This window comes from Rana temporaria, chromosome 2 (assembly GCF_905171775.1).
Source record: "Rana temporaria chromosome 2, aRanTem1.1, whole genome shotgun sequence".
Classification (NCBI taxonomy): Eukaryota; Metazoa; Chordata; class Amphibia; order Anura; family Ranidae; genus Rana; species Rana temporaria.
In genome coordinates, this window is record NC_053490.1 from 134,782,893 (window position 1) to 135,257,844 (window position 474,952).

At 43.4% G+C, this 474,952-nt stretch overlaps 6 protein-coding genes across 11 annotated transcripts; 3 read left to right on the forward strand and 3 right to left on the reverse strand.

Moving 5' to 3' along the window:
- Window positions 1-16,857: 16,857 nt before the first annotated feature.
- On the forward strand, window positions 16,858-51,901 carry CD63 (CD63 molecule). The gene is made up of 8 exons (XM_040341137.1): window positions 16,858-16,968; window positions 17,051-17,129; window positions 38,475-38,663; window positions 38,741-38,815; window positions 38,902-38,997; window positions 45,968-46,105; window positions 47,514-47,597; window positions 51,213-51,901. Exons 2-8 carry the CDS (start codon window positions 17,064-17,066, stop codon window positions 51,276-51,278), a joined length of 714 nt encoding a protein of 237 aa, XP_040197071.1. The 5' UTR covers window positions 16,858-16,968; window positions 17,051-17,063; the 3' UTR covers window positions 51,279-51,901.
- A 13,293-nt stretch (window positions 51,902-65,194) lies between these two features.
- On the reverse strand, window positions 65,195-124,299 carry RDH5 (retinol dehydrogenase 5). 2 transcript variants are annotated; one of them, XM_040341139.1, is made up of 5 exons: window positions 124,211-124,299; window positions 74,000-74,329; window positions 72,238-72,496; window positions 66,734-66,897; window positions 65,195-65,893 (listed from the first exon to the last, which is right to left on the reverse strand). In XM_040341139.1, the coding sequence occupies exons 2-5, from the start codon at window positions 74,310-74,312 to the stop codon at window positions 65,670-65,672; spliced, it is 960 nt and encodes a 319-aa protein (XP_040197073.1). In that variant the 5' UTR covers window positions 74,313-74,329; window positions 124,211-124,299; the 3' UTR covers window positions 65,195-65,669. The 2 variants fall into 2 exon arrangements, with proteins under 2 accessions (XP_040197073.1, XP_040197072.1); XM_040341138.1 differs by lacking the exon at window positions 124,211-124,299 and adding an exon at window positions 106,242-106,466.
- Window positions 124,300-157,304: 33,005 nt separating this feature from the next.
- Window positions 157,305-181,185, reverse strand: BLOC1S1 (biogenesis of lysosomal organelles complex 1 subunit 1). Of its 2 annotated transcripts, XM_040341140.1 has the most exons (5): window positions 181,034-181,185; window positions 176,615-176,687; window positions 174,895-174,984; window positions 161,337-161,469; window positions 157,305-157,917 (listed from the first exon to the last, which is right to left on the reverse strand). In XM_040341140.1, the coding sequence occupies exons 1-5, from the start codon at window positions 181,092-181,094 to the stop codon at window positions 157,807-157,809; spliced, it is 468 nt and encodes a 155-aa protein (XP_040197074.1). In that variant the 5' UTR covers window positions 181,095-181,185; the 3' UTR covers window positions 157,305-157,806. The 2 variants fall into 2 exon arrangements, with proteins under 2 accessions (XP_040197074.1, XP_040197075.1); XM_040341141.1 differs by lacking the exon at window positions 174,895-174,984 and having other exon boundaries at window positions 157,323-157,917; window positions 181,034-181,180.
- Window positions 181,186-211,180: 29,995 nt separating this feature from the next.
- Window positions 211,181-400,643, forward strand: ITGA7 (integrin subunit alpha 7). 3 transcript variants are annotated; one of them, XM_040341145.1, is made up of 26 exons: window positions 211,268-211,544; window positions 294,588-294,715; window positions 308,710-308,789; window positions 328,095-328,350; window positions 331,556-331,687; window positions 343,719-343,926; window positions 344,995-345,188; window positions 346,977-347,065; window positions 349,333-349,460; window positions 350,037-350,132; window positions 351,240-351,301; window positions 352,699-352,868; window positions 358,906-359,055; window positions 363,813-363,928; window positions 368,133-368,322; window positions 373,304-373,387; window positions 376,000-376,079; window positions 379,131-379,205; window positions 384,875-384,977; window positions 387,421-387,603; window positions 387,696-387,794; window positions 389,658-389,771; window positions 389,870-389,968; window positions 391,298-391,423; window positions 397,479-397,595; window positions 399,470-399,558. In XM_040341145.1, the coding sequence occupies exons 1-25, from the start codon at window positions 211,378-211,380 to the stop codon at window positions 397,590-397,592; spliced, it is 3,243 nt and encodes a 1,080-aa protein (XP_040197079.1). In that variant the 5' UTR covers window positions 211,268-211,377; the 3' UTR covers window positions 397,593-397,595; window positions 399,470-399,558. The 3 variants fall into 3 exon arrangements, with proteins under 3 accessions (XP_040197080.1, XP_040197079.1, XP_040197077.1); XM_040341146.1 differs by lacking the exon at window positions 397,479-397,595 and having other exon boundaries at window positions 211,181-211,544; window positions 399,470-400,643; XM_040341143.1 differs by lacking the exons at window positions 331,556-331,687; window positions 397,479-397,595 and adding an exon at window positions 333,015-333,134 and having other exon boundaries at window positions 399,470-400,643.
- Window positions 400,644-409,470: 8,827 nt separating this feature from the next.
- LOC120929560 (protein S100-B-like) lies at window positions 409,471-428,791 on the reverse strand. The gene is made up of 3 exons (XM_040341147.1): window positions 428,599-428,791; window positions 420,886-421,021; window positions 409,471-411,898 (listed from the first exon to the last, which is right to left on the reverse strand). The coding sequence occupies exons 1-3, from the start codon at window positions 428,646-428,648 to the stop codon at window positions 411,755-411,757; spliced, it is 330 nt and encodes a 109-aa protein (XP_040197081.1). The 5' UTR covers window positions 428,649-428,791; the 3' UTR covers window positions 409,471-411,754.
- A 20,031-nt stretch (window positions 428,792-448,822) lies between these two features.
- MCRS1 (microspherule protein 1) lies at window positions 448,823-465,715 on the forward strand. Of its 2 annotated transcripts, none has more exons than XM_040341149.1 (13): window positions 448,823-449,062; window positions 453,523-453,661; window positions 455,885-456,046; window positions 457,296-457,405; window positions 457,537-457,645; window positions 457,739-457,877; window positions 457,961-458,036; window positions 458,239-458,267; window positions 458,356-458,448; window positions 459,583-459,665; window positions 459,777-459,864; window positions 461,596-461,723; window positions 465,253-465,715. In XM_040341149.1, exons 1-13 carry the CDS (start codon window positions 448,947-448,949, stop codon window positions 465,337-465,339), a joined length of 1,359 nt encoding a protein of 452 aa, XP_040197083.1. In that variant the 5' UTR covers window positions 448,823-448,946; the 3' UTR covers window positions 465,340-465,715. The 2 variants fall into 2 exon arrangements, with proteins under 2 accessions (XP_040197083.1, XP_040197082.1); XM_040341148.1 differs by having other exon boundaries at window positions 449,055-449,138.
- The last annotated feature ends 9,237 nt before the right edge of the window (window positions 465,716-474,952 follow it).

A 474,952-nucleotide genomic window follows, 5' to 3' on the forward strand; every position in this document is an offset into this window, starting at 1 on the left:
AATCCTGTCCGCTCGGCTGTACAGACGACCGAACATGTCTGCTGAAACTGGTCCGCGGACCAGTTTCAGCAAACATGTTCGGTCGTGTGTACGGGGCCTTAAGCCTCGTACACACAATCCAATTTTATGGCCATAATTGTTTGACCAATGTGTTGTGTCGGATAATCCACCTGTGTGTACGCTCCATCAGACAATTGTTGGCTGAATTAACGACAACAAACGTTGGCTGTTCATGCTTACCAACTGTCTGGCAATAAATGTCAGTTTATCTGATCGTGTGTACACAAGTCAGTCCAACTAAAATCTAAAGTACAAACACGCATGCTCGGAACCAATGCTAAACATCAGACAACAATAGCAGAAGTTGCCCAAAGGGTGGCGGTAAAGAGCTGAAAGACCACGTGATTTGGTGAATGTTGGCTGAAAATATAGGGTCGTGTGTATGCAGAACAAGTTCACGGCCAATGCCCTTTGGACCAAAATTCACGGAAAAGTCCACTGGAAGTCCGATCGTGTGTACAAGGCTTTCACTCCTAATAAATTATTTGACTACCCCCACCTCAGTATAAATGTAAACCATCTTTAGGGGAAAGCACAGGCAGGGGAGGCATTGTGAGCTATCTTGGACAAAGTATTAATCATGCATTAAGTATTGCACTTTTGCTCTGCACTTCGAGTGATACTAGACACACACTGTTTAATTTACATGTTGTTTCTCTTTCTGTATGTGGATGATGGTCCTGTAATTTTTTTAATTAAAAAAATGTCTAAGTACCTTTTTTACCTAATTGATATACAGCTGACACATAACCCAGCTCTTTCCCAGCCTGTCTGCAAAGAAACAGTGGCAGGAGGAGTTTCTAGTCCTCTGCTGCTGGTCACATGTTCAGAATAACAGCTTTTGGAATACAGAGTAAAAATAAATACAGCAGAACCTCGGGTTACGAGCATAATCTGTTCCAGGAGAATGCTCGTAATCCAAAGTCCTCGCATATCAAAGCGAGTTTCCCCATTGAAGTCAATGGAAACTAAAATAATTTCTTCCGCATTGACCTCATTGGCATGCAATACCGTATGCGGCCAGAGAGGTGGGGGGACGCCAGAGAGCCTCGGAAACACACAAAAAGGCAGAGGACAGCTCGGCTGACCTCAGCAAACCTCGGAAGGGCTTGGGAATGCCGTATTTCTGAGTCTTTTCGAACTGCTCCGAATGGCTCCCGTGCCCCACCTTAGGCCCCGTACACACGAGGAGACATGTCCGATGAAAACGGTCCGCGGACCGTTTTCATCGGACATGTCTCCTGGGAGCTTTTGGTCTGATGTGTGTACACACCATTAGACCAAAATCCCCGCGGACAGAGAACGCGGTGACGTAGAAGACACCGACGTTCTCAAACAGTGCAATGCTTTCACGCATGCGTCGAATCAATTCGACGCATGCGCGGGATTTCGAGACGCTGGTTACACGTCATAACCAGCGGACATGTCCGATTAGGTGTACTAACCATCGGACATGTCCGACGGAAATGTTTCCAGCGGACAAGTTTCTTAGCTTGCTAAGAAACTTTTGTCTGCTGGAAACCTGTCTGCTAGGCCGTACACACGGTCGGACATGTCCACGGAAACTGGTCCGCGGACCAGTTTCAGCGGACATGTTCGACCGTGTGTACGCGGCCTTAGGCCAAACTCGGTACTGCACACCGCTTTGACTTAAATCCTGCTCATTTTGCGAGACAACACTCGTAAATCGAGTTAGGATTTAAAAAAATACAGTGCTTGTATTGCCAAAATGCTCGTTAACAGCGTTACTTGCAATCTGAGGTTCCACTGTAATTAATATCAATAAACTGTTGTAAATTGTCATACAAAAATATATTTGAAAATAATTTATTTTTTTATTCTTTGGCAATAAAATGCTGTAGGCGGATTTCTGTCAGCAACAGGCCACCTCCAGCACAGAATAACAGGGAAGTGAAGCCTACATCAATCAAGATCTAATATCCCAACCCCATTGTGTTTAGCTGGTTAGTGGGTATGGAGAAGGAGGGAGGGAGTGGGCTGTCATTTACCACTGTGTATACACTCACATGTGTGACTCTATAGTCACATGGGCTGCTCAGATGTGATAGGGAGGAAATGCACAGCGTAGAAATACACTAAAACTGAGCATGTGAACTAACTGCCAACACTGCTCTGCAAAATCCCAAAAACAAATCTCATAGTGACTGAGTGAGTATGAACAGCATGTAATACACCATTTATTAATAGTTTTTAATATTGTGTGTTTAATGACACTTTCAGCAAAAATGACTCAGCAAACTACATTGAAACACACTAAACAGACTGCAGTTAACCTGTTTCCCCCAACCAGTTCTTTCATCTCTTACCCAGTCTGTTTCTTAAAGTGAAAGTCCATGCTAAAACTAAAATCCCTTCTCTTGTTAACAAAAATACAAATAAAATCCCTGCATCTATATACACCCACGATCTAACACTAACCTCTCTAGCCCTGTAAAGAAAATTTTTTAATACATACCTTTTCTGAAGCCGTTCCGACCCAATCTCCAGTGGCGGAAGCTCTGCAGAGGACATGGCCAACAACAGCTTACTATGGGGCCTCCGCTGTTGGACGTGTCCTCCGCACCCACCAACAGAACAAAGCCTCGGCTGACAGCTCAGCGTGGGATCTGGTCGGATCAGTGTCAGAAAAGGTACGTATACTAATTTTTCTTTTTTTTTTTTTATATATATATTCTATTATTTTTTTTTTTTTTTTCAAAAGAAGTTTATTGAAGAGCAGTACAGTACATTTTAAATGCCACCAGAACATCCTGGGGCAGAATGATATACATACATTTCAAAATAAAGGGCCAGATCCACAAACGAATTACGCTGGCGTATCTATGGATACGCCGCGTAATTTTTAAAATCCCCCGTCGTATCTTTATTTTGTATCCACAAAACAAGATACGCCTGAATGGGGGCTAGATCCGACTGACATACGTCTTAGTACGCCGTCGGATCTTAGGTGCATATTTACCCTGGCCCGCTAGGTGGCGCTTTCGTTGATTTCCGCGTAGAGTATGCAAATTAGCTAGATACGCCTATTCTCAGAATGTACGTCCGGCCGGCGCATTTTTTTACGTCGTTTACGTAAGCCTTTTTTCGGCGTAACGTTACCCCTTGGTCTATGAGGCATACGCAATGTTAAGTATGGACGTCGGGCCAGCGTCGAATTTTCCATCATTTACGTAAATTAAATTAGGGCTTTGTGTAAAATACATTCACGTCGAAAGGATTGACTATTTGCGACGTGATTTCGAGCATGCGCACTGGGATACCCCCACGGGCGGCACATGCGCCGTTCAAAAAAAAAGTCATTTACGTGGGGTCAAGTTGAATTAACATAAAACATGCCCACATCTTTGTCATTTGAATTCCGTGCCCTTACACCGACACATTTACACAACGCCGCCGTAACTTACGGCGCAAATTTCTTCCGCTTATATTTACGCCGAGGTACGTGGATCTGGGCCCTAATTTTTATGCGACTTGTAAAACAACAGGGGTGGTCTACTATATGAAATGTGATGGTCAAGCATTTTATATAGGAAAAACAAAAGGACCTTTTTTCTATCAAATAAGAGACCATGTTTCTCATATAAAGAAGAAAAAAATGGAAACACCAATCAGCAGACACATGGGATTGTACCATGCCTTTGATGTTTAAAAAATGAAATTCTTCGCTCTGGAATATGTGCCAGATTTTGATAGAGAAGGAGATATTGATAGGATTCTTCTCCAAAGTGAATCTAAATGGATTCACGCCCTGGCTGCCACTGTCCATCCTGGCCTTAATGAATCCCTTAGCTTCAAGCCCTTTCTCTAAAGGAGTTCACAAAGTTAAAAATAAACTTAGGTCTATTGCCATTATATTAGAGATTAGTTCCCAAAATGAGTTTGGGTTTATTTTTTGATTATTTGATTTCTAATGGGTTGTAGAACGGTTCCATAGTACAGAACGGAGCGCGAGTTGTCAGGTGGCTAAGTCGCCTGACAAGTCGCCCCTGTGTGAACCGGCTCTTAGGGTATAGACAATATAATTCCCACATAAAGGAGATTACTATCTTGCCATTGTTGCTTTATTAATATTCAATAATATGAATGGATTTGGTTCAATAAGGACACCCAAGGTGCTTTTCTGATTGACATTCAACATGAGCCTCAACAGATGGCGCCGCCTTAGTCGGTTCATGTTATACTTTGTTTTCCATCTATCATTCTCTATACAGGGAATTGGTAATAAAAGTGGACCATTGAGTTCACCCTTTTTTTTTTTTTTTTCATCTAACACTAGCGTGACTATTTGGTGCCCCTGTTGGCCACAGAGGGCATAGATTCCTACTTGCGATTATGTGGAGTCGAACTTCTGGTATTTTTTACTGCTTAGTTCATCTTCCACTGTGATTTCCGTCTCCCTTTGGTTGCCGTTACGTCACTACCGGTGCGCTACGTGATGTCAAACGGTGTTCATGTCCTGACGCTTCTTGTATCCTCACCTCGTTTTTGCACCAATGATTTGGCGCCAAACGAGGTGGAGGGGGATAAAAGGAGTGCAAATCCCTGTTATGAGGTCTGGTATCAGATGGATCTATGGTGCACTCTCCTATGATGTATTATCCCTCTCTGTGGTACTACCAGTTGATCACTTTTTTTATTCATTCTTATCTTGGTGTTTATCCATCTACTGAATACACAGGTCAGGGTCTGAACCAAATTATTGTCTCCTTGTCTTCTGCCTAGTCTGTAAGCCTAGTAATTATATTGTATTGTGTATTTTTTGTTGTCTGTTTCTCAATGCGTATTTTTTCATTATAGTGTCCATATGCATTGTGCCTGATATCATAGTTCTCCTGAGGAAGCCATATATACGATGAAACGTGTAGCGACCAATCAGCCTTGCACTTATATTTGTATACCAGTGATTCATTTTGGAATGTTTATTCTGTGTATTCATTCTATATTAATTTTAATTCATTAAATTTATATTTTTTTACATTGTTGTTTTCCTTGCGCCTTAAAAGTCCCACAAACCCCTTCTTCTGTTCCCATATTACCTCTCTTCCCCCTCTGCTTTCCCCCAACCTCCGGAGTTATTTCCCCAAATCCTGAGCCACCATCACTTAACTTTGACCAACACACAAGGCACTCCCAATCCTCCAACGGCAGCCGCAATCCACACAATCTGGTTTCTATTCCTTTTCTTCCCAGAAACAGTCTCCTGAAGGACTATTATATAGGACTACCATATTCATTTGAATGCTAAATGAATCAAAGTACTGCAACACACACTGTCACTGGTATACTAATAATCGCCTTTCAAGCCACCCAAAAACACATATACAGTAGCACTAAACACATTGCACTATATGGCCCCACAGTGCACAGATGTGAATGCTTTGTGAATTTTGCAGGGATGTGTTGTCAGAAATAGTTCAGGTGCATTTTTTTAAATGATTTATTATTAAATGCAACAAGTAGGAGTGTCTGATTTTTTTCTTTTTGTGTGTCCTGTAATCTTCTGCACAATAGCACTTAGGCCCCGTGCACACGACCGGATCTATCCGCTGGGATTGATCCGCGGATCAGTTCCAGCAGACAAATCTGGTCGTGTGTACGGCCTAGCGGACATTTTTCGGCGGAGATTTCTCCAGCCGACGGATTTCCAGCGGATAAAAATTTCTTGGCATGCTAAGAAATTTATCCGCTGGTATCCAGTCCAGCGGACTGATCTGGTTGTCTGTACAGACTCACCGGATCAGTCCGTCCGCTCCCCTCCATCGCATGCGTCGTAATGATTCGACGCATGCGTGGAAGTAATTACCTTCCAGCGTCGCGCACGTCGCTGAGTCATCGTCGCGGCGACGGCTCAACACATCACCGCGGATGTATTCGGCGCGGATTTCGATCTGATGGTGAGTACAGCCATCAGATCCAAATCTGCCAGAGGATTTATCCGCTGGGAACGGTCCGGCGGACCGTTTCCAGCGGATATCCTCTGGTGTGTATGGGGCCTTAGAATGAGAGAGTGAGGTCCAGCAATAGGAGTCGGTTAGGCAGTGAAGACCTTATCATTGTGTTGCTTGCCCTTCATTGTCCAATCAACAGGCTGGGGTGGATGACTTGGCTGTCTGGCACAAGACTGGCTACCTAGAGTAACAAATCCTTTGGCATGTAAATTAGTTCAATGATCTGTATTTTAGCTTCCTTTACCTTAGTGCAGTCCTCCTTCACTTACCTCATAATTCGATTTTGCTTTTAAATGTCCTTATTTCTTCTGAGAAATCCTCACTTTCTGTTCTTCTGTCTGTAACTACACACAGTAATGCAAGGCTTTCTCCCTGGTGTGGAGAAAGCCTCTTGAGGGGAGAGGGGGCGAGTAGGAGTGTCAGGATTCCCACTAACACAAAGCTCCTTTCTCTCCTTTCTCAAAGTAGAGAGTGTCCTGACACTCCTGCTTGCCCCCTCCCCCCTCAAGACACTTTACATTGAGCAGTCAGCTTGTAAGAGCCACTCAATGCGTGAAACTATCATGTAATGTAACTGCTGGCACTTGCAGAGACCAGCTGTCAAAACTCAGCGGTGATGTTGGGCTGTGGGCGGGATCGAACAGCTATCAAACACCAGCCAACTGGATAGGGGCTGGGCGGGCCACTCTGTGTATGTGGCTCAGCCCCCTTTCTTAAGCAGCCCAATTATTGGCTGGTGTTTAATAGCTGTTCGTCCCGCCCACCCCCGACATCACCACCGAGTTTTGACAGCTGCAAGCTGTTACATTACAAGACAGTTTCAAGCGCTGAGCGGCTCTTACAAGCCTCACTGACTGCTCAATGTGAAACTCCCCTCCAATATCGGTCTCTGTGATATGTAACTTCACATATAATACACATCAAACTGAAAAAATTAAACTTAGCAGGGATGGTGGAAACCCCTCCTATAGATGTTTGCCATACAGAATAAATTCAAGTGCAATAATTCCAGTGATGTGTGATTTCACATGTAAGACACATCAAAATGAAAATAAGACATACATTTTTTTCTAACTTAGCAAGGATGGTTGAAACCCCTCTACAGATAATTATAATACAAATAACTTCAAGTGCAACAACTTTTTAGTTGGGCGGTTCAGACCATTATAGCACTTTGGAATTTTTATTTTTTAGATTGTTACACCTAATTATATATGTTTTATAATTAAAATTTTTGCACTTGAAGGTAATTTTCCACCTCCCTTGCTAAGTGCGTGTCTTTATGGACCTTGCTTTGTGCTCTGGTGTGCAGCCACATTGTAACAGGAAGGGGTCATCCCCAAACTGTTTTCACAAAGTTGGGAGCATGAAATTGTTGGAAATATCTTGGTATGCTGACGCCTTAAGAGTTCCCTTCACTGGAGCTAAGGGGCCAAGCCCAACCCCTGAAAAACAACCCCACACCATAATCCCCCCCTCCACCAAATGATTTGGACCAGTGCACAAATCAAGGTCCATAAAGACATGGATGAGCGAATTTTGGTTGAAGAAACTTGACTGGCCTTCGCATTAGTGTGGAGACTCTGAGCCAGGCCTTCTCCTATAACATCAGTGTCTAACCTCACAAATACGCTTGTGGAAAAATGGTCAAACTTTCCCATAGACACACTCCTAAACCTTGTGGACAGCCTTTCCAGAGTTGAAGCTGTTATAGCTGCAAAGGGTGGGCCAGCTCAATATTGAACCCTGTGGGATGCCATAAAAGTTAATTTGCATGTAAAGGCAAAAATCCCAAGAACCCGGAAGGAAGGCCGGGGGAACATGAACTCCGGAGTTAGATGGTAGCACTTTCATTGGTGACAGCGCGCTGCTGGATGGCTTCAATCCAAGGTAAATCTTTCATAATGTCTTAGAATGCGATGCATACTAGCATACTATGCAATTGTCTTACAGGGGAATTTTTTTTTTTTTTTTTTACTGCAGACGCTTTAACTGAGGCTAAACACGCAGTGTGCATGAGACCTGAATTGTCTTGATCACCAAAGTTACCAGGAAAGGAAAGTGAATGTAAATCCACAATTTTGAGTTGCCACCAAAGCAGGAATAAAAGGGGAATCTTCCAATGGGGACACTTGTTCCTGTGGCAGCTGTCTAAAAGCCCCCAGGGACGGCTCAATTTTCGACTGAGCCCTTCTGAATTGGATGAAATTTGAGCCATGGGTGGCTAAAATTGATTTAAAAATTGATTAAGTCTGGTGAAAAATTATCTTCTGAACAGTGACTGCGTCCTATCAGATGCAGTCACTATTTGGCAGCGCTAGTAGCTGTGGACACCTAAATACAATAGAGATTCCTCCATTCATGCCATTAGTGTGGATGGGGGAAACATACAGATAATTTTTTTCCCTCTCTTGCCGGTTGAACGACCAAAATGCAAGCAATCCAGTCCTGCCTTAGAGGGCATTTCTATCACATGGGAAAGATTATCTTCCAACTTTCTGTTAAGCCTAACAAAACACAGATGGCAAAAAAAAGAAAACTGACAGCGGTTTTAACCCTTCCCTACTCTGTCTAGAATGAAAAAAAAGTTGTGGGTTTTATATGCACTTTAACAACTTGCGGACCGCCTGCTGTCATTTTACGTCGGGACTTTGACGTAGAATACCAGGGTTATGGCAGCAAAGAAAAAAAGTTGAGCAAAAAACAAACAGTGGAAAGCACTGAACCCGGAGCTGACACTGCACTAGCCTGCACAGTAAAATGTTGACCTCACAACCTACCTAATCACGATTAAGCTCTGGGGTGGAGCGAAATGCGTCCATGTGCCCTTAACGGACGGGCCGCCACTGTGTTGATGCCACAATCTGTGTTCTGTAGCTCCTATGCCAAATGAGCAACCTCCTGTTGTTACTTTGCAGCAGGGACATAAGACGTGGAGGGTTTGGACCAGCAGTGACTACTACACTAAGTTCCAACTTCCACAATGGTTCCTCAGGTATGGCACATGCACCAATCAGCCATAACATTATGACTACACACCATAAGCTGCTGAGGTATGGACTCCACTGGTCTTCTGGAGGTATGCTGTGGTATCTGGCACCGAGTCGTCGGTAGCAGATCCTTTAAGTTGCGAGGTGGTGCCTCCATGGATCAGACTTGTTTTTCTATCTCATCCCATAGATGCTTAATTGGATTGAGATCTTTAGAATTTGGAGCTCAAGTCCACACCCCAAACTCGTTATTGTGTTCTTGAACCACTCTTAAATTTAACAAACCAGGCCACCCTATGGTCCAGTTCTGATGCTCATGTGCCCATTGTAGCCACTTTTGGCTGTGGACACTGGTCAGCATGGGCACCCTGACCAGTCTGTGGCTACACAGCCCCATACACAACAAACTGCGATGCCTTGTGTGTTCTGACATCCTCCTATTGGAACCAGCATTCAAGTAGAACTATAGGCACATTTTTTTTTTTTTTCATTTTGGATAGAGTAAGGGAGGGTTATAACCCCAGTCAGATTATTTCCACCTCTATATCATATAAATATAGCCAAACAGGAAGTGAAAAGAAATCCCTGCAAATTAAGGTAATACCTTTGTGACCCCCAGGTCACCAGAACTAGTGTCCCTATTGGAACATTTCCCCTCTATTACTTTTCTGAGGACAACCCAAAATTTGAGAATTTTCTTTTACTTTAAAGGGGTTGTAAAGTTACGTGTTTTTCACCTTAATGCATTCTATGCATTAAGGTGAAAAACATCTCAGCATTAGCGCCAAACCCCCCGGGCCCCCGTTTACTTACCTGACCCTTCGAAAGTCCCGCGCCGTGAACGTGCAGGCTTCTCGGCTCATTCATTGGTTGATTGAAAGCAGCGCAGCCATTGGCTCGAGCTGCTGTCAATCATATCCAATGACGCGGCGCGCTGAGGGGGCGGGGCCGAGTGATACAGTGAACGGCTATAGCCGCCAGCTGTATCACGGGAGTGTGCCCGCAAGGACTTTCCACCATGCGAGAGAGCTCCATGCGAGGTAAAAGGGCCCTGTTAGTGGCCAAATAGCCCCGGGAAATTGACGGTAAAGTGCCTCTAAAAATAGCACCCACGCCCCAGTGTGAAAGGGGCCTAACAGTCAATGATAATGATAAACAGCACAAATAGAGGGGAGATCTGAGCACAGACAGCAATAAAAACCTGACAGGGGTTCTAATTATCTCTATCTCTACTCCATCCAAACGGAAAAAAAAAAGAAAGTTGTGCCTTTAGTTATACTTTAACATTTTCAGCAATTAGCTCTACTGTTGTATTGGACTATAAGGACCAGCCTTGGACGTCTTTTGCATGACCCTGCCACCAGTTCTCCTTCCTTGGATCACTGCAGACCAGGAACATCCCACAAGAGCTGAACTTTTGGAGTCCAGCCATTACAAATTGCCCCTTGTCAAAGTCACTCAAATACTTTTGCTTGCCCATTTTTTCTGATTTTTAACACATCAACTTTAGGGACAACATGTTCACTTGCTGCCTAATATACCCCACCCGCTTTCAGGTGCCATTATAATAGGGTAATCAGTGTTATCCCCTTCACCTGTAGGTAATAAATCTATGGCTGCTTTGTGTACATACATCAGTTGGTACAAGCCGTACCAGTGTGCCTATCAGGGTTGCCAACCTTCAGTAAATTTGCTGACAGTTTGTGATTTTTTTACTACTGTATTTAAATATCAGGGGATTATAATTTGTCATGCTGCCTTGACCTTTTAAGTGCAAACCAAGCAAATGACTTCTTATGGGTATTGTTAGTGTTTCCATATTGTGTTTATACCACTTGCCTACTGGGCAATTTCACCCCCTTCCTGCCCAGGCCAATTTGCAGCTTTCAGCGCTGTCGCACTTTGAATGACAATTGCTCGGCCATACAACGCTGTACCCATATGACATTTTTATAATTTTTTTTTTCACACAAATAGAACTTTCTTTTGGTTGTTTTCAAAGTGGTTGTAAAGTCAGAAGTTTTTTTTTTTATCTTAATGCATTCTATGCTTTAACCACTTAACCACTTCCATACCAGGCACTTACGCACCTTCCTGCCCAAGCCAATTTTCAGCTTTCAGCACTGTCGCATTTTGAATGGCAATTGCGCGGTGGTGCGACGTGGCTCCCAAACAAAATTGGCGTCCTTTTTTCCCCACAAATAGAGCTTTCTTTTGGTGGTATTTGATCACCTCTGCGATTTTTTTTTTGTTGCGCAAGAACTAAAAATTTTGAAAAAAAAATAAGTTTTTAGTTTTTTCTGTAATTTTTTTTGTAAATAAGTAAGTTTTCTCTTTCAATTACGGGCACTGATATGGCGGCACTGATGGGCACTGATGAGATGGCACTGATGGACATCGATGAGGTAGTACTGACGGGCACAGATGAGGTGGTACTGATTGGTGGCGCTGGTATGCGGCACTGATGGGCACACATAGGCGGCACTGATGAGCACACATAGGCGGCACTGATGAGCACACATAGGCGGCACTGATGGGCACACATAGGCAGCACTCATGGGCACACATAGGTGGCACTGATGGGCACACATAGGTGGCACTGATGGGCACTCATGGGCGGCACTGGGCACTCGTAGGCGGCACAGATGGGCACTCATGGGCGGCACTTATGGATGGCACTGATGGATACTTATGGGTGGCACAGATAGGCACTGATAGGTGGGCACTGGGCATGGATGGGCACTGTGGGGTGGCACTGATGGACACTGTGGGGTGGCACTGATGGACATTGTGGGGCAGCACTGATCTACCCATGTTGCCAGTCAGTGCCCATTTGTGGGCACTGATTGGCATCTTTTTTTTTTTTTAAAAAAGCTTCTTTTTTTTAAGACTTTTTTATTTTTTTCAATGCTTTTTTTTTTTTTGGCCCACCCTGGTCGTGCGCGGCATGAAATCCTGCAGGACGTCCATGGACGTCCTGTCAGGATTTCAGAACCACTTCCCGAACGTAAATCGGCCATAGGCCGGGCGGGAAGTGGTTAAGGACCACCGCATGACTATATCAAAAACGTCACTTTCGCCCATATGTCTTAAAGGGCCAATTTTTTTTTGTCATTTGTATGTTTATTTTTTAATTGCATTTTAGTCTAAATATGAGATCTGAGGTCTTTTTGACCCCAGATTTCATATTTAAGAGGACCTGTCATTATTTTTTTTTTAACAAGGGATGTTTACATTCCTTGTAATAGGAATAAAAGTGACCAAAAAAAAAAAAAAAAACAGTGTAAAAATAAATAAAGTCTAGTAAAATAAATAATAATAATAAAAAAAAAATTTTTTAAAGCGCCCCGTCCCAACGAGCTTGCGCGCAGAAGCGAACGCATACGTGAGTAGGGCCCGCGTATGAAAACGGTATTCAAATCACACAAGTGAGGTATCGCCGCGATCGTTAGAGCGAGAGCAATAGTTCTAGCCCTAGACCTCCTCTGTAACTCAAAATATGCAACCTGCAGAATTTTTTAAAACGTCGCCTATGGGGATTTTTAAGGGTAAAAGTTTGACGCCTTTTCACGAGCGGGCGCAATTTTGAAGCGTGACATGTTGGGTATCAATTTACTCGGCGTAACATTATCTTTCACAATATAAAAAAAAATTGGGATAACTTTATTTTTTATTCAAAAAAGTGATTTTTTTCTAAAAAAAGTGCGTTTGTAAGACCGCTGCGCAAATACAGTGTGACAAAAAGTATTGCAATGACCGCTCTTTTATTCTCTGGGGTGTTATAAAAAAAATGTATAATGTTTTGGGATTCTAAGTAATTTTCTAGCAAAAAAACTTGTTTTTAACGTGTAAACACTGAGTCTGAAAAACAAGCTCGGGGCTTAAGTGGTTAAGATAAAAAAGCCTTCTGTGTGCAGAAGCCCCCTCTAATACTTACCTGAGCCCAATTTGATCCAACGATGATGCACAAGTGACCCGGCTGTCTGGGACTTTCCCTCCTCATTGGCTCTCACTGCTGTCAATCAAAGTCAGTAAGCCAATGAGGAGAGAGGGGGGCGGGGCTGGGCCACAGCTCCGTGTCGCAATGGACAATGGTGCACCCATAGCAAGCTGTTTACTGTGGGGGCACTCAACAGGAGGGAGGGGCCGGGAGCGCCGAAGAGGGACCCGAGAAGGGGAGGATCTGGGCTGCTCTGTGCAAAACCATTACACAGAGAAGGTAAGTATAACATGTTTGTTATTTTTACCAAAAAAAATAATAAACAAGACTTTAGTATTACTTTAGTCACCACTGTTTTTTTTTTGCTAAACGAACAAAAAAAAAAACGTTTTGAAATAAATAAATAAGTTTTTCTTAGTTTCTCTTATAAAATTTAGCAAACAGGTAATTTTTCTCTTTTACTGATGTGCACTGATGAGGCTGCACTGATGTGCACTGATGGGCTACACTGATGGGCACTGATAGGCAGCACTGATGGGCTCTGATGAGGCGCCACTAATGAAGAGGTACTGATTGGCAGCACTGAATGATAGCACTGATTGGCAGAAATGATGGGCACTGTTTGGCACTGATAGGCAGCACCGATGGGCTCTGATGAGGCGGCACTAATGAAGAGGTACTGGTTGGCAGCACTGAATGACAGCACTGATGAGCACTGTTTGGCATTGATAGGCGGCACTGATGGGCTCTGATGAGGCAGCACTAATGAAGAGGTACTGGTTGGCAGCACTGATTGGCAGCAATGATGGGCACTGTTTGGCACTGATAGACAGCACCGATGGGCTCTGATGAGGCGGCACTAATGAAGAGGTACTGGTTGGCAGCACTGAATGACAGCCCTGATGAGCACTGTTTGGCATTGATAGGCAGCACTGATGGGCTCTGATGAGGCGGCACTAATGAAGAGGTACTGGTTGGCAGCACTGATTGGCAGCAATGATGGGCACTGTTTGGCACTGATAGACAGCACTGATGGACATTGTTGGGGCTGCACTGATAATCAGGACATTGGCACGCTATCTGGTTACCAGCTCTCTCCTTTCCTCATGCTGTGACGGCGTGAGGAAAGGAATGCCGATAACCGGCAAGTGTGTTTACATTGTGATCAGCTGTGATTGATGGTAAAGAGCCGCTGTCATTGGCTCTTTACCTTGATTGGCAAGGATCCACTCACACCTGAGCGTATCAATTTACTAGCATTTTTCGGGTCCTTTTTACAGCTTTTTACATACTTTTTGAAAGCGTTTCAGAAGCATATTACAAGTGTTTTACAGCTTCAGGCGTTTTTGTTTAGCCAATAGAAGTCACTAGGGGGAGGAGAGGGAATTAGGGGTGGAGAGTTACTATTTGAGCGCAAAACACTTAGGCCCCTTTCACACTGAGGAGTTTTTCAGGCGATACAGCGCTAGAAATAGCGCTGCTATCCCGCCTGAAAAACTCCTTCACTGCAGACTCAATGTGAAAGCCGGAGGGCTTCCTCACTGAGGCGATGCGCTGGCGGGAGACAAAAAAATCTCCTGTCAGCAGCATCTTTGGAACGGTGAGAGGAGCGGCATGTATACGGCTCCTTCCCATTGAAAACAATGGGGGGAAACCGCGGCAATACCGCCCGCAATGCGCCTCTTCAGAGGTGCATTGCGGGCGGTATTAACCCTTTATCGGCCGCTAGCGGGGGTTAATACCGCACCGCTTGCGGCTGATTCCCGCGGCAATCCCGGCGGTATAGCGACGCTATTTTTAGCGGCATTATATCGCCACCGCGGCTCCCGCCCCAGTCTGAAAGGGGCCTTAAAGGGGTTGTAAACCCTTGCGATTTTTCACCTCAATGCATTCTATTTTTGCTTCCATTTTTATTCCATTCATTCATTTCTTTTTGAAACAGCTCAATAATCATTCTAGAGATCTTCTTCCAATCAACAACTATGACGATGTTTTCTGGGCTTGTAATTGTGCATTTTATGGTGATATTCTATAATCATTGGTGGAGCCGAGACTTCCATGATAACATCTTCTCAATACATGTCTGTGTATTGTGCATTCTGAGCAATTCTTTCCCCATAGACTGTGCAATCTGATTGGATAACGTTTAAATCTAATCATTTGTCGGAGCAATTCTTTCCCCATAGACTGTGCAATCTGATTGGATAACATTTGAATCCACTCATTTGTCGGAGCAATTCTTTCCCCATAGACTGTGCAATCTGATTGGATAACATTTGAATCCACTCATTTGTCGGAGCAATTCTTTCCCCATAGACTGTGCAATCTGATTGGATAACATTTGAATCCACTCATTTGTCTGAGCAATTCTTTCCCCATAGACTGTGCAATCTGATTGGATAACGTTTAAATCCACTCATTTGTCTGAGAAATTCTTTCCCAATACACTGTGCAATCTCTGATTGGATAACGTCTGCAGCTATCACACTACACATAAGTGAAATCAATGGCTGTGTGCTTCTATTGAGCATGCACACACATGTTTTCTACAGAAACACACAGCCATTGATTTCACTTATGTGTAGTGCGACAGCTGCAGACGTTATCCAATCAGATTGCACAGTGTTTGGGGAAAAAATTGCTCAGACAAATGAGTGGATTTAAACGTTATCCATTTAGATTGCACAGTGTATGGGGAAATTAATTTTCCAGAATGCACAATACTCAGACGTGTCCAATCGCATGCCACATTTCTCTAGAAAATGGCTCAGGTGCGAACGCGGCCTAATGTGCTGTGCCCTAGGGGTACAGCCCACCGCCGATCGCTGCGTGCCCTCATGACATCCACCCACAAGTAGAGCGGCCTCGCCCGGTGATCTGACGATATGGTTCCGGCTATCGAGATGGTTCCTGTAAGGACTGCGCAGGCGCAATCTTTGCCGACGGAAATCTGCGAACTTAGACCGGCATCCAGGGCGACGTGGAATTTGAGGAAAGTGGGCAGTCGGCCTCACGTCCTCACTCCGCTCGCTCGGCCTCCTGGCTCTTTTTTCAACGTCCTCCAATCCACGGGGATGTTAAAGAATGAGCCTGGATTGCCGGTGACTTGTCCTCAATGTTCCCCTATGGGGGAAGTTCCTTCACTGACTGCGCAGGCGCAAACTTCCCGACGGAAATCTCCGAACCTCGCCCGGCATCCAGGCTCATTCTTTAACATCCCCGTGGATTGGAGGATGTTAAAAAAAGAGCCAGGAGGTCGAGAGAGCGAAGCCTCAAAATCCACGTCGCCCTGGATGCCGGCCGCCGTTCGGGATTTCCGTCAGCAAGTTTGCACCTGCGCAGTGCTTGAAGGAACTTTCCCGATAGCTGGAACCATCTCAGCGCATCAGTTCGCGCATGCGCTGGAACTTCCATGATACCTGGAACCAGCACGGCAGATCACCGGCCGAGGTTCGGAGATTTCCGTCAGCAAGGATTGCGCTTGCGCAGTCCGTACAGGAACCATCTCGATAGGGGAACCTTAACGACAAGTCACCGGCTCTCATTTGACTACACATATAAACATTGGTTGTTTTCGTTTTTAATAGCAGTTCTGTCTTTTTCTTTTAAGTTGTCAGTAAAAAAAAAAAGGTGGTCTGTCAGTAAATTTCCCATGTTTATTGAGTCCTAAATGCTGCTGGAGGTTGGCAACACTCTATAGGTGGAATTCCCTCCTGTGTGTGTGTGAGAGCTCCAGATTCCAGGAAGTTCTGCTGGGAATGAGAAATCTTCACACTGTGATTAATGTCCTGATCATAGGAGGAGCGGGGCTTCCCAGCACGGGGGCCACCCTAGGTACACACGTCAGGAGGACGGGTCACATGACCGACGAGCAGTGCGGGGGAGGAGGTAGAGGGGGAGGAGGGGTGGAGTACGCTCAGCTTCGCCATAAGTAGCAGATCGCTGTGGAGTGCAGACTGTGTTGAGGAGCAACAGTTTATTAAAGCTTGTTGTAGGAGCGGCTGGGGTGGTAAGTGTTCCTATACTAAGGGTAATGGTCTGGGGTTACTAGCACTTTATTACTGAGCAGCTCCTTCTTTATTTGTGTGCAGACAGAGCGGCAGGATGGCGGTGGAGGGAGGAATGAAGTGTGTCAAGTATCTTCTCTTCGTTTTCAACTTGATATTCTGGGTAAGTCTCCTTACTTTCCGCACAGCTTCCCTCCCAGGTTGGAATAAACAGTGCCCCCCCCCCCCCCCTCAGCCCCATCACATGACCAGCAGCCTGCCATGTCCTCTGTGCTCCTCCTTGGGCGATGCTGGCAAACCCACAACATATGTGTGCAGCCTCCCACCCCCAGACAGGTATGGAGGAGCGCCACCAGCTGCTGAGCCTGCCAACGTCACAGTGTGTCATGTCCTGCTCGGAAAGCCAATCATTTACAGTGTGAATCACTAATTCGTTGTGCATTGGAGGGGGATTCGCTAATGCAATGGCCATATGTGCTTCATTCCCTCTCATTCTATTTATTTTCCCCTTCAGTAACTGCAACTTGATCAAAGTAGTGACCAAATAGCCATTGCTTCCCTTCAATTTTGATCAGTTGTGATAAAACTGAGTGGATCAGCCAGGGTGGAATATAAATCGCTTTGAATTGATCAGTAGTGATGAGATACTTTGTTATCCAATCCTGTTTTGAATGATCACCTTATAAGATTACATGGTGGCAGTAGATGTGATTGATAACATGCAATTGTAACTAAAGGGGGGGGGGGGGGGGAATGTGTCTTCTCTCTTTTTTTTTTTTTTTTTTTTTTTTGTAGCTCCAATCAAAAGGGAAAGTTTTAAAAGTGCAAGTTCACCTTACAGATTTTTTTTTTTTGTTAAAAAAATGAACTTGCACATGTGTCCATTCCTGTCCCACTGACCTGGAGTGCAGTGATCTCCCGTTCTGAACCCTGCTATAGCCGTGGTCCAGGGCTTAGCAACCCCCTTGGCTTTCATTCTTCAAGTAAAAGGATTGTGCTGACAACTCTGTGGTTCATATAGCGATTTTAGTAGTCGGTTACAAAAAGTGACAAGCAAACCCCCACAGATGAAAGGATGGACTACATGGGTTCTGATTGGTCAGTGACAACCAATTAGAATGCTCCTAAACTTGCCTCCTGATGGGGTAAATTTTGGATATTAAGCTGCAGGGATTTCTAAGCCTTGGGCCCATGATGTGGTTATAGCTGGGCTCAGAATGGGTGATCACTGTGCTCCAGAGTGGGGGAGAGGGTACTGTGTGTGTGTGTGTGTGTGTGGTTTTTTTTTTTTTTTTCCTAAAGGTGAACTTGCCCTTTAAGCACTCCTCCCCCCCCCCCCCCCCAGCCCCATTTGGCATGTAACTTTCTTAAGGGCGGGTACTTGGCTTTGACCGGAATCCACTATTCACCCCCCCAAGCGGAAGCTTGTGTTTTTTTTTTTTTTTTTTTTTTTTTTTTTCCCCCTCTCCTCCATCCGTGCAGCCTTCCAGGGAAATGTCCCAGAAGACTGCTGCCCATTCAGGAGGTGCAGTGCAAATTGCACAGCCAGCTGTCCAGTTGACATAATGAGGAGAGGGAGAATCAAGGGTTCAGACAGCCACATCTCGGAATCGTGAGTTTTGAGGGGGTTCCGCGGGAATTTTTATTTTTTTATGCATCTGCTGCTCTTAATATCCTTAAAGTGGTTGTAAACCCACTTTTTTCACTTTTATATAATAAGGCTTACCTGTAGGTATAAAGAATATCTCCTAAACCTGTACGGTTTAGGAGATATTCCCCTCGCGATGCGCCGCTGATTGCAGCGACGCGTGCGCGGGGGGGAATCCATGGCGAAAGGACCGGCAGCTGCCAATCACAGCGCTGGAGCGGCGATACCCGGAAGACACGCTGGAGCAAGATGACATCTCGCTCGGCGTGGACCAGGTAAGTGGTCTTCACCTCGTTCCGAGGTAAGTATTTCATAATCAGCCAGTATGCGGTGCATACTAGCTGATTATGCCTTTTGCCTTGCAGGTTTGAAAAAAAAGTTTATGCGGTTTACAACCGCTTTAATAGTGTACTCACGTGTCCTATTTTAATAGCTGCCCGCATTGTCATTTTGCGGAAAAAGATAATTTATAAAAATATTTGCTGATCGCTTCCATCTTGCTTGTGGGCACTCTAAAGCCCACAAGCAAATCCTTCCAGGATACGGTGAATGCTGATGTTCCAGCATTCACCGCTCTATCCTGCGCACGTGCAGTGTTGACGGCACCGTCAACACTACACGGTTGCCATCACAACGGCCGGCGTACTGAAAAGGTCACGCCCCGTTGTGACGACATCCACGTGTCAAATGACGCAAGAGCTTCTGGTGGGCTAGAGAATCGTCTCCTGGGCAGCATCACGCTGTGCTCCCAGGAGACACTGGGGCGATAGCAGCTAAAGTGACATGCCCACTCCCGCGGGAGCAAAACCAGGAAGTGCCTGGTTCATTTAACACTAACAAGGTATGGAATTGATTTTGAATTTTTTGGACAGAGAACTTGTATATAGACACTAAGCCCGTGTGATTAACCTTGACTTTAAAATCTGGGTGAACCTCCGTTTTTAAGTCGGCAGTTTTTTTTTTTTTTTTTTGTTTTTTCTGATGACTTTTAATAAACGCAAACTGGAGCTCCGCTTTATCAAATTTACTTATCCCCCCCTCCCCGTGTGTGCCATATCGATCAAATTTGGTTGCTGCTGATTTATTTTTTATCTGAATAATTCTGTCATAGTTTGAAGTGTGTATGGCTGTCATTGGACTGGAGCAGTCTGCGTGTCGATCAGCTGTGCATGGAACCAATTGGTGGGGTTTTTTTTTTTTTTTTTTTTCAAAGCTTGACTAAAGGTGACATTAGAAGCTGCCTGATTGCTATTTGCAGCTGCTCCATTTTTGTATACTACTTTCTCTTTAATAGATTCCCCCTTATTTAATAATAAAACAAATCTATTTAATACCTAACAGGCATATTCTGCACCCCTCCAATTGTTATGCATGACTTAGAATGCAGAATATTGTGCCGCCCCCCCCCCCCCTTTCTCCAACTGCCCATGGTTGGCATGGAGTGTGCACTGCACATGCATGGACAGACCTTTGCTTTCTAGAAGGTAGTTGTGCATGCATGGGGTGTTTTTCATGTCAGCTGTGGGTAGCTGCTGTGGAAAGTGGGTGACAGCAGTAGCTGTCAGAGCACATGTGCATTCTCAGTTCAGTAAGGGACTGTGTGTGTGTGTGTGTGTGTGTGTGTGTGTGTGTGTGTCTCATATACTTTATCATTGGGTGTTGCCTTTTGCACAGCCCTAACCTTGCCCTGGGCTTTCCCCAAATAAAACAATGCAGACTTTAAAGGTACAGTTTTCTGTTTAAAATGTTAACAAGCTTAAAAATGCATGAATCCTAAAATATCTCAGTTTTCTACATGGACTGTACATCGAATGGTGGAAAAAAACTTCCAAAACATGAAGGCGGGAGCCCAACTGCAACCAGGAGTACCTTAGAGGCTGCTTTTGTGGGGCTGATTGCACTGCCAGAGAAGCCCTGCTGGAGTGAGGAGTCGTGTACTATGCTATTTGTGATTCCCCCCCCCCCCCCAGCCTTGACAACGGTTTAACACTTGCAATGTGCCTCCGTTGTCCCTGGAGTTGGCCACCTATACCTTCATTCTAGTATACAGGCATACCCCACTTTAAGTACACTCACTTTACATACACTCGCGAGTAAGGACATACCCACGAGTGTATGTAAAGTGCCTTACAAGCACTGTACGGACATTTTGCAGCCGCAGTAGAAGGAGCTAAAGCTCAGAGAGCATAGCCCGCCCTGTTCCAGTGTGCCCCTGACACCCCCACTACAGCCCCTGAGACCTCAACTACAGCTCCTGACCCCCCACTACACCCTAGAAGTGAAAAAATATATTGTTTCACTTTAAGTACATTTTCGTTTTACATACATGCTCTGGTCCCATTGTGTACTTAAAAGTGGGGTATGCCTGTAGGTGAGAATTACCTCACCCTCATGACCAACAACCTCATGGAAAATGCACATCAGATATCCCTGGAGGCATCAGAGGCCTTGACAGTGTTGGAGGTGAACGTTGCAGTCATCTGGGCCGGCTGCAAGAACTTAGAAGTGATGGCTGTCTCCCTTAAGATGGTGGCACAGGATGTGAACAATGCTGGATATATTGGGTGAGTCTACTTCTTGAGCATTGAACAAGATAGTTTAGTTTTCTCCTTTACACCCCGGACCATTTCGCTGGCCAAAGACCAGAGCACTTTTTGCGATTCGGCACTTTTTTTTTTTTTTTTTTTTTAAACCAAATCCTTTTTTATTGAAGTTTACATTAGCATACAAAGCTAGTCCATGCAGGGGGCGAACCGTTGCCCACACAAGGGCGGCACTGTGTCTCTTTAGCTGACAATTGTGCAGTCGTGCAAAGTGGCTCCCAAACAAATTTACTTTTTATTTTTTTATTGTGAATGCAACTTTTTGGTGGACACTTTTGGGACCATTGTAATTTTTACAGCGCTATAAATATGCACTGATTACTGTGAAAATGGCAGTAAAGGGGTTAACCACTAGGTGGCGCTGAAGGGGGTTAAGTGTGTCCTAGGGAGTGATTCTAACTGTTAGGGGGTGTGGCTATGAGTGACACGTCGCTGATCGCTGCTCCCGATGAGAGGAGCATACGATCAGTGACAGTGTTATTGGGCAGAACTGGGAGATGCTTGTTTACACTTGCCTCTCCCCATTCTACAGCTCTGTGACCTGATCGCGGGACACCGGTGGACATTCAGTCTGTGGGCATGGTGGCACCTGCACAGTGGGAATTTCAAAGTGACGGAAATGTACATTACTTTGGCCGTGCCCTTCTGCTGATGTAAATGTATAGGAGCCAGTCCTTAACAGGTTAAGAACCCATTCATTATAGATGCATGTCCTGGTGCTGATCTTTAGGAGCTATGAGTGAATCTAACATGCTTCTGGGTGTGGCTGATGTTTAGCCCCTCTTTTAGTGCTTTGGTTTGTTTAGCCGATCTTTACATCAATACGGAAGACAGTAGTGAGACTGGTGGACTGAAGCACAGAGTTTCCAGGCATACTTCCTCACTACAGGGCACAATAGTACCATAGAACTCCAACTATAGAGCCTTTTAGGCATCTGACATTAATGGGTGGATTGGATACTGAGGAAGTTGCTAACTTTGGTTGTTCCGATCAGTAGTGAGTTTAATGTGTACCCATAGATTTCAATGGCAGTCGCCTCAGAAGTCGGATCACTGTCTTAACAGTAGGGCTGCAACTAACGATTATTTTCATAATCGATTAGTTGGTCGATTATTTCGATCGGATAATCTTAAAGTGTGGTGTACAATTTTTTTAATATGTAAATAAAAAAAGGCAATGTATTCTTAAATATCCATATGCAGTGGTAAATATAAATAACCAACTACAGTAATTGTAATGCCTTCTATTACCTCCACTTTCTCTGGGTTCGGATGCTGATCTTCCCTGCACAGTCTTTAAAGTTTTTTTTCTTTTAAACAAACTTGTTATACTTGCCTGCTCTGTGTAATGGTTGTGTACAGAGCAGCCCAGATCCTCCACTTCTGGGGTCCCTCACCGATGCTTCTGGCTCCTCCTGCCTTCAGAGTGCCTCAATAGCAAGCTGTATAGTATAGAGTGCCCACTATAGCAAGGTTTAAAAAAAAAAAAAAAAAAAAAACTTCTGCCTTTATAACCACTCACTTCCTGCCCAGGACTACATGTCCCATGAGGCATTGCTTCTTGCACATTCACAAATTCTCAGGCACTTAGTGACATGGATGGTGTACTGAGCTGTATGTGTGCTGCACTGTATTTCCTGATATGAAAGCGAGTAATGTATTCTATATGCAGGCCAACTAATCGGCTGATTAATTGATTATGAAAATAGTTGACAACTATTTTCATCGATTTAATCGATTAGTTGTTTCAGCCCTACTTGACAGAAGCGGCAATACAGGAAGAGAACATGCATTTCTCAGGCAAACCCCTCCATCACAGAGCTGATTCTTGTTTGATTGGCCACTTGCAGTCGCGCTGTGGTGCGTGCTCAGGTCATTTTCGGGTCGCCTTGCAAAGTTGCGGCCAGAGTCGTGTCTCCCCCCTGTGTGAACCGGCTCTTAACCTTGAATACTTCTCGTTATTGCTGTGGTGTTATAAACATTTTTAACAATCCCAATAAAAAGTAAAGTCAAATAGATAACAATTACTGTGAACAGTATATTGCAGTTGAGTTTTATTTTTATTTGAGCACACAATTGCAGCTCCAGAACTACAACAGAGAGAAGTCTTGGATGATTTACCTGAGAATGATTTAGCCTCTGATAGTCAGCAGCTGTATCACAGGAGTGTGCCCACAAGCTAACCCCCTTGGGAGACGGCTCCCCCCCCCCATGAAGGGGGTTAGCGCTTGCAAGGAGGAGCCAAGACAGCCACTGAGGACCAGGATCGCGGGTCACTGTGTGCAAAACTAACTGCAGTGGAGGAAAGTATAACATGTTTGTTAGTGGGGTTTTTTTTTTTTTTTTGCCATACAGCCCATTTAAATCAAATGACTGGTGGCAGATGTTCTATTTTTCTCTAGAATGGTTGCTCACTGATCACATGTCTGATGTTATCAGGTGTCTGGGGTATACCACAGACATGTGATCAGACATGTGATAAAAATGACTTGGGTTAGTTTCCATTATAGTATATAGGTAAAGCAGTACATCGGTACTTCTACCTCCATCCACTAAGTTGTATTGGTGAAGAATGCTGCCCTTCCAGAAAGGGGTGACCTTTGACTAGTGTTTCTGGTTGTATACTTCACTAGGTCTTGCCGACTACTTCCTGTATACTAGGCTCTAATATTTCACTGGGTGACATGGAGCTTGCGTAGCGCTGCTTTTACTTTAGTTTTATTGCTGTTCTTGGGCGCATCAGTTTGACATTTGATTGGACTATAAAAATACCAGCTTCAGACTGCTGTGAAAAGTTCAGTATCTAGGAAACTAAACAATTTTCAATTGTCAGTAGTAATCCTGTCTTTGTTGCGCCCCCCCCCTGGTAGCTAGGAGATGAGTCCTGTGCTGCTCACGTGATGGGATGCAGGTTGTACATGATGTCCTGCTGACAGTGATAGTTGGTGGCGGGTTTACTCAATTTTGCTAGACTGATGCCTGCTGCAATCTTCTTCTATAAATGGTTAATGAGTAATGACTGGCATTTGGTCTATGAAAATTTATGTAACCTGCACAGAATCTTCCAGTGGGCTGTAAACTTTCTGTTCAAAACACAAAATGAATGATTTCTTAAATTTCTGAAGTAGAGTAGCGGACACATAGCAATTATCGGATCATCTTGTAAGAGAAAATCTGCTTGCCATGTCGTACTCACTGGGAAATAACTGGCGCTGTATACAGCAGTTTGCTCTTGGCTTTTCTTTGTGTTGTGTCACGGGGATATTTCATAACAAAGTTTGTCAACAGACTTTCACAGCACCCTGGTTAAACAACCATCGATTAAATCTTGCTACCTAACTTCCTTCTCTTTAACCTAAAGGGGGGGGGGGGGGGGTTATGTTTACTGTCACCTTCAGAAAAAACTCCTTAAATGGTTTGACAAAGTTGGGACACTGTAAAATCAGAATACATTGATTTCCCATAAACCAATATTTTATTCACAATAAAATAGAGAAATATCAAATGTTTAAACTAAGAAAATGTACAAGTTTTAACCACTTCAGCCCTAGAAGAATTTACCCCCTTCCAGAGCACTCTTTTGTTGTGCGATGTGGCTCCCAAACAAAATGGATTTTTTTTTTTTTTTTTTTTTCTCCCACAAATAGCTTTCTTTTGGTGGTATTTGATCACCTCTGCGCTATAAACAAATGGTGGCAATTTTGAAAAAATGCATCATTTACTTTTTTGCTATAATATCCCCAAAAATCTATTTTTTCCACAGTTTAGGCCGATATGTATTTTTGGTAAAAATCGCAATAAGCGTATATTGATTGGTTTGCGCAAAAGTTGGCCTACAAAATAAGGGGGATAGATTTATTGCAATTTTTTTTTTTTCTTTTTGTGTGACAGATCGGACACCTTTGACACATTTTTGGGACCATTCGCATTTATACAGCGATTAGTGCTATAAAACTGCACTAATTACTGTGTAAATGTGACTGGCAGGGAAGGGGTTAATGTTCCCTAATGTGTGATTCTAACTGTAGGGGGAGGGGACTCACAAGGGGAGGAGACCGATGTGTGTACCTCTACTGGGGGGGGGGGGGGGGGGAGAGAAACATTGGTCTCCTCACAGGACATGGATATGTGTGTTTTACACACACCCACGGTCCTGCCGTGATTGTGGGCAATCGCAGGCACACACCAGGTCCCGCGCAGCCGGGAAGCCCAGGATGTCATGATGTCCACCCAGGATTGGAGATCCCATCTGTGGATGTCATATGACTATGGGTGGGACCTGAAGTGTTAACTAAATTTATGTCAGCAACATGTCAAAGTTGGGATGGGGCCACAAAGCTGGCAGTGGCAAGGAAGAGCCAGAACATTTTTGTAACTAATTGAGTTTGACAACAGGCCAGTGATATATGATTGGTGGACCTGTGGCCATCTTTACCTCTGAAACGCAGGGTATAAAAAAAAAAGCCAATCTGAAAAGCTGCATCTAGAAATTGAACCATTTTAGAATGTTCCTCAACCTAAAATTGCAAGGACTTTCAATATATCCTCGTCTACAGTACACAATATCAAGTTTCTGGGAAAAAAAATTGAAGCACAGGGGACAAGACCAAAATGCAATATTGGATGCCCGATATCTGGATCCTGAGATGGCACTACATTGAAAACGGGCATGCTTCTGGGATGGTCCTCACTGCATGGGCTCAGGAATACTTTCTCGCCTAAGAACCAGAGGATCCCTCCCTGAGGAAGAAGAGATATGGAGGGGACTAGTGTTCTTTCTTTATTGATGTCTCATTGTGGGAATGGTGAGTAATGGTATCTGAGACTTCAGATACAAGGGACCAACTGGACATGAGCTAAGTTATGGTCTGCCTGTAGACTTTTTTTTTTTTTTTTTTTTTTTTTTTTTCTTTTCACATAGCTATCCTCTTTGTTTCACATGGTATAGCCTGCTGGTGATGCCCATTAGGGCAACTACTCTGTAGTATGTAGATGGGTAAATGGCTTATGAAGAGCTGCTCATTTCAGTGTGGAACAATGTTCTCTGCCAAAGCTGGGCTAGTGTGCGTGTGCGTGTGCGTGTGCGTGTGCGTGTGTGTGTAATTTTTTTTCCCATTCCCTGCTTGGTGTTGGTAGACCTGTTATCTTTTCTACTTAGTATCCATTGAGTGTTCATTACCTAGGAACTGCCTATTTCAATATTTACTAATGTGATAAAAAGCAGCTGGAGGGATTGCAGCTCTGCATTAACTAGTCTGACTTCCTGGTTGGCCGCATCTTCTTTTTTTTTTTTTTTTTTTTTTACAGTATACTGAAACCTGGGAACAAGTCATGTTGCAGATTTCTGTACTTGAATGTGGTGGTTTTTTAACGATCAACATGTATTTTTTTTTTCTTGGTTGAGGGACACCGAATTTAGTGCCACTTGGGTTTGTCTTCTACAGGAAGACTTAATGGCAACTGCCTGGATTTATAACCCCTCCCACTCCAGTATAGTTTTTAAATCAAGCTTCTAAAGCTACTGGAGCTGGTCTGTATGCTCAGCTATCTAGATTGGTGTATCCGCAGCAATGGCTTTTGAGGCTGTACCTAAAATATGCCATAAATCCCCTAATGCAAAAACAACCCTCCCATTTAAAGTTGACTTGCACTTTAAAGACTCAACTTTTTTTTTTTTTTCTTCTTGTTTACAAGAGACAATCAATTTTATTTTTGCTAGAAAATTACTTGGAACCCCACAAACATATTTTAGCAGAGACCCTAGAGAACAAAATAAAGATTGTTCCAATTTAAGTCGCACTTCTTTTGCAAGAATATTTGAAAGCATGCTATCCAACAATTGTCCGATGGAGCATACAAACAGTTGGACTTGCCAACAAAACCCTGCCATAACACATTTGTTGTTGGAAAATCCAATCGTATGTGTACAAAGCTTTTTAGAGGAAATGAGTCAGACGTCTGAGGGCTGCACATGACGTACCAAAAGGCTGTAGGCGAGGTCAGGCAGCTGACATCGTAGGGTTCTTATAGCCTGACAGTGAGCTGACAATTTCTGCTCTGACTCAAATGCTACTAAACGGCGCACATGCCTGTCAGTGAGTGGTTATAACGGCTTGATTCTCATTCTTACAAATTGCTATTGGGCTGACTTCCTTCATGTGCAGATGAGAATATGGCCACATTTGTCACATGAGCAGGACGTGATTAGCCGGAAGGCCTACAGATAAGAATTGTAACATTCTTCTTTCGAAAACTGGTCATATCACTTCAATAGGATTATCTGCTACACTGTTTTTGTATCAAGGAAAAAAGATGCGTGTGTAGTTTTGGGGAAGGGGGGGGGGGACTTTTTATTTTGCCACACAAATGTGAACTCCTTGTCATGCCCTATTGCACCATTTGACTTCTGTCTAAGGATGGTCACCCACTAAAATTCAGCTGGTTCCTCCTGAACTGGCTGAATTTTTTTTTTTTGGGCAGCTTTAGTTGTACCCATTTATCTACATCACTCCTATAGAGCCCACTCCAAGTACACAGATCAGATGGTATTTTTCAGCTTGCAAAAGACTGATTAGATGTCCCTCTATGGCAGAGATGGGTAATCTGACACCTAAGTGGAGAGAATGGACACCCTCTCTATACAAATAAAAAATATTCGCCAGCACACCTTGGATCGTAAATAACGTCAACCTTTTTAATACAAAAAAGCATTACAAACAGTGCAACGTTTTGAGGCCACGAGCCATTTTCAAAGTCCAGGAGCGTGTGCGATTGGAATATTGACTAGACCCTCTCTATACAGCCTCAGTGGGGAAACATCCAAATTTAGGCTGTCAATCACTTGTATGCTAGAGGGGTTGGCAGGCCATTACCATGAAGTACCTGGGGTCTGAAAATGGTCAGAAGTGACATGTGGATTGCAAAGGAAGAATGAGTAGCTGGGATTCTCACTAGGCTCTGTGGATCAAGGCAATTGCACCTTTTCTGAGTCTTTGCTTCGCTCAAATTTTTCATTTCGGAGGTTAGCAACCACTTTAGGCTAGGAAACCAAGGGTAACCCCACTAAAGGGCTGTGTGCGTTTGGCAATGAGCTGGCAAGCAGTTGTGGTGGGTATAAGTCTCACTAGCAAGGAATAGCAAGTGATCACATTGGGAACTTGCCTGTGAATATGGGCTCTTTCACATGGGACAGATCCATGATGAACCTCCTGTGAACCTCTGCTTGCTCAGCGAGGATTGCTCCGCTGAGCCGACGTATGACAGGGCGTTCCCCGCACACTGTGCAGGGACCCGCCCTGTCGGATCTCTGCTCTCCCCTATGGGGAATCGGATGAACAGACCGCCTGTCCGTGTTCACCTGATCCAGACGGATGGGGGGGGTGGGGGACGGGGAGGGGGAATAGGGTTTCCCTCCATCTGCAGAATTGGAGGATTGCAGACCCGGATGAGATTGGGTGTCAGTGGATGTTCACCCGCTGACACCCACAATCTTTGTGTGTGTGCGCGTTTTTTTTTCTTCCATAAACGGATGGATGAAAAAGCAGACATAAGGTACGCATGTGTGAAAGAGCCCTATCTGTTTATAGTGAATGTTCAAATGGGTACAATTCCGCATAAGAGGAAAAATTGCATCCCTTGTTTTTATGAAAACATTGTGCCCAGTTTCATGGTGTTCACACCCAAAATAGTGACATGTATGCAGCATGGGGGCTTGCAAATACTTAAAGGGGGTTGTAAAGGTAAATTGGCTGGGGCCGAGTGATACAGTTGGCGGCTATGGCCGCCGCTGTATCGCGGGAGCGCGCTCGCAAAAGCTTTCCACCATGCGAGGGAGCTCGCTTGAACGTGGAAAGCTTTTGCGAGGAGGAGCACGGACAGCTGCCGAGGGACCCCAGAAGACACGGATTGGGGCCACTCTGTGCAAAACGAACTGCACAGCGGAGGCAAGTATAACATGTTTGTTATTTTTAAACAAACTATTTTGCCTGTGTCCCTTTAGGGCTTTCACACGGAGCGGACCGTTTCTGGGTCCGCTCCGTGTGTCTCCGTCGGCTCAGCAGGGATCCCCGCTCAGCTGTCGGCGGATAGGGCGGTCCCCACACACAGTGCAGGGACCGCCCTGTCTCAGCTGCGCTCTGCCCTATGGAAAACCGGATGCAGACGGACCGTGTGTCCGTCTGCATCAGTTCCGTTCCACCGGACGGAAGAAAAATAGGGTTTTCTTCCGTCCGAAAACCGGATCCCGACGGACGCTAGCGGATGCTCCATCCGCTAACGGACGCGTTCCCATAGGCATTCATTACAAGTCCGTGAACGGACAGGCGGAACGGACATGTGAAAGGGGCCTTAAAGCGGAGGTCCAGCATATATATATTATTTTTTATCAGCAGCTACACTGTAGCTGCTGACTTTAAAGAAGGACACTTACCTGTCCAGGGTGCCTGCGATGTCGGCAGCCAAGCAATCGCTCGGGTCTCAGCTGCCCTGCCGCCATCCTCTGTGAGAATCGGGAAATGAAGCGTTGCGGCTTCACTTCCCGATTCCCTACTGCACATGAGCGAGTTGCGTGGCGCTATGTGAATGGGCGGATGTTTCCTGGGACACACAAGGTCGCAGGAGAAGACCACTGTGGACGAGGAAGTGGCATATTGGGACATTGGGACTATCTGCCTAGTAACAGCCACTTCTGGCAAGTATATACTTTTTTTTTTTTTTTTTTTGGACCTCTGCTTTAATTGAAGCTTCTAAGGCTACATTTATACCTTTGTGTTCAGTGAATGTGATTTGGAGAAACATTTTATTTTGGTCCGCAAGCCTTAGGATCTAGGTCAGGGTCTCAAACTAGTGGCCCTCCAGCTGTTTCAAAACAAGTCCCATGAGGCATTGCAAGGCTGACAGTTACAAGCATGACTCCCACAGGCAGGTTTCACAACAGCTGGAGGGCTGTCAGTTTGAGACACCTGATCTAGGTAGTCATGCTGGACTGCTTTTCAGGTCCTGAAGATTCTGACCTCTGTGCAGTTGAGCAATACAGCATGGTTTAGGACCCTTCCTAGTCTTGGACAGTGTAGTAAATTAGGACGTTGCAAATCTTCTTGGATAGACAGGGTCACAGTGTAGACAAACGGCACAATAAGTTTGAAAGAATAGTTTTCCTATTGGTGGATACAATATTATATGGTCTATCTCTAACTTGGAAGCTGTGCCCAAGCAGATCTAGCTACAGCTGATATATACCACAGGACAGTCTTGTGGGCCGCCTTGGTAGAGAGGGAAGACTTTGCTTTCTCATGTCGGACCTACAGCCCTGCTAAAACAATGACTAGTAGGAAGGAAATGGTTCATCGGCGGGAACGTTCCAGCGGGCTCTATGAAGAACTTTGATTAGTGCAGACTTCAGCGGTTGTGACTGCAGTGGCAGAATATCGGGCATCAAAGGCAAGAGCTGGTGGGAATCTGCCTTGGAGGCCCTTACACTGCAGACTTTAAAGGTAGTAAGCCGTCGCATCACAGTATCAAAAGGGTAGTCCATATTCAACCAAGTTCAGTTTAAAGGCTTCTCATGTAAAGTAATTATTTTTTTTATTTGTGTTCAACTTTTAAAATTGCAAGCCGGTAACCTATTAAAACATGACTCTAGACGCATTAAGGGGGATTTAAGACTGGAGCAGTTGTGCATGGTGACCAGTCGGCTTCTATCTTCCATTTTACTACCTGAAGATGGAAACTGGTTGCTGTACATTTCACACACACACACACACACACACACACACACACACACACACTAATTTAGTGTTTACACCCAGAAAGGAAGATTCCTTGGTGTGGCAATAAATTAGACTGACATTGAATCCTCTTTGCATCTCTATTGCTGTGTGGGTTTTTTTTAAGACTGCCATGGAGCTGTGACCCCCCCCCCCCCCACTCCCAACATGGCTGTGAAAGGATGAGTATGGCATGTGTTCCTCTGGAGCAGTGGTCTCAAAGTACCAGCCCGCGGGCCATTTGCGGCCCGCGGACCAGTTATAAATGGCCCGCAGGCAGGGTGGAAGTGGGGGGAGATGTGAGCTGGCGCCATCTGGTGGTGGCCGTTGGTATTACAAGTTAAGCATTACAAGTTAAACAGCAATTCTAATGTCATTTTACACTATTTTCACTGCCATATTCTTCCCTCTAATTAGAACCCCCAAACATTATATATATTTTTTATCCTAACACCCTAGAGAATAAAATAGCGATCGTTGCAAATACTTTCTGTTATGCCGTATTTGCGCAGCGGTCTTACAAGCGCACTTTTTTGGGAAAAAATTACACTTTTTTTTTAATAAAAAAATAAGACAACAGTAAAGTTATCCCCATTTTTTTTTAATATTATGAAAGATAATGTTACGCCGAGTAAATTCATACCCAATATGTCACGCTTCAAAATTGTGTCCGCTTGTGGAATGCCGACAAACTTTTTTTTACCCTTTAAAATCTTCATAGGCGACGTTTAAAAAAAAAATCTACAGGTTGCATGTTTTAAGTTACAGAGGAGCTAGAATTATTGCTCTCACTCTACCAATCGCGGCGATACCTCACATGTGTGGTTTGAACACCGTTTACATATGCGGGCGCTGCTCACGTATGTGTTTGCTACTGCGCGCAAGCTCGTCGGGACAGGGTGCGTTTTCTGGCTCCTAACTTTTTTAGCTGGCTCCTAGATTCCAAGCAAATTTGTCAAACCCTGACTTAGACCAGTGCTGGTGGTAATAATGCGCTCGCTGACACCAGTGCTGGGGGTTAATAATGTGTTCGCTGACACCAGTACTGTTGTTTTTGAAGTTTGCATGCGGCCCCCCATGGCATATGAAAACTTGTCTTGTGGCCCTCAGGTAATTTGAGTTCGAGACCCCTGCTCTGGAGCATTGACCTCTGTCTTAACTAGCCTGATTATAACAAATGAATGTGTGCAATGTCCAGTAGACATAAAAATCGGTCAGTTAATTTTGACTCTTAAAATGAATCTTCACAGCATCTCGGCACCACAAAACACATTTTTTTTTTTTTTTTTTTTTTTGATATTCAAAGCAAACTCCCCCCTACCCGTGTCTCTATGTTGTGAAATATCTTTGAAAGACGGCCTGTAGCTTTTCTGCCCATGGCTGTCTTGAGTAAGGCTACTTTCAAGCTGGGGGCATTGGTGGTAAAGTGCTGCTATTTTTTTTTTTATTTTTTTTTTTTTTAGAGGTGCTTTACCATTGTTTTTGCGCTGCTTTTCGGGCGCGAGCAGGGTGCTTTCAACCCCCACTAGGATTTTACATCCCAGCGGCTTGATGTCCTATCAATATTTATCAGTGTTTACGGATAGAAGGCATTCTAATTGGTCAGCACTGTCACATGGCTGCTGCTGTCAAATCAGAATTCACCTAGCCCATCCTGTCAATGCTGGAGGAGAGACCCAGGAGTATTTTCAATCGCCGGACTGGTAAAGCGATGTCCCAGTGCCTGACGGAAAGGGGATTGTGGGAATCTAGTACAGCGGAACCGGGGGGGGGGGGGGGGGTCCAGTGTAAAGGTGAACTTGCCCTTTAAGCATGTTGTCTTGGCTGTGTTTGGCATTTGTATGTGAAATGTGTTTAAAAACCCTGAACACTTGTGAAAGGTCAATACTCCTCTAAAGCTGTTCAACAAAGTGACCTCATTCCAAATTCTTGTGGTGATCCTCAACATTTTATTCCACAGGCTGTGGCTGCGTTATTCAGTTACTGAATGCTTTCTCTACAGTGGCTGTGTACATGTAACACTGATGCATATCTCACATGGAGTTGGTGAGTTATTTCAGTGACAATGGGGTATCGCACATCTTCCCTACCTCAAAATAACTTTGTGAAAAGTGCTAATAAGTTGCAGCTTAACCACTTGGTGCCCACGCTATAGCCAAATGACTGGTACAGGGCGGACCCCAAATGCCAGGAGGACATTTTCCCTGCAGGGCATGCGCTGTGATCACCTAAGTCACTGAAACTCGGGTGATAACCGATCCGAGTAAGGGGCCGGCTCCTTGCTATGTGATCAGCTGTCAGCCAATGACGGCTGATCACGTGATTTAAACAAGAGTCATTTTCTTTCTCACGCCGACAGCATGAGAGGGGGAAAAAAGCCAAACACCGGCTTGTGTGAAAGGGACATCGGTCCCGAAGAGGAAGCGCATCTGCATCCTCTGTGCCATCAGTGCCTCTATCAATGCCACCTTTTAGTGCCACCCAACAGTGGAGCCTCACCAGCGTACATAAGTGAAGGAGAAAAATTGCCCGTTTGGCTGCATTAATTAATATTGCAATCTTGCCCATCAGAAAACTTCCTCCACACAAATGACCAAATGCAGAGAGAAACAACCGTGTGCGTGCTCTCTCAGCCCAGCAGACTATCGGAGAACTGACCAATCTTAGAATAGTGATCTCCCCTGCTGAGCTGTTCTGTTCTGACAGGTGCCATTTCAGGATGTGGCGTCACGGCTAGGGGGGGGGGGGGGGGGGGGGGGGGGGAGTATTCTATTTTGGTATCGGGGGTATTTGCGGGAGTACGAGTACTCCCGCAAATACTCGGAATCGGTCCCGATACTAGTATCGGGACAACCCTAGTATATAAAATTGCTTGCAAGAAGTGCAGTAGTTATGCGCACAGCAGAAACTCCTACATTTACAAGGAAAAATCTGGTGCAGTTCTGCATAGAAACACATCGGCTTAAAAACCCTTCCTATGAAGTGGGACCTGGCTGGTTTTTGGCAATTTTAATAACTTTCACATCCATCAGTGTAGTGTGCCTAAAAATGCTAGAAAGGTGTTTTTCAATGTGATTGCTCAACAAAATAAAGCATGGAAAGCTTGTGTGTTTTTTTTTTTTTTTTTTTTTTTTTTTTGTTGCACAATCTGTAAAAGGCTGATTATGACTGTCCAAAAAAAATCACTCCTGCTCTGTGCAGTGGTTTTGCAGTGTAGCACTGATCCTCTTGGGTTCCTTACTGACGCTTCTGGCCCCTGCTAAGTGCTCCAAGAGGAAGCGGCTTGCAATGACTGCACCCAAGCAGGCTCATTCCCAAGCTGTGGCTGTGTAAATACTTGGCCCTGCCCCCTCTCCCCACATTTGCTGTGATTGACAGTCTGAGCCTATGTCTCAGCCAACGAGAAGAGGGTGTCCAGAGGGCCAAGGCTCTTGTGCACATTGCTGGATCAAGATTGGGCTCAGGTGAATAGTAGGGGAGGGGGCTGCTGCGCACAGGTTTTTATCTTCATGCACAAAGGTAAAACTTTGAGCCTTTAGAACCACTCTAAGGATACTCTGTAGCCTCTACCACCTTGAAGTTAGGCTGTATTACTAATATACTGAGATTTTTAATTCAACTTTTTTTTCTGTGCGATTCATGTGACGCAAATGCCTGTTTTATCAGCACTTGAAAGGGTAGTCATTGTGACCATGGCTACAATTTGACTAGGTTCTCTAATTTTTAGTAAATCCTCCCTAAAGTTGGACTGGAAGTGCCATGAAATGGAGTTACTAAGGAAGTATGACTTGGGCTTTGGCCTATGTCTTTCTGTGTTTCACTACTGTAAAGAGATGTTGCCTCCACCTTGGAACAAGTCATTACTGTGTGTCCTTGGTGGGTTGTTGGTAGAGCAAAGGCGTGTGCCATCCCATCTAACATTAACCTTTTTCATAGATAAGGCTGTAAGTAAATACTGTGTTTGCAAAGTACTGGGTGTTGCCAGGCAGTGGTATTTGGTACATACAGCAGTACCACATTTGTGTCATAGACTGTGTAATGTTTTCTTGGTGTCTATGGAACTATTGTCATTTCTCTTTGATTTCAGACAATCGTGTAATCTAAAACTCGCCCAAAAGGGGAAAGCTGCTTTTGCCTTTGTACTTGCTCAATGCAGGAATGTCCCCTGAATCGCTTTTCCATCTGCACCAATCAACATGCTTTCTGTGAGCCTGCGCTTGCATGGGACTTGTGACTTGACAATAAAGAAGCGGCACATCAATGAGCTCAGTCACTTTTTCCACTCCACATACTCTTCATTGGCACATGAACTGATTGGCTTATTGCTTTTTCTCTCCAACTCTTAGTTGTGCTGTACAGGGACTGCAGAAGGGTAATGTCTAATTTAGGCACTGCTTGTCTATTATGATTATCCTGTCCACAATTTGATCCTGCGATGCATCACAATTGGTGCTCATGGGTAAACGTAAGCGGTTAAACACAATTTTTCGAAGCCATTCACCTCTGCAGCTAGGGGTTTGGATCCCGGTCTCAGCTACATGTGAATTGAGTTTGGTGGTCTCAGCACACCCACCGGGAGCCGGGCTATGCGAGGTAAGCTTGCACTTAGTACACCCACCCCCTCCCACAAAAGCCACCACACTTGAGAGGCGAAGGACTAACAGGGCTGGTTGAGCAGGCTAGATCCTCTCACTCCCTTATAGGGAGTCCCTCTGCCCTGTTGGGCTTCAAAGCGGAGCAGGTAGGGTGGGCTGTGTGGGAGGACCCCCTCACGCACCCGCCATTGCCACCCAGGCATGGAGAAAGATGGCAGATTGCCTCTGGGGGAGGCCTGCCTACTCCCAACTCCTGCAGTCCGGCTCTCTCGAGTACACGCACAAAAATACACTTAAAAAAAAAAGCACAAATTTTTCTCCAAAGGGATGGCTGGCCTCAGAGGTATAACAGTAGTGGAGGGGATGGGATCAATGACGCTGGCTCTTGCCTGATCGGTCAGTCGCTTTCCCCCTCCTCCACTATGCGCAGTGTCCGCCCCCCCCCCCCCACTCCTGGTGCCCCCTGTGAAGCCTCTCCATGTCAGATCTGTCTACCCCCCCCCCCTTTGCGCTGTACTGGACGTTGGCTCGTCAGCTGACTTTCTTCTTCAGTGAAGGGAGGTTGGGGGCTTTAGCCACCATGCAGGTGTTTCTTTAGATTAGGCGACCCATCAGAATTGGTAACGGAAGTGACGCTTTGTCACCATCTTGCTACACCCTGCACTTGTCCACAGTAAGGATACAGTGAGAAGGCGGTAAGCGGACATATTATTGCACCCACGGCGTCTTGCATTTTACACTTTATTTTTAGCAGTAAACGGAGCTTATATAGTGAATTTCAGTATTTTCAAATCACGAAGACTGTTTTGACAACTTCAAAGCAGCATTGTTCTGTCAGATTTCCAAACCTGTGAGATCCACAGGCTTGCCGCTGCTTTTAAAATGTAACCTCTAAACAGTCGACTGCTTTTTAAATGCTGCATTTCACTATATTGCTGTTTCTCAACTATAGTCAAGGCACCCAAACGGGTAATGTGTTCAGGATTTCCCTCATATGAAATGACTGTATTAAGTGAAACTGATCAAATTGCCTGTGCAAAATCACAAGCTGGAAAAAATGACCTGTTGGGGTGCCTTGAGGACTGGAGTTAAACGCTGCGCTATATCATTTTTGCTTACTATTAAAGTGTAAAATTCTAAACTCTGGTGGGTGCAACGGCTTCCCATCTACACACTGTATCCTTACTGTGGACGAGTGCGGGGTGTAGCAAGATGGTGGCGATGGAACGTCATTTGATTACAAAATCTGAGTTTCCAAATGTGACACCACCGGCTCTGCCACCGGGATCGGGAACATCCAAATTAAGGAAAATCGTGGGTGTCTAAAATTTGGTCTGGTTGTGTGAAGTATCAATTGCCCATGGATTTGAATGAAGTGTGTGTGTGTGTGTGTGTGTGTGTGTGTTCAGACTTCTCTGCCTCCCCACTGTGACACACCCCAACATTACCTGTTGGCTGCAGTGCTTGAGTGACTAGACGGCATTAAAGGGGAGGTTCACCCTAAAAACCACTTTCTCTAATTACACTGGCCCCCCACATTACAATACAATGCCTGTTATGTTTTTTTGATGCTGTACATACCTTCGTACAGCTATTCACCCATGGCTTCCGGGTTGCGAGTCCCACGGGAGTGGGCGTTCCTCACATGCTGGTGATTGACGTTTTGACAAAACAGCTCCATGCCCCCCCCCCGTCGCGTAAGCCGCGTCACGATTGGCGAAAGGAGCCGAACGGCGATGCGCAGTATAGCGCCGACTCGCCGTTCGGCTCCTTTCGCCAGTCGTGACACAGCTTACGCGACAGGGGGAGCTGTTTTTTTGTCAAAACGTCAATCGCCAGCATGTGAGGAACGCCCACTCCCGCGGGACTCGCAACCCTGAAGCCACGGGTGAATAGCTGTACGAAGGTATGTACAGCATCAAAAAAAACATAACAGGCATTGTATTGTAATGTGGGGGGCCAGTGTAATTAGAGAAAGTGTTTTTTAGGGTGAACCTCCTATATATATATATATATATATATATATATATATATATATATATATATATATATATATATATATATATATATATATATATATATATATATATATATATATATATATATATATATATATATATATATATATATATATATATATATATATATATATATAATTTTGGGCTGCAGTTTGTTATGGCATCACTTTATATATATATATATATATATATATATATATATATATATATATATATATATATATATATATATATATATATATATATATATATATATATATATATATATATATATATATATATAATTTTTTTTTTTTTTTTTTTTTTTTTTTTTTTTTCTTGCACCTCACTTATTTTGAACGGCTGGGGAAACTATTGTATTTTCTATGGTCACTGGCCACCTTCCTGCATGGGGGGATGTGAGGCAGAGACACTTACTGTTCTAGTGTGAACAGGCCCTTGGGTGCTTGATTTTTGCAGGAACAACTTGATACTCCAATCTATCCAGAGGAAGTATAACAGTCATTGGCCTGAAATGGCTCTAAAGATACTAGCGGCTAACATAATTTTGACTTTTACCCCTCAAGGGTGTGTAAGGGTTGATCATTTTCCTATTGGGCGTACTTTCCTGAAGCTGGATAGAACTGGTTATTAAATGACTGGCATGTAATTTTATGTTTGCTGCTCAAGCATTCTTGGAACGCCTGCTTGAGCAGCACTGACTGGCCAGTACACCATACTATTCATTCATACAGACTTTCTGAAAGCTACAATGTTTCGCAAGCATCTCATTTGTTTCCAAAATGCAGGCTTTGAAGGAGTGTACACTAAAAAAGCAGTATGTAAGCTGAACTCTGGTATAAATGTGTATGGTCTCACTATATTGTATCTTGTTCCTTAGATCTGTGGGATTGCGCTCATAGGACTGGGCATCTATGTGCAGATTTATCTTAACAAAACACTGACCATAAACAGTGCTTCAGCATCGGGACCGCCTATCGTTCTTATTGTGGTCGGGGTCATAATCTTCTTCATTTCATTCTTTGGATGCTGTGGAGCTGCAAAGGAGAACTACTGCATGGTGACCACGGTAAGATCATATGCCGTAAAGATTTATTGTGGTTGTCTTAAATACACTTGTTTAATCTTTCACTCTCCTGTTACCAGTTTGCTGTTCTTCTGGGTCTAATCTTTCTGGTTGAAATAGCTGCTGCAATTGCCGGATATGTTTTCCGCAATAAGGTAAGCCATACACAGAATATTGTAATCAGTGAGGTTACCTACTTGGAGCTGAGAAATCCCTGTTCACTAACATCTCTCTATTGTAGGTCGAAGATGTCTTCAAAGATTCCTTAAATGACAGTGTTAGCAAATACAACATTACACCAGAAGCCAGGGATGGCATAGATGACATTCAGAAAACGGTGAGTATTGCAACTATTCTATGGGGGGGGGCACACCCCTTGCATTACAAACAAAAAATTCTACGTATCTAATGGTCTCTACTTCACGTAACTTTAATGCGCTAGCATTGTAAAATCTGCTTGCAGCATGCCTCAACCTGGATGCATGGCTATTGATCACCTTGCATCTTGTGGCAAGTATGTTTAAGTAAGATATACAAGCTTAAAACTTTACAACCTATACTTTTATTGTGTATTTGGCCTTTTATGAAATGCCTGAGGATCTTTTTATAATTGTTCCCCTGGCTGTTTCACTATAGGGCCCCCCCCCACAAAGTACTTTAACCACATAAGACCCGGACCTTTATGCAGCTAAAGGACCCAAGGTGTTATTACAATTTGGCACTGCGCTGTTTTTAATTGGTAATTGTGTGGTCATGCAATGTTGTACCGAAACAGAATTTGCGTGCTTTTCTTCCCACAAATAGCTTTCTTTTGATGGGATTTGATTGCCTCTGCTTTTTTATTTTTTGCAATATAAATGTAAAAACCGAAAATTTTGAAAAATGATTTCTAATTTTTGTTATAAGAAAAATCAAATTAAACTAAATTTTGGTCAAACATTTAGGCCAAAATGTATTCAGCCACATGTCTTTAGTAAAAAAAATCGCAATAAGCCTATATTGGTTTTCGCAAAAGTTATAGCGTCTAAAAACTACGGTACATTTTCTGGAATTTACACAGCTTTTAATTTGACTGCCTATCATTTCTTGAGGTGCTTAAATAGCAGGGCAGTACAAACCCCCCCCAAATGACCCCATTTTGGAAAGTAGACACCCCAAGGAAATTGCTGAGGCATGTTGAGTCCATTGAATATTTTATTTTTTTGGTCCCAAGTGATTGAATGACAAAAAAAAATTGGTTTACAAAAAGTTGTCACTAAATGATATATTGCTCACACATGCCATAGTTGTATGTGGAATTGCACCCCAAAATACATTCTGCTGCTTCTGAGTACGGGGATACCACATGTGTGGGACTTTTTGGGAGCCTAGCCGCGGAGGGGACCCTGAAAACCCAAGCACCGCCTTCAAGATTTCTAAGGGCATACATTTTTGATTTCACTCCTCACTACCTATCAGTTTTGATGGCCATAAGATGGCACACAACCCCCCCCAAATGACCCCATTTTGGAAAGACACCCCAAGCTATTTGCTGAGAGGCTGTCGTGCTCAAACGTGTAGGCCTCTTCACTAGTGTACATTCGCTTTGCCATTTTGGGCTCTAAATTTAGTGGTACGCTAGTGATTCACAGGTAAAAAAAGCACCTGACTGTCAGCAAACGTAGAAAACTCTTCCAAAAAAACTGTTAGCGATCCCAGGGATCAGGCCTGTCTCTGCGAACGCTGCAGTTATGTGGTTTTTTTTTGTAAGTGACAGTGATCGATCAATACTGCACTTGGGTGGGCTGGGCGGAGGGGCAAAACGCAGGTGCTAGCGGGTATCTGGGCTGATTCTGCTAACAATGCGTTTTTGGGTACTCTAAAATGCTGGGTACGCTAGTATAGATCTGATCAGGTATCGATCCGTTCAGATACTATACCACTAAGGGGGGTGTATGCTTTGCGCGTGGTTGTAAGAGTTACTGGCACTAACCGAACACTGCCTGGGGCGACGCAGACCCTGACTGACGCAAAAATTTAATTGATATCACCCGCCGGGCGATCAGGGGGTTAAACCTTTATTGGGTTATATACGGCGGGTGCCCTGATGCTATAAACAGCAAACTACCTAACAAGCGTCAACTGTAACACTTATACAGTGATCACTGGTGAAAGGGTTAACTAGTGGGCAATCAGGGGGTTAAAACCTTTGTTGGGTAATATATGGGGGTACCTGACACTTTATAAAAACCTTGCGGCGAACCTAAATGACTAACTGGCTAACCAGCGACACTTATACGTTGATCACTGGTGAAAGGGTTAACTCTAGGGGCAATCGGGGGTTAAAACCTTTATTTAGAAAATGTATGGGGGTACCTAACGCTATTAAACCTGGCGGCGGACCTCAAAAAATAACTGGCTACCTAGCGGCACCAGCGACACTAATGCAGCGATCAGATAAACGATTGCTTAGTTACACTGGCAATAGGGGATGAAAGGGTTAACTAGGGGGGCGATCAAGGGGTTAAACCTTTATTAGGGGGGGGTAGGGGGCTACCCTGGGCCTAAGACTAACTGCCCTGCAACTTTTTACTGTCACAAATGACACTAAATGCAGTGATCAGTAAATAAATGATCACTGCAATCAGTGACAATGTGGCTGGCGGGTGATTTGGGGGTGCACGGATTTGTGCCTATGTGTAACTGTTAGTGTGCTGTTTGGTGCAACTCACTTGTGATTTCTCTCCTCTCGCCGGACGAGAACCCCGCCAGGAGGAGATGACATCACTTCCTCTGTTTACATTACAGAGGCGGAAGGTGATTCGCTGGGAGTGATCGCGAGGGGGTGGCCAGAAACGAACAGCCGCCCCCTCATATCGCTTCCACAGCAAACGGGACCGACCGCAAAAACTGGGGGGGTCCCGATCCACGTCAAGGCAGGCACGTTGATGTGCCGCCTGTCCGTGCCATTCTGCTGATGTATATGTACATACGGCGGTCCTTAAGTGGTTAAATGTAGACATTTTAACCACTTCAGCCCCCGGACCATTTGGCTGGCCAAAGACCAGGCCACTTTTTGCAATTCGGCACTGCATTGCTTTAACTGACCAATTGCGTGGTCATGCGATGTGGCTCCCAAACAAAATTTACCCCCCCACAAATGGAGCTTTCCTTTGGTATTTGACCTCTGCGGTTATTAAACTATAAACAGAGCGTCAATTTTTATAATATCCCCCCCAAAAAAAAAATATATGTAAAATGTATATTGGCCTAAACTGAGGGGGAAAAATATTTTTCCCCTCAGTTTAGGCCAATATGTATTTTACATATTTTTGGTAAAAAAATTGCAAGCGTTAATTGGTTTGCGCATACAAATTAAAGGTATGTAGTCATTTTTACAGAGATCAGTGCTGTAAAAATGATACTGGCAGGGAAGGGGTTAAGTGACTTGGGGGCATGGCTTGCTGTGTCACGTCGCTGTTCCTGATGACGGAACAGACTCTCTTTAACTCTCTTTAACCTTTAGGCGGCTAAATGCCCAGGCTAGGTTTTGCGATTCGGCACTGCGTCACTTTAACAGACAATTGCGCGGTCGTGCGACGTGGCTCCCAAACAAAATTGGCGTCCTTTTTTCCCCACAAATAGAGCTGTCTTTTGGTGGTATTTGATCACCTCTGCGGTTTTTATTTTTTGCGCTATAAACAAAAATAGAGCGACAATTTTGAAAAACTATTTTTTACCTTTTGCTATAATAAATATCCCCCAAAAACATATATAAAAAAATGTTTTTTCTCAGTTTAGGCCGATACGTATTCTTCCTATTTTTGGTAAAAATCGCAATAGGCGTTTATCGATTGGTTTGCGCAAAATTTATAGCGTTTACAAAATAGGGAATAGTTTTATTGCTTTTTTTTTTTTTTTTTTTTTTTTTTTTTTGTGACTGGCGGACACTTCGGACAATTTTGACACATTTTTGGGACCATTGTTTTTTTCACAGCAAAAAATGCATATAAATTGCATTGTTGTGAAAATTACAGTTGCAGTTTGGGAGTTAACCACAGGGGGCGCTGTAGGAGTTGGTGTTCACTTAGTGTGTGTTTACAACTGTAGGGGGGTGTGGCTGTAGGACTGACGTCATCGATCGAGTCTCCCTATATAAGGGATCACTCGATCGATGCAGCGCAATAGTGAAGCACGGGGAAGCCGTGTTTACATACGGCTCTCCCCGTTCTTCAGCTCCGGGGAGCGATCGCGACGGAGCGGCTATAAACGAAAAGCCGCGCCGTCGTCCCGGATCGCTCCCCGTGGGAATCCGACCGCCGCATGTAGGCGGGGGGGTCCCGATCGGACCCCCCACCCAATAGAAGGCAAGGACGTACCTGTACGCCCATTTGCCTGTACGTGCCATTCTGTGGACGTACATATACATGCGGCGGTCGGGAAGTGGTTAAAGGGGAGGCACCACCACACCTGTTTGGGGGGGGGGTGGGGGGCACCAGCCCTCCTTACCAGGACCTCTGCAGTAGTAGATGCAGACTCCTCCCCCCCCCCCCCCCCCTCTGGTGCCAGAGAAGATGGCTGACCTGCTCCAGTCTCCTTTAAGCGGTGGCTGTGCGTACACTGCCGTAATTGTGCGGGGGCCAAGAATAGTCTCTGTCGCACAGGAGGAGGCAGGTCAGGATCTGGTGCAGTAGCACTATGGGAGACCGACATTGGCGTGTGGAGGACGCGGCAAGATCTGCAGGGACTGACACAGGCACCAGCAAGGCCCAGGTAGGAGGCGGTCTGTTAAAGCTGCTCGATCCATTACTGGGGGGGGGATGTGTGGACCTGTCTGGGCACTTGAGGCTTTGTTTCTACCTCTTGGTGCACCTTTTAGGTGATCCATAAGCGGAGACTGGCTCTCGGCCAAAATGATGGTTGCTGCCATTTCTGATCTTAAAATAGAGTGGTGCTGTGAATTTGCGGCACCTCGACTCCTGGCCCACTTGTCTCTTCCTCCAAGCCAGAGGACGCTTGTGTGATGGAATAGTCGCAAGGTTAATCGCATTCAGATTTTGAACACCTTATGCCAGCCATAGGTGGGTCATTTGGCTGGTTCAGCAGGGACTGGCCAAATTTTTTATCCCTCTCTGGCCAGGTCTGTAAAATGTCAGAATGGGGTTAAAGGGTCAGTAAAGGAAAAACATTTTTTTGCTGAAATGACTGTTTACAGGGTATAGAGACATAAAAGTTAACGGATTCCTTTTAAATATGATTACAAATGGATTAAATTCAATCATATAATGTGCCTACAGTTTCACTTTAGTTTTTAAATTGGTTTCATGTTCCTGTGAACTAGAGACACACAAAACAAACAAATCCAGAGCAGTGTTTTGTTTTTAAAATGAATCTGGTTCTGTTAAGTTTTAGACACACAGTAATGACAGCTTAGACCTACAGTGAAAAGCTCCCAGTATGATGGTTATAAGGAAACGGACAACCAGGAAGTGTGGAGATCAGAGCAGTTTTACAGCAAAAACTAGCAATGAGGACATGAAACCAGTACTGCAGTAAAATAAAGGAAGCTATTTAGCTAAAAAAAAAAAATTCCATTAGTGATCCTTTAATTCTTTCATACAAACTTGATATAAGCGATGACCATCTCCACTAGCATCAGCTAATGTGACCGGTTTATTCTGTTTGTTGTACATGATCCCCTGCAACATGTATCCAACAATGTTTCAGCAAAGGACCACCAATTTCTAATGAATTAAATAGCATGAAACCACTTGTATGTAAACAGAAGCAAGGCACTCTTGCATATCCTTCCGCCTGTTGCTCGGTTGTGATTGCCTCATCACTATAGCCAATGATCCTTTAGGTATAAGCTACACAAGTCTGATTTACACTGCAGTGTGGGAAACGGTGAACATGCTGGTTGCAGTGTGACCACTATGTCTTCAGACAAGAGTTGCAAAGCTGGTGGGGATTTTATTTTTTTAATCAATACTTGTCTTCCATAACAGTTCAACTTTTGTAACTAATTGGCTATACTAAAGAACAATTTGGTCATCTGCCAAGAATGTGCTCTTTTTAGTGTAAAACAAGCCTGAAACATAAAATGCAGCTCCTTAGCATAACTACTGATGGATATATCTCTGGCTTAAATTGAGAGGGTGGGACCAAGAGCTCCACCCATGAAGTGAAGTTGACATGCCTACAAGTTCATGAAACTGTATAAATATGTCAATTTTGGGGGTTCTTGTTACTGCCCTCTAGAAAAAAATGAGTTCCACCCTAAAGTGGAACTTCCGCTCATCTGATTCCCCTCTGGTGCCACAATTGGCACCTTTCAGAGTGGACAGGATACCGGTCTTCGCCGTGTATCCTTTCCCACTTCCGGGAGCCTCAGCCGCGGATATTGACGTCACGACTGGGGCTCCCTCCTCCCATGGCAGCTGCCAGGCCATGCGCAGTATTCCCGGCCAAAAGCCTACACTGCTTGCAATGGTGACATCAGCTCCAGGTGCCGACATCGCTGGACTCCAGGACAGGTAAGTGTCTGATTAAAAGCCAGCAGCTGCAGTATGGTTTTTGGGTCGAACACCGCTTTAAGATGCTGGTGTGCTTCCAGGATGGCTTTTCACGTAATCTCGGCGTTTGGACCTGCAGGTCATATGTGCCTGTCGGTAAATTCTCAGACCTCTTAACCACTCTTGGCCAAAGCCACTTCTGGCACTCCTTTCCTACATGTAAAAATATTTGTTTGCTAGAAATCTACTTTTACTTTTTTTTTTTTTTTTTTTTTTTTTTATTGCGCATGCTTGTGGATTGGCTCCAAATTTCAGTAATTAAAAAATCTCCATAGGCTACGTTTAAAGGTCTTGTGCAAGAATTATTGCTCTCCTGTTCGGCGATACCTCACTTGTGTGGTTTGAACACTGTGTACATATGCATTTGCTTCTGCATGGATGGGGGTGCTGTAAAAATGTTACCACCCCCCCCCCCCCATGACAGGCCCTCTTTACTGAGATGGTGCTGGAAGTGACATGTTGCTTTCTGCCTCCAAAGGTCGTAGAGATGGCTGAGGACCAGTCCACTGATTGTTTTTGAGGGGGAATCTGACCTCAGGCTTTATTTGCTACCCCTTAAAGCCCATGACTTCCATCTAGGGATAAGTGGTTAGTGTCAAACTGATACCCTAGATAGTAACCCAAAGCTAGTCTGCACAAGCTTTTTATTAAACAATTTAAAAAAAATGTTTACCTACCTCCTGATCTGAGTATTCTCACTTGCAATTTAAAGGATTGGAGTCTTAACTATTTTTTTTTATTTTTATTTCCCAGTTCCATTGCTGTGGTGCCAATAGCTCCAGTGACTGGACTAACTATCCTCCTTTTAAAGGCAGCACCACAGTTCCTGACACATGCTGCAAGGTCATTGTAACTGGATGTGGCAAGAATTCAACCAACATTTATACTAATGTAAGTATTGCATAACACATTTTGGTAATGCTTTAGACAAGCCTGAAGAAAATGCGAGTTTTTAAAACCTTGCACCACAAAATGGGTTCTGTTGGCAACTGTATTTACACTTTTTTACTTTTGTGATTTGACCAACATGTGCACTGCTTTGGCATAAATACATATTCCAGGGCCGTGTTTTGTTGTTGGGATGTGTATACATTTTAAAACCCTGTGTACTTTTACTGCTTGTATGGCTGTCGGGGCATATTGCTGCTGTGCCGGTCCAGGAATTTGAAATCCCAGCAGCTTTCTCTCCTTTTTGCCCACTGTGACAGGAACTATATAAATGTGAAATATTTATTAGTCCATGGCCTTTAAGAAACCGTGCTGTAGATCTCTAAAATGCCTCCAATAACCAGTTTGTGCTCTCACCTTCTTTTTTTTCTTTTTTTAAAATGCAGTGGCCCCTTAACTTCATAAGCGTGTCCAACCATTTTGTTACATACTTCTGTCACTTCACCCAGTTACTGTTACAAACTGCTACTTCAATCTGACCAGTTTTATTTACTAAAAGCAAATTGAACCCACTCTATAGTGTGTACAATGGAACCTCGGATTACGAGCAAAATCCGTTCCAGGAGAATGCTCGTAATCCAAAGTACTCACATAGCAAAGCGAGTTTCCCCATTGAAGTCAATGGAAACAAAAATCATTGGTTCCGCATTGACTTCAATGGGATGCAATACTGCATGCAGCCAGAGGCGGGGCGCGCTGGAGAGCCCCGGAAACGGCCTGAGGACACATCTGCTGACCTTTGGCAAACCTCAGACTTCCTAACCGAGATTTGCCATGGTCAGCTGTGCTGTCCTCGGGCCTTTCTGTGCATTTCCAAACGATGTTTGGCTCGGCTCCGGCGCCCCCACCTCAGGCTAAAAGCAGTACTGCACACCGCTTTATCCTGAATCGTGCTAGTTTTGTGAGCCAACACTCTCAAACCGAGTCACATGAGAGATTTTTTTATATATATATATATATATATATATATATATATATATATATATATATATATAATATCTCTCATGTTGCGAAACGCTTGTTAACCGCAATCCGAGGGTCCACTGTAATTTAACATTTTCCTCATATGCCAGCATCCAATATGGGTCTCATATGATCACATTTCAAGATGGCTCCTGCTTGCCCTACTTTATCCTGTACGCTTCACTCACTAAGTGACATGGGTGGAAATTATGTCACTTATGGCCCCTCCCATGCGTTTCGTTTGGTCTAACCCTCCCCCATAAGCACATTACCAGGCACATGTGCTAGTGGCAGCAAACATGTCTTGCAAAAATATAACCACTGATATATTTAATTTTTGGCTTTTAAAGAAGTTACCTGTCTAAGTGCATTGCTTACTCTTATACAGGGATGTATTCAGGGTATCGATGCTTGGGTGAAAACGAATGTCGGCATCATTGCTGGAGTTGCCCTGGGAATTGCTTTCTTTGAGGTCAGTATTCCTTTTAACATTTTGCATAAAAGAAATTGCGTTAATGGTTTTGTAAATCCTTTTCATAGTCAGGTCTAGAACTACTGATGCTATTTTGAAGGTAACGGGTGGTTACACCAAATTTAGATCTTTTGGATGTCTCTTCTGTTCATTTTACTTTCGTGTGTTAAAACAAAAAAAACGAATCGCACCCACCTAAACTTTTGCACAGTGCTCTATATTTAGTCCTTGTATAGTATTGGAGGATCGTGAAAGGGATCCATCGCTCACAGCCACATCAGCCCTGCTAAGGGCAAAAAGCACTGATGTAATTTTTATGATTGGAGGGCAGAGGAGGTGAGCAGATTTGCCGCATGGTGGAATGCACATTTCTCAGATTTAGTTGAAGAGAACATCAGCATTCTCACAGATTTCATCACTAGAGTCTGGAAGTCAGTATGTTGACTTCCTATTCATTTTAGGACTTTGTTATATTTATGTATGATTTAGATGTACTTGCATGTTAATGGGTACAATTTAAAATTTTGTATTGCTACACCTTACTATATTTTTGATTTATTAACACTGAGTGGCATCTCCTTGTGTTTTCTGCAACCCAGTCTTTTTGAAGGACTGGTTTGAATACCTCCCAAGTTCCTGCTTTTATCTGAATGCAGACCCACTGAGTACTGTTGCTACTCTTGGCTCTGCATTCTGAGGTGGCCTTTCTTGGGTTGGATGCTATGGCTTTTGGGGTTTTTAGCAGAGCTCTTGTAGAGCCAAACAGGGAGTTTAGATTCAGGCTTAAGTTTGCTTGTATATAATTGAGGTAGAAACCTTTTAGCCCTGGTTCACATTGATGCAATTTGAAATGTCAAATCGGCTGCAATGGAACAGTCCGAATCGGTGCGGCACGGATTCCCAAAAGTAGTTTCTGTATTCCCCCCCCCCCCCCATAGACTTCTGTGCAGGAACCGGTCAGATGTGTCTGAAATCGTCAGCCTGACATGCGGGATTTGTGCGAGTTCAGCTGAATTTGCACAATTTTCAATCCCGCAGCAGTGTGAATCTGGACTAAAGTCAAAAGTATTTCCCTCACAGGTAAGGCTTACCGGGTAGGCACAGTAAATTTCCTAAACATTGCACTTTTTGGGATTTACTTTAGCAGCAGCCGGTGAAGTCACTGGCACATGCACACTGAGTTCTGAATAGACTGCCATACATTCAGAACGGTGACATCATGGCTCAGCCTGGAAGGAAGACTAGGTAAAGATGGGAGCTCCTGCAGCGATGACAGAGTTGCTGGGAGCTTCATTTTTAGGCATCCCAATATGCAGCACATACTAGCACATTATGGCTTAAACTGCCTGGGGGGGGGGGGGGGTTGTAAATATTTTGTGGTTTACTACTGCTTTAAGACGCTTCAAATGTATAGATCAAAATTTAGAGGGCCAGGAAGTGTCCTTTATGGAGACCTTGACTGCCATGTATGGGCAAGGTGCATTAAAATAAAGCCGTGTGTTGCTTTGCCATGCATTCTATGCCAACATATGCTTCATTAATTCCTTCTTTTATCACATGTTCTGATGTGATCAAGGCCTCAAGTTGAATATCTAGGTTTGTGTCCTGCAGAAGCATACAGTTTTTTTTTTTGTTTCCCCCCCCCCACTCATTACACTAAAACTTATTGGCATGGGTCACCACTGATGGCAGTGCTCCAAATGTGTACCATTAACCAGTGCTGCATGTCACTTGTACAACTGGCTTCCTTTGGGGAAGCTACACATCTGTGTATTAGCACTTCCAGCTTGGATCTACGCAAGGTACAGTAAAACCTTGGATTGCAAGCATTTGTTCCGGAAACATGCTTGTAATCCATAGCACTTGTTTATAGAAGCAAATTCCCCCCATTAGAAATAATGGAAACTCAAATGATTTGTTTCACAACCATTGATTCATGGGTCTTTCGGTTTATAGTCCATATAAAGAGATTATAGCAGTGTGATGGGTTGTGCAACTATAAAATGTCCCTTTTACAAATGGAAGCCTCCGCAAGGGGATTAGAAGAAAAATCCAGACTCTGCAAAAGTATTATAGAGAGGAGCCTCTAAGTGTAGCAATATGGTTACATTTAAAGAAGGTACAACATTTAGCAAAATATTGCTACACTTGGAGGCGCATCTTTTCTTTTATACTCAATTGTGACACAATGCTACTTGTATATCAAGACATCGCTTGTATATAAAGTCAAAATGTATTTAAGAATGTTGCGCTCATCTTGCAAAATGCTTTTTTTTTTCAAAAGAGGTTTATTGGCACAAATGATGATAAAACTGAAGATATGCATACATACAGTTGCATAAAGATACATTCCGTCCAACATTGAAATGGCAGCCAATACATATCATCAAAAGAGCACAAGTACATAACCTGAATTACAAATAACATGGATCTCTCACATTTCACTATTCAACAGGGATCAATGAAACTAACAACAACATCCCTACCCCCTCACTGTCCAAGACCAACCCTAGTTCACCCACAGCTAAAGTAGCCTGTACATTACCATTTCGAGCGGGGCCAACCCCCGGGGTATTCAACTAGGGGGCCCACAGCAGCTCAAATTTCCCCTGCCGACCCCTGTGCTGGTAAATGTATTTTTCCAGTGGCAAAGTGGATCCCATTTGCGCTATCCATTCCCTTCGCCCAGGAGGATCACTTGCCTTCCAATGCTGGGAGGATAAGTTTACACGCCTAAAAGAGGGCTCTACCAATGGCTTGTTTCTGGTTATCATCCAGTGTCTGATCGTCCAGTATACCCAACACAGACTTTAGGAGTTTGTGGAATCCTAACCAAGAATACCTCATTTAGAGTTTTAAGAACCCCACTCCAGTAGAGGTGCAGCTTGGGGCACCTCCACAGTAAATGAATAAGGTCCCTGCGGTCACGCACACATCTGGGGCAATTGTCATCCCCCAACCAGACCCATCTTAAGCAATCTCGCTGGTGTGAACTGCACTCTCGACAATGAACAACTGTGACAGGCGTTGTGCAGTGTTGAGCGAACACCCCTGCCTTGCAAAATGCAAGTAAATACAAGTAATACTGAAAATATATTCCCATACCTACAAACTACACAAGTACTGAATTCTGCCAATTCTAGAAATGCTTTGGGTATGTCTCAATCCTAATTGGGATAAGAAAGTGAGTAGCTTTTAGTCTTTCTAACATGCTTACTTGTTTGAGTCGCTTACATGGCTATATTGAAGCCAGAGGATGCTGCAATTGTGGCGGCCTCCATAGTCTACAGGTTTTCATTAAAGTATAACTTGGGGGGGGGGAAGAGGAATAGAGGGTCAATCAGCCTATCATCCTCATTGAAAGAATCGCAACTATTCGGTTGTACCCAGAACCGGAAAAGTTGGGTGGGGAATCTTCCAATGGTGACGCTTTTGTAGGGATTTCAACTCGCTTCCTGTTTTTGGATGGGAGACGGAAGTGAAATCTCCCCAATGGGTATAATCTTCTCAACCCCCACTCCAAAATGAGAAGTTGTGCCTTTCAATATCTGAGATCTTGTGTGCCACCTACCTGTTCTCAACTAATTTTATTTTTTTCTTGCCCCTGACTTTTAGATCTTGGGTATAGTCTTTTCTTGCTGCTTGATGAAGGGAATTCGCAGTGGATATGAAGTGATGTGATCTGGCGCCGTGCACAAGATAATGCCGTGATGTCTCTTCCCCATATTGCCATGTTAAGACACAAACTAGCGTTTGCTCTCCTTCCTATTGTGAACACATTTTTTTACAAGCTATTCTATGATCTGTAATGGCACAGCATGTCACTTCTCTGTGAATTTGGTTACAAAAGTTTTTATATTATGTATTGTCATAGAGTTCTTTCAGCTGTTGCTTTACTCTGCTTTTTTTTTTTTTTTTTTTTTTTTTTTTTTTTGCTGGTATGCCCAACAGCGCTTAAAGGTCAGGCAGTCTTCATATGAACTTGTTTTAAAACTTTGGTATTTGAAAATAATTTATAAAATAAAATTTGCGCTTGGCTTTAGGAAACTTTTTGGAAGCAGATTGCTACATTCCTTCAGTGCCTTTATATTCTGTACCAGCCTCATTACAAAGGAAATTTTTGAGTTTCTGGTCCAGAAAATCTGTATAAAATGTATATGTAGCCTATGTGCCATAAGCAATGCCAAGGGAAATTCTATATTTTATTCAAAGTTAGCAAGTACCCTATACTCTTTCCCCATTACAATTTCCATTTTCTACAAAGCACAAAATGTAAATGCCAAGAATAAAGTGATATAACGGCCTTTCTGTCTGTTTTATTGACTGGTTGCATTACAATTGGGTACAAGAGGACCCTGCTTGCTAGAGCTTACAATCTAGGCAGGAGGATCAATTGATTCAAAAGATAATGGCTGTGGGGATGAGCTGATGGAGAAAGTAAAACTATTAGTTAGGAGCAGCATAAGCTTATTTAAAGAGATGGGTTTTCAGGGATCATCCAAATATGGCTTGATTAGGGGACAGTCTGACAGATTGGGGTAGGGAGTTCCAAAGGATGATAGAAGCTGTAGCTAAATCCTGTAGGAGAGCATGGGAGGAGTCGACAAGGGAGCTATAGAGCAGGAGGTCTTGGGAGGACCGACAGGAGCGGCTTTGGTATTTTGAGACTAGGTTAGTGATGTAGCTGGGGCAAGAGTTGTGGACGGCTTTGTAAATTGCTAGTACTTTCTATTCATTGGGTGAGTAGAAGCCAGTGCAGGACACTGAACAGTTGGTAAGGTGGATGAGTCTTGCAGTAGCATTCATTATGGACTGAAGGGTGGATAGTGTATGTAAAGGTAATCCAATGAGGAGTGAGATGCGGTAGTCTGCAAGAGATAACGGAGTGAATTGGAAGCTTGGTGGTGTCATTGGTTAAAGCGTATTCTAGAGATGTTGCTTAGGCGGCATGATTTGGCCAGGGATTGGATGTGGGCCTGAAAGGACAGTTCAGAGTCTAGGGTTACCACTGGCATGTAGGTACAGGCTGATGGTGGTTTCAATCTTGACAGAACTCTGATATGAGCTGTTTTAGATATTCAGTTTTGAGGAAGTGTGACATCCAGGCTAATATGTCGGTAAATCAGTGATGTGTGAGCTGAGGTGCTATCAGAGGATGTGTAGATGGAAAATTGTAGAGGTCCAAGGATAGAACCTTGGGACACCAATGGTGAGAGGAGTTGGAGAGAAACTGTTGGTTCCTTCAGCCAATGATTGGCTGAAGAAGGAACCAATTGGCAGTTCTGAAACGCATTCCTTTCTGATGACACACTTCCTGTTTGTTCTATGCTGGTTTTTGTTCCGCTGATGTCATTTCAAGGCTCCAGACTCCACACTGACCCAGACAGTGTTATTGTGTTTCCAGAGCCTGCAGCGTCCCCTGGCTGTTTTCTGGATCCTACTGGAAGTATTGCATACTGGGACCTTCCTGCTATCGAACATCTGGATACACTTACTACATGCTCATTTTCATCGATATTGTAAGTGTTTTAATCATTTTGGGATATAAAAAAAAAATGTATTTCTGTACTTGGCGGCGCCTCTTGTTTTCTGTTAATCATTAGATCGCTTGTCTGAGTGTGGCCTGAAGTGTAAGAAGTCTATCCCTTCCAAAACAGACTTTATTTGCTAGGTCCTGATATCTGGAGTGCCCTTGATTATATACTTTTCACTGGAAAAGAGAAGCCTGTAGTAGGGGAACAGAGGTGGCTCTCCAACATGCAAAAAGAATGGAACAGATGCCTGTTCTGTTTTCCTTTTTTTTGGGACTGGCCTAGTAATCGCATGCATGTAGTTGCCCCCTGTGTAGAAGGACATGGATATAAAAGGGTGGTCTGTAAAAAATAAAGTACCCACAACAAATGCACCTTAACATACTTACCGGCCGAAAGACAGCGACAGTGCGGTCGGCTTATTCTGGGAGGGCGTCCATGGACATCCTCCCAGAATCTTGCCCCCGTAAATATCCGTGACTGCCTGGTCCGGAAAGCGAATCGCGTAAATGGCAGCCGTTTACCACGTGATCTCTCCGTTAAATGACGGAGCTGGTTGACATGACGCCGGTTCCTCTCTCCCCTCTGTACCGGACGATACAGTGTGAGATGAGAGGGAGGGACTGTTGCAGCAGCGCTGTGGGCTCGATCTGTGGTGCCCATTCCAGCCATGCCCATAATCTGCCACTCTATCATCCATGCCACTACAGTGCCTTCAAGTGTAATTAGATGGTCAAATTAGACTTAAAATGTATGCCCCTAGAACACCTGCTGGTGTGCCCTGCTTGTTGGGCCTCTATGTGGCCACGTTGTGTAAAAGTGTCACGTGGTATGGCCATACTCAGGAGTAGCAGAATGTGTTTTGGGGTATGCATATGCTCTGTGTGAGAAATAACCTGATTTGGTGATTTAAAAAAAGAGTTGCTTTGCAAAGAATTGTGGGGGGAAAAATTACAACTTTAAAAACCACACCTTGCCTCTTTCTAAATACCTTGGAATGTCTTCTTTCTGAAAAGGGGTCATTTGGCAGGTATTTGTACTTTTCTGGCATGTTAGGGTCTCAAAAAATGAGGCCGTCAATACTTCAGGTGTGATCAATTTTCAGATATTGGCACCATAGCTTGTGGACCCAATAATATTCACCAATTTAGATTTTTTTACCAAAGATATGTAGCAGTATAAATGTTGCCCAAAACTTATGAAGGCAAAATTACTAATTTTGCTAAATTTGAACAGAAACAAATACTTTTATTTTTTTTATTTATAGCGCAAAAAAGGCCCAGCAGTGATTAAATACCACCAAAAGAAAGCTTTGGGGAGGACAAACCTTTCCTATGGGTACAGTGTTGCATGACTGAGTAATTGTCATTCAAAGTGTGAGCACCAAAAGCTGAAAATTGGTCTGTTAGGAAGGGGGGTTTAAGTGCCCAGTGGTTAAACCTAGAAGCGTCACTTTCACATAAATGTTGTAAGCCTAAAATTGCCCTCTTTTCCTGTGTCAAGACAAGCATTTTGCAATGTGTCTCAGAATGTTATGTAAGCAGAATTTTTTTTTTTTTTTTTTTTTTTACCCTTGCCTAAGGGTTAAAATTGAGTGCTGGCTGCAACACAAGCTAAAGGTTGAAGCAATAGTTGCCACTTTTTTTTTTTTTCTGGGTTGCATCTGTGCAACCTTTTACTTGAAATATTTAAGTAGGGTTGCCTCCTCACTTTAGAGGGGGCTGTAAGTTTCACAAGGCATCCAAAGGGCAGACACTTGCTTTGTGCTTTCCCCTTTCCCTGTGGCTCCTTGGTGGTCTGACTATAAAATATTTGAGGGCCCCATCAGTTCATCCAGGAGAACCTAGGAGGCTGTGAAATGGGAGGGACTATTGAAATATTGATCAAGGCTCTGACCCTGGCTATTGGAGTGATATCTGTCAGCAGCTTCACTATCTTCAGCAAGTGGGTGCTGAGGAGAGGGCAGGCTCAGACTTTGGGGGGGGGATGAATCACAGGGGCCATTAAAACGGTGTGGCAACCAGCAAGTCTGCCGTTTAGTGTGGGTTTTTTTTTTCCTTCTCCAGAAAGTTTTACTCAGTAAAACACCCCATCCACAGCTCACCTATGCCATCCTACCTGTTGCCCATGAATGATTTATACAGCACCTAAATTTGATTATCCTTGGGATAATCGCACAGTGCAAGTGCATTAAACCATACCGCCTGTATATGGTGTGATTATAATTAAGATGATCCATACATGGACAGTGAAATGCATCCTTGGGCCTTCTTTTACCAGTGTACCATTCATTTCTATTGGGACACCGCTGAATGGACACAATGTCGTTTGGATGTGGCTAGGTCCCTGAATGCATACAGGGTGCATTTGGGGACCTGCACCCGCATTGGGACACAATGGCACAAGGATGTATGCATTCCTGTGCTAGTAAAAGATGGCCTTGCACAGGAGTCATATCTGTGGCACCATGTATGAATGGGCCCTTACACTTGTGTTTAGGGGAGGTGGCTAAAAAGTGGCCTCCCCAACATCTCACCCTTACACAGCAAAGCAGCAGAGGGGATATAATGTATGCTGTGGCCATGGTGGTTTTTGTGCAGCAAAAATTATCCCTGCGGTGGCGTTTAGCCACTGCTTACGTCTTTCCCGGGCTCTTCATCAGGTTGGCTTACACTAAAATATGTGAATTTGACATTTACTGAATATTAGAAAATAAAAATATATAAATATAGGGGGTTATTTACGAAAGGTAAATCCACTTTGCACTTGGAAGTGCAGTCACTGTAAATCTGAGGGGGTAATAGTTGCCTTGGAGGGCAGGGGTAGACCCCAATTTTGTCATCCCTTGTTAAAGCAATAAAGTTGAATGGGGGGGAAAAAAAGCAATATTTCTAGCGCCAGGGCTCACATTTAACTGTAAAGGCTTTTAAAGTGTTGCATATGGAGAATATTAGGTACTGTAGTTTGTCGCCATTTCACAGGCATGTGCAATTTATTTTCGAGGACCTGGCTCTCCCGGATGTTTGCAGGCTTCCTCCTGCCTCATATAATTTTGTGTTAAGGCGCTAGCTATTAACCACTTAAAGGGTCACTAAAGGAAACCATTTTTTTTTTTAGCTAAATAGCTTCCTTTACCTTACTGCAGTACTGGTTTCATGTCCTCATTGTTCATTTTTGCTTTGAAGTAGCTGTAATTCTGCTGTGATCTCCACACTTCCTGGTTGCCTGTTTCCTTATAACCATGGTACTGGGAGATTTTCACGGTGGTCTAAGCTGTCATTACTGTGTGTCTAAAACTCCTCAGAACCAATCGGATATATTTTAAAAACAAAACACTGCCCTGGATTTGTTTGTTTTTGTTCTGTGAGTCTTCCCGACTCGCCTCTCACCCGGAACTTCATGTATGTACCTTTAAAACTGTAAGTGAAACTAGAGGCACATTATATGATGGATTCAATTCAATTTTTAGGGCTCTTTCACACGGAGCGGACCGTTTCTGGGTCCGCTCCGTGTGTCTCCGTCGGCTCAGCGGGGATCCCCGCTCAGCTGTCGGCGGATAGGGCGACAGCTCTGCCCTATGGGTAACCGGATGCAGACGGACCGTCTGCATCAGTTCCGTTCGACGGAAGAAAAATAGGGTTTTCTTCTGTCCGAAAACCGGATCCCGGCGGACGCTAGCGGATGCTCCATCCGCTAACGGACGTGATCCCATAGGGATGTATTACAAGTCCGTTAACGGACTTGTAATAACGGACAGGCGGAGCGGACGTCTGAAAGGGGCCTTTTTCATTTTTAAAAGGAATCGGTTAACTTTTATGTCTCTATACCCAATAAACAGTCATTTCAGCCAAAAAAAATTGTCCTTTTAGTGACCCTTCAAGGACTGTCTCCTGCACATATACGTCGGCAGAATGGCACGGCTGGGCACAAGCACGTACCTGTACGTCCTCTTTAAGTGCCCAGCTGTGGGGCCCCCGCGACCCGAAGCTCGTGACTGTGGGACCTGCGGACACGATTGCCGCTGGAGTCCCGCGATCGGTCCCCGGAGCTGAAGAACGAGGAGAGCTGGAGTTCTTCACTGTGGCGCTGTCATTGATCGTGTGTTCCCTGATATAGGGAAACACAATCAATGATGTCACATGTCCAGCCCCGCCCCCTACAGTTAGAAAACACATATGAGGTCACACTTAACCCCTTCAGCGCCCCCTAGTGGTTAACTCCCAAACTGCAATTGTCATTTTCACAATTGCATTTATATAGCATTTTTTTGCTGTAAAAATGACAATTGTCCCAAAAATGGGTCAAATTGTCTGATGTGTCCGCCATAATGTCGCGGTCATGAAAAAAATCGCTGATCGCCGCCATTAGTAGGGGAAAAATTTTTTTTATTACAAAATAGGGGATAGTTTTATTGCAAACACTATACATTTTACGTAAACCAATCGATAAATGCTTATTGCGTTTTTTTTTTTTTTTTTTTTTTTTTTTACCAAAAATAGGTAGAATACGTATCGGCCTAAACTGAGAATTTTTTTTTTTATATATTTTTGGGGGATATTTATTATAGCAAAATGGAAATAATATTGCATTTTTTTTCAAAATTGTCGCTCTATTTTTGTTTATAGCGCAAAAAATAAAAACCGCAGAGGTGATCAAATACCACCAAAAGAAAGCTCTATTTGTGGGAAAAAAGGGACGCCAATTTTTTTTGGGAGCCACGTCGCACGACCGCGCAATTGTCAGTTAAAGCGACGCAGTGCCGAATCGCAAAAACTGGCCAGGTCCTTTACCTGCATTTTGGTTCGGGTCTTAAGTGGTTAAAGTGTGCACCATATATTTGATACATAAATCCACATCAGTAAAAAAAAAAACACATACTTTTCTTACTTTTAAAGTGCTTCTTTTTACAAATGTCCACCACCACCTATAGTAAGGGGGCCACCAGGACCCTCACAGCGTATATGGAATTCCTTTATTTTGGTATGAATGTCACCAGCAAAGATCCCAAAATGAAAAAGCGATACCAAATAATGCAGTGGATCATAAAAAAAACATTTCCTATAAAAACATAAGCCAGTAAACTCAAATTTCCTTGTAGTGGCACCCACTGTAAAGCATCATCAGGAAGTCATTTCCAGTGAATTTTAAGGTCTAAAAACTGAAATTTTCCAGTGTCGTCACGTCCGACTTAGGTTTTGCACCGAGCAGCCCACATCCTCCTTGGTCCCTTGTCAGTGCTCCTGGCCCATCCTTCCTGTTGAGTGCCCCCACAGCAGCTCCATGGTTCAGCCACGCCCCCTCTCTCTCATTTGCTAACTGACTTTGACAGCAGCGGAAGCCAATCAAGTCACTGCTGTGTCTCAGCCAATGAAGAGGGAGAGTCCAATTGAAGATAAAAAAACTTCTGCCTTTAAAACTACTTCAACCTTATTTATTTTATTCCCTAAGACCGCATTCACACTACAACGCGGCGTATTTTTGCCGCGATTTGTTTAACTTTTTTTTACAAATTATTTCCATTGCTGTCTATGCCGAACGCCGCCTGAAAAAAAGGGTCCGGGACTTGTTTTCAGGCGTACGGCGTTTCGGCGTGAGATGTGAACCATTTCATAGACGGCAATGGAAATTTGCCCCTCCAGCGGCACGAGCGTCGCGCTTCAGGCGTATATACGCCGAGGTGTGAATGCAGCCTAAGCCGTTACCAGTACTGCCAGGGGGAAAAAAATGTGTATTGTTCATAAGCTTTGCCCCATTAAAAGCTGACCATAGATTTGCTTTTTTTTTTTTTTTTTTTGTCAACCAGGTGAACAAACTCCTTCATTCACACAAGCGAGGCGGATGGAGAACCCCCCCCCCCCCCCATTGTATTCTGACAGCAGGACTCTATTGTCAGAATACCGCCACCCTTTGGGCAAGAAACTGTTTCCAGCATTCTCATTTGACAGAAGTCGATCTAATGATCAACCTCTTTTGAACAGGGACAGCTGCACATGGATCAATATTCAGCTGGTCCCTGCTGAACCGACCAAATTTCAATCCATTTGTGATCTACTGCTGGCAGCTGTCTTGATGGTGTGAGCTATCTTTTAACTCCTTCTCTCCTTCTTTTTGCCCATCAGATCTTTGTGATTCCACTGTCTGTCTGTCTCTTATACCAAGCTCCTGCACCATTTGTTCTGGGTGGAGGTGTTCCTCTTAAGCCTCATACACACGATCGGACTTCCATTGGACTTTTCCGTGGATTTTGGTCCAAAGGGCGTTGGCCGTGAACTTGTTCTGCATACACACGGCAGAACATTTTCAGCCAACATTCACCAAATGACCAAATTTTTCAGCTCTTTACTGCTACCCTTTGGGCAAGTTCTGCTATTGTTGTCTGATGTTTAGCATTGGTTCTGAGCCTGCGTGTTTGTACTTTGGATTTTAGTCCGATGGGCTTGTGTACACACGATCGGATGATCCTCCATCGGACATTTGTTGTCGGAAAGTTTGAGAGCATGCACAGCGAACATTTGTCTGAAAATTCTGACAACCATTGTCCGATGGTGCATACAGACGGTCGGATTGTCTGATAAAACACGTCCGTCGGACCGTTGTTGTTGGAAAGGCCGATCATGTGTATGGGCCTTTAGAGACCTTTATTTCCATCTACAAGTTTGAAAATATTAGGGTTATACAAATACTTTGACTGTTCCCTGTAACATTTTAAGAAGTGCAGAGTTCAGGGGGGTTACACACAGAGTGCAGAGCTGTCACTTGTAAACACAGAAACCAGACTTCTGTGTTTACAAGTGATTGTGGTGAGCAGGCACCAAAGGGTCTGAGCCAAAGGTGGTGGAACTGAGTTCCCCCAAGTTCCCACTGAAAAAAAGCCCTGCCACAGATTATGCAATTTTCTTTCCTTCCACCACAGGAGGAAAGAAATCAAAAGAAATTATTCCGCCATCAACACAGTCAGCATTGAAAGGGGAATTCCTTGCGCAGCGCTACTGTGTTCTGCCGGCAGGGAGCCTTCTCTGCCATCAGAAAATTATTATCTTTGCTGGCAGCTATAGCCACAGGCATTGATCGCATACAACAAAAAAAATCGGACAGGCTGGTTGTACTGAAGTTGATGGATGGATCGACTTTAGTTCAGCAGTGACCAGCCCATCTATTGGCAGGCTGGTTGTCCTAATCAAGATTTTGAGATTCAATCCTTCTATGGCCGGGATAAGTCAGGACAGTTGTATACTTTCCGATATACAGTGAAAGATGCTTTAGAACAATGCAAAATATACTGCAATGCTCTCATCCTCAACACTGCATCTGCTAAGTGCATCATTAAAGTACACTATATTGTCAAAAGTATGGGGACGCCTGCCTTTAGACACATGTAGGTAGATTCACGTACGGCGGCTTAACTTTGTGCGGGCGTAACGTATGTTATTTACGTTACGCTGCCGCAAGTTAGAGAGGCAAGTGCAGTATTCACAAAGCACTTGCTCCTTAAGTTGCGGCGGCGTAGCGTAATTGGCCGTCGTAAGCCCGCCTAATTCAAATGTGGAAGAGGTGGGCATGTTTTATGGAAATTATTCATGACCTTGCGTAAATGACGCTTCGAACGGCGCATGCGCCGTCCGTCGACGTATCCCAGTGCGCATGCTCCAAATCACGTCACAAAAAGTCAATGCTTTCGAAGTGAATGTAACTTACACCCAGCCCCATTCACGAGTTATGCAAACGACATAAAACGTGAAAAATTTGACGGCTGTCTGACGTCCATACTTAACATTGGCTGCGCCATCTTTTTGGTGGTTTATCTTTACGCCTGAAAACGCCTTACGGAAACGGCGTATCTTTACTGTGACGGCCGGGCGTACATTCGTGAATAGGCGTATCCTACCTGATTTACATATTCTAGGCGTAAATCGGCGTACACGCCCCTAGCGGCCAGCGTAAATATGCAGTTAAGATACGACGGCGTAGGAGACTTACGCCGGTCGTATCTTAGCAATATTTAAGCGTATTTCAGTTTGAGCATACGCTTAAATATACGATGGTGTGAATTCGGAGTTACGACGGCGTATCTACTGATACGCTGTCGTAACTGTACCTGTATCTGGCTAATGAACTTTAATGGAATCCCAGTCTCACTCCGTGGGGTTCAATATTAAATTGGCCCACCCTTCGCAGCTATAACAGCTTCAACTCTTCTAGGAAGCGCATTTTGGCGGTCAGGCACTGATGTTGGACGAAAAGGCCTGGCTCGCAGTCTCCGCTCTAGTTTATCCCAAAGATATTCTATCGGTTTGAGGTCATGACTATGCGGGTCAGTCAAGTTCCTCCACCCCCAAGCTTGCTCATCCATGTCTTTATGGACCTTGCTTTCAGACCCACTCCTGTATGTCAGATTTTGACATGTGGCTGTGTCTGTGCAGCCGCTACATCTAAATTCGCTTCCATAGGTTGACTGCATGCAGTTTGGGATGGATACAGATGCAAAAAAAAAAATTCATGCAGTATGGGTGCCACAAGCTTGCTCTTCATAAACCAGTCGGCATTGCACCTTTGAAATTGTTCTTCCAGCTCACCTTTTTTTTTATTTGTTTTTTTTTGTCAAATTTCTTGCTGTAGTCAACTATCGCTCCATTTCAATACTGGAGGCAGTTGCAACCTTTAGAAGGTTTCCACCACTTTTTTCCCCAGTCTTCTAGTTGCCTCCTTTCTGCTTCCCACTGCTCTGCCTTTTGCTCAGATATATCTTTAATTTTGAGCAGTGCTGCAATTTCGTAAGCCAATCTTTTGTAAGGTGTCAGAAGTCTGTCATTGTGTTGCTGACACACATGGGTGCTCAACCTGTGGCTCTCCAGCTGTTTCAGAACTACAATTCCCATGAGGCATTGCAAGCTACTGACTGTTACAAGCATGACTCCCAAAGGCAGAGGCATGATGGGACTTGAAGTTCTGCAACAGCTGGAGAGCCACAGGTTGAGCACCCATGGACATCACACTGAGTTTTGGGCAGTTCATCTCACATAAACGATAATTGGCAGAGGCATATTCCTATTTCCATGAATGAATATAAGTGCTACCGCGCCACCACTCACGTGTAGGATACCGTGAATAATTAACTAAAAATTAAATAAATGCAGCTGGATCTAAATGGGGGGAAAAAAAATACCTGCAGTGAATGTGTTAAAGTGATCAGCGCATATAATCAAATGTAAATGTTGAAGATAGTGTAAAAACTAATGGTGTGGGACAAGATGAGTGATGGGTGACAGTATAATGCAATAAATGCTAGTAATCCCAAGGTGCAAACACAAGTAAAGCAAAAATGACAAAATGAGTAATGATTGTCCTTGTGTAATCCAAATGTTAAACTTCACAGTCTTCTTGCGTAATTCTTCTAGGTGCTGTGCTCACAGAGCGCTTGCCTTAAGGCAGGTAAATGAAGACTTACTCTATCTTCAACATTTACATTTGATTATATGCGCTGATCACTTAACACTATTATTTACATGCCTACGTAAGTTCCATTTCACAACTGTACAATCTTCACAAGACAGAGCTCATCTGGTACAAATGTTACTATACTGCACTGAGCAGCATACACAACATTATTTTCTTGAGTTCTCACAATCACTCACACAGTTCAGACTCCAAACAAAAAGAAAATTGTTCCTCTATAGAACAAAGAGCAATCCTATCTACCTTAACAATCAACTTCATTGACCTGTAGCATTCATTACTTTATGATAATACACTTTCACATACACTCTCGCAAAACACTTAGGCCCCTTGCACACTGGGGCGTTTTTCATGCGGTGCAGCGCTAAAAATAGCGCTGCTATACCGCATGAAAAATCATGCCCTGTAGTGTTCACTGTGAAAGCCCGAAGGCTTTCACATTGAAGCGGTGCGCTAGCAGAGCGCACCAAAAGTCCTGCTAGCCGCATCTTTACTGCGGTATAGGAGCGGTGTGTTCACCGCTCCTATACCGCGCCTTCCCATTGAAATCAATGGGAAAGCGTGGTAATACGTGGTTAAAACCTCACCGCTGGCGCCCAAATATCGCGGTAAATACGACGGTATAGCCGCGCTACAAATAGCACGGCTATACCGTCACCGCGGCTGCACGCCTCAGTGTGAAAGCAGCCTTAACATCTGAATAGACTCACCACTAGAGATGAGCCCAGGTGTTTTCAGATCCTTGTCCGAACAAGTGTTCCCACAAGTAAACTGTCACTGAACAGAGTCAATAATAAGCAGCCAAGGCATTCCTTGCCACACATATACTTGTCCCTTGTTGACATGCAGATGTGGGTTGGGGAATGCCTCAGCATAGCTCCCAACTGTCCCTGATTTGGAACAATGTCCCTCTTTTCTTCTCATTTTGGTCTGATCCATATAGTTGTATATAAAATGCACTTTTTATCTTTCAAAAAGTGTTTCTCGGTGCTAAACCTTTCATCCAATTTCTGAATTGCTGCTTTTGTAAATTCCAAAAGCCAATATAAAGGAATAGTAGTGGTAAAAAGTAGCACTTGTGGGTTTAACAAATCATTTTATTGCATATTTCTCCTTTAAGGGGGCGAGGCAGGGGGTGTGTTCCTTGCCTACATACTTTTTTCTAAAAGGTGTCTCTCGTTCCTATCTTAAAAAGTTGGGAGGTATGCCTCAGCCACTTATTATTGGTCCATTACAGTGACAACTTCCTAGTGGGATTGTTCAGGTGGTTTCAGACTGAGAACACGCCTGAGCTCATCCCTACTCACCACACGTCCAGTCCTTCGAGTTTCTGTAACGTCTGAGATCCAGCTGACTTTACACAGATCTTTGCAGCAAATTTTGATCATCCTTCTGGAAACATTAATTAGAGCAATTTTGTACTACAGGTTGTATCTGGATTCTTGAATTTCCATATGCCTTCGGGGGTGGCAAATGTAGAATGTACAGTACTGCGTTTAGGGTGCCTTCACTTTTTTGAAGGACAAAAGGGTTGATTTGATTTAAAATTATACTGTACACATAATTTAATTACAAACAGGGGAGATGGAGAGGGGAGAGAAGGTCTTTACTGGGTTAAACACACAGGGCCAAATCCACAAAGATCCGGCGTAACTTATTTTTTTCCATTTAAGTTACACTGCCTTAAAATTTCTACAAGTGCCCGATCCACAAAGCACTTACCTAGAAATTTTGGGCTGTGTAACTTAAATTCCGCCGGCGCAAGGCGTTCCTATTGTAATGGGGGCGATTCCCATTTAAATTCGGCGCGTTCCCGCGCCGGCCGTACTGCGCATGCTCGTGATGTCATTTTCCCGATGTGCATAGCGCGAAAATACGTTACGTCGAGCTTTGTGGATTGCGACGGGTCAATAAAGTTGCGTCGGGGAAAAAAAAAAGATACGGCGGGAAAAAAAAAATTAAAAATTAAAAAAAAATTGCGTCGCTGGACAGAAAGGTCTGCTTTTACATGGTGTACTAACTTTACACCTTGTAAAAGCAGCCCTAATTTTGCGTATGCAAACTAAAACTTACAGAGAAAAAACGAAGCTGAAAAGCTTTGTGGATCTCCGTAAGTGCTAATTTGCATACCCGAGGCGGCATTTCGACACAAAATGCCCTCAGCGGCGGATGCGGTACTGCATCCTAAGATCCGGCAGTGTAATTCAATTACACATGCCGGATCTTCTGCCTAACTATGGAAAACTGATTGTGTGGATCAGTTCCATAGTTAGGAACAGGGATACGACGGCGTAACAGCAGTTACGACGTCGTATCCCTTTTGTGGATTTGGCCCACAGTCTTTCACACAAGGGCTTATTGTCCAATCTTGGAACCCACCCTTAGTTCAGCGCCAGCACATTGCATCCTTGATTTATCCTTAAAAAGTTAATTCTAGCTCAGGATGACCATAATGACTCAACTCAACTTGTGAATGATTCTTGACATGCTACAGAACCATAACTGTGTATTAGATGTAAGAACTTGCCCCTGCTAAAGAACATTATTTTTTATCAAGTTGTTATGGGTAAAGTTCCGCTTTTAAGTTTAATTTAAAATAACCACAATAAAATGGTCTTGTGAGTTCAGTTTTATTACAAAAAATGTTACTTGGCTGCCAGTTAATTATAGAAGATATGCAGTATACAGAACATTTATCTGAATGTTTTAAGCAGGGGAAATACTGTAGACATGGTCTATGAAGTCTCATGTTATTTGATAGGGTTAATTTTGTTTGTTTTTCTATTCATCTAGAACTATTGCATTAAACACAGAAAAGTCATAAGTTTACAGCAGTTTATCCAGAAACTCGGAAAGTTGGTACAGATAATGTGATCGAGAATGATGGAGGATAAGCCATCCAACCACAAATAGCTGAGAATAAAGACACACTTTATCTTATCTTGATTTGGTGTAAATACTTCTAGTACCACAGTAGATGTCATAGGACTTCAGTACAAAGTTGGTTTTGTCCATTATGAAGAAGATGATATTTAGTACATTTAAACTTCCTAGATAAGACCAAGGTTTGGAAGCTTCTTATTGTGATTTAGCACACTCGCTGTTCGGGTTTGGGAAGAACTAAGGCAAGAACCGCATCCACTATGAAACTTGGCATGTAAGAAGCTGGTAGCCACACCAACTTTGCATCCCAGCCCGGGCTGTATCTTGTACGAGGGTATCTTGCTTGTAAGGCGTGTTCGATGCATTTAGGCACTTTGGAGATGTCAGGATCACATATGAAATTCATAATCAGCCTTTGGACTTTCATATCTAAGAAAAAAATAAATCAAAAGCAGTTAAGAGAAGCCTGTTTATTCATGCACCCCTCGCCTACTTTTAGCAAGTGAATGATGTAAACCCGATGGGGTTCTCCTAACCATAAGCATGCACTCCCACACTTTACTTCTGAGTACCCACTAAAAAAAAACATAAAACAAATTTATAGAAAAAAAGAAAAAAAAACACATAGGCATTTGCCCCTCTTATACAGTATAGTACATGTATCACCAGGTGAAAAAAAACATTGAATGACATTCAGTGAATCTGTTCACTAGGGACGGGGGGGGGGGGGGGGGGGGGAGCGGCATCTACCAGCACCTTCTTCTGGGCACTGGGGGTACAGAGGGCTCCAGGAGATTCAGCTTTAGGTTTGTACCTTAGGAGAGGTACCCCTTCTTTTTAAAGACCTCCAATTTCGAATAACATGTAGGTTGATTGTAAGCATGACGAGGGGACACACTTGCTGAAGCACCATAATGGCTTCCACATTTCTCACAGTGTAAATAAATTGGACGCATGCCTGTACTGCTCCCTATCTCTTGTGTCCTAGTAGCTTGCTCACACTTTATATGCTTCCAATATAAACAAATCACAGTTATATCAAATCAATAAGTACAGCTCTACAAATCAAATTAGTAAAGATAAATCAAGAAATATCATCCTTTTGTGCTGAAGACACATCCTCTTGTGGCAACATAATCAATACTACAATTGGGCATCAGGGCACACTTTTAATAAGCAAACTTTACATTTTGGTCCCTCATCATTCATACATAACTCAGGAATACTCTGTATTTTTGGGGAAAAGATTCTGTATGGTCAGAAACATACACTTTCTGTAATACATATCCCCATAGCTCTTCTTTGTCTCAGGGGGCATTTGGTCCCAAAGCTGCTGCAGAGACTTTTCAATGGAATCTAAGTCGGTAACCGCTGTTTTAAAGAAGCCGGGCTCTATGATGCAGACTTTAACACCGAAGTGTTGAACGTCCCTTCTGTAGAATAGAAAAAAAAATATATGATCATCTTAAATTTAGCCAGGTAAACTAGTTTCTTCCCCTCTAACAGCTCTACATGGCTAAAAATTAACATATCAGTCACATGCCTTTCTTTTTAGGCTTGATTCACATCTATGCATGTTGCGTTTGAGTGTTTTTTACAGCAATTTGTGTTTTGCTTTTTTTATGCTTTTTTTTTCTTTTTGAAAAATGTATTGTAGGGCAGATTAAAAGATTCAAATCGCAGCAAAATTGCGGTAAAAATCTGCACTACATGCTTTTCTGCAGCTTCTCCATTGAAGTCTATTAACCAGAAATGCAAACAAAGCACAGTTTTGCAGAACGTGTTCCATAGGAACATCCTGAGTTTCTGCAAAAAAGCAAAAAGCATTGGTGTGAATGGAGCCTAAGGGAAAAGTTTACTTTCACAGACCATGCAATGTTTGTATATGATAACAGTAAAAGTCATACAGTCTTTGCACTCTAGTTGATATGTTTATAAGTATTTCTTCACATGGATACAGACAGGCACGATCGGGTCGCTTTTGCCCAGGCAAGACCCTTGCACAGAGGAGGTACTGCAAGTATGACATGTTTGTTATTTAAAAAAAACCTTTACAATCACTTTAAAGTGCTTCTACATATGAAGACCGGCAGACTGTCAGCCTGTCATTGCTGAGTACAGGCAGAGCGGCCCCAACTATCCGCAGCCACCTGTCAGTCCAGCCATAAGAATCTGCAGATTATTGTAGCAACTTAGTAGAATTAAATGTAAAAATGCTGGATCAGGTATCTTAATACATTTTTTGCAGACAACCCTTAGGCCCCTTCCACATGGGGACGGTTCCGTTGCAGCGGTCCGCCAGCTCAGCGGGAGATCTCTACATTGATCTCTTATGAGCCGGCAGAAGACAGGTCCCTCTCTACTCACTGGGTGGGGAGGGGCTTGTCTATGGAGAGATCAGACGAAAACAGACAGCATGTCCGTTTTCATCAGATCTCACCGCATCTGATAGGAAGGATGGCGACGTATCGCCATCCCTCTGATTTTAGCGGATCGGATGTCAGTGGACATGGTCACCGCTGACATCCGATGCTCCATAGACAAGCATGGAGTGCCCGTTCAGGTTCGCCGAATAAACTGGCAAGTGGACCTGAACGGTCCGCCCTTGTGAAAGGGGCCTTATGTTGATATGTTAGCTTTTCTTTATGGATAACAATTTCTAATAATTGTGCAAAAAAGTTGAACTTACGAACGAGCTTCCGAAACAGAACTCATTTGTAAGTATGGAACTTACTGGACACTTATAGGTTGGTGTCCTCTTACTTTCATTGTAAATTCTACTAATTGCTTCCACAATATATATGTGTGTGGAGTAGGCCAGAGGATCGCAGCCTTGTCCTCAAGTACCCCCAACAGGCCATGTTTGCAAGTTTTCCTTTGTCTTGCACATGTGCTTTAAATCAGAGTCAATGGCTTGGTATTTTGGACAGCTATTTTATCTAAGAGAAATTACCAAAACATTGCCTGTTGGGGGTTCTTGAGGACAGGGTTAAGAACCACTGGAGTAGGCTATATCTATTTCTGAGCTATGATTTTTCATGCACGAAATACGGGAACAACCAAAGAATAGTAATTTATACATGCACTGCGTAATTTTCTACATCTATAAGACCCAGCACACAAATCTTTGGGTCATTATGTAGGTCTGTCTGAAATACACTGTTAAAGGTATTTAGTATACCTCTCTACTACCTAAACATTTTGTGAATTTCAATATCATATGTTACAAAGTACTCAATTCTGTTTCACATTTACTACATGTTGGTGTTTCTGTATGTCACCATTCATCCTTCTGGCCCTTCCTACAGAGAAGCATTCAGTAGACTATGAATCATGACAATTTTGTATATCGTAGATATTAAAGTGTTACTAAACCCACAACAGTAACATCAGTCTGTATATGCAGTAAAGCATGCTTGTTATACTCAGTGTGAAACCTAAGGGGTTAATCCTCTGCATTGTGTAAAAATGCTGTTTGTGCTTGGATTCTCTGATCCTCCCCTACTTCCACTGCCCCCTGATAATTTCCTGATAACACAGAGTCTATAGAGTGAGGCTGCACATGTCAGTTTGGTCTGTATTGCTAGCATAGGTGTGCGCACAGGGTGTGCCAGGTGTACCTGGGCACACCCTAATCACCCTGTGCTGGGCAGATTCCCTCTGCTGCTTGGTTGCGAGAAAGAGACTGGGGAATCTCTGTCCCCAGTCCCTTTCTTTGTCTCAAAGGTGAGACATCATGGGCTTGTTTAGACCCCTGATATTTCACCAAAGCCCCCAATGGGGCACCTAAAAAAAATAGTAAAAAACAATATTAAAAATGATTGTATAAATATATTATAAAAAATAATGCAATTGTAAAACTGTAATAATAAAAAAAAAATCGAAAAAAAATAAACTACTGCCATCAACCTCTGCCCTACTGACATCGTCCACCATCTACCGACGCTGTCCATTGCCCTATATATATATATATATATATATATATATATATATATATACACACACACATGTGTGTTTGAGCTTTGGGGTGCACACCCTAATGCAATGAGCTGCGCACACTTATGATTGCTAGAGAGGTTTTTTTCTTGGGGGGAGTGCATGTGATCAGCACAGGGCCAATCAGCACTGTCCAAACAGTCAGGGGTCTTGCAGTTTTATAGGACAGTCAGAAATCCCCTCCTACAAGCTTTAACCAGTGCTTAGCTGGACACTGATAGAAGTCACAAGACTGCTATATACTGCTGATGGAAAAAATATTTACTAAAATGATTGCATTTCCATGTTCTGTGTACTGTGGGAGACAAGATATAGTGAACGCAGGGTCCTGGGTTTAGTAACACTTTAAGCTCTTGATATTCTCAGCACAAGTTGCATAATTAACGTGGTATAACATACAGTAAGTGAGTTTGCAAAGCTTTGATTGAGCAAATAATGCATGGTGCAATTGTAAATACTGAAAAAAAAAATCTGTTTTGGGATTACATATTCTTCTTGCAGCATTTGGAAGGTCTTACGAATATTTTCCTTATAGAACTACCGTAAATATCATCTTCTAAGTAATTTGTCTTGAAGGGTTTAGAATTATGGCCAGTAAATTGTATCAGAGGCAGACCCTTAGGCCTCGTACACATGATAGGTTAACCAGAGGACAACGGTCTGATGGACCGTTTTCATCGGTCAAAACCGATCGTGTGTGGGCCCCATAGGTTATTTAACCATCGGTTAAAAAAAAGCCAACTTGCTTTAAACTTAACCGATGGATTCCTCACCGATGGGAAAAAAAACGATCGTTAGTAGGCACAACCATCGGTTAAAAATCCACGCATGCTCAGAATCTAGTCGACGCATGCTTGGAAGCATTGAACTTCGTTTTTTTCAGCACGTCGTTGTGTTTTACGTCACCGCGTTCTGACACGATCGTTTTTTTAACTGATGGTGTGTAGGTGCGACGAACCATCAGTCAGTCCATCAGACCGTTCTCATCTGATGGACTGATCGTGTGTACGAGGCTTTAGAGAGCTCACAAGGCCACCATCATAATTTGTACATCTCTGCAATACCTGCACATATACCTATTAACACTGAAAGCCCTTCAGGTTTTTTTTTGTACGATCACTGCCGCTGGCTATAGTAGGCAGCAGTGATCATTGTATTCTGATGAAAGAGAAACAATCAGTAATACAATAGTGCAGCAGAAGAGATTCATCATCAACACTGACTATGTTGATAGGGGAATCTAATGATCATCATAATTGCATAGTCTATGGCCAGCCTAACTTCCTGTCATGGCTGACAAAGTTATCTCTGCTGCATTGAAATTCCAAGCAGTGTTGTCAGTTGTTAGATGACAGAACATCTCCCGCTCTCCTCATTTCAATAACATAGGGGAGGGGGTTCAGTGTTTTTTAGAAGACACTAGAATCAATTGGACAATTAACCACTTCCCGACCGCCTCATGTAGATATACGTCGGCAGAATGACACGGACAGGCACATCAACGTACCTGTACGTGCCTGCCTAGACGTGGGTCGGGGGTCCGATCGGGACCCCCCCGCTACACGTGGCGGTCGGGTTCTCTCGGGGAGCGATCCGGGACGACGGCGCGGCTATTTGTTTATAGCCGCTCTGTCGCGATCGCTCCCCGGAGCTGAAGAACGGGGAGAGCCATATGTAAACACGGCTTCCCCGTGCTTCACTATGGCGCTGCATCCAATCGAGTCTCCGACGTCATTCCTACAGCCACACCCCCCTACAGTTGTAAACACACACTAAGTGTACACTAAATCCTACAGCGCCACCTGTGGTTAACTCCCAAACTGCAACTGTCATTTTCACAATAAAGAATGCAATTTAAATGCATTTTTTGCTGTGAAAATGACAATGGTCCCAAAAATGTGTCAAAATTGTCCGAAGTGTCCGCCAAAATGTCGCAGTCACGAAAAAAATCGCTGATCGCCGCCATTAGTAGTAAAAAAATAATTAAAAATAAAAATGCAATATAACTATCCCCTATTTTGTAAACGCTATAAATTGTGCGCAAACCAATCGATAAATACTTATTGCGATTTTTTTTTACCAAAATAGGTAGAAGAATACGTATCGGCCTAAACTGAGGAAAAAAAAAATTGTATATATGTTTTTGGGGGATATTTATTATAGCAAAAAGTAAAAAATATTGCATTTTTTTCAAAATTGTCGCTTTATTTTTGTTTATAGCGCAAAAAATAAAAACCGCAGAGGTGATCAAATACCACCAAAAGAAAGCTCTATTTGTGGGGAAAAAAGGACGCCAATTTTGTTTGGGAGCCACGTCGCACGACCGCGCAATTGTCTGTTAAAGCGATGCAGTCCCGAACTGTAAAAACACCATGGGTCTTTAGGCAGCATATTGGTCCGGGGCTTAAGTGGTTAAAAAAAGTAAAACAATTAAACCACCTCATAGTTTTATGTCCCTCGTCTTTTCTTAATTTGCTGGTGGAATATCTTTGTTTCAGTTCTTGGGCCTGCACAACGTCTCTGACAATTGTAAAGTGTCCCAGTCTCCCTGACAGATTTTTTTTTTGTCATGAAGACTGCAACAGAGGCAAGAAAACCTAGAGCTGCCCAAAGGACAGGAACACAGTCAGGAATTATGTCAGGCAGGTGTGGCTACTGTAGTATTTAGGACCAACCCACTAGGCTCCACCTATAACGTCAGTATCATTTTGAGGGAACTGAGCCTTTAATTAGGGCTTTTATGTTAAATTGTATTAAGAAACTCAGTGTAGGCTTACCTAAGGCTATCTGAAAAAGCCTCTACAGCATATTTAGAGACGCAGTAACCTCCTCCATTGGCTGATATCCTCCCGAGTACGCTGGCCATGTTAACAACTCTGCCCTGTGCCTGCTTTACTAGGGGTAGGAAACCTAATGTTACTCCAATGGTGCCAAACGCGTTCACTTCCATAACCCTTCGATAATCCTCTACTGTCATCCATTCAGTAGGGCCTATTGGGTTTGCAATGCCTGCATTGTTGACTAGCCCATACAGACCTATAGAAAGAAAAAATGTTGTTAGCTTTTTAAAAATTTAAATTAACGCGGTTCTGCAAACATCCCCTTTCCAATGATGGCCCTCATGTATAAAAAAAAGCTGCTTCCATCCCAGACATTCAGCACACTAAGTTCACCCCAACATGGACAGATGATAAAGTGCTGCAAGACAGGTCTTCTACTCAGCTTCTCTCTGGTAGCTTCAGGTAATATTTAATGTATTTTTTCACTATTGAGTTTGGATAGAGGTAAAAAATACAATCACATTTCTACATGATTAAAGTGGCAGCAGGTTAGTCAGGTGTTTTTCCTTAACCACGTGTCTATTTATTATGACTTTTAAAAGAAGCCCTGCAAAAGAAGTCCATGTATACTAACCATTCTGGAGGCATATGTCTTAAAGTGGAGTTCCACCCATAAATATAACATTACATCAGTAGTTTAAAAAAAATTTCATTAGTCCTTTAAGAAAAACAATTTTTTTTTAGATGCCTTCAAAGTGTTCTTGCTAGGCAGAATAGTTAATCTTCCCACTTCCTGCACCTAGGTGCTTAAGCTTCCTAACCTACAACGCACAGACTCCTGGGAATGTAGTGGGTGTAACTTTCCAGGAGTCTGTGCACTCCCCAGTCTCGAAGAATCATGTGACTTGGACAGTACAGGTGCTGAAACCTGATCTGAAACCTATTACACTGCTTGTGCAGCACTGAGCATGTGCGAGATCTGCAAGGCTGAAATCCAGGAAGTCATACAGTCTCGCTTCATGATGCCCACACTTAAGATGGCCCCAGTCAATTTCTATTTTATAAAGTGTCTAAATGCTGTAACAACCTAACAAAACGGACCTTAGTTTACAGACTAACTTCACTAGAATACATTAAGCTTGTGTATTACAGGGGTATTTATATTTAAAAAGTGAAATTGTGGCCGGAACTCCGCTTTAAAAGCCACCTCTTTACTCACTGTTTGCCAGCCACTGCAGGTATTCAGCCCTTCCGGGTGGATCGAGTACCTTCTTCCCCACTGCACGCAGTGGTTTCTCCCGCCAGCTTTTGCATCTGGCAGTGATGTATGAGCTGACAGAAGGAACCACTATGATTGGCAGGGGGAACAGATACACAACCAGATTGGTGAAATACCGATAGCAGCGGAAAAACAGTAAAGAGGCGGCATTTCAAGAAAAGGGCTGCTTGGAAAATAAGTTTACAGGGCTGACTTTTTTTTATACGTCACCCTGACAGGGTAATTTTTACAGATTTAGCAAAAACATATTTAAAAGTCAATACGTTCCTTTTAAATGTGCATTTCTTCTAAAACAAATTCTATAAAACATCAGTTTATAAACTTTAATTGTATACATTTTACAACATAATTCCTTTGTAAATGTATACAATTTAATTTCAGAAATACCGTATATTTGTTTTCTTTTTGCTTACATCTGTGAAGAATCATTTTCAGGGCATAATAATTATTACACCATCAGCTGACATCTTATTTTTTTACCTTTACTTCCCACTTCTGCTTTCACCCATTGCACAGCCTTTTTGATGCTTTCACAGTTGGTGACATCCAGCAAAGTGGTTTTCAGTCCCATAGGACAAGCTTTTTGCAGGTCATCTGCTCCTGACTGTGTCAGGCATCCTGCAAGGACATGAAAACCGTTTCTGTTCAGTCGCTTGGCCAGCAGATTTCCGAAGCCTGTGTCACACCCGGTGATAAAGACATGTTTATCAGAAAATCGCGAAATGGTCTGTCGATCTCGCAGGAACCATCCGACCACCCATATGATGGCGATAAGAAGCACGAAGAACCACATGGAACCCTTATAAATGCCTGAATGTAAAAAACAAGTAGAGAAATTTAAAGAATCAAAAAATAAAAAGTATATTTCTTTTGCAAATAATATTATTGTTTTCAGTAATTAAAACAATATAACAGTACTATCAAAGTGATAATGAACCCTGATTCCATCACCGACGATGGAGCATCTTTACCTTTTAATCCTTGCCTATATTCCAGTTAAAGTGGTTGTAAACTCTGTTACACCATTTGTACCTACAGGTAAGCCTATAATAAGTCTTACCTGTAGGTACTGTGAATATCTCTTAAACTTGCACCATTTAGGAGATATTCAGGGGCAGATCCACGAAGAAGTTAAGACGGCGTATCTATTGATACGCCGCATAACTTCTATTTTGCTCCGGCGTATCTTTGTTTTGTATCCACAAAACAAGATACGCCTGAAGCTGGGCTAGATCCGACTGGCGTACGTCTTAGTACGCCGTCGGATCTAAGGTGCATATTTACGCTGGCCGCTAGGTGGCGCTTCCGTCGAATTCTGCGTAGAGTATGCAAATTAGCTAGATACGCGAATCCACAAACGTACGTTCGGCCGGCGCATTTTTTTACGTAGTTTCCGTAAGGCTTTTTTCGGCGTAAAATTACCCCTGCTCTATGAGGCGTACTCAATGTTAAGTATGGACGTCGTTCCTGCGTCGAATTTTGAAAATTTTACGTCGTTTGCGTAAGTCGTTCGCGAATAGGGCTTTGCATAGAATGACGTTCACGTCATAAGCATTGGCTTGTTGCGGGTTAATTTTGAGCATGCGCACTGGGATACCCCCACGGACGGCGAATGCGCCGTTCAGAAAAAACGTCATTTACGTCGGGTCAAGTAAAATTAACATAAAACACGCCCACATCTTTAACATTTGAATTCCGCGCCCAATACGCCGGCAGATTTACGCTACGCCGCCGTAACTTTAGAGGCAAGTGCTTTGTGAATACTCAATGTTAAGTATGGACGTCGTTCCTGCGTCGAATATTGAAAATTTTACGTCGTTTGCGTAAGTCGTTCGCGAATAAGGCTTTGCATAGAATGACGTTCACGTTGTAAGCATTGGCTTGTTGCGGGTTAATTATGATCATGCGCACTGGGATACCCCCACGGACGGCGCATAAAACACGCCCACATCTTTAACATCTTTAACATTTGAATTCCGCTCCCATACGCCGGCAGATTTACGCTACGCCGCCGTAACTTTAGAGGCAAGTGCTTTGTGAATACAGCACTTGCCTCACAAAGTTGCGGCGGCGTAGCGTTAATACGATACGCTACGCCGGAATAAAATTACGATCCGCTACGTGGATCTGCCCCTCAGAGTGCATGCAGCTGATGATGTCTTCGGCGCATGCAGTCTGAAGGTCCAGCTTACAGTGCCGGACCTTCAGAGCCTGTGCCATAAACGGCGGCTCCCACTTGCATGCACAGGAATGACGTCAACGCACCCTCGTCCACTCATGTAGCCAGAGGCCGCAAACCCGGTAGGAAGACCTGGTGAATATGTACTGTGCTGACATAGTGACACTGGAATGCTTTGTTCTAAGGCAAGTCTCTCATTATGTGCTAGTATGCAATACATACTAGCATATTATGTTGCCTTGCAGTTTTTTTGTTTTTTTTTACCACCAGCAGGATGCTTCTTTCTCTTGTAGCATCCTATGGAGCCTCCATTTCATCCAGGGACTATAGTTGTGTCTCTGTACACATGCGCATCAATAGAAACATACAACTGTGCTGCCTAAGGATGACACGGCCCTCCCCTGCTCCTCCTGCTTCCTTTTCCCCCCTCTGTTCTCCAAGGCATCATACTGATTGTAGACTCTACTGTCCACTGTTAACTGTGAAGACCAGAAGTTCAGGGAAGCGGCACTAAGAGAGCAGGATCCAACAGCATTGAATGTCGTAAAACTGCACTAGCTTGGGTAAGAATTTTACCAAATTACTTAGGAATGTTTATTTTATTGCATTTTATTACTTCAAAGCTGAACTCAAGGCAAACAGCTAAATAGTTGTAATGCACATTGGAATGGTTTTACCAGCCAAAGGATTTGTATTTCTGTCCATCTGATCCTGTGATTTACACAACTCTAAGGCCCCATACACACGAGAGGATTTATCCGCGTATACGGTCCAGCGGACCGTATCCGCGGATAAATCCTCTCGAGGATTTGCGCGGATTTCCATCCAATGGAGTGTACTCACCATTGAATCGAAATCCGCGCCGAAATCCTCTGGCGATGACGTGTCGCGCCGTCGCCGCGATGATGACGCGGCGACGTGCGCGACGCAGTCATATAAGAAATTCCACGCATGCGTCGAATCATTACGACGCATGCGGGGGATCCCCTCGGACGGATCGATCCGGTGAGTCTGTACAGTCCAGCGGATCGATCCGTGGGATCCGATTCCAGCGGATAGATTTGTTGGCATGTCAACAAATTTTTATCTGCTGGAATTCGGAAATATCCGCGGATAAAGATCCGCTGGAGCATACACACCATAGAATCTATCCGCTGAAACCCATTCGCTTGGATTTTTCAGCGGATGGATTCTATAGTGTGTATGGGGCCTAAGGCCTCGTACACATGACCGGTTTTCCCGTCGGGAAAACTGCCATGACAGCTTTTGGCTGGGAAAACCGGCCATGTGTATGCTCCATCGCAGTTTTCCTGACAGGAAAACCACCGGGAATCCTGGCAGGAAAAATTAGAACATGTTCCCTTTTTTCCACCTGGATTCCCGGTGGTTTTTAAGCCGGCAGTTTGCCTATGGGGAAAACCTGCGGTGGAGCATATACACAGCTGGGTTTCCCGACCAAAGCTCTCATGGCAGTTTTCCTGCCGGGAAACCTAGCCGTGTGTAGGGGGAAAAAGCTACCAAGCAGGTTCTCGGTTTTCCCGGCGGACTTTTTACCGCCGGGAAAACCGATCGTGTGAACAAGGCTGTAACGGAATGGCCCGTGATACCCAGAGACTTTTGAAGGATGTGGGGTACTCCTGTGCAAGCTTCACTAATGACTCTTGGGTCTAGGGTCATCCTATGTCCGATAGGGGCATAGGATGACTGAGAAATGATATCATGAATTACATGAGATGGGACATTAATGATAATTCATGTATTGCAGGATATATTGACATATTACAGGTGGTTTATTCTGACCTCAACAGGTCAATAGAGTGTGATTCATTCAATGTGTAACATAGACTTGAGATGCTAATTAAGTCCACCTGGCTGTAGTGATGAAAGCTGTGATTGCATTCTATTGTCCATTGTGATTACTGTAGCATGCTTGTAACTGTATATAACAAGGCTGAGTTACCATTAAAGCATTCATTCGTTTGAACCAGAGACAAGAGCGTGTGTCTCGTCCTTCTGGGGAATGGCATGGGTCCTGTCTGCTGGATTGTGGATTGTCCGATAAGCTGTCTTGGGTTGGTGGAATGGAAGATCGTAAACGGTGTTAACCCCTGACCGTTACAAAGGCATAATACACAGCATAGCCCTGTCTGTCAGAGCAGGAGAACTGATTTTTCTCTGCTGCAATTTATTAACACTAATGGTTCTTATTTGTCACACAGTCTATGAATGGACAGTAAAAGAAGAAGCCACGCCCAACTAAGCTCATCTCACTGTCACTCTGATCTCTCCTCCTTCTGCATGTTCCCTACTAGCACATGAGCACTGCAGCTCAACTGATTGGATCCTTGTGCTGCATCGTCCTTTCCCAGTTTAACCTCTGCTGTACAGGGATCCCAAGAAGCTTATACCAAGCCAAATTCAGGTGCTTACACTGCATTATACTTAGGGATAGAGGCTTGCCATTATTGCTGTGTCGGGTCATATTTTCTTATGTACTGCATTATTAAAATTCCTTCAATAATGTATTCATGAATACAGTGCTGCTTTCATTTGTGTCTTTTATGTCTGATTGGAGTTCAGCTTTACAGACAACAATTTCTGGAAGAAGGGGGAGACGGTACATGAGTGGTGAAAGAAAAGGATCATCAGCTACAGGCTTTTATCAAAGAGTTTGTGTCAATAAGGTATCATGAATATCAACGAATCAGAAATCATCTTTTATTAATGTGGTTTCAACAAAGTGAAATCTAAGGCCCCGTACAGACGAGGGGTTATCCGCTGGAAACGGTCCGCCGGACCGTTTCCAGCGGACATTCCTCCTCCGGATTTTGATCCGATGGCTTGTACACACCATCGGATCAAAATCCGCGCGGTCACGTGTCGCGCCGTCGCCGCGACGATGATGCGGCCACGTGCGCGACGCTGGAAGGTAAACACTTCCACGCATTCGTCGAATCATTACGACGCATGCGAGGGATGGGAGCGGACGGACTGATCCGGTGAGTCTGTACAGACGACCGGATCAGTCCGCTGGACTGGATTCCAGCGGATAGATTTTGCAGCATGCTACAAAATTTTAATCTGCTGGGAATCCGTCGGCTGGATTTTTATCCGCCGGGAAATGTCCGCTCGGACGTACAGACGACCGGATCTATCTGCTGGAACTGATCCTCGGATAAATCCCAGCGGATAGATCCGGTCGTCTGTACGAGGCCTAATTGGTTGCTATGTGTTATTACACTACGTACATAACAATTCAATTGTCATCTATGAAACTTCATCCCAATAAACCAAATGCAATTTTCAGCTTGAAAGGCGTCATATAAGCTAAATACAATGGTTCTTTGTGGTGTGCACGGTACATGCGGCTGCGGCATTTACATATCGTTTACAAAAATGAGCACATGATTACCATGAAATGAAATAGCCATAAAAATCGATGGCATTTGCTGCTTGTTATATCATACAGTATGTGACTTGTTATCACCTTTAGCAAAAACCTTCCCGGGACCTGAAAAAATATAGATAACGCAGGAGCAGGGAAGTGAAATAAAAAGGACACACCACAAAGAATGATTAATTATGCAACATTCGCAAAAAAAATAAGAAAGCTAATGTATGTGGTTATCATAGTAGTTACTCTTTATTTTTTATGTAATGTCATTTGAATTTTATTGGTTGATCGAATGAGTTTCATTTTCCAGTTTATGAACTGATGTTTTGGGGGAAGAAGGATAAAAGATATAAAATTATTATTTCGGAAAATGAATACATTTGAAGATATACCGTGTGTTCGTTTTTCCTTGTGAGTATATGTAGATGTATAGGAAATAGATATGTATTAAGGAAGAGATAAAAGGAACATAGTTATCATTGCAAATGATTAATAAAAAAAATAAAAAATAAAATTACATAAACTGATGTTTTATATTAACCCCATGCAAAAAAAATAAGTATTTTACAAATAAACATTAAATACAGGGTCAATCCATGATTCTAATGCCCCGTACACACAATCTGATTTTTCGTCTGAAAAACCTTGGATGGTTTTTCCGACGGAATTCCGCTCAAGCTTGGCTTGCATACACACACAGGGGGCCGCAGGTTTACAGGTTTACATCCTGATTCTCAGAACACTTACCTGTAAACTTGCGGCGGTGTATCGTTAATTCGCTCGGCGCAAGCCCGCCCAATTCAAATGGGGCGGGCACCATTTAAATTAGGCGCGCTCCCGCGCCGAGCGTACTGCGCATGCTCCGTCGGGTAAATTACCCGACGTGCATTGCGCTAAATGACGTCGCCCCGACGTCATTTGCTTAGACGTTTACGTAAATGGCGTCCAGCGCCATTCACGGACGTCTTACGCAAACGACGTATTTTTTTTAAACTTCGACGCGGGAACGACGGCCATAGTTAACATTGGTTGCCCCTGCTAATAGCAGGGGCAACCTTACGCGTCGCGTACGCTACGGAAACAACGTAAATTCTCAGCGTCGGACGCGCGTAGGTTCGGGAATCTCGCGTACTTACCTCATTTGCATAGACGACGGGGAAAACGACGATGCGACACCTAGCGGCGGGAAAAAAAATTACTTTTAAGATCTGACAGCGTAACAGCCTTACGCATGTCAGATCTAATGGGTATCTATGCGCAACTGATTCTAAGAATCAGTCGCATAGATACCCGGGGCCAGATGAGGAGTTACGACGGCGCTAATGGTGTTGCGCCGTCGTAACGCCTTTGAGAATCTGGCCCAGGGTCACACAAAAGTTCTCTGAACTTTCGACCGTCAAGAACACGGTGACATACAACACTACGACGAGCCGAGAAAATGAAGTTCAATGCTTCCGAGCATGCGTTGAATTGTTTCCAAACATACGTTGAATTGTTTCCGAGCATGCGTCGGAATTGCTACAGATGATCGGAATTTCCGATTTTTTTGCGTCTGAAAATTTGAGAAGCACATCTCTATCTTTTAATGGTGGAAATTCCGACAGCAAAAATCCGATGGAGCATACACACGATCAAGATTTTCGTTCAAAAGCTCACATCGGACTTTTACTGTCGGAATTTCTGATCGTGGGTACGGGGCATAAGAATTCTGAACTTTATTGAAGGAAAGTCTCCCACTACCTTAACCCTTGATGGCACCCTTGCTTGCAAGATGTCGATCAGTGAAGAACGTAATTATAGCCCCAAACCATTCTTAAAGCGGATCTTCAGTCATTTTTTCAACTTTCTATCTATTAAATCTTGTTGTTTTAACTTTGGATAGTAAAACATTTTTTTTCTGCCAGTAAATACCTTATACAGCCCACTTCCTGTTTCTTGTCTGGTAAAAAGCCTAGGCTTATGACATCATGCACAGCTCTCTCTCTCACTCTCGTGAGAGTTTTCCAGGAAGGGAAGGGGGTGAGCCATAAGAAGGCTAATGAGAGCTGCAGAGCTAGAGGTGTTCCTCTGTGTGTCAGTTTAAATCCAGGAAGTGAACAGGCAGCAGCTTCAGCTGCCCACAGTTAAAATGGATGCAGCCAGACTTAGTGGAGGGAGATTTCTGCAGCATATTTGTCAAGTACAGAATCAAAATATATATAAAATAATATGCAAAGTGGTTGGAGGGAAGCTTCAGAATGGCAAATAGGTTTTTATTACAAAATATGTGAGCAGACTGCAGTTCTTCTTTAACCACTTCCTGCCCGCCATATAACAGAATGACGTGCGCAAAGTGGTTAAGTTATCCTGACTGGACATCATATGAAGTCCAGCAGGATAAGCCGTGGTGTGGTGTGTCATATATTATTAAAATAATATTATTATATATTAATATTATTATATTAACCACTTGCTGACCAGCCACCTCGGTTTTACGGCCGCAGGACGGCTCTCCTGCGCAAGATCAGGTAGATCTACATCACGCGCGTGAACAGCGAGGGGGCGCGCGGGCGCTCCCCCGCCATTCCCGACGATCAGATTCGTTTTAGAACTGATCAATCACCAGGCCCAGGCCAATGGAATCTGGCCTGGACCTGGTGATCACTCCTGGCCAATGGTTGTCTTCCCCTGTCTCTAAGTGTAAACCATGACGGGTAAGTGATGTTCTCTCCCTCGTGTCGGTCTTTTCGTTCCAGACCGAGAGGAGAGAACATCTAAAACGTGAGTTGCACAACACTACATTGACACCAGGTCACGTAGGCACACGATTCACCCCCCGATCACCCCCCAATTAACCCCTTCACTGCCTGTCACTGTGTCACCCAGTACAGCAATCAGATTTTTTTTTGATCTCTGTACTAGTGTCATTAGTGACTAAAATAATTGTTAGGGTAATTAGTCTTAGGCCCTAATAGGTCTAGGGACCCCCCAATAAAGGTTTAACCCCTTGGTTACCCCCTGTCACCAGTGATCACAGTATAAGTGTCACGGGTGACGCAGTTTAGCTAGTTTATTTTTTATAGCGTCAAGGCACCCGCCATATTTTTCCCAATAAAGTTTTAACCCCCTGATCGCCCGGCGGGCGATACAATTTTGGTTTTAGCCCCAGATAGGGTCTGCGTCGCCCCAGGCAGCATCAGATTAGTGCCAGTAGTGCTGACACCCATGCATGCACCATAAGCCTCCCTTAGTGGTATAGTATCTGAACGGATCGATACCTGATCTGATCAGATCTATACTAGCGTCCAATAACTCAATCTAGGGAAAGTCTTTTTTAAATGTATTGCTTGAAGAACTTCAAACATGAGAGGGATTAGGGTGTTGGATACTACAAAACACTGCACAGTAACGAGAGGACACTCTTCTCTGGGCTCCCACTCCAGAATTCTGCTGAGGACAGGGGAACGGCCAATATTCCGAGATCCTTTGAGAGCTGTCTCAGTCTATAGCAACCTCTGGCACTTACATACCAAAAGCACACAGTCACCAATGACCACAATTCAAGGTCAGAAATCACAAGTCCCCATAAAAGCTGAACACCCTCTAGGTTCCTCCGGACACAGTCCAGTGAGGGAGACAAATCCTTCTCCAGACCAGATCCCTTGAGGTGAAGTCCTACAGCTAGGTCCTCAGAAAGATCTCTTCAGGTCCTCAGCTCTGCCACAGCTGAGACCTCAAAGAACAGCTATAAAGCCCACAGCCTTTCCTCAGATGGCTGCAGGCCCAGAGGCTTTAGTACCCTCCTTAACGAGGAAAGAACCATCTATCCAGAGCTTCATACTATTTTTCACCTCCCTAGCCACCTTCTGGACACACCTCTCCAGAGATTGGCTAGTTCATGTTAAATATTCAGGTGGGTCAGTTGAAGCTCCCTCCCTATGCTCTGGAAGATTCTTCCAGGGGCAGGGGAAAGCGATCAAACTCCCAGCCTGTGAAACCCTGAACAGACCAGAACAAACCATCACTGCTCACTTAACTACAGATAAAACTAAATTTGCTTAACATCCTACACTAGAAGGGTGCTGCAAGAATATAACATATTTTCAGAACAACCTTGTGTACATTCAATTTATCATGAACTAATTGCCAGTTGGTATTGCTGCATAAAACATGTTAATGCAAACAAGTTGCACTAATTACCCTGAGCTGCTGGACCCTGCAGGATGTGCACTGGACTACAATACACTCATACAAGCCTGACTACAAACCCATTTCTTAAAGACCAATGGCCCTGCACAGATAAGCACAAAAAGAGCAGCATAGACCAATCTTCACAGGAAATGCCTACACTTTTTATTGGCCATTACAGGTACATTTATAGCCTATGTTTCACAATATAAAATTATGCTTCCAGCGAGGAATATCATGTGACATTATGTCAATTTTGTTCCATCAGTTACTATGCTATTTTGGTGTCAGGCAAGTGAAACATAAATCCTTGTAAGCAATTCACAGCTGTGGTAAATGCAATTATGTAAGCAAAAAGCTTTTCCATCTCCAAGTGCACTCATTTCAAGAATAAGTGCACTTTTAGACAAAGCCCCCCCTCCTCTGACCCAACAGATCCCACCCTCCCCCTCTGCAGATACATACTCCCTGAGATCTGACGGCCACAGACTCTCGTGTTTGTTGAAATTCAATGCCACAACTCCTCTCTTCCTAGCCACAAGTGCACGGTAGAGCCCCACAGATGTCTGTGGGGCTCATCTACCTGTGTCTTCTGATTGAGAGAAGTATATAGAAGTCTATAAGTCATAGTCATAGTCTTATAAGTCCAGTCTCATAGAAATCTTTACAAAGGCCATTGTAAGGCTTCAAAAACAAACAAAAACACATCAGATAGATAGCAACAACATTAGGAGTGGCCAAATCAACAGTTTGGTACATTCGGATGAAAAAAGAACGCACTGGTGAGCTCAGCATAATAAAAAGGCCTTGAAGGCAGTGGTGGATGATCACAGGATCCTCTCTATGGTAAATAAAAACCCATTTACAACATCCAGACAAGTGAAGGACACTCTCTAGGAGGTGGGCGTATCATTGTCAAAGTCTACAATCAAGAGAAGTCTTCACAAAAGCAAATGCAGAGGGTTCACCACAAGGTGCAAATCATTGATAAGCCTGATTAATAGAAAAGCCAGATTAGACTTTGCCAAAAAACATCTAAAAAAGCCGGACCAGTTCTGGAAAAGCATTCTTTGGAAGGGTGAAACCAATGGCCCGTACACACGATCCGGATATCGTACGAAAAATATCATCCAAATGTAGTTTAGTCAGTACAGTTGTCGTCCGAAAATACAACACAAATACATTACAACACATGACATCACTTCCGATTTTTTTTTCTCTCGTACGAGAATTTTCATGACTTTAGTAACCTATTCAATTTCTACTTGCGACTAGTAAATGAAAAAAGTCGAATGATCTGCCGTCCAATTTTCGGATCGTGTGTAAGGGGCATAAGATTAATCTGTACCAAAATGACAGGAAGAAAAAAGTGTGGAGAAGGCTTGGAAAAGCTCATGATCCAAAGCACACAACATCTTCTATAAAACATGGTAGAGGCAGTGTGATGGCATGGGCATGCATGGCTTCCAGTGGCACTGGGTCTTTGGTGTTTATTGACGACGTGACATAAGACAAAAGCAGCCGAATGAGTTCTGCAGTGTTTAGAGATATGCTGTCAGCCCAGATTCAGCCAAATGCAGCAAGGTTGATTGGACGGTGCTTCACAGTAGAGATGAACAATGATCCAAAACACACTGCAAAACCGACCCAGGAGCTTTTGAAAGAAAATAAATGGAATATTCTGCAATAGCCCAGTCAGTCTCCTGATCTCAATCCAATTGAATCTAAAAGAACAACTGAAGACAGCTGCAGTTAGAGCCTGGCAAAGCATTAGAAAGGAGGAAACACAGGCCCAGATTCTGAAAGGACTTACGACGACGCAGCGCCATGTACGCCGTCGTAAGTCTTAATCCGAGCCGTCGTATCTATGCGCCTGATTCTTAGAATCAGTTACGCATAGATATCCATTAGATCCGACAGGCGTAAGTCTCTTACGCCGTCGGATCGTAACTGCATTTACGCGTCAAAATATGTAAATTAGCTAGATACGCGATTTCCCGAACGTACGCGCGGCCGACGCAGTAAAGTTACAACGTTTACGTTAGGCTTTTCCCGGCGTATAGTTGCCCCTGCTATATGAGGCATAAGTGCGACGTACCAATGTTAAGTATGGCCGTCGTTCCCGCGTCGAAATTTGAAAAAGTTACGTAGTTTGCGTAAGTCATCCTCGAATGGGGCTGGACGTTACGTTCACGTCGAAACCAATGACGTCCTTGCGGTGTACTTTGGAGCAATGCACACTGGGAAATTCCACGGACGGCGCATGCGCCATTCGGTAAAAACGTCAATCACGTCGGGTCACAGTAGATTTACATAAAACACGCCCCCTGATCCAAATTTGAATTAGAGGGGCTTACGCCGGCCGATTTACGCTGTGCCGCCGCAACTTACGGAGCAAGTGCTTTGAGAATACAGCACTTGCTCGTCTAAGTTGCGGCGGTGTAACGTAAATCGGATACGTTACGCCGCCGCAGAGATACGCTGCTGGACGAGAATCTGGCCCACAGTCTTTGGTAATGTCCATGGGTTCCAGATTTCAGGCAGTCATTGTCAGTAAAGGGTTCTCAACAAAATATTAAAAATTAACATTTTATTTATGATTATATTAATTTGTCCAATTACATTTGAGCCCCTGAGGGGGGGGGGGCTGTGTATAAAAATGGTTGCATATCCTAAAATTTGTACTTGATATTTATGTTCAGATCTAAATTAAAGCTGAAAGTCTGCACTTCAAATTCATTTGGATTATTTCATTTTAATTTTATTCTGGTGGCATACAGAGCCCAAAGTATGAAAATTGTGTCTGTGTCCAAATATATATGGACCTAACTGTATATACATACCTATTACCAGCCCAATCGGGCTCCATTGGCCCATTTTCTTGTCTGCGCTTCCTCTTCTCCCCTGCAGCTCGCTGACACAGGGGAGGTGCATCATATGACCAGACCAGAGAAGGCTGAAAATAAGAAAGTATATACATCTTTCTTACAGGGGTTAGTCAACATAGGTGTTAGGAGGGCAGAGGGACATTCTTAAGACTAGTTATGGTTATCCCAAAATTCACTTTGTAAAGTAAACACAGTGGCGTACCAAGCGGGGGGGGGGTGGGGATTATGGTCTGTCCCGGGTGCCGCACATTAGAGGGGTGTCAGTCCGGGGGTGTGCAGTGTGAGATGAGATCACAGCAGGACCGTCATAATGATCGGGCGCCCCTGCACTTTCCCAGCTTTGTAAGCATCAGAAGACGTTCATCGGGTCGGCAGAGGGCCCAGGGGGGAGGGGGCTGTCTGTTTCCCCAGCCATCCAATCAGGCAGGCTGTTCCTATAGAACCCTATACAGCCCTAACCTGCCCCTATAGTACCCTTTACTGTCCTAACCTGCTCCTATAGTACCCTATACAGCCCTAACCTGCCCCTATAGTACCCTTTACTGTCTAAACCTGCCCCTATCGTACCTTACACTGTCCTAACCTGCCCCTATAGTACCCTATACTGCCCTAACCTGCCCCAATAGTACCCTATACTGCACCAACCTGCCCCTATAATACCCTATACTGCCCTAGCCCACCACCATAATACCCTATTATGCTCTGACCTGCCACCATAATACCATAATACCGTATACAGCCCTAGCCTGCCACCATAATACCCTATAGAGCCCTAACCTGCCACCATAATACCCTATACAGCCCAGCCACTATAATGCTTTAACCTTCTTAAATTTAACTGCAGTCGCAGCAAATCACACACTGTCGCTCAAAAGAAGCTCCTGCTCCTTTTTAAGCAACACATTTCGCGATTTTGTCGGGGGGTGCCAGAAATAGGACCCGCCCCGGGTGCCAAATGCCCTAGGTACGCCCCGGAGTAAACATGCTCTACTGTTTGAGCAAATCAACATTTTGTGACTGGTAACTTGGCAAATCAGGTGGTCCTAGTTGAGCAGAGTTTTACTGGCAGAATGAGCTTTTGGTGTAAAAATCTGTATTATTCTCTCATCTCTATTAAATTATTCCGCAGTTAAAGACACTGGTGGAGCACATTGAGTCTAGTGAGACTTCATGGACAGGGACCTGGACCTTTAATACGAGCTCAGGTTTGCACAATGCGTTTACATAGCATACATAGAATGCCTCCATTAAAAACAAATAACTGTAAATGGCACACCTAGTTTTAAAATAAGAAGCCTGTAAGACTGGTATGACAATATATAACTGTGAGCAATATACAGTGGATATAGTCTACACACCCCTGTTAAAATGTCAGGTTTCTGTCATGTAAGAAAATGAGACAAAGATAAATAATTTTAGAACTTTTTCCACCTTTAGGGTACTTTCAAATTGGAGCGGTATCGTTGTTAGCGGTAAAGCACTGCTAGTTTTAGCTTTACCGCTGTTATAGCGGTGCTTTTCACCCCCGCTAGTGGCCGAAAAAAGGGTTAAACGCAGGCGCTTTGGCAGCGCTGCCCATTCATTACAATGGGCAGAGCATTTTGGGAGCGGTGTATACACTGCAACTGTACTGCCCCAAAGATACTGCTTGCAGGACTTTTTTCCCCATCCTGCAAGTGCGTTGCCCCAGACTTTCACACTGGGGAGGCTTTAGAGGCGCTATTTTTTTTTTAATACCTGAAAAGCACCCCAGTGTAAAAGAGGTCTTAATGTGACCTATAAACTGTACAACTCAGTAGAACAACAAACTGAAACCTTTTAGGTGGAGGGAAGTAAAAATAAAAAAATAAAATAATATGGTTGCATAAGTGTGTACACTATTAACCACATCAATACAGGGCACTTCTACATCTTCCGGGCCAGACCAATTTTCTCACATTTTAAATGACAAATACTCGGTCATGCTACATTGTATCCAAGCAATATTTTTTTATTTTTTGTTCTTACAAACAGAGCTTTCTTTTGGTGGTATTTAATCACCACCAGGTTTTTTATTTTTTGCCATAGCGAGAAAAGCGTGACATTTTTGAAAAAAATACACTTTTCTTCATAAATTTGAGCCAACATTTATACTGCTACATATCTTTGGTAAAAAATAACCCAAATGAGTGGATATTATTAAATCTGTGTGAAAGTTATAGGCTCTACAAGCTATGGTGCCAATCACTGAAAATTGATCACACCTGATCACAGTTGATGTACTGACAGCCTAATTTCTTGAGACACCAACAAGCCAGGAAAGTACAAATACCCCCCAAATTACCCATTTTTTGGAAAGTAGACAGTCCAAGGTATTTATTAAGAGGCATGGTGAGTTTTTTGAAGTTGTATTTTTTTCCTACAATTCTTGGGAAAATTAAGATTTTTTTTTTTTTTTTAAACAAACGTGTCATATTAACAGGTTATTTCTCACACACAGCATAGGCATACTGCATAATACATACACCCCAAAATACATTCTGCTACTCTCCCTGAGTATGGCGATACCACATGTGTGAGACTTTTACACAGCCTGGCCACATACAGATACCCAACATTAAAGTAGCACCATCAGGTGTTCTATGAACATAAATTACACATCTCATTTCTCAACCAGCTATTACACTTTTGAAGGTCCTGGAGCACCAGGACAATGACATTGAAGACAAAATGACCCCATTGTGGAAAGCAAAACACATTGGGCCAGATTCAGAAACAACTTACGGCGGCGTATCTCCAGATACAGCGTCGTAATATCAAATCTGCGCCGTCGTATCTTTACGCCGATCCTCAAAGGCAGATACGTTGAAAAAATAGGCTTTTTCAGCCGACGTAACTTGCAAACGCCGGCGTATAATTGTGTGCAATTTTACGCTGGCTGCTAGGGGCGCTTCCGTAGATTTTCCGCGTCGAATATGCAAATGACCTAGATACGCCGATTTAGAAACGTACGTGTGCCCGGCGCATTTATTTACGTCGTTTACGTAAGGCTTTTTTCGGCGTAAAGTTACACCTGCTCTATGAGGTGTAGCCGATGTTAAGTATGGATGTCAGAACAGCGTAGAATTTTTCACGTTTTACGTTGTTTGCGTAAGTCGTCCGTGAATGGGGCTGGGCGTAAGTTACGTTCACGTCAAAAGCATAGGGTATTTGCGGCGTAATTTTGAGCATACACACTGGGACACGTCCACGGACGGCGCATGTGCCGTTCGTAAGAAGCGTCATTTACGTGGGGTCACTAATAATTACCATAAAACACGCCCACCTCTTCCACATTTGAATTAGGCGGGCTTACACTGGCCAATTTACGATACGCCGCCATAACTTAGGATGCAAGTGCTTTGTGAATACTGCACTTGCCTCTCGAAGTTGCGGCGGCATAGCGTAAATAAGATACGCTGCGCCCGCACAAAGATCCGCTCATGTCTCTGAATCTGGCCCATTCTTTTTACACAAAGTTGTCCATTTATAGGATATTTCTAACACATAGCATGTACATAGCAATCGCCCAGGCAGCAGGCAGGAATACTGTCCATAGTTAGTACAGGCAGAGACATCCAGGCAGAAATACTGTCCATAGTGGGTAGAGGCAGCAGGCAGAGATAGGGTCAACACACAGCCAAAGTATTAGTCCAGGCAGCAGGAAGAGACATGGACCATAAAGTCCTGGGTCATTACAGGCAGCGATATGGTCAGCACAGCCAAAGTATTGGTCCAGGCAGCAGAAAGGACCATCAAGCTTAGGGCCTGGGGGACAGGGGTAGAGGCTTCTCCCACCAAAATCTCTTTGAAGCCTCTGAACAACAGACCCTGTTATGGGAACACAGAAAACCAGGCCAAGGTGACAGAAAAGGGGCAAACTTGTATAATAATTGTCCACATATAAATGGTATCTTTTTTTGAACATGGGGGGTATGCTAGCTCCCAGACAATTTTCCCACTGGTTCCAATATATGTAGGTTACTCACCAGGGGCACTCGGGCACTGCCTGAGGGCCCCATGCCACCAGGGGGCCCCATCAGGGTTGCCAGTTTCAGTAAAACCAGGGACAGTATGTCAAAACCTGTGTTTTTTTTTTAATCCCAAGATTATAGCTGTACCTTTTCAGTGTGTGTATGTGTATTCTGTGTGTATGTATACTGTGTGTGTATATTGTGTGTCTGTGTATACTGTGTATGTATATTGTATGTGTGTGTGTGTATACTGTGTGGTCCATAATCAATTGCCTGGGGGCCCCATAATCTCCTATTGCCTGGGGGCCCCATGAGTTGTCAGTCCACCCCTGTTACTCACGGAGCTGGAGCTGGGAGTCTTTGCCTTCATAAATCCGGAAGGTATACACGTACCTAGTGGCTCGATCACAGTTTAATCAATTTTAACCCGTACTTGGCTCTCTTACTTGGGATATACTGCTTGAAGTGCAGCCACCCATAAAAAGTTTAAGGGATTCCTCCACACAAATGTTTTGGTCCTGGATAAACACTTCAGCAAATCGTTGGGAAAAATTATTTATTGGGGGGCATATTTGGATAATTTGTTGTGATTGGGATGATCTCGGGGAGGGCACTGCGAATTGTCGCTAAAATGTAGGAAATGCATATTCATGTTGTAGCGTGTCCTGGACATGACAGCAGAATATATGGGCATGTGGTGGATGGGGTAGATGGACCAGTAGGCATGCAGTTAATTTTTCTTAATTAAGCCCTATATTAAAAGTAAGGCTCAAAAACAATTTAAATTTGTCTATTGTGAGACGTCGCCATTGGAACATGCAGGCATAGGACGAATTGGGGTTGGCGGCAATAAATTGCTCTGCATAGAGATCTTCGGGTAAAAACAAATGAAAATGATCTAATTGGGAAAATTTTGTAGTGTTGGGCTGCACACCTGGCTGTGCGGTCAAAGGGAGGATTATATCGGATCCTGAGCTGGCAGTCAACCATAAGTAGTTTGCCAGGGCATGGGGAAGGTAGGGATGGGCCCGGATTCTTTGGGTTGGATGTGTAATTCCAGTACTGGTACTGGGCTCTTCTTCCTGGGGTCTGGCACTGCTGGTGGTAGGCAGGTCTTCTGATCTTGGTCCTGATCTCCTTAATCTTTTAGGAGGGACGGTTTCCTCCTCTGACTCAAACTCTGATCCACTACCCTCTACTGGCTTGTATTCCGAACCAGAATTGGATGATGGGAGCTCCCTGCTGCTCTCATCATCCGACATGTTAAGCATGGCATATGCCTTCTCAGGTGTGTACACTCTTTTGGCCATGATGACAGTAGTGATGGGGGGCTTGTTTGACGGTACTGCTGGTGATACTGACAGGTCACTGATGGCGGGCCTGGGTGACTATACTGATGGCAGTACTAATGGCGGACCTGTGCGGCAGTACTAATGGCGGGCCTGTGTGGCGGTACTGATGGCAGTACTTACGGCGGGCCTGTGCGACAGTACTGATGGCAGTACTATTGGTGGGCCTGTGTGGCGGCACTGATGGCAGTACATATGGCAGGCCTGTGTGGCGGTACCGATGGCAGTACTTATGGCGGGCCTGTGTGGCAGTACTGATGGCAGTACTATTGATGGGCCTGTGTGGCGGAACTGATGTCAGTACTAATGGCAGGCCTGTGCGGCGGTACTGATGGCAGTACAAATGGCAGTACTTATGACGGACCTGTGTGGCGGAACTGATGGCAGTACTTATGGCGGTACTGATGGCAGTACTAATGGCAGGCCTGTGTGGTGGTACCGATGGTGGGCCTGTGTGATGGATCTAGATGGGCTGTGTGACATATGGGCTGTGTGAAAGATCCAGAGATCCAGATGGGCTGTGACAGTTCTATGGTGACAGGTTCTCTTTATTTGGGGGGCCGTGTTGTGCACATCAGGTGCGCCTCCTCAACCATTCAGAAGTGACCGGCTGTTATTGGACACAGCTGATCATGTGGTAAACAGACAATTTCATTGGCTGTTTACCGTGATCAGGGACGCGCTGTCAGAGCGACATGCGCCATCCCCAATTGCAGCGCTGCACACCTCAGTGGGCGCACGCGAGAGGCTTTTCCTGCTGGACGTCATATGCTATAGGCCAGGCAGGAAGTGGTTAAACTAATACTTTGTTGAAGCACCTTATGATTTTTTACAGCACTCAGTCTTTTTGGGTAAAAGTCTATCAGCATGGCACATTTTGGCTTGGCAATATTTGCCCACTCTTTGTCCACTCTTCTTTGCAAAAACACTCCAAATCTGTCAGATTGCGAGGGCATCTCTTGTATACATCCCTCTTCAGATCCCCCCACAGATTTTCAATTGGATTCAGATCTGGGTTCTGGCTGGGCCATTCCAAAACGTTAATCTTCTTCTGGTGAAGCCATTCCTTTTTTATTTGAATGTATGCTTTCGGTCTTTGTCATGCTAAAATATGAAGTTCCTCTTTATGTTCAGCTTTCTAGCAGAAGCCTGAAGGTTTTGTGCCAATGTTGACTGGTATTTGGAACTTTTCATATTTTCCTCTACCTTGACTAAGGCCCCTGTTCCATCTGAAGAAAAATAGCCCTAATGCATGATGCTGCCACCACCATGCTTCACTGTGGGTATGGTGTTCTTTTGGTGATGTGCAGTGTTGTTTTTGCACCGAACATATCTTTGTATTTATGTATATAAAATATCTGTTAAAATATAAATTGTTACTAAACACAGGACCCTGCATTTACTATATCTAGTCTCACACAGTGCACAGATCATGGAAATGTAATTTTTTTCGATAATATAAACTGCTAAATACCCTTTTTGATCAGCAGTATATAGCAGTCTTGTGACCTCTACTAGTGTCTGTTTAGTTCTTGTAGGAGGAGTTTTCATTCTACTCTGACAGTCCTAGGAGTCTGTAGGACCCCTGACCCTCTGTCTGGACAGTGCTGATTGGTCCTATGCTGGTCACACGCACCCGCCCAAAAAGAAAAAAAATATTTTCTAGCAATATAAACCAAACTGAGCATGTGCAGAGTGACTCCAAAGGCTGTCTTATAAGGATATGGTTAAAGGGGAAGGGGAGGAGGACATGATCAAACTGTGGAGGATTAACCCCTTAGGTTCCACAGTGAGTATAACAAACATGCTTTACTGCATATACAGACTGATTTTACTGTTGAGGGTTTAGTAAGAGTTTAACTGATATTCATATCAACTGAGATATTAGCTACAATCCTTTGAATAACAACAGTATTGTCATCTTACTTAAAGCGGGGGTTCTGCGGGAAATCGTTTTTTTTTTTACATGTGCTTCTACTGCTTTTAACATTGTTAATCGTGTACTCACTTGTCTCCGCAGTGACATTCGGACGTAAATAATGACTTTTAAAATTTTGTGCAGGAAAGTTCCATGTTGCTTGTGGGCATTGTGAAGCCCACAAGCAAATACTTCCGGGAATCAGCCGGCGTCATGAATAGTGCACGCCCCATTGTGATAATAGGCACAGGTTCTTGAATCGTCTCCTGGGAAGCGTGACACTGTGCTCCCAGCCAGGAGACATTGCAAAATAGTCCCAGCAAACACTGGGGCGCTGAGAAATGAAGCGGCACGCCCACTCCCGCGGGAGGGAAACCAGGAAGTGCCTGCTATTGACTCCGGATTAAAGGTATTACAATGGTATATAAAATTATGGATAGCAATCTGTATATATACATACTGAGCTGCTCTGAATAAACAGTAGTTTCGATTTAGGGTGAACCTCTGCTTTAAGCAAGTGGCTTAAACTTAAACTATCAATGAAGTAGTCAATGAAAAAAGTGTGTAAACTTTCATAGTTGAACTGCTTTAAGCCAACCTAAATATTCTGTGACTCTGCTGTCAGACCTGTGCAGCAGTAAAGAGGTATTTTTGGTCCTGTCCTGTATAAAAATAAAGGTTTCCACTCATGTTTATTTTTGGAAAGTCTTAGTTGAATGGCCCGTCCAGAAAAAGCCACATCATTTAAATTGGACTAAGGTCAAGGCTCTGACTCAGCGACTCTAAAATATCATAGTTTCTATCTGAGTTGGTCTGTTAATGAGTTACTCTTGTCTGTTAGATCCATGTCACATGACTTAACCTAATCTCTTTCAAATTTTAAATTACAGAAAATTGCTGTGACATTCTACTGTCAAATCTCCTTAAAGTAGCTTGAAATTCTCTAGTTTTTAACCCTTTTCTAGCCCAGAGAAAAAAAATACGAGATTTCCAGGCCACATTTAGCAGTGTTAGTATGAGTCAGTTAATAAGACTATAACTCTGATTTATTTGCCAACCTAAATCATGTTTACATGTAATTTTGTTACCCTTTTTATATTGATCTATTTTTTTAATACTTGTTTTAATAGACAATTACAATATTAAGCAGAAGCACACTGCCATCTACAGGCCACAGCGGTCTCTGCAAACTAAACATATTTATTTCTCAATGAAGCCTTGGAAACCTTGTTTCCAACAAGTACATAAATCAGGGGCAAGAACCAACATTTGTCACGTGGAGGCACGACAGAATTATAAAGAGTGCCGTTGACACTCTTTGAATTCCCCAGTCAATGCGTAAGACAAGCAGGGCCGGACTTACCATTGGGCTTGACTGGGCTCAAGCCCATGGGCCCCGCCCAATAGGGGGCCCCCTTTAACCACTTACCCCCCGGACCATATTGCTGCCCAAAGACCAGAGTACTTTTTGCGATTCGGGACTGCGTCGCTTTAACAGACAATTGCGCGGTCGTGCGACGTGGCTCCCAAACAAAATTGGCGTCCTTTTTTTCCCACAAATAGAGCTTTCTTTTGGTGGTATTTGATCACCTCTGCGTTTTTTTTTTTTTTGCGCTATAAACAAAAATAGAACGACAATTTTGAAAAAAATGAATATTTTTTACTTTTTGCTGTAATAAATATCCCCCAAAAATATATAAAAAAACATTTTTTTTCCTCAGTTTAGGCCGATACGTATTCTTCTACATATTTTTCGTAAAAAAAATCGCAATAAGCGTTTATTGATTGGTTTGCGCAAAAGTTATAGCGTTTACAAAATAGGGGGTATTTTTATGGCATTTTTATTAATATTTTTTTTACTAGTAATGGCGGCGATCGGCGATTTTTTTTTCGGTATTGCGACATTATGGCGGACACTTCGGACATTTTTGACACATTTTTGGGACCATTGGCATTTTTATAGCGATCAGTGCTATAAAAATGCATTAGATTACTATAAAAATGCCACTGGCAGTGAAGGGGTTAACACTAGGGGGCGGGGAAGGGGTTAAGTATGCCTGGGTGTGTTCTTACTGTGGGGGGGGGGGGGTGGCCTCACTTGGGGAAACACTGATTTTCTGTTCATACATTGTATGAACAGAAAATCAGCATTTCCCCTGCTGACAGGAACGAGAGCTGTGTGTTTACACACACAGCTCCCGTTCCCCGCTCTGTACCGAGCGATCGCGTGTGCCCGGCGGCGATCGCGCCCGCCGGGCACACGCACGGGAGTCGGGGGGCGAGCGGGGGGCGCGCGCGCGCGCCTCCGGCGGCGCGCGTGCGCCCCTAGTGGCGGCTAAATGGTAGGACGTCCATTTACGTGGTCTCGCCTAGGAGAGCCACCTTGTGGACGTAAAATGACGGTGCGGCGACGGCAAGTAGTTAAAAAAAAAAATAATTTTTTTTTTTTTAGGGGTCCGGAGGTCCCCAGGGGCCCAAAGGCCCCCAGGGCCACGGACAGCAACCACCCTTTTTTATTTTTTGTTTATAAAAAATTTTTTTTTATATTATATATATATATATATATATATATATATATATATATATATATATATATATATATATATAATATTATTATTATTATTATTATTATTATTTTTATTATTATTAAAGGGCCCAGGGGTCTCCAGGGCCCCCGGACGGCAACCACCCTTTTTTATTTTTTGTTTATAAAAAAAAAATCATTTTTTTATATATATATATTTTTTTATTAAATGGCTCAGAGGTCCCCAGGGCCCCATGTGGCAACCCCCCCTTTTTTTTATTTTATTTATAAATGTTAATTTTTTTATTTTTGTTTATATTTTTTATTAAAAGGCCCAGAGGTCCCCAGGGGCCCAGAGGCAACCTCCCTTATTTTATGTATTTTTTTTATAAATGTTTATTTTTTTTATTTTTTTATTAAAGGGCCCAGAGGTTTATTTTTTATTTTTATTAAAGGAAGGGCCCAGAGGTCCCCAGGGCCCCAGATGGCTACCCCCCTTTATTTTTTTTCTTTATTTCTTCTTTTTTTTGTAAAGGCCCCCCCCCCCCCCCCCCCGCTTCTCAATTTCAGGCGGTTCTCCGCTCCAGGTGGCCCATGCCTTAAGCTGTGTAAGGGGCCCCAAAATTCCTGATGGCGGCCCTGCGCATACCTCCCAACACGCACGGATTCTGCGGGACTTTCCCACACAGACAGCAGTCCCGCAACAGGGTTAATTTTCCTGCATTTCAAGAGGAGGCAGCACGGAAGCAGGAGGAACCAGAGCGGTGTGTGGAGGACTGTGGCTGCTGAAGGGAAGAAAGCCGAGAGCAGGGCTAATGACAGTCTGTGGCCCCGGCTGTTGGCACAGGTGAGAGGCACTCCCCCCCGCTCAACAACTGCAAAACCCCCCCCCCCCGCTCAACAACTTTAAAACTTTAATGCGCCCCCCCCCCCCCGGCTCAACAACTTCAATTCGCCCCCCCCGCTCAACAACTTCGACCCCCCCCCAATTCTCGGATCCAGGGGGCCCCTTCAACACTCAAGCCCAGGGGCCCCCACCACCCTAAGTCCTGCCCTGAAGACAAGTCAGTCATATATATTCCATTCACAGTGCACTGTGTATGTCTTTCCTGGGTCAGAAGGGCCCCTGAATGGAAGTAGCTGCGTCCGGTGCATTTGCTTGCTTACATGGCAACTTTTCTAAAAAGAGAAGCAGTAATGTAGAAATAAGTGGACAGAGGTTCTAGCCTTTCTCTATGCTACTAAAGAAGAATATATTTATTTTTATCTGCGTTGACTTCAGTTTCCCTCATTTCAAGATGTCATTATACTAAAAGATCACATATGTTTTTGACCTTGATCAATTTAGATCATTTGTTCAGTAAAAATATGGCAATGTAAATAATGTTAAATACGAATATTTTTAATAAATATAAACTTAGATGACACTTTAGGAGGCATTCTGACAGAAAATCAGAGGATACCTAATGGGTAAGAATACATTCCTTCATGATCAGATTGGGCCTTAGTAGCCAGCCAGATCTGCCAAGCTTTAGTCATATCAAAATCAGACAAATATGTATAATTATTAATAAACAAGTAGCTGCGTTAACTACAATATGAATCAAATCCTGTGAAATATAAATGATAATAAATACATAAAATTTATTCTGAGCATGCGTGGATTTTTGTCCGATGAAGTTCCACACAGACGATCGGATTTTCCTATAAGTTTTTTTATTCATAGGAAAAATGTAAAACATGTTCTATTTGGGGCCCACACACGATCGGTTTGTCCGATGAAAACAGTCCATCCGTCTGTTTTCATCGGATAAACCGATTGTGTGTAGGCTTTAGTTTTCCCTGGCCATCTTCTTGGTAAGCAGAAAGATTAAAAACTATACTCTCTTCTAGCACCTAGCTAGGAGGGTACTACATATGTTTGTAGGGTGTATGTGGGATAGGGACCTTAGATTGTAAATCCCCTGAGGGCAGGGACTGATGTATATGTACAATATATTAATGGCTGCAAAAATTGTCATTGCTATTTAAATACTTGTAATAAATACTAAATTTAAAGATTAGCTTATACAAGGTCTAACAGAGCATTTTTTACTATATCTGCCTCTCCACGCCCAAATGTAACCGTTGTTTGAACACCTTCATTCTCCCGCAGCACAAAATTTGAGATAAACTGTATATTCAAGTCATGTACAAAATAGAGACAGCAATGATCACTGCACAATATACAGCTAAGAAGCATCAAAACATCAATAATCCCAAAAAAAGATGTGGAATATTAAAGAAGAGCTAGTGCCATAATTAAAAATAATAGAAGACAGATCAGCAGGGAACAAAACTCTGCAAATGAAGCTCATAAAACCAATATATATACTACACAATGAAATATGATATCTCCAGCTGGCAGATGCATCAAGTATTAAATTAACAACTGTGTATGCAATGCGACGACATGGGGCTGTAGCCACAAAAAAAAAAAAAAAAAAAAGAATGCAGTTCAATGCATAACGGTTCTATAAATATACTATAAACAGCAAACAAGAACTAATGAGCTTGTTGAATAGGGCAGTACAAATACCAAAAATACTAAAACAAAGAATTGTGTGATAAAACAACCAATCATAAATCGATCTGACATCAGCACACATAACTCTGAATAGCTCATATGAATGCAGTATTTTGCCATACTGTATATGTTTTGCTTTGTATATCAGAACTGTGGTCAGGGTTAAATCAGAATTGGGGTCAGGATATGGATATTCAAATATATATATATATATATATATATATATATATATATATATATATATATATATATATATATATATATACTAGCTGAATACCTGGCGTTGCCCAGTCTTCCTATCTTAACCTTTTGGGGAGGAAAATCATAGTAATATAAATATACCCATCTTTTATATAAGGGTGTAGGTAAGGGTTAATTTAACTGTCATATATTTTTATTTGGCATATAAGTAATATGTGTACCAGGTATTATTGAAATATCTCCAGGCGTACAGAAGTTATGTGGGAACATACATTTCCCATTGATTTGCATGGGACTTTAAACAAAAACCCCGACCCTCACAAATGGGGGTAGTTAAGGGATAAATTAACTATCCTATAGTTTAAGTGGACATATAAGTAACATGTGACCAAGTGTTATCGAAATATCTACAGCCGTTTGGAAGTTATGAAGTAACATGTATTTCCCATAGAGTTGAATGGGACTTTAAAGGAAAACCCCGACCATGGCAAATGGGGGTGGGTAAGGGTTAAACCACCTATCCTATGTTTGTTGCTGACATATAAGTAACATGTGTGCCAAGTTTCATGTTAATATCTTTAGCCGTTTGGACGTGATGCTGGAACATGAAGTAACATGTATTTCCCATAGAGTTGAATGGAACTTTAAAGAAAAACCCCGACCATGGCAAATGGGGGTGGGTAAGGGTTAAACCACCTATCCTTTGTTTGTTGCCGACATATAAGTAACATGTGTGCCAAGTTTCATGTTAATATCTTTAGCCGTTTGGACGTGATGCTGGAACATACATACATACACACACAGACACGTTGAGTTTTATATATATATATATATATATATATATATATATATATATATATATATATATATATACAGTATATATATAATAGCAATTAAACAATTAATAATAGCACTTATTGTTTGATTCGCTTGGAAGAATGGTTTTCTTCCTAACCTTAGCTATTCTCAGTTGTGTCTTTTCATTTATTTCGTCAACACTTCCTTTAACCACTTAAAGGAGTTGTAAATAAAATAAAATGTTATGCTGAAATGACTGTTTACAGGGTATAGAGACATAATAGTTAACTGATTCCTTTTTAAAACGATTAAAATAGATAAAAATCAATCATATAATGTACCTGTAGATTCTAGTTTAGTTTTTGCATGTTGTTTCCTGCCTCTCTGCTGTACAGAGCATACAGAGCCATAAAGCAGTGATGGTTTGGAAAACGAAACTGATCCAAAGGGGGAGGTGCTGTTGGGGTTTTAGACACACAGTAATCACACCTCCTTGAAGTTAGTGACCACAGAGAGAAAGCTCCCAGCACTGTGGTTATCATGAAACAGACAACCAGGAAGTGTGGACATCAGAGAAGAAGTACAGCAACTTGAGAGCAAAAACGAACAATGAGGACATGAAAACAGCACTGCATTAAGGTAAAGGAAGCTATTAAGATAAAAAAAATGTTTCCTTTAAAAAACCCTTTAAGACCCGGACCATTATGCAGGTTAAGGACCTTGCCCCTTTTTGCGAATTCGGCACTGCGTCGCTTTAACTGACAATTGCACGTCATGAGACGTGGCTCCCAAACAAAATTGGCGTCCTTTTTGATCACAAATAGAGCTTTCTTTTGGTGGTATTTGATCACCTCAGCGGTTTTTATTTTTTTGCGCTATAAACAAAAATAGAGCGACAATTTTGAAAAAAAATCAATATTTTTTACCTTTTGCTATAATAAATATCCCCAAAAAATATATTAAAAAAAAACATAGTTTTTCCTCAGTTTAGGCCGATACGTATTCTTCTACTTATTTTTTGAAAAAAAATCGCAATAAGCGTTTATTGATTGGTTTGCGCAAAAGTTATAGCGTTTACAAAATAGGGGATAGTTTTATGGCATTTTTATTAATATTTTTTTTTTTTACTAGTGATGGCGGCGATCAGCGATTTTTTTTGTGACTGCGACATTGTTAGACCAACGCGTAATTTTTTATTTTAGATATTTTTTGTATTTTTTTTGAAGCCTTGACAAAGCAAAATTAGATTTTTCTGCAGAAGTAAATTGGGTACATAAATTAGGAAGAATATGAACTAGAAAAATAAATATTTAAACTACGATTAGACAGTTAGAGGGAGGAGTTGGAATTTAGAAGCTATTGATAGGAATTGTAATTGTATCTTCTTTTCTTTAAAATGCCATTTATGTTAGATTTTATATGTTATGAGACTGATGCCGCGTACACACGGTCGTTTTTCGGCATGAAAAAAAACTACGTTCTTCAGCATGTCCAAAAAACGACGTTTTTCCAACTTCATCATTAAAAACGATGTTGCCCACACACCATCGTTTTTGAAAAATGATGAACAAAGCGCGGTGACGTACAACACGTACGACGGCACTCTGAAGGGGAAGTTCTATTCGCCTTTGGGCTGCTTTTAGCTGATTCCTTGTTAGTAAAAGACGATTCGCGCTTTTTTGTCTGTTACAGTGTGATGAATGTGCTTACTCCATTATGAATGGTAGTTTTACCAGAACGAGTGCTCCCGTCTCATAACTCGCTTCTGGGCATGCGCGGGTTTAAAACGTTGTTTTAGCCCACACACGATCATTTTTTTACAACTCGAAAAACAACATTTTTCAGAAGACGAAAAACGATGTGAAGCCCACACATGATCATTTTAAATGACGTTTTTAAAAACGTCGATTTTTTTCATGCCGAAAAACGACCATGTGTCTGCGGCATTATTTTTTTCCATCTTCCCAATTATCATGACAATTAATATTCACATCTAGTTAGGCCCTACACAGATTTAACTGTCACCAAAAGAATCTCTACACTGAATAGTCAAGAACCCAACTGTCCACAACCAGTGTATGAATTGTTTGTTATAGTGCTGTTATATTTTGTTAGTTATGTGGTCAATTTTTTATTTGACCAAGAGATGGGATTGATCGGGTAAATGGAATAGACATTTATTTATCAAACATTTAGTTATGATTATCAAAACATGTATTTTGATTAAGCAGAGATACTTGTTACAAATGATATGCCTTGTACACACGACCAGCTCAACCGCCTGCTTTTACTTTTACTATACCTTTTACTTCCCCTAACTAATTATACAGTAATTTTATTTATTTATTTATTTCAGGTACTTATATAGGGCCGTCAATTTACGCAGTGCTTTACATATATACTGTACATTCACATCAGTCCCTACCCTCAAGAAGCTTACACTCTAAGGACCCTAACTCACATTCATACATACACATACTAGGGACAATTTATACAGGATCCTCAGCATTTGTCATAGCAACTCTTTTACTTTTATTTCTGAAGCTCAGCACATAGTGATCCCCCTCCCAGCAGTGAGTTATCAGACTCCAGGCCTTCAAATCTCTAATATAAACACAGAGCGACTACGCAGGATGAGGGCAAGTAGGGTGCTAAGGCAAGTGATCTGCAGCCAGTTGAGAGGCCCTCCACTGTCAGAACTGGCATGTGGGAACCCAGACCGCAGTTTAATAGCCTTGCAACTTCTCCGGAAGACCCAGCTACCCAGTTCTGGTGGGTGTCTCCTGTGTGTCCTTGGGCCCTGGATCACTCCAGCTGTGTACCTTTCTTACCAGGGCTACTCTGCACTCCACTCAGAGGGATGTTTTATTTCTGGCACCTCAGAAGTTATTTTTCTGTACTAACAGTATGCTCAAAGGTATATACATCAAACTAAAATGAGGGGACAAATGGGGATGAAAGAGGAACAGAGGGACTTTTTTCCAAAAGATGGACAGTCTTTTTTGTTCTTGTATGGTACATACTGTATAGCTGTTTATGTATAGAAATGATAAATTGATGCGTTACACACAGAGTAATATATTTCAATCATTTCTTTCTTACACTTTTGATGATTATGGCTTACAGCTAGTGAAAACCCAAAATTTTGTATCTCGGAAAATTTGAATATTACATAAGACCAATAAAAAATAATAATAAAATAATAAAAATACAGAAATATTGGCTTATTGAAACGTATGTACAGTATAGTATGCACTCAATACTTGGTCTGGGCTCTTTTTGCATGAATTTCTAAATCAATGTGGCATGGTATGGAGGCGATCAGCCTGTGGCACTGTTGAGATGTCATTGAAGACCGGGTTGGTTTGATAGTGACTTTCAGCTAATCTACATTTTTGAGTCTGGTGTCTCGCATTTTCCTCTTGACAATACTCCACAGATTCTCTATGGGGTTTAAGTCAGACAAGTTTCCTGGCCAATCAAGCACAGTGATACCATGATCATTTAACTAGGCATTGGTACTTTTGGCAGTGGGGATGGGTGCCATGTCCTGCTGGAAAATGAAATCAGCATCCCCATAAAGCTGGTCAGCAGAGGGAAGCATGAGGTGCTCTAGAATTTCCTGGTAGAGGGCTGCGCTGACTTTTGACTTGATAAAACACAGTGGACCAACACCACAGATGACATAGCTCCCGAAATCATAAAAATGTTGCATTTCATTTGGAAATCAAGGTCCCAGAGTCTGGAAGAAGAGTGGAGAGGCACATAATCCAAGTTGCATGAGGCCCAGTGTGAAGTTTCCAAAGTCAGTGATGATTTGGGGAGCCATGTCATCTGCTGGTGTTGGTCCATGGAGATGCTGATTTAATTTTCCAGCAGGATGTGGCACCTGCCCACACTGCTAAAAGTATCAATACCTGGTTTAATAATCATGGTATCACTTTGCTTAATTGACCAGCAAACTCACCTGACCTAAACCCCATAGAGAATTTGTGGGGTATTGTCAAGAGGAAGATGAGAGACACCAGACCCAACAATGCAGACGAGCTGAAGGCTTCTATCAAAGCAACCTGGGCTTCCAAAACACATCAGCAGGGCCACAGGCTGATCACCTCCACGCTATGCCACATTGATGCAGTAATTCATCCAAAAGGAGCCCCAGCCAAGTTTTGAGTGCGTACTACACTGTACACAGACATACTTTTCAGTAAGCCAATATTTCTGTGTTAAAAATCCTTTTTTCATTGGTCTTATGTAATATTCACATTTTCTAAAATACAGAATTTTGGCTTTCCACTAGCTGTAAGCCAGAATCATCAACAGTATGAGAAAGAAATGCTTGAAATATATTGCTCTGTGTCTAACACATCTATATAAAATATATGAGTTTCACTTTTTGAATTGAATTAAATAAATGAAATCTCATTTACGATCTCTTCCCCTTCCCCTGTACAGTAGTACTGGTTACTGGTACACTAAAAATATTTAACATACACATATCTTTGGATACAGACATCATTTTTTTTTCATCACCATGGATTTGCATAGCATGTTCAATGAGGTCTAGGTTTATTCAGCTTTGATGTTATTTTCTTCTTCAGACTCTTGACCATTGAAGTTAATTTGTACTGAGATAAATTTGTAGGCTGACATTTTTGACTCCTTTCTGAAAATATGAGTTGCCTGCCTGTCTCTAAGCTAGCCTTACAATTTATGATTTCTCTCTTGCTGCCTTGCCAGCTGAACGAGCGAAATCTATCAATCCCCCAATCCATGCTAAAACAGCATGGATGGATGAATCTGCAGTAATGGCTACTGTACTATGACAGCTGGCAGAATACCTGAACAGTGACTGTGTCTGATTGAATGCAGGTGCTAACGGAGAACTTCCGTGGTTCCGAAAACCAGGTGTTGCCCAGAAAATAAATTTCAGCCGATTCAGTAGAAATAGGCTAAAATTCAATCCATGTATGGCCAGCTACCAAACATGCATGCAGGATGCAAAGTAAGGGTGAAACTATAACAACAGATCAGCACACTTGTTCTAGATACTTCAGAAAGTATTGAGCCCATTGGATCAGCTAGGGAAATCACAGTTTCAAAAGGAAAGTTCAGCAATGACACACTTTGCACTTCCACATTACAGGTTTCCAACAACGTAGTAGTTCCCTACACAGATGAAGGTAGGTCATCTAATAATCTTGGAACCTCAAAAACATATTTGTGAACCATGAAACATATTACATGAACCTACTGGTGCTCTGTGCAATGGGTGTAAAAGAAATGAGTCAACTGGTGCTCTGTGCAATGGGTGTAAAGGACAGGAGCAAAATTGTGCTCTGTGCAATTGGCGTAAAGGACAGGAGCCAAATTGTGCTCTGTGCAATTGGCATAAAGGACATGGGTCAATTGGTTCTCTGTGCAATGGGTGAAGAGGACATGAGCCAACTTGTGCTCTTTGCAATGGGTGTAAAAGACATGAGCCTACTGGTGCTCTGTGCAATAGTTGTAAAGTGCATGAGCCAACTGGTGCTCTGTGCAATGGGTGTAAAGGACATGAGCCAACTGGTGCTCTGTGCAATGGGTGTAAAGGACATGAGCCAACTGGTGCGCTTTACAATAGGTGTAAAGGACATGAGCCAAATGGTGCTCTGTGTGATGGGTGTAAAGGACATGGGTCAAATGGTGCTCCATGCAATGGGTGAAGAGGACATAGGTCAACTGGTTCTCTGTGCAACGGTGTAAAGGACATGGGCCAACTGGTGCACTTTACAAAATTTGTAAAGGACATGAGCCAAATGGTGCTCTTTGCAGTGGGTGTAAAGGACATGGGTCAACTGGTGCTCTGTGCAATGGGTGTAAAGGACATGGGTCAACTGGTTCTCTGTGCAATGGGTGTAAAGGACAAGGGTCAACTGGTTCTCTGTGGAATAACACGCATACTTCCATTGCACAGAAGCACTACTTTTCACCCTCTCTATGTAACCTATACAAGGTAATTCTCACCCAATCATCCGAAGCGTTGCACTGATCCATTGCTATTCTATGGGTACCCTGCCACAGTGCCACCTCTTCTTTCTCGGGGAATAGATAATTGTCTGAATTGGAATTTCCTGGTAGTTGGCATTGCTTCTCTGAGATAACCCAAGATCACAATCAATATGGTGCTTTATACAGTATACCTTCTATAACTTAGAAAAGTGACTTCAGTGGGTACACTCACAATGCCTACATTTGATATGATCTATAAGGCTACAATTACAGTTATGCATTTTCCCCTGATGCCCTTACCACTGAGATCAATGAAAGCACATGAAATCGCATCTCTGTGTGCATCAGTAACATGTACTGTTGCTCTTTCTTTATATGCCTTGCAATGCAGTTTTCGATGTCAAAGCCCATAATAATACACATCAAACACACACTGATGTGCATCATTATGCGTTTTTGTTTGCGCTTTGACATGCATCAATGCTTTTTAAGGCATGGATTGAGATTAATTTTTTGATATGTTTCTATTCACTCCAATAAAAAAACGAATCAAGCAAAAATGAAAGGATATGAGTCCAGCCTAAAGCTTTTCCTGTTGTGTTATGCTGAATTATAAGTGACAGTTCAGTTTCTCTTCCAGTGTTGATCACACATTGAGAAAGCGAGTTAAATATTAACAGTATGTATCAGCTGTGCCTGCACTGCCTATCAGTCACATGAATCCTGCACAGTATAGGCTACATTTCAGCTCTTACCTTTGCCGTCCCCTGGGATTCTCCTGTGGGCTACCCCGTGTTTGGGTGGAGCAGGCTCTTGGGTTCCTCTAAGCAGCTGTCAGATGGTAGAATACCAGGAAACTATTTCCCTTTATCCGTGTTGTGCTTCTAAAGCTGTGCTGGTGGCGCAAACACAGGCTGCTTGTAGGCAAAGTCCACCAGCTTTAAAGGAGAGATTTTCCTAGACTTACTAGAGGGGGGTTGAGGAGGAGATTGTGCTGTTAACACTTAGCATAGCAATTGCTGTCACCAGGATAGAAGGGAATGGTGTATAACAGATAACAGCAGCATCTGCATTGACTTGATATGAAACCTGTTGCTGAGAAAAGAAGAGTATCATTAAGCTGTGGAGAATTACTAAAAGAGGCATATTTTCCTTTGGCTTTGATAACATATAGATGCATATAGCATATAGCTAGAATAACAAGTAAAAGCAATGTCTATTACATGATATAGGGATAGTGACTCTATGCAATGTTATTGGTATTTACCCCAACAGTTTGCATACGGGGGTCATCATCCACAAGTAATTTCTGTATGTCCGATTACATGCTATGTTTTTTGGGCACTGTCAGCCTCGCATTGCTTTGTATGGGGCTTCCTGCCTGCAGTCTTCTGCAGGAATTTGTAGTCTAAATGCACATGTGAATGAGGCCTTAATATATCTCAGGCAAATATAAAAGACACACATTCAGTAATTTTTTTTTTAATACAAGCAGTGTTAGTACCTGAGTTTCACGTAGTATCAGCTTTTTGCAGTGTGCTGTACAACAGAGCTCAAAGTGGAGGAGGGAGAAGCAGCCAGAGTCCTGACCTCAACCTGATAGAACATCTTTGGGATGAATTAGAGTGGACACTGCGAGCCAGGCCTTTTTCGTCCTACATCAGTGCTTGACCTTACAAATGCGCTTCTGGAAGAATGGTCAAACCTTCGCATAGACACCCTCCTAAACCTTGTGGACAGCCTTCCCAGAAGAGTTGAAGCTGTTATAGCTGCAAAAGGTGTGCCAACTCAATATTGAACCCTACGGACTACGACTGGGATGCCATTAAATTTCACATGTATTTATTTTTCACTCTTTTTATTGACAAGATGCACAAAAAGAAAGACATGTTGGTACAATGACCAAATATGCTCAACATGAGCCCAAAGATTAAACAATTCAGTACACAATTGCATATCATGTTTACAGTTGAATGTACAAAAACCAGCGGTCCAGTTTTCGACATATGTAGGTGACATCCAATTTCGCTCAGTAACCAGTAAGGATAGGTCAGGTATAAAGCAACTCTTTACAAAGTACACAAGTATAATCACATCCTAACTTATAGATCGACTATAGATCCCAAGCTCCTCAGATAGCTGTAATAGTAAGAGTGGATGAACACCAAGGATCCCATACCTTGTTATATTTATTAGGGCAACCCCAATGCTCAAAGATAATCTTTTCAAATGGGAGTATCGGGTAGATGGAGGAGCAGATCCAGTGGAGATCTGTCCTTTAGAGAAGACTCCCAATTGGCCGCCGAGGAGGAGGGAGGAAATGGAAGCCGCCATCGTGAAGACCCGTGGAGAGCAGGAGAACAGGAGGCAGCCGCCGAGCAGGGGAAGCTGCCAGAGATGGGGTAAGTGCTAACGACCGACCGTGGGGGGGGGTGGCATACTGTTTGATGCCCTGCCCCAAATCATTTTTTCCACCGGCCACCACTGAGCAGATCGATTCCATTTAAGCACTATGGCCTTGCGGGCTAAGAAAAGTGTTACCCTTAACAAGATTCTAGTGTGTTTTGGCCATTGTTCCTCATCTAGTATACCCAGCAAGCATATCTGTGGAGTACATGGCACCGAAACAGAAAAAATTTGAGATAATACTGCAAGTACCCTTTTCCAATACCCAACTATAACCAGGCACAACCACATAATGTGAATAAAATCAGCTTTTTGATGACCCCGGGTGTGTGAATACGGTGCATGGCGTGATAAATACGACTGATGCAGCACATACAGTTGAATACATTTATTATTTTTAGCCGGAGAGAGAGTTAAAAAAGAGGAACCCGCCTCCTCCAAGTCTTCATTCAATAAATCAGGTATGAGTGTCTACCATTTATGCCCTGTACACCCGATCGGTCAATCCGATGAGAACGGTCTGATGGATTTTTCCATCAGTTAACCGATGAAGCTGACTGATGGTCAGTCGTGCCTACACACCATCAGTTAAAAAACCAATCATGTCAGAACGCGGTGATGTAAAACACAACAAAGTGCTGAAAAAACCGAAGTTCAATGCTTCCAAGCATGCGTCGACTTGATTCTGAGCATGCGTAGATTTTTAACCAATGAACGTGCCTACAAACGATCGTTTTTTTTCTAACGGTTAGGTATCCATCGGTTAATTTTAAACCAAGTTTCAAATTTTTTAACCGATGGATAAATAACCGATGGGGCCCACACACGATCGCTTTGGTCTGATGAAAACGGTCCATCAGACTGGTCTCTTCGGATTGACCGATTGTGTGTACGCGGCATTAGCCTTAGCTGCTAAAGGATTATTATTGAATGTTGTATTAAAAAAATGGGAGTAGACATTACTACACATTAGCGATTAAGCCCCTAGGGCCCTAGGACCTCAGTACAATTATCAAGGGCTAGTCTGGGTACCGGACTGCATTAACCCCAAATTGGGCTTGTAAAGCATGGCAAAGCTGGAGATACCTATAAAGAGATACCTATGTCCATAATGGGGTTGGTATTGACAAGCCCCAAATTATCCACAAGGGCTCAAAAGTGATATGGTCCAGAAATATTTAGACAGAATAAAGGTGGACAAAGCACCTGGACCAGATGGCATCCACCTACCGATCCTAAAAGAATTGAGATCTGTAATTTCAAGGCCATTGTTTCAAATTTTTAGGGACTTGTTAATAACTGGAATGGTACCACTGGATTGGCCCATATTTAAAAAACGAACAAAGTGTGTACCTAGTAACTATAGACCTGTTAGTTTAACTTCTATAGTCGGGAAGATACTGGAGAGTTTAATAAAAGACCACATAGATGAGTTCTTGCTGGAAAAATATATTTTAAGTAACAGACAGCATGGATTCATGAAAGACAGAAGTTGTCAGACAAACCTGGTTTCTTTTTATGAAGAGGTAAGTAAAACCTTGGACAGAGGGGGTGGCGGTGGACATGGTATACCTGGACTTTGCATAAGCATTTGACACAGTTCCGCACACGGCTCATGTGTAAGGTAAAGTCTACAGGCTTGATAATATCAATTTGTAAATGGATAGAAAACTGGATAAAAGACAGAATTCAGAGAGTCGTGGTTAATGATTCTTACTCGGTTTGGTCTAAGGTTATCAGTGGTGTACCCCAAGGTTCAGTGTTGGGACCCTTAATTTTTAATATCTTTATAAATGATATTGGGTCTGGGGTTAAAAGTAACATTTCTGTCTTTGCAGATGACACCAAGCTATGCAGTGGAATAACGTCCTTGCAGGATGTCTCCAATTTACAAGCCGACCTCAATGCTCTGTCTAATTGGGCAACTATGTGGCAGATGAGGTTTAATGTTGATAAATGTAAAGTTATGCACTTGGGGGCTAAGAATATGCATGCATCATACATACTAGGAGGAGTACAACTGAAGGGATCCGTAGTGGAGAAGGACCTGGGGGTTTTGGTAGATCATAAGCTCAATAATGGCATGCAATGCCAAGCTGTGGTTTCCAAAGCGAGCAAAAGCATTTTTTGTATTAAGAGAGATATGGACTCCAGAGAGAGAGATATAATTTCACCCCTGTACAAATCATTAGTAAGACCTCATCTGGAATATGCAGTTCAGTTTTGAGCCCCAGTTCTCAAAAAGGATATCAGGGAACTGGAGAAAGTGCAGAGAAGGCCAACCAAACTGATAAGAGGCATGGAGGAGCTCAGCTATGAGGAAAGATTAGAGGAACTGAATTTATTCACTCTTGAGAAGAGAAGATTAAGGGGAGATATGAGCAACATGTACAAATACATAAGTGGTCCATATAGTGAACTTGGTGTTGAGTTATTCACTTTAATCGGTTTACGACCGCTCACTGTATATATACGTCCTGTTTTTAAAGATGGATATTTCGGAAACGGCAGCAGCTGCTGCCACAACCGAGATATCCATCTCTTCAGTGAGCGGTCCTGTAATCGATAACGGTGGTCTCCGCGGTGGATTCGCAGCAAGATCGCCGTTATCGGTGACGGGAGTGGGGCGCTCCCGTTGCTCTCCCGCGCCCTCCGCCGCTTACCGGAGCCGTCGGTAGCGGCGGAGGCGATTGGGTGCTGTTGCCTACTGTGTGAGGATGCAAGTGAGGGCAAGATGGCCCCCACCCGTCCTCATAGCATTGCTGGGCGGAAGTGACATCAAAATGTCAGTCCAGCCCAGCGTCTTAAAGAGACATTTTTTTGTTGTCATTTTTTTAAATGACAACATTTCCATTTTTTTTTTTGCATTTAAGTCTAAATATGAGATCTGAGGTCTTTTTGACCCCAGATCTCATATTTAAGAGGACCTGTCATGCTTTTTTCTATTACAAGGGATGTTTACATTCCTTGTAATAGGAATAAAAGTGATAATTTTTTTATTTTATTTTTATTTCAGTGTAAACAATTATAAAATCAATAAAAATAAATAAGAAAACAAAAAAAATTTTTTTAAAGCGCCCCGTCCCGACGAGCTCGCGCAGAAGTGAACGCATACGCGAGTAGCGCCCGCATATGAAAAACGGTGTTCAAACCACACAAGTGAGGTATCGCCGCGATCGTTACAGCGAGAGAAATAATTCTAGCCCTAGACCTACTCTGTAGCTCAAGAAATGCAACCTATAGAATTTTTTAAACGTCGCCTATCGAGATTTTTAAGGGTAAAACTTTGACGCCATGCCATGAGCGGGCGCAATTTTTATGCGTGACATGTTGGGTATCATTTTACTCGGCGTAACATTATCTTTCACAATATATAAAAAAATTGGGCCACATTTATTGTTGTCTTATTTTTTTATTCAAAAAAGTGATTTTTTTCCAAAAAAAGGGCGCTTGTAAGACCGCTGCGCAAATACAGTGTGACAAAAAGTATTGCAATGACCGCCATTTTATTCTCTAGGGTGTTAGAAAAATATATATATAATGTTTGGGGGTTTTAAGTAATTTTCTAGCAAAAAAGACTGTTTTAGTCTTGTAAACGCAGAATCTGAAAAACACCTTCTGTCCTTAAAGCGGTAGTTCACCCACAATCCCATGATGTTACCATCGAGACAGGCATTGTAGCGCGAGCTACAGTATGCCTGTCCCGATTTTTTTAACCCCGTACTCACCTTGTAGTCGTCCATCGTAGATTTCGGCTCCCGCGGGGAATGGGCGTGCCTATGGAGAGGGAGGATGATTGACGGCCGGCCCTGGCACGTCACTCTCCCCGAAGACAGCCGGAGTAGGTCTCGGCTCTTCACGGCGCCTGCGCACAGGCTATGCGCACGCGTCGTGAAGACCAAGCCTATTTCGGCTATTTCCGGAGAAGCGTGACGCGCCAGAGCCGGCCGTCAATCATCCTCCGTCTCCAGAGGCACGCCCATTCCCCGGTATCTTCGATGGACGACTACAAGGTGAGTACAGGGGTAAAAAATTCGGGACAGGCATACTGTAGCTCGCGCTACAATGCCTGTCTCGATGGTAAAAGAAAAAAAAAAATTTTTTTCCCGTCGATAGGGTGAACCCCCGCTTTAAGTGGTTTAGGTCATAAAAGAGGACAAGGGGTCACTCTTTACATATAGAGGAAAAAAGATTTCATCTGAAAATACGGAAAGGTTTCTTCACAGTAAGAGCTGTGAAAATGTGGAATAGACTCCCTCCAGAGGTGGTTCTGTCCAGCTCAGTCGGTTGCTTTAAAAAAGGCCTGGATCCTTTCCTAAATGTACACAATAAAACTGGGTACTAACATTTTTTAGCTGGTTTTTTTTGCCTTCCTCTGGATCAACTGTGGGTGTAGTTTTGTGTATATGGGATTGTATTTTTTATTATTTTTTTGGTTGAACTTGATGGTCTTTTTCAACCTCACTAACTATGTAACTATGTAAAAAATGCAGCCTGAAGAAGATCATATTTCCTTTGTCGTTCAGTAAATGAGGCCAACACAATACCAGCATAAATGTTATCTAGAGAGCTAAGCCCCTATCCTCCCAGAAGGTGCAGTCGGCAAACTTTAACAAATGAGAGAACATGGGATTGTGCCACAGAGGTAAATCTATGTTAATGTTGTCAAACTTATCTAGGCGTTTAGCTTCCCTCCAGACCATATGGGCCAAGGTCAAGATCGATAGGAAAACCCTTTGTAATACATTCAGAGGGGCCTCCAGACCTATTAGTAAGTGTTGTAATTGTAGCACATAAGCCACATATGACTCCACTACAGCTGGAGTGACAGGCATCATCCAACCAACTAAGTGGTGCAGTTGTCCTGCCAGATAATAGTATTGTATGTTAGGGAGCGCCATGCCACCTTTAGCCTTGGGTCGCTGTAGAACAGAAAGTTTCATTTTTTGTCTATTGTTCGCCCAGATGAAGGAGGTAAGTATTGCATCAAAAGTTTAAAAAAACTACTTGGGTACCACTGTAGGCATGTGAGAGGTTACATATTAACACTTAGGGAGAAGGATCCTCTTTATCAGATTGATCCTTCCAGCCACCGACAATGGAAGTTTGGCCCAGACATTAAGTTTAAAGGATCACTAAAGATATATATATATTTTTTAAAGTAACAAACATATTAAAATTACCTCCACTGTGCAGCTCGTTTTGCACAGAGTGGCCCCGAACCTGATCTTCTGGGGTCCCTCGGTGGCTGTCTCGGCTCCCCCCACAAGGACTCAACACCCTTATGCGAGCGTGCGTTGAGTTCTTGCAGGCGCGCTCCCGTGATACAGCCAGCGGCCATAGCCGCTCACTGTATCACTCGGCCCCACACCCGGCGCTCTGCGTCATTGGATGTGATTGACAGCAGCGCGAACCAATGGCTGCGCTGCTTTCAATCCATCCACTGTAACCAATCAACGGATGTCAGGGGCGAGCGTGGGACTTTCAAGGGGTCAGGTAAGTATGACGGGGGGGGGCTGGGGGGGCCGGTATTGTCGGATGTTTTTTCACCTTAATGCATAGAACGCATTAAAGGGGTTGTAAAGGAATTATTTCTTCTGAGAAATCCTCACTTCCTGTTCTTCTGTCTGTAACTCCACACAGTAATGCAAGGCCTTCTCCCTGGTGTTGGGAAAGCCTCTTGAGGGGGCTAGCAGGAGGGTCAGGACACTCTCTACTTTGCAGATAGAGAAAGTAGCTGTGTGTTAGTGGGCGTCCTGACACTCCTGCTCGCCCCCACACCAGGGAGAAAGCCTTGCATTACTGTGTGTAGTTCATGGGTCTTCAAACTGCGGCCCTCCAGTTGTTCAGGAACTACAATTCCCATCATGCCTAGTCATGTCTGTGAATGTCAGTGTGTTACAATGCCTCATGGGAAGTATAGTTCTACAACAGCTGGAGGGCCGTAGTTTGAGGATCCCTGGTGTAGTTAAAGACAGAAGAACAGGAAGCATTTCTCAGAAGAAATAAGGACATTTAAATGCAAAATGGAAGGATGAGGTAAGTGAAGGAGGACTGCACTAAGGTAAAGGAAGCTATTTAGGGAAAAAAATTTTTCCTTTACAACCCCTTTAAGGTGAAAAAACGTTTACCTTTAGAACCCCTTTAAGGTGAAAAAACGTTTACCTTTACAACCCCTTTAGGTCTAATCTTTTGAAGTAGGGGGTCTAAGTTAGCCTTTAGAACTTCTGTTGTAGACAATGTAATAAGCACTCCTAAATATTTGTGTGTGTGTACCTATTTTCCCCTAGGTTCAGCTTCAAAGTGGTAATAAGCTTTTACCACTTAAGACCCAGACCAAAATGCAGGTAAAGGACCAGGCCCCTTTTTGCGATTTCTAGACTGCGTGGCTTTAACTGACAATGCGCGGTCCTGCGACGTGGCTCCCAAACAAAATTAGCATCCTTTTTTTCCCACAAATAGAGCTTTCTTTTGGTGGTATTTGACCACCTCTGCGTTTTTTATTTTTTGTGCTATAAACAAAAATAGAGCGACAATTTTGAAAAAAATGCAATATTTTTTACTTTTTGCTATAATAAATATCCCCCAAAAATATATATATATAAAAAAAAAAAATCCAAAATAGGGGATAGTTTTAGTGCGTTTTTATTCATTTTTTTTTTTACTACTACTAATGGTGGTGATCAGCGATTTTTTTCGTGACTGCGACATTATGGCGGACACTTCGCACAATTTTGACACATTTTTGGGACCATTGTCATTTTCACAGCAAAAAAATGCATTTAAAATGCATTCTTTATTGTGGAAATGACAGTTGCAGTTTGGGAGTTAACCACAGGGGGCGCTGAAGGGGTTATGTTTCACCTAGTGTGTGGTTACAACTGTAGGGGGGTGTGGCTGTAGGAGTGACGTCATCGATTGTGTCTCCCTATAAAGGGGGTGACACGATCGATGCAGCCGCCACAGTGAAGCACGGGGAAGCCGTGTTTACACGCGGCTCTCCCCGTTCTTCAGTTCCGGGGACCGATCGCGGGACCCCAGCGGCGATCGGGTCCCGGTCCCGGAGCTTCGGACTGGGTCGTGGGCGGGCGCCCACGACCCACGGCTGGGTAGATGTACAGGATGTGCCGGTACGTCCATCTGCCCAGCTGTGCCATTCTGCCGACATATATTTACAGGCGGCGGTCCTTAAGTGGTTAAAACAAACAGTTATTATATTGCAGTTTACCAATTCTTATGCTGGCCATACACTATACAGAAAAATCGGCCGAAATTCAGTCATTTAGACAGTTCGTTAGTTTTTCGGCCAGTTAATGGGCACAAAATCGACAATTGTTGGGACTTTTTGGAGCCGAAAAAACGAAGGACAAGTTTGCCGAACGAATGATAAATTGAAAGGTTAATGTGTTTCCTGTCCGAACTGTCTGCACTCGGTATGTGTAAAAAAACAAACAAAAAATTTATTTATTTATGTCCACTGAACGATTTATCGGTCATCACATGATGGCACCATCGTTTGCGCTCACGGCCGAATAAAAAGTACATATTTTTTTAAAGAATTGTACTGTTCCTATATATGGAAACGTAAACAATATATTAAATACGTTTTATTTATTGATAGGACCAAAGCTAAAGTCATCATTAAACCCCAAAACAAAAATGTATTGTATTGCAACTTAGTTAGATGTTGGTGCTGCATTTGTTTCGCATGGTGTGGAGTCCTTGCGGGCGCGCTCCTGTGATACAGCCAGCAGCTATTGCCGCACATTGGATGTGATTGAAAGCAGAGCGAGCATATGGCTGCGCTGCTTTCAATTCATCCACTCTAGCCAGTCAACGGCCAGGCTGAGCGGCGAAGAGGACGTCGGGGGCGAGCACAGCAGATGAACGGGCTCAGGTAAGTAAAACGGGGGGGGGGGGGGGGGTCGGTTTTGTCTGATGTTTTTTCACCTTAATGCATAGGATGCATTAAGGTGAAAAAACTTTTACCTTTACAACCCCTTTAAGCATAGGTTTCCTTTTCGCCTGACTTTGTTTAAGTAACCCCAGTTACATCCTCTAAATTGTGTCAGTTGGATTTGTGACATTTTTACAGTATATACTATTTAATATATTAAGCAAATATCTTTCAAGTATTATTCTATAAATGTATATACATTGTAAAGTCAAACCCTGATGGGCAGTTTTTGATTGTTTTGTGTTTCTGGTTTTCAGATGTGTCTAGTTAATGAGTTTACCAAAAACAGATTCTATTCCTTGAATTTTGTGCAACTGCTTGCGTAACATTGTTTTAAAGTTTATAAATTAAAGTAAATCTGTCGGAAGAAAGTATGGGTGTTTCCATTGCTAAACTCCTGAAAACGGCTGACTGTTATGCAGACCCCCTGACTTTAGTACTTTTTGATTCACTGACCCTGATTAAGCAGTCATAGGTTCTTTTATGTGTACATACCCTGAATCAGTCAATTAAAGTAATGAAGCAAGAGGGTCACCATGGCAGCCAGGCAACTAGCATTTTCATAAGTGATTAAAGAAAAATTCCAGGTATAGATATTTTACACAGAGTTAAATTGGTCTAGCTTGCCCAATGTAACTATGTATATACGATACCTGGCTGATGCCCCTGGAAGCTGGAAATCATGGAAGCAGAGGCTTCACCCAGGTATGATATACGTATGTTGGACCAAGCTTGAACAATGTACCTATGTATACAAAATGTAGCCTTAAGGACAGATCTAAAGGAGACTATAAGGGCAGAACAATGGAGACTATCAGTACTTGTCTTAAAAGATAAGTGAGGGATATGAAAAAAAAACACATATACTTACCTAGGTGGATACAGCATAGATCCGATGTTTCATCTGTCCACCGCTGCCTCGAAGACTTAGAACAGAGCGATCACATCACCACTGATCGCTCAGTTCTCGGTTTTCAGAGAGCAGTGACTTCAGTCTCCGACTCTGTGCTTTGCCCCTTCAGTGCTCACTGGAGTGCTGAGCTGTGGAAGGGGCAGGATCGGCTGGCTCAGGCTCTCAGTGGCTCACTGATGCCAATCCAGACATGTGGGTGGGTCCTGACATTAAAGCTGAGATCTCTGCAGAGCCTGGTCCGGCTGAATACAGGTAACAAGAGTGCAGAACTAAGTGCACTCCTATGATCCCCAGGAGGAACAGGGCCAAAAGAACTTTGGACCTTCTTCTCCTTTCAGGCTAATCACACAAAGGAGTTAAGCCGTGTTTGGCATGCATGTTTGAATTGTGATAAGTGGCCCCAACAATAAGGTCACAAATGTTTCTACATATGCTGTGAATACTCACTCCCATGTTTGTCCAAAGTCGCTGAGCTTTGCACTGCCATTAATGATGCATACAGTGTTTACCTGCCTTTAAGCTAACATTGCTTCCCTCTCGCTAGAATACACAAATATGGTTTTCAGCTGTGTAGTTTGCATAATATTCACATGACATCACCCAGTGCAGTGGATGGGAATTCTCTTAATCTGGTGTCAAGCCACCCAAAACAACCTGCCTGTTACTATCTAGAGATAATTATCAATAGAATGTATCTACTGGGCTTTACCTTCGACTTGTATCTGCAGAGCCTTACCACAGACTACTACTGCACACCAAATTGAAAGCTTCTCTGCACATCAGACCAAGGTGATGATGTACCACAATCCAACCCCTCAGCCTCATTCTGTTGTCAGAATCCACACAAACCTGCTCTACATGTTTCTGTAGTCCAAATACAGAGACCAGCCTAGGGTAACATTGCTGCTCCTCCAGTACAGTAAATGAGAGTTGTCCCCTAGAACAGGAAATATCTTACTGGCAGGTAAAGGAGAAAGACTAAAAAAAGAAAACTAACATCACATCTAAAGACTGGTAAACTGATATACAGCACCTTGAAAAAGTATTCATACCCCTTGAAAACTTCTACATCTTGTCATATTACAACCAAAAACATAAATGTATTTTATTGGGATTTTATTTGATAGACCAACACAAAGTGGCACATAATTGTGAAGTGGATTAAATGGTTTTCAATTTTTTTAATACAATATGTGAAAATGTGCGGGGGGGGGGGGGGGGGTGGCTGGCGGCGTTCTGAGCCGTTCTGGCCAAGTGTCCTCTCCTGGGTCCTGATCGAGCGGGCATTGTCGGGGTGTCCCTCCAGCGTCCCCTCTGGGTGCCTGCTTCCATCCTCCTGTTGGCGGTTCCGCGGCTCGTCCAGCGGCCGCGCCGCTGCCCCCAGTGGCTTTTGCTCTCCCTGTGCCCTGCAGGGTGGGAGATTCGAACATGTCCCTGTCTTCTGCCCTGCCTATTATGTCTATACAGGATCTCCTGCGCCCTGCAGGGCGGGGGATTTGAATGTGCCCCTGTCCTCTGCCCTGACTGCACTGCCAGTCCAGGATCTCCCTGGGAGATCATTTTTCTTACCCAGTCGCCCACCCTGTACTTGGCTCCCATGATGGCCGTGATCTCCCTGCACCCGGACAGGCGGGAGATGGCCACTGCGCGCCAGCTATACACCCATTACAGCCGCCTGCAGTGCATCAGCGTTACCCCAGCCCGGTCGGGGCGGGAGACCACCTCTCCGCGTCTGCCACCCACACCTTGCAGCTGCCGGCTGTACGCCAGCATCCCCCGGCGCCCGGCTGGAGCGGGGGATGGACGATCTGCCCCTGCCTCCCTCTCCTCACCGTGGGCTCACGCGTACCCGCACCTCCATGCGGGCTGCCTGCCACCACCCAACCTTGTCTCCCTGTGCCTGGCAGGGCGGGAGACTCCGCCTCCGGTTCCGGTATGTCGACTGCTCCTGCCCTGGGTTCTGGAGTCCATGGTTGCTCGTGTTGCTGCTCGGCTGCTGTCCTTGGCCAACCGGGCTCCTCAGAGTTGGTGGTCGGATCCCCGCCCCTGGACCTTTCCTGTCGTTCAGCTCCTGCTGTGGTTGATCCTGCTTCGGACGTCCCGCCTGGATCTGCTGCCAGTCGCCCTCCATCGACTCCGCGTATCAGTGAGTATGACTGTGATTTGATTTGGGGTAGACCTAATGACCCTCCCATATCGGGCCCACCAGATGATCGCATAGCTACGGTCGTTAAATCGGTCTTGTCCCAGATGGGGGTCTCGGGTCCGACGACTGGTTTGGGCGGTTTCTCCTACTGGCACGCACTTGACGGATGAGGTTAAGGGTCGGCATTGTTGGAGAAGGCGGACATCGAGTCCGCCTTTCGCCTCCTCCCAGTCCACCCGGACTGCTTCCACCTCCTGAGCTGCCACTTTCAGGGAAGCTACTTTTTTGAGATGTGCCTGCCCATGGGCTGTGCCATATCGTGTTATTTCTTTGAACTGTTCAGTAGCTTCCTTAAGTGGGTGGTTGCCCAGGAGGCTGGTTTCCAATCCTCACTACATTACTTGGACGACTTCCTCTTCGTGGGCCCAGTGGACAGTGGTCGGTGCCAGCATCTCCTCTCTGTTTTTCAGGACACCTGCAGACGGTTTGCCGTTCCGCTGTCCGCTGACAAGACCGAGGGTCCCGTGACTGTTTTAGCCTTTTTGGGCATAGAAATAGACACGATGGTGATGGTTTTTCGGTTGCCCAGTGACAAGCTGGCTAGGCCAGTCTCCCTGGTCCGCTTGGCAAGAGTTGCCAAGAAACTGCAATTGAAACAGCTTCAGTCTTTGCTGGGTCATTTGGTCTTTGCCTGTAGGGTCATCCGCAAGGGGTGGGCTTTCTGCAGACGCCTGGCTTGGGCCATGAAGGGGGTGGGTGCCCCCCACCACTATGTCCGTATCACCAAGCCCATGCGAGACGACTTGGGGATATGGCTGTCTTTTCTCCAGACCTACAATGGGCAGTCTTGTTGGCTACAGGAGGAGGTGCCAAATTCGCAGATGGAGCTGTACACGGACGTGGCAGGCTCCTGTGGTTTCGGCGCCTTCTTCCAAGGGGAGTGGTCTGCTGAGTGTTGGCCGGCCTCATGGGCCCGCATGGATTTGTTGTGCAATCTCACCCTGCTGGAGCTCTTTCCAATCGTTGTCACTATTGAGCTGTGGGGTGACCGGTTGCGCGACCGCCAGGTCGTTTTCTGGACCAACATCATGAGCGTGGTGCAGGTGGTTAACCAACAGTCAGCTAGATCCCCTCCAGTCGTATCGCTGCTACGTTTTTTGGTTTTAAAATGTTTGCAGTTTAACATTTGTTTTAGGGCCAAGCATGTTCCCGGGATTGCTAACGATATTGCTGAGGCTCTCTCCCGTTTACAGGTCGATCAAATTATTTTCCTGGCTCTGTCGGCTTCCCTGGAGGGCCTCCCCTGTCCGGCCTACTTGTGGAACCTCGTTTCCGATGTTTGCTAGACCTCCTCCGGGCGTCGCTGTCCCTGCGGACGTGGGCGTCATACTGTCGAGTGTGGGACAAATGGGTCCAAGCGTCGGGCGGTGAGTTTTCGATTTTTTCTTCACTCGATAGACGCATTGCTTTGTTTTCTTACCTGGTTTATTTGCAGCAGAAAGGTGCTTCGGGTTCCACAGTTTCGTCTAACATGTCGGCGCTGTCCTTTTGGTTTCAACTCTTTGGATGGGAAGACCTCACAAAAGCCTTTCCGGTTCGACGGGTACCTCGGGGCTGGAGACGTGTCACCCATTCCCCCGACTCTCAGCGACTGGTTTCCCTTCCGATCCTCTCCGGTATCCTTTCCCTGCTACTGTCTGTATGCTCCTCTTCTTTTGAGACACTTCTTTTTCGCATGTTTTTTTCTTGGGCATTTTTTGGGGCCTTTTGCATTGGCGAACTGGTGTCCAAATCCACGTCCTCGCCGGGCGGCATCATGACGGAGGATGTCTCCGTCTCGGAGCGCTGCGCGTCGGTGCTGTTGCGCACCTCAAAGACTGACGGTTTTGGCAAGGGTAGACGGATTGTTCTGTACCCTTGCGATGGCCCCTTTTGCCCTTTGTCATTAGCCTCCCCTTTTCGTGGCTGCGCGCCCCCCCGTTCCCCACCTTCTTTGTCCATGCGGATTCCTCATCCCTGAGCCGGTTCCAATTTTTACAGGTTTTCCGTCATTGCCTTGATATAATGGGCCTTTCCTTTGCGCGATTTCGCGACCCACTCATTTCGCATCGGTGCTGCCACCACTGCTTTTGGTATGGGTTTTTCCGATACGGAACTCCAGCGTCTGGGTAGGTGGGAATCGTCCCGGTTTTCTCTGTATGTCTGCCCATACTTGTTGTTTTAATTTTCAGATCGCCTCCCGACGCAAATATGGATGGTGGGGGATTCCTTCATCTGCTGGGCCGCTCGTCGGTCGGCATTTCGGAATTTCGGCAAGATTTGATGATGGTCTTGCCAGGATCCGATGGCTCGGGCTCCGTGGGTTACACTGGTCGCAGGTCCTTCCGGAATGCTTGCGCCTTCGTGCTCATATTTCTGGCCCCATCATATTGGTTATCCACGCCGGTGGTAATGAAGTTGGTTATGCCCATTCCGTGAACTTGATTTCCACAATCAAGAGCGACATCGCCCAGTGTTATGCAGTCTTTACCAATTAAATACTCGTATGATCGGAAATCGTGCCACGATTGCTTTGGGCTCGGGTGATACCTGCCCCTCGCCTGGAACGCTTTTGTCGCAAAGTTAACTCCCAGGTCTCCAAGTTTGTTCGCCAGATCGGGGGGTTTGTGATCCGACAAAAGGATTTGGAGGGTGCCAATGGTGATCTGCTGAGATCAGATGGTGTTCGCCTGAATGACATTGGCCTGGATATCTTCAACCTTGGCCTTCAGTGTGGTGTGGAACAGGCGCTGGCTGCGGTGGGGCGCCCGTCATTTAGCCACTGACAGGCGGTGCCATTTTTCTTGACCTTGCCAGCATAAAATGTCTGTAATGGGTCATGCCCTTGTTGGAAACCGGAAGTAGGCGGCCTCCCCCCCATTTTGGAATTGTGTGCTCTCAGTACAACTGTGACTGGCACTGGTTATGAAATGTTCAATGTTAAAAATGTTATGTTTGATTAATAAAGCTGTGGCCTTGCCCTTTCCAACCAAATGGTTGTAAGAGTGTTTATTTATTAGGGTGAAGGGGCAAGGGGGAGGTGCTTTTTGCAGCCCTAGACATAAAAAAGCATTCAACTCCTGCAGGGTTTGGGTTTTTTCCTTTTCCCCAGCATTCAGCTTTAGGAAATTGGGGGATTGGTCCTGGATGAGAATGGAAAATGTATATCCCTGTCAGCCAGCACCACAATCAGGCCTCAGAGGTAGTGGTAGGATGATTGTCTGATATCAATGAATAGTCCATAGCCATTAGTTAATACTAAACAGCCACCAGTCAGAATGTTCATTTGAGAAAGACGAGATCACCATAAAAACAGACAGTTTTAGGAATGCCATACAGCAGATCTTTCTGAAGTATGCAAGGACAACTCTGGTGATAGACTTGGATGCAGAAAGTGTTACAATAAGAGTACCTGTAAATTGACCAGAACTGCCATATGGTCTTATTTATACTGTCTAAACTGTACAACATTTTGGCAATCCATTAGTTCATTAGTACTCCTAACTGGAAAATTGCCCAAATACTCCTATTGTTCCCTATTGGATAAATAGATCACCCTGTGCTGCATACTTCTATAAATAAGAAGGAACATAGACTTGGGTCCTCATCCAAACCACCACAAACCATAAGAATGGCACAGACAACATCATATCATACCACTGTATGTTCCATGTTCATTTAATCTGTATATGTCCATTTTGTTATTTAGACATTTTATATTCGCTCAAATCCCCATCATCTGCAAGTTTTAGCTCCTCCAAACAGAGCCACAGAAAGGCATATAGTGTAGTAACATCTTTTATTAGCCTAGAATGCAGCACTTACAAGCTGCATACGATCTCCTGCTGTATCTTACACTGAAAGATATTGTAAGTGCTGCAGTTTAAGCTATTAAAATACATTACTATACTATATGCCTTTCTGTGGCTCTGTTTGGAGGAGCTAAAACTTGATGATGGGGATTTGAGAGAATCATTTATACATATGCTGATGCCGATCAGATTGGAGATTTATTGATGTGGTTTGCTGTGTGATTCCCAGAGGTCCAGAGATATCTCATATTACATGCCTGTGGGTTACTTGGTGACCGAAGTTATCTGGTGAGAGTTTAAGAATTATCACTTCAGGTGAAGCATTATATTGAAGCACTTTGCACTTTAGAAAGTCATGGTGATTGGATTTCAAAGAATAATTTTTCTGCTTTTTTTGCACATACAGGGGGTCCCCGATTTACGAACAAGATAGGGACTGTAGGTTTGTTCTTAGGTCGAATTTGTTTGTAAGTCGGAACAGCGGCGCAGGAAAGAGCTGTAAACTGCAGACTTCAGTAGGCCGGACCAGGCTGCAGCCACGACGGGCGGTTTTAGAAGGCCACTGGACCGTACCAGGCCTGTGGATGGCCAGCCAGGATGACGAGGGGGCCCCTTAACTCGTGGCCAAGCCAGGAACGGCTCACTCCAGCAAGGCACAGGCCAGGAAGATGGTGGTGTAAATGTAAATGGGCAATTTGGGCATGGAAATTAGAACCGTGTGCATTTTGGAAATTGAAATCGACAAGCTTTCTCTATAGTTTGGCAATCTGCTCTGTGAGAAAACAAAGTCACCCTAATGACGCCTGCTAAACACTAGGAATCATAGCAACTCAACAATGTGTCAAAATGTTCACTTTTGTTTTCTGCAGTGGCCATTCTCTTGATTAAAAGCAGTACAGTAAAGGCGTAATATAGATCTGCCCTTTAGGTCCAAGAGGCACAAAAGTGGGGTAATATAGCTGCCAGTGCCACCAAAAAAGTAAGTGGGACCATGTAACTTGTAGAAAAGGGACAAACACATGTATACCTTTCAACTTTCTCAGATGAGAGAGGGAATATTCCATTTATTAAGAATGCACAGAAATTATTAAACCCCAAGTGCTTTTTTACTACGACTATTCCTGCATACTGGCTTTTAAAAACAACAAATGAAACAATTTAGGAGCTGGTCGAAAGTTTTAATGTAGTGCCACACCATTGGTAGCTGCATGGTCATTTTTTTCCATGGAGGTTTAGACATCAGACCAAAATTAGGGACAACTGATGAATTAAAAGAGACAGGGATTTCTAAATGGCAAAGGCTATAATGGTGGGGGGAAATGATGGACATTTGCAAGCTGTACATTGCAAAGCCTAAACCATTGACAAGGGTTTGGGAACCTCACATATATGCTATAGAATCAACAGGCAAAATAAGATAGTAATAAACAGCTAGTAATAAATAGAATTACCTTGTAGAGTCCTGGATTCTCAAAGTTATCGGACATTAGACACCGAAGTCCAGCAGAAACTGAAGACCAAGCCCAGCAGATCAATAACTGTTCAGCGTTATTGACATAACCATGGTAACCAAGACTGCTGTGCAAACTATCTGTATGTGAAGCTGACTTCATAGAAAAGGAATTTTGCGTGCATGGCAACCTTCTACAAGATGCAGGAAGAATTAGTTTTATATTGAACGGTCATTTATTAAAGGTTTAGTGCCAAGCATAATTGGATAGAGTTATCACTATGACAGGATCCAATAACTACGGTTACAACATTTTGATAAGTGTCTCAACAGCAATTGCTTTTCTGTATCTGCTTCTGATACTGGTAACATTCATCCAAGAGCTGCCGCCTGTCCTGCTGATAAATGGCCTCTATCCTCAGGAAAGCCTGAATTAATCTGACTTGTATCACAAGAGGTTGACCTTACCATGCTCTGGGTTTCATTGTCAAAATTATACTCAGAATATTCACCTTTTCTCAGCGGCGTTTCATAAATTGCAACCATTGTTTAGGCCTCTAGTGAAATGCTAATGTTAATCCGTACATGCTATTTCAGGTCATGTCTTAATTATTTATAACAATCCATATTTTATGTAATATGTTCTGAATTCACTAAAGAAAATAATACCAACTATACAAATTATGATATATGTATGAAGCTTGTCTAATTATATCACTCAGACTGTTACATATCAAGCCAAATAGTGTCCTACTTTTAATACAGATCTGTGCAGTGTAGGATGGGGCATGGCTGATCTGGGTTTGTAGTCCTATTTCTTCAGCATTTTGGAGAAAATAATGAGCAATTGTCTGCCAATTATTGCTGCGTATATTAATGTGACCAAGCTTCCACCACCCTTTCTGATAGCTCCATAGTGCTGTGGAGGTGACATACAGAGGCCTCCTCTATCTTCTGGCTTCATTCTAGGGCTGGACTACTTAGCTTTATTCAGCTTATTATCCAGCTGCTGCACACATAAAGCAAGAAAACGTCTAATGCCCTGTACACACGATCAGAGTTTCCGTCGGAATAAGCTCCGATGGGTTTTTCCGACGGAATTCCATTCAAGCTGTCTTGCATACACACGGACACACCAAATTCCGACTGTCAAAAACACAGTGACGTTCAACACTACGACGAGCCTAGAAAAATGAAGTTCAATGCTTCCGAGCATGCATCGAATTGTTTCTGAGCATGCATGTTTTTTTCTCCGTCGGAGTTCGATACAGACAAACGGAATTTCCGATAGAATTTTTTTCCGTCGGAAAAAAAGAGAACATGTTCTCTTTCTAACTCCGTCAGAATTTCCGATTGGAAATGTCCAATGGCGCATACACATATCCGATGAAAAAATTCCGTCTGACTTTTTCTTACGGAAATTCCGATCGTGTGTACAAGGCATTAGGGAGGTGAGCAAACAAAGAGACAGTTTGAAGATATTATAAAATGTGTTTGTCATCTGATGTGAAGAGCCTTGCAAATTCAGCCTTCCTGGAAGTCCTCCCACCTCTACTGTTCAATTTTCTCACAACTGCCCTGATGTGGTAAAAGGGAAAACAAAAATGTTAATTTTCTATTTTTGGCCACCCCATTGTTCTGTTTGCTCCAGACACTGACCAGAGAAAGACATGTGTGTTTGAGCTTTGGGGTGCACACCCTACTGCAATAGGCTGCACACACCTATGGTAGTGATAGATGGACTAATAAATTAAGAGGGTTATTACATAAGATGTTAGGAAATGAAAGCCTAACTCCAGCTAACACCAGTAGTTACAAAAACTGATTTTCTTCCTTTTTGGGATAAAGATGTTATATAAATGAAAAAATGCTGACTGGTTTAAGAACTCTGTCAGTGCTAAATGGTTTGTCTCAACCATCTAAATGCAACTTTTGCTGGACAGCTCAGTCGCTGCTGAGTTTTACAAATAAGGTACTTATTAGTGCCTAGGGTCCTTCGCTGTCTTCCTGAAGCCAGTTTTTTATTATTGCTGTGGATCTCTAGCACTGCCATTTTGGATATGGAAGCCCACTGTGACTTCCTGAGAAATCACAGCCAGCTCCCCACTACACATATGCAAGATTCTGGTCCTGCAGTTTCCTGGGAGGTGTGACAGGGAGGGGGTGTTGGCATAGGGTGTGCCTAGGTCCATGTCATTTTTGCCTAGGTGAAAATTGAGGAAGTGCTTCTTTTGTAAAAGAAAATTGAGGAATGCAAGCGGGTACCTGTCAAAAATAGTTACCTGCTTGTTCCTCTATGGTTTCCTGAGTCACTGGGGCAGCAATCCATTTAGATGCTGGCCACCCTTATGACTCTCCATGTGACTTTGGTGGCCATCTGAGGTGTGGCAGAGTCTATTTAAAACCCTGGCCCCTGGGTTTGGCACACTTTATGAAAATGAGTGGCATAGGGAAAAATAAATTGTCTGCCAGGGACAGTACTAGTGGTAGGGAAAGGTTCCTGACGAGGAGGGGAAGCGTAGGGTCGAAACTCCTCTGCATATCTTCCTACTTGGACATGAGACTGCTAGGCCACATTCTGCTCACTTGACAGATGTTATCAGTACAGCTGAGCAGGTCCATCTTAATAGCATCATGGGCCCCTGGGCAAAGTAATGCTCTGGGGCCTCTACAATGGAGACAGTGCAGGTAAACATAAATCACATAGGTAGGAGGTAGGGGATATCTAGGGTGTAGAGGGGTCAGAGTTCTGGGGGAATATCTGCAGAGGTGGCTCTTTAATTAGGCAAATTAGGCACCTAAGGCCTTGCACTCACAGGGGCCTCACGGCTGCCTAACTTACCCAATGCATTACCCCAGTTTTGAGGGACAGGAGACCTTAATGCTGCTGTGCTCAGGCAGCGTTAAGAGCCCTGACTCAGAAGAGGGGCTGCCAGTGCCCTTAACAACCAGTGAATATCGGTAACACCACCCCTTGTGACGATAATGACCCAGCATGCCCTCAGTCAATTATGTCACAAGGGGGGGGGGGTTCACCAGGTAATGTCGCCCCGCCCCTTAGTTATTAAAAAGCAGGATATGGGGGCCGCCTTGTTAAAGGGGGCTTCCAGATTCCGAAAAGCCCCCTGCCCGCAGACCCGGCCAGGGTTGTGCGGAAGAGGCTCTTGTTCTTGAATTATTTTTCCCATCATGGGTATGAGTGGGGCCCCATGTCAAGTTTTGCCTAAGGCCTCACAAAGCTTAGAGCCGCCTCTGGATATCTGGGATGTAGAGGGGCAGCCCAGGCTCAAGGACCAGCTGATTTGAGGAAAGGGCAGGGGCCCCTGGGCAGTGCCCAGGTGTGCCCTATCATTAAGACAGCCCTGCAGCTGAGACCTGCTTTTTTTCACATTACTGGAAACTGTGAGTGTACAAGTCTGGGCTGCCTCCCCAACTGCTGCTGTATGATTTCAATACAAGTTTTCCATTGCACATGATTGAATTATTGCCATCGCACCAGTGTTAGCGGCGAGGATGCAGAGTTGAATAAGCAGCATTTTTACTTTTGAGTAACAGGGGCAACACGACTTTGGGAGGCAACTTGAACATGACTTGAATATGAATTACAACGCGACTTGGGGGTGACTTCAGCGCAACATACAACGTGACTTGAAGTCGCCTCCAGGAGGGGGAACTTCATGTCAAATTTTAAATAAAAAACCGGCATGGGTTCCCCCTCCAAGAGCATACCAGACCCTTAGGTCTGGTATGGATTTCAAGGGAAACCCCCTACGGCGAAAAAATGGCATGGGGGTCCCCCCCAAATTCATACCAGACCCTTATCCGAGCACACAGCCCGGCCGGTCAGGAAAGGGGGTGGGGACGAGCGAGCGCAGAGTATGATTCAATACTGCAATTTAAGAAAAATATCCATCAAGATTGTTGCCTCATTGGAAGTCTGACTTAGCCTTATCCCCTCATTTATTTGAATAGAACTTTTTTCCACATCTTGTTATATTGAACCATTCTTCACATGTAGCCACAGCTTGGCTGCTCTACACATTTTTGCACTTTTTTGTATTTTTGCACGTTTTTGCACTTTGCACACTTGTTGGAGTCTTGTGCACTTTTGGACTATTGATTTATTATGTATTGCTATAGCTTGCACTTTGCAATTTATTAGTGCACTTGGAGAACATTTATTACTTATATGCTGTATGTTTATACATGCATTGTTTGTTGATTTATATTGTCACAGTACTGTGTCTGTATTGCTAGTACATGTAGGATCAGAGACACTTTATTACAGTTTGCATCAGTATTATTTTTAGCGCAGGATCATTTATTATTGATTTTCTTTTCTGTGTACAGTGAACACTATTAGATTCAGCAGCTTTTAAGAACGTTTTGCTTTATTTACACATATATTCACCAGTAACGCGAAAGACACTTATTTTCATATATATATGAAAGGAGAAGAGGAGAAGCGGCTGTCAGCTGCTTTATTGAAAGCCACACAACACTGATCATCCCTGAGTGTCCAGGTATCGGGTCAAGCATCGGGAGCATTTGTACTCCTGCAAACTCTTGGTATCGGCACCAATACCGATACTAGTATCGGTATCGGTGCAACCCTAGTTTCAAGAAAACAAAGTCTAATGTCTATGCGCCCATTTAATCTATGGCATTAACATAATACAAAGTTGTGTTATAAAATCTAGACATGAATGACAGATGTACTGTATTAGGCACTATGGTCTCTGGCCAGATCTCATGTGACTGACATTCTTTCAGTGTAGTTTCTCCCACACTCCCAGCTCAGCTACTTTGGTTAAACTTGCCCCCTGATGCGGATCAGAAAGAAGATTATCTGCACAATACAATGACAGAATTAATGCTGTCAGCCAATGGAAATGCAATGATAGTTAGGAGTGGATAGATCCAAATCACAAGTTTAGGAAAGATTACGGAATCCAATGTATTCTACACACAATGTGCTGTGCTGTTTTTAGGTTGTGACATTTTTCATTGAGCAGAGACATTTTAAAGTGTATGTAAAGTAAACCCTATCGATGAACTTCTCATATGTGCCCCCTTTTGGTCTGCTAAATATATCACTGAGAGTTTTTTGTTGTATTGGGTCAATAGCTGCAAAAATACCTGTTGGTCCTGTCAGAAATCATGTGAGCACATATCTGCCCCTGCAGAAGGAGGTATTATGGAGATGAGAGGGTAGATAGATGAGGACAGGTTTGTGTTCTTTGTAATTTAGCAGAAATGAAGAGGGCATGGCTACACATGCAGAAGGTAGGAGCACACTGTATTTCTGGCACATTGAAAGATATGTTTCTGTACTTTGCAGCATGCTTACAGGAAAAAAACATGGGAAGATGTGCATGTATTGCAGAGATGTACTATTTTTCTTCTATTTTGCTTTGATTAATGTTTTATATGGTAATAGTAGGTGGGGTGTTTTGCTCTACCCCATATGAGTTGTTGGTTAGGATGGGTCCTCTGTTCTTGCCTCGGCCTCCTTAAAGCGGAGTTCAACCCAAAAATTTCACTTCTGCTGATCAGATTCCCCCCCCCCCTCCGGTGTCACATTTGGCACCTTTTAGGGGGAGCAGGTTTTCTTTTCCTTGGACCCCAGCACTTACATAGGTGCTGTGTCTGATACCAGGACACAGTAATCTGTGCACCACTGGGGATATTATCCCCTGTCAGCATGTCCTTTCAACCATCTCTACATTCCTAGTCGATCAACCTTTTGATGCACATGTGGGCCGGGGTGTATGGGTGCTCAGCTCTCAAATTTTAAATTTATGGATACTGATATGTCATGGTCAAAGAACACTATGTAAGTGAACATCATTTTTGGACAGTTCGGTTTGGAAATGGTTATATTTATATGAATTATTAACTTTTGTGTATTTCGTGTACCCTGATGAAGGAAAAAGTTGTTCGAAGCGCGTCGTTCAGAACATTAATATATTTTTCAATTACATTTTTATTGTATCCTATATTGTACGTGTTCTATTTATTATTGTTAATAAAACTAACTTTGTTATACTTTCATAAATCCTCTCCATTCTGTTGGTAGTGCCTTTAAAGTCCCGCCCCCAGGGGTTCCCCCATTTTTTTATTCACTCTCCATAAAAATGATGGAAATGGGAAAGGGGAACAAAGGGGACTTGCAGGAAGGTTTTTTTACGAGAGTAGTAGTACTTTATGTTGTTCTTCTGACACCTATTGTTGGGGCCCTTTAAGAAGTGTTGGTGCACTTAATGACAGCTTTACTAAACCAGCATGCAGTATACGTTTAATGTTAAATCTGTGCCTCTTTGAAATTCTCCCTAGCTGCTGCAATAAACACTGAAAGTGTCCCCAAATTATAAATATTTACTATGCAGCACTATTTCCCTTTCTACAGCAACCTCCCTCCAATTCATACTTTGGAAGTACAGACAATAAATAAAAACATATTTCGTATATGTGCAAAATATGTACTAACAATATAATACTCAATCCTACTATACGAGCTGTACCCTCACTTCTTTTATATATATATATATATATATATATATATATATATATATATATATATATATATATATATACAGTACCTCACAGAAGTAAGTACACCCCTCACATTTTTGTTTCCGGCGTATAAGACGACCTTTTGGATGCAAAAAAATGCATCCAAAGTCGGGGGTCGTCTTATACGCCGGTACCTGTCTCCGTCAGGCTGCGGGTATCCATGATTTAAAAGCCACGCCTCCTCCTCAGACTGTTCCGCAATTTACGGAACACTCATTTTCCCAGCAGGGCCTCTGTTCAGTGTTCCGCCAATAACGGATGCCTTCTTATCCTCGGACGAGAGGACATCCGTGATAGGCGGAACACTGAACAGAGGCCCTGCTGGGAAAATGAGTGTTCCGCCTATCACGAAACAGTCTGAGGAGGAGGCGCGGCTTTTGAAACATGGATGCCCACAGCCTGGAAGCCAAAATCTGAAAAGAAAGTAAGGTAGGGAGATCGTCTTGGCCGGCACAATGGAGGCATGTGGTGGCACAGTGGAGGCATGTGGTGGCACAGTGGAGGCATGTGGTGACACAGTGGAGGCATGTGTTTGCACAGTGGAGGCATGTGGTGGCACAGTGGAGGCATGTGATGGCACAGTGGAGGCATGTGATGGCACAGTGGAGGCATTTGATGGCAAAGTGGAGGCATGTAATGGCACAGTGGAGGCATGTAATGGCACAGTGGAGGCATGTAATATAATGGCACAGTGGAGGCATGTAATGTAATGGCACAGTGGAGGCATGTAATGGCACAGTGGAGGCATGTAATGTAATGGCACAATGGAGGCATGTAATGTAATGGCACAGTGGAGGCATGTAATGGCACAGTGGAGGCATGTAATATAATGGCACAGTGGAGGCATGTAATGTAATGGCACAGTGGAGGCATGTAATGGCACAGTGGAGGCATGTAATGTAATGGCACAATGGAGGCATGTAATGTAATGGCACAGTGGAGGCATGTAATCTAATGGCACAGTGGAGGCATGTAATCTAATGGCACAGTGAGGCATGTAATGGCACAGTGGAGGCATGTAATGGCACAGTGGAGGCATGTAATGTAATGTAATGGCACAGTGGAGGCATGTAATGTAATGGCACAGTGAGGCATGTAATGTAATGTAATGGCACAGTGAGGCATGTAATGTAATGTAATGGCACAGTAAGGCATGTAATGTAATGTAATGGCACAGTAAGATCTGAAAAAAGCCTGTTTCTGTCAGCCGTTGTTCTGGCTACCCCACAGCTTCCAGGAAGACTAGTAGGAAGGGGGTAGTCTTATACCGTGAGTATATCCCAAAACCAACATTTTTCCTGGAAAAATAGGGGGTCGTCTTATACGCCGGCAAATACGGTATATCTTTTCATGTGACAACACTGAAGAAATGACACTTTGCTACAATGTAAAGTAGTGAGTGTACAGCTTGTATAACAGTGTAAACTTGCTGTCCCCTCAAAATAAATCAACACACAGCCATTAATGTGTAAACCACTGGCAACAACATTGAGTACACCCCTAAGTGAAAATGTCCAAATTGGGCCCAAAGTGTCAATATTTTGTGTGGCCACCATTATTTTCCAGCACTGCCTTAACACTCTTGAGCATGGAGTTCACCAGAGCTTCACAGGTTTTGACCTTTGAGGATGCCCCACAGATGCTCAATAGGGTTTAGGTCAGTAGACATGCTTAACCAGTCCATCACATTTACCTGCGGCACAGTCTCCGAAGGGAGGGGATCATGCTCTGCTTCAGTATGTCACAGTACATGTTGGCATTCATAGTTCCCTCAATGAACTGTAGCTCCCCAGTGCTGGCAGCACTCATGCAGCCCCAGACCATGACACTCCCACCACCATGCTTGACTGTAGGCAAGACACACTTGTCTTTCTACTCCTCACCTGGTTGCTGCCAAACACGCTTGTGTCTTGTTTACTTCACAGAAAATGTTGTTTTTTTTCATCACATAAAGTGATGGTGTGTATGCGGCATAATACTCCTAAATATGATATCTGCTTTCAGTCTCTATCCCTCTGCTGTTCCCATGGAGCACACACAATCTGCTTAGTTAGCCTCAATTTACTGGTTACATGAGAGAGGAGACTGTGCCCATGCAAATAGCGACTCTAAAGTCAGTTGCATGTCCTTGAATCATATATTCTCAGATTTTTTTTTAGATATTGTTATAGTGTCTTTTAAGTTAAATTCACGTAACTTTAGAAAAATGCCAAGTCTACAAGATCTTGTTTAATGACCTGCATAATTTTCTGCATCAGATACTGAGTTAACATTTTTAAAGTGTTCATTAAACAAGAGGCCTTTATCTTAGCTAAGACAAATGGAATTCATTCTTTAAGTATCAGAAAGATTCCACAAGCTCAGAGTCACTTGTTGCTTATTAATCCATTGAGTGCTCACTCTAGATGGTGTTACCATCTTATCCCGCCATGTCAGGTGGATAATGTGCCTCTACACCATGTTTGGAATGCACACGTCACACTCTAGGGGCCTCTTTAGTCCACACTGAAGTCTTATGGGATGACTGAGTGCCCAGAGTCACTTTAACACTTTCTCCTAATAGTCTTTTTTTGTTATATAAAAAAATTACTTCTGAGTTAACCAAAAAGAGGATTATGAAACACGTGAGCGGCTTACATAAATGTGAGTAGTTCAAAGCTTTATTTGTAGTTTCACGATAATAGATTCTTTCAAAAGCTATGAAAGGCTTGGATGAATGGGATTCTAAATACTTGAACCACTCCAGATCATTAAGTCCAGCGTATGGTTACTATTCTGATGTGTTTATAGAATGGCGGAGGAGTGAACAGGAAAGTGTTGAAACCAATTCTGTTATACTTACAGAGGTTAAAGCTGAACCTTTGAATATTTCTGTATGTAGGACCATCCTGGATAGGGCAGCTGTAAGATGACTGCCTCCAAGGTTGCCCTGACCTTGCAAGCCAGCCGTCACCTCTGGGTTCGGCCATAATTCAAAGTAGAAATGCAATCACACAGACACCAGACTGTATAAAAGTAATTGAGTATTTTACTAAAGGTTATTAAGTCAAATAAGAGCAAGGGATTCTAAGGCAGATCTACTATTAAACTTTGGTCTTAGTAAATATACAAAAAGTATGCAATGCAGAGAAAGGTCACAATGAGACGAACAGTAGTAACCACTAGGTCCTGAAGGACCTATGACCCCAGGTATAAAAAGGAAAAGAATGACCTTTCTTGTGTCAGACTTCTCCCTTAAAATCCCAATGCCACGGGCCCAGAGAATTTGTGGCACAATTATCAAGCAACAATTTATAAGAAATGCATTAATTAACATCAAAGTAGAGCAGTGGTGTACCAGCGGGAGGGGGGGGGGAATTCTGCCCTAGGTGCCACACATTGGGGGGTGTCAGCAGGACCACTGATGAGGGAGGATCGCCAGCCCTCCTGCACAAAGCCACCGCACAGGTGGGGAGGAGATAAAGTGTACGAGGACTCCAAAATCCTGTCCACCAATAAGCTGATCCCATACTGATCTGGGCCACCTGTGTTTACTATGGGCCGGGGGGACAGAAAGCGGGCTATTTCATCACTTAAAGCGGAGCTCCACCCTAAAGTGGAACTCCCGCTGATCGGAACCCTCCCCCCCTCTCCAGTGTCACATTTGACACCTTTCAGGGGGGTGCAGATATCTGTCTAAAGACAGGTATTTGCACCCACTCCGGCCACACAGTCTCGGGCAGACTGCGGACATGACGTCACCTCCCGTCCCCCCCCTGTTGTGTTCTGGGAACACTCGGCTCCCAGTACACAGCGGGAGCCAATCGGCAGGCGTAGCGCGACTTGCGAATGCGCCGCAGGGAATCGGCAGAGAAGCCGGAGCGCTTCACTTCCTGGTTCCCTCACTGAGGATGGCAGGGGGGGCAGCAGAGTGAGGAGCGATTGCTCGTCTTCTGCTGCGGACGGCGCTGGACTCCAGGACAGGTAAGTGTCCTAATATTAAAAGTCAGCAGCTGCAGTATTTATAGCTGCTGGATTTAAAAAAAAAAATTTTCAGCGGAGTTCCGCTTTAAGGTTTAGGTGGATTATTCCACAGCAGCATGCTACACAGTTGAACCCCAGACTCTTCTATATTAGTACACTGGAGCCGGCCGGGAGCGCTGCTGCGGATTAATCTGCCTAAACCAGAAAGTGATGAAATAGTCCGCTTTCTGTTCCCTTGGCCCCTACTGAACACAGGGGGCCTGGAGACATTTTTATTATAAATAGCTGCACAGCGGGGTATTAGCTTATTGGTAGACAGGATTTGTGAGTCCCTGCCTGCTCTACCTTGCTCCAGCCCTAGTTGACCAGCTTGGTTGTGCCCAGGAGTTAGGGTGAGGACCAGATGTACCAGCGGTGCACACCTGGTCCTGGGCTCCCAGCTCCAGAAGAACCATCTGCAAGAGAAACACTGCATCTGGGCCCCAGGTAGAAGAAGCTGCGCAGACCAGGTGCTGGGGTGGGGGGCTAAAAATGCTGCATTTGAACTCGTAGGTAATCTGAGGGGTGTTGCTGTAGATTAAGGTACACTAGTGTTGTCCTCTGAAAAGTGAACCACAGTGGATCACTTTGTAGATGTCTGACAGACGACAAGGAAGCATTATATTGCCTCCTCACCATCTGATTTAATCCCTAATCCCTGCAACACCTCACTGCAACTGCATTCATTGTACACAAGGTTATGAGGCGTCCCCAATCAGTTGTATATCCCTCTTGCATCATTTGCCGTATTCAAGCACCCTGTTTTTCATTCTCATAGTATTTTCCTTTTCTTATTGTTTATTCCAAAGTGGAGTGGGATGCATTTAATCATGTATGCAAAAAGGTATTCCACACAACTAGCTACATGAAGGGTGCCTGGCCATGCACTGTATACCCAGCAACACTGGGATTCAGCTGGGCCTGTATCGGTGACGATAAGAATGACCCCAGACAGTCACTCGGCCTACAGGGAGCTGACAATGGTGAATCTACCTGCAGGTGTAATGCTCACTTGCGGAAGACTCCCCACACTGTCCAGGCCATGACACCCTCTTGCATTCCCCAGAGTGGCCAGGTCCCTGCTCTCAGCTGAAGGCCATGTTCCAAGAGGAAGAGCTCCTCCCCGGACTAGCCTATTTATGTCCTCACTAAGCATCCTTCTCTTTCTCAGCCAGCTGAAATTTGTAGTCAGCAGCAGCACTGGCTCCCATGTAAATCCCGCCTCCCCGGACCACATATCCCTCAATCCCCTGATTTCAGTAGCGGTCTCTCAGTCTCTGCATTCAGGAGATGATGACACAATATCCAGGCTGAACACTAGAGGGAAACAAGCTCACTGCAGCCGTCATTACAGAATGTCCCACGATGGCACAGGCAAGTTAGCCAGCATCTGGCTACATCGTCTAATTATTAGAGGCATGTGTACTCTTAATAGAATCTTGGTGTGCAATAATTCAGCATGAAACTTTGCCTCTGCACAGGAGCTTCCAGTAATAAAGACCGGCCACTGTTGCTTTCTCTGCTTGTGATGGATGATTGGTCTTGACTCCCCTATCTGTAGTTTTCGGCATACAGCCAGTACTGGGTGGTCCTGCTGGGCCCCCCCACAGCTCTGCTCTCTGCAAAGACTCAGTGCAACACAGTGATGATGTCACTACTACATTTACAAGGTAACATTTTAAATTTCAAAGGAATTTGATGCATTTATATCCTTTGTGGCTCTTGAGAAATATATTTGAACAATTTTGTGCCTGTAGTTCAGCTTTAAAAACGTAATAAAAGAAGCTTCAGCGAGTGAGAAGTGCAAAGGATTTGTAAAAAGCAACTCCATAAAAAAAGATTGATGACATAGCTGACAATTGTCCCTGCTTTCCAGGACTTGTCCCATGATTTAACAGTAAATTGACCTAGAAACAGTTTTTAGATCGCCGGGTGCCAGTGGTAATCAATTGGCTGGCACTCAGGTCATCGGGGGGCGCGCACACCCCTACCCGGGAAGTGTCAGATCTCATAGCCAAGCCGCCTTGCAGTCGTATACCTGGGTAATATGGCTGGCAAACGGTTAACTGTTAATTGGGTGGTCATGCAATGCTGTACCCAAACAAAACTTATATAATTTTTTTTCACACAAATAGAGCTTTCTTTTGGGTGTATTTGATTAGATTTTTTTTTTGTAATATAAATGAAAAAATATCAAACATTTTGTTAAAACTAATTTATTTAATTTCTGCTATAAAACAAGATCATATTTCTTCATAAATTTTGGCCAAAATTTATTCTGTAACATGTCTTTGGTAAAAAATAAAATAAAAATTGTATATTGAATGGTTTGCATGAAAGTTATAGCACTTACAAACTATGGTATTAATACTGGAATTTTTTATTTTTTTTTATTCATTTATTTATAATACTAATGGTGGTGATTAGTGACTTGTAAAGGGACTGCGATAGTGCGTTGGGCAATCTCACACTAACTGGTCCTGTGATTGTACACAGCCGATCGACAAGTCCCGGCCGAGAATCATTGGTCGGGACTCGCTGATAGGCTCCCGCTGTGTACAATCACAGTGGGTGCCGGCCGGGGGGGGGGCGCAAGTGCGCACCCTAAACTCGAAAGTAGGCCGCGGCTTACAGGTACATTGGCTGCTCTTCTGTAGTACATTGTGGACATGCAGGCTGGAAATGGTTAAACAACACAATGCCTCCACTGACCCTGGTTTAACAGGATTTAATTTGCCTAGCTTTTAAAAATGTGGGCTAAGGCACAAACTGGGATAGTTTTGTAATTTTGCCAATATTAGTACATCTAACCTCTGTCCATGCTAAACGTTCAGAACAAGCCATAATGAAGCAGGATTGGACAGATGATCAATAAATGTCATTTTTTTGGGAGAAAAGCTTTGCAGTAATTGTGGTTTCCTGGAAGTTCTCGTGAATGAAGGCTTTAGTACAAATAAAGGTCTTGTCTTATCACTCAAGTCATGTAAAAGAGGAAGAAGCCGATGACACAGTAAGCCTGAATAAAAATAACTACACATTTCCCTGTGATAAAGAAACAGTCACTTTTGTTCTACTGTAATCATGGCATCATGATGTGCAATATGTGTCCCAGCAGGAACCATTTATTCACCAAGACATATGATCCAATAACTCATCAGAGTAAGACTGGCCATACATTATACAATTTTATTATTACATTTTCTTTTAGATTTACCAAAACCATATATTATGAGGTCAGACCTAAACACTTCCAATGTGTATGCAGTCAGGCAGGCCCTTGTACTACATAGTTGAAGGTTAATCTAAAGAAAATTGAATAAGACAATTGAATAGTGTATGGCCAGCCTTAATCTTATTAGAAATAGTAGAACAAATGAATGTTATAAGGTTATGTGAACAAATGCATTCATTATTGTACATGTGCTGCCTCTACACTTTAAGACCAGTTTCAATGGGTTGTGCTTTTACAAGGTATTACTATCAGCTGTATTTATAATCATCCAGTCAATGAATATTGATTTTTTGAAGGCTAGGTTCACTCTAGTGCTGCTGCATAGTCCTGCGTTGTTCAGTGCATTTTTGTAGCATGTCTTTGCATATTTTCAATGGAATCTTTTATGAGTTTTTATCCAATCAGATGCAGTGACTGCTCAGGTGTTCAGACCGCTGAAGGTGCCATGGCTGTCTGCATACAAGAGCCAGAAGGGGAAAGTCCCCATACACACTGAAAGAGAATAGGGCTAGCCTTACTGGTAAGATCAAAAGGCAATAACCCAGAATGGGGACTGCTGTGTCTTTGCAAGTGACATACTGGATCATATATACCACTTCACCTGTTTTTTTAAGTGAGGGCCAGGAAATCCACAGAAACATTACGGATAATAACCTGATTTGCCACTTCTGTGTAATGGGGAAATCGGTGTGTAATTTTACTAAATAGAGACTGTATCTGGAGTTGCTATGTCTTTGTGTTATCCTGCTTTACCTTAGGGCTTGAGCTGGTTTAGTGGTGCCCTCAGGCCCAATGACATTGGTTTTAGAAAGTAGAGGGGCTGGGGGACAGCATGTGGCCTCATCTGTGCCAATGCATGGCTGTATAGTGCCCTGTGCCTATCCACCGCGCTGCATCATTTATTTCCATGGTGCAGGGGGGTGGACTAGGCGGCCCGGCTTCATTCATTGTTATTCATAAAGTGGGGGGATTCTGTTGTGATGAGGGAATGGAGATTGGTTCTGTTATGATAGGTGATACTCTGTTGTGATGGGGAGGATTCTGTTATGATGGTGGAACTCTGTTGTGATTGGCGGTGTGACAGACCACCTCACACCCAGCCTGGGTACTTCCACCAAGATACAGCTTCCTCCACTCTGGAACCAGGAATCAGGTATTATAGCTGAGAATGGCACCCAAGAACTAGACAACACTAGCTTGGGTGCAAACTGGAACTCTTTATTGAAAACTCACACAGAATTTATACCACACCAGATCAGATAAGAGCTTGATCACATTATCCTAAACAAAGAAAACAGTAATATCATCAGTACATGTAACAGTTCATCTAATAAACAGCTAACATAAATAGTAAGCTAAACAACAGCTAGCATTTAACAGCTAACAGTGATCAAATAAAATTTAACAGTAAGCTAATTAACAACTAGTCAAAACCTAGGTGACTCAGGTTGGTGCCTACCCAAACAGTATGGCACCAGTATTCAGGCAGACCCAGGCCTGTCCATATCTCAGCTCATATTCATTTTGTCACTGAGTTTCAAGTTGGCAGAGACCATCATGGCTTCCTTGACTGTTTAATGTGGTACTAACATGTCATATTGCATCATATAACAGGACATCTTTTCGAATGCGCTTAGCTCCCTCAAATGCCAGGGCAAATAGTCAGTAGGAAAGAGGCTACCCTGCAATCCCCTCCAAAAGCCCTTGTCCTGATTGGGTCTGTCAAAGTGGGGCTCCATTAAGATGGAGGACTCTGATGGGATGGGGATGTTAAAGGAGGGGATGTTAAAGCCCTTGTTTCACTGCCATGGCTTCAAAGTCGCGCAAATTTAAACCCGACATCCCTGCGTGACTTAATCATGGTTTGCAAGACCCTTTACACACAGTGGTTAATTTTTAGGTACAGCTTCTGTTAACACAAATAGCAAGCAGTCAGTCAGTCAAGGCTTGTATAAACAACTGAACCTCTAGACCAGGGATGCTCAAACTACGGCCCTCCAGCTGTTGTAGAACTACACATCCCACAAGGCATTGTAACACACTGACATTCACAGACATGACTAGGGCATGATGGGAATAGTAGTTCCTGAACAACTGGAGGGCCGTAGTTTGAAGACCCCTGCTCTAGACCATGTCTGCATGCAACTTGGTACATAATGCATGTAGATATGGGTAGGAGGTTGTTTTTCTTTCAAACATTAGATTGGGGAAGCTGCATGATCTAAGTGACTTTGACCAAGGAGTAAATGATTGTTGGCCTCAGATGTAGCCATTTCAGAATCTGCTGAGGTACGGGGATTTTCACAAGTCTAAGTCTGTAGAACAGCCATTCTCAACTAGGGTTCCTCTAGAGTTTGCCTATTGCATTCGGGTGTGCACCCCAAAGCTCAAACACACGTGTGTGTGTGTGTATACAGTATAGAAAAAATGTATTAAAACATGGATGGTGTCAGTAGAGCAGTGGATGTGTCAGTAGAGCAGTGGACGTGTCAGTAGAGCAGTGGACGTGTCAGTAGAGCAGTGGACGTGTCAGTAGAGCAGTGGACGTGTCAGTAGAGCAGTGGACGTGTCAGTAGAGCAGTGGACGTGTCAGTAGAGCAGGTGCGCCTATGGTTCCCTGTCTTCACTGAGCAGAGATGGTTTACGGTCACTGGAGCCCTAGGCTGGGGAAGGGGCAGGAGGGCTGAACCAGTTCCACCCCATCAGCTAAGAACAGTAAAATGAGGCAATATTTGCCATCAGATAACCAAAACTGCAAAAACAGTTTATTGTTTGATGACAAAACTCAATATCTAAAACATACAGATGGCAGAGTCAGAGCTGGGCATAAACAACATGAATCTTTCCAGGCTTGCGTCAACAGATCAGTTTTGTGGTGGTGATCATATGAAGAGTGTCTTCATGGCACACTTTAGACACTTTAACACCAAGAGGTGTATTTATATATAAAAAAATTGCAATGCCTTTCTCCTGGCAAAACTGCTGCTACATTTGTTTTGTGCAAAATCTATTGTTTTTCTTTTATATTCTCTGTCTACAGATTAAATTGTTGTTCATTCATAAAACATTAGTGGTTGGAGAAAATAATGCATTACTTGGATCATTTATTTATTTCAGGTACGTATATAGCACCATCAATTTACATAAACATTGTTCATTCACATCAGTCCCTGCCCTCAAGGAGCTTACAATCTAAGGTCCCTAACTCACATTCATACACATACTAGGGCCAATTTAGACAGGCTAATTAACCTACCAACAGGTCGGAGGAAACTGAAGTACCCATAAGAAACCCACGCAGGCACAGGGAGAACATGCAAACTCCAGGCAGGTAGTGCCGTGGTTGGGATTTGAAAAATCAGCCCTCTTGCTGCTAGGCTGAAAACTACACCACACTGCTCCTCAACATCATCTAGTGGTTATAATGCAGTATTTTTTTTTTAAACCAAATTTTTTTTTTGTTAGAGTGCATACATTTTAACCACTTTGCTTGCTTCCTTCCCCATTGATAACGTCAGCCTATGACAAAACGCGTCTGGGACGTGCACTCAGTAACGCTACCGCACTCTATTCGAACGAGGAAGGGCTCTCGTTGCCGGCCGGCATTTGTTTTTATGCTTGAAGTTTTTACAATGATTGTAAGTACAATTTTTACATTTAAATAAACACCCTCAAACGGTATCACACTATAGTTTGTTTCTATTCTGGGGGACTACGTGATTTCTGAGTGGAAGGGCTGCCACTCTCCTTTGTGGAGGATTGGATTCGCTGGATAGCTGGCTCTTTTCCCTTGGACGTTTTTCCCTTGGATGATTTTGATCAGGATTCCCTCGGATTTGGTATCAACAGAGCGTGTATCTTGCTCAAGGCTATTCCCTCTTAGCAATCTGGTAAGAGGCTATCTATGTGGTGGTGGTCTCACTGATTTGTAATACCTTTCACTGCGGTGTTATCAGAATTCAACTGAAAAGATTCCTGCTGCATATCCTGGGTTTCATACTCATCAGGACATTTATTTTGGACTCATTTATCCATTTTTCAATTATTCGATTTTTATGTTTTTATTTATATTGAACATTTCCCTTTCCAGTATCATAGCTGGCTTATAGAGTTGGCACAGTTTTTTCTTTTCCCTACTTTGCTTGCTTACCTATTGTTTCCACCAATTATTATTTTAGATTGTAACCTAATAAAATGCCGTTTCCACAGATGACTCTTTATTGCTACACATTTAGTAACAAATATGTGTAATAGGCTTTGTACTTTTTAATGTATTGTATTACCTGCGCTACCCAACTTTGCTATAGCTATTACTCATTACAGCTCCATGGAAGAAGCTATATAAATAAATAATGACTGGAGTTGAATCTTGTGCCAAATATGCTGTAAATATCTTGTCACTGATCATGTTCATGCCTTTAGGGCTGTTTAACACTCACGTTGGAGTGTAGTGACCTCTGAAGAAAGATCCGCGTTCAGAGGGCATTTGACAAATGTCGAGAATGCGTTATATCGCTTCCGCACCGCCTGATTCAACACAATAATGCCACACTACCACGCCACAATCACATGCATTACAACCAATCAGAAAATACTTTGTAGTTATTCTAAAAATGCAAAGCACTCACTGATTGGCACCTGTGCCGAGAAGCTGACCGCCTGTGTTCACAATGCATCAGGCCAACTGCTCAGCACGGGAGCCGGAAACAAGTGGAAGTCACTTGACTACTTGAGTGATTTCCAGCTTCTAGGGGCATTGGCCAGGTATGCTATATATATATATATATATATATATATATATATATATATATATATATATATAGTTACGTTGGTCAATGCTGGACCAATGTAACTAAATATTAAACACCCATACCTGGAATGGAGCATACCTTTAGGAGCATGTTATATGTTACCCCCATATCTAGGGTGTAACATGCGCCTATCCACCCACTTCCCACTGCCAATGCTCCCTGCTCTGTGACAGCAGATGGGGGATCTTCTCCCTGTACCCACTGTTACAATTTGAAAACAGCTTCCTGTAAAATATTAGACTACAGGTACCGTCAGCCATTGTGGCTCAGGTACGGGCAGATAGTGTACTAAGAGTCTTCAGGATCCAGGCATTGCACCAACGATCTGCTGATTGTGGGTGCAATGTTTTTACAGGATGCAATTCAAAAATAATTCATTTTTTATTCACCTGCAAAAAGATGTGCATTTATTATTATTTTCTTTTTACAAAAGGTGAACTTAGCATGTAAACACTATCAAGCTTTAATGTAAATGATATACAGTATTCAATACCAGTTGAGTCCTAATGATACTCTGCTCATAGACTGTGTATTGTAGACCTTTCCTAATTGCCTTGATTTTTAAAGTAGGTATAATTGCTATTGCTAGTTAAATGAATTTCCCTCTCGTGTACAGAGGATGAAAGGCAGAGCATTGTGTTTCAGATTGTTCTGTGCCACCTTTTTCTTTTTTTAAAGGATTATCTTCATTATCTTTTATGGATTGAGCATATAGGTAGATTAGCTAGCAAATGTAATACCCAGGGGATCTTTAATAAGGAAGATACAATCCATTACACTAATGCTGAATATACTGCTTTGCTTTAACTCTTTACTATATAAAGCATGTAAGCTATGCATATGCCAAGGAAACAAATAGCTAAAGTTTTTATACTCGCCCAGCTAACATGTTCATTTGCATCACAGAATCTGCTTCAGGGAAATTAAAAGAAAATTCCTTAAACCTGATTGTAAGTTTTAAATGAATACATATTTAATGGGAAAGGCTAAAAAACATTTATTAATTTATGGGTTGATGTATAATTTTTCTCTGTTCTTTCTTATTGATGTACTATTTTTTTCTCTTTTCCTGTTATGTCTGTGGGGTGTGCGTGACGTATCCTTGCTGACTACGCCAAGTCGTGGGCATTGTAAGCACCTCTGTCAGTGTTACATGGTTTTTCTCAATCCTCTAACTGATACTTTTTCTGGACAGCTTGGTCTGTTATAGTAAGACAAAAAAAAACAGGCTTACTGGCAGGATCACCAAGTGAAAATAAGGCAAAAAAAAAAAAAGCCTAAAAAAGAAAATGAATGCAGGCACCACATCTAAGGCCTCATTCACACAGGCATACCGAACCACAGACGCATGTGAAAGGCCGTCTTCACCTGGACAAAATGCATGTATTCTGTACAGCTTCATGCAGGCAGCCTGGTCAGATCAATGGTAGGCGGCCGGCTGCAAAGACCTACACAAATCTCCAAGTGCATCCCAGAGTGTACATATGTGCGGGTCAAATGTAAGGTTCATAACACAGTCAGTGGAGCTGGGGTTAATTGTGTTTCGCAGTAATTGTATCATTTAGGCTGCTTAGTGCTTTACAAGCTGTGACTCTGTAACCTCCCCCTGTCTTCTGGAACGCCCTGGGAATTTCCAGAGGATAGTGGTTGGGGGGGACAGAGGCTGAAACCTGAATATTTATGGAGTTTCCACCAATCCCTGGGAAGGCGGACCTAGAAGTTGGGGAAGCAGCTCATAAATATTCTTAGGCCTGGCAGCTTGGGAGCGTATGATGGAACGCTTAGCACCCCACTTAGGTTCTACCACCAAACAGTGCCTCCTGTCCTCCAAACGCTTCCAGCAGACTGAGAGATAATGCCAGCCCTTTTGCTCCAACATCGTACACAGACAAGATGTTTTTTTTTTAACAAGAGAACACAGACAAGGGGGCAGATTCAGATAGAGATACGACGGCGTATCTCCTGATACACCGTCGCATCTCTGAGATCCGACAGTCGGATCTATGCGGCTGATTCATAGAATCAGGTTCCGCATAGATCTCCCTAAGATCCAACAGGTGTAAGTGACTTACACCGTCGGATCTTAGGCTGCAATCTCCCGCTGGCCGCTAGGTGGCGCTTCCATTTGTATACGCGCCTAATATGCAAAAGAGGAGATCCGCCGATTCAGAAACGAACGCCCGCATGTCGCTTTTTTTTTACGTCGTTTGCGTTCGGCTTTTTCCGGCGGATAGTTACCCCTGCTATATGCGGCGTATCCTATGTTAAGTATGGCCGTCGTTCCCGCGCCGAGTTTTGAATTTTTTACGTCGTTTGCGTAAGTCGTTCGCGAATACGGATGGACGTAATTTACGTACACGTCGAAACCAATGACATCCTAGCGACCTCATTTGGAGCAATGCACGCTGGGAAATTTAGCCGGCGGCGCATGCGCAGTACGATCGGCGCGGGGACGCGCCTGATTTAAATAGTAAACTCCCCCTAGCCGCGGAATTTGAATTCCGCCGGGGGATTTATGATCCGCCGGCGCAACTTTAGAGGCAAGTGCTTTCTGAATACAGCACTTGCCTCAAAAACTTGCGCTGGCGGATCGTAAATAAGATAGATTACGCTGATCTATCTGAATCTACCCCAAGATGTTTAGGTAGAACCAAAGGCATGACTGTTTATTGAACAGAAATACAGGTTTTTATACACTTCAAAAGTAGGCCAGTCACCACATGAACAATAAAACCAAATATTTACCCAAAACATCACACAATGGTTGGATAATGAGCTAAAGTTGACACAAGGCTAATCCCATCATAAGAACCTCCAAGAATTAGCCAACAGACCGAAACAATATTTGACTCGATTAATCTTAATTAACCACTTCAGCCCAGAAAGGTTTTATCTGCCTTCATGACCAGGCCATCTTTTGCGAAAAAAAAACAAAAAACAATATTGTTTACTTTCTGCTATAAAATATATCCAATCATTTAAAAAGAAATCCAATTTCTATATCAATATAGGCCAATATGTATTTTGCTACATATTTTTGGTAGAAAAAAAACAAACAATAAGCGTATAATGACTGGTTTGCACGTCTACAAACTATGGGATATTTTTATGGCATTTTTATTTTATTTTTACTAGTAAAGGTGGTGATCAGCGATTTTTAGTGGGATTGCGGCAGGCAAATCGGACATCTAACTGACATTTTTTACACTTTTTTGGGGAACCAGTGACATTATTACAGTGATCAGCTATAAAAATATGCACTGTCATTACTGTATTAATGACACTGGCAGGTAAGGGGATAACACCAGGGGCGATCAAAGAGTTAATTGTGTCCCCCCCACACACACAATGCTACCTCCTGCTTTCTATATCCAACTCTGGTGTAATCAAATAGTTGCTATTGATAACCTGATTTAAAAAAACCCAAAAAAAAACCAAAAGAAGAGCTGGTACAATGTCTCATTAACTAAAACAATCCAATACAGTTTGACATTATTGAATTTTCACAACACCTACATAACTGTTCTAGCGCTCTCCAAAATATTTTCAGTATACTCACCGATCAGCAGGGGAATTGATTTTCTAAAGGTTTATTACATATACTTTTTAATCCCTTGTTATATTAACCATAGCAATAGTACAATACCATGGAAGCATAATACAGTAGTAATTTACAATCAAAGCCAACACCCAGTGATGTCAGTATATCCACTTCATTAAAAGAGGGGCAGATAACACTTGCTGTCTGCTTCTATAGCACTAGAGTTACAGTGGGGATCAAAAGTTTGGACACCCCAGGTAAAAATTTGTATTAATGTGCATAACAAAGCCAAGGAAAGATGGAAAAATCTCCAAAAGGCATCAAATTACAGATTAGACATTCTTATAATATGTCAAAAAAAGTTAGATTTTATTTCCATCATTTACACTTTCAAAATTACAGAAAACAAAAAAATGGCGCCTGCAAAAGTTAGGGCACCCTGCAGAATTTATAGCATGCACTGCCCCTTTTGCAAAGCCGAGACCTGCCAGTGTTATGGATTGTTCTCAATCATCGTCTGGGAAGACCAGGTGATGTCAATCTCAAAGGTTTTAAATGCCCAGACTCATCTGACCTTGCCCCAACAATCAGCACCATGGGTTCTTCTAAGCAGTTGTCTAGAAAACTGAAACTGAAAATAGTTGACGCTCACAAGCTGGAGAAGGCTATAAGAAGATAGAAAAGCGTTTTCAGATGTCAATATCCTCTGTTCGGAATGTAATTAAGAAATGGCAGTCATCGGGAACAGTGGAAGTTAAAGCAAGATCTGGAAGACCAAGAAAAATATCAGACAGAACAGCTCGCAGGATTGTGAGAAAAGCAATTCAAAACCCACGTTTGACTGCACGATCCCTCCAGAAAGATCTGGCAGACACTGGAGTTGTGGTACACTATTCCACTATAAAGAGATACTTGTACAAATATGGTCTTCGTGGAAGAGTCATCAGAAGAAAACCTCTTCTACATCCTCACCACAAAAATCAGCGTTTGAAATTTGCAAATGAACATATAGACAAGCCTGATGCATTTTGGAAACAAGTTCTGTGGACCAATGAGGTTAAAATATAACTTTTTGGCCGGAATGAGCAAAGGTACGTTTGGAGAAGAAAGGCACAGAATTTAATGAAAAGAACCTCTGTCCAACTGTTAAGCATGGGGGTGGATCAATCATGCCTTGGGGTTGTATTGCAGCCAGTGGCACAGGGAACATTTCACGAGTAGAAGGAAAAATGGATTCAATAAAATGTCAGCAAATTTTGGATGGTAACTTGATGCTATCTGTGAAAAAGCTGAAGTTAAAGAGAGGACGGCTTCTACAAATGGATAATGATCCTAAACACACCTCAAAATCCACGGGGGATTACATCAAGAGGCGTAAACTGAAGGTTTTGCCATGGCCTTCACAATCTCCTGACCTCAACATAATTAAAAATCTATGGATAGACCTTAAAAGAGCAGTGCGTGACAGACAGCCCAGATATCTCAAAGAACTGGAAGACTTTTGTAAGGAAGAATGGGCAAAGATACCTCAAACAAGAATTGAAAGACTATTTGTCTGGCTACAAAAAGTGTTTACAAGCTGTGATACTTGCCAAAGGGGGCAGTACAAGATATTAACTCTGTAGGGTGCCCAAACTTTTGCAGATGCCATTTTTTTGTTTTCTGTAATTTTGAAAGTGTAAATGATGGAAATAAAATCTAACTTTTTTTGACATATTATAAGAATGTCTAATCTGTAATTTGATGCCTTTTGGAGATTTTTCTATCTTTCCTTGGCTTCGTTATGCACATTAATACAAATTTTTACCTGGGGTGCCAAAACTTTCGATCCCCACTGTATAGACCCAGGTCGAGAGGGTTATCTAATTATCTATCAATAAATTGGATATACCGATATCAATGTGTGGCAGTTTTTATCATGAATTGTAAGCAAGGGCTTGGAGTCATGTTGATAAACTTTTGTAACCATGATGTTGTACCAATGAACCATGATGTTGTACCAATGGCCCAAGAGCTCCTATGCTGTCCTCTGCTTCCATGCACAAAAAAAGATTTGCATGTTTTCAGACTCAGAACCTTATATGACTTAACTTCCATCTGTCTTTCACATACAAGAGTGCCTTTTTATAGCATTTACCCCATACCTTCTTGACTCTCCTGCTCTTCAGCATTACCAAATTTGGATGACAGAATCCTGCACTGTGTCTTGCTCCAGGCAACCAGTATGGTCATCCAGAGAACCACTAATCCTGTCCAGCCAACCAAGCAACTATACTTAAAGTGGAACTTTAGGCTAGAGAACAAAAGTACGGCCGGACAGGCAGGATTTTAAATGCAGAAGAGTCATGCTTTGTCTCTCCTGCATTAAAGCTACTTACCTCTCTTTCCACCCTTGTACAGTAAGCTGTGCAGCTTACTGCACAAATATGGTAACCTCTTGAGGTTACCTGTGGGTTTTTCTTTGTATCCCAAGAAATTCTGCCACCAGTTGTGGCTGCAATCTTACCTGACCTTGGTATCAAAAGAGCTCTGAATTTTCCACTTCTTAATAAGTGATTAAACAGTACTGATTGACATATGCAGTCTTCCTCCTACCTACTTGATGTCTGTTTACCTGCACTGTCATCATTGTAGGGGCCCCAGAGCATTACTTTGCCCAGGGGCCCATGATGCTATTAAGACTGCCCTGCTGCAAGGGTTTCCAAAATGTACCGTGTGCTGCATTTTGGGATTGCTGACCTACCGTTTTCAACAGTGGTTCCAGCTTATATTGGGCAAAGCTACGCTCCACCGCAATATTTGCAGGTAAGATGAACATGGCAGGGAGTCATATTTCCCTATATTTTTAAATGGATTTGTGATAAGAAAGAACCCATTGTGTGTCTTCTTTTTTTTTTTTTTTTACAGGCAGGGAGTTTTACACCTGACTGTAAGCAGAATAATACAGGAACAAAGTGAATGATACCAGAGAACAATAAACAAAAGGGCTGGTTATTAAGTCCAGGTGACAGCTGACATAGAGACATCATTACTAGGTCAACTAGGGAGGTTGTGCTCTCTCAATGTGACATGTAATAAAAACTAAAAAAAGAGAAATGATTATTAGATAAATGAACATTGACTTGCCACTCTGGCTGTTTTATTAGGTCTGGAAGAAGTGTAGTACAGCAACAGCATAAACCAAACTGCAGTGCCCGATGCTCCGATCTCTTGCTATAAATACATGGAAACATAACTTAATGTAGTAATTATCTCTGTACAGAGCACCATTTATGGCCAGAGACAGATTTCCAGCATTGCAACCCAAAGCAATCCCTGTGCTAGGATTATCCCTCTTAAAGCAAGCCCTTTCTTGTTTTTACCAGTTCTAACATAGGATTTGAATATCATGACAATGTATAAATAAACTTATATGAGATGGCTGTATTTTTACTGATAATGGAAGTTATACAGGGAAAGTCTGTCTCTTCATATCAGCCACCTATAGGCACAGATCTACTGTAAAGAGAAAAGGATCGCCGCTACTCCCGACCAGCCCAGGTGAATAAACGACACAGAGCGGCCTCAGCCTACACCTCTCCACTCTATGATTAAGCCTCCTGTTGGTGGGCAAAATGTTTCAGGGTAGGGGGTTTGGTGAAGACATATAGGCGGAGGCCACTCTTTATTCACATGGGCTGATTGGAAGTAGCAGCGATCCTTTCCTTTTTGCATTTACTAGCCCTCTGGATTGGTACCAGGGAAAGCATGCACCCCATGTTCTGAGACACAGGGATGGATATGCTTTCACCTCTACTTTGAGCAGCACTATAAGCAATCAAACAGGCCTACTGTGTTTAATACTTTGTCCATAAGACACAGAGCCATGGCTCAGCCCAGTCCCTTGTTCTCTCTACATTGGCTCACTGGCTGTGATTGATAGGAGTAGGAGCCAATGGCCCTCCCATGTTCTGGGAAACAGGGATATGTGTTTACCTCTACTTTGAGCAGCACCATAAGCAATCAAGTGGCTCACAAGTCTATTGTGCTTTATACTTTGTCCATAAGACACATAGATCAATGGCTTAGCCCTGCCCCAGCTCTCTCCTCATTGGCTCACTGGTTGTGATTGACAGCAGTGGGAGCCAATGCCCCCCCCATGTTCTGAGACACAGGGATATGTTTTTACCTCTACTTTGAGTGGCACCATAAACAATCAAACCAGTCACAGGCGTACTGTGTTTAATACTTTGTCCATAAGACACATAGAGCCGTGGCTCAGCCCTGTGCCCCACTCTCTCCTCATTGGCTCACTGGCTGGCATTGTCAGCAGTAGGAGCCAATGGTCCCCCAATGCTCTGTGATACAGGGATATGCTTTCACCTCTACTTTGAGTGGCACCATAAGCAATTAAACAGATCACAGGAATACTGTGTTTTATATTTTGTCCATAAGACACAGAGTGGCTCAGTCCTGTCCCCCACTCTCTCCTTATTGGCTCACTGGCTGGGATTGACAGCAGTGGGAGCTAATGATGAGAAGGAGTCCTGGGACAGCTGAGGCTATTGTGCACGTTGCTGGATCCAGAGGGGGCTCAGGTGAGTATTGGGGGGGGAGCTGTGAAGGGGAGCAGCAAGGTGTTTACCTTCATGCACTAAATGCATGAAAGTAGGAACAAAAAAAAAAATCAGCCTTTACAACACTTTAATGACTGGAAAAATCTGTGAGCCAATCACACAAGTAGGAAATTACATTTCTGGGGGTGTTCCATACACCGTCTGTGTACAGAACGCCTCCAGATTGGCATGTTGCATTTTTCAGAAAATTACAGTGCTGCAGATTGAAAAAGAAATATTACAATATGGCTTGTATTGCAATTAATGTTTATTATTTCTTTGTGATATTTTTTTTCCCCCCATTAAAGTATAGTTATCCTATAAACAATACCTCTGTATGTGTTCCAATGGTGTATTTTGCTGTTTGGTTGACGTTTTCTCCTTTAAAAATGAATTTATATGTGCAATTTTAGCTTTGCTGTAACAGCTTCCCAAGGTCGCCCATTTAAGAGAAACCCATAATTTTAAAGCCCACAAAAGTGGCTTCTCATTTTCGTGGGATTTATGGAATGCGCTGGTGCGTGCCCTTAATGAGTATAGAGACAGTATCTCACTATCAATACGATACAGAACGCACAAGCTACTTGTAGATGAGAAAATACAGTAACTGCCAACGGACAATGCTAGAATAAAGAAACGGAAATGTCTGGGAATGATGTTGTGTCGCCTTTTCACATACAAATAGTCATAGCAGTAGCACGTTATTAGCCTCATACTATATGCAGCAAACATTAATAATGCACATTACCCGCCACTGCTCATTAAAATGATGCTATGAGAGCGCCTTCCAAACATATGGCTACAAGTTGTCACTCAATGCTGCCGTTAATGGCTTGCTTCCCTTTTCCAGAGCAGATGATAAAGCTCAAGGCAACAAAGCAGCCTTAAAATAATGTGGAGAGAAACAGCAGGTGTTTAAAATCCAGTCTGTGACGTCACCCATCCCCTCCTTCCTCGCTATAAACTAATACAGGACGACTTGCAAAATGTAGCGTCAACATTAACCAGCTGCCTCCGCTAAAGCGTATTCAAAGTCATAAAATGACATGTCTGCACCTCTGGGGAAAGAAAAGCAGCCACAGGCTATGCCTTTATGGCCATGTCCTCAGTTAGCACAGGAAAAAACATGAACACAGGTAATAAAGGCACGTATCAATCCGAAAGAACTTTCAGTTTAAGCCTTGGTTCACACCAGTGCGATTTCATTGCGGTTTTCTGACATCTGTGCTTCTTAAATTAATAGCTGTCAATGCAAGTCGCACTGAAAACGCGCAGAAACCTTTTTCAGAGTCGCAGCGATTTGAACAGTTCCATTGCCACACATGGTATGTGACTTGGGACTTTAAACACTTCCATACCAGGACAATTCTGGCATTCCTCTCAATGCATAGGCGTGCGCACAGGGTGTGCCAGGTGTGCCCAGGCACACCCTAATCACCCTGTGCAGCATAGATTCCCCCTACTGCCCTAGCCCCCCCCTTCCCGCCCTACACCGCTGCTGGCTTCCCTCCTCTCCTCTCCCAGCGGCTGAGGCATGTTTTAGGATGAATGGGGGAAGGGGCCGGTAAATATGTAATTTACTGACCCGTTTCCTTTCTGATTAAACATAGTGAGAGATTGATACTGTGTGTTTGAGCTTTGGGGTGCACACCCTAATGCCATAGGCTCTGCACACCTATGTCTCAATGTAAAAAATTACTCAGAACCCCCAAACATTATTTATATATTTTTTAGCAGGGACCCCAGCAAAAAAAAAAATTGCAATCGTTGCAATTTGTTATGTCACACAGTATTTGCACAGCAATTTTCAAAACACTAGTATGAATAAAAAAAAAAAAAAAAAAAAAAAAAAAAAAACACACATTATATTTACTCCAGGTTTTTTTGTATAATGTGAAAGATGAGGTTACGCCAAGTAGATAGATATTCAACGTGTCACGCTTTAAAATTGCGCACACTCAGAAGGGCGCCAAAATCTGCCACTTAAAAATCTCCATAGGCGACGCTTTAAACATTATGACAGGTTACCAGTTTACAATTACAGAGGAGGTCTTGTGCTAAAATTATTGTGCTCACTCTAATGTTCGCGGCAATATCTCACATGGGTGGTTCAAATGCCGTTCACATATTCCAGCGCAACCTACGTATGCGGTTGCTTGTGCATGCAAGCACAATGGGACGGGACACTTTAAACATTTTGGGGCAAATCCACGTACATTTAGATAGGCTCAGCGTATCAGAGATACGCTACGCCGCTGTAACTTACTTTTGAATTCTTTGAATCCACAAAGAATTTGCGCCATAAGTTACGGCGGCGTAGTGTATCTCTCGGCGCGTAATTCAAATCGGCGGGTAGGGGGCGTAATTCATTTAAATGAAGCGCGTCCCCGCGCCGAATGAACTGCGCATGCTCCGTTTCAAAATTTCCCGCCGTGCATTGCGTGAAATGACTTCGCAACGACGTAATTTTTTTAACTTAGACGTGAATTACGTCCATCCCTTTTCACAGTCGACTTACGCAAAAAAAAAAAAAATTAAAATTTCGACTAGGGAACGACGGCCATACTTAACATGACAAGTCTATCTATACGCCGCAAAATAGCAGCTTTAACTATACGCCGGAAAAAGCCGACTAGAGACGACATAAGAGATTGCGACAGCCACGCGTACATTCGTGGAACGTCGGAAAAAGCTAATTAGCATACCCGAGGCGGAAAACGACACGAACTCCACCCAGCAGACGCCAAAGTATTGCATCTACGATCCGAAGGCGTACGAAGCCGTACGCCTGTGGGATCAAACCCAGATGCCGTCGTATCTTGGTTTGAGGATTCAAACTAAAGATACGACGCGGGAAATTTGAAAGTACGCCGGCGTATCAGTAAATACGCCGGCGTACTCTCTCTCTGGATCTGGCCCTTTATTTTTTTTACACAGTTCCTTTCATATTTTTTTTTCATCACTTTTATTCCTCTTACAAGAATTGTAAACATCCCTTGTAATAGGAATAAGGCACGACCTCTGGGGTCAATGAGACCCCATATATCTCCTGGAAAGCATGGGATAAAAAAACAAGACTGAAAAAATAAATAAAAAATCATCGATCTCGGCTTTCCAGGTAAAGAAAACTAGCAGGCTATACATCTGCCAGTGCCGGAAGGGACGTCATGGCTTCTCAGGGTCATAGAGATGGCCGGGGGGCCATCCGGTCCACAGGAACGTCCCTCTCCTGCTGCCTGTTAAAGCAATCCAGCACCTGAATAGCCACTAGGGTGGCTTTTACATAAAAAGGAATCGCCAGCCGAAAACACAGATATCTGAATGATGTCTGTAGCCGCAGACATCATTCAGATATCACCACTTTAACCCAAGGACATCATATCACGTCCGACAGGTGGGAGGTAATTAAACTGTCAAGTCACATGACAAGTCGCACTGGTCAGCAGAATACATTTCAGGTGCATCAAAACAAAAAGTGACGTCACGCGACTCCGACCAGGCTTTAGTTTGTGGTCTTTAGAAAGCAGCCACAGTAGCAATTCCTGTGTACTGCCAGCATGCTGCAGTGGGACCCCTGCACTTTGTATGGCTTGTGTATTTTTACTTGAATCTTGGTGTGCTTTGAGTATTTCTTGGAGACCTGTGCAGAAATCCAGTGTGAAACTTTGCATTTGTGCAGGAGCTTCCTGTAATAAAGACCGGTCACTGCTACTCTCTTGTGCAGGGTGATTGGTATTGTCTCCGCCCCTTCCTGTAGTTTTCTGCATGCAGCCTGCAGTGAGTGGACCTGCTGGGCCCCTCCCACAACTCTGCTCTCTGCACAGACTATGTGCAGCACAGTGATGTCACTACATTTACAATACCTGGAATTTCAAAGACATTTGGTGCACACCAGATGGATTTACAGGTATATCCTTCATGGCTATTGAGAAACATTTAAATGAACAATTTTGTACCTGAAGTTCAGCTTTAAAAACCTAATAAAAGATACGTTTTAGCAAGCGAGAAGTGCAGAATTTTTTTAAAAAGCAGCTTCATTAAAAAGATTGAGGACTGTAGTGAATTGACCTTGTTTTCTAGAACCTGTCCCCTGATTTGACAATAACGGGATAATGTAATTTGAACATCTTTGTAGCCAGAGTTCAGCTTTAAAATTACCATTCAGCTCCAGTTTGGGAACGGTAAACACAGATCCTGGAAGTGCTGATCGTCACTTTAAGGCTCCATTCACATCTAGGCGTTTTCACGCCAGACGCCCGCCGCTATTGCAGCCTGCAATACGCTGGAGGGGTGATTTTACATTGTCGGCTATGGAGATGGTTCACATCTCCACGCCGAAACGCCTGAAGCTCAAAACAAGTCCCGGACCCTTTTTTTCGGGCGGCTTCGGCGTTCGGGCATAGCCGACAGTGTAAAATCACCTCTCCAGCAAAAAAAAAAAAGGCTGAAAAACGCAGCCTATTAGGCAGAACTTCAGTCATTTTTTTCAACTTTTCATCTATTAAATCTTCTGCCCTTTTAACTTTGGACAGTAAAACATTTTTTTTCTGCCAGCAAATACCTTATACAGCCCACTTCCTGTTTCTTGTCTGGTCATTAGCCTAGGCTTAGGACATCATGCACAGCTCAAAAAAAGAACACAAGCTTCTTTGGGGAAGATTACAGGCATTGTTATGCTTTTTACTTTGGTGACCGTACAAAATTGCGGTAAAAATTGAGCGATTGTGAATGCAGCCTTAAGTACTGTGAGGATCTTTGGGCCAGATCCACAAATAGCAGGTGTAACTTAACTTTTCCCATTTAAGTTACACTGCCGCAAATTGTCCAAGTTAGTGCCCGATCCACAAAGCCGGACGTACTGCGCATGCTCCTGACGCGATTTTCCCGACGTGCTTTGCGTGGTTTTACGTTGCGCCGAGTTTTGAGAATCGCGACTGGTGTAAAAAAAAAAAAAAAAAAAAAAGAGTTGCGGCGGGAAAAAAATAAATAAATAAAAAAAAATAAAAAAAAAATTGACAGCGACGCGGGAAAGACGGGTATACTTTTACATGGTGTACTAAGTTTACACTTTGTAAAAGCAGCCCTAATTTTGCGACGGCAAACTAACACTTACGTAAAAAAACGAAGGGAAAAAGCTTTGTGGATCTCTGTAAGTGCTAATTTGCATACCCGACGCGGAATTTCGACGAGAAATGCCCCCAGCGGCGGACGAGGTACTGCATCCTAAGATCCGACAGTCTAAAACTATTACACCTGCTGGATCTTAGGAATATCTATGTGTAACCGATTCTGTGAATCAGTCGCATAGATAGAAACAGGGATACGACGGTGTATCAGTAGATACGCCTGCGTATCCCTTTTGTGGATCTGGCCCTTTGTACTTGATTCTGTCCAGGTATTGGAGCTCCATAGTATTTTTTGTCACAAAAGGTCATATGCGTTTCTCTTCTTGGTCCCCAGAGCACTGGGGTTTTGTTTTGTTCCTTTTATCTTTTTTTTTTTTTTATGCTTTGGCATTATGGGTATGTTTATATTGTATATACAAAATGCATATCATTTTTTTGTCATAATTTGTTATCTATTGTGATACCCCCTTTTTCACATCTCTGTTCTGTATCAATATACTATGCCTTGCTTGCTGGTTGTACAATTGATGTGTATTTTCTGGTTTGTACAATAAAAAAAAAAAAAATATCAGAAAAAGTATTTTTTTTTTTACATTAGTTTAATTTCTTTAAACTTGATTTTGTTTGTTTGTGTGTGTGTGTGTGTGTGTAAAAGCCTGTACTGCCACCAATTATAGCAGTGGCAGCAAAATACTTAAAAGGTCAACTCCACCCTTTGCATTATGTTACACTAGTATTTAGGGCAGGGGTGGGCAACCTGAGGCCCTCCAGCTGTTGTGGAACTACATTTCCCATGAGGCATTGTAAGGCTGGCAGTTACAATTACTCCCAGAGACATGATGGGACTTGTAGTTCTACAACAGCTGCAGGGCCCCAGGTTGCCTACCCCTGATTTAGGGTGTAACATGCTTTAAATAAGACCCCCTACCCTCTCCTGCAACAGCATGCAGGGGGTTCATCTTTCCCACAGCCATTGTCACTTTTGAATTTCACACGGTTGTGCCAAGTGCCACCCCTAAGGCTGCATCATTTATTCACAAAAATCTCTGAATAAACAAACTACAAGTGCCGTCTATCACCGCAACAGACAAACTTAAACCACACTCATAGTCCACACACCCGGGTAACATCTACCCCATTTGTCCTTTGTTAGCTGATCTTCCCTTCTTGTTAGTGACATGTAAAAAAAAAAAAAATAACCCACACACTGGCTGAGGAAGAGCACGGATATTGCACAGTATATAGCACAGTTATTTATTATTTTCAAGCTTCAAAAGCATTTACAGTCTTTTCTTAATAATACAAGGGAAAGAGATGAACTTAAATGTAAAGAATCTCATCAATGTTTGTTAGTGCATTAAAAATCTTGTTGCAATGTATAAATTATACACTTTAATTTTCATGAGATGCAACCCGGGTTAGCCCTCAGATATCCATTTTAAGCTGTCAATGCCATCAAAGGGAACCCGAATGCCAAGCTGTATATCTGCTTCAGTGCCCTGTACCGTATTTAGGAGACATCATGAAACCTAGTTAGCATTATAAGTAATAACTGCAGGCTGCCAAAATAATGATTTTTCTGCACACTGCACAGTGTTAGTCTATAATCCTCACTTTCACCAAGGAACAGCCAATACTTCACGGCTTTATCGCGTTCAAGAAACACTTGAGGTTAAAGTCTCAGATCTGGATTCTCAGAATTTACTGCGGAAGCTCAGGAGGCAGAGGGTTGCAGCTGGCCTTTATACACATACTCCAAAGCAGTAGCAATTATCCTCATGTCCTTTTCAATGCTTCGAGCCCAGTTCTCCACATCACCAATCTCCTACAGGGAAAAAAAAACAAAAAAACATACAATATGATTGGCCTGGATAGGACCACTTTGATTTACCCAATACGAATGCCACCATAAAGCACGTTGCATCATCCTTGTGTACACTTTTGTTCAAAAATGTATTTATAGTTTTTTTGTTACATACTGGTAGAGTAGCAGGTATACTTTCTGTTAATTGTCACTTTTTAAATAACAAACATTAGGTAACAATTTTATTACAAGAGAACCATCCATCCACGTAATATTAGGATCTGTTGAAATGTGCGAGTGGACTATTTATCTTCCTGTACCACAGGGAACATTTAGGCTCCATGCACACTAGCTTATTTTAAGCTCCTAGTAGCCGCTTTAAGTGTTTTTTTTCTGCCCCTAGAAACAAAATAGCATTATACTGTATGTCCATGCACACCATTTTAGGCTAGAATAATTTTTGAAGCTTCAGCTTTTAGGAGCCAAAAAAAAAAAAAAAAAAAAAGCTGACAGCTCCTAAATTCTTTCAACCCCTGTTAAGCACCAGTTTCTAGCATTTTTTTTCTTAGCCAGCAGTCTGGCATCCTCGACAATATTGTATAGCTGGTTGTGAAGGAGTGGGCTGGCACGCTGGCCGCCACATCCTTAACAACAGAGGACTGTTCATTACCACACCAGTCCCAGTATCACCAGACCAGTGTATGCAAGCAACAATGTCCCCAATTGCTGCCACACCAGTCCCAGTGTCACCTGACCAGTATAGTCAACAGTGTTCCAGATGGCTGCTACTCAAGTTCCACTGTCACCAGACTAGTGCGGCCAGCAACAGTATTTCTGATCACTACCACACCAGTGCAGTGTTTCCTCTGTCTGCCACCTGTACTAACCCAGGCCTGTTTATTGAGATACGTTTCTGCCTGCTACCTGGACCGATTCCTTGTCTGCTGATAATGTCTCTGTCTGCTGCCAGAACTGACCTGTCTGCACGTCCGATGGACTATGTTCCTGCGAGACACCAACCCTAGCCATTTTCTATGGAAAACTGCACTCCTGGAACCACAGAAACCATTTTATTCTTCCTGGCCAGTAAACACAGCATTCCTGGGGAAACCATCTACTAGTAGGCCAGGCTTGCTTTGCTTATAGGAATGGGGAATGCTATATGTGATATTACTACATCATCTTGTCATGAGGAACCAATACTAAAAGGACACAATCGTAAGTTTACCTGCTTGAAAAGATATATCCAAGAACATCATAAATTGCCAGGGGGATGGATTTTGGATACATATAAATAGTACCCGGATATAAAAAAGGTATATGAAGACAATTTTTAAGGCAAAATACTTACTTTGGCTGTTATCTGTCAAGACCTGTCTGCCAGGGTTTTGGTCTCAAAAGAGAAGGAATCCGAAGATGTTAATTTATTAACATACATTTTAAAACACCTCTGCCAGAGGGAAACTGTCTGGATTTACACTCGATACCCTCATGCCCGGAGGCCTGAACAAGGAGCTAGACAGCAATTTCACTGCCCTCCTCTTGCATTACGCTTAGCCATATATGTTGTCCCTTTAATTGTATAGAGAGCCAAACAAATAAGACATTTCTAACTCTGACAGACTTAGGGTGGAGGGCCGGGACCCCCTTATTAAAGGGGGCTTCCAGATTCCGATAAGCCCCCCGCCCGCAGACTCCAACAACCACTGGCCAAGGTTGTTGGGAAGAGGCCCATGTCCCATCAAAATGGGGATTTGGTGCTTTGGGGTGGGGGGCCCGCCCAAAAGCACCCACCCCAAATGTTGAGGGCATGTGGCCTTGTTTTGGTGAGGGTTCCCCTTCAAAATCGTCAGCGCACAAGACACATCACATGTCGGATCATCATGATCCGACTTGTGGTGCAACTTCTATTCAAATCAGTGGGCTCTCATGGGGAACCATAGATTATTTATTTTTTTACAGGACAAAAAGAAAGAAAAGCTTGATTAGGCTTAACGCGGCTGTATCCAGCGTTAAGCCGTGTTTAGTAGCTTTTACCAGCTGCTAAAAGCCTTGTGTGCATGAGGCCTAATTCAATTCATTATAGTTTCTCACTGAGGGATATCCCCCATTTATATGACCTGGGACCCTTAAAGCGGAGGTTCACCCAAAAACACAACTTTGTACCATCCAAACTAGCATACTAGCATCAGCTACAGTATGCCTTTTTTTTTTTGCGCTGTACTTACGGTTTAATCCGTAACTTTCGTTTCAGACTGGGAGTAGGCGTTCCTATGAAGAGTGGAACATGATTGACGGCCGGCTATGGCGCGTCACACGTTCCGAAAATAGCCGGAGTAGGACTCGGCTCTTCACGGCGCTATACAGGGCCTGCGCACAGACTAGGAGCTCACTGCGCAGGTGCCGTATATGTCCGCGTCCTATTTCGGCTTTTTTCGGAAGGCATGACACGCCATAGCTGGACGTCAATCATGTACCCCTCTTCATAGGAACACCCATTTCCCGGCCGGAGTCTGAAACGAAAGTTACGGATTAAACCGTAAGTACAGCGCAAAAAAAAAAAAAAAGGCATACTGTAGCTGACGCTAGTATGCTCGTTTGTATAGTGGATAAAGAATTATTTTTTTTTTTTTAGGGTGAACCCCCGCTTTAAGGTCTTGAAAGATACAGCCAAAGTTTAGCAAAATTGTCTTCATATAGATTGAATCTGGGTACTATTCATATGTATCCAAAATCCATCCCCCTGGCCATTTATATTGTTCTTGGATATATCTTTTCAAGCAGGTAAACATATGTTCATATTGGTTCCTCGTGACGAGAAGATATAAATATTACCTTTTATACATGATAGAGATTTTATATTATATATACACACACACACACACACACACACACACACACACACACACACACACAGAGATACACAGAGAGAGAGAGATAGAGAATATATATTCTCTCTATCTACATCTATATATAGATATCTATCTATACCTGATAAATGTAATTTTAAGGCCCTAAAATGCCAGGACAGTACAACTACCCCTCAAATTACTCCTTTTTGGAAAGTATGCAGTCCAATGTATTTAGTAAGAGACGTGGTGACGTTTCTAAATTCGAAATTTGTCATTTTGTGTTTCGAAAATGAAGAAATAAAATTAAAAATTTTCCTAAATTCAGTCTTTTTTTAATTTATATATCAAAAAAAAGCTTGGTTTCAAAACATGATTAAAATGCAAATTGGGTACAGGGTTACTTGCCTCATTAATTGTCATTCAAAGCGTGACAGCGCTAAAACTGAAAAATGAGCTGGGCAGGAAGGGGTGTGAAAGTTTCCGTTCTTGAGGTGGTTAAAGATTTACAATAAAACTAATCCAGAACCATTACAGTCATGCACACTACAAGGGTTATCTAAATGTTTCATCATTTGGATGAGAACGCACCTTCAGAGCCTGATTGAAGTTTTCCACCAGACCAATCCACTGTGTTGTCTGCTTTGAAAACTGTGCAGCCTGTATCTGCAGGGTCTTCACTTCATGGTCAAGCTTTCTTTGATTGACATATGCCTGTGCCACCCTAAACAAAAGGAAACAATGACACATAATGATGCTGTGCCTCAATGAAGTAGTACACACCTACACAGATAATTTAGTAACATATCAAGTACTGTATCAGCAAATAAAAATACCGAACACCCTCTTATGTCTCTGGGAATACAAGGGCTCCCTCTGCTGGATTTCTTTCCCTCCTGCAACCATCATAAAGTTTCATTAATGGGCAGCACAAGGGATCATCAGGCAACTTCCTGCTGAATTCTCTATGGAGGCCCAATGCTGAATGAGGCAGTAATGTGCAGGAAGCACGGAAACATCTGTCTACTGAAGCAACAGACAATTTTAAGAAACTATGTGCAGTAAAAACAATGCCTACCCTGGTACAAAACCACTTTTAAAAACATATTTACCATTTAAATATTTTATACTGAAATTACAGTATGCACTTGTATAACCGACATGGACATTGAATTGACCATTAGTGCTGGTTCACACTTCTGTGCTCTGTGAGATCGCATGTGATTCGCACCGCACTGCAAATCACATGCAATGCAATTTATACAGATAGTATGGCGAATATCATATGGCATTTGGACCAAACTCGCACAGGACCCTTTTTAGGGTCCGCACAAGAATCGGATTGCATGAGTGTTCACACGCATGCGATTCGATTAATGTCCAAACTGACAGTTCGCAGTGCTATATGAGAGCTGAAATGGGGATGTCAATAACAATGTATTGACACTCCTGACAGTTCGCATATGGGGCAGTGTGAACTGCTGTGCAAGTCGGGTGTGATGTGGGAACCCGCAGTGGATTCCCAGGGTTCCGCATTGCACAAGTGTGAACAGAACCATGAAAAATGGACATCAATGCTTCTCTATGGAAAAACAGATGTAAAGGGATGATCAGTTTACACCCGCAATTATCTGTAATTATTTTTTTTTCGGACGAAAAATGGACATTAACTGACAAATGGTCAGTTCTTCATCCTTTTTTGCATTGGTAGTGGATGAAACAAAAAAAATAAAAAATAAATCACTGATGAATACTTCATCAGTTTTGATGTGACTGAACTTAAAGGAAATGAAAGGTCTGCAAGTGTGAAAGGGGCCTTAATGCGGGGTAACGTGTCACAGTTTCTATGTGTACTGTAAAATGCAATATTCATTTGGATGCTGTAATATAAATACAGGAAATTTACTTCTTTGAGCAAAATATTACATATATGACCCGAGTGTTAAAATCATGCTACGCCCTATTCAGCTCTTTCCAGGAGCACTCCGAAAACCAGTTTAATCTGTACTGCTGTAATCTCCTTCCTGTTATGCCTCACCCATTGGAAGATTCTGCAGAAGACTGCGACATCAGGAAGATGCGGTCATTCCATTTACTGAAATAAAGGGTGTAGCTACTGGCTGTGAAAAGCCTTAATGGGACTCGCTCTAATGAAAGAATGGTTTTTCAACACCATCGCTATAAAGCGAGCCAGGAAATGACATTGTAAGCATTATGAGGAACTACTACAAACCTCTAAAACTAAGTAGTATACAGTAAAAGCACCGATTCCTTACAGACGTAGCGATATTTAACATACATGATGTCAAGCATTGTACTTACAGCTTAGCCTCTCCTCAGACAACTAGAATAAAGTCCAAGCGTTTGCAATAAAATGCTCAGACAGAGCTATGAAAAGCGGGACAGGGTCTCTTTAAAAAGGGGACAGGAAGGGAGGAACTCTTATAGTTATATCTTGGAAAGACTAGTCATTATAAGCTGTAAAGACCAGTGTGGCTCCCTGTATCCCACCACAACTGAGCTCCACAATTCCTTTTTTTGTAGACTCTGCATTGGTTAGGAAGGTATTTACCTTAGTATATGGACTATGCCGCGCTTGGCAATTAGAGTTAATATTAGCAGCTGAGTAAGATAAACAATTTCTGCTGCTCCAGGTGAACCGGCAAGGCTGCAATCCAAATAAGCAATCTGTAAAATGGGGTGCACACCCCGTCACTGCTGCAGAAACCAGGATAAAACAAAGAAATCGGATGGCTGCATTCCCACAAACGGTGCAATTCAATTTTATTAAGAAGATCAATAAAAGCATAAAGGCGATGGGCATACAGGCGGGGGAGGAACAGGGTGACACGTTTCACATGATAAACGTGCTTTGTCAAAACCACACACACATTTATATTTTCACATAGTAACACAGATGTAGTACATTAAGCAATTTAATCCATCATTCCAAAATCTGTTCCCATTTAGGATCAAAAATAGACTAGACTATAGATTTAAAAAAAATTTAATAAAAAAAAACAAAACAAAACAAAAAAAAACACACGTAAACAGAAAATAGTAACAAAAATAGTGAGATATAGCACTAAGGCCTCGTCGAGAAAACTGTTGTGGATCTCGACGATAAAAAAAAAAGAAAAAAAAAAAGAGAACATGCTTTTATGGAGGATTGGCAATGCATGTCTTACAGCACGAGAAACATGAAACAGGAACTAACCACAAACAAGTGCACTCACCTTAGACGGTACATCCTGTCATATCATAGAATACACACTATAACACTACAGTGCCATCTGCTGCATAGCCAAGTATAATGCATACAGTACGATCAGTTTATTAGCAACCATGCTGTTCTTTCCAACACTTCTTCTCAACAGCATGTGCTTTGTCAAATTACATTCAGCTTGATTGTTCTTAGGGCTGTTGAATATGATCGGCAAATAGATGAATCTCGATGCAGCCGTTCCCGATTGTAGTCTTTCTCCGTATCGATGCTCAATCGATTAGCAACTACGTCATCCCGCCGCGCTGTGCCCACCCTGCCTCTCTTAGGTAAAAGAACCAGTGATGGCGATTGGTAGCTTAGAGCGGGAGCTGTTTAAAAAGCCCCCTCCTAGTTGGCCGCTGACACTGTAACCAAGGAGCCCCGCCTCTGGGCGCCGACGTTACCTCCATCTGCCCGTGTTCAGCGGCGCCATCTTCCAGCCAGCCTGCCAGTCCCGAGAACCAGCCACGGGAGCCACAAGAGACACTGACTGACTGCATGGACGGCCGGCCCCCTCACTTATCATTTACAGTTATCAGCAGGTACCTATAATGACTCAAGTAGTTCTCTCTATAGGGTCTGTAATTGGGGATGCCATGTCTCTGGAGAGAGGGGGCTGCCTGAGATGGGGGCTCTGTATCTCTGGGGGGTTGGCTCATGGCTATGGTGGAGATGTCCATTTTCCACTGGCCCCCATCCATCCCACCATCCTTCTGCCCCTGATACCATCCCTCTGATCCTATCCGTCCCACAATCCCTCTTCCCCTGATACCATCCATCCCACCATCCCTCTGCCCTGATTCCATCACCACCATCCCTCTGCCCCCCCATTTCCATCCATCCCACAATCCCTCTTCTGCCAATCACCTCCCTCTCACCATCTCTCTGCCAATGATCCCATCCATCCCACCACCATCCCTCCTCTGCCACTGATCCCATCCATCCCACTGCCCGATTCCATCCCATCCCCACCAATATCCCTCTACCCCTGATCCCATCCCCACCAATATCCCTCTGTCCCTGATGCCATCCATCCTTACCTCTGCTTGATCCCATGCCTCCCACCTTTTCATCCTTCTGCCTGATCCCAGCCCCCCCACCACCACCCCTCTGTCACTATCAGTTATATTTTGTGCATTTAGGACAGGAATGCACTACAGGTCTTTGTTAAAACAATCTACTTGAGCAGCCCAGAACTAGTTTGTGACAGTCAGTCTATTCCACATTTGCACAGCTCTAATGGCAAAGAAGCCTTTGTTTTTCTTCTGTATGTAAAGAATGCCCCTTTGTTCTCTGTAATGAACTGAAAGTGAATAACTTGTAGCCCTCTTTTGGGATGGTTATGAGAAATCTCCTCACCAAATAGGATATTGCGTTCTTCTGACTGCTTGAATTTTTGGATGAAAACCATGCGCAGTAATCGTGATGAATTGCGGAATCAAATTTTTCACAGGATAATCTTAAATCGAATCACGAGACCAGAGAAGATGCGCACCCCTAAGGGTACTTTTACACTCGTCTCGGACGTTGGCAGTAAAGTGCCGCTTTTTAGCGACGCTTTACCGTTGTTTTTGCCACGATTTTCAGCCACTAGCAGGTCGCTTTTAACCCCCGGTAGTGTCCGAAAAAGAGTTAAAACCGTCCGCAAAACGCCGCTGTGGTGGCACTTTGCGGTCGGTTCAGAGAGGCTGTTCATTGATTTCAATGGGCAGGGGCGCTGTATTCACCGCTCCTACAACGCCTCAAAGATGCGGCTGGCAGGACTTTTTTTTACCGTCCTGCCAACGCATCGCTCCAATGCGAAAGCCCTCAGACTTTCACACTGGAGAAAAAGGAGCAGCTTTTTCAAGGCGCTATTTTTAGCGTAGTAGCGGCTGCAAACCGCCTCAGTGTGAAAGCAGTCTAATTGTCCCTCAGTAGGCGATACTTGATGTTGATGTGTTTGGGTGAGCTTTATACATCCCTGGTTGTCTTCAAAAATGGAAAATTGGTCTTGACATGTCTATCCCAATGTCTACAAAAAGTTGACAAATCCATATTGCTTCTTGACATGCGCGTGCTACTTCAATGTGCTCCATCTTCAACTGAAGCAGAGTAACAGTTGCTTGCTTTCGACTAGACCAACTTATGGTTCCTTCCCCATACTGGAAGATGAATCCACTTGTGGATTTGCAGTCTGTGCAGTCCCCAGCCCAATCAGCATCCACATATCTGACCAGTTTTGGATTGAATGTTGCTGGTAACCATAACTTCATCTGAATTGTTTGTTTGAGGTACTGCATCACTGATTTTACTGCGTTCCAGTCACGCTGAAACTTTTCTGCATTGCATGCCCATTGCTGCGGCTATTTCTGGTCTTGTCACAGTGGCAACATATAGCAGTTTACCGATTGCTCTGCGATACATGTCATTGTTCGGTAGTAAGTTTTCTGCTTCATTACTCTTGATGGCCTGGTTCCATAGGAGTTTTCACTTCCTTTGCATCTTGCATATGGAATTGTTTCAAGATTTTCTGAGATTGGTTGAGACGATAACTTCCATCTTCTCTCTATATTTGGATTCCCATGCTCTTAGATTTCAACATTTTCTTTCAGCTTGTGAACTGATTATAATCCCTTTCTCGTTCAAAACAGGTTATGTCATCAACATAGATAAAAATAGGATTTTTTTAATACAGCTTACCTATAAAATCCTTTTCTTGGGAATACATCACGGGACACAGAGCCTTAATTACTTAATGGGTTATGTAGTCACCACAGGTGATTGGACACTGGCAAACCCAATTAAAATGTAGTTCCTCCCCTATATAACCCCTCCAAAATGGAGAGTACCTCAGTTTTGTAGCAAAGCAATAAGTGTTCCACGTTAAACTCCGAAGAGGGGTGGGAGCTCTGTGTCCCGTGATGTATTCCCAAGAAAAAGGACAGGTAAGCTGTATTAAAAAATCCTATTTTCTTGATCATACATCACGGGACACAGAGCCTTAATTACTTAATGGGATGTCCCATAGCAATGCCAAGTAGCAGCCTTGCAGATCTGAGCCAGGGAGGCATGGTGATGCACTGTCTATGAAACACCAACTGCTCTAGTCGAGTGCGCTTTCACCTGAAAAGGAGGGATCTTTTCTAAACCATAGGCCTGAATAATTTCTTGTTGAATCCACCTTGCAATAGTAGATTTTGACGCTGCCTGGCCCTTCTTTGGGCCTTGTGGTAGAATGAATAGACAATCAGTCTTCCTTATCTGAGCCGTAGCTTGCAGATAAACCTTTACCGCTCCAACAACATATAGAGAGTGTAAACTCTCTTCCTCCACAGACTGCGGATCTTTAAAAATAGATGTTAGGACTATATCTTGATTCAGATAAAAACCCTGAAACCACCTTAGGTAAGAAGGTTGGGTGAGGACGCAGCACCACCATGTCTTCATGAATAATCATACACGGCTCTTTACATGAAAGAGCAGCCAATTCCAAAACCCTCCTTGCTGAGGATATGGCTATAAGAAAAAACAGTTTCTGTGTCAACAGACTTAGAGAAACCTGGTGTAAAGGTTCAAAAGGTAGCATCTGTAACACAGTTAATACCAAATTCAAATCCCATGGGCACACGGGAGACTTAAAAAAATAAAAATAAAAGGGTAGGGAAGGTGGGAAGGGGAGGGATACCGGGAAGGGAATAACAAAAATATATATGACATAGTCCGGACACAATCAATCGTCTTAGCAGGGAGTAACAACTCTTGATAATAAGTGGGCAAGGGGGCATCCCGCCCCGGACATTCGATCCATATGGGCAGGCTCCCCCCCCAAGCTGTTTAAGCCCAACTGAAGAAAGGTAAGAATCCTATTAATGGCAAACTTCCTAGGATGCCACTTTCAGGGTTCACACCAGGAAATATATGCCTTCCAGATTCTGAAGTAGATGAGCCTGGAGGCCAGCTTCCTAGCATTAACCAGAGTGGATTGGACTGGCCCTGAGAGCCCCAGTTTCCTCAGAATGTGGGTCTCAACAGCCAAACCGTCAAATTTAGACTTTGTAAGGCAGGATGGAATATTGGACCCTGCGATAGTAGGTCTGGGCGTAATGGAAGAATCCAAGGTCTTCCTACTGCGAAACCTTACGACTTCTGCGTAGCAGTGTCTCCTAAGCCAAGCCGGGACGACCAAAATCACCAACTTTCCTTCCTTCTTGACTCTCTGAAGGAATCGTGGGAGAAGCGGAACTGGAGGGAATGCATAAATCAGGGAATAGTGATCCCATGAGATTGTCAGGGCATCTGACCCTTGATCACAGGGATCTCTTTTTCTTGACACAAAGCTGTCCAGCTTTGCGTTGAGCCTGGAAGCCAACAGGTCCACATCCGGGGTTCCCCATTTCTGGCATACGATTTGAAACATGTCGGGGTGGAGAGACGATTCTCCTGGATTTAGTTGCTGGCGGCTTAAAAAAAATCCACCTGCCAATTCTCTACCCCTGGAATGAAGACCGCAGATAGGTGTGGAATATGCCTTTCTGGCCCAGGCCAGGATGTGATTCACCTCTTTTTGGGCATCCAGACTTCTGGTGCCTCCTTGGTGATTGATATAGGCTACGGCCGTAGCATTGTCGGACTGAACCCAAACAGGCCAGCCTTGCAGTCTGTAAGACCAAACTTTGAGGGCCAAATGAATTGCCGAATATCCAGAATGTTGATGGGTAGGAGCTTTTTGGCCCCGGGCCACTTCCCCTAGGCAGATGCTTCTTCTAGCCCCCCAGCCCAGAAGGCTGGCATCTGTGGTCACCACTTTTCAGGTAATTGGAGTGAAAGATTTTCCTTCTGACAGATTTTGGGGGAGCAACCACCAATTGAAGCTCTGGCGAACCACTGGAGATAAGATCATAGGAAGATCCAGAGCCTGAACATCTTTGTTCCAAGCTGACGGAATTCTGCCCTGTAGAAACTGGGAGTAAGGGACAGCATCGAACGAGGCTACCATCTTTGCCAATAATCTCATGCACAGACGGATGGAAGGCCTCCTTTTAGCCTTTACCACTTGGACCAAGTCTCCTATGGCTTTTGCCTTTGGCTTGAGAAGTAATACCTTGCTTAGGGATGTGTCTATAATCATGCCCAAGTACTCTAGCCTTTTTTGAGGCTGCAAGGAAGATTTCTTCAAATTGAGGACCCAGCCTAGGTACTCTAAATATTGTGGTCCAAGCATACGGCGGACTGATCTATGATCAACAGATCGTCCCGGTAGGCTGTTACTGCTATGCCTCGTGGCCTTAGCCTTGCCAGGGCCAGTATTTTTTTGAACACTCGAGGTGCTGTAGCCAGCCGAAAAACTGAAAGTGGCGCTGATCTACCGCAAACCTTAGAAACCTTTGGTGAGCAGGAAATATTGGCACATATAGATACGCATCTTTGATGTCTATTGATGCCAGGAATTCTCCGCCATGAAGGGTGGAAACAACTGAACGGACAGACTCCATGCTGAAGGAGTGAATTTTCAAAAACTGATTTAGACTTTTCAGATCTAGGATAGGGGTCTGACATCCCCGTTTGGTTTTGGAAACGTAAACATGTTTGAATAGAATCCTGACCCCTGATCCGCTGGAGCCAACTCCAAGATTACCCCTTGAGACAACAGGTGTTCCAAGGCCAGCAGTAGAGGCCTTCTTTTTTCTGGATCTTTGGCAACTCCTGATCTCAGAAAACGGGGTGGCGGAAGTTCTCAGAATTCTAGCTAGTAGCCCGAGGACACTGTGGCGATGACCCACTTGTCCTGAACTTCGTTACGCCAGGCGTTTGAAAAATGCAGCAGCCTTCCCCCCCCACTCAGCCGAGCGGGAGCATCCCTTCATAGGAACGTTTTGGGGGTCCGTTTAGACTTTGAACCCCAAGTTCTTATATGCACTTGGGCTTGGCTCTGGGCTTTTCCCCTAGTGCTAGACTGGGGAGGCCGTCACCACTGCCTGGAGACCGAGTTTCCAGGGGCTGGAGAAAGAGTACATTTAAATGAGGGACGCTTACTCTTTTTCTTAACCGGCAATAGAGTAGACTTGCCTCTGGTAATTTTTTGGATGTATTTATCCAGCTCATCCCCAAACAGGCATTCTCCCCCAAAGGGGAACGCTGCCAAGTATTTCTTGCAAGAAGCCTTGGCCTCCCAATGTTTTAACCAAAGGGACCTGCGCATGTGTACCTGCAGGAGATTCAAGCGATATACTTGTTGAAAAGAGTCCATAATCGCAAAACACAAGGCCTTAGAAAGGTCCTCATAAACCTCAATCTCCTCTGTAGGGAGGAGGTTAATCATCTGCTTAATTTGTTCCTTGAGGGACTGACATACACCAATTGCTGCAACAGCAGGTTGTACTACAGCCCCAGCCATGGAAGAGGAGGCTTTTAATAGGGACTCCAGCTTTTTATCAGTTGGATCCTTAAAACCCTGTGCGTTGTCTAAAGGACAGATCAGGTTTTTGTTTGCACAAGAAATAGCTGCATCAATAGCAGGTACCCCCCCCCCCCCATTTCTTAGTGAAACCTTTCTCCATAGGGTAAAGGAGAAAACAGTTTATCTGGGTGAACCCAGTCATCATACATCAGTTTATCCAGCAAGGGATGAACTGGAAAGGCGCATGCAGCCTGCAGGGAGGAAACAGAGGGCCTAGAAGCTTCAACAGGAGGCAATTTGTAAGTGGAACACACCATCTCTGCATAATATTGCACCTGCATCTTTAGCGACTGAGAAGTCGCAGGAAACCTCTCATCCTCCGAGTTCTCAGACTGCACATGATCCTCATCTCCAGATAGGAATTTTTCACCCACAGAAGGCTCATATGAAAAGAGCCAGAGCAGATAAAGGGGATCTACCCCATTTTCTGCCATCTCTCAAGGAGGTTGCGACAATATTATCAATCCTTCCTTCTCAGCCATCCAAAGTAACATTCACAGCGTCCTCAGTGACGTATACAGGAGCTGCCATAGGAGAAGCTGCAAAACCAGACAGGGGCTCATCATGTGAAGCTGCCATCAGGCTGATAGAGGGGGATAGTAAACTGCAGGCAAGCTCAGAATCCTTAGCCGGATGCAGGGATTTTTTGGTGCCCCTTTTACTCACCCTAGACCAGGGGTCTCCAAACTGCAGCCCGAGGGCCAGATGTGGCCCTTTACTAGCCTTTATGCGGCCCTTGGGGCACAATTCCTTCCACTGATATGAGGCACTATTCCTCCCTCTGACACCAACAATAGGGCACTATATCTTCCAAGGATACCAATGATGGCATACTACTACCAATAGAGGGAATACTCCTCCTATTGACCACCAACCCTGACAATAAAGTGGCCCTTTGTTTGAAAAGTTTGGAGACCCCTGCCCTAGACCCTCTTCTTGGGGACATGGTACCTTTGCTTTGCAGTAAGGACCATTTACAAATACAAATGCAATCACTGTTGTGCTATAGTCTTACAATACACAAAATATCAGCTCACTGCACAACCTGATGCCGAGCAGGAGTCTTAGGTTTGCCTGGTTCAATCCACAGGGATGCCAACAGCCCACAGCTGTGTCCATGCAACTTACAGAAGGCTCTGGCATGCTGGGCTTTTGAACCAGCCTCTTGGCGCATGCACACAGGTGTCCTGCGTTGCGCACGGATCACTAGCAACCACTTGGCCCTCCCCCTATCTCATTCAGACAGCAAAAGCGCACACTCCCGGCGCGCACACGCCGCTGTCACGGCGGCGCCCAGGAGACAAGAAAGAGGGGGGAGAGATTACTGGGGGGGCATCATTATGGACCCCTGTATGCGTATTATGGCAGAGCCTGCAGCGGAAGGAGGCGAGTGGTGTTTTATTTGACCGACTTCACTGAGCATGTATCCTGGAAGGCTATGTAAGACAACACCAGGTTTGCACTTGCTCCAGTGGTGAGAACCAGGAAAGACATCCTACTTAAAAGAAGATATTTACATAAATAAAATGATCCCTTTCTTACCTTATCCACGCCGCAGGAAAGCTACTAAAAGTAGTTCCAGATTTCACCCATCACGGCAGGCAAGTTGTGCCAACCTTCAGGTTTACCAAGGGTTTTATTAGAGAAAACCTCATACTTGAACCTGTAGAAGACTCTGCCAGAAACTTTTCGTGCCACAGATGTATTAGTACACCAAAGTCTGGATCCCAGACCTCCACAGAGAGACATTACAGGCAAACCTTGTTTCTTCTTTACACAAGGCCCAGGTACCAACTTAGGCCTTTGATATCGGCCCGAGGAATGGATCCGGTTATAGCTCCCAGGTCTCCGCAGCCAGACCATCAAAAGAGCCATTTTTCTTCCTAGCACATGTTGAACGTGACCAACCACCTTAAACATTGGCGAAAAAAAACTGAGGTACTCTCCTTTGGGGATGGGTTATATAGGGGATGTTCCATCATAATCTTCACCAAAATTTCTGGGAGTATCCCTTGGAAACTAGTCTGACTTTGTATTTGTGGATATTTCCTTCTGTGTCTGACTTTACTTTGAAAGTCCACTCATTTCCTATCGTTTTGCGGTTAGGTGGGAGCTCAGAGTGTCCAGGTTTTATTTTCTTGAAGTGACCAATTCTTCTGCTGCCTTTCTCAATTTATTGGCTTCATGTTTTGGCAGTTTTTCTAGGTCTTCCCAGGATGTTGGTTCAAGTGTGTGTTTTGACAGTGTATGATAGCTTGTAGGGTGGTATCCCCTTTGTAGTCTGAGTGGATCTTCTGACTTCAGGCAGTTCAGCAGGATCTGGTGGGGAAATTGATTTAGGAACAGAGTTCCACCTCTTGTTCTGACTCCTGCACAGGTTCGCTTTGGTCGACGCTTTCTTCTGGTTTGTTGGGCATCTTCACTTCACAGCTTTCAGGGATCAGTGTTTCTGGTGATGGGCTCTCATCAAAACAAACGCTACGCCTTATTGTCATTCTGTCAGTGTTTGGGTGTAGGATTCTGTAATCCTTGGTTTGCCCGCTGTAGCCTACTAGAATACTGTGGCTCTATTCTCCAGCTTGGATCGCTTTTCACTTGGAATATAGGCATATGCTTTACATCCAAGCAATCTGATGTGCCTTATTGTTAGGCTTTGATCCCTGCCACATTTCGAATGGAGTACTTTTAATAGCTCAAGGGTAGTCTGTGTCCTGTAGGTAGGTTGCATTCATGACTGAATCTTCCCAGTACTTGTGATGTAGGTAGGCAGCCGACAACATGTACCTGGCCATTTCTATAAGAGTGCGATTTTTCCTTTCTGCTACACCATTTTGTTTTGTAGTGTATGGTGCGGTTGTCTGGTGTACCATTTCTTGTCTCTTCTCTTCTTTGATTATGTATTCTCCACAATTGTGCATATTATTCCTGGTTTGTGTTCTTGTATTTCACCAGATAAGTAGTTGTGTAGCTGGAAAAATCATCAATGAAAGTCAGTAGATATCTGTTCCTGCCTGGCGTGGGAGTTTTCATTGAAGCGCATACGCCACTGTGTATGAGCTGTAGGGGATGGGTGGTTTTGCTACGAGATGCCTGTGGAAGGGCAGCATGTGTGGCTTTTGCTTAAATACAGCACTTGCATTTCATGAGCACTTTGCAAGGTGCTATTGGCAAATCTTCTGATAAGCCTCTTTTTGTCCTGTATAGCTTATGGACTTCTGTGCCCCAGCTGCCTGTGCCACAAGTGAATACATTTGTTGTGTAGGTCATGAGAGACTATATTGGCTTGCTGGTCTGTAGTGATGAGCCTGTACAAGTGATCATCCAGTTTTTCTTTTGCGAGGAATCACTTATTATTGTGAATTGTGCATTCATCACCCTGGAAGTTAACTGTTCTGTTGTCTGCAGAGTTTTCACGGATAGAAAGCTGCCTTCTAGTTCTGGAACATACAGCACTTTCTTTACAAGGATACTCTGCTTGCCTTGTGGTGTAATGCAGTTCAGGAACCCCTGGCCTTTACCTTCTGATGTGATGTTTTTCCCTGTTTGCTAGAACATTTTTGTCTTTTGCACTGTAATCAATGTTTGCGAATAAGGTCTCATCGCTAGTCATGTGGCTTGTTGCACCTGAGGCTATGCACCAGCCACGTGGCTTGCCGCTCTGTGTTACTTTGAAGGTGTCACCGCAGTTTCCTTTGTGATGGCTTTGACTCTTGTGGATAGCTGTAGCTTTCGCTGCTCAACTTTCCAGATAGAACAGTCCTTTTTTAACTGATCGGTCCTTTTACAGTCAAAACAGGCTCCGCTTTCTTTGTTGTGCTTTGTACATCTTAAGAGCTTTGTCATCATGGTGTGTATTTTCTTTCCTTCTGTCATATTAAATCGATTTCCTTTTGACATATTCCAGTGTCAGCTCCTGCTCGGGTCTGGTTTCTAAAGCGTTGACAAGTGCAGTATATGTCTCTGGATGGCTGCAGAAGAGCAGGGCAACAGTATGGTTATCTCTGATGTCCTTTTCAATGGTGCATAGCTGCTCCATGATCTCTAGCATAGGATTTCATGTGGTCACGCATTAGCTGGCCTTCTTCTAGACTTAACTTATATAGCTTTCTTAGCAGAAATAACTTGCTGTTTAGACTTGAACACTCATGCAGTTTCTGTAATAAAGTTCACATACCTTTGGCCGTTTTCTCTGTTCTTATGTGGATAAGCTGGTCGTCTTCCATTAATAAGCTTATAGTCGCTTTTGCCTGTCTTTCCTGTTCCAGTCCTCCGTCTCTCCATTCGTTGGTCTGTCTATATTCAGCACTTGTCACAAGTTATTCTTGCTGAGAAACATTTCTAGTTTAAACTTCCACAGCTGGTAAATGGCATTGTTCAGCTTTGCTATTGCAAACTTCACACCTGAACCACTTGCCATCTTTCAGTAGCTTGTATACAGTACTCACCGATTTGTAGAGTTCTCTTTCCAGTGCCTGGGTGCTGCTGGGGGTGCTTGGATGCCCTGGGGTATCCTCTCCAATGTCTGGGCCCATAACCTGTTGTGCAGAGTATTGAAATAATGTGCTGGAAGCTTCTTGTTTGCAGCAATATCTTTGCTTTTATGGAGGATTAGCAATGCATGTCTTACAGCATGAGAAACATGAAACAGGAACTAACCACAAACAAGTGCACTGAACTTGAATAGACGGTACATCCTGTCATATTATAGAATACTATAACACTATAATACTACAGCGCCACCTGCTGCATAGATAAGTATAATGCATACAGTATTGTCAGTTTATTGGCAACTATGCTGTTCTTTCCAACAGTAACAATGGCGATTCAAGTTGATGAAAGTTTTCAACAATTATGCCATGGTTCACAGTGCGGGTTCCCGCATCACATCTCCCTCACAGGCACTGCCCTCTGCAAACCGCTGCAGGTGTCAATACAAAGTTAATGACACCGTGAGATTGGTTCGCAGATCGGGTTGCGAACTGTGAATCCGGGCAGGAATCGGAAAGCATGGGTGCGAACACCCATGCGATCCAATTCCAGTGCTGAAAAAAAAAAACGGTTCCTGCAGCATTTTTGTTTGAATGCCATCTGTGCTCCCTGTCTCCCTCCGTGCTGTGTTCCCCTACAGGTACTTGTCCCCCTCCGTGCTGCTGTCCCCCCCTGTGCTGCAGTCCGTGCTCCGTGTCCCCCTCCGCGCCCCCCTCAATGTCTTCCTTCATCCCCTCGATCTGTCAGGATGGAGCGCGGAGGTAGGAGCCGTTAAATCAGGCCACGCTGTGTGCGTCTATGGAAACACAATGCCTGGCTCCAGAGCGAAAAAGATGTTGGGAATCGGCCAAAAAAGAGGGGACTGCACAGAGCAGGTAAATATATCCTCTTATTTTAAAGAAAAATATTTTACCCCTTTTAAAAATCACTTTAAATTCGTAAGTGACTTATCTGGGTCTGTTTGTTTACATCTAAAAAAACTGGCATTTTGATAGGGGTGTGTAGACCTTTTTTTATATCCATTGTATGTTTGGAGGTAAAATGTAAACACACACACGCTACATTATCCACTCCTTTCCTGTGACTAGGGTTGCATCGATACCAATACTAGTATCGGTGCTGATACCAAGGACAGTCCGATGCTTAGCCGATACCAGTCAGGGATGATTGGTGTGGCGGTATGAGGAGTTACAATCACCAAATAAAATTTACTGGCTCCTTCCTTTTCTGAATGGATGGACAGTTACTGACCTCAGAGTAGGGACAAAAAAAAGATGATGCCATGGTCTATCAATAAGTGATGAACTCTCCTCCTAGATAGGCCAGTATGTACTTCATACACTGAAGCATGGAAAATGAAAGGCACTCAGTGACGGGCCCCATATTTTGTTATGACAGGTATTCAATAAATCAACTGTAGCCTTTGTGGGAAACTCATTACTGAACATGTTTGAGTATTTCACAATTTATACAATAAAAAGAAAGCAGCCACACTTTGGATTAATGAACTCTTTTACACAATAGTGTACATAGAGGTGTGTCTACATGCTTGCATATGAAAAGGGTATGTGAAGTATCATCATTGCTGAAAGTGAAATGTATAACCATCATTCTGACATTTGTTTGATTTGAAGCTTCTCAATAATAAAAAGATAGAAAAATAAAACATTTACTCACCCTACATTTAGATGGTCTACCAAAGCTTCGGTCAGAGTTGTAGCGGCTGCAATGGCTTCCCTTCTTTTTTTTTCTGTTAAAAAAAAAAAACATAATACATAGTTTAAAATTCATGGTTCATTCACAATTTGCTTGTCTGCAATTGTTATACAAAATATGGCCAGAGACATTTAACCACTTCCCGACTGCATGCCGTACATATACCGTGGCAAGGTGGCTCTATTGCGCAAAAATCACGTACCTGTACGTGATTTTTGCAATAGCCACTAGGGGGGGGGGGGGCTGGCGCAGATTGCCCCCCACAGAGACAGAACGGTGGCCTGTCGATGTAAACAAGCAGACCGATGTGCTGTCAGTCATGGACACTCTGATCAAGTGTCTCTGCTAATCAGCAACATGGATCAAAGTGTTCATGCAGTGAGCCCGCCCCCCCCCCCCACCACACACAGTTAGAAGCACACTGAGGGGTCTTACTCATTGCCCTTTATTCCCCCCCCCCCTCCCCAGCTGTGAGAATCCTAAACAATTCTCGTGGTGGGCAGATAATGGATTCACCGACGTCCATTCTCTGTTGACCCCTACAGGAATAATAATATTCAATGTTCTTAGTTCTTCCCATGATAGTTACCTTTAAATTAAACACTTCCTCCAAAAACTAATAAGGACCCGACCTACCCCATACACCTTGACCCCCTTTGAATTTTTTCTAGCATTTGCAGGGCTAAACCCCATTCTCCAGGATTAATATCTATACACTACTCCTCAATCATTTCCTCTAGGAAACCCCCAGTGAGATCAGATCATCTCCAATGGGAAAGAGACTTGGGTAAACAATTGGATCCAGAGGACTGGCAATTTACGACGATAGCCCTTACGAAGATTTCTAGGAATGTTGTGATTCTGGAAAATGCATACAAGGTGTTCTATAGATGGTATGATACGGCGCCAGCTAGACTAGCTTGTTTCATTCCTTCCTGTTCCCCTCACTGTTACCGGGGTTGTTCGCAGGAAGGTACAACGGCCTACATTTGGTGGACTTGTACTAAGGAATGTAGGGTTAGGGTTTATACCCTTCTACACAATATGCTCCATTCAAACCTTAAAAGAGACCCCTATGAAGCTCTTCTATGTAAACCTATCCTTGAACTTCTCCGCCCAGAATGCCAATTAGCTCTGCACCTTTTTAATGCAACCAAGTTGACCATTGCCAGGGCATGGAAAACCCTGTACTCCGCTTCAAAGCAGTAAAAAAAAAAAATGACATTATGATTAATGAGAAACTGGTGTCCCTTACCTCCGATACAATAAATTTCACAGGGTCTGGCAACTATGGATATCATACAACCAACCCTTCAGGTTTAACCACTTGCCGCCCGCCCTATTACAAAATGACGGCGGCAAAGTAGTTTCAATCACCTGACCAGACGTCATATGACATATTCGGGATATTGCGCCGCTGGAGGCGCGCATTGCGGCGATCGTTGTTGCAGGGTGTCAGTCTGTCGGAGACTCTTTACCACGTGATCAGCCGTGTCCAATCACCGCTGATCACGATGTAAACAAGAAGAGCCGTGATTGGCTTTTCCTCACTCGTGTCTGTCAGACGTGAGTAGAGGAGAGCCGATCAGCTGCTCCTCTGATAGAGGGGGTTTGTGCTGATCGATTATCAGCGCAGCCCCCCCGAGGATGCCCACACTAGACCACCAGACCACCAGGGATGCCCACCACCAGGGATGCCAATCAGTGCCCACAATGGGCATCACTGATTGACATCCATCAGTACAATTACAGTACATCTATGCCACCTATCAGTGCCCATCCATGCTGCCTATCTGTGCCCATCCATGTCGCCCATCTGTGCCGCCTATCTGCCCATCCGTGCCGTCTATCAGTGCCCATCAATTCCACCTCATCAGTGCCACCTCATCGGTGCCCATCAGTGCCGCCCCATCAGTGACGGAGAAAAGTTTTGTAAGGGAAACAATCAATATACACTTATTAGGATTTTTTTTTTACCAAAAATATGTAGCAAAATACATACTGGCCTAAATTGATGAAGAACATTTTTTTATTTTTTTTATTTTATTGGATAAGTATTTTCGCAGAAAGTAAAAAAAAAAACATTTTGATGTTTATAGTGCAAAAAATAAAAACCGCAGAGGTGATCAAATACCACCAAAAATAAAAGTTATATTTCTGGGAAAAACATAAATTTTGAGTACAGCGTTGCACGCCCACGCAATTGTCAGTTAAAGTAACCCAGTATCACATCGTAAAAAATGGCCTGGTCGTTAAACTTCAATACAGGGCACTTCCCCCCTTCCTGGCCAAAATATTTTCAGCTTTCAGCGCTGTTGCTTTTTAAAGGACAATTGTGCAGTCGTGCTACACTGTACCCAAACATTTTTATAGTTTTGTTCCCACAAATAGAGCTTTCTTTTGGTGGTATTTGATCACCTCTGGGGTTTTTATTTTTAGCCAAATAAAAAAATAAAAAAAGGGCGCACATTAAAAAAATAAAAATAAATACGTTTCTTTTATAGAAATTTTGTAAATACGTTTTCTCCTTCACTGATGAGGCTGGACAGATGGGCACAGATAAGGCAGCACTGATGAGGTGGCATCAATGAGGCAGCACTGATTGGCATCCCTGGTGGACATGGGTGGGCATCTCCGGGTGGGCATCCTTGGGGGGGGGCTGTACTGATAATCCCCTGTCAGGAGAGCAGTCGATTGGCTCTCCTCTACTCACGTCTGTCAGACACCATATCGGAAAAGCTGATATACAGCCTTTTCTGTTTACACTGTGCTCAGCTGTGATTGGACACAGCTGATCACATGGTAAAAAGGCTCTTTAGCTAGACTGGAGTTGCAGTGTGCCAGCTGGACGTCATATGACACCCAGTCAATATAACGGAACCACTTCCCGGCCGTCATTCTGCTATAAGCCGGGCGGGAAGTGGTTAAGGGGGTAAAATCTTCCGCTTTCTAGACGCTGTAGCTCGAAAAACGCTAATAGTCTAAAGTAGTGTGCAAGAACACATAGGGAGTTGTTTACTAAAGTCAAATCCACTACAAGTGCAAAGTGCAGTTGCTATAGATCCAAGGGAAAATAGACCAGCAGACAGGTTTGAGGTGAAAGAAAGGCAACAGTAAAGCCCCAGACACGCTATCAGTTTTCCTGATGGTTTTCTCTTCAGGTTTACCAAAACCATGTAGTGCAAGGGCCTGCCTGATTGCATACAAATTAAAACTCTTAAAGTTTGACCTCATATTAGATCAGGGCTCGACAAATCCCGGTCGCCATGGCGACTAGAAATAGCGTCCTGGCGAGTGGGGTCTTGGCTTGGAAGGTGGACATGGGCAAAAAATAAATAATGTTTTGTTCCATAGGACCGGCGCTCCGAGGACTAGGCCGAAGCTGCGGCCTCGCCCAAAACATCCTCCTCGCAGCTCGCCGCGATCCTGGGAAAAGGCCCCTTGTTTAGAAAGTTTGGAGACCCCTGCAATAGAGCATGGGTCTTCAAACTACGGCCCTCCAGTGGTTCAGGAACTACAATTCCCATCATGCCTCGTCAGTGTGAATGTCAGTGTGTTACAATGCCTCATGGGATGTGTAGTTCTACAACAGCCGGAGGGCCGTAGTTTGAGGATCCCTGCAATAGAGCATCTTTGGGATGTGGTGGAACAGGAGATTTGCATCATGGATGTGCAAGCAAAAAATCTGCAGCAACTTTGTGATGCCATCATGTCAATATGTACCAAAATCTCTGAGGAATGTTTCCAACACCTTGTTGGATTTATGCCACAAATAATTAAGGCAAAAGGGGGTCCAGCCCGGTACTAGCAAGGTGTACCTAATAAAGTGGCCGATGAGGGTATAAGCTTAGAGGCCCATAGCTCAGTGTAAATGGATCTGTGACACCCTTATTATTCCAGATCAGCAGCTTTGGTGTCTGAAGCAATGGCCAATCTACAGCTAAGTCAGGCAAGGTATGTTTTGGTGATCTGAGAAGCTTTGCTCTCCCTCTTTGTGATTATGGAGTCACAGCAGAGGAGCTTTCAATGTTGTGTTGTAGTCACTGCAGCTCCAGGTCTAGAGCATGTACATGAATGTAGCACACACACACTACAATCTGCCTATATACACAAAACAGTCTGCCCTATACACACATAGAATGTTAGCTGATAAGTAATGAGTGGAGTACAAGGAGGGGTGACAACCAGAATTTACACATTCATCATTCCTGTTCTCTAATGTTCTACTTCCGGAAACAGCAGTTATTGACAGGAGAATCCGCCAATCAGAGTCCTGCAAACCCCGAGCCCCGCTCCTATCATACTATAGTGAAGGCGCCGCTGTGCAGTGTGGGGCTGTACCGATGACCTGATATGGATGATATAGAGGGGTTCTCGTACCTTGCAGCTCCTTCCGCTCATTCTGTTTAGCCTGATGTTCCTTCAGTAGCCGGGAGAGCATGATAGAACCTGACCGAGGAGGGGAGGACTTCCTCTAAACTGTGTGCCCAATGGAGTGCACGCCCCCTCCTAGACAGACAGCGCTTCCCTATACTGAGCATGCGCCATACTCCGTGCCTGCAATGTACGACATAGCCCTGCAGATGGCGCTGTGTACAGCAACACTGCAAACAGTTATACTGTGCATTCCATCACTAGCAGCGCCATCTATGTATCCAGTTCTGAAGTTCTTTTAGTAAAGGGGCTTTGTTTTTTTTAGATTTGAATAGGGTGGTTTTCCCAATTGATCTCTTCTAATATGAGTAATCTATCTTTCTATAGTTAAAGCGGAGTTCCACCTAAAAATGGAACTTCCGCTTAACCCACTCCTCGCCCCCTTACATGCCACATTTGGCATGTATTTTTTTTGGGGGGGGGGAGTGGGGGTTTCAGGAGGAGTGGGACTTCCTGTCCCACTTCCTCCTTCCGCCGAGGGGCTGGTAAGGCGAATAGCTTAATCGCCTTATTGCAGCCCCTCCCTGTAGGCGAGCGCCTGTCCAATCGGACGGCGCCGCTTACGCATGCGCAGTGCCGCTCGCGCATGCGCAGTGGGTGCCCGGCCGTGAAGCCGAAAGCTGTCACTGCCCTCACTAGGAATGAAGATGCCGGCCGGCGAGGAGCGGAGCCCCGGCCGGCGCGTCGCTGGAACCGTGGAGCAGGTAAGTGTCTGTTTATTAAAAGTCAGCAGCTACACTTTTTGTAGCTTCTGACTTTTAATAAACTTAAAAAAAGGCTGGAACACCCCTTTAACAACCCACAATCAATATGCCATACACAGGGAAGTGGGCTTCAAATCGATTCTTAAAGCGGAGCTCCACTCTAAAGTGGAACTTCCTCTCACCACAATTGGCACCTTTCGGGGGGGGGGGGGGACAGGATACCTGTCTTTGACAGGTATCCTTTCCCACTTCCGGGAGTCCAGCCGCGGCAGTGACGTCACCGTGGGGCTCCCTCCTCCTCCCCCCCCTGGCTGCCGGGCTAATAGGAGAGTGGAGCGGGGCCTTGCACATGCGCAGTAGGGTTCCCGGCATGAAGCTGAAAGGCTACACTGCCGGGTTCCCTTACTCGCAATGGCAGCGGCAGTGTAGCCTTTCAGCTTCACGCCGGGAACCCTACTGCCGACATCGAGGGACAGCAGGATAGGTAAGTGTCCATTTATTAAAAGCCAGCAGCTGCAGTATGTGTAGCTGCTGGCTTTTAATTTTTTTTCCCGGACCTCTTCTTTACGGTACACTTGTAATTCTGGTATTGTAAATGATTGATTGCCTCAGTGGTGGCCGGCCATAGGGGGCGCATGGGCCCCGCATTTAGATTAGGGGGCCGGACCCATGGATAGGGGGGTATTGAGGCTCTAATTGGCTTAAAAGAGCCCACCTACTTGTGTGACAATAGCGAATTAATATTCGCTATTGTCTTCCTGATTCTCCTTCTGGCCAATAATGAAGCAGTTCCTAAAGCCCGATTGGCCAGGGTGTCTCAGAACGCTCGGCCAATCAGGTCTCAGTCAGGACCCACTTGGTGTTCGGCCTGGAGAAGCGGCGATGGCCCGTGAGCGAGGAGCTTCAGCCCTGATCCATATCTGCCTCCTTCCTAAGGTAAGGAGGCCTCTGATCGCTGCCGCATTCTCGTCCGTCTCCCAGGTGGGGTTGGGTTGGCGTTAGTTTGCCGCCCTCTCCCTCAATTATTGAGCATCAGCCACTGGATTGCATCTCTAATTGTGGACTGGGTCATCAGCGCCCGTGCATGTGGGGGATCTCTTCGCGCAGAGCGTGCTCATCAATGACCAGGTGGAGACTGCAGTCATGTGAAGAATGGAACATTAAGGCAGTTCCCCAACTTATGCCGCGTACACACGACCGTTTTTTGGGATGTAAAAAGTGAAGTTTTTTTTTTATGTCATTAAAAATGATCGTGTGTAGGCTCCAGAGCATTTTTCACAACGTAAAAAAAAATGGTCGTGTGTGGGATTTAACGACGTGAAAAAAAACGCGCATGCTATGAAGCAAGTTATGAGATGGGAGCGCTCGTTCGGGTAAAACTAGCGTTCGTAATGGAGATAGCACATTCATCACGCTGTAACAGACTGAAAAGCTGTGTTTGTTTTCCGCCAGCAAAAGATTGAGAGCTGGTTCTCAAAAAAATCATATCGGAAAATCCGATCGTCTGTAGCAATTCCAACACGCAAAATTCGGACACATGCTCGGAAACAATTTGACGCATGCTTGGAAACATTGAACCTAATTTTCATTTTGCTCATTGTAGTGTTGCAGGTCACCGCGTTCTTGACGGACGAAAGTTCCGAGAACTTTTGTGTGACCGTGTGTATGCAAGCCAAGCTTGAGCGGAATTCTGTTGGAAAAACCATCCAAGATTTTTTTGATGGAAAATCCGATCGTGTGCACGGGGCATTAGAGTCTGCAAAGACTGGGGCGGAGGTTCACCTTCCAGTAGGACAACTACCCTAAACATACAGTCAGAGCTACAATGGATTTGTTTAGATGAAAGCATATTTATGTGTAAGGCCCCATACACATGAGAGGATTTATCCGCGAATACGGTCCAGCCGACCGTTTCCGCGGATAAATCCTCTCGAGGATTTGTGTGGATTTCTATGCGATGGAGTGTACTCACCATCGCATTGAAATCCGCGCCGAAATCCTCTGGCGATGACGTGTCGCGACGCTGTCATATAAGGAATTCCACGCATGCGTCGAATCATTACGACGCATGCGGGGGATCCCTTCGGACGGATGGATCCGGTGAGTCTGTACAGACCAGCGGATCCATCCGTTGGGATGGATTCCAGCGGATAGATTTGTTTAGCATGTCAGCAAATATTTATCTGCTGGAATCCATCCCAGGGGATAAATATCCGCGGAAAAAGATCCGCTGGAGTGTACACACCATAGGATCTATCCGCTGAAACCCATTCGCTGGGATTTTTCAGCGGATGGATTCTATCGTGTGTATGGGGCCTTAGAATGGCCCAGTCACAGACCAGACCTACAGTAGATTCAATTGAGAATTTGTGGCAAGACTTGAAAATTGCTGTTCACAGATGCTCTTCATCAAATCTGGAGCTTCGGATATTTTGCAAAGAAGAATGGACAAAAATGTCACTCTGGTAGAGCTGGTAGAGACGTACCTAAAAAGACTTGCGGCTGTAATTGCAGCGAAAGGTAGTATTGACTCGGGGGGGCTGAATACAAATGTACGCCACACTTTTCAGATATTTATTTGTAAAATAAATTGATAACATTTATCATTTTCCTTCCACTTCATAATTACTTTGGGCTAGATTCACATACAAATACGTTACGCTGCGGCGGGGTAACGTATCCCATTTACGTTACACCGCCGCAAGCTTACAGCGTAAGTGCCTGATTCACAAAGCACTTACCTGTAAACTTGCGGCGGCGTAGCGTAAATCCGCTCGGCGCAAGCCCGCCTAATTCAAATGGGGCAGGCACCATTTAAATTAGGCGTGTTCCCGCCCAGAACGTACTGCGCAGGCTCCGTCCGTAAAATTACCCGACGTGCATTGCGCTAAATGACGTCGCAACGACGTCATTGGTTTCGACGTTAACGTAAATGGCGTCCAGCGCCATTCACGGACGACTTATGCAAACGACGTGAAATTTAAAATTTCGACGTGGGAACGACGGCCATACTTAACATTGGTTACAACACCTAGAGGGCATGCTTAGTTTTACGCGACACATCTCTACGGAAACAACGTAAATTTAGATCGACGGGCAAAGCGGACGTTCGTGAATCGGCGTAACTAGTCATTTGCATATTCTACGCCGACCGCAATGGAATCGCCACCTAGCGGCCGGCCTAGAATTGCAGCCTAAGATCTGACGGTGTAACACAGTTACACCTGTCGGATCTTAGGCTGCATTCACACCTAATCGTGGCGTTTTGTCCCGCGAATTGCAGCGTTTTGTACTGCGATTTGCGGCATCAAAACGCTGCGATTTTAACCCCCAGGTCCACATCTCCTATGCCGAACGCCGAAGCCGCCTGAAAAAAAGGGTCCGGGACTTGTTTTGAGCTTCAGGCGTTCGGCGTGAAAATGTGAACCATCTCCATAGAGGGCAATGGTATTTCTCCCCCCCAGCGTATCGAGCGTCGGACGTAAATACGCCTAGGTGTGCCTGGAGCCTTAGGGCTATCTATGCGTAACTGATTCTATGAATCAGGCGCATAGATACGACAATCGTATCTCAGAGATACGACGGCGTATCAGGAGATACGCCGTTGTATCTCTTTTGTGAATCTGGCCCTTTGTGTTGGTCTATCACATAAAATCCCAATAAAATACATTTACATTTTTGGTTGTAACATGACAAAATGTGGGAAATTTCAAGGGGTATGAATACTTTTTCAAGGCACTGTAGATGCATTTTTAACCAGTAAAACTCGTTTGTATGAAAAATGTGCTGTCCGAGGAAAACCTTTGCTCCTGCAGTTTTTGAGAATTTGTCCTCTCACTGTTGTGAAAACCCTTGCGACTTTGCCAATAATGTCACAGTGTTGTCTGGAGGAGCTCCAGCAGCAGCACTGTGGTGTCTTGCCAAAAATATCATGTCCAGAATTATTCAGGGAGCCAGAACAGATAAAAATAGACAGTTAGGAAAAAGTTACTGTGTTTTGAATCCTGTGAAAATGTTGGCTATTTTTTTTTTAAACCTTATCTAGACCAAGAGTGCCTGGATCACTCATTCGTTGCCTGTTCAGTACATTTTGCAGGAGAATAAATGATGACAGCTTTTATAGTCCAACTTTTTTAGTTAATACAGATTACTGCATACTGGTTCCAGTGACCAGGACTGAGCAGTATACCAATGGACAAAGTTCTAGGGGACTTCAAATACCGTGTCTCCCCGAAAATAAGCCTGGGTCTTATATTAATTTTGGCAACAAAAGACACAGTAGGGCTTATTTTAGGGGTAGGTCTTACCATGTAATGTGCGGTCTTCTCTCCCTCCCTGCCTGTCAGGAATCCCCAGTGTGAACTGAGTTAAAATGCTTGTAAAATCCTATAATCCACTCTATTACAGTAGTATATAATGTACAATGTGTGTGTTTCTGTAATATAATTCTGCCAAATACATTTGTTATAGAGCCGCTCTGCACTTCTGTTACCCGCCGGAGCTCTCTTCCCCGCAATTATATTACAGAAACACACACATTGTACATTATATACTACTGTAATAGAGTGGATTATAGGATTTTACTTTTTTTTAACTAGGGCTTATTTTCGGGGTAGGGCTTATATTGCAGCCCTCCTGGAAAATAACGCTAGGTCTTATTTTCAGGGTAGGCCTTATTTTTGGGGAAACAGGGTATGTATTACCCCATGGGAACAGCTGCATGGATATTTTTGGGTGTTGACCAATGTCTCTGAGCCCATATTCCCTCATTTTTCTGTAGGGATATGGGAAAGGGAGAAGCCCTCTCTTTTAGTCCGCATGTTGTTGCTGCAATAGTGAGGAGAACATAAAGTTGAAACCTGAAAGAAGAGGAAAATGGGCAAGATTGGGCATTGCCCTTTCTTCTTCAGCTGGCTGCAGTCTGTAGGATCTGAGAAAGCTTGAGAAAAGAGTGTCTCATGAGAATTCTTTGTGAGCAGTGCTGGGACAAGGTCATCAAGTGCCCATGGTGAAGATGCCAAATGGTGCCTCCCCCCCCCCAAATGTATGAACATACCCCCCCAAAAAATGCAATCACTATAGTAGAGCTATAGAGGGCTATAAGATCGCAGCATTGGGGCCCTGCACAAAAGATGGCACTGGCTGTCAGATTGCCACTGTGCAGCATTTGCTTACCTGTTCCCTACCCATGTTGTTTGCTGGAAGGAGATTGGGGAAGATAAACAAACACAGTGGCTAGCAGTCCCGATTTAGGAGAGCTGTAGTAGCAGGAGGCGGACCTGGGGGGGGGGGGGGAAAGCACAACCTGTCACTCCTCCCTTCCAGATCTGGCTTGTCTCCTCCAGCGCTAAGCTGACAGGAGTAGTGAAGCTGCTGTCACTACTCCTGTCAGCTTGTAGGTTGGAACTCTCCATGCGGTGCAAATACCTCACATGATACCACCGTGCCCAGGGCAGCTTTCCCTCACGCCCACCCCTTGTCCCAGCCCTTGTCATACAGTCATTCATGGTTTTGGGTATCACCACTTGTTTTATGATTTGTACTTTATCTTGAACGATTTTGACATAACGTTTGTTTTTAAACATGTAGCTCATGTGAGGAGTTTTAAAAGTGATATTAATAAAATTAATTTTTATATTATATTTTTGTTATCTTTGGTTGCCTTTTAAAGTCTCATTCTAAGAAATACTTTGATATTATATCCTGTCTAACAGTATGCATTAAAAACAGGGGTGTAGTTTGCATACATTTGCATAAGCTGCAGAGCCACTTCACGGCACCCCAGTATAATCTGCAGTCCTAACACTGAAATTCTGAGAGCCTCCATAGTAGAACCACATGCATTATAATGGATAGGCACAGGGCTGGACTGGGACAAAAAAGTGGCCCTGGACTTCATCAAGACCGGCCCACTCTAATTTTGCAAACACGCATAAAAAGAGTATACTGTGCACTTGCACGAGAGTGACGTCATCACGGCCCAGCTAGCCACACAGCAGGAGCATGCAAACCCAGAAGGAAGATCGGGTGAAGGGGTAAGCCCCTGTCAGCAGTCACCTGCCCCCCTGTTTTTTTCCTGAAAATATTTTTATGTACATTTCAATATTAATTGACACTTTTGATGAACTTTTAGCTATGTTGGATTTTGCATATTGTTTGAATCATTTTTTGCACCAAAATATTTTTTTTAAAATTTATTTTAGTTAGCGCCACATCCTTTGCCATCTACAGTGTTCAATGGCTGTGCCGGGCAAGCGAGTTACCTGGACGGGTTCCTGTAGCACCGTCATCCTTGGGCCTCCCTTGTCTGCTCTGGGGACCCCTCTGCCTGTCGGCACATCACATGCGTGGCTCCGACTCATTTAAACTTACAACGACCATTACCACTGGGCGTGGGGGCCGCTGGAGATAGCCGAGTGTTGCTGGAGTGGATGAAGTAGAAGAGCTGTCAGAGAGGAGGGGGCGGGGGAAGTCGAGCGGTGACGGAAAATGACGAGTGTGGGCCAGAGTGGGTCGAAGATGTGTGCAGTTCTGAGCGGGGGTGGGAAAGGACGAGTGAGGGCCAGAGGTGGCCGAAGATGTGTGCATTGTTCTGAAAGAGCCGAGCAGGGGCGTAAAGAGCCGAAATGCACCGGCTCTTTCCAAAGCTCGATACCTAGCCATGGGCAGTACAGCGGTGCTCAAATTAATGGCTGCACGAGTAGCGCAGCCATTAATTTGACAGACTGTCACTGAAATGGCCCACTGAGCCATCGGCCCACCGGGAAACTCGCTGTAGTCCCAATGGCCAGTCCATCACTGGATAGGCAGAGGGCAGGTGAGCCTAGAGGGAGCCCACCTCTCCTTAAAGGCGCTGGACACCCAGCATATAGCACAATGACAGCAAAGGTACAAACAAATGGCCACTGCCCCCACCTATAACTGTCCTTTGCAGCAAGAAGCATATGGAAGGGCTACACATGTCAAACAAAACTAAAGAAAATTCCCAGCTCAACTTACCAACCAGCCTGCAACCAACCGAATCATCCTGTCTAACATCCACCAGCTCCATGCTGTCGTAATGGAGGAGTGGAAGAGGACTCCAGTGCAACCTGTGAAGCTTTGGTGAACTCCATGCCCAAGAGGGTTAATGCAGTGCTGGAAAATAATGGTGGCCACACAAAATATTGACACTTTGGGCCCAATTTGGACATTTTCACTTAGGGGTGTACTCACTTTTGTTGCCAGCTGTGTGTTGAGTTATTTTAAGGGGACACACTGTTATACAGGCTGTACACTCACTACTTTACATTGTTGCAAAGTGTCGTTTCTTCAGAGTTGTCACATGAAAATATATAATAAAATATTTACAAAAATGTAAGGGGTGTACTCACTTTTGAAGGTGCCTAAGCTGCAGAGCCACTTCCTGACACCCCAGTATTATCTGCAGTCCTAACGATACATTTTTGGAGTTTCCATAGTAGAATCACATGCATTATAATAAATAGGCAGAGGGCAGGTGAGCATGGAGGGAACCCACGCCTCCTTAAGGGCACAGGGGCGCACTGGACACCCAGTATATAGCACAATGGCAGCAAAGGTGTCCAGTAAGTCACCTCCCCAGTAGTACACAACTATTTAACTACTGGACTCTATAACGTAAGAATTGGTATTTTATCTCCTAGACCTAGATCATTATTTTATCTTCATTCCAAAATGCTTCTTTTCCTACTCTCCTGAAAATACACATCATAGAACCCTAAAATGGTTGAGAGTTAGATATGAGTGATATTATGTTATATGTTCTTTTATTTAGTGATATTTTAAAGAGTGACAATATGTGTGATACTGTAGTCTGTGTAAATTTACCTTTTTATCTGCTGAGGCATTGTAGCCTTTTGTCATGTATCCATATTCTACCTAGTTATAGTAAACATCCAGCAGTAGAGGGCAGCGCTGGAAAGCGTATGACTATTTTTCATGCCGTCTCTACTCTTCAAATGCCACACATGAATGCAGTGGCGTAACCAGAGTTATGGGCGCCCGGGGCCGATTTTTTTTCCGCCCCCCCCCCCCACTCTGGCCCTCCAGGAGGATTACCAATAATAACACATCCAGGAATCCCCCGTGCACGGGAATCACACTGGCCGCTGCACCCCCCGGCTACAGGGATCTGCCAGGAATCCTCCTATCCGCTTATGATGGAAGCAGGGAGGACCCGGCCGGCACAAATACATAGACATGTGCGTTCCCCTTTTCGTAACGAATAGATTTTCGTACGAATTTGTTAGTTTTCGTACATTCGTATCAATTCGAACATCCGAAAAGCTGAAAGACCCAAAATACGAAAATTACGTAATTACGAATAAGCAAAATAACGAACAAGCGAAAATACGAACGTATGATTGGACAATCTTACTAAAATACGAAACACCGAAAAAGCAAAAGAACGAAAATGACATCTATAACGAACGATTTGCATTCCGTATTTTAAATCCTTTGTCTGTTCGTATTTTCATTCGTATGTTCGTATTTTCATTTGTGTGTTTTGTAAATCCGCTTCTTTATTTGTTCATAAATTTGTGTACTTGTATCGTTCTTTCGAATGGGCACTGGGCAGTGTAGTTAGTGAGTGATTACTTAATATCTTAGCCAATCAGCGTATCTCTTTTGTGCTGAGTCACATTGTACAGTGTAAAGCCTCGTACACACGATCGGACTTCAAACAAACTTTTCAGTGGATTTTCGTCTGAAGAGAGTTGGCCGGACTTTTGAAACCGAAAAAGTTTGTCCGATAGAGCGTACACATGGTCGGATTTTTTGGAAAACGCTAATTTTGAAGTTTCTTGGCAAAAAGTCCGACCGTGTGTACGGGGCTTAAGAGAAAGTATATCTTAATATGGATTAGACGCGTGTTGCTATGTATTTACGAAAGTACAAAATTACGAATCCATTAAACGAAAATTATTATCTAACAAAATTACGAATTTCGAATCAACGAAAATAAATTAGACAGAATTACAAATCATTTAGTATAAACGAAAATAAAACAGATACGAAAATACGAACGGGTCCAAGTAGGAAAACTTGCGTATTACGAAATACGAACAGGTCCGAATAGGAAAACTTGAGTCTTACGAAATTACGAATCTTTACGAATCTACGGAACGAGATGAAACGGTACAAAAAAATACGATTTTTTTTGTTGTGCACATGTCTACAAATACATATGATTAGCACTGACACAGGGGAGTGCGGGGCCAGCCAGCATGGTTGCCATGACTACAGCGCGGGCCCGTCTACACCAGCGGCCTGGCAGTGCCCGGGGGGGGCAGCAGGCCGGGCTCCTCCGTCTCTCCCCAAGTTCGGTTCCAGCCATCAGCTGCCGGGCCACCATCTTTATTCTCGCTGCCTACAAATTGAGGAGGAGGGGTAGACACCGAGAGCTGTCATATAGGACGGACCAAGGGGCTTCCCCCGACAGCCCCAGGCCGAGGGGACACACACATACAACCACACTCACATTTAAGCGCCCGCTCGTTGGTGGAGTGTTTACCGTCCTTGGTGGACATGGCTTGGCTGGCCGCTCCCTGCTGTCAGTGACTCGGCGGGCGGCCTCCTCCTGGCGGCTCCGGACTGTGAGGGAGGGAGGAGGAGGGGAGAGGGAGGGCACGGCTACAGACTGACGGTAGTGGCTGCTGGCAACATGGCAGCGGCAGAGCAGACTCTGCGGCTCACATAGCGCAGGAAGGGGGATGTCCCGGCCCAGCATCCCGGTATAATAACCGGGGGGCGCCGGCGCCCCCCTCAGCTCAGCGCCCAGAGCAGACACACCGGCGGCCCCCCCCGGTTGTTACACCACTGCATGGATGGCATTTGAAGAGCAGTTGTTTGCTCTTTTGGAGCTACGCCTGCAGTGTGACCCCTTTGTCACTTATTTCAACCCAAACATATTACATACCAGACAGCAGCCCTAACCTACACCTCCCACCTTGCTCAGATGTGGGAACCTGCTGTTAGCAATATTATTACCCCAGCAGATAGCTAGATGTCTATTTGACTGTCACAAAGTGACTTAGTAATCAAGGCAAACCCTTGTTGTCTTCTACCATTCAATAGCAAGCAAAAGTTTTTTTATTTTCCTTGCACATGATCGGGTATTCTTTGCAAAGTGAAATGTCACCACATTCACTAAGCACTGGGCAAACTTCCCTTACAATTGGCACCTTCCCTCTTAGCAGTGGCGGCTGGTGCTCAAAATATTTGGGGAGCGCAAGCAAACTGAAAAAAAACAAAACATCAATTGCCGCCACTGTGCTATCAAACGCAGCCACTGTGCCCATCAAACGCAGCCACTGTGCCCATTAAAGGCAGCCACTGTGCCATCAAACGCAGCCACTGTGCCATCAATTGTGACCACTGTGCCTTTAAATGCAGCCACTGTGCCCATCAAGCGCAGCCACTCTACACATAAATTGCCATCACTGTGCCATAAAATGCAGCTACTGTACCCATCAATTGCTGACACTGTGCCCATCAATTGCTGCTACTGTGCCCATCAATTGCTGCCAGTGTGCTCATCAATTGCCGCTACTGTGCCCATCAACTGCTGCCAGTGTGCATCTCCCGCCTGCCCGTCACTTACCTTGTCTCGGTGGGGCAGCGGGTCACGGCGATGTCCTCCACGCACCTCGATCTCTTCTCCTGCCCTCTGCTATGATTGGACGCCTGAAAGGCGGCGTCCAATCACAGCGCCTGTCGTTTCAGCCAATCAGGTGACAGGTAACACACACCCGAGCACCTGATTGGCTGAGAGGCGGTTCAGTGTTAGGAAAGCGATTCATTCGCTTTCCTAACACACAGCTGAGTGAACAGCGAACTTCCAACATGACGCCCGCTGTTAACCTACATTTTTCGACGAGGAAACTGTCGAGGATCCCGTCGAGCCAAAAAGAGAGCATGTCTTCTTTTTCCTCGACGGGAATGGAGAAACTTGCCTTGTCGAGTTCCTCGACAGCCTAACAAGAAACTCGACGAGGAAAACGATGTGTTTTGCCCATCGAGTTCCTCGGTCGTGTCAGCTTAAGCCATGAGGCCCCACGCACGCCCATGATGGGAAAAATAATTCAAGCAAGAAAAAAGGCCGCAGAAAATGCATGGATGTAGCACACAGGTGATCAGTACCACTTCCAGGGCACCCTCCTCACCCATCAGACATATTCAACCAATGCAAGAGGGGGGAGAAGATCAAGAGAGAGGGGTCATAGAGAGATCCATTGGCGCCGACATTAGTATTGACCACAGGCAAATTAGGCAGCCGCGAGGCCCCTGTGAATGCGAGGCCTTATTTGCCTAATTAGAGAGCCACCTCTGACGAAAAGCATACTAAGTAAATGAAAATCGTACGTTGAGTTCACGTACAATTTTTTTTTATAGACTGCACATCCAGCTTTTGTCAGTCAAAAAAACGGAATCGGCTGTCGAAAGCACCATACTAACGATCAGATAATCGGTAGATCGTTCGTCGGATGAAATTTTACTTCTGAATTCCGTATCGTGTGTACTGGCCTTTAGATGGGGAAGTAATTTTTTGGACTTATTCACACCATAATGCGTGTTAATGTGTTCTGCATTGACATACCTTTTGGTTTGCATTTTATAATGACCTTCTTCTAATTGATTTGAATGGCAAACTGCAGACAAACAAATCAAATTCAGGACGCAAAACATTTTTTAGTGCATTTGTATAAACAATAACTGTTAAAAGAAATGATTTCCCAGATGTTCTTGAATTCATGATTGGGAAATGGAAATAAACGCAGTGTAAATTAGCCCTAAAACATTACATTAGAAAATGGTTCCATAGCAATTATGTGCGTTATACCAATTTTGTATTCGCAAAAGTAGACTTTTCTTTAAACTGTCCGCCGGCAAGGCTTTGAAAGCAGTCATCTGACATCCACTAAGGGGGGGGACGTGATGTAAGTGGGTTTGCTACAGGATGCTATAAAATACACTCTCCCAAGACTACAGTAACTGGAGCTTATTCTGTGACGACACCTGAGCCCTCTCAAATTAGCCTGTCTGGGACAAAAGGAAGGGCATATCAGTGACCATATTTCTGCCTATTTTAGTTCTTGGTAAATGCTTCTTCTTCAGAAACATTACACCACCCAGAGCCGTTAAATATAACACTTAACGAATAATCCAATAACATATATAGTGGTCGAGAATTTGATGTACTTTTAATCCCTATTAACCTCAAGCCTTAATGTTCAGAACACAATTGTTTACAAATTGTTGTTTATTTTCCATTCCTATTTTAAGAAATCTTAGTACATATTATTACAGCTTCTTTGGTATATGATACAGCATAATCATACATTAGTAATGGATCTGAGTCAGAATGCGCTATGTGCTTTTAAATGCAGCCTTACAAAAGTGTAGTTATTGTATAGTGGATGTCCTCTGTCTTCTTTTGTAATTTATATCCTTACAATTAATATTTAATAATATCTAATGTTTAGCTGCAGTGATTTTATTTTCTGCAATTCGCCTCATGACCACAAGGGGTGACAGTGATAACTTGTGAGATCAGCTGATTGCCTTTATCAGCAACTAGGCACAGTGGTTCTCAACTGCTGTCCTCAGGATCCACTAACAGGCCAGGTTTGCAAGATAACTGAAATAAATCACATGAGATATCATTTGCTGCTCAGTGATTGCAATATTCTAGTCTGCATCTCCCCAAGGTAATTCTGTCCGGTTAGTGGGTCCTGAGGACAGGAGTTGAGAACCACTGAACTAGGGAATCCAAAATCCTGACAGAATCATACACTATATTACCAAAAATATTGGGATGCCTGCCTTTACGCGCACATGAACTTTAATGGCAACCCAGTCTTAGTCCGTAGGGTTCAATATTGAGTTGTCCCACCCTGTGCAGCTATAACAGCTTCAACTCTTTTGGGAAGGCTGTCCACAAGGTTTAGGAGTGTGTCTTTAGGAATGTTTGACCATTCTTCCAGAAGTGCATTTGTGAGGTCAGGCACTGACTGGACGAGAAGGCCTTGCGTACAGTCTCTGCTCTAATTCATTCCAAAGGTGTTCTATTGGGTTGAGGTCAGGCCAGTCAAGTTTCTCCACCCCAAACTTGCTCATCCATGTCTTTATTGACCTTGCTTTGTGCACTGGTGTGTAGTCATGTTGGAACAGGAAGAAGCCATCCTCAAACTGTTCCTACAAAGTTGGGAGCATAAAATTGTCCAAAATGTTTTGGTATGCTGACGTTCCCATCACTGGAACTAAGAGGCTAAACCCAACCCCTGAAAAACGACCCCACATCATAATCCCCCCTCCACCAAATTATTTGGACAAGGGCACAAAGCAAGGTCTATAAAGACATTAAAATCCACACCCCTTCCCAACACGTTTCTTCACACTGATGTCATCAGGAGTTGGGCGCCATGGTGGTACACTCTGCTTCTTATATACCCTAGGCTTACATTAACTCATTCATTACCAAAAGACTACTGCTACTATAGTATCACCTAATGAGATATTTTTGTTAACCCCATATTGGTATATATCCGTTCCTCAATTATTAAAGGATCCATATTATTATAAAAGATTGACTTCCCTACTTAAATACCCTGGGCCTACTTTCAGATATTAGCTTAATCATGTTACATTTGTAGTGCCCTGCTCCCAAATGACTGGGCGCTATGTTAAATTTAGTGGGTATCTGAGCCAAGAATATAGCTCAGACTGTGATGATTTATACTAAATTAGCCTCTGTCCTGGCAGTGGCTGTGCCTGATAGCATTTTCCTACTGTTGCCTGTAGGTGGCGATACCCCCACAGGCCAGTGTTGGAACATGGGCAAGCCATAGATAATTCAGTATCTTTCCTCGGGAACAGCCCAGTGGGAGTGGTGCCCTGTTGTGCATGCCGGGAAGGGATACTTAAGGGGGAGACGCCATTTTTTGAGGTCCTTCATCTCGTGGCCCTCCTGGGGCGAGGTATGTGTTGCGTGATTTCCAGCCTCGGGACCACATTGGCCCGAGGCTGCATCTCTGTCACTAGGCCCAGTTGTGCTGACTGGGGCCTACAAATTAAGAGGAATCTCAAGCTGTCCAACTAAGTGGAGGAAGCTATACTTAATAAAGGAAACCAGGGGAGGACCTGCCCTGGAGGAGACCAAGTGGAAGGCTTATGTCTCGGGATAGGCCTGGTGACCTTATTAAAGAGGGATCCACGACTCAAGTTGTCCTACAGTTCGCCGGGTCGGCTTAAAGACTCTTTAAAGCGGGGGTTTTGCGGGAAAACATTTTTTTTTTTAGGTGCATCTACCGCTCTTCATATAATTAAGATTGTACTCACGTGTCTTGTTTTTGTAGCCCTCCGCATCGAGATTCGGCCTTATAGAATGATTTATAAAAAATTGTCATGTATTGATCCATCTTGCTTGTGGGCACTGTGAAGCCCACAAGCAAATACTTCCGGGATACGGTAAATGCTCCCAGCATTCACCGCTCTATCCCGCGCATGGGCAGTGTTGATGGCGAGCGGCGCCGTCAACACTACACGGTTGCCATCCGCCGTGTATAATGCCTGATTCACCTGTTTGCCATCGAGTAAAATGCCGGAATTAGATCCGTCCTCGTCATATGACCTGGTTCCCTAGTCATGTGATGAGTAATATCTCGCGATATCTCGTCGGGCTGTGTTTGGAATCCTCTTGAGGGAAGCGTCAGACTCTGCTCCCAGGAGACACTGCGATGCTGTGGAGAAGGGAAACACGCCCTCTCCCACGGGAGAGATAGCAGGAAATGGCTGCTAATAACATCAGAATCAAGGTACAGAAATAATTTTAGAAATTGCAGATAGCGGAAGATATTAGTATATATGCAGCACGTCTGAATAAGGTCATGTTCATATAGTGGGTGAACCTCCGATTTAACTGTACGGCTGGAAGTTCGGGTAATACATCCTGTGGCAGAGGATTCCGGACTGTTCAATTTGTTCCCAATCAGTCTGTGGCAGAGACTGTTATCGAACTGGTTCGTGCATCATCCCGGCTGCTAGGCCAGGTGAGAGGGGTCTATCCGGGTGAGCAATACCCACTCAAGAGGGAGTGGTATATGACTGTACCGTGTACCTGAACCTCCCCTTCCCCCTTGATCCTTCTACCTTCTTCACAAGTTTTGAGCAAAAGAATAAAACCTGACAGTTAGAGGTTTTACATCTTGTGTGGACATTGGAGTTCTTTCACACTTTCTTCCCCTAGACGACAAATGTTGAGGTAATGTGCAGGACCCAAATCTAAACCAGCTTCTCCTACGGGGGTAGTGCTACACGTGGGGGCTCGTCCTGCCGTTACCTTTCGCAACTGGATTATAGGTTTCTTTGCTTTATTGGAAGTCTGCAATCAAGAAGGTGTTGGACTGTCCTTTGAGAAGAAGAAAGGGGGATTAGAGGTACAGATTACTCTACTAGCTGCGTAGGCCATGGGCGGAGTCAGTAAAAAGAAAGCCTGTGATCTACGTGCCAAAAAGAACCTAAAGGGAGGAGTTCCCGTCAACTGCATGCTACACATGACAGTGTTTGGCGCCAAGGACCAGGAGCTGCCAGATCAAGCGAGGAGATCGGAGGGCAGCATGTTGTTATTTTCAAGGGCACCAGCCATATCAGGGCCTGGGATGTCTTCCATGCCTACCGTTGTGGGTGCCACGCTATCTGGAGCCCCAGGAATATTTGTTTGAGGTGGAACAACCCACTGTGTCGCTCCGTGCCTATCGGGTAGACTGGATCATCGGCACCGCTATGCTGGAAGATGTCGCCTTCGCCCCTGCAGTCCAGCCCGCGCGCACCACGTCTGCTACAGCAAGTGAATCCGGAATAGATGTCGCTGTTACCACAAAGCTACCAGCGCACCCTGAACTAGATACCACAACTACAGCTTGTGCCCCCATCCCACCTGTGAAATGGAAGGTGGGATACGTGAAGGCTTCCCACGGCTGCGGTCGAGGCCTACATCAGCGTCTACTGCAACCGGCCCCCGTGAGTGGTGATATCCCCGGGAAGGCCACGTCAGGAACCGGTAAGGCAATTGGGGAAAAAGTTATCGGGACTGTTTGTACTTATTTGCCGGCAGAAGAGTGGAAGAACTCAGAATTAGACTACCTGTCCGATATCGGTGATGATGACCTGTTCGAAAGTTATCATGGAGTAACAAAAGTTATCATGGAGTAACAGAATGTGTGTTTCCCCGACACGTAGTTTTTCAGAGGAGACACCTATGGACACACCTAGGGTGGGAACCCCAGAAACGGAAAAAGAGACTAAATGTTGAGGTAATATGCAGGACCCAAATCTAAACCAGCAAGTCCTACGGGGGTAGTGCTACACATTAATAGCTAAATGTTATATATTGGTTCCTCATTTCTTATGCCACATGCTCCCTAAAGTGGAACTCAAAATGTATTATTTTGATTTTTTTTCTTACTTTTACTAAAAGAGGACTCCTAACCTTAACTCATTTAATGGGAACATTACGCTAGTAAAATCTCTTTTAGGACAAGGTCTCTGCCACAGACTTAGTGAAAATGGAATTGTTTCAATGGTCTCTGCCACAGACCTGGTGAATAAATGTCAGAAAGGAAACCCCTGCCACAGGTCCTCTTAAATGAACGTCAGGAAGGAAACCTCTGCCACAGGCCCTCTTGAATTGCAGATACGGAGGTAACTCTCTTAGGTAAAGTTACTCCTGAATCCTCTCTTTAACGTCGCCACAGGTACCGACTGAAAGAGGAGTCAATCCTTCATTGTCCGGTCACCTCGATCCCCGGTGTTTTGTCAGAATCCTACTGGGCCGCCAGCCTCTCATTGGCGCCCCTCAGATGGACTCCTTACCGAACAGCTACACTTAGTTGGGATCTTCAAAAGTGGAAACCCAGTCGACTACTGATTCCCCGTCCTGCTTGAATGCTCCGGACCAACTTAGGCTTGAAACCAGGAACACCGCATAGTACGCCCGCTCCGGCCAGGTAGGCCATATCAACGAGCGCCGTGGTGTGGCCACCCTAAAGGTGGGCGCCACACAGGAAAAAGAACCTGGCCAAAATGGCATCTGTCCCATAAGTAACCTCTCCCAGCATGCCCAGCGAGAGAAACTCTCTCCTGATTGGCTGCAGGCAAGAGGCACCCAAGCCTGGACTCCACTGGCACCACCCGTCGCCCCAGGGTGGTATAACACCCCAGCAACAACAGAGTGAGCCCACAGCACTGCCCAGCTGAAACAGAGACCCAAATTTGAACCAATTAACTATGGTCAGAGTCACTTAACTCTCTGACCCCCTCTAAATTTCAATAGCACCGATTATTAAAAGTAACCAGGCGCTACATCTATTTACTAATTAGGTGACTTCTGAAGGCAATTGGTTCCACTAGATTTAGTTAGAAGTATAAAGCCTCGTACACACGACTGAGGAACTCGACGGGCGAAACACATCGTTTTCCTCGTCGAGTTCGACAAGGCAAGTTTCTCCATTCCCTTCGAGGAAAAAGAAGACATGCTCTCTTTTTGGCTCGACGGGATCCTCGACAGTTTCCTCGTCGAAAAATGTACACACGACCAGTTTCCTCGGCAAAAAAAAATCCCAGCAATTTTCTTGCTGGTTTTTGCCGAGAAACTCGGTCGTGTGTACAAGGCTTCAGAGTAAAGGGGGCTGAATACAAATGCACGCCGCACTTTTCAGATATTTATTTGTAAAAAAAAATAAAAACCATTTATTATATTCCTTTCACTTCACAATTATGTGCCACTTTGTGTTGGTCTATCACATAAAATCCAAATAAAATATGTTTTTGGTTGTAACATGACATAATGTGGAAAATTTCAAGGGGTACGAATACTTTTTTAAGGCACTGTACCTGTCATATGGTGTCCTCCAGCACAGGGCTGGGACCGATCCGACAGGCCCCCTGCGCTTTTACCTTCATCCGGTCTTCCTTCCGGGTCACGTGCCTTTGGCTACATGATAGGCCAGGCTGTGATGACGCCACTCTCATGCATGCGCATGATAATCGCATTGCCGCGGCATGGATGGGAGCCGATCGGGCCCGAAAATGTTTGCTGAGCTGCTCATGTTGAAGGTTGCATTTATGGCAGAAGAGACCAATAGGGTCTTTTCTGTCATAAATACCCTGCCAGTCAGCCATTTGTTTAAAAAAAAAACCGTTGCTTCCATTTTACATGCGCTTAGGTGCATCAAACGTCTTTTTCTGCCAAAACGCTGCTGCTCCTGGACACGCTAGCTGTGGGGGGTTTTCTATGCCTTTAAATGTCCCTGCTTCTAAACTCCTCTAAACACATATGTGTGCATTAACACATAGGCTGAAATGCAGGGCATTTAGAAAGCAGGGGGGAAAACAAGCCAAATGCCCCTAGTAGCAGCAGAAACAATATCCTGGGGTAGATTCAAGTAGCAATTACGCCTGCGTATCCATAGATACGCAGCGTAATTGCTAAGTAGCGCCGGCGTATCGACTTTCTGTATTCAGAAAGCTCGATACGCCGACTGTAGCCTAAGATATGACTGGCATAAGGCTCTTATGCCGTCGTATCTTAGGCTGCATTCTTACGCTGGCCGCTAGGTGGCGTTCCCGTAGTGCTCAGCGTAGAGTATGCAAATTGCATACTCACGCCGATTCACAAACGTACGCGCGCCCGGCTTTCGAGTTTTACGTCGTTTGCGTTCGTCGCTTTCTGCGTAAGGCTGCTCCTGCTATTAGGAGGCGCAGCCAATAAGAAGTATACACGTCATTCCCGCATCGCGATTTTCGAAATTTACGTCGTTTGCGTAAGTGAATGGCGCTGGACGCCATTTACGTTCGCGTTGAAGCAAATGACGTCCTTGCGACGTCATTTACCGCAATGCACGTTGGGAAATTTTCCCGACGGAGCATGCGCAGTACGTTCGGTGCGGGAACACGCCTAATTTAAATGATCCACGCCCCCTACGGGATCATTTAAATTACGCACGCTTACGCCGGCCACTTTTACGAAACGCCCCCGCAAATTACAGAGCAAATGCTTCGTGAATGAAGCGTAGCTCAAGTAATTTACGGAGGCGTAGCGTAAAAACGGAACGCTGAGCCGCCGTAGTAGTGCGCGCCCCTACTTGAATCTACCCCCCAGTGTCCATAAGGCCCTTATAGAGAATAAACTATGCTGCCATATGTTACCTTGATTGAACCACAAAGACATTGCTGTAAAGAGTGCATGTTGCATTATCTGTTTTGTATTATTCTGCAGTGTATGCATGCTCTTTGCCATTCTGACCCTGTTTTGCATTATTGATTCCACTTTGCACCTGTCTAGTAAACTGCAGATCATTCAGCCGATCCCCAATTACAGTTGCAGAGGGTCAATCCCTGTACTCTGGAGGTAATGGCTGCTCTATATTGGTGGTTAGAGGCATACGTGGGAGGTATAGGTGGTTCTCCACAAACCGACCTCTTACAGCTCAGACATTTATATAAATGGTCTCTACACAGAAGACTGTTTATGCTCATTGACAAGACTGCCTGCTTCATGGTACATTCCATACTAATGTTCTCCCGCTATTTGTGTTGCTCATATCGCTGCGTATTCTCTGCTCTTCAGAGCACATAACTCTGTGCTGTAGGGGCCTTATCTCAGATATTTCTGGCAGAGCTTGGCTAAGCTGCTAAAATCGGGGCCAGTCTCATGCACCCTTGCCAGCAGCTGCTCCTGCCACTCAAGTGTGAGTTTTTCTCAGGCTCACAACATCCTCATTTGGTGGAAAATGACACTATTGTGCCAATAGGATCAAAGAAAACCCATTATAATGTGAACATTCTTATATCAGTCTTTATTTACACTGCCATTGTCAGAAAATTTGTTATTAAAATATTGCCACAAATGTGTAGCCTAGGACACAGCAATTGTCTGCAGTTTGTATATTTTACGCCTTACTATAAGGCTATGTTCACACTGAAGCGCTGGGTGCGTCGGCACTAAAGTCCTGCTATTTTTAACAGTGCTTTACAGTAATTTTAGCCGCGATTTTCGTCCGCTAGTGTTGCGGTTTTAACCCCCGCTAGTGGTCGAAAAAGGGTTAAACCCACCCGCAAAAACACAGTTTTGCGGGTGTTTTGGAGGCGCTGCCCCATTGATTTCAATGGGCAGGGGCACTGTAGAAGCGGTGTATTCACCGCTCCTACAGCGCCTCAGAGATGCGTCTGCCAGAACTTTTTTACCGTCCTGCCAGCTCAACGCTCCAGTGTGAAATCCCTCAGGCATAGAATGCATACAAATATTATGTCAATTCTTAATATTAAAGGTTTCATAAATACCGTAAAGGGAATAAATTATAAGATGATTAAGTAGAGAAAGAGAAACAAAAAAAAGCGGCAAATTTGAAAAGCAGCAGAACACCCTGTAAAAGTCTATGGGAGAAATCTAAAGTGATAATTTTAAAGGCTTATATGCAAGTTATTGTCATAAAAAGTGTTTGGGGACCCGGTTCTGCCCCAGGGGACATGTATCAATGCAAAAAAAAGTTTTAAAAACTTCAGTTTTTTCTGGAGCAGTGATTTTAATAATGCTTAATGTGAAACAATAAAAGTGAAATATTCCTTTAAATTTCGTACCTGGGGGAGGTGTATAGTATGCCTGTGAAGTAGCGCTTGTTTCCCGTGCTTAGAACTGTCCCTGCACAAAGTGTAATTTCTGAAGGAAAAAGGGTCATTTTTTTTTTTAGAATCACTTTTTAATCTCATTTTCCAATCAAAGAAAAAAGAAAACAATAAACAGAGACAGACAAAAACAATGCATTAAATTTTTCCCTATAAAATGGTCTCGTGGCTATAATGAATTGTCGGCTCCCAGCAATACAGAGAAAAGTCATTGATGAAAAAAAAATGCGTAGGGTCCCCCCAAATTCAATCACCAGGCCCTTCATGTCTGATATGGATATTAAGGGGAACCCCGCATCAAATAAAAAAGAAATTACGTGGGGTTCCCCCCAAATATCCATACCAGGCCCTTCAGGTCTGGTATGGATTTTAAAGGGAACTCCACCCCAAATTTTTTTTTAAATAAAAATAAAAAAAAGATTCCAGCGGTGGTAATCCACTCTCGGTCTCCGCTCCAACGCTATCGGTATCCTGCGATGGGTGATCACCTCTCCAGGGTCCAGCGATGAGAAGATCTCCTCTTCATCCAGGTCCAGGATCCAGCCATGAGATGTCCGCAGCACATCACCTGTCTCCACCGGAGACACCCCGGGAATAACGCGGCTTCAGCCAGCGACAGCTCTTATATAGGTAGGGCAGGGCCACCCGTCACGTGACCCCCATCCCCCTCTGACGCAAGGGAAAACCCAGGCTTTCCCAGTGATGTGACGGGTGACCCCACCCCCCTCTGATGTAACGGCAAACCTACACTTTAAGCATTATTAAAATCACTGCTCTTGAAAAAATTGCAGTTTTTAAAACTTTTTTTTGCATTCATACATGTCCCCTGGGGCAGGACCCGGGTCCCCAAACACTTTTTAGGACAATAACTTACATATTATCCTTTAAAATTAGCACTTTAGATTTCAAACGTTCGAGTCCCATAGACTTTAACGGGGTTCTACAGTTGGAAAACTGCCAAAAACCGCCGGGTTCCCTTTTTTTGTCCAGCGGCTTTTGGGCAGTTTTCCCGACGGAAAAACTGCGAGGAGCGTACACACGGCTGGTATTCCCGGCCAAAAGCTCTCCTCACTGTTTTCCCACTGGGGAAACTGATCGTGTGTACGAGGCAAAAGATTCATTAATTTTAGCCCTAATCTTCCTCTCTAATTTCAGCAGCCAGTACAGCCCAATTCTAAAATGTATCTGGTGTGCAGAGAATGATACAAATATAAATAAAGTTTTATTACATTACATGTTACAAGTGTTTTGCAATATTTTAGGCAGTGGAAAACACATTCACATGCAGAAAAGGAAAGAGCTTATCTCTGTAAAAATCTTTATAATTACCTTGGATCTTCTCAAAAGCAAACAAATAAAAAAACTTAAACAAGTAGTATGCACAATACTACATTAAGATTAACATTCATGTAAGTACGTTCTGATAAATTCACTCGAGTTATTATATTTAAAGACCCACCAAGTCAAGTTCGTTCATTCATTCATTCTCAGCTGCAGTCACCATCTTGTTAATCCGTGTCTGTGGTTTTACTGGAGTGGTGCCTCTTATGGAGTAAAATGTTGGTTTGTAAACTCTCCCCCCATCTATCTTGTTATTACTGCATATGCTTCATCTATACAGCTCTATGCACTTTTCAAAGAAACATTTAAGCATTTGTAGTTACTGAACTTTGCATTTTTTTATTTTTTTTTGTATTACACCACAATATTTGGCGTAATTTGGCATTAAAACCTCCTGTATGGTATTAAAAGAGAGAAGTGCTTCTGGTTTCTTGTAAAGGGTACTGGAACATACTCTTGCAAATTCAAATTTACATCCTCGGGAGACATTTACTATCTCCCTGTGCTCTCCTTATAGTTTAGCCTGTCCTTAGGGTACATGCACCATCTTCCTCTCTGCTCTCCTTCCAGTTTAACCCATCCTCAGGGGACATGCTCCACCTTCCTCTCTGCTCTTCTTAATGTTTAACCCATCCTCAGGGGACATGCACCATCTCTCTCTCTCTCTCTCTGCTCTCCTTCCAGTTTAGCCCACCTCAAGGGACATGCACCATCTACCTATCTGCTCTCATTCCAGTTTAGCCCATCCTCAGGGGACATGCACCATCTCCATCTCTATTCCCCTTACAATTTAGTCCATCCTCAGGGGACATGCACCATCTCCCTCTCTGCTCTCCTTCCAGTTTAGCCCATCCTCAGGGGTCATGTACCATCTCCCTCTCTGCTCTCCTTCCAGTTTACCCCATCCTCAGGGGACATGCACCATCTCCATCTCTGCTCTCCCTCCAGTTTAGCCCATCCTCAGGGGACATGCACCATCTCTCTCTCTGCTCTCCTTCCAGTTTATCCACCCTCAGGGGACATGCACCATCTCCCTCTCTGCTCTCCTTCCAGTTGAGCTCATCCTCAGGGGAAATGCACTATCTCCCTCTCTGCTCTCACTCCAGTTTAGCCCATCCTCAGGGGACATGCACCATCTCCCTCTCTGCTCTCACTCCAGTTTAGCCTATTCTCAGGGGACATGCACCATCTCCCTCTCTGCTCTCCTTCCAGTATATCCACTCTCAGGGGACATGCACCATCATCCACTCTGGATCCAGCCCAGTTTAGCCTGTACTCAGGGGACATGCACCATCTACCTCTCTATTCCCCTTCCAATTTAGTCCATCCTCAGGGGACATGCACCATCTCCCTCTCTGCTCTCCTTCCAGTTTACCCCATCCTCAGGGGACATGCACCATCTCCATCTCTGCTCTCCCTCCAGTTTAGCCCACCCTCAGGGGACATGCACCATCTCCCTCTCTGCTCTCACTCCAGTTTAGCCCATCCTCAGGGGACATGCACCATCTCCCTCTCTGCTCTCACTCCAGTTTAGCCTATTCTCAGGGGACATGCATCATCTCCCTCTCTGCTCTCCTTCCAGTTTATCCACTCTCAGGGGACATGCACCATCATCCACTCTGCTCTCATTCCAGTTTAGCCTGTACTCAGAGGACATGCACCATCTACCTTTCTATTACCCTTCCAATTTAGTCCATCCTCAGGGGACATGCACCATCTCCCTCTCTGCTCTCCTTCCAGTTTATCCCATCCTCAGGGGCAGGGCAGGACTTAGGGTGGTGGGGGCCCCTGGGCTTGAGTGTTGAAGGGGCCCCCTGGAGCCGAGAATTGGGGGGGATCGAAGTTGTTGAGCGGGGGGGGGCGAATTGAAGTTGTTGAGCGGGGGGGAGCGCATTAAAGTTGTTGAGCGGGGGGGGATTTTGCAGTTGTTGAGGGGGGGGGTGCCTCTCACCTGTGCCAACAGCCGGGGCCACAGACTGTCATTAGCCCGGCTCTCGGCTTTCTTCCCTTCAGCAGCCACAGTCCTCCACACACCACTCCAATTCCTCCTGCTTCCGTGCTGCCTCCTCTTGCAGTGCGGGAAAATTAACCCTTTTGCGGGACTGCGGGAAGAAGCTGTCTGTGCGGGAAAGTCCCACAGAATCCGTGCGTGTTGGGAGGTATGCGCAGGGCCGCCATCAGGAATTTTGGGGCCCCTTGCACAGCTTAAGGCATGGGCCCCCTGAAGCAGAGAACCTAGGGGGGGTGGGGGTGCTGCCGCCTGAAATTGAGAAGCGTGGGGGCTGCCGCAAATTGAGAAGCGGGGGGGGCCTTTACAAAAAAAAGAAGAAATAAAGAAGAAAACAAATATATATAAATATATGTAGCCATCCGGGGCCCTGGGGACCTCTGGGCCTTTTAATAAAAAGAAAAAATAAACCTCTGGGCCCTTTAATAATAATAAAAAAAAATATTTATAAAAAATACATAAAAAAAGGGAGGTTGCCTCTGGGCCCCTGGGAACCTCTGGGCCTTTTAATAAAAAATAAAAAAATAAACAAAAATAAAAAAATAAACATTTATAAAAAAAATAAAAAAGGGGGGGTTGCCACATGGGGCCCTGGGGACCTCTGAGCCCTTTAATAAAAAAATATATATATATATATATATATATATATAAAAAAAATGTAATTTTTTTTATAAAAAAATAAAAAAGGTGGGTTGCCATCCGGGGGCCCTGGAGACCCTTGGGCCCTTTAATAATAATAATAATATATATATATATATATATATATATATATATATATATATACATATATATATATTATATATATATAAAAATAAAAAATATATAAAAAAATTTTTTTTTACAAAAAATAAATAAAAAAAAGGGGGGTTGCCATCCGGGGCCCTGGAGACCCCTGGGCCCTTTAATAATAATAATAAAATATATATATATATATATATATATATATATATATATATATAATATTATATATATAAAAATAAAAAATATATAAAAAAAAACATTTTTTTACAAAAAATAAATAAAAAAAAGGGGGGTTGCCGTCCGGGGCCCTGGGGGCCTCCGGGCCCCTGGGGACCTCCGGACCCCTAAAAAAAAAAAAAAAAAATTTTTTTTTTTTTTTTTTTTTTTTTTAAGGGGGCCCCCTATTGGGTGGGGCCCCTGGGCTTGAGCCCAGTCAAGGCCAATGGTAAGTCCGGCCCTGCTCAGGGGACTTCACAATCTTCCTCTCTGCTCTCAGTCCAGTTTAGCTTATCCTCAGATGTCAATCGCTACCTCCCTCTCTGCTCTCCTTCCAGTTTAACCCATCCTCAGGGGACATGCATCATATTCCTCTCTGCTCTCCTTCCAGTTTAGCTTGTCCTCAAGGGACATGCACCATCATCCTCTCTGCTCTCCTTCCAGTTTTCCAGTTTAGACTGTATTCAGGGAAAATGCGCCATCATCCTATCTGCTCTCCTTCCAGTTTAGTCTGTACCGATTCAGAAACGTACATGCGCCCGGCGCATTGATTTACGTGGTTTACGTAAGGCTTTTTTCGGCGTAAAGTTACCCCTGCTATATGAGGCGTAGCCAATGTTAAGTATGGACGTCGGGACAGCGTTGAATTTTGCGTAGTTTACGTCATTTGCGTAAGTCGTACGCGAATAGGGCTGTGCGTAAGTTACGTTCACGTCTAAAGCATTGACTATTTGCGGCGTAATTTGGAGTATTCCCACTGGGATACTTTCACGGACGGCGCATGCGCCGTTCGTTAGGAGCGTCAATTACGTGGGGTCATGAGTCATTAACATACAACAAGCCCACTACCAGCCTACTTTGAATTAGGCGGGCTTACGCCGGCCCATTTACACTACGCCAACGTAACTTAGGGCGCAAAGCCTTTCAGAATACGTGACCTGCCTCACTAAGTTACGGCGGCGTAGCGTATCTGAGATACGCTACGCCCGCCTAAAGATAGGCAATTCTACCTGAATCTGGCCCAATGCTTGTGCTCAGCCTGGGTGACAACTGTGGTTCCCTTCATACATACAGTGGATAAATAAATGTTGCTACCTAAAGACATGAAATGTGTTATTTGCAGGATAAAGGTAAAAAAATAAATTCACCCGCCACATCTATGGACTGGTAAGCTACAATGTACTATGTTTTTTTTAAATGGGTGGTTAAATATGCTTTAAATGTTTTCAGCCAGTAAAAATGAACAATGCCCTTTGCATATGTGGTAGTGCTTGTCGTAACTCGTAAGATCTAACTACAATAGATGCATAGCAGTGGTTTTAAAAACAGAGGGTTCTTAGATCTTTTGTCACATTTAACAATGAAGTCTAATGGTAACTGAAAAAAAAAAAATCCCCTGGCTTTGGGATATTGTACGTTTCATGTCTTTTGCCCAACACATTTTTACATACTGTTATGAAGTAATTGCTTGCAGTTATGAATATGAATAGCTTGTGCAATGAATTGTACCATAAAAATAATATCGATTACCTAAAAGTGGAACTCCAGACAAAACCTTTTATAGATAGTATAGGGAATTACTATATCTGCCTGTGTCCCTGTTGGAGAGATTTCCTCTCACTGGCCCGGATTCAGATAGAGATACGACGGCGTATCTCCTGATACGCCGTCGTATCTCTGAGGCCTCGTACACACGACAGAGTTTCTCGGCAGAATTCACCGAGAAACTCGGTCAAACCCGGATTCTGCCGAGAAACTCTGTCGTCTGTACACTTTTGGCCCGATGGAGCCGCCGAGGAACTCGTCGAGAAAATAGAGAACATGTTCTCTATTTTCTCGTTGTTCTATGGGAGAAGGCGGCCCGCCGAGCTCCTCGGCGGCTTCATCCCTGAACTCACCGAGGAACTCGACGTGTTTGGCACGCCGAGTTCCTCGGCCGTGTGTACGGGGCCTTAGTTCCGTCGGTCGGATCTATGTGCCTGATTCATAGAATCAGGTTCCGCATAGATCTCCCTAAGATCCGACAGCTGTAAGTGACTTACACCGTCGGATCGTAGGCTGCAATTCCAGGCCGGCCGCTAGGTGGCGTTTCGTTTTTTACACGCAACGAATATGCAAATGAGGATTTCCGCCGATTCAGAAACGAACGCCCGCCGCTTTTTTTTTTACGTCGCTTGCGTTCGGCTTTTTCCGGGGTATAGTTACCCCTGCTATGTGAGGGGTATCCTATGTTAAGTATGGCAGTCGTTCCCGCGCCGAGTTTTGAATTTTTACGTCGTTTGCGTAAGTCGATTCAGATAATAGCTGGACGCAAGTTACGCTCACGCCGAAACCAATGACGTCCTAGCGACGTCATTTGGAGCAATGCACGCTGGAATAATTTGCGGACGGCGCGTGCGCTGTTCGATCGGCGCGGGGACGCGCCTGATTTAAATTGTAGACGCCCCCTAGCCGCGGAATTTGAATTCCGCCGGGGGATTTACGATACGCCGCCGCAAGTTTCGAGGTAAGTGCTTTCTGAATTAAGCACTTGCCTCAAAAACTTGCGCCGGCGGATCGTAAATCAGATAGGTTACGCGGATCTAAAGATCCGCTAACCTATCTGAATCCGGCCCACTGTTTGCCTTGATGACCAGAACAGGAAATGACCAGTGGGAGCACAGGCAGCGATAGTTTCTACGAGAATGGGGAAGGATTACAACCCTTGTCAGGTTTTTATTGTCTGTATCTTGACAGAGTGATTTCCCCACCATTCCTGTTTTGGTGACATTCAGCACAGTCACTGGAACAAAAACGGATATTAAATCCTCCTGATCCTGGCAAAGGTTGCAGCCATTCCCAGGGGCATAAGCTGGCCATGCATTTGTTTAAAGTTCAGTCAAGTTTCGATTGATGTGTGCCCCTTCCCCACTTGACAGAAATCGATTATATAATTGAAGGGAAATGACAGGAAATATTTCAATGATGTCCCATGGGAGGGATTCCTCTAATCATTTTGTGTGGATGTAGAAGGAAAGAAAGTTGAGCTGACCATACACTGTAATGCCGCGTACACACGATCATTTTTCGGCATGAAAAAAAAAACTAAGTTTTTCGACATGTAGAAAAAAACGTTGTTTTTCCAACTTCATCATTAAAACGACGTTGCCCACACACCATCGTTTTTTAAAAATGCTCCAGCAAAGCGCAGTGACGTACAACACGTATGACGGCACTATAAAGGGGAAGTTCCATGCGGATGACGCCACCCTTTGGGCTGCTTTAGCTGATTCCGTGTTAGTAAAAGACGATTCACGCTTTTCTGTCTGTTACAGCGTGATGAATGTGCTTACTCCATTACGAACAGTAGTTTTACCAGAACGAGTGCTCCCGTCTCATAACTTGCTTCTGAGCATGCACCGGTTTTTAACGTCGTTTTAGCCCACACACGATCATTTTTTACAACCCGAAAAACTACATCGTTTAAAACGTCATTAAAAAATGCAGCATGTTCGAAAATGTTGTCGTTTTTCAGAACCCGAAAAATAATGTGAAGCCCACACACGATCATTTTAAATGACATTTTTTTTAATTTTCATTTTATGGGTTTAGATATGTTTGAAGTCTCCAGATTAGTTGTAGAAAGACATATAGAGCTGTGTTTGTATGTTAGCTGCCCCACTATTGTGTTGGCACGGCTGAGGGGGTGCTAATGATGTGCACCCAGCAGAGCTGTGCAGGGTACGGAGGAATTGGCATGGCTGATGATGTGCACCCAGCAGAGCTGTGCAGGGTACGGAGGAGTTGGGATGTGCACCCAGCAGAGCTGTGCAGGGTACGGAGGAGTTGGCATGGCTGATGATGTGCACCCAGTACGGAGGAGTTGGCATGGCTGATGATGTGCACCCAGTACGGAGGAGTTGGCATGGCTGATGATGTGCACCCAGCAGAGCTGTGCAGGGTACGGAGGAGTTGGCATGGCTGATGATGTGCACCCAGCAGAGCTGTGCTGGGTACGGAGGAGTTGGCATGGCTGATGATGAGCACCCAGTACGGAGGAGTTGGCATGGCTGATGATGTGCACCCAGCAGAGCTGTGCTGGGTACGGAGTTGGCATGGCTGATGATGTGCACCCAGCAGAGCTGTGCTGGGTACGGAGGAGTTGGCATGGCTGATGATGTGCACCCAGCAGAGCTGTGCAGGGATCGGAGGAGTTGGCATGGCTGATGATGAGCACCCAGTACGGAGGAGTTGGCATGGCTGATGATGTGCACCCAGTACGGAGGAGTTGGCATGCTCTCCCTTCTATGAGCAGTCTCTGTATCCTGCCTGCACATTCCTCTCTGCAGAGTGTGAGGTCACAGCCTGCTGCCAGCCCGTCATCCTGATGATCCTTAGTGGTGGGAAGTGACAGCGAGGTGTCCTCCATCCACCTGCTCCTCTCCTCCTCCTCCCTCCCTCCTCCCCCGTCCGATGACAGCTCCGTCCTCCTGATCACTCCCCGCTCTCAGTTGTCGGGTGACAGGCGGCTGGCTCAGGAGGTACAGCTGTCCTGGAAGGAGGAGATCCCCGGCCGTACCGCTCCATTCACCTCCAGCATGCCCGAGCTGTGGGCTGCCGTGCTGGGTGCTGCCTGCCTCCTGTGTACGGGCACAGCCTTTAATCTGGATGTCACACACACCCTGATCAAGGATGGGGACAAAGGCAGCCTCTTCGGATTCTCTGTAGCCCTTCACAAGCAGCTCACACCCGAGCCCATAAGCTGGTGAGTACAAGTGACAGGGATCCTATGGGGGGAATAGTCTGCAGGGTCACTGTCTCTGGAAACAGGACCCCCCTTCCTTCCCATCCTATACCTATATCATGTATGCCAACAACTTAATCAGGAACCACCCTTCCTTCCCATCCTATACCCATATCATGTATGCCAACAACTTAATCTGGACCCCCCCCCCCTTTCCTTCCTATCCTATACCTATATCATGTATGCCCACAACTTAATCAGGACCCCCCTTTCTTCCCATCCTATACCTATATCATGTATGCCCAAAACTTAATCAGGACCCCCCTTCCTTCCCATCCTATACCTATATCATGCATGCCAACAACTTAATCAGGACCCCCCTTCCTTCCCATCCTATACCTATATCATGTATGCCCAAAACTTAATCAGGACCCCCCTTCCTTCCCATCCTATACCTATATCATATATGCCAACAACTTAATCTGGAACCCCCTTCCTTCCCATCCTATACCTATATCATGCATGACAAAAACTTAATCTGGAACCCCCCTTTCCTTCCTATCCTATACCTATATCATGTATGCCCACAACTTAATCAGGACCCCCCTTCCTTCCCATCCTATACCTATATCATGTATGCCCAAAACATAATCAGGACCCCCCTTCCTTCCCATCCTATACCTATATCATGCATGCCAACAACTTAATCAGGACCCCCCTTCCTTCCCATCCTATACCTATATCATGTATGCCCAAAACTTAATCAGAACCCCCCTTCCTTCCCATCCTATACCTATATCATGTATGACAAAAACTTAATCTGGACCCCCCCTTTCCTTTCCATCCTATACCCATATCATGTATGACAAAAACTTAATCTGGACCCCCCCCCCCCCTTTCCTTCCCATCCTATACCTATATCATGTATGACAAAAACGTAATCTGGACTGGACCCCTCCCCCCCTTCCTTCCCATCCTATACCTATATCGTGTATGCCAAACATGTAATTAGGACCCCTCCCCATCCTAGACCTATATCATGGACATGTATGCCAAAAACGTAATCAGGACCCCCCTTCCTTCCCATCCTATACCTCTATCATGTATGCCAAAAACGTAATCTGGACCATTCCTTCCATCCCCTACCTATATAATGTATGACAAAAACGTGCTAAGAACCCCCCACCCCCCCCCCCCCACTTCCTTCCATCCTCTACCTATATCATGTATGCCAAAAATGTAATCAGGACCCCCCCCCCCCTTCTAATGCTATACCTATATCATGTATGCCAAAAACTTAATTAGGACCCTTCCTTCCATCCTCTACCTACATGCATAGCAAAAACATAATCAGAACCCTTCATTCCACCCACGTTCACATCGGCCGTTTTGACATGCGATTTGACATTTATTATATTGCAGCTTACCAATTCTTAGATGGGATGGCTGCATTTGTTTTCTTTTTCAGTCTTCCTTTCTTTTATTTTCACCTGGTGATCCTTCCAATAAGTTTTTTTAAAATAACAAGCTGCAGATGTAGCATATAGAGGGGTTGAGACAAACCATTTACCACTGGCATGAATTAATTTTGGATTTGATAGCACTTTAATTGGTTCCATCAGATTATTACTATTTGCACTGGAAATTGTAGAACAAGAGATTATTGTCACCTGTCACACTCTGGAAACTTTTCCATTCTGTATATACAATGTTCAGATGATGTTGGTAGGTAGAGGGATATGTGACAGTTGTTGCTGTATGTTGCATTGGAAGTGATAAGGGGTCATCAGCCATATATAGGGACATGACCTCTCCAAGGGGTTAACAATGTAACTGCCTTTGTTTATGATACAAAATATACAGAAACACAAACACCAGGAATAGAAATGATTGTTTCTATAACAGAAGAGAAGTAGTATAAAAATAATGGGACATTTCATTTATCTAACGGTGGCCACACGCTTCGATAAAACACCAGTTTCTTTCCTGATCAATTTCTCTTGATAGGAATAATCAATCTATAGTCAACAATCCATTTGATTAATACGGAAAGTTTTGATCGATAGTTAAGATACAGTTGTAACTTATGATCGTAAGTTATCATTCGCCTTTCTATTTCCACAATATAATCGCCTGATCGCGTTGATCAAAATACGAGCATTTGAACAAAGTATCTCAGTGCTGCTGATCGATGCAAAACGATCAATAATTGTCTGCTCTGGCCGTTTGATCGAATCATATCAAAATCGAGTCTAAATCCATCAGAAGAAAAGGTATGGATATTCGATCGTTTGCAGATTTGATCATTTTGTTCTAATTGCGCATTGATTGGGTAAAAATATGGAACCGTGTATGGCCACAATAAGCCTAATGCCCTGTACACACGATCGGTTTGTCTGATGAAAACCAACCGATGGATTTTTTCATCAGATAAAGCTGACTTTCATCAGTCTTGCCTACACACCATCGGTTAAAAATCTCATCGTGTCCAACGCGGTGACGTAAAACACAAACGACGTGTAGAGAAAAATGAAGTTCAATGCTTCCGAGCATGCGTCGACTTGATTCTGAGAATGCGTGGATTTTTGACCGATGGATTTCCCCACAGACGATCGTTTTTTTCTATAGTTTTTTTAACCATACGAAAATTTTAAAACAGGTTCTATTTTTTTTCACCGGTGGGAAAAAAACTGATGGGGTCCACACACGATCGGTTCGTCCGATGAAAACGGTCCATCGGTCCGTTTTCATCAGACGAACCGATCGTGTGTACAGGGCATTAGTGTGGAAATGTGCAATGGAAGAGGGTCCAATGTGATCTCCAGATCTTCAGCTTAACTTCACTGGGGTACTTTATTTTCTAGCAATTTCAGCATCTACTTGATGAAAGAAAGAAATGATCAGCTTTTCTTTTACTGTGAATTTGAAGCTCTGTATATACAGTATATATATATCAATATATACATTTCTCTCTCCCCCTTTCTCTCTATCTAAAAGATAACGTACGGCCAGAAGGGGCCTTACACATACCAATTCCACAATGCCTTGCTTCGCGGCAAATTTAACTGGGCTGTTGTGTTTGACAGATGGCACTGCCTGTCAAACTTGCCCATTGAAATGGAACCTGGCCGCAAATGTGAGCCAAATGCTTGACTCTCAGTTGTGGCTCAGACTGCATTCCTCCTTAGTGGAAACAAGGGATCCTGTGCGTGATTTTGTTTGAGCGATTTGCACGCCACTTTGCGTGTTGCATAGGGCCAGTCCATTTACTTGTGTGTGTTTGTCACCCGAAAAAAAAGCTCCTGTGCCTTTTCAGGCGACAAGCCTCATGCATTTGTTTTTTAATGTGCGGTTTGCTGCGAGTGCCACACAATCCTCAAGCACAACAATCACAGTAGAATTGCATATGGGGTGCCATTAAAGGATAATGGCAGCCAAACACACTTTGTGCAGCGATCACCATGCAATTTGGAATCGCTGTGATTCCTAATCGCGAAGTGTGAATGGAGCATCAGGCCCAGATTCCCGTAGAATCGCGCAAAACTGTGCGGGCGTAACGTTTCTCATTTTCGTTACTCCGCCGCAAGTTTTACAGGCAAGTGCTTTATTCACAAAGCACTTGCGTGTAAAGTTGCGGCGGCGTAGCGTAAATCACCTGGCGCAAGCCCGCCTAATTCTAATTAGGCAGGTAGGGGGCGTGTAGTATTTAAATTAAGCGTGTTCCCGCGCCGAACGTACTGCGCATGCGCCGTCTGTAAAATATCCCAGGGTGCATTGCTCCAAATGAAGTTGCAAGGACGTCATTGGTTTCGACGTGAAAGTAAATGGCGTCCAGCCCCATTCACGGCCTACTTACGCAAACAACATAAATTTTTAAATTTCGCCGCGGGAACGACGGCCATACTTAACATTGGTTGCCCCTCATATACCCAGGGGCAACTTTACGCCGGGCAAACCTAACGTAAACATCATAACTTCACTGCTTTGACCGCGCGTACGTTCGGAAATTCGCGTATCTAGCTAATTTGCATACTCGACGGGGAAAACGACGGAGGCGACACCTAGCGGACAAAAAAAAATAGCATTTAAGATCTGACGGCGTAAGAGCCTTACGCCTGTCGGATCTAATGGATATCTATGCGTAACTGATTCTAAGAATCAGTCGCATAGATACGACGGCCCAGATTAGGACTTACGACGGCGTACATGGCGTTGCGCCGTCATAAGCCCTTTGAGAATCTGGGCCTCAGTGTTTTAGTCCAAAAAAAATCAGGTATTCAGGAGGAAACAGGAGGCTGCTAACAAGCACAGCAACAAAGCTGACCACACTGGATGGGATGTGTTGTCACGCGTAGCGTTGTCAGTTTGAAATAGTAAAAAAAGAGGGACTGGCAGGATCACCACGGATTTCACACAAAGGAAGCAATAGAAAGAGAACAGGTTACTTCTTAATACAAGTGCACGTTACAACTGACACATATTAGTAATATAAAATGTTATGGTAACATATTCTTTAATACTTTCCGCGTTACAAACCTGGAACAAAGGCTCTGGTTCTGAACTTCTGAATTCACTCTGAGTCACTATCCACTTTATTGTTTTGGGTTGCTGACTTACAAGGCATTGAAGCCATTCGGTTCAGCATGGCAACCCGGCAGCTAGTGTTTTCAGTGGGAGCAGCCAGCAAGGACAGCCCTGATAATGCTCTCGGCATGGGCAGTCATGGGCATGTTGGTTTCCCACCATAGTTATGCCAGTCTTTATGCCCTTAAAAGGATTGTAAAGGTTTGTTTTTTATTTTCTAAATAGGTTCCTTTAAAGGGTTTGTAAAGAAAAAAAATAAATACTTACCTCCACTGTGCAGCTTGTTTTGCACAGAATGGCCCCGATCCACATCTTCTGGGGTCCCTCGGCGGCTATCTCTGGTCCTCCCCGCAAGAACTCCACATATTCATGCGAGCTCCCTCGCATAGTGTGGAGTCCTTGCGGGCGTGCTCCCGTGATACAGCGAGCAGCCATAACCACTTACTGTATCACTCGGCCCCGCCCCTCAGCGCGCCGCATCATTGGATGTGATTGGCAGCAGCGCCAGCCAATGGCTGCACTGCTTTCAATCCATCCGCTCTAGCCAATCAACAGCCAGGCTGAGCGCCGAAGAGGATGTCGGGGGCGGGAGCGGGACTTTCGAGGGGTCAGGTAAGTATAACGAGGGGCTGGGGGCGGGGGGGCGATATACTCTGAATTTTTTTCACCTTAATGCATAGAATGCAGTAAGGTGAAAAAACATTTTCCTTTACAACCCCTTTAAGCTAGTGCATTGTTGGTTCACTTACCTTTCCCTTCGATTTCCCTTCTAATTTTTTTTTCTTTGTCTGAATTTCTCTCTTCCTGTTCCTCCTCAGTAAGTTGTTCAGTAAGCTGTTCTGGCTGACTAACCACCGCTCGGATGATGGTGGCAAGCTTACTGAGGAGAAACAGGAAGTGAGAAATTCAGACAAAGAAAAAAATTTTTTAGAAGATAAATCGAAGGAAAAGGTAAGTGAACCAACAATGCACTAGCTTAAAGGAACCTATTTAGAAAATAAAAAACAAACCTTTACAATCCCTTTAAAGTAGACGTCACACAAAAATGTGATTTGGTATATATAAGCTGCTACACTTCCTGGTAGCTCTACCAGACCCGCACATTCATTTTGTCAGTCTTTGATAGAGAGGGCCAAATAAGAATGTGTAGGAGGTGGAGTAGACAAGCTTCTTCTCCACCAGTAAGTGTCAAAGCTTTAGAGATTGGCACTGTAAGTATTCTGCATCATATAGTCCCACACCAGCTTTGTTTCTGTCCCTGGCAGGTGTATTTTACGCAACAGGTGGGCGCTTTATTACCCTCCATTTCAAAATTAATTCCAAATTCCTGACAAGGAACAAGTGTTCCACTCCAGCAATGCCTCCAGAGAAGGTTGGGCAAAAATTGAGGGAGGTTGCAATTTTTGGGTAAAAAAAAATTGTCAACCATGATAGAATGTTGTCATAAACATAGTGCTCACTGTCACTGTTAATTATTTCAATTGATGGAAGCTTTTGCAGTTAGTTTCTTGAATATTCGTGTGTAGGCAGAGCGCATGAACTTGACTCTGGTCATTTCCTATATCTCAACAGAGTAATAATAGAGTACTATAATAGTAATTCTGATAAGAGAATCATTCAGTGGCAGCGTAGGCCAGCCATAGATGAGTCAAAAACCAAATGAAAATTATTAGTAATTTGTTTTTCTCATCATTAGTGTGCCAGCTGTGACACACTGCAATCGAAAGTGCCTGATCCAACATGGTGGATTGTGTTTCTAAAAACAAACTGTGGCGCAAACGTATGCGCCATTTTCGTTTTTTGATCAACAAAACATTCAGATTTCGACTCTATGGCTGGTCTTAGGCTCCTCACTGAAAAGATGGTTGGTTGTTCATTTTCTCAGTATCACCATTATACTATATTTCCTGCCAAAGAGAGGACAAGATGGTTGATTGGTAACCATTAATGAAGAAGCCAGAGATTTAGCAGCTCAGTTCACTCATGTGTTGAGCTGCAGAATCGAGGAAAGGCCCATACACACGATCAGACTTTTTGACAACAAACTTCAAAATGACCAGGTATGTCCGAAAATCCGACCGTGTGTACGCTCCATTGGACAAACTTTTTTGGTTTTCATCAGACAAATGTTCGCTCTGCAAACAGACAAACTTTCCAGCAACAAAAGTCTGATGAAGCAAAGTCTGATCGTGTGTACAGAAGTCCATTGGACTTAAGTCCAAAGTACAAACACGCATGCTCAGAACCAATGCAAAAGATCAACCAGCAATAGCAGAAGTTGCCCAAAGGGTAGGCACTAAAGAGCAGTCCTGCCGTGTGTATGCATACCAAGTTCACGGCCAACGCCCTTCGAACAAAAATCCACGTAAAAGTTTGTTTGATGTCAGATCGTGTGTATGAGGCTTAAGACAGGGAGATCAGTTGTTGCCAGATGGTCTTGGTGAGAGATCTGCCTATCTTTGGACCTCTTAGGCCCCATACACACGAGGAGACATGTCCGATGAAAACGGTCCGTGGACCGTTTTCATCGGACATGTCTCCTGGGAGCTTTTGGTCTGATGTGTGTACACACCATCAGAACAAAATCCCCGCGGACAGAGAACGCGGTGATGTAGAAACACCGACGTTCTCAAACACGGAAGTGCAATGCTTCCACACATGCGTCTAATCAATTTGACGCATGCGCGGGATTTCGGGACGCTGGTTACACGTCATAACCAGCGGACATGTCCGATTAGGTGTACTAACCATCGGACATGTCCGACGGACATGTTTCCAGCGGACAAGTTTCTTAGCTTGCTAAGAAACTTTTGTCCGCTGGAAACCTGTCCACTAGGCCGTACACACAGTCGGACATGTTCGCGGACATGTTCGACCGTGTGTACGCGGCCTAAGGCCCCATACACACGAGAGAATTTATCCGCGGATACGGTCCAGCGGACCGTTTCCACGGATAAATCCTCTCAAAGATTTCCGCAGATTTCGATGCGATGGAGTGTACACACCATCGCATTGAAATCCGCGCGGAAATCCTCTGGCGATGACGTGTCGCGCCGTCGCCGCGATTATGACGCGGCGACGGGCGCGACGCTGTCATATAAGGAATTCCACGCATGCGTCAAATCATTACGACGCGTGCGGGGAATCCCTTTGGACGAATGGATCCGGTAAGTCTGTACAGACGAGCGGATCCATCCGTTGGAATGGATTCCAGCAGATGGATTTGTTGTGCATCACAGCAAATATCCGATCTGCTGGAATCCATCCCAGAGGAGATTTCTCCGCGGAAACAGATCCGCTGGCGTGTACACACCATAGGATCTATCCGCAGAAACCCATTTGCTGGGATTTATCTGCGGATGGATTCTATCGTGTGTACGGGGCCTTATAACCAGATTTAATTGTATGCATCATATAAGCAAAATGTTATATTGCTGTGTGGCTTACCACATTTAGCTTTTTGCATTATTGCGGATTGTGGACCTTGGCTATGATGTCAACTTGTACATTTATTGCTTGCCATTACTATATTACTCAGTTTTAGGTGGATCATAGAGTGGGATTGTTTGCACGTTCAGCATTCTGTAGAGCAGACCATCCCTCTCTCTACTTCCTTAGATGTGCACTTTGCAATGCACACAGTAACCATGTTAAGCGATGGAATGTTCCATGTGTAGATAGAGCAAGCATGGCTATCACATTGCTATCCTGGTTTCCATAATATGGCATCAGATACCAGACTGTTTACAGGAACATTGCAGTAACAAGATTTATCTTATTTACATGCATACTGCTGAATTCTAAGCTATGTTATCTTCAAATAATTTCTGGAATTCCACTTGAATTGTACTTATGTCCTCAGTTTGGTGATACCTTTCTCTGGCCAACTTACAGGGGTTGTAAAGGAAAATATTTTTTCCCCTAAATAGCTTCCTTTACCTTAGTGCAGTCCTCCTTCACTTACCTCATCCTTCGATTTTGCTTTCAAATGCCCTTATTTCTTCTGAGAAATCCTCACTTCCTGTTCTTCTGTCTGTAACTACACACCGTAATGCGAGGCTTTATCCCTGGTGTGGAGAAAGCCTCTTGAGGGGGGAGGGGGCGAGCAGGAGTGTTAGGACGCCCACTAACACACAGCTCTTTTCTCTATCTGCAAAGTAGAGAGCGTCCTGACCCTCCTGCTCGCCCCCTCCCCCCTCAAGAGGCTTTCTCCACACCAGGGAGAAAGCCTCGCATTACGGTGTGTAGTTACAGACAGAAGAACAGTAAGTGAGGATTTCTCAGAAGAAATAAGGACATTTAAAAGCAAAATCGAAGGATGAGGTAAGTGAAGGAGGACTGCACTAAGGTAAAGGAAGGTATTTAGGGAAAACATTTTTTTCCTTTACAACCCCTTTAAAGCCCAAATTTACCTAAAAATATATAAATAAACAGCCCTAAGCCCTGTCAGATCTAGCAAGCTAATATCATGATGTAAAAGGAAAAAAAATCTGTGGTTACACATTACAAAGTATACTCCAATAACATGTTTCTGTGTAATATCCCCACACTTAACAACCCCGCTACACTCACGTATATTTAATAAAGCATTTTACTGTAGAATATACTAAAGTATGTGCAGAAAATCATCTTATTGGCTGGCCTTTATCACTTGTCTAAACATTCCCTTCCCAGCACTTCAGTATGGTACAACATGGAAAATATTTTATAATGGGTAGACGTAGCTCTGAAACGCGGTATACTTCTGTTATAGGGCATGGTGGGTACATTCGGTGAAGTGGGCTGGCAGAGCTGCTGTTGATATTGCTGCAGTCTTGCTGTCTACATATTTTATTCTTGTATATGTAATGAGTTACAATTATAAATCTGTTACCTAAATTAAAGTCTGAGTTTAATCTGAACTACAGGAATTATATTTTGTTAAATCCTACCTTGGTCCAGCTTGGTTACCTCTAAGGCCTTATACACACGGGCAAACATGTCCGCTGAAAACGGTCCACCGTACCGTTTTCAGCGGACATGCCCGCCCGGAGATTTCTGTATGATGGCTGTACACACCATCATACAGAAATGAGAGACAATCCGCGCGGACAGACAGCGCTGTGACGTGTTTGCGCCGTCGCCGCGACGATGACGCGCCGACGTGCGCGACGCTGAAAGGTCAATGCTTCCACGCATGCGTCGAAGTCATTCGACGCATGCGAGGGATGGCGGCCGCTCGGACATGTACGGTAAGTCTGTACAGACGACCGAACATGTCCGACGGACAGGATTCCAGCGGGCATGTTTCTAAGCAAGTTTAGAAACATTTGTCCGCTCGAAAACGGTCTGGTGGGCAAATGTACGCTGGAATCCTGTCCGATCTGCCGTACACACGACCGAACATGTCTGCTGAAACTGGTCCGCGGACCAGTTTCAGCAGACATGTTCGGTCGTGTGTACGGGGCCTAATATTTCATATCTCACATCTGAAGGGCCACTGGGGATGCCGAAATCCTGTGTTCCATACAGTCAGCACTGGTCTTTTCGAGGGACTTCTCGAGTGACTACCATCTGTATATTGAACACAGGGGGCTGCTCAGCACCTCCACCATTCAGAGAACATCTTGTATTTTATGAACGAATACAAGGCGTTCTCTGATTGGATGAAACAGAGATCATAAACTTCATCCACCGCCCTAGCACCATGGGTAGTTAAAGTGGTTGTAAAGCCTCAAGGTTTTTCACCTTAATGCATTCTAAGGTAAAAAAAAACTTCTGAGCTGCAGCTCCCCCAAGACCCGCCCTTTTTGCTTACCCGAGTCCGATCCTATTCATCGACAGCTCCAGCCGCTATCTCTCTCTTCATTGGAAAGATTGATAGCAGCTGGAGCCATTAGCTCCCAGTGCTGTCAATCAAATCCAGTAATGCAGGGGCCAGGGGGGCGGGACAGAGTCCCGCTGTCCCTGTCAATGGACACAGCTGTGAGACTCGGGAGCGAGACCGCACAGGGTGCCCCCACGGAAAGTGACTTTACGTGGGGGCACCCGATGAAGAGGAGGGGCCTGGAGCACTGGCGGGCCAACCCAGAAGAAGAGGATTGGAGCTGCTCTGTGCAAAACGTTTGCACAGAGCAGGTAAGTATAGACATATTTGTTATTTTTTTTTATAAAAACAAAAAAACTAAGGTTTACAACCCCTTTAATGGCTTTTTGATCTGATCTTAACCTTTGATCTACTGAGCCCTCCTGATGTGCCTACAAACATTCAACATATTCACAACAGAGGATGGTGCGCTTTCTTCATAGTGAATGGACTGATTGTCTGTAAACACTACTAGTGTTGTGATGGCTGTGATTGGTTCTCAGTGAGAACCCATGTGTGTCTGCACACAGAGCGGCTGGACACTTCATGGAACTTCTTTACAGTGGAGCATGCACCCAGGGGAGCTCTGTTGAGACCGTGCAAGTAACAAGAGCCACTGCGGATATGGAAGTATTCTTTGCAATGTCCCAGAAACAAGGCAGAATGGGGTGATGCCATCTCTGGGAGGTTTTCAGTCAAGGTTTAGGAGGTACATAAATGGCCTACACCTATCACAGGGCATTATTTAACTTTTGATAAAGCTGAAAAGTTTGTTTTTATCTATAGGTATCCCTTACCTGCATAGGCAGTTATTTGGTAAAGCTGAACTATGCCTTTAAAGGGGTTTTCCACCTTTTTTTTAAGTTTATTAAAAGCCAGCAGCTACAAAAAGTGTAGCTGCTGGCTTTTAATAAACTGACACTTACCTGCTCCACGGCTCCAGCGACGCGCCGGCCGGGGCTCCGCTCCTCTCCCCCCCTCGCCGGCCGGTGTCTTCATTCTTAGTGTGGGCACCCGGCAGTGACAGCTTTCGGCTTCACGGCCGGGCACCCACTGCGCATGCGCGAGCGGCAGTGCGCATGCGCGCGTGGCGCCGTCCGATTGGACAGGCGCTCGCCTACAGGGAGGGGCTGTGAAAAGGCGATTAAGCTAATCGCCTTTCCAGCCCCTCGGCGGAAGGAGGAAGTGGGACAGGAAGTCCCCTTCTCCTGAAGCCCCCACTCCCCCCCCAAAAAAATTACATGCCAAATGTGGCATGTAAGGGGAAGAGGAGTGGGTTAAGCGGAGGTCCATTTTTAGGTGAAACTCCTCTTTAATTTTGAATTCCAGGAATGGATTTTATTGTATAGTTACTTTTGTCCAGCTTGAATCAAAAAACGTATGTGCCATACCTGGTGGGTATTCTGTGGAAGCTGGAAATCACTGTAATAGTTTTTGCTTCTACAGGGATTGCTGCTATCTTCCAGGTTCCATGCTGAGTGGCTGCCCTGCTCCATAGTAACCACAGAGGGTTGCCCGCTCAACGTGGGTGCCATCCACAGAAAACCATGCCATTTTCTCAAATAATTCTCTATGGAGATTGTGACATCGCCACCTACCTCTCCATTTTGTCCAATTAAAAAGCGACTTTTAGTCATTGAGAATGACCTGGAAGACAGCAACGATCAATGTAGTAATGGCAAATACTACTACAGTGACTTCCAGCTTACAGGGAGATTCCTCAGATATGGTATACTGTATGCATAGTATGGATGGAGAGGACCAGGCCCGGATTTCCCACAAGATTTCCCACTTGGCAGGGCGCCAAGGGGCGGCAGTGGCATGGAGTCCCCCGACGTACAGTAACTTACAGTTAAGGGCGGTAAGTTATGGGGGAATCCGCTTGCTTGTTAACAAGTGATTGCGGCCATGTCGCCGAAATCACTTGTAAAATGTGTGCTCTCGTCTGTCCTCCCCTCTCCCCCCACCCCACATATCTCTCTTTGCTGGCTCTGTCTTCGGGAATTCGTCCCCCCCCCCCCCCCGGCCACCGAGTCTGTCTCCTGTCACTGCTGCCGATGTACACAGAGAGAGGGGAGAGCTGTGCTCTTCCCATCTCAGCTGTGACAGGAGTTCTAGTACAGTGCTAGGACTCCTGTTTTGGAGGTGACAGGGTCAATAAAGAGAACACCTCCAATTGCTATCACACAGGGAATTGTTTTCTCCTGTGTGATAGCAAAAAAGTTAAGTGAAAAAAATTGATAAAAAAGAAATAATAAGAAATAATAATTAAATTAATAAAATAAAAATGTAAAGAATAAGACAAATAATAAGGAAAATAATAAGAAAATTATACAAAAATTAATAAAAGTAAGCGACAAGCTACAAAAAAAAGTGATAAAGTAAAAAATAAATAAAAAACATTTGAACGAACCGTGCCGCTCATTCTCCGTTGATTTGGGGGGGGGTTCGGTTGGCGGGGAGGGGGTGCATTGCGGAACCTGGCCTTGGGGCGGCAGGGAGAGCAAATCCGGCCCTGGAGAGGACATGGCATGTTGAGTGGTGAAAGGCTGAGGCCCAACTTATACATGTTAACCACATAGACTGGATAGGGTTGAGCAGCGATTTTTTTTAAGTATACTGTATGCATACTCACTTTGGTCCAAGTTGGACCAATGTAACTATACAATAAAATCCATACCTGGAGTTCAGCTTTAAAATCATGCTATATACCACAAGTAGGACTATGTCAGAACAGATGAAGTAATACTTTACCAAAGCATCCTCATCATGGAGTTCTTGTATCTTAGTATATTGCCAATTGTTTTTTCTTTATATAGAAGATTGATTTTTTTTTCTCATCTGTGAATCTTTTAAGTCATAATGGTTCCTGGCCCATTTCAAGCTTCTGATCTCCAGAAAAGCTCTTTGTTGTGATGAATTGATTTATTATCATCCCGGAACCAATTAGTTACTAAGCCATGACTCATGTGCATGCTACTGTATAGGCAATTCGGTATATGCTTTCCAAAAGCCTAACGTCATGAATTACAAAAAGGTTTTCATATCTAATTTTATCCAAATATTCTTGATGATGAACATGCCCTTCGGTATGAGAACTAAGAGCCAAAATTAGAAAATGGCGCAGACAGCGTTTCCCATTAACATTACTCAGGGTGACATGAGCGAAACTGCATGTGCCACTTGCTGACTTTACCTTTTAGCCTAACAATATAAATAACATTAATGGAAACATAGCCCAGAATAGGTCGGCACTCTGACCGCGTTACTATGTCTGTGGTGGCGGCTCGGTATGCTGCTCTTCAGCTCTCTTGGACGGAGACTAACAAATTTATGCCATACAATGAGGCTATTCTGTTGAAAAACAAGCAAAGGTTAAAGGTCATTTGGGATAAAGAGACAATTTATGGCAATTTTGTTTTAAATAATTCACAATGTCTTTTTCAACAGCCATGTTTGCTACTGAATAAATGATGTCGACCACATCAGTTTATATTAAAATTTCTCTAGTACAAGTTCTGTTCTATTGCGGTGGATGGGTGATTTTAAAGGCAATGTCTATAAAATGTATTATTAATATTATTTATTTATTATGGTCAGGACATAAAAAGAGTCTTTCCATCTTAAATAATAAATATCCTTATCTTGTAAAATGCTTGTTGTTTACAGGCCTCTGTAGCTGAAGATCACAGAAACACATAGCTCAATGGGTCAGAGGATGGCTCCTTCCCCCTCCCCACCTACCCTGTTTAGTTTCAGTTCCAATTTCAAACACAAAGGGCTAGATTCAGCATTGAATTACGCCGGTGTATCTATAGATACGCTGCGTAAATTCAAAGCTGCGCCGGCGTATCTTCTTTCTGTATTCAGAAAGCAAGATATGCCGACATTAGCCTAAGATCCGACTCTTACACCGTCGTATCTTAGGGTGCATATTTATGCTGGCCGCTAGGTGTCGCTTCCGTCGTTTTCGGCGTAGAATATGCAAATGACCTTGATACGCCAATTCACAAATTTATGTACGCCCGGCGCTATTTTTTTACGTCGTTTACGTTAGGCTTTTTCGGCATAAGATTGCTCCTGCTATTATGAGGCGTACGCAATGTTAAGTATGGACGTCGTTCCCGCGTCGAATTTTGAATTTTTTACATCGTTTGCGTAAGTCGTTCGCGAATAGGGCTGGACATAATTTACGTTCACATCGAAACCAATGACGTCCTTGCGGCGTACTTTGGAGCAATGCACACTGGGAAATTCCACGGACGGCGCATGCCGAAAAACGTCAATCACGTCGGGTCACCAAGAATTAACATAAAACACGCCCCCTCATCCTCATTTGAATTACACGCGCTTACGCCGGCCCCATTTACGCTATGCCGCCGTAACTTAGGAGGCAAGTGCTTTGTGAATACAGCACTTGCCTCTCTAACTTACGGCGGCGTAGCGTAAATACAATACGCTGCGCCGCCGTAACAATGCGCGCCCCTGCCTAAATCTAGCCCAAAGAGAGTGTGAAACCAAGCAGCTTCTGCTGTGCTTTTCCTTTAGAACTTCTACGAAGCTCTTTGATTATGGTGTAATGGTGCACCCTAAACGTTTATTTGTAAAATATATATATATTTTAAATTGTAAAACAAATAATAATTAACACTTCAGTTTAAAAGCATAAAAACTTACAAGATAACAGTAATACAATTTTATCCAAAAATATTTTTTTTTTAAATAGTTTATAAAAGGCCATATAAGATCTACTATTTGTCTAAGTATATCATTTTCAGAATAAAAAGCTTTCTTTAGATGAGTAAGTATTGCTGATCATGTGATCACAAATAATCAACTTTAAAATAACCCTTTCAATATATATGCATGGGCACGGGAGTGGCCGTTTACGGCACATGACTCTGAAGATACGGCCCAGAGCGCATAAGCTGGCGACACCACCGGCTGCATTAACATAAAATATATCCTGAACTTTGCATGTTTAGGAGATATTTACAGTACCTATAGGTAAACCTCATTATAGGCTTATCTATAGGTACAAATTATGCATGGGAGTTTACTCCAACTTTAAGACCCTGTTAAAGAGCCATTGTGGGTGGATGGGAAGGAGTTAAAGAAAAAACAAATGTTGACTTTATCAAAAGTCAACACTTCTAATTACTACCCCAGGCTGCAGACATATTCAGAAAGTAGGTTTGATCATTAAGTGTTAAGTTTATAAGGGGAGTTTATAATTTATAATTTTTTAAAGCAAACCTTTGAATTTTTTTTTTTTTTTTAATTGTTTAAATACCATCTGTGCCCCAATAATGTGATTGTAAAGTCTCGTTTTTTTTTTTTTTTTATAAAAATAACAAACATGTTAGAGCCGGTTCACACTGGGGCGACTTGCGATCTGACTTCATGTCGCCTCAAGTCGTCCCAAGTCGCGCTGTAGAGAAAAACAATGGAAGTGAATAGGAGCGGTGTTAATACACACGACTCAAGGCGATCCGACTTCAGAAAAGGTTCCTGTACTACTTCAATCCGACTTGTAGGCGATTTGTACCCATTGATTTCAATGGAAGTCGCCTCAGAAGTCGGATCACTGTCTTATCTGAAGCTACTTTCCAGGAAGATAACATACATTTCTCAGGCAAACCTCTCCTGCCCCCTCCCTCTCCCTCCCTCTCCCAGAGCTGATTGTTGTTTTATTGGCCACTGGAAAGTCTCCTGTCCTGGAGACGACTTCAAGTCGTGTTGTAAATCGCCCCAGATCGCCCTGTGGTTCATGTTCAAGTCGTGTCGGAGTCGCCTCTGAAAGTCGCGCTGGAAGTCGTGTCGCCCTAGTGTGAACCGGCTCTTATACTTACCTGCTCTGTTGCAGTGGTTTTGCACAGAGCAGCCCCGGTCCTACTCCTCTTGGGTCCTTCTTCTACGCTCCTGGCCCATCCCTCCTGTTGAGTGCCCCACAGTAAGAAGCTTGCTATGGGGGCACCCAAGCTGCAGTTCCGTGTGTCTATCCGGACGGCTGAGACACTCGTGAACATCGCTGGACAGAGATGAGGCTCCGGTAAATATTGGGGGGTGCTGGGGTGGCGGCTGCACACAGAAGGATTTTTATCTTAATGCATAGAATGCATTAAGATGAAAAAAACTTTTGACTTTACAACCACTTTATTTGTCCTGTTTACCATTATCATTTAAAGTGAATAATGTCAGTCCAGGCCCCCGCGTCATCACGACCACGGAGTCTTATGCCGCGTACACACGATCGTTTTTCGGCATGAAAAAAAAACAATGTTTTTCAGCATGTCCAAAAAACAAAGTTTTTCCAACTTCATCATTAAAAACGATGTTGCCCACACACCATCGTTTTTGAAAAATGATGAACAAATCGCGGTGACGTACAACACGTAGGACGGCACTCTAAAGGGGAAGTTCTATTTGCCTTTGGGCTGCTTTTAGCTGGTTCCTTGTTAGTAAAAGACGATTCACGCTTTTTTGTCTGTTACAGTGTGATGAATGTGCTTACTCCATTATTAATGGTAGTTTTACCTGAACGAGCGCTCCCGTCTCATAACTTGCTTCTGGGCATGCGCGTCGTTTTTGCCCACACACGATCATTTTTTACAACCCGAAAAACGACATAGTTTAAAACAACGTTAAAAAATGCAGCATGTTCGAAAACAAAATTCTGTCGTTTTTCAGAACCTGAAAAACGATGTGCAGCCCACACACGATCATTTTAAATGACGTTTTTAAAGAACAACGTTTTTTTCATGCTGAAAAATGATTGTGTGTACGCGGCATTACAGTCCGCAGCTCTCTGCTCAGGGAGCTCTGAAAAATGAGCAATCAGTGGTGTTCAATCGCTCGGTTCTCAGTGCAGAGGCACCGGGGGGACAGATGCAGCATCCACCAAGGTAAGTATGATTCCTAAAAAAACAAAACTTAGCCCTTGCTAAAATCAATCAAACTGGTGGCCACTTACATTATTACTAACCATTCAGGCTCCTGTGGAGCAAGAAGTACCCAGGAGGTACTATCCTGTATTCTACAATTCCCAGCATAGACCTTTTTATAAATCGTATAAACTGCCCCCTGTCTGTAATGTAGAAGTGGCCAGAGTGCAGGGGAAGTATAAGGAGTCCAAGGAACCCCTGATTTCTCCAAAAAGAGGATCTATCACCTGCACAATGCTATCACATAGAAGATTTATAATCCATCTTGTGATAGCAATTCATAGACTATAATCCCTTGGTTGCCTGTGTGCCAATATTAATATATTTATTCACAATAGAATTATTTGTTGTAATATTCTTATGTACAGACGCATGTTGGAAACATTTTATTGAAACATTTCTTATTTCTTGGTGACTATTTTGGTGTGTTATTGATAAATATGAGGATTACTTTGTCATTACATGTTTCTCAGGCCAATTGACTGTTCAGTTTTCCATCTCATACATATAGTATTCAAGTGTCTAAAAAGCACGCTGAGCTGCTTTGGGTGTTCCTGCTGGAATCAGGAACATTATGGGAACAGCCTGACTGGCATGACTCTCATATGGGAAAATGTGACATATTGCTGTCTCTGTAATATGTGGTTGTTTTGGTACTCGCAGAATCTCTGCCAGGACTTCCAGAACTCCCTTATATGACAGAATCCCTCCCAAGTTTTCTATAATTCCCTAAAATGACCCATAATCAAAAAGGTATTTAGGCACCAGCCTTTACAGTGGCAGGGGATGTGTCCTATCCACAGCTATTCTATTGTACTCCCCGATTTCCCTACTGGTTGCTGACCCGCATTCTCCACACTACTCTGTTGCCTGCCCATGACATCTGTCTTGACCTGAGCTCTGCCTGCTCATGACCTCTGCCTGGACCTGACTACTCTATTGCCTGTACCTTCCCACAACCTCTACTTGGACCTGACTACTCTCTTGCCTGTACCTTCCCACAACCTCTACTTGGACCTGACTACTCTCTTGCCTGTACCTTCCCACAACCTCTACTTGGACCTGACTACTCTCTTGCCTGTACCTTCCCACAACCTCTACTTGGACCTGACTACTCTCTTGCCTGTACCTTCCCACAACCTCTACTTGGACCTGACTACTCTCTTGCCTGTACCTTCCCACAACCTCTACTTGGACCTGACTACTCTCTTGCCTGTACCTTCCTACAACCTCTACTTGGACCTGACTACTCTTCTGCCTAGCATTTTGTGTACAGGCTCCTCTCCATAGCCATTCGGTCCCAGGTACTCCCCTGGTGGTGCAATCCTGGGGGCCATGACCTGGTTACAGCTTCCAAGGAAGAAAACAGGGACCACTAGGGTTTCTAGCCCATCTCCACCATCAGGAGATCTGGTGAAGGCCAGCTGTCACTTAGACACTCCTCAAGTGAGCATGCATCACCTGCCGGGAGGTGCCATAACAGTAGTCTTTACAGCTATAGCATCTTCTACTGAAAAATAGATTTTGAGGGACCTACAAAAGACCTTCACTGCTGCTACACATGTAACAGTTACTGTTTGTTGGTATTTGTGCAGATGTTATGGGGTGGATTCCTTTTGTGTTTGGTCTGTTTTTATATATACACACTGTAATAATAGGGGTTCCGGAAATGTTTTCTTTGTTGCCTACTTGCTTGATCCTGTCTAACTATGGAAATGTTACAATCAAACATAAACAGGACAATGTCTGTATCATTCCTTAATGCTACAGTAGCTATGTAAACAGAGCTACTAGAAGTGGTGCTGTGATGACCCCCATCCACTCCCCAGGTAAAAAAGATTAAGATTTCACAAACTAAAGCTTTACAGTTATTCTGCTCAATTATCAGTATACTGTAGCTACATTCATTCAAAGCATTTACTTCTACAATTCCAGTTGGTTGGTTTTCATTGCAGAGAAACCAGGGCATAGCAGCTCTTGGTGTCCAAAAAGCCTAACTTTAACCTAACCCTTAAGTGTCACCCTATAACGAATCCTAAAACTTCACCTACACCTTAAACACTCAACACTTACACCTTAACACTTAGGCAAACATCTATAAAACAGTAAACATGACTTTTAACCAAACATTTACTGATGGCTAATCAGTAACTGTCATTTAAAACACATGCACCAGCAAAAGTGACTTTGACCCAAACACTTTCTGGTGGCGAAACAATCAGTGTGATTTGATTCATTGCGTTATAAATATGCCCTTTATTCTTCCCACTAACCCTGGACTAATTCTAATTCTAAAGGCAGAAGGTGTCTCACATGGGCGCTGAGCCCTGTAGTCTGTGAATGGGCAATATGTTTATGTGGTTTGATCCGCCAGATACTGCATGCAGGCAGCCCATTCAAGTCTAAGGAGATGCAATGGCTGCACGGACACAGCCGCTCATCTTAATGTGACAGGTTTGTGGGTGCAGGTGAGGGCCCCTGAATGCATACTGTTTATGTTTTTGGCCGCTCACCCACCGAAGCATGCCTGTCACATTGGGACAAGAAGTCTCAGCGCCCGTGTGAATGAGGCCCAACAATTGACAGTAACCTGACCATGTATGCTTACCTTCTAACTTGAAGGTAACCCTTTTAGATCCATACTTGTCATTAGAAAAGCTATGAGGCCATCCTGCGCCTCCTGCCCTGAGCCAAATGGAGCGGCTCATGTGTATATGGAGTTTAAATCCATACGGTTTGTAGATCTGGAAACCTGCCCAGAGTAAATGAAAGTACATTAATGTAAAAAGGGGGAAACCACATTCACAAGGCCAACAGCAGTAGCAAGTATTCTAGTAATGAGCTGCGAGATCATTCCTTGGTTTGTTTTTAGGCACACTTCTGAATGAGAGGTGTGGTACGGTTTAGGCGTGTTTATATCGCCTCTCCAAGTATCTATTAAACTCCATCTTTCCTTCCAACTAACACTTAAAAGAACAGAGAAACCTGCTTTGGTTACACAGTACTCAACAGTCAACGTATTCTTGCTTAATCTCGTAATACTCTATTGTTTGAAAAAAGGAAAAAAAAAGAACAAAGGGAAAAAAATGTATGTGTCTAGCACTAACCATACACTATACAATCTAATTGTACTTTAGATCTACCCAAAACTATGTAATGCAAGGGCCTCTGCAGTTGGATAGAACAGATTGGAATATATGGGTTTGTCCTCATTTTACAGTTTTGGTAAATCTAAATGAAATTGTACAATCAGATTGTAGCGCGTATGGCAACCCTGATGCCGCGTACACACGAAAAATTCTATTTTTTAAATTGGTCGTTAAAAACGATCGTGTGTAGGCTCCAGAGCATTTTTCTCGACGAAAAAAATGGGCATTTAAAATTTAGAACATGCTCTGTGAGTTCTTGTCGTTTTTCACATCGTCGTTTTTTTCCTCGTCGTTAAAAAACGGTCGTGTGTACGCTTTAACGAAGTGGAAAAAAAACATGCATGCTCAGAAGCAAGTTATGAGAAGGGAAATTTGCATAATCAGCCCAAAGGGTGGCGCCATTCGAATGGAACTTCCCCTTTATAGTGCCGTTGTACGTGTTGTACGTCACCGCACTTTGCTAGAGCGTTTTATTTCACGATCGTGTGTATGCAAGGCAAGCTGACAAGAATCACGTGGAGAAAAACATTGGGGTAGATTCAGGTAGGGGCGCGCACTGATACGGCGGCGCAGCGTATCGTCTTTACGCTACACCGCCGTAAATTACAGGAGCAAGCGATGTATTCACGAAGCACTTGCTCCGTAATTTGCAGCGGCGTAGCGTAAAAGGGGCCGGCGTAAGCGTGCGTAATTTAAATAATCCAGTAGGGGGCGTGGATCATTTAAATTAGGTGCGTTCCCGCACCGAACGTACTGCGCATGCGCCGTCCCTAAAATTTCCCAACGCGCATTGCGGTAAATGACGTCGCAAGGACGTGATTGGTTTCGACGTGAACGTAAATGGCGTCCAGCGCCATTCACGGACGACTTACGCAAACGACGTAAAATTTTAAAATTGCGACGCGGGAACGACGTCCATACTTAACATTGTCTGCGCCTCCTAAGAGCAGGAGCAGCCTTACGCCGAAAACGAGTTACGCAAACGACGTAAAAAACTACCGCCGGGCGCAAGTTAGTTTGTGAATCGGCGTAAGTATGTAATTTGCATACTCTACGCTGACAACTACGGAAGCGCCACCTAGCGGCCAGCGTGAGAATGCACCCTAAGATACGACGGCGTAAGAGACTTATGCCAGTCGGATCTTAGGCTAATGTCGGCGCATCTAGCTTTCTGAATACAGAAAATAGATACGCCGGCGTAGCTTTTAATTTACGCGGCGTATCTATGGATACGCCGGCGTAAATCGTTCCTGAATCTACCCCATTGTTTTTTTCCACAACGTGAAAAATGGTCTTGCGTACGCGGCTTAAGACCCCTTACAAACACACTATTAGATTTTCTGCAGATTTTTGTCTTCAGATTTACCAAAACCATATAATAAGAGGTCAAACCTTAAAGTGGAGGTTCACCCAAAAAATACATTTTTAACATTACATTCAGCCGAGTTGTCCTAATGACAATCGGCAGTTTTTTTATTTTTTCCCCGTACATACCGTATTTCACCGCCGCTTCCGGGTATGTCTTCTGCGGGACTGGGCGTTCCTAATTGATTGACAGGCTTCCGACGGTCGCATACAGCGCATCACGAGTTGCCGAAAGAAGCCGAACGTCGGTGCGCAGGCGCCGTATAGAGCCGCACCGACGTTCGGCTTCTTTCGGCAACTCGTAACTCGTAGTATGCGACAGTCAGAAGCCTGTCAATCACATAGGAACGCCCAGTCCCGGAGAAGACATACCCGGAAGCGGCGGTGAAATACGGTATGTACGGGAAAAAAAAAAAAACAGCCAATTGTCATTAGGACAACTCGGCTGAATGTAATGTTGAAAATGTATTTTTGGGTGAACCCCCGCTTTAAGAGCTTCAGTTTGTATGCAATCAGGCAGGCCCTTGCACTACATGGTTTTGGTAAATCTGAAGACAAAAATCTGCAGAAAATCTAATAGTGTGTATGGGGCTTTAGTGTTGCATGCATCTGGCAATGCAGCATACACAAGTCATTGAATCCAGCAGATTTGTATGTCTCATCTATAACTCTTCTAGAATAAAAATATCTCCTCCCTTCCTCCCAGTTTGTGTGTGGTGCCAGAAGATCATTCATACAGACTCTCCCAGACTGTGAAGAACTTTATATGGGATATTACCCCTGAGGCATGATACTGGTTCCCACTAAACATTTACTATTCCCAGCAGGATGAAAATATGACATGCAGTATACTCTGCTCTAAATATCCTGAGCTGAGTGTGTGAGAAATGCCTGTATGCCAGAGAAACTAGCACTGTGTAATAGGATGCACCATATATCAAATAACACTATATGCATCAACAAATTCATTTTCAGTGTGCACCCTTCGTAAAGCTGGCTATACACGAGTAGATATTCGAACGTGTGTGCAAACATTCGTATGGAAATTCTCATCAGTTAATGACTTGACAAACGTTGTTCAAAAGTACTTTGAAAAAACATACAATATGCTTTTATGCTTTTAACATTTGATTTTGGAGTGAATGGACATTCCCGTACGAAACAACATACACTGTTAGAAATTCGATAGTTTGAGAAAAATTCTCCATTCTGTTCCTTCGAACTTCTCTTAACTGCAGTGGAAAACGAACATCGATTTGACCCTGCCAATGATTAGAAAATCAAATGAACGTTCCTAAAATTTAATTTCATAGACGAAAGTCTACTAGTGTATGGCCAGCTTAAGAGTAAGCAGTCAAAGTGGACCTTCACTTTAAATTACAACTTATAATTCACCCCCTGCCCCTCTCCCATTTGGATATATACTATGGGCCAGATTTACGTAGAGCGGGCGCAATTTTACGTAACCGGTTTACGTTACACCGCCGCAATTTTTCTGATTTAGTGCCCAATCCACAAAGCACTTACCTGAAAATTTGCGGCGGTGTATCGTAAACAGGTCCGGCGCAAGGCGGCCTAATTCAAATGGGGCGGGTACCATTTAAATTAGGCGCGCTCCCGCGCCGGACGTACTGCGCATGCTCCCGTCACAAATTTCCCGACGTGCTTTGCGCGAAATTACGACGCGCCAACGTTTTGTGAATCGCGACGTGAAAAAAGAGTTACGCCGGGAAAATTTTTTTTTTTTAAAATAATTCAAAAGCGACGCAGGAAAGACAGCTATACTTTAACATGGTGGAGTACTTTTACACCATGTTAAAGGTGCACTATCTTTGCGACGGAAATCTAACACTCGCGATGACGTAACGACGGGAAAAAGCTTTGTGGATCGCCGTAACTAATTTGCATACCCGACGCTGGTTTACGACGCAAACTCCCCCCAGCGGCGGCCACGGTACTGCATCCTAAGATCCGACAGTGTAAGTCCATTACACCTGTCGGATCTTCTGCCTATCTATGCGTAACTGATTCTATGAATCAGTCGCATAGTTAGAAACAGAGATACGACGGCGTATCAGGAGATACGCCGTCGTATCTCTTTTGTGAATCTGGCCCTATATTACCAAACGTATTGGGACGCAGGGGCGTTGCTAGGTCTACAAAAGATCTGGGGCTAGAGCCCATAGCAGCGAAGTATACGCTTGGGCGGGCATACGCATGTAATATATACTGTATACACACACATATCAGGGTCTCCAGAGAGGCAACCCCTACACCAGGGTCCCCAGAGAGCCTCCTCCTTACATCCGCGTCCTCCAAGAGCCTGTGGGGACCCTGATGTAAGGGGGTTACATCAGGGTCCCCAGAGAGCCCTCCTTACATTAGGATCCCAAGAGAGCCCCCCCCCTTACATCAGGATCTCCAGAGATTCTCCCTACTTATATCAGGGTCCTCAGAGAGCCTCCACTTACATCAAGTTCCCCAAAGAGCCTGATGTAGGGGAAGAGAGAGATTTTCCAGCAGCACCTTACTTCTTCTGCCCCAGCCACGGTCGTTCTCATGCTGCTGCCCTCAGTCATAATCACAGGGTGACTCTGCATGCCAGGCACCAGACTAGTGGGCAGCACCACGCTGGCCGGATGCAAAGAGAAATCCAGCACCATGGCCATCGGCCGGTCTCCTGCTGGCTTCAGGCAGATCACTCCGTCTCCGCAGGTAAGAGTTCCGTAGTCGGTGCCGTGCAGAGAGAGAAGGCATTGCATCGGAAAATGCGGCTTTTGCCACTGATGACTGGCACGGGGGGCACACGACCTATAGACTCTGGGCTATCGGCCCCAGATTCAGGGCTATAACCCCAGTAGCCACCCCCTAGCGATGCCACTATGGGATGCTTGCCTTTACACGCACATGAACTTTAATTGCATCCCGGTTTTAGTCTGTAGGGTTCGATATTGAGCTGGCCCACCCTTTGCAGCCTCAACTCTTCTGGGAAGGCTTTCCACAAGGTTTAGGAGTCTGTCTATTGGAATGTTTGACCATTCTTCCAAAAGCACATTTGTGAGGTCAGGTACTGATGTGGAAGAGAAGCCCTGGCTCACAGGGTTGAGTCCTGACCTCAACCCGAAAGAGCACCATTGGGATGAATTAGAGCGGAGACTGCGAGCCATGTGTGTGTAAAGGGAGGCGTCACAATACTTTTGTCAATATAGTATATATATATATATATATATATATATATATATTTATAAACAACATTAACCCTTCCCACTGTCCTACACATGCGCAAAGACAGAGTATGGCAGTCCCTACCATATAGTATCTATGCATGCACAGAAACGACTTGTGCAGGACTTTGCCAGGGCTCAAAGGGTGTTCAGGGCGTTGCAGCACATCTGCATATGTGCCAGAATAGTAAAGTAAGTGGTGCTGGAGGGGGATTGGGGCCACTGAACTGGCCATACACAGCTCCAATTCACAGGCATCGACCAAAATCTGAGCTGTAATTGACCCTACCAGCCAATCTTATCTCAACAGACTTCAAATGAAAAATCAAAGGAGCCAGAGAGGAGAAAAATTAGTAGAACAGTGACTGCAGCCAATCAGCTGCAGTCACTGCTTGTGCTTGGGTATTTGAATAGCCACGGGTGTCAGCAGCTGGTGTACAGTGTACACTGTTTTGTGTATATGGGCGAATCTAGGAAAATATTTACATGTATACCCAGCTATAGAGATATTTCCTGACTTTCTGAGATGAGAGAGAGAGGCACCGCCCATTTATGCAGACCATGAAGAATCAATCTTTTGCCACCCACATGCCGCACATATGCATCCATGAATGTCTTAGATCTCCGTGCTGAGAGCACACTCACTGTGCGTTCCCGTAACAGTGACTGAGCTGTCAGTCTCTAGTCATGACCTGGAGATGACGGGTCAAGAATGAGGGCCAGTGTGACCACTGTGAGGGCCAATCACGATGGTCATGTGATCAAGTAGTCTGCTCCGCCCCATTGGGCACAAACGATACATACAACTATACCACAGACCTCCCTGCTCAACCTTATTCACTGCATGACAATAGTAAATGCATACTGGTTTTGGCCCAGCTTTCATAAATGCATGGTGTATTTTTGAAAAATGCTGCTTTCACCTTGAGTACAGTTTCCAAGAATTGCCTTTTTTATAGGGATAAATTATACAGCGTGTAAAATGCATGCAATACAGATAAAGATCATTATTTACGTGAAAAATTTGGAGATGTAACTAGGCTTAAGAATAACAAATCTTTAGTTAATTAGGCAGAGCATACCAGCGCACTGTTTGTGTCATGGCTAATAGAGCCGTATTTATTGTGCACCATAAACTGCAGCTCATTAAACGCTGTGCTTGATATGGCTGCTGACTGCCAAACACTGGCTGTTTTTCAGATTGGATGTATTGCCCTTTCTGTTTGACGCCCAACATGTGAAGGAAATATGTACTTTCATTCTGTGTTTTCCTTTCCTTGTTTTCAGCTTTGCTGGTTTCACTTTCTAGTTTCATTTGTTAGCAATATGCAGAGCTGACATCTAAGTCTAGGTCTAAAAGCTGTATATGGCACCCCACCTGTTCACATTTTCATAGCTCCCAACGCTCCCTGATTTCGAGGGACTGTCCCTGATTTGGAGCAATGTCCCTCTGTCCCTCTATCCTCCTCATTTGTCCCTCATTTTGGTCTGATCTATATACTTCAGGGGCGGACTGACCATTAGGGCACTCGGGCACCGACCAAGGGCCCCATGGCCAGTAGGGGGCCCCAAGCTCAATCCCAGGGTTTGTCAGTAGCAGTGGCATCGCTTCTAAATACATATACTGCCTGGTGGTGTATGTATTTAGAAGTTCTGAGACATAATCAGCGCATACACTCTGAAAGTCCGGCTTACAGTGCCGGACATTCAGAGCCCGTGCTGTTAAGGTGGCTGTTAAGGTGGCACTGCCCATGAGAGGCTCCAAGTACATTTATTGGCTCACCAGCTTTAAGTTTCCTGCCACTCTTCATGTCACCAAGCTAGGTGCCCCTCCACAAAGGCCGTGCCGCATTAATGTTGCATCAGAAAGATGTCTGCTTTGTGGTGGCCATCTTTAAACCTGGGGGTCCCATGATCCCCTAGTGCCCGGGGGCCCCATGAATTGTCTGTCCGCCCCTGATATAGTTGTATATAAAATGCACTTTTTATCTTTCAAGAAGTATTTCCCAGTGCTAAACCTTTCATCCAATTTCTAAATTGTTGCATTTGAACTTTTTAAAAGCCAACATAAAGGAATAGTAGTGGTAAAAAAAGTCCTTGTGGATTTAATTAACCTTTTTTTGGGGATAATTCTCCTTTAAGGGGGTGTGACAGGGGGCGTGTCATATGCCTACATACGTTTTTTAGTAGGTGTCCCTCATTCCTATATCAAAATGTTGGGAGGTATGCATTTTATATTAGGAGATTTTAAAGCAGAACTTGACCCGGGCATACTTGACCCCTGCTCCTCAGTACAGCTATCTTTAATTATCTTGCACATGCGCAGATGTGTAGCTGGTCTCTGCCAAGTCTTTAGGACTTGCTCATCTGCGCATTGCATGGGGCTTTACCATGCACGCATGCACACTTGTGCTGCTTGCGCATAGATGTGCCACAGTTTCCTGACAGGTCCTAAAGACCTGTAGCACATCTGTGCAGGCACAAGATTTTGTGGTGCAAGGATTCGTAGAGGATCCCAGGAGGCAGTGCGGCCTAGGCCAGAAAGCAGGAAGTGCTGAACAAAAATGGTCGTATACCCTTTTGTTAGCTAAAGATCATAGAAGAGGCCCCTGGAACCTTCAAGATTTGAAGACTGGTTGTGTGGAAGAATGGGCTAAAATCACACCTGAGCAGTGCATGCGACTAGTTTCTCCACACAGGAGGCGTCTTGAAGCGGTCATTACCAACAAAGGATTTTGTACGAAGTATTAAATACATTTCAGTTAGCGTGTTCAATACTTTTTCCCTGTTTCATTCCATTTCATTCCACATAACTTCATTTCTAAACGTGTTTGTTTTGGTTTCTTTGTATGTATGGATCGTATGCGTTGTTACCGACATGTGGTGAAAATTGCATGTCAATAACACCTTTAGAAATATATTTACGTAGAAAAATGGTGACGTGTTCAATACTTATTTTACCCGCTGTATATATTTATATACATTTTTACACTTTTCCATGTTCGAAAGATTTGTTTCCCTCTAGAATCCGATTGTCCCCCCCAGCACTGGCCCTGTGTTAGGGTGGGTCCTTTCTCTTGCTGGGTCCTATGGTGCCCTGTCAGAGTCCCACTTGTATGCAAACTCCTGGCATCAGACTACAGGGTGTCAGTCCAGGCACCATCTTCACATCTCAAAATGTTATCAATGAGGGGGCATGCATGGGCACTGGCGATTGCATGATGAATCTAAGGCCGGGTACACACGGACAAACATGTACGGTGAAAGCGGTCCGTCGGACCGTTTTCACCGTACATGTCTGCCAGAGGGCTTCTGTACGATGGTTGTACACACCATCGTACAGAAGTCCGCGCGTAAACAATACGCGGGGCGTGTCCGCGGTGTCGCCGCGTCGATGACGCGGTGTCGCCGCGACAATGACGCGGCGACGTGGGCGGCCCGCCTTTAAAATGCTTCCACGCATGCGTCGAAGTCATTCGACGCATGCGAGGGACGGCGGGTGCCTGGACATGTACGGTAGGTCTGTACTGACGACCGTACATGTCCGAGCGGGCAGGATTCCAGCGGACTGTTTTAAAACAAGTCCAGGAATATTTGTCCGCTGGGAAAAGGCCCGGCGGGCAAATGTTTGCTGGAATTCGGCCCGCTCGCGCCCACACACGACCAAACATGTCTGCTGAAACTGGCCCGCGGACCAGTTTCAGCAGACATGTTTGGTCGTGAGTATGGGGCCTAATAAGGTGACCAGCACTGACTTAAGCCTCGTACACACGACCGAGGAACTCGACGGGCGCAACACATCGTTTTGCTCGTCGAGTTCCTTGTTAGGCTGTCGAGGATCTCGGCGAGCCAAATTTCTCCATTGCCGTCGAGGAAAAAGAAGACATGCTCTCTTTTTGGCTCGACGAGATCCTCGGCAGTTTCCTCGTCAAAAAGTGTACACACGACCGGTTTCCGCGAAAAAAAACAAAAAAACAGCAAGTTTCTTGCTGGTTTTTGCCGAGAAACTCGGTCGCGTGTACGAGGCTTGAGGTGTGCGCACTCCCCAAAAGAAAGTTTAGGGCAGCAGCATACTAGAGGCCAAGGGATGTACAGGTACAATTAGAAAACAGTAATGCCTTGTACACACGATAGTGATTTCCGACAAGAAAACACGTTTCTTTTTCATCAGGAAAACGGCTGAAATTTGTCTTGCATACACACGGTCACACTAATCTTGGACGAAATTAAAACTGTCAATAACGTGGTGACGTACAACACGTACGACAATCCGAGATCAATGAAGTTCAATAGGCAGGTCGGCTCTTCTGCTTGATTCTGAGCATACTGAGCATGCGCGTGTGTTTTTTTGCGTCGTAATTGCCTACAGACGATCGATCGCGATTCCGGATAGGAATTTTTCCTGTCACGAAAATTGAGATCCTGCTCTCAATCTTTTCTTGGCAGGAATTCTTACAGAAAAAGTGTGATGGAGCATACACACGTCAGAATTTGCAACAAAAACTCACATCACACTTTTCTCTTTGGGAATCGCGATCGTGTGTCTGAGGCATTAGTGTTTTAAAAAATACGTAGTAAGGAATTGTTTGCTTCACTGGAGTAAGTAAATGATTAACAATAGGTTGCTTTATAAAAAAAAAAAAGCTTTAGTACTATTTTAACTCCTGTACACTGCAGGCAGCCATGCATAGCAGTCACCTTGCCCGTATGAAGAGGTACACTCTAGATGTTCTCTATGCCCAGGGAGATAGGCAAATAATGACCTTGTTCATTCTATGCATGGCTCTTCACTTCAAGGGTGTTAACATGAACACAGGTTCAGTAAAATAAGTTTTAAATTACATTAAACATTTGACAACACTTTTTTTTGGAATCTATTTTTTCAGATTTGTTCCTTCCAACCGTCACTGTACAGCTCTGTCTATCTGCATCCGGCACAATAGTAATACAGAGAAGTGAAATGAGTGTGCCGTACCCAGCGGCTCAGCCAGTTTTTCAATACTACCTCTTTTGTCTGACTCTAAGCCGTGGCTTGTGTTTAATATGCCTTCAGGAGCTGAAAAAAAGGCATCCTCTGTATTTCACATGTGAGTGATCTTCTGTAAGAGGTGTGATGTCAATGTACAGGGCCAATAACAGACGCTGTTTACTCAGATAGAAGAAAAATAGCACTTACACGCTGTATGTGTACCAACTTGTCTGTACCTACATCCAGCACGGAGGGCACACAATAGAGGCACTGTGCAATGCACTGATACTTCTAAATATTCTGGAAATAAATCAAAGATTCTGGAAGCAACCGACTGCTTCATGGCGTTAAAAAAACGTGCCCATTATTTCATTACTTGTCAATGGTGACTTCCTCCATGGAATCTTTGTTTTGTCATTGTACGCACAGACAGATCACCAGGTGCTGGCTGTTTGTAGGTAGAGGAATATACTGTACATTTTGTAATATACGTTTTTGTGTCCTTGACTGGCAGCAGTTTCATGAGATGTGTCCGTACTGGACCTCAGTTAAAGCAGAACTCCAGACAAAAGTTTTTCTTAGCTTTGGGTAGTGTGGAGAGTGTTATGCCGCGTACACGATTGGAATTTCTGATGAAAAAAGTCAGAATTTTTTTTTCCGATCGTGTGTGGGTCCCATCTGACTTTTTTCCTTCAGTGTTTAAAAATAGAACATGTTTTATTTATTTTTTTGATGAAAAAAAAAAAACGATAGGAAATTCCCATCGTCTGTTTCAACTCTGACGGAGAAAAAACCCACGCATGCTCAGAATCAAGTCGACACATGCTCGGAAGCATTGAAATACGTCGTAGTGTTTTACGTCACCACGTTTTGTACGGTCGTAATTTGTTCTGCCGGTGTGTAGGCAAGAAAGCTTGAACGGAATTCCGACGAAAAATTCCATCGGATTTTAGGCCATCGGAAATCTGATCGTGTGTACAGGGCATTAGTGTGACTCTAAACTCCGGTTTAACAAAAAAATCTGTTCACGTATGAAATTTTAACTCAGAAAAGTACTTTAAATTGCTCGCCATCACCTCCAAATCTCCAAATTGCACTGTTGTGGGTTGATCTGTAAGAATCTAGCCACCCTCTCTTGCTCAAACCCTAGATCAGGGGTGCCCAACCTTTTGAAGGGCCACTTAAGCTCTTTGCCATAGACTCCACCTGTGGCAAAAGCCAGCGCTGTGGAGGAAGAATCAGCTTATGGGGCTCTGCTCCGCAGCCACTTTCTTCCTCTACCACCAGCTTCATTTATAACACTGATGCTGTGGTATGGCGGGTTGACAACCTGCGATCTGGGCTTGCCAACCCACCATTCCAGAGCAGGAGGTCGCGGGCCACATCAGATGGCTCCGCGGGCCACATGTGGCCCCGGGCCACTGGTTGGCCACGCCTGCCCTAGATGGATTAGAAACTAGGGTTGTCCCGATACCACTTTTTTAGGACCGAGTACAAGTACCGATACTTTTTTTCAAGTAGTCGCCGATACCGAATACCGATACTTTTTTTAAATGTGTCCCCAAATGCAGCCATGTCCCCCCCCCCATATGCAGCCATGTCCCCCACATATGCAGCCATGTCCCTCTAGCCATGTCCCTCACATATGCAGCCATGTCCCTCTAGCCATGTCCCTCACATATGCAGCCATGTCCCTCACATATGCAGCAATGTCCCTCTAGCCATGTCCCTCACATATGCAGCAATGTCCCTCTAGCCATGTCCCTCGATGCGGCGGCGCGATGCGGCGGGGGGGGAAGGGGGGGAAAGTATTCTATTTAGGTATCGGGGGTATTTGCGCGAGTACGAGTACTCCCGCAAATACTCGGTATCGGTCCCGATACCGATACTGGTATCGGTATCTGGACAACCCTATTAGAAACTATGGAGAATGGGATTTGTAATGTGCATAGGAAAAAGGGAGTGGTGTAGGAGCTTACAGAGGAAAAAAAAAACAGTAAAAATATTTCATGAAAATTTAAATACAAGGCCAATATGTATTATTTTTGGAGAATATGGATATTGTTCCATATCACTTTAAATTGGCCATACACAAACTCAGTATCACTAAACAAACTCAAATATCAAACTGCTGCTGAATCAGTCGAAAATGTATTCTCTGGGTGGCCCTGCCGGCTCGACAAAAGTTGATTTTTCAATCAATTTTTGAAAGAACCGATGGGAAATTCTTGGCTGAACAGCGCCTGCATCCAATCAGATATAGTCACTGCTCTGGTATTCTGACAGCTGTGTGTTTAATGCAGAACTGAACAAGAGAAATCTTTATATGGGAAACTTTAGAATTTTGGTCAGAATTTTATTGCTGCTTGGTTCCCTTTTGGGGAGCTCCTCCTCTGACCCGCTGTTGACTCCCCAACAGTCCCATTCACTTTAATGGGAAGGCTGGTGATGCGGCAGAGACACAACAAGGTGAGGGACGTGGCAGTAGCAGGTGAGTGGATGCCCGCTAACAGGCGCTGCCATGATGGATCTGAAATGACAGGTGCTCTTTAACCACTTCAATACAGGGCTTTTATACCCACCTCAATACCGGGCCTATTCTGGCACTTCTCTCCTACGATACCTCACATATGTGGTTTGAACGGCGTTTACACATGTGGGCGGGACTTGCGTGTGCGTTCGCTTCTGAGCGCGAGCTACTGGGGACAGGGACGTTTTTTTGTTATTTTACTTTTTTCTTTCTTTTTCACTTTTTTTCAAGTTTTTTTTTATTTATCACTTTTATTCCTATTACAAGGAATGTAAACATCCCTTGTAATAGGAATAGTGTGTGACACGTCCTCTTTATGGAGAAATGCGGGGTCAATAAGACCCCGCATCTCTCCTCCAGGCTGGAAAGCATGAGATCGTGCTTACTAGCCACAATCGCAGCTTTGTTTACTTCCGGGTACCCGGGCGTGATGTCATCACATGGCGCCAGGGCCTCCGACGGTCATAGAGATGACTGGTGACCATCTCTATGCTTCCCAGCCGGCGCCGGACTATTCTTTCTCCGGGCTCCCGATGGCACGGGAGAGCCCGGAGAAGCACTCCTGAACTTTGTTTTATCTCATGGTTACTGTGAAATTGTGTGAATGCATCAATGTAGTACATGTTATCTAAGCTTGCAGAACTTGGATTAATTGAATGAATTTACCAAAAATTAAAATATTTCAGAATTGACAGCATCATGCTACATAACTAAGCTCCATTTTATGCTGAATAAACTAAATTATTAATGTATCTGAAATAGAAAACTATCTTTAGGTTTTTACTCCAAAAGCATTTTTATAAAATGAATTTAAATAAAAAAAATCTGATTTAAAAAAAAAAAACTTTTTTTTTTTAATATTTGAAAGAAAATCATTGATTTTTATTCACTCTGTTTGTAGACCTCTGACACTTCCTCCAGCTTTCTAAATTAAAGCCCATATATAGCTACAGGCAGAAAGTTGGAGGAAACTGCAGGAGACTGACATTGAACCTGTGATCCACTAATCACAGTGGAGCTTTGCAGGCTCCTATGGGAAAAAATAATAAATGTATTTATTTATTACAGGTAGTCATATAGCACTGTCAATTTAGGCAGCACTTTACATATATATTGCACATTCACATCAATCCCTGCCCTCAAGGAGCTTACAATCTAAGGTCCATAACTCTCATTCATACATACACAAACTAATAAATGCACATTTTTTCCCTGCATAAATATGTGTATTTATTTATGTGTTCCTTTAATGGTGAACACAGCCTTTATAGCAGAGTTCTACCCATTTTAAAGTCAGCAGCTACAAATAGTGTAGCTGCTGACTTTTAATAATCAGACACTCATCTATCCTACAGTCCAGCAATGCGGGCGCAGGAAGCCACGCCTCTGTCCAAGGCGCCCTGATGTGGCTTCACAGCCGGGCGCGCACTGCGCATGCTGTGCGCAGTGAATGGGCGGGCAATCTTCTGGGACCTGTGACATATCACAGAAGATTGCAAGGAGGGAAAGGTGAACTTTCTTCCAGCCCTTGGCGCCAGTGGAGGAAGTGGGAGCTGGGTGCCTGTAAAAACAGGGTACTTTCTCCCCCCAAAAATGACATGCCAAATGTGGCATGTCAGGGGGTCACCAGCACTTAAAGCGGAAGTTCCATTTTTGGGTGGAACTCCGCTTTAAGTCACTGTATTAAAGATTTGAATACATATAGCTAGATTCAGAAAGAGTTAAGCCATCGTAACTCTGAGGCCCGTACACACGACCGAGTTTCTCGGCAGAATTCAGCCAGAAACTTGATCGGAGCTGAATTCTGCCGAGAAACCCGGCGTGTGTACACTTTCGGCCGAGGAAGCCGACGAGTTCCTCGTCGAGTCAAATAGAGAACATGTTCTCTATTTCCTCGTTGTTCAATGAGGAAAGTTGGCTTGCCGAGATCCTCGGCGGCTTCACACAGAACTCGACGAGCAAAACAATGAGTTTTGCCCGTCGAGTTCCTCGGACGTGTGTACGGGGCCTGAATCTAAGCCGTCGTACATTTAAGTGTATTCTCAAATTGAGATACACTTAAATGTAGCTAAGATACGTCAGCCTGCGCCGTCGTATCTTAGCTGTCTAGTTCCGCCGGCCGCTAGGGGCGTGAACGCTGATTTACGCCTAGAATGCGTAATTCAGCGAGATACACCTATTCACGAACGTACGCTTGCTCGTTGCAGTAAAGATATGCCGTTTACGTAAGGCGTTTTCAGGTGTAAAGTTAGTCCAACAAAAAGCTGGCCTAGCCAATGTTAAGTATGGACGTCGGTACCGCGTCAAATTTTGTAAATTTTACGTCGTTTGCGTAAGTCATCCGTGAATGAGGCTGGACGTAATTTATGTTCACGTCGAAACCAATAAGTCTTTGTGGCGTACTTTGGAGCAATGCACACTGGGATATGTCCACGGAAGGCGCATGCGTCGTTCGTTAAAAACGTCAATCACGTCGGGTCACGATTCATTAACATAAAACACTCCCCCCTGTTCCTCATTTGAATTAGGCGTGCTTAGGCCGGCACATTTACGCTACCCCGCCGTAACAGCACTTGCCTCTCTAACTTACGGCGGAGTAGCGTAGATACGCTACGCCGGCTGAAACATACGCCGCCCTACGTGAATCCAGCTAATAATGTCATCATGGTTGACAATAAAATACATTTGTATTGTGTTTTATAAAGCTTAACTATAGTTTATATTTACAGTTTGCAGCTTTTCCAACTCTTGGCTCATTGGAAAGATAAACAGCAGCTGATATAATTGCCAGTAGCTTTTCAACATTTGCCATCAAATAAGTTAATGTCCATCTGGTTTTCAGTGGCAGCCACAGCATTCTTCTGAAAAGGATACATATGGCTTTCCAAAATGTAATCTAATTTGTGAAGGATGTAGTTTTAATTTGCACGGCACACTTCCTGCATCTAAATTCTGAACTATGTATGTCACGGGCAGACGCAGATCCATGAGCAGACGGGACCCGTGAGCAGACGAGACCCGCGTACCAACATTTGATCAGGCAGATGCAACCATATGAACTTGGCTTTATTTCATTATGCTGCACGTTTCTTGTAAATTCTTGGTTAGGAGATCATTTACACATTATGGTAAACTATTATCTGCACTCAAATTCAGCCCTGTTGTTCCTACAACATAAAATAATACAGTGTGGGCTTTTATTTTATTTATTTTAATCTCAGAATTTTAGCGTTTTTTTTATTTTTTATTATTTGATTGTATAGTGATAGAAAAATCTAAACACAAGTGTTTGAAGGGAGTGTTGGGTAAGGAAGTGAGTTTGTTTGATATTTTTAATAAAAAAATAAATCCATCAACATTCTTTTAGGGGAACGGTCTTGACACTCCCGAATTTGGGTCAGTTGAGACCTTGTTGTGGTTTCACTTGTCTTGGAATGGAAGTATCATAACAGACAATGAATGGGAAAACTTTGCTAACTCAATCAAAAGAGATTAGTTAATGTTAAAATGGGATTTAGCAAAAAAAAACAAATAAAGAGATCCTTTTACTATATAGATTTTAACAGATGTGTATGATCTTTTCCTTGTGTTTCAGTAAGGGGTGGGCTGTGGGAAAGATAGAAAGATGCCTTGATGCCCCGTACACACGATCGGAAAAATTACGACAGCAAAAGTCCGATGTGAGCTTTTGAACGGAAATTCCGACCGTGTGTACGCTCCATCGGGCTTTTGCTGTCGGAATTTCCGCCAACAAAAGATTGAGAGCTGGTTTTCAAATTTTCAGACGCGAAAAAATTTCCTACCGGAAAATCCAATCGCCTGTAGCAATTCTGACGCGCAAAATTCTGACGCATGCAAGGAAACAATTTGACGCATGTTCGGAAGCATTGAACTTCATTTTCTCGGCTCGTCGTAGTGTTGTACGTCACCGTGTTCTTGACGGACAAATGTGTGACCGTGTGTATGCAAGCCAAGCTTGAGCAGAATTCCGTCGAAAAAAAAAAACATCCAAGGTTTTTCCGACGGAAAATCCGATTGTGTGTGCGGGGCATTAGAATCATGGATTGACCATGTATTTAATGGTTATTTGGAAAATCAAATCGTGTGTACGCGGCATAAGGCCCCGTACACTCAACCGAGTTTCTCGGCAGAATTCAGCCAGAAACTCGGTTCAGAGCTGAATTCTGCCGAGAAACCCGGGCGTGTGTACACTTTCGGCCGAGGAAGCCGACGAGGACCTCGGCGAGGAAATAGAGAACATGTTCTCTATTTCCTCGTTGTTCAATGGGAAATTTCAGCTCGCCGAGGTCCTAGGCGGCTTCACTAGGAACTCGACGGACAAAACGGTGTGTTTTGCCCGTCGAGTTCCTCGGTCGTGTGTACGTGGCCTCAGGCTCAGTTCACACCTATGTGTTTTTTTGGTGCTTTTTGTAAAAAGCTAATTACAGCCCATTTAACGTGGTTTCCTATGGGACACATCTATGCTTTTTTCAGCCACTGCATTTTTGGAAAGGGTCAGGGACTTTTTTAAACCTAAAACTGTGCTTTTTTGGTTCAAAAGACTTCAATAGAGAAGCTGCAGAAAAGCATGTAGTACGTTTTATGCTGCAATTTTACTGTGGTTTTGCCGCGATTTGCGTTTTTTAATATACTCAACAACAAATTTGCCTAGAAAAAGTTAAAAAAAAAGGAAAACACAAAACGTGGCAAATATGCTAAATGCACAGCAAAAAACACTGCAGGAATTATCAAAATCAAACTGCATAGATGTGAACCATGCTTTAGACAGCCTTACATAGATTGAAATTCAGCTCAGTAGGGGGATACCCCATCACCATCAAATAAAAACATTTTCGTTCAACCTAGAGATAGGCTTTAACCATTGGTGCTGCATGGAATGTACACTCAAGGATGTACATGAAGATCCATGCAGCCGTCCCCCTATCATTGATTTCAACAGGTTGGCTGCATGGACCACCTGTTCCACCCATGCAGGTAAACATGGTACTCTGCACAGGTGTACTGGTCAGTGCACCAATTTGAATGAGCCTTTATGTACAGTTATGCACAGAACCAGAGCTTTTTTTTCTTAGAGAATGGGTGCTGGAACTCCCCATTTCAGAGTCAATTCATGTTTCTGCCCCCTACCCACCTCTAAGCAACATCCCTTGGTTCCAACCCCTACCCACCTCCTAGTACTGCACCTTTTAGAGAATACAGAACTAAGTACAGTATCATTTTGTGGTGATAAGTAATTTGTATGGATCTTGTTAATAACAACAAGAAAAGCAGTAAAGTATATCCCCTTCAGCCAGCAGCAATAGACACTTCCCAGCAACAATAGAACCCCCCAGGAAAAACAGAGCCCCCAGCAACAATGGACCCCAACAACAATAGACCCTGGCAGCAACAACAGATTTCCCAGCATTAGACCAGCATCAATAGACTCTCCAGCAGCCAGCAACGATAGACCACTCCATCAATGGTAGATCCCTTCTAGCAACAATTGATCCCCCAGCAACATAAGCCCAACCAAAAATATCTCCCCTACCAGCAACAATAGACCTCCCTAGCAACAATTGACTACCATGTAAAAATAGATGCTGTCCAGCAGCAATATATGCTGTCCCAACAGACATCAACAATAGACCTCTCCCTCAGCAGTAGATCACTCCAGCAACAACTGACACCACCAGCAACATAAGCACTCCCCCACAGCAACAAACAATCCCCCACCAGCAAGGATAATAGACCTCCGCAATGCAAAAATAGATCCCCTCCAGGAACAATAGATCCCTCAGTAGCCAGCATCAATAGACCCTCCAGAACACCCCAGCAGCCCTTGCCATTACATACATTTTGTGACTGAGGTGCCGGAAGCCCTGCACAGAACCATAGCATATGCATTATTTATGATGTGAAACATGTCAGCCACCTTTTTCCTTTTGTTCGCTTTATTTTGACTGCATTGTTTTGGTTGGTTTTTGGATTTCATTTGCAATAAAGACATCGTTTTAGGAGTGCGGCAGTCCAGGACTTTTTTCTATCATATGCATTATTTATTTATTAAAATTTTTTACTATTTTGTTAGACAGTCATTATGAGTGCGGCAATCTACAACTGTAGTATATGGAACACCACTCGATTCTCAGATGACCCTTTTCTTGTGTCACTCCCTTGAGAGCAGCAGAAGATGTCTGTGTTCTGTTCCTACCTCCTGTGACTATTGTAAGCTGTAATAAATGGTGCTTAAAGAGCTCATCAATATTTATATATAAAAGGCTCCTATTTCCTTTTACTCCACGGAGAGAAATGTGGCGGCCCTTTAAAGAGTGTGAGATATAGCCGGAGGCTCAAGATTATCCAAGTAAATAAGTGTGATTGACTGAGGCATTCAGCATTATTGACTTGTTTTTCTTTTACTGTATCATTCTTTAGATCTTGAGATCAAAATTAGATTAAAGTGGTATCAGTCATACTTTTTAGTTTCATAATGTTTTTATTGTGTTTCAAAGATACAAATTTTCAAATATACAGCGGCTCCCCGGTAGATAGGGACTTAGAGAAACAGGCAAACAGTGATACAATGCATGTCTACATACAAACTTTAAATTGAAAAATAACATATGACTCTAGAGGGTCTAGAACAGCGGTTCTCAACCCGGGGGTCGCGACCCCCCGGGGGGTCGTTTGGCAATTTGCCGGGGGTCGCGAATGCTAGTCCAAACTGTAACGCTGGCCGAGACGGACCCGAAATTACTGTTCACGCCTGAGTCTGTCCGTCTCGGCCAGCAAGACGTCACTTCCGGGAGAGGAGAACCATGCGGAAGTGACGTTCCGTCGCCGCCATCATGATACTCTTGTCCGCAGTAAGGCTGCAGTTAGAAGTCAGCAAGCGGAGTTAACCGGAAGTGACACCGCCGCCATCTTGGTAGCCTCGTCCACAGCAAGGCTACAGTTAGAAGTCAGCAAGCGGACATCTTTTTACACCCACCGAAGTCTTGCAGTTTACACGTATTTTTACCAGTAAACTGAGCTTATATATTATATAAGCTTTATATAGTATATAAGCTCAGTTTACTGGTAAAAATACATGTAAAATACAAGACTTTGATGGGTGTAAAAAGATGTCCGCTTGCCGACTTCTAACTGTAGCCTTGCTGCGGACGAGGGTACCAAGATGGCGGCGGCGTCACTTCCGGTTAATATAATAGACGGGTTGCTGATGCTGACGGAACACCTGAGGTAACCTGAGGTACTTTGGCAAGCCAAGCACTAAATACCGGTAATTAAGGCATTTTTGTACTGTTTGTCACAGCAGTGTAATTAATACATCGATTTTGATTAAATAAGTCTGACATGACTGTAAAAAATATAATTGTGGTACAATACATATCATTTATATATAAATGTCCCAGTTGGTTCCTCAAAAGTGGTTATTCCGTGTCAGTGCTAGATACATGTTTGGGTGCTATACACTTTGAATATCTAGCACTGACACAGAATAACCACTTTTGAGGAACCAACTGGGATGTTCATATATAAATGATATGTCTTGTTCCATAATAATTTTTTTCTTGCATAGCCACGTCATGTTGGACTTAAAGCGGAGTTCCGCCATTTTTTTTAAGTCCAACATGACGTGGCTATGCAAGAAAATAATTAATATGGAACAAGACATATCATTTATATATGAATGTCCCAGTTGGTTCCTCAAAAGTGGTTATTCCGTGTCAGTGCTAGATACATGCTTGGGTGCTATAGACTTTGTAAATAATTTTACTGTTGGGGGTCCCCACAACTTGGGAAATTTCATTAAGGGGTCACGGCACTAGAAAGGTTGAGAACCACTGGTCTAAAAGGTCTTGAAACCACTTTACAAAGATTGCTTAGACAAATGTAATAGAACAAACAAAATAGACACACGTCATGTGTAAAATTGCAAGATGGCAGCATATTACAAAATTACCAAAGATATTGGCATATCAAACTTATCTTTAAATTGTCTAATCTGCCAGTGAAGGCATGGGTCTATATGAAAATAGTAGAACATGGAAAATAGATATCTGTCTAGGGAGGTGTTTGCCCGTTAGGCCCTGTACACACGAGGAGACATGTCCGATGAAATCGGTCCGCGGACCGTTTTCATCGGACATGTCTCCTGGGATATTTTGGTCTGATGTGTGTACACACCATCTGACCAAAATCCCCGCGGACAGAGAACGCGGTGACGTGACGGTGACGTGCGCAAACCAGGAAGTTCAATGCTTCCACGCATGCGTCGAATCAATTCGACGCATGCGCAGGATTTCGGTCCGCTGGTTAGACGTCCGACAGACAGGTTTCCAGCGGACAAGTTTCTAAGCATGCTAAGAAACTTTTGTCCACTGGAAAAATGTCCGCTGGAAAACGGTCCGATAGGCCATACACACGACCGAACATGTCCGATGAAACTGGTCCGCGGACCAGTTTCATCGGACATGTTCGGTCATGTGTACGGGGCCTCAGAGGTAAGGTGGTTGACACTAAGTTCAGTAGATAATAAAAGGTAAATAAACAGTAGGTAACATCACCGTTGGGAAAGAAAGAGGGGGAGGGTGATTGGTGAAGGGGCGTGGAGAAAAAAGGGGGAATAGTGGAAGGGAAGAAAGGGATAGGGGATGCAAAGAGTATAGTTATGCATCAGCAAGTAGTGGGTGGCCCCCCCCAAAGTCAACTATTGAATCCCTGGTCTGCTAACTGAATGCAGTCCACTGAGAATTTATGTTTGAAGGAGTAGGGGAAACAATCACTTTGTATTCTGCAGTGGTCCTCTTGTCTAACCAATAAGCTCATATTTTGTGAAATCGCATTACTCTATCATTTGAGATATGGATCAGTTCCTCCAAGTCAGCGATTTAATTTAGCCTTGAAAACCAGTCTCTCAGGGTCAGGATACACTTCTGTTTTCAGTAAACCGGAATACACATACGTGCCGTGTTAATCATGTGCATCAACAGAGATTTATGATATGCATTGCCCATGATAGTGAAATGATGTAGCAAGCATTGAGCCAATGAAAATGCAAGGGGATATGTAATCACCTTGAAAAAATGGTTTGTTACATTTTACCCAGTATGGCTGGAGCTTGGCACAATCCCACCACCATGTAAGAGTGTCCCTGTTTCCAATTCACATCACCAGCAGGTCTGACGTTCGTATGAAAATTCTGGGTAGCGGGAAGGGTACTTGATACCACTTGAGTATACTTTGTAACAATGTTCCTGAGTCGATCATAAAGGGAGCCTTTATGTGTCGTAGTGTGATCGTTATCCCAGTCTTGTTCTGTCCTTACTCAGTATTCCATGTGTTGGTGGCTGTGTCCAAGCCAAGGTCTTTGTATTTGAAAAGATAGATAAATAGACACAAATTTTCAAAAGGTGTTTTGGGTCTGCTGAAAGCTCTCCTGTAGTTTGGATGGTGTAGAAAATGTCTAATTTGAAAATATGGGCCAGGTAGGGATGTGATCGAGAGGTCAGTGGTGATAAGGCTTCTTTCTGCAAAAATATCCCCTTATCAAAAAAGCAACCTGCTCTGAGGGGTTCTTGAAGGCCACAGTGCAAGTTGAAATCCATTTGAGAACCTGGGGGGGAGTCAGGATTTAAAAAAATGGATGTCAGCAGTCCTGGCCAGTCATACTTTGTATTTTATTGTATACTGAATATCTCTGCTAATAACAATGTAAAGCAGGCTATATTCCATAGATCAAGCTACCTGACAGCTATGGACAACCAGGTAGATCGATTGTGACAGCCAAATTGGAAAGCTATTTGGGGTTCTCTCCTGTACTGGATTCCCTACCATGTTTCCCCGAAAATAAGACCGGGTCTTATATTAATTCTGGCTAAAAAAAAACACACTAGGGCTTATTTTCAGGGGATGTCTTATTTATTTATGGTATGTACAAAAAAGTTTCTCCCCCTGTCTGCTCTGGAGTCAGCATTGTGAAATTCTGTAATCCCCAAAATAATTCTTTGTTTAAAGACCTTATAAAATGATGTAATCCGTTCTGTAAAAAGATAATATCATGTGCAGTGTGTCTACTTGTGTAACATTATTGTGGAAAATACCTTATTTACAGTGCCGCTCACGTGACCCGCTGGAGCTCAAATACTGCAGAGGGAGGGACCAAAATCCCCAATGACGTCAGCCCCACTCTGAGTACTGCAGTGGGAAGGGGCTTAATAAAGTTTTATTGAAAAATAAAAAAGATGACATCAGCCGGGAGGAGAGGAGAAGAGCTCCGGCAGGTCACGTGAGCGCCCAGCAGTGCTGTAAATAAGGTATTTTCCACAATAAAGTTGCAAAAGGGAGACACACTGCACATTATATAATCTTTTTACAGAACAGATTACATGTTTTTACAAGGACTTTAACTAGGGCTTATTTTTGGGGTAGGGCTTATATTGCAGCCATCCCAGAAACTCACGCTAGGTCTTATTTTCGGGGTAGGGCTTATTTTCGGAGAAACGGGGTATTTGTAAGACAATAGAAACAGATGTAAGTATAACATCAATACAGATGGCTGTTTATCTTGACAGTCGGGGGAGGCCCATACACTGGTTGATTGAAAGCAAATGAGGTCTAATAAAGGAGTACCCCAAAGGTGACTAAGCCTATAATAAAGTCAAAATCAATGCTACCTTCTCTTTAGGAGTCAGTTTATAACTGACCCCATGTTATAAGTGAATTGGTCCAATTCAACGGACTAGGCAAAAACTAGTTTCAAACTGCGTGCTTGAAAATCATTGATGGGGAGAATCTATTAAAAAAATGTTTTAACAAATTTTACAAAAGTTTCTCACAGTTTACACTATGTTGACCATTTGTTGGTGACATAATCATATAAACAAATCCCTAGTTCATATTAATGTCATTTGGAAATCTGATTGCATAGCCATACTTTCCTGTGCAGTACACCATGGGTCATAAAGAGATCTCCGATGGTTCTGGGACCTCGGGTTTGAGGTCCCCTCTGTACAGATATTGTAACTGTATACTGTATATTGGTACATAAACCTATATCTAACAGTCTTGGATCTTTTGTAGCTCCCAGGATTCAGAGTGTGATAGAAAAGGTTTACATTTAAATGAGGCCCCTAATGAGGAATGCTCAGTTCTGTCACCATGCACAGAATGATGTTATGTCTATACGTGGCTTGCTGTATACACATATTCAGGCAAAAGATTATTGCTTCAATAAATGGAGAGCCATGCTCTGCACTAGATTCCAGCTGGTCTTACAAAAAATAAATGATTCATGATTTGATGAAACTGGAAACCAATCAATAGAATTGAACAGTCTAATACGAAAGAAAATACTTAATCTATATACTCTTTTCTCGTTCCTTGGGGTGCCACATAGTAAGCAATGCAAGATTTCCAGGTTACAATGCAAGAATGTGTTTTGCTGAGATAGCGTTTCATTTACTGCAGAGAGTTGTAATTTAAAAGAAATATATTGCAGTCAGTAACAGCAGACATATTGATTGATCAAGCAAATGAGGGTGGCTGCCACTGATCTCTGTATTGCTGTATCTCACCATTGACCAACGTTACCAAAATCTGACCTAAAAGCGCAGAAAACACTACATGCAATGTCCCTTATCTTTAATTTGTATACCAAATGGTCAGTAGATGTCAAGTATAAGTTTCTCTTTGATGCATTACTATTCATAATTAAAGGCAACGTTCTAGTGTGAACCAGCCCTAAAACTGCCAGGGAATTCCATTTTTCCTTACATAGTTCCTTTTATGCTCACTGATAAGTCATACATTGGTGCCCCTTACATTACACATCCCTTATTGGTTGTATTCTGTACAGCTTTAAATGCAATGGGGCAGATCCACAAAGATCTGCCTATCTTTAGGCAGGCGTAGCGTATCTAAGATACACTACGCCGCTGTAACTTACTTTTTCTTCTTGTGAATTCTCAAAGAATCCGCGCGGTAAGTTACGGCGGCGTAGTGTATCTATTGCGGCATAAGAGCGCGGAATTTCAAATGGGAGTGATGGGGGCGTGTTCTATGCAAATACGCCGTGACCCGACGTGAACAACTTTTTTTTTTGAACGGCGCATGCGCCGTCCTTAAAATATCCCAGGGTGAAGGGAGCTGCGGTGGCTCAATGCGATTGGCACTGCGCTGACAAGCCTTTCACCTCTGCAGCTAGGGGTTCGGATCCCAGTCTCGGCTTCATGTGAATTGAGTTTGGTGGTCTCAGCCCGGCTCCCGGTGGGTGTGCTATGCGAGGTAAGCCTGCGCTTAGTACGCCCACCCCCCTCCCACAAAAACCAACACACTTACACGCACTCGAAATTGGGTTAACATGCACGCACTTTGACCACGCGGTCTCTAAAAAGAGAGGCGAAGCACTAACGGGGCTGGTTGAGCGGGCTAGAACCTCTCACTCCCTTATAGGGAGTCCCTCTGCCCTGTTGGGCTTCAAAGCGGAGCAGGTAGGGCGGGCTGTGTGGGAGGACCCCCTCACACACCCGCCATTGCCACCCGGGGCATGGAGAAAGGTGGCAGATTGCCTCTGGGGGAGGCCTGTCTACTCCCAACTCCTGCAGTCCGGCTCCTCTCTCAAGTACACGCACAAAAAATACACTTAAAAAAAAAAATATATATATCCCAGGGTGCACAAAGTACGCCGCAAGGACGTATTGGTTTCGACGTGAAAGTAAATGACGTCACATTCCTATTCACGAACGACTTACGCAAATGACGCAAAAAATGTAAAATTAGACTGGGGAACGACGGCCATACTTAACATTGAGTACGCCACCATATAGCAGCTTTAACTATACGCCGGAAAAAGCCGAACGGAAACGACGTAAAAAAATGCGACGGCCGCTCGTACGTTCGTGGGTCGTCGGAAATAGCTAATTTGCATACTCGACGTGGAAACGCCACCTAGCGGACGCCGAAAAATTGCATTTAAGATCCGACGGCGTACTAAGGCGTACACCTGTCAGATCTAACCCAGATGCCGTTGTATCTTGTTTTGTGGATACAAAACAAAGATACGACGCAGGAAATTTAAAATTACGCCGGCGTATCAATAGATACGCCGGCGTAATCCTTTTGTGGATCTGCCCCAATGTGTTGAGTAAAGATAGTGTTGTCTTAAAGACATGAAAAAGAAGCTGTCTTTGATGTGTAAGATAGGATTTTGAAAGATCCTTTTTTAAAAGCTTTTATCGGTTGCGGCATCGCTTTCCTTGACATGTACTTCTCAATATATTTTTCAGTATTTTGTGCTGCAGTTAGATAATACAGTTTGGCACATTGTGGCAGGTGGATTGTCTTTGAAATTCCATATAAATGCTGTGATGAATTGTTATATATTATCATCATTAGTCCTGTAACTCATTCCAGATGTTAGCCATTCACTCCTCTAAGGCCTGCCAACCGCATACAGACAATAGAAGCAGAGGAGATGAGAAGCGATCAGTCTTTGTCAGAAGTCAAGTCCTGCCAGCTGTGTCTGTGCAGTGGAGCATATAGAAAGAAGTACCCTGGCAGATAGGCCTTGCCAAGGCTCTGGAATAAAAACGTTAGTTAATTATGGTGCCCCCCTCCCCATGCACACACCTCCCTCTTGCACATTGTGTTCCACTCTCCCCTTCGAAAAAGGCCCTTGAGGGTGTGCAAATATGAAGCTGGCAGAACAAAGAATTTAGGGAATCTGTGGCACTGCCGGGGCATCCAGCCATTCAGTGTGTTATGTGGAAAGCGCTAAAGTTTTCAGAATGCATCTTTTGTTATGTGAGACTCCCACTCTAGGAGTGTTTCCAGTGAGATGTGCCAGCAGCATGTGTGAACGTGTGTGAAGGCTGTGAGATCTATACTGTGGCTGTACTGTCTGGGCTACAGTCACTGAAATGCAATATTAAGGTGAAGGGTGCTGATGGTGTGCAAAATGCAGTAATGGTAGCCATGAACACCCTCAGCATTTGCAAGCTGTTTCAGAACTGGGCATTGTCTGTATCAATCAGACCCTTCATTAGAGCAGTCGTGGGTCCTTCCTGTCATCAGAATCTCTTCTCAGTATGTATGGAGGTTTGTAAACGTTTTGGAAAACCTTATGTGAGGAGGCACCATTGGAAAGGAGAAGACAATTACCATAATGTGCCACTGACAAATGTTGGAGGTGTATCATTGTTGTCACTGTGTGTCCTAGTTCTCCAGTGTCATGATGTAGGAGGAGCACATCCATTCTATGGCCACGCTAACGAGTATCATCTAATCAAATTTAAGGTTACTATAGTAGGTCAGATGAACTCTTGTTATCAAACGTTGAGATTCTCCAACTTTTTGGAAAGCCTTCATATAAAGAAACCCAATTACCACTGAACAAGAAAAGAGACCATTACTATAATGTGAAAAAGTGTCATTGTTATCACTATGTGTTTGGGTCAATCTGTAGGTTAATATAGTCAGATCAGATGAAATCTTGTTTTCAGACTTAGCAATTTACCAAGAGTCTCCTACATCAGTTCAGGGCACTATCAGATTCCTGCATTTATAACTTTCGCAAAAAACATGTGGCATTTGAGAAAATGTATGCACTATGTTCAAAAGAAAGATATTTTTTTTTAATATCACTGAAAAGGACACAAAGGAAACAATGGTTTTCTATGTGCCACGTGTGCACCATAATGTTGTGTACGTGTGCATTGCAGTGTACTGCTTTAAAATGAAACCTGTCTGCATTTTAAAGTGGAATTCCACCCAAAAATAAAACTTCCACTTTTTGGAATCCCCCCCCCCCCCCCGGTTTCACATTTCGGCCCCATTCATACCTGAGCGTTTTGTCGCCTGAAGCGCGACGCTCCAAAACGCTAGAGGGGGAAAAATACATTATTCTCTATGGAGATGGTTCACATCTCCACTCCAAAACGCCTGACGCCGAACGCCTGAAGCTCAAACAAGTTCCGGACCCTTTTTTGTCTTTGAATTGGGCGGTTTGGGCGTTTTTGAGCGTTTGTATTTCCCATAGAAAGTAACGGAAACGCTCGATTCAAGCGTCTAGCGCGACAACAAGCTTTTCTACGGGCGTTTTGTCGCTTTAATCAATATAACATTTCACCCAGGCAGAAGATAAAAAAATCTACAAACATAGCAACAAGTGATGAAAAGATGATACTTTTTCCTATTGGCTAAATCAAAAACGTCGAAGTACAAAAACGTTGGACGACACTGTATGCAAACCCGCAAAGCAACGCAGTGTGCATGGAAAAGCATGTTAAATACACATCAGTGCACATGCATTTTTCGACACATTGCAGTAAGTTTTTAGGTGCAGTATGATGTCAAAGGACCCGAAAGAGAGAATAAGAACAGATAGCTCCCAATAAAAAAGGACAACCACAACCAACCAATAATCAGGTAATTTTGCCAAAATACACCCCTTCATTGCCAAACTGGTCTTCCCAGTTACAAATTACAAATGAATGTAATTTGGAAATAATGTAAACCCATTTAACTTATTTTGCATTCTACTTACCACGACTTCTCTCATACTCCGTATAAGAATATAATTTTTTTCGAATCAGTGTTCTCATATAACAGTTTTTTCCACCTATTAGTGCCTGATCTTACCTTTATTAATGTCTCTGTTGCACCGTTTTCACACTCATGTGACTTTGAATATTGAGTGCATTGAGCCAGTTGATGAGCCAGTCTGATGTGCGAAGACAAGAGCTTACAGCATTAGCTCTGATTTTCCCTTAAATAGTCATTAGAATGTGCTAAGAATTCTTTTTTTCCTTAGTGGCAACAGTATCCTCTGTCTCTGCTTCGTACCTGTGTATGGTATAGGAACTTACATATTTCTATTTGTTATGGAACTGTTATCATTATTATGGTATAGTAACATATGTAATATATCCTCTGCATTTGAAATAAAATAAAGCTAAATAGACCCCCCCCCCCCACACTCAATAGAATGGAAACATCTGATCAACTTGACTTGCCTATCCTAATAGGGCTCCCAGCAGAAGTTCAATAAAGTTTGAGGGTCTATAATCTAACTCAACTCTTACGACTACATCCCCAGATGGCATAGATAAATGAGTGCTGTCATCCCAAATTTTTATGAAATCTTGAAATGTGATTTATCATTGGACTTTAAAGCACTCAGGAACAAAAGATTACATCCAAAATTACAAAATGTATTGATACAAAAAACCAACATAGTATTTCCACATAAAACATTGAAACAATTTGTTTGGTGCAATTAGGTTGAACAAATCTAACATCACGTTAGGTGGGACCTTTATCATCATGTGAAATAATATGTTAGGCACTGTGGGCCAGATTCACATAGAATTGCCCTGGCGCAGCGTATCAGAGATACGCTACGCCGCCGTATCTTACCTGGCTCTAAGTCGAATCCAGGAAGATTTTGCGCTGTAAGTTACGGTGGCGTAGTGTATCTCTCGGCGCGTATTTCAAATTGGGCGGGTATGGGGCGTGATTCATTTAAATGAAGCGCGTCCACGCGCCGATTGAACTGCGCATGCTCCGTTTTGAAATTTCGTGCTTTGCGTCGCACCAACGTAATTTTTTGAACTTAGACGTGAGTTACGTCCTTTCCTATTCACGGATGACTTACGCAAAAAAGAATGTAAAATTCGACGCGGGAACGACGGCCATACTTTAACATGGCAAGTCTTTCTATACGCCGCAAAATAGCAGCTTTAACTATAAGCCGGGAAAAGCCGACTAGCGACGACGTAAGAGAATGCGACGGCCACACGTACCTTTGTGGATCGACGGAAAAAGCTAATTAGCATACCCGACGCGGAAAGCGACGGAACAGAGCTAAGGCTCTCAATCAGCTGGAGATCGCTCCCCATCACCTTTTTTTCTCTTGGTGTCAGCAAAACTTCTCAGAAGTGACTGATGCAGAGGAACGGGGCAGCAGACAGAAATGCTACTTGTTCTTAACTGAGACAAGTACACACTATAGGAGGATATGCTTTGTTAATTTTTCATGTCTGAGGTTTACACCCACTTTAAAGCGGAGCTCCATCCAAAAGGGGAAGTTCCTCTTTAAGACATCCTCCTCTGCCTTACTTTGCATGTAATTTTTGGAGGGGGGGGTATGTACCTAGTTTTGACAGATACCCACCCCCACTTTCAAGTTCTCCTTCTCCCCTCCATCCCTGCAGTCTTCTTGGACATGTCACAGGTCCTAGAAGACTGTGGAACTATTCACAAAGTGCAGCGCGAATCATGTTTGTGCAGTGGGCAGCCAGCTGTGAAGCCGAAAGTTGAACAGCCGGTTGCCCATAGTTAAGATGCAGATCCCGGAAACCTGAAGGCTAGTGAAGAAATAGCCCAGGTAAGGAGGGTGCTGGATCATTGGACAGGTAAGTCCATTTTCTAAAAGTCAGCAGCTACAGGATTTGTAGCTGCTAACATTTGTTTGTTTTTTACAGACTGGACAATTTTTGCTGCCGAAGCGATAGGTTCTTAAAGGGCCAGGAGTAAGAATCTGCCTGAATTAAGCTCAGGTAGTTCTAAAGGAACCTGTCACCAGAAATGTGTTGTTAAAGTGTAACTTCACTCTCCCAATTAACATTGATTACTTTTTATCCTCATGCCGCTAGCATTAGTAAATAGATAGGAAAGTATATCATATATACTAGTTTTGAACTTTTTTTTACATTTCTTCAGTTACTTTCTGGTTTCTTACCTAGGCAAATGATATCATACATCCCAGGAGACTTCAGGAGAGGAGGAGAAGCATACTCTCCTGCCTTCATACTTGAGCTAAGGGCAAGTGGATTCCAAGAAGTTAATGCTACATGAATCATTTGCCTTTACTCAAGGTGGCCACGACCAGAAATGCTAAATTGGTGTTTGTTCAAAGTGATTTCTCTACAAAATAAAGCATGGAGACCTGGATGGATGGGGGGGTTTATTTTGATTATTAAAAATGTATTAAATAGTGTTTTTGATTTGTGGTGCTCAGATACCTTGAATATCCGTTTTATTGTTTTATGTGACCCCCCTATCTGTATAACCTAATTGCAGTAGGCCTTTATCTATGTTTATGTGCAAATACTTGTATGTTTTTGATTTTTTTTGTAACCATAAATTTGATAGTTTTTGTCATTTTGAATTTATTCTTTTTTTTCCCTGGTGTACTATGCTTTGAAGTCCCATGATAAGGCATATTTTAGGCTTTCTTGTATAGCTCGTAATTGGCTGTATTTTCCTCCTGCAGCAGCTAAATGTTGTCAGGAGGGATAGGAGGAGAAGCCGGATTTCTGCTGCTGCAGGAGTAAAATACAGCCAATTGGTTCTAGTGAATGCCAACCCTGCCACCCCTTCTCTCCAGGTTCCACTGTTAACGCAATTTAGCTACACCCACTGTTTACCGTGGCGGTAAAGTGTTTGGGTTTGGCTTGAAGAAAAAGGGGCAACCCTAGCAGGGGATCTGTGGACGGATCCCTTGCTGAGAAAATACGGATTTGGTCCGTGTGAAAGGGGCCTAAGGATATCGCTAATGTCACTTTAATAGGCCTACTTCAGTGCTCCAGTTGTTTTTGCTGTTTATATAATATTGTCATCAGAACTGTAACTAAATACTAACTTTGTTACAAGATTGGATATTTGACAAGAACTCATGATCACTGCACTTGACTTCATCTCACTTTAGTAAATCCCAGCGTCATGCTCAATATACAGCATTGGTATCTCACAGACCATTGTAGAAGGTCTGCGGTCCCTGTTATCTTAGTTGATATGTCATCTACAGTGACCCTGCTTTCCCCTCCTTTATTGTCTTGTTTTGTCCCCTCTTGGGCACAGTAGTAAGTATGATAAACACGCCATGTCCTCCTTTTTTGGTAAGGCTTCCTACCAAGTTATTTTGAGAGAATTCCAGTTTATTTTTACCTTCCCTCTATCTCTGTACATCTCCCTGCCCCCCATCTGTCTCTGGAATGGTCTGTTAACCAGGAGACAGTCTGACTACACAGACAGGTACTCTCAGGCCACTGTGATAGAGCAAGCAATGCACTGCATGGAGGAGACATTAATACGGCCAATATATTATGTAAGGGAATCTGGTCAACATGGACATCATGCTATATCTATTTAAAATGATTAGGTTTAGAATCAAGTAATTAAATTCTAAAACTTGAGGTTTACATTGTTACCTTCGCGTTCACTTTATGCAAAACATAATTGTTTCAGCAGTAATGTAGTACACAAGAACATTTCTTCTGACATTATAATGTTACTGTAATTGGCATGAAATAATAAGGTTATCATGATAATACAATTGCAAATTATGGACCGTATATGTAGCAGCGTTGTACTGTAACTGAGATTTACTAGCAATCATTCATTTATGCAGATGAAGGATTGTACAAACATGGGGTTAGTTGCGCTAAACCCATCAATGTATCTGTTTTTGAAAACAGTTACATTTAAAGGCAATTTTTTTTTTTTTTTTAAATAACAAACATGTTATACTTACCTCCACTGTGCAGCTTGTTTTGCACAGAGTGTCCCCGAATCCTGTCTTCTGGGGTCCCTCGGCAGCTGTCTCGGCTCCTCCTCGCAAAAGCTTTCCACCTTCATGCGAGCGATGGATGAAAGCTTTTGCGGGCGCGCTCCCATGATACAGCGGCAGGCATAGCCGCTGACTGTATCACTCCTCCCCGCCCCCGCCACGCCGTATCATCGGATGTGATTGACAGCAGCGCCAGCCAATGGCTGCGCTGCTATCAATCCGTCCAGCCTAGCCAATCAACGGCCAGGCTGGGAACCGAAGACGATCATGAGGACGCGCACGGGACTTTCGAGGGGTGAGGTAGGTAAAGCGGGGGTTCAGGGGGGGGGGGGCGGTACCGTCGGATGTTTTTTCACCTTAATGCATAAGATGCATTAAGGTGAAAAAACATTTACCTTTACAACCCATTAAGGCATGCCGTAAATGATCCCTATCTTGCTTGTGCTCTCAACTGAACAGTTAAATTGGTTGTAAACCCTTCCTTATACCTTGTAAAGTGACTGTCCTCAGGTGATACACAGAGATGAAACAAGTCCTCCTACATATGTTGTACCTGCCTATCTGTAGTCCTCTCTTCTGTACATCTGTTCAAAGTGCTGAATTATAAAGCTTGTCTGAGAATTCAGAAAAAAGGGGGCGGGGAGCTGAAGTTACACTCTGCAGAGATTAGTGAGGAGAGCCCTGAACGCTGATTGGAGGGAAGAGACACACCTTCTCGCAGCACACTGGAGCAGAGCTGAGGCTGTCCATCAGCTTGAAACCCCCCCCCCCCCCCAATCAACATTTTTCTCTTGGTGTAAGGAAAACTCATCAGAAGTGAGTCATGCTGATAGCAGAGTAATGAGGCAGCAGATAAAAGTGACAATTAGTGCTTTTGTTGAGACAAGTACACACTACAGAGGGAAATGCTTTGTTCATATTTCCTGTCTAAAGCCCTGTACACATGGCCGGGAATCCCGTCAGGAAAAAAACGCCGGTTTTCCTGACGGGATTCCTGGCAAGCTTGGCTTGCCAAGCCGTGCAAACAGATGGCCATTTAAAAGAACTGCTGTTCTTTTGAATGGCAAGAACGTGATGACGTCATCGACTGCGACGAGCCGGCGCTCGTCACATTTGATGCCGTCGCCACCATCTTGCTACACCCTACACTATGCTGCCGCACATGCGTCGAAGGCTTAGTGAGCATGCACGGGTTTACCTTCGGACAGGTAAGCATACAGACAAATAGTTTTCTTGGCAGGCAACACTCTGCCGAGAATCCAGACGAGAGACTAGAGAGCCAAGTTCTCTATTTTCCCGTCGGGATTCCTGGCTGTTTTCCTGAAAACTGCTAGGGAGCATACACACAGCTGGGATTCCTAGCTAAATGCTCTCCTGGCAGTTTTCCTGCCGGGACAACCGGTCGTGTGTATGAGGCTTGAGATTTACAACCACGTTAAAGTTAACCAAAGATTGGATTGAAATTTGGTTAGATTAGGTGAATCAAGTTGAAGCACCACATGTTAAGAGATTTGGGGCAGGTAACTTAGAGTACGTTTTTATTCACTATAGTGCCCATTACCCTCTATGAAATTTAGAGTTGGCTGTTTCCAAGCTTTAGCTAGTGTTTGGTAGCAATAAAAATTATATTTACTGATTTATTTTAATGTTTAAAAAGATTGGAAGTAGACTTCCAAGGGGTCCTGGATTATGTTTCCGTTAAAGACCGATCTGATAAAACCGTAACCTTTCAAACATTCTCTCTATGGTGGTGAGTTTGTTCTCTTTGGGTTGTCGACCTTCACCTAATTCCCCTGTTGTAATATGCATACAGTCACGTTAGTTCATATCTTATGGCACTGTCCTTAACTATTTTGGTATTGGAAAGATATATTTAGAATTTTATCAGAACTTTGTTCAATTCAATTGACTCCTGATCCTAAACTTGCCCTGCTGGATATATTTCCGGAGGATTGGCCATTACGCTCTTGAAAATGTTATTTACCAATTATTATTTCTTGCCCGTAAGTTGATTTCTCAACATTGGCTATCTTTTAACTCGCTAACTTGTGTTCAGTGGTGCATGGGGGTAAATGCTGCGACTTATTTGTAAGCACAGGGGTGTATGCATAAATGTAATAAGATCGGGTCTTTTTGGTTATCCTCCCCATATATAGTAAACACTAGTATTGATCTCTTTGCTTCTATTGATAGTGTTGCTGCACTATGATGGGTCTATGGTGTGGAATTTAATTGAATCACTGATAGTTCTGTAACACTATTTCCCAGCGATGACTGCTATATACTGGAACAAATTATTGCTGTTGGTAATTTTATTTATTTTAAATAATTTTTTTTTTTTATTATTATTTTATTAAAAAAAAAATTGTTCTGTATAGGTATTTGTGATGTGCTTTGTTTGTATATGTGTAAGGAAAAAACAAAGGCCTAGATTCATGTTGGGTGGGCGTAGCGTATCGTATTTACGCTACGCCGCCGCAACTTAGAGAGGCAAGTGCTGTATTCACAAAGCACTTGCGTCCTAAGTTACGGCGGCGTAGCGTAAATGTGTCGGCGTAAGCGTGCTTAATTCAAATTGTGAAGAGGTTGGCGTGTTTTATGTAAATAAAGCATGACCCCACGTAAATGACGTTTTGAACGAACGGCGCATGCGCCGTCCGTGGACGTATCCCAGTGCGTATGCGTCGGATAGAATGCCTAAGATACGTCGAACACTGCCTACAACGTGAACGTAACTTACGCACAGCCCTATTCGTGTACGACTTACGTAAACGACGTAAAAAGATACGCTTGTTCCGACGTCCATACTTTGCATGGGCTGCGCCACCTAGAGACCTGCTTTATCTTTACGCCGGCGTATGTCTTACGTAAACGGCGTAACTAAATGCGACGGGCGCACGTATGTTCGTGAATCGGCATATCTAGCTCATTTGCTCGACGCAGAAATCAACGGAAGCGCCACCTAGCGGCCAGTGTAAATATGCACCCAAGATACAACGGCGTAGGAGACTTACGCCGCTCGTATCTTGGCTAAATTTAAGCGTATCTGGTTTCCAGAATACGCTTAAATATACGCCGGCGCAAATTCGGACTTACGACGGCGTATCTACTGATACGCCGTCGTAAATCTTTAAGAATATGGCCCAAAAACTTTAAATTGTAATAAAAAGTATTTGATTGAAAAAAACAAACAAACGATCTGTTATGATTATATATTTTATATATTTGCATCCAAAGCCGATGGGGCTTGGTGCATTGCCACCAGAATATGTATTTTTACTTGTGGGAACAGAACATGCACATAAACACACATTGCCAAACCTTGTTCTTGGGGGTGTTGTGGCGCTGAAAAGGCTGCTACCAATGTTAGAGAAGGCATATGTTTTTAACACCAGCGCACTGATGAAGGATGTACAATCTGGTATTAATATAACAATGGACGGCTTATTTCCCAGCCTTCTCGCTACAGGGATATCTGTCTGCATACAAACTTTCTATTCTATATTAATAACTGTGTATACATGGTAACCGTGCCCTATGAATACATGTGCATTTCATATGCGGGATGTGTCTTTCAAACCTGTAGACAATATTCGGAACATGAAATATGTTTCTATTCATATTGCATTCTATCTCTTCCACACACTTGGTCTATCAGCATTCTGAATGTTTGTGTGCATGACCCTTCATCTTTCTCAGGACCTGATAGAAAATGGGATGCAGATGTCCAGAGTGTATTTTTAATAGTGAAATCTTTTAAAATATCTTAGCGTATTCTAAAATTCGAAGTTAACTACTTTAATTGTGTTATTTATATCAATGTGGTTTCATAGTATAAAAAACATTGTAAAATCTAGGATTTCGAACATATAATTATTTATGTATTTTATAGAAGTTTTAGAGTGTTTATTGACTTAGAGAAATTATCTTAATTTTTATTTTATACTTATTCTATCTGTTGCCTTGATTATTGTCCAAAATAAGCAGCTTTGTGTCTGTGACAGTTACGCTTGTGACTCTCACTGTATAAATAAAGTTCCTTGTGGCTTTGTGGTGACACTGATAACATAAAACTATTGCCTGTAATTGTGACTTGTCTGATGTACTTTGAGGAACTGTTCATATTAGTAGCAAACCACGGGTTAGTAACTAATTATTTTCTCAGAAACTTTTCCACCAAAAAGCCCAGCCATAGGTTTCCTTTTAGAGTCGTGTAGAACAGCAGTTCCCAATCATTTTGGCACCAGGACCTGCATTGTGGAAGAAAATTGTGCCAATGTCCGTGGGGGGGTATATGTGGCTTTCACAGGCAATTTATCAGGGTACTGGCTGGTGTTAACGCTTCAGTCATCACGGCACCATGGTTGATATGGTGTCAAGATAATTGAAGGGCATTATTTATATTATTACATTGTAATATATAATTAAATAGTTCAACTCACCATAATGCAGAATGTGCCACCAGATGCAGAGTGTCATTTGCCAGGTCGCCTGCCACCAGATGTGGATTGTCATTTGCCACTTTGCCTACCACCAGATAAGGATTGTCACTTGTAACGTTGGGTGCCACCAGATAAGGATTGTTACTTGCCATGTCGCCTGCCATCAGATAAAAATTGTCACTTGCTATGTCGCCTGCCTTCAGATGCAGCTTGTCACTTGCCACGTCTCCTGCCACCAGATGCGTTTTGTTCCTTGCCACGTCTCCTGCCACCAGATGCGGTTTGTCACTTGCCACATCGCCGGCCATCAGATGCAGCTTGTCATTGTGGGTGTGGGGTCCACACGATCGGTTTGACAGATGAAAACTGTCCATCGGTCTGTTTTCATCAGACAAACTGATCGTGTGTACAAGACTTTACACACCATATTCATAAACCCATAAATGAAGGTCAAAAACACGAATTCATACAAAATATGGGGAGAGAAATAGGAAGAGGGAAATGGGGAAATGGAATTTCGGGGACCATCTTTCATCTGCTCACCTACGTCACCCCCATTTGATTTGTATAATAGACCATGCTGTCAGCATGCATGAATAATTGACTGAGTCATAGGCATGTGCAGGGGGTGTGCCAGGTGGGCCTGGACACACCCTAATCACCCTATGTGGTGTAGATTTCCCCTGCAGCCCAGGCCCCCCATGCCCCCAGCTACTTCAGGGGATGTTTCAGGATGGAGAGCGGTGGAAGGGGCCAGTAAATATGCCATTTACCGGCCTCTTCCTGTTTTGAACGAGCAGTGGGTGATGGGTACCGGTCACTCACTGTGTCCATTTACAGTATAACTGAAGAATAATAAAGGATGCTTCAGTTTGCGAATGAACAGGAAGCTGCTCAGCACAGAGCACTTCTCATTCATTCACTGTCCAAGAAAGGAACTGGGGAATCTCTGACTCTGTGCAAAGTGAGACATCGGGGGTCTGTTTAGACCCCTGATATCACACCAAAGCCCCCCAACGGGGCTAGTAAAAAAATAATTGAAAAAATATATAAAAGTAATATTGCAAAAAATAATAAAAAGTAATATTGCAAAAAGTAATAAAAAATGTAATTGTAAAAAATAAATAATAATAAAAAAAATACTGACACTGTCCACTGCTCTACTGACACATCCTCTGCCCTACTGATAAAGCCCACTGCCCTTCTGACACGTCTAATGACTGACACCATCCACTGTTCTGCTGACACCATCCTCTGCCCTACTGACAAAGCCCACTGCCTTTCTGACACGTCTACTAACTGACACCATCCACTGCTCTACTGACACATCCTCTGCCCTACTGACAAAGCCCACTGCCCTTCTGACACGTCTACTAACTGACACCATCCACTGTTCTGCTGACACATCCTCTGCCCTACTGACAAAGCCCACTGCCCTTCTGACACGTCTACTGACCGACACCATCCACTGTTCTGCTGACACATCCTCTGTCCTACTGACACCATCTGCTGCTCTACTGACACCATCTGCTGCTTTACTGACATTGAACTGCCATATATATACTGTACATACACACGTGTGTTTGAGGTGCACACTCTAATGCAATAGGCTCTGCATACCTATGGATTGAGTGCTATATGCACATGGGTATGAATTCAGTTTGTGCATGCACAGTGTGACAGACATGTGAGTATGACTCCTAGATAATATCATAAAGTACAGATGCAGTGATATGTTTTTATTTTATTTTTCTAGATTGGTTAGGTGTTTTTTTCAGCATGGCATTTTGCCACAATTTTTTCTTTTCATTGTGGAGTGGTATCATGGCTTACATCTCAAGAATTTCTTTATCTTTTCAGTTGGTTGTCTCTCTCTTCCAGTGCTGCAAGGCAGAGTTTGCAGTTACTGATATCAGCTAAACTCAGAGGCCCGGATTCAGAAAGCCCGGCGTTACTTTGTGCGGGCGTAGCGTATCTCAGATACGCTACGCCGCCGTAAATTAGGGCGCAGGTTCTTTCTGAATACAGAACCTGCCTCACTAAGTTATGGTGGCGTAGCGTATGTGGTCCGGCGTCAGCCAGCGTAATACAAATTATCCAGGCAGTGGGCGTGTTGTATGGTAATGAATGGTGACCCCACGTAAATGACGTTTTTTACTAATGGCGCATGCGCCGTCCGTGGACGTATCCCAGTGCGCATGCTCCAAATTACGCCGCAAAGCCTCATTGGTTTTGACGTGAACGTAACTTACGCAAAGCCCTATTCGCGAACGACTTACGCAAACGACGCAAAATTCAACGCTGGCCCGACGTCCATACTTAACATTGGCTACGCCTCATATAGCAGGGGTAACTTTACGCCGGAAAAAGCCTTACGTAAACGGCGTAAAAAAAAATGCGCCGGGCGGACGTACGTTTCTGAATCGGCGTATCTACCTAATTTACATATTCTATGCGTAAATCCCCGGAAGCGACACCTAGCGGCCAGCGTAAATATGCAACTAAGATACGACGGCGTAAGAGACTTACGTCAGTCGTATCTTAGCCAAATTTCGGCGTATCTTGCTTTTTGAATACAGAAAGAAGATACGCCGGCGCATCCTAGAATTTACGTGGCGTATCAATAGATACGCCAACGTAAACTCTTTCTGAATCCAGGCCCAGAATCTTCATACTGATGTTTTCTCTTCCTATATACACCGTTATTTCCTATACTGGTACCCTCTCCCAACATCGGATTTTATTCGTAGCAGCTATATTGCTGTTTGTTACCACACAGCTATCAGTATAGAAATCTGTAGTCGGTAAAGAAATTTTTTAAGGCTCCATCCACACTAATGCTTTTTTTGATGCATTTTGCAGAAATGCAGGGACATTTTTTAACATGGTCTCCTATGGAACATGTTCACATCAATGCTTTTTTGTGCCTCTGCGTTTTTGGAAAGGGTCAGGGACTTTTTTTCCTGCAAAAAGCAGCGTTTTGCATGCAATAGAATTCAATGGACCTGCATCCAAAACGTAAGTACCGCGATTTTGCCGCGATTTGCGTTTTTTTTAACCTGTTTATAGCTGGTTGTTAAAGGAAATGTAAAAACATTTTTAATTACTGGCTAAAAAAAAAACGCAAAACGCAAATCGCGGTAAGGCTGCATTCACACCTGAGCATAGCGTTTTGCTGCGTTTTTTTACCGCGATTTGCCGCGACAAAACGCTGCGTTTTTTACGGCGATTTTTTGCAGGTCTAGGGTCACCAATGTAAAACGCCCAAATTCGAGCGACAAAAAAGGGTCCAGAACTTGTTTGGGCTTCAGGCGTTCAGCGTCAGGCGTTTTGTAGTGGAGATGTGAACCATCTCCATAGAGAATAATGTATTTTTTCCCCTCTAGCGTTTTGGGGCGTCGCGCTTCAGGCGACAAAACGCTCAGGTGTGAATGCAGCCTAAAATCGCGGTAAAAACGCACATCAAAAAACGCAACAAGCACCCCAAAAAGCATTGCAAAAACGCTCAAAAGAAACATACATAGGTGTGAATCGAGCCTTAAGGGTTATTGTGGCTTCTTCTCACTATTATGACATTTTTCCTATTCTTTTTTAATAGTCTGCTGTATATGTTTTTTTCTTATATGCACAAATTTACAATGGAAGTTGGATATTATTAATGTTGCAGGTAGTGAACCATATTGCACAATTTGCACTGAGGGAATTAACATATTTTTAAAATGTTTTCTTTTATATATATATATATATATATATATATATATATATATATATATATATACACCGGTATATATTGTATAGAATATGCGCTTATTTCTTTCCATAATTTGTGGTTTTATACGTACATGGGGTCAGCCATACTACTTATTCCATAGACATGTGTTTGTTCACGTTTGGTAGCAGTGCATGTTCATTGGGCTTTACTTCTCTCTTGAGAAACATTATCTAGGTGGATTATCATATAAATGGTTTTATCTCTGCAGTAATTCAGGAAGGCTGAAGACTGCAGAATCTGACATACAGATTGCCACTAGAGAGTAGATTTACAAATCTGCGTATATTAATACTAACGCCAGGCAAGAGATAGATAATGCAATTTTCTTTCCTGTAACCACGGGTTGCAGGAAAGAACATTTCTTGATTTCCCCATCAACACAGTCAGTGTTGATGGGGGAATCCTTTCTGCAGAGCTATTGTGTTCTCCAGCCTGGTGGACTCGGAGCTGTTCCTACCAGGGTGATTATTTCTAGTGCCTATAGCCGCTGACAATCGCATCCTTAGGCTTCATTTCCACTGGCGTTTTTACAGCCACTGTTGTTAGCCTTTTTTACAGCTTAAAAACGCCTGTCCATGTTTATTTTGTAAAAAAAATTTAAAATAAAATATATATTTTTTTTGTGAGCTGCAGCTTTAAAAATGCCGCGGTAGCGTTTTTGAGCGTTTTTGCGCGTTTTTTTAGCGTTTCCTGTGTTCCCGGCTCAGTGTGCACTCAGTGTGCACTTCCTGTTAGTCCGGCCGGGAACAGGAAACTGAATCTTCTGTACCACGCATGCTACCAGGCCGGAATGACAGGACTCCAGGAGGCAGGAGCTCGGCCAAGCTACAGCCTGGGAAGGGGAAGTTGGGGGCCCCAGGCAAGCTTGGGGGGGGCCCCAAGCAATTGTTTGTTTTGCCTGTCCTGTAGCGACGGGCCTGGTGATAGGCCATGATGTGCCAAGTGCACTAGAGCAGTGGTCATCAACCCTGTCCTCAGGGCCCACTAACAGGCCATATTTTATGTATTACCTTGGGGAGATGCAGACTAGAATACTGCAATCACTGAGCAGCAAATGATATCACCTTTGATGTATTTCAGTTATCTTGCAAACCTGGCCTGTTAGGCCCCTTTCACACATGCGGACAGTATGTCCGTATTTCATCCATCCGTTTTCGGATGAAATACAGACATACATGTATCCCTATGGGATAGCGGGTGTCAGCGGATGAACATCCGCTGACACCCGATCTCATCGGTCCCCACTATTGTCTGATTTTGCAGACGGAGGAAAATCCTATTTTTTCATCCGTCTGCAGAGCAGGTCGGGTGAACATGGACAGACGGTCCGTATTCATCCGATCCCCCCATAGGGGAGAGCGGAAATCTGACATCTGCACAGCCCTGTCATCTGCCGGCTCAGCGGGGATCAACGGAGCGATCCCCGCTGAGCAAGCGGATGAGACATGTACGGATCCTCACGGGATCCATACATTTGAAAGGGGCCTTAGTGGGCCCTGAGGACAGGGTTGATGACCACTGCACTAGAGCATATATATAGCTATATCCGTGCTTTGCTGTAAATGACCCACCAGTTGACCCTGGGGTCAGTAATAAAATAGTCCTGCTATCCGCAAACCAGAGCCTTCCCACTCTTGTCTGTAGATTTTAGGGCTCATTTACAATGTTGCATTTTAACACACTTGTCTGATAAATACTTGTCTGTTGCCATCTTTACACTGCATTACAGTGTGTTTTAAAAAAAATGAAATGTCCATATTTTACTGCATTTTGGTGGGTTGGGAGGCCTATAGAAATCAATGGCAAGGCATCAAACGCCTATCATGTGTTTTGATGCGATATCAGATATTAGCAAGCCTTGGTTCCTAAAGTGAAAAGGGCATTGACATGTGTCAGTAACGATTGTCGACACACAGCACCTGCCTAACAATGGAAAAAAAGCACACACAATTAGATCCAATGAATCTGAATGTGCTCACAAACCATGCAGTATAGTTTTTTCCTTTTAAGGGTTTCAAGTACATAGGTGCATTCCTGGGCACCAGTATCACTGTGCATTCAGCTTTATTTAACACGGGATTAATAGAGCAGAGTGGCTTCCACATAAAAGGTTTGATGAAAGCCGTGTTGAGCTCTGCTGTGGCATACTGGCTGGGGGAGCTTGGTGCCAAAATCAGAGGACTATCAGTAGGATTTCTTTCCTTTCTCTTACAACCAAAGGCAGCGCTTAAAGCGTTAATAACCCCAAAACCAAAAATCTAATATATTGCATGTGTTAGGCCCGGTTCACACCTATGCATTTTTTTGTGCCTTTTTTCAGTTTTGCAGAAACACACTACAGTCCATTTAGCATGTTTTCCTATGGATGTAGTTCACATCTGTGCATTTTATGGAAAGGGACAGATACTTTTGGTTCCACCTATGCATGTTGCTTTTGAGCGTTTTTGCAGTGCTTTTTGCGGTGCTTGCTGTGTTTTTCGACACACGTTTTTACCGCAATTTTATTTTTCATTTGTTTTATGTTTTTTTTATTATTATTATTATTTTTTTTTAGCCGCCAATTTTTATTTTTTTACATTTCCTTTAACAACCAGCTATAAACAGGTTATTAAAAAAAAGCAAACTGCAAATCGCAGGCAAAATCGCGGTAAATACATGGGGCCAGATTCACAAAAGAGATACGACGACTGATTCATAGAATCAGTTACGCATAGCTAGCCCTAAGATCCGACAGGTGTAATTGAATTACACTGTCGGATCTTAAGGATGCAATTCTAGGCCGGCCGCTAGGTGGCGAGGCCATTGTGGCCGGCGTAGAATATGCAAATGAATACTTACGGCGATCCCCGAACATCCGAACGACCCGTCGATCTAACTGTACGTCGTTTCCGTCGAGTTGCGCCGCGTAAAATTAGGGATGAGCCCTAGTTGTCCTAAGCCATGTTAAGTATGGCCGTCGTTCCCGCGTCGAAATTTAAAAATCAACGTCGTTTGCGTAAGACGTCCGTGAATGGCGCTGGACGCCATTTACGTTACATTTACGTTACACCGCCGCAAGTTTACAGGTAAGTGTTCTGAGAATCAGGCACTTATGCTGTAAACCTGCGGCGGTGTAACGTAAATCACATACGTTACGCTGCTCAGGAGCAACGTAATTATATGTGAATCTGGCCCATGGTACCTGCGTTTTGGTTACTGGTCCATTAAATTCTATTACATGCAAAACGCTGCTTTTTGCCGGATAAAAAGTCCCTGACCCTTTCCAAAAGCGCAGAGGCACAAAAAAGCATTGATGTGAACATGTTCCATAGGAACCCATGTTAAAAAATTTCCCTGCTTTTCTGCAAAATGCAAAATGCACCAAAAAATGCATTAGTGTGAATCGAGCCTTAGCAAGTATTTGCATACATGTGCATAAAAATTCTTCTAGCTTTTCTTGGGGGTGTTGTATGCATACATGCACATATTTGCATGAATATGAATGTACTTGCTTAAAATACTGTTCACGACCCTTCCTTTCTTAAAAAAAGCATTTCCCTGATTCTATAGGTAAAGGGAGTTCTCTGCTCACTTCTGACAGCTGACAAAAATAAAATACAGGCAGCCTACCAAGTTTATATCAAAGGAGAAAACTATAAACAAAGTAACATTTTGTTCTTAGATCGAACAATGAACTTCGGACTGTAAATTAAGTCATTTTAACCACTTAAAGACTAAACTTTTTTCTGACACTTGTTGCTTACAAATTTTAGAACACTTTCACACGGACTGCTAGTTTTAGCGGCACTTTACCGTCGTTTTAGAGGCACTTTTCGGCTGCTAGTGGGGCTTTTAACCACATACCAACCAGCCGCCATCGTTATACGGCGGCAGGTCAACACGATCCCGCAAACCGTCATAGCTGTACGTCGGTCTTTTAAGGGGATAGCTTAAAAAAATGTAATCGCAGAGATGATCAAATACCACCAAAAGAAAGCTCTATTTGTGGGAAAAAAAGGACATCAATTTTGTTTGGGTACAGCATCGCACAACCGTGCAATTGTCATTCAAAGCGACACAGTGCCGAATCATGAACAAATGGCCCGGTCATTGAATCAGAAAAAATAGCCTGGTCATTGGGCAGCCAATTCTTCCAGGGCTGAAGTGGTTAACCCACACTAGTGGCCAAATAAATGGTTAAAAGCGCCTGCGAAGCACCGCTGCCATGGTGCTTTGCAGGTGCTTCGTCGGCGCTGCCCATTGATTTCAATGGGCAGGGGCGCTCTTAAAGTGCCTCAAAGATGCTGCTTGCAGGACTTTTTTTGACGTCCTGCCAGCGCAGTGCCCCAGTGTGAAAGAACTCTGACTTTCACACTGGCATAGCAGATGAGGCATTTTTCAGGCGCTATTTTTAGCACTAAAGCGCCTGAAAAATGCCTCCAGTGTGAAAGGGGTCAACATTTGCATTAATGTGCATAACGAAGCCAAGGAAAGATGGAAAAATCTCCAAAAGGCATCAAATTCCAGATTAGACATTCTTATAATATGTAAAAAAAAGTTAGATTTTATTTCCATCATTTACACTTTTAAAATTACAGAAAACAAAAAAATGGCGTCTGAAAAAGTTTGGGCACCCTGCAGAGTTAATATCTTGTACTGCCCCCTTTGGCAAGTATTACAGCTTGTAAACGCTTTTTGTAGCCAGCCAAGAGTCTTTCAATTCTTGTTTAAGGTATCTTTGCCTATTCTTCCTTACAAAAGTCTTCCAGTTCTTTGAGATTTCTGGGCTGTCTGTCACGCACTGCTCTTTTAAGGTCTATCCATAGATTTTCAATTATGTTGAGGTCAGGAGATTGTGAAGGCCATGACAAAACCTTCAGTTTATGCCTCTTGATGTAATCCCCCGTGGATTTTGAGGTGTGTTTAGGATCATTATCCATTTGTAGAAGCCATCCTCTCTTTAACTTCAGCTTTTTCACAGATGGCATCAAGTTACCATCCAAAATTTGCTGAAATTTTATTGAATCCATTTTTCCTTCTGCTCGTGAAATGTTCCCTGTGACACTGGCTGCAATACAACCGCAAAGCATGATTGATCCATCCCCATGCTTAACAGTTAGACAGAGGTTCTTTTCATAAAATTCTGTGCCCTTTCTTCTCCAAACGTACCTTTGCTCATTACGACCAAAAAGTTCTATTTTAACCTCATCGGTCCACAGAACTTGTTTCCAAAATGCATCAGGCTTGTCTATATGTTCATTTGCAAAGTTCAAACGCTGATTTTTGTGGTGAGGACGTAGAAGAGGTTTTCTTTTGATGACTCTTCCATGAAGACCATATTTGTACAAGTATCTCTTTATAGTGGAATAGTGTACCACAACTCCAGTGTCTGCCAGATCTTTCTGGAGGGATCGTGCAGTCAAACATGGGTTTTGAATTGCTTTTCTCAGAATCCTGCGAGCTGTTCTGTCTGATATTTTTCTTGGTCTTCCAGATCTTGCTTTAACTTCCACTGTTCCTGATGACTGCCATTTCTTAATTACATTCCGAACAGAGGATATTGACATCTGAAAACGCTTTGCTATCTTCTTATAGCCTTCTCTAGCTTTGTGAGCGTCAACTATTTTCAGTTTCAGTTTTCTAGACAACTGCTTAGAAGAACCCATGGTGCTGATTGTTGGGGCAAGGTTAGATGAGTCTGGGCATTTAAAACCTTTGATATTGACATCACCTGGTCTTCCCAGACGATTGAGAACAATCCATAACACTGGCAGGTCTCAGCTTTGCAAAGGGGGCAGTGCATGCTATAAATTCTGCAGGGTGCCCAAACTTTTGCAGACGCCATTTTTTTGTTTTCTGTAATTTTGAAAGTGTAAATGATGGAAATAAAATCTAACTTTTTTTGACATATTTTAAGAATGTCTAATCTGTAATTTGATGCCTTTTGGAGATTTTTCCATCTTTCCTTCGCTTCGTTATGCACATTAATACAAATTTTTACCTGGGGTGCCCAAACTTTCGATCCCCACTGTATATATATATATAGCAGGATATTTTAGCAGGGACCCTAGAAAATAATATGGGCGTTGTTGCAATATTTTATATCACACTTTATTTGCACAGCGGTCTTTTGGGGAAAAAATACACTTTAATGAATTAAAAAAAAACTAAACAGTAAAGTTAGGCCAATTTTTTTGTATAATGTGAAAGATGTTACGCCGCGAGGATCGTCATCTTTATTCTAAGCAAAACAATAGTGATTCTCATTTTAGCCAGAATCATGCAGCTCTACTGTCCAGCAATGCTGATTTTCATATTTTTTTTACTGACCTCTTTGCAGCGCAGTTTTATGCAACTGTGTGTATAGTCCCAAAAAAAAAAAAAAAAACGCTGACAGGGCTTCCATCTTCACTTGGTCTTCCTTCCGGGTTATCAGGCTTCAGCCGCTGGATCAGCCGAGCTGTGATGACTTCACTCCTTCACACATGCGGTCACAGCACAGAGGAATGGTTTGAGTATGTCGTACCTTCAGAGCGCATGCACCAGTGACATCCCTGGCTGCCAAACAAGCAAATATCTCCTAAACGATGCATGTTTAGGAGATATTAATTTTACCTATAGGTAAGCTTTATTATAAGCTTACCTGTAGGCAGGGCTTTTTTTCAAGGGGAACTTGGGGGAACTCAGTTCCACCACCTCTGGCTCAGACCCTTTGGTGCCTGCTCTCCATAATCACTTGTAAACAGAGAAGTCTTGTTTCTGTGTTTACACGTGACAGCTCTGCATTCTGTGTATAACCCCCCTGAACTCTGTACTCTGTATGTAATGCAATCCTGGTATTTAATGCCCCTTTAATACCCTTCTACTGTTTGTGAAATCTGAATGGGGTCGTGGTTGAGTTCCTGCACCTATTTTCTGAGAAAAAAAGCTCTGCCTGTAGGTAACAATCACAGAGGGAAGTTTACTGCCACTTTGAAATGTAAAAATTACAACTTGTATATTTTCTGAATTGAAGCAGGACTTTTGGGCACAGTGTGTACTTCCTTTTTATTTCTGGAAACATCTGTGCAGGGGTAGAGTCTGGGAATGGTGTGTGTGTGGTGGAGGAAGTGAGGCCTAGCTGTCCCTGGTGATGCTTTATTGAGCGATTCTCATACAAAGCTAATTTTCACAGCAATATAAGATGTTAAGCTGTTTATATTGTAATTTCCAGGCAGTAAGCAGGGGACCATTACATGTGTAACAGTGCGGGAATAACAGACAAGCTATAACGAAGACCATTACGAAGCACAGGGTCCTTCATCTTCAACGTCTTTCCATTACAATGCATGAGAAACTTTCCACTGCCCTAGCTTAGTTTTTAGGACTGCTGCCATCAGAGTTGATTTATGAAAAACGGCCATTAGCTACCAGCCATGTTCTGCCCTTATTTTTCCATTGATTGAGGAAGTGTAAGCATGTGTCTGCTTGTTCTGGGCAATATTCCATTCTTGCTGTCCTTCATTTCCACTGTTATGTAAATTCTCAATAGATGTATACATGGTTCATGTCAGAAAAGGAATCCTGTACTAAGAAAAATCCTGGAACTGTCATCTTTTTATCGGATTTAACACTTTCTAATTCTTCCAACACAAATGTTTATATGTATAGTTCTGTATAAGTAAAGTGGCAAGGCAAGCACTGAAAGTGCATCATCATGTCAGGAAGTCTCAGTGTTTGCCAGTTTCCTTCCTGAACAAGTCTAACATAGGACATGAAAGAACAAAGGTTTCTGGTGAGGAAACTATACAAACTCACAAGTTTTTATGATGAGAAAGACAAACACCCTTTCTTTATAAAACGTCTTGGTAATAGATTGGCCTTAGCACTAATGGCCATGTTTCTATAATGTAAGGTAATTAAAAACGTAAAAAAAGATTGGCTTTTAGTCCTCTATAAACAAGGGACATATTTTCATGAATATACAGGTACCTAGAACCATCAACATCTCTAAGGCCCCTTTTACCCGGGCGGTAAAGACAGGTGGTTGATTCACGTTACCCCCTCCTCCCAGCCGCCCAACTAAAAGCAGATATGGTGGCACTCGGATGAGTACACATTGCTTTGTATTGTGGGATGAAAATGTTAACTCTACATGCAGAGTTCAACTGGTTCACAGTTGCAGCACGGTTCTGAAGTTCAAAAGTGCAGTTCCGCAATAATAAAAAAAAGCCATCAAGAGGTAGCAGCATTGCTCCCGAATGCCTGCAAACCTCCTTTTCTTGTCCCTTGAAAAGCAATCATGGCACAAATTACAGCAGAGTCAAGGGGGGGGGGGGGGACAACAAAGATATTTGGGTCTGTGCAAATAAAGTCCATATAAAATGTGTAAACACTGTGCAAAAAAATACATACAGTGGTTAAAATAAGTATTGAACACGTCACCATTTTTGTAGGTAAATTAATTTCTAAAGGGTCCATTGCCATTAAATTTTGACCACATGTCGGTAATAACCCATGCAATTCATACATACAAAGAAACCAAAACAAATACGTTTAGAAATTAAGTTATGCGTAATCTTGAAGGTTCTGTGGGCGTCTTCTGTGAACTCTGATCTTTAGTTATTTACATAGATTTTCTATTGGATTCAAGCCTGCTAAAAAACAGCCCCACACCATGATGTTCCCACCTCCAAACTTCACTTTTGGTATGTTGTTTTTGGGGTGATATGCAGTGCCATTTGACCTCCAAACATGGTGTGTATTATGCCATCCAAAGAGTTCAATTTTGGACTATATTCTCCCAGTATTTCACAGGCTAAATATTGTACATCAAACTTTAAACAAGCTTTAACATGCCTTTTCTTCAGCAATGTACAGTATGGTGAGGGTGCATATAGACCATGGCCGTTGAGTGCATTACTTATTGTTTTTCTTTGAAACAATTGTATCTGCTAATTACAGGTCTTTCTAAAGACAACTCTTCTGATAATTCATTTCACTCCTGTGTCAGAAATATTTCAAGAACCACCTGATCGTGGCCGGTTTATTGTGAAATTATGTTCTTTCCACTTCTGGATTATGGCCCCAACAGTGCTCACTGGAACATTTAGAAGTTTCAAAATCCTTCTTTAAAAAATGAGTATATTTTGCATCAATAAGGTTGTGAAGGTTTTGAGAGAGCTCTTTGCTTTTACCCATCATGAGATGTTTCTTGTGTGAAACCTTGGTAATGAGATACCTTTTTATAGGCCATCAGTTGAGACTGAAACAGCTGATATTCATTTGCACTGACAAGGGGCAGTATTGATTTCGAATTACTGATAGATTTCAGCTGGTGTCTTGGCTTTCCATGCCTTTTTGCATTGCAGCCATATATGCACAACAATCTTGCATGCAAAGGTTCTTACGATCTCCTAAGCCAAGATAGACTATATGGAGGAAGTTAAAGTATAGAGGAAGATTTACATAGTGTAGTAATTCACCAAAATTTGTATTAAATAATCAAATCACACTTACAATTTTGAATAAATTACACAGTATGTGTTACAAACAGCCAGCATGTTGTTCCGCAAGTTGGCCACATCCTACTCGGATTGGTGATTTGGATGCTACTGTCCGTTTGATATGATTAAGATTTTATTGTATTTGTTTTACTTAGTTTTTTGTCTCTAAGGTTTACAGTTTTCCGCAAGTTCACAAATATTATCTTGGGTTTAGTAGGTGAATATAAGGCTGGCCAAGACCTGGAGGTCCCCAAGGAGTTTCCATAATTTGCAGAGATCTCCTCTAACTTAAGCCTCGTACACACACTTAGATTTTTGTATGACTGAACATCCGCTTTTTGTGGCATGCTAGTCTCATGTCGAAAGTGAAGAGGTTACTCACAATACGAACATTTTCATATGACAGAATACGTCAGAAGTAACGTAATGTGTTGAATAGTTTTGTATGTAGTCTTTTTTTTCTGAGCATACGATTTTTTTCGTACGAAAACGGTACTAATGAAATGAAAATCGAACGCTGAATTCACATCGGACAAAAATGTTATAGTCTGCACATCCAGCTTTTGTCTGCCGAAAAAGCAAAATGGGCTGTCGAAAGCACCGTACTAACGATCCGAAAATCTTTCCCTGCCCAGAAGCTCTTGTGAGATTAGGAAATGATCCAGCCCATGCTCATCTCAAGTCTCATTATGATGTGCATCGCGACTTAACTGCTTTTGTGATGTGCCAGAAATATAGAGTTAAAAAACCATAAACATCACTGTAACTTTGATTGTGATTGCTTAGGACAACTATGATGCACAACAAAAAATAAAACACAAGGGTAGCATTTGATCGACTCTCGCAGCAAGCAGGGAGGCTCACAGCTGTGATAACACTATCATTAAAGCAGAATTAATTACTGGGGAATCCCTTCCTAATGACTCTAATCAGTCTTCCTGTTCACCTGCTTCCCTTTAATTACAGTTTTCCTATTTATTTGTAATGATTATTCCCTAGACTATATCCACAAATCACTCTCAGCTTTGGACAATCGGTTTTCTGTACCCTGTTGCATAAAAATTTATAATAATTTACTTTATTGTCCATATTAACTATTGTATTGCCTTTTGTTGTGCTAAATAATGAGAACAGTGGCCCAGATTCATGTAGACGCGCCTATCTTTAGGCAGGCGTAGCGTATATCTCAGATACACTACGCCACCGTAACTTAGTGAGGCAGGTCCCGTATTCACAAAGAACTTGCGCCCTAAGTTACGGCGGCATAGTGTAACTGTGCCGGCGTAAGCCCGTGCAATTCAAAGTAGGCTGGTGTGGGCGTGTTGTATGCTAATAATGCATCGTGACCCGACGTAATTGGCGATTTTAATGAACGGCGCATGCGCCGTCCGTGAACGTATCCCAGTGCGCATGCTCAAAATTACGCCGCAAATAGTCAATGCTTTCGATGTGAACGTAACTTACGTCCAGCCCCATTCACGGACGACTTACGCAAACAACGTCAAATACGACGCTGTTCGTAATTTTCCGACGTCCATACCTAACATGACTTACCCCTGCTTTATGAGGGGTAACTTTACGCCGGCGTATGTCTTACGTAAACGACGTATCTTGATACGCCGGGCGCACGTACGTTCGTGAATCGGCGTATCTAGCTAATTAGCATATTCAACGCGGAAATATACGGAAGCGCCACCTAGCGGCCAGCGTAAATATGCACCCTAAGATACGACGGCGTAGGAGACTTACGCCGCTCGTATCTAGGCAACTGTGAGGCGTATCTGATTCTATGAATCAGGCGCCGAGTTGCAACGGCCCATACTCAGAGTTACGATGGCGTATCTGGAGAATCCGGGCCAGTGATGCTAATTTTAGTGCAACAGAATACATTTCCTCATCTAAAATAAAAGGCATTGCAGGATTTGTGTTGTATGCATGCAAACCAGAGAAAGGCAAGAGAACGTGTCCATATCAGTGCTTCAGTGCTCTCCCTCTCTCCCTAGACACTGCGCCTATTAAACATGGCAGTTTTGTATTAAGGGTGGGTGGAACCCAATGGGGAACTGAGAGATTAGTTCCCCATAAGGTCTGCCAGGCTGTTGATTGACAGCACATGAGAGTGGGTGGGTCCCAAGCCACAATTCAGTCCAATATTGGCTTTCAAATCTGCCCACTGTCATGCGCTGTCAATCAAAAATAAGGCATCCCTTATGGGGAGCCAGTCTCTCAGTTACCCATCAGGCTCTGCCCACCCAGTGATGCAAGTCATTTCCCAAATATGGACATTTGGGTATTGACATCATCACTATTCCTGTCTCCTTTGTTTACATTTAGCTTTTGACCAGGGTATCTCCCAACTGGCAGCTGAATGTGGCCAGGGATACAGTACTTTGCAGGAAGCTTTCACAATCACAAAATCTTCCTGGCACAGACATTCTCCACTCTGAGTACTGGTATATCTCTGTATGCCAGCTCAGAGCTGATCTTAATTACCCCTAGTTTTCCGGTAATTCTTTAAAAATTGTTCACTGCCATAGTGACGAGTTCTTAAAGGGGTTGTAAAGGTTTGTGTTTTTTCACCTTATCCTATGCATTAAGGTGAAAAAACACCTCGCTGTCACGGGCCCCCCCACCGTTTTACTTACCTGAGCCTGTTCACCTGCTGTGGGGGCCCCCCGGCATCCTCTTATCCCCGGAGTTTGGGCATTGATTGGATAGATTGATAGCATTGTGTCAATCGCATGCAATGACGCGGCCTCCGGGGGCGGGACCGAGTCATGCACTCGGCGTCTATGGACGCTAACTGTATGACACGGGAGCATGCCCCGCAAGCTAACCCCCTCGGTAAAAGAGCTTCCCATAGGGGGTTAGCTATTGCGGGGAGGAGCCGAGACAGCCGCCGTGGGACCCCAGAACAACAGGATCGGGGCCACTCTGTGCAAAACAAACTGCACAGTGGAGGTAAGTATGACATGTTTGTTATTTTTTTTTTATCTAACCTATACAACCCCTTTAAAGTGATGCAACCAGTTGAATTTGTTTCCTGTCAGTAATGATACCAAGACTGGTGTAAATGCTTGCCAGGATTAGTTGCAGGCAACTACTACTAGAAAAGTAACTTACATGCTTTATTGAATTTCCCTGAATTTGTTATCTAAAGCAGCCATCGACATTCTAAATGCCATTTATAGTTTATTTCATTCATATTTTATATATTAGCTCAAAATTATTTACAAACTGGCAGGCTGTGACTTCTACATTTGCTTTTGCAAAGAAAATTGGTCTCTTTACTCCTAAGTAATATATATTTTCTTGTTATTTGTAAGAATGTAGGGCCAGATTCTCATAGAAATGCGGCGGCGTAACGTATCTCCTTTACGTTACACCGCCGCAAGTTTTACGGGCAAGTGCTTGATTCACAAAGCACTTGCCTGTAAACTTGCGGCGGCGTAGTGTAAAGTCCACCGGCGCAAGGCCGCCTAATTCAAATGATCCAGGTAGGGGGCGTGGATCATTTAAATTAGGCGCGTTCCCGTGCCGATCGTACTGCGCATGCTCCGTCTCCAAATTTCCCGCCGTGCATTGCGCGAAATTACGTCGCAAGTACGTCATTGGTTTCGACGTTAATGTAAATGGCATCCAGCGCCATTCACGGACGACTTACGCAAACGACGTAAAATTTTCAAATTGCGACGCGGGAACGACGGCCATACTTAACCACTTCCATACCAGGTACTTACGCAGCTTCCCTCCCAAGCCAATTTTCAGCTTTCAGCACTGTCGCACTTTGAATGGCAATTGCGCGGTCATGCTACACTGTACCCAAACAAAATTGGCGTCCTTTTTTTCCCCACAAATAGAGCTTTCTTTTGGTGGTATTCGATCACCTCTGCGATTTTTTTTTTTTTGCGCAACAACTAAAAAAATGCTGAAAATTTGGAAAAAAAATTACGTTTTTATTTTTTTCTGTTAATTTTTTTGTAAATAAGTTTTCTCTTTCAATTACGGGCACTGATATGGCGGCACTAATGGGCACCGATGAGATGGCACTGATGGACATCGATGAGGTAGTACTGACGGGCACAGATGAGGTGGCACTGATTGGCGGCGCTGGTATGCGACACTGATGGGCACACATAGGCGGCACTGATGGGCACACATAGGCGGCACTGATAGGCACACATAGGCGGCACTGATGGGCACACATAGGCGGCACTGATGGGCACACATAGGCGGCACTGATGGGCACACATAGGCGGCACTGGGCACTCATAGGCGGCACAGATGGGCACTCATGGGCGGCACTGATGGATACTTATGGGTGGCACAGATGGGCACTGATAGGTGGGCACTGGGCATGGATGGGCACTGTGGGGTGGCACTGATGGACACTGGGGTGGCGCTGATGGACACTGGGGTGGCGCTGATGGACACTGGGGTGGCGTTGATGGACACTGGGGTGGCAGCACTGAATTTTGCCAGGTTGCCAGTCAGTGCCCATTTGTGGGCACTGACTGGCATCTTTTTTTTTATTTATTTTTTAGACTTTTTTTTTTTTTTTTTTTTCTGTCATTTTTTTTTTTTTTGCCCACCCTGGTGCTCCAGGGTGGGCATCCCTGGTGGTCCAGTGTGGCGATCCGAGGGGGGGCTGCGCTGATAAACAATCAGCGCTAACCCCCCCTGTCAGGAGAGCCGCCGATCGGCTATCCTCTACTCGCGTCTGTCAGACGCGAGTGAGGAAGAGCCATCGACGGCTCTTCCTGTTTACATCGTGATCAGCCGTGGTTGGACACGGCTGATCACGTGGTAAAGAGTCTCCGCCGGAGGCTCTTTACCGAGATCGGAGATGCAGGGTGTCAGACTGACACCCCGCATCACCGATCGCCGCGATGCGCGCCCCCACGGGCGCGCGCGGCATGAAATCCTGCAGGACGTTCTAGAACGTCCTGTCAGGATTTCATAACCACTTCCCGGACGTAAATCGGCCATAGGCCGGGCGGGAAGTGGTTAACATTGGATACACCACCTAGGGGGCATGTTTATCTTTACGCTGCGTATCTCTTACGGAAACTACGTAAATTCACTACGACGGGCAAGCGTACGTTCGTGAATCGGCGTAACTAGTCATTTGCATATTCTCCGCCGACCGCAATGGAAGCGCCACCTAGCGGTCAGCGTAGATATTGCACCCTAAGATACGACGGCGCTGGCCGTCGTATCTTGGGCATGTTTAAGTGTATCTCAGTTTGAGAATACACTTAAACATACGACGGCCTTAGATTCGGACTTACGTCGGCGTATCTGCTGATACGCCAGCGTAATTCTATGTGAATCTGGCCCGTAGAGATCTTATTTAGCTCCTGTGTGGTCCTAGCTTCTTGGACAGGCATGTTGTTGCAAGGAGCTGTTTATGGTGACTTGTATGTTATCTGCCTTTGGCTCAGTGAGTGAATTCACAATGGCAAAAAGGCAGTAACCAGTGGCAGACTGTCGAATGCCAATAAGACATCAGAGGATTTCCATTTGTAGTATTATCTCTTTCTTTTGGAAGTGTCTATAGCTAGGAATTGTATATTCCAATTCCTGAATTTTTCTGAAAATCCATTGAAAATAAACACACTTTACAGTAAATTTCCAGTGGACCTTTTGAAACTCATTATGCTTCATCATTCTGGTATTTGCCTTCATCACTTTCAACTCTGAAAAAGGAAGAAAGTTGTGTGATTTCCATTCAGGGCAGCGGATGCTTCATTTATTGAAGACATGCTTTAATTCACTGACCAACAACTGTTCAAATGACTCAAAGTCTCCCATCATTCTCCATGAGGATCAGACCACGCAAAAAAAATTTTCAGCTTTCCTCTACACCCTTCTCATGTCGTCAGTGTGAACACCTTATTACAGCTGTTTAGATCAACCTCTGCTGTACCCCTAAAGGATTACCCCCACATCCAAAACTCTGTATTCATCTTATGTCAAAACAGAAGGTCCTAGTAAGCAGGCAATGTAAAAACCAGCTATTTTCATTTATTAGTCCTCATTACCAGGGCCGGATTCCAGACAAGGCCAACAGGGCCAGGCATCGGGCCGGCAGTGGGTGCAGGGGCGGCACTGTGGCTGAGAGGATAGGACACTTTCACCACTTTCACTTTCATTTCGGGAGCTCCCCCCTGTCATGTCACGGATGGTGAGAGGAGAGAAAACTGCGGGAAGAGGAGGTGAGCACCCCCCGCTTCTCAATGCAATTTTCAGCAGCAGCAACCCCCCCACTTCTCAATGTGAGCACCCGCCCGCTTCTCAGTGTTCTGCCAAAAAAGTCCCCCGGCGGATAATGTCCCCCCTGTACTGCGGAGGCGGCATTGAAGGACCCGGCCTTGGGGTGGCAAAGGGAGTAAATCCAGGCCTGCTCATTACTCTGCACTGAAAGATGAATTCGGACTGGTCTTTGTGGGTTGTTACACAACTTTGGTGATAGTCCTGCCTTAAAAAATAAACCCAACTCTTTTTACATTGTTGTATTATCTGCTATTCTTTTGTGTGTATATATAAAGTTTATATTTTGTTTCAGATATTCAGTAAGCCTATTTAGCAATTTATAATTTCATCATAGATGCTGATCCTTTTTCTAAAAACACTAGTTGTTTGCAGTGGTGGTGCATCCATAGAGGGCGCAGGAGGACCGCCCCCTCTAGCTTCTGCACCGCCACTGAAAAACATGCATTGCATGAATCTATGTATTGTCGCCGCTGCCGCCCTCAATTCAGATGGCCGACCCCCTGGCGAGCGCCGGCCATCTGAATAACAGCAGCTAGTTGGCTGTGGAAGTGTCTATCAGAGCCAGTGTCTCTGATAGGCTTTCCTATTACAGTCTGAGGGCTGTAATTGGCTTCTAAATAGTTAACCAGGGGACGCACGGGGTGTACGTTCCTTGGTTAACACTGACACGCATCTCAGCCGATCAGGTTCAGCGGATCTGGTTACCGGTAATCGAGGGCGGGACTACATCGAGGGATCGTGGAGGAGGATCCAAGGATGGCTGACCGAGAAAGGAAAGTGCCAGGGGGGGGGGGCAATCTGGCAGCATTTTAGGGGCAAACTGGCGGCAATTGATAGGCACAGTGGTGACAATGGCATTGCACAGTGACTGTGTTTGGCATGGCACAGTGGCGACAATTGATGGGCACAGTGGCGACAATGGCATGGCACAGTGACTGCGTTTGGCATGGCACAGTGGTGACAATTGATGGGCACAGTGGCGACAATGGCATGTCGCAGTGGCGACAATTGATGGCATGGCACAGTGGCGACAATTGATGGGCACAATGGCGACAATTGATGGCACAGTGTCTGCGTTTGATGACATGGCACAGTGGCGACAATTGATGGGCACAGTGGCTGCGTTTGATGGCATGGCACAGTGGCTGCGTTTGATGGCATGACACAGTGGCGACAATTTTATGGCACAGTGGCAACAATTTTATGGCACAGTGGCTGCGTTTGATGGGCTCAGTGGCTGCGTTTGATGGGCACAGTGGTTGCGTTTGATGGGCACAGTGGCGGCAATTGATGGGCACAGTGGCAGCAATTGATGGGCACAGTGAGAATGCAATTGATGGGGTTTTTTTTCATTTGTTTTCGCCCCCCCCCCAAAAAAAATTTGAGCACCAGCCGCCACTGGTTGTTTGACTTACCCTTTTCATTTACAATTCTGAGCCACTGACCAAAAATAGGTAAGAAATTCTGCTTTTCGGATATTCAAATTTGATTTCTATTTTATTTGATGGTTTTAATAGGTTTGCAAGAACCGCAGGGGTATCAATGCATCAATGCTAAATGTTAAAGGAAATCTATGGACACAACATACACCTTCATTTTATAACACCAACATTGTAAAAGCAATGTTGGTGTAGTTATTTCGATAAACGTACTTGAAAAATGGTCTTTCATGTTGTGATTGATGGTCATCTCATTCAACATCTTCCTGGATTCCCTGCATGCTTTGCAGCTTCTACTCTGCTGTTTTGTTTCAACTTCTAAGGACTACATGTCCAATGGTACTTTGCTGCCTGCACAGTGATTCCCGTATTGACTCCGCCTCCTGAAACTACTCCTCTTAGCACCTCTGTCTGTAGTTCAGAAGATAGGCTCCATGAAATGTGTTATACAACAGTGCCAGCAAGAAATAACTGAAATACAATGTGGAAATTAATATATATTCTTTCATTTTGGCCAGAGATATGCTTTAAGGCATCCTCTGAGCAAAATTTAAAGTGGTTCTAAAGGCTGAATTTTTTTTACCTTTTATGCATTCTCTGCATTCCATTACTGTAGCTCCCACTGCTGCCAACCACAACTCACAGCCAGTGAGGAAGTGTTGGAAAGTACAATAGCATAGTTGCTAATAAACAGACAATATATACCGTATGCATTGTAGCTATCTATGCAGCAGGTGGCACTGTAGTATTATAGCGTATAGTTCTATGATGTAACAGGATGTACCTTCTGTAACTAAGTGTGTACTTGTTTGTTATTTAGCCCCTGTTTCCTGATGCTGTAAGACATTCATTGCTAATCCTCCATGAAATAAAGTATTCTCTGCATACAACAAGCTTCCAAGCGCAATAACCGGCTAATAGGAAGGAGCAGGGGGCAGGGCCTCGCCTCGCTCTGTGTGTCATATGGACACACAGACCAGGGCTTAGGAGTGAGCATGCACGAGTCCCCCCATAGCAAGCGGCTTGATATCGGGACTGCTCTGTGCAAAACCATTGCACAGAGCCAGTAAGTATAACATGTTTGTTATTTAAAAAGAAACCAAACCTTAAATATCACTTTAAATACTAATTATCTGTAATGCCGCGTACACACTGTCAGAATTTCCGACATCAAAAGTTCGATGTGAGCTCCATCGGACATTTGCTGTCGAAATTTCTGAGAACAAAAATTTGAGAGCTGGTTCTCAATATTTACGACAACAAAAGTTCTTGTCGGAAATTCCGACCGTTTGTACTCGATTCAACGCACATAAATCCTACGCATGCTCGGAATCAATTCGACACATGCTCGGAATCATTGAACTTAATTTTTCTCGGCTCGTCATAGTGTTGTACGTCACCGCCTTCTTGACGTTCGGAATTTCAGACAACATTTGTGTGACCGTGTGTATGCAAGACAAGTTTGAGCCAACATCCGTTGGGAAAAAAATCCACGGTTTTGTTGTCGGAATGTCCGATCGTGTGTACACGGCATAACAGTGAGAAGCTGTAACATAGTTTAGATTTTAGAGATATGGTTTTGGCAAGCAAAGTGCCCCATAATTCTTTAATGGTTTACTTTAATATTACTATGTGATACTTTTTTTTTTAATAAGGAAGTAGTAATGCTTTTGGTTGTTATGTGATGCTAAGGTCTGAAATTGAAGACATTTGTGTCTCTGTATAGCTGCAATATTATATTGAGGAAGAGTCACTGTGATGATGCCAGTTAAAGGTTAAAGCTGCGGCACATCTTGATGCACAGCTGTTGGTATCTGTCTTCATGTCAGCATTCCACTACTGTGTGTCAGGAATGGCTCAGTGCCGTGGCATCCATGCCTAATATGCCCCATTATGGTGCACAAAGGTACTGCTGTATACTGGAGGTTTAGTAAGTGGGTGTCAGGCCCGAATGAGTTCAGCAATGAGTAATAATCACTGTTTAACATTCACATGCCCATGCCCACAGTTATTATAATGCTGAGCCCTACCAAAAGCTTCAACTGTAAATAATGTGTTATGCTGACACTTTTTGGACATGTGTTGCTCTCAAGGGATTTCTCCCCACTGAGCCAGCAAAGAGCTAGCTTAATAAAATGTTAAGGGTGTTAGCATTTGTTCTTTTTCATTTCCTTTTCTTAGAGAACATCTGTATTTAACCACTTCAATGCCAGGCACTTTCGCCCCTTCCCGCCCAGGACAATTTTCAGCTTTCAGCTCTGTTGCACTTTGAATGGCAATTGCATGGTCATGCTACCCAAACAAATTTTTTAGAGTTTTGTTCCCACAAATAGAGCTTTCTTTTGGTGATGTTTGATCACCTCTGCATTTTTTTAAACAAACTAGAAAAAAAAAACATTATTTGTTTCGGTTATTAAATGTTGTTTTCTTCTTCACTGGCGGGCACTGATGAGGCGGCACTGATCGGTTGGCACTGATAAGGTGGCACTGATGGACACTGATAAGGAGGCACTGATATGTAGAATTGATGGGCACCGATAGGCGGCACTGATATGCAGTACTGATGGGCACCAATAGGTGGCACTGATATGCAGCACTGATGGGCACTGATAGGCGGCACTGATATCTGGCACTGATGGGCACTGACTGGCGGCTGTGATGGGCACTGACTGGCGGCTGTGATGGGCACTGACAGGCGGCACTGATTGGCACTGATAGGTGGTATTGATTGGCAATGACAGGTGGCAATGGCAGGTGGCACTGATAGGCAGCACTGATGATGAGGTACTGACAGGTTTTATTGCTGGGCACTAATTGGCACTGTGATGGGCATTGACTAGCACTGTGGTAGGCACTAATTGTGACTTATCTGGGCACTGTTATCCGTTTTTTATGGGGCACTAACTGGCAGCTTATGGACACTTTTTGGCAGCTGTGGTGGCACATGTGATGGGGCTGTGCTGATAATCAATGTGTTGATTATCAACATAGACCCTCCCTCTGACAGGGAGAGCCGCCGATCGTCTCTTCCTGTCAGCGCAAACCAATGAATGCCGTTTACCGGCACTTCCTGGTTCACACAATGATCAGCTGTGAATGGTCACAGCTGATCACTTGGTAAGAAGCCTCGATTGGAACTGCATGCCCCCACGGGCGCACACCAGAATGTTATCCTGCTGGACGTCATATGACGCCCAGTCAGGATAACTGAACCCCTTCCTGGCCGTCAATCTGCAATAGGCCGGGCGGGAAGTGGTTAAAGCCTAATTCCAGGTTCATTTTTTTTGGACTGCACTACTTACCTTGTGCATTATCTGTCTGGGATCCTTTCCCCCCTTCTTTTGTGGCTGTGGCCATGAGCATCACTTGTGGCTGTGGCCATGGGCATCTCTTGTGGCTGTGGCCATGAGCATCTTTTGTGGCTGTGGCCATGAGCATCTCTTGTGGCTGTGGCCATGAGCATCTCTTGTGGCTGTGGCCATGAGCATCTCTTGTGGCTGTGGCCATGAGCATCTTTTGTGGCTGTGGCCATGAGCATCTCTTGTGGCTGTGGCCATGAGCATCTTTTGTGGCTGTGGCCATGAGCATCTCTTGTGGCTGTGGCCATGAGCATCTCTTGTGGCTGTGGCCATGGGCATCTCTTGTGGCTGTGGCCATGAGCATCTTTTGTGGCTGTGGCCATGAGCATCTCTTGTGGCTGTGGCCATGAGCATCTCTTCTGGCTGTGGCCATGAGCATCTCTTGTGGCTGTGGCCATGAGCATCTCTTGTGGCTGTGGCCATGAGCATCTCTTGTGGCTGTGGCCATGGGCATCTCTTGTGACTGTGGCCATGAGCATCTCTTGTGGCTGTGGCCATGGGCATCTCTTGTGGCTGTGGCTATGAGCATCTCTTGTGGCTGTGGCCATGAGCATCTTTTGTGGCTGTGGCCATGAGCATCTCTTGTGGCTGTGGCCATGAGCATCTCTTGTGGCTGTGGCCATGGGCATCTCTTGTGGCTGTGGCCATGAGCATCTTTTGTGGCTGTGGCCATGAGCATCTCTTGTGGCTGTGGCCATGAGCATCTCTTGTGGCTGTGGCCATGAGCATCTCTTGTGGCTGTGGCCATGAGCATCTCTTGTGGCTGTGGCCATGGGCATCTCTTGTGACTGTGGCCATGAGCATCTCTTGTGGCTGTGGCTATGGGCATCTCTTGTGGCTGTGGCTGTGGCTATGAGAACTTAGCAAGCCTGCAGCTCCTCTACACATGGCCACTTGACACCCTACATCATCCGCCCAACAGCAGGCTGGCTGTCGTAGACATGCCCCTAGTAGTATTAGCATTTCAAGGGGGTTTTATCATCATGGCACAAATGTGTGCTAATGCATCCTGATGACTAAAACTGCCCATAGATTTTTTTTTTGTTCAAATGAAAAAATTATGAAATAAATATGACCCTCCATTCACCTCTAAGGAGTGGCAGATGTAAACTGACTTTTGTCTTACCTCCAATCCAATCTGCTAAAAAAAAAAAAAGTATAGTGGGCTGTGTCCGTGTCCGCTTTGCATATACAGAACAGACACGGACCTGCTATCTACCCGCTCCTTTCACTGAGGCCCACGACCGGCTACCAAGTCGCTTAAGTGGCCCTCTCTCTTCAAAAGGTTGGGCACCCCTGACTTACATGCTCCACAAAGGATCACGCTGCACCAATTTTATATATTTTCTGTGTTGTTGTTCATCAATATTGTGTAGCTCCTTTTTAATCAGTTTTGTTGTGGATACAAGCGCAGTAGTTACTTATTTTTACTTTGAAATATATTGTTGGTCAACCCGATCTTGCTTCATGCTGTATGGAATTGTGTAACTTTTGATACCCTTGTACTACACTGTAAATGTAAAGAATGTTGTACAATCAGGTTGTAATGGGTACAATCAGCTTTTACTCAGCACATAGTTTAATTGCAATGCAATTTTAAAATAAAAACATCGTTCTGTAAAAAAATAAATTGTACTGCTGGGTTTTTTGTTTATTTTTCCTGTGCTTCTACCCATTTTTAAATAAGAAAACTGCGAAGAGAAACATTTTGTTTTCAACTTAACTTGCTTAGTCAGTTAAAAAAAAAAAATTGTTTCTCTATGCATATTTAGAAGCGTAGAACTCGAACATGGCCATACTTATCCATCTACTTAGCATATCAAAGCTGAGCAGATCTGAATTAGGAAAAAAAAGAAAAAGCATGAAGATGCATTGGTGAATTTGGGCATGAGTACAACAAGCCCCCAACGATTCCCACCAAACCTAAAGTAGTGTATATGATTCTAGGTATGTGATTGAGGCGTTTAGATATTTTGCATATCCGCAGTCTTCCTAGCTTCAGAAAGAGATACAATATCATAATTAGACTTCTGCGTGGTTCTTCTATTAGACAGTTCAGACAGGTTTTGTTTAGGAATATCTTGTTAAATATTTGATATTAAAGCACCTATGTTCATGTTTTTCAGGCTTTTGGTGGGGGCACCACAGGCACCAGCATTACCAAATCAGTTCTCAAATCGTACAGGGGGTCTATATGGCTGTCCGTTGACTGCAGAGGCACAGAAATGTGAAAGACTGGACATTGATGATGGAGGTACAGTACATGACAGTTATTTTATTTACTGGTTTACTTGCATTTCATTCTTTGAATAAAGTCTTAATGATGCATATTTTTAGCCTTGCAGTAATCAGACTAAGCGTTTAAGGAAAAAGCAAATTACTTATGACATTGATTGTGCTGTCCTGTACTCCTTTCAGATTCCTCCAATCTAGATCAATCTTTGGTATTTAGCAGTATCTTTATATAGCGGGGCAACCACTCCCACTGATTCGCTGCTGAGGGGGGACACTCAATGTACCATGCCCTGACTGCTGCCATCCTTGGCCTGGGGTGGTATAACACCCCCAGGCGATCATTGGTGGATCACTCCCAGCACAGCCATGGCTGGAACAGAGGCTAAATTGCCCTTAATCAATCTGGTCTGAGCCAAATAACAGCTCAGACCCCCATTAAATTTGAGGCTGTTCATCAGGAGCAGGGTGCTACATAAGTATTTGACCCCATCGCAAAACATGACTTAGTACTTTGTGGCAAAATCCTTGTTGGCAATCACAGAGGTCAGACGTTTCTTGTAGTTGGCCACCAGGTTTGCACACATCTCAGGAGGGACTTTGACCCACTCCTCTTTGCTGATCCTCTCCAAGCCATTAAGATTGTAGGGCTCACATTTGTTAACTCAAACCTTCAGCTCCCTCCACATATTTTCTATGGGATTAAGGTCTGAAGACTGGCTAGGCCACCCCCGGACCTTAATATGCTACTTCTTGAGCCACTTCTTTCTTGCCTTGGCCTTGTGTTTAGGGTCATTATCATGCTGGAATACTCATCTACGACCCATTTTCAATGCCCTGGCTGAGGGAAGGAGGTTCTCACCCAAGATTTGATGGTACATGGCCCCATCCTCTCCATCGTCTCTTTGATGCAGTGAAGTTGTCCCGTCCCCTTAGCAGAAAAATACCCCCAAAGCCTAATGTTTCCACCTCCATGTTTGACAGTGGGCAGAGGCGGCTCTTTAATTAGGCAAATTAGGCGGTCGCCTAAGGCCTCCCACTCACAGGGGCCTCACGGCTGCCTAACTTACCCAATTCATTCCCCCAGTTTTGAGGGACAGGGGACCTTAACGCTTCTGTGCTCAGGCAGTGTTAAGAGCCCTGACTCAGGAGCAGGGGCCGCCAGTGTCCCTAACAACCAGTGAATATCGGTGACACCACCCCTTGTGACGTCAATGACCCAGCATGCCCTCAGTCAATGACGTCACAAGGGCGGCGGATTCACCAGGTGACATCACCGGGTTACCCCCGCCCCTTAGTTATTAAAGAGCAGGATCTGGGGGCCACTTCCAGATTCCGATAAACTCCCTGCCAGCAGACCCCCACAACCACCGGCCATGGTTGTGGGGAAGAGGCTCTTGTCCTTGAAATATTTTTCCCATCATGGGTGTGAGTGGGGCCACATGTTAAGTTTTGCTTAAGGCCTCACAAAGCCTAGAGCCGCCTCTGACAGTGGGGATGGTGTTTTTTGGGGTCATAGGCAGCATTCCTCCTCCTCCAAACACGGCGTGTTGAGTTGATGCCAAGAGTTTCATCTGGCCACAACACTTTCACCCAGTTCTCCTCTGAATCATTAAGATGTTCACTAGCAAACTTCAGATGGTCTTGTACATGTGCTTTCTTGAGCAGGGGGCCAGATTTCAGCCCTTCACAGTGTAATGTGTTACCAATGTTTTCTTGGTGACTATGGTCTCAGCTGCCTTGAGCTCATACACAAATTCTCCCATGTAGTTCTAGGCTGATTCCTCACCGTTCTCATGATCATTGAAATTCCACGAAGTGAGATCTTGCATGGAGCCCCAGACCGAGGGAGATTGACAGTTATTTTGTGTTTCCATTTGCAAAATAATCACACCAACTGTGACATCACCCTCTCACCAAGCTGCTTGGCGATGGTCTTGTGGCCTATTCCAGCCTTGTGTAGGTCTACAATCTTGTCCCTGACATCCTTAGAAAGTTCTTTGTTTGGTCTTGGCCATGGTGGAGAGATCGGAATCTGATTGATTGATTGCTTCTGTGGACATGTGTCTTTATTACAGGTAGCAAGCTGGAATTAAGAGCACTCTCTTAAAGAGGGTGCTCCTAATCTCAGCTCATACCTGTATAAAAGACACCTGGGAGCCAGAAATCTTGCTGATTGATAGGGGATCAGATACTTATTTCACTCATTAAAATGCAAATCAATTTATAACTTTTTTTGATTTTTTTTCTGGACTTTTTTGTTGTTTTTTCTGTCTCCCACTATTAAAATAAACCTACCATTAAAATGATGGACTGATCATTTCTTTGTCGGTGGGCAAACATACAAAATAAGCAGGGGATCAAATGCTTTTTTTCCTCACTGGATTCAGGTAGATGAGCCTAACGTTAGGCTGGCGTAGCGTATCTCATATACGCTACGCCGCCGTAAGTTAGAGAGGCAAGTGCTGTATTCACAAATCACGTGCGTCCTAAGTTACGGCGGCGCAGCGTAAATGTGCCGGCCTAAGCGCGTCTAATTCAAATTGTGAAGAGGTGGGCGTGTTTTATGCTAATGAATCGTGACCCGACGTGATTGACGTTTTTTACGAACGGCGCATGCGCCGTCTGTGGACATATCCCAGTGAGCATGCTCCAAATTACGCCGCAAAGACTTATTGGTTTCAACGTGAACGTAAATTACGCCCAGCCCCATTCACGGACGACTTACGCAAACGACGTAAAAAATGTTAAATTCGACGCGGGTCCTACGTCCATACTTAACATTGGCTGCGCCATCTTTTTGGTGGAATATCTTTAGGCCTGAAAACGGCTTACGTAAACGGCGTATCTTTACTGCGATGGCCGGACGTACGTTCGTGAATAGGCGTGTCTTGCTGATTTACGCATTCTAGGCGTAAATCAGCGTACACGCCCCTAGCGGCCGGCCTAAATAGACAGCTAAGATACGACAGCGCCCGAGGTCGTATCTTAGCTAGATTTAAGTGTATCTCAATTTGAGAATACACTTAAATTTACGACGGCGCAGATTCAGAGTTACGACAGCGTATCTACTGATTCGCCGGCGTAACTCTCTCTGAATCTGGCTATGTATGTGATCACTTATCCACTTGACCTCTGGAAGATTTAACCCCCTTCATGACCAGGCCATTTTTTGCTACACAGCACTGTGTTACTTTAACTCACAATTGCGCAGTCATGCGACACTGTACTCAAATACATTTTTTTGTCCTTTTTTTCCCACAAATAGTGCTTTCTTTTGGTGGTATTTGATCATCAATGCGTTTTTTTTTTGTGCTATAAATAAAAAAAGCAGATAATTTAAAAAAAATATATATATATATTTTACTTTCTTCTATAAAACATATCCAAATGAATTTTTAAAAAAAAATCTAAATTCTTCATCAATTTAGGCCAATATGTATTCAGCTACATATTTTTGGTAAAAAAAATCCCAATACGAATATATTGATTGCTTTGCAGAAACACATGATCTGACAGAACGACATTCTGCCTTATTTACATAGGCAGATTGTCGTTCTGCCTGTGTCCTGTGTAATCAGTGGGTGCCGGGGGACATCGAGTTTGCGGTACCTGCCGCTGGGCTCCTGCTGTGTCTGATCACAGCGTGAGATTGGGTCACCGGTGGCGTGCACACGCAGCCAAAACCCGAAATCGTCAGATCACGTACTAGGCCTGTGATGTGGTGCAGAGAGGCCGCCCTGCCACAGTATATCTACATTGGGCAGTAGTAAAGTAGGTAAAAAAGGGTAAAATAAAAGGTATTTATAATATTTTTATATCTATATACAAAAGTTTTGCCTTTGATTTCTATTTTAAACTGAATGGATTGTTTTACAAGCTGAGGGTTTACATACTGTATACTTTAATGCATAATATTAACATCTTTATTTATGTGTGAAGTGTTATGTTTCTCTCTGTGTTGTATTACCGTATAGAAAACCAATTTGAGGTCCAAGCACTTAGGTTGCCCACACCTGCATTCAGAAGTATCTGCAGTTTTTTACATGAAAATATCAACTTTCAAATTATAAACTAAAAATTTAACACACATGCAAAAAAAAAAACTCAGGACAAACAAAAAACAAGAAGAAAAATTAGATGCCCACACTTTATACCGGCAGCAGTTTTTCTATTTTCTTGTTCTAGTGACATGGGGTTTGATTTACCAAGGGCAAATAGGCAGTTCACTTTGCAAGATAATTTTCCCTTCGCTTAGTGAACCTGGTGAAACGTCCCTATGCAAAGAATAACCAATCACGTGCTAGGAAATGAAAACAACAGTATTCTTGCTTGCACTTGATTAGATGATGGAAGTCAGCAGAACTTCATCTCTTTCACTAAAAATTCCCTGCTGAACCGAGTTTCGATCCATGTATGGGCAGGGCTAAATTTCCCAATGTATTGTGCATTGGCTATGCAGTTCCATCTTTAAAGCCTGGTACACACGGGCCGAAAATCAACTGGTATGTATGACATTCAGCCCGTGTGTATGGTAACCTGTCCAACAGAAGCCAACTTAACGTCTGGCTTTTGTAGAACAGGAATGCCAGAAAAACATCTGCCAATGGCTGTGAGCACTGACCGGTGTATTCTGGCGGGGGCTCCTCAATGTTTTTTCATTCAGCCCGCTTGGCTAAACAAAAAAAAAAACTCATGGTGTGTACCAGGTATAAGTGTGGCTATGCTGCCTTGCAGAGTTTTCCTGTACCACCAGTACAACCACCCTAATGTGCACCCTTCTGGCTTCAAATACTGCTAAAAGTGTTGATGCTCCATGCGTCAAGGCATCATCAAGGCATCATCAAGGCCCTAAAGCACAAGCCAATTCCTTGCTCCTTCTACAAGTCCTATGGTTAACAGTGTGAGAGATTTACCAAAACTGGAGAGTGCAAAATCTGGTGCAGGTCTACATAAAAACCAATCAGCTTCCACGTTTTATTGTCAAAGCTTAATTGAACAAGCTGAAGTTAGAAGCTGATTGTTTTTTATGTAGACCTGCACCACATTTGCACTCTTCAGTTTATTAAATCAACCCCAGTGTCGCTAAGGATTCTCCCAAACCAGCACTGTAGTCAGTGGTGGCTGGTGCTCAAAATTTTTGGGGGCGCAAACAAACGAAACAAAAAAAAATAAAAACATTGCAGGCTCACTGTGCCCATTAAATGCAGCCACTGTGCCCATAAAATGCAGCCAATGTGCCCATCAAATGCAGCCACTGTGCCATGCCATCATTTATCGCCACTGTGCCCATCAATTGTCACCACTGTGCCATGCCATCAAACGCAGCCACTGTGCCATCAACTGTCGCCACTGTGCCATCAATTGTCGCCACTGTGCCATGCCATCAATTGTCACAACTGTGCCATCAATTGTCGCCACTGTGCCATGCCTTCAAATGCAGCCACTGTGCCATGCAACGCAGCCGCTGTGCCATCATTAATCGCCACTGTGCCCATCAATTGTCACCAATGTACCATGCCATCAAACGCAGCCACTGTGCCATCAATTGTCGCCACTGTGCCATGCCATCAAACACAGCCACTGTGCCATCAACTGTCGCCACTGTGCCATCAATTGTCACCATTGAGCCATGCAATTAAATGTAGCCACTGTGCCATCAATTGTTGCCATTGTGCCCATCAATTGTCGTCACTGTGCCATGCCATTATATATCTCCACTGTGCCATGCCATTGTCACCATTGTGCCCATCAATTGTCGCCACTGTGCCATGCCAAACGCAGCCACTGTGCCATCAAATGCAGCCACTGTGCCATGCCATCAAACGCCGCCACTGTGCCATCAATTGTCACCACTGTTCACATCAATTGTAACTACTGTGCCCAACAATTGTCACCACTGTGCCATGCCATCAATTGTTACCACTGTGACCACATCAATTGTTACCACTGTGCCCACATTAATTGTTACCACTGTGCCCACTTCAATTGTCGCCACTGTGCCCTTTAATTATCACCACTGTGCCCTTTATTTGTCGCCACTGTGCCCTTTAATTGTTGCCACTGTGCCCTTTAATTGTCGCCACTGTGCCCTGTAAAATGCTGCCCCCTGCCCAGGACTTACCTTTCTGGGGTCAGCCATCCTCCTTCACGGTCCCTCGATGTCTTCTCCCGCCCTCGATGACGCTTCATCCAATCAGGTTACCGGTAACCAGAACTGAGACGCCTGTCAGTCTTATCCAAGGAACGCACCCCATTTCCGAAGCCAACCAGCTGCCGTTATTCAGATGGCCGGCGCTCACCAGGGGACGGCCATCTGAATAGTGGGCGGCAGCAACAATACACAGATTCATGCAATGCATGAATCTGTGTATTGTATTCAGTTGCGGTGCGGGAGCAAGAGGGGGCGGCGCTCCTGCGCCCTCTATGGATGCACCGCCACTGACTGTAGTATACATTGGGATCGATTTACTAAAACTGGAGAGTGCACAATCTGTTGTGGCTGTGCATGGCAGCCAATCAGGTTCTAAATTCAGTTTGTTCAATTAAGCTTTGACAATAAAACCTGGAAGCTGATTGGTTTCTATGCACAGCTGCACCAGATTTTGCACTCCCCAGTTTTAGTAAATCAACCCCATTGCATCAGTAAGGCCAATGATGTGAACAGTACACAATCCCTGACCAAGAATTTAGAAAAATACAGATTTTTATAGGCAAAAAAAATTTTAGTGGGGGAAATGCTCCTTAATAAGCAAGCAATAATCTATAATGACGTGGAGCTAAAGGAAAGAATGAATTAAAAAAAAAATACTTTAACTCTGCATTAGCAAAAGACTGTATTTTCTTCTTAAATTTTTTGTCTTGTTTTTTTTTTTTTTTTTTTTACTTACTATCTGTTTTATAGTCATACTTTTAATGTTGACATTTTAATTTTTCTAAGAAGCCACTTCAATTCTAATCCTAAAATAATCCTAATCCTAAATATTTAGGGGTTAGTTGGGGTTGAGTAGATCCTGTTTCTTCCTCAGAGGGGCTCATTCTGGGTTCTCATAGCTCCTGCTTGTGAACTTTCCAATAATGGGAAGGAGAAGTTGATTAATAGCACTGGCTAACAACAAACAGACAAGCAGATACTATTTGTCATGGATCTGTTATTGTTGCCTAGCTGGAGATCCTGATTACATTTTCCCACTACATACGAGTTGTCAAGGTAATGACACTCTTTTGCCTTTGATAATGATTGGCCGCATTAATGTTATTATGGGGGAGAAACTGAGCAGACTAGCACCACTGGTATGCTATTTATGCACACAGAATCAGTTTAAAGCCCCATTGAAGTAACAGAATTAGATATGTAATCAGAAACACGTTACACTACAGCCAGTGGTGGACTGACCATTCCGGCTCTCGGGCACTGCCCGAGGGCCCCATGCCACTAGGGGGCCCCATCAGGGTTGCCAGCCTCAGTAAAACCAGGGACAGTATGTAAAAATCTGTGTTTTTTTTTTAAAATCTCAAGATTATAGCTGCCCCGCCTCTCCAGTAACTTTTCAGTATGTGTATTCTGTGTGTGTATATTGTGTGTCTGTGTGTGTATACTGTGTATGTATACTGTATGTGTGTGTATACTGTGTGGTCCCATAATCTATTGCCTGGGGGCCCCATAATCTCCTATTGCCTGGGGGCCCCATAATCTCCTATTGCCGGGGGCCCCATAATCTCCTATTGCCGGGGGCCCCATAATCTCCTATTGCTCGGGGGCCCCATGAGTTGTCAGTCAGCCTCTGACTACAGCCCCCATTTTTTCCTAGTAAAGCAGCAATGTAGGGAGTCTAAATATGACTGTGCAGCTCAATAGGCACCACGGTTAGATCCAGTGCACTCCATAGTATAGCTGGTTAGACAGGTCCAGGGATGGACTGGCCATGGGGACTACAGGGAGTTTCCCGGTGGGCCGATGGCTCAGTGGGCCATTTTTTAAAGCAGAGATGCTGCTTGGAGGACTTTTTTTAACGCCCTGGCAGCACCCCAGTGTGAAAGCACTCAGGCTTTCACACTGGGACTTCAGCAGAAGCGTTTTTCAGTCGCTTTACAGGCGCTATTTTTAGCCCAAAAGCGCCTAAAAAAAACCCTTTCCCTCAACCCTCCCTCTCTCTCACCCTCTCATGATATACAATAATGGATGTAGGGGCCTTTTGGTGGGCGTGATTTTTTGGGGGGTGGGGGGCAGCATTTTATTGAATTAAAGTGGGCCGGTCTGGATGAAGTCCAGGGCCACATTTTTGTCCCAGTCCAGCCCTGGACAGGTCCCCTTGTCTTCTCTGCCATACAAATCTGAGTGGGGACATTTGTGCTGAGGAGTATGACTATCACTCAGCTCTGCAAGGTGAGGACTGAAAGCAGCATTTTTCTTGAGAGAGAAATTATTTGAAGGCATTTCCCAACAAAAGTCAGTCACAAACCATAACATTGGACATAATTTACACTGGGGAGAGTGTCCTAATGATGTCGATGGCAACAGGAGGTTGAGATCTTATGGGCCAATGGTGAGCACGCCCTGTCCCAATGGTGAGCACGCCCTGTCCCAATGGTGAGCACGCCCTGTCCCAATGGTGAGCACGCCCTGTCCCAATGGTGAGCACGCCCTGTCCCAATGGTGAGCACGCCCTGTCCCAATGGTGAGCACGCCCTGTCCCAATGGTGAGCACGCCCTGTCCCAATGGTGAGCACGCCCTGTCCTTAGCACAGGACACCTGAGTAAATGATGGGGAGAAGTTATTAGTGGCTTCTGTGAGCCTGGTAACACTTATGGATTATTTTGATCCTTCTGGAAAATATGTACGTTAATACTGTTATGGAATATGGGGAAGCTGCTGTGGAAAAAAGAAAGATTAAATAAGCCTAAAACCTATTTTTCAATGTGGTTAGGGTAAGGGAGGGTTATAACCCATTTTTTTGCTATCTGTGTCCCACCCCCATCATATACTCACCTTTCCAGCGCTCCCTTGAAGAACCTGCCTCTGTTACAACTGGGACTAAAATTCAAGGTGTTGTAGGCTAAGAGGAGCTGGCATATCACCCCCTAATCATTTGAAAGTTCTGTAGCCAACCGACTTGGTGCTAGATCCACACTTGGGAAGAGGTCACATGCTTCCCTATATTCAGAAGCATAGGGGTTTTCCTCCTGTGGCAAAGGCTGGATCAGTATGGGAGTATGGGTATTACCGGACAGGGCCGGATCTAGCCTATCTGATCTGGAAGTATAGTAATAAAAGTCAGAGGGAATAATGTCAACACTGTGTGTGAGTCACTGACAGTCTGTCACACAGTGACAAATAAAGAAATGGCTGCACACCACGGCTTGTACCAAAAATCCTTTAATGGAGTATCCCAGAATGACGTCACCACAGGACACCAACAGTCTGCATGGTAGATGCATTCCACACAATGAAAATGTGCTTAATCATTACATAGGTATGCCCAACTGTCCCCCCCCCCCCCCTCATCTCACACAGGTGTCGGAGGGTGTTAATCATTGGAATCCTGTTGTGTCCTGTGGTGTCATATTGGGATACTCCAATTAAGGATTTTTGGAACAAGCCGTGGTGTGCAGCCAATTCTTCATTTGTTGCTATATTGGGAGGCGAGCCAGGGCGGGCGACCACGTGAAGCTTTCATTAGGCTTTTGCCTCACCCGTAGCTGTGGGTTGTCTTTATCCACACTGTCACACAGTGTCGTAACTTGGAAAACACTAGTCTGTGTCAGGTTGTCTTTTTCTAGATTTAGATTATTAGGGAATAAACAGAACCTGTGCCCCTTATATCAAATGTCTTTATCAGAGTCCTCCTTTACATAAGGAGTCATCATCAGAGTCCCTCTTTACATCATGAGTACTCATCAGAGTCCTCCTTTAAATCATATTCTCATCAGAGTACCCCCTTACATCAAGATCCCTCTCAAGGTGCCCCCTTACATCAGGGTCTCCATCAGAATGTCCCCCTACATCAGCTGTACCCATCAGAGTGCCCCCTTATATCAGGATCCCCATCAGAGTGCCCCATACATTAGGTGCCCCCAACAGAATATCCCCTACATCCGGTGTACCCATCAGAGTGCCCCCTTACATCAGTTATCCCCATCATAGTGCCCCCTTACAACAGCAATCCCCATCAGTGTGCCCCCTTACATCAGGTATCCCCATCAGAGTGCCCCTTTACATCAGTTATCCCCATCATAGTGCCCCCTTACAACAGCAATCCCCATCATAGTGCCACCTTACACCAGGTATCCCCATCATAGTGCCCCTTACAACAGAAATCCCCATCAGAGTGTCTCCTTATATCAGGTGTCCCCATCATAGTGCCCCGTTACAAAAGCAATCCCCATCAGAGTGCCCCCTTACATCAGGTATCCCCATCAGAGTGCCCCCTTACATCAGGTATCCCCATCAGTGTGCTTCCTTACATCAACTGCATCAGACTGGCTCATGGATCAGTGGACGCACTCTTGAGACCTGGGGGGTACTTACTTTTGTTTGCACCACAGTATTAATTTGGCTGGTCCAGCAGTGACTGGATAACCTTTCTAAATCGTGTGCTCTGACAACAGTGGGTGCAGATGTGAGATTGCAATGCAAAGGTGTGTGTTTGGGGGGGATCCTACATCCACCCCCCCCCCCCGAATGTGTGGATGGAGGAATCTGCTAGTTTTTTTAGTCCAGCCCACTGGCTAAAAAAAAAGCCCAGCAAAAAGAGATAAGGTCATATAACATTATGGGTCCAAAGCAGATTTACCACATTGAAAAAATGAACGGCGCCTATCCCTTAGAACTCTCCCACATGTTGTGGTCTGCCGTGCCCATAAACAAGCCTTAGAAATACAGCAACGTAATAACATGTTCTTACAAGGTATGTGAACAATAGCTCTTTTTCCTCTTATCCAGAAGCTGACAAATCATGTTACTACCTGAATAAATCAATTTGCAGCCAGACTGGAGAAGCCCATGGGGCTAGCTGCTCTTTGTCTAAAGCCTTACAGGCATTTAATAGATGTCTTCCTACACATGGCTATGGGGTCTGATCTACATTGAAAAGACAGGCCTCAAAGGTCCCATCTGTCTGGCTGCATAATTATCTGTTCAGGAATCAATAGTCTTTGGCAAATAATTTGAATATAATGAATGTATGTGTAGTTCAGGCACACTGACTTTATTAAAGCAGAATTAAGCCAGGTACACACTACAGATTTTTACACACAAAAAAACCTGACAGCTGTTGGTCGGCTGCTGGTTTTCCAGCATGTACATCCGACATAAGCCACAGAACGTCTCCTGACATTCTGCCGTGTGTATGGGGCTTTAAATCCAAAAAGAAAAAAAAAACACTGACGTAGGATTTTATGACTATTGGTCTCTTTTGTCCTAAGGGCCTTTCACACGGGGCGGATCAGTAATGATCCGCCCCATGAACCTCCACTTGCTCAGCGGGGATCGCTCCGTTGATCCCCGCTGAGCCGGCGGATGTGCAGGGACCGCCCTGTCTTTTCTCCGCTCTCCCCTATTGGGGGATCGGATGAACACGCACCGTCTGTCCGTGTTTACTAGATCTGATTCGCAGACTGAAGGAAAAATAGGGTTTTCCTCCGTCTGCAGAATCGGAGGAATGCGGAAGCGGGCGAGATCGGGTGTCAGCGGATGTTCATCCGCTGACACCTGTGATCTCATAGGGACCAATGTATGTCCCTTTTTCATCCGCACACGGATGGATGAAAAAGCTGACATACAGTCCGCAGGTGTGAAAGGGGCCTAAATCCTTCTCCCTGCCTGATGTAAACTGAGTTGCACATGCGCAGAATACATTTACATTACGTGTTTTGGTCCAGTTACAGTGCAGATTCAGGCAAAAATTCAGATCTGAACAGGAACAGGAACTCATCGGACCCGTGCCGGAAACTGCGGCAGCACATATGTGAACCCGGCCTCAAGGTTATGGCATTTGATGATCTTTTACAACTCTGGTTCTTTTGATATATTTTATATGGCCCTCTGGGCCCCTGCAGACAACTAACAGCTGTCTGCGTTTTTTTGCTTATTTAACCCAGTGAAGGAAGAATATTCTTTAAAAAGGTTTATTGTTGTTTAATAGTTTGGCTTATTTCTATCATACTATATTACATGTTTTGTATTGTCCATGCATTTTCCTTTGTATTTGTTTTGTTTTTTTCCACTGATTCCTCTAATGGATCTCGCTCAGGCCCCGTACACACGGCCGAGGAACTCGACGTGCCAAACACATCGAGTTCCTCGGCCAGTTCAGTCCTGGAGCCGCCGAGGACCTCGGCGGGCCGAGTTCTCCCATAGAACAACGAGGAAATAGAGAACATGTTCTCTATTTCCTCGCCGAGGTCCTCGTCGGCTTCCTCGGCCGAAAGTGTACACACGGCCGGGTTTCTCGGCAGAATTCAGCCAGAAACTCGGTCGGAAGCTGAATTCTGCCGAGGAAACTGGTCGTGTGTACGGGGCCTAAGAGAAATATGAAATGTGGGAGTAAGCCATTTTAAAGAGCGCTGTTAAGAGCATAAACAAGAAACAATTCATTTGGAAAGGGGCTGTGATCTCTAGAAGTCTTATATAAAGTGTCTCTTGAAGCATGTCTCCATTCTCCAACAACTCCTAAAGCATTTAAGTGGATCTAGCCAAAAACATGCATAAAACACAGGGCGACTAACTACTGTGAATGCAACTATTGGAGTGTACCAACGTCCCGATAATATGGAAATGGAAATTAGTCTGGACTACTAGAATGGATTTTGGGCGGTACAAGTAATGAATGTAAAAAATCTATAAATATTTATTCATAAAAAAAAAGTATATTAAGGAGAATATACATAATTTTGTGAAAACAGTACAACATCGGCATACTAACTCAGTATATATTACTACACACTTATAATGCCAGAGCCAGTCTTCTGCTTTTAGAAAAAGTAAACATTCCTTGCCTGTCTACCCTTATGATCTCAAGTAACCTACCCTTCCCAACTTACCTAAACCTCACAGGCCTCGCACACACGAACGGTTTCCTCGGCAGAATCCATCAAGAAACTTGGTGGGAGATATTTTTTTGCAGAGGAAACCGGTCGTGTGTACATTTTTCAGCGAGGAAACTGTCGAGGAACTCGACGAGCCAAATAGAGAGCATGTTCTCTTTTTCCTCGACGGGAATGGAGAAAATTGGCTCGTCGAGTTCTTCGACAAGCCTAACAAGAACTCGACAAGGAAAACGATGTGTTTCGCCCGCCGAGTTCCTCGGTCGTGTGTACGAGGCTACAGAGTTGACCTGCTGTACTGTTTTCTTAGGCCACGTACACATGGCCGAGAAACTCGACGGGCAAAACACATCGTTTTGCTCGTTGAGTTCCTTGTGAAGCCGCCGAGGATCTCGGCGAGCCAAATTTTCCCATTGCCATCAAGGAAATAGAGAACATGTTCTCTTTTTGGCCCTGACGAGATCCTCGTCGGTTTCCTCGTCGAAAAGTGTACACACGACCGGTTTCCTCGGCAAAAAAAAAAACCCAGCAAGCTTCTTGCTGGTTTTTGCCGAGAAACTCGGCCGTGTGTACAAGGCCTTACTGTGGTTCAAATCTTCTTCTCATTGTCGGTTCCTATGCCCTGGGTCCTCATAGACTACGCAACAGTCTCCCAAGTGTCCTCAGTCTACTTACTTCTACCAACACGTAGCCAGCAAAACAAATTAATCTGTCACTATCAGTACAAAGAAATCTGATTGGCTGAAAGGTTCCTAGCCTATTTGAACAAGTGCAAAAAATAAAAAGTGAATTAAGTGATGATATTAATTTTGTAAAACAGTGTATGTCGCAATGTACTGTCATTTATGAGTTGCAGGTCAATAAGCGGTCTACAAATATTTTAATAGGATAACGCTGTCTGTCTCTAAGAAAATACATGCCTAGATATCATCTCAGTTCCATTTTTGATTACATTTTTATTTCTCTGTCAGTTGATAGGAATCGGGAGAGTAAAGAAAATCAATGGCTTGGGGGCACCGTGAAAAGTCAAGGTCCAGGGGGAAAGATTGTGGTAAGTTGAGTTGTTTTCCTATCTTTTGTGAGTAACCTTTGAATTCGGATTGAAGGATAACCAAACCCAAGAAAAATGCAATATATTGCAGCTTACAAGTCCCTTTTTTTAAATCTGAAAACATTTCAGAAAATACAGAAAATACCTGTTTATCTGCATTAACCACTTTAGCCCCAGAATAATTAGCTGCTTAAAGGGGAGTTCCAGGCTTTTTTTATGTTTATTAAAAGTCAGCAGCTACAAAAAGTGTAGCTGTTGGCTTTTAATAAACAGACACTTACCTGCTCCACGTTTCAGCACCGCGCCGCCCGGAGCTTCGCTCCTCTCCCCCATTTCCCCCGCCGGCGCCTCCATTGTAAATGCGGTTACCCGGTCGTGACAGCTTTCAGCTTCACGGCCGGGCACTCACTGCGCATGCGCGAAGGGCGCATCGCTCCCTGAGTGGACAGGCGATTGCCTACAGGGAGTGGATTAAGCGGAAGTTCCACTTTTGGGTGGAACTCCGCTTTAATGACCGGGCCATTTTTTGCAATTCGGCACTGCGTTGCTTTAACTGACAGTTGCGCGGACATGCAACGCTGTACCCAAACAAAATTGATGTCATTTTTTTTCCACAAATAGAGTTTTCTTTTGGTGTTTTTTGACAAAAAAAGAGCAACGGTTTTGAAAAAAACACAATATTTTGTACTTTTTGCTATAATAAATATCCCCATTTTTTTTTTTAAAAAAAAGCAATTTTTTTCTCAGTTTAGATTTCCACATATTTTTGGTAATAAAAAATCACAATAAGTGTATATTGATTGGTTTGCGCAAAAGTTATAGCGTCTACAAAATAAGCTGATAAAACATAGACACCGTGTTACAGGAAGTAGCTTTCTATAAATATTGCTGTCAGGATCATCAGATGCTTTATGCAATAAAACAAAAACGGAATACATTAACACCATAACAGCTCCAGGTATTTATGCTACACTATATATTGCGGTTTTAGCTTTTGACCAGAGATACATTTATAATACTTTGGAAGAACACACTCTCCAGGTTTTTACGATCTTCAGTTTCTGATGCATTCAGATGTGTTCTGCATCATAATAAATCATTATAAATCATCATCCTACACGGTCTCCTAAATGTGTAACGCCATCTATCATCTGTATTATGTATACGTTTTAGTGCTTTTTGATGTTTGTAGCGGTGCATGGTAAAATCCGCTTATAGCAATTTATACTTGAGTGTCAGGCCCCGTACACACGACCAGTTTCCTCGGCAGAATTCAGCTTCCGACCGAGTTTCTGGCTGAATTCTGCCGAGGAAACTGGTCGTGTGTACACTTTCGGCCGAGGAAGCCGACGAGGACCTCGGCGAGGAAATAGAGAACATGTTCTCTATTTCCTCGTTGTTCTATGGGAGCTCTCGGCCCGCCGAGCTCCTCGACGGCTTCAGGGCTGAACTGGCCGAGGAACTCGATGTGTTTGGCACGTCGAGTTCCTCGGCCGTGTGTACGAGGCCTCAGCCAAGCTGCTGGCTGTAGCAGTTTGTATTGTTCAGAGTGATTAATGTAAAACACTTGGGTAAAAGAAATCCCTGATACTGCACAGATACAGAAATATATTTATTGCTGTATATTAGGAACTTCTAAATGCAAAGTATTATGCCACGTACACACGATCGGTTCATCCGATGAAAACGGACCGATGGATTTTTTCATCAGATATCCGATGAAGCTGACTTTCATCAGTCTTGCCTACACACCATCAGTTAAAAATATGTTCGTGTCAGAACGCGGTGATGTAAAACACTACGACGTGCTGAGAAAAATTTAGTTTAATGCTTCCGAGCATGCGTCGAATTGATTCTGAGCATGCGTGGATTTTTAACCAATGGACTTGCCCACAGACGATCGTTTTTTTTCTATCGGTTTTTTAACCATCAGATAATTTTAAAACAGGTTCTAAGTTTTTTCACTGATGGAAATAAAGGATGGGGCCCACACACGATCGGTTCGTCCGATGAAAACGGTCCATCGGACCGTTTTTATAAGACAAACCGATCGTGTGTGCAGGGCATAACAGAGTGTTTTCTGATGCATTAAAATTGTGCTTTTTGCATCTTGACACCCCAAGATACAGGTGTGTATGCACTGTGTCCAACCATAAAAAAAGATGGCGTTCTTTGCCTATAAGGTTCGTTCATTCGTGCCGTTGCTTCAGCTGACATGCCGTTACCGGCGGCTCCCGTGCATGCGCGGGAGTGATGTCATTGCGGCTCCGACCAATCACAGGGCAGTAGCCCACGATACCTGAAGGGGGCTGCGGGGACTTCGATCTTAGGTGAGTATTTCATATTGAGCTAGTAAGGCTCTAAATTAATGAATAAAAGCTGACCACCAGCAGTGTTAAAGGAAAAGTACAGCCAAAGCTTGTTTGGCTGTACTTTTCCTGTGGATCACAAAATTGCAGTTCGTTCTGCACTCCTGTGACCCGTTTTCATCAGACAGCGGGCTGAAGTCTTCTGACATCACAGAGCCAGTCCAAGCTTGGACAAGATCACAACCATATGGTCGGGATCCACCCACCTGCCTGGACTGGCACACGACTCAGCCTCTCAGCGAGCCGCTGGGAGTCTGAGCTGGTCACTCCCACCCCCTCCACAGCCTAATGCTCCAGTGAGCACAGGGGTGCAAAGCAGAGGGAGCCCTGAGCATTGAGCGATCGGCTGTGTTTGATCCCTCAGTTCTCAGTGTTAGAGCCAGCAGGAGACATATGCAGCGTTGGACTGATGCTGCATCCACCTAGGTAAGTTCTATGAACTGTTGGACAGTTTGATCTGTAAAAAGAAGTTGAAAAATAACAAATTTAAAGGGGTTGTAAACCTAGTTACACCACTTTTACCTACAGGTAAGCCTATAATAAGGTTTACCTGAAGGTACTGGAAATATCTCCTAAACATGCACAGTTTAGGAGATATTTACCATATACGCTTCAGCCAACATCATCAGCGCATGCGCACTAAAGAAAGGGCACCATTGTGCCATTTCTAAAGAGCCTGTGCCGTGACCGGCGGCTCCTGCGCGAATCCGGCCAGTCACAGAGCTGGAGTCCACAGCCCCGGAAGGAAAAAGGGTGAAGATGGATGCGGCCACCAGCGGGGACAACGGGGACATTGCAGTCTTGTTTGCAGTTAGGTACAACATAATAGGCTTTTACTTTGCAGGGGAAAAAAGAGGAAGTATAACCCATCCGGGTTTACTTCCTCTTTAATGGCCAGATCCCCAGGTAAAAAAAAGGAAAGAAACTAAAAAAGGAAAACGAATGCAGCCATCACATCTACTGTAGGAACTGACAAGCTGCAATATTACATTTTTGCTTTTGGTTTTAGATGCCCTTTATTCTAGGTAAATATGGTTTTAGACAGCTTGTATCTTATTACACCTTCTCTTATCAGACTGATGCACATGTTTTCTATGTCCTGTAGTAAGGATTACCGTGTAAGTAAAAATGATACTCTTCCCTCATGACATTAGCCTTGGTTATTTGCATGCACGCCTTTCATCTATCGAATCCCGGGCACATCTGTGTGCTTTTCTCACATTTACTATATCGGATAGTCTTCAATAAATGTCTCCGAACTGCTACTCCACCTGCACACAAGTAATTTGTGTAAGTCGAGTGAGTCAGTGCAGGCGCCCATAAGTGTATGAGTCAGAGTCCCCGTTAATGCTGAAATTCCAGGCCAGTTGTACATTCCAGGAGGGAGACTCCAGCTGCCAGTTACAAGCATAGTTTTATGGGAGTGGATGGTACTGCTGTCTAATCAGTACTAACCATACTTCTCAAACTGAAATGGTCTGCAAAGGATCCACATTTCAGATGTGTCTGGTGCGTGGTAGTCTGGAATAGGAATGTGATTTATCGGCTCGTTGTACAAGGAGTGGATCATAGCTGCTGGTACTGTTCTCTGCCAGCTGGAGGTGCCTAACAGCGCCAAGTCAGGCATCTGAAATCGGTCGTACTATAGATGATGAATAATGTATTAGAATGATGTTGTCAAATACCTGGAATACGTTCTCGTGCTTTGTTAGGATAGCATCCATCGGTGGTAAAGGGAAATAAATGTGCGGAGCGTGATTTAGTTTATTAAATGTATGCATATCACTTACATCCTCGCCGTCTCCTTGGGAACCACATATAAATAAAGCGTACAGTGTATAGAGCGAGGGGTGAGATGGAAAGTGTTGGGGCCCTGGTTGCTGTGGAGATGTTATGACCTTTTCATTGTCAGCTCAGCACGATACTGTTGGATGCTGTTAGAATTTCTATATTCTCCTAATGTGGTGGTGCATGGTGATATCAGGCTGTCTGCTTGGTGACCTGGAAACCTGCATTCATTTACATACCAGGGTGTGCTTCTTTATTTTTTTATGTTGGTGTCCAAAATGTGTAAAAGTACTGAAAAGAGTGAAGAATGCTCTATTCGTTTTTTTTGCCTCATGCACACTAGGAATAAAAAATACTGCTTATACGGGTATTTGGCGATCTTCTTTCAGCCTGTAGAAGCAACACTAAGGGGGTTATTTACGAAAGGCAAATCCACTTTGCACTACAAGTGCAAACTACAAGTGCAAAGTGCTCTTGAAATTGCACTGAAAGTACACTTGGAAGTGCATTCGCTGTAAATCCGAGGGGGACATACAAGGAAAATAAAAAACAGCATTTTAGCTTGCACATGATTGGATAATAAAATCAGCAGAGCTTTCCCTCATTTCAGATCTACCCCTCTGAAATTTACAGCGACTGCACTTCCAAGTGCACTTTTAGTGCAATTTAAAGTGCACTTTGCACTTGTAGTGCAAAGTGGATTTGCCTTTCGTAAATAACCCCCTATGTTAGCCTCTGTGTCCATGCACATTTGATGTTTACAGGCATATCTGTAGAGGAGAATTTACAGGCTGAAAGAAAAAAAAACATTATAAGTACATTTTTGAGAGGAACATTTGTGCAGAAAATAAACCTTGACACACCTAAACGTGGCGTTTAGACGCATCAAGTGCTTTTTAAGTGGTTGTAATCTCAGATTACAACCACTTAAACCACTTTCGGCGCTGTGATTGGCTGGAGCCGCAAATACGTCATTCACATGAATACGCATGGGAGCCGCCGGCCATGGCGCGGCTACTGAAGCAATGGCACGAGTGAGCCGTTTCTTTAGTCCGATGACGTCGTCACATGCGGATACAGTGAATATTTCCTAAAGTGTGCAAGTTCAGGAGAAATTCACAGTACCTACAGGTAAGCCTTAATAAAATCCAATAGTGCAGCGCTCAAAATAAGATGGAAAATTCGTATAGCGGCGCATCTTTAGACCGGCGTAGCGCATCTCATATGCGCTACGCCAACGTAAATCAGTGAGGCAAGAACTGTATTCACAAAGCACTCGCTCCCAAACTTGCGCCAGTGTAGCGTAAATTGGCCGGCGTAAGCCCGCCTAATTCAAAGTAGGAAGGTAGTGGGCGTGATCTATTATAATGAAGCGTGACCCCATGTAAATGAAGGGCCGAACGAACAGCGCATGCGCGCGCATGCTCACAATCACGTTGCATATACTTCCTAAGATACGCCGGCTCAATGCCTTACGACGTGAACATAACCTACGCCCAGCCCCATTCACGTACGACTTACGTAAACGACGTAAAACACGACAGCTGTTCCCTGGTCCATACCCTAACATGACTTACCCCTGCTTTAGGTGGAATAACTTTACGCCGGATGTACGCCTTACGTAAACGGCGTAGACTACTGCGACGGGCGTAAGTACATTTGTGAATCGGCATATCTAGGTCATTTACATATTCAACGCATAAATCAATGGAAGCGCCCCTTGCGGCCAGCGTAAATATGCGCCCAAGATACGACGGCGTAGGAGACTTACGTCGGTCGTATGAAGGCAAAATTCAGGCGTATCTTGTTTGCTGAATAAGGCCCATAGATACGACGGCGCATCCGTGGACTTAAGCGGCGTATCAGAAGATACGTCGGCGTAAGTCCTTTCTGAATCCGGGCCTATATGTGATAAAAGTCCACAAAGTATATATTCAAATAAACAGTGTATAAATAAAGTCCATAAAATATATGTTCATCAATGAAATTGAAGTTATAGGAGCTCCACCGAAGTTCCAGTGTGCAGACACGGAAAAAACACCACACCACCGTGCAAACAATCCGCTAACCAGAACAAATATCGTTATGGGCATGTAATCAAATAACGTGCAGGTCAGTGGCTGTCGCACTTCCAACAGAGTGTACAGGTGAGAACGGTTATCCACAGGCAGCATCAATGATGGAATGACATCTCGAATGTTACAAAGGTCCAAAAGCATACATTGCGTTCATCAGCAGATATATGGTCATAAAATGGCATTCAGAGGGAAACGGTAATAGTGAAGCCCGTAGGTAAAACCAATATGCAATTTATTGTATGGTACTTACAAACAGACAGGTAAAAAAGGTGTCAAAGAATATAAAAACTCCGCGGCTCATAGCGTACTTGTCAGGCTGACTAATTTACTGTGTCTTTGGTTATCATTTGGAGCATATTTATTCATATATAAGTATTTTCAAAATATGTATTGTAGTGAGATGAGTATGCTAGGTTCTGCAGTTGTGTTTTCCTATTGTCATTTGTCATTGTGGAACCACCAGATAAATAACAAACACAAGACTATATTGATTATTTGATTACATCAGCATAAACATTTAGGCTCCTTTTAACAGTTCAATTTAGAACAGTTCTGTTTCTTCATTTATCCAATAAAGCTGAACTCCAGGCAGATGTAAAAGACATAAATTAATGCAGATGTGTAATCAATAAAGCCTAAGTTTTTTTTTTTATTATCGGCACAAGAGACAGCACGCACAATTAATGACTAAATGTTAAACTAATAATAAATGTTAATACTGCCCCTTATGCTAATTTGAAGAAAAAAAAAGTCTAGGCTTTGGCAGTTCTAAAATAGCAAAAAAAAAAAAATTAAAAGCCAGCAGGCTTGTCATTGTTATTTGTTTTTGTGTATGTGGTGCAATTTGGAAAAAAATAAAGAAAAGAAGCAATTATAAAAAATAAAAAAAAGCCAGCAGGTACAAATTCTGTAACTGTTGACTTTTAATAAAGAAATACCCGTCCAATAATCCATTCCTGTCCTTACCTGAGGGGGTTCTTCACAAGTCTTCGTGCCCCTGGCACTGTGTCCTGAGAATGGTTAAGCAGTCTCTTGGGACCTGTCCCAGGATGCTGTGGACATTAAGGAGGGGGGGGACAGGACCTCCGGTGGGATCATCTAAGCCAGGGGTCTTAAACTGGTGGCCCTCCAGCTGTTGCGGAAATACAAGTCCCATCATGCCTCTACTTGAGGGAGTCATGCTTGTAACTGCCAGCCTTGTAATGCCTCACGAAACTTGTAGTTTTGCAACAGCTGGAGGGACCCCAGTTTGAGATCCCTGGTCTAAGAAATTCTAGAGGAAGTGGGAGCAGGTACCTGCTGGAAATAATTACTTGTCCCCCCCCCCCCACGCTCCCCCCCCCAAAAAAAAACTCTGCTTTATTTGGCCCTTTACTACATTGGCTCTGGTATGTGCATGTATGCATGCCACATAGAGACCTCAGATTTTAAAGGATGACAGCCACTATGCATGAGGTAGCAAGAAATGCGAAGAGAAGTTTAGTCACCCTTCCCATCAGAATCCTAACACATCAGGGATAAGGTTACGCAAATAAACTGTAGTAATAACAGTATTTCATTAGTGATAGGAGTATCTACCCAAATATTCCATACAATTTAGCAGGGCAACCATGAGAGATATAAATGGTATACAACGGTATAGAGGAGTGTACAAAGGATTTCCAAAAGTTAAGGTAAAGTGCTTTAGACAACTTCTATTTTAAGGCCCCTTTCACACAGACGGATAGAATGGTGCTTTTAGCTGCGGATTTTACCACAGCTAGAAAGCTAGAAGCACACAACGCTTTCCTATGACACCCTTCACACACTACGGTTACCTGACGTTTTGTTACCCGCGGTTTTGTGCGGATAGAAAAAATAGAACTGAATGCGTCCAGCTGCGACGTCCCGCAGCTATCAGCACATAACCGCAGGTAACCACAGTGCACTGTGTCAGCTGCGTTTGGTATGAATCTTAAGGGGTAACTCCAAAAGAGCTAAAGAAGAAAACGCCCCCCCCCCCCGGCGGAAGAGAACCAGACGGGGGTGAAGACCGGCCCGGGACCCCCCCCCCCCTCGCAGAAGACGCCGAAGAATCCCGAGGGGCCATTGCTCGTAAAAAAGCTTAAAAGAAGAAAGTGGGGACCCCGGCAGAACGCCCCCCGAAGCTGACTAATAAATTACTTTAAAAACCCAGTGTAGTGTGCTTTTTTTACATTTGTTTTCCGCCAGGTGAATGGGATGTACTCCATACTCATTCACCTAGGGTGGGGGGCCGGGATCTGGGTGCCCCCTTATTAACGTGGGCTCCCGGATTCCCATAAGCCCCCCGCCAGCAGACCCCGACAACCAACGGCCAGGGTTGTCGGGAAGAGGCCCTGTCCACATAAACATGGGGCCAGGGTGCTTTGGGGTAGGGGGGCCACAGGGCGCCCCTCTGTCCCAAAGCACCTACCTCCCCATGTTGAGGGCATGCGGCCTGGCACCATTTAGGAAGGGGGGAGCGCTCGCTTGTCCCCACCCCCTTTCCTGACCGGCCGGGCTGCATGCTCGGATACAGGTCTGGTATGGATTTTGGGGGACCCCCACGCCGTTTTTCAGCGTACGAGGATTCCCCTTAAAATCCATAGCAGACCCAAGGGTCTGGTATGCTCCTGGAGGGGGGACCCATGCCGGTTTTTTATTTAAAATTTGGCGTGGAGTTCCCACTCAAGATTCATACTAGACACAGTGGTATTGGCAGGGATCCAAGTCGGATCCCTGTTCAATATCGTGTGAACCGACTCCCTAGAGAGCTGGTCAAAATCTCCTGCTATTGCGAATTGGATGCAGGGAACCCACATCAAAATCGCAATGGTGTGAACCCAGCCTCAGATGTAGTGGCTGCATTTGTTTTCTATTTTTATTTCCATGTGATAGTCCTGCAAATAACACATTTCCTAGCCTAAGCTGGCTACTCTCACTCACTATGTGTCTATGGAGGCAGCTATGTCTGCTCTCCTGATTTGGACTACAAACAGATCTCCATAATTTTATCTCCATTTTAGAGGGGTTGGGGAATTTCTAGTTAACAGAAGACAACTTGAAAGATAACATTGTGATTTCAGTTCAGTTTACAAGAAGTTGTAAGAACCGTATTTCTGGAAAAATCAATGGATATTTTCTGTACTTGTTGAAAATGAAAAGGAATGCAGCCTCTACATCTAAGGACTGGAAAGTATAAATAACATTGACCATAGTTTCTAAAAAAAAAAATCCTTCTTGATTTCAAAGTATGGCAGAAAAGACCAGCACTAGACTGTATGTATTATCATGGGATAAACAACATGGACAATGTTATTTAAAGGTCCACTCCACAAGAGAACCCAGCAAATTCAGTTTTGGGTACACGCATTTAAGCCACCAGCTTCTTGTTGGTCTTTGGGAATCCATCGATGAGCTCTAATGCCTTGTACACACGATCGAAATTTCGGATGGAAAAAGTCTGACTGACTTTTTCCATCGGATATTCCGATCATGTGTAGCCCCATCTGAGTTTTTTCTTTGGATATTCCGATGAATTGTTCTATTTTACTCCAATGGAATTCCGTCATATTTCCGATGTGATTTGGCCGGCCAAAAGCCTGATCGTGTGTACAAGGCATAAGAGTTTCATCTTCCAAAGTCATTACAAGTCACTATTTATTTGGATTTATTATTTTTTATTCATTTACATGAAATCAGATGTCTATCAATTGTTTAAGGATTTAATTGCTATTTCTGTCTGTTCCAGGGAGATATTATGGGATGGTTCACACATACATGCAGCTATACTTCTGCCCTTCTGAAAAGCAGTCTGTGGTGAAGGCAAAAGATTGCCTCCTTACCGCTTGCTACAACCCTCAAAATGCCAACCCACCTCAACACATTGCACGTGGTTGCAGGGCTGTTGCGGCACGGCCCCATTCACTTGTTACCGGTGGTAGTAACACCTGCTGAATGGGACATACCATTTAATTTTTGCTGAAGATAAAAAGCAAAGCATCTCAGCCGCAGCTTGCGCACAGCCTTAAGTGACTGCATTTCTGTGGTCAGGCGGGCGATCAGGAAGCGGTAAAACCACGGCTCATCCACCCACTTTTATTGCACTTCCCGTGTGATTGAGCCCTACCTTTCTTCTTGGCCGAGGTGGCACTAGTATTTGAGACAGAAAGTAAGAATGGAAGAAGATGGGTATGGAACGGAGTGATCAGGGACAGCTCTTATCTGTCAGTGCAGGAGGAGGGCAAACAGGCAGATGGCTCTACCATAAGGTGCAAGTATGCTGGAACTACAGCTCCACTTCAATAACATGTTCTTACTGCTGTCTGCATTCATTTACCCATACTTACCTGACCTTGGGGGAAATAAATACCGTATTTATCGCGGTATAACGCGCTCCCGCGTATACCGCGCACCCCTAAAGTTGCCCCCGAAATTCCTGTAAAAAAAAAGTCATATGATTTTATTACTTACAGTTTTGGTGTCTTCCCAGCGTCCATCGTCCGGTCCGGCGTCCGTCTGCGGCCTCGATGGTGTCCTCCCGGCTTCTCCAGCACGCGCCTCAAGTCGAGTCCCCGCTTCCCGCACTCAGTTTGAATGCCTCCGCCGACATATACCGAGTGCAGTACACTCGGGTACATTCGGCAAGGCTCGGCTTCGCTCGCGCTCACGCTCTGTGACGTTTATGCGTGAGTACAAGCGAAGCCGAGACTAGCCGAATGTACCCGAGTGTACTGCACTCGGTATATGTCGGCGCAGGATTTCAAACTGAGCGCGGGAAGCGGCTATCGGCGTATATCGCGCACCCACGATTTTCCCCTTATTTTAAGGGGAAAATAGTGCGCGATATACGCAGATAAATACGGTAATCAGAACTGGAAAAGAGGGTAAATTTCCCCAACGGGCAAATAAAAATTAAAACCTACCAGGGTTTTGGGTGGACTGACACTGGAAAATAGCTACCAGGGACCATCATATATGAGCAATTCCCTTAAGGATCTCCATCCATCACATGAGACTATGTACAAATCAAACACTAAAGTCAGTCTCATTAATTCTTATTCTTTAGTGAAGCCAGCGACATGTTATTACTAAGAATTCCAGAACTAAAGTAAAAATTAATAAATGTAAACATTTGTCCCTGCCGCACGCCTGAAATAAGAGGAAAGTAGCGAGCATTTAGGACTGTATACACATTTGGCATTTTATTATGGTATTACTGTATATTATTTATAGAAGAGAAGCCAAACTAGTCTGAGATTTAGAGCACATATTTCCATTCTCGTCAGACAAAGAGTTTTTCTCCATCTGAAGTCATATTCAGGGCCGAGCAAGATTATTTTTAGATGGACCTAGTGTAATGCATAGTTTACAAGTACTGTCAGTTTTCAGCCCCCTTTTAACTAAGTTTATATGACCTGGATGAACAACCTCCTGAGTTAACGGCTCATAATCTCGTTACCGGGGCTCCTGCCCAATATTTTGTAATTACGCTTGATTTAATAGATTGTTATGCTTTTGTGTGTCTGTTGTGACAGCTTCCCGATATGGTTTGGAAAAATAAATCATCATGGTTACTAGAAAGTCATAAAGCAGATTAAATCTTGCAGCGTTTATTGGAAAGCTGAATATAGCAAAGTCCCAGCCGGCTAATCCACCAGCTTCTTATGTCTGGCTTGGAACAGTTTTGTCTACTGTGGAGCATTCCATCCAACTGGGAATCTTTGTCATTCTAATTGTGTCCATAGACAACTGCAAATTATCATTATACAATATCATGTTTGTAGACAACGGTGGTAATTTACAGAATTTAATTGCAGGTTTCGATAAATTGTGCCTGATAATAACTTTAGTTTGGGTCGTATAAAGGACACATATAGCCAGATTCACGTAGATGGCCGCAACTTTAAGGCGGCGTAGCTTAAGGCATTTAAGCTACGCCGCCGTAAGTTAGCTAGGCAAGTACATGATTCACAATGTACTTGCCTGCTAAGTTACGGCGGCGTAGCCTAAAGCGGGCGGGCGTAATGGCGCCTAATTCAAATTTAGCTAAGGGGGCGTGTTTTATGTTAATGGGGCTTGACCTGACGTTTTGGACGTTTTTTTAACTGCGCATGCGCCGTGCGCCTACATTTCCCAGTGTGCATTACGGCTACGTCCGCCGCACGGGCCTATTGATTTCGACGTGGACGTAAACAACGTAAATCCCTATTCACGGACGACTTACGCAAACGACGTAAAATTTTCGAATTTCAGCGCGGGAACGGTGGCCATACTTAACATTACTATTCCATCTATTTGATGGAATAACTTTAGGTGGCCTATCTCTTACGTAAACGGCCTAAATATACCGCGGCGGCCGGGCGTACGTTCGTGAATAGGCGTATCTACTGATTTGCATATTCTACGCCGACCGCAATGGAAGCGCCACCTAGCGACCAGCAGAAATATTGCAACCTAAGATAGGACGGCACAAGCCGCCGTATCTTAGATATGTTTAAGCGTATCTCTGTTTGAGAATACACTTAAACATAGGTCGGCGCAGATTCTGAGTTAGGTCGGCGTATCTACTGATACGCCGACCTAACTCTACCTGAATCTAGCTAATAATCTTCTACCATTAAAGCCCAACTATGGGAAATATGAATTTTTTCAAGGGTTAAATTAGTCTAGGGGTGAAGAAAGGCATTTACTTTCTCAATTCTCCACTCCCTAGACAGATGGTACCCCATATGCTCCGGTGGTAGACTGTCTCTGGTCATCATCACATTCAATGCAGAGCTACCTGCATTGATCTGGGTGACATCAGGACCTTGGACTGCTGAAGCATGGGGGAGGAGACGCCACGGGGACCGGTCTAGCAGCACAAAGGATGGATGATCGGGTATATAAATCTTTTTTCCTATGCCCCATAAACCTAAACAAGCAGTTAACAAATGCAGGCACAGCCCCACTCAAAGGAGCAAGTTTCCTAGAATTGTGCTTTAACAGAGCTGGGGTACACATTTCTTATAGTGACACAAACATTTTTTCAGAAATAAAGTAAATGTAATATAATATTATAAGTAAAATGTACCGTCTATCTCTCACTTCCCTTGTTTTATTTTTCAAATGCATGCTTTTTTCTGCTATTCTCAGACTGTCCATTCTAGGATGGCTTCACTTGTTCCCCATGCCCCCCAATATATGAAAATGTGGTCTCCTCCCCAAGATGGATGACAGATCTATGTGTAGATAGCTTCAGCTGTATAGAATTTTGTAGCATGCATGGAATGGAGCATGTGGGCAGCACAGTCACCAAGTTGAATATAGGTGAATAGTGATCAGCGCAACGTTCTAAACCTCAATTAAATACTAAAGATGAATGTGATATCTAAGTGTAACACTAACCCCTAGGGGTGAGTGATGCGTATTGCATATAGTAGAAGTAAAGGAATGTCCACGACAGGTGCTCTTTGATGTGCTCTTTATTACCCAGCTGGGTAAAAACAGTAAACTTGTGGTGAGGAAAGTAAAGTTGAAGAAGAAAGGAGAATAGCAGATTCAGGCATGATGATAGAAAACAGTCCTGCTCCCAAACGTAACACTTCTCTGCGCCACCCCCGCCGTAGTGGGTTTAGTGTACCCGGACAGGCCTCTCTCACTGACCTGGCAGCCAGAGTATCACTCGAACAATTGTAGGATGAAGTCTCTGCCACAGACCTCCCTCAGTGAGCCTCAAAAAGACACCTCTGCCACAGGCCCTCTCTGGATTGAATTCTTGTAGATATCCCTCCTTGGATAAGTTACGCCTGGATCTCCTTCAACTTGTCGCCCAGGTGCCAACTGAAAGGTGATCAATCCCTCAGTGTGCGGCTACCTCGATCCCCGGTGGTTTGTCCAGGCCGTTTTGGACCGCCAGCCTATCAATGACCTTCCTCAGACTGACTCTCCACCGAAGAGCAGTACAGCTTGGGATCTTTAGAAGTGGGAACCCAGTCTCTCACTGGGTCCCCGTCGCTGTTCAGATGCTCCAGGCCAGCATGGTCCCGGAACCAGGAACACCACGTTGCACGCACGCCCCGGCCAGGTAGGCCATAATGCCGGGGAGCCGTGATGTGGCCACCCTAAAGGTGGGTGCCACACTGGACGAAGAAGACCCAGAACCAATGGCGTCTGCCTCATAAATACCCCTCCCCAGCATGCACAGCAAGGACAAACCCTCCTGATTGGCTGCTGATCTGGTGTTTTTGTGTATGATAACCTCTATTCATGTGTTAGATTGCAAGTATGTACCTGTATGGCTGTATCTCTGATCATTTATCCTAAATGGAAAATTCACCAGATATGGATATAAGTTAGAAAAGGTTATAAATAACCATGGAAAATATTTTTCTTGTGCCTACTGGTCTTCCTTTAGATATCACTGGCTAGCTAACAAGGAAACTGCTTTTGGCTGGTGCAAGGCAGATCTCAACCTTCCATTACAAGGATCGGTGGTTAATAAATGACTCCAAGGTTAAAACGCTTTGGGATTCAGCATCTTTCATATGGGGAATCCAGCTTTTTGTAGTTTTGGATTGAGTGGGAATATCACAAGATTTCTTTACTATCTATGTCCCTGCTGGGAAGATTCACCCAATTTACCTATTTGTCCCAGTGACTATTGTCTCCAGATCTGAAAGTGAGGGGAAATGCATTTTGAGTTTTCACTAAAACAGGAGGGGAATGATGACAATGGTCTAAGAGAGGGTTTATTTTTCTTTGGGACACAGACAAAAATAATGACAGAGGTTGTCCCTGATGAAGTCATCTATGGCGCAACATGTAGAACAGAGCTAGGAGACACACGAAGAGTCTATACTGTCAGCATAGTGAGCGGATGTGAGTGGGAACCAGGAGCTAAACAATGGCGGCACTCACTGAACATATATTGGACTCACATTGCTGCATGCTTTTCAGAACTAGTGCACAAACTAGGTGCACTATTTATGTGAGTGGTTGGTTTTAGTTTTAATTTTTTTTTATTTTATTTATGGAGAACACTATATATTATTTTTTTCTCCCATAGATAGCAAATACCATATAGAGGAAGACATACAGATACCTGTCTTTCTTTGTCTGATGAGGGGCTTGTTGCCCGACACTTTAGCCAAACTCTAACCTTTATGTCTAATGGGCAGATTTTGGTTCACATTGAAATGAAAGCATCACGCAGTTGCTACAGATTTGTCGGCTGCACATCCATGATGCGAATCTCCCACCACATCCCAAAGGTGCTTTATTGGATTGAGATCTGGTGACCTCATTGTCATGTTCAAGAAACCAGTTTGAGATGTTTTGAGCTTTGTGACATAGTGCAGTATCCTGCTGGAAGTAGCCATCAGAAGATGGGTACACTCAGGGCTCAAGTCCTGCAGGAACGCGTGGGAACGGAGTTCCTGCACTTTTTTCACAGCAGGAACGCAGTTCCCTTTGCCGGACTAGAGCAGCCGAGTCGCCAGAGCCAATCCTTCACTAAGTGGCGATGCCCAGCTCGAGTCACTGTCAGGGGCAGGCGAACCTTAGTAATCCTTTATGTTACTGGCCGCTTCCTGTATATGGATTCATCGGGTAGTGTGCGGGTATTCCGTCACTTCCTCAATGCCGCAATGTCTCCTGGGAGCTTTTGTCATTGTTCCCAGGAGACTTTGAGGAGATCTGCCGCGAGTTATCGCGGGATTTAGAGAAAACTTGCTTTAAAAAAAAAACATGCGTTTTAGTAATTATGCATATCAGGGTATAATTTTTTTTTTTTTTTTGGTGGGGGAGTGGATCTTGGGTGGGAGTTCCCACACTTTTTTCCCCAGGACTTGACCCCTGGGTACACTGTAGTCATAAAGGGACAGACATGGTCAGCGACAATACTCAGGTAGGCCGTAGCAACGATGCTCATTTGGTACTAAGGGGCCCAAAGTGTGCCAAGAAAATATCCTCCACATCATTACACCACCAGCCTCAACCGTTTATACAAGGCAGGATGGATCCATGCTTTTGTGATGTTTACGCCAAATTCTGACCCTACCATCTGAATGTTGCAGTTGGAATCAGTTTACATGCCTGACGAAAGAGTCCTACGTGACTCGGAAACATTGCTCTGCTCTGTGATGTGATCATGCAATAAAAATTCATTTGGACGCTACCTTGTCGTTCCATGGTGTGCTGGCAAATATCTTCATTGTGACTTTCTGAACCAGTTTCCTGCTGGTTTGTTGCTGCAGCACCCAAATCCTTGAGAACTTATCTAGGAATGTGTAAATTGTAGCCTCAGTTTCCCGTTCTTAGCTGACAGAAGTGGCACCCGGTGTGGTCTTTTGATGCTGTAGCCCATCTGCTTCAAGGTTCTATGTGTTGTGTGTTCAGTGATGGTATTCTGCATACCTTGATTGTAACAAGCGTTATTTGAGTTACTGTTGCCTTTCTATCATCTCAAACCAGTCTGCCCATTCTCCTCTAACCTCTGACATTGATAAGGTATTTTCGTCCACACAACTGACGCTTAATGGATTATTTCTCTTTTTTGGACCATACTCTGTAAACAATAGAGATGGTTGTGCCTGACAATCCCAGCAGTTTTTGAAATACTCAGACCAGCCCGTCTGGTACTAATAACCATGTTACATTCAAAGCCAGTTAAATCCCTTTTCTTTCCCATTCTGATGCTCGCTTTGAACTTCAGCAAGTTGTCTACACCACGTCTAGATGCCTAAATGCATTGAGTTGCTGCCACATGATTGGCTGATTAGCAATTTGTGTTACCAAGCAATTGAACAGGTGTACCCAAAAAGGTGGCCTGTATACACACACACAAATGTTTTGCCTTTTATTTGTATTTGAAATTAAATGGGTTGATTTTGAAGGTAAGGGTTAAATGACATGGGAGCAAATAGAAGACGTTTATTGTTGGTGTTTAAATATACTTTAAAAGATTATATGACAAACAATCTAAAACATATTATGAGGTTATCACACCCATAAAGCTAACATTTGTTGTGTTCATTTTTTTTCCGTTTGTCTTGCTTGTTTAATTTTAGGGTAGAAAAATAATATATGTAAGCACGATAGCTAAATAGCTAAAATGTTAAGTTCCTCAAAATAAAAGTGAGTTGTGAAATTCTATACAGGGGTACACTGACTCATGCAGTGCTTCGGGTGTGTACATTTTGTTTGCTTTGGTAGCTTTGGGTTCCAATTTAATTAAGGAACAGTAATGAAGGACAGTCAACACTTTTATTTTGGTTTTCAAATAGCTCTGCATTTTTTTAGTATTCTTTCAACACTGTACAGCACGTGCGGTTACAAAATCGCAAAGGACAATCCTCTTAATGATCTTTCACCCCCTAGTGATATAAGTGTTTACAGTTACAGCAATCTTTGCAAAATGCTGTTTTTAGCAAGAGTTATATTATATGGAAAGATATCATTTTATTCAAACAAGTACTATGGCCCAGATTCTCGTAGATTGGCGTAAAAATGGGCGGGCGTAACGTATCTGATTTACGTTACGCCGCCGCAAGTTTTTCAGTCAAGTGCTTTATTCACAAAGCACTTGCGTGTAAAGTTGCGGCGGCGTAGCGTAAATCACCCGGCGGAATTCAAATTCGGCGGGTAGGGGGCGTGTTTCATTTAAATGAAGCGCGTCCCCGCGCCGAACGAACTGCGCATGCGCCGTCCCTAAAATATCCCGGCGTGCATTGCTCTAAATGACGTCACAAGGACGTCATTGTACTTGACGTGGATGTAAATTACGTCCAGCACCATTCACGGACGACTTACGCAAACTACGTAAATTTTTAAATTTCGACGCGGGAACGACGGTCATACTTAACATTGGTTGCGCCTCATATAGCAGGGGCAACTTTACGCCGGGAAAAGCTTAACGTAATTGTCGTAACTTTACTGCGTCGGCCGCGTGTACGTTCGGGAATTCGCGTATCTAGCTAATTTGCATACTCGACGGGGAAATCGATGGAAGCGCCACCTAGCGGGCAAAAAAAAAATTGCAGTTCAGATCCGACGGCGCAAGAGACTTACGTCTGTCGGATCTAATGGATATCTATGCGTAACTGATTCTAAGAATCAGTCGCATAGATACGACTGCCCAGATTAGGACTTACGACGGCGTACATGTCGCTGCGCCGTCGTAAGCCCTTTGAGAATCTGGGCCTGTATATTTTATCAGTGTTGTCCATGAAACTAAAATATAATTGCATGTTGTAGGTTTCTTATGTTTTTTTTTTTTATATCAATAATCTTAAAAATTTGTATTAAAAGCTATAGTTATTTTGTAGTATTTATTCGTATTATAAATTTTTAAAGAGCAGTGGACCATTCTTTCAGTCTCTCTTAGGCTGCATTCACACTATAACGCGGCGTATTTTGCCGCGACAAATTGCGGCGTATTGTACTGCGATTTTCCGCGACAAAACGAGTCGTTTTAACCTTTTTTTTTTTTACAAAACATTGTACATTGTTGTCTATGCCGAACGCCGAAAGCCGCCTGAAAAAAAGGGTCCGGGACTTGTTTTGGGCTTCAGGCGTACAGCGTTTCGGCGTTCGGTGTGGAGATGTGAACCATCTCCATAGACATCAATGTTGAATCACCCCTCCAGCGGCACGAGCGTCGGGCGTAAATACGCCAAGGTGTGAATGCAGCCTTAATTGAAGATGTCAGTTAATTATCCCTAAATCTGTTGCATGCAGTTTAGGACCTATTTTGCTAGAAGCTAATTTATGTAAAAAAAAAAAGCTAGGGCTGTATGTGTAATTCTGATCTGTTGCTTATAAGAGCTTTTGACTGTCAATGAAAGCACCACTACACGGAAAATTAAATCAAATGCAAACTAAAACTCAAAGAACATACTCAATGCACACCCCAGTTCTGCAATTATCCTCTACTAACCACTAATCTATTGTATTTTTCATATATACAGTATATATATATTTTTTTTTAATCACATTTTCACATTTATTACACATATTATCTATGGTTTTATGTCATGTCTATTCAAAGAACGAGCAGGACTCATAGAATCCATTTTATTTCATTTTAGACATGTGCTCACCTTTATGAGTCTCGGCAAAGGGTAAAACAACCGTCAGAAACAAGAGATGTCATTGGTCGTTGCTTTGTTCTGAGTCAAGATCTCACTACCAGTGACGACCTTGATGGAGGAGACTGGAAATTCTGCGAAGGTCGACCTCAAGGACACGAGATGTTTGGGTTCTGCCAACAAGGACTGTCAGCTGGATTCACCTCAGATAATCATTACATCATGTTTGGGGCCCCCGGGACCTACAACTGGAAAGGTAACTATTATAATGTTATTGATAATTTCTCTGGAAGTTGTATCTCATTTGGATAAAAAGGATTGAATTCTAAAGTGTGTCACAAAAGCCAGGGTTTTCCTTTTTTTGAGGACATAAAAAATTATTTTTAGGCTTCATTCACACTTTAAGTAGAATTCTGTGATATACCTAACTACTCTTACAAATGTCTCCTTACCCCTCCAAACTTATTTTCTGACCAACCTGTCAGGTAAGAAGGATCTGTATACTTATCTATTTTAAAGCTGCTCCGTCCAGTCATGTGATCTCCCATTGCAGCCATCGCCAGCTGCAGAAGAAAGAGTACTCGACGACGGCTGGCAATGCCTGGGAGCAGTTGTGGCACCCATGGGCTTACTAGGGCCCATGCATTGTTGGTGCGCCCTCCTCTCCCCTGCAGTCACCTCTAGCTGACACAGGTAAGCTGGACCATGTTACCGGACCGGAGCAGCCTCAAAATAGTTAAGTATACAGATCTTTCCAATACTGGGTATACACATATTGAAATTCCCCATGTTCTGTAGGAACTGGATACATTTTTATCCGTATGTGCCCCTCTCTCTGTTCAACCGTGTGCAGGCAGTCCCATTCATGTCAATTGGGATGTAGCAGCTGCACAAACAATTGCTTCTCCCAATACGACATCCATGTGGGTGTAGGTGTGTGTGGGTGCATGTCCCTAAACTGATTGCAATCGGGCACATGCACCCTCACCCACACTCTGTTTTCATGCAGCCAAATTGACATGAATGGCACTACCTGCATGCAGATGCACGAAACACCTGTGCATCCCGAACAGGCAAAGCATGGCCCTCACATGGGTGTACTCTTAAGTACGCCTGTGCAAACAAGGCTTTAATTAAATATTAAAGTAGATGTAAACTACTAGATAACATTTCAATTTCTAAAGCACCATATATCATACATTTTCACCCAAAAAATACTGTTTTGACCTTTTTTTACATCCATTTTTTTTTTTACTTATCTAATGTAGCCTTTTTCAGCCACCTGTCTACATGCACCTGCTCCAGCTTGGGTGGCAAGTCATTACTTTGGACCAGTTTCCCGATTTTGACAATCGTGGGCTATGCCTGTGCAATGTGTGTCTGTATTGCCACATTTAGTCTACACCAAGGGTGCATGTGACATGGTTACAACACAGAGGCACAGTTGGGTCAGTTGTCACTCTGTAACAGGTGTCAACTGCCTGAACAAAGGACCTTCATGGTAGGATTTCACAGTATTTAAAAAATAAATAAAAATCTAAAACATACCTATGCAACTATCTGTCTAATATTTGTAGTTCAGTAGATGACTAGACATCATCTACAGCTCTACATTTTCCAGTGCTATTGTACCTGATGATGCCTGATGAGTTACCTTTTCAGATCATAGTACGGTATCTATATAGACAACAGCATGGGCACTTAGGAATGTGGGTGCAACCTTCTCTTTATAGTATAATTGGGGAATCAGCCCTTTCTTAGAGATTGGCTCATTGCAATTGTATGTTGAGAATTTTGTGAATTAAATTTAAGTCTGAAAACGGTAAAAACAAATTAAAAAAATTAAGGAACACTTTTGAATCAGAACTCCTGGGATATTGATCTGGTCAGTTAAGTTGCAGAGGGGGAGTGGTGTATACAGAGGGGGTTGTTAATCAGTTTCAGCTGCTTTGCTGTTAATTGAAATTACCAACAGGTGCACTAGATGGGCAACAATGAGACAACCTCTAAAACAGGAATGTTTTTTCAGGTGGAGGTGTCTGACATTTTTTTCCCCTACTCTTTTCTGACTGTTTTTCACTAGTTTTGCATTTGGCTAGGGTCAATGTCACTACTGGTAGCACAAGGCGATACTTGGACCCTATAAAGGTTGCAGAGGCAGTCCAACTCCTCCAGGATGGCACATCAATACGTGTCATTGCCAGAAGGTTTGCCGTGTCTCCCAGCACAGTCTCAAGAGCATGGAGGAGATTCCAGGAGACAGGCAGTTACTCTAGGAGAGCTGGACAGAGCCGTAGAAGGTCCTTAACCCATCAGTAGGATCGGTATCTGCTCCTTTGTGCAAGGAGGAACAGGGTGAGCACTGCCAGAGCCCTACAAAATTACCTCCAGCAGGCCACTGGTGTGAATGCCATTAGGTATTGGAATTAAAACCTTGGACCCATTGTCAGACCCTACGCTAGTGCAGTAGGTCCTGGGTTCCTCCTGGTGCACGACAATGCCTGGCCTTATGTGGCGGGAGCATGCAGCCAGTTACTGGAGGATGAAGAAATTGATACCATTGAATGGCCCCCACGCTCACCTCACCTAAATCCAAAAGAACACCTCTGGGAAATTATGTTTCGGTCCATCTGGTGCCGCCAAGTTGCACCTCAGTCTGTTCAGGAGCTCAGTGATGCTCTGGTCCAGATCTGGGAGGAAATACCCCAGGACACCATCCATCATCTCATTAGGAGCATGCCCTGATGTTGTCAGGCATACATACAAGCACTTGGGGGCCATACAAACTACTGAGGACCATTTTGAGTTGTTGCAATGCAATTTCAGCAAAATAGACTAGCTTGCTGCATAATTTTTTCACTTTGATTTTCGGGGTGTCTTTGAATTCAGCCCTCTGTAGGTGGATAATTTTAATTTCCATCAAATGATGTGCCATCCTTTCATTCCTAACACATTACCCAGTCCATATCAGTATAGATATCCAGCATAAGATTTTTGCCCTTTGAGATCTGATAAGTTTTCAACGTGTTCCTTTAATTTTTTTGAGCAGTGTACATAACTACATTAAATCATTTTGTTTCTACATGCCAGCAATTCTACTTTTAAGAAAATTAGACCTGTTTTGTTTTTTCAGATTGGATTGTTTGGCTTCTGAAGTCAATGATAATCTGTCCCTAAACATGTATTACTGTAAGAACTATCATGGTAGGAATGTATGGCTTTCATTGGTTTAGTCTGTTTCCAAATTTGCAAACTGATATATAAAATGTTACATAAATTAAAAGAACGCTTTGCTATTTTTTAGGGTGTCCTGCAGTGTCACCTTAGTGCTGCTACTTCTTAATTTATATATTTTTTTAGATACTCATTGTAGTCTTTGGTGTGTGTGCTTTTCATCCAAACAGTAATACTGTATGTGTTTAAGGTCTGAGCTTCCATCTCATGCTTACTTTGCCTCCCAGGTGAGCTACGTGTGGAGCTCTTTAATCAGAGTGCTCTGGATCTTGGTACTTACGATGACGGTCCATATGAAGTTGCTGGAGAAAACAGCCAGAAACCCGAACTGATCCCACTGCCATACAACAGCTATCTTGGTATGAGGTTGTGGCTGGTTGCCGAAGAGAGCCTGAAAGGGAAAGAGAACTTCCTCAAAATAATACTGACTGCTGCCATATTTAGGCTAGCAATAATCACAAAACTATACATAACTGTATACAATTACTGCAGCAATATATAGAACATTACAGATCAGTACGTTTCAAAATGTTTTAAAATCACGAATACTTAATAAATTGTAGTCATGGGTTTAACTATAAATCATGGCCCCATGGCATCATTTTGATGGCCTCTCGGGTAACCAATATTTGTAGCATCTAGGGGGGACTGGCTGGGGGCATTTTCCCCAGGTCAGTAATATTATATGTTGTGCTGGGTGGCCCTGCGTGGATACACTTCTCTATTAAGGAATCAGTTAAGTAGAACCTTAATAGCTACCCACTACTCTTGCCGACTTGTTTCAACATCTTTCAAAGGGAAGTCTTCAAGCTCCTTGTGCCTTTGAGATGTCATGTGACCAAACATTGAGAGCGGTAAAGGAAGATGTGAAAAGGTGTGCCACAGTAAAAGTATGTACTATAAAACATCCATTTTTACCATGCCCACCAATCATTGTTACACAATATGAATTTTATTTAGCCCACCTAAGCTGGTACCTATCATGAATAAGCCTGTTGGTTGTTATTGTTAGCCTCTCCCAGGCTAAAGGTTATTAGTTCACTCCCAATGTAGAGGACAGGCAATATCTCCCTAATTAATTCATAAAGAGGGGAAAATAGAGGCCCATACATGAGATACAGTGTCAGTGATGGGCCCAGTCTTATGCTCTAGCAAGCCCCCTTTAGCCACTCCTAAAGGGAAGCTTTACCGTTATGGCACTGTAAACAGAACTTTCTAGTAAAGCTTGTGTCATTGTCCCCTGTAGTGGATTTTCCATAGCAGAATAGGGGTTATGTACTTTTTAAATGGATACTAAGTGTTTAGCACTGATTGTTTAATCAGGTTTAGGTTTTGTGGGGTCACAGATTAATAGCCAAAGCAAGAGCGAATCCAGCCGTATTCTTTCAAAAGCGGATTTTTTTTTTTAGCTTAAATCAGAAATTTTGTTTTGTAGTGCCTATTAAAATAGTAGAGGAAAATGCTGCTGTAATGTATAATTTGATCTTAAGATCGCTATGTGAACCAAGCGAATATGAAAATCAGAAGATTGCTAATGAGATTGCCAAAGTCTCTTTCTCGTTCACACTCTCTTTCAGCTTCCTAAGCCACGACACACACTTCTTTTCTACCTTCTAACTCGTGTTCCCTTCTTTTTCTCTCTCCCCCTCTACCTCTCTTCCTGGGGGATTCATGATCATGGCACAGGACTCTTGTTTGTCACAAACATTGATAGTTCAGACCCGGATCAGCTGATTTATAGATCACCGGAGCACAAGGAAGAGGGAGCCAGACTGGGCCCCGATGTGGCTCACAATAGCTATTTAGGTTTGTAATTTGCATACGTGTGTGCGTGGGCCGGGCTCAGCTCCTTCCTCCTGCATGTTTCTGTCTCCCCATGAGTGCCTGCCTATGGCTCAGGTGATCTGCATTTTATTCGCTTTGCATGTGCTTGGCCTTTATGAGCACACATGAGCAGACGGTGATGTAGAGTTTTTCTTTCTTCATTTTGCATGGTGTTTTGCTGCGTTTACATTTTCACATATCTGCTTAAAGCTATACAGTATCATGGTCTTTATTTAATAATAGAATACGAGGACAACAGTGCAAAGAAACCAAAGAAACCATTCAGAGATCAGCTTATAGCAGGTTACAGTAGAATGAAAGTTAAAACTTATTGGTTGGCATGTTGTGACCCTGTCACTATTTTATTAAATACACTTTAAAAGGAAACACTTATTTCATGTTCAGATTGGAATTAGAGGAAAGTGGAGAGGTCTCATTTGTCTGTTGGTCATGGTACCTTGTTCCCATGCTCCATTAATGAAAAAAGTAAATGCAACATTCAAATGACTACCGAAAAGAACAATATTTGCAGTGAATACTGCATACCTGTTACTTGTGATAGTGATATAGATCTCTACATTTATTACTATGACGCAGTACAGAAAATAATAAATACAAATGTCCTAGTAAATTTGTTGATAATTGGAATGCAGTTGATTTAGCTAATCCTTATTCATTACATTTCACTATTTGCATATGCTTTGTGGTTTGCTATGCCGTGCATATGACACTTGAGCTACTTGCCATGTGACTTGCAGCCATGCAGCTTAGCTTTAAAGTGGCTATAAACCTCAGATATGAACTATGAACCAAGCATATGCGTCTATTTTCTGTACTTGTCTCAATTTAAAGCACAGAGTGTAATTTCTGTCTTCTGCTTCATTCTTCTGCTATCAGCATGAATCACTTCTAACACATTTTCCTGACACCAAGGGAAAAATGGTGGCAGGGGAGGGAGCTCCAGCTGATTGACTGCCTCAGCTCTGTTTCTGTGTGCTGTGTGAAGGGGTGTGTCTCTTGCCTCTAATCAGTTCTCAGAGCTCTTCTCAATGAGCTCTGCAGAGTGTAACTTCAGCTCTCCCCCCCCTTTTTTCTGAACTCTCAAATAAGATTCTAAATTCAACACTTTGAACGGATGTACAGAAGAGAAAACTGCAGATAGACATATACAACTTATGTAGGTTTTTTTTTCATCTCTATGCATTACCTGACGATAGTCCCTTCACTGGGTATATGTAAGGATTTACAACCACTATACCTCTTGCCAGACATTGACCATGGATATCTCTTGTACGTTTGCATCGATTCAATATTTGCTTTTTGTATTACTGTCTCTTGTTAGCTAGTGATATTCCATTATTATATAATTATATTGGGATTAAAATCCTTGAGCTTTCCTACTATAGGTATTCAGGATTTCATCCCACACTTGGCATGGCCATAACAGGCTGAGCTTTGCTCATCACTTGATCATAATTGATCATAATTCTCTATACAGCTCTACAATAAATCATTATTATTAATCCAAATTAAATGACCTTTGGGATTGTTATCCTCTTTGTAGTAATACAGAGGAGCCCGTTTTCCAAAGCTACCCTGTTCCTATTAATTTGGGTCCTCAGTTTAAAATGTCACCTGCAGTTTTGCTTGGTAGAATGGTCTGACCATTTAGATAAAACAATGCTCTATAAGTGCCATTATAGCTAAACATCATACTCTGGCCTGCCAAAGATATCTTGACAACGTCGGGATATATGCCCTGCCATTGTATACGAGAAGGTTGCAGGCAGCACCCATTACTTATTTTACTGCATAAAGGAGTCAGAACCAGTGGTCAGATTATAAAGGACAACTCTAGTCAAGCAACAAAAAACACATAACAGCTTAATATACTCAGTAGCCACTTTATTGTGTAAACCTATACAGTATTTATAAAGGGTTGCCCATAGTCAACCAATATTGTGAATACCCAAGTGCTAAAGTTCACATCTGCATCTCATAGCAGAAATGGAGATTTGTCAAAATAGATAACATTTTTCTAATCTTCACCCATCCAGTCTTGATAATATTGTACCCACCCTAGACTAATTTTACTGCCCTGCACTAGGCTTACAGCAGTGGAACTCCTTCTACACCCAACCCTTGGAAAGAGCGATCACCTATGCGGGTGTACACGTGTCATCTTGAACAATTCTATCTATTCTCCAGTGACCACTGTCATTAGCAGAGTGTTCAATCCTATTGACTGTAGAGTATTAAAGGCCCAAGAGGCCAGCGGTTTCTGAGATTCTATAGCCTTGACCATCTGGTACCAGGAATCATTCCACAGTGAAAGCCAATTAAGTTGTGTATATTTCCCATTTCAATGTTTGGCTGAGCCTCTTGCCAATTTTTGCATGCTTTATACACATTGGCTTGCACAACGTGATTCACCATTTGGCTGTTTTAACAAACAGGCATACATAATATAGTGACCGCTGAGTGTAGATAGGAACTGTAATGGACATACTCTTGAGAGACACCTGTTCATGCTGTGATATATGATTACACAGAATACAAAGAAGGATTGTAAAACTTTTCAGGGACTGCAGTTCTGCAGGGACACTTCCTGATTTTAGATGGTTGCATGGCATCTCAGTAGACACTCACTATAAGGTATTTTATCCATTTCAGTTTAGTTGTTCCTTAATTCCATGTGAATTGAATTTGTTGCTTTAAACTTCAAAGCATCAAGTTTCTGAATATATGATTGGACTACTGACTAAGAGTTTTGTCCAGGAGTTTAATTATACTACAATAAAAGGTACAGACCACCTGTGTCTGCTATATTTAGTACGAGGGACAGGCTGAACTGGTAGTGGCAATGGTAAACCATGCATGAGACAGGGAAACCCAGGAACACTTTAAGCAGGTATATTCAGCAAGGCAGCAGACAGACACAGTTTCAATTCAGGAGGGCAACAGCAAAAAGATCTAGCATTAACAAAAAAAAAATGTCTGCTTGACCTAGCAACTAACCCAAGTCAGTTCTGACTAACAGGATGCCCGCTAATAGGCTTCCCAAGACAAACAGGCAGCACTTGTACCTTTTTAGTGCTCTGTCAGCACTCTGCTTTTCACCTGAATGCAGGCTGAGTCTCACATGTATAAAGGGCTATAGACAGTTGAGACTAATAATGAGGTCTGGCTGCAAGGTTAGATGTGGACCCAGGAAGGCTTTATCCCACCCAAAGTTCTACAAAGCCTCAGGACTCCAGGGTCCAAAACAGGACTTCTGAGAAAACAGTAAATTAATTATCTCCATATCAGTCATCAACCCTGGAGCTTCCCATTAAGTGCAGTTGAGGAACCCAGTTGACACATACACTCTGAAGATAATATAACATAAAAAAAAAAAATAATTTCATTTTTCTTGAGTATCACATATTGGCATAAAGGCTGCAAGTTGCAATATAAATATAACTGCGCACATTGCTTCTGCTACATCTTTCTTTCCTATGCACCGAGTTGTTAACGCTGTCCACGTTGCATGGTTTTGCTGCTTCATTGATCATGCTGGTTGGCTGTGGCTATGTAAAATAACATCCGACATATGATTTATTAAGCATCATCCACCTTTACAATATATCTCTTGGATTTACATTGTGTGATAGAAGTATAGATATTTTTTTGGTAGTAGGTAGAAGGAAAACATAGTATAAACAGTTATAACCCACAGAAGCTGTTCAAATAAATTAATGCTTTTTATGAAAGTTAACATATTATAATGTCGGCTGGTACAGGGGTAAATTTAATAAAATGTGCCACCGTTTATTTAGTACAAGAACAACCTAATTTTTTTTATATGCACAGTCATGAATTATACACTTTCCTAATCAACAATTATTGGATCAATTTATTTTGCTATTTCACTATACGTTCCAGACTATAATTACACAGAAATAACTTCAAATCGTTAATTTATGTAGTAAAATTTCCAGATTGACATATAAATTAAACTTATGTTTAAACAGTTTTAAAACAAGCTATCCCTAATCTCTTTAGCCACTTATAATGCAAAGTAACCAATTCTCAAAAATCCTTAAAAACCACAACAAAGGCAATAAAGTGAAGTTTTAGTAGGTTTCTATTTTCTTAGAAACACCTGCTGTTTGTTTGCATTAGAGGGCTAACAGGTTGCCAGAATTTTGGTTTAACACATAATAAAAAAACTAAGATTTTAGTACCTCTCTTGTGAACTTTGAAGACTAATTTCTCCACAATGCCTAGAACTATAGAGGTAATTGAAGGCTTTTTTCAAAGTATTTCTAAGCAAAACCTTTTGTTTAGTTTGGAAAATGTTTAAACCCCCCCCCCCCCCAGTCAAGTCCCCATTGAGGAGATTGACTATTGTCACTGAGATCAAAAGTAAGGGAATAGCCAACATTTTTGTGTTGTACCCAAAAGAAAGCTAAGTGGAAATGTTCCAATGAGGACACCTATTCCAAGGTCAATTGTATAAGTGAGAAAGTCCCTGTTGCATCTCTGGGACAGCAAGTGAAGTGAAATTTCCTCATTGGTACACAAACAGCAAATATAAACTCTCAGGGGTTTTAAAACTGAATTCCATTCAAGTTTGTGGCACCATGTACCTACAGATTTAGGTATATTGTTAAAAAAAAAAGAAAGAAACGGAACAGCGCAAATAACTTTTGGACTACAATTAATCAAAAGTTATTTTCATGAGGTTTGACTGTTGTTGCCCAGTACCCTCTGCATGGTTTATGCAAGGTCTAATTTATTTTCTTTTGGTCTGATGATCACTGCCTTATTTTACATTTAGAATGAATGATAGATATCCCTTATCCGTGGCTACCTTTAATTGTTAAAATCATGCTAAGTCAAAGGAGTTTACTAGGTCATAGCTAAACAATGGACACCAGTAACAGGAAATCCTTCTGTTGGATCACTTATGCACCATAAATAACAGGATGCATGGGAATAAGTTCTTATAACTTCTACTGTATTAGATACAAAGAAGCATGAAATAATCTTTACATTTTTAATCTTAAAATTGCTCTCCTGTTTTCATATTCTCTTCACAGTTATGTGATCCCAGTGCTTGATCACTGTTTTCAAAAGCCCTTCATAATTTGATGTGCATATACTATATTTATTCTGTGATGGTTGGAAACTGCTGGCCATTGTATTGGAGCTATGGCTAACTAGTGACAGGCATATTCCAAGTAAATATTTCTGTTTCAATAATTTTTATTGAGTTTTCAATAAAAAATGGAAAACAATATGAAATAGTAATATCACACACAGTCGAACACTGCCATCATTGTCAGTATATTTAAGAGTGGTGAGCTCAAAAGGGGAGTTAATTAAAGTCCCATAAAAAGTCCTATAATAATTATAGAAAACAATGCCAAGGCGGCCAACAACTAGGTTGCATTTACACTACAGCTCTTTGAATCGTGGGCAGATTGTTGTGCGATAAAACATGCTGCAATCGCAGAAACCTGCATCGCGGGACGCATGTCACCCAAAAGTAGCTCCTGAACTGCTTTTGGGCAACATGCATTCCACGTTGTGGGTTGCCGCGATTGCAGGACGTTTTATCGTGTGACAATCGCGGCAAACCCGCACTGCAATTTGAGGTGTCATTTAAATTAATGGTATATCGAATGCGAGTGACGCATTTTGTCATTTACACCTCGGCGCTGTCAAATCACAGGCAGATCCACGCCATATCTGCCCGCGATTTAAAACATTGTAGTGTGAATGTAGCCTAAGAGTCTATTGTGGGTAAGGCCAATCAACCAAGTAAAGAATTCCATAGTGGTTCCCAGCATGGTGATTTTGAATATAGCAATTAATTATATCTTACCCAATTGGGTTTTATAGGTAGAATATTAAAACAAGAGGTTATAAAAGGTGTTTTAATCAATAACATTTTACCACACTATTTACATGCTGTCTTTAGCTGCCATGCAGCCAGCTTCTGTTGGACGTGCATGCTGGAAAACCAGCATCTGACGACTCCCGGCCATCGCTCTCAGCCAATGGCAGAGAGTGCTGATTAGAGTGTTCTGATGGAGCACTGTCCCCTTGTCAGAACACAAAAGCTCAGAGAGGAAGATCGCTGGAGTAACCTCACATAGGAAAGAAAGGGATCCCCCAGGGTGGGGCTTTAACGGTAATAGCTCGGTAAATAAGAAGCGTAGTGATAGTAATAAAAGTTTATTATACAATAAATACAAAAAATATGAATATTAACAATCCAGGTTCATGGATAGGTGTCTGACTTGTCCACAGGGGTTCATTCAGGCCCAACATTGTTAGTACAGTGACTCCCAACTGAAACTGTCAGTTTTTTCTTAGTGTGACCCGCAGGGTCACACTGTAGTGTGTACTAGGCTTTAGGATACTTACACTCATTGATAAATGCATATCAGACCTTTGTTAACTATTTATTAGGATATGGTTTATTTATGGTATTTTAATAGTTTCATTTAGAGCAGTTCATCTGGCCACTACCTGTGTGGGTATAGTGGTGGTAAATATTATACCTTTATGATACACAAGATATCACAGTGCTAAGAAAGGTGGATGAAGTAATTAATATTCTCATCTCTGTCATCTCATTTTAACTATTTTGTCAGGCTCAACCTGTACTGATTACACAAAACCCACCATGTGGTGGGTAAATAGAACCAGGACCAGGACGAGTGGAGCCTGTTGATTGTGGACCAGTATCAGGGGCCAGTCTAACATTTAATTCACTTATCTGTATCCATCATTGTGATTGTTGCTTCACCTGCATTCTTTTCATTGTGCCATTTAGTGACGGGGAGCTGATTCATGCCTCACACAATTCCAAAGGTTCTTTACTGACCTGTTACAAAAGTAAAAGGTCACTAAATCTAAACTTCAGTCTTTTAATATAAATAATAAAAAAAGTTCAGATATGTGCATATAGAAAACCTATACTGCCTACTTATTTTTAAAAGTTTTTGCTCCAGGTCTGCTTCCTTTATTACTTTAATACTTAGTAAGTCACTCACCCAGAAAATGTTTGCAGATCAGGTTCAGTAACTTGTTAGGTAGGGAAGCAAAGATAAAGATGACTCCCTATCTCTTTATACACAGCTATACCAGCATCCATATTTCTGCTCTTTAAAATATTTTACATTGTCTAAAAGATTATATTTTCCTACACAGGTGACTAACAACAAGTAAGAAGCATCAGATTTATTCTCTGACTTCTTGGCTGCATACCAGTTCTGGGACAGTAATGTCAATTGAAATGAAGCTCATCAGTGTCTCCACTGCTGATCTACTATATTGCCCAGAAGATTGGGACCAGCAGCATCCATACAGAAAATCTCACTCATATGTTTTGCTTTGAGATTAGGTTTATTATATTCATATAACCCCATCTAAACACAATATAAAATATCCTATTTTCTATATGGCCATTGGAATTTTTATATAATTGTTGCTATTTGAAAATAACATAAATATGGTAACCCATAGCTAGAATTTAGATTTTTGGTCCTCTAATTCAGAACTTCCCCCTCTGGATTTATTTCATTAGGATACAAAGTGCTTCACATTTACAGAAATATTTTTTAATAATTCCAGCTGAAATGTAATCACTGTACACAAATGTTTCTCAGCCCTTCAGAAATGTACTCACCCCATTTTTCCTAGCACAAAATCCTGTTGGCTCAAATTCCAATTTTGTCCTCCTACTGCAGTAAGTATTGTTGCCTTTCAGAGTATTGGAGCTTGAAGCTGAATACATGGGTAAAGCTTGCAGGAGCCATTTGAGAATTATTTGGAGCTTTTTGTTCATGGATCATGCTAAAACTATATCCTAGTGTATTTTTTTTTACAGAGGGTTGTATAGAACAGGGATTCGTTTTTTTTTTTTTTTTTTATGGCAGTCTGTGTCTCTGCTGGGGAAATTTCCCCTTACTTACTGCCTGGGCATGTGGCTACCAAAAACCTGATGTAGGTCCCGATCTTTCCGATTCTGTTTAAAGTTTAAAAAAAAAAATCCACTTTAGGGTTCCCAACTGCATGCTGACATGTGAGATTCCACACAATACTCTCAACAGCTGCTTTAACATGTAAAGTATTCTCATCCTCTGTGAACGCTTTGGTGCATTTTTAATGCTTCTAAATGTTGCTTTTAAAATACTCATCTAAACACGTTATGTGCATGGCCACATAAGCTAACATAGAACTGCCTTCAGAGGCATAAAATAAATATGCTGTAGGCCCGTAAAAGCAGCGTTTTTCCATGCCTGTATGCTTGTGGCCTAAACGTAAGCTTGGATCGAAATAGGGCAATAGGTTGCTATTGCAAAGGGTAGTAACCTACAATTAATAATAGCAGGCAATCAAAAGTGAAACTTGAAAGTGAACATATAGGCAAAGTAAAAAAATGACATATATGATATAGACTGTCATTTTCAGTGCTTGTTTTTCTGAGGGCCCCCAGTCACATAAATATTTCCTATTGATCCTAAAAGTAGATCTGTAATTTGTCCACTAACTGTAACAGACAAAGCTGTTCAATAAAGGGGCAGTTACTTTTACACGATGTCCCCTTGTAATCTACTTAATGGTCAGAGCAGCTATCAATCAATCAGCAGAGGGCATTGACTGCAGTGGATTGGATGATAGCACAGGGAGACCACCATCCTGCAGAATTGGGAGCTGATGGTTACCTTATTAAAAAGGGCTTGAGAGAGAGAAAGCACAGAAACACACAAAATCAACAGGTGTTTAGGAAACATTTACTGACTCCAATGCAAAAATGTGTCACAACTACAAAGCAAAATATGAGCAACACAACTTTAGGTTTACTTTGGGTTTAGATAAATTTTAACTTTCATTAGTCTACCAATTCGATGTTGAAATGGTCAACAAATATAATCAATCCTTACATGCTGGCTAAAGTAAGAAGTAAAGTCAATCCTTACATGCTTGCTAAAGTAAGAAATATAATCAATCCTTACATGCCTGCTAAAGTAAGAAATATTTGCACATATAAGAATATATATATATATATATATATATATATATATATATATATATATATATATATATATATATATATATATAAAACCATAAACAGTGTCAATTTCTCACAACTAATAATATATACAAAGTGCAATCTCTTGAGATAATGACTACATTTAACATCTGCATCTCATAGCAGAAATGGAGATTTGTCAAAATAGATAAAAAATTTCTAATCTTCACCCATCCAGTCTTGATAATATTGTACCCACCCTAGCCTAATTTGACTGCCCTGCACTAGGCTTACAGCAGTAGAACTCCTTCTGCACCCAACCCTTGTAAAGAGCAATCACCTATGTGGGTGTACACGTGTCATCTTGAACAATTTTATCTATTCTCCAGTGACCACTGTCTAAAAATCTAATGTCCATGCCTAGAATCTTACCTATTGTGAGAACCCCTATAGCAGTGGTGGCGAACTTGGCACCCCAGATGTTTTGGAAATACATTTTCCATGATGCTCAACTACAGTGCAGAGTGCATGAGCATCATAGGAACATCTGGGGTTCCAAGGTTTGCCATCACTGCCCTATAGTGTTGTCCCACTCCACTGGACTAACACTCACTTTCTTAATATGACCCAAACTAATGTACATTAGATAGGTCAAGTAGGCTTGTTCCCTTTAAGGGTGAATCTTTTGTCTCTTTTCTTAGTACAGACTGTCCAGGATGCACCCCACCACCATACAGAAAAAAGGAACAGAACAACACACAGTGTAAAATTGTACCATTTATTTAAATATTATTACACACTTTGAAGTATGGTGCATTCATGACATGCATACATAAACCACTCAATATAAATGCCTTTCCTTTCACTACTTTCAGCTTGTGCATCATCAGTCTTCACCCTCTGCGTTGCATCACTAATAATTTATCAGCGGCTCATAAAATGACGGCTCACACCATACCATGTTAAACATCACTCCCTCTAGAACTGAAAACGCAATGTTTTGTAAATGTCGTAAATCAGCCACCAGGTTTTTGTGTCCCTGTGGGACTCCAGTGGTGAGATTTCCACTGTGGAGTACTCAGTTCTGCCCACTAATGGCATTAATTACACTGTCGCCATTGGATGGTAAAAAAATCTTGTCGTGGATCCTGAAGAGGTATAAAAAGCCACTGGATGACTCAATCACCAGACTGTGTATAACTGAAATAACTTTTTTGGGGTCTACTGACACTGTAATATATATATATTATTGGAAAAGGCTGAAAAACTTTAGTGTACTTTGACATTTACAGCATTTTTTCACATACAGAAATAAGATTTCTTAATCAAAGAGCCAATAGATGTGCCAGTGACGAAACCTCAATGCCTTTAATGCTCCCCATCTGTACCATGGCTTCTTACTATAAATGGATCTCCCAGTAATCTGTAACCTTCAGTGCTTTCTCCTATATCTAACATTTCCTGTGTGACATGTTCCCTCTAGTTTATGAGTGTTGATTATCAAATGTTGCTGACTCTTGCCCTGATTCCTCCAGGTTTCTCAGTGGACTCAGGGTGGGGGGTGACGGGGAAGAACAAGCTGAGCTTTGTAAGCGGTGCCCCCCGGGCAAATCACACAGGGGCTGTGGTTATCCTGCGCCGAGAGAGTGGAAGCCAACTTGTCCCAGAGCTAACGCTTTGGGGAGAGAATCTGGCCTCATCCTTTGGTTACTCTATAGCACTTGAGGACCTCAATGGTGATGGGTAAGTAAGACTAATACAACTCTTCAAAACATTTTTATTACACTGTGATTTAGAAAAGCTTACATGCTCCTTAAGAGTTTGTGGTGGCTGCATTTGTTTTTTTTGTAGGCTTGTTTTCTTCTATTCTTACCTGGTGAGCCAGTGAGACACTTTTGGTCTTAGGGTGTTTCCAGGAGGAGCAATGGAGACACCTTTGGACAGCAACATCATTAACCTGGGGAGAGGGTAGTGTTAGATGTAATAGCAGATTTAGATGCACTTGACTAAGGAATTAAAGCTGAACTCCAGCTAACACTTTTGATCAATTAAAGCAACTTTTGTTTCTCCTTGTGGATAAAGGTTTTTCATAAATAAATTCAAGCTGATCATATTAAGCACCCCTGGCTATATTAAATGGCTTGTCTCAAACTTTTATCTGACAATTTTGTTGGACAGCTTTATCTGTTGATGAATGTTAAAAGAAGGGTGAAAAATAACAAACTTACTGGCTGTATCAACATGTGAAAAATAATGGAAAAAAAGCTTTAGCCACCACATCTAAGAATTGGTAAGCTGAAAAATATATCATATTTGTGTTTGGGTTTAATACCACTTTAATGTACAGTATGTACATTTTAAGTGCATGTAGACAAAGGAACCAGTAGACCTAATATAAAAGCTCATGTATATAAACAGACATCAGTTGAAAAGATGTACAGCAAGTTTACTAGGTAAATAGGTGGAAATGTATACTGTTTTAAAATTTGCAAACTTTATCTATCTTAGGTTAAAAGAGGCTAAAATGACTCTTGGCAGCTTTATCTAGGTACTGTTATCCATCCAAGTGTAGGAAAACATTTCCCACTATAAATTGCTTCAGCACTGGCATACTGTTAAAACATTTATAGATTCTATAATGAATATGCTTTCTATAACTATTTTATTAGTCACATTTGTGTCGTTACATTTACTATTTCTATTGTTGTGTTGTATCTTTCACTTTTCACTTTTTTTATGCTTTCTTACATCTTTCTTACATCTTATCTTTTGAAATATTAATTCTTTCTTGCAATCATCTGTTTTATTTAGCTGGACTGACCTAGTGGTAGGTGCTCCCAATTTCTTCTCCCGAAAGGAGGAAATTGGTGGTGCCGTCTATGTCTACATAAACAAAGAAGGGAAACTGGACAGCTCTCCTCCTATACGGCTGAACGGAACAGATGGCTCCATGTTTGGGTTAACAGTGGGCAGCTTGGGCGATATCAACCAGGATGGATTCAAAGGTAAACATAATGTTTTGCGATCACACACCATGCACGATATTTATATGTATAATTGGTATTTTTTTTACTATTATTTTACAATAATGTATGTTAATGCTCTAATACAGTGGTTCTCAACCTGGGGGTCAAATGATGATTTGCCAGGGGGTCACCAAATCCTGGGCTGTTCCTGGAGCCTGCAGCCGCCCATTCAGTTCACGACATGGCTGGGGGGCAGAGACTAGAAGTCAGCTGACGTGAGGAATGTGAAGTGGGAGAGGTTGGAGGAGATCCTATCTCTTGATTTCAGCATAGGTGTCACTGCTACGAGACACCACAAAGTCGGAGACACCGTGAATGCGGAGTAACACTACCTGTGATTATAGTTGCCAAAAAGTCCCCACTACAGTTCTGAGATCAGCAGATGACCTTGATTAAGAGCACCTAAGTTGACTAATCAGAACTCCCCCAGCACTGCCACTGATCCTATTAACCCCATCCCCACCAAGGAATAAGAGAAGGATTAAAAATAGAGACTACATGGAAGGGAGAGAAAAAGAGGGGAAGGAACAAAGAAAAAGGGCTAGAGAGAGGGATGGGGGAAAAAAAGGGGAAAGAAGGGAGAACAAAGAGAAATCCTCAAATGTACCTTAAGGGGTTTTAATACTGTATGAGTTGAAGGGACTCAGGGAGCGCTAAATGTCCGTGGGTTAGGGGAACAAATTACTTGCCTTGGGTGCTGACAACCCACACTACGAAAATAATTTTACCGTTAAGGGTCCCCGCAATTTGGGGAATTTTATCAAGGAGTCACGACACTAGAAAGGTTGAGAACCACTGCTCTAATACTAATCTTGTGTTCAGAGATCATGGCCGCTGTGCAGAATATCTGTCTAATTCCCAGGTCCTCCTGCCAGCTGCCAGCTGCTGCCATTACAAGGAGTTTTAACTCTTCTTGTTGGATGTTTCACTATATATATATATCTTACAATATGGATTATTCATGTTATGGAGCATGGGCACATTTTAAAGCCTAAGTTTAGTCAAAGGGGCGGTACTTATATTCAAAGTGAAGTGTGCCTTGTGCTGCTGGCTGGTCTGTTAATTTAGATCCAAATCCGAAGTCCTCTGACACGCCCCCTACATCCTGCATACCCTGATAGCTGTAGCCATAATATTCAATCTTCAGGTTCTGCGGGAGTTAATATGAGCGGTTGGACCTATGATAGGCACTCATCATGAGTGCTGACTATGCCCACCCTTTTTTATTGATTGAAGCTATAGTACAGCTTCTATGAATGGAGGAGATGGGGCAAAGGGGATGGGCATAGTCAGCATTCTTGGCGAGTGCCTATCACAGGTCCAGCACTCATATTTACTCCCTGAAGCACTGAAAGAGTGTGACTGCAGGGTATTGGGGTGGAGGAGGCCTTTGGATTTTAACTAGCAGACCAGCCAGCTGCATAAGGGGCAATTTGCTTTTAATGTAAGTCCTGTCCATTATGCTGATTAAAAAAAAAAAGATTAAACTTTGGCTTTAATGCTCAATTCTATTTATATATAAAATTCTACAATCAATCCTGTTACATACAACCAAAAAGCAGGGAAACTTCCCCGCTGTCAGAATACAATGATAGCCAGCAGCACTGATCAATTGAGAAATATCAGACAGGGTAGTTGTACAGAAGTCAATCAGTAGATGTATGGCTAGCTAAAGGCCCTTTAAATTACATTTGAATCGGACTGTCCTAAGCCTCTCCCTAACCTGAAACTGTTAGTAACCTAAAATGTGTTTGCTTCTGTCTACAGACATTGCTGTTGGGGCACCATTTGATGGCAGTGGAAAACTGTTCATATATCATGGAAGCCGAACAGGATTGGTGACCAAGCCAGCACAGGTAATACAAAGCATAACTAAAGGGTATTAATTATTTATTTTTAAATAGATGCACAATATATGAATATCAATGGTAAAATTCCCAAAATAGCAATCCTTTTTGTTGCAGTATTACAATGTATGCAAACCATATGGGTCCAGAGATAGCACATGAGAGTGAGAATCTCCAGATCAAATTTCAGTGTATGCTGTGCCTAGTTCTTTGTACATGTGTTTATACAATTCTTTGTGAATGTATTCACATCCATAGAACATTTTCATACTCTGTATTGTCAGTCTAAAATTGAAAAGGTTTTAACCGGGATGTCAGTATATGAAACCTCCCTTACTGTTGACTGTTACTGCTGAGTGGAAATGCATCTATATACTTTAGTTGTTTTCGTTTATTTACAGATAAAAAGGTAAAAAGTCTTGATTATTTAAGTATTCACCCTCTTTGCTGTGAAATACCTAAATTAGCTCTGGAACCTTCATAATTCTCACAAATAGTTGATTGGAGTCCACCTGTATGCAATTAGCAGTGCATGACATTCGAACAAAATACAGTTAGGTCCATATATATTTGGACACAGGGACAATTTTAGATTTTTTACAGGTTTTTACAAAAACATATTCAAGCTATACCTATATAATGGATATGGGCTGAAAGTGCACACTCTCAGGTTTAATTTGAGGGTATATACATCCAAAATTGGAGGAAGGGTTTAGGAAATACAGCTCTTAAGAATAGGAATCCCACTTTTTCAAGGAACCAAAAGTAATTGGACAATTGAATCAAAAACTGTTTTGTGGCCTGGTGTGGGCTAATCCTTTGTTATTTCTTCATCAATTAAGCGGGTAAAAGTTCTGGAGATTCTTAGTGTGGTATTTGCATTTGGAATCTATTGCTGTGAACCTACATCATGCGTTCAAAGGAGCTGTCTATGCAAGTAAAACAGGCCTTCGTAAGGCTTCAAAAATTAAACAAATCCATCAGAGAGATAGCAGCAACATTAGGGGTGACCAAATCAACAGTTTGGTACATTCTGAGGAAAGAAGAACATGCTGGTGAGCTCAGCAACATAAAAAGGCCTGGACGTCCATGGAAGACAACAGTGGTGGATGATCGCAGGATCCTCTCTATGGTAAAGAAAATCCCATCACAACATCCAAACAAGTTAAGAACACTCTTCAGGAGGTGGGCGTATAATTGTCAAAGTCTACAATCAAGAGAAGACTTCTCGAGCACACAATATCATCTGTAAAACATAGTGGAGGCAGTGTGATGGCATTGTCATGCATGGCTTCCAGTGGCACTGGGTGTTTATTGCTGATGTGACAGAAGACAGAAGCAGCCGGGTGAATTCTACATTGTTTAGATATCTCTGGCATCCCAGATTCAGCCAAATGCAGCAAAGTTGATTGGACGGCGCTTCACAGTACAGGTAAATAATGATCCAAAACACACTGCAACTGCAAGTCAGGAGCTTTTGAAGGAAAATAAGTGAAATATTCTGCAATAGCCAAGTCAATCACCTGATCTCAACCCAATTGAGCATGCATTTCACTTGCAAAACTAAAGGCAGAAAGACTCACAAACAAAGAACAACCGAGGACAGCTGCATTTAGAGCCCGGCAAAGCATTAGAAAGGTGGAAACGCAGTCTTTGGTAATGTCCATGGGTTCCCGACTTCAGGTAGTCATTGCCAGTAAAGGATTCTCAACAAAATTTTTAAAATTAACATTTTATTTATGATTACATTCATTTGTCCAATTACATTTGAGCCCCTGAAAATGGGGGGACTATATCAGGGGCGTAACTAGAAATCACAGAGCCCAATAGCAAAATGTTGTATGGGGACCCCCCTACAAACATCCCCCCCAATTGCCGCTACTGTGACCCATCAGATGCTGCCAGTGTGCCCATCCATTGCTGCTACTGTGCCCCATCAGATGCTGCCTGGCACTTACTTGTCTCGGAGCGGGTCAGTGACGGTCTCCTGCACATCCTCCATATGTCTTCTTCCATCCTCTCTCAGGTGTCCAATCACAGTGCTGGACATTTCAGCCAATCAGGTGACCGGTAACAGACCCGGATTCAGTGTTAGCAAAAAAAAAAAACAAGTAACAAAATTGTTCCCCACACGGGGCATAAAACGACAGTAGAAAAATACAAATTCCAGCTCATCCAAAACACCCTCCAAGTCCAGATGTTTCACGTTTATATGCATTTTTAAAACTAAAATAGCCCTGTTTAGACTAAAATTGTGAGCTTTTTTTTTCCCCTAGATCTTGGATGGAGTGAGTGTTGGGATAAATACCTTCGGTTATTCATTTTCTGGTGGCCTTGATATTGATGGAAACTCATATCCAGACCTGCTAGTAGGATCTTTATCTGACACAGTGGTCCTCTACAGGTAAGCTCCTTCATGGCTTAATCTCCAAGTACAACAACCCTCACTGTGGTAAAACATTTATTTTCACAATGCCCCATGCCTCTAACACTCAGGCCCCGTACACACGACCAGTTTCCTCGGCAGAATTCAGCTTCCGACCGAGTTTCTGGCTGAATTCTGCCGAGGAAACTGGTCGTGTGTACACTTTCGGCCGAGGAAGCCGACGAGGAGCTCGACGAGGAAATAGAGAACATGTTCTCTATTTCCTCGTTGTTCTATGGGAGCTCTCGTCCCGCCGAGCTCCTCGGCGGCTTCAGTGCTGAACTGGCCGAGGAACTCGATGTGTTTGGCACGTCGAGTTCCTCGGCCGTGTGTACGAGGCTTCAGACTAAGACTAATTCCAGAAATGTATTACCTGTGTATCTACTGCTTCATTTTAGCATACTGCAGCTGAATTAGTAACTGATTTTTACAGGTCCTAAAAAACCTTAGAATTTACCACTACATTGTGTTTCCCTTTTAAACAAATCAATAATTTATTTACACAATTATTAAATCAGGTTACCAACCATAACTTTAATATTTTCTGTATCTCAGATCTCGCACTGTTATTCGTGTTAATAAAGATGTCACTGTGACTCCCCAGAACATTGATCTAGAGCAGAAAAGCTGCAAGAATGGCCCTGGGATCTGGTAAGAATGGATTTTTATTGCTGAAAGTTTCGGCATCCAGCAACCCCAACATCAATTCAGGGGTTCTGTACCACACAATATCCATTTTATATGTGTTCACAAGTCATAGTTTTGCTAATCTGTACAGCACACCTACATCAGATTTCATTAATTAAGCCAAGTGCACAAATATATATATATATATATATATATATATATATATATATATATATATATATAGATGGATAGCAAAATCTATGTGCAGCTGTAGTCATTAGGGCCCAGATTCTCAAAGGGCTTACGACGGCGCAACGCCCTGTACGCCGTCGTAAGTCTTAATCTGGGCCGTCGTATCTATGCGACTAATCCTTAGAATCAGTTACGCATAGATATCCATTAGATCTGACAGGCGTAAGGCTCTTATGCCGTCGGATCTTAAATGCAATTTTTTTTTTGTCCGCTAGGTGTCGTCTCCGTCGTTTTCCCTGTCGAGTATGCAAATTAGCTAGATACGCAAATTCCCGAACGTACGCGCGGCCGACGCAGTAAAGTTACAACGTTTACGTTAGGCTTTTCCCGACGTAAAGTTGCCCCTGGGTATATGAGGCGCAACCAATGTTAAGTATGGCTGTCGTTCCCGCGTCGAAATTTATAAATTTGCGTCGTTTGCATAAGTCGTCCGTGAATGGGGCTGGACGCCATTTACGTTCACGTCGAAACCAATGACGTCCTTGCGACGTCATTTGGAGCAATGCACCCTGGGATATTTTACGGACGGCGCATGCGCAGTACGTTCGGCGCGGGAACACGCTTAATTTAAATGCTACACGCCCCCTACCCGCCTAATTTGAATTAGGCGGGCTTGCGCCGGGTGATTTACACTACGCCGCCGCAACTTTACAGGCAAGTTCTTTGTGAATAAAGCACTTGCCTGAAAAACTTGCGGCGGCGTAACGTAAATGAGATGCGCCCGCCCTAAGTTACGCCATTCTACAAGAATCTGCCCCTTACTTTTTATGAGAAAGATTTTTATAAACAAGATCAAGAACACTGTGTGGCTTTGAGTTCAGTGTTGAGCGTCATGTCTTTATATTTAAATATTGTCAAGGCTCTTCTTTCTCATTTCAGTGTGGAATTTAGAGTATGTTTCAGCTATAGCGCCTTCCCTGCAACCTACAATCCAAAGATCAGTGAGTAACTTCTACCTCTGCCTTGTAAGACAGATTTATTATTTACTGAAAGCTTTTTAGAAGTTGACTTCATAGCTGACTTTACAATATTTTGTATTGATTTCATTTATTAGAAATAGTTTTTTTAGAAATATGTAACTGAGAAGCAGCCAGTAAGTTACACAATGGAGATGCAGCTAATGAGCTTACATGGCAAGTATATGGCTTTGTTAGGGCCATACATACATAGTTTTAGGTAAATGTTGTGTCGTACTGGCCCTCTTACATTAGTGGCATAAGTGGTACTGCAAGGAGTTGAGCTTACTGGTGCTTGAGCATCTACAAATTTCAGCAAAACACCTGTAAAGCACTCCTAGTAATAGTTTAATTTTAAATAGTTTGCATTATATCTGCTTCGGTAGAATGCATAACTTATTGAACTTAACTTGTAGATGCAACAGGATTATTTGAACATGGTTGGCATCATTTTATTTTGTCACTGCAAAGCCCTGCTCATGAAACTATTTGTCTAAATCTAGTGCCACCTTGACAAGTCACCATGGAAGGAACAATGACCAGAGACATTTTCTTCTCTTGGTTGGTGGATTGAAGGGTTGAGCCTACAACCACCTGTACCACCATCTCCAAGCATAGCAAAGAGCTGCAAGCTTCAGGGGCATTAAGCAAAAGTTTGGGCACTTGTCCACATTACAGACGTGATAGTGGGCAGTAGGCCAGAAGATGCCGAATTGTCTGAGCTGTGTGGGTGTCATGGTATTTTTCATGTATGAACGTCTTTTATGCCGGGTACACATAAGCTGAATATCGGCCGAAACCAGTTGGTACAGTAGAAACCATCTGACATTTGGCCTTTGTGTACAGCTGCCCGTTCTACAGATCCAATGGCTGAAAGCACTGACCAGTATGTTGTGGTGTTGTTCGGTCCCCCTGACAGAACACAATACCACAGCAGGGGAGATCGCTGCACTACCATTGCTTGTGTTAGTACAGCGATCTCTTGTTATTTTTTTCATTCAGCCGTTGGGTTGAACAAAAAAGACATAGCATGTACACCAGGCTTTAGGCTTTAAAAGCTGTCCTTTTCTTGTAAGTTGAGGCAGACATAGTCCTACATGCCATCTTCACATACATATAGTATAAGAAATGGCATTGTAGACACCTAAAGATAGAATATCTAGTTAATATATTGCTCATACTGTAGCCTTCAGATCAGATGCTCACCATTTTGAGCACCTTCATACAATTTGGTCCAAATTGTAAAATAATATTTTCAAGATACTTTGTAAGCAGGCAGTTTTGGATATTTCAATTATCTTCATATATGATGGTAAAATGAACATAATTATTTTAATAGATATGTTTATGTATCTTTTTGTATACATTTTTTTCTCTTTTAGTTCTGAGATGTGTATTTGAGGCTGAGGCAACTAGGAGGCAACAAGCGAAGTCCAGTCGCGTTTTTTTCATAAACAGACGACCAAATGATCCAGAACACCAGACTAGTACCACAGTAGAACTCCACCGACAGGCCTCCAGCCGCTGTACTACCGCCATATTCCAACTTCAGGTGACCAATACTATACACTTTCTTTATTCAGTTTTTCATGCATGATTGGATATTCATAGTTAACACAGGTTCACCTATTTCTATTCATATTTGTTCACTTTGCAAAGTTTCTATTTACTTAGAAAAGTGAACAATCCATTGGAATGAGCCTGTACTCAATTAATAAATGAATCATAGGGCCAGATTCACGTAGAATCGCGGCAGCGTAACGTATCATAGATACGTTACACCGCCGCAATTTTTCATCGCAAGTGCCTGATTCACCAAGCACTTGCGATGAAAACTACGCCGACGGCCTCCGGCGCAAGGCGGGCCAATTTAAATGGGCGTGTGCCATTTAAATTAGGCGCACTCCCGCGCCGGACCTACTGCGCACGCTCCGTTTCTTAACTCCCGCCGTGCTTTGCGCGCCGTGGCGTAATTTTTTTGAACGGCGACATGCGTAGCGTACTTCCGTATTCCCGGACGGCTTACGCAAACGACGTTAAATTTTGAATTTCGACGCGGGAACGACGGCCATACTTTAGACAGCAATACACTTGCTGACTAAAGTTAGGGCACCAAAAAAAAAGTGTAACTTTGCGACGGGAAACTAGACTAGCGGCGACGTAGCGAACGCGAAAAACCGTCGTGGATCCGCCGTAACTCCTAATTTGCATACCCAACGCTGGTTTACGACGCAAACTCCCCCCAGCGGCGGCCGCGGTACTGCATCCTAAGATCCGACAGTGTAAAACAATTACACATGTCGGATCTTAGGGATATCTATGCGTAACTGATTCTATGAATCAGTCGCATAGATAGAAACAGAAATACGACGGCGTATCAGGAGAAACGCCCTCGTATCTCATTTGTGAATCTGGCCCATAGTGCCTGTGCATATTGTAGGTTTTGGGTTTTAAAAAAATGGTGTGGATTTTACAGGGTTTCCTATTTTTACCATTTAGTCAACTGCCATTAATCCCAGTAGCCACTTGTCCTTTCATTTTTATTGGATCACTTGTAGCTAGAGTTGGGCAAACACCATTTTTTTTTTCTTTATAAATGTCAGTTTTGCTGCAGCAGGTTCTATACATGGCATAGATGCGCCACTTTACAGGCAGACTAAGGGGACCTTCCAGACACTGTATTTAACCACTATTTAAGGACCACCCACCACATATATACTGTGGTAGGATGGCCCTATTGTGCTAAACGACATACCCATATGTTTTTTCGTGTACGAGTCACTGTGGGGGAGCCGATGCGTGGGTCCAGCGGCCACGATGTCCGCTGGCCACCCGTGATCACTCCTCAGAGGGGAGATAGAACAGGGATCTGCCAATGTAAATGAAGCAGATCCCTGTTCTGACAGCAGAGTCCAGTAAGATTGTCTGTTCCTAGTGATTAGGAATAACGATCTCTCTGTGCTCCCAGTCAGTCCACTCCCCCTACAGTTAAAAACACCTCCTTAGGACACATTTTGCCCCTTCATCGCCCCTAGTGTTGACCCTTTCCCTGCCAGTGTAATTTATACAGTGATTAGTGGCTATTGTTAGCTCTGATCAGTGTAATAATGTCACTGGTCTCAAAAAAGTGTCCGATCTGCCTGCCGCAATGTCGCAGTCCCACTAAAAATCTCTAATCATCACCATTACTAGTAAAATAAAATAAAAATCCATAAATCTATCCACTATAATGTTTGTGCAAACCAATCAATATACGCTTATTGCAATTTTTTTATTACCAAAAATATGTAGAAGAATACATATTGGTCTAAACCGATGAAGAAATTAGTTTTGTTACATTTTATTTTTGGAGATATTTAATATAGTAAAAAAGTAAAAAATATATTTTGTTTAAAAAATTACAGCCTTTTGTTGTTTATAGCGCAAAAAATAAAAACCGCAGAAGTGATCAAATACCAACAAAAGAAAGCTCTATTTGTGGGGAAAAAAGGACATAACATTTTTTTGGGTACAAAGTTGCATGACCATGCAATTTTCAGTTAAAGCGACGCAGTGCCGTATCGCAAAAAATGGCCCGGTCATTAAGAGGGTAAATCCTTTCGGTCCTTAAGTGGTTAAAGAAATTTTCAATTTTTATTTAGCATCATTAATATCACCGCCCCTGAAAAACTATCCTTTTTAAAAAAGACATTTGCATTGATACATGTCCCCCAGGGCAGTACCCGGGCCCCCAAATCCTTTTTATTGCCAATAACTTGCATATAAGCCTTTAAAATGGGGACTTTTGATTTTTCAAATTCAGGTCCCATAGATTTTAATTGGGTTCAGGTTTGAACTTTTCCAATGCTCGAGAGTACTGGCGCGATAAGAACTGGGGGGGGGGGGTGTTTGGTACAATTCTACTTGTAGCTATACCCAAAGCATTTTGTTTTAGTTTTGGATAGATTGGGGAAAGCTTGGAACCCCTGTCAAGTTTTACTGCTTTCTAGGGCTCTTTCTGGGGACAAGGTTTTACCAGACAGGAAGTGAGGGAAAATCTACAGAAAGGAACGAGGCAACAATGAAAAGCTGATGAAAGCGCCAGCATTTTTTAGCACATTGTTTTGGGCATAAACATTTTAATAAATGTTTTTATAAGTTGTACAACAAAAAAAATGCCACATACATTGCACAGTCACGTAAATGGAAAATAATAAACCAACTAAGGTAAGAGATTAATAATATCCATTATAAAGTAAGAATATGGGGCCAGATTCAGGTACATTTGCGGCGGCGTAACGTATCGCATTTACGTTACACCGCCGCAAGTTTTACGGGCAAGTGCTTGATTCACAAAGCACTTGCCTGTAAAGTTGCGGCGGTGTAGCGTAAATCCCTCTGGCGCAAGCCCGCCTAATTCAAATGATCGGGTAGGGGGTGTGGATCATTTAAATTAGGCGCGTTCCCGCGCCGAACGTACTGCGCATGCTCCGTTTTGAAATTTCCCGCCGTGCTTTGCATGAAATGACGTCGCATCAACGTATTTTTTTGAACGTAGACGTGAGTTACGTCCTTTCCTAATCACGGACGAATTACGCAAAAAAAAAAATTTAAATTTGACGCGGGAACGACGGCCATACTTTAACATGGCACGTCTATCTATACGCCACAAAATAGCAGCTATAACTATATGCCGGGAGAAGCCGACTAGCGACGATGTAAGAGAATGCGACGGCCCCGCGTACCTTCGTGAATCGCCGGAAAAAGCTAATTAGCATACCAGATGCAGAAAACAACGCAAACTCCACCCAGCGGGCGCCAAAGTATTACACCTACGATCCGAAGGCGTACGAAGCCGTACGCCTGTCGGATCGAAGCCAAAAGCCGTCGTATCTTGGTTTGAGGATTCAAACTAAAGATACGACGCGGCAAATTTGAAAGTACGCCGGAGTATCAGTAGATACTCCGGCGTACTTCTTCTGTGAATCTGACCCATGGTCTTCTATCAATAAGACCCCATTAGTAAGAGTAATCAAACACATACAAAACTAACAAAACTTTGAGCCGTATAGTTAAGAGGATTACCCGAGATAGTTAATACCAATATATAAAATGTAAAGAACCTGATTAAAATGAGTAGCCATCTCAGGTACCTCTCAATTCTGCTACTCACGCTCACGAGTGCTGAGCCGTCCAAGGGCATGGGGAGAAAAAAAAAGGGGGGGGGAGAAGAAGGAAGCAAAGAATGAGGGTAAAGAATGAAGAGGGGGTGGGTTTTCCACCAACTGCCCTCTCCATCTATCTTCTCAGGGATACAATGTCATGAACTTTTTAGCACATTTTTATGTTTCATGTTAACATTTTATGCAAGGCATAATGTGTTTTACATGTGGTTTCATCTCTTGTTACCTGGAAAATAATTGACACGTTTCTCAAAAATGTGCAGTATGTTTTTGGTGCATTTTTGGTGTTTCCTGTGACTATAATGGAAGGTGCGCTTTTTAAAACAAGACACCAAAGATAAGAGGCGGCAAACAGAACTTTTTAAAAATGATATGCGAACAGATAACATTTAAAGGGAACTATTTTTCATGTGCTTTTGTTGTGCTGAAAAAAATAGATTCACTTTAAGTTTCTTGCTGGTTCCTATTCAAAAGATTTGAATTCTACAATTATTTGGTAAATGCTTTGTGCGATTATAAACTTTTACACATGATAAAGTAGCAGATATTGTGAGGTTACTGTGAACATTATTTGACTGCACAACTATTTCAATTATTCTCCTTAAAGCAGAGTCCCATCCTGAATTTTTTTTTCATAATCGGACCCCTCTAAACCTATAAAAAAAACATTTGGAGGGAAACATTTTTTTTTTACTTACCAGAATCGCCGTGTTGCTAGGTGGTGGCTCCTAATCTGCCACTTCCTGGTCCGCTGAGCTCTTCGTCACTTCATCCCTCGCCTGGGCTCCTGGGAAATTATGTGTCATCATTTCCCAGGAGTCTGTGGGCGGTACTGTGATCAAAAATCTTGTTATTTTATTGACAGGAAATGATTTGGGGCAGATCACAGCGCCGAGATGTGTTCATCTATGTTGCCATAACAATGGAGCGGGACCTTACTCCGTCGCCGCCTGTTGTTATTGCAACTTCTTTAGAAACAATCGGCGCTACGGCCACAGGTGAATCACGCATGCGCGAGATCGAGAGGTGCATGCTGGGTAGCCAGCATGCACCTCTTCTACGGTTATCCAGGAAGAGGTATTGATTGGGCTTCATATGGCCACAATCATGATGGTGACGGCCACAACAGGAGGGACAAACTCGTAAGTAGTACATTTATATTTTAGCAACATCCATATTTAAAATAATATAATCGTTTTTTTATTTAAGAATAAATTATGCTCGGAACAATAAAAAAATAATAATAATAATGTGGCCGGAACTCAGCTTTAAAAGTCAGTGATTTATTAAGTAAGGAAATTAGCTTGGTATGGATGAGTGAAGTCCAGGAAAGTGAGCACCAATAGGAGATGTCGATGGAGTCACCCACACAGCTGGCTGTGCGGGGAGGTGACGAGACCGATCTCTCCTTTGGTTGGATACTTCACACATGCTCTGATCAGCCAATACTTTAACATATAATCGTATAAATAGGTTCCTTTTTCTTTTATGATTATGTGTCTGCTTTGTTGAAAGACCTTTTTTAGGGTGACTTCTATATTTGGATTTTGATTGCTTTTCTGTAAACCTTTGGAAAAAAAATTTGGTTTTGAGTTTGACAAATAGAGAATGCAAACAAAAAGTAAAAAAATTTGAAATGATTGAAATTTGTTTATTTTTTATTAGTCTGACAACATATGAATATTTATATTAATGCTGGAGTAAATAGACAAGTTGTTTTTCAGTTTTTGAAAGCAGTAATGTCACTTCTACTTAGAATTCTTTATTTACTATTACAAAGTTTAATATTCCTATGCATTGGCAGCCTGTCCTTAATGGGGGCAGCCCCTCTATTTTTCATGTGCGGTGCGCCGGGCTAATGCCTTTTTATTAGGTCTTTTTTTTTAAAAGCACATGATTAGAGCCTAATGCCGCGTACACACGATCTGGCTTTTGCTCTGCCAAATCTCATTGGAATTCCGACGGAATTCAATCGGAGAAAAATAGAACATATATCTAAACTCCAATTGGAATTCATTGAAATTTCCGATGAAAAAACTCAGATGGGGCTACACACGATTGGTCTGACGGACTTTTTCCATCGGAAAATCCGATCGTGTGAACAAGGCATAAGGCTTTTAAATGGTTTGAAAAAGGTTGGGGCGCAGTGCAATCCCACTTGTGATAACTAGCGAATCAATATTCTCTATCAGTTTCCGCCTTCTCCTCTCGGGCCAGGAGGAAGATCTAAAGAAGACCAGGTTGGCTGGGAGGCGAAGCCGGGGAAGCTGTGGCACCATGATCGCTGGGGGGGGGGGTTGTTTGCCACCCCCTCAAAAAAGTTTAGCACCAGCCGCCACTGTTCCTATGTACTGTATATCTGACATGCGTAACTTGTGTTGATGCTTGATACCCGTGCTATTTACTGATCTGCTTACTCACTAACAGGATGATGTTACAGACAAGCTTCGATCGATCCCAGTGACTCTGACTTACAATATCCTAGAAGCAAGACACAAGCGTCAGTCTACAGAAGACTCTCTGCCCCCTCTCATGCCTATCCTTAGTGAAGAAGAGCCCAATGTCTACAACACTGAGGTGAGTATACTGAGATATAAATGGTTACATTATGAGAGCTAAGCTTTATGTTTGATCACTCTCACCCAAAGATATAATTACGTTCTATTAGGTTATTTGTATTGTTCTACATACTGTTTTAAGCTGGGTACACATTTGTTCAACCAGTGTGTTGAGTGAAAAAAAAAATAATAGATCCCTGCATCACTATTGCTTGCTTTATCACTGAGATATTGTGGGGTCGATTTACTAAAACTGGAGAGTAAAAAATCTGGTGCAGCTGTGCATGGTAGCCAATCATCTTTTAATTTCAGCTTGTTCAATTGCGCTTTAACAAAAAAAAAACCTGTAAACTGATTTTGTACTCTCCAGTTTTAGTAAATCAGCCCCTCTATTCGGACAAGCGAATGGCTTCAGCCCCCGCCTACTGGAATACTCTGATCAACACTCACAGCCATTGGCTAGACAAAATGAAAGAGTGCGCCATCGTTTAGGTATTGCTCTGCATCTATTTTCACTTCAAGACAATAGATGACTGCACAATCAGTCGTGAAAGCAGCTTCAGTTGAATGGTCATTCTGCAATTCAGCATACAATCAGTATGCTGAATTGCAGAATGACCATTCAACTGAAGCTGCTTTCACGACTGATTGTGCAGTCATCTATTGTCTTGAAGTGAAAATAGATGCAGAGCAATACCTAAACTATGGTGTACTCTTACATTTTGTCTATACTCCAGGGAATAGCCACTCTAGGTGGGAACCGAGACGAACATCCACCGTTGCAGACAACTCAGGTGCAGGCAATGCACTTAGCAAAGCAGGAACAAAGATTGTCTCTGGACAGCCGCACACTGAACAAATTATAGCCTTTATTGAAAAAAGGACAGCACTACAAGTCACAGCTGACGCGTTTCACACTAACACTAGTGCTTAGTCATATGACTAAGCACTAGTGTTAGTGCGAAACGCATCAGCAGATGTGAATACAACGCTCCTAAAGCACCCCTGCTCATTGAAATCAATGGGCTGCCCCGCCGAACCGTCGGCAAAGCGCCGCTGTAGCACCTTTAGCGGTGGGTAAAAGCGCCCCGCTAGTGGCCGAAAAGCGCTGCAAAAACAATGGTAAAGACCCGCTAAAAATAGCGGCGCTTTTCCTGCCGATGCCCGGGCTCTTTCAGTGTGAAAGCACTCTAAATATTTTAGTGAGCACTTCTACTTTGCCGAGATAATCCATCCACCTCACAGGTGTGGCATATCAAGCTGCTGATTAGACAGCATGATTATTGCACAGGTGTGCCTTAGGCCACAATAAAAATTTAAATTGTGCAGTTACAATACTGTATTGGGAGGGGGATTGAAAACCAGTCAGTATCTGGAGTGGCCACCCTTTGCCTCACGCAGTGCAGCACATCTCCTTCGCATAGAGTTGATCAGGTTATTGATTGTGGCCTGTGGAATGTTGGTCCGTTCCTCTTCAATGGCTGTGTGAAGTTGCTGGATATTGGCAGGAAATGGAACACGCTGTCAGATACGCCGGTCCAGAGCATCCCAAACATGCTCAATGGGTGACATGTCTGGTGAGTATGTTGGCCACGCAAGAACTGAGATGTTTTCAGCTTCCAGGAATTGTAAACAGATCTTTGTAACATGGGGCCGTGCATTATCATGCTGCAACATGAGGTGATGGTCGTGGATGAATGGCACAACAATTGGCCTCAGAATCTCTGTGCATTTAAAATGCCATCAATAAAATGCACCTGTGTTCGTTGTCCATAGCATACACCTGCCCATACCATAACCCCACCGCTACCATGGGCCACTCGATCCACAACGTTGACATCAGCAAACCGCTCACCCACACAACTCTATACACGCTGTCTGCTATCTGCCCTGTACAGTGAAAACGAGGATTCATCTGTGAAGAGAACACTTCTTCAAAGTGCCAGACGCCATTGAATGTGAGCATTTACCCACTCAAACCGGTTACAACGATGAACTGCAGTCAGGTCGAGACCCCGATGAGGATGACGAGCATGCAGATGAGCTTCCCTGAAACGTTTTCTGACAGTTTGTGCAGAAATTCTTTGGTTATACAAACCGATTGTTGCAGCAGCTGTCCGGGTGGCTGATGTCAGACGATCTTGGAGGTGAAGATGCTGGATGTGGAGGTCCTGGGCTGGTGTGGTTACACGTGGTCTGCCGTTGTGAGGCCAATTGAATGTTAGGCCAAATTCTCTGAAACGCCTTTGGAGACGGTTTATGGTAGAGAAATTAACATTCAATTCAAGGGCAACAGCTCTGGTGGATATTCCTGCAGTCAGCATGCCAATTGCACGCTTCCTCATTGCGGCATCTGTGGCATTGCTCTGTGTGATAAAACTACACATTTTAGAGTGACCTTTTATTGTGGCCGTCCTAAGGCACACCTGTGCAATAATCATGCTGTCTAATCAGCGTCTTGATATGTCACACCTGTGAGGTGGATGGAGTATCTCGGCAAAGGAGAAGTGCTTGCTCACTAACACAGATTTAGGCCCTTTCACACTACTGCGACTTCAAAGTCGCACGATTTTACAGCGGTTTCACGGCCGTGATTTTGCCGTGGTTCGCGGCCACGATTTCAGGAAATGCATGTGTAAGTGGCATCAAAATCTGACCAAAGTAGTGCAGGGACTACTTTGAAGTCGGAATGACTTGAAGTCGTACTAATATGAATAGTTGTCATTGGAAATCATGGGGAACGACTTGTCATGCTACTTTGCCATCAAAAATCGGGGGACGAGTCGTATAATTATAAAAAGGGGCCTTAGACAGATTTGTGAACAATATTTGAGAGAAACAAGTCTTTTGTGTACATAGAAAAAGTCGTAGATCTTTGCGTCCAACTCATGATAAATAGGGGCAAACACAAAAGTGTTGCATTTAAAATTTTGCTCAGTGTATTTTATACTTCACATCTTTCGATGTCCGCTGGTACCCATCGATTACACAGGACAAAGGCAGAACGACAATCTGCCTATGTATAGAAGGCAGATTGGCGTTCTGTCAGAAGTGAAGGCATTGATTCTGTGTTTCTGTAAAGGCGTCTTTGCCTTTCCCTAGTCAAAGCACCTCCCCCACAGTGAGTAAGCACAACCTAGGCACACAGTTAACCCTTTGATCGCCTCTGATATTAACCCCTTTCTTGCCAGTGTCATTAACCTCCCTGGCGGTATGATTCTTTCAGAAAAAACATGCTGAAAGCGGTACCATTATTTGCAATGAAATTTGGCGTTTTATATTGTAGGTCTGTAATTTTTAGAAACAACTCACTTAAATCTGACCAAACAAGATTCTAATAGGCATCCCGGGTATGACATTTTTTTAAAAACAAAATTATAAATTATAATATAATAAATAATTATAAATAATTATAACAAATAATAATATAATTATAATAAAAATTATTCAATAATGTAATCAAATCAAAATCACTGAAATTTGCTCAGTTGCAGAATTGTCGCTGTCATTATTTTATTTTTTTTATGACGAATTTCCCCACAAATCGCTATCGCACAATTCTGCAAGTGATTATAATTTATTATCGCTGTTTTTTAGCTGATCTAAAACCATTTTTGACATAAAGGGACACTTTTGGTTGCTATGGACAATCCACAGTTTGCAGGGAGAAAGAAACGTTTTTATTATATAAAATGACATGCATGACACAGGACAGACCACTAGGGACAAGGGGTGTGTGTTTTTTTTTACATACAGTACTGTAATCTATAAGATTACAGTATACTGTATGTAAAGTGTTTGTTTACTTTTTTGAATTTGGCGCAGTTCTCCGTGCCCGTGCGTCGTAACGTCGCAGGGAACGGAGATCGGCGTTACACAGAGGCACTGTGTGAATCGAGCGAGGTCCCGCTCGCTCACACAGCGCGGTGGCATCACTGGATCCAGGGACAAGGTAAGTAAACCATGCCTGTGGATCTAGCGAGGCAAGCCCGAGTCTGACTCAGGGTTACCGCTCGCAGCAGGAAAATCTAACCCAGAGTCAGACTCGGGAATACAGCCAGGCAGGTTAATACAGTAAAAATGCATATTTTTTTAGCACTGACCACTGTATTAGTGTCTTTGGTCCCCAAAAAAGTGTCAAAAGTATCAGTTAGGTGTCCCATTTGTTTACCTCCATTACTAGTAAAAAATATATATATATCTCATAGTTTCTAGATGCTATAACTGTTGCGCAAACCAATCAATATTCGCTTATTGGAATTTATTTTAACCAAAAATTTGTAGCAGAACACCTAAATTGATGAAGAAATTTTATTTTTCAAAAAAATAATTATTAGGTATGTTTTATAACAGAAAGTAAAACATATTGTTTTTTTTTTCAAAATGATCAGACTTTTTTTTGTTATCAGACTTTAACTGCACAATTGTTAGTTAAAGTAACACGTTTCTTAGAAATCAACCTTGTCAAATGGTTAATAAATTAAATCATCATTTAAAAAACTGCATTTTGTATTTACTTGGGTTATCTTTGTGTAATATTAAAATTTGTTTATTGATCTGAATCATTTAAGTGTGACAAATATGCAAAAATAAATAAAAAATCAGGAGGGGGGGGGCAAATACTTTTTCACAGCACTGTATATCTGTATGTTAGACAAGGTTATGGTTCACCAGTTACCTGTACATTTCTGCCCCAAGTTGGTACATAGTATAAAACGTTTGATGTAACACACATAATATATATATATATATATATATATTTTTTTTCCTGATCAGGTAAACTTTCTGAAAGAAGGCTGCGGAGAGGACAAAATATGTCAAAGTAACCTTCAGTTGAACCATAGTTTCTACTCTCGCGTTGGCAACACGGAGCAGTTTGTTGCATTGCCCATGTAAGTGCAGAAAAATGGAAAGTAAAGACTGAATGATAATTTTAGCATTATAACAAATGAGAATGAATTTTTCCATAAAATGAAACATGACACCTGATTATTACAGATCTCAGTTCCACTTCTGGCCTCATTTTATTTTCTCAGTTTTAAACAAATTACTCCTTAGTGAATGCAAGTGTAATTAATAACTATAACTTGAACCTTTGGTATCTGTGAAAAGAATAATGCAAGGCCCTAATACCAGTAAGTGCATAATGCTAAGACTTTATTCATAAATAATATACTAACATGCTCTCTGCTTGATCTATGTCCAATGTCTGTCATCCAAATGACTACCACAACACTAGTAGTCATATGGTGCCAAAAAAAAAGAAAAACCCTCTCAGAAAATTGAAACACCTTTTATATCCTAAAATGATTCCTTTTGTTAACATACATGTCAACATAACAGTATTAAAAGCATAAAATCCACCCCAAATTTGTATATCTCACTCATAATAAAAACGCAGTAGTATAGAACAGAGCACCTCGAATCTCGCCCTCCCCCAATAAGTTGTCAGCGTATGACAGAACCCCCGATATTTACATAGCATAACCTGGAAAAGACCATAATAAATGTAATATAATATTGATTAGGTTATGTTGTTGGAGGATGGGTGCTCTGTTCTATACTACTGCTTTTTTATTATGAGTGGGATATACAAATTTGGGGTGGATTTTATGCTTTTAATACTGTTATGGTGACATGTATGTTAACAAAAGGAATAATTTTAGGATATAAAAGGTGTTTCAATTTCAAAAAAAGAAAAAAAGTCTTCAATTTTTATTTTTTTATTTTAGAGCAATATAATGTTACCATAGTAACAATGCACTACCCTGGGGAAGTCCTCAGGGTAATGACTTTGTCAAAGCTTGCTGTTCATGGTGCTAAAAGCTGAAGCCCATGTGAAATATGAACGTTATGATTTTATAATACATTGTATACAAAGCTGAAGAGCTGAACAGATGGACATTTGTTCCAATTTCTCACAGTGCCACCTCAGTGCCCCCTCATGTAGTACTTCACTGGTAGGGTCTCTGTAACCAGTAAAGGCTCTAGCTTTCAATTGTTAAACAAGAGAACAGGGCTTATCTCCAAAACATACATCAATGCTTTTGTATATAATGGAAAAAGACATCAATTTAAAGTGGTTATAAACCCTTTGGGGACAAGTTACACCTACAGGTAAGCCTAGATTAAGGCTTACCTGTAGGTGCTTGCAATATCTCCGAGACCTATATTTGCAATTTCCCTGAGTGACGCCTTTAACGGTGCATGTACCATCTTTCAAGCCGGGGTCATGCCACTAAAGGCGGCTCCCATGCGCAATGCGCGGGACTGACGTCACACAACTCTGGCCAGTCACAGAGCCGGAGTTCGCAGCCCCCTGGAAGAAGAGGGGTGAAGAATGGACGCTTGCTGCCAGCGTGGAAGACGGTGACATTGCTGGCTTCTCCTGCAGGTGTCACATAATGGGCTACTGTGCGATGCATAGTACCCCATTATGCTTTACCTTTGCAGGGACACATAGAGGAAGTAAAACCCATCAGGGTTTACTTCCTCTTTAAGGATTAAAGTGGCACTAAATAATAAAAAAAAAAAATGTATTCAAGTATGTGTTCTTAACTAAAGAAAATACCGTTTATAGCTCTCAGCCTTCTCCAAATTCCTTTTTTTGCTTCTGTGATCTGGCTCCTGGTGCCCAACTTGCAGCCTTTGAACCTCAACAGTCTGTAGTGGGAACATTGATTAGGGTAATAGCATTGATCTCTACTAGTCTCATGTAACATGTTCAAAATTTCATTTTGTCATCTGCAGCCATCCCCAGCCAAAAATGTAGCTTGTCCACCACACTCCCTGACCCTCATTTTCTCTATTAGGTGACAGTATACAGGTTCTAAAGGTCCTCTCATGCATTACATATATTGAACATTATGTGTGGCCCTTTGGTGATGTCAGGGGCCCATTTGAGCCCCCCTGTAGCATATACGTTGGAAACCACTGTGTTAGAGGGTGCTACATTTGTTCTCCAAGGTCCCACTGTATGAAGGAACATAGCCACACTCTCACTCCACTCTCTCGCTCCCGAGATGGGCTAAAGACTATGGAATATGGAATTTGCAGTGTGCATAGAATAGTGCATATGACTGCAGAGGCGGCTTTTTAATTAGGGAAATTAGGCGGTCGCCTAAGGCCTCACACTCGCTGGGGCCTCGCGGCCGCCTAACTTACCCAATGCATTACCCCAGTTTCTGTGCTCAGGCAGCGTTAAGAGCCCTTACTCAGGAGCGGGGCCGCCAGCATCCCTAAAAACCAGTGAATATTGGTGACACCACCCCTTGTAGTCAATGACCCAGCATGCCCTCAGTCAATGACATCACAAGGGTGCGGGTTCAGCACCGGGTGGCCCCCGCCCCTTAGGTATTAAAGAGCAGGATCTGGGGGCCACCTTGTTAAAGGGGGCTTCCAGATTCCGATAAGCCCCCTGCCCGCAGACCCCCACAACCACCGGCCAGGGTTGTGGGGAAGAGGCTTTTTTCCTTGAATTATTTTTCCCATTGTGGGTATGAGTGGGGTCCCATGTCAAGTTTTGCCTCACAAAGCCTAGAGCCGCCTCTGTATGACTGTAATTAACAGTCCTGCTCATTCCAAACTAATGGAAAGGAGCTCACAGAGGACAGTACAAGGAGGCAGAAAAACAGAAATAATTTAATGAAAAAATGATTACAGGGTGATTAAGTAGTAGATGTGTAGGGATTGTTTTTTGAGAATAAAGATATTGTTTAATGTCACTTTAACAAAGGTTTTGTCAACACTTTTTCATGGTATTTGTACACACTAATATACCTGACATGGTCACTTTACAATAAATAAATGCCATGTAATACATATGTATACAGAAGATACAAATGAAATAAATACATCATAATAGTCTAGTCCAGTGATCGCCAACCAGTCCATGGATCACTAACGGCCCACAAGAAAATGTTAGTGGTCCCCAGCGGTTCTGCTGCAAAACCATATTGTTGTGGATGTATATGGTCCAATGTTGTTTCCAGTGTTGTTCTCAATGCGCACATTGATACCCGATGCCTTCCTTGTAGTTCCTTCTCCTGTGAACTCAGAGGGAGGCACCGGAAGTAGTGCAGAGAGCGTGTGGTACACAGACTGTGGGAGGGAGTGTGACGCTTGAGCACATGCCTGGATAAGGAGGTTAGATCCAATGAGGAGTCGGTGTCCGGCAGCAGTTTGATGCAGAGTGCGGGGGGAGGGGGGTAGAGAGCCAGAGCATTGTGTGTGTAAGGCAGCAGTGTGATCCAGGGGGAGGGGAGCAGAGAGCCAGAGCATTGTGTGTGTAAGGCATGTAATATTCATGTTAGTGGTCCGCAGGGTCTCAAAATTGGGAGATTTGTGGTCCATGAGGTCCAAAACGTTGGCGACCACTGGTCTATTCAAAGTTTACCTTTTCCAGAAAATAGTCTTAGCAGTTAAGGGATCCCAGTAGGTATTAAGATACTATGCAGCTTTGTAAAATGATTGTTATTTTAACTTTCATACCCCCCTGTTGGTTTTTTCACCTGTAATGCTGGAAGTAAGCATCTACTAATTTTACCATCCTAGCAACAATGCTGGTCGTGGGGTTTTCCAACTGGGAGTTTTTCATCCAGGCTTCCAGAGGGGACAAATGACCTCCAGATATGATATTAAAATTAATGAACATTTTACGAAGCTGGAAATTGAGAACTTGGCCTTTAAGTTAGGACCAGCAAACCAATTAAATGCTTGTAAAAGATGTGAGCAAAGCAGAGGGGCAGACATAGCACCAAAGGCTTTGTACCTCCAGCCTGCAGGAATTGAATTTGGCTGTGCTTATATAATTACAGGATTTCTTAATGCTCATACTGTTCTCATAAAAGGATAAGCCTGTGCCAATTAAGTACATTTACTCTGTACCACTGTCTCACGCCATGCAGCACTTTCCCAAGGTTGGTGAAAGTCAATACGTTGGAAGCTTCCCAGCCAATGCATTATATTTATGTCAAAGAAAATTGCAGTAGGATCATTTATAGCTCAGGAAATGTATTCATTTTAATAGTTGTTCGAAGTGTGCCCTCTAGTGTTAACAACACAAACTGCATTGCATTCCTCTTATTCTCCTTCTAGTGAGAACAAGGTTCCTGTGTTCGCACTCACTGACCAGAAAGACATTATCCTCAAGATTACATTAACTAATTTTCCTTCTGACCTACAAAATCCCCACCTTGATGGAGATGATGCCCATGAGGCCCAGCTAATAGCAAGCTTTCCTGACACCATGACCTACTCAGCTGTCCGTCCAATTGAGGGTTCCAAGGTATGATGAATGTTTTAACTAATTTTGATGATCTTTGAAAATCAAGTGATGCATAAGGCCGACCATGGATGGTGCCATTTTGCAGGAAAGAAAATCGTTCAATTCCCCCATCAACACAGTCAGTGTTGAAGGGGGAAACCCTCCCGCAGAGACAAAGGGGGTTATTTACAAAAGGCAAATCCACTTTGCACCACAAGTGAAAACTACAAGTGCAAAGTGCACTTGAAATTGCACTTGGAAGTGCAGCTACTGTACATCTGAGGGGGAAATAAAAAACGGCAATTTAGCTTACATAGTTACATAGTTAGGTTAAAAAAAGATACAAGTCCATCCAGTTCAACCACAAAAAAAATAAACAAACAAAATAAAAAACATAGTACAATCCCATACACCCAACTCCATACCCACAGTTGATCCAGAGGAAAGCAAAAAACCCCAGCAGAGCATGATCCAATTTGCTACAGCAGGGGAAAAAATTCCTTCCTGATCCCCCGAGAGGCAATCGGATTTACCCCGGATCAACTTTACCTACAAACAGGGCAGGACTTAGGGTGGTGAGGGCCCCTGGGCTTGAGTGTTGAAGGGACATCCTGGAGCCGAGATTTGGGGGGGATCGAAGAAGTTCGAGCGGGGGGGTGGATCATAGTTGTTAAGCAGGGGGGGGGGGTGCGCATTAAAGTTGTTGAGGGGGGGGCGAATTGGAGTTGCTGAGCGGAGGGGGGGGGGGGTGCGCATTAAAGTTGTTGAGTGGGGGGGGCCCTCACCTGTGCACGGAATGTGTTGGCTCTCTTCCCTTCAACAGACATCCACACACCATTGAGGTTCCTCCTGGGGGGGTTGCAGTTGTTGAGCAGGGGGGAGTGCCTCTCACCTGTGCCGACAGCTGGGGCCACAGACTGTCATTAGCCCGGCTGTCGGCTTTCTTCCCTTCAACAGCCACAGTCCTCCAGACACCGCTCCGGTTCCTCCTGCTTCCGTGCTGCCTCCTCTTGCAGTCTGGGAAAATGAACCCTTTCGCAGGACTGCGGGAAGAAGCTGTCTGTGCGGGAAAGCCCCGCAGAATCCGTGCGTGTTGGGAGGTCTGGGCCCTTTAATAATAATAATAATAATAATTTTATATATATATATATATATATATATATATATATATATATATATATAAATAAAAAACATATTTTTTAAATTTAAAAATTAATAAAAAAAGGGGGGTTGCCGTCCGGGGCCCCCTATTGGGCGGGGCCCATGGGCTTGAGCCCAGTCAAGCCCAATGGTAAGTCCGGCCCTGCCTACAAATCTTAGTACTCAGTTATATTCTGTACATTTAGGAAAGTATCCAGGCCTTTCTTAAAGCAATCTACTGAGCTGGCCAGAACCACCTCTGGAGGGAGTCTGTTCCACATTTTCACAGCTCTTACTGTGAAGAAACCTTTCCTTATTTGGAGGTGAAATCTCTTTTCCTCTAGACGTAAAGAATGCCGCCTTGTCCTCAGTGTTGACCTTAAAGTGAATAACTCAACACCAAGTTCACTATATAGACCTCTTATATATTTGTACATGTTGATCATAGCCCCCCTTATTCTCCTCTTCTCCAGAGTGAATAAATTCAGTTCCTCTAATCTTTCCTCATAGCTTGCACATGATTGGATGATAAAATCAGCAGAGCTTCCCCTCATTTCAGATCTACCCCTCAGATTTACAGCGACTGCACTTCCATGTGCACTTTCAGTGCAATTTCAAGTGCAAAATGGATTTGCCTTTAGTAAATAACCCCCTTTGTGTTCTCTTGGCTATAACAGCCAATAACAATAATTGCATGTAAAATCCGATTGTATCCAAGTTGATTGATACCTTTATAAAACAAGCTGCAGGTATTTCCAGCCTACTTTTTCAATTGGCATAATATTCATAGAATAAAAGTTTTCAAGTTAGCAATAACATTTTTTGGGTTGTTTTGTTGGCATCTTATAAATCATGGAAATTTTAATCTTGTTTCTTAGTCCCATAAAACCAGTGTAGGACTTTATTTTATCCAACTAATCATGCATAGATGTTATAATGTTGTTTATCATTGAAAAAAAGAAATTGTATCTTAGTGGAAAACTACAGTTGTATATGTCAGTTATAGTAACACATATTTTTAAAACTTTTTTCGGTGTTCTTAAAGTGGATGTCCACCTAAAAAAAAAAATATTAAAATCCAGCAGCTACAAAGACTTTTAGTATATGGACACTTGCTTGTACTGGGCGCCCGCGATGTCGGCAGCCGAAGCCGATCTGTTGCTTGGTTATTGGCTGCTGCCGTCTTCATCCTCGATAAGGGAATCAGGAAGTGAAGCCTGGTTCCGTACTGCGCATATGCGATTCGCGCATTCTCACTGGTCCCTGCTGTCTTCTGGGACCTGTGTGTTCTCCAGAAGACAGCGTAAGAGGACAGAATAGGCGCAGGAAGGGGCGTAGGTCACAGCGATCCCCATGGTGACCTATGCCAGGAAGTGGGAGCAAATACCTGTATTATCCTCCCACCTGAAAGGTGCCAATGTGACACTGAGTGGGTATTGCTCACCTGGATAGACCCCTCTTAAATGGCCTAGCAGCCGGAATGATGCACGGACAGTAAAGAAGCAGTCTCTGCCACAGACCGTCTGAGAACACAGAATGGATAGTCAGGAATCCTCTGCCACAGGATTTAAAGTCCCGAACCTCCTGCCTTACAGCAAAAGGGCCTTTAAGCCAATCAGGTGGACTGTAAGACAATTTGCGTAGTGGATCCCTTTTCCTTAACAAAGTTACCAGGCCTATCCTGAGACATCAGCTTGCCTTGCTTGTCTCCTCCAGGGCAGGTCCTCCCCCTGTTTCCTTCGTTAAGAAGCTTCCTCCACTTGGATGGACAGCTTGGGATCCCTTGTAGAACTATAGGCCCCAGCCAGCATAGCTGGGCCTACTCGACAGGAACACAGCCTCAGACCAACGTGGTCCTGAGACTGAAATTCCGCACACCCACCTTGAGCCAGGAAGGCCACGAGGCGAAGAATCTAGGAAACGGCATCTGTCCCTTAAGTATCCCCTCCCAGCATGCACAGCGGGGCACCACTCCCACTGGGCTGCTGCCGAGAAGGGTCACTCAACACACTATGGTTTGCCGAGTTCTAACATGGGCCTGAAGTGGTAACGCCACCTACAGGCAACAAGGGAAAAACTTCTACCGAGCACAGCCATAGCCAGAACAGAGGCTAATTTAAATATAATTAACCGAGTCTGAGCCCAACTATTGGCTCAGACACCCCTAAATTTTCAATTGCGCCCAACTCGTTGGGAGACCAGCGCTACACCAGCCAAACAAACATTGTAAAGTCCCAGTTACAGGCCAGCTCACATACCCAGCAGGTCACAGTCCACTTGTGGAGCATTGCAGACAGTATGCAGGGCTCTTCTTCACTGCTAGCAAGAAAGCTCCACACAAACTCTCAAAGCAGCTGACTAATAACCAGGTCTGAGGGAAAGTACCTGCCATGTTCAGTTAACCCACTTTGCCCCAGGCTGCCTCTCTACATATCCCCCCCCCCCCCATTCCAGTCCAGGGGTCTAGATACTATGCACCAAATGGCCATAGGCCTGGGACAAGGCATCCACATTCCAATGCACGCTCCCAGATCTATTCCTCTTTCCTAATCTGAGCCTACATCATCTGTAGACCTGATTCCTGCTTTATACCTATCATAGTCATCTCAATCAGGTCCCATTGGGAGGTACACTTCCTGGAACTTCACTGGCAGAAAGAGCTGCACCACTGCAGCCCAGAAACCTTTAGACCACCCTTTAAATGAAGCAACATTTTCATATTCCACCAGAAAGTCCCCAAAATGCTTGTTAGGTAACATCAGCTGTAGAAAGTCACAAGCACAGATCTCACTTTCATTGGCACAGAGAACAGTACCCACCTTCTTGACTATTTTCAGAGGTTCCCTGTCATTTTATGATACACCTGCTCTCCAGTGTCTCCACAGTAAGCCCAAGCAACGGCGGCCATGTTTATTTACTTTACGCTTCTTGGTTACTCTGTACCGTAATGTATGATTCACAGGAAAGTGGGACGAGCGCATACCCGCCACAGGTTGCTGTGGCTCACCGTTTAACACTGTGACCTGTTCCCTGGCGAGAATAAACACGGAGTCCTCCATCTGAGCATTAAGAGCCAGGAGCCCCTCAGATCGGACAAATCTGGCTCATAGGAAGTATTTTTCACTTCAATCTTGCAAACGCCTCCAGGGGACCTGGGTCAGCTTCTACAGGTTCACACATCATCTGGTACATTTCATCACTATTCACATCCTGCAACACAGTGTTAATGACTTCATTAGAAGGTTTCTGCTTTTTGGGGGAGGCCCCTGAACCTTTGAACTTTTGTTCACACAGGTCCCAAAATATGGGACAATCTCACCCAATTAGCAAGTCATGAGGCAATCTGAGATCATTCCAACTCTCAATATAGCAGTTTCTGCTGATGTGGACAGGGTATATGGGCCATTCGATAGTCATTGACAGCCCCATGTACAGAGACCACTCAAGTTTTTTTTCCCGGGTATCAGCTTTCCCTGCAACCTGTCCAATTGGAGCAGGGTAACCCAACTTCCCGAGTCAAGGAGTGCAACCACCTCTTGTCTATTAACCTGCACCACACTCTCAAGAATATCTGAAACAAGGTTATCAGCCTTCGCAGTCTTCTCCTCCCTATATAATGGAGTCAAGGTTAGGGGAGGTGTTTGTAGTCCAAAATCAGCAGAGCAGCCTCTGTAAAGGGAGTGAGCATTGTCACACTAGGAAAGTTACTGGTAGGATCACCAATTAAAAAAAGAGAAAGAAACTTTAAAAAATAAAACGAATGAAACTTTTTTTTAGGGTTAGATATACTGTAATTACATTTATTCATAGTGTATGAGATACATTCTGAACTTATGAGACAGTCTGTGTTTGTTCACTCCAGGACAAGTTGGTGGTGTGTATTTCCAATGAAAATGCATCCCGGGCTGTATGTGAACTTGGCAGCCCAATGAAAAGGAATGCTGAGGTAAGAGTGTCATTATCATCATCTTTTATTTCAGAGAGGATGTGTAATAAATGTGTATTCTGTTTCATTGGGGTAAATAATAAAAAGGGATTTTAAATGTACAGTCAGTAACAGATTTTCATCCCTGCAGCCTGTGGTTGAACCATTTTGCTGGCCTGAAAAATATTTTAAATGTTTACTATTTATTTGGCCCCGACTTGGCTTAGAATACTGGGGTTGAATACTGGGGTTGATTTACTAAAACTTGAAAGTCCAACTTCTGGTGCAGCTCTGCATAGAAACCAATCAGCCTCCAGGTTTTATTTTCAAAGCTTAACGTGTTATTAAACCCACAACAGTAAAATCAGTCTGTATATGCAGTAAAGAATGCTTGTTATACTCACCGCCTTGGAAGCTAAGGGGTTCATCCTCTGCATTGTGTAAAAAGGCTGTTTGATCCTGTATGCACAGATCCTCCTCTTCTTCCACTGACTCCAGAACATGTGCAGATAATACAGAACCTTTGGAGTCAGGTTGCACATGCTCAGTTTAGTGTGTCTTGCTAGAGAGGTTTTTATTTTTCTTGGGAAAGTGCATGTGATCAGCACAGGGCCAATCAGCACTGTCCAGACAGAGGATCTGGATCCTAATAGAACAGCTCAGTGCAGTATGAAAACTCCTCCAAATTTTACCAGGAACTGATAGACGCTACAAGACTTCTATATACTGCTGATGAAAAAGGGTATTTAGCAGTTTATATTTACTAAAACAATTGCATTTCCATGTTCTGTATACTGTTGGAGACCAGATATAGTGAATGCAGGGACCTGGGTTTAGAAACTCTTAAATTGAACAAGCTGAAGTTAGAAGCTGATTGGCTACCATGCACAGCTGCACCAGATTTTGTACACTGCAGTTTTAGTAAATCAACCTTATTGTGACAATGTGAAAATAAGGTTCTGTGAGATAACTTCCGTATTTATCGGGGTATTGCGCGCTCAGGCGTATAGCGCGCACCCCTAATTTTGACCTGTTTTTCCTGTAAAAAAAATGTTATTACATTTTACTACTTTCAGTTTTGGTGTCTTGCCCGGCGTCCATCGGCGGCCTCGTCCGGTCCGGCGTCCGTCTGCAGCCTCGGTGGTGTCCTCCCGGCTTCTCCCGCACTGTCTTCACGAATCCCTGCTTCCCGCGCTCAGTTTGAAGCCTCCACCGACGTATACCGAGCGCAGTACACTCGGGTATATTCGGCCAGGCTTCTCACGCATAAACGTCACAGAGCGCGACTACAAGTGAAGCCGAGCCTGGCCGAATGTACCCGAGTGTACTGCGCTTACCGTTTCTATTATACTACGAGTGTTTGGGAAGCAGGCAACACCATGGGGTTGATTTACTAAATTTAAAATAAGCTGCAGTTGCTCCAAAGCTTAGTAAATGAGGTAAAGCTTTACTTTGCAAACAATGGCCAATCACGCACAAGGAAAATAAAAAAAAAACAGCATTTTGCTTGCACGGGATTGGATGATGGAAGTCAGCAGAGCTTCTGCTCATTTACTAAGCTCTGGAGAAATTGCTCTTGCAGAGTGAAACTGCACTTTGTACGCTGCACAGTCTATTTGCCTTTAGTAAATCAACCCCTGTGTATCTATGGCCCTTCATTCAGTGATGTATTTAGGTTTTGTGCTGCCCTAGGCCTTACTAAACTCGTGCACCCCTAATTGAAATATGACCCACCCCTTCCTGTCAAGGCCACACCCCTTGCTGTTAAAGACCTGCCCTTCCCTTACCCTTACTCTATCCAAAGTGTTCCTATAGTTTTACTTTAGGCACAAAATTCTGATAATTTTATGGAGAGGACTAAAAAGATATAACCATGCCAATGGTACAGCAGAAAATATGTAGCACATTGAGGAAGGTTTGTGTTCCAGGATGATAGGACAGTCAAAATTTGAAGCTTCGCCCCCCCTTACAGTTGCGGGATGCTTAACTCTCTGCCCAGTCCGCCCCATAAGACTGGTGCTACACTAACAGTGCTACACTAATAGCGCAAGCCGGGGGGACTCTTTCCGTGCTGCCCCCCTGCAACGTACTGCCCTAGGCCTAGGCCTTGTTGGCCTAGGCCAGGATACAGCCCTGCCTTCATTGTATGCTTATGTTGTATATATCCCATGACCCGGTACTTACTGAGGCCTATCACTTGACCTTTGATCCGAACAAATGTTGGTATTTTTGTTCATTGTGAAAACAGTAAAAAATATTGCAAAATAAAAATGTGTGGCTGATATCTACAGGTATATAGAGTAATGCTGCCCCTTTACCTCTGTTGCCTAATGGTAGATCCCACTCTGGTTATAATTATTGCATATGATTATGATTCAAGCATTATTACGGTATTTTTTTTATAAAGGTCTAACTCAAGCCAAAACCTTTTATCCTGCATAGAATAGAGCAGGGAAGGGTCTGTTTCTCATGACTTAAGTGGCATTCTCATATTAGTATACTGAAACCTCAACCGACACCTGTCACCACTAAGGATCGACCAATATTCACTTTTTCAGAAGTATCGGTCAAATAAACTGACCGATATATGTATTTGTGCAGCTGATTCAAAGTCATTTATTTTTATATTTCAGATAGCATTCTATATGGTTATCAGCACTCCAGGGATCACTATAGAAACAACAGAATTGGAGGTGAAACTTGAACTGGCCACGTAAGAGTTTAGATGAGCCCCTATGTAATTTTGTGTATTTAAATCTGTTACACCAATGAAATGGTTTTAGTGACATTGGGGTAGATTCAGGTATATTTGCGCCCTCTTACGGAGGCGCAGCGTACCGTTTTTACGCTACGCCTCCGTAAATTACGTGCGCTACGCTTCATTCACGAAGCAGTAGCTCCGTAATTTGCGGGGGCGCTCCGTAAAACTGGCCGGCATAAGCGCGCGTAATTTAAATGATCCCGTAGGGGGCGTGGATCATTTAAATTAGGCGCGTTCCCGCGCCGAACGTAGTGTGCATGCTCCGTCGGGAAACTTTCCCGACGTGCATTGCGGCAAATGACGTCGCAAGGACGTCATTTGCTTTAACGTGAACGTAAATGGCGTCCAGCGCCATTCACGATTCATTTACGCAAACAACGTAATTTTCAAACATCGCAACGCGGGAACGACGGGTATACTTACCATTGGCTGCGCCTGCTAATAGCAGGAGCAGCCTTACGCGGAACCTGACGAACGCAAACAACGTAAAATGCGAACGCCGGGCGCGCGTACGGTTGTGAATCGGCGTGAGTATGCAATTTGCATACTCTACGCTGACCACTACGGGAACGCCACCTAGCGGCCAGCATAAGAATGCAGCCTACGATACGACGGCATAAGAGCCTTATGCCTGTCATATCTTAGGCTACAGTCGGCGTATCGAGCTTTCTGAATACAGAAAAGTCGATACGCCGGCGCAAATTAGCAATTACGCTGCGTATCTATGGATACGCAGGCGTAATTGCTACCTGAATCTACCCCAGTTACAATAGGGATTATTACACTTTCAGTGCAACGTACACATAGGTGTGAACAGACCTTTACCGGCTTGTTACAGATATTGACAAATGTTTATTTTATAATTTACTAATGCTCTGTAAAATGTACGTCACAAAGCTGACAATTAGATTCCAGTGTACTGTAATAATATACAGTAAGTGGAAGTTTTCAGACACATCTGTTGATTGTGATTTATCTTAAGGGGTAGCAGCGTTTATGTTGATTTTTTTGGATTTTTTCTTCCCCTTTTTTAGCTTTTTGATTCAACTGTCAGGGCATGGTGGTTTTTCAATATTCAGTATGCTTATACTTACCTATTCTCTGAGTGCCCTGGTCCTGTCATGTTTCCAGCTACAGCTTCATGGGAGAGGAGGGACAGCCGACAATGGATGCCCCCTAGTAAGCCTGTGGGTGACATCACCACCACCCAGGCATTCCATCCGTTGTCGAAGCTCTTGTCTCTCTCCTTACTCCAGCCAATGGGGAGATCCATGTGACCGGAGTACCCTGAGAATAGGGAAGTATAAGCATCTTCCTGTCATAGAGTAGTTAGAATAGACATTAGAGGGGGGGTGGGGGGTGGGAGCCATTTTAGGCTTAGTTAGTTAGAGCCTGGAATACCACTTTAAAACTGTAGTAAACCGCCATGCTTTTTTTTTTCTTTTTAAACCTGCAAGGTAAAGTTATATTGGGCTAGTATGCATCGCATACTAGCTCATTATGTGAAACTTACCTTAGAACGAAGCCCCCCAGAGATGAACTGTCATCACTGACACGTCTACCTTCCAGGTTCACGTCCTCCGGCCATCTACACATGCGCGCGGGAGCTGCTATTCACAGCACAGGACTCAGGTGGCCATTTCTTCAGAGCGCATGCGCCAGCAACATTACTGGCCAATTCACAAGTAAATATCTCCTAAACGGTGCAGGTTTAGGAGCTATTTACTGTACCTATACGTAAGCTTTATTATAGGCTTACCTATAGGTAAATGTCAACCATGAGAGTTTACTCCCGCTTTGAAGGAAGATGTATATACTTACCTATTCTCAGGACGCTCCACTCAGGTCACATGATTTCCCCAGAGGCCGGCTTCAGGGGTAGAGGAGAAAGCACTAGCAATGGATGGAATGCATCTGTTGTCGGCTAGCTCTCCTCTTCCCTGAAGCCGGCCACTGGAAGCCGATCACATGACTGGAACAGAGCGGCCTGAGAATAGGTAAGTACAAGTGGAACCTTGGATTATGAGCATAATCCGTTCTAGGAGAATGCTTGTAATCCAAAGCACTCGCATATCAAATCGAGTTTCCCCACAGAAGTCAATGGAATCTAAAATAATTCATTCCACATTGACTTCTATGGCATGGAATACTGCATGAGGCCAGAGGTGGGGGGGGGGGCAACGGAGAGACACAGAAATACTCGGAGACCATTCGGCTGCATTCGGAAACCCTCGGAAAGGCTCAGAAACACTCTGGAACAGGATTTTTTTTAAATAATTGCTTATATTGCGAAATGCTCGTTAACCGCGTTACTCGCAATCCAAGGTTCCACTGTATAGGCATCTTATAATTGTTAGAAGTGTGGTTTGGAGCAGTTTGAAAACTAGTTAGTTCTAGCCTTAAATTACACTAAGGCCGAGTACTCACGACAGGACATGTCCGATGAAAACGGTCTGCAGACCGTTTCCATCGGACATGTCTGGCCGGGGACTGCCCGGGGACTTCTGTTCGATGGCTATACACACCATCGAACAGAAGCCCGCGCGTAAACATTACGCGGGGCGTGTCCGCGGTGTCGCCGCGTCGATGACGCGGTGTCGCCGCGACAATGACGCGGCGACGTGGGCGGGCCGCCTTAAAAATGCTTCCACGCATGCGTCGAAGTCATTCGACGCATGCGAGGGATGCGGGCGGCAGGACATGTACGGTAGGTCTGTACAGACGACCGTACATGTCCGGGCGGACAGGTTTCCAGCGGACTGTTTTAAAACAAGTCCGGGAAACAGTTGTCCGCTGGAAACCTGTCCGATCCGTCCCAAAATGGTCCGCTCGGGCCAACACACGGCCAAACATGTCTGCTGAAACTGGTCTGCGGACCAGTTTCAGCAGACATGTTTGGTCGTGAGTACGGGGCCTTATGTTTCAGTTATGTAAACCCCTTTTTATATACTGCCACTTTAATTACTAAACACTTAAGGGAATTCATTTTATTTGTGTTTTTAGGATAAGTGAGCAAGTGAATCTGCCAGTACTGGCCAAAGTCAATGTGATCATTGAACTGCCGCTGTCTGTCTCTGGGTAAGTAAATATTTAATAGGTTTCACTGTGATTTGTTGGACCTGTCTCTTACATGCTCCAGTCCAGGTACAATGTGCCTGTTACTATTATACTGCGCCTCTAAAAGTGAAAAACCCAAATAATGACCAAACGTGTTCAATCCAAGAAAGAAAGTAAGTAGCCCCCCCTACACAATATTACTTTTCAACATAAAAAAAAAATTTTTTAATTAAATATTGCTCTCCATATAATATTAACCTCCAAATTATAGAGAGGTCTAAATTGCCCTAATCATATCCATCCATGGCATCCAGTCGTCTTCTCCTCCTCCTTAAAATGCTTTAATAGACTGATTTATACATTATGGTGCTCCAAGTCCTCACAATAGTGAAATGCAAAAAATAATAAAATAAAAATGTTTATATGAGCAGGCTTCAAATATCTGTTGAATCACAGTGACAAAACAGCAACCCACAAGATTCAGAGAGGACAGGAACCTATTATTATTTATGGCTCAGGAAAAAGCTTGAATTATAGAAAAGGCCAGGGAATATACATAAGGATTCACAGTGACATTCTGTGAGTAACAGTCTCCCTAATGACTGTTGAAGCAAATTTGCTGACACCTTCATTCGTTGAATAAAAATGCAGAAAATCAAAAACATCTTCACTGGGAAAAGATTATCAGTATATAATTTCCTTATTTGTAACAAAATTAATGTTATATTCCACGTATATTCACTCAAGCCTTTCAAAAATAAAATTTGCCAGGCTAAAATGGAAATTCAGTACTTTTTCGAATGCCCTTCCGTTTTGGGGGTTCCTGTTCACAATGGGTCAGGCTGTATGGCATCCAAACATAATGCAAGATAGGTGAGGGCTTTTGTGACATTCACCGATGTCTAAAGCCCAATGCACACTATTAGATTTTCTTCGGATTTACTAAAACCATATAATATGAGGTCAAACCTTAAAGGGGTTGTAAAGGAAAAACATTTTTTTCATAATAAGCATCCTATACCTGCAGATATTCCTCTTTTCACTTCATAATTGTTCGTTTTTGCTCAGAAGTTGCTCTATTTCTTCTCTGTTCTGTTCACTTCCTGCTTGTCTGATTGTTACTCACCACCGTGATGGGAGGCTTTACTGCGGTGGTCAGAAACATGCTCACCCCCTCCTGGGAACTACATCTGTGTGGCAGGACGATCTCTACGTGTTAGAGACTTCAAGGAGGTGTGAATTACTGGGCGTGCCGCAATTCATCCTGGGAAATGTAGTTCTTACATGAACTAGCGATGCAAACCAGGAAGTGAATGAGAGAACAGGAACTAGGACGCCGGAGGTGATATAGATGAAGGAATTTAATAGGTATTTACTCGTTTTTTTAACCTTGCAGACATTAATTTTAGGCAAAAAAATGTTTTCCTTTACAACTCCTTTAAGGCCGGGTTCACACTGGTCTGACAAACGCTCCGACATTGGGAGCTCATGTTGCATGACGTGTGAAAATCAATGTTTCCCTATGGGAGCCGTCTTAACTGGTCTGACACTAGTCGGTCCGACTTTGAAAATGCTCCCTGTACTACTTTGGTCCGACTTTGATCCTAATTCAGGCCCATTGAATATCATTGAAGTCGGATCAAAGTAGAAACCTTGTCCTAACCATCCGACTTGTGACATCCGATATGGTGATTACAGCAGCAGTAAAAGGAATTTATCTCACACTGGGATTGTTTTGATTGGTCAAAGAACAAGTCAGACTATCACAAAGTTGGATCAAAGTAGCATCCTGTTCATGAAAATCTGATGGATGTAGGACCAATGTAGGACCAATGTAGGATCAATGTCGTAGAGCAAAGTAGGATGAAAGTCGGATGACTGTCCTGTCGTATGGAGCTCATGTCGCATGATGTGTGAAAATCAATGTTTCCCTATGAGAGCCGTCTTAACTGGTCCTACACAATTCGGTCCGACTTTGAAAATGCTCCCTGCACTACTTTGGTCTGACATTGATCCTACTTCAGCCCATTGAATATCATTGAAGTCGGATCAAAGTAGGAGCCTTGTCCTTACGATCCGACTTGTGACATCCGACATGATGATTACAGCAGCAGTAAAAGGAATTTATCTCACACTGGGATTGTTTTGATTGGTCAAAGAACCTGTCAGACTATCCCAAAGTTGGATCAAAAGTAGTATCCTGTTCATGAAAGTCGGATGGATGTAGGACCAATGTAGGACCGATGTCGCAGAGCAAAATAGGATGAAAGTCATGTCACTGTCATGTAGTATCAGTAATCAGGCAGCCCTTTGCACTACATGGTTTTGGTAAATCTGAAGACAAAAATCTGCGTTTGTGTGTATGAGGTCTAATAATCTATCCATCTCAAGATCCCTAAACCCTTCCTCTCCTCTTGACTAGTGTTGAGCAGAATATGCCATATTCGATTTCGCGATATATCTCGAATATATATTCGAATATTCGAGATATATTCGCTAAATTCGAATATTCGTGATATTTTATCGAAAGTAAATGATTGCGATTTTTCGCTATTGCGAATGCGAAAATAATTGCGATTTTTTGATAACTGCGGTAGGAGCACTCTGATTGGCTCAGAATATTCGTGATATTTTATCGAAATATCGCAACATGCGAATGCGATATTTATTGCGCAATTTCGAGAAATGCTGGAGGAGCGCTCTGATTGGCTCAGAATATTCGTGATATTTTATCGAAATATCGCAACATGCGAATGCGATATTTATTGCGCAATTTCGAGAAATGCTGTAGGAGCACTCTGATTGGCTCAGAATATTCGTGATATTTTACAATACAAAATAATTGCGAATATTCGGCAAATGCGGAAGGAGCACTCTGATTGGCTCAGAATATTCTTGATATTTTACAATACAAAATAATTGCGAATATTCGGCAAATGCAGAAGGAGCACTCTGATTGGCTCAGAATATTCTTGATATTTTACAATACAAAATAATTGCGAATATTCGGCAAATGCAGAAGGAGCACTCTGATTGGCTCAGAATATTCTTGATATTTTACAATACAAAATAATTGCGAATATTCGGCAAATGCGGAAGGAGCACTCTGATTGGCTCAGAATATTCTTGATATTTTACAATAGAAAATAAAAAGTGTTTTGCATTGGTGGTGATTCTTTACTCTATCCATCTGTCACAGCCGTTTGTCAATCAAACACCTTGAAGATTGAACACGTTCATGCTGCATGCTTTGGACTTTTTTTCACTTCACATATCAAAGACATTTTTATGAAAGATTATTTTTCTATTATTGGGACTATATTTCTTTATATATTTGTTTCACTGTGTATTTCACAAGTTATTTGCGCTTGCTTATTTTATAATTTGCCCACATGTCTTGTCACTAGACATATTTTTTATTCTTGTAGAGCGACTCCATTTTCTGTCTTGTATTAATTTATGTTGTATAACATTTTTGAGTTGCTGCTGTATTCTCCCCTTTTTTAAGGTATGCGCAATTTTTTCCTTCTTACAAAAAATAATAATATCAAACATACAAATATTCATAACATACACATACACATACACAAAGCCCCCCCCTTTTGCATCAGAGACAATCAGAGTTCTCCTACCACAGTTATCGAAAATTCGCAATCATTTTCGCATTCGCAATAGCGAAAAATCGCAATTTTTTTTTTTTTCAATTTGGCAACATAATAGGATCGCCTCAGCTTAGCTACTCGGCCCAGGGTCTCTAATCATACCAGCAATGCTTTTAGACGTCGATAGGATGTGATCTGTTTTAAAAATCAAATTGAAAAAATGCGAATATTCGGAATTGCGAATATTCACCGCGAAATTCGAAATATAGCGCGATTTCTCGAATATGCTATATTCGAGTCGAATATTCGCAATGCGAATATTCGTGAGCAACACTACTCTTGACATTCAGTTGAAAAAAATGAGGATAATCAGGAGCATAATCATTTTCAGAGTGCAGGGATCCCCCCTCCTCTTTGTTGGCCCCTTTCCTTGGCACCAGGGGATATCAAAGAGACCAGGCCTGTCAGTATCAGGCTTGATGCTGTGGGAGGAGTACATCTCCCAATGCACCATCTGATGATGAATACAGGCCTAAAAATTATTAACTAAAGTATTATTCTCCTGAAAATCTGTGAAAAAAATCTCAGCACTGTGGGGTGAATTTATGTCACATTTACCAGGTGCATATACACTGTGTTATAAATACAGCAAATATTAAAGTCTTGTTTTTTTTTTCATAAAAAACAAACAAACATGTTATACTTACCTGCTCTGTGTAGTGTATTTGTACAGAGCAGCCCAGATCCTCCTCTATTTGGGGCCCCTGCTGGCTCTCCTGGCCCCTCCCACCCTGCCAAGTGCCCCCACAGAAAGCAACTTGCTATGGGGGTACCCGAGCCGAGTGCTGCTGTGTGTCCATTTAGACATGGAGCCGCGATTTGGCCCTGGCTCCCCAACTCCTTATAGGCTCACTGACTTTGATTGACAGCAGCGGGAGCCAATGGTGCCCGCTGTGTGTCTCAGCCAATCAGGAGGGAGAGCTCCGGCCACTCACAGTTCCAGAGCCCGTGAACCCAGAAGAAACACCAGGAGAAGATATCAGCTGTCTCAGCGGCGAGTGGTCACTGCTGGAGGGCTTCATTCTAAGGTAGGTATTTCATAAGTATGTCGCTGTCTTACTATTATTTTTTTTTTATTCTATTCCGCAGTTTACAACCTCTTTAAGATAAAAAACCTGCTGCCTTTAAAACCACTTTAAAGCGTAACTAAACCCCTCAATTTAATGGTTTCCCTTAATGATAACTATCAGGGTCTGTTTACACAACTTGCGGTGTGGCGCATTTCCGGCACTGCACTGAAAAGTGATACCCTCTTTAGATGCACGTGCACGCCATTTATTGTTAATGGTGCCCCTGAGTGGTTTGGTGCAGCACAATTTTAAAGATTATGCCTGCTGGGCTTTTTGCCCATTCCCATGCATTTGTGGGATCGCACAAAAACGCATGTGTTACGATGTGAACTGGCGCTCACAGTTACAGTACTGTGCTGTGCTCTCATGCAAACTGTTAAGCCATCAAGTGGCTAGTGCTATAACTGATCACATATGCAGCCCCATGGAAGATCAATTAGAGCCTAAAGCCTCGTACACGCGACCGAGGAACTCGACGGGCGAAACACATCGTTTTGCTCGTCGAGTTCCTTGTTAGGCTGTCGAGAAACTCGACAAGCCAATTTTCTCCATTCCTGTCAAGGAAATAGAGAACTTGCTCTCTTTTTGGCTCGTCGAGTTTCTCGACAGTTTCCTCGACGAAAATGTACACACGACCGGTTTCCTCGGCAAAAAAATATCTCCCAGCAAGTTTCTTGCTGGTTTTTGCCGAGAAACTCGGTCGTGTGTACGAGGCCTTAGATGGCAGCTTCCTTTGCTGTAAAATAAGGGAGGGGTTAGTTCCGCTTGAAGTTGTGTATACTTGATTTTTCCCTAAGTCTTGTGTTCCATATGAATAATTCAAGCCATGGTTTTGCATGATATGTTTTAGATTTACCTTTCATTCATTTTTTTATGCTGTGTTACTGTCAGGACTGTCTAAACAGTATTTCGGAGCAGTGACATAATACTGAGAGGGATGTTCATGGTTCTCTTTCAGAGAGGCTGCACCAAACAGACTGTTCTATAGTGGGCAGGTAAAGGGAGAGTCAGCCATGAAGAATGAAGATGATGTGGGCAGTTCTGTGGATGTGGAAGTCACAGTATGTAATTTACTGTTTTAATAGTTGTAACATAAAACTGCACTGCTTGCTTACATACAACAGAAAGGCAATATATTTCAGATTGGGTAACCACACTAATTAATATTATAATGGGTTACATTTTAATTATTGTATATTTAAAGTCACAACTTGTTGGTTTTTCATTTTGGATAGAGTAGTACAGGCAGGGCTGATGCAAGGATTTTTGACACCCTAGGTAAAACCTAATTTTGATGTCCCCATTGTCTCCTCCCCTTACTCCACCCCCTTTGTCCTGCCCATGTGACAGAAGGCGCCGCTATACAGGAAGCATCGGCTCTGCTTCCTCTAGCGTTGGCTCCAGTGCTGCACTGCGCCTCTATTTACACTACCGGTCAGACAGAGCAGCTGCCTGAGACTGGGTTAGTTACATGCTGCAGTCTGCAGAGAATGCAGATGCAGGGGGGAAACCAGTGGTCGGGCACCCCTAGGCAGCAGTGCGCCTAGTTTGCCTAGTGGTAGCATCGGCCCTGAGTAGAGGGCTAAAACAGTTGTCAGTGTTTTTTTTGCCATCTGTGTTCTATTAGTGGGATTTCCTTTTAATTCCTGTCCTGTAGACTTAACAGATTCAACATCAACCCCCCTGGCGGTATTCCCGAGCGTGACTCGGGGTGGATTTTTTGTGCTAAAATCGGTATCCCAGAGTCACGCTCGGGGTAGCTATGCAGAGCCTGCAGCGTGCGCTGGCTTACCTTGTTCCTGGATCCAGCGATGCCACCGCGCTGTGTGAGCGAGCGGGACCTCGCTCGATTCACACAGTGTCCTCCTGTGCCGCCGATCTCCGTTCCCTGCGACGTTACGGCGCACGGGGGCGGAGATCGGCGCCAAATTCAAAAAAGTAAACAAACACTATACATACAGTATACTGTAATTTTATAGATTACAGTACTGTATGTAAAAAATACACACCCCCCTTGTCCCTAATGGTCTGTCCAGTGCCCTACATGTTCTTTTATATAATAAAAACGGTTCTTTCTCCCTGCAAACTGTATATTGTCCATAGCAACCAAAAGTGTCCCTTTATGTCAAAAATGGTTTTAGAGCAGCTAGAAAACAGCGATAATAAATTATAATCACTTGCAGAATTGTGCTATAGCGATTTGTGGGGAAATTCGTCATAAAAAAAAAAACATAATGACAGCTCAATTCTGCAACTGAGCAAATTTCAGTGATTTTGAGTTGATTACATTATTGAATAATTTTTATTAGAATTATATTATTATTTGTTATAATTATTTATAATTATTTATTATATTATAATTAATCATTTTGTTTTTAAAAAAATGTCATACCCGGGATGCCTATTAGACTCTTGTTTGGTCAGATTTAAGTGAGTTATTCCTAAGAATTACAGGCCTACAGTATAAAACGCCAAATTTCCTTGCAAATAATGGTACCGCTTTCAGCACCTTTTTTCTGAAATAATCATACCGCCAGGGAGGTTAAGGGAAAATATATCTTTTCAATGAAAGGGCAAAATTCCCTCTCAGACAATTGTCACAGAAACAAGGGTATCATTAGATTTTCCCTCTCTTCCTGTTCTGGCAACTCAACATTTTGTATTTACCCCGATTTTAATTACGGATAACATTGGTGATCAGGTTGATTTAGAGGGAGCAAATTTATCCAACGGGGACGCTGATAGCAATAAAAACTTAGTAGTGGTTCTACCCTCTCACCCTCTATCCAAATCTAAAAAAAAATTGCCTTTAGATGTACACTTATTCAGTCCTTTATGATACACCTATCCAAATTATATATGTATACTTGATTGACTCAGAGGACACAAATATATTGACTACGTTTTTCTTGCCCCCAAGAAGGCCAGCTCCATCTTTGTTCTACTATCACCAGGGTCACATCCAAAGAATGTGTCCTCCTGTCTACAGCACACCAATATGACATAATCTTCCCTGCATGTTCTTCATAAGCCTGGTACACACGACCGAGGAACTCAACGGGCGAAACACATCGTTTTCCTCGTCGAGTTCCTTGTTAGGCTGTCGAGGAACTCGACAAGGCAAGTTTCTCCATTCCCGTCAAGGAAATAGAGAACATACTCTCTTTTTGGCTCGTCGAGTTTCTCGACAGTTTCCTCAACGAAAATGTACACACGACCGCTTTCCCCGGCAAAAAAATATCTCCCTGCAAGTTTCTAGCTGGTTTTTGCAGAGAAACTCGGTCGTGTGTACGAGGCCTAAGGCAGACCTTGAGATACTGTACCTAGGCATAGCCACTTTAGTGGAGATGAAGGGCTGCTCTAAACGAAAGTTGAATATTGCTATGTATTGTAACACATCAGGAATGTATTCAGTTTATGCAGGCTTGGGAAGTTGTGGATCAGTCGCTACCTTCCGTGATGTGACATGCTTATATGCAATAACATGTATGATCTGTTGATCAGGTGTCAAACCGGGGAAAATCATTGCGAACGCTAGGTTCTGCCTACCTGAACCTGATGTGGCCACATGAAATGACAAATGGGAAATGGCTCCTGTACCCAATGAAGATCCAGCTGAAGGAGCAGGTGCAATCTGGCCGTAGCATGGAGTGCATTCCCGTAGATGCAGTCAACCCTCTGAAACTGGTGTGTGAGCTCTCTACATGTCAATGATCCTACTCTCCTTCTCACCCCCATACATAGAGAAATATGCTCTAACACTTTGAATTATCTCACAGAATACAGTGAGAGAAGACACAAAAAGCCTTGGGCTAAGTCAAAGTCCAGCAAATCGGTGGGCAATCTCATATCCGGCAAAGAAGAAGGACGTTGTTTTGGTAATTATCACAGTGCTTGTTTTACTAATTATAAGTTCAGTAGTGTTGCCCTCACATTATACTAAATTATACAGTATATCAACACAAAAGTCAGCCATAGATATGAAATGATCATTGTCATGATTGGATGACAGTGCCTAAGGTATGGGGCTCAACCAATCCAGATACCCACAACTATAAATGTAGTTTATTTGGTAACAAGCATTTAAAGCATAGCTAAACGTAAGGAAGAAAATTCATCAAATATCACAACTTACCAGTCTAGTCCCTAAATATATAGAAGCAATGTAAATTCAGCAGAGGCAGCTGCATTCGTTTTCATTTTCAGGACAAAGATATTTTTAGCAAGTACAGAAAATACCTGTTGATCTTGCCAGAAATAGTGTCCTCAAAACTTCCTGTGAGCTGAAGTTATGAAGATCTTTATTGTGCAGACTACAAATGTCATCATTTTATTGAGATGAGTAAATTCACACATGTACAGTCCAGCCTGGGTGACTCCTTCCATAGATACAGTCGAGAAGCAAATGTAGCCACCTACCAGTGTGTTATTCACAGGATTACCAGGTGAAAATAAAGGGGAAATAGTCCAATTTTTTTTAAAGAAATTCAACAATCTCATCTAATAAAGGTGAAACGTATTAAACTTTTGTTTTTGGGTTTAAATACATTTTAAAGCGGTACTAAACTCTGCATTTAGATTTTTACCTACAGGTAAGCCTATAATAAAGCTTACCTGTAGGTAAAATTAATAATAAACGTGCACTGTTTTGGAGATATTCTAGCGAGCAGAAGCCAGGTGACGTCACTGGCGCTCGTGCCGTTCCTTCAGAGCTGTGTGCCATGGCCGCAGCCCGTGAACCCGGAAGGAAGACTGGGTGAAGATGGAAACCTCTGCAGTGATAACAGCGTGTCTCCGTAGGGCTGTATTTCAAGGTAAGTCTTTCATAATGTGCTAGTATGCGGTGCATACTAGCACATTATGATAATGCCTTGCAGGAGGAAACATTTTTCTTTTTAATGTTTAAAAGTTTACTACCGCTTTAAAGTGGTTGTAAACCCACTATTTGGACTTTTACCTACAGGTAAGCCTACAACAAGGCTTACCTGTAGGTAAGGAGAATATCTCCTAAACCTGCACGGTTTAGGAGATATTACCCCCGCAATGCGGGCGGCGCATGCGCAGGGGGGAATCCACGGCTGAAGGACCGGCATCGCCGGACCCTGCCGATTTTAAATCTCCCGCGCGCACGCGTGGGAGTGACGTCATCGCCGCTCCAGCCAATCACAGATGACATCCTGCTCGGCGTGGACCAGGTAAGTGGTACACACCTCGTTCCGAGGTAAGTATTTCATAATAGGCTAGTATGCGGTGCATACTAGCCTATTATGCCTTTTGCATTGCAGGTTTGGGGGGAAAAAAAAAAAGTTTATGCGGTTTACAACCGCTTTAAGTTGTAAAATACTTCTTAATGCTTGTAAATGAACCCATACATGACTTGTTCACTCCAACTAATGACATTGATTTTGAATATCGGCCAATGTATTGCAATCATAACAATGAACAGTCCTGACACAGCTGTACAATGGTAATGTACACTTTCACAAATAATTGCAGGTAATGTACACTCTATTGGAAATGTTCTTGTTCACCTAGTTCTGCTGTCAAAGTACTGGGGGTCTGTGTATCAAATGTGCCTCATACAAAAACTTGCCTATAAATCCAACTCTAGTAAAGCCTGGGGAAATGAAAAGGAGAGCGCATTGGCTGACTTAAGCAACAAAAAACAATGCAGACAGTTTTGATCATCAGTTCTACTTGTGACTTTTGTTTTAAGTATAATAAATCTGTCTATTTTTCAGGATTGTGAACGTGGCACTGCTCACTGTACGATATTTCAATGTCCGCTGTACAGTTTTGACCAGCAGGTGGTGCTCAATGTCCATGGACGTCTTTGGAATAGCACATTTTTAGAGGTAAAATGCCCTTGTGAAGCCAACTGTTATTATTCTACGACAAATTAAAATGTATTTTCCTTTTGTATTGTGCTTTTTTTTTTTTTTTTTTCCTTTAGGACTATCCATCTGGAAGTGCTCTAGAGGTGGTCATAAGAGCAAATATCACTATGAAGTCTACAATTAAGAACCTAGTATTGAGAGATGCTACAACACAGGTACACTAATACCTCTTTATGATTGGGTGCATCATAAAAAAATTCCATTGTATACTAAAGTCATGCCATTCTTCAAATATACAGATCTGTGTGATATGTATAAACTGTATATTATGAAACACCTTAATGAGCGTGGCCTTTGCTTTGTGTATGTATAGCAAAAAAAATTACATTTAGTTTTTAAAAGAGTAGACATTTCCCTTCACTTCCTGTCCAAGAGACGCAATAGGAAATAAAAGGGACATTTCTACAGAGTAAATGGAATGCCCCTCTTTGACAGTTGTCACTAGAACAGGTGTCACCATTGGAAGGTTACCCATCACCTTTTGTTCTGGTGACAGCTGTAAAATTTTGGATATTTCCTCTCTTTTTATCTCAGTGATAATGGTCACCAGGGCAAATGGAGAGAATTAATCTACACTGGAAAAGACACACAATACCAACATATAAAAAATATAATAACTCAGTAAACTTCAATCTGTGCCCTTAGGCTGGGTTCATACTGGTCCGACAAACGCTCCGACATTGAGGCCGGGGTTCACACTGGTCCGACAAACGCGCCAACATTGGAAGCTCATGTCGCATGACGTGTGAAAATCAATGTTTCCCTATGAGAGCCGTCTTAACTGGTCCGACACAAGTCGGTCCGACTTTGAAAATGCTCCCTGTACTACTTTGGTCCGACTTTGATCCTACTTCAGCCCATTGAATATCATTGAAGTTGGACCAAAGTAGGATCCTTGTCCTTACCATCCGACTTGTGGCATCCGACATGTGATGGCATGGCTGTGACAAAATAAGCAAATATTGTTAGTCCATTGCCATCGTTACATAGTTACATAGTTAGTCGGGTTGAAAAAAGACACGTCCATCTAGTTCAACCATAAAAATAAATAAAACATCGTACAATCCCATATACCCAATTCTATACCCACAGTTAATTGTTAATTTTCTATGTATTGTTATGAAGGATCTGTAAAAAGGAAGTAGGACACACATTTGTATTGGCTGCTCTTCAATGGCTACTTCACAAGAATATATGGAAAATAAATAAAGTTGGTAACAGCAATAAGTCTGACCGGTAAACGGCCATAAAGGTGTGGCATAAATACCAAGCATTGGATCAAACCTTACCCCTTTAACTCAAACAGGAAAATGATTTTGAATATAAACTTGCATATATATTAATATGGCAGAGGAGTTCCAAAGATTTCCGAAGAAATGGGTAGTTTTATAATACTAAACATTTCTAGCCATGGCTATAGCCAACTGCCCCAGAAATAATTCTGACTAATATTAAAATGTTAACCATTTTGCTCACACTTATAGATCTCCGTCATGCTGTACTCTGATCTTGATATTGTGGCACATGGAGGAGTTCCTTGGTGGATCTTTCTTATTGCAATTCTGGCTGGTTTATTACTACTATTACTCCTAGTCTCTATCCTATGGAAGGTAAGAAGCACGAACCACCAGTTTTGTTGTATTAAAATGTGAGCCAATGTGATATAATTACTCTATTACCATCTTGCATCTTGTAAACTTCCTTCTGTGTACAAGCAGAACTGTATTTATCATAATGGCAATCATAGGCCAGTGCCTGGGACAGAAGAGTAAGAAGGGCCGCATCAAGCTTCAATATATCAGATTTCTTCCTTATGTTGTTTCCCTCTTCTGGACACCTCTGAATATTTATGGCTGATTTTAAAAAGAACCACAGAGAAAAACAGATGCAGATGATATTGAGAGTCCAATGGCTCTTTATAGTTCAGGAAACATGAAAACATCTCTAGATATGCCGACTGCTGGTAGACACCTGCTGATGGCCATCCTGCCATTCCTGCTAATGAATTAGGCTACATTCAAACCTAAGCAGAGCAACTTTCAGGCATTTTTTTTTTATTATTATTTTTATTATTATTATTTTTTTACAGTTTTTGAGTGTTTACAAGCGTTTTACAGCTTCAGGGGGCTTTGTTTAGCCAATATAAAGCACCAGGGGGAGAGGTACAGGAGATTATGGCTGGACAAGCAACAAAACCCTCTTGTAAATTTTCAGGTGTTCCCATTAAAGTCTGTGGAGCCAAATCGGCCAAAAAAGAAGCTCATGTATTCGGAGCGATTTTGCTTCTGGCGACAGAACGCTCAGATGTAAACAGGGGTCATTGAAAAGAATAGGATTTGCCTTGTTGAGCGTTTTAGATTTATACGTTTCAAGCAGAAAATCTCTCAGGTGAGAAAAGTGCCTTACAGTGCCACCAGCAAATGTTTTGACTGTCATGTCGTGTCTAGGGCAGCATGATATTGAAATAAGGTCCTATATTGTAAGGATCTGTGAATCTCTGAACAACCAAGTAGTATCATAAGTGTTATCCAGCACCTAACATGATATCACTGTATACAACATTCAGCTTAAGTGCTTCCACTTAAGTAATGGCGATACCCAATGCTAATCCAGTACTCCATGTTTTGCTTTGTTTCTCACTTTTGCAGGATTTTGCTCATTTCCTAATTACATCACTTGCATTAATTTCATTCCACACCACTTTACAAAATGGAATCAGCATGCATTACTGTTAAAATATAATCCTCTGGTGTCCATGAACATCTCAAGCGTTGTTTGCCAATCGACAGTATTAAGAAAGGTTCACAGAAAAAAAGAATAGAATCAATAATGTTATCATCTAGCACTCACCAAGAGATTTCATAAATGTTTGCAAATCTAAGTTTGAATAAAAGTAACTTAGTATGGTGCCCCAAGTAAGAACCTGCAATCCCACTGGGGAATAACTGACAAAGTAAGTTGCTGTTAGTGGTGAAAAGAGGTATGGGATGTTTGATGAAACTTTGCAAGGACAAGAAGACAGGATTATGAGTAATGCCACCTTTAAATGTGACACATAAGGCATGCCTGCATTCAGATATCCTAGGACAGTGGTCACCAACCTTTCAGACCTCATGGACCACTAAACTCAAAATGTTGAGTCCCATGGACCACTACCATGAATTTTACATGCCTTATACACACAATGCTCCTTCTCTCTGCCCCCTCATCCCTCTGGATCACACTGCTGCCTTATACTTACAATGCTCTCGTTCTGCCCCTCCTCCCCACCACACTCTGCATCACACTACAGCCATACACAGACTCCCTTCCACAGTCTGTGATCGGTGCTGTCATTGAAAGTCCCCTTCTTCTTCACCTCCTGCGCTCTCTGCACTACTTCTGGTACCTCCCTCTGAGTTCACAGGTGCCAGAACTGCAGAGGAGGCATCAGGCATCAATGTGCTCTGACCAGTGGTGTATTTAGGTTTTGTGCTGCCCTAGGCCTGACTAAACTCATGCACCCCCTAATTTAAATATGACCCACCCTTTTCTGTCAAAGCCATACCCCTTGTTGTTTAAGACCTGCCCTGAAATTTTTGAGTGGGGACACTAGTTCTGAGGGCCTGGGGGGGGGGGGGGGGCAATGGATTCCCTTTATTTGCATAGATTTCCTCTCACTTACAGTTTGGCTATGGGGCAGGAAGTGAAGGGAAAACTCTGCAATGGGACAGGGATGGTAAAAAATAAACTGACTGGGGCTATAACCCTCCCTTACTCTATCCAAAATGGAAAAAAAAGTGTTGCCTATAGTTCTACTGTTAATTTTATGGAGAGGACTAAGAAGATATAACCATGCCAATGGTGCAGCAGAAACACATAGCACAGCGAGGAAGGTTTGTGGTCCAGGATGATTGGATTGGATTGGAATAAATGCTTATAAAGCACAGAATGCGAGTTGTGAAACTTGCATCTAAGCGCTTACCAACAAGCTGGGGGTATCCAGTTCCCAGGAGCAAAAAGAAGAAACTAGGACATCCAAGTAAGAGAGGGGAACAAGCAAAAAGTAAACAGAAGTATAGAAAGAAGGGAGGGGGGGGCAGGATACAAAAAGCCTATCCCTACTCCCTGACCATGGACTGCAGCCTGGGATTAAGGCAGCGTCCTGCTAAGAGTTGGATGGCCAAGTGTCTATCCGTAGGCTTGTGAAAAAAGCAATGTTTTCAAGCCCTTATGGAAGGCCATCAAGGAGGAGGATGCTCGGAGCTGATGAGGGAGCGGAGTCCAAAGAGAATTCCCCAGTGTTTGGAGCCGGCGTCCACCCTTTGAAGCTGATCGACTAGGTTGAATAATCGCTAACAGGGCATCAGTCGAATGAAGCTCTCTGGGTGGACAGTAGTGTTGTGTAATTTTCGATAAGTACATCGGGCCTAGTTGCCAATAGGCCCGAAACACCAGACAGAGAGCCTTGAACTCAACCCGTTTTGCTATCGGGAGCCAATGTAGATCCTTAAGCACCGGGGAGATGTGATTCCGCCTTGGGCAGTTTGTGACTAGTCTTATAGCATGATTCTGTGTAATCTGCAATCGTTTTATCCACTTCTGTGGGAGCCCTAGAAAGAAAACGTTAGAGCAATCTAACCTAGAGTGGATAAGTCCATGAACTAAGATCATACGGTTGTGCTGAGTGAAAAGGTTCTTAATTTTCCGTAATAATTGCAGATGGTAGTTGGCTGATTTTATGCAATATTTTAGGACATGATAGGACAGTCAAAATTAGAAGCGGCACCCCCCCATAGTTGCGTAATGCCGACCGCCTGCATATTGTAAGCAGTGCGGCCGCTTTATGGGGGCACTAGACTAATCTGCCGCTCAGCCCAGTCCGCCCCATAAAGTGTAGCACAAGCCGGAGGGAACTCTTTTTGTGCTGCCCCCCTGCAAAATGCTACCCTAGGCCTGGGCCTTGTTGGCCTAGGCCAGGATACAGCATTGGCTCTGACATTATTGACTGTCAGTGCACATTGAGAACAATACTGGAAATGGTGTACATCTGCCACAATGATGATTTGGGGCAGAACCCCTGAGGATCACCAAAATTTTCTCATGTACCGTCAGTGGTCCACAGAGACATCATTACCACAAAGTTCATATAGGGCAAAAATCTAAGTACTGCAAAAGGATCATCTGCGTGTACTTTGCCAAGCAAGTGCAAGTATGGCAACATTCAATAACTATGACTGTTTCTAGACCCATTACATTGCTGTGTTGGGTGCCTTCTTTACATACAAAGCATTAGTGGTCAATCAAAGCATATCTTAATACCAGAGGGCTGATAAGCTACAATATAAGAGCTCATATATAGCTGTAAACACCTACAGTCATTCATTGTTCTGAGTAGAAGTGCTCATTAACCAAAATAATTATAAATCTATAAAGGTACTATCAAATATTAATGAATAAATACAACAAGCACAGGTACCCCCTAGCAGCAAACAATTATAGTAATCAGCCCAAGAGTCTGTCTGATGCAGCTGTCAGCTGAATGAGAACTTCAGATGACTGGGAAGAGAACAAAAGACCAAACAAAAAGAAAGCTGCTAAATCTAGTACCGGTAATTGAGTAAAAGCATTCATTTACAAACTGCTTTGTTGCTTTAGGTTGAATTATGGATCCCAGGGGTTAGTCTTATCAACAGTAGATATGTGCAATTTGTTTTGTTCCGAATTTGTTTTTTAACGAATTTCGACAAATTCATTAATTCGGAAATATGCGAATTAACGAAAACCTGTTTAACAAATGTTTCCAAATATTTGTAAATTCGTAAAAATTTGTACATTTGTACATTTGCACATTCATAAATTCGTACATTGGTAAATGCTTAAATTAGTAAATTCGGAAATCTGAAATAATAATTAACTAATAACTTACCGGTAACTATTATTAACTATTAAATTATAGGTATTGGAATTTCCTTTCAAATGTGGCTGTTAGTGAATGTAAGGAATACAAATTTATATGAAGTTACAAATTATTTTCCGAAATAATGAATGCTGTATCTAAACTAAAGGAACGTAATGAATTAATAATAATAAATAACAATAATAATAATAAAAACGTTTTATTATTATTTATTATTAATTTGTTCCGTTCCATTTGTTTAGATGCGGCATTTGTTATTTCAGGTAATTCGTAACTTTCGATATATTTGTATTCGTTGCATTCACTAATAGCCAAATTTGAAAGGAAATTACAATACCTATAATTTAACCCCCCTGGCGGTATCCCCGAGCGTGACTCGGGGTTGATTTTTTCTACCAAAATCGGTAACCCCGAGTCACGCTCGGGGTAGATATGCAGAGCCTGCAGCGCGCGCTGGCTTACCTTCTCCTGGATCCAGCGATGTCACCGCGCTGTGTGAGCGAGCGGGACCGCGCTCGATTCACACAGCGTCCTCCTGTGCCGCCGATCTCCGTTCCATGCGACGTTACGACGCACGGGAGCGGAGATCGGCGCCAAATTCAAAAAAGTAAACAAACACTATACATACAGTATACTGTAATCTTATAGATTACAGTACTGTATGTAAAAAAAACACACCCCCCTTGTCCCTAGTGGTCTGCCCAGTGTCCTGCATGTCATTTTATATAATAAAAACCTTTCTTTCTGCCTGAAAACTGTAGATTGTCCATAGCAACCAAAAGTGTATTTTTATGTCAAAAATGGTTTTAGATCAGCTAGAAAACAGCGATAATAAATTATAATCACTTGCAGAATTGTGCGATAGCAATTTGCGGGGAAATTCGTCATAAAAAAAAAAAATTATGACAGCAACAATTCTGCAACTGAGCAAATTTCTGTGATTTTGAGTTGATTACATTATTGAATAATTTTTATTTTAATTATATTATTACTTGCTATAATTATTTACAATTATTTATTATATTATAATTTAACATTTTGTTTTAAAAAAAATGTCATCCCCGGGATGCCTACTAGACTCTTGTTTGGTCAGATTTAAGTGAGTTATTCCTAAAAATCACAGGCCTACAGTATAAAACACCAAATTTCCTTGCAAATAATTGTACCGCTTTCAGCATGTTTTTTCAGACAGAATCATACCGCCAGGGAGGTTAATAGTTAGTTATTATTTCATATTTTCGAATCATCAGGTTTTCGGATTATCGAATTCCCACATTTCGGAATTCTCTGATTTCCGAAAGTACGAATGTACGAATTTATGAATGTATGAATTTACGAATGTAAAAATTTACGAATGTAGATCGTTATGATCTACATTCGTAAATTTTTACATTCGTAAATTTTTACATTCGTAAATTCATACATTCATAAATTCGTACATTCGTGTACGTTTTCGTTTCATTTGGTTTTTTTTATCGGGTCATTCGTTATGAATGAACCGATAAAAAAAAACAAATGAAACGAAAACTAACACATTTTTTGGCAGTGCACATGTCTAATCAGCAGCCTCACAGCTCATATGTAGCAGGGTAAAACACATTTCAACATGTGATAAAAATCTTATATCAATCTTGTTCTAATTCTCTTTGGTATTTTTGTTTCTGTTCAGCATATCACACTGAATTCTCATGCTAAGCAATACAGATAAACACATAACTTAGGCATCCAAACTTTAGCTCATTGCTGTCTTCACCTATTACTTCCAGTGTGGTTTCTTCAAGAGAGAGTCTGCAGAGGCCAGGTATAGAACAAACTACTATCGGGCACAATTGGGGGTACAGCCCTCTGAGGCACAGAGACAGGCCGAGGAGGATTTCTAGCTGGTAACATCCAGCACGAGTGTGTTATGAAATGCTGCATAATATTCTTTATATCCTAATCACGTGCTGGTGTTTAAAACTAACCTAGTTGTAATGCTGCAGTGTGATTTGATTGCAAATATTATTCAGAGCGGAGATGATTTTTTTAACAGACATGCGTATTTATTAATATTTAATATTTAGTAATGGATCTCTTGGTTTTTAAATACGCTTATCATGTTTGCTGAATTAATGCATGCTGTATGCCAGCCAAAAACGAAAGTGTAAGCCCACAGATCCTCGTATAAACAGTTGTTAGAAGCTGATGCAGTGTTCAGTGCCAGTGATACTAGTGTATTGTGTTCTAGTAACCACTATCTTGCATGTTTCTCCCATGCATAGGCATGCTAAGGTACTGTCCACTTTTCTTATATGGTTCATCTGTGTATCATAAAAGCATCACTATAAGAAGTAAGCTTCCATTTGCAAAAGAGGGTACACCTTGCAGACATTTTTAATAGAGAGTGTATATCAACTCTATTCTACAAGATTAGTCCACATCCCAGCATATTCATAAAATGCAAGTTGTGTTGGCCCAGGAGAGGCCAGTCACATGACTTTGTAAAGCCTTGACAAGGCTCATCCCTGTTTTTCCATTCTTCACTTCCATTCAGAAGATTGTACTTAGCGTTCTTCTGGTTTCAGAACTTCAGAGTCAGTGGAGTGCTAATCCCATATGTAAAGCGCTTTACAAATGGACCCTTTATGGTTGCAACTTATGGTGTTCTGCTAAAAAGGCTGCATTGACATACAGTACCTTCTTAGACAAAATTAGGTTGATTTACTAAAGGATTTGAGAATGTTCTCACAATAAAATGTTATTGTGTGAACACTCTCAAATATTTTAGTAAATCAGCCTCAGTCTGTCTGGACAGTATGGTCACCTGCTGACTTGGCACCATCCACAGGCAGCTTAACGCTTCAAAAAATGAACAAGCACTAAACAGGAAGGGAGGACCGAGGTAGAACCCAAAATCACATTGTAAGCATGTTATAGTGGCCCAAAACCCCCACTAGATGTTAGCATACTACCTCCATCTGCAACACAGAAAAAAAATAAGTGGGACAAAACATATCGCATGCCACCAAGTTTAACTGATCTCAATATGGTGGCCTTGCAGGGGGTTAAAACTTGAGTTTTCAATGAAAATGATCATACTCATTGTCAGTCACCTTCCATCAGTATTTTTAGGTGGAACTGAAGAGAGTTTAGGCTGGAAATTGTTTGATTATTTTTGATGAGGTTGTAAAGTGTGTTTGTGGCATAGATCATTAATTACATTTAGGGCGATCAAAGGGTTAAATGTGTGCCTAAGAAGCTCTGTCCTGTCAGCAGGGAAACAAAATCCAGCACATCCCCTCTGACAGGACAGAGCTCTGCCTTGTCTGGCTTTCTCCTCACTGATCAGTGGGTGCCGGTGGTCATTGGCCACCACCTGCTGATCAGCGTGTGCTGTGACTAATCACAGCACAAGCATCGCGCTGATGGCACGCACATACCCCCTACCTGGAAGTGCTGCCGGATCATGTGCTAGGTACATGATCCGGTACAGGAGAGTTACTTTGCCACCATATAGCGGTGATATGCAGACGGCAAGTGGATATAAAATATTTACAAGCACATACATTTTGTGTCAATGTCATGTTTTTAGCATATTACTGTAAAGTAAAATTAGTTGTTATGGACAACACAGTCTACTCCTCTCTCCAATACTTTAGTACCTCAAACGTATTCTACAAATTCCAGACCCAATAACACAGCTGGACGGTGTTGTACACACAAACTTGTTCCCTATTACTTTGTCATATTCCCTAATGTTGCCCTCTTTTCTTTATAGTGTGGGTTTTTTAAGAGGAAGCATTACCAAGAGAAGCTGCCACAGTACCATGCTGTGAAGATCCCACGGGAGGAGAGACCCATGGTTCTGGAGGAGAAGACAGGGACCATTAAAAAGAAAGACTGGGTGACAAACTGGACTGAAGATGTCTCTGTAAACAATTATTCCTAACATCATCGGTCTCCTTCCCTGATGGGGTATGACCCCTCCTGTGAGCAGTCCTTGCAATGGGAAGGCTGGATCCTTTACTTTTGGGTAGTTTCTTATATTTGGTTTTATGCTCTTTTGTATATAAAGAAATGATGATATTTGGAGATATTGCAGCCTTGGCGTAATATTGCAACATCAGCTCACCAGAGCTTGCGGAGTGAAGAAACCATGGTTGGTTTTAAAGCCACTGCCTTCAAGTAATAATAATGTTGGTTTCCCAGGAGGACTATATAAAACTTTTGTGGGTCCCCCAGAGAATTGGTCTGCTCCGGCAGTCAATGACACTGACACTGTAGCATCACTGGTGGCCTGCAACTCTTTTACCACAGAGACTTTCAGGAATGTACAGATGTCTGGATATTCACATGAATTATTAAGACTCTTTCTACTATACAATAAGAACTTGATATTTTGCTGTGTATATATTTGCAAGAGTATGAACACTGGCTTACAAACATACACAATGTCTAGAGTATGAACCTGTGCTAAATCTCAAGTTTGAATGGTTTAAGTATAATGGAGATGAGCCAGTTACACTGAGTGAATGCATGATTAATATTTATGCCTTAACCCCAAGATAACGTTTTATATTACACGATGAGGGCACTCATGGAGTACCTCTGGGAATGGTACTGAGAAGTGTAAATGAATAGTGTAAGTTCTCCATATGACAATCCAGTTAATATGTCTGTCTGTCATAATGTAATGATAATTTTCCTGCAGTTTTTCAGTCAAGGTAACAGTTGATAAAATAGACAGGATAAGGCAAATAAGAGACCTAGAACACGGTTATGAAGGTTAATTGCAATCAGTCATTCCGCTACTCTTCTCAACACAGGATAGTCCTTTGGACCCTGCTTCCCACCAGTCCACTATACAATAGTCCTTTGGACTGGCTTGCCAGTACCAGTCTGTGTTAGCAAATAAAGGAACCAAACTTTAAGTAATAAACAATATTTCATGATGCTGTATTAATGTGTGGTACAACCTGCTCCATACAACTAGGGTCCTGATGAAGAACTCAGTTGATCTGAAATGTGTTGCAGTACAAATATGAATAACAATAGTATACCATTTAGTGCCTTAAGTCCAAATTTCTAAACCAAACTATCTCGTAACTGCATTTTTGTCATAAACATTAAAATGTGATTGCTAATTTATCCCATGGGGAAGCAGCAATAGAGACCAGCTCTAGACCCAGGGATTTTCTGAGACCTACTGTAGCTTCAAGGATGCTCAGAACTACTTTGTGCTTCCTTCTGTTTCAGTACAGAAGCATCATGTTTGCTGGTACCATGCTATACCTATTTTCCATCTTTCTCTTTTAGAATTATTTATGGAAGTACTTTGAAATTATTAGCATAGCAATACAAAGACAAAGGGGGAAACATAAAATATTATTCACACACAATTTATGATACCCAACTGGTTGATAGAGGCATGACATGATACTCAGTTACCATATACAGGACAAATAAAAGTTGGCCTGGTGGGCATGATTCCAAAAGGAGTTACCTTCACATTGTACAAAATCAATTCTACTTTTTTCTCAAAATACTGAAATATGAGCAAGCCACAAGTACACCTGCACAGAGACACCCAATAAAAGGACAGTTGTTTGCACAAGCATATGCTTTTACTAACTCTCCCTTGTGGGTTACCCAAACTAAAGAGTTAAGATGGTATATCAGATTTTACACATATGTTCAAATTTCAAACTAGCCTGAACCATTTTTATTGCATTTCTGGTAATAATCCTTTGCCTGTTATGCAACTTACTAGGTAATTCCAACCCAGGTACATGGCTCCACAAAATAATAACTTGTACTTGTGTCAATAATTGCAAAAAAACTTTTAGATGCGTATCTAGGGAAATAGAAAATGGTGGTGACATATATATATATATATATATATATATATATATATATACACACACACACACAGGTTGAACTGGATGGATTAGTGTCTTTATTCAACCTTACCATCTATGTAACTTACAAGACTTCCATTACATGCACGGAAGATGTAGATTTCAATATATTTTAGGCCCCTGAACTGCAAGTGGGCACTCATAACCTTGTATGAGCAAGGGTGAGCTTACCCAAGTACTGCACTGCATTAGCGAAGAACAGAGTATTAGGGTCAGAAAGTGCGATAATGAGGGGGGGTGGCAGCAGTGAAAAAAAGACTATGGGATAGAAGAGGGGAAGTAGGGGTGTAGGAGGTTAAGGGATAATACTTTATACTGTATATACAGCATGCTCTGTTTCATAGTGCAGTAAATGGTAATTATGCTTGAATAAAATAAGAAAAAGGAGGCTTGGGGTGGACTTTAATGGTACCGTATGACAACGGAAGATAACAGTCTCAGATAAAAGTTTTTTTATAGATTTTATTACAAAAATATGTATAAAAATACAAATATATTTAAAACCAAACATGATAATCAAAAAAACATTGGCCCGGATTCACGTAGCACTTACGCCGACATATCTCGAGATACGCAGCGTAAGTGCACAAATGCGCCGTCGTATCTATGCGCCTGACTCTGAAAGCAAGATACGCCTGAAAATAGGCTTCACCTGACCGACGTAAGTTTCCTACGCCGTCGTATCGTGGGCGCATATTTACTCTGGCCGCAAGGGGCGCTCCCATTGATTTACGATTCGAATATGCAAATGAGTGAGATACGCCGATTCACGAACGTAGTTGCGCCCGGCGCATAATATATGCGGTTTGCGTAAGGCTTACGTCCGGCATATAGTTATTCCCCATCTATGAGGCGCAACTCAAGCAAAGGTATGGACCAGGGAACAGCTGTCGTATTTTACGTCGTTTACGTAGTAGTACGTGAATAGGGCTGGGCGTAGGTTACGTTCACGTCGTAGGCATTGATCCATCGTATCTTATGGAGTAGTTTCGACGTGTTTCTGCGCATGCGCACGGGGTTGCGTCCACGGGACGGCGCGAATGCGCCCTTCCCTCATATGATGCTCGGCCCATCATTTACATGGGGTCACGCCTCATTAGCATGGCTCACGCCCACTGCCACTTACGACGAGTTACGCCGAGGAACCCAGCATAGATTAGGGAGCAAGTGCTTTGTGAATACATTTTATTCAGTCAGTCAGATCAGTCAGTCAGTGTCAGCGGTGGAGTAGGGCGCTTCGGACCTTCCGCTTACGAGCCTGCTTCCACCCAGACCTGGCAGTCAGAGACCAGGCAGCTGCTAGGCTAGACGCTCCATGAAACAAGCTCCCTGGAACCTGGAATCAGCATCTCGCTCTCCACAAGGACTTCTCTCCTCCGCAGGTAAGACCCTGCCTCTCAGGGCCTGATATCCTGGGGATCCTCTGACGGCCGTCCTTATCAGGGCAGCCGTCACACAGACCCCACACTGCGGCTTTCTAGACTACTTTTCGCCGGCATCTATCGCCCGCACGGCCACCCGCTTTCTGGTGGTCCCAAATCACCCCCCCTGGGTGTATTTCCGGCGTTTTTGGGTGTTTTTTTCACCCCCGCGCCAGCCTGCTTCATCTCGCGGCCGCCGCACCTTAGGAAAGTCCGCGGCTTCAGCCGCGGCCTACCGGCGCACCGCTTGTTTTTACCTTACCCTTAATTCCTAAGCACAGTTTGCTTTGGCTATTCACCCCCACATCCCCAGAGGCCCCCTGTTCAGCAACTTTATCGGTAAATAGCTTTTTTACCACGCTGACAGCCCCCCCCCAGCCCGGGTCCTGTGCTTTGCCTGGCAGCCATTATTTTGGTACACCCCAGCAGCAGTGACACCCAGCATCCCCCCCCCCTTTTTTTTCCCCTCCACAAGCCGTTAGTTTTTTGATCCAGGGTTTTGTGCCGATCGCCGTCAGGGATCAGGAAGGAATTTTTTTTCCCTGCCGCAGCACATTGGCCAGCTTGCCCAGGGTTTTTTTTGCCTTCCTCTGGACCAAAAACCAAATCCCAATCCCCTAGAGCTAGGATTCTCGAATCCTCTCTCACCCTACGCCCGCACCCCAGCCCTTGGTGACTGGCAGCAATGGTTAAGTTGCGTTACTCTCCAGAAACCATTTGGGGTCTGAGACAATTCGCTACTACATTGCCTGCCGCCACCACAATAGCTTTAAAATCAGATCAACTTTTGAGGTTCGATCATCGATCGATCATCAAATATTTCAATCATTCAACACAGCTCAAGCACATATCATGTGCTTTGCTTAACACTAGATCAGCAGTTAAACACCGATCAGAAATCCATGATTTCTTACTTCAATACGATCTAGACTGCCTCTTTATTACGGAAAGTTGGCTGTCGGACGATTGCAACACCATTCTCGGAGAACTGGTGCCAGCAAACTATCGCATCTTAACGGAAAATAGAATAGGGCAAAGGGGAGGAGGACTGGCGGTGATTCATAAGTCGCATATTGCAATCATTAAACCGGTCCTCCAAAATCCTCTACCTTTTATGGAAACCCTTACGCTTCAACTTCAAGCTCACTCTCAGGAGACTGTTCATATTCTCCTCTGCTATAGGCCCCCTGGGCCAAAATCGCAGTTGAGATCAGCATTAACGGAGTTCATTTCCACCTACACCCTTAGCGGTAAGCACCTTTTGCTGCTCGGGGATTTTAATTTGTGGGCTAACTCCTCACAGGATCCCATCGCGGATGCCTGCATCAACCACCTGGAAGGATTTGGACTTCAACAACTTATACACGGACCAACGCATGTTTCAGGTCACACACTCGACCTAATTTTCAGACAAAATCTGAAAATTAACATTGTGGGAAATGAACCTTTGCCATGGACAGACCACCATGCAATTAGCTTCATAATCCCCAGAACTCCATTAGTCAGGAAAGTACCAAAGCCGGTGACAATACACTGGGCTAGATCTCAGAGGAAGCTCCACTCGGAACTCTTCAGATCTACCCTGGGAAACCGAATTGGGGCTATTCCTCCTCAATTAGCAGCCTCAGATACTTTGGATGCCATTAATGCAGCTCTGCTACAGTCAGCCGACTTAGCAGCACCAAAGCGCAAACTCCGCAGCCGGGAAAAAAAGTCCAGCTGGTTCAATAACCAACTGTCGCTATTGAAGCAAGAGCGCAGGAGAGCGGAAGCCTCCTGGAAAAGAAGTCCGTCAGAAGACCATCTCAACATCTACAAAGCAGTAACTACGCGCTACCACAAGGAAATTTTCAAAGCCAAAAAACTTCACTTCTCCAGGGTGATTAACAGCGCAATGAATCGCCCTCGCGAACTCTTCAGGATGGTCACCCAGACCATGAATCCGGGATGTCTAGAAGTCCCCACTTCAGACACCCAAGAGTTCTGCAATGAACTATCGGATTTCTTCATCGACAAAATCGAGAAAATTCGGGTAAGTATTCGGCAAAACAATTCTCCACTCAGCCCCGTCTTCAATCAAAACAACGACGGAACGCCTCTACAATCAACTAAGTTCACTTTGGAACCCATCTCCATCGATACAACAAAAAAATTTATTGGCCTGCTGCGCAACAGCACAGCACCGAATGACATCATTCCCACCAATCTGCTGAAGGAATGTGCCGACATCCTGGCGCCTCCGATCACGCAGCTTATAAATCAGTCATTTAAGGAAGGCATAGTGCCTTCCCTGCTGAAAGAGGGCACAATCCTGCCGATCTTGAAAAAACCTAATTTGGATCCTATGGACCCAACTCACCGCCGTCCCATAACAGGTCTAAATGCTCTGTCCAAGATAATGGAGAAAGTGGTGGGAAATCAGCTGCAACAGCATCTGGACACCCACAACCTACTCGATCCATTTCAATCCGGGTTCCGTCCCGGACACGGGACAGAAACGGCCTTACTGAAAATATGGGACGATGCGCTTGAGGCCGCAGACGAAGGAGAATCATGTCTCCTGGTTCTGCTGGACCTAAGCGCTGCTTTTGACACAGTAGACCACAAATTGCTACTGAGACGACTAACAGAAGTCGCCGGAGTCTCAGAAGATGCCTTACCATGGTTCTCCTCGTTTCTTGGAAACCGATCACAAACAGTGAAACTGGGATCCTTCACATCTGAAAAACGCACGGTGACATGTGGGGTCCCCCAAGGATCCCCCTTGTCTCCAGTGCTGTTTAATATCTATCTTCGTCCTCTCTTTGATATTATCAGTAGCCATGAACTACTTTATCACTCTTATGCAGACGACACGCAGTTGTATTTTCGCATCTGCCACAAAAAGGATCATCATCTAAGATTAGAGAAATGTCTCTCTTCAATAGAAAACTGGATGTCTAAGAGTTATCTCAAACTCAATAATGCTAAAACAGAACTCTTTATCTTTGATGCCAGGCGGAAGAAACCACCGACAACAAACTGGACACCATCTCCCATTCTGGGACAAATCATCGCACCTAGCTCCAAAGTCAAGAGTCTGGGAGTCACGTTTGACACCTTCATGACAATGGACGCACAAATAGGGTCCGTAGTCAGCGGGGCGCACCATTTGATGCGCCTACTACGCAGACTGATTCCATTTATTCCTAAAGAAGACGTAGCAGTCGTGGTGGGAACAATCGTGAATTCCAGACTGGACTATGCAAATGCCCTTTACCTCGGGCTACCCAAGTACCAAATCGCTCGTCTCCAAGTCGTACAGAATACGGCCGCCAGACTGGTGACTGGGAAAAAATCTTGGGAATCAATCTCACCTTCACTGAGAACCCTTCACTGGCTGCCAGTGAAAGACAGAATTGCATTCAAAGCACTCTGCCTGACACATAAGTGCATCCATGGGAAGGCTCCTAGATATCTATGCGACAAGATCAAACTGCACAATTGCAGTCGCATTTTGCGTTCCACCGACCAAAATCTGGTCAAGGTTCCTATAACCAAATACAAGTCCAAAGGAGAAAGAAGGTTTGCTTTCCAGGGCCCCAGGCTTTGGAATGCCTTACCAACCAGCATTCGGTTGGAGCAAAACCACCTGTCTTTCAGAAGGCAGATCAAAACCCTGCTTTTTTGAAAGGCATGAGACTTAATCAACAAGCGCCCAGAGGCGATTCAGTTCGCATGTGCCGCGCTATATAAATTTTTCATTCATTCATTCATTCAATACTGTGCTCGCCACTCTGCGCTACGTCGTTGTAGCGTATATTTGATACGCTACGCCGGCATAACTATGTGCCAAGGTATGTGAATCCGGGCCATTGGCTCTACAGTCACACAAATGTGACGTCTTGGAACAGTACTACCATCTGTGTATTGCTTGCTCTACATGTTTCGCAGATGAAGTCTACCACTTCTTCAGGAGCTTTATAGTACATATACACATATGCAAAGCTTTATAGGGCGATTATCATATGACTACAAATAAAGAAAGACATACATTATTTATATAATTCAGATAAAATTACATGTAAAATAAATGTATATTATACATCTGCTATGGAGATTCATTGGGTGGATCATCTTACCAAAAAATGCAGCCATGCCTTTTTCCTATTTCGCTTCATATTTTTGGGATGAAGGTACCATTGTAATTTCAAACCCTAATGTGGCACTCTCTTTAAATTAAGTTTGCTTGAATGCACATTTCACTTGTCAATATGCCACTAGAGTAAATGTTAATATGCTTTTTGTAACCATTTTTTTGCACATGGCACTCAGAAGAAATAAATGATTGTGGATAAACGTTAAAGCAGTGGGTGAGAAAGTGAGATGAAATAGGGTTTATATTAATAAAGAAAATTGTGTAGTTGTGTAGTTTCACATAGGGTGAATTTAGGTCTGCTGATCTCTCTCCTATTGTTTAAAATAAAAGTAGCACCATGGTGCTTGACCTAGCGGCGTACACACGGTCGGAATTTCCGATGGGAGCTTTTCATCGGATATTCCGACCGTGTGGATGCCCCATCGGACTTTATCCATCGTAATTTCTGACGGACTTCGATAGAGAGCAGGTTCTCTATTTTACCGTCGGAAATTCTGACAGAGTTTTGCCCGGTCAAAAGTCCAACCGTGTGTACGCGGCAAAAGGATACATACTCATAAAGCTGAACTCCAGGCAGATATTAAAAATACACTAATGAATGCAGTTATATCGTTTTTTTAAAAAGCATTCAATGTATTTTAAATGCAGCTAGTATACATACTGGAATTTTACTTGATTTTAGCCTATTTCAATTCACTATAGAGCAGCACTCAGATAGTGAGAGTGAGGGGCAGTACATAGGGCCAACCAGTTATTCTGCATTCACATGCTATGACAAGAAAAATGCTCACAGACCTCGTACACACAACCGTTTTCCTCGATAGAATCCACCAAGAAACTTGGTGGGGGAGCTTTTTTGCTGAGGAAAATGGTTGTGTGTATGTTTTTCATCGATAAAACTGTCGAGGAACTCGACGAGGAAAAAAGAGAACAAGTTCTCTTTTTCCTCGACGGGAGTTTCAATTTCCTCGTCGTGTTCCTAGTCGGGCTGGTTTTCAACGAGAAACACGATCGCGTGTATGCTTAGAAACCCCAGCATGCTCAGAATAAAGTATGAGACGGGAGCGCACCTTCGGTAAAAGTAGCGTTTGTAATGGAGATAGCACTTTTGTCACGCTGTAACAGACTGAAAACTTTTACTTAACACGCAGTAACATGAAATTAGCAAAAGCAGCCCCAAGGGTTGTGCCAGTGGAATCGAACTTCCCCTGCTGTTGTATGTGTTGTACGTCACCGCGTTTGAGAACGAGGAGATTTGGTCTTGACAGTGTGTACGCAAAGAAAGCTTATCAAGTTTCTCGACAAGCCTAACAAGGAACTCGTCAAAGAACGATGTGTCTTTTCCGACGAGTTCCTCGGTCATGTGTACGAGGCCTGAGTCTCTTGATGCTACCTCACTGTTCAGTCAGTGGTTGAGAGCAGGAAGGTGTGTAGGCTTTCTTGCTTAACTGCATTGTCTATCTCAGGATTGGATGGAGAGGAATACAAATCCTTTGGCTTGTAAAACAGCTTCCATATATTTATTTTTAAAGGTGTATTTAGCTAATAGCCCAGAGTTCAGTTTTAAGACCAAAACTCCAGCCCCCTTAAACTCACATATAATATATACCAAGAACCTGAGATTTGACAGTCGTCACCTGCCCCAAGCTTTGTCTATATCCTTTTAGTGCTTCTCTTTTCCCGGCTGGCTGTGCTTGCTTAGTAAGCTGCAATAGATATGAATGTGGCCACCTTCTTAGTCGGTAGACTGCTCCATAGACAGCCCCATTGAACTCTACCGTAGCTTACTGCAATGACACATCAAGCAGGAAAAAAAAAAGATATGAAAATATATTAACATACACAGTGGTTAGAACATCTTCGTACAGTATGTCTTCATCTGGGATCCATAATATATAACATAAATGTAGGTGGGTGGTATAGTATACTTTGTACAACAATTAATGTATCCTGTAAGGTGTTTGAAAGTAGAACAATCATTTCCATTCAGATTTACTAACATTTCATCCAAAATTGGTTAGTGTTCTGAGGTCCTTTGCCATAACTTGTCCACAAATTCTTTGTTGTTATTAAAAAAAAAAAAAAAAAAAATTATTTCCCTGGAATAACAGGTAAATCAAATGTTTCCACATAAAAAAAAAGAAAAACCTTGACATCTGATACTGGACTTCTCCGACATATTCCTTGTCCATTAGTGTGTTATGTCCCTTCATTTTCATGTTAAAGTATATGTATTAACAGGTGCTAATACCACAACACTGAATGTGACATATGATAGCTACATATAATAAATCACATTGGCTCATTGGAGAATATTTTTTTTTTTATTGTCATGATAAATGTGAATAATACAAAAGCTTCGAATATGGCAACATAAATAAATATATTTATACAATAATTTTGTGAAGTATTGTTTTGTTTGAGTTGATCTGGAAAATATTTTGTGTGGTATAAGTTAAATTTGTGGTCCAAAGTCCATGAAGCAGGGATATTGAGTCGTCATACATGTCTAGTTCAAATTCACAGTACCTTATTTTGATTTCAGCTGTCATCTAGTGCTGACAGCAAAACTGTGAGGCCATCTTTATGAATTGCGGTGGCCTTTGTCCAGACTTGGTAAGAACAGCATCATGGTTGAGGCTGGCCATACATTAATCTTTTTTTTTTTCATTCAACTAACGAGTTGAATGAAAAAAAAAATGATCCAATTCTGCCATCCACACATTTGAGGTGGATGGGGAAATCACTCCCGGTGTGTTGTTGTGTTCTGATGGCGGGGTGAATTCCTGCTGTCAGAATACAATGTTCAGTGTTGCCGGCTGTGTTATAATTTGGGAAAAACTCCACAGGCTGGTTGGGTAGTCAGCCTGCCCGTACATGGATCGAAATTTGTCCAATCCCTTCAGAACCAGCCAAATTTTGATATATGTATGGCCGTCCTAAGTAAGGGATTGTGTAGATGGCCTTCTAAGGGACCATCTGAGCAATGCATTTATCAGGCTAACAGAATGTTACCACTCCACTTATGGAAGTAGACCCAAACTCAACAAGTGAAGATTTACTATATTATAGGGAACACTTAGAAATGTTAACTGGACCTAGGCAGTACCCTGAAAATGTTCCTTCTGTTTTCAATTCCCCCTGAAAAATAGCAGTGCACTTCCTTATGTGCCTTTGGTTCCGTTGCTGCATATCTGTAGTGTGATTTTTTTCTCTTACAGTAATTTTTACAGAATTGTCCAAGAGAAATAACCATTACTGGTAAAGAGAACAAGTGTAGTTATATTCTCTATTTTTACCTTTAGCAATAAAGACAACAAGAAAATTATATTTTCTCACAAGAGATCAGCATTTTCTGTGCGTCTCTACAGTTGTGATATTTAGATAAGTCAGCTGATCATGAATGAGCATTAGGAGCCATTTGCCCTTGTTCTACCTTGGGGGACACCCAGGATTACAAAATGCCACAGTGCTTACCATAAGAGAGATAGTGAGAGAGAAAAAAAGGAAAACATGGGGGTTGTGAGGTATTGAATCCAGTTGGTGTATAGATAAGGCAAGGATCAAAGTAGAGGATGGGTATGAGATAAAGGGGTGGGCAGGCTGGGAGTTAGGAACAGAGTTTCTGCTTGCAGGGTGAGATTCTATGGTACTGCTGTCTCTCTTCTGTTCTCATAAGAGTTGAAGTGAGATTTGAAGATGAAGGTATCAGTAATGTGTTGTTCCTGTTCTCCTTGGTGGAGCGAAAGCTATAATGTAAGAATGTCCCTGCTTCTGACTCGTTCCATCTGTGAATCTGTGCTTCCTCCACTTCTGCACCTGATGCTTTATTATTCTCCACCAGTCATCAGAACATCAGAATTTAGATGGGTAGCTCTGATGTGCAAAAGCCTAGTCCTGCCTTTTCCAAGATGGCTGCCTCCTCAAAGAGACATGGGCATGCTAAGATTAGGGGAAAGATCCATAGCAGGGAGACCACAAGCAATACTGCTGATTGGTCTGTTGCCATCTGTCTGCCCGTTTGGGCACAGTTACCACAGTTCAGGTCCTCTTTAAAGGGCATGCAGCTGCTTCTCTGCACCTCCTCTATGCTGTTTTGCTGAGAACAGTGTTGTATGCAGCATAAATGTCAGGTTCAATGTGTTCCCAGGACACACAGAAGTTTTTATGATGGATATAAGTATGATCAGGCACATTTAGAACAAGGGTACAAGGGTGACTGAGAAGCATTTGCCATGCATTCACATGTATGTGGAATAAAACAAAACATAAACTGATCATCAAGATTACATTGGGATACAGAGAAAAGATACTGTCAGTGTTTACACCAATTCAACTCAATACAATGACATATCAGTGTTACTGGTCCTGAAATTTTGACAGCCTGGAACTGCCAGCAAATGGGAGCAGCAGCGTGACATAAGAGCAGAGTGCACTACATGAATCCTGTTATATGCCAATATACACACAAAATCACATTCACTTTTAATGTGAACACCAGTTCTTTAAAAAAAATTAAATGAAACTAAAATAGAACTTGACATTCTGTTGCGTGCTGTTGGTGTCATCTTCTGGATTGCGTGTAGTCACTGTACTTCATGGAAGGAGACATGGCAGGCTGAGGTAACCATAGCAACCAGGGCTGTAAATTCACTGAAATCTATCTGCCGGTCCTGGTTTGCATCCAAATCTGAGAAAATTACATCTAGTGTCTTGGTATCATGAATTTTCTGCGGCGATAAACAGTATAAACAAACAATTCTGTTACTCAGATGTCATTACAGCATACAAAGATATGTGAAATAAAATGGATCTATTTACTAATATGAATAGCACAGTGGCTTAGTGGTTAGCACCTATGCCTTGATGCACCAGGCTTGAGTTTGCACATTCTCCCCATGCTTCATGGGTTTCCTCCCCATATTCCAAAGACATTCTGGCTGGTTCCTATGTAAACTCATCCTAGTACATGTGAGATAGGGACCTTAGATTGTAATTTGCCTGAGGGCAAATATTGATGTAGTACAATATGTAGCGCTGTATAAAGTGTCGGAACTATAAAAAATAACTTTTTGGTTAGAAAATTGTAAACTTCCATTCTAATACAGTGCTGACAAAATGTTGACAATTTAACCACTTGACAACTGGGCACTTAAACCCACTTAATAACCAGACCAATTTTCAGCTTTCGGTGCTCTCACATTTTGAATGACAATAACTCAGTCATACAACACTGTAACCAAATGAAATTTTTGTCCTTTTTTCCCCACAAATAGAGCTTTCTTTTGGTGGTATTTGATCACGTCTGCGGTTTTTATTTTTTTCGCTATAAATGAAAAAAGAACGAACATTTTGTAAAAAAATGAATTTTTCTTCATTTCTATTATAAAATTTTGCAAAAAATGAATTTTTCTTCATAAATTTGGCCTAAAATGTATACTGCTACATATCTTTGGTTAAAAAAAAAAAAAAATTGGATATTATTTAGTCTGGGTGAAAGTTATAAGGTCTACAAGCTATGGTACCAATTACTGAAAATTGATCAATTTGATCACATCTGATGTACTGACAGCCTCTCTCATTTCTTGAGACCCTAACATGCCAGAAAAGTACAAATACCCCCTAAATGACCCATTTTTGGAAAGAAGACATTCCAAGGTATTTAGAAAGAGGCATGGTGAGTTTTTTGAAGTTGTCATTTTTTCCCACAATTCTTTGCAAAATCAAGGTTTTTTTTATTTTTATTTTTTTTCCACAAAAGTTTCATATTAGCAGGTTATTTCTCACACACAGCATATGCATACCACAAATTACACCCCAAAACACATTCTGCTATTCCTCCCGAGTATGGCGATACCACATGTGTGAGACTTTTACACAGCGTGGCCACATACAGAGGCCCGACATGCAGGGAGCACCATCAGGCGTTCTGGAGCACCCAGACCAGTTCTGACATTTCTCTCCTACATGTAAAAATCATCATTTATTTGCTAGAAAATTACATAGAACCCCAAAACATTATATATGCTTTTTTAGCAAAGACCCTAGAGAATACAATGGCGGTCGTTGCAACTTTTTATCGCGCATGGTATTTGCACAGCAATTTTTCGAACGCATTTTTTTGGGAAATAAAAAAGTTTTGTGCTTTTTAAAAAAAAAACATTAAAGTTAGCCCAATGTTTTTGCATAATATGAAAGATGATGTTACGCCGAGTAAATAGATACCCAACATGTCACCCTTCAATATTGCACACGCTTGTGGAATGGCGCCAAACTTCGCTACTTAAAAATCCCCATAGGTGACGTTTTAAATGTTTTTACTGGTTACATGTTTTTAGTTACAGAGGAGGTCTGGGGCCAAAATGATTGCTCTCGCTCTAACGTTCGCAGCGATACCCCACATGTGTGGTTTGAACACCGTTTTCATATGTGGGCGGGACTTACGTACACATTCGCTTCTGTATACGAGCACGCGGGAACAGGGGCGCTTTAAATATTTTTTTTTTTTTTTTATTGTTCATTTTACTTTATTTATTTTAGTTTGACACGTTTTTCCCCAAAAATAAATGTTTTGATCACTTTTATTCCAATTACAAGGAATGGAAACATCCCTTGTAATAGGAATATAGCATGACAGGTCCTCTTTACAGTGAGATGTGGGGTCAATAAGACCCCACATCTCACCTCTAGGCTGAGAAGCCTGAAAAAAAACAAGAAAAAAAACGATCCTGGCTTCGATCGCAGCGGTGAGTCAGAAGAAGCACCGGAGGGCGAAGGGAGTGGGGACGTCCCTTTTTGCCTCCCGTAAGAACGATCAAGAGGCGGAACAGCCGCCATGATTGTTCTTATGGTGTAGAGAATCGCCGACTGAAAAAAATGATATCTGAATGATGCCTGTAGCTGCAGGCATCATTTAGATATCCCTGCACAAAGTCAAGGACCTCATATGACGTGGGCGGGAAGTGGTTAAAACACATTTTCTGGGTATTGCAGAGTATTGGCCGGGGTATTGCAAAGTATTGGCCGGGGTATTGCAAAGTATTGGTGCGGGGGTATTGCAGAGTATTGGTGCGGGGGTATTGCAGAGTATTGTGTGGGGGGTATTGCAGAGTATTGTGTGGGGGGTATTGCAGAGTATTGTGTGGGGGGTATTGCAGAGTATTGTGTGGGGGGTATTTCAGAGTATGGTGCGGGGGTATTGCAGAGTATTGTGTGGGGGGTATTGCAGAGTATTGTGCGGGGGGTATTGCAGAGTATTGTGCGGGGGGTATTGCAGAGTATTGTGCGGGGGTACTGCAGAGTATTGCGCGGGGGGTATTGCAGAGTATTGTGCGGGGGTACTGCAGAGTATTGCGCAAGGGGTACTGCAGAGTACTGGCAGGGGGTACTGCAGAGTATTGCGCGGGAGTATTGCAGAGTATTGCGCGGGGGTATTGCAGAGTATTGCGCGGGGGTATTGCAGAGTATCGCGCGGGGGTATTGCAGAGTATCGCGCAAGGGGTACTGCAGAGTATTGCGCGGGGGTATTGCAGAGTATTGCGCGGGGGTATTGCAGAGTATTGGTGCGGGGGTATTGCAGTGTATTGTGTGGGGGGTATTGCAGAGTATTGTGCGGGGGTATTGCAGAGTATTGAGCGGGGGTATTGCAGAGTATTGCGCGGGGGTATTGCAGAGTATTGCGCGGGGGTATTGCAGAGTATTGCGCGGAGGTATTGCAGAGTATTGCGCGGGGGTTTTGCAGAGTATTGCGCGGGGGTATTGCAGAGTATTGCGCAGGGGGTATTGCAGAGTAATTGCGCAGGGAAGGCAGAGCATTGCATAGTATTGCGCAGGGAAGGCAGAGTATTGCAGGGGTTAATGCAGGGATGGCTGAGCAGGGATGGATGGATCTGTGACTGCAATAGTCACAGATCCATCCCACACTGCTGCTGCCATCCGCGCTCTCCTCTCACACTGTACCGATCGGTACAGCGAGAGGAGGGAGGAACCGACGTCATCATATGACGCCGGTTTGTTTACCTGTGATCGCGCCGTCATTGGACGGCGCGATCACATGGTAAAAGACCGCTGTTGTCGGTCAGTTACCGTGATCTGTGTAGCGCCGGGTCTCATAGACCCGGCGCGCACAGAATTTTCTGTGTGCGCGCCCGAGGCGGCGCGCATTACTGCTTCTGCTGGGCGCCGTTTCAGAACGGCGACTCCCAGTTAAGCAACCACCTTGCCGCCGTTTTTGGACGGCGGCTGGTGGTTAACTGGTTAAAGCCCAATTTCAACTTAAATGTTTCCTTTAAACCTTGCAGAAGTTTAGAGACGTTAAATATGTCTATCCTAAAAACCTGTTGTTTTTTCACACCCGGGGAGCTGCAGGAGGCACAAGAAATTCTGGTAGGAGGTTGGTATATTAGTGTTATGGGGCAGATTGAATCAATGTAGAAATCGTTTTAAATTTTTAATTAGGAGTAATCAAGTCCCAATTGTTTCATGTTTTATTTAGAACACCGCTATCACAAAAATATTGCATTCTGATAACTGTAAGTATGGGTAATACATATAATGATATTGCCATTGGTGGGTAAGCAGTTGCAACAACAATAACTTGAAAAAAAGCTTTGAACCATTTGACTAGGTGACCGGTTTAAAGATGAAGTTTAGGTAGGTTTTTCTTGTGCATAGTTACATTAGTCCAGCTTGGACCAATGTAACTATATGCTATACCTGGGAAGCTTAACCACTTCCATACCAGGCACTTACGCACCTTCCCGCCCAAGCCAATTTTCAGCTTTCAGCACTGTCGCACTTTGAATGGCAATTACGCGGTCATGCTACACTGTACCCAAACAAAATTGGCGTCCTTTTTTCCCCACAAATAGAGCTTTCTTTTGGTGGCATTTGATCACCTCTGCGATTATTTATTTATTTTTTTTCAGTTAATTTTTTTGTAAATAAGTAGGTTTTCTCTTTCAATTACGGGCACTGATATGGCGGCACTGATGGGCATCGATGAGATGGCACTGATGGACATCGATGAGGTAGTACTGATGGGCACCGATGAGGTGGCACTGGTATGCGGCACTGATGGGCACTCACAGGCGGCACTGATGGGCACTCATAGGCGGCACTGATGGGCACTCATAGGCGGCACTGATGGGCACTGATGGGTACTTATGGGTGGCACAGATGGGCACTGATAGGTGGGCACTGGGCACGGATGGGCACTGATAGGTAGGCACTGGGCATGGATGGGCACTGTGGGGTGGCACTGATGGACACTGTGGGGTGGCACTGATGGACACTGTGGGGCGGCACTGATGATTGGCATCTTTTTTTTTTTGCCCCCTTTTTTTTGCCCTTCCCTGGTGGTCCAGTGTGGGCTTCCCTGGTGGTCCAGTGTGGCGATCCGAGGGGGGGCTGCGCTGATAAACGATCAGCGCAAACCCCCCCTGTCAGGAGAGCCGCCGATCGGCTCTCCCCTACCCGCGTCTGTCAGACGCGAGTGAGGAAGAGCCATCAACGGCTCTTCCTGTTTACATCGTGATCAGCCGTGATTGGACACGGCTGATCACGTCGTAAAGAGCCTCCGCCGGAGGCTCTTTACCGAGATCGGAGATGCAGGGTGTCAGACTGACACCACGCATCACCGTTCGCCGCGCGCCCCCACGGGCGCGCGCGGCATGAAATCCTGCAGGACGTCCAGTCAGGATTTCAGAACCACTTCCCGGACGTAAATCTCCTATTGACCGGGTGGGAAGTGGTTAAAGTGTTACTCAACCCACAACAGTAAAACCAGTCTGTATATGCAGAATAGCATGCTTGTTATACTCACTGTGGAACTTAAGGGGTTAATCCTCTGCATTGTGTAAAAAGGCTGTTTTATCCTGTATGCGCAGATCCTTCCCCTCCTGCACTGTCTATCTGGGGAAAGCCATCTAACACAGACAAGGTAGCCAACCTGCACATGCTCAGTTGTGTCTTTTATGCTGGGGAGAACATTTACTTGTTCTCAGCGCTAGCCAGGTCACATGATATTGACATCACACATGTGGGCGTGTATACAGGCTGTAGTGGAAATCTCCTTCTATCTGAACTCTCAGCACTGGAGAAACTGTGCAGTTTATCATGTAACTGTGGTACACAGACCATCCAAAAATGTATACAGTGGCAGTATTTTAATGTAAAAAGAAGATTTATAAGCTGTGGGCACTGTGGAGGGACGGATGAACTATTTTCATATTACTGGGTTTAGTAACACTTTAAAGTCTGAATCTGCTTTATTACTGTAATGCATTCTTGCATTAAGGTAAACGACCTTTCACTGTGTGTTCCCTCTCTCCCCATCCAAAACACTTAGCTGACTCCTGTATTGATCTAGTGATGTGCCCAGCCGCAGGTCTTCTCTCCCCATTTCCTGGTCCCACAGGCTTTGCTATGAACAGCGGGAGCCATTGGCTCCTGCTGCTGTCTGTCAAATCCAATAAGCAGAGGGGCAGGGCTGTGGACACAAACAGCCCAGCTTGGGAGCAAGCCTGCATGTCTGCCCCATATCAAGCAGCTTGCTATAGGGGCAGACACATAACAGGAGGAGCCAAGATCCCCAGCAGAGGACTGCAGAAGTGGAGGTTCGAGGCTGCCCTGTGCAATACCATTGCACAGAGCATGTAAGTATACAATGGCCCAGATTCAGGTACTTTTGCGCGATATTTGCGGGGGAGCAGGGCAACGATTTTGCCCTGCGCCCCCGCAAATATTTTGCGCTGCCCTCGATTCACGGAGCAGTAGCTCCGTAAATTGCGAGGGCGCGCCGGCAAAATTGCCCGGCTTAAGCGCGCGCAATGTAAATGATCCCGCCGGGGGCGGGTATCATTTAAATTCGGCGCGCTCCCGCGCCGACGTGCATTGCGGCAAATGACGTCGCAAGGACGTCATTTGCTTCAAAGTGAACGTTAATGGCGTCCAGCGCCATTCACGAATCACTTACGCAAACAACGTGAAATTCAAATTTCACGTCGCGGGAGCGGCTATACTTTAGCATTGGCTGCCCCTACTATTAGAAGGGGCAGCCTTGCGCTAAAGTTGCCGTACGGAAACTCCGTACCTGGCTTGCGCGGGGCCCGCGCAAGTTTGTGAATCAGTTGGTAGTATGCAATTTGCATACTACACGCTGATCACAATGGGAGCGCACCCTAGCGGCCCCCGCAAGAATGCAGCCTAAAATCTGCGAGGCATAAGAGCCTTATGCCGCGCAGATTTTAGGCTGCAGTCGGTGTAATGAGGTTCCTGAATCAGGAGCACTTGTTACACCGGAGCAAGTAAGCAATTGCGCCATGTAACTTATGGTTACACGGGCGCAATTGCTTCTTGAATCTGGGCCAATGTTTATTATTTTAATAAAAAATTTTACTTTACAATCACTTTAAAATTATTATAGCTGGCACTGCTACTATAGTGATTGCAGCTTTACATTTTCTCACATCACTTCACCTTCTCCTCACCTTATCCTATGAAAGAATACTTTGCATTCATTATAAAAAATTTGAAGTTTTGTCTGAATGGCAGAGGACCCAAACTAGAGTGATTTTCAGCTTGCATAGGAATTACCCAGGTACGATGCGTACATACTTACATTGATCCAAGCTGGACCAATGTAGCAATGCAAAAAAGGAAGGCCTAAACTTCAGCCTAACACACGATCGGACATTCCAACAACAAAACCGTGGATTTTTTTTCCGTCACACAAATGTTGTCGAAAATTCCGATCGCCAAGAACGTGGTGACGTACAATACTACAACGAGCCGAGAAAGTTAAATGATTCCGAGCATGCGTCGAATTGATTCCGAGCACGCGTAGAATTTATGTGCGTCGGAATTGGATACACATGATCGGAATTTATGACAACAACTTTTTTTGTTGGAAAAATTGAGAACCAACTCTCAAACATTTGTTGTGGGAAATTCCGACAGCAAATGTCCGATGGAGCATACACACAGTCGGAATATCCGACCAAAAGCTCACATCGAACATTTGTACGTGGCATAAGGCTACATTTACACCAGCAATTTAGACTTGCAGCAGCAGAAATCAGAGATCCCTGCTGTGGCTTTGAGTGGCTAGGAGCGGCCGCCGACTCCGTTCACTAAAATGACATGTCACTGGCAGCCACGGCTATTCATTACTCCCTGCACAGCCAGCGATTACCTGCAGGGATTGCTGCTGGATGCATCTCTGATTCCTGCTGCTATAATTTGCACTGTCCTAAATCACTGGTGTGAATGTAGCCTTAAAGTGGAGTTCCACCCAGGAAAAAAAAATTAGCCAAAAAATCCAAAAAAAAAAAAGAAATCGGGGAAAGAAAAATGTATACTCACCTAAAATGCCTGTTGCTATGCGTAAGTCAGTAATCTGCCTCTTTCGTAGCCGTGGTCTATCTTCTTCTAGTGAATGGGGCGTGCTGCTTTCTGGGAACTGTGTTTGTTCCCAGACAGCAGCCGCCCATTCACAAGTCCGCGCGAGACTCGAGCATGCGCAGTCGGAAACGGGCAGTGAAGCCGTAAGGCTTCACTGCCTGTTTCCCTTAGTGTGAATAGCGGCACAGGACCAGCACTGATCGAGGGATCGGCATCGGGGGGGGGGGGCCATCAGCGCAGGCAAGTAGGACAGGTAAGTGTCCTTATTAAAAGTCAGCAACTACATGTAAATGATATGTAATGACTGCATTTCTAATCAGATACTCTGAGTGTTCTACACGAAGGGCCTTGTCACGCGGGCATTCCGATCAGGTCGTCCTGTCAGTTTTTCAAGTGGACCTGATCAGAAGGTCCATGGAGCCCTATGGACAGGCGGAATTGTCCAATTAACACCAGATCCATTCAGGTCCAGAAAAAAAAAGAAAGAAAAAGACTGCACCCTTTTCTGTTTTTGCAGACCGGATCAGAGGTAGCCCAATGTAAACGCACAGCGAAGTCTGTTTACAATTGGCTGCTCATAAAGCTAGCACAGGTCTGCCTGCATCCAACAGACAGAAATTGAACGCCATGGATATAAAAAAAAAGTCACATCCACCCTGTTTGGCAGGGGATCATCTGCCCCATGTAAAAAGAAGCCTTATACCAGTGGTCATCAACCCTGTCCTCAGGGCCCACTAACAGGGTTGATGACCACTTATACCATTCGGAAAATACAGAAAGTGACCTTATGCTGCACAGAAATAAAAGGATTTGTAAAGGAAAAAAAAAATTTCCCTAAAATTAATGTCTGCAAGGTAGACAGACAGAATAGTGTAATGATTCTGTTAAAAAACGAGTAAATACCTATTAAATTCCTTCATCTATATCACCTCCAGCGTTCTAGTTTCTGTTCTCTCATTCACTTCCTGGTTTGCATCGCTCGTTCATGTAAGAACTACATTTCCCAGTATGCATTGCGGCACGCCCAGTAATTCACACCTCCTTGAAGTCTCTAACATGTAGAGAGCGTCCTGCCGCACAGATGTAGTTCCCAGGAGGGGGTGAGCACGTCACTCACCACCGCAGTAAAGCCTCCCATCACGGTGGTCAGTAATAATCAGACAAGCAGGAAGTGAACAGAACAGAGAAGAAATAGGGCAACTTCTGAGCAAAAATGAACAATGAGGAAGTGAAAAGAGGAATGTCTGCGGGTAAAGGATGCTTATTATGAAAAAAAAAAAAAACAATTCTTTTACAACCCCTTGAATCTACTCACCTTGACAAATGAGGACATCTGTGAGTTAATTAACTCTTTCAGATCTTTTTTCTTCAGTTTACAGTCTTTTCCAGAATAAGAATGGAAGACCTGAATGATATTCACCATTGATCTTTCTAGTTCTGTTAGCTCTTGTCTGCAAGATACAAAATATCTTTAAATTGTAACTATGACCAATAAAAGGTGACATATAAAACACATACGGTATATAACACAGTCTGTCACTTGTATTAACACAGCAGTCTTCGTTTTTATGAGTCCTCCTATAACATAGGTTATTACCTGGTGATCCGGCCAGTAGGTCTGGTATTGTTCAAGTTTCTTTAATCACTTGCCTTCCAGAAGATTTACCCCCCTTCATGACCAGGCTGTTTTTTTGCGATACGGCACTGCGTTACTTGAAGGCTGGGTTCACACATGTTCGGGCGCGGGTTCGTACCTGGGGTCTGGTGCGTGTCTGTTCACCGGTTCAGGTGCGACTCAGGTCCACGTTTTCCCTGAATTCACACTTGAACCGGACTCAAACACGCACGGGACCCTTTTTTTTATCCGGACCGCGGCCGCCCCAGACATGTGTGAAGACATGTGTGAACCGGCTCCATTGAGAGCCAGTCACACTCACGTGTCATGGGAATTGGATGTGGAGAAACCATCCAATTTGCATATGTGTGAACCCAGTCTGACTGGCAATTGCACGATTGTGCGACGCTGTACCCAAATAAAATTGGTGTTCTTTTTTCCCCAAAAATAAAGCTTTCTGTCACTTCACTGTCACTGTACTAATGTCTCTGACTGGGAAGGGGTTATCAAGTCCACGGTACATGCCACTGGGTACCCGCTCTGTGTGATCACAGTGGGAGTGGGCCAGTGGCAGCAAGCGTGCACACCCCAGACCCGAAAGTGTCAGATCACGTACTAGGTACGTGATCTGGTGCAGAGCGACTGCCCTACCGCAGAATATTGATGGTGGGCGGTTGTGAAGTGGTTACCAGACCAAGCTGTCCAGGCAAAGTGGCAGTTAGAGGGTTGAGACAAACCATTTAAAACTGACGGGGGTACTTACAAAGGTTATGTTTGTAAACAACTTCTGCAATGCCACTTTAAAGGAGTTGTAAAGGAAAAAAAAAATTCCCTAAATAGCTTCCTTTACCTTAGTGCAGTCCTCCTTCACTTACCTCATCCTTCCATTTTGCTTTTAAATGTCCGTATTTCTTCTGAGAAATCCTCACTTCCTGTTCTTCTCTCTGTAACTCCACACTGTAATGCAACACTTTCTCCCTGGTGTGGAGAAAGCCTCTTGAGGGGGGAGGGGGCGAGCAGGAGGGTGAGGGTTTCTCAGAAGAAATAAGGACATTTAAAAGCAAAATCCAAGGATGAGGTAAGTGAAGGAGGACTGCACTAAGGTAAAGGAAGCTATTTAGGGATTTTTTTTTTTTACCATTACAACCCCTTTAACCTTGCAGTTATTATAATTAAAATGTCAAAGTAATAATAACAAACAATTTTGTATATGTGCTGAAATATGTCTCCACACAAACAACATCAATATTTGGATAAAAAGTGTAGTGTTACTCCTTATGTAAAAACTATATAAAAATAAACCATTCCAAGATTTATTTGAAATGTCAATGCATGTGTGTCGTTATTGTGACCAGAACCTCAGTGCTGTAAATCCACCAGATGACTACGATAATCTCTTAAATGTTTTAATATCTACTAAATGACCTTACCAAAAAATAATTAATAAATGTGCGCAAAAATGCCCCAAAGCCCTAACAAACACAACTGAATTATTTTAAAGTGATATCTCAATCACAGGTGCTAATTACGGTACTTCCGTTTCAATAGTGACCATCATCATACAATAAAATTATCCAACAGTCCACATAACAATAAATACGATGAAAGTGATTTTGAGTCCACAGTCCCAGTGCTGCAAGCTTTAAATTGCATGCCAATGTGATGCAATAGTTAAACACAGTACATAAAGTTCACTTCTGATATTCAAATGTTGCTCAAGTTTTACTATTTCACCATTTCATGCAGTGTGTCACACGACCTCCACCCCTTGCAGTGTGTCTGCTCACCTATACATGCATGCACAGTAGGTCAAACAGTGCTTGTTTCTTAACTAAAGGACTGCTCCTTCTGTTTGCATACACAAATGCTGTCCAAAATGGGTAATGTGTCCCTTTAAGGGTACATTTCCCCCTCGAAATGTGGCATTGGTTCATAAAAAAGAAAACTACTTATAGTGTATATCCAGTATATATAGTATTAATACTGCATGAAAAAAAACTCAAGTTAAAATAAAACACCCAGAGATTGTATAAAGCATGTAAGTATATCAACATAAGCACTTCTTGGCTGTGACCAGAAGTGACATCACCAGGCTCCACCCAACATGTTACATCACAGCCCACGTGACTTCCTCAGGGATACCTAAGGTGTGTGATAGGACATGGGAGCGGATGTGTTCGGTGGGTGAAGTTTTTTTTTTCATGCGGGTTGGCAGCCTGCATTCATCGTGACTTTTTTTTTTTTAATAAAGGACATGTAAAAAACTGTGTGTGCTATGTTTACCCTACTCATTCACATGGGGGGGGGGGGGGGGCAGGATCTGGGGACTTCCAGATTCTCATAAGCCCCACCTGCAGATCTCCACAACCACTGCAAGCCCCACCTGCAGATCCCCCAAAGCCCCCCCATGTTACAGGCATGTGGCCTGGTATGGTTCAATTGTCCCCCTCTTTCCTGGCCTGCCAGGCTACACACATGGATAAGGATATGGAGTGGACTTTTGGGGACCCTACTCCATTTTTTTTTACTTTTTGTCATTTGGCTCCCCTTAAAATCCATACCGGACCCGAAGGGCCTGGTGAGAATTGGGGAGACCCCCAAACTCTTTTTAAAAAAAAAGTTTTGTACTGGCATTGGTTTTATTTACCTTCTGCTGACAGCATGAAATCCCGCTACCAGAAGATGAGTTGTCGTTGTTAACCACTTAAGCCCCGGACCAATATGCAGCCTAAAGACCCAAGGTGTTTTTACAGTTCGGGACTGCGTCGCTTTAACAGACAATTGCGCGGTCGTGCGACGTGGCTCCCAAACAAAATTGGCGTCCTTTTTTCCCCACAAATAGAGCTTTCTTTTGGTGGTATTTGATCACATCTGCGGTTTTTAGTTTTTGCGCTATAAACAAAAATAGAGCGACAATTTTGAAAAAAAAGCAATATTTTTTACTTTTTGCTGTAATAAATATCCCCCAAAAACATATATAAAAACATTTTTTTTCCTCAGTTTAGGCCGATACGTATTCTTCTACCTATTTTTAGTAAAAAAAATCGCAATAAGCGTTTATCGATTGGTTTGCGCAAAATTTATAGTGTTTACAAAATAGGGGATAGTTTTATTGCATTTTTTTTTTTTTTTTTTTTTTTACTACTAATGGCGGCGATCAGCAATTTTTTTCGTGACTGCGACATTATGGCGGACACTTCGGACAATTTTGACACATTTTTGGGACCATTGTCATTTTCACAGCAAAAAATGCATTTAAATTGCATTCTTTATTGTGAAAATGACAGTTGCAGTTTGGGAGTTAACCACAGGTGGCGCTGTAGGAGTTAGGGTGCACCTAGTATGTGTTTACAACTGTTTGGGGGTGTGGCTGTAGGAATGACATCATCGATCGTGTCTTCCCTATAAAGGGAATGACGCGATCGATGCGCCGCCACAGTGAAGGACGGGGAAGCCGTGTTTACACACGGCTCTCCCCGTTCTTCAGCTCCGGGGAGCGATCGCGACGGAGCGGCTATAAACCAATAGCCGCGCCGTGGTCCCGGATCGCTCCCCGAGCGGACCCGACCTCCGCATGTAGCGGGGGGGGTCCCGATCGGACCCCCCACCCGCTAATAGGCGAGGACGTACGTGTACGCCCATGTGCCTGTACGTGCCATATTGTGGACGTACATATACATGCGGGGGTCGGGAACTGGTTAAAGGAGTTGTAAACAAAAAAAAATGTCACCTTAATGCAATCTATGCCCCCCCGAGCCGCCGTTTTGCTTACCTGACCCCTCGAAAGTCCTGCGCTCGGTCCCGAGATCCTCTTCGCCGCTCAGCCTGGCTGCTGATTGGCTAGAGCCGATGGACTGAGAGCAGCGCAGCCATTTGCTGGTGCTGCTGTCAATCACATCCAGTGACGCGGCGCGCCGAGGGGCGGGGCCGAGTGATACCGTGAGCAGCTATGGCCGCTCGCTGTATCACGGGAGAGCGCCCGCATGGACTCACCACCATGCGAGCTCTCTTGCATGAATGTGGTGAGTTCTTTCTGGGAGGACCAGAGACAGCCGCCGAGGGACCCCCAAAGATGTGGATCGGGGCCAGTCTGTGCAAAACGAACTGCACAGTGGAGGTAAGTATAACATGTTTGTTATTTTAAAGAAAAAAAATTCCTATAGTGACCCTTTAAGGACACCGCGACCACCCGCTCCTTAAAGCGGAGATCAACGCAAAAAGTGAACCTCCGCTTTTCGGAACCCTCCCCTCCTCCGGTGTCACATTTTGCACCTTTCAGGGGGGTGCAGATACCTGTGTAATACAGATATTTGCACCCACTCCCGCGGGAGTCACGCCCCTTCACATCACCCCCCTGATGTTTTCTGGGAAACACACTGGTCACAGAAAACAACGGGGACCAGTGAGGATGCGCCATGCTACTTGCGCATTCGCAGTAAGGAACCGGGTAGTAAAGCCGCAACGTTTCACTTCCTGATTCCCTCACGAGGATGGCGGCAGGGGCAGCCGTGAGACAAGCAATTGCTCGGCCTCGGCTACCAACATCGCGGACTCGCTGGACAGGTAAGTGTCCATTTTTTTTAAAGTCAGCAGCTGCAGTATTTGTAGCTGCTGGCTTTTAAAAAAAAACTAAAAAATTGTGTGGACCTCCAATTTAACAACTGTCTCATCTCAATGAATCTGAATGAAATGAAATTAACAAAAGCATTTGTTAAATTTGTTTCAACTTTTTTATTCATTCGTTACTATGCCCGTTCGGAAATTCGGATACATTACAGAATCTCAGAAAATTTTATTTTGAACGAGAAACTATTGTAAACGAACCGACTCGCACATGTCTAATGATGTCAGAATGCTTGCAACTACTAAAGCACCTAGTGAAGAGGATGTGGTTGCATAACATGGAGAGAACTTGTAGGAGTGGTGAATTAGGTAAGTTAAAGGGTCACTAAAGGAATTTTTATTTTATTTTTTGCTGAAATGACTGTTTACAGGGTATAGAGACATAAAAGTTAACTGATTCCTTTTAAAAATGATTACAAATAGATAAAAAATCAATCATATAATGTGCCTGCAGTTTAGTTTCACTTTTAAACTGTTTTCATGTTCCTGTGATCTAGAGAGACACACAGAACAAAAACAAACAAATCCAGGGCAGTGTTTTGTTTTTAAAATGAATCTGATCGGTTCTGTTAAGTTTTAGACACACAGTAATGACAGCTTAGCCCCCATTCACACCTAGGCGTTTTTACGCCTGTAGTGCTACGCCGCTGCCGCCAGAGGGATGAAAACACATGTCCCTCTATGGAGATGGTTCACATCTCCACGCTGGACGCCGGACGCCTGCCGCCTGAAAAAAGGTCCCGGACCTTTTTTTCAGGCGGCTTTCGGCTAGGAGATGGGAACCATCTCCATAGAGGGGGTCAATCTGGGGCACATCTAGGCGGACAATACCGGCGTTTTGTCGCCGCAAATCGCGGTACAAAACGCTGCTCTTTGTACCACGATTTACGGCAACAAAACGCCGCAAATTTGTCTGCCTAGGTGTGAATGGAGCCTTAGACCTACAGTGAAAAGCTCCCAGTACGATGGTTGTAAGGAAAAAGACAACCAGGAAGTGTGGAGATCAGAGCAGAATTACAGCCACTTTAAAGCAAAAATGAACAATAAGGACATGAAACCAGTACTGCAGTAAAGTAAAGGAAGCTATTTAGCTAAAAAAAAAATTCCTTTAGCGATCCTTTTAAAGTCCTTTTTACTGGTACCCTAGGCATAAATAAGCATTTAACACTTGCAAAATGGGGGAGCACCAATGTATCTGAGGATTTCCCTGGACTTCAGCTTTAAGGCAGTCATATTCATTTAAATGGGCTGGTTTTGCATCTTAACATACTTAAAATCTGAAATGACTCAGATTTGACTTTTTTTATTGCAGCACACTACAAAACATAGCACGTGCTTTGTTGTGTGCTGCACTGGAGGTATTTGCTTGCCATTATAACAGTGTAGTAAGGTGTCAAGCAAAAGTCATGGCATTGCAGTAACATACTGTAAAGCACGCATTGTAACTTGTGTTACTGTAACATAGCAACATGAATGAGCCCTAAAATAATACCTGCAATAGAAAAAGTATTGACCTCCCTTCACCCTCGATTCATTTAAGACACAAATGAGTCTATAATAAATTGTTTTCCTGACATTATCCTAGGGATACTTACAACATGCTAATACTTGATAAAGGTGCACTCTGACAATTCAAGGAAAACAATTAAATTACCTATTTGGGTAATTCAATAGTTTCCCAAACTTTAGGGTATAGGGATTTAGATCTGAAAATAAAATGTAAAAAGAAATAAAGTTCTGGTAACCTAAAAGTCAAACTACATTGATGCTACTGCTAGACACAGTTACTAATACAATGAAAGATAAAAGTATTCCTTAATAACACCGTGCTCAGAAAATTATGCACCACCAAGTGCAAAAACCTGCACAAAAAATGCAATAAAATATATGTAATCCTAAAAAAAAAACAATTCAAAATAAATTCAAAATAGTCCCAAAAGCTTTCAACAGTTCCAGGTATCCAATATATGCTGTATATAGATATAGATACCTGGAACTGTTGAAAGCTTTTGGGACTATTTTGAATTTATTTTGAATTGTTGTTTTTTGAGGATTACATATATTTTATTGCATTTTTTGTGCAGGTTTTTGCACTTGGTGGTGCATAATTTTCTGAGCACGGTGTTATTAAGGAATACTTTTATCTTTTATTTTTCACATTGTTATTGAAATATTGGTGTGTTACGCACATTTAAAGCATAATTTATCAGCGCAGTAGTATATGAATTATCATATACAAAATATTCTATCCCAACACACACCTTTTTAAGGTGAACACAAGAACTGCAGCAGATATAACACAATTTAAATTATAAAAATTTGCGCCGGTATCACTACACACAACAGTTACTAATACAGCCTTGTTTGTTCAACTGTCTAAATTATGAGGAGCATTAGTGTGTTTTTTTAATGAACAATGGTTATCTTTTCGTAATAACAATAGAATATTGTTTGGCATTAGGACTGTAAATACATTGGTGACTCCACTTTTAGCTTTAACTATGTCTCCTAAGCAAGTGTAATATATCAATAAATTCTACATTTCCTTTGCTTGGTAATGTATCCATTCCCCAGTGTTTGTGTTCCCATTTACTAAAGCCCTATTGCCTTTGCTGTTTATGAACTAACCGATAAAGAAGAGCTAATGACCAATTACATTCTAATATAGAGAAATACAGGTACAATGAAGGACAACAAAGTAATAATTAAAGCCTATAACATTATTACCTATATAATCACTGTTGTCACCTAGTAGGCGAGTTAAGCAATATACAGTATAAACATAATTACCCATCAGGCAAATTGGCAGGACTGGCATCTTTTGCCTTCACTGTGTCCATGTTCCTGGCAGTTGTGGTAACTGAACTGATCACAATACGATGAGCGTTGTGGTATCCACCTTCTTCCAACCTCTTCCCATAAATCAAAAACCACTTAGTTGCAATTCCTTTCTGCCAATAAATGGGATATTAAGACAGCATAATGGAAAGTTAATGCAAAAACCATTTGGTGCACAGCCTAATGTACTTTCAGCTATAGACGTTTATAGTTGTTGTAGATATCATCACTCAAATGCTGAGCAGTATTACTGGCTATGGTTATTGCTCTCATCGATGTGTACAAAGGAGCTATTTTTTTATTTCCATTTTCAATTGAATCATAGATTTAATATTTACACAATTGTTATAAGTACTAATCCACATGTGTAGATTTTTATTATAGATTCTTATAGTTTTATTACTTATTGTAAATACACTTCAAGTACAATTCGAGAGCACATACTGGTGTCAGTGGTTACTTACCTGACCATTGGAAGTTCAGCCTAATGACACCATAACCAGAACTATGCAGATACCATTGGCCCCTGTATTAGTTGTTATGAGCAGGACGTCTTTGTGTCATCCTACCTTGTGCTGATGAATTCCCGCCTACGGACGTAACGCGTACGAGGGGGAGGAGTCATGACAGACGTCACCCACAGCCATCACTGTTGCAATTGTTTTCTATGCTGTCTGTAAGCACTAGCGTCTGAGTGCCATCTTTGTGAGTAGTTTCGCTTTTGTTTTATCTTTTTTTATCTTTGCAATTAAACACTCCTTATACAGAGAGCACTATATTGTCTTCATTTATGTTTCATATGCATGTTGGAGACAAAGCTCAGGACCTTGATCGACACCTTTGGTATGCTGATCGATTGGATGTTCTATGTAGTTATACTGGGAATGAGTTACATGTTCTTTTGACCTATTATAGGTCGAATCAGTGAGGTGAGAGGCCACTCTGTGTGCGGTGGAGGGATTTCTGGCCACGTTTGATCCACATTGCATGCCGTCATTTTTATTGTGCCTTTTCACAATCACTTGTGGACTGTTTTTTCTCATGGACATTATCTATTAGTGTTTATATTTACATTTTAGGTTGCGCTGCACTGCTTTTATTGTTAGATACCATTGGCCAGCACAGTGAGGTAGAGTGATCCACGACAAACTGTGACTGTAGAGCTGGGATATGCAATTAGCGGACCTCCAGCTGTTGCAAAACTACAAGTTCCATCATGCCTCTGCCTCTGGGTGTCATGCTTGTGGCTGTCAGAGTCTTGCTATGCCTCATGGGACTTGTAGTTCAGCAACAGCTGGAGGTCCGCTAATTGCATATCCCTGCTGTAGAGTTTTGGCAAAAGCACTGCCTAATTCCAGTTTATCAAGGATATACTTCATAAAGTAGAATATTCCCCACAGTGTTTTTTTCTTAATGCAGTGGACCTGTGTGAAAGATCATAAGGAGCCCCCTTCCTTGAGAAAAAAATGTGGACATCAGTGACCACAATAATAGCCCCGGCATTGGTGTCAGTGACCACAATAATAGCCCCCAGCATTGACATCAGTGACCACAATAATAGCCCCCAGCATTGACATCAGTGACCACAATAATAGCCCCCAGAATTGACATCAGTGACCACAATAATAGCCCCCAGCATTGACATCAGTGACCACAATAATAGCCTCCAGCACTGGTGGCAGTGACCACAATAATAGCCCCCAGTATTGGTGTCGGTGACCACAGTAATAGCCCCCAGCATTGGTGTTGGTGACCGCAATAGCCCCCAGTATTGGTGTTAGTGACTACAATAATAGCCCCCAACATTGGTGTTAGTGGCCACAATAATAGCCCCCAGCATTGGTGTTGGTGACCGCAATAATAGCCCCCAGCATTGGTGTTAGTGGCCACAATAATAGCCCCCAACATTGGTGTTAGTGGCCACAATAATAGCCCCCAGCATTGGTGTTAGTGGCCACAATAATAGCCCCCAGAATTGGTGTTAGTGACTACAATAATAGCCCCCAGCATTGGTGTTAGTGGCCACAATAATAACCCCCAGCATTGGTGTTGGTGGCCACAATAATAGCCCCCAGCACTGGTGTCAGAGACCACAATAATAGCCCCTAGCAATTGTTCCAGTGACCACAAAAATAACCCCCAACACTGGTGTCAGTGACACAAATAATAACACCCATATTTTTGGTCAGTGATCCTCATTGGTAGGGAGTGGCAATACTGTGCCCCCCTCCGCCTTCCTGCATGAGAAAGTGTCGGTGTTATTTTAACCCCTTTGCCTTGAATTGGTGGCAAGTGTCAGTGTTATTCAATCACCTCCTTACACCACATTTATGTTCCGTGGCAGTGTTAATTAAACCCTTTCTTCTTACATTGGTGGTCAGTACTTTTATCTGGTTTTCAGTGAAGACTCCTGGCTCCCAGTTGATGGTGGCTTCACATGTGGATTCTCTGACCAGAAGTGCATTCTTTGAACAAAAGTGCCTGAGTTAAAAACCAGGAGTTTGCTATTAACTGCTTCTGCTTGCAAGGGTTGATTTTTTTCCCCTCTTTTTCTCTGACACTTTTTAAACAGCTGTTTTTCTTTTTTCTTTCTGCTAATTAAGGGGAGGGTTTAATTGTTCACAGGTGTGTGTTTGTTCACAGGTGAGTATAAAGTGTCTGTACAAACTCCCATAGGAGCTGGCTCCCAGTTGATGGTGGCTTCACATGTGGATTCTCTGACCAGAAGTGCATTCTTTGAACAAAAGTGCCTGAGTTAAAAACAGGAGTTAAGACAGGAGTCTTCATTATTTTTTTCAATCACTGACCCAGAACAAGCTTGCAGCTAGTAAAGTTGGAACTCTTGATATATAGATTCAGCGGTGCAGCAGACGCTCTCACCTTAGTCTGCTCACCCCAGGCATAGTGAGAGCAGGACGCTCTCAAACGAGTCGGCTCTCCCCAGGGATAGTGCAGCCAGGCAGGGTCCTCCCAGCTCTCGGCTGCTGCAGACACAGCACAAACAACCAGGACTCCCATAGTTTAACACAGGGGTACATATGCCCCCCCACACCCCCCCTAGGCAATTGATCCAGGGTTGCACCGATCGCCCGTTGAGGGGTCAGGATGGAATTTTTTTCCCCGGTCGCTGCAGATTGGCACAGCATGCCTGGGGTTTTTCACCTTCCTCTGGTCCAATCGGGGAGAGAAGACTCAACGAGTGACGGCTCACTTGGACAGTCTTCCGCCCATCACCATATAAGACCCCCCCAATCAACATTACTTCCCTGCGTTTTTTTCTGCGACCATGGGTTACCTAAAATACTCTGCAGAAACCATCCAGGAACTAAAACCATTTGCCTCTATACTCCCAGTTGTCACCAAAAAAGCCCTAAGGGATGAGCGACTGTTGAGAATCAATCGACGATCAACAGTCAAAAACTACGCGCAGGTACCCCAGCCCAAGCACATAATATGCGCTTTGGTCAACACAAGATCGGCAGTAAAACACCAACAAGAAATCTATGATTTCATCCTTCAACACGATCTAGACTGCCTCTTCATCACAGAAAGCTGGCTGACAGCCGACTGCAACACCATTCTTTTTTTTTTTTTTTTCTTTAAAGTGTATTTTGTGCGTGTTCTCGAGAGAGGAGCCGGACTGCAGGAGTTGGGAGTAGGCAGGCCTCCCCCAGAGGCAATCTGCCACCTTTCTCCATGCCCCGGGTGGCAATGGCAGGTGTGTGAGGGGGTCCTCCCACACAGCCCGCCCTACCTGCTCCGCTTTGAAGACCAACGGGGCAGAGGGACTCCCTATAAGGGAGTGAGAGGATTAGCCCGCTCAACCAGCCCCGTTAGTCCTTCGCCTCTCTTTTTTTAGAGACCGCGTGGTCAAAGTGCGTGATGTTAACCCAATTTCGAGTGCGTGTAAGTGTGGTGGTTTTTGTGGGAGGGGGGTGGGCGTACTAAGCGCAGGCTTACCTCGCATAGCACACCCACCGGGAGCCGGGCTGAGACCACCAAACTCAATTCACATGTAGCCGAGACCGGGATCCGAACCCCTAGCTGCAGAGGTGAATAGCTTGTCAGCGCAGTGCCAATCGCGTTGAGCCACTGCAGCTCCTGCAACACCATTCTAACAGAATTGGTGCCATCAAATTATCGCATTCAAATGCAAAACAGAGTGGGGCAAAGAGGGGGGGGCTGGCGGTGATCCACAAGACTGACCGCTCGATCACCAAACCAGTCCTTCAAAACTCGCTTCCATTCATGGAAACCCTCACTCTGCAGCTGCAAACAAATCCCCAAGATACGGTCCATATGCTACTTTGCTATAGACCACCAGGCCCAAAAACGCACCTTCTCACGTCGTTGACGGAATTCATCTCCACATATACCCTAAACATCAAACACCTTTTGGTGCTTGGGGATTTCAACCTCTGGGCCAACTACTCGCTGGACCCCGTAGCCGACGCCTGCATCGACCATCTGGAAGGATTAGGTCTGCAGCAACTAATACAAGGCCCCACTCATGCCTCAGGCCATATGCTAGATCTCATTTTCAAACAAGATTTGGTAATTGACGTCCTGGGAAATGAGCCGCAACCATGGACCGATCACCATGCCATCAAATTCACAATCACCAAAAACGCCAGCCCAAGAAAAACAAAAAAAACGGTGACAACTCACTGGACTAGATCTCAGAAGAAGCTCCACTCTGAACTCTTTAAAACAACACTAGGGAACAAAATAAAAACAACCCAACAAAAACAAACAGCCACAGAAACACTTGACGCCATCAACAAGGCGCTACTACAGTCAGCTGACTTTGTAGCACCAAAACGCAAAACTTGCATCCGGAAAAACAACTCCAGCTGGTTTAATGACCAGCTGACGTTGCTAAAGCAAGAGCGTAGAAGAGCAGAAGCTGCGTGGAAAAGGTGCTCTTCAGATAAAAACCACACCATTTACAAGATAATAACAAAGAAATATCACAAAGAAATCTTCACGCCAAAAAAAATCATTTCTCCAACATCATCGCAAATGCCCTTAACCGCCCCCGAGAACTCTTCAAGCTGGTCACTCAGACTATGAATCCTGCTTGTTTAGAGGCCCCCAATTCTGATTCACAAGAATTTTGCAACGAATTATCGGATTATTTCATTAACAAAATTGAAAAAATCTGTGAAAGTATTCAGCAAAATGGAACCGTCACCAACTCCGCCCCAAATCACAAACCTAATACCCACATAAATCCGCCGCAATCACCAAAATTCACTCTAAAACCCATTTCCATCGATGCCATTAAAAATATCATCGGGACTCTGCGTAATAGCACAGCACCCAATGATATCATCCCCACTAAACTGCTGAAAGAAAGTGCCGATATACTGGCACCAGCTATCACGCAGCTCATAAACCAATCATTCAAGGAGGGCATGGTGCCCACCTTGCTGAAACAAGGTACAATAAAACCAATTCTAAAAAAAACTACCCTCGACCCCAAAGACCCGGAAGCCCATAACAACCGGAAGCCCATAACAGCTCTAAATGTCTTCTCCAAGGTAATGGAGAAAGTAGTTGTACAACAGCTGCAACTGCATTTAGACACCCATAAATTACTCGATCCGTTTCAATCAGGCTTCCGTCCGGGTCACGGAACAGAAACGGCGCTGCTCAAAATATGGGATGACGCTCTAAAGGCCGCAGACAATGGAGAATCTTGTCTCCTGATACTGCTGGACCTAAGCGCGGCTTTTGACACTGTACACCACGGACTACTACTGGCTAGGCTAAAAGATAGATGAAGGATGGATGGCCGCACTCCAAAAAACGTACAGGTTGTCTTTTATTAAATGAACAGCAAATACATCACCAGATCAAACCAACAGGAACAGGGGAACAGCCGACGTTTCGCACAAAATCAGTGCTTATACTGGCTAGGCTAGCTGAAGTAGCCGGAGTCGCTGAAGGTGTTTTACCCTGGTTCTCCTCCTTCTTGGAAAACCGATCACAAATAGTGAAACTGGGGGCTTTCACTTCTGATAAACGTACAGTGTCATGCGGAGTCCCTCAGGGATCTCCCTTATCGCCGGTATTGTTTAATATCTATCTTCGCCCTCTCTTTGAAATCATCAGTAACCAGAAGTTACTTTACCACTCCTATGCAGACGACACACAACTGTATTTCCGCATTTGCAACAAAAAGGATCATTCTCTTGGAATAGAGAAATGCCTCACTCTAATAGATAACTGGATGACAAACAGTTATCTTAAACTCAATGGTTCGAAAACAGAACTTCTCCTGTTTCACGCTAACCGGAAAAATCACCCCGTGTCAATATGGACTCCCCCACCCATTCTGGGTAAAACTATCACCCCTAGCACCAAAGTCAAAAATCTCGGAGTCATTTTAGATACCTACATGACAATGGATGCACAAATAGGGTCAGTAGTCAGCGGATCCCACCATCTGCTGCGCCTACTACGCAGACTCATGCCCTTTATCCCGAAAGAGGACATTGCAGTTGTGGTGGGAACAATCATCAATTCCAGACTCGACTACGCAAATGCCCTCTATCTAAGACTCCCCAAATACCAAATCACTCGTCTGCAAGTCGTTCAAAATACGGCCGCTCAACTAGTGACCGGAAAAAAACATGGGAATCAATCTCACCTTCACTGAGATCCCTTCATTGGTTGCCAGTAAAAGACAGAATCACTTTCAAGGCACTCTGTCTAATACATAAGTGTATTCAAGGCAACGCCCCCCAATATCTATGCGAAAAAATAAAACCCCACAACCCCAATCGCATTCTGCGATCCACAAATCAAAACCTCCTCCAGATACCCAAAGCCAGATACAAGTCCAAAGGAGATCGAAGATTTGCAGTCCAAGGACCCCGCCTGTGGAATGCACAACCAACCACCATCCGACTGGAGTCTGACCACTTGGCCTTCAGGAGAAAGATTAAAACCCATCTCATCTGAGGTCAAGGTGTTCCTTACCCATGAAATGGATACAGCACCCAGAGGCGATTCAGTTCGCATGTGTTAAGCTTTACAAGTCTCTAACTCACTCAAGAATATGAAAAAAAGATTTACTCGCTTTAATGTTTCCACCAGCTGCCGCTCTCATTGCTGGAGATGAAGGGTAGGAGGCAGAACTAATATTCAGTGTTTCTGCTGCTATTGCTTGAAGTACACTGTGGGCTCCATCTCCCTTGCTCACAATATAGATATGCCACTTGTCCTCCGCAGAATCGTAGTTGATAGCATGTTTGATGGAAGGCTGTCAACTGTGCATGTCCACACTACTTAGACTTGTGGCTTTTGGCTGAAAACACAAGTCCTACTATCACTGTGCATAAAACCTAATAAGTTTTGCCGCATACACTTGATTGGACATTCCAACAACAAAACCGTGGATTTTTTTCCGACGGATGTTGGCTCAAACTGGTCTTGTAAACACACGGTCACACAAATGTTGTCGGAAATTCTGATCGACAAGAACGTGGTCACAAACAACGCGTACAATGGCACTATAAAAGGGAAGTTCAATACCAAGTGCGCCATTCTTTGGGTTTCTTCTGCTAATCTCGTGTTAGTAGAAGTTTGGTGAGAGACGATTCGCACTTTTCAACCTCATGCTTTTCAGTCCGTTACTGCTCTTTGCAGCGTGACGAATGTGCTATCTCCATTACGAACACTAGTTTTACCAGACCGAGCGCTTCCGTCTCGTACTTGATTCAGAGCATGCATGGAATTTTGTGCGTCGGAATTGTCTACACACGCTCGGAATTTACAAGAACGGATTTTGACGTCGGAAAATTTGGAAACCGGCTCTCAATTTTTTGTTGTCGCAAATTCCGTCAGCAAATGTCCGATAAAGCCTACACACGGTCGTCATTTCCGACAACAAGCTCCCATCAAACATTTGTTGTCAGAAAAGAGCGTGTGTACGCGGCATAAGAGTGGGTGCAAAACATACACTCAAAGGCTGTCCATAGATTATGCAATTTTCTTTCAGTCAGTGTTTATGAAGGAATGCCTCCTGTAGTGCTTATTGTAAAAACAATGATTAGTGTTGCTGGTGATAGTGTAAGCCATTTAGGTACCGCTCGAAGTCTGACTTGAAAAACTCCCAGATATTGCAATTTGTTGCTAGGACATTGCTAAAACACTGACAGACGATTCAAACCCCTTGCATGTGTCTCTCTCCCCTGTTGCAGTAGCTCCGAGCTCAGTGATGGAGGATACAGTGGACCATACATGTATGGGGGTTTGAAAGCCCACTCCGTTGATGCTGGGGGGGGGGGGGCTGTATTGGCTGGGAGTGTCTTAGCAAAATCATAGCAACAAAGCAGGATGGGATGATGGGAGTCTTTTTCAGTCTGGCTTTGGGAGATACCTAAATGGCCTACACCCATAGCAAGCGTATAATCCAACTTTAGTCAAAGTTGCAGTTTGTTTGTAACTACAAGCCCCCTATACCTGCATTGGCACTTATTTGGTAAGGGTGAACTAACCCTTTAAACTTAAAAGTACTTGAAGATCTGGGAGGTATCACGTTTGTTTATATTTACCCAGATAATTTTTCTTATGTTTAAGGGCCCATTCGCACTTCCGCGTTGTGGCAATGCATGCTAAAATGAAAGATACCACAACACATATCAACACACCTGTTGCAGTGGGGAGTGTTGCAGTGTCATTGATTGTAAAGAACTCCCCAACACTTTGTACAGTAGAGCCTAATGCACAACAGCGCACCACATTGCATACTGTATTCTGTGCATTATGGTGTGCTGAATTTTGAAAAAACAGTAATGAGTGTTTTTTCATCCTTCATAATGAATGAGCTCCCTTAATACAATGCACATTAATGCATGTCATAACACACAGTAGTGTGTGCATTAATACACCAGAGGTTAGTGTTAATATATTCTTAAAGGTTAGGTTTGCCTTCTAAAGAAAATAACTTATGCAATCACAGGACCCCAGAAGGCAATAAAAAACAATACAGCACTAAAAAAGGGAAATGCAATACCCGCAGACCATTTGCGACCCCCCTTCTGCAAAAGCCTGTACGAAAAACGTTCATAGTTATCTGTGCCCTGTCCTGTTGCCAGTATGCTGTACCTCAGTGATTACTGCATCAGGAAATAGCACACTCCATAAGTGTTGGGGGGTGAGCATCCAACAGCTACAGCATCCTAGCAACAGGACATGTGGCAGGCGCAGCACTATAAAGTGCCTCATGCGCTGTGGCATTAGAAGAATTGTGATATCTCTGACTTTTTAGTCCAACAATTCCTCTATTGCCGTTCTATGGAAGCAGTAAGGTTTAAAGAGCACACCAAATGCTTAAAATAACTTCTTTATTAACTTTTCTTCATAGATAACACTGCTGCTTTGCAGCAGACAGTCCATGTACAAACACGTGTTGAATAAGTATCACAAAATGGCGGTTTAAATATTCAATCTTGTCATTCAACATAAAATGGTGGATATATTTCTTTCTTCAGTATTTATTAGGGTTGTCCCGATACCACTTTTTTAGGACTGAGTACGAGTACCGATACTTTTTTTTAAGTAGTCGCCGATACCGAATACCGATACTTTATTTTAAATGTGTCTCCATATGCAGCCATGTCCCCCCACAGATGCAGCCATGTCCCCCCCCCATATCCAGCCATGTCTCCCCCCATATCCAGCCATGTCCCCCCATATCCAGCCATGTCTCCCCCCATATCCAGCCATTGTCTCCCCCCATGCAGCAATGTCTCCCACCATATCCAGCCATTGTCTCCCCCCATATGCAACTATTGTCTCCCCCCCATATGCAACTATTGTCTCCCCCCATTATCCAGCCACTGTCTCCCCCCATTATCCAGCCACTGTCTCCCCCCCATATGCAGCCATTGTCTCCCCCCATGCAGCAATGTCTCCCACCAGTAGCGATGGAGGAGTGGTATACACATTGCTCCTTCACCGCTCAGGTGAAGGAGCAACAGGCATTTTCAGAGGGAGAGTACAGTAGAAGCTATGTGTAGACTTACAATATTTTTGGATGTAAATACCCTGTATCTAATGCTGAGGAGCTGGGTAGTTGTGGGTTACAGAGCATCACTGTGAACTTTCATTAAAATCGCTGACATTGCTGATTTCCTTGGAATAATAAGTTTGCTTATAATATGCATGCTGGGTCTTATCCATGGAAATGGCAAATGTTGCTTTCCTGCTGCTAACCTCTTCCTCATGTGAATGCCACCCTTGTCCTTCTTCCATGATGATTGTTATATGCTTTCAGCTGGCATACCACGTTCAGTATTAAAAGACTGGAGGAAAGTGAAGAAACTCAAGCAGACTGGGGAATCCTGCCTCCCCCCATATCCCCCTTACCTGCATCCGCGCTGCCGCCGACTGTTTAACACGCGCGGGGAGTGTAATGATTGGCGCCGCGCTGCGTACAGACACTTCCCTCCCCCTACGAGTACTCCCGCAAATACTTGGAATCGGTACCGATACTAGTATCAGTATCGGGACAACCCTAGTATTTATACTCTCTCTCTCTCTCTCTCTGTAAGTTATCAAAGCATTCTCGGATTTCTCTGAAATGTATAACTGTGGTTTGCAACTTGGTTTGCAGTGTTGCTTTAGTTCGGTGCAGTTAGCTTGTTAGAGTGGATAGATGAGGAACTACAGTTAGGGTAGCTTAGTTCGATGACTTAGTCCCATCATGCTCCGGTGGGTGGGTGCCTACCCACGTGCACCCACCACGTGGGTACCTACCGGAGCATGATGGGACGGTGATGCCTATATAAATGGGATGCAAGGCGCGCTTCCATCATTGCAGTGAGAAGAGGCGACGTGTCAACATCGGAAGAAGGGAGAAGAAGAACATGACGTCACAGAAGACCGCGCTGGCTGCCTGTTAGTAATTGAGCTAACACACGAAGATAGCAGGCAGCCAGCGCTGAAGAAGAAGGCACCGGACAGCTGCAGAAGAACCGGGGTGCGCCGAGTCAACAGCGGAGAGCGGCGAAGATAGAAGAAGACCCCTGGAGAGCGGAGAAGACCCCCCCGGAGAGCGGAAGAAGAAGCCCCCCCCCCCGAAGAGCGGAGAAGACCCCCGGAGAGCGGAGAAGACCCCCGGAGAGTGGAAGAAGAAGCCCCCCCTGCTAATAGAGCTAATAAAGAAGACAGGGGGGGCGTCCGGAGCAGACTAATAAATTATTTTAAAAACCCTTGTGTTGTGTGTTTAATAACTTTAACTTTTTGCCTCCAGGTGAATGGGTAGGGGTACGATGTACCCCATATCCATTCACTTAGGGTGGGGGGCCGGTATCTGGGGGCCCCCTTATTAAAGGGGACTCCCAGATTCCGATAAGCCCCCGCCCGCAGACCCCGACAACCAACGGCAAGGGTTGTCGGGAAGAGGTCCTGTCCTCATCAACATGGGGACAGGGTGCTCTGGGGTGGGGGGGCCCGCAGTGCGCCCCCCTGCCCCAGAGCACACAACCCCCCCATGTTGAGGGCATGCGGCCTGGCACGGCTCAGGAGGGGGGGGGGCGCTCGCTCGTCCCCACACCCATTCCTGACTGGCCGGGTAGCGTGCTTTGGATACGGGTCTGGTATGGATTGTAGGGGGACCCCCTACGTCGATTTTTCGGCGTAGGGGGGGTCTCCTTACAACCCATACCAGACCTAAGGGCCTGGTATGCTCCTGGGGGGGGGGAACCCATGCCGGTTTTTTCTTTGAAAATTGGCATGGAGTTCTCCCTCTCAGGAATGCATGCCGAGCGACGCTGACAATTTTTCTTTTTTGTTTTTGTTTTCCCGGCGCTTTTTTTTTTTTTCATCCGTCGCAACTTTAGTGTCCCGTCGCAATCCACAAAGCCCGGCGTAAATTACGTTCGCGCGCTGCACGTCGGGAAAATTACGTCACACGCATGCGCAGTACGGCCGGCGCGGGAGCGCGCCTCATTTAAATTTTAAACGCCCCCCGGAGAGGAGGACCGCCTTGCGACGGAGGCACTTAAGTTACACCGCTCAAAATTTCTAGGTAAGTGCTTTGTGGATCGGGCACTTAGGTAGAGATTTTGCGGCGGTGTAACTTAAATGTCAAAAGTTAAGTTACGCAGGGTTTTTGTGGATTTGGCCCACAGTGAATAACTTTGCTTTTGTCTCTCACATATAAACATGTGCATTACATTTATGTTCTAGCTGGTTTAGCTGTATATACATGTAGGCTATATTAGCTACCTAGGACAGGTTCTAGCTGGCCAGCTACAGGACAAGATCAGGTACATGTAGCTATGAGAATTTTTCGGCCAGGCTTCTAAAGGGGTGCAAACGGTCTAAAGGTATTGCATTTACATTAATAAAACATTTTTAAAAGCTGCACAGTGTTTTGTTTTTATTACTTTCTGGAGCTCCTTGACAACATCCATTTTCTTTAAAAGGTGAACTTATCCTATAAAGTGGTTGTAAACCATAGGCGTGAAACATGAACAAAGCATATCCCTCTGTAGTGTTAATTTGTCTAAATTAAAAGCACAACGTGTCATTTCTGTTCACTGCTTCGTTTCTCTGATATCAGCAGGAATCACTTCTGACAAGTTTTCCCGACACCAAGAGAAACATGGTGACATGGGAGGGACAGACTCAGCTCTGTTCCTGTGTGCTGTGCCCCCTCCGTTCAGTCAGTTCTCAGAGCTCTCCTCACTAAGCTCTGCAGAGTGTAATTTCATCTCTCCAACTTTTTTTTCTGGGATATTAGACAAGCTTAAAAATTCAGCCACTTGAATGGATGTAGAGAAGAGTAGACTGCAGATAAACAGGTACTGTTACAGGTTCTCTTCTTTAGTCTACAGGCTTACTTGTTGTATACCAGGGGTAGCCGTTCCCATCACCCTCTGCCAAAGGCTTTTCCTGCTCTAGAATATATAGGGCTGAATGACTCCACCCAACATACCCACCCAGGGGAAGAACTTCTCTACAGGGAGTAACTAACCCCTGCTTACAAACCAAACTGTCAATCCATCAGATGGCTGTTGTCATAACTGGTCACACCTGAAGCAACATGGCAACTGGAAATCAAACAGAGGCTAAGATGGCAGCTTCCTTGGCTGTAAAGGCCAGTGGGATGTAGTTCTACTTTACATATATTGGTAGGTCTCATGCACACTGGATTTAGTTATTCTTTAATAAAGATATTGGTAGGTTTCATGCACGCTGGATGTAGTTCTTCTTTAACCACTTCAATACCAGGCTTTTATACTAGGGTTGTCCCGATACCACTTTTTTAAAACCGAGTACAAGTACCGATACTTTTTTCCAAGTACTCGCCGATACCGAATACCGATACTTTTTTTTCAATGTCATGTGGCAGTTTGACAGATGGGGACTGATAGGTGGCATTGACAGGTGGCACTTATGGGCACTGACTGGTGACTGGCGCTGATGGGAACTAATAGTGCCACCTATCAGTGCCCATAAGTGCCACCTATCAGTGCCACCTGATTGGTGTCATTTGTGGGCACTGATTGCACCGACAGGTGGCTGGCACTGAAATGCTGCGAAAAATTACACTGAATTTATAAAAAAATATATATGCTGCAACGCCTATCTTGGTACACCCTGCACTCGGCTGCAGTAAGCAGCAGCAGACCATATAGCTCAGGCTGGGTGTAACAAGATGTCTGCTGCTGCTTACTGCAGCCGAGTAAGCAGCAGGGTGTACCAAGATGAGCGTAGGGACGTTCGGCCGCTGACGGTGACTGAATGCGACTGCACCGGTTACGACCCTGATGCAGCTGCACCCTATACCACTGCCAGCTTCCCAAGTTTAACTGCAGGTGAAGACTCTCTCTCTCCCTCCGACTCTGTCCACCAACTGTGCCTGCCCTCTCCAGCCAGACTCCACCTGCATTTCCTTCCACAGACTCTGCCCGCCAGGGGCGTACCTAGAGCATTTGGCCCCAGGGGCGGCTCCTATATCTGGCACCCCCCGACTGTAAAATGTAAAAACACCCCACTGTGCCCCCTGCATCCTTCAATATCTCTTTGTCACTACTGTATAACCCCCTCTCCACAACTGCACCCCTGGACCCCTTTTACATTACACAGCAACCCACAGCTCTGGACCCCTTTACATTAAACAGCCCCCTGCACCTCTGGACCCCTTTACAGTACACCGCACCCTGCACCACAGACACCCCCCCTCTACAATACAGACACCCCCCTACAATATAGACACCCCTCCCTCTACAATAGACACACCCCCGCCTCTACAATAGACACACCCCCCCTCTACAATAAACACACCCCCTCTACAATAGACACACCCCCCCTCTACAAAAGACACCCCCCCTCTACAATAGACACACACCCCCTCTACAATAGACACACACCCCCTCTACAATAGACACACTCCCCCTCTACAATAGACACACTCCCCCTCTACAATAGACACACCCCCCCTCTACAATAGACACACCCCCCCTCTACAATAGACATCCCCCTCTACAATAGACACCCCCCCTCTACAATAGACACACACCCCTCTACAATAGACACCCCCCCTCTACAATTGACACCCGTCGGCACACCCGGGACCCGACCGCTGCTCTGATCAGTAGTTCTCAGCTGTGACTGTTAGCCTAAAGCCGCCTCCCCCTCCTCTGTGTACTCTACAAGTGCTGTGCACGGCACGGCATACTGATCATCTAGAGTACACAGAGGAGGGGGAGGCGGCTTTAGGCTGCTCGGCTGTGTGACTGTCACAGTCACAGCAGAGAACTACTGATCAGAGCAGCGGTCGGGTCCCGGGTGTGCCGACGGCCCCCCCCCCCACGCAAAGCCAGGCTTCAGCGAGAGGCAGTTCAGTGTTAAGCAAATATTCATTCATTTGCTGCTGCATCCCTGTCACCGCCATGTCGCCCGCTCTGCCCGCTCTTCTGTCCTCTTCAGTCATGGAAGGGGGGCACCGGCCTGACACCCCCCAGTGTGTGCTGCCCGCCCCCTTTCCAGCCAAACTCTGCCCGCATTCCCCCCGCCCTCTCCTGCCTTTCCCAGCCACTGACTCCTCCCAGCCACTCTACAAAAAAAATAAAAGTATCGGCGAAGCATCGGGAGCATTTGCGCAAGTACTCGCGCAAATGCTCTGTATCGGTCCCGATACCGATACTAGTATCGGTATCGGGACAACCCTATTTTATACCCACCTCCATACCGGGCTAATTCTGGCACTTCTCTCCTACATGTACAAATCATCATTCTTTTGCTAGAAAATTACTCAGAAACCCCGAACATTATATATGTTTTTTTAGCAGACACCCTAGGGAATAAAATGGCGGTCATTGCAACTTTTTATCTTGCATGGTATTGAAAAAAATGGTTTCATTAATTAAAAAATGACAAAACAGTAAAGTTAGCCCAATTTTTTTGTAAAATATGAAAGATGATGTTACGCTGAGAAAATAGATACCTAACATGTCATGCTTTAAAATTGCGCACACTCATGGAATGGCGCCAAACTTTGTTACTTAAAAATCTCCATAGGCGTAGCTTTGACATTTTTTACAGGTTACCTGTTTAGAGTTACAGAGGAGGTCTACGTGGGTGGGACTTACGTGTGTGTTCGCTTCTGAGCACGAGCTACCAGGGACAGGGGCTTTTTTATTTTTTTACTTATTTATTGTTCACACTTTTACATTTTTTTTTTTTATCGCTTTTATTCCTATTACAAGGAATGTAAACATCCCTTGTAATAGGAATAGTGGGTGACGGGTCCTCTTTAAGGAGAGATGCGGGGTCAAAAAGGCACAGGATCTCTCCTCCAGGCTGGAAAGCATAAGATCGTGAAAAAAAATTCACAGAGCTAATGCTTGCTAGCAGCAATTGCGGCTTTGTTTACTTATGGGTACCCGGGCGTGACATCATCACATCGCGCCCGGGCCTCCAACGGTCATAGTAATGCAAGGCTTTCTCCCTGGTGTGGAGAAAGCCTTTTGAGGGGGAGGGGGTGAGCAGGAGTGTCAGGACGCCCACTAACACACAGCTCCTTTCTCTATCTGCAAAGTAGAGAGTGTACTGACTGCGCGCCCCCTCCACCCTCAAAAGGCTTTCTCTACACCAGGGAGAAAGCCTTGCATTACTGTGTGGAGTTACAGACAGAAGAACAGGAAGTGAGGATTTCTCAGAAGACATAAGGACATTTAAAAGCAAAATCGAAGGATGAGGTAAGTGAAGGAGGACTGCACTAAGGTAAAGGAAGCTATTTAGGGAATTTTTTTTTACCTTTACAACCCCTTTAATTCTTACTGCAATTACTCAGCACCCCTTCCATATCTTATCACTAGTTCTGGACAGTTTGGCCCACATGTGAATGTGGAGAGAATGATAAATACCAGGAAGTGTAAGGCTGCTTTCACATTGGGCGGTGGAGCCGCGGTGACGGTATAGCCGCGCTATTTGTAGCGCCGCTATACCGTCGTATTTACCGCGATATTCGGGCGCTAGCGGTGAGGTTTTAACCCCCGCTAGCGGCCGAAAAAGGGTTAATACCGTGGTTTCCCATTGATTTCAATGGGAAGGCGCAGTATAGGAGCGGTAAACACACCGCTCCTATACCGCTCCAAAGATGCGGCTAGCAGGACTTTTGGAGCGGTCCTGCTACCGCACCGCTTCAGTGTGAAAGCCTTCGGGCTTTCACATTGAAGCCTGCAGGGCATGATTTTTTCATGCGGTACTGTATAGCAGCGCTATTTTTAGCGCTGTGCCGCATTAAAAACGCCTCAATGTGAAAGGGGCCTAACAATGAATGATGATGATGGGTGTGATCAATAATATCAATCAGGATAAATGCAATATTAATATTCATATAAAATAATGGGTGGTGTAATAATGAATAACAATGAGAGTGATAATATATATTACAGTATGCGTACAGTGATTGATTGATATATATATATATATATATATATATATATATATATATATATATATATATATATATATATATATATATATAAATAGCAGGAGGGGGTAATAATAAATGAAATAAAATAATAGGAGGGGCAATAATAGACAATATAACATAATAGAAGGGTTAATAATAAATAATATAAAATAATATTAGGGTAAATAATATATAAAATAATAGGCGAGTTAATAATAAATTAGATAAAATAATAGGGTGGGCAATAATAAATAAGAGAAAATAATTGGAGGGGTAATTAATGTAAAATAATAGAAGGGTTAACAATAAATAATATAAAATAAAAGGAGGGGTAAGAATAAATAATATAAAATGATAGGCAGGGTAATAATAAATGTTGTAAAACAATAGTGGGGTTAACAATTAATAATATAAAATAATAGGAGGGGTAAGTATAAATAATATAAGATAATTGGAGGGTTAACAAGAAATAATATAAAATCATAGGCGGGGGTAAGAATAAGTTAGACAAAATAATCGGAAGGGATAATAATGATAATGTGTGTATACTGATATATAAATAAATATATATATATATATATATATATATATATATATATATATATATATATATATATATATATATATGTAAAATATGTGGGAGGAGTAATAACAACAATAGGAGAGTCTTCACCCTTCCAGGTTATATTGTCAGACTAATAATGATAATGATGATGATGACATAATAATAGGGACCGAGGGGAGAACTTCCAGTGTCTGTACTGAAAAAAGTTTCCCCAGAAAACTGGGAAGAAATAATTCCGGACGGCTGCACTTCCAAAAATCCTTTTATTGAAGCTTCATACGACAAGTGGTTGACAGATGGAGCAGGGAACAAAGAGGTAGACGCGTTTCGCACAAATGTTAGCGCTTGGTCATTACCTCATAATGACTAGGTGCTAACATTTGCACAAAACGCATCTACCTCTTTGTCCCCTGCTCCATCTGTCAACCATATGAAGCTTCAAAAAAAGGATTTTTGGAAGTGCAGCCGTCCGGAATTATTTCTTCACGTTACACAGCATGCAAGCTGGGCTAACACCTGAGTAGTGTGTGTGTGGGGTAAGGATGAGCTCCGGTGTGTTTGCACAGTCCACGTGGAGAGCCTGCCAGGAAGTCACAAGCAGGGAGTCATATCCCGATCTCTGCAGCTGAGGATCGGGTCAATGTCTCACTGCTTGCGATTAGCGCAGCGCGGTGCCGACTTCCTGGCGGGCTCTGCACTTGGACTGTGCAAACACGCCAGAGCCTATCCTTAGTGTGGGCATTAAGCAGAGACTCAATCACCTAGAGCAGCTTTTCTTGTTCCCCAGAAAACCAGGGATGCACGCGGGGGCGGTAGAAGGATGATCAGGTGCAGCAGTTTCAGGGGAAATGTCTCCCTGCCTGTGATTAGCAGCGCGCAGTCCGGCTTCCTGGCGGCATCGAGCAGGTGGGATTGCAAAAACGCCTGAGCCCATCTCTAAAACGCACATTAACTGCTTGCCGACCAGCCGCCGTTATATGTTATATATAGTTATACGGCGGCAGGTCGGCTCTGCTGGGCGAGAGCACGTAGCTATACATCACCTCGTCCAGCAGCCAATAGGGGCGTGCGCGCGCCACCGACTCCCGTGCGCGCGCCGCCGACTCCCGTGCGCATGCCCGGCGGGCACGATTGCCGCCGGGCACACGCGATCGCTCGTTACAGAGCGAGGACCGGGAGCTGTGTGTGTAAACACACAGCTCCCGGTCCTATCAGGGAGAGGAATGCTGATCTTCTGTTCATACAATTTATGAACAGAAGATTAGTCATTTCCCCATGTCAGTTCACCCCCCCCTACAGTTAGAACACACCCAGGGAACATACTTAACCCCTTTCCCGCCCCTTAGTGTTAACCCCTTCACTGCCAGTGGCATTTTTATAGTAATCCAATGCATTTTTATAGCACTGATCGCTATAAAAATGCCAATGGTCCCAAAAATGTGTCAAAAGTGTCCGAAGTGTCCGCCATAATGTCGCAGTACCGGAAAAAAATCGCTGATCGCCGCCATTACTAGTAAAAAAAAAATATATTAATAAAAATACCCCCTATTTTGTAAACGCTATAACTTTTGCCCAAACCAATCAATAAACGCTTATTGCGATTTTTTTAACGAAAACTATGTAAAAGAATACGTATTGGCCTAAACTGAGGAAAAAAAAGGTTTTTTATATATTTTTGGGGGATATTTATTATAGCAAAATGTAAAAAATATATATTTTTTTCAAATTTGTCGCTCTATTTTTGTTTATAGCGCAAAAACTAAAAACCGCAGAGGTGATCAAATACCACCAAAAGAAAGCTCTATTTGTGGGGAAAAAAGGATCAATTTTGTTTGGGAGCCACGTCGCACGACCACGCAATTGTCAGTTAAAGCGACGCAGTGCCGAATCGCAAAAAGTGCTCTGGTCTTTGACCAGAAATATGGTTTGGGGGTTAAAGTGGAGGTTCACCCGGAAATGTTAATTTTTAACCTTAGATTAATGCTCATTTTGTGAAGGGGAATCGGGTAGTTTTTTTAAAATCGAAGCCGTACTTACCGTTTTAGAGAGCGATCTTCTCCGCTGCTTCCGGGTATGGGCTGCGGGACTGGGCGTTCCTATTTGATTGACAGGCTTCCGACGGTCGCATCTATCGCGTCACGATTTTCCGAAAGTAGCCGAACGTCGGTGCGCAGGCGCCGTATAGAGCCGCACCGACGTTCGGCTTCTTTCAGCTACTCGTGACGCGATGTATGCGACCGTCAGAAGCCTGTCGGAAGACTGTCAATCAAATAGGAACGCCCAGTCCCGAAGACCATACCCAGAAGCGGCTGAGAAGATCTATCTCTGAAACGGTAAGTACTGTACTGCTTCGTTTTTAAAAAAAAATACCCGATTCCCCTTGACAAAACGAGCATGAATCTAATGTTAAAAAAAAAAATTGTGTGAACTCCCGCTTTAAATGGTTAAAATGCACAAGTGAGAAGGGAGCCTTACATATAAATGCAACGCAGCGCACATAAAATGAATACAAATTCCCGTTATCATACACGTTTTTTTTTTTACGTATTTCTCTGCTCTGCATGGCGTGTAGGGGCACAGAGCACTGGACTACACTAATATGGCTTCCTAGTGCCGAAGACGCCTCCGCCCTCTAGTGTCCGCGCTCCCGGAAGCAGCCTCCCTTTCCCCGGAAGTGATGTCGCGCTCGATAAGGAGGCTTGTATAGACAGCGGAGAAGGGGAGGACGGGAAGGATGGTGGACTGATCGAAGGGTTGTTTTGTACGGAAGGTACACAGGGCCCTTCGGAAGGGATGGATTCTCTCTTGGCCTCGGCCAGCCGCTCCGAGGATGAGGACTCGTCTACCGGACACAAGAGGAGCCTCTCTCAGGGGTCCGGCCTCATCCCCAAGAGGAGGAGCTCGTCCAGGTGATGTCCCGCCCCGTGTGACACCAGGCCAGTGTTATTGTATGGAGACCGGGGCTAGCAGAGCTGTGGGGTCCAGGTAGTGTGCCTTTCCTGGGAGGTCCGATATACAGCAGGCCGTGCTTCTTCCTATAGGAGGGGACTTGTACCTCTGTGACAGCCCGGCCATTGTTTATATACCGGGATGGGGGCTGACATTGCTGGGCTCTGTGTCTTCCTTCTCTATACATTCCTCCTGTCTCCACCTGCTCAGGTCATTGTCCTGAAAGGCTATGGAGACCATGATAGTCAGCAATGGCAACCTACCTTGTTCTGTCATGACAGGTGACCTTTAAACTGACCAGCCTAGCCTGTGTTCCTCAGTGCTTTATAGATCACAGATATTAGCACATGGGTGGGGTTCTAAAGACCGACTACGGGCAAAATCTATCTCCATCACCCATCCTGACTGCTCTTTAGAGTTCTTGCCTGGTGAAGCGAATTCTACTAACCTGAGTTCCTCCATCCAGCACCGCAGATTGCCCCTTAACTCCCCCACAGGCCGACATCCATAGTCTCCTGATTCTGGAAAGAATCCCTCCAGGAGACAGTCAATGGGAATTGTCCACATCACACAGGCAGTGGCGTGGACAACCAGAAGAAGGACCCCAGCAGAAAGTAAACAGAGAAGTATGATCATGGCTTCAGGTAAGGGTTGGAGGGGGTTACTTTAGTCCAGGTGCTGCGCTGGGCTTTAAAGTCTTCACTTCACATTTGTAGGACTCCAAAGTTGCACGACTTTAAAGTGCAACATTGGATGGGTGCCACTTGGATGTGACAAAGTCTGACCCACTGTTGCACGTAAAATATTCAGGTACAACTTTCATGCGACTTTTGAGGGTCAACAATGAAGATTGAAGTCTGTGGTCCTCAAGCTGCATGAAAGTTGGACCATATAGGAGTGCATATAGGAATGGGTATCATTGGAAAACATGGAGTATGACGTCATGCAACTTTGATGTCCAAAGTTGCATGATGGGCTGCACAAGTGTGAATGCGGTGTTACAGAAAAAATGTATACCTGAACTAAATCCCTCCCCCTTGCTGTACTTGCCTCTGGGAATGCTGAGCTGTCAGTGCCCACGCAGCCAGTCCCGCAGTCTGGGGATTTGAAATTCCTACCCTACCTCACCTGAGTGTGATTGGTCAGCATCGGCTGCATGGTTACTGACAGTTCAGTATCCCTGGAGGTAAGTATAGCGGGGACCAGGGGGTGGGCAGGGTGTACAGTGTTAGTTCATCTCTATTTATTTTTTTATAAAGGTGAAGTAACACTTTAACCACTTAAGACCCCGGACCAAAATGCAGGTAAAGGACCAGGCCCCTTTTTGCGATTCGGCACTGCGTCCCTTTAACGGACAATTGCGCGGTTGTGCGACGTGGTTCCCAAACAAAATTGGCGTCCTTTTTTTCCCACAAATAGAGCTTTTTTTTGGTGGTATATGATCACCTCTGCGTTTATTTTTTGCGCTATAAACAAAAATAGAGCGACAATTTTGAAAAAAATGCAATATTTTTTACTTTTTGCTATAATAAATATCCCCAAAATATATATAAAAAAATTACAATAAGTGTTTATCGATTAGTTTGCGCAAAATTTATAGTGTTTACAAAATAGGGGATAGTTTTATTGCATTTTTATTAATTTTTTATTTATTTTTTTACTACTAATGGCGGTGACCAGCGAAATTTTTTTTTTTTGTGACCGACATTATGGCGACACATCGGACAATTTTGACACATTTTTGGGACCATTGTCATTTTCACAGCAAAAAATGCATTGTTTACTGTGAAAATGACAATTGCAGTTGGGGAGGTAACCACAGGGGGCTCTGAAAGGGTTAAGTGTGACCTTATCTGTGTTTCTAACTGTAGGGGGGTGTGGCTGTAGGTCTGACGTCATTGATTGTGGTTCCCTATATTAGGGAACACACGATCGATGACGGCGCCACAGTGAAGAACAGGGAAGCTGTGTTTACACACAGCTCTCCCCGTTCTTCAGCTTCGGGGACCGTGCGCGGGACTCCAGCGGCGATCGGGTCCGCAAGTCCCGCGGCTGTGGTCACGGAGCTTCGGACCGGGTCGCGGGTGCACGCCGGCGACCCACGGCTGAGCTTTAAAGCGGGGGTTCACCCTATCGACGGCAAAAAAAAAAAAAAATTTTCTTTTACCTTTGAATCAGGCATTGTAGCGCGAGCTACAGTATGCCTGTCCCGAATTTTTTCCCCCCATACTCACCTTGTAGTCGTCCATCGAAGATACCGGGGAATGGGCGTGCCTCTGGAGACGGAGGATGATTGACGGCCGGCTCTGGCGCGTCACGCTTCTCCGGAAATAGCCGAAATAGGCTTGGTCTTCACGACGCGTGCGCATAGCCTGTGCGCACGCGCCGTGAAGAGCCGAGACCTACTCCGGCTGTCTTCGGGGAGAGTGACGTGCCAGGGCCGGCCGTCAATCATCCTCCCTCTCCATAGGCACGCCCATTCCCCGCGGGAGCCGGAATCTACGATGGACGACTACGAGGTGAGTACGGGGTTAAAAAAATCGGGACAGGCATACTGTAGCTCGCGCTACAATGCCTGTCTCGATGGTAACATCATGGGATTGTGGGTGAACTACCGCTTTAACAATCACGTACAGGTGCCCAGCCGTGCCATTCTGCCGACGTATATCGACGTTGGGCGGTCCTTAAGTGGTTAAAGTGGGATCTTCAGCCTCCCCACCCACTTTCCCTCATTACACTCCTTTTTCCTCCTATCACAATCGAACATTTTATTTAAAGCAGAACTTTACCCATGACCACTTGATAAAAAAAAAAAAAAAAAAAAATCTTTTGCAAGGAACATACATTCTACATAAACAATTCTGCTACCAAAACTAGTGTGCGTAAATTGCCTCCAGCAGTGTTCCTGGTTTTTCCATTTTGTGGAAAAACAGAGCCCCTGAACAGCTGTAAATCATAAAATGGAACGAAATCCATCAATTTTAAGATTTTTAAAAAACGGTTACATTCCTGGAATGCTGGGCTTGCTAACTGTCACATTTGCTTGTGTTCTCAACCAAACTGTCAAACCATCAAATGGCTGGAGTCACAACTGATCACAAGTGCAGCACCAGGGCAGTTGCAGAAAACACAAGCTGCTTCATTGGCTGTAAAAGATAGGAGGGTTTAAATCGGCCTCTGCAAACTCGGCATTGTGCCTAAAAATGGAGAACTGAGCATGTGCAGAGCAGGGTGAGACCATGTACTACTGGATTTCAAACAGTATAGATGCTTATTTTTAATGTTTTACATAGCTATACCTGCAAAAGGGGTCAGCCTGAAGTCATCTAGCAGGACTACATTTTCTGACTAAAGCTCAACGTTTAAATACCTTTTTTTTTTTTTTTTCTTTTTCGAGCTCCCTCTCAACACTTCCAGGATACCCACAGCCTTTTGCGATACTGAAGTCAGGGAGCCCAGTAGACCTTGGGGTACCATCCAGTGCAGGCAGCACTGCACATCATCAGGGGGCCAACTGCAGGACCCAGTAAGAGACAGCTGGCTCCCAGTGATGAAAGTAGGGATGGTGGCATCGTGGGACCCAGAGTGTGGTGACATGCCAGCAGCAGGACAAGGCTGGATTCTCTAGATACATATTTCAAGGATAACTCGGGGGAACAAGGTAGGAAGGGATTTAAAATAATAAAAAAAAACACATGGCAGGGTGAAGTTCATCTGTAAGTGCTGACCTGACGGTGCTGTGGAAATCTCATTACTGGTAAAATAATTTTTCATCTCACTCTTTCGATACCCGAGACAGAGTTTCCATATTGTAGGAAGTGACCACCGTACATGGCAACTTTTGGACAAAGGTTAGGTCTATAGGAAGAGGCCATGACGAGTTTTGTGCATACATGACCAAGTAGTCGCTTACATGCTTTATGAATCCCAAGTACTACCTTGGAAAGGAAGGCTATTACAAGAAAAACTTGGGTTTTATTTCCTAAAACTGACAGGAAAGTACTGGGGAATGGAGGCTGGTTGTCTGTTTAACCTCCTTTTAATAGTAGAATATTGCAAATCTGAGTGCATATTTCAGTTTTCAAAAATAAATAAAGCAATCCCTAAACTGTATTCCCCCTGCAGGTTGTTGCTCTCCTCTGATGGGTGTAGCCTCCTGTGTAGGAGATGCATTCAAGTCTGCGGGGCATTGGCGTACAGGTAGCCTCACAAGGTGTTTTTTCTGGCTGGGCTGCATTAGTGTGGGAGGCTGCAGCTTTGTACTGTGAATTGGTGCACCTTTGCTGTAAAAATATAATTAAAGTAAGTTTTGAGTGTTTTGTAAAATATATATCAGTGTCACAAGTATGTAACTCCCCATTTATCTCCATTCTTTCTGTGTGAAGTTTATTGCTTTACTCTGTTCTTTTTTTTCTTATAGATTTATTAAGCGAAAGAAGTTTGATGATGAATTGGTGGAGAGCAGTCTTGCTAAATCTACTAGTCGGGCACGTGGGCCCAGTGGAGGAGAGCCAGGGCGATGTTCAGGCAGCGAACCTTCATCTAATGAGAAGAAGAAGGTAGGTAACTGCACATTCTGTTCAAAGTACATTTTCCCTGTTTATGATTTTAGGAAGATGATGGAGGGCTTGGCGCTTTCAACCTCCTAGAGTTCATTAGCTACAGATACTAGTATTTGTAATATAAAGGAGTTGCCTTTCCTATCATTTATTAATTTTTTTAAAATTGATGTCTCTTAATGTTCAGGAGGGTATGGAACTGAAAGGGGGGGGGGGTGTACATGGGACATCAGAGATCACCATGGAGCTCCCTGGAGATGTGGTGGGCTAATCAATGAAGGAGGGTGCCTACCTGATGCCCCAATGACCTCCCCCTTCTTTTTTTTTTTTTTACCACACCAATACCATAAATCGAGTGCCAACTGACAATGGGTATTTAAACATCAAGTTCTATAGGCTCTACTAATAATAAATAGGTGTGATGGAATGCATATATATATTTTTTTCTTCTCCCATGGTCGCCTCCAGGACTTTTCCAGAGCCTCTTCAATCCTTACCCCAATCTGTCCGCTTATCTCCTACTCTATTAGCTTTTAGACCATCCCTGAAAATCCTTCTCTTCAGAGAAGCCTACCCTTCCCACACCTAACTGTATTTTAATTTTCTCCATCGGCTCACCCCTCACGGTTATTCTCTTTTGTTCCACTTGACCCTCCTGTCTAGATTGTAAGCTCTAACAAGCAGGGCCCTCTGATCCCTCCTGTATTGATTTGTATTGTAAGTGTACTGTATGCCCCCATGTTGTAAAGCGCTGTGCAAACTGTTGGCGTTATATAAATGCAGTGTAATAATATTATTTAAAATTAGTTTCACTTTTTGTATTGAATTTCAGAAATGGACTTTTTGATATATTCTATTTTTGAAATGCACCTGTAATATATTCATACACACGTTTTGGGAAATTGTAACCAGCGATCCCAGATCTTACTATATTTAGATGGGCATTCTATGAATATATAAGCATTTCTTTTAGGGCAAAGTATTATTTATTTCACAAATCCATATTGGCAGTTCGGGAGGTTTGGTCCTCATCCATTGTCTATCAATTTTCTGGCTGCAAGCATGGCTTAATGTTGGAAGATCTTAGGAATGAGTGAGAAACGTATATAGCGCAACACATGCGAACTGAATCGCCTCTGGGCGCTTAGTATCCATTCCCTAAGTAATCTTTTTTTTTTTTTGCCCTCAGAAGAGAGTGCATCTTTTTTATAGCCATAATCCTTTACTTTACATAGTTAGTCAGGTTGAAAAAAGACACAAGTCCATCCAATTCAACCACAATAAACAAAAAAACAAAATAAAAAACACAGTAAAATCCTATACACCCAACTCCATACCCACAGTTGATCCAGAGGAAGGCAAAAAACCCCAGCGGAGCATGATCCAATTTGCTACAGCAGGGGAAAAAATTCCTTCCTGATCCCCCGAGAGGCAATCGGATTTACCCTGGATCAACTATACCTACAAATCTTAGTACTCAGTTATATTCTGTACATTTAGGAAAGAATCCAGACCTTTCTTAAAGCAATCTACTGAGCTGGCCAGAACCACCTCTGGAGGGAGTACTTGGATGAATAATCTTGATTCGCCTGATTCAAATTTCTGTTTTATACTCTTGTGTGTTTTTAATGGTTCGGTTTTTTCTTTTAAAATGTATCAGTTGAATAGGCTTGTTCTATTTCCCTAATATATGATTACTATATTTATTGGTGTATAACACTCACTTTTTTACCTTAAAAATAGAGGGTAAACTGTGCCTGCGTGTTATACGCAGGGGGCTTTGGAAAGTTTCAGGCAAAAACGTAACACTTAAAGTTAGGGTGCGTGTTATACGCCGGTAAGTATTGAACGTGAACACAGGTTTACCTTATTTACTATAATTTTTTGGGACTTAACAGCCTCTACCCCTTTAGGAAAAAGGCCTTGGTGCCTGGTTCATTTATAACATGCCTTACCTTTTATAATCGTGTGGTCTTCAACAGTCCGTTCACACATGCATGTTCCATTGTCTTGCTTAAATGTTGGCATATGATTTGCATTAGGCAGCTCACTCGCTTTGCATGGTCTCTTGATGCTCGGCAGCATACAAAAAACAAACTTGTAGTTGTTTAATGCAGTGTCTTTGCAGTACTTGTGCATTGGGTGCTATTTTTAAATAAACACATAACTGAAGGAACCTTTTATATTGGCCAAAAAAATAAAATGATCTATCCTTCCTTTCAGCAAGTTTGTAAGACTGTTACCACACCAGCTCCACCATCTCCTACTCCAAGTCCTAGCATTACTAAACGGATAAAGAAGAGTAAGCAGCCTCTGCAGGTCACCAAGGATCTAGGAAGATGGAAACCAGCTGATGATCTCCTACTTATTAACACCGTGCTACAGGTGTGTCTGTATTACGATGGGTATACATACTGCAGTCTGAGCATTCTCCCTTAGATTGACCAACAAGTACATACTTAGTGGTAAATACAGTACTGTGCAGATATAAAAACTATTAACACTTCTATCAGCAAAATGGAAAGTTAAATGAACAGAAGAGAAAATCAAATCAATATTTGGTGTGACTACCCTTTTTGCCTTTACAACAGTATCAGTTCTTCCTCTCCTTTTTTTCTTCCTTTTTTTTTTTTTTTTTTTTTTTATGGCTAAAAAATATTTAAAGTAAATTTTCGTTAAATACCATGCCTGGGGGTGTCCCAATCCTGCCAGTGAAGGGGCACATATGTGTGATGTACAGAAGCACTGACATTTACAAAGGCAATATTTTAAACATTTTGGGGGACATTCGCAGAGGTTTGTGTGTTTAAAAAAAAAGAAAATCAAGGAAGCTTGCAGTGAATGTCATTTGCTGGCAATTTAGATTGGACCATTTTTTTTTCTTTGTATCGCATCCTACAGCAAGAATGGGGGGGGGGGGGGGGATGTAGTGTCTCCCCAAGTCCACCCTCCCGAGACCTTTTGAGTTTGGTATGGGTTTTTGAAGACGGTACCTCACACAAAAAAAAGAAGGAAAAATGCTTGCGGTTCTCCTAAAGTGAAAAAATAATAAAGGTATGGTAAACCCTTGTGTTTTTTCACCTTAATGCGCTCTGTCTCTTTGCACGGGGTCCTGGCTCTTGATTGGATAGATTGATAGCAGCGCAGCTATTGGCTCCGGCTGCTGTCAATCAAATCCAATTACACGGGGGGCAGAGTCCGGTATTCGTTTCTATGGACGCAAATGCTGGACTTGGTAACCCACTAGGAGAAGCGCTCTCCCAGGGGGGCGGGGGGTTATCTGATGCGAGGAGGAGCCATGAGTGCTGCAGAGGGACCCAAGAAGAGGATGATCTGTGCAAAACGTGCTGCACAGTGGAGGTAAGTATGACCTGTTTGTTATTTAAAAAACACAAATAAAACAGGAAGGTTTACAAACGCTTTAATCTGAGCATGCAGCCTGTCAATGGTTGTTAAAGACTTGGCGGTGCCTGCATTTATTGTGCTTGACAATCATTGATAGTGGGAAGCTGTCATGTATAATGGCGGTAATACTGCTACTGTACATGACATTTAGCTGCCACCAAATGGGTCAACTTGTGTTTGCACTGAAGCTTGACACAATAATTAAAATTGATTTATATTTTGTATTTAGACTAATGATCTACAGTCTGTGCACCTTGGAGTCAAGTTCAGCTGTCGTTTCACACTGAGTGAAATACAGGAGCGATGGTATGCTCTGCTCTATGACCCCGTCATCTCCAAGTAAGCAATGGAAATCTTTTGATCTACTGATAACAAATCAAATGATGTAAGCTTTTTATTTTGATGGGTTTATCCTTTTGTTCAGAGGTTTTGCAATTTACATAACAAGCCTATATTTTTGTATTTTCTAGGCTAGCATGTCAGGCAATTCGACAGTTACACCCAGAAGCCATTGCTGCCATCCAGAGCAAGGTTCTGTTCAGTAAAGCAGAAGAGCAGTTGCTGAGTACAGTGAGCTCTGTAAGTACTAAAGACGTATGTAAGGTATTGACGTTGGTGTGAAATCTGTTGTGCTGTACAGTGTACTAATTGAGTTTTTTTTTCCTCCTATAGAGCTCACAGCCCACACTGGAGATCTTTCAGGATTTATTGACCAAACATCCAGATGTTTTCTATTTGTCACGTACAGCTAAGTCCCTGCAGGTCCATTGGCAGCTTATGAAGCAATACTATCTTCTAGACGACCAGACAGGTACATATCTTGTGTTTCTACCAGTATAACAAATCTATAGTTTTCTGCTCACCCAGAAATAATCTTTTCTTTTATTGTCCTAGTTCAACCATTACCCAAAGGAGATCAAGTGCTAAACTTTTCTGATGCAGAAGATATGCTGGATGACACCAAACTTAGGTAAGAGAAATATTTGTATTGGTGAAATTTTATCACAGCTTGACTACACTTGATACGGACTGTTTGAGTCAAGGTTTTGTCTGCTATTTTTATTATACTGTCATCGGGCATTGTGCATACTCCTCATGCATACATTTGCTATCTGTTAGTGCATTGTGTACATTTAGTATTCTGTAAAAACTGTGCTGTTTTTTAATTGTAGAGACACCCGAGATGAAGTTTTAGAACATGGTGAGTGATACTGGCTCTTTCAACTGGTTCTGCTTTTACCTATGCACATTGTTTTCAGTTAAATTTCAGTGATCTGTTGCTATTTTAGAGCTGACTGTAGCTGATCGTCGTCAGAAAAGAGAGATCCGTCAGCTGGAACAAGAGCTACATCGGTGGCAGGTTCTTGTGGACAGCATTACTGGTAAGATGTTTGTTTTTTGCTTAATTTTGTATTTTTTTTTAGAAAAACACAATCTAAGTCTCTAGCTTTGAGTAGAGAAACCTAGGTAGGGTGGAAAACCTAAAGCACCAGCCTTTGGCAAACATTTTCAGAAATAGGGAGTCAAAGGTAAAGATTTTTTTTTTTTTTTTTTTTACTAATAATTCTTGTTTTTATAAATGTATTGTTTATAAGGTAAGAATTTTGTTTACTTGAAAATCAGTCCTAGAGGATTTTAAAGCAGGTAATCCTATTCACGGCCTGCTACTTGTGGAACAGTATAAGGGCTCTTTCACACGGGGAGGACCGTTTTCGGGCTCCGCTGAGCCGGCAGATGGCAGGTCTGTCTCTGCACACTGTGCATGGTCTGACCTGTCAGAGCGCCGCTCTCTCCTATGTGGGATCGGATGAGGACGGACCTTGGAGTCCGTTGTCGCCCAATTCGATCTGCCAGACAGATGAAAAATAGGGTTTTCCTCCGTCACACTTTGGCGGGTCGGATGTCAGCGTGCATGTCACCGCTGACACCCGTGGCTCCATAGAGGAGCACAGAGCGCCCGTTCAGGTCTGCCTAAAAAACTGGCAGGCGGACCTGAACGGTCCTAAGATCTTTTAGGTTCCATTGTCCTCCTGGACTCATCAAGCTGTGCATCCCAAAACCAGCAGAAAGAGCCCCATTTGGTATTGTCTCGATGCTTGTCAAAGGGGCACACACCCTTGAAACGCGTTGCCTGGGTTATTACCTTACACAGGAAGCGAGCAGAGACAATACTAAGCTGGGCTCTTGCTGGTTGCAGAGAGCTCCAGCATTGAATGCAGCACAGGTGTAAGCGTGTGTCATCCTTCCTAAATTAGAAGTTAAGGAGTGGACTGTAACATGTTGCATGATCTTTCATGTTCGCCCCAGTGATTATCCCTTCCTGTGTACTGGCTACTTGCAAGCTTTCCTTCTGTTGACCTTTGAGTGCATCACTACTGTGTTTATTTTTTATGTTTGAATAAAGGCGTTTATTGCACCAGATCGATAGGTTTTGTTCCAATGTGCCTTTTGAAATGTAAACTACAGGTTTATAAAGCTTCGTCAGTCTATTGGCTAAACTGAACTTTGTTTTTTAGGAATGAGCTCTCCGGACTTTGATACTCAAACACTGGCAGTATTACGAGGGCGCATGGTGCGGTATTTGATGAGATCTCGGGAGGTAATGTAACTGTAATGTAACTATCTTAAGCAAAACTTTAGACCAGTGTTTTCTTGTACACTAATGTCTGTACTATAGCTGTGTAAAAACAAATGTTTATTTTCTTACTAGATAACACTTGGGAGAGCCACAAAGGACAACCAGATTGATGTGGACCTGTCACTGGAAGGCCCGGCTTGGAAGATTTCCCGTAAGCAAGGTTGGTACCGTCCACTGCGCTGTGGATTAATACTGTTTATATAACAAGATTGGCATATGTTGTAACTGTTGCTATATAGGCTGATCTAAAAGATGAGGGGGGGGGGGGTGTTAAAGTTATAAAATACTTTTTAACCACTTGCTGCTGGGCAATGTACCTGTACGTCACCTGACTTTAAGTTGTTAGAACGGGACGATACCTGCATCATCCTGGTATCCTTTTAAATTATAATTTTTTTTTTTTTTTTTTTTTTAGAACTGGCAGAGCTCTTTCTTGTAAAAGCAAGTCTAATGAGTAAATAGCCTTCTGCCACCTTCCTGGGCTCTTCTGCCCCACTGGGGAGCCCAGAATTGCAGCCAGCAATTCTGCTGGCTGTCCGTAGAGTTGATCGGGGGCTAGAACAGCCCCTATCATCTCTATTGTCTAAGAATCCAGAAATGACAAGTAAATGACAAGTAAATTAATAAAATACAAAATTTTAATGCACAAAGGTTAACACACAGGTTGGTCCCATGTCATACGTAAATGGCAAAAGCACCACACATGTGAATGGTCACTGCAAGCATCAGACCGAGAGCAATAATTCTAGCACCAGACCTCCTGTGTAAATCTAAAGTAGTGACCTGTAAAGCGCTACCTATGGATAATAACAATTGGGGGTTAAATATAGATTTTTACTTGTATGTGACAAGTGGTTAAAGCAAGACTTCACCCAAAAGGGAAGTTTTCACTTTAAATCCTCCTCACCTCTCCTATTATTGGCATGCCTGCCCCCCCAGCCCCCAGTCTTCGGGGCAGATCACGGGTCCATTTACAAAAAGAAGCGCGGCTTGTACATGCGCAGTGGGCAGCTGGCTACAAAGCCAAAAGCAGCACAGCTGGCTGCCTACAGTTAGGATGCCAGAGAAGAACTAGCCCGGGTGAGGACAGCGCTGGATCCCTGGACAAGTTACGTATCCTTTTATTAAAAGTCAGCAGCTACAGGATTTGTACCAGCTGCTTTTTTTTTTTTTCCCCTTTTCCCAGACGGAACAACCGCTTTAAAGTGGAGTTCCACCCATAAATATAACATTACATCAGTAGTTTTTAAAAAAATGTCATTAGTCCTTTAAGATTTTTTTTTTTTTTTTTTAGATGCTTTCAAAGTGTTGTTGCTAGGCAGAATAGTTAATCTTCCCTCTTCCTGCACCTAGGTGCTTAACCTACACCGCACAGACTCCTGGGAATGTAGTGGGTGTAACTTTTCAGGAGTCTGTGCACTCCCCAGTCTTGAAGAATCATGTGACTTGGACAGCACAGGTGCTGAAACCTGATCTGAAACCTATTACACTGCTTGTGCAGCACTGAGCACGTGCGAGATCTGCAAGGCTGAAATCCAGGAAGTCATACAGTCTGGCTTCATGATGCCCACACTTAAGATGGCCCCAGTCAATTTCTATTTTATAAAGTGTCTAAATGCTGTAACAACCGAACAAAACGGACCTTAGTTTACAGACTAACTTTACTAGAATACATTAAGCTTGTGTATTACAGGGGTATTTATATTTAAAAAGTGAAATTGTGGCCGGAACTCCGCTTTAAGCTGAGTTTAGGATATTACAGCTTGCTGTTTACAAAATATTGCCCATTTTGAATCCTGATTTAATGTTTTAATCATTCTCTCCTAACGGTTGAGAAAAATTGTATTTTATATTCTCTATTATATCGGGGTTTTTTTTCTTTGCAATTAAGGGGTCATCAAACTAAAAAACAATGGAGACTTTTTCATCGCAAATGAGGGAAGACGAGCTCTGTACATTGATGGTCGGCCTGTGCTACCAGGAAACAAGTGGAAGCTAAGTCACAACTCTGTAGTAGAGGTAAGAGTTGGAGAAACTCCAGCCATTTGAGAGAAATTAATCAGCCACAAATGGCGTACAGTGTGTGAAGTCAGCCGCGTCTTCCTACTGGCTCACACCCGATTGCACATGTGCAAGTCACGCTGCTCTTTCTGAATGGTATGCAGCCTTCTGGGACTTGTGATATGTGCCAGGAGGTTGCTGTAGGGGGATTGGTTGGCATAAACATCCGTTCAAATCACCTTGGCTTCAGTTGGTTTGCGATTTGGCACTGCATTGCTGACAATTGCACGGTAGTGCAATGCTGCACCCAAACAAAATTGACATACCTTTTTTTTCCACAAATAGAGCTTTCTTTTGGTGGTATTTGATCACCTCTGCGGTTTTTTATTTTTTGCGCTGTAAACAAAAAAATAAAAGCGACAATATTTTGTACTTTTTGCTAGAATAAATATCCCCATATTTATTTATTTTATTTTAAGCAAATTTTATCAGTTTAGGCCAATATTTATTCTTCTACGTATTATTTATGGTAATAAAAATCGCAATAAGCGTATATTGATTGGTTTGCACAAAAGTTTTATAGCGTCTACAAAATAGGAGATTTTATTTTATTTTTTTCCCCGAGACATTATGTAACATTATGGTGGACACTTTTGACGCATTTTTGGGACCGTTGGCATTCATACAGCAAACAGTGCTATAAAAATGCACTGTTTACTATACTATATAAATGTCACTGGCAGGGAAGGGATTAACACTAGGGAGTGATCCAGGGGTTAATTGTGTTCCCTAGGTGTGTTCTAACTGTAGTGGGATGCGAGTGACCTAGAGGAAATGGCAGATCGTGGTTCCTAGCTATTAGGAACTCACGATCTGTCATTCCTCACAGAACAAGGATTTATGTGTTTACACACACACACACACACACACGTCCCTGTTCTGCCTCTCGTGCCCACGATCGCTCGTGGCTGGCAGTTAACGCAACCACCGGTCACGAGCAACAAGTAAAAAATATTGTTTTTTTTTTTAAAATTGTCGCACTTTTTGGTTTATAGCGCAAAAAATAAAAACCGCACAGGCGATCAAATACCACCAAAAGAAAGCTCTACTTGTGGGGGAAAAAAGGACATCAATTTTGTTTGGGAGCCACATCGCACGACCGCGCAATTGTTAGTTAAAACAACGCAGTGCCGGAAGCTGAAATTTCACCTGGGCAGGAGGGGGGTATATGTGCCCAGTAAGCAAGTGGTTAAAAACTGATGTACACAAAGGGGTTTATTTACTAAAAGCAAATCCACTTTGCACTACAAGTGCACTTGGAAGTGCAGTCGCTATAGATCTGAGGGGGACATGCAAGGAAAATAATTTTTTTTCTTTTTTTAGCTTGTACATGATTGGGTGATGAAATCAGTAGAGCTTCCCCTCAGATCTAAAGCGACTGCACTTGCGACGTAGCCTTTTTGCTGCCGGAGCCGTTTTTGCACACGTTTAACAAATAATTTTAGGCCTGAAGCGTACACAAAACCCCCAAACATTATATATTTTCTGAAAGCAGGCACCCTAGAGAATAAAATTTAGTATTAATTTTTTTTTTTTCTACCGCAAAGGTCTAGGAAACAAATGCAGTAAATTGCCTCAAAGTGTTTTTACATTTTTTTGGTGGGGATTTTATGTGCTTGTGTATAACTTACATTTTTTTTTTTTTAGTCGCCTCTGTGATTGTTTGACAGGTTCTTTTGAATGAGACACGCAGGTTCTAAAAGACACTGCATGTCTCCTCTGGGCGTATTGCAATGCAAACCGCATTGCAATACATTCCTTTCTGGCTATGCTAGCCTGGGAAAGTGACAGGGTGATCCGGAAGTGATGTCATACACGTCGCTTTACGAGCAATTGGGCGTACAGACCTGTCAGCGAAAGGGTTAAAGTAGTTTGTGCACTACTTTGGTCAGACTTTCATACAACTTAACCACATAACGACCAGCGCACGCAGATATACATCTGCACAATGGCATGGGCAGGCAAATGGGCGTACCTGTATGTGCCTTTAAATTTGCCGCCCAGCGGGCGCCGCACGCTTCGTGAATGCGCTCACGGGAACTCAATGTTACCGGGCGGCAAAGGCAGAACAGGGGGATGCCTTTGTAAACCAGGCATTCCCCTGTTCTGCCTAGTGACATGTCACTGATCTACTGTTTCCAGTGATTGTGAACAGTGATCAGTGACGTGTCACTGATAGCTCCTCCCCCTAACAGTTAGAATCACTCCCTAGGACACACTTAACACCTTCAGTGCCAGTGTAGTTTTCACAGTAATCTGTGCATTTTTATAGCACTGATCGCTGTAAAAATGACTGGTCCTAAAAATGTGTCAAAATTGTTGCTCTATTTTTGTTTATAGTGCAAAAAATAAAAACCACAGAGGTGACCAAATGCCACCAAAAGAAAGCTCTATTTGTGGGGGGAAAAAAGGACGTCAATTTTGTTTGGGAGCCACGTCGCACGACTGCGCAATTGTCAGTTAAAGCGACGCAGTGCCGAATCGCGAAAAGTGGCCTGGTCTTTGGCCAGCCAAATGTTTCGGGGCTTAATTGGTTAAAGGGGTTGTAATCCCTCATGTTTTTTCACCTTAATGCATCCTTAAAGGTGAAAAGTTCTGTCACTGAGCAGCCTTCCCCTCGTTTTACTCGCTTGAGCCCGTTCGTTCCCACTCCCGAGACGCGCTCTACCCCTCTGGCTGGGGTTCTCGACTCTTGATTGACAGCGCAGTCTTTGGCTCCCGCCAATCAAATTCAATGACGCGAGGGCGGGGCAGAGTCCATCTTTCTTTGTCTATGGACGCAAAAGCTCTGGGATTGGGCCCACACCTGCACAGGTACCCCCAAAGAGAGACCTTCTCCTAGGTGGTTTCCCAATGCGGGGAGGAGCTACTAGCGCAGCCTGGAGACCCCAGAAGAGGAGGATTGGGACCACTCTGCAAAAGGAACTTCACAGTGGAGGTAAGTATGGCATGTTCGTTTTTTAAAAAAAAAAACAAGAGTTTACAACCCCTTTTTTAAGTGCGATAAACTTCAGTGTTAACCCTCAAAGTTGCATGAAAGTCGTACCTGAATGTTTTGCATGCAACAGTGCGTCTGACTTTGCAGAGGGACAACCAGTTGCATCCAAGTCGCACCCATCCAAAGTTGCACTTCAAAGTCGGCACGACTTTGGAGTCATGCAAGTGGGAATAAAGCTTTATTGTCAAAGCTTAATTGAACAAGCTGAAGTTAGAAGCTGTCTACCATACAAAGCTGCTCCAGATTCCGCGTGCTCCGGTTTTAGTAAATCAACCCCAGTGTGTTGACAGATTTTTATTTGTGGCTATGGTTTCCTCCCTAACTCCCAGCAGACCAGCTGTTAATCGCATAGTCAGGTTTTTCGTGGGAAAATGGGGATGATGTAATTTTATATGTGCAATCTAAAGTTGCTATGCTTGTGTTTGCTAAGCAAAGGAGTAAAATAGGAACTAACAATTCCCCATGTACATCTCTATTTCTTTCCCATAGATATCTGGCCTCCGCTTTGTGTTCCTTATCAATCAAGATCTCATAGCCCTCATTAAAGCAGAAGCAGCTAAAATGATCCAGTCTTGAAAGCGGTGTCCTGTGCTGAGACATGAAGACACGGGAACCCGATGACTTGCGTATTTATACAATCTTGCATCCTTCTGTGGAACGTGAACTAGATCCTGAGGCCAGCAGAGCTCTGACAGAGAACTCATTGTTACAAAGAGGTTCCATCCAGCATTCTGGGTCGCCTTGTGTCTAGCTTGTAAAATATAAATATTGCAGTTTGTGATATATACCAGAAGGTATTTTCTGTTTATTTTTGTTTGTTTTGCTGTCATTTAATGTGAGTTTTTCTTACCCTCTCCATGCTTGTATAAAATGGACCATGATTTGTAAAAAAAAAAATATTGTGCTGTGGGTTTTTTTTTTATATTGAGACATTTGTTAGTTGAGATCAATTCAACAGAAGACCTTAAAGATTTTTTTTATTTTTATTTTTTATCAAACTTTTTGTGACTTTAAAGGGTAGCTCCACTTTTGAGGGAGAAAGAAAAAAAAATAGAATAAGCAATGTCTACTGAAGCTGTATTGTAATTGAATGTAATTAAAGATTACCTTTTCCTAGCTTCAGCGCTGTATTTTTCTGTAAACTTCAGTCCAATATGGCAGCAGGGATGGACTGGCCATTGGGACTACAGGGAGTTTCCCGGTGGGCCGATGGCTCAGTGGGCCGGCTTCAGTGACAGCGGACTTCCGCCCCCCCTTCGCTCCTCTGTCTCTCCCTCCCCGCAGCGCTCACCTGGGGGGAAAAAAAGCAGGGGGAGGACCAGGGGAGGAGGCGACAGACATCTGATTCAACAGCTATGGCCTGGGAGTGTCTCACTTCTGCTTAATCTTGTCCCATGGGGGGGGGGGGGGCACCGAACGGATTCTTTGCCCCGGGTGAAATAATGTCTAGCTTCCCCACTGGTACTGCCTATAAGAGTACCAGTATCAGCCGTTCTACTGTAATAAAGTAGAACGGCTAGTGGCTAGTGAAGGAGGAGAGGGGGCTTGGGTGGCCGGGGGGGGTGCGGGAGTTGTCCGGCCACCATGGGGGAGACCTGTCAAAGTGGGCCAGTCTGAATGAAGTCCAGGGCCAAATTTCTGTCCCAGTCCAGCCCTGTATGGCAGGCTGGAGGCCTTTGTATACAGTTGGTGTACAAAATTCCCCCAAGAATGTGTTTTCCTGGTTGTGTGATCGGTTGACTAATTTTCACAGAAGACTGCACTAAGGTCACATTCACACCTGAGCAATTTTCTGCTTAAAGCTGGTGGCTCTAAAACACTCGACAAGCCAAATCCCATTCCTTTCAATGGCCCCTGTTCACATATGAGCTTTCTGTCACCTAAAGCAAAATGCCTGTCGCTCAGAAAAGTACATGAGCTTCTTTTTGGCAGATTGGGAGCTGATTGGACCCCATAGACTTCAATAGGAACACCTGAAAATTGTGACATAAGTGTTTTTTGTTGCATGTTTTCTGTTCAAACAGCAGCTCTCCACCCCTAATCTCCTCCACCTCTCCTCCCCATGGTGTTTTCTGTTTTCTAAACAAAAATTCCAAAGCTGTTAAATGCTTGTAATACACTTCCAAAATGCTCAAATAAAAACCTTTGGGAGTTTGAAAGTTGTTCTGCTTGGGTGTGAATGCAGCCTGAGATGCAAGTCAAATTTTTAGGCATCCTCAAACAAACTTTTCATTCTTGGCGAGATACTCCCAAAAGGTTAATCACTTCTAAAGGGTTCCAGACACTGCAACTTTGCTCACTAGAACTTAATGAAAGTTACTCCTATTCAAATTCATTCTGCACACAATAAAGGGCTTTTTCTTCAGAGACAGGTGCGAATCTGCAACAAATTTGTTAAAATCCCAGCAATGTACATCGATCTCCCATAGGGGATTGTTTTTTTTTTCTCAAAAAAAGTGGAGTTCATCTTTTAAGTCAAACTGAATCTTGTTTCACCTATTTTATAAAAGTAGTACTGAGTGGTGACGGCTGCAAACCTGCCAAGAGACGGTCGCACACCAAAACTCACGGACCGGGCAAGGAGGGCATAAATCAGAGAAGCAGCACAGAGACCTAAGGTAACCCTGGAGGAGCTGCAGAATGCCACAGCAGAGACTGGAGTATCTGTACATAGGACAACAATAAGTTGTAATAATAACTCCAAAGAGTAGGGCTTTATGGCAGAGTGGCCAGAAGAAAGCCATTACTTTCAGCAAAAAACAAAATGGCACGTTTGAGTTTGCGAAAAGGCATGTGGGAGAGTCCCAACATTTATGGAGGAAGGTGCTCTGGTCTGATGAGACTAAAATTTTACTTTTTGGCCATCAAAGAAAACGCTATGTCTGGTGCAACCTCGCCTCTCCTCGCAGCAGCATGCTGTGGTGATGTTTTTCAGCAGTCGGGACAGGGAAACTGGTCAGAGTTAATGGATAGTGCTAAATACAGGGATATTCTTGAGCAAAACCTGTACCACTCTGTGTGCGATTTGAGGCTAGGACGAAGGTTCACCTTCCAGCAGGACAATGACCCCAAACACACTGCTAAAGCAACACTTGAGTGGTTTAAGGGGAAACATGTAAATGTGTTGGAATTGCCTAGTCAAAGCCCAGACCTCAATCCAATAGAAAATCTTTGGTCAGACTTAAAGATTGCTATTCACAAGCGCAAACCATCCAACTTGAAGGAGCTGGAGCAGTTTTGCAAGGAGGGATGGGCAAAAAATCCCAGTGGTAAGATGTGGCAAGCTCATAGAGATTTATGCCCTGTACACACGATCAGAGTTTCCATCGGAATAAACGCAGACGGATTTTTCAGACTGAATTCCGTTCAAGCTGTCTTGCATACACATGGACACACCAAATTCCAGCCACCAAAAACATGTGACATACAATACTCCGTTGAGCCTAGAAAAATGAAGTTCAATGCTTGAGAACACTTTTTTTTAATGAGTTTTAAGTCAGATGGGGCATACACACAATCGGAATAGCCGATGAAAAAATTCCGTCTGACTTTTTCCATCGGAAATTCCGATCGTGTGTACGAGGCATAATTCAAAGTGACTTGTAGCTGTGATACAAAGGTGGCTCTACAAAGTATTGACTTTAGGGGGGTGAATAGTTATGCACATTGTCTTTTTCTGTTATTTTGTCCTATTTGTTGTTTGAAGATGTTTTTTTTTTATTATTGTGAAGCAAAGTTGTGGGGATGTTCTGTAAATTAAATGATGCAAATCCTCAAACAATCCATGTTAATTCCAGGTTGTGAGGCAACAAAACATGAAAAATGCCAAGGGGTTGAATACTTTTGCAAGGCACTGTATATACAGTATTTAAAAATTCTGATTTACTGACTGTACTGGCATTTTAGGGGCTCAAAAAATTAGATAACAGTAAATACCACCTAATTAAATATTTTTGGAAAGTAGACAGTCCAGTGTATTTAGTAAGAGTCTTGATGAGCTGTTTGAAGTTGTAATTTTTTTGTCAGAATTTCTTGGAAAATTAGGAAATTAAATGTATATATTTTTTGACAAAGCTGTTATTTTTAACAAGCTATGTCTTACACACAGCATATGTATACATATAATTACATCCCAAAACATATTCTGCTTTCTTTTCTGAGTATGAGGATACCATATGTGTGAGACTTTTTCACAGCCTAGCCACACAGAGGGGCCCAAAATCCAAGTAGCACCTTCAGGCTTTCTAGGGGCATAAATTACACATCTAATTTCATTACTACCTATTACATTTGTGGAGGCCTTGGACAGTGGAAGCACCCATAAAATTACTCAATTTTGGAAATGAAACACCCCAAGGAATTTTCTAAGACTTAATTTTTCTGACATCAGTGGGAGTAAACAGTGCTCCATCTTTGGTATTGGGGGGAATAATAGTACCCCATTGTTGGTGTCAGTGGGAGAAATGGCAATCCATTGTTTGTCAGTGGTAAGAATTATGCCCCATTTATGGTGTCAGAGGGCAGAGTAGTGTCTCAAATCAGTAGGGTGAATAGGGCCTGATAAAGACAGGCAAATGCCCACATCTGTCCCCCGGTCCACAGTTTGGAGACCCCTTCTCTAGATAGTATTTGAAACACAGTTCAGAGGCTTCATTCAAAAACACAACGTAACAACATTATTTTTACAATATATGTAAAAAATAAGGTAATTTTGAAATGATGACAGCAACATGTCTCAAATAAGTTGGGACAGGGCAATGTTTACGACAGTGTGTCATCTCCTCTTCTTTTAACAGCACTCTGTAAGGGAACTGAGGAGTAGAGATGGCCTGGCGGTTTGCGACGAACTTTGCTTGTTCGCGGTTCGCCGAACAGGCGGACATCTGGCGATATTCGCGCCCGTCCGCAATTTTACATTGATAAGAACTTTGACCCATGACACATCCATCAGGTGGTACAGGACAGCCAATTGAGACATTTCAGCACATGGACATACCCCCTACCTTATAAATAGACCTGATCTGGTGGCCATTTTACATTGTGCCTTTTTATTTTTTTTGCTGCTTTACCTCTTGCTACACACAGTGACAAACTATACTGGAAAAAAAGTTTTATAACTGGTGCGATACATTCTGCTTTTTGTCAGTGTAGGGAGAGGTTGCTGTGTGGAGCAGTGACAGGCTGTAGTGACACAAATCGTTAGCTAATAGGTCCACAAAAGTTCTTTTAAGGACTGGTATAGGTGTACTATTGTTTGGTGTGAAGTATATAGGGGTGTAATACACTTATAATATACTTTCTAATATAGAAAGCATATTATAGTGGATTTGTATTGTGCAGCATTGTGACTGGTGGTGTATTTGGGTACTGCAGAATTTTATTTTCTGTTTTGCTGCGTTACCTCTGCTACACACAGTGACAAATGTTACTGAAAAAAAGTTTTTATAACTGGTGCGATAAACCAGTGGCCCCTCAAAACGACAGATTGAAGCGGGGTGTTATATACCTTCTTCCACTTATACTGCGCTTCTCTAGAGTCTTTTGTCACAGGGTAATTAAAAAAACAACAGGCAGAGGAAGAGGCAGGCCCTTCCGCAGTGGGGGTAGGGCAGGAGCACCAGGCCGGAGCCAAAGTGGGAAGTGGCATAAGGTGCGTTCGATTACGTCAAAGGACGCCCCAGACTTGGTTGAGTGGCTCACCAACACCACCACCACCATATACCCTCTGCTTGAGTCACAGGAATTATTTTCCAATCCATCAGAAGACATTTCTGATGCGCAGCCATTCTTGGCATTGGATCAGGAAGAGGAGGTAGCAACAGCCGCCACTCAGCAGTCTGACAACAGTACCCAGATCAGCCCATGGAGGTTGGTCCCCGCTGTTGCTGCCTACTCCGAGATCTCTAAGGTTAGTGGTGGGGAAGGTGATGTCGATGATGATGAGTCTACAGACGTCACATAATTTTGCCCACAAGAGAGGAAGAGGAGGGGAGTTCAGAGGAAGAGATGGACGAGGCAGATAGAGGAGGAGAAGCAGGCCGAACTTACATTGCACAGGAGGGACAAACCAGACTGCTAATGTATCAGGAGCGAGCTATCAACCATGTATGGTCACATCTGGCGCTCCCAGCACGCCAGCCCATGGCTCTGAAGAGGAGTCAGAGGAGGATGGTGCCGGGGTGGATGAGAAGGAGCAAGAAGAGCATGCTTTAAACCTTTTTGAATTCCTGGTGTTGTCCGTGGATGGGGGGAGGAGAACGAGGATGACATTATCCTGGATAATGAGCAGGAGCCAGGCCCAACACCGCTTCCAGTTTAGTGCAAATGGGGGCCTTCATGCTCCATTGTTTTAAGAGGGACCCCCGTACAAAAAGCATAAAGGGCAAGGACCAGTACTGGGTGGCAACGTACTTAGACCCCCGGTACAAACAAAAATCGCTGAAATGTTACCACCATCACAGAGGGCTATCAGAATGCAGCACTTCCAGGCCCTGCTTCGAGAAATGCTGCATTCTGCTTTTGCGTGCACTGGCAGAGGAATTTCCACTCACAGAGAAACAGTTGTGGGTACCAATCCAACAGTGCCTGCAAGAAGAGGGCGGTTTGAAGATGTGTTGGTCACTAATGATATGAGATCATTCTTTCAGCCGACCCATTGACAGCTGTCCTCTGGATCCAGCCTTAGGGAACGCCTAGACCGACAGGTGTCCGACTACATCGGGTTAACGGCCGATGTGGACTCACTGAGAAGTGATGAACTACTGGGTGGGCAGGTAATAATTAATAAAAATAACAATGAAAATCATAGGACTGCACTCCTGAAGTCACTAATCCTTATCAAATAAACAAATGTGCACAAAACATTATCAAACATATGATTAAAAAATATTGTGAAATATCAATTAGTGCAAATAATATTCAGTCCCAATCTCAAGCACAAAAAAATATTATGATAATAAATCAAAGTCCATAAAACACCAAACGTTCATTCCGTGCTTGCTGTGATATACTGATAGAGAAGCGATCCTTCACCAAACTTGAATAAACACCCAAAGTGACTGGATAAGTAATCTTCTTACCAGAGCACCTTTACTCAAAAAGAGAGTCAATGAGAGCTTAATTATGCAGGATAATGCCTGCTCACATAGGCTGAATGGAGATATTAGGCGACTTCCTCCTTAAAGGTCTCGGCCAGATATGACATAACAATGGAAACATCCATCCAATTAGCGTAATTTTGTTTATTAAAAAATGAGCAAAGATAAAATTTAGCCAAATGGCTTCTCACATTTACTCACTGGGGCTGCTGGCTCTAATCGGTAGTCTGGGGATCTGCCGTGCTCCCACCGCACTCTGTCCGTGGCGTGTGTTCCACCTCACTGGAACCAACAAACAGCAGGGCCCTGCTGTTTGATGGTTTTTAATGTTCGCCTGCCATTAAAGTCAATGGGGCCCGCCGCGAACTTGCGGTTCGCGAACATTTTAGAAAGTTTGCGGTTAGCGTTCGCGAACTGCCCCTTCAGATGTTCGTCCATCACTACCGAGGAGACCAGTTGCTGGAGTTTTGAGATAAGAATGTTGTCCCTTTCTGGCCTGATATAGGATTCTAACTCTGCTCAACAGTCATATTTTTGTTTACAGATGCGCCACAATATTTTCAATTGGTGAAAGGTCTGGACTGCAGGCAGGACAGTTAAGCGTCCAGACCAGAAGGGTGGTACTGTGGATATGCAATAACTGTAATCACTGTGCCACGTCCTATTTATTGTAAACACAAAATACATTGATAATAGAACATTAGGACTTTTTAGATCATTTATGGAAGACATTTTAAATAGATACCAAATAAAAAGTTGTGCCTAAAAAGTCCAAGTGTTCTATTATCCAATAAATTTTTTCCTTCCCTCAAAAATACATCTTTTGGATGGGAGCATTTGCTGCTCTAAAACTTGGATATATCTTTCAGCATTGATGGAGTCTTTCCAGATGTGCAAGCTACTCATTTAATACATACTAATGCAGCCCCATACCATCAAAGTGTAACAGCACTGGAGAAACGGGAGTGAATCACAACTGCGGATACAAGGACCTCAATGCGCTTCTGTATGCAACAACTCAGTATTAGCCCCAGGCGTCACTCCTGGCAACAGGAGTTTGGGGGGTCTCTACATCATCTTCCTGTCACATATAGAAGGGCATTGATTTACTAAGGATGGAAGCATTACAACATGCGACCAGACCTTAGCAATTAAAATATATATTTTAGCTTCAAGGACTATATTCCAATACCACGCTATATGCGCGTGATTACAGTAAGGAACCCCAGGCGTCGCTCCTAGTAACAGGAGTTTGGAGGTTCTCTACATGATATCAGGGATGTATTAGGTTACTAAGGGAGATGCCACGAAATAGCATCAACCCTTAGCCAAGAAAAGTTTTAAGGAGAACAAGTTCAAACTATTAGGTCGAGGCCTATAAGACATTTGTACTTATGCCAAGCTCGTATTATTTGAGAGTTGTAGTAACAACTGGGTACTTGTATACGGCATGTACTATAGTAATGTAATAGCACCTGTGTATACGTAGTAAAGTAGTTTAGGTAATTACAGTAGCATACTTGAAGTAATTCCTATTGAGACATTAGTATTGCTTGAGAGAGGCAGTATAGCTCATTATTAGTTGCATGAGAGAGGCAGTATTGCTCAGGTATGTACTATGCTCAGGTATGTACTATGCATAGACGAGGTATTTATAGTTGCATATATCAGATAGACATAGCAATGGTATCATGTAGGTTGCTGAGCCTTTAAGTTAGTATTTAGCAAGCAGGATTTAGCAAAGTAGTATCTTCCATATAACATGTTGATAAGCAGACGGCATATGTAGTAACATTATGATAACAGTTGAAACATTAATAGTAGATCTTCTATAGGACCACAATTGTAGCAAGGGTTACTTATCCGTTTGTAGCTTCTAAGGATAGGAGAGAAGTTCTCATAAAAGAGGATGGTTGCCAAATGTCCTGTAGTTGCCTTGCAAAGAGCTGTATTGCAAAGAAGAGATCAGCAGCAAAGGAGTAGTGGTTTCCAGGAACGGTGTTGCAGCATAGGGAGCTCAGGAAGAGGCTGGTGTAACAGGGCTTCCATGCTGACAAGCTGTAGCTCACTCTAACACTGCTCCATGACTGACATACGGCTGGTATATGGCTGGCAATAATAGAACAACACCCTATGCAGACCTTTATAGGCAGGAGATCAGGTGCAGTGATTCAAAATAGAGCGCCGTATAAGACGCACTTCCGCGTTCCAGGCTGGAACGTATCGCGGCGCCGGACGATGACATCATCGCATGAGCGCCGTATGCGTTCCACCGTGGAACACACTACGGCGCTGAAGCGCCCATACAAGGAGAGGAGCAGTAGCGCAGCGGCGCTTGTTACACAAAGATGCAGGCTTTTGAAGTGAAAGTCCAGAATTACCCTCTCCCTTTTAATTTGGAGGACAGGGCACCCATAGTTGCAAAAAATAATGTTTCATCTGACCACAGAACAGTTTTCCACTTTGCAGCAGACCATTTTAAATTAGCTTAGGCTAAGAGAAGACAACAGCGTCTCTGGATCATATTCAGATATGGCTGCTTCTTTTCATGATAGAGCTTTAACTTGCATTCCTTGATGGCATAGCAGACTGTGTTCACAGACAGTGATTTTTGGAATTATTCCTGAGCCCATGCAGTGATGTCCATCACAGAATCATGCCTGTTTTTCAATGCAGTGCTGTCTGAAGACACGAAGATCATAGGCATCCAATATTGTGTTTTGGCCTTGTCTCTTGCACAGAGATTTTTCAAGATTCTTGGAATATTTTGATTAAATATTTAAAGTCTTTGCAATTTTACGTTGGCATTATTTTTTTATTGTTTGACAACTTTTAGATGCAGCTTTCACATATTGGTGAACATCTTTACTACTTAACTGCTTGCGGACTGTGTATTGTATATATACGGCAGCAAGGCAGCTCTTCTGTGCTGGATTACGTACCTAGTACGTGATCCAGCACTTCCAGTTTGGGGGCGCGCTGCTGGCAGCCCGCTCCGGCTGAGATTATTCACAGCGGGAGCTGATCAACGCATACAAAAGACTCAACGTCGACTGGCACCTTCCGAATATTCGTTACACAGGCAGAACGGC

Coding starts and splice junctions, on each gene's coding strand:
- CD63 (XM_040341137.1), top strand. CDS start 17,064: ATGGCGGTGGAGGGAGGAATGAAGTGTGTCAAGTATCTTCTCTTCGTT. Junction 38,816..38,901: donor GATATGTTTTCCGCAATAAG/GTAAGCCATACA, acceptor TCTCTATTGTAG/GTCGAAGATGTCTTCAAAGA. Junction 38,998..45,967: donor TAGATGACATTCAGAAAACG/GTGAGTATTGCA, acceptor TTTATTTCCCAG/TTCCATTGCTGTGGTGCCAA.
- RDH5 (XM_040341139.1), bottom strand. CDS start 74,312: ATGTGGTTCTTCGTGCTTCTTATCGCCATCATATGGGTGGTCGGATGG. Junction 66,898..72,237: donor GCTTTTTCAGATAGCCTTAG/GTAAGCCTACAC, acceptor TCTATTCTACAG/AAGGGACGTTCAACACTTCG. Junction 65,894..66,733: donor GGATATGTATTACAGAAAGT/GTATGTTTCTGA, acceptor TTTTTTTCTTAG/ATATGAAAGTCCAAAGGCTG.
- BLOC1S1 (XM_040341140.1), bottom strand. CDS start 181,094: ATGCTCTCCCGGCTACTGAAGGAACATCAGGCTAAACAGAATGAGCGG. Junction 174,985..176,614: donor GTAGACCATCTAAATGTAGG/GTGAGTAAATGT, acceptor TCTGCACAACAG/GTTATGGGCCCAGACATTGG. Junction 157,918..161,336: donor ACTTCAATCAGGCTCTGAAG/GTGCGTTCTCAT, acceptor TTTTCCCTGTAG/GAGATTGGTGATGTGGAGAA.
- ITGA7 (XM_040341146.1), top strand. CDS start 211,378: ATGCCCGAGCTGTGGGCTGCCGTGCTGGGTGCTGCCTGCCTCCTGTGT. Junction 308,790..328,094: donor GTCCAGGGGGAAAGATTGTG/GTAAGTTGAGTT, acceptor ATTTCATTTTAG/ACATGTGCTCACCTTTATGA. Junction 328,351..331,555: donor CGGGACCTACAACTGGAAAG/GTAACTATTATA, acceptor TTTGCCTCCCAG/GTGAGCTACGTGTGGAGCTC.
- LOC120929560 (XM_040341147.1), bottom strand. CDS start 428,648: ATGGACACAGTGAAGGCAAAAGATGCCAGTCCTGCCAATTTGCCTGAT. Junction 421,022..428,598: donor CCTGCCAATTTGCCTGATGG/GTAATTATGTTT, acceptor TGTATCTTGCAG/ACAAGAGCTAACAGAACTAG. Junction 411,899..420,885: donor AGATGTCCTCATTTGTCAAG/GTGAGTAGATTC, acceptor TTATCGCCGCAG/AAAATTCATGATACCAAGAC.
- MCRS1 (XM_040341149.1), top strand. CDS start 448,947: ATGGATTCTCTCTTGGCCTCGGCCAGCCGCTCCGAGGATGAGGACTCG. Junction 458,449..459,582: donor TCTTGTGGACAGCATTACTG/GTAAGATGTTTG, acceptor TTTGTTTTTTAG/GAATGAGCTCTCCGGACTTT. Junction 461,724..465,252: donor GTCACAACTCTGTAGTAGAG/GTAAGAGTTGGA, acceptor TCTTTCCCATAG/ATATCTGGCCTCCGCTTTGT.